Consider the following 576,716-nt stretch of genomic DNA (forward strand, 5'->3'; position numbering starts at 1 on the left):
GGAGTTGGTCGGATGTGGACCATGGTTCTGTTGGCGTTGGAAGAAAGTCCCCTGGCACTCGCAGCGGCTGGCCATAGACGAGCTCTGCTGAGGACGAGCGAAGATCTTCCTTGGGTGCCGTGCGAAGACCCAAAAGGACCCACGGTAGCCTGTCCGCCCATCCAGCGCCCTGGAGGCTGGCCCTCAGTGCGGCTTTGAGCGACCTGTGAAATCGGTCACACAGGCCGTTCGCCTGTGGATGGTAGGCTGTGGTGCGATGTAGCTGGATGCCGAGCCCCTGAGCCACTGCGTTCCAAAGCTCAGAGGACAACTGCGGTCCACGGTCAGAAGAGATGTCCGCAGGTACCCCGAAACGGGCGACCCAAGAGGAGATGAACACCCTGGCTACGTCTGCCGAAGTGGTGGACGACAAGAGAACTGCCTCTGGCCATCTAGTGGTGCGGTCTACCATCGTTAGGATATGTGTAAACCCATGGGAAGGTGGAAGTGGCCCCACCAGGTCCACATTCATGTGATCGAACCGTCGCTCCGGAACAGCGAAGGTGGCCAATGGAGCTTTGATGTGGCGCTGTACCTTGGCCTTTTGGCAGACCACGCAAGTGTTGGCCCAGTCGCGGACATCTTTATGCATGCCCCTCCAAACGAACTTGGATGCCATCAGCCTCTGCGAGGCCTTCATTCCGGGGTGTGACAACCCATGAATGGCGTCAAACACTTTGCGGCGCCAGGCGACCGGCACGATGGGGCGAGGGTCTCGTACGGTGACGTTGCAAAGCAGCGTGGTACCTGCCGCATGAAATTGGACGTCGGCCAACTGGAAACTAGAGATGTCGGTTCAGTAAGTCTGCACTTCTGGATCCGAGGCTTGATCCGCAGCCATGAGGGCATAGTCGATGCCGAGCTGGACCGCATGAACGGTTGCGCGGGAGAGGCAATCGGCCACCAGGTTGTCTTTACCGGCTACGTGCAAATATCGGTAGTGAATTCCGAGATAAACGTTAGCTGACTTTGTTGTCGGGCCGACCACGGTTCGGCGGTTTTGGCCATAGCGAAAGTTAGTGGCTTATGGTCCACAAAAGCAGTGAAAGGACGTCCTTCCAGCAAAAACCGGAATTGGCGGATGGCCAGAAAAAGAGCCAGCAACTCCCAGTCGAAGGTGCTGTACGCTCGCTCGTTCTGCCGTAGTTGACGGCTAAAAAATGCCAGCGGTTGCCACGTTCCGTTTACCCACTGTTCCTGTACCGCGCCGATGGCGTAGTCTGACGCGTCGGTGGTGAGGGCGATGGTGGCTCCTGGCAGCGGGTGCGCCAGCATGGTCGCGTTGGCCAAGGCGCTTTTGGTGGCAGCGAAAGCATGATCCATGTCGACCGTCCAGCTTACCGGATCCTTGCCCGACTTGCCCTTGAGGGCCTCGTATAGGGGTTGCATGAGCAGTGCTGCCTTAGGCACAAAACGGTGGTAGAAGTTTACCATTCCGAGGAATTCTTGCAGGGCCTTAATATTCTGTGGGCGTGGAAAAGATGTTACTGCCTCCACCTTCGTTTGCAAAGGAACTGCTCCTTCCGAGGTGATGCGATGCCCCAGGAAATCAATTTGTTGCCGGCCAAACTGACACTTGGCCGGGTTGATGATCAGGCCGTATTGGCTGAGGCGCCGAAAAAGGGTGCGTAAGTGACCGATGTGCTGCTCCTTGTTAGGGCTGGCGATGAGAATATCATCCAGGTAAATGAATATGAATTTGAGGTCCCGAAGTACGGAGTCCATCAGGCACTGGAAAGCCTGGGCAGCGTTCTTCAGTCCAAACGGCATCCGCAGAAATTCGAAAAGGCCGAATGGGGTGATGACTGCAGTCTTCCAGACGTCTTGCGGGTGCACCGGGACCTGGTGGTAGCCACGGACAAGGTCGACTTTGGAAAAAATGGTATTTCCCGCCAAATGGGCAGAGAAATCCTTGATATGAGGGATCGGGTACCGATCAGGAGTAGTGGCGTCGTTGAGGCGTCGGTAGTCGCCACATGACCGCCATCCGCCGCCAGGTTTCGGGACAATGTGGAGAGGCGAAGACCAGGGACTATTTGACCGGCAAAAAATCCCTAACCATTCCATTGTGGCGAACTCCGCTTTCGCGGCCGCGAGCTTGCCAGGTTCGAGGCGCCGGGCCCATCCGGGGGGCCAGTAGTGGTAATGTGGTGTTCGACACCATGTTTCGTGGCCGTAGAGGAGAAGGTGGATCTGGTCAGGTCTGGGAATTCGCCTAGCAGGCGAGTGAACTCATCCGGAGTCGGGAAAGCACAGGAGACGGTGCGTGACATGGCGTTACTGCGGTGGCAAGGGATAGAGTGAAACGTGGCCACATTGATTAACCGTCGGTTCCTTACGTCGACCAGGAGGCTGTTGGCGCACAAGAAATCCGCACCAAGGATGGCTTGAGAGACCTTGGCCGTAACAAATTCCCAGCAAAACCGCTGGCCGCCGAAGCACATCTGGACCCGCCGTCAGCCGAAGGTCCGAATAGCCCCGCCATTAGCTGCCTCGAGGGAGAGGCCATGCCTTCCAGCCTGTACGTCAAGAGCTGACGCGGGTAGGATGCTACACTGCGCCCCGGACTCGCACAGGACTCGGCGGCCGGAGAGGGAGTCGGTGATAAACAGGAGCTTGCCTGAATTTCCGATTGCCATCGCAGCCGCGGGGCACCCGTTAGACCCGTTCCTCTTTTGGCAGAGTTGCTGGTTTTTTTTGGGGCGAGAAGCTGCAGGGAGGGCAGCAACATCTTGCTTTTGTGCCAAAACGGGCATGGTAGAAGCACAGCCCCGCGGGTGGAGGAGCTGGGGCGGCGTCTGTGGGGGATGGGCGCCTCGTGGCAGTGCAGTACTGCTGCATAACCGCGAAGATCTTGTCCGCTTCGGCAGCAAGCGCTGCGCAGTCTGTGACTTCGGACCTGGCCAGGGCAGCTTGTACTTGTTCCGGTAATTGGCTGAGGAATAGCTGCCTAAAGAGGAAGCATTCTGGTTCGGAGCCCAGGAGCATGAGCATTTGGCTCATTAGCTCGGAAGGGTTGGAGTCCCCGAGGCTGGGCATAGCGAGCAGTCGGCGGGCGCGCTCAGACTTCGTGAGCCCGAAGACCTGTAGCAACCGCGCCTTGAGTGTTTCATACTTGCGGTCGTCCGGGGGGTTCTCAAGCAGGCTGACGATCCGCGAGGCGGTGGAGCCGTCGAGTGCGGAGAACACGTATAGGTATCGGGTCTGATCCGCAACGATGTTCCGCAGTGCGAACTGGGCTTCGGCTTGGATGAACCACGAGGTCGCCTGTTGCTCCCAGAACTGCGGCAGCTTCAATGCAACGGAGTTTGCTTCCATGCTTCGTTCCTTCTGCGAATATTGTTCGCAAAAATCGGGGTCACCAATGTAGGAATGGTCTAATTCCTATCAAGAGACTGAGGTCGACTCAGGCGATCAATCAAAAGAAGTTTAATGTAAAACTAACTGAGTTTAACAGACAAATGCAAGAGAACTATGGATAGAGGTCTTTACAGTTCGAAGGCTCCACAAGGACTGCCTGGGCGGTCCCGTGGCTTGCGTCATGATGTCATCACGTTTTTCCCGCAGTTGGGGATCACGTGATGAATGGCATGACGTCATCGCGTTTGCCCGCGCTCTTAAAGGGACTGCGCTCTGTACATGCAAATAGTATATACAAAGATACAGATTCAGGCTGTAGCTAACACCTCGTTAAAGGGAATTATATACAGTTGATCAGAGTCCCTTAGTGGCTCTGCCACACGTGCATTATTGTCTGACAATTCATACAATTTGTAATAGATCACAAGCTCTTTGCCCTCTGAAGGTACTGATATTAACCATAATTGGTGACATCATTTGTTTTTATGTAAATATTAATACAGTAGGTATTTGACATTATGACTGAAATGATAAATCTGAAGCACCAGTTACATTAGTCAATAGCCTTGTCAGTAATAGATGTATTTTGATAATATGCATGTCATTAAGTCGAAACCCTATTTTCTTTTACTTCTGTACACCTTCTTCACTGATGGTCTGTGTTAATACGAGTCACTGTAAAGCATACCAAAGATCAAAATCATTCACGTAAGGGGCAGAATGAGTGACTAATATACGTTTGAGTTAAATGGACAACTTTGGAGTCACCTGATACAAAGGCAACTCCATGTCAAAGTGACAACGGGGACAATCAGTCAATGGCAGGCTCTGCAGTGACTCTAGGGCTCGTTCTCCATATTATTGGACGAGGAGGCCTGAAGCTTGCAACGTGCCCCTAGCATGAACCAACAGAGGCGGCTGGTGAGAAAGGTGCTGGAACCCTGTGCACAAGCTGTGTGCAAAAAGTTTACACGGAGTGAATATTGACACCATTGTGTCAGCCAATGAGTTGGTCGCGGGGCGAGACTTGAGAGTCTCCGGACTCATGACTGAAACTACAGCAAACAGAATCTATCGACTACAGCAGTAAAAGATGGTGAGGGAAGGATAGTTAGATATTGCAAATTATGTGCGTAAAATCGATCCCAGTTTTTTTACAGCAGTGCGGTCCACAGGCGTGAATTGACGGGGGAATTACCCCATCATCTCCATTCTGGCCGGGACTTGTGGTGTCACGATATGCAGCCACGTTAAAATTAGGGGACCACTGCTAATGCAACTGCAGCTGAAGGAGAGCCCGCAATTACCTCTGCGCGCACCACCTCTGCCTCAATGCCCGGTGCCCTTCCTCTCACATCAGAAAATTCCCTGGTACCAAATGGGAAGCTGGATGCCCTGCACTGACTGCTTCCGCCTGAATTTCCGACCGGGGCATTTCCGGACGCAATCAAAATGATTTCAATGATCTGACCTCAGATGATTGGGTGAAGCCAGCTCATTCCCATCACGAGAGAGAGGGGAGCAACAGAGAGAGAGAGGAGCAACAGAGAGAGAGGGGAGCAACAGAGAGAGAGGGGCAACAGCGAGAGAGGAGCAACAGAGAGAGAGGGGCAACAGAGAGGGGAGCAACAGAGAGAGAGAGAGGAGCAACAGAGAGAGAGGAGCAACAAAGAGAAGAGCAACAGAGAGAGAGAGGAGCAACAGAGAGAGAGGAGCAACAAAGAGAGGAGCAACAGAGAGAGAGAGAGGAGCAACAGAGAGAGAGGAGCAACAGAGAGAGAGAGGAGCAACAGAGAGAGAGAGGAGCAACAGAGAGAAAGAGGAGCAACAGAGAGAGAGAGGAGCAACAAAGAGAGAGAGGAGCAACAGAGAGAAAGAGGAGCAACAGAGAGAGAGAGGAGCGACAGAGAGAGAGAGGAGCGACAGAGAGAGAGAGGAGCGACAGAGAGAGAGGAGCAACAGAGAGAGAGGAGCAACAGAGAGAGAGGAGCAACAGAGAGAGAGGGGAGCAACAGAGAGAGAGGAGCAACAGAGAGAGAGGAGCAACAGAGAGAGAGAGAGGAGCAACAGAGAGAGAGAGGAGCAACAGAGAGAGAGGAGCAACAGAGAGAGAGGAGCAACAGAGAGAGAGAGGAGCAACAGAGAGAGAGAGGAGCAACAGAGAGAGAGGAGCAACAGAGAGAGGAGCAACAGAGAGAGAGAGGAGCGACAGAGAGAGGAGCAACAGAGAGAGAGGAGCAACAGAGAGAGAGGAGCAACAGAGAGAGAGAGAGGAGCAACAGAGAGAGAGGAGCAACAGAGAGAGAGAGAGGAGCAACAGAGAGAGAGGAGCAACAGAGAGAGAGAGAGGAGCAACAGAGAGAGAGGAGCAAGAGAGAGAGAGAGAGGAGCAACAGAGAGAGAGGAGCAACAGAGTGAGAGAGGAGCAACAGAGAGAGAGGAGCAACAGAGAGAGAGAGAGGAGCAACAGAGAGAGAGAGGAGCAACAGAGAGAGAGAGGAGCAACAGAGAGAGAGGAGCAACAGAGAGAGAGAGGAGCAACAGAGAGAGAGAGAGGAGCAACAGAGAGAGAGAGAGGAGCAACAGAGAGAGAGGAGCAACAGAGAGAGAGAGGAGCAACAGAGAGAGAGAGGAGCAACAGAGAGAGAGGGGCAACAGAGAGAGAGAGAGGAGCAACAGAGAGAGAGGAGCGACAGAGAGAGAGGAGCAACAGAGAGAGAGAGAGGAGCAACAGAGAGAGAGGGGCAACAGAGAGAGAGAGGAGCGACAGAGAGAGAGGAGCGACAGAGAGAGAGGAGCAACAGAGAGAGGAGCAACAGAGAGAGAGAGAGGAGCAACAGAGAGAGAGGAGCAACAGAGAGAGAGAGGAGCAACAGAGAGAGAGAGGAGCAACAGAGAGAAAGAGGAGCAACAGAGAGAGAGAGGAGCAACAGAGAGCGAGGAGCAACAGAGAGAAAGAGGAGCAACAGAGAGAGAGAGGAGCAACAGAGAGAGAGAGGAGCAACAAAGAGAGAGAGGAGCAACAGAGAGCGAGGAGCAACAGAGAGAAAGAGGAGCAACAGAGAGAGAGAGGAGCAACAGAGAGAGAGAGGAGCAACAAAGAGAGAGAGGAGCAACAGAGAGAAAGAGGAGCAACAGAGAGAGAGAGGAGCGACAGAGAGAGAGAGGAGCGACAGAGAGAGGAGCAACAGAGAGAGAGAGAGGAGCAACAGAGAGAGAGAGGAGCAACAGAGAGAGAGAGGAGCAACAGAGAGAGAGAGGAGCAACAGAGAGAAAGAGGAGCAACAGAGAGAGAGAGGAGCAACAGAGAGCGAGGAGCAACAGAGAGAAAGAGGAGCAACAGAGAGAGAGAGGAGCAACAGAGAGAGAGAGGAGCAACAAAGAGAGAGAGGAGCAACAGAGAGCGAGGAGCAACAGAGAGAAAGAGGAGCAACAGAGAGAGAGAGGAGCAACAGAGAGAGAGAGGAGCAACAAAGAGAGAGAGGAGCAACAGAGAGAAAGAGGAGCAACAGAGAGAGAGAGGAGCGACAGAGAGAGAGAGGAGCGACAGAGAGAGAGAGGAGCGACAGAGAGAGAGAGGAGCGACAGAGAGAGAGGAGCGACAGAGAGAGAGGAGCAACAGAGAGAGAGAGGAGCAACAGAGAGAGAGGAGCAACAGAGAGAGAGGGGAGCAACAGAGAGGAGCGACAGAGAGAGAGGAGCAACAGAGAGAGGAGCAACAGAGAGAGAGAGAGGAGCAACAGAGAGAGAGAGATTTATACTAAATCATCATTTAGCATTATAGAAAATAGTGTTTCCACACTCATCCCACAAAATAGGTCCATTTTATTTCGTTTTATTGAACTATATAAATGCGTTCTTTCCACATAAGCTGCTGGAATATCCAGGGCCTCCGCTCCTCAACTTTTGGGATGAAGAGTACAGACCCTGAATTCCTAAAAGCTATAAAAGACATTGATATAATTGTGTTAACAGAAACATGGTGCCAAAAGGACATGCCGACCCACTGTCCCCCAATGTACCATGAAATTATTGTGCCTTCAGTAAAGAACATTAAGACACGCAAGGGCAGAACCTCCGGGGGAATCCTGGTGTGGTATAAAGGAGAACTGAACAAACACATCTCACCGATAAAACAGGGAAAATCACACGTATGGCTAAAATTAGATAAAAATATAGGAATAGCAAAAAACGATGTTTACTTATGTGCGATCTACATACCTCCAATAGAATCGCCATATTTTGAAGAGGAGATATTTGACACTCTCCACATGGAAATCAGCCATTTCCAGGCCCAAGGAAAGGTGCTACTATGTGGGGACCTAAATGCAAGGACAGGATGTGAACCTGACTTCATAGACCCACAGGGCAACAACCATGTGTTTGGCCAGACCCCTCTATATGTCACACCAGCCATCGCAAACCGAAACAACCTCGATTGTGAAATAAATAAAAGCGGTAGGGAGGTAGTGCAACTCTGCCGAGCCTTAGGCCTGTACATAGTTAACGGTAGGTTCAGAGGGGACTCCTTAGGGAGACTCACATATTCCTCAACTCTTGGGTCTAGTGTGGTGGATTATACAATCACTGACCTGGACCCCTGCGATATCAACGCATTCACTGTCAGGCAGCAATCCCCCCTCTCAGACCATAACCAAATAAATGTGTACCTTAAACTTTCTGCCCAAACTACAGACACAAAAAAGGAACCCAGTAAGCTACATAAAATAAACCAGACATACAGATGGGCCCCAGACAGTGGAGATAAATTCATCACAGCACTAAATTCACCTGATCTCACAAGTAAAATTTCAAAATTTAAAGAAAATCTATATGAGATCACCAGAGATGGGGTAAACATGGCCATAGAGGATATAAATATGATCTTTCATGAGGCAGCTGTAAAAGCCGACCTCGTGAAACAGAAGAGGAAGAGTCACAAAAGACAAAATAAAAATAAGAAATGGTTTGACCACGAATGCAAAAATGCCAGAAAAGACCTGAGAAAAATATCAAACCAAAAGCATCGCCAACCAAACAATCCGGACCTACGTACTAGATACAATGAAACCCTCAAAAGATATAAACACACCATTAGGAACAAAACACAAAACTATACCCACAAAATACTAGAAGAAATTGAAAACTCCACCAACCCAAAACAATTCTGGGAAATGTGGAATAACCTGAGTACAACACAATTGCAAGCATTACCAATCCAAGATGGCGACATCTGGAGAACACATTTTGAAAACCTCTACAAAGACATCCCAATAAACGAAACAAACCCAAGTCAACATCAGGTCACAGAAAAACTCCACACATTAGAAGCAACAATCAAAGACAACCAAAACCCTCTAGACTCCCCAATCACATGGAAAGAAATGGCCACAAAAACAAAATCTCTCCACCTAAAGAAAGCCTGTGGCCCAGACAACATCAAAAATGAAATGCTCAAGTTCAGCAATATGGAGATGCAGGGTGCGGTACTCAAATTATTCAACATCATATTACGTTCAGGCTGTTTTCCCGATATCTGGTGCCAAGGACTAATCTCCCCCATATATAAAAGCGGAAACAAATCAGACCCAAATAACTACCGCGGCATCTGTGTCAACAGTTGTCTAGGGAAGTTATTCTGCAGTATTCTAAATAGTAGATTACTTGATTTTCTTAACAAACATAATATCCTCAGAAAAAACCAAATAGGCTTTCTTCCAAAACACCGCACCGCCGACCATATCTATACCCTTCACACCCTCATTGAAAAACATATACACCAAACAAAAAATGGGAAAATATTCGCCTGTTTCATCGACTTCAAGAAAGCCTTTGACTCTATATGGCACGAAGGGCTCTATTATAAACTTCTTCAATGTGGAATAGGGGGCAAAGTCTATGACCTTATTAAATCAATGTATCTGAAAAACAAATGCGGGGTCAAAATTGGAGACAAACGCACCGATTTCTTCACCCAGAGAAGAGGCGTCCGGCAGGGCTGCAATTTGAGCCCGACCCTGTTCAACATATACATAAATGAATTAGCAGACATGCTGGAGCAAAGCGAGTCACCAGGTCTCCGTCTCCTGGATGGAGAAGTGAAATCCCTGTTCTATGCGGACGACCTGGTTCTGCTGTCTCCCACAGAACAGGGATTACAGCAACAACTAGACCTACTCGACAAATACTGCCAAAATTGGGCTCTAACAGTAAATCTAAAGAAAACCAACATCATGATTTTTCAAAAAAGGCCCAGATGTCAGGAAAACAAATACCAGTTTACCCTCAGTGATATCACTATAGGACACACTATGAGCTACACCTACCTTGGTCTAACTATTACAGCATCAGGGAGCTTCAGCATAGCAGTGAATGCACTAAAAGAAAAAGCCCGAAGAGCCCTATATGCAATAAAAAGAAAATTCTACAACATCCAAATCCCAATCAAAATCTGGCTCAAAATATTTGACAGCATAATCCTGCCCATTGCACTGTACGGTAGTGAAGTATGGGGCCCGCTAAATCACCAAAGCTACACTAAATGGGAAAAACATACAATAGAAGCCCTACATGCAGAATTCTGCCGAAGCATCCTTCGCACCCAAAGAAAAACGCCAACAAATGCATGCAGAGCCGAACTAGGCAGATACCCACTGATAATAAACATCCAAAAACGAGCACTAAACTTCCTAAATCACCTCAAATCTAGCTCCCCAGACACCCTTCATTTCAAAGCCTTTCAGACCCAAGAGCTAAACCCAGAAAAGAGTCCCCTGAGTCAGCTGCTACGGAAACTAAGTACTCAGCCGGACCCTGACCAGCCCCAGACCAACACAGCCGTCCAAACACCAATCCGAGTGAACCAAATCATTAAAAAATGCAAAGAAACCTACCTGGAACATTGGAACAAAATAACCGAAAGCCAAAGCAGATTAGAATGTTACCGGGCCCTAAAAAGAGAATATAAACTGGCAGACTACCTCACGACCATCAGAGACACAAAACAGAGACAGACCCTCACCAGGTACAGACTAAGCGACCACCAACTGGAAATTGAAAAAGGCAGATACAAGAAATCCTGGCAGCCTAGAGAGAATAGAATATGCGATCAATGTCTGGCTGGCGAGGTTGAAACAGAAATGCATTTCCTCCTAAAATGCGAAAAATTCAACACATCAAGAAACATATTATTCAACAAGCTAAGCCAAACAACCCCAGATTTCAAGGAATTGGATGATCTGTCAAAATTGAGATTAGTCCTAGGAGAAGGAGACAGACCATACCTTGGGGCCAAATATGTAACAACATGTCACAACCTGAGGACTGTTTAAAATTAAGACTGTTTAAAATTAATATTGAACGTACCAAATGAAGTACAAAGACTGTTTAAAATTAATATTGTTTAAAAGTAATATTGTATGTACCCAACAAATGTCAAATCGATTGACACCTACAGAATGTTGGAAAACTGTACCTTTTTGCTATGTAAGCTTTGGCAATATGGTTCTCTGTAAACTTTCATGCCAATAAAGCATTTTAATTGGAATTGGAATTGGAATTGGAGAGGAGCAACAGAGAGAGAGGAGCAACAGAGAGAGAGGAGCAACAGAGAGAGAGAGGAGCAACAGAGAGAGAGAGGAGCAACAGAGAGAGAGGAGCAACAGAGAGAGAGGAGCAACAGAGAGAGAGGAGCAACAGAGAGAGAGAGGAGCAACAGAGAGAGGAGCAACAGAGAGAGAGGAGCAACAGAGAGAGAGGAGCAACAGAGAGAGAGGAGCAACAGAGAGAGAGAGGAGCAACAGAGAGAGAGGAGCAAGAGAGAGAGGAGCAACAGAGAGAGAGAGGAGCAACAGAGAGAGAGGGGCAACAGAGAGAGAGAGGAGCAACAGAGAGAGAGGAGCGACAGAGAGAGAGGAGCAACAGAGAGAGAGGAGCAACAGAGAGAGAGAGAGGAGCAACAGAGAGAGAGGTGCAACAGAGAGAGGAGCGACAGAGAGAGAGGAGCGACAGAGAGAGAGGAGCAACAGAGAGAGGAGCAACAGAGAGAGAGAGAGGAGCAACAGAGAGAGAGAGGAGCAACAGAGAGAGAGAGGAGCAACAGAGAGAGAGAGGAGCAACAGAGAGAGAGAGAGGAGCAACAGAGAGAGAGAGAGGAGCAACAGAGAGAGAGAGGAGCAACAGAGAGAGAGGAGCAACAGAGAGAGAGAGGAGCAACAGAGAGAGAGGAGCAACAGAGAGAGAGAGGAGCAACAGAGAGAGAGAGAGAGGAGCAACAGAGAGAGAGAGGAGCAACAGAGAGAGAGAGAGAGGAGCAACAGAGAGAGAGAGGAGCAACAGAGAGAGAGAGGAGCAACAGAGAGAGAGAGAGAGGAGCAACAGAGAGAGAGAGAGAGGAGCAACAGAGAGAGAGAGGAGCAACAGAGAGAGAGAGGAGCAACAGAGAGAGAGAGGAGCAACAGAGAGAGAGGAGCAACAGAGAGAGAGAGGAGCAACAGAGAGAGGAGCAACAGAGAGAGAGAGGAGCAACAGAGAGAGAGAGGAGCAACAGAGAGAGAGGAGCAACAGAGAGAGAGGAGCAACAGAGAGAGAGAGAGGAGCAACAGAGAGAGAGGAGCAACAGAGAGAGAGGAGCAACAGAGAGAGAGGAGCAACAGAGAGAGAGGAGCAACAGAGAGAGAGAGGAGCAACAGAGAGAGAGAGGAGCAACAGAGAGAGAGAGAGAGGAGCAACAGAGAGAGAGGAGCAACAGAGAGAGAGAGGAGCAACAGAGAGAAAGGAGCAACAGAGAGAGAGGAGCAACAGAGAGAGAGGAGTAACAGAGAGAGAGGGGAGCAACAGAGAGAGAGAGGAGCAACAGAGAGAGAGGAGCAACAGAGAGAGAGGAGCGACAGAGAGAGAGGAGCAACAGAGAGAGAGGAGCAACAGAGAGAGAGAGGAGCAACAGAGAGAGAGAGGAGCAACAGAGAGGAGCAACAGAGAGAGAGAGGAGCAACAGAGAGAAAGGAGCAACAGAGAGAGAGGAGCAACAGAGAGAGAGGAGTAACAGAGAGAGAGGGGAGCAACAGAGAGAGAGAGGAGCGACAGAGAGAGAGGAGCAACAGAGAGAGAGGAGCAACAGAGAGAGAGGGGAGCAACAGAGAGAGAGGAGCGACAGAGAGAGAGGAGCAACAGAGAGAGAGAGGAGCAACAGAGAGAGAGAGGAGCAACAGAGAGAGAGGAGCATCAGAGAGAAACATAGAAACATAGAAGATCGGAGCAGGAGTAGGCCATTCGGCCCCTTGAGCCTGCTCCGCCATTCAATGCGATCATGGCTGATCATCCAAATTCAGTACCCGGTCCCTGCTTTCTCCCCATACCCCTTGATCCCTTTAGCCTTAAGAAATATATCCAACTCCTTCTTGAATATATTTAATGAATTGGCCTCTACTGCCTTCTGTGGTAGAGAATTCCACAGGTTCACCACTCTCTGGGTGAAGAAATTCCTCCTAATTTCTGTCCTACATGGCCCACCTTTTATCCTTAGACTGTGACCCCTGGTTCTGGACTCCCCCGCGATCGGGAACATCCTTCCTGCATCTAGTCTGTCCAGTCCTGCCAGAATTTTATAAGTTTCAATGAGATCCCCTCTCATTCTTCTAAACTGCAGCGAGTATAAGCCCAATCGACCCAATCTCTCCTCATACGTCATTCCTGCCATCCCAGGCATCAGCCTGGTGAATCTTCGCTGAACTCCTTCCATGGCAAGAACGTCCTTCCTCAGGTAAGGCGACCAAAACTGCACACAATACTCAAGGTGTGGTCTCACCATGGCCCTGTATAACTACAGCAAGACATCCTTGTTCCTGTACTCCAATCCTCTTGCTATGAAGGCCAACATACCATTTGCCTTCTTAACCGCCTGCTGCACCTGTATGCTTACCTTCAGCGACTGGTGCACAAGGACACCCAGGTCTCGTTGCACTTCCCCTTCTCCCAATCTATTGCCATTCAGATAATAATCTGCCTTCCTGTTTTTGACACCAAAGTGGATAACCTCACATTTATCCCCGTTATATTGCACCTGCCATGCTTCTGATGAAATATGTCATTCATCAGACTCTGGCCGAGAAATTCATTGTAGCCACTTTTGGGGCGGTAAAGTCGGGCGGCCGCTAAAGTTTGCGCCCGGCGCAAAATCGAGGCCACTTCTCCGATATTCATTAGCTTCGCCCTAAGAGTTTGCTCGAGCGCTAAAACTGGCGCTGCACGCCTCTCTTTAGGCGCTAAGCCGGAGGTGCTGAGCGAGAGCGCCGAGGCCGGGCGCAGCGCAGGTGCGGCCATCTCGTGATTGACAGCAGACACCCTGGCGCCGGCCAGCTCTTAAGGGGGAAGGGTCGACTTGGTCTGCTGCCACGCCCTGGATAGTGGAGCCCTCCAGCTAGGCCTGAACACTGCTGCTGGACCCAAATAGCGCCTGAAGCCATGCAGAAGGCCCGTGAACGAGCGCAGCGCTTCTCAGAGCTTGATCTGAGTGTGCTGGTTGGTGGTGTGGAGAAGAGGCGCCATCTTTTGTACCCGGACAATGGCAGGAAGGCGCCGGTCCGCGTCTACCGGAGAGCCTGGAGGCATGTCGCCAGCAAGGTGTCAGCCAACAGCGAGGTCCCCAGGACCGGTGTCCAATGCCGCAAAAAGTTTAATGACCTCACTCGGATTGTCAGGGTGAGTACCCTTTCCAGTGTCCTCCTCATCCTTGCATGTGCACCTCATATTATGGGCAAAGGGACCTGAAAGCCCTAATGGCCAGCCCTCATCCAGCAGCTATGGGACAGGCATGAACATCAATTGCACATCCTGCACTTAACACACTGGCCAAGCTATTCCACCATGGGAGGCAGTGCACACAAGATCAGGGCGACACACTGGCCAGGCTATTCCACCATGGGAGGCAGTGCACACAAGATCAGGGCGACACACTGGCCAGGCTATTCCACCATGGGAGGCAGTGCACACAAGATCAGGGCGACACACTGGCCAGGCTATTCCACCATGGGAGGCAGTGCACACAAGATCAGGGCGACACACTGGCCAGGCTATTCCACCATGGGAGGCAGTGCACACAGGATCAGGGCTACACACTGTACTTAGAGGCCGTCCTTTCTCTTGCAGGCCAAGCTGGCCAATAATAGGAAGAGCCGGACTGCGACCGGGGGAGGCCGACCCCAGATCCAGCCGCTCACCGAGCTGCAACATCGCGTGGAGCGCATCATGGGTGGCCGGGTGATTGGCCCCGTTGCATGTGGAGATGCCGACCCTGTTCTGGGCACCAATGGTAAGGACATCAATGTTTGGACCTCTCTCGTCCCACTTGCGCATCAGATCTACATCCGTTGCCACTGTCCGACCAATGCGCTGAATGCCACCACTCATGCATCCCTCGCTGACGCCCTCTCCTCACTCTAAAGCTACTCTTGTGCCTTCCTGCTTTCAGATGGTGAGGAGGAGGTCCCTGAACTTGCCAGTGACAGCCCCTCAGAAGAGGAGGAGGAGGAGGAGCAAGAGGAAGGCGGCCTATCAGGCGAACCCTCATCCGCGGCAACCCATGCGAATGTAGGGGACACGTCTTCCCTGGAGGGGAGCGTGGCGGAAGTGTCGGAGGGGAGGGGAGCTCATGGGACCTGCGGCCTGCAGAAATGCGGGAGGGGGGTGGAAGCTCAGCGGCCTTCTCCCCAGAGGCGTCCAGCAATGCAGGAAGGGTCAGCCAGCTCGGCGGCCTTCTCCCCAGAGGGAGAGTCCGGCCTCCAGTCCGGAGATGGTCTTCGCTGAGGAGATGGAACGCCTCGAGGACTTGTCCGCGGATTCGGAGCGCCGGCAGACGGAGCTCATGGGGGTAGTGGCACGGTTGCCTGAGGCCATCGAGTCCCTCTCTCGGAGTGTCACCGACGTCGGGGCCTCACAGGCCATCAATTTGGCGGAATTCGGGGCAGAGCAGGCAGCGAGTCGGGCGGCATTCGGGGCAGCTCAGGCAGCGAGTGGGCAGCTGATCAGTGGTGCCGTGCAGTCACTGGGTGCTCTGATGAGGTCACTGAACAGGTCAACACAGGCACTCACTGCTGCCACACTCGCTGTGTCAGCCAGGCATCGCCAGGGCACCCGGCGCGCTGCAGCAGCACAGCGGTCTGTCCCTCGGCAGATTGGTGCGCATGCTGCAGTGCTGGCCCGGGCGAGTGCCAGTGTCTCAGGCGACCAATGAGCGCCTGCCATCCGCCAGCTTGCCCTCATTCCTCCAGCCGCCACTGCCACTCCCCCAGTGGAGCTGCCAGGAGCTGCTGCAGCGACTGATGCTGGCCAGCCACAGCTGCAGCATTCAACAGCCGCCCGCTCGACGGCCAGACCTCGACTAGGCCGACCTCCAAGGGCAGCCGTCACGACATGTGCCCCTCTGGAGCCTGCCCCCAGCCTTGCAGCAGCCAATGGCCTTACTTTGAGGAGGAGCAGCAGGGCGGGCAGGGGCCACACAAAGATGGCCAAGGCATCGCCCTAGCGGGCCAAAAAGTCGAATGTGTGGCCAGTTGTGTTTGTTTTTTGAAGGCCGAGAATTGGATGTTTGTTTTTTGAAGGCCGAGGATGTGATGTTTGTTTTTTACGAAGGCCGAGGATGACGGCCATTTTAGTTGCACTGTTTTGTTAATCCTCTCCAGGTTGTGGGAGCGAGTAATGTGTTTGAGTGTTGTTTGGGGGTTTCGTCTGTTTTTGGTTTTCATGTGGGAAGGGCCCTGAGTCTGTACAATAAAGCATTTTATTTATTAACATTGTCCATGTTTGATCTTTGAAGTGTTTGTTGCCTTAACCGGCTGAGGGCTTGCGGAGCGGCTGCAATCATGTTCTTTCATTGGCACAAGCCATTCCCTGACAGGGGGCCTAGAAGTGACGTTCAATAAGCTGCCGACGGGCGGCCCTTGGACCTTGTGCCTCCCTCCTGGGCTGGTACTCCTCGTCCTCCTCCTCCTCATGCTCCTCCTGCTCCTCCTCCTGAGGTGGTGGTCCAACGTGAGGTGGCAGTGCCTGAGTCCTGTGGATAGCCAGGTTGTGCAGCATGCAGCAAACGACGACGAATTGGGAGACTCGCTCCTGCGAATACTGGAGGGCTCCCCCGGAGCGATCGAGACAGCGGAACCGTTGCTTGAGGACGCCGGTTGTTTGTTCTATGATGTTCCTAGTCGCTTGATGGCTCTCGTTGTATGCCTCTTCAGCAGGGGTCGTGGGCGCGCGGAGCGGGGCCATGAGCCAGGTACACAAAGGATAGCCTTTGTCTCCGATAAGCCATCCTCTTGGGTGAGGCCGTGCCTGGAACATGTCAGCCACAGTTGTCTGTCGCAGGATAAAGGCATCGTGGCTGCTGCCTGGAAAGCGGGCATTGACAGCTAGGATGCGCTGCCTGTGGTCACACACCAGCTGTACGTTGAGGGAATGGTAGCCCTTCCGGTTGCGGTAATCCTCGGCATGCTCCAGAGGTGCCCGCAAAGCCACATGCGTGCAGTCAATGGCGCCCTGCACCATGGGGAAGCCCGCTATTCTTGCAAATCCCACTGCACGCTGCTGCTGCTTGTCCAGGGTCATGGGGAAGGAGATGAATTGATGTCTCCTTCTGAAAAGGGCTTTGGTCACCTGGCGGATGCAGCAATGCACGGCAAACTGGGAGATGTTAGCGATGTCCCCAGCAGCGGATTGGAAGGAGCCGGTGGCATAGAAGTTGAGAGACACCGTCACCTTCACTGCCACTGACAGAGACGTTCTGCGCATCAGCTGTGGCTGCAGATCTCTGTGAAGCAGCTGGCAGATGTCTGCAACCACCTCCCTTCTGAATTGCAGCCTCCTAAAACACATCGCGGCAGACATGGTCAGATAGGAGGACTGCTGGCGGTATACCCTGGGTGGGTAAGGCCTCAGTTGGTGACGCCTGTTGCCCCCTCTGCGTCTAGCCAGGGCTGCCACTCTCTCACGGCGTCTGTAAGCCCTTCTGGCATAAGGCTGAAAGTCAGCGTTGGCACCCAATGCAGCCCCCATTATATGCTGGCAAACACTGAGCTCTCAATGAAGGCAAAGGTAATTGCTAAGCTCTGGCCTGAGCCAAATATACCTGTCCTAGTGTTGGTCCAAACCAGTAAGCTCTCCTCCTTGGTCTCTCTCCAAAAAAACGTTGCACAAGAGTGAATGCTGCAAAATGGCTGGCCTTTATAGTGCAGGGTAAGTGCCCTTTAATTAGCGCTCCCCGTGGCCCGCCTCGGCTGTGTACCGTTCCACTTCACAGTCGTTAGGGCCGCCCGGCGCACAATGGGCCGGCGCGAGTGAAGTTCCGGTTCGGGGCGCACAAAGGGCGTTGCACTAGTAAATGACGTCATGATCTGCGCGCGCAGCAGGGCGCGCGCTAAGACTTTGCGCCGGCGCTAAATGTGTACTGAAGTTGGGGCGAGGCGCAAATCGCGCTGTGCCCGGGCGCTAAGCGCCTAGCGCTCGAGATCTACTCCTCCTAAGGCGCTAACGGCTGGCGCGCCCAACTGAATTTCTAGGCCTCTGTATTTAACTACATATATTGTATTGCCTGCTCCTGTGTTTGTATTGCCTGCTCCTGTGTTTTTACCTTGTATTGTATATAGTGCACCGCCCCCTTTCTCCCCATTGGGTGTGTCGGCTCCGCCCATACCTGGCCCTACTTAAGACAAGCCCAGGCTTGTCTTGCAGCAGAACAGCAGAATGCTAGGTGAAGATACAGGCATCTTTCTTTGGTAATAAAAGCCTTGTTTTATCCAGTTAACTTTGAGCCTTGAAGTTATTGAGGTGCATCAATTTTATTAGCAAACTTTCAACGATGGATCAACTTTTGAAACCGGAACGCTTGGATTTGGACCCGCATGCTTCGGATGCATCGGCACGGTTTGGACACTGGTTCCAGTGCTTGGAATTTTTTATGGCCAACTCCGAAGCCGTCACAGCCTCTAAAGCCACCGGAGATGTGAAACTCGGGATCCTGCAGAATCGGGTAAGCCACCGGGTTTTTCCACTCATCCAAGACGCCGCCACCTACCTGGATGCCTGCAACATTCTAAAGGCCCACTATCAGCGGCCTACCAACGAGGTGTATGCCAGGCATCTGCTTGCTACCTGCACACAGCGACCCCGAGAGTCGCTAGAGGACTTTCTAGTCACCCTAAAAGTGCTTGGCAAAGACTGCAAATGCAAAGACGTGAAGGCCACGGTATACACAGACGAGCTTTTTCGGGATGCCTTTATCGCAGGCCTTAGCTCTAATTACATCCGGCAGAGATTGCTAGAGAAAACAGGCCTAGATCTGACACAGACTGTGGACACAGCGCGATTGCTGGATGTGGCTCAGAAGAACTCTGACTCCTACTCTTCAGGCCGCACGGCCCACGCTGCCTCGTACGCACCAAGGGCACCGCCATGTTGGAAGACATCTTCCCCGCCCGGTAGCTCAACACCGTCGGGGCCCTGCTCTCCCCCCAGAAGCCCTACGACTGCCGCGACGCACCGGGGCCCCAAATGCTACTTCTGCGGGCAGCCGAAGCACACCAGGAACCTGTGCCCGGCGAAAGGCACCACCTGCTGTAAGTGCGGTAAGAAGGGGCACTTTGGGAAGGTGTGCAGAGGGAACCCCGCAGGCAAACATGCCACCGCCGCGTGCGCGCCTTGGGTGCGGCCATCTTGGACGCCATCTTGTCTGACCTCGTGGGGTCCGCCATCTCGCGAGCAGACATCGTGGACGCCATCTTACCCGGCCTCGTGTGGCCCACCAGCTTGTCCTGATCAGGGCCCTTGTGGTAAACCACTTTTATCGTTCACTATCGTTACACTATGGTTATCACTGTTTATATCGTTACACTATGGTTATCACTGTTTACACTGTTGTATCACTACACAAGGTCACCTCTTGCCACGCTGTTATACCTGGGCTGACCACAGCTGACTCCGCCCATGGCTCCGCCTGCTTGCCCAGTTATAAAGGTGGTCGACTGGTTGGTATTCCTCCTTGTTGGATCCGATCACCCACGAGGGTGGGCTCTGTTATTTAGCCAATAAAAACCTATAGTTACTAACTTAACTCGTCGCTTTTCATGAACTGAATTGATAGGTATATCAATTTTATTGGCTAAATTTTGAAATGTCTACAACGGAGCAGCCAAACGACCAGTCAGACGTACAGCCCCAGCCAAACGGCCATCTACAACAGCCCCAGCAGCCGGCCTGGCTACGAGCCCTCCGGCCGCCGTACCTGGATCTAAACCCACAGGCTGCGAATTCAGCCCTCGACTTCGAACACTGGCTGAGCTGCTTCGAAGCCTACTGATGTGCCTCAATAATTCCGAGACTCGAAGGTAGCAGAACAAAACAAGGCTTTTATTAACTTAGAACGAAACACGTAAGCGAGAGAGATGTCGTCCTTCTGGAGACTGGGGCTAGACTGAAAGCTAGCTTACAAACGGGGCCAGGTATGGGCGGAGCCCTACACACAGCACATTCCAGTATACAATACAGCACATTCCAGTACACAATACAATGAGGTCTGGGGGAAGGGAAATGACACTGAAACCGATCTCAGTCACAGGCAGTGATGAATGGAAATATTTCATCACATTCACCCCTTCTATAGATTTAGTCTGTTCGGGCGGTGCCGCTGGTGTCGGCTGGGTGTCCCCGGTAGCCTCCTGGGTCTCTGCCGGGGGTGCCGCCAGGGTTGTTGAAGGGGTAGTTGGTGGGGGTGCCGTTGGTCGGTGTTCTTCCGGGGGTGATGAAAGAGTAGTGGGTGGGTAAGAGTTGCTGTGATTGTCGTTGCCGCTATTGCCGTGGTTGTTGTCGATGCCGGCTGGGGCGACGTCTTTTATGGACACGGTGTCCTCCCTTCCGTCGGCGTGCCGGACATATGCGTATTGGGGGTTGGCGTGGAGTAGGTGTACTGGCTCCACGAGAGGGTCCGTCTTGTGGCCCCTCACATGCCTTCGCACGAGTACCGGACCTGGGGTGGAGAGCCATGACGGCATGGATACGCCTGAGGTGGATTTCCGGGGAAAGACAAACATTCGTTCATGAGGCGTGGTATTAGTGGCTGTACACAATAGCGACCGTATCGAATGGAGCACATCCGAGAGGACTTCCTGCCAGCGGGAGATAGGGAGGCCCTTGGTCCTTAGAGCTAGAGTGACTGCTTTCCATACTGTCCCGTTCTCTCGCTCCACTTGGCCGTTACCCCGGGGGTTGTAGCTGGTGGTACGGCTCATGGCGATCCCCCTGGACAGCATGTACTGGCGTAGCTCTTCACTCATGAAGGACGCCCCCCTATCCGTATGGATGTAGCTCGGCATACCGAACAGGCAGAACAGGCTGTTGAGGCATTTAATGACCGTAGCGCTGGTCATGTCTGGGCAGGGGAAGGCGAATGGGAACCGGGAGTATTCGTCCACAATGTTCAGGAAGTAAACATTGCGGTCGACGGACGGGAGGGGGCCCTTGAAATCTAAGCTGAGCCGCTCAAAGGGCCGTGTAGCTTTGATTAAGTGGGCTCTATCTGGGCGGTAGAACCGAGGCTTGCACTCAGCGCAAGTGCGGCAGTTCCTGGTCAGGGACCGAACTTCCTCAATCGAGTAGGGTAAGTTACGGGACTTTATGAAGTGGAACAGCCGCGTGACCCCTGGGTGGCAGAGGTCGTTGTGGAGGGTCTGTAGCCGATCCCCGGTGGCGCTGGCACACATCCCTCGTGAGAGGGCGTCAGGGGATTCGTTAAGGGCCCCTGGCCAGTAAATGATGTCGTACTCGAAGGTGGAGAGCTCGAGCCGCCATCTAAGAATCTTATCATTTTTAATCTTCCCCCTCTGTTTATTATTGAACATAAACGCTACCGACCGCTGGTCGGTAAGTAGGGTGAAGCGTTTGCCGGCTAGGTAGTGGCGCCAGTGGCGCACTGCCTCCACGATGGCTTGGGCCTCCTTTTCCACGGAGGAGTGTCTGATCTCGGGCCCTTGGAGGGTCCTCGAGAAGAAAGCTACAGGCCGCCCCGCCTGGTTGAGGGTGGCCGCCAAGGCGAAGTCAGACGCATCACTTTCCACTTGAAATGGAGTGTTCTTGTCCACTGCCTGTAGCGTGGCCCGCTCAATATCCTGCTTAATGCTTTTGAAGGCGGCGTGGGCCTCAGCAGAGAGCGGGAAAGAGGATGCTTTCAAGAGGGGGCGGGCTTTGTCGGAGTAGTTGGGGACCCATTGGGAATAATAAGAAAATAACCCCAGGCACCTTTTCAGGGCTTTGGGAGTGTTGGGCAGGGGCAGCTCCCGTAGGGGGCGCAATCGGTCGGGGTCTGGTCCGATTTCCCCATTCTCCACCACGCTGCCTAGTATGCAGAGGCGCGTGGTGTTGTAAACGCACTTGTCCTCGTTGTAGGTGAGGTTGAGTTTTTGTGCGGTTTTCAGGAACCTCTCGAGGTTCGAGTCGTGATCCTGCTGGTTGTGACCGCAGATGGTGACGTTGTCGAGGTAGGGGAAGGTTGCCTGCAAGTGGTGGTCATCGACCATGCGGTCCATCTCCCTCTGGAAGACCGAGACCCCATTCGTCACCCCAAAGGGGACTCTGAGGAATTGGTAGAGGCGTCCGTTCGCCTCGAAGGCGGTGTACGGGCGGTCCTCTGGTCTGATAGGGAGCTGGTGGTACGCTGACTTGAGGTCGATGGTGGAGAACACCCGGTATTGGGCGATTTGGTTCACCATTTCTGATATGCGGGGTAGCGGGTAGGCGTCTAGTAGGGTGTACCTGTTGATCGTTTGACTATAGTCGATCACCATCCGTTTCTTCTCGCTACCCCTTACCACTAATACTTGGGCGCGCCACGGGCTGTTGCTGTGTTCAATAATGCGCTCTTTCAGGAGCCTGTCTACCTCGGTCGCGATAAACCGCCTGTCCTCCCAGCTGTACCTCCTGCTTTTGGTCGCTATTGGCCGGCAGTTAGGGGTAAGGTTCGCGAATAGCGAAGGCGGCTTTACCTTCAGGGTAGCCAGACCGCACACTGTGAGGGGCGGCTGGGACCCACCGTACTTGAGCGTGATGCTTTGGTGGTTGCACTGGAAATCCAGGCCCAAGATCACGCTCGCACATAGGTTCTTCATGATTAATACTTTAAAATTATCATATACAGTTCCGTTAACGCACAATTGTACCGTGCAGTAACCCAGAATGGTCGATGTCTGGGTTTTGTCAGCCATAGAGATGGTACCCTGAGTAGGGACCACCTTTAGGGAGAGTTGTTGTGCCAGTTCTGGGTGGATAAAGCTCTCCGTGCTTCCACTGTCAATTAAGCATTTAACCCGGCACCCGTTTACCTCGATGTCCACCATTGATCTGGATAGCGGGTGCGGCCTGGTCTGGTCCACTGTGACCGATGCCACTGTAGGGCCCTGATCGATACAAGATGGCGTCCACGCTGGCTGCTCACAAGATGGCGGACCCCACGAGGTCGGGCAAGATGGCGTCCAAGATGGCCGCTCCCACGGCGCACACGCGGCGGTGGCGGGTTTTCCGGCGGTTGGTTTTCCGGCGGGGTTCCCTCTGCACACCTTCCCGAAGTGCCCCTTCTTACCGCACTTAAAGCAGGTGGTGCCTTTCGCCGGGCACAGGTTTCTGGTGTGCTTTGGCTGCCCGCAGAAGTAGCAGTTGGGTCCCTGACGCGTCGCGGCTGTCGTAGGGCTTCTGGGGGGAGAGCGGGGCCCAGCCGGTGTCGGGCTGTCGGGCGGGGAAGATGCCTTCCAAGATGGCGGCGCCCTCGGTGCACACGTGGCGGCGTGGACGGCGCGGGCTGAAGAGTAGGCGTCCGAGTTTCTCTGGGCCACATCCAGGGATCGCGCGGTGTCCGCAGCCTGTTTCAGGTCCAACCCCGTTTTTTCCAGCAGTCTTTGCCGGATGTAAGTGGAGCTGAGGCCTGTGATGAAGGCATCGTGAACAAGCTCGTCAGTGTACACTGCGGCTTTTACATCTCGGCACTTGCAGTCTTTGCCAAGCATTTTCAGGGTGCTTAGGAACTCCTCCACCGATTCCCCAGGTCGCTGTGCGCGGGTGGCGAGCAGGTGCCTAGCATACACCTCATTCGTAGGCTGCTGGTAATGCGCCTTTAAGATGTCGCAGGCGGCCAGGTACGTCTCGGCGTCTTGGATGAGGGGGTAAACCCGGTGGCTTACCCAATTCCGCAGAATTCCGAGTCTCATCCTTGCAGCGTCCGTAGCGTCTTTGACGGCTGCGGAATTGTCCAGGAAGAATTCCATACACTCAAACCAGTGTCCGAAGCGTGCTGATGCGTCCAGAGCATGTTGATCCAAATCCAAACGTTCGGGTTTCAGGAGTTGATCCATAGTGTTGAAAATAAGTTAATAAAATTGATGTGCCTCAATAATTCCGAGACTCGAAGGTAGCAGAACAAAACAAGGCTTTTATTAACTTAGAACGAAACACGTAAGCGAGAGAGATGTCGTCCTTCTGGAGACTGGGGCTAGACTGAAAGCTAGCTTACAAACGGGGCCAGGTATGGGTGGAGCCCTACACACAGCACATTCCAGTATACAATACAGCACATTCCAGTACACAATACAATGAGGTCTGGGGGAAGGGAAATGACACTGAAACCGATCTCAGTCACAGGCAGTGATGAATGGAAATATTTCATCACACCTACCTGGGAGAATCCAGCGTGCCTCCGGCATCCAAACTAAGAGTTCTGACCGCTCAGGTGAGCCCTAAAGTATTTGCACTCATCCGGGACATTGCCACATACGAGGACGCCCTCAACCTGCTAAAAGAACAGTATCGGAGCCCTGTAAACTCAATGTACGCCAGGCATCTCCTAAGATCCCGCTCGCAACAGCCAGGAGAGTCGGTTGATGATTTCTTACGGGTGCTGCAAATACTCGGCAGGGACTGTGACTTTAAAGCCATAACAGCTGCAGAACATACAGATGGAAACATCCGAGATGCCTTCGTGAAAGGCCTTCGGTCAGACTACTCACGGCAAAGACTGCTGGAATCAAAGGACCTCGACCTGAAAACAGCTGCTATCCTCGCTCGCTCCTTGGAAGTGGCCCATCGGGACCTCGAGGCGTACTCCAGGTACTGTGCTGCGCGACCCTGGGACTCGGGCCCGACCCCGGACGCAATACCCCTCGCACCGCCGCCTCCGAGACCTACCACAGCGTCGGTGTCCCGGAACCGATCAGGACCGCCACCCCCGGTACCGGCTGCGACATCGGAGCCCCGCGATCGGGCCGCCGGCTGCTTCTTCTGTGGCCAGGCGAAACACCCGAGGGCGCGCCGCCCTGCAAGAAACGCGACCTGCTCCGACTGCCACAAGAAAGGCCACTTCGCGAAGGCCTGCAGGGGGAAAGCCACAGACGCCAGCAATGCCTCATGTGAGTTGTGGGGGCGGCCATCTTTCATCAAGGCCACAGATGCCAGTATCCCCTCGTGTGAGTCGTGGGGGCGGCCATCTTTGATCAAGGCCACCGACGCCGGCAGTGCCTCATGTGAGTTGTGGGGGCGGCCATCTTCTCCGCCATTTTATTCAACGTCGTGGGCGCCGCCATTTTGTTCACCACACTCGACCGCCACCTTGTCTCCAGACCTGACCACCGCCTCACCCGCAGACTACAGCAGCTCGCTTAGCCATACACTAGCCTCCATCACACTTGACCAAGCTCGCCCGCACCACCTGTCCAAGTCCATGATGGACATCAAAGTAAACGGCCACGCCACGACCTGCCTGTTCGACAGCGGAAGCACGGAGAGTTTCATCCATCCAGACACGGTGAGCCACTACTCCCTCACTGTCCGGCCAATGCGCAACCGGATCTCGATGGCGTCGAGGTCCCATTCTACAGACATCAGCGGCTACTGTGTTGTGACCCTGTCGGTTGGGGGCACGGAGTATAAACATTTTAAACTTCTCGTCCTGCCCCAGCTCTGCGCTGCCATCCTACTAGGGCTGGATTTCCAATCCCACCTTCAAAGTGTCACTTTGGCATATGGTGGACCCCTCCCCCCACTCACAGTCTACAACCAGCAGCTTTTAAACCGCCCACCGCGTACCACCTGCGGCCTATCCACCCTCAAGGTCCCGCCCCCCCCCCCCGTTCGCTAACCTCACCCGCGACTGTAAACCCGTCGCTACCAAGAGCAGGCGGTACAGCGCCGGGGACAGAGCTTTTATTAGCTCCGAGGTGCAGCGACTCCTGAAGGAGGGCATCATTGAGGGAAGCAACAGCCCCTGGCGTGCCCAGGTCGTAGTCGTTAAGACCGGCGATAAACACCGCCTGGTCATCGACTACAGCCAAACCATAAACCGGTACACCCAGCTGGACGCATACCCCCTTCCCCGCATATCTGATATGGTCAATCAGATTGCACAGTACCGGGTATTCTCTACCATCGACCTTAAGTCGGCCTATCACCAACTCCCTATCCGCCCTGAGGACCGCCAGTATACTGCCTTCGAGGCGAATGGCCGCCTCTACCACTTCCTTAGGGTTCCCTTCGGCGTCACCAACGGGGTTTCGGTCTTCCAAAGGGAGATGGACCGGATGGTTGACCAGAACGGGCTGCATGCCACGTTCCCTTATCTAGATAACGTCACCATCTGCGGCCGCGACCGGCAGGACCATGATGTTAATCTGGAGAAATTCCTCCGTACGGCCCAACGGCTGAACCTCACCTACAATAAGGAGAAATGTGTGTTTAACACCTCGCGCCTTGCCATCCTCGGCTGCGTAGTAGAGAACGGAGTCATCGGCCCCGACCCCGAAAGAATGCGCCCCCTCATGGAGCTTCCCCTCCCCCACTGTCCAAAGGCGCTGAAGAGAACCCTGGGGCTCTTCGCCTACTATGCCCAATGGGTGCCCAATTATGCGGACAAAGCCAGACCCCTCATGAAGTCCACCTCCTTCCCCCTGACGGCAGAAGCATGCACAGCCTTCTCCCTCATAAAGGGAGACATTGCTAAGGCCACAATGCACGCGGTGGATGAGTCTATCCCTTTCCAAGTAGAGAGCGATGCATCCGACTTCGCCCTAGCTGCAACCCTTAACCAGGCGGGGAGACCTGTGGCCTTCTTCTCAAGGACCCTCCAGGGCCCTGAGATCCGACACTCTTCGGTCGAGAAGGAGGCCCAGGCGATCGTGGAGGCAGTACGACGCTGGAGGCATTACCTGGCAGGCAAGCGATTTACCCTCCTCACCGACCAGCGCTCGGTCGCTTTTATGTTTAATAACAAGCTGAGGGGCAAAATCAAGAACGACAAGATCTTGAGGTGGAGAATCGAGCTCTCCACCTACGATTATGATATCTTGTACCGGCCTGGTAAACTGAACGAACCCCCAGATGCTCTATCACGAAGTACATGCGCCAATGCGCAAATTGATAGACTGCAGACCCTCCACAACGACCTCTGCCACCCCGGGGTCACCAGACTTTACCACTTCATTAAGGCCCGCAACCTGCCCTACTCCATCGAGGAGGTCAGGACCATGACCAGGAACTGCCAAGCCTGTGCCGAATGCAAACCGCATTTCTTTAGGCCGGACAGAGCAAGCCTGATCAAGGCCACCCGCCCCTTCGAGCGCTTGAGCATCGATTTTAAGGGGCCCCTCCCGTCCTCTGACCGTAATGTGTACTTCCTCAACATTATTGATGAGTACTCCCGTTTCCCCTTTGCCTTCCCCTGCCCAGACATGACCAGTACCACGGTCATCAAATGCCTGAACGACCTCTTCGCCTTGTTCGGGTTCCCGAACTATATACATAGCGACCGGGGCTTATCCTTCATGAGCGAGGAACTTCGCCAGTTCCTACTAGCGAGAGGTGTTGCTGCAAGCAGGACCACCAGCTACAACCCCCGAGGGAACGGCCAGGTGGAAAGAGAGAACGCGACTGTCTGGAAGGCCGTTCTCTTAGCCTTAAAGTCTAAGGGCCTCCCAACCTCTCGCTGGCAGGAAGTCCTCCCGGCAGCGCTGCATTCCATCCGGTCACTGCTTTGCACTGCCATTAACGCCACCCCCCATGAACGAATGTTTGTTTTCCCCAGGAAGTCGACTAAGGGAACCTCGCTACCAACATGGCTGACTTCTCCGGGGCCCGTCTTGCTGCGAAAGCACGTGAGGGCCCATAAAACGGACCCCCTGGTCGAGAGGGTGGACCTCCTGCATGCCAACCCCCAGTACGCCTATGTGGCATACCCAGACGGGCGGGAGGACACAGTCTCCTTACGAGACCTCGCACCCTCGGGCATCCCTGAGACACCACCGTTACCCCCCACCACCCCCCCAAATCCAGCCCAGGTAGACGGCATGCCGGAACCCCACGAGCCTTCGCCGACCACACAGACACCAGCATTAACATCGGATACTGCACCACCGCCGCCGCTGCTGCGCCGATCAGAGAGGCTTACGAGGCCTCCGGACAGACTGACATACCCGAACTGGTAGTACACTTCACCCCGCCGGACTCAAATTTAAACAAGGGGTGAATGTGGTAAACCACTTTTATCGTTCACTATCGTTACACTATGGTTATCACTGTTTACACTGTTGTATCACTACACAAGGTCACCTCTTGCCATGCTGTTATACCTGGGCTGACCACAGCTGACTCCGCCCATGGCTCCGCCTGCTTGCCCAGGTATAAAGGTGGTCGACTGGCTGGTATTCCTCCTTGTTGGATCCGATCACCCACGAGGGTGGGCTCTGTTATTTAGCCAATAAAAACCTATAGTTACTAACTTAACTCGTCGCTTTTCATGAACTGAATTGATAGGTATATCAGCCCTACAGTGGTGTCGATCACAGTGGACCAGTCCAGACCGCACCCACTATCCAAATCGATGGTGGACATCGAGGTAAACGGGTGCAAAGTTAAACGTTTAATTGACAGCGGGAGCACGGAGAGCTTCATTCACCCTGGTCTGGTACAACGACTCTCTCTAACTATAGTCCCTACTCAGGGCACGATCTCTATGGCCGACAAAACCCAGATATCGACTATTGCGGGTTATTGCGCGGTACGATTGTCCGTTAAAGGCACTGTATATAATAATTTTAAACTGTTAATTATGAAGGGTTTATGTGTGAGCGTGATCTTGGGCCTGGATTTTCAGTGCCACCACCAAAGCATCACGCTCAATTTCGGTGGATCCCAGCCGCCCCTCACAGTGTGCGGTCTGGCTACCCTGAAGGTAAAGCCGCCTTCGCTATTCGCGAACCTTACCCCTAACTGCCGGCCAATAGCGACCAAAAGCAGGAGGTACAGCTGGGAGGACAGGCGGTTTATCGCGACCGAGGTAGACAGGCTCCTGAGGGAGCGCATTATTGAACGCAGCAACAGCCCGTGGCGCGCCCAAGTGGTGGTGGTGAGGGGTAGTGAGAAGAAGCGGATGGTGATTGACTATAGTCAAACAGTCAACATCTATACCCAACTAGACGCCTACCCGCTACCCCGCATATCCGAGATGGTGAACCAAATTGCCCAAAACCGGGTGTTCTCCACTATCGACCTCAAGTCAGCGTACCACCAGCTCCCTATCAGACCAGAGCACCGTTCGTACACCGCCTTCGAGGCAAACGGACGCCTCTGCCAGTTCCTCAGAGTCCCCTTCGGGGTGACGAATGGGGTCTCGGTCTTTCAGAGGGAGATGGACCGCATGGTCGTTGACCACCACTTGCAGGCAACCTTCCCCTACCTCGACAACGTCACCATCTGCGGCCACAACCAACAGGACCACGACTCAAACCTCGCGAGGTTTCTGAAAACCGCACAAAAACTCAACCTCACTTACAACAAGGACAAGTGCGTTTTCAACACCACGCGCCTCTGCATACTAGGCAGCGTGGTGGAGAATGGGGAAATCGGACCAGACCCCGACCGATTGCGCCCCCTACGGGAGCTGCCCCTGCCCAACACTCCCAAAGCCCTGAAAAGGTGCCTGGGGTTATTCTCGTATTATGCCCAATGGGTTCCTAACTACTCCGATAAAGCCCGCCCCCTCTTGAAAGCATCCTCTTTCCCGCTCTCTGCTGAGGCCCATGCTGCCTTCAAAAGCATTAAGCAGGATATTGAGCGGGCCACGCTACAGGCAGTGGACGAGAACACTCCCTTTCAAGTGGAAAGTGATGCGTCTGACTTTGCCTTGGCGGCCACCCTCAACCAGGCGGGGCGGCCCGTAGCTTTCTTCTCGAGGACCCTCCAGGGGCCCGAGATCAGACACTCCTCCGTGGAAAGGGAGGCCCAAGCCATCGTGGAGGCAGTGCGCCACTGGCGGCACTACCGAGCCGGCAAACGCTTCACCCTACTTACCGACCAGCGGTCGGTAGCGTTTATGTTCAATAATAAACAGAGGGGGAAGATTAAAAATGATAAGATTCTTAGGTGGCGGATCGAGCTCTCCACCTTCGAGTACGACATCATATACCGGCCGGGGGCCCTTAACGAATCCCCCGATGCCCTCTCATGAGGGATGTGTGCCAACGCCACCGGGGATCGGCTACAGACCCTCCACAACGACCTCTGCCCCCAGGGGTCACACGGCTGTTCCACTTCATAAAGTCCCGCAACTTACCCTACTCGATTGAGGAAGTTCGGTCTCTGACCAGGAACTGCCGCACTTGCGCTGAGTGCAAGCCTCGGTTCTACCGCCCTGATAGAGCCCACCTAATCAAAGCTACACGGCCCTTTGAGCGGCTTAGCTTAGATTTCAAGGGCCCCCTCCCGTCCGTCGACCGCAATGTTTACTTCCTGAACATTGTGGACGAATACTCCCGTTTCCCATTCGCCTTCCCCTGCCCAGACATGACCAGCGCCACGGTCATTAAATGCCTCAACAGCCTGTTCTGCCTGTTCGGTATGCCAAGCTATATCCACACGGATAGGGGGGCGTCCTTCATGAGTGAAGAGCTACGCCAGTACATGCTGTCCAAGGGGATTGCCACGAGCCGTACCACCAGCTACAACCCCCGGGGTAATGGTCAGGTGGAGCGAGAGAACCGGACAGTATGGAGGGCTGTCACCCTAACTCTAAGGACCAAGGGCCTCCCTATCTCCCGCTGGCAGGGAGTCCTCCCAGATGTGCTCCACTCAATACGGTCACTATTTTGTACCGCCACTAATGCCACGCCTCATGAGCTAATGTTTGTGTTTCCCCGGAAATCCACCTCAGGTGTATCGATACCGTCATGGCTCTCCACCCCAGGTCCGGTACTTTTGCGGAAGCATGTGAGGGGCCACAAGACGGACCCTCTCGTGGAGCCAGTGCACCTGCTCCACGCCAACCCACAATATGCGTACGTCCGGCACGCCGACGGACGGGAGGACACTGTGTCCATAAAAGACCTCGCCCCAGCCGGTAACAACAGCAACAATGACAATGACTACAACAACAACAGCAACAACGACAACAACCACAACAACTATTACCCACCCACTCCACCCACTATTCTTTCATCACCCCCGGAAGAACACCAGCCAACGGTACCCCCACCACCTACTCCTTCAACAACCCCGGTGGCACCCCCGGCAGAGACCCAGGAGGTCACCTGGGACACCCAGCCGGCAGCCGCGGCACCACAACCGTTACGTCGGTCACAGAGGACTATCACACCCCCGGACAGACTAAATCTGTAGAAGGGGTGAATGTGATGAAATATGTCATTCATCAGACTCTGTATTTAACTACATATATTGTTTTGCCTGCTCCTGTGTTTTTACCTTGTATTGTATATAGTGCACTGCCCCCTTTCTCCCCATTGGGTGTGTCGGCTCCGCCCATACCTGGCCCTACTTAAGACAAGCCCAGGCTTGTCTTGCAGCAGAACAGCAGAATGCTAGGTGAAGACACAGGCATCTTTCTTTGCTAATAAAAGCCTTGTTTTATCCAGTTAACTTTGAGCCTTGAAGTTATTGAGGCGCATCAATCCCCTCTCATTCTTCTAAACTCCAGCGAGTATAAGCCCAATCGACCCAATCTCTCCTCATACGTCATTCCTGCCATCCCAGGTATCAGTCTGGTGAATCTTCGCTGAACTTCTTCCATGGCAAGAATGTCCTTCCTCAGGTAAGGCGACCAAAACTGCACACAATACTCAAGGTGCGGTCTCACCAAGGCCCTGTACAACTGCAGCAAGACATCCTTGTTCCTGTACTCCAACCCTCTCGCTATGAAGACCAACATACCATTTGCCTTCTTAACCGCCTGCTGCACCTGCATGCTTACCTTCAGCGACTGGTGCACAAGGACACCCAGGTCTCGTTGCACTTCCCCTTCTCCCAATCTATTGCCATTCAGATAATAATCTGCCTTCCTGTTTTTGACACCAAAGTGGATAACCTCACATTTATCCACGTTATATTGCACCTGCTATGCTTCTGCCCAATCACACAACCTGTCCAAATCATCCTGTAGTTTCTCGGCATCCTCCTCACAGCACACACGCCACCCAGCTTTGTGTCGTCTGCAAATTTGGAGATATTACATCTAGTTCCCTTGTCTAGATCATTAATATATATTGTGAATAGCTGGGGTCCAAGGAGCGATTCCCTGTGGTACCCCACTAGTCACTGCCTGCCACTTGGAAAAAGACCTGTTTATTCTAACTCTTTGCTTTCTATCTGCCAACCAGTTCTCTATCCAAGTCAATACCTTGCCCCCAATCCCATGTGCCTTAACTTTACACGAGAGAGGAGCAACAGAGAGAGAGAGGAGCAACAGAGAGAGAGAGGAGCAACAGAGAGAGAGGAGCAACAGAGAGAGAGAGGAGCAACAGAGAGAGAGGAGCGACAGAGAGAGAGGAGTGACAGAGAGAGAGGAGCAACAGAGAGAGAGAGGAGCAACAGAGAGAGAGAGACAGCAACAGAGAGAGAGGAGCAACAGAGAGAGAGGAGCAACAGAGAGAGAGGAGCAACAGAGAGAGAGAGGGGCAACAGAGAGAGGGGAGCAACAGAGAGAGGAGCAACAGAAAGAGAGAGGAGCAACAGAGAGAGAGGAGCAACAGAGAGAGAGAGGGCAACAGAGAGAGAGAGGAGCGACAGAGAGAGAGAGGAGCGACAGAGAGAGGAGCAACAGAGAGAGAGAGGAGCGACAGAGAGAGAGAGGAGCGACAGAGAGAGGAGCAACAGAGAGAGAGAGGAGCAACAGAGAGAGAGGAGCGACAGAGAGAGAGAGGAGCGACAGAGAGAGAGAGAGCAACAGAGAGAGGAGCAACAGAGAGAGAGAGGAGCAACAGAGAGAGAGGAGCAACAGAGAGAGAGAGAGGAGCAACAGAGAGAGAGAGGAGCAACAGAGAGAGAGAGGAGCAACAGAGAGAGAGGAGCAACAGAGAGAGGGGAGCAACAGAGAGAGAGAGGAGCAACAGAGAGAGAGAGAGGAGCAACAGAGAGAGAGAGGAGCAACAGAGAGAGAGAGGAGCGACAGAGAGAGAGAGGAGCGACAGAGAGAGAGAGGAGCGACAGAGAGAGAGGAGCAACAGAGAGAGAGGAGCAACAGAGAGAGAGGAGCAACAGAGAGAGAGAGGAGCAACAGAGAGAGAGAGGAGCAACAGAGAGAGAGAGGAGCAACAGAGAGAGAGAGAGGAGCAACAGAGAGAGAGAGGAGCGACAGAGAGAGAGAGGAGCGACAGAGAGAGAGAGGAGCGACAGAGAGAGAGAGGAGCGACAGAGAGAGAGAGGAGCAACAGAGAGAGAGGAGCAACAGAGAGAGAGAGGAGCAACAGAGAGAGAGAGAGGAGCAACAGAGAGAGGGGAGCAACAGAGAGAGAGAGGAGCAACAGAGAGAGAGAGGAGCGACAGAGAGAGAGAGGAAAAACAGAGAGAGAGGAGCAACAGAGAGAGAGAGGAGCAACAGAGAGAGAGGAGCAACAGAGAGAGAGAGAGGAGCAACAGAGAGAGAGGAGCGACAGAGAGAGAGAGGAGCAACAGAGAGGAGCAACAGAGAGAGAGGAGCAACAGAGAGAGAGGAGCAACAGAGAGAGAGAGGAGCTACAGAGAGAGAGGAGCAACAGAGAGAGAGAGAGGAGCAACAGAGAGAGGGGAGCAACAGAGAGAGGAGCAACAGAGAGAGAGGAGCAACAGAGAGAGAGAGGAGCTACAGAGAGAGAGGAGCAACAGAGAGAGAGGAGCAACAGAGAGAGAGAGAGGAGCAACAGAGAGAGGGGAGCAACAGAGGGGCCAAGTTCAAACCTAACAGGGTGTACAGACAGAGGCTCGGCTTCCTTGACCTCTCTGTAGAGCAATGCTTCCAGAGGCTCCGATTGACATTTCTGGTGGTCACAGAGATCTGCAGCCTCCTAGAAGAGGAGCTGCTGCCTGCTGGACCTGGTGGCCAGGCTTTACCAGTTGCTGTAGATGTCACCACTGTCCTCAATGTCTTTACCTCTGGCTCCTTCCAGGGTGCCACCAGAGACATATCGAGGGTCTCCCAGTCAGCATGACTGAGTACTGTATGAGATGTGGGTCAGAGGTATTTAATTCTGTCACCAGGCAGCTGCGAATTCCCAGTCTCTTCTTCTCTGATGGTCAGGGACGCTGAGATGCCACTTATCTCCATTGTCTCCTCCACTGCAGCTGTTAGCTGCACAATCTGTGGCGGCCCACCTCCAGTCCTCCCCCTCTCCCTTGTGTTTTGTGCTCTCTTCTCATGCAAGGGGAGAAAGAACAGACCGGTGAGTGACTGTAAGGGCGTGTGTTCACCTGATGGATGCAGTGCATTCGGTGAGGGTGACTTTCAAGCCAGGTGCATCACATTGCATAAGGATCGGAGTGAGTGGCAATGGCAGAAGGATAAATGGGGAGGTGACAAGTGCATAGAAAGTGAACGATGGGTGCTCTTGAAACCTAAGTGGGTGTGAGGAACGATGTGTTGGAGTACACTTGACAAGATAGAGTGAGGGGTGGGGGTGTGCACTACAGGATGTTGGTGAGTCTGCAACAGTACACATCTTTCCTGACCTGGTTAGGTCATTAAAGCACTTCCTGCACTGGATTCAGGGACGGGCCACAATGCTCCTGCTGTCGACCGCCTCGGCCACCTCAAACCACGCATTCCTGGTAAGAGCAGCACGTTTCTTCCTTCCATTGCCGGGGAAGATGATCTTCTCACTGCATCCAGCAATACATCAAATGATGCATCGCTAAGCCTGGGCCCAGCCTATGACCGTCCTGATTCCATCTTTGAAACTTCGCTGCCTCTTTGCACAAACCCCTAACTCCTCCAATGCCATCTTTGAATTGGCCCTTTAAATTAGTTGAGTTGCGATCGCGTCATGCGGGTGCACACCACGCCCAGTGTTGCGCATCGGAGATGGGAAACCCAGAAGTAAATTTTACAATTAGGTAGCCATGTGGAACTCGGGCACCTCGACGCGCCAAAAGATCTACCGGGTTTGCTGCCTGCTGTCGTTCCCCCCCCGCTACCCACCCCCCGTCCCACTCAGAACATACCTCTGGGCTATCATCGAGCCCATCACCTATCAAAAGGAAGCCCCTAAATAGATTGCAATAAACACACCTTCAATCCTTCAAAGATAAACCTGTCCTCAAAAGGCGATCAGTCTACAACAAAACCAAATGAAATGGGGAAGAAAGTCATCAGTCCCTCCACATACCCGACAATTATAGGAGCCTGACTTTGCAGGCCCAAATACCCGTTTGCTGCATTTTACAAAGTGGGTTTTTTTGGGGCCGAAAGGGAAGCAGAAAGAAAGAACTTGCATTTATATAGCACCTTTCACGACCGCAGGACATCCCAAAGCGCTTTACAGCCAATGAAGCACTTTTTGAAGCGTGGTCACTGTTTTAATGTAGGAAACGTGGCAGCCACATTGCGCACAGCAAGCTCCCACAGACAGCAGTGTGATAATGTCCACAGTGTGGAAAATGCTGCAACGTTGGGCATGGTTCTGTTTCCAGCATCTACCTTGTACATTAAATGGGCGCATGACAGCTAAACGGGTCTGGCCTACTTTGCTCTTGGTTACAATATAAACACAACTGGCTTGAAACAAAGTTTTTTAAAAGTTCCCACCATTGTTCTGTTAATTCTTTGTTAAGATTATAGCATACATAGAATTACATAGACAACAGCCCTGAAATTAGGATCGGGAGCTTGCCGCGCGTGCAAGCCCCCGATGTGCACTCGCCCTGCGCGCCGACATCTGAAGCCCGCGCCTGCTTGCATTTCCTGTCACTGGCCCAGTTCAGATGTCGGCGCGATGTGCTTACCTGATCCAGCGGCGTAGTTAGTGCGATGTGCCGGCTGGGGTCAGGTGAGCACTGTGCAGCCAATCAGGGGAGGGGAAACTCATTCATGAGTTTGACAGAAAGAGCTGTCAAACTCATCAAAACTCCTGGCCCCAAAACACTACTTAAACCTGAAAGAAAATTTAAAAAAACATTGCACTACTTAAATGAACAATAAAGAACTCTGAAAAACTATTTTAAACAATTTTAAAATTTGAAATTTTTTTTTTTTTTAAATCGGGGCTAAAACTAAACTTACCTTACTGTAAATTCTTTAAAAATAACAAACCTGTGGAAAAAAATTCTCTCAATTGTACTAAAAGCCCACTTACCTGAAAAACTAAGTACTTACGTGTGGTTTTTCAATGCATAAAGACCGGAGGCCTTTACACACACGCAACTCTGAAAAAAAAGGAATTTCACTGCGCACGCGCTGCCTGTGCAGTCGCGCGCGTTCTGCCTCTTAACCCCTTGGGTCAGAGGACAGGAAATGCCGGTTTTCAGCGCATGCGCTGTGCATGCTGAAAACCGGCAATTCCTCCGGGCACACGCGCGAGTACCCCGTCCGTACTCACGCGCTGTGCCCGGAATTACTGGGCCATTACAGCACATAAACAGGCCATTCGGCCCAACTGGTTTATGCTGGTGTTCATGCTCCACGTGAGCTTGGCATTTGGATGCCAAGTTGTTATTTGCACTCAGAATTGCCGTAACGATAATTAATCTGGGTATTAGTAATGTCTCATTAATGTTATGGCAAACGATTTACCTAAGCTGGGGTTAACAACAATAGAACTGGCATTTAGATGCTGATGAGCACAACACCGAGCCGGCAGTATAACTTGAATCTGCTTGCCTGCATTTCTCCAAGAACATAAGAAATAGGAGCAGGAGTCGGCCATTTGGCTCTTTGAGCCTGCTCCGCCATTCAATAAGATCATGGCTGATCATCTACCTCAACTCCACTTTCCTGCATATCCCTTGATTCCCTTAATATCCAAAAATCTATCGATCTCTGTCTTTAATATACTCAACGACTGAGCCTCTACAGCCCTCTGGGGTAGAGAATTCCAAAGATTCACCACCTTCTGAGTGAAGAAATTTCTCCTCATCTCAGTCCTCAATGGTCGACCACTTATTCTGAGACTGTGACCCCTGGTTCTAGACTCCCCAGCCAGGGGAAACATCCTCCCTGCCCCTACCCTGTCAAGCCCTGTAAGAATTTTGTATATTTCAAAGAGATCACCTCTCATTCTTCTAAACTCTAGAGAATATAGGCCTAGTCTACTCAATTGCTCCTCATAGGACAATCCCCCCATCCCAGGAACTAGTCTGGTGAACCTTCGTTGCACTCCCTCTATGGCAAGTATATCCTTCCTTAGGTAAGGAGACAAAAACTGTACACAATACTCCAGGTGTGTTCTCACCAGGGCCCTATATAATTGCAGTAAGACATCTTGGCCTAGAAATTCAGTGGCGCCCCGTTTGGGGCGCCAGCCTCACCAGGGCGCTAAAAGTAGCGCCCCGGAAGTAGTCACGGCCGCCCACCAGAAATTGACTTTGCGCGCCCCAGAGGGAAGCGCGGCGCTACTGGAGGCGCCCCGCATCCCTCTTGGGGCGCTGCAACTCAATATCGCTGCGCAATGTGCCGCAGTGCCACACGCTGCGGCACGGCGTGCTGCGGTACTTCAGGCCTTCCTCCCCTTCTTAAAGAGGAGGGGCCTGCTGCAGCGCGATCAAAGATCGCGAGTGCCGGCAAAAGAGCCCGGCACCGAGGAGAAGTGCTGGGCTCTTGGAACACAGCCGGCACTCTGCGGGGGGGGGGGGTGGGGGGGGGGCTCAGGAGGCCGGGGACGGCGGCGCGGGGAGGTGCTGGCAGGTGGCCAGCAAAAAAAAATGGCTGCCCCGCACCTCAGCGCCTCTACTGCCGCAGGTAGGCCCCCCTGAACCGGTCGCAAATAGCGACCGGCGTTAAAGCAGGGGGTGCAACTAAATTTTGCGATCGGGGCGGTAGCGGGGCGCTGTGCACACCGATGACACCATCGGTAGCGGCGCAGCGCTAACGGCTAGCGCCGCCATTAGCGTATCGCTAAATTTAGCGGGCGGCGTGGCCAGTGGCGTCCAACCCACTAAGTGCCCTCTTAAGGCGCTAACGGGTGGCGCAGCCCACTGAATTTCTAGGCCCTTTACTCTTATACGCAAATCCTCTTGTAATAAAGGCCAACGTACCATTTGCTTTCCTAATTGCTTGCTGTACCTGCATGTTAACTTTCAGTGATTCGTGTACAAGGACACCCAGGTCCCTCTGAATACCAACATTTCCCAATCTCTCACCATTTAAAAAATACTCTTGTAAGATTTGCAAAATTTCTACATTTCCCCAAAGGTTGTTATTAATAAATGGGACCCTGTCTGGACATTTTAAATCAAAAAGGGTACCCAAGATGGTGTCCGTGCCTCGTGGCAGAAATCCTGTGAGATTTTAAAATGGACTCTGCAACGCAGACAGCTTGTGGATCGAAACCAAAGCTACAGTTTCTGTGAAGAGAGACTTTGCATTTTGAAACCAGACAGGACTTTGAATTATGTATTAGATCGAATAGGAGACAAATCTAAATTCAGTTTAGGCCTATAGTTAAGGCCATCAAGCAGTTTACATATATGATCGGAAACAGATTAAGAGAGCCATCGAGGCTGGACAGGCCTATCAAGGAACATTCATGACAAAACAAGTCAATTATCGGGCCGGTAGATACGATTACCGGCCATCTAAAAACAGTTAGTATGGATTGCTACCCTTATTTAAAATAGCCCACCAAGATTAAGACAAAGAACTAACCTGATTTGGCGTGCAGATAAGGGTTTTCGAAAAGAGTATAATTGAAGGCCCCGGGTAGCAATCTCTCTCTCTCTCTCTGCTCTGCTCGGCTCTTCCACCCCTCGCCCTCGTGGCTGTCGTTCTTTCCCCGTCCCGCGCTTACCCCCTGGCCTTTGCCCGTGCCTTTTCCCCACTCCATCTGGAACTCGCCCAGGCACTGCATCGGGCAGACATGGACAACTCAGGCCAGGCGAGGCGGGACGCGACGAGGGGAGGAGGGAAGACCGACTGAAGAAGACCAACTGAGGAGACGAACTGAGGGGAGGCTTCGAATCATCGGGCCTTCAGCCTCAGCCAACCTGCGACTATCTTCACACAAACTCAAACTGTCAGCCGACGACGAAGAATCATCCCTGCAAGGTAAAGTACCCAAACAGAGACTTTAACTTTGGGGTATTCGAACCTGGACAACGCCCTTGCAGCACTCGGAGACCACGTGACGACGGCAGGCTCCAGAGAGCACCAAGAGCGAACCCCGAACCCAACGGCTGTTTTGAGTCCAGCAGACCCCTTTTGATTGGTGAGCATGAAGTTCTGACCCCTCATAGCTTGATCTAGTTAGGTATAGGGGGTGGGATAAGGATAAGGGGATTGTTAAGATAGTTGTTTTCCCTCGATGTGCTGTGTGTTCCCCATTCCCTGTATAAGTATATTATTCTTTTGTATTTTGCCTGTAGAAGTGTACACTAGTAATTTTCCATAAGATTGTATCAATTTTTCCTCTTCAATAAAATCTTGGTTTTTGTTTACATCCAACCACCTGTCTACCCGAGTCTTCTCTGTACCGCCGTCTTGTACCTAAGTCCGGTGTCTAGAACCCAGGGGCGTGGGAGCGATTTGAACCACTCATAAACAGTCAGAGGCATAACTGACTGGGCGTACGCGCTAAGCGCCACCCCACAGGCCACCCCCTACACTCTGTTTTCAAGGGGTAATGGGAGAGAGCGGGAATATGGTATTGAGCTAGAGGATCACCCATGATCATATTAAATGGCGGAGCAGGCAAGAAGGGCCGAATGGCCGACTCCTGCTCCTATTTTTCTATGTTTCTATGTTTTCTATTTCCCCTACCAAAGTGAATAACTTCACATTTCTCCACATTATATTCCATTTGCCATGTTCTTGCCCACTCACTTAGCCTGTCTATATCCCCTTGAAGCCTCTTTGCATCCTCCTCACAACTTACATTCCCACCTAGCTTTGTATCATCAGCAAACTTGGATATATTACATTTGGTCCCCTCATCCAAATCATTGATATAGATTGTGAGTAGCTGAGGCCCAAGCACTGATCCTTGTGGTACCCCACTTGTTACAGCCTGCCAACCCAAAAATGACCCTTTTATTCCTACTCTCTGTTTTCTGTCCGTTAACTAATCCTCAATCCATGCTAGTATATTACTCCCAATCCCATGAGCCCTAATTATGTTTAATAACCTCTTGTGTGGCATCTTATAGAATGCCTTCTGAAAATCCAAATACACCACATCCACTGGTTCCCCCTTATCTATTCTGCTAGTTGCAACCTCAAAACTCTAACAGATTCGTCAAACATCATTTCCCTTTCATAAATCCGTGTTGACTCTGCCCAATCCTATTATTATTTTCTAAGTGCCCTGTTACCACGTCCTTAATCGTAGATTCTAGCATTTTCTCGACTACTGATGTCAGGCTAACTGGTCTGTAGTTCCCCGTTTTCTCTCTCCCTCCTTTCTTAAATAGTGGGGTTACATTTGCTACCTTCCAATCCACGGGAACTGTTCTAGAATCTGTGGAATTTATCTTTATAGCCAACTCTTTCAAAACCCTAAGATGTAGGCCATCAGATCCAGGGGATTTATCGGCTTTCAGTCTCATTAATTTCTCCAGTACTAAATCAGGACCCATAGTATAGCAGCACTCTTAGAATCAGATTGATCACAAAATAGTATAACCTTGATCATTTGCTTATTGTACAGGGTAGTAATGATCGGGCAGGCAGAAAACAAAGATAATTAACCGGAGAGTGCATATAAAACTGGAAAGACAGCTAACTCAATTAAAATCGGAGCAGAAGATCAATTTATGTGTTCAATGTATTTTCCAGAGATATCATAGAGAGATGCATATGTATAAATAATAAATAGAAATACCTTCATCTACCCAGTCTCTGTACTTGATCAATACTTTAAAGAACATTAAATAATCAAACAACTGTATTAAATTTAGTCTGCTCCAGACCAGCTTTCCTACTATTTTCCTTTACATCCATACTGTTTACGGAAACGATCCTCTCGCAAGTACTTAACTTGTTGAGGACTGAATGACCTTCGCATTTCACAGGAGACTTTTTACTTCTTGGCTGCATGAAGGGTTCTGATCTTGGCTGTGTGGTCAGGGTGATGGCGGCATGGCTGGGGGTGGAGGGGTGGGGTGGGGGGGTGGGGAGGGTGGATGGGAGGGGTGGTGGGGTGGAGGGGTAGGGTGGGGGGGTGGGGTGGGGGGTGGAGGGGGGAGGGGAGGGTGGATGGGAGGGGTGGTGGGGTGGAGGGGGAGGGGTGGACGGGAGGGGTGGGGGGTGGGGACGGGAGGGTTGGTGGGGTGGAGGGGTGGGGTGGAGGGGGCAGGGGTGGACAGAAGGGGTGGGGGGTGGGGTGGAGGGGGGGCGTGGACGGGAGGGGTGGGGGGGGTGGTGTGGGGGGGAGGGGAGGGTGGATGGGAGGGGTGGTGGGGTGGAGGGGTAGGGTGGGGGGGAGGGGTGGAAGGTGGAGGGGGGAGGGGTGGATGGGAGGGGTGGGGGGGTGGGGAGGGGTGGATGGGAGGGTTGGTGGGGTGGAGGGGTGGGGTGGAGGGGGAGGGGTGGACAGAAGGGGTGGGGAGGGGTGGAGGGGTGGGGTGGGTGGGAGGGGAGGGTGGATGTGAGGGGTGGTGGGGTGGGGAGGGGTGGACGGGAGGATTGGTGGGGTGGGGAGAGATGGAGGAGGTGGGGTGGAGGGGTAGGGGTGGGGGGTGGAGGGGGAGGGGTGGAGGGTGGAGGGGTGGACGGGAGGGGTGGGGGGGTGGGGAGGGGTGGACGGGAGGGTTGGTGGGGTGGATGGGTAGGGTGGGGGAGGGGTGGGGGGTGGAGGGGGGAGGGGTGGAGGGTGGAGGGGTGGACGGGAGGGGTGGGGGGGTGGGGAGGGGTGGACGGGAGGGTTGGTGGGGTGGATGGGTAGGGTGGGGGAGGGGTGGGGGGTGGAGGGGGGAGGGGTGGGGGTGGAGGGGGGGGTGGATGGGAGGGTTGGTGGGGTGGGGAGGGGAGGGTGGATGGGAAGGGGGTGGGGTGGAGGGGTGGGGGGGAGGGGTGGGGGGTGGAGGGGGGAGGGGTGGACGGGAGGGGTGGAGGGGGCGGGGTGGACGGGAGGGGTGGGGGGTGCGGAGGGGGGAGGGGGGAGGGGTGGACGGGAGGGGTGGGGACGGATGGAGGGGGTGGGTAGAGGTGGACGGGAGGGATGGAGGAGGTGGGGTGGAGGGGGGTGGAGGGGTGGGGTGGGGTGAGACCCGTGCCACTCCACAGTTAAAGGACGGATAAATCCTGGCGCAAGGAACCGGGATCCACTTTAGCGCACCGATACCAAGAGGAGGATTCTCGAAGCCGTTGGGGACATCGCTTGCTGGCCTCACGGTGAGGAGTGGTGGGTAGTGTGATTGGTAAATACAATTTCAAATTTTGGTAGAATAAAACACACTTTCTTTCAAAAAGTAGCTGCAAAGATAATTTCTCCTGAAAAGTCTGGTGATTATAGCATAAAAATTAGAGTTAGGAAACTACGCAGAACAAATTATTGATTCATTTGTAGCATTCTGGAAATTAAATCATATTTTTAATCAGATGGATTTCACATTGGATTGCATAGGATATACAGCACAGAAACAGGCCATTCGGCCCAACCAGTCCGTGCCGGCGTTTATGCTCCACTTGAGCCTCCTCCCGTCTTTCCTCATCTAAATCTATCAGCGTAACCCTCTATTCCCTTCTCCCTCATATGCTTGCCCAGCCTCCCCTTAAATGCATCTACACTGTTCCATTCAACCACTCCCTGTGGTAGCGAGTTCCACATTCTCACCACTCTCTGTCTAAAGAAGTTTCTTCTGAATTCCCTATTGGATTTCTTGGTGACTATCTTATATTGATGGCCTCTAGTTATGCTCTTCCCCACAAGTGGAAACATTCTCTCCGTATCCACTCTGTCAAAACCTTTCATAATTTTAAAGACCTCTATTACGTCACCCCTCAGCCTTCTTTTTTCAAGCGAAAGAGACCCAGCCTGTTCATCCTTTCCTGATATGTATACCTTCACATTTCTGGTATCATCAATTCAATTCAATTCAATTCAAATCGCTTTATTGGCATGACAAGTTACATCTTATGTTGCCAAAGCATCGGAAAACATTCATGTTTGTTCACAAAAATACAGATCTATCCATACAGTGTATAAACAGATATATCCCTGAGTGTATAAATATACTTTCATATAATTTATATATACTCTTATCTTATCTTTAGTGGTTGTCCCTCTGTTTATGGCAAGCTGTAACATAGTGTGCCGCTAGTGTTACGCAATTTCTCTCTTCCCCTAGTAGGTATGGGAGTTTTTGGTCGTCATTCAAATTTCTGAATTCCGGGCATATTTTTGTAAATTTTGGGTAGAAATTCTCCCTTATGCCCTGATATTTTCTACAAGCTGTGAGGAAGTGCATCTCTGTCTCCACCATACCCTGACTGCAGTGAGAGCATATCCTGTCCTCTCTTGGTAGCCGGGTCTGCCTGTGTCTACCTTTTTCGATCGCCAGGCTATGTTCACTAAGTCTGTACTTAGTAAATCTTCTCTGCATCCTCTCCAGTGCCTCTATATCCTTTTTATAATATGGTGACTGTTAGATTTATCTGGATTTGCGCTTGGCTGATGCTGATTTTTTTTAACAGGGTAATGGGGCTAGAATAGATAGTGCCAGTTAAAGGCGTGATGGACCAAATGTCCTCCTACTGCACTGTAATTTCTATCATTCTATAATATGGTTTTAGATTCTCATCTAGGACTGACCTGAATGCCAAACTATAGAATCATAGAATGATAGTATCTTGGGGCTAGAGATTTGGTACCTTAGTGGCTCCTGTTAGCGCCCGGACGGGACGTTAAGTACTTGTCACACAGGTGTGGCGATTCCAATGCTCGCCCGCGAAATTCAGTCGGCATTTAGCGCCGGCGCTAATACTTAACGCCTGGCCCTCTAGAGCCGCTCAGACTGTGATGTCAATGAGTGCGCAAGGCCCCGTTAGCGCCCCGGATGCAAAATTCAGTCGCTTCCACTGACTTACCGCCTGGCGCTGAGAACGACAGAAATAGCAGGCGTTGATACCTGGGATTGCCGCTCCCGGGGCGCTACTTAAAGAGATCACTTACGGGGTCATTGGGAGATCAGATTCTCGGCTGGCTTGTCAGATAGCGTTTTGGCTGCGTTCACATTTTCTCCATTTTTTTCTTTGTTGCTGCTCTAACAGTTTCTTCACTTGTATTGCTCTGACCATTTCTACCTCCTCTTTTCTCTCATTTATGGGGGCTGTGCTGGCACTCCACCTCGCCCTCCGGCAACTACGTCGGAGGCAGCGGATGCAGAGACAGAGATTGCCAAATGTGGCCAGAGGGAGGAGGAGGGCCGACAGACCTCACAACAGGAGGCCTTACCCTCCCAGGGTATTCTGGGAGCAGTTCTCCTACATTCATCTCTCAGAGGAGCAGTGCATTAGAAGACTCCGCTTCAGCAAGGAGGTGGTCACAGAGCTTTGCCACCTCCTGCAGCCAGACCTCCAGCCTCAGCTCAGGACCGGGACATCTCTCTCAGTGGCAGTGAAGGTCACAGTCGCTCTCAATTTCTACGCCAACGGCTCCTTCCAGGCTTCAACGGGGGATACTGCTAACATTTTGCAGTTCGCCATCCATTGCTGCATCCGGGAGGTAACAGATGCTCTCTACGGAAGGAGAAGGGAGTACATCTCATTCCCCATCACCAGGGAGAAGCAGGACGAACGCTCATGTGGCTTTGCAAGGATAGCGGGCTTCCCCATGGTTCAGGGCGCCATTGACTGCACAACGTGGCATTGCGGGCACCTCATCACAACACAGAGGTGCTCCGTAACCGCAAAGGCTACCACTCTCTGAACGTTCAGTTGGTGTGCAACCACAGACAGCACATCCGCGCCGTCAATGCCCGCTATCCTGGCAGCAGTCATGATGCATTCATCCAGCATGAGACCGGAGTCCCAGCACTCGCCACCCACCAAATGAAGCTCACGGCTGGCTGCTCGGAGACAAGGGTTATCCTCTCGCCAACTGGCTAATGACACCCCTCCGCAACCCCAACACTCCTGCTCAGCACGCATACTATGACAGCCATACCGCCAGCAGGAACCTGTTCGAACAAACTATCGGGGTGCTAAAGCAACGGTTCCGCTGCCTTGACCGCTCCGGAGGAGCCCTGCAGTGCTCCCCTGATCGAGTCTCCCTTTTCATTGTTGTGTGCTGCATGCTGCACAACCTGGCCATTCTGAGGGCCCAGCCATTGTCACCAGGGATTGCAGGTCCAGCTCAGGAGGAGGAAGAGGGAGAGGAGGAGGAAGTGGAGGAGGAGGATGAAGAGGAGGAGGGAGTAGCAGCAACAGAGGAGGGAGCCACTCAATCTTGCTTCTGCAAGGGCCGTGCGTGAGTGCCTCATTACACAGCGCTTCCAATGAATGAGATAGCACATGGCTTTGCACAGCGCAACCACATCATTACAGACAGCTCGCAGCCCCTATTACCGGGCAAAGCTCAAATGAGAAACATCACAAAATGTGCAACATCAAATTAATAATTTATTATCGAACACAACTCTCTCTTATGAAACACAACTATGCATAAACACAACTATTTATCAACAAACACAACTCTTTCTTATCAAACTGAATTATTTGTTTGCAAGCATAACTATTTCTTCACAAACACAACAATGGGCCAGTAATTCTGGTCCCAACGCGTGAGTACGGACGGTGTACTCACGCATGGGCCCGTTGGAAGTGCCGGATTCCAGCATGCACAGCGCAGGCGCGGGAAACCGGCATTTCCTCTCCATCGAACTAAGGGGTTAAGAGGTCCAACGCGTGCGCGCAGGACTCTGCGCGCACGCGTTGAACTTCCTTCGTTTAGACAGGTTTGCGCGTGTACAAGGGACTGAACTTTTTGGAAATGAATAAAGGAGGCATAAGCAGTGGATTCTTGAAGGTAAGTGGTCTAATATTTAAAATTATTACATTTTTTCCACAGCTTCATTGTTTTTAAGGACTTTACAGTAAGGTAAGTTTATTTTTAGACCCGAATTCATGAAAAATTAAAAAAAAAAAAAAATTTTTTATTAATTGTTTTAAATAGTTTTTAAAAGTTATTTATAGTTTATTTAATTATTGGGATGTTTTTTAAAATTTTAATTAAAGTTAAAGTAGTCTTTTGGGCGCCCGTACTTTTCATGAGTTTGACAGTCTTTACTATGATTTCCCCTCCCCTGATTGGCTGCAGAGTGCTCACCTGATCCCAGCCGGCACATCGCACTAACTACGCCGCTGGATCAGGTTAGCACATCGCGCCGACATCTGAACTGGGCCAGTGACAGGAAATGCAAGCAGGCCCGGGCTTCAGATGTCGGCGCGCAGGGTGAGTGCAGATCGGGGGCTTGCACGCGCGGCAAGCACCCGATCCTAATTTCTGGCCCATTATAATTACAAGCACATCAATTTATTTACACACACTTCCCCCATTTACGAATAACATATTATTTACTCCCCTTTCTTCAATGATTTCCCTCCCCTTTGGAGTTCCCCGGCCGGCGCGGACACGATGGGCCGAAGGGCCTCTATCCGTGCTGTATTACTCTATGACTCTATGACCCCTCTCCCAACCCTACTGTTCCTCCATAATGGGGCTCCAGTGGCTGCAGCAAGGCTGGTGCAAGGCTGCTGAATGTTGGAGCCAGAGACTGCAGATGGCCCTGCAGGACACCCTCGACCAGCTCTGGGCCTGGAAGGCCTGGCTGCAGACTGCAACACCTCAGCATGGGCGGCAGCAGTCTGGGCTGGCTGGGTTACAGGCTGAGGCAAGTGCAATGGCGGAGTGGCAGTGGTGGGAGCAGGAATGCTGTCATCCTGAGAGAGGCCATCATCTTCCTGCTCGACTGACCCACTGCCACTCCCCCGGGGCAGAACCTCAGCATCTGGAGCAATCTGCTGGAGCACAGATTGCTGGCCTGCTGCGGCACCATGAGATCCCCGGTGGACTGTGGGCGACCCAGCGACGATGGCAGCAGTCAGCGCCTGTGTGGCATCGATGTGAGACTGCACGAGAGCAGTCTGAGATTGGATGCCACCAACCACTGACTCCCATTAAAGCACTAAGCCGTTGCGTTGCCTCGGCCTGTGCTGCAATAGCTGCTGCCACCTCACCCATGACACGCGGCATGAGGTCTGGGTCCCCACGGTCTCTGTGAGCCAGCCATCCTTTGCAAACTGCCAAGGATGGGCATGCTGGTTTGCGCAGAGATGAGTGCAATGCTGGAGGCGGACTCCTCCAAGCTCCTTGCCAGCACATCTATGCTCTCGGGCACCGTTGCCATTGCACCTATGAGCTCAGAGTGCATGTCCATCGCCCGTCTGGCCAACGCCTCCACATCAAGGTCCTCATCTGAGTCTTGTGCAGCAGAACTCACCCTCAGGGGAGATGGCCCCCGAGCTTCCCTTTCCCCATGGCGTTGCTGCAGCCCGCTGGGATACCGATCTTCACCCACATCAGACCCATCTACTAGGCTCCCTTCCAGCGACCGGGTTGCCCCATTATCGGACCTCTCGCCCTCGGGAAACACAGGCACTGAGGCTCTGGCTTGTTCTTCCTCCTCCTCTCCCACGTCGCTGCCACTGGGAGGCTGAGGGACAGGCTGGTCAGCTGGTGGCTGATTATCTGAAAGCATAAAGGCACAAGAGTGGGGTTAAGGTTAGGGGAGGGGGGCAGGAAGGGAGCAAGGAATGGAGACAGTATACTTAGATAGAAAGTGGGAAAGGCTTGTGGTGTGAGAGAAGAGGGGGAGGTGATGAACATACTGTTGTTGTCCCCAAGGGGGTCGACATCTCCGACGGCCAGAGCGCCCATGACCAGCGCTCCAATAATGCGGCCCACTCGCTCCTCCATGTCTGTAAGGGGGTGCAGGTCCGTCTCACCTCTTCCCGTTCGTAACTGCGCCCTCCTGTTGTGAGCAGGCTTGGCCTCCAAGAAAAAGGAAAGTGTGTGAGTGAGTGTGCAGCCATGTGTTTGGCAGATGTGCTTACCTTGGTTGAATAGCTGTTAATGTATGCAAGGCATGAGCTGTGGATGTGACTTTTAGTAGGTGGGCATAGTTGGTGGGTGAGTGTTGGGGGTGTGGCAGTTTGTACAGTGTGCACACAGAGTGAGGTTGAGATGGTGGCATGTAGAAGTTTTCGAAGCATGTACTCACCCTGACCACCCGAGTGAGATCGTTGAATTTCTCCCGGCACTGGGTGGGAGTTCTGTGGACCACACTTCTGGCTGACACATGCTGGGCGACCTCCCTCCATATCCTCCTAAAGGCCTGTGACAATGGCCTCCTGCCAGTGTCCGGGAAGAGGGAAGAGCGCTGTCCATCGGCGTTCCACGGCCACGACCAGAGCCTCCAAAGCGTGGTTGCTGAACCGGCTCTCTCTCTCTCTGGGCCTCTGATCAGCCATGACTTCTTTGTGTGAAGGTTTGCAGCTCCTTGCAGGCCCAGCTCACAAGCAGCAATGACCAGAGTGAGGCTGTGCAGCATGAATGAACCTCCCCTTTAAGAACTGGAAGGAGCCAATCTGTCTGACGGCTTTCTAATTGACAGCGCCGGAGCTTGATTAGCGCTCTGACGGTAGCGCCCGCTCCCCGACGTTAGCGGCCTAAGAGAAGTGTGTAGCGCTTGATTTAGAGCTCCACTTGCCTCTTGGGGTGCTAAAACTCAATTTCGCAATCGCCGGCGCTAAAGTTAGTGCCCAGGCGATGTTAGCGCCCCAAAATGGTCAATACCAAATTTTTCCCCCAAAGAATGGTTACAGCACAGAAGGAGGCCAATCGGCCCATCGAGCCCGTGCCGGCTCTCTGCAAGAGCACTTCAGCTAGTTCCATTCCCCCGTAGACCTGCAATTTTTTTTCCTTCAGGTTCTTATCCAATTCCCTTTTGAAAACCACGATTGAATCTGCCTCTCAGGCAGTGCATTCCAGATCCTAACCACTCGCTGCATAAAAAAGTTTTTCCTCATGTCACCTTTGGTTCTTCTGCCAATCACCTTAAATCTGTGTCCTCTGGTTCTCGACCTTCTGCCAAGGGGAACAGTTTCTCTCTATCTACTCTGTCTAGACCCCTCATGATTTTGAACACCTCTATCAAATCTCCTCTCAACCTTCTCTGCTCCAAGGAGAACAACCCCAGCTTTTCCAGTCTATCCACGAAACTGAAGTCCATCATCCCTGGAACCATTCTTGTAAATCTTTTATAAGGCCTTCACATCCTTCCTAAAGTGCGGTGCCCAGAATTGAGGCCAGATCAGTGTTTTATAAAGTTTCATCATAACTTCCTTGCTTGTAGTGGCGCTTCTTAGTTTCCAAACAGGCAGCCACTGAGCTGTGGGGTTTTTAACAACGAGTAGACGCGTGTCGAAATAAAACGTTCCCAAACGTAGCTTTGTCTTTTAAACTGTTTACTATAACACTTAACAAACGGAATTACAAAGCAAACACGTATAAACGAACACGGTCAAAAACTGTACTGCTCCAAACCTCACAACTTCTGCCTCCTTCAACCACGTGCAGTTTAAACTGTAAAATGGCTGCACCCATGTGTGGCTTAGGGACTGTTCCATTGTGGCAAGAATGAAGGGGGTGTCTCGGACTATACTACTGGAGCAAGAAAATAGGGGTTTCTTAATACAATAAGTCGGTCAGGTAAATTAACTGTATTATGCCATTTAACCACTATTTTAAAGTATTTTCTTAAGCTTTTATGGCTCTTACATTCCGGCCCCTAATTGACTAGGCACACGAAGCATATCAATTACTCAAACATTAAGAGTCATAAACTAATGAGTTCAACATATTTACAATATAAGTGTCCACTTTTTTCGTTCGGGAGCCTTTCACGCTGCTTCTTGTAGCAGGCAGAGCTTTGTGATCGGTCTTTCCAGGGTACTGGTCTTGGTTTGCAAACAAACGCGACGAACGACGCCTCTGGAGTCTGGCATGGTCTTAATTATTTTTCCCATCAACCAAGAATTTCTAGGGGCTGAATCATCCACAATTAAGACAATGTCTCCGACAATGAAGTTCCTCTTTATTTTGGACCATTTTTGACGCTCCTGTAGCAGAGGTAAGTATTCTCTTGTCCATCTGGTCCAGAAAAGGTCTGACATATACTGAACTTGCCTCCACTTCCGACGGGCATACAGATCTTCCTTTTTGAAGACTCCCGGGGGCATGGCTGGCTGTGTTTTCAACAACAACAGGTGGTTCGGAGTCAGGGCTTCGAGGTCATTGGGATCATCTGATGTCTTAGTTATCGGTCGGTCATTAATGATGGCTTCGACCTCGCACAGAACGGTTTGGAGTCCCTCGTCGTCAAGCGCTTGCTGCTTCAGTACAGAACTGAGTAGTTTTCTTACGGTACGTATCTGTCTTTCCCAGACACCTCCGTGGTGGGATGCAGCCGGAGGATTGAAGATCCACTTAATTCCTGTTTGCATCATGGCTTCCTGTATTTTAAGCTGATTCCAACCTTCAATAGCTTCCCGTAGTTCTCTCTCCGCTCCGACGAAATTAGTGCCATTATCAGAACGCATAATGGACACCTGTCCTCTTCTACAGACAAAGCGCCGCAAGGCGTTAATACAGGAATCAGTGTCAAGCATGTGTGCCACCTCAATATGAACAGCTCTGATGGTCAAACAAGTGAAAAGCACACCATATCTCTTGACAAGGCTCCGTCCTCGCTTTACCTCGAAAGGCCCGAAATAGTCCACCCCTACGTTTATAAATGGGGGCTTGTCTGGTAACAAACGGTCTTCAGGCAGGTCTGCCATTTTCTGCTCCCCAGCTCTAGCGTGTAACCATCTGCAAACAATGCATTCAGAGAGTATTTTTCTTATTACGGAATTAGCTCCTGGAATCCAGTATCTTTGTCTTAGCTTTGCAAGCACGTGATTCCTCCCACTGTGTCCAATACTCTGGTGTATATGCTGAAGAATGAGGGTAGCAACCCGGAGGTCCTTAGAAAGGATAGCAGGATGCTTGGCCTCCTCTGGCATAGCAGATTTGTTTAGTCTCCCTCCCACCCTCAGTACTCCATCTTGCAATGTAGGGTCCAGCTTGTAGATATGACTACCTTTCTTGATTGGAGTATTTCGCTGTAGAGCTTCGATTTCTTCTGGGTATCTTTGTCTTTGACTGAAGCGAACTATCTCCTTCTCAGCCTTGGCCAAATCCTCCACGGTCAATGAATTCTTGCCCAATGTGGTCTTGTGATGATGCGTATACTGCTGTAGAAGCATTCTCTGCTTATCAGGGTTACTTTCAGACTGACTGATAGTGGCTCGGTACTCTTTTCTCTTACCGCTCAGGTGTAGCAGCAACTTCACCGGCAGAATGAGTGGTGCCAGGAATCCAAGAGGGTCGTAGATGGAACTGACCACGGAGAGAATCCCTCGTCTTGTGGATGGTCTTTCGTTCACCATTATCCTGAAGTTGAACGTGTCTGACTCGATGCACCATTGTACACCAAGAGCTCTCTCGATAGGAAGGACATCGTGGCTCAGGTCCAGATCTTTGACTTCAGTGGCTCTTTCCTTTTCTGGGATAGAAGCTAGAACTGCTCTGCTGTTGCTTATCCACTTAGTCAGATGGAATCCTCCATTCGAACACAGAGTTCTAAGGTCTCTTGACAGTGCGATGGCATCGTCTTCTGTTGACACGGACTTCAGACAGTCGTCGACAGAAAAGTTTCTGAAGATTGTCTCCACAGCCTCTGATGGTGCTTTGCCTTTGCCATCTTCTGCAGTTTTTCTGAGAGCGTAGCTTGCACAGCTGGGAGATGATGTGGCTCCGAACAAGTGTACGGCCATTCTACATTCCACCATCGCTTGACTAACGTCGCCATCTGGCCACCAAAGGAAGCGCAGAAGATCAGCATCTTCATCAGGGATTCTAACTTGGTAGAACATTGATTCTATGTCTGCCATCATGGCAACGAGCTCTTGTCTAAGCCTAGTCAAGACGCCAATGAGGGTATTAGTAAGATCAGGACCTTGAAGCAGCTGGTCATTCAGTGAAGTTCCTCTGAATGAGGCGACGCAGTCAAACACTACACGGATCTTTTTCTTCTTTGGGTGATACACCCCGTGATGAGGAATGTACCAGACCCTTCCATCGTCTCTGTTCAACTGTTCCTCGGGCACCTTTACAGCATAGCCTTTCGCTATGATGTTTCTCATGAAGTCTTTGTAGTCTGCGTGAAAGTCGGGGTTCTTGTTCAGCTTTCTCTTTAGACTGATGGCGCGTTGCTCTGCTATGCAGCGATTGTTCGGCATCTTCGCGGTCTGTCTTCTCAGTGGCAAACCAATGTGATAGTGGCCATCAATGAACTGTGTAGACCTTGTCATCAAACCCATGAACTGATGGTCTTCTTGTGACATCTCTGTCTTTTCCTCACAGCTGCGTTCTGAGAAGTCTGCGTTGAACTGCTGTATCAACAGCTCTTCAATGCTTGCGATAGAGATGCGATTAACTGTGACGTTTTGTCGTTCCTCCTTGTTCGACTTGTGGCCATCATCTCTCCTTACCGGTCCATTGACTACCCATCCAAGGGCTGTCCTGACGGCGTAGGGTCCGTCATCCTTGCTGTTTATCACCTACCATGGCTCCATAGTTTTGTAGGCATTGGTTCCAATTAATAGGCCAATTTCTGCTTCAATGTATGGGAGACGCACCTTTTCTAGGTAGGGCCATCTATCCACATCCTTCTGCAGGGCTAGGTTCCCTATTCTAACAGGAATCTCCCTCTGTGTGAAAACATTAGGCAGGTCTATGAAGTCCTTCTCTTCAAGTCCACACACTTCTAGGTCTGACAGGATATAACTTTGCATTGACTTCTCATGACCCATGGTGCGTAATAGGATTTCTGTTCTTCTGCCTCTAACGTTCAGCTGTCGCATGAGTGATTCTGTGCAGAATGTTGCTGAGCTACCTGGATCCATGAAGGCGTAAGTCTCCACAAGCTTCTTGCTCCTCTTAGACTTGATCTTTACTGGTACGATGGCAAGAATACAGTCACTGTCACCGGCCCCAGTGAGTCCACGAGTCTCTGGTTCTAGTGACACCAGAGCACTTGAAACAACCTTCTCGTCGGTATTGTTTTCTTCACTCTTCTTAGAGACTTGTTCTTCTTTATGGATATGCAGCAGACTGGGATGTTTCCGAGTGCACTCTCTGCATGTTGTTCTTTGCTTACAGTTTCTACTCAGGTGCCCCTGAGAGAGACATCCAAAGCATAGGCCGTTGCACTTCAGGAATTCGATTCTGTCCTTATGTGGCTGTGCTTTGATGTCGCTGCAGAAATCCAATGTATGATTCTTCTGGCAGAATAAGCATGGCTTCTGAAAGGCATTAGCAGACGTCACTGTGCTGCTCTTTTTGGGAGATGAGTTCTGGGGCCTTTCTTCCTCGGCCTGGGTGATGATAGTTGCAAAGCTGCTTCCCCTGGAACCACCTTTCCTGAGAGTCTTTGATTCAACAGGCTTGGCTTTCACTCTTCCATCGGTGGTCGGGCTGACATCTTGGATGTTTCCAAACAATGGGTCCCTAGCAATTTTAGCCTGTTTGTCTATGAAGTTCACTAAGTCTGCAAACCTGGCTCTACTTTTCCGTCTCTCCATTATCTCAAAGGCTGTTCTTCTCCATTGTTCTCTCATCCTGTAAGGAAGCTTAGAGATGATGATTCTCATAGTCGTAGGATTGTCCATCTCTTCCATGAATTCAACATCCTCCATGGTGTTGCGACATCCTATGAGAAAAAGAACATATGCGTTCAATGCCTCTCCGTCCTCCGATCTGATCTGTGGCCACTTGGTAGCCTTTTCGATATATGCAGTGGCTATCTTCAGCTCGTTACCATAGTGCTCCTGCAGCAACTTCCTGGCTTCTATGTATCCCCGGTCCGGTCTCATGTGTTCACAGCTTCTGACCAGGTCTTGTGGTTTACCACTGGTGTACTGTCCCAGGTAGTACAACTTATCACTGCTGCTCTCTGTTTTGGAGTCAATGGCTTGTTCAAAGGATCTGATGAAGGGCTTATACTTGAGTGGGTCGCCTTGGAACACTGGTATGTCTCTTTGAGGGAGTCGAAACAGATTCTGTTGTTTTACAAGCATCTCTGTAATTTCGTTCTGACGTTGCATCACTCGGTATAGGCTTCTCCCTGTGTCTTCAGGCCTCTGGTGGTCATCAGCAGGGTCTAGTCTAGACTGTCTGACGTCTGGGGTAGCATCACGTGCTCCTGTTAGTGGAGAGGCCACTCTTCCACGCTGTAATGCCAGGGGATTGCCTTCGGGCTCTGTTGTAACTCTTGAAGGTGCCCTGGATCCAACTCTATGTGACAACGTTGACTGGCAGTGGCTCCCGCCGTCCCATGAGCCTTCATAATCTTCGTACGCACTCAACCTGGCGTCTGAGACCTCGATAGCTGTTTTTATCTCCAGCTGTTCTTTCTTTGCCTGCACCTGGGCCCGTTGGGCCTGCAGTTGGGCCTCTTGGACCTGCAGTTGGGCCTCTTCCCGTTCAAGAGCTTGCTTCTCCGCTAAAGATGCTGCGCGCGCCATCAACGCCGCCCGTTCAGCCTCCGCTCTCATGCGTCGCGACGAGCTTGTGGTAGAAGCGACTGACCTGCGTCCAGAAACAGAGCTACCTTCTTTTCGATTTTTGCTCGGTCTGGCGGAAGTCTCTGAAATGCTATCGTCTGGTCCGACTTCATCGTCAACTTTATCTTTCTCTGCTGTATCAGCATCTTGACGAATCTTTAACATCCACTGTTCCGTGGCCTTGATATAGTCCTTAATGCTGGTTGATTTAAGATCAAACCAGTTGTGCTGATCAGCGTTTCCCTCTTCTTCAGACAGAAGTGCTAATACATCTTCATCGAGTACATTAAATTCTTTATGCAGCTTGGAGAAATCGTAATACATTATGTCTTCAGCTTTCTTAATATTAGCATTATCTTCCATGAGACGATCAATTATCTTCATTTTTCCAGTTATCTGAGCTAATTTAGCCTTCCTTGCGCCTATGCTTCTATGTAACTTCTCTTCCATTGCCTTTGGGGTGAGCTTTATTTCCCTCTTTTGGCCAGCAATCTTTCTGGCTGATGGAAGCTCCTGGCTCCGTAAGGCCTCGGCCATTTTACCCGCAGCTCTTATTTAGCTTCTCAATAGAATGAACAAAGCAAGTAGCAGTCACTGTACCTTCGCTTTCTTATATTGTCGTCTGGCTCCGTGACCATTCGGGTATACGTTCGCCGACGATTCCGTCCCTTCCTTCTTAGGGAGCAGTTTTTTGACTAATGTAGTGGCGCTTCTTAGTTTCCAAACAGGCAGCCACTGAGCTGTGGGGTTTTTAACAACGAGTAGACGCGTGTCGAAATAAAACGTTCCCAAACGTAGCTTTGTCTTTTAAACTGTTTACTATAACACTTAACAAACGGAATTACAAAGCAAACACGTATAAACGAACACGGTCAAAAACTGTACTGCTCCAAACTTCACAACTTCTGCCTCCTTCAACCACGTGCAGTTTAAACTGTAAAATGGCTGCACCCATGTGTGGCTTAGGGACTGTTCCATTGTGGCAAGAATGAAGGGGGTGTCTCGGACTATACTACTGGAGCAAGAAAATAGGGGTTTCTTAATACAATAAGTCGGTCAGGTAAATTAACTGTATTGTGCCATTTAACCACTATTTTAAAGTATTTTCTTAAGCTTTTATGGCTCTTACATTGCTTTTATAAGTTGTAGAATTAGCACCAGGCACGAATCCTTCTGACCTCCCGCTAAATTGATTGTTAGCGCTCCAAGAAAGAACTGGAGCACTAAATCAAGCGCTAATCACCTAACTTATGGCGCTACACACAGAGAGCGGGGCGCTACACACAGAGAGCGCGGGGCGCTACACACAGAGCGCGGGGCGCTACACAGAGAGAGAGCGGGGCGCTACACACAGAGAGAGCGGGGCACTACACACAGAGAGTGCGGGGCGCTATACACAGAGCGCGGGGCGATAGAGACAGAAAGCGGGGCGCGACACACAGAGAGAGCGGGGCGCTACACACAGAGAGAGCGGGGCGCTACACAGAGAGAGAGCGGGGCATTACACACAGAGAGAGCGGGGCGCTACACACAGAGAGCGCGGGGCGCTACACACAGAGAGCGGGGCACCACACACAGAGAGCGGGACATTACACATAGGGAGAGCGGGGTGCTACACACAGAGAGAGCGGGGCGCTACACAGAGAGAGAGAGCGGGGCGTTACTCACAGAGAGTGGGCCGCTACACACACAGAGAGTGGGGCGCGACACAGAGAGAGAGAGGGGCGCTACACAGAGAGAGCGGGGCGCTACACACAGAGAGAGCGGGGCGTTACACAGAGAGAGAGCGGGACGCTACACACAGAGAGAGCGGGGTGCTACACACAGCGAGAGCGGGGCGTTACACACAGAGAGAGCGGGGCGTTACACACAGAGAGAGCGGGGTGCCACACACAGAGAGAGCAGGGCGATAGACACAGAGAGAGCGGGGCTTTACACACAGAGAGAGCGGGGCGTTAGACACAGAGAGAGCGGGGCGTTACACACAGAGAGAGCGGGGCGTTACACACAGAGAGAGCGGGGCGTTACACACAGAGAGAGCGGGGTGTTACACACAGAGAGAGCGGGGCGTTACATACAGAGAGAGCGGGGTGTTACACACAGAGAGAGCGGGGCGTCACACACAGAGAGAGCAGGGCATTACACACAGAGAGAGCGGGGCGTTACACACAGAGAGAGCAGGGCGTTACACAGAGAGAGAGCGGGGCGTTACACACAGAGAGGGCGCGGCGTTACACACAGAGAGAGCGGGGCATTACACAGAGAGAGCGGGGCGTTACACAGAGAGAGCGGGACGTTACACACAGAGAGAGTGGGGCGTTACACACAGAGAGAGCGGGACATTACACACGGAGAGAGCGGGGCGTTACACACGGAGAGAGCGGGTCGTTACACACAGAGAGAGCGGGGAGTTACACACAGAGAGAGCGGGGAGTTACACACAGAGAGAGCGGGGCGTTACACACAGAGAGAGCGGGACGTTACACACGGAGAGAGCGGGGCGTTACACACAGAGAGAGCGGGGTGTTACACACAGAGAGAGCAGGGCGTTACACACAGAGAGAGCGGGGCATTACACACAGAGACAGCGGGGCGTTACACACAGAGAGAGCGGGGCGCTACACACAGAGAGAGCGGGGCGTTACACACAGAGAGAGCGGGGCGCTACACAGAGAGAGAGCGGGGCGCTACACACAGAGAGAGCGGGGCGTTACACACAGAGAGAGCGGGGCGTTACACACAGAGAGAGCGGGGCGTTACACAGAGAGAGAGAGCGGGGTGTTACGCACAGAGAGAGCGGGGCGTTACACAGAGAGAGCGGGGCATTACACACAGAGAGAGCGGGGCGTTACACAGAGAGAGAGAGCGGGGTGTTACGCACAGAGAGAGCGGGGCGTTACACACAGAGAGCGGGGCATTACACACAGAGAGAGCGGGGCGTTACACACAGAGAGAGCGGGGCGTTACACACAGAGAGAGCGGGGAGTTACACACAGAGAGAGCGGGGCATTACACACAGAGAGAGCGGGGTGCTACACACAGAGAGAGCGGGGCACTACACACAGAGAGAGCGGGGCGTTACACACAGAGAGCGGGGCGTTACCCACAGAGAGAGCGGGGCGTTACACACAGAGAGAGCGGGACGTTACACAGAGAGAGAGCGGGGCGTTACACACAGAGAGTGCGGGGCGTTACACACAGAGAGAGCTGGGCGTTACACACAGAGAGAGCGGGGCTTTACACACAGAGAGAGCGGGGCATTACACACAGAGAGCGGGGCGTTACACACAGGGAGTGCGGGGCATTACACACAGAGAGAGCGGGGCGTTACACACAAAGAGAGCGGGGCGTTACACACAGAGAGAGCGGGGCGTTACACACAGAGAGAGCGGGGCGTTACACACAGTGAAAGCGGGGCGTTACACACAGGGAGAGCAGGGCGTTACACAGAGAGAGAGCGGGGCGTTACACAGAGAGAGCGGGTCGTTACACACAGAGAGAGCGGGGAGTTACACAGAGAGAGAGCGGGGCGTTACACACAGAGAGAGCGGGACGTTACACACGGAGAGAGCGGGGCGTTACACAGAGAGAGAGCGGGGCGTTACACACAGAGAGAGCAGGGCGTTACACACAGAGAGAGCGGGGCATTACACACAGAGAGAGCAGGGCGTTACACACAGAGAGAGCGGGGCATTACACACAGAGACAGCGGGGCGTTACACACAGAGAGAGCGGGGCGCTACACACAGAGAGAGCGGGGCGTTACACACAGAGAGAGCGGGGTGCCACACACAGAGAGAGCGGGGCGCTACACAGAGAGAGAGCGGGGCGCTACACACAGAGAGAGCGGGGCGTTACACACAGAGAGAGCGGGGCGTTACACACAGAGAGAGCGGGGCGTTACACAGAGAGAGAGAGCGGGGTGTTACGCACAGAGAGAGCGGGGCATTACACACAGACAGAGCGGGGCGTTACACACAGAGAGAGCGGGGCGTTACACACAGAGAGAGCGGGGAGTTACACACAGAGAGAGCGGGGCGTTACACACAGAGAGAGCGGGGCGCTACACACAGAGAGAGCGGGGCGCTACACAGAGAGAGAGCGGGGCGTTACACACAGAGAGAGCGGGACGTTACACAGAGAGAGAGCGGGGCGTTACACAGAGAGAGCGGGGCGTTACACACAGAGAGAGCTGGGCGTTACACACAGAGAGAGCGGGGCTTTACACACAGAGAGAGCGGGGCGTTACACACAGAGAGCGGGGCGTTACACACAGGGAGTGCGGGGCGTTACACACAGAGAGCGGGGCGTTACACACAGAGAGAGCGGGGCGTTACACACAGAGAGAGCGGGGCGTTACACACAGAGAGAGCGGGGCGTTACACACAGTGAAAGCGGGGCGTTACACACAGGGAGAGCAGGGCGTTACACAGAGAGAGAGCGGGGCGTTACACAGAGAGAGCGGGGCGCTACACACAGAGAGAGCGGGGCATTCCACACAGAGAGAGCGGGGCGTTACACACAGAGAGAGCGGGGCGTTACACACAGAGAGAGCGGGGCGTTACACAGAGAGAGAGCGGGGCGTTACACAGAGAGAGAGCGGGGCGTTACACAGAGAGAGAGCGGGGCGTTACACACAGAGAGAGCGGGGCGTTACACACAGAGAGAGCGGGGCATTACACACAGAGAGAGCGGGACGTTACACACAGAGAGAGCGGGGCGTTACACACAGAGAGAGCGGGGCGTTACACATAGAGAGAGCGGGGCGTTACACACAGAGAGCGGGGCTTTACACACAGAGAGAGCGGGGCGTTACACACAGAGAGCGGGGCGTTACACACAGAGAGTGCGGGGCGTTACACACAGAGAGAGCGGGGCGTTACACACAGAGAGAGCGGGGCGTTACACACAGAGAGAGCGGGGCGCTACACACAGAGAAAGCGGGGCGTTACACACAGAGAGAGCGGGGCGTTACACACAGAGAGAGCGGGGCGTTACACAGAGAGAGCGGGGCGTTACACACAGAGAGAGCGGGGCGTTACACAGAGAGAGAGCGGGGCGTTGCACACAGAGAGAGCGGGGCGTTACACAGAGAGAGCGGGACGTTACACACAGAGAGAGTGGGACGTTACACACAGAGAGAGCGGGACGTTACACACAGAGAGAACGGGGCATGATACACAGAGAGAGCGGGGCGTTACACACAGAGAGAGCGGGGAGTTACACACAGAGAGAGCGGGGCATTACACACAGAGAGAGCGGGGCGTTAAACACAGAGAAAGCGAGGCGTTACACACAGAGAGAGCGGGGCGTTACACACAGAGAGAGCGGGGCGTTACACACAGAGAGAGCGGGGCGTTACACAGAGAGAGAGCGGGGCGTTACACACAGAGACAGCGGGGCGTTACACACAGAGAGAGCGGGGCGTTATGCACCGAGAGAGCGGGGCGTTACACACAGAGAGAGCGGGGCGTTACACAGAGAGCGGGGCGTTACACACAGAGAGAGCGGGGAGTTACACAGAGAGAGAGCGGGGCGTTACACACAGAGAGAGCGGGGCGTTACACACAGAGAGAGCGGGGTGTTACACAGAGAGAGAGCGGGGCGTTACACAGAGAGAGAGCAGGGCGTTACACAGTGAGAGAGCGGGGCGTTACCCAGAGAGAGAGCGGGGCATTACACACAGAGAGAGCGGGGTGTTACACACAGAGAGAGCGGGGCGTTACACACAGAGAGAGCGGGGCATTACACACAGAGAGAGCGGGGCGTTACACAGAGAGAGAGCGGGGCATTACACAGAGGGAGAGCGGGGCGTTACACAGTGAGAGCACGGGGCGTTACACAGAGAGATAGCGGGGCGTTACACACAGAGGGAGCGGGGTGTTACACACAGAGAGAGCGGGGCGCTACACACAGAGAGAGCGGGGCGTTACACACAGAGAGAGCGGGGCGTTACAGACAGAGAGAGCGGGGCGTTACACAGAGAGAGAGAGCGGGGCGTTACACACAGAGAGAGTGGTGCGTTACACAGAGAGAGAGCGGGTCGTTACACACAGAGAGAGTGGGGCGTTACACAGAGAGAGAGTGGGGCGTTACACAGAGAGAGAGCGGGGCGTTACACAGTGAGAGAGCGGGGCGTTACACACAGAGCGAGCGGGGCGTTACACACAGAGAGAGCTGGGCGTTACACACATAGAGCGGGGCGTTACACAGAGAGCGGGGCGTTACACACAGAGAGAGAACGGGGCATTACACACAGAGAGAGTGGGGCGTTACACACAGAGAGAGCGGGGCGTTACACACAGAGAGAGCGGGGCGTTACACACAGAGAGAGCGGGGCGTTACACACAGAGAGAGCGGGGCATTACACACAGAGAGAGCGGGGTGTTACACACAGTGAGAGTGAGGCGTTACACACAGAGAGAGCGGGGCGCTACACACAGAGAGCGGGGCGCTACATACAGAGAGAGCGGGGCGTTACACACAGAGAGAGCGGGGCGTTACACACAGTGAGTGCGGGGCGCTACACATAGTGGATATTGGAAATAATGTCCCCTCCCTCACCTCTTTTTCCAGTACATCGATGACTGTATTGGTGCCGTTTCCTGCTCTCGCCCTGAACTAGATAAGTTCATTCACTTTACTTCCAATTGCCACCCTTCCCTCAACTTCACATGGTCCATCTCCGAGTCTTCCCTTCCCTTCCTTGACTTCCCCGTCTCCATTTCTGGCGATCGGCTTTCGACAAAATCCACTACAAGCCCACCGACTCCCACAGCTACTTGGACTACACTTCCCCCCACCCTGCTTCCTATAAAGACTCTATTCCATTCTCCCAGTTTCTCCGTCTCCGCCATGTCTGTTCTGGTGATGCCACCTTCCATACCAGTGCTTCCGACATGTCTTCCTTTTTCCTCAACCGAAGATTCCCCTCTACTGTGGTTGACACGGCCCTTGACCGTGTCCGTTCTATTTCCCGCACTTCTGCTTTCACCCCTTCCCCTCCCTCCCAGAACCACGATAGGGTTCCCCTTGTCCTCACCTTTCACCCCACCAGCCTCCACATTCAACGGATCATCCTCCGCCATTTCCGCCACCTCCAACGTGATTCCACCACCAAACACATCGGCCTAGAAATTCATTGTAGCCACTTTTGGGGCGGTAAAGTGGGGCGGCTGCTAAAGTTTGCGCCTGCCGCCAAATCGAGGCCACTTCTCCGATATTCATTAGCTTCGACCTAAGAGTTCGCTCGAGCGCTAAAACTGGTGCTGGACGCCTCTCTTTGGGCGCTAAGCCGGAGGTGCTGATCGATAGCGCCGAGGCCGGGCGCAGCGCAGGTGCGGCCATCTCGTGATTGACAGCAGACACCCTGGCGCCGGCCAGCTCTTAAGGGGGAAGGGTCGACTGTGTCTGCTGCCACGCCCTGGATAGTGGAGCCCTCCAGCTAGGCCTGAACACTGCTGCTGGACCCAAATAGCGCCTGAAGCCATGGAGAAGGCCCGTGAACGTGCGCAGCGCTTCTCAGAGCGTGATCTGAGTGTGCTGGTTGGTGCTGTGGAGAAGAGGTGCCATGTTTTGTACCCGGACAATGGCAAGAGGGCGCCGTTCCGCGTCTACAGGAGAGCCTGGAGGCATGTCGCCAGCAAGCTGTCAGCCAACAGCGAGGTCCCCAGGACCGGTGTCCAATGCCGCAAAAAGTTTAATGACCTCACGCGGATTGTCAGGGTGAGTACCCTTTCCAGTGACCTCCTCATCCTTGCATGTGCACCTCACATTATGGGCAAAGGGACCTGAAAACCCTGATGGCCAGCCCTCATCCAGCAGCGATGGGACAGGCATGAACATCAGTTGCACATTCTGCACTTAACACACTGGCCAAACTATTCCACCATGGGAGGCAGTGCACACAAGATCAGGGCGACACACTGGCCAGGCTATTCCACCATGGGAGGCTGTGCACACAAGATCAGGGCGACACACTGGCCAAACTATTCCACCATGGGAGGCTGTGCACACAAGATCAGGGTGACACACTGGCCAAACTATTCCACCATGGGAGGCTGTGCACACAAGATCAGGGCGACACACTGGCCAGGCTATTCCACCATGGGAGGCTGTGCACACAAGATCAGGGCGACACACTGGCCAGGCTATTCCACCATGGGAGGCTGTGCACACAAGATCAGGGCGACACACTGTACTTAGAGGCCGTCCTTTCTCTTGCAGGCCAAGCTGGCTAATAATCGGAAGAGCCGGACTGCGACCGGGGGAGGCCGACCCCAGATCCAGCCGCTCACCGAGCTTCAACATCGCGTGGAGCGCATCATGGGTGCCCGGGTGATTGGCCCTGTTGCATGTGGAGATGCCGACCCTGTTCTGGCCACCAATGGTAAGGACATCCACGTTTGGACCTCTCTCCTCCCACTTGCGCATCAGATCTACATCCTTTGCCACTGTCCGACCAATGCGCTGAATGCCACCACTCATGCATCCCTTGCTGACGCCCTCTCCTCACTCTAAAGCTACTCTTGTGCCTTCCTGCTTTCAGATGGTGAGGAGGAGGTCCCTGAACTTGCCAGTGACAGCCCCTCAGAAGAGGAGCAGGAGGAGGAGTAAGAGGAAGGCGGCCCATCAGGGGAACCCTCAGCCGCGGCCACCCAGGCCAATGTAGGGGACACGTCTTCCCTGGAGGGGAGCGTGGCGGAAGTGTCGAAGGGGAGGGGAGCTCATGGGACCTGCGGCCTGCAGAAACGCGGGAGGGGGGTGGAAGCTCGGCGGCCTTCTCCCCAGAGGGGGGAAGGGTCGGAGGGGAGTCCAATTGCTGGGCCCAGCGGCGTCCAGCAACGCAGGAAGGGTCGGCCAGCTCGGCGGCCTTCTCCCCAGAGGGAGAGTCCGGCCTCCAGTCCGCAGATGGTCTTCGCCGAGGAGATGGAACGCCTCGAGGACTTGTCCGCGGACTCGGCGCGCCGGCACACGGAGCTCATGGCGGCAGTGGCACGCTTGCCTGAGGCCATCGAGTCCCTCTCTCGGAGTGTGACCGAGTTCGGGCCCTCAGAGGCCACCAGTCGGGCGGAATTCCGGGCAGATCAGGCAGCGAGTCGGGCGGAATTCGGGGCAGCTCTGGCAGCGAGTCGGGCGGAATTCGGGGCAGCTCTGGCAACGACTGGCCAGGTGATCAGTGGTGCCGTCCAGTCACTGGCTGCTCTGATGCAGTCAGTGAACAGGTCAACACGGGCACTCACTGCTGCCACACTCGCTTTGTCAGCCAGGCATCGCCAGGACACCCGGCGCGCTGCAGCAGCACAGCGGTCTGTCCCTCGGCAGATTGGTGCGCATGCTGCAGTGCTGGCCCGGGCGAGTGCCAGTGTCTCAGGCGACCAGCGAGCGCCTGCCATCCGCCAGCTTGCCCCCATTCCTCCAGCCGCCACTGCCACTCCCCCAGTGGAGCTGCCAGGAGCTGCTGCAGCGACTGATGCTGGCCAGCCACAGCTGCAGCATTCAACAGCCGCCCGCTCGACGGCCAGACCTCGACTAGGCCGACCCCCAAGGGCATCTGCCGTCACGACATGTGCCCCTCAGGAGCCTGCCCCCAGCCTTGCAGCAGCCAATGGCCTTACTTTGAGGAGGAGCAGCAGGGCGGGCAGGGGCCACACAAAGATGGCCAAGGCATCGCCCTAGCGGGCCAAATAGTCGAACGTGCGGCCAGTTGTGTTTGTTTTTTGAGGCTGAGAATTGGATGTTTGTTTTTTGAAGGCCGATGATGTGATGTTTGTTTTTTACGAAGGCCGAGAATGACGGCCATTTTAGTTGCACTATTTTGTTAATCCTCTCCAGGTTGTGGGAGCGAGTAATGTGTTTGAGTGTTTTTTGGGGGTTTCGTCTGTTTTTGGTTTTCATGTGGGAAGGGAGCTGAGTTTGAACAATAAAGCTTTTTATTTATTAACATTGTCCATGTTTGATCTTTGAAGTGTTTGTTGCCTTAACCGGCTGAGGGCGTGCGGAGCGGCTGCAATCATGTTCTTTCATTGGCACAAGCCATTCCCTGACAGGAGGCCTAGAAGTGACGTTCAATAAGCCGCCGATGGGCGGCCCTTGGACCTTGTGCCTCCCTCCTGGGCTGGTACTCCTCGTCCTCCTCCTCCTCATGCTCCTCCTGCTCCTCCTCCTGAGGTGGTGGTCCAACGTGAGGTGGCAGTGCCTGAGTCCTGCGGATAGCCAGGTTGTGCAGCATGCAGCAAACGACGACGAATTGGGAGACTTGATCCTGTGAATACTGGAGGGCTCCCCCGGAGCGATCGAGACAGCGGAACCGTTGCCTGAGGACGCCGATTGTTTGTTCTATGATGTTCCTAGTCGCTTGATGGCTCTCGTTGTATGCCTCTTCAGCAGGGGTCCTGGGCGCGCGGAGCGGGGTCATGAGCCAGGTACACAAAGGATAGCCTTTGTCCCCGATAAGCCATCCTCTTGGGGGAGGCTGTGCCTGGAACATGTCAGCCACAGTTGTCTGTCGCAGGATAAAGGCATCGTGGCTGCTGCCTGGAAAGCGGGCATTGACAGCTACAATGCACTGCCTGTGGTCACACACCAGCTGTACATTGAGGGAATGGTAGCCCTTCCGGTTGCGGTAATCCTCGGCATGCTCAAGAGGTGCCTGCAAAGCCACATGCGTGCAGTCAATGGCACCCTGCACCATGGGGAAGCCCGCTATTCTTGCAAATCCCACTGCACGCTGCTGCTGCTTGTCCAGGGTCATGGGGAAGGAGATGAATTGATGTCTCCTTGTGAAAAGGGCTTCGGTCACCTGGCGGATGCAGCAATGCACGGCGAACTGGGAGATGTTGGCGATGTCCCCAGTAGCGGATTGGAAGGAGCCGGTGGCATAGAAGTTGAGAGCCACCGTCACCTTCACTGCCACCGACAGAGACGTCCTGCGCATCAGCTGTGGCTGCAGATCTCTGTGAAGCAGCCGGCAGATGTCTGCAACCACCTCCCTTCTGAATCGCAGCCTCCTAACACACATCGCGGCAGACATGGTCAGATAGGAGGTCTGCTGGCGGTATACCCTGGGTGGGTAAGGCCTCAGTTGGCGACGCCTGTTGCCCCCTCTGCGTCTAGCCAGGGCTGCCACTCTCTCACGGCGTCTGTAAGCCCTTCTGGCATAAGGCTGAAAGTCAGCGCTGGCACCCAATGCAGCCCACATTATATGCTGGCAAACACTGAGCTCTCAATGAAGGCAAAGATAATTGCTAAGCTCTGGCCTGAGCCAAAAATACCTGTCCTAGTGTTGGTCCAAACCAGTAAGCTCTCCTCCTTGGTCTCCGTCCAAAAAACCGTTGCACAACAGTGAATGCTGCAAAATGGCTGGCCTTTATAGTGCAGGGTAAGTGCCCTTTAATTAGCGCTCCCCGCGGCCCGGCTCGGCTGTGTACCGTTCCACTTCACAGTCGTTAGGGCCGCCCGGCGCACAATGGGCCGGCACGAGTGAAGTTCCGGTTTGGGGCGCACAAAGGGCGTTGCACTAGTAAATGACGTCATGATCTGCGCGCGCAGCAGGGCGCGCTAAGACTTTGCACCGGCGCTAAATGTGTACTGAAGTTGGGGCGAGGCGCAGATCGCGCTGCGCCCGGGCGCTAAGCGCCTAGCGCTCGAGATCTACTCCTCCTAAGACGCTAACGGCTGGCGCGCCCAACTGAATTTCTAGGCCTGGGAGTTTGTTAAGTGTGGGAGTTTTAAGGGTTACCCTCTTTTCCGGGTTAATCTCTTTTAAAAGCTATTGTTAATTGCTAGTAGATCTTAAGTAAGACCAACTATTTAAGATAAATTTGAAACATTTCGGCCTAGAAATTCGCTATCGCCGCGCCAGGTCTTTAGCGCCCGAAAGTTAGCGCACGCCCGGATTCCCGTAGCGCCCGCCTGAAATTCAGTTGCAGCGCCCCTAGACAGAGGCGGGCGCTATTGCAGGGTTTGGCCGCCTCCGCTTGGGGCGCTGAAAGTCAATTTCAGGCGTCCAGCTGCCGCAGCGCCACCCGATGCGGTGCGGCAGGCTGGGGTACTGCAGGCCTCCTCCTTCTCTTAAGGAGGAGCTGCCTGCAGCCGTGAGATCGCCGCTGGATTCCCCCGGCAAATGAGCCCGGCACCACGGAGAAGTGCAGGGCTCGCGGGGGTCAGAGACCAATGCTGCGGGGGGGGGTGGTGTGGGAGTCCGGGGAGGAAGGTGCGGCCAAGCGGCCGCCGGGAAAGCGGCCGGCCACACCTCCACCTTTACGCCCCAGCCTCTCGGAGCTGCAAGGCCCCGTTTTACAAATGCTCTTTGCGCCCGCTACGGGAGAGGCGGCCGCAACTGAATTTGGGCGTCGGGCCGGCATCGCGTTGGAACCGGGACGCTGCGCACACCGATGACATCATCGGTGCCGGTGCAGCGCTACCGGCTAACGCCACCATTTGCGCTACACTGAATTCCAGGCTACCAACAGCGCCGGCGCAAAAGACCTCTTTAGGCGCTAAGTGGGCGCTAACACCACTGAATTTCTAGGCCTTCATTTTTAAGTTTCTTTCAGGCTTAAGCAGAGACAAACAAGCAATCTGTCCTACTGGAGAGCTGCTTTAGTCAGTTAATTAGCTAGCTAGATTAAACTGGTTCCTGAAACAATAGCGGCGCAGTGGTGACTCACCTGAGTTACAAACAGTATAAATACAGGGGCCTGTGAGTGCAACCGGCGCTGAGTGCAGCGGGCACAGAGTGAACAACTTGGGAGTTTCGTAAGTGTGGGAGTACGGTGAAGTGGGGGAAGGTGGTGCTGCTTTGCCTTGCTTGTCCTAAATTATCTCGCAGAGTGACAGCTGACCTCAGCTGGACACACCGAGTCCCGAGATCGGGGATGAAAGCAGCAGCAGACCTGCAACAACAAGAGAAAACTGAAATGTCAGGTCACATGTAAGGCAGGTAAGTGATTGGTAGTGTCTGTGGGCTAAGTTTAAGTTAACATATAGCATATACCTAAATTTTATAATCTAAGCATAATTTAATTAATTTAATAAACTAAATGAGGTAAATAATTTGATTAAGACTAAATTAATTCATTACATAATTAAAATAATGGGATATGTGGGAGCTTGTTGATATTTTTGTCCAGGGCGACTACATAGGAACATAGAAAAGTAGGAGCAGGAGTAGGCCATTCTGCCCTTTGCGGCAGTTCCGCCATTCAATATGATCATGGCTGATCCTCTATCTCAATACCATATTACCACTCTCTGCCCATACCCCTTGATGCCTTTTGTGTCTAGAAATCTATCTACCTCCTTCTTCAATATATTCAGTGACTTGGCCTCCACAGCCTTCTGTGGTAGAGAATTCCACAGGTTCACCACCCTCTGAGTGAAGAAATTTCTCCTCATCTCAATCCTAAATGACCTACCCCATATCCTGAGACTGTGACTCTTCATTCTAGACCCCCCAGCCAGGGGAAACATCCTCCCTGCATCCAATCTATATGGGCCTGTCAGAATGTTATACGTTCCTATGAGGTCTCCTCTCATTCTTATAAAATCTAGTCAATACAGGCCTAGCCATACAAATCTCTCCTGATACGACAGACCTGCCATTACAGAAATTAGTCTGGTAAACATTTGCTGCACTCCCTCTATGGCAAGTATATCCTTTCATAGGTAAGGAGACCAAAACTGCACACAGTACTCCAGGTGTGGTCTCACCAAGGCCCTGTATAACTGTAGTAAGACATCCTTGCTCCTGCACTCAATTCCTCTTGCAATGAATGCCAATATAACATTTGCCTTCCTAACTGCTTGCTGCACCTGCATGTTTGCATTCAGTGACTGGTATACAAGGACACCCAGGTCCCTCTGTACATCAACATTTCCCAATCTATCACTATTTAAATAATGCTCTGCCTTTCTGCTTTTCCTACGGAAGTGGATAACTTCATACTTATCCACATTATACTGCATCTGCCATGTATTCGTCCACTCACTCAACTTGTCGAAATCGCCTTGAAGCCTCTTTGCATCCTCCTCACAACTCACAATCCCATCTAGTTTTGTGTTGTCAGCAAACTTGGAAATATTACATTTGCTTCCCTCATCCAAACCATTGATATATATTGTGAATAGCTGGGGCGCTAGCACTGTTCCCTGTGGTATCATAAATGTTACCGCCTGCCACTGCGAAAAAGACTCATTTATTCTTATTCTCTGTTTCCTCTCTGTTAAACAATTTTCAATCCATGCCAATATATTACCCCTAATCCCATGTGCTTTAATTTTGCACACTAATCACTTATGTGGGACTTTATCAAAGGCCTTCGGAAAATCCAAATACACCACATCGACTGGTTCTCCCTTATCTAGTCTGCCAGTTACATCCTCAAAAGAGTCCAGTAGGTTTGTCAAACACGATTTCCATTTCATAAATCCACGTTTAATTTGTCTAATCCCGTTGATATTTTCCAAGTGTCCTGTTATCACATCCTTTATAACAGACTCTAGCAATTTCATTACTACTGATATTAGGCTAACTGGTCTGTAGTTCGCTGTTTTCTCACTCCCTCCTTTGCAAAATAGTGGGGTTACATTTGCAAAGTTATTTGTGTCCTCTTCGGTGAAGAGATCTCCGGTAAGTGTCTGTGGCTCGAGGAACTTCAGCTCCGATTGGTGGTGCAGGAGTCTGAGCTGCAGACATTGCGAGACATCAGGGAGGGAGAAAGCTGCCTGGACCTTTTGCTCCAGGAGGCAGCCACACCCCTTAGATTAAATAGAGATATAGACTCATAGAGTAATACAGCAAAGAAAGAGGCCCTTCATCCCATCGTGTCCGCGCCGGCCATCAAGTCCTGTCTATTCTAATCCCATTTTCCAGCACTTGGTCTGTAGACTTGTATGCTATGGCTATTCAAGTGCTCATCTAAATGCTTTTTGAATGTTGTGAGGGTTCCTGCCTCTACCACCCTTTCAGGCAGTGAGTTCCAGATTCCATCGACCCTCTGGGTGAAAACGTTTTTCATCAAATCCTCTCTAGACCTCCTGTCCCTTACCTTTAAACTATGCCCCCTGGCTATTGACCCCTCTACTAAGGGGAAAAGCTCCTTTCCATCTACCCTATCTCTGCCCCTCATAATTTTGTACACCTCAATCATGTCCCCCTCAGCCTTCTCTGCTCTAAGAAAAACAACCCCAGCGTGATGTGCCTCAATAATTCCGAGACTCGATGTTAGCGAAACAAAACAAGGCTTTTATTAACTTAGAAAGTAACACGTAAGAGAGAGAGGTATCTTCCTTATGGAGACTGAGGCCAGACTGAGCTAGCTTACAAAAGGGGCCAGGTATGGGCGGAGCCCTACACATGCAGCACATTCCAGCACATTCCAATAAGCAATACAATGAGGACTGGGGGAAGGGAAATGACACTGAAACCGACCACAGTCACCGGCAGTGATGAATGGAATATTTCATCACACAGCGTGTCTCTCTTCATAGCTGAGGCGCTCCAGCCCAGGTAACATCCTGGTGAATCTCCTCTGCACCCTCCACAATGCAGTCACATCCTTCCTATAGTGTGGTGACCAGAATTGCACACAGTGTTCCAGCTGTGGCCTAACTAGCGTTTTGTACAGCTCCATCAAAACTTCGCTGCTCTTACATTCTAAGCCTTGGCTAATGAAGCCAAGTACCCCATATGCCTTTTTAAGCACCTTATCTACCTGTCCTGCTGCTTTCAGGGGTCTATGTACATGCACACCAAGGTCCCTCTGATCCTCTGTCCTTCCTAAAGTCCTACCATTCATTGTTCATTCCCTTGCCTTGTTTGTCTGCCCAAAATGCATCACCTCACACATTTCAGGGTAAAACTCCATTTGCTATTTATCTGCCCATCTGACCAAACCATGTATATTGTCCTGCAGCTTGGGGCTTCTCTCCTCGCTATTTACTACTCCACCAATTCTCGTGTCATCTGTGAACTTATTGATCATACCTCCTACATTCATATCTAAATCATCAATGTTCACTACAAACAACAAGGGAACCAATGTGGCGGAACCACCAGAGGATTACGGACAATTGTATATAATTCCTTTCACAGCAATGTAGTACAGCTGGGGCTGCACCTTTAATGTATCTGTTAACTGTACTAGGGCTTCTTCCTGTACTCCACGTGATGATGTCATGCCGTCCGTCACGTGATCTCTCAACGGCAGGAAGAACGTGATGACGTCATGACGTCAGAGGTCGGAACCTTCTAGCAGTAGAGCTCAGAACCTTCTAGCAGGCTTCCAGTAACAAAAACAACCTTCGGCCATCACCCTCTGCCTCCTGCCACTAAGCCAATTTTGGATCCAATGTGCCAAATTGGTCACAGAAAAGTCTATCTGTTCCTCTTACGATAGAATCACCTATCACTATTGCTCGCCCACTCTTTTTCCTCCCCTCCTATGCAGCTGAGCCACTCATAATGCCACGGACTTGGCTCGTGCTGCATTCCCCTGAGAAACCATCGCTCCCATCAGAATCCAAAACGGAAAATCTGTTTGAGATGGAGATGGACCCAGCGGACTCTTGTACTACCTTCGTGGTTTTTTTACTCTGTCTGGCAGTCAGCCATTTCCTGTCTGCCTATGCACTCTTTACCTGCAGTGTGACCACCTCGTTAAATGTGCTATCCACGAAGATCTCAGCTTCACGGATGCTGCACAGTGACTCCAGCTGCAGCTCCAGCTGCAAAACATGGAATTCGAGTAGCTGCAGCTGGAGACAATTCCTGCACATGTGTTCGTCCTGGACGCCTAAAGTGTCCGTGAATTCCCACATAGCACAGGAGGAGCGCTCCACGCAGCTGAGCTGCCCTGCCATGTCCTACCCTTAATTTACTCCCTTTACTTCCTATAAATTAAAGAATATTAAATACACTAGGGTCCCTACTTCCCTTTAAACACTACTTACTCTAAACTAGAGACATTACTTTGGCTTTAACTACTGGACTTTAGAATTTACATGTAGTTAGGGACAGGAGGGTGTGACTGCAAGTGAGGCAGGTACGGGGATCCAGGAGGTAGTATTGCAGGAGCCTCAGTCCCTGCAGTTGTCCAATAGATTCGAGGTTCTTGCAACCCTTGTGGATAAGTGCAGGGACTGTGGGGAGCATGAGCAAACTGATCACAGCACCATGGTACAGGAAGCCATTCAAGTGGGTGAAGTAAAAAGGAAGGTGGTTGTTGTAGGCGACAGTATAGTTACGGGGATAGACACTGTTCTCTGCAGCAAGGAGCATGAGTCCTGAAGGCTGTGTTGCCGACCCAGCGCCAGGTTAAAGAACATCTCCTCTGGGCTGGTCAAGAACTTGGAGTGGGAGGGGAAGGATCCAGTTGTCGTGGTCCACATAGCTACCAACGGCATAGGTAAGACAAAGAAAGAGGTTCTGCTGAGAGAGTTTGAACGGCTAGGGACTAAATTAAAAAGCAGAACCACAAAGGTAATAATCTCTGGCTTGTTACCTGAGCCACGAGCAAATTGGCATTGGGTCAATAGGATCAAGGAGATGAATGCTTGACTCAAAGATTGGTGTGGGAGAAGTGGTTTTCGATTTTGGGGCACCGGCACCAGTACTGGGGAAAGAGAGAGCTGTTGCGTTGGGGCGGACTACACCTGAACCATGCTGGGACCAGAGTTCTAGCGAATGGTTTAACTATTGAGGTAGATAGGGGTTTAAACTAAATAAGGGGTGGGAGGGTGTCGGTGGAGAGAAAACTAGAATGCTAAAGATAAAAGACAATGACGCAGTGCAGGAGAGTGATTGGGGTAAGGATAACCAGATTGAGGCAGGAAGGGACAGAGCGTACAAACAAAGAGTGCACTAACAAATGGAAAAATGGTAATAAGATAAATGGGGGATTAGCACAAAAAATGTTAAGATGTCTAACAATATTAAAAAAACAAATCTATAGGCAGTGAATCTGAATGCACAAAGCATTCGCAATAAGCTAGACGAAGTAACAGCGCAAATAGATGTATATGGATATGATAAAATAGCAAGTACAGAGACATGGCTGGGAGCTGAATATTCATGGGTTTCGATATTTAGGAAGGACAGGCAAAAAGGAAAAGGAGGTGGGGTGGCATTGCTTGTAAAGGATGAAATCGGAGCATAGTGAGGAAGGATATTGGCTCAGAAAATCAAGATGTAGAATCAGTCTGTGCGGAGCTAAGAAGCACCAAGGGGCAGCAAAAATTGGTGGGAGTTGTCTATAGGCCTTCAAACAGTAGTGGCAATGTAGGGGACAGCATCAAACAGCAAATTAGAGATGCATGTAACAAGGGTACTACAGTAATCGTGGGAGACTTTAATTTACATATTGACTGGCCAATCCAAATTAACATAGAAACATAGAAGATAGGAGCAGGAGTAGGCCATTCGGCCCCTCGAGCCTGCTCTGCCATTCAATGAGATGATGGCTGATAATCCAAATTCAGTACCCTGTCCCTACTTTCTCCCCATACCCCTTGATCCCTTTAGCCTTAAGAAATATATCCAAATCCTTCTTGAATATATTTAATGAATTGGCCTCTACTGCCTTCTGTGGTAGAGAATTCCACAGGTTCACCACTCTCTGGGTGAATAAATTCCTCTTCATTTCTGTCCTAAATGGCTTACCCCTTATCCTTAGACTGCGACCCCTGGTGCTGGACTCCCTGACCAGCGGGAATATCCTTCCTGCATCTGGTCTGTCCAGTCCTGTCAGAATTTTATAAGTTTCAATGAGATCCCCTCTCAATCTTCTAAACTCCAAGCAAGTATACGCCCAATCGACCCAATCTCTCCTCATACGTCATTCCTGCCATCCCAGGTATCAGCCTGGTGAATCTTCGCTGAACTCCTTTGATGGCAAGAACATCCTTCCACTGATAAGGTGACCAAAACTGCACACAATACTCAAGATGTGGTCTCACCAAGTCCTGTACAACTGCAGCAAGACACCCTTGTTCCTGTACTCAAACCCTCTCGCTACGAAGGCCAACATACCATTTGCCTTCTTAACTACCTGCTACACCTGCATGCTTACCTTCAGCAATTGGTGCACAAGGACACCCAGGTCTCATTGCACTTCCCCTTCTCCCAACCTATTGCCATTCAGATAATAATCTGCCTTCCTGTTTTTGACACCAAAGTGGATAACCTCGCAATTTATCCACGTTATATTGTGTGATAATAATAATAACTTCCGGGAAGTTATGTCATCACTTCCTGTGAACTGTGAACTATGAACTATGAACTGTGTACATACCTCACTTCCTGTCATATGTCACTTCCTGTTGGACTGGTATAAATACTGGTCTGTTCAGTATTGTAAGAGGCTTCTACCAGAGGCATGGTAAAGACCTCTCTTGTATATAGTGTGTTTATAAGTTACTTAAAGCTTACTTTAAAGTTACTTGATGGTAAGACTCCTTTTTCTTACATCAATTTAAGTAACTTAGTATTTACACTCACAAATACTAGACCTTCGGACAAACTCGGAGTTAAGGATCCAGGGAACCACCCATCATGGAGAGAATCCTTAGACCTATTCGTCTGGACTTGGACCCGAATACACCAGCAGCTGGCAGGGTATGGAAGCATTGGTACTGTACTTTTGAGAATTTTCTGGATGAATGTAAAGCGGATGCTCCTACTAGATTGAGGATACTTATCAACTATGTGACCCCAAAAGTGTTCGAATATGTTGATGAATGGGATAATTACGATGAGGTGATTTGGGCACTTAAGAAACTGTATGCCAAGACCCCAAATGAGGTCTATGCTAGACATCTACTGGCCACAGCCCAACAAGGGCCAGGGGAATCAATTGACGAATTCCTGCAAGAACTTCGCAGACTCAGCATAGATTGTAACTTTCAGGCAGCCTCAGCTGAGCTGTACCGCAATGAAATGATTCGTGATGCTTTCATCTGCGGGATTGCCTCTCCATTTATACGCCAGCGTCTACTAGAAAGTAAAACACTTGAGCTACAAAAAGCTTTTGACCTAGTTTGTTCTCTGGATTTGGCAAAGAGAAATGCAGACCTCTATCAGCTGCCCAGATCTCGATCTGCTGCTGTAGCTGCAACCAGACAATTCAAGCGGTCTCAGGTGAACCCTATCATGGGGGAATCTAATTCTGATAATTCTGATGAAGAAGAGGAGGATGACCCCACTTTAGCAGCCTCTTGGCAATCTAGGAAGGAGTGCTTCTTTTGTGGAGATGCTTTTCACCCTAGGAAAACCTGCCCTGCTCGCAATGCAATCTGCAGTTATTGCAAAAAAAAGGACACTTTGCTAAAGTTTGCCTATCAAGGGCCTCTACGAGGGCCAATCCAGCTAAGGCCTACTGAACTGCCCCAATTAGGGCCTATCAAGATGCTCCAGCTAGGACCTATCAAGCTTCCTCTCGAGCTCTCTCCCGAAGAAGCACACCGAGAGTTTTAGCCACTCTCTGTGCAACGACACCAATTGCAGCTGCTTGCCCACAGAACCTGTCTCATGCAGCCACAAAAATTTCAATTAAAGGGCATACCTTAGATGCCTTAATTGACTCAGGAAGTACTGATAGTTTCATTAAGGAACAGATTGTTGCGAAATTGAAACTGCATGTCTTCCCATCGGACCAGGCAATTGCGATGGCTCAGTCATCACTTAATACCAGAATCTCCGGCTTTTGTGTTGTTGATATGACACTTCATGGTCGTATGTATCCCTCCACCCGACTTTCGGTGCTCAAGGACTTATCTAGTGATCTCCTCTTAGGGCTGGACTTCCAAAAACAGCATAAGAAACTCACCATTGAGATTGGTGGATCCAAACCCGGACTTACTATTTCTAATATACCGTCTAAATTACCGTTTTGTGCATTGTCAGCAGCTTCACTTGATGAACCCTCATTATTTGCCAGTATTCCGCCTCAATGCAAACCAATAATAACGAAATCGCGGCGCTTTAATCAGGAAGACCAATCTTTTATTGCGGCTGAAATCTCTCGACTTCTAGCAGAGGATATCATCGAACCATATTCGTCGCCCTGGCGGGCTCAAGTCATCATTGTCAAGAACCCTCTAAAACCTCACAAACAGCGACTATGCATCGATTATTCGCAAACCATCAATCAATATACCGACTTGGACGCCTACCCATTGCCACGCATTGATGATATGGTTAATAAACTGGCCGAATACAAAGTGTTCTCAACTTACGATTTAAAAAGTGCCTATCATCAGGTACCCTTGAAGGTCTCAGATAAGCAGTACACGGCCTTTGAGGCTAATGGACGGCTGTACCAATTTCGTCGCCTCCCATTCGGGGTTACTAATGGAGTGGCTGTCTTCCAACGGGCAATGGATGGCCTGGTTAAGCAGGAAAACCTAAGGGACACTTTTCCCTATCTTGATAACATTACCATTGCAGGTCACGATCAACAGGAACACGACGCCAACCTCCAAAAATTTTGGGATGCCCTCCATCGCCGTAATTTGACCCTGAATGAATCCAAATCTGTTGAGTCGCAACCGACCATCAACATCCTTGGCTACTGCGTAGGCAATGGTATCATTAAGCCAGACCCAGAAAGACTTCGCCCGCTCCAAGAGCTCCCGTCACCTAAGAATCCGGCTTCTTTACATCGGGCTCTCGGTCTGTTTGCATACTACGCTAAATGGATTCCTCATTTTTCGGACAAAATCCAACCCTTGCTGCATGCTAGATCATTTCCACTGGGAACAGCGGCTGTTGCAGCCTTTAACCTTCTCAAAAAACAGTTGGAGAAAGTGGCTCTTCACTCCATCGATGAGAATCTCCCTTTCGTGGTTGAATGTGATGCCTCGGAGGTGGCGATCTCGGCTACTCTGAATCAGGAAGGTCGTCCTGTAGCATTTATGTCCAGGACCTTACAAGGTGCCGAGCTACATTATCCTCCGGTTGAGAAAGAAGCCACAGCCATCATAGAGGCAGTACGGAAGTGGAACCATTTTCTAGCTCGCCAGCACTTTACATTGATCACAGACCAACGATCAGTCGCCTTCATGCTCGATAATCGAAAACGAACCAAAATTAAGAATAATAAAATACAACTTTGGAGGATGGAACTGGCCTCTTTTGGTTATACCATTCTCTATCGGCCTGGCAAGGAGAATGTGGCCCCGGACACCCTCACACGGGCATTCTGCTCCACTATGTCATCCTCTACTCTCATGGATGTCCACAATGGATTGTGTCATCCTGGCGTTACGCGCATGCTACATTTCGTACGATCACGGAATCTCCCTTTTTCCACCGGAGATGTAAAGAAAATATGCTCAGAATGCCGGCTTTGTGCGGAATTAAAACCTCAGTTCTTCCGCCCCTCAGATGGTATACTCATACATGCAACCCAACCGATGCAACGACTTAGCATCGATTTTAAGGGCCCAGTGCCCTCTTCAACTCGGAACACATATTTGCTCACCATGATCGACGAATATTCACGTTTTCCGTTTGCCTTCCCCTGCTCCAATATGCTGGCGTCCACAGTAATCTGCTGCCTTGAGCAGGTATTTTCTCTCTGTGGCATGCCGGCTTATATTCACTCAGATCGGGGTCCATCCTTTATGTCAAGGGAACTCAAGGACTACCTCTCAGAACGGGGAATTGCTACAAGCAAAACAACACCATACCATCCCATCGGAAATGGGCAGGTAGAGAGGTATAACGGTATCATCTGGAATTCCGTACGTCTCGCTTTAAGATCTCGGGGCCTACCAGACCAGCAATGGGAAACAGTGCTTCTGGATGCATTGCACTCTATACGGTCCCTGCTTTCTACAGCCACAAATACTACACCTCATGAGCGGTTCTTTGGATTCCAGCGTCGCTCATCTCATGGGACATCACTCCCATCATGGCTAACTACTCCTGGACCTGTATTACTCCGAAGATACGTTCGGACGTCTAAAAATGACCCTCTCGTAGACGAGGTCGAACTAACCGATGCCAACCCCACCTATGCAAACATACGATATTCCGACGGCCGAGAATCTACCGTATCATTACGGGATCTGGCTCCCTGCCCACCAGGACCTAGTGGGACATCGGGTGATGGCATTTCACCAGGAAACTCTTGGGACCTATCGGGTACCCCTCTCCAGGATCCTGATCGGACACCAACTAGCTTGGTGCCGGTAGAACCCCGTACTCAAGGTTGCGACCCTCCCAGTACCGCGCATGAAAGTACTGATCTGCCACAGACCAGCTCTGCACCTCCCTCTGAACAGAGGCAGTCCGACTTTGAACCTATTGGGGCTCGTACTCAAAGCCATGATCTCCCCGACCCTTCACAGGGCAATCCAGGCCACACAGACTCTGACCAATGGCCAACCGCATGTAAGCGGACCAGCGACCCTCTACGACGGGAATCCAAACGGGTGCGACTCTTCCTTGTTCGGCGGCTGCGGACCAAAAGGTAGACCACAGCCTCCTAATCCTGCAGGAGGGAAGAATGTGATAATAATAATAACTTCTGGGAAGTTATGTCATCACTTCCTGTGAACTGTGAACTATGAACTATGAACTGTGTACATACCTCACTTCCTGTCATATGTCACTTCCTGTTGGACTGGTATAAATACTGGCCTGTTCAGTATTGTAAGAGGCTTCTACCAGAGGCATGGTAAAGACCTCTCTTGTATATGGTGTGTTTATAAGTTACTTAAAGCTTACTTTAAAGTTACTTGATGGTAAGACTCCTTTTTCTTACATCATATTGCATCTGCCATGCTTCTGTCCAATCACCCAAACTATCCAAATCACGTTGGAGTTTCTCGGAATCCTCCTCACAGCACACATGCCCACCAAATTTTCTGTCATCTGCAAACTTGGAAATATTACATCTAGTTCCCTTGTCTAGATCATTAATATATATTATGAATAGCAGGGGTCTAAGGACCGATCCCAGTGGTACCCCACCAATCACTGCCTGCCACTCGGAAAAAGACCCAATTATTCCAAATCTTTGCTTTCTGTCTGTTATATATCCAAGTCAATACCTTGCCCCCAATCCCATGTGCCTTAGATTTACACGCTAATCTCTTATGCGGAATCTTATCGAAAGCCTTTTGAAAGTCCAAATACACCACACCCACTGGTTCTCCCTTAACTATTTTACCAATTACATCCCCAAAAAATTCCAGTAGATTAGTCAAGCACGATTTACCTTTTGTAAATCCATGTTGACTTTGTCTGATCCTGTCACTGTTTTCCAAGTGCTCTGCTATTACACTTTTATAATGGACTTTGGCATTTTCCCCACTACCGATGTCAGGCTTACCGGTTTGTAATTCCCCGTTTTCTCTCTACCACCTTTTCTGAATAGTGGTGTAACTTTAGCTACCCACCAATCCATGGGTACTGTTCCAGATTCCATCGAATGTTGAAAGATCATCAGCAATGCATCTACTATTTCTAGGGCAACTTCCTTAAGTACCCTAGGATGTAGATTATCAGGCCCTGGGGATTTATGGGCCTTCAATCCCATCAATTTCCCTAACACCATTTCCCTACAAATACTGATTTCCTTCAGTTCCTCCTTTTCATCAGACCCTATGTTCCCCGACATCTCTGTGAGGTTATTTGTGTCCTCCTTTGTGAAGACAGAAGCAAAGTATGTATTTAATTGGTCTGACATTTCTTTGTTCCCCATTATAAATTCCCCTGATTCTGACTGCAAGGGACCTACACTTGACTTCACCAATCTTTTTCTCTTCACATATCTATAATAGCTTTTACAGTCAGTTTTATGTTCCCCGCAAGCTTACTCTCATATTCTATTTTCCCCTTCTTAATTAATCCCTTTGTGCTCCTTTGTTGAAACCTAAACTGCTCCCAATCCTCAGGTTTACTGCTTTTTCTGGCCAATTTATATGTCCTCTCCTTGGATCTTATGCTATCCCTAATTTCCCTTGTTAGCCACGGTTGAGTCACCTTCTTTGTTTTATTTTTATGCCAAACTGGGATGAACAAATTCTGTAGTTCATCCATGCAGTGTTTGAATGTTTGCCATAGCCTATCCACTGTCAACCCTTTGAGTGACATCCCCCAATCTATCCTATTCAACTCGTGCCTCATACCATCATAGCTTCCTTTATTTAAATTCAGGACCCTAGTCTCTGAGTCAACTACTTCATTATCCATCTTAATGAAGAATTCAATCATATTATGATCACACCAACCCAAGGGGCCTCGTACAACAATTAGCAATAATACTGCAGTGGATGAATTCCTGGAGCGTGTACAAGATATCTTTTTGACCAGTACGTTGTGGAGCCAACTAGAGAAAAGAATATTCTACATTGAGTATTATGCAATGAGAAGGGGTTAATTAATAAACTTGTTTTGCGGAGTCCTTTAGGGAAGAGTGACCATAACATGGTAGAATTCTTCATTAAGATGGAAAGTGAAGTAGGCCATTCCAACACTAAAGTTCTAAATCTAAACAAAGGAAACTACGAAGGTATGAGGAGTGAGTTGGCTATGATAGATTGGGGAGATTCATTAAAAGGCATGACGGTGGATAGGCAATGGCTAACATTTAAGGAATGAAAGCATGAATTGCAACAATTATACATTCATTTCTGGAGCAAAAACACAAAAGTAAAAGCGGCCCAACCAGGTCTAACAAGAGAAATAACGACAGTATTACATCCAAAGATGTGTCATATAAAGTTGGCAGAAAAAGTATCAAGCTAGATGATTGGGAGCAGTTCAGAATTCAGCAAAAAAAGGATCAAGAGATTGATTAAGAGGGGAAAAAATAGAATATGAGCGTAAACATGCAAGGAACATAAAAGTCGACTGTAAAATATTCTACAAGTATGTAAAAAGAAAAAGATTAGTGAAGACAAATGTAGGTCCCTTACAGTGTCATTGAAAGTGCTTTCAAGCGGCACTTACTCACCAATAACCTGCTCACTGATGCCCAGTTTGGGTTCCGCCAAGACCACTCAGCTCATGACCTCATTACAGCTCTCATTCAAACATGGACTAAGGAGCTCAATTCCAGAGGTGAGGTTAGAGGGACTGCCCTTTACATCAAGGCAGCATTTCACTGAGTGTGGCATCAAGGAGCCCTAGTAAAACTAAAGTCAATGGGAATCAGGGTGAAAATGCTCCATTGGCTGGAGTCATACCTAGCACAAAGGACGATGGTTGTGGTGATTGAAGATCAATCATCACAGCCCCAGGACATCGCTGCAGGAGTTCGTCAGGGCAGTGTCCAAGGCCCAACCATCTTCAGCTGCTTCATCAATGACCTTCCCTCCAACATAAGGTCAGAAATGGGGATGTTCGCTGATGAGTGCACAGTGTTCAGCGCCATTCACAACTCCTCACAAAATGAATCAGTCCATTCCCACATGGAACATGATATTGACAATGTTCAGGCTTGGGCTGATAAGTGGCAGGTAACATTCATGCCACAGAAGTGCCAGTCAATAACTCTCTCCAACAATTGAGAGTCTAACCAGCTTCCCTTGACATTCAACGGCATTACCATCGCCAAATCCTCCACCATCAACATCTTGGGTGTCATCATGACCAGAAACTTAACAGGACCAGCCACATAAATACTGTGGCAACATGAGCAGTTCAGAGGCTGGCTATTCTGCGGCTAATGTCACACATCCTGAATCCACAAAGCCTTTCCACCATCTACAAGGCACAACTTCCTGGCACCAGGGGTGGTTCTGCTGCACAGGGCGGGAGGAAAAGTAGGGATAGAGCCATAGTAATAGGGATTCTATTGTAAGGGGAATAGATAGGCGTTTAGGGGTCCGCAAACTAGACTCCAGGATGGTGCGTTGCCTTCCTGGTGCAAGGTACAAGGATGTCTCGGAGCGGCTGCAGAACATTGTGGAAGGGGTGGGTGAACAGTCTGTTGTCATGGTGCATATAGGTACCAACGATACAGGTAAAAAACGGGATGAGGTCCTAAAAGCTGAATATAGGGAGTTAGGAGGAAAATTAAAAAATAGGACCTCAAAGGTAGTAATCTCAGGATGGCTACTAGTGCCACGTGCTAGGCAGAGTAGAAATAGAAGGATATTTCAGATGAATACGTGGCTAGAGGAATGGTGCAAGGGGGAGGGATTCAAATTCCTGGGACATTGGAACCAGTTCTGGGGGAGGTGGGACCAGTACAAACTGGACGGTTTGCACCTGGGCAGGGCCAGGACCGATGTCCAAGGGGGAGTGTTTGCTCGTGCTCTGGGGGAATGTTTAAACTAAAATAGCAGGGGATTGGGAACCTGAGCAGGGAAACAGAGGAAAGGGAAACAAGGATAGAAGCAAAAGACAGGAAGGAGAGAAACAAAGGTGGCAGTCAGAGAAATCAAGGCCTAGAAATTCATTGTAGCCACTTTGGGGCGGTAAAGTGGGGCGGCCGCTAAAGTTTGCGCCCGCCGCCAAATCGAGGCCACTTCTCCGATATTCATTAGCTTCGCCCTAAGAGTTCGCTCGAGCGCTAAAACTGGTGCTGGATGCCTCTCTTTGGGCGCTAAGCCGAAGGTGCTGATCGATAGCGCCGAGGCCGGGTGCAGCGCAGGTGCGGCCATCTCGTGATTGACAGCAGACACCCTGGCGCCGGCCAGCTCTTAAGGGGGAAGGGCCGACTGTGTCTGCTGCCACGCCCTGGATAGTGGAGCCCTCCAGCTAGGCCTGAACACTGCTGCTGGACCCAAATAGCGCCTGAAGCCATGGAGAAGGCCCGTGAACGAGCGCAGCGCTTCTCAGAGCGTGATCTGAGTGTGCTGGTTGGTGCTGTGGAGAAGAGGCGCCATGTTTTGTACCCGGACAATGGCAAGAAGACGCCGTTCCGCGTCTACAGGAGAGCCTGGAGGCATGTCGCCAGCAAGCTGTCAGCCAACAGCGAGGTCCCCAGGAGCGGTGTCCAATGCCGCAAAAAGTTTAATGACCTCACGTGGATTGTCAGGGTGTGTACCCTTTCCAGTGACCTCCTCATCCTTGCATGTGCACCTCACATTATGGGCAAAGGGGCCTGAAAGCCCTAATGGCCAGCCCTCATCCAGCAGCGATGGGACAGGCATGAACATCAATTGCACATTCTGCACTTAACACACTGGCCAAATTATTCCACCATGGGAGGCAGTGCACACAAGATCAGGGCGACACACTGGCCAGGCTATTCCACCATGGGAGGCTGTGCACACAAGATCAGGGTGACACACTGGCCAAACTATTCCACCATGGGAGGCTGTGCACACAAGATCAGGGCGACACACTGGCCAAACTATTCCACCATGGGAGGCTGTGCACACAAGATCAGGGCGACACACTGGCCAGGCTATTCCACCATGGGAGGCTGTGCACACAAGATCAGGGCGACACACTGGCCAGGCTATTCCACCATGGGAGGCTGTGCACACAAGATCAGGGCGACACACTGTACTTAGAGGCCGTCCTTTCTCTTGCAGGCCAAGCTGGCTAATAATCGGAAGAGCCGGACTGCGACCGGGGGAGGCCGACCCCAGATCCAGCCGCTCACCGAGCTTCAACATCGCGTGGAGCGCATCATGGGTGCCCGGGTGATTGGCCCTGTTGCATGTGGAGATGCCGACCCTGTTCTGGCCACCAATGGTAAGGACATCCACGTTTGGACCTCTCTCCTCCCACTTGCGCTTCAGATCTACATCCTTTGCCACTGTCCGACCAATGCGCTGAATGCCACCACTCATGCATCCCTTGCTGATGCCCTCTCCTCACTCTAAAGCTACTCTTGTGCCTTCCTGCTTTCAGATGGTGAGGAGGAGGTCCCTGAACTTGCCAGTGACAGCCCCTCAGAAGAGGAGCAGGAGGAGGAGTAAGAGGAAGGCGGCCCATCAGGGGAACCCTCAGCCGCGGCCACCCAGGCCAATGTAGGGGACACGTCTTCCCTGGAGGGGAGTGTGGCGGAAGTGTCGAAGGGGAGGGGAGCTCATGGGACCTGTGGCCTGCAGAAACGTGGGAGGGGGGTGGAAGCTCGGCGGCCTTCTCCCCAGAGGGGGGATGCGTCGGAGGGGAGTCCAATTGCTGGGCCCAGCGGCGTCCAGCAACGCAGGAAGGGTCGGCCAGCTCGGCGGCCTTCTTCCCAGAGGGAGAGTCCGGCCTCCAGTCCGCAGATGGTCTTTGCCGAGGAGATGGAACGCCTCGAGGACTTGTTCGCGGACTCGGAGCGCCGGCCCACGGAGCTCATGGCGGCAGTGGCACGGTTGCCTGAGGCCATCGAGTCCCTCTCTCGGAGTGTGACCGAGTTCGGGCCCTCAGAGGCCACCAGTCGGGCGGAATTCCGGGCAGACCAGGCAGCGAGTCGGGCGGAATTCGGGGCAGCTCTGGCAGCGAGCCGGGCGGAATTCGGGGCAGCTCTGGCAGAGACTGGCCAGGTGATCAGTGGTGCCGTCCAGTCACTGGCTGCTCTGATGCGGTCAGTGAACAGGTCAACACGGGCACTCACTGCTGCCACACTCGCTGTGTCAGCCAGGCATCGCCAGGGCACCCGGCGCGCTGCAGCAGCACAGCGGTCTGTCCCTCGGCAGATTGGTGCGCATGCTGCAGTGCTGGCCCAGGCGAGTGCCAGTGTCTCAGGCGACCAGCGAGCGCCTGCCATCCGCCAGCTTGCCCCCATTCCTCCAGCCGCCACTGCCACTCCCCCAGTGGAGCTGCCAGGAGCTGCTGCAGCGACTGATGCTGGCCAGCCACAGCTGCAGCATTCAACAGCCGCCCGCTCGACGGCCAGACCTCGACTAGGCCGACCCCCAAGGGCATCTGCCGTCACGACATGTGCCCCTCAGGAGCCTGCCCCCAGCCTTGCAGCAGCCAATGGCCTTAATTTGAGGAGGAGCAGCAGGGCGGGCAGGGGCCACACAAAGATGGCCAAGGCATCGCCCTAGCGGGCCAAATAGTCGAATGTGTGGCCAGTTGTGTTTGTTTTTTGAGGCCGAGAATTGGATGTTTGTTTTTTGAAGGCCGATGATGTGATGTTTGTTTTTTACGAAGGCTGAGAATGACGGCCATTTTAGTTGCACTATTTTGTTAATCCTCTCCAGGTTGTGGGAGTGAGTAATGTGTTTGAGTGTTTTTTGGGGGTTTCGTCTGTTTTTGGTTTTCATGTGGGAAGGGAGCTGAGTTTGAACAATAAAGCTTTTTATTTATTAACATTGTCCATGTTTGATCTTTGAAGTGTTTGTTGCCTTAACCGGCTGAGGGCTTGCGGAGCGGCTGCAATCATGTTCTTTCATTGGCACAAGCCATTTCCTGACAGGGGGCCTAGAAGTGACGTTCAATAAGCCGCCGACGGGCAGCCCTTGGACCTTGTGCCTCCCTCCTGGGCTGGTACTCCTCGTCCTCCTCCTCCTCATGCTCCTCCTGCTCCTCCTCCTGTGGTGGTGGTCCAACGTGAGGTGGCAGTGCCTGAGTCCTGCGGATAGCCAGGTTGTGCAGCATGCAGCAAACGACGACGAATTGGGAGACTCGATCCTGCGAATACTGGAGGGCTGCCCCGGAGCGATCGAGACAGCGGAACCGTTGCTTGAGGACGCCGATTGTTTGTTCTATGATGTTCCTAGTCGCTTGATGGCTCTCGTTGTATGCCTCTTCAGCAGGGGTCGTGGGCGCGCGGAGCGGGGTCATGAGCCAGGTACACAAAGGATAGCCTTTGTCTCCGATAAGCCATCCTCTTGGGTGAGGCTGTGCCTGGAACATGTCAGCCACAGTTGTCTGTCGCAGGATAAAGGCATCGTGGCTGCTGCCTGGAAAGCGGGCATTGACAGCTAGGATGCGCTGCCTGTGGTCACACACCAGCTGTACATTGAGGGAATGGTAGCCCTTCCGGTTGCGGTAATCCTCGGCATGCTCAAGAGGTGCCCGCAAAGCCACATGCGTGCAGTCAATGGCGCCCTGCACCATGGGGAAGCCTGCTATTCTTGCAAATCCCACTGCACGCTGCTGCTGCTTGTCCAGGGTCATGGGGAAGGAGATGAATTGATGTCTCCTTGTGAAAAGGGCTTCGGTCACCTGGCGGATGCAGCAATGCACGGCGAACTGGGAGATGTTAGCGATGTCCCCAGTAGCGGATTGGAAGGAGCCAGTGGCATAGAAGTTGAGAGCCACCGTCACCTTCACTGCCACCGACAGAGACGTCCTGCGCATCAGCTGTGGCTGCAGATCTCTGTGAAGCAGCCGGCAGATGTCTGCAACCACCTCCCTTCTGAATCGCAGCCTCCTAACACACACCGCGGCAGACATGGTCAGATAGGAGGTCTGCTGGCGGTATACCCTGGGTGGGTAAGGCCTCAGTTGGCGACGCCTGTTGCCCCCTCTGCGTCTAGCCAGGGCTGCCACTCTCTCACGGCGTCTGTAAGCCCTTCTGGCATAAGGCTGAAAGTCAGCGTTGGCACCCAATGCAGCCCCCATTATATGCTGGCAAACACTGAGCTCTCAATGAAGGCAAAGATAATTGCTAAGCTCTGGCCTGAGCCAAAAATACCTGTCCTAGTGTTGGTCCAAACCAGTAAGCTCTCCTCCTTGGTCTCTGTCCAAAAAACCGTTGCACAACAGTGAATGCTGCAAAATGGCTGGCCTTTATAGTGCAGGGTAAGTGCCCTTTAATTAGCGCTCCCCGCGGCCCGGCTCGGCTGTGTACCGTTCCACTTCACAGTCGTTAGGGCCGCCCGGCGCACAATGGGCCGGCGCGAGTGAAGTTCCAGTTTGGGGCGCACAAAGGGCGTTGCACTAGTAAATGACGTCATGATCTGCGCGCGCAGCAGGGCGCGCGCTAAGACTTTGCGCCGGCGCTAAATGTGTACTGAAGTTGGGGCGAGGCGCAGATCGCGCTGCGCCCGGGCGCTAAGCGCCTAGCGCTCGAGATCTACTCCTCCTAAGGCGCTAACGGCTGGCGCGCCCAACTGAATTTCTAGGCCATCTTCCCCTCACCTCCCCTTTCAGCATTCCGAAGGGACCGCTCCCTCCGCGACACCCTAGTCCACTCCTCAGTCACCTCCAACAGCCCTTCTCCTTCACCTGGCACCTTCCCGTGCAAGTGCAGGAGATGCAACACATGCCCTTTTACCTCCTCCCTTCCCACTGTCCAGGGCCCCAAACACCCCTTCCGGGTGAACAGCGATTTACTTGTACTTCTTGCAATTTAATACACTGTATTCGCTGCTCACGATGTGGTCTCCTCTACATTGGGGAGACCAGACGCAGATTGGGCGACCGCTTTGCAGAACACCTCCGTTCAGTCCATAAGGGTGACCCTGAGCTTCCGGTCGCCTGTCACTTTAGTTCTCCATTTCACTCCCACTCTGATCTCTCTGTCCTCGGCCTATTACATTGTTCTAATGAAGCTCAACGTAAGCTCGAGGAACAGCACCTCATCTTTCGATTGGGCACTTTACAGCCTACTGGGGTCAACAGAGTTCAACAATTTCAGATAATAATCCCTGCCCCCATTTTTTATGCTGTATGACTTTGCCGTTCCCATTTGCAACATTTTCACAGCATGCCCTTTCAATTCCTTCCTCCCCCCACCCCCCTGTCTCTCCATCTGCTTAAAATCTGTTACATTTCCAGCTTTTTCCAGTTCTGATGAAGGGTCCCAGACCTGAAACGTTAACCCGGTTTCTCTCTCCACGGATGCTGCCTGGCCTGCTGAGTATTTCCAGTATTTTCTGTTGTTATTCCAGTATGATTTGGACAGGTTGGGTGATTGGGCAGATGCATAGCAGATGCAGTATAATGTGGATAAATGCGAGGTTATCCACTTTGGTGGCAAAAACAGGAAGGCAGATTATTATCTGAACAGCAATAGATTGGGAAAAGGAGAAGTGCAACGAGACCTGGGTGTCCTTGTGCACCAGTCGCTGAAGGTAAGCATGCAGGTGCAGCAGGCGATTAAGAAGGCAAATGGTATGTTGGCCTTCATAGCGAGAGGATTCGAGCACAGGAACAAGGATGTCTTGCTGCAGTTGTACAGGGCTTTGGTGAGACTACACCTTGAGTATTGTGTGCAGTTTTGCTCACCTTATCTGAGGAAGGATGTTCTTGCCATGGAGGGAGTGCAGTGAAGATTCACCAGACTGATACCTGGATGCCAGGAATGACGTATGAAGAGAGATTGGGTTGATTGGGCTTGTATTTGCTCGAGTTTAGAAGAATGAGAGGGGATCTCATTGAAACTTATAAAATTCCAGCAGGACTAGACAGACTAGATGCAGGAATGATGTTCCCGATGGCGGGGGAGTCCAGAACCAGGGGTCACAGTCTAAAGATAAGGGGTAAGCCATTTAGGACAGAGATCTGGAGGAATTTCTTCACCCAGAGAGTGGTGAACCTGTGGAATTCTCTACCACAGAAGGCAGTTGAGGCCAATTCATTAAATATATTCAAGAAAGAGTTAGATATATTTCTTAAGGCTAAAGCGATCAAGGGATATAGTGAGAAAGCAGGGACAGGGTACTGAATTTGGATGATCAGAAATGGCGGAACAGGCAAGAGGGGCCAAATGTTTCTATGTTTCAAAGACATTGGTGGGAGTTGTGTATAGGCCACCAAACAATAATGGTACTGTAGGGCACAGTATCAATCAAGAAATTAGAAGTGCTTGTAACAAGGGCACTACGGTAATTATGGGGGACTTTAATCTACATATTGACTGGGAAAATCAAATTACCACTAATGGTGTGGAGGACGAATTCTTGGAATGCATACGAGATGGTTTCCTGGATTAGTATGTGGAAGAACCAACCAGGGAACAGGCTATTCTGGATCTGGTACTGTGTAATGAGAAAGGGCTAATCAATAATCTTGTGGTAAAGGGTCCTTTAGGGACAAGTGACCATAATATGATTGATTTTTACATTAAGTTTGAGAGTTATGTAGTCCAATCTGAAACTAAGGTCTTCAATCTAAACAGAGGAAACTACAAAGGTACGAGGGACATGTTGGCCATGGTAGATTGGAAGACTACATTAAAAGGTATGAAGGTGGACATACAATGGCTAACATTCAAGGAAATAATGCATAATTTGCAACAAACATATATTCCTCTAGGGCATAAAAACCCAAAAGGAAAAGTTATCCAACCATGGCTAACAAAAGAAATTAAAGCTAGTATTAAGTCAAAGGAGGAAGCTTATAAAGTTGCCAGAAAAAGCAGTCAGCCTGAGGATTGGGATCTTTTTAGAAATCAGCAAAGCCGGACCAAGAAATTGATAAAGAAAGGGAAAATGGAATATGAACACAAACTAGTGAAAAATATAAAAATGGATTGTTAAAGCTTCTATAGGTATGTGAAAAGGAAAAGACTGGCGAAGGTAAATGTTGGTCCTTTACAGTCAGAGATGGGAGAATTTATAATGGGGACTGAGGAAATGGCAGAGAAATTAAATAAATACTTAGTTTCTGTCTTCACAGAGGAAGACACAAAATACCTCCCAGAAATACGAGAAAACCAAGGGTGAGGCGAGAATGAGGAACATAAAGAAATTATTATTAGTAAAAAAACAGTACTAGCAAAATTAATGGGAATAAAAGTTGATAAATCCCAAGGACCGGATGACCTACATCCTAGGGTTTTGCAAGAGGTGGCCATTGGGGTAGTGGACGCATTGGTTGTCATCTTCCAAAATTCTATAGATTCTGGAACGGTTCCTGCAGATTGGAGGATAGCAAATGTAACCCTGCTATTTAAGAAAGGAGGGAGAGAGAAAACAGGGAACTACAGACTTGTTAGCCTCACTTCAATAGTTGGGAAAATGCTGGAATCTATTATAAAGGATGCAATAACTGGGCACTTAGAAACTAATAGTAAGATTGGGCAGAGTCAACATGGATTTACGAAAGTAAAATCCTGTTTGACAAACCTATTGGAGTTCTTTGAGGATGTAACTAGTGGAGTAGACAAAGGTGAACCGGTAGATGTGGTGTATCTGGATTTTCAGAAGGCCTTCGATAAGGTCCCACACAAGAGGTTGGTGAACAAAATTAGGGCACATGGAATTGGGGGTAATATACTAGCATGGATTGAGAATTGGTTAACAGACAGAAAACAAAGAATAGGGATAAACAAGTCTTTTTCAGGATGGCAGGCTGTGACTAGTGGGGTACCGCAAGGATCGGTGCTTGGGCCCCAGCTATTCACAATCTATATCAATGATTTGGATGAGGGGACTAAATGTAACATTTCCAAATTTGCTGATGATACAAAGCTAGGTGGCAGTGTCAGTTGCGAAGAGGATGTGAAGAGGCTTCAAGCGGATCTCGACAGGCTCAGTGAGTGGGAGAGAACATGGCAGATGGAATATAATGTGGATAAACGTGAAGTTATCCACTTTGGTAGAAAAAACAGAAAGCCAGAGTATTTTCTAAATGGTGAAAGATTGGGGAATGCAGATGCTCAAAGGGACCTGGGTGTCCTTGTACATGAGTCACTGAAAGTGAATGTGCAGGTGCAGCAAGCCATTAGGAAGGCAAATGGTATGCTGGCCTTCATTACAAGAGGATTTGAGTACAGGAGTAAAGAAGTCTTACTTCAATTATATAGGGTCTTGGTGAGACCACACCTGGAGTACTGTGTACAATTTTGGTCTCCTTACCTAAGGAAGGATCTACTTGCCATAGAGGGAGTGCAACGAAGGTTCACGAGATTGATTCCTGGGATGGCGCAACTGTCGTATGAGAAGAGGTTGAGGAAACTAGGCCTGTATTCTCTTGAATTCAGAAGAATGAGAGGGGATCTCATTGAAGCATACAAAATTATTACAGGGCTTGATAGGGTGGATGCTGGGAGAATGTTTCCCTTAGCTGGGGAGTCTAGAACCAGGGGTCACAGCCTCAGGATAAAGGGTAGGCCATTCAGGACTGAGATGAGTAGAAATTTCTTCACACAGAAGGTGGTGAATCTTTGGAATTCTCTACCCCAGAGGGCTGTGGAGGCTCAGTCATTGGGTATATTCAAAACAGAAGTCGATAGATTTCTGACTAGTAAGGGCATCAAGGGATATAGCGATAGGGCCGGTGAATGAAGTTGAGGCAGAAGATCAGCCATGATCTCATTGAATGGCGGAGCAGGCTCGAAGGGCCGAATGGCCTACTCCTGCTCCTATTTCTTATGTTCTACTAAATCTCACATCCACATTTCACGCCTTGCCTACAATCACAGTTATTCAACTATGGCAGGCACATCTCCCAAACGCATTGCTCCACACTCACTCACACACTTTCCTTTCTCTTGCAGGCCAAGCTGGGCCACAATAGGAGGGAGCAGGAAGGAACAGGCGGGGGTGAAGCGGACATCCAACAGCTTACAGACCTGGAGGAGCGAGTGCTGAGAGTCATTGGGCACCAGGTGGTGGGCGCCATGGCCGTCGGCGACATTGACCCCCTTGGGGGCAACAATGGTATCTTCATCCCCTCTCCTTCTCTCATCCCACTTCCCCCTCACACCACAAGCCTTCCCCACTTTCCAGCTGTCTGTATTCCTTGCTCCCTTCCTGCCCCCCTGCCCTCACCTTAACACGAGTCTTGTGCCTTTATGCTTTCAGGTAATCAGCAACCTGCTGTCCAGCCTGTCCCTGAGCCTTCCAGTGAGAGCGAGGCGGGAGAAAGCATCGCATCACTGCATGTCTCACCCGCAGGCACCACCTCAGATACTGGCACTACGCAATCTTTAGAGGCTGGTATAGTAGCGGGATCTGCACTGGGTGATGCACCGGGGATGAGCGGGCTGCAGCAAGGCCAGGGGGAAATGGTAGCTCGGGAGCAAGCTCCCCGGAGGGCGAGTTCGCTTGTGAGTTCTGCTGCACAGGACTCAGATGAGGACCTCGGTAGGGAGGCGTTCACAAGAAGTGTGCTGGGCATGCACCCCGCGATGATAGGTGCAATGGCAAGGGTGCCTGAGAGCCTGTCAGAAATGGTAAGGAGAGTGGAGGAGTCCACCTCCAACATTGCACAGAGCTCTGCGCACACCATGGAGCCCATCCTTAGCAGCCTGCTAAGGATGCTGGACTCCCTCAGAGACCGTGGGGACCCAGACCTCATGTCGCGTGTCATGGGTGATGTGGCAGCATCCATTGCAGCACAGGCGGAAGCCACGCAACGTCTTAGTGTTGTAATGCAGTCAATGGTTGCTTCCACCGAGTCTCAGACTGCTCTCATGCAGCCTCAGCTTGATGCCACACAAGCTCTGACTGCTGCCATCATCGCTGGGTCCACCATAGTCCACCGGGGATCTCACGGGGTCACAGCAGGCCAGCAATCTGTGCTCCAGCAGATTGCTAGTGATACTGAGGTGCTGCTCTGGGGGAGTGGCAGTGGGTCAGTGGAGCAGGAACCTGCTGTCCTCTCTCAGGATGACAGCATTGCTGCTTCCACCACTGGCACGCTGCCATTGTCCTTGCCGCTACCTGTCATCCAGCCAGGCCAGACTGCCACCTCCCAGCCTGAGGTGGTGCAGTCTACAGCCGGGCCTTCCAGGCCCAGAGCTGGCCTAGGGTGTCCTGCAAGGCCATCTGTAGTCTCTGGCACCAACACTCAGCAGCCTTCCACCAGCCCTGCTGCAGCCACTGGGGAGACACTACATAGGAGCAGCAGATTAGGAAAAGGAACTGTAAAGAGAGGAAGTAAGGGTTTGCACCAGGGAACCCGAGATGGTGCAGTACCTCCGGGTGGGCGAAGAAACCAGATAAAAACCACAAATACCTTTTTGAAAATCGGAAATTTATATATTTTTTCACAATCATTTGCTGAATGGGAGAACTATGTAAATAGGAAAAGAAAGAATTGTATTAACACTGGAGTGTCAGCCTAGATTTTGTGCCCAAGATTCTGGAGTGGAACTTGAACCCATAATTTTCAGACCCAGCAGCGAGAGTGCTACCCACTGAGCCACAGCTGACAACATACTGAATATAATCTCCCGGGGACCCTCTGTAAATACTGGCACACTGTGGTAAACCACTGTTTGTATTCCTGTTTGTCCTGTTTGTATTCCACTGTGTACATGCCTGGACATGCCTCGGCTGACTCCTCCCACAGGTCCTAGTATAAAGGTGACTGCTCCCCAGCCCTTGTATCCTGGACCGGTCGACCACTCGAGGCAGACCTCCATTCTGTTGTTAATAAAAGCCTTTAGTTACTCTTCTAACTCTCAGTCTTTTGAGTAATTGATAGCGCATCAATTTTATTAACAACATTTTTATAATGGAGAAGATCCTCACACCAGCATGCCTGGACTTAGATCATTGGGAGGCGGACACATCCACCAAGTTTACTCACTGGCTTAAGTGTTTCGAAAAATTCCTGACCGCCTCCGAAGCAATCAAATCGGACGAGGACAAACTGGATGTCCTGACCTCCAAAGTGAACCACCGAGTGTACTTGGTCATCCAAGATGCGACCTCGTACGCGGATGCTATCAAGCTCCTCAAGGACCAGTACACGCGCCCAGTGAACGAAGTGTACGCCAGGCACCTCCTGGGGAGTCGTAAACAACAACCTGGGGAATCGACCGTGGAATACCTTCAGGCACTGTCTGTGCTTGGCCGGGCCTGTGGTTGTAAGGATGTAAAGGCCGCCGTGTACACAGAGGAACTTATCCGGGACGCTTTTGTAGCGGGCCACAGATCCAATTACACACGACAGCGACTGTTGGAGCAGAGTAACCTCGACCTCAACAAGGCCTCTGAACTCGCACTATCGTTGGATGCAGCCTACCAGGGCATGGATGCCTACTCCTCTGCACCGTGGACGCCGCGGGGAATGACAGCCTGGGACACGGTAGGACCGCCTCATAGCGCCGTGCCACCCCAGCCACACCCCAACAACGGCCCAACTACCGCAGCAGTGTCCCAAGGCCAGACAGCAGTGCCCCAAGGCCAGAAATGCTACTTCTGTGGCCAGGCAAAACACCCCAGAGCGCGCTGCCCGGCGAAAAACGCGATCTGCTCGGGCTGCGGGAAGAAGGGACACTACGCTAGCGTCTGCAGGGCCAAAGCCACCCCGAACCCCAGCAGCGCCGCGTGTGGGCCATGCGGGCCGCCATTTTGGACCTCCCCAACCGTGTGCGAATCACCGGTACAGCAGCCATTTTGGACGCCTCCAGCCACATGGGGATCATGGACGCCGCCATCTTGGACGACAGCCGGGACGCAGCAGGCCCCCGACACCGCCTCATCTGATACCCGCAGCGACACACCGACCCCTACGCTGGCATCCGTTACACTGGACCAAGCGAGACCGCACCAACTGGCCAGTTCCACAATGGACATTAAGGTAAATGGTCACGATACAATCTGCCTTTTTGACTCTGGGAGCACGGAGAGCTTCATCCACCCCGACACGGTGCGGCGTTGCTCTCTCCCAGTCCTGCCTGCGCAACAGTGGATTTCTATGGCCTCCGAGTCCCAGTCGGCGGACATCGGCGGCTACTGCGTGGTGACACTCGTAGTAGACGGGACCGTGTACGATCATTTTAAACTTCTGGTCCTGCCTGACCTCTGCGCTGCCGTCCTGCTGGGGTTAGATTTTCAGTGCCACCTTAAAAGTGTTACGATGGCGTACGGTGGACCCCTACCCCCACTCACAGTCCGCAGCCAGCAGCTTCCAAATTGCCCGCCGCGCACCAGGTGCAACCTCTCCACACTCAGAGTCACCCCCCCACCACTGTTTGCTAACCTCACCCCCGACTGTAAGCCCATCGCCACAAAGAGCAGGCGATACAGTGCCGGGGACAGGGTTTTCATTAAAACCGAAGTGGAGCGGCTCCTGAAAGAAGGGATTATTGAGGGCAGCACCAGCCCCTGGTGAGCCCAGGTTGTGGTCGTTAAGACCGGCGAGAAGCAGCGCCTGGTCATCGACTACAGCCAGACAATAAATCGCTACACCCTGCTGGACGCCTACCCACTCCCCCGTATAGCTGATATGGTCAACCAGATCGCGCAGTACCGCGTCTTCTCGACCATTGACCTGAAATCAGCATACCACCAGCTCCCCATCCGCCCTGAGGACCGCCAGTACACTGCCTTTGAGGCATACGGCCGCCTCTATCACTTCCTTAGGGTTCCCTTTGGCGTCACCAACGGGGTCTCCATCTTCCAAAGGGAGATGGACCGGATGGTAGATCAAAATGCGTTGCAGGCCACTTTCCCATATCTGGACAATGTGACCATCTGCGGCCGTGACTTGCAGGACCATGACGCAAACCTCGAAAAATTCCTCCGCACCGCCCAACTCCTAAACCTGACATATAACAAGGAGAAGTGCATATTCCGCACAAACCGCCTCGCCATCCTTGGCTGTGTTGTGGAACACGGAGTCATCGGCCCCGACCCCGACCGGATGCGTCCCCTTATGGAACTTCCACTGCCCCACTGCCTCAAGGCCCTGAAGAGGTGCCTAGGGTTTTTCTCCTATTACGCCCAGTGGGTCCCCTACTATGCGGACAAGGCCCGTCCGCTGATCAAGTCCACCTCTTTTCCCTTGACGGCAGAGGCCCGCTTAGCCTTCCACCGTATCAAGGAGGACATTGCCAAAGCCACCATGCACGCAGTGGACGAATCCATCCCCTTCCAGGTGGAAAGCGACGCGTCCGACTTTGCCCTGGCCGCTACCCTCAATCAGGCGGGGAGACCCGTGGCCTTCTTTTCACGAACCCTCCAAGGCCCGGAGACCAGACACTCCGCTGTTGAGAAGGAGGCCCAGGCGATTGTGGAGGCTGTGCGTCATTGGAGGCACTACCTGGCCGGAAAACGATTTACCCTGCTCACTGACCAGCGTTCAGTTGCTTTTATGTTTAACAACAAGCAGAGGGGCAAAATCAAAAATGACAAGATCTTGAGGTGGAGAATCGAACTTTCCACCTACAACTACGAGATCTTGTACCGGCCCAGGAAGCTAAATGAACCCCCGGATGCGCTATCGCGTGGCACCTGCGCCAGCGCGCAGATCGATAGACTACGGGTCCTCCACAATGACCTCTGCCACCCGGGGGTCACCAGGTTCTTCCACCTCATCAAGGCCCGCAACCTGCCTTACTCTATTGAGGAGGTCAGGACCATGACCAGGAACTGCCAAGTCTGCGCTGAGTGCAAACCACACTTTTATAGACCAGACAGGGCCCACCTGATAAAAGCCACTCGCCCCTTCGAGCGCCTGAGCGTTGATTTTAAAGGGCCTCTCCCCTCCTCCGACCGCAATGTGTACTTCCTCAATATTATTGATGAGTACTCCCGTTTCCCGTTCGCCTTCCCCTGCCCGGACATGACCAGTGCCACGGTCATTAAATGTCTGAACAACCTCTTCACCCTGTTCGGCTTCCCCAGCTATATCCATAGCGACCGGGGCTCATCGTTTATGAGCGACGAACTCCGTCAGTACCTGCTAACTAGGGGTATTGCCACAAGCAGGACCACCAGTTACAACCCCCGGGGGAACGGACAGGTGGAAAGAGAAAATGCGACAGTTTGGAAGGCCGTCCTGCTAGCCTTAAAGTCTAGGGGCCTTCCAACCTCCCGCTGGCAGGATGTGCTCCCCGATGCGCTCCACTCTATTCGGTCACTGCTCTGCACTGCCACTAACGCCACCCCTCATGAGAAAATGTTTGTCTTCCCAAGGAAGTCCACATCAGGGACATCGCTACCGCCATGGCTGACGTCCCCAGGGCCGGTCCTACTGAGAAGACACGTGAGGACCCATAAAACGGACCCCCTGGTCGAGAGGGTCGACCTCCTCCACGCCAACCCCCAGTATGCTTACATCGCATACCGGACGGGCAGGAGGACACAGTCTCCATAAGAGACCTTGCACCCTCGGGGACCACAGTAACCCACTACCCACTACCACCCCCCGCCACGATCCGATATCCAGCCCCAGCAGACGGCAGGCCTGGGCCCCGCGACCCGCTCGACATCTACGAGGACGACACGCCTGTGCCACAGCCTACGCTGGACTCGACGCCGGAAGCTTCACTACCCCTGCCGTCGCCACGCCGATCACAGCGGCAGACAAGACCTCCGGAGAGACTCCAATACACTAACTTTTAATACACTTCACCCCGCCGGACTCAATTTTAAACAAGGGGTGAATGTGGTAAACCACTGTTTGTATTCCTGTTTGTCCTGTTTGTATTCCACTGTGTACATGCCTGGACATGCCTCGGCTGACTCCTCCCACAGGTCCTAGTATAAAGGTGACTGCTCCCCAGCCCTTGGTATCCTGGACCGGTCGACCACTCGAGGCAGACCTCCATTCTGTTGTTAATAAAAGCCTTCAGTTACTCTTCTAACTCTCAGTCTTTTGAGTAATTGATAGCGCATCACACACTCCCGGGGACCCTCTGTAAATACTGACACACTCCCGGGGACTTCTGTAAATACTGACACACTCCCGGGGACACTCTGTAAATACTGACACACTCCCGGGGACCCTCTGTAAATACTGACACACTCCCGGGGACCCTCTGTAAATACTGACACACTCCCAGGGACCCTCTGTAAATACTGACACACTCCCGGGGACCCTCTGTAAATACTGACACACTCCCAGGGACCCTCTGTAAATACTGACACACTCCTGGGGACCCTCTGTAAATACTGACACACTCCCGGGGATCCACTGTAAATACTGACACACTCCCGGGGACCCTCTGTAAATACTGACACACTCCCGGGGACCCTCTGTAAATACTGACACACTCCCGGGGACCCTCTGTAAATACTGACACACTCCAGGGGACCCTCTGTAAATACTGACACACTCCAGGGGACCCTCTGTAAATACTGACACACTCCCGGTGACCCTCTGTATATACTGACACACTCCCGGGGACCCTCTGTAAATACTGGCACACTCCCGCGGACCCTCTGTAAATACTGGCACACTCCCGCGGACCCTCTGTAAATACTGACACACTCCCGGGGACCCTCTGTAAATACTGACACACTCCCGGGGCCCCTCTGTAAATACTGACACACTCCCGGGGATCCACTGTAAATACTGACACACTCCAGGGGACCCTCTGTAAATACTGACACACTCCCGGGGATCCACTGTAAATACTAGCACACTCCTGGGGACCCTCTGTAAATACTGACACACACCCGGGGACCCACTGTAAATACTGGCACACTCCCGGGGATCCACTGTAAATACTGACACACTCCAGGGGACCCTCTGTAAATACTGACACACTCCCGGGGATCCACTGTAAATACAGACACACTCCAGGGGACCATCTGTAAATACTGACACACTCCCGGGGACCCACTGTAAATACTGACACACTCCCAGGGACCCACTGTAAATACTGGCACACTCCCGGGGACCCTCTGTAAATACTGGCACACTCCCGGGGACCCTCTGTAAATACTGGCACACTCCCGCGGACCCTCTGTAAATACTGGCACACTCCCGCGGACCCTCTGTAAATACTGACACGCTCCCGGGGACCCTCTGTAAATACTGACACACTCCCAGGGACCCTCTGTAAATACTGACACACTCCCAGGGACCCTCTGTAAATACTGACACACTCCCGGGGACCCTCTGTAAATACTGACACACTCCCGGGGATCCACTGTAAATACTGACACACTCCCGGGGATCCACTGTAAATACTGACACACTCCCGGGGACCCTCTGTAAATACTGACACACTCCAGGGGACCCTCTGTAAATACTGACACACTCCAGGGGATCCTCTGTAAATACTGACACACTCCCGGGGACCCACTGTAAATACTGACACACTCCCGGGGATCCACTGTAAATACTGACACACTCCTGGGGATCCACTGTAGATACTGACACACTCCCAGGGCCCCTCTGTAAATACTGACACACTCCAGGGGACCCTCTGTAAATACTGACACACTCCCGGGGATCCACTGTAAATACTGACACACTCCAGGGGACCCAGTGTAAATACTGGCACACGCCAGGGGACCCTCTGTAAATACTGGCACACTCCCGGTGATCCACTGTAAATACTGGCACGCTCCCGGGGACCCTCTGTAAATACTGACACACGCCAGGGGACCCTCTGTAAATACTGACACACGCCAGGGGACCCTCTGTAAATACTGACACACGCCAGGGGATCCACTCTAAATATTGACACACTCCAGGGGACCCTCTGTAAATACTGACACACTCCCAGGGACCCACTGTAAATACTGACACACTCCCAGGGACCCTTTGTAAATACTGGCACACTCCCGGGGACCCTCTGTAAATACTGACACACTCCCGGGGACCCTCTGTAAATACTGGCACACTCCCAGGGACCCTCTGTAAATACTGACACACTCCCGGGGACCCTCTGTAAATACTGACACACTCCCGGGGATCCACTGTAAATACTGGCACGCTCCCGGGGACCCTCTGTAAATACTGACAGACGCCAGGGGACCCTCTGTAAATACTGACACACGCCAGGGGACCCTCTGTAAATACTGACACACGCCAGGGGATCCACTGTAAATACTGACACACTCCAGGGGACCCTCTGTAAATACTGACACACTCCCGCGGACCCTCTGTAAATACTGACACACGCCAGGGGATCCACTGTAAATACTGACACACTCCAGGGGACCCTCTGTAAATACTAACACACTCCCAGGGACCCTCTGTAAATACTGACACACGTCAGGGGATCCACTGTAAATACTGACACACTCCAGGGGATCCTCTGTAAATACTGACACACTCCCAGGGACCCTTTGTAAATACTGGCACACTCCCGGGGACCCTCTGTAAATACTGGGGCACTCCCGGGGACCCTCTGTAAATACTGGCACACTCCCAGGGACCCTCTGTAAATACTGACACACTCCCGGGGACCCTCTGTAAATACTGACACACTCCCGGGGATCCACTGTAAATACTGACACACTCCCGGGGACCCTCTGTAAATACTGACACACTCCCGGGGACCCTCTGTAAATACTGACACACTCCCGGGGACCCTCTGTAAATACTGACACACTCCAGGGGACCCTCTGTAAATACTGACACACTCCAGGGGACCCTCTGTAAATACTGACACACTCCCGGGGACCCTCTGTATATACTGACACACTCCCGGGTACCCTCTGTAAATACTGGCACACTCCCGCGGACCCTCTGTAAATACTGGCACACTCCCGCGGACCCTCTGTAAATACTGACACACTCCCGGGGACCCTCTGTAAATACTGACACACTCCCGGGGCCCCTCTGTAAATACTGACACACTCCCGGGGATCCACTGTAAATACTGACACACTCCAGGGGACCCTCTGTAAATACTGACACACTCCCGGGGATCCACTGTAAATACTGGCACACTCCTGGGGACCCTCTGTAAATACTGACACACTCCCGGGGACCCACTGTAAATACTGGCACACTCCCGGGGATCCACTGTAAATACTGACACACTCCAGGGGACCCTCTGTAAATACTGACACACTCCCGGGGATCCACTGTAAATACAGACACACTCCAGGGAACCCTCTGTAAATACTGACACACTCCCGGGAACCCACTGTAAATACTGGCACACTCCCGGGGACCCTCTGTAAATACTGACACACTCCCAGGGACCCACTGTAAATACTGGCACACTCCCGGGGACCCTCTGTAAATACTGGCACACTCCCGGGGACCCTCTGTAAATACTGGCACACTCCCGCGGACCCTCTGTAAATACTGGCACACTCCCGCGGACCCTCTGTAAATACTGACACGCTCCCGGGGACCCTCTGTAAATACTGACACACTCCCAGGGACCCTCTGTAAAGACTGACACACTCCCAGGGACCCTCTGTAAATACTGACACACTCCCGGGGACCCTTTGTAAATACTGACACACTCCCGGGGATCCACTGTAAATACTGACACACTCCCGGGGATCCACTGTAAATACTGACACACTCCCAGGGACCCTCTGTAAATACTGACACACTCCAGGGGACCCTCTGTAAATACTGACACACTCCAGGGGACCCTCTGTAAATACTGACACACTCCCGGGGACCCACTGTAAATACTGACACACTCCCGGGGATCCACTGTAAATACTGACACACTCCTGGGGATCCACTGTAAATACTGACACACTCCCAGGGCCCCTCTGTAAATACTGACACACTCCAGGGGACCCTCTGTAATTACTGACACACTCCCGGGGATCCACTGTAAATACTGACACACTCCAGGGGACCCAGTGTAAATACTGGCACACGCCAGTGGACCCTCTGTAAATACTGGCACACTCCCGGGGACACTCTGTAAATACTGACACACTCCAGGGGACCCTCTGTAAATACTGACATACTCCCGGTGATCCACTGTAAATACTGGCACGCTCCCGGGGACCCTCTGTAAATACTGACACACGCCAGGGGACCCTCTGTAAATACTGACACACGCCAGGGGACCCTCTGTAAATACTGACACACGCCAGGGGATCCACTCTAAATATTGACACACTCCAGGGGACCCTCTGTAAATACTGACACACTCCCAGGGACCCACTGTAAATACTGACACACTCCCAGGGACCCTTTGTAAATACTTGCACACTCCCGGGGACCCTCTGTAAATACTGACACACTCCCGGGGACCCTCTGTAAATACTGGCACACTCCCAGGGACCCTCTGTAAATACTGACACACTCCCGGGGACCCTCTGTAAATACTGACACACTCCCGGGGATCCACTGTAAATACTGGCACGCTCCCGGGGACCCTCTGTAAATACTGACAGACGCCAGGGGACCCTCTGTAAATACTGACACACGCCAGGGGACCCTCTGTAAATACTGACACACGCCAGGGGATCCACTGTAAATACTGACACACTCCAGGGGACCCTCTGTAAATACTGACACACTCCCGCGGACCCTCTGTAAATACTGACACACGCCAGGGGATCCACTGTAAATACTGACACACTCCAGCGGACCCTCTGTAAATACTGACACACTCCCAGGGACCCTCTGTAAATACTGACGCACGCCAGGGGATCCAATACAATACAATACAAATCGCTTTATTGGCATGATAAGGTACTTCTTATGTTGCCAAAGCATCAAAATACATTTATGGTTGAACACATAAACGCGGTTCCATTCATACAGTGTATAAACAGGTATATCCCTGAGTTTATAAATATATCCACTGTAAATACTGACACACTCCAGGGGATCCTCTGTAAATACTGACACACTCCCAGGGACCCTTTGTAAATACTGGCACACTCCCGGGGACCCTCTGTAAATACTGGGGCACTCCCGGGGACCCTCTGTAAATACTGGCACACTCCCAGGGACCCTCTGTAAATACTGACACACTCCCAGGGACCCACTGTAAATACTGGCACGCTCCCGGGGACCCTCTGTAAATACTGACACACGCCAGGGGACCCTCTGTAAATACTGACACACGCCAGGGGACCCTCTGTAAATACTGACACACGCCAGGGGATCCACTCTAAATATTGACACACTCCAGGGGACCCTCTGTAAATACTGACACACTCCCAGGGACCCACTGTAAATACTGACACACTCCCAGGGACCCTTTGTAAATACTGGCACACTCCCGGGGACCCTCTGTAAATACTGACACACTCCCGGGGACCCTCTGTAAATACTGGCACACTCCCAGGGACCCTCTGTAAATACTGACACACTCCCGGGGACCCTCTGTAAATACTGACACACTCCCGGGGATCCACTGTAAATACTGGCACGCTCCCGGGGACCCTCTGTAAATACTGACAGACGCCAGGGGACCCTCTGTAAATACTGACACACGCCAGGGGACCCTCTGTAAATACTGACACACGCCAGGGGATCCACTGTAAATACTGACACACTCCAGGGGACCCTCTGTAAATACTGACACACTCCCGCGGACCCTCTGTAAATACTGACACACGCCAGGGGATCCACTGTAAATACTGACACACTCCAGGGGACCCTCTGTAAATACTGACACACTCCCAGGGACCCTCTGTAAATACTGACACACGCCAGGGGATCCACTGTAAATACTGACACACTCCAGGGGATCCTCTGTAAATACTGACACACTCCCAGGGACCCTTTGTAAATACTGGCACACTCCCGGGGACCCTCTGTAAATACTGGGGCACTCCCGGGGACCCTCTGTAAATACTGGCACACTCCCAGGGACCCTCTGTAAATACTGACACACTCCCGGGGACCCTCTGTAAATACTGACACACTCCCGGGGATCCACTGTAAATACTGACACACTCCCGGGGACCCTCTGTAAATACTGACACACTCCCGGGGACCCTCTGTAAATACTGACACACTCCCGGGGACCCTCTGTAAATACTGACACACTCCAGGGGACCCTCTGTAAATACTGACACACTCCAGGGGACCCTCTGTAAATACTGACACACTCCCGGGGACCCTCTGTATATACTGACACACTCCCGGGTACCCTCTGTAAATACTGGCACACTCCCGCGGACCCTCTGTAAATACTGGCACACTCCCGCGGACCCTCTGTAAATACTGACACACTCCCGGGGACCCTCTGTAAATACTGACACACTCCCGGGGCCCCTCTGTAAATACTGACACACTCCCGGGGATCCACTGTAAATACTGACACACTCCAGGGGACCCTCTGTAAATACTGACACACTCCCGGGGATCCACTGTAAATACTGGCACACTCCTGGGGACCCTCTGTAAATACTGACACACTCCCGGGGACCCACTGTAAATACTGGCACACTCCCGGGGATCCACTGTAAATACTGACACACTCCAGGGGACCCTCTGTAAATACTGACACACTCCCGGGGATCCACTGTAAATACAGACACACTCCAGGGAACCCTCTGTAAATACTGACACACTCCCGGGAACCCACTGTAAATACTGGCACACTCCCGGGGACCCTCTGTAAATACTGACACACTCCCAGGGACCCACTGTAAATACTGGCACACTCCCGGGGACCCTCTGTAAATACTGGCACACTCCCGGGGACCCTCTGTAAATACTGGCACACTCCCGCGGACCCTCTGTAAATACTGGCACACTCCCGCGGACCCTCTGTAAATACTGACACGCTCCCGGGGACCCTCTGTAAATACTGACACACTCCCAGGGACCCTCTGTAAAGACTGACACACTCCCAGGGACCCTCTGTAAATACTGACACACTCCCGGGGACCCTTTGTAAATACTGACACACTCCCGGGGATCCACTGTAAATACTGACACACTCCCGGGGATCCACTGTAAATACTGACACACTCCCAGGGACCCTCTGTAAATACTGACACACTCCAGGGGACCCTCTGTAAATACTGACACACTCCAGGGGACCCTCTGTAAATACTGACACACTCCCGGGGACCCACTGTAAATACTGACACACTCCCGGGGATCCACTGTAAATACTGACACACTCCTGGGGATCCACTGTAAATACTGACACACTCCCAGGGCCCCTCTGTAAATACTGACACACTCCAGGGGACCCTCTGTAATTACTGACACACTCCCGGGGATCCACTGTAAATACTGACACACTCCAGGGGACCCAGTGTAAATACTGGCACACGCCAGTGGACCCTCTGTAAATACTGGCACACTCCCGGGGACACTCTGTAAATACTGACACACTCCAGGGGACCCTCTGTAAATACTGACATACTCCCGGTGATCCACTGTAAATACTGGCACGCTCCCGGGGACCCTCTGTAAATACTGACACACGCCAGGGGACCCTCTGTAAATACTGACACACGCCAGGGGACCCTCTGTAAATACTGACACACGCCAGGGGATCCACTCTAAATATTGACACACTCCAGGGGACCCTCTGTAAATACTGACACACTCCCAGGGACCCACTGTAAATACTGACACACTCCCAGGGACCCTTTGTAAATACTTGCACACTCCCGGGGACCCTCTGTAAATACTGACACACTCCCGGGGACCCTCTGTAAATACTGGCACACTCCCAGGGACCCTCTGTAAATACTGACACACTCCCGGGGACCCTCTGTAAATACTGACACACTCCCGGGGATCCACTGTAAATACTGGCACGCTCCCGGGGACCCTCTGTAAATACTGACAGACGCCAGGGGACCCTCTGTAAATACTGACACACGCCAGGGGACCCTCTGTAAATACTGACACACGCCAGGGGATCCACTGTAAATACTGACACACTCCAGGGGACCCTCTGTAAATACTGACACACTCCCGCGGACCCTCTGTAAATACTGACACACGCCAGGGGATCCACTGTAAATACTGACACACTCCAGCGGACCCTCTGTAAATACTGACACACTCCCAGGGACCCTCTGTAAATACTGACGCACGCCAGGGGATCCAATACAATACAATACAAATCGCTTTATTGGCATGATAAGGTACATCTTATGTTGCCAAAGCATCAAAATACATTTATGGTTGAACACATAAACGCGGTTCCATTCATACAGTGTATAAACAGGTATATCCCTGAGTTTATAAATATATCCACTGTAAATACTGACACACTCCAGGGGATCCTCTGTAAATACTGGCACACTCCCAGGGACCCTCTGTAAATACTGACACACTCCCAGGGACCCTCTGTAAATACTGACACACTCCCGGGGACCCTTTGTAAATACTGACACACTCCCGGGGATCCACTGTAAATACTGACACACTCCCGGGGATCCACTGTAAATACTGACACACTCCCAGGGACCCTCTGTAAATACTGACACACTCCAGGGGACCCTCTGTAAATACTGACACACTCCAGGGGACCCTCTGTAAATACTGACACACTCCCGGGGACCCACTGTAAATACTGACACACTCCCGGGGATCCACTGTAAATACTGACACACTCCTGGGGATCCACTGTAAATACTGACACACTCCCAGGGCCCCTCTGTAAATACTGACACACTCCAGGGGACCCTCTGTAATTACTGACACACTCCCGGGGATCCACTGTAAATACTGACACACTCCAGGGGACCCAGTGTAAATACTGGCACACGCCAGTGGACCCTCTGTAAATACTGGCACCCCGGGGACACTCTGTAAATACTGACACACTCCAGGGGACCCTCTGTAAATACTGACATACTCCCGGTGATCCACTGTAAATACTGGCACGCTCCCGGGGACCCCCCTCTGTAAATACTGACACACGCCAGGGGACCCTCTGTAAATACTGACACACGCCAGGGGACCCTCTGTAAATACTGACACACGCCAGGGGATCCACTCTAAATATTGACACACTCCAGGGGACCCTCTGTAAATACTGACACACTCCAGGGGACCCACTGTAAATACTGACACACTCCCAGGGACCCTTTGTAAATACTTGCACACTTCCCGGGGACCCTCTGTAAATACTGACACACTCCCGGGGACCCTCTGTAAATACTGGCACACTCCCAGGGACCCTCTGTAAATACTGACACACTCCCGGGGACCCTCTGTAAATACTGACACACTCCCGGGGATCCACTGTAAATACTGGCACGCTCCCGGGGACCCTCTGTAAATACTGACAGACGCCAGGGGACCCTCTGTAAATACTGACACACGCCAGGGGACCCTCTGTAAATACTGACACACGCCAGGGGATCCACTGTAAATACTGACACACTCCAGGGGACCCTCTGTAAATACTGACACACTCCCGCGGACCCTCTGTAAATACTGACACACGCCAGGGGATCCACTGTAAATACTGACACACTCCAGCGGACCCTCTGTAAATACTGACACACTCCCAGGGACCCTCTGTAAATACTGACGCACGCCAGGGGATCCAATTACAATACAATACAAATCGCTTTATTGGCATGATAAGGTACATCTTATGTTGCCAAAGCATCAAAATACATTTATGGTTGAACACATAAACGCGGTTCCATTCATACAGTGTATAAACAGGTATATCCCTGAGTTTTATAAATATATCCACTGTAAATTACTGACACACTCCAGGGGATCCTCTGTAAATACTGACACACTCCCAGGGACCCTTTGTAAATACTGGCACACTCCGGGGACCCTCTGTAAATACTGGGGCACTCCCGGGGACCCTCTGTAAATACTGGCACACTCCCAGGGACCCTCTGTAAATACTGACACACGCCAGGGGACCCACTATAAATACTGACACACTCCCGGGACCCTCTGTAAATACTGGCACACTCCATGGGAACCCTGTGTAAATACTGACACACTCCCAGGGACCCGCTGTAAATACTGACACACTCCAGGGGACCCCCTGTAAATACTGACACACTCCCAGGGACCCCTTTGTAAATACTGGCACACTCCCGGGGACCCTCTGTAAATACTGGCACTCTCCCGGGGACCCACTGTAAATACTGGCACACTCCCAGGGACCCTCTGTAAATCCTGACACACGCCAGGGGACCCACTATAAATACTGACACACTCCCGGACCCTCTTTAAATACTGGCACACCTCCAGGGAACCCTGTGTAAATACTGACACACTCCCAGGGACACGCTGTAAATACTGGACACACTCCAGGGGACCCTCTGTAAATACTGACACACTCCCGGGAATCCACTGTAAATACTGACATACTCCCGGGGACACTCTGTAAATACTGACACACTCCCGGGGATCCACTGTAAATACTGACACACTCCCGGGGATCCACTGTAAATACTGACACACTCCCGGGGACCCTATGTAAATACTGACACACTCCCGGGGACCCTCTGTAAATACTGACACACTCCAGGGGACCCTCTGTAAATACTGACACACTCCCGGGGATCCATTGTAAATACTGGCACGCTCCCGGGGACCCTTTGTAAATACTGACACACGCCAGGGGACCCTCTGTAAATACTGACACACGCCAGGGGACCCTCTGTAAATACTGTCACACACCAGTGGATCCAATGTAAATACTGACACACTCCAGGGGACCCTCTGTAAATACTGACACACTCCCAGGGGACCCTCTGTAAATACTGACACACTCCCGGTGATCCACTGTAAATACTGGCACGCTCCCGGGGACCCTCTGTAAATACTGACACACGCAGGGGACCCTCTGTAAATACTGACACACGCCAGGGGACCCTCTGTAAATACTGACACACGCCAGGGGATCCACTTTAAATATTGACACACTCCAGGGGACCCTCTGTAAATACTGACACACTCCCAGGGACCCACTGTAAATACTGACACACTCCCAGGGACCCTTTGTAAATACTGGCACACTCCTGGGGACCCTCTGTAAATACTGACACACTCCCGGGGACCCACTGTAAATACTGGCACACTCCCGGGGATCCACTGTAAATACTGACACACTCCAGGGGACCCTCTGTAAATACTGACACACTCCCGGGGATCCACTGTAAATACAGACACACTCCAGGGAACCCTCTGTAAATACTGACACACTCCCGGGAACCCACTGTAAATACTGGCACACTCCCGGGGACCCTCTGTAAATACTGACACACTCCCAGGGACCCACTGTAAATACTGGCACACTCCCGGGGACCCTCTGTAAATACTGGCACACTCCCGGGGACCCTCTGTAAATACTGGCACACTCCCGCGGACCCTCTGTAAATACTGGCACACTCCTGCGGACCCTCTGTAAATACTGACACGCTCCCGGGGACCCTCTGTAAATACTGACACACTCCCAGGGACCCTCTGTAAAGACTGACACACTCCCAGGGACCCTCTGTAAATACTGACACACTCCCGGGGACCCTTTGTAAATACTGACACACTCCCGGGGATCCACTGTAAATACTGACACACTCCCGGGGATCCACTGTAAATACTGACACACTCCCAGGGACCCTCTGTAAATACTGACACACTCCAGGGGACCCTCTGTAAATACTGACACACTCCAGGGGACCCTCTGTAAATACTGACACACTCCCGGGGACCCACTGTAAATACTGACACACTCCCGGGGATCCACTGTAAATACTGACACACTCCTGGGGATCCACTGTAAATACTGACACACTCCCAGGGCCCCTCTGTAAATACTGACACACTCCAGGGGACCCTCTGTAATTACTGACACACTCCCGGGGATCCACTGTAAATACTGACACACTCCAGGGGACCCAGTGTAAATACTGGCACACGCCAGTGGACCCTCTGTAAATACTGGCACACTCCCGGGGACACTCTGTAAATACTGACACACTCCAGGGGACCCTCTGTAAATACTGACATACTCCCGGTGATCCACTGTAAATACTGGCACGCTCCCGGGGACCCTCTGTAAATACTGACACACGCCAGGGGACCCTCTGTAAATACTGACACACGCCAGGGGACCCTCTGTAAATACTGACACACGCCAGGGGATCCACTCTAAATATTGACACACTCCAGGGGACCCTCTGTAAATACTGACACACTCCCAGGGACCCACTGTAAATACTGACACACTCCCAGGGACCCTTTGTAAATACTTGCACACTCCCGGGGACCCTCTGTAAATACTGACACACTCCCGGGGACCCTCTGTAAATACTGGCACACTCCCAGGGACCCTCTGTAAATACTGACACACTCCCGGGGACCCTCTGTAAATACTGACACACTCCCGGGGATCCACTGTAAATACTGGCACGCTCCCGGGGGACCCTCTGTAAATACTGACAGACGCCAGGGGACCCTCTGTAAATACTGACACACGCCAGGGGACCCTCTGTAAATACTGACACACGCCAGGGGATCCACTGTAAATACTGACACACTCCAGGGGACCCTCTGTAAATACTGACACACTCCCGCGGACCCTCTGTAAATACTGACACACGCCAGGGGATCCACTGTAAATACTGACACACTCCAGCGGACCCTCTGTAAATACTGACACACTCCCAGGGACCCTCTGTAAATACTGACGCACGCCAGGGGATCCAATACAATACAATACAAATCGCTTTATTGGCATGATAAGGTACATCTTATGTTGCCAAAGCATCAAAATACATTTATGGTTGAACACATAAACGCGGTTCCATTCATACAGTGTATAAACAGGTATAGCCCTGAGTTTAAAAATATATCCACTGTAAATACTGACACACTCCAGGGGATCCTCTGTAAATACTGACACACTCCCAGGGACCCTTTGTAAATACTGGCACACTCCCGGGGACCCTCTGTAAATACTGGGGCACTCCCGGGGACCCTCTGTAAATACTGGCACACTCCCAGGGACCCTCTGTAAATACTGACACACGCCAGGGGACCCACTATAAATACTGACACACTCCCGGGACCCTCTGTAAATACTGGCACACTCCAGGGAACCCTGTGTAAATACTGACACACTCCCAGGGACCCGCTGTAAATACTGACACACTCCAGGGGACCCCCTGTAAATACTGACACACTCCCAGGGACCCTTTGTAAATACTGGCACACTCCCGGGGACCCTCTGTAAATACTGGCACTCTCCCGGGGACCCACTGTAAATACTGGCACACTCCCAGGGACCCTCTGTAAATCCTGACACACGCCAGGGGACCCACTATAAATACTGATACACTCCCGGGACCCTCTTTAAATACTGGCACACTCCAGGGAACCCTGTGTAAATACTGACACACTCCCAGGGACACGCTGTAAATACTGACACACTCCAGGGGACCCTTTGTAAATACTGACACACTCCCGGGAATCCACTGTAAATACTGACATACTCCCGGGGACACTCTGTAAATACTGACACACTCCCGGGGATCCACTGTAAATACTGACACACTCCCGGGGATCCACTGTAAATACTGACACACTCCCGGGGACCCTCTGTAAATACTGACACACTCCCGGGGACCCTCTGTAAATACTGACACACTCTAGGGGACCCTCTGTAAATACTGACACACTCCCGGGGATCCATTGTAAATACTGGCACGCTCCCGGGGACCCTCTGTAAATACTGACACACGCCAGGGGACCCTCTGTAAATACTGACACACGCCAGGGGACCCTCTGTAAATACTGTCACACACCAGGGGATCCAATGTAAATACTGACACACTCCAGGGGACCCTCTGTAAATACTGACACACTCCCAGGGGACCCTCTGTAAATACTGACACACTCCCGGTGATCCACTGTAAATACTGGCACGCTCCCGGGGACCCTCTGTAAATACTGACACACGCCGGGGACCCTCTGTAAATACTGACACACGCCAGGGGACCCTCTGTAAATACTGACACACGCCAGGGGATCCACTTTAAATATTGACACACTCCAGGGGACCCTCTGTAAATACTGACACACTCCCAGGGACCCACTGTAAATACTGGCACACTCCCGGGGACCCTCTGTAAATACTGACACACTCCCGGGGACCCTCTGTAAATACTGGCACACTCCCAGGGACCCTCTGTAAATACTGACACACTCCCGGGGACCCTCTGTAAATACTGACACACTCCCGGGGATCCACTGTAAATACTGGCACGCTCCCGGGGACCCTCTGTAAATACTGACAGACGCCAGGGGACCCTCTGTAAATACTGACACACGCCAGGGGACCCTCTGTAAATACTGACACACGCCAGGGGATCCACTGTAAATACTGACACACTCCAGGGGACCCTCTGTAAATACTGACACACTCCCGCGGACCCTCTGTAAATACTGACACACGCCAGGGGATCCACTGTAAATACTGACACACTCCAGCGGACCCTCTGTAAATACTGACACACTCCCAGGGACCCTCTGTAAATACTGACGCACGCCAGGGGATCCAATACAATACAATACAAATCGCTTTATTGGCATGATAAGGTACATCTTATGTTGCCAAAGCATCAAAATACATTTATGGTTGAACACATAAACGCGGTTCCATTCATACAGTGTATAAACAGGTATATCCCTGAGTTTATAAATATATCCACTGTAAATACTGACACACTCCAGGGGATCCTCTGTAAATACTGGCACACTCCCAGGGACCCTCTGTAAATACTGACACACTCCCAGGGACCCTCTGTAAATACTGACACACTCCCGGGGACCCTTTGTAAATACTGACACACTCCCGGGGATCCACTGTAAATACTGACACACTCCCGGGGATCCACTGTAAATACTGACACACTCCCAGGGACCCTCTGTAAATACTGACACACTCCAGGGGACCCTCTGTAAATACTGACACACTCCAGGGGACCCTCTGTAAATACTGACACACTCCCGGGGACCCACTGTAAATACTGACACACTCCCGGGGATCCACTGTAAATACTGACACACTCCTGGGGATCCACTGTAAATACTGACACACTCCCAGGGCCCCTCTGTAAATACTGACACACTCCAGGGGACCCTCTGTAATTACTGACACACTCCCGGGGATCCACTGTAAATACTGACACACTCCAGGGGACCCAGTGTAAATACTGGCACACGCCAGTGGACCCTCTGTAAATACTGGCACACTCCCGGGGACACTCTGTAAATACTGACACACTCCAGGGGACCCTCTGTAAATACTGACATACTCCCGGTGATCCACTGTAAATACTGGCACGCTCCCGGGGACCCTCTGTAAATACTGACACACGCCAGGGGACCCTCTGTAAATACTGACACACGCCAGGGGACCCTCTGTAAATACTGACACACGCCAGGGGATCCACTCTAAATATTGACACACTCCAGGGGACCCTCTGTAAATACTGACACACTCCCAGGGACCCACTGTAAATACTGACACACTCCCAGGGACCCTTTGTAAATACTTGCACACTCCCGGGGACCCTCTGTAAATACTGACACACTCCCGGGGACCCTCTGTAAATACTGGCACACTCCCAGGGACCCTCTGTAAATACTGACACACTCCCGGGGACCCTCTGTAAATACTGACACACTCCCGGGGATCCACTGTAAATACTGGCACGCTCCCGGGGACCCTCTGTAAATACTGACAGACGCCAGGGGACCCTCTGTAAATACTGACACACGCCAGGGGACCCTCTGTAAATACTGACACACGCCAGGGGATCCACTGTAAATACTGACACACTCCAGGGGACCCTCTGTAAATACTGACACACTCCCGCGGACCCTCTGTAAATACTGACACACGCCAGGGGATCCACTGTAAATACTGACACACTCCAGCGGACCCTCTGTAAATACTGACACACTCCCAGGGACCCTCTGTAAATACTGACGCACGCCAGGGGATCCAATACAATACAATACAAATCGCTTTATTGGCATGATAAGGTACATCTTATGTTGCCAAAGCATCAAAATACATTTATGGTTGAACACATAAACGCGGTTCCATTCATACAGTGTATAAACAGGTATATCCCTGAGTTTATAAATATATCCACTGTAAATACTGACACACTCCAGGGGATCCTCTGTAAATACTGACACACTCCCAGGGACCCTTTGTAAATACTGGCACACTCCCGGGGACCCTCTGTAAATACTGGGGCACTCCCGGGGACCCTCTGTAAATACTGGCACACTCCCAGGGACCCTCTGTAAATACTGACACACGCCAGGGGACCCACTATAAATACTGACACACTCCCGGGACCCTCTGTAAATACTGGCACACTCCAGGGAACCCTGTGTAAATACTGACACACTCCCAGGGACCCGCTGTAAATACTGACACACTCCAGGGGACCCCCTGTAAATACTGACACACTCCCAGGGACCCTTTGTAAATACTGGCACACTCCCGGGGACCCTCTGTAAATACTGGCACTCTCCCGGGGACCCACTGTAAATACTGGCACACTCCCAGGGACCCTCTGTAAATCCTGACACACGCCAGGGGACCCACTATAAATACTGACACACTCCCGGGACCCTCTTTAAATACTGGCACACTCCAGGGAACCCTGTGTAAATACTGACACACTCCCAGGGACACGCTGTAAATACTGACACACTCCAGGGGACCCTCTGTAAATACTGACACACTCCCGGGAATCCACTGTAAATACTGACATACTCCCGGGGACACTCTGTAAATACTGACACACTCCCGGGGATCCACTGTAAATACTGACACACTCCCGGGGATCCACTGTAAATACTGACACACTCCCGGGGACCCTATGTAAATACTGACACACTCCCGGGGACCCTCTGTAAATACTGACACACTCCAGGGGACCCTCTGTAAATACTGACACACTCCCGGGGATCCATTGTAAATACTGGCACGCTCCCGGGGACCCTTTGTAAATACTGACACACGCCAGGGGACCCTCTGTAAATACTGACACACGCCAGGGGACCCTCTGTAAATACTGTCACACACCAGTGGATCCAATGTAAATACTGACACACTCCAGGGGACCCTCTGTAAATACTGACACACTCCCAGGGGACCCTCTGTAAATACTGACACACTCCCGGTGATCCACTGTAAATACTGGCACGCTCCCGGGGACCCTCTGTAAATACTGACACACGCAGGGGACCCTCTGTAAATACTGACACACGCCAGGGGACCCTCTGTAAATACTGACACACGCCAGGGGATCCACTTTAAATATTGACACACTCCAGGGGACCCTCTGTAAATACTGACACACTCCCAGGGACCCACTGTAAATACTGACACACTCCCAGGGACCCTTTGTAAATACTGGCACACTCCTGGGGACCCTCTGTAAATACTGACACACTCCCGGGGACCCACTGTAAATACTGGCACACTCCCGGGGATCCACTGTAAATACTGACACACTCCAGGGGACCCTCTGTAAATACTGACACACTCCCGGGGATCCACTGTAAATACAGACACACTCCAGGGAACCCTCTGTAAATACTGACACACTCCCGGGAACCCACTGTAAATACTGGCACACTCCCGGGGACCCTCTGTAAATACTGACACACTCCCAGGGACCCACTGTAAATACTGGCACACTCCCGGGGACCCTCTGTAAATACTGGCACACTCCCGGGGACCCTCTGTAAATACTGGCACACTCCCGCGGACCCTCTGTAAATACTGGCACACTCCTGCGGACCCTCTGTAAATACTGACACGCTCCCGGGGACCCTCTGTAAATACTGACACACTCCCAGGGACCCTCTGTAAAGACTGACACACTCCCAGGGACCCTCTGTAAATACTGACACACTCCCGGGGACCCTTTGTAAATACTGACACACTCCCGGGGATCCACTGTAAATACTGACACACTCCCGGGGATCCACTGTAAATACTGACACACTCCCAGGGACCCTCTGTAAATACTGACACACTCCAGGGGACCCTCTGTAAATACTGACACACTCCAGGGGACCCTCTGTAAATACTGACACACTCCCGGGGACCCACTGTAAATACTGACACACTCCCGGGGATCCACTGTAAATACTGACACACTCCTGGGGATCCACTGTAAATACTGACACACTCCCAGGGCCCCTCTGTAAATACTGACACACTCCAGGGGACCCTCTGTAATTACTGACACACTCCCGGGGATCCACTGTAAATACTGACACACTCCAGGGGACCCAGTGTAAATACTGGCACACGCCAGTGGACCCTCTGTAAATACTGGCACACTCCCGGGGACACTCTGTAAATACTGACACACTCCAGGGGACCCTCTGTAAATACTGACATACTCCCGGTGATCCACTGTAAATACTGGCACGCTCCCGGGGACCCTCTGTAAATACTGACACACGCCAGGGGACCCTCTGTAAATACTGACACACGCCAGGGGACCCTCTGTAAATACTGACACACGCCAGGGGATCCACTCTAAATATTGACACACTCCAGGGGACCCTCTGTAAATACTGACACACTCCCAGGGACCCACTGTAAATACTGACACACTCCCAGGGACCCTTTGTAAATACTTGCACACTCCCGGGGACCCTCTGTAAATACTGACACACTCCCGGGGACCCTCTGTAAATACTGGCACACTCCCAGGGACCCTCTGTAAATACTGACACACTCCCGGGGACCCTCTGTAAATACTGACACACTCCCGGGGATCCACTGTAAATACTGGCACGCTCCCGGGGACCCTCTGTAAATACTGACAGACGCCAGGGGACCCTCTGTAAATACTGACACACGCCAGGGGACCCTCTGTAAATACTGACACACGCCAGGGGATCCACTGTAAATACTGACACACTCCAGGGGACCCTCTGTAAATACTGACACACTCCCGCGGACCCTCTGTAAATACTGACACACGCCAGGGGATCCACTGTAAATACTGACACACTCCAGCGGACCCTCTGTAAATACTGACACACTCCCAGGGACCCTCTGTAAATACTGACGCACGCCAGGGGATCCAATACAATACAATACAAATCGCTTTATTGGCATGATAAGGTACATCTTATGTTGCCAAAGCATCAAAATACATTTATGGTTGAACACATAAACGCGGTTCCATTCATACAGTGTATAAACAGGTATAGCCCTGAGTTTAAAAATATATCCACTGTAAATACTGACACACTCCAGGGGATCCTCTGTAAATACTGACACACTCCCAGGGACCCTTTGTAAATACTGGCACACTCCCGGGGACCCTCTGTAAATACTGGGGCACTCCCGGGGACCCTCTGTAAATACTGGCACACTCCCAGGGACCCTCTGTAAATACTGACACACGCCAGGGGACCCACTATAAATACTGACACACTCCCGGGACCCTCTGTAAATACTGGCACACTCCAGGGAACCCTGTGTAAATACTGACACACTCCCAGGGACCCGCTGTAAATACTGACACACTCCAGGGGACCCCCTGTAAATACTGACACACTCCCAGGGACCCTTTGTAAATACTGGCACACTCCCGGGGACCCTCTGTAAATACTGGCACTCTCCCGGGGACCCACTGTAAATACTGGCACACTCCCAGGGACCCTCTGTAAATCCTGACACACGCCAGGGGACCCACTATAAATACTGATACACTCCCGGGACCCTCTTTAAATACTGGCACACTCCAGGGAACCCTGTGTAAATACTGACACACTCCCAGGGACACGCTGTAAATACTGACACACTCCAGGGGACCCTTTGTAAATACTGACACACTCCCGGGAATCCACTGTAAATACTGACATACTCCCGGGGACACTCTGTAAATACTGACACACTCCCGGGGATCCACTGTAAATACTGACACACTCCCGGGGATCCACTGTAAATACTGACACACTCCCGGGGACCCTCTGTAAATACTGACACACTCCCGGGGACCCTCTGTAAATACTGACACACTCTAGGGGACCCTCTGTAAATACTGACACACTCCCGGGGATCCATTGTAAATACTGGCACGCTCCCGGGGACCCTCTGTAAATACTGACACACGCCAGGGGACCCTCTGTAAATACTGACACACGCCAGGGGACCCTCTGTAAATACTGTCACACACCAGGGGATCCAATGTAAATACTGACACACTCCAGGGGACCCTCTGTAAATACTGACACACTCCCAGGGGACCCTCTGTAAATACTGACACACTCCCGGTGATCCACTGTAAATACTGGCACGCTCCCGGGGACCCTCTGTAAATACTGACACACGCCGGGGACCCTCTGTAAATACTGACACACGCCAGGGGACCCTCTGTAAATACTGACACACGCCAGGGGATCCACTTTAAATATTGACACACTCCAGGGGACCCTCTGTAAATACTGACACACTCCCAGGGACCCACTGTAAATACTGGCACACTCCCGGGGACCCTCTGTAAATACTGACACACTCCCGGGGACCCTCTGTAAATACTGGCACACTCCCAGGGACCCTCTGTAAATACTGACACACTCCCGGGGACCCTCTGTAAATACTGACACACTCCCGGGGATCCACTGTAAATACTGGCACGCTCCCGGGGACCCTCTGTAAACACTGACAGACGCCAGGGGACCCTCTGTAAATACTGACACACGCCAGGGGACCCTCTGTAAATACTGACAGATGCCAGGGGATCCACTGTAAATACTGACACACTCCAGGGGACCCTCTGTAAATACTGACACACTCCCGCGGACCCTCTGTAAATACTGACACACGCCAGGGGATCCACTGTAAATACTGACACACTCCAGGGGACCCTCTGTAAATACTGACACACTCCCAGGAACCCTCTGTAAATACTGACGCACGCCAGGGGATCCACTGTAAATACTGACACACTCCAGGGGATCCTCTGTAAATACTGACACACTCCCAGGGACCCTTTGTAAATACTGGCACACTCCCGGGGACCCTCTGTAAATACTGGGGCACTCCCGGGGACCCTTTGTAAATACTGGCACACTCCCAGGGACCCTCTGTAAATACTGACACACGCCAGGGGACCCACTATAAATACTGACACACTCCCGGGACCCTCTGTAAATACTGGCACACTCCAGGGAACCCTGTGTAAATACTGACACACTCCCAGGGACCCGTTGTAAATACTGACACACTCCAGGGGACCCCCTGTAAATACTGACACACTCCCAGGGACCCTTTGTAAATACTGGCACACTCCCGGGGACCCTCTGTAAATACTGGCACACTCCCGGGGACCCACTGTAAATACTGGCACACTCCCAGGGACCCTCTGTAAATCCTGACACACGCCAGGGGACCCACTATAAATACTGACACACTCCCGGGACCCTCTTTAAATACTGGCACACTCCAGGGAACCCTGTGTAAATACTGACACACTCCCAGGGACCCGCTGTAAATACTGACACACTCCAGGGGACCCTCTGTAAATACTGACACACTCCCGGGAATCCACTGTAAATACTGACATACTCGCGGGGACACTCTGTAAATACTGACACACTCCCGGGGATCCACTGTAAATACTGACACACTCCCGGGGATCCACTGTAAATACTGACACACTCCCGGGGACCCTCTCTAAATACTGACACACTCCCGGGGACCCTCTGTAAATACTGACACACGCCAGGGGACCCTCTGTAAATACTGACACACACCAGGGGATCCAATGTAAATACTGACACACTCCAGGGGACCCTCTGTAAATACTGACACACTCCCAGGGACCCTCTGTTAATACTGACACACTCCAGGGGACCCTCTGTAAATACTGACACACTCCCAGGGACCCTTTGTAAATACTGGCACACTCCCGGGGACCCTCTGTAAATACTGACACACGCCAGGGGATCCACTGTAAATATTGACACACTCCAGGGGACCCTCTGTAAATACTGACACACTCCCAGGGACCCTCTGTAAATACAGACACACTCCAGGGGACCCTCTGTAAATACTGACACACTCCCAGGGACCCTTTGTAAATACTGGCACACTCCCGGGGACCCTCTGTAAATACTGTCACACTCCTAGGGACACTCTGTAAATACTGACACACTCTCGGGGATCCACTGTAAATACTGGCACGCTCCCGGGGACCCACTGTAAATACTGACACACTCCAGGGGACCCTCTGTAAATACTGACACACTCCCGGGGATCCACTGTAAATACTGGCACGCTCCCGGGGACCCTCTGTAAATACTGACAGACGCCAGGGGACCTTCTGTAAATACTGACACACACCAGGGGACCCTCTGTAAATACTGACACATGCCAGGGGATCCACTGTAAATACTGACACACTCCAGGGGACCCTCTGTAAATACTGACACACGCCAGGGGATCCACTGTAAATACTGACACACGCCAGGGATCCACTGTAAATACTGACACACTCCAGGGGACCCTCTGTAAATACTGACACACTCCCAGGGACCCTCTGTAAATACTGACACACTCCCAGGGACACTTTGTAAATACTGGCACACTCCCGGGGACCCTCTGTAAATACTGACACACGCCAGGGGATCCACTGTAAATATTGACACACTCCAGGGGACACTCTGTAAAAACTGACACACTCCCAGGACCCTCTGTAAATACTGACACACTCCCAGGACCCTCTGTAAATACTGACACACTCCAGGGGACCCTCTGTAAATACTGGCACACTCCCGGGGACCCTCTGTAAATACTGACACACTCCCGGGGACCCTCTGTAAATACTGGCACACTCCCGGGGACCCTCTGTAAATACTGGCACACTCCCGGGGACCCACTGTAAATACTGGCACACTCCCAGGGACCCTCTGTAAATCCTGACACACGCCAGGGGACCCACTATAAATACTGACACACTCCCGGGACCCTCTTTAAATACTGGCACACTCCAGGGAACCCTGTGTAAATACTGACACACTCCCAGGGACCCGCTGTAAATACTGACACACTCCAGGGGACCCTTTGTAAATACTGACACACTCCCGGGAATCCACTGTAAATACTGACATACTCGCGGGGACACTCTGTAAATACTGACACACTCCCGGGGATCCACTGTAAATACTGACACACTCCCGGGGATCCACTGTAAATACTGACACACTCCCGGGGACCCTCTCTAAATACTGACACACTCCCGGGGACCCTCTGTAAATACTGACACACGCCAGGGGACCCTCTGTAAATACTGACACACACCAGGGGATCCAATGTAAATACTGACACACTCCAGGGGACCCTCTGTAAATACTGACACACTCCCAGGGACCCTCTGTTAATACTGACACACTCCAGGGGACCCTCTGTAAATACTGACACACTCCCAGGGACCCTTTGTAAATACTGGCACACTCCCGGGGACCCTCTGTAAATACTGACACACGCCAGGGGATCCACTGTAAATATTGACACACTCCAGGGGACCCTCTGTAAATACTGACACACTCCCAGGGACCCTCTGTAAATACAGACACACTCCAGGGGACCCTCTGTAAATACTGACACACTCCCAGGGACCCTTTGTAAATACTGGCACACTCCCGGGGACCCTCTGTAAATACTGTCACACTCCTAGGGACACTCTGTAAATACTGACACACTCTCGGGGATCCACTGTAAATACTGGCACGCTCCCGGGGACCCACTGTAAATACTGACACACTCCAGGGGACCCTCTGTAAATACTGACACACTCCCGGGGATCCACTGTAAATACTGGCACGCTCCCGGGGACCCTCTGTAAATACTGACAGACGCCAGGGGACCTTCTGTAAATACTGACACACACCAGGGGACCCTCTGTAAATACTGACACATGCCAGGGGATCCACTGTAAATACTGACACACTCCAGGGGACCCTCTGTAAATACTGACACACGCCAGGGGATCCACTGTAAATACTGACACACGCCAGGGATCCACTGTAAATACTGACACACTCCAGGGGACCCTCTGTAAATACTGACACACTCCCAGGGACCCTCTGTAAATACTGACACACTCCCAGGGACACTTTGTAAATACTGGCACACTCCCGGGGACCCTCTGTAAATACTGACACACGCCAGGGGATCCACTGTAAATATTGACACACTCCAGGGGACACTCTGTAAAAACTGACACACTCCCAGGACCCTCTGTAAATACTGACACACTCCAGGGGACCCTCTGTAAATACTGACACACTCCCAGGGACCCTTTGTAAATACTGGCACACTCCCGGGGACCCTCTGTAAATACTGACACACTCCTAGGGACCTCTGTAAATACTGACACACTCCCGGTGATCCACTGTAAATACTGGCACGCTCCCGGGGACCCTCTGTAAATACTGACACACGCAGGGGACCCTCTGTAAATACTGACACACGCCAGGGGACCCTCTGTAAATACTGACACACGCCAGGGGATCCACTTTAAATATTGACACACTCCAGGGGACCCTCTGTAAATACTGACACACTCCCAGGGACCCACTGTAAATACTGACACACTCCCAGGGACCCTTTGTAGATACTGGCACACTCCTGGGGACCCTCTGTAAATACTGACACACTCCCGGGGACCCACTGTAAATACTGGCACACTCCCGGGGATCCACTGTAAATACTGACACACTCCAGGGGACCCTCTGTAAATACTGACACACTCCCGGGGATCCACTGTAAATACAGACACACTCCAGGGAACCCTCTGTAAATACTGACACACTCCCGGGAACCCACTGTAAATACTGGCACACTCCCGGGGACCCTCTGTAAATACTGACACACTCCCAGGGACCCACTGTAAATACTGGCACACTCCCGGGGACCCTCTGTAAATACTGGCACACTCCCGGGGACCCTCTGTAAATACTGGCACACTCCCGCGGACCCTCTGTAAATACTGGCACACTCCCGCGGACCCTCTGTAAATACTGACACGCTCCCGGGGACCCTCTGTAAATACTGACACACTCCCAGGGACCCTCTGTAAAGACTGACACACTCCCAGGGACCCTCTGTAAATACTGACACACTCCCGGGGACCCTTTGTAAATACTGACACACTCCCGGGGATCCACTGTAAATACTGACACACTCCCGGGGATCCACTGTAAATACTGACACACTCCCAGGGACCCTCTGTAAATACTGACACACTCCAGGGGACCCTCTGTAAATACTGACACACTCCAGGGGACCCTCTGTAAATACTGACACACTCCCGGGGACCCACTGTAAATACTGACACACTCCCGGGGATCCACTGTAAATACTGACACACTCCTGGGGATCCACTGTAAATACTGACACACTCCCAGGGCCCCTCTGTAAATACTGACACACTCCAGGGGACCCTCTGTAATTACTGACACACTCCCGGGGATCCACTGTAAATACTGACACACTCCAGGGGACCCAGTGTAAATACTGGCACACGCCAGTGGACCCTCTGTAAATACTGGCACACTCCCGGGGACACTCTGTAAATACTGACACACTCCAGGGGACCCTCTGTAAATACTGACATACTCCCGGTGATCCACTGTAAATACTGGCACGCTCCCGGGGACCCTCTGTAAATACTGACACACGCCAGGGGACCCTCTGTAAATACTGACACACGCCAGGGGACCCTCTGTAAATACTGACACACGCCAGGGGATCCACTCTAAATATTGACACACTCCAGGGGACCCTCTGTAAATACTGACACACTCCCAGGGACCCACTGTAAATACTGACACACTCCCAGGGACCCTTTGTAAATACTTGCACACTCCCGGGGACCCTCTGTAAATACTGACACACTCCCGGGGACCCTCTGTAAATACTGGCACACTCCCAGGGACCCTCTGTAAATACTGACACACTCCCGGGGACCCTCTGTAAATACTGACACACTCCCGGGGATCCACTGTAAATACTGGCACGCTCCCGGGGACCCTCTGTAAATACTGACAGACGCCAGGGGACCCTCTGTAAATACTGACACACGCCAGGGGACCCTCTGTAAATACTGACACACGCCAGGGTATCCACTGTAAATACTGACACACTCCAGGGGACCCTCTGTAAATACTGACACACTCCCGCGGACCCTCTGTAAATACTGACACACGCCAGGGGATCCACTGTAAATACTGACACACTCCAGCGGACCCTCTGTAAATACTGACACACTCCCAGGGACCCTCTGTAAATACTGACGCACGCCAGGGGATCCAATACAATACAATACAAATCGCTTTATTGGCATGATAAGGTACTTCTTATGTTGCCAAAGCATCAAAATACATTTATGGTTGAACACATAAACGCGGTTCCATTCATACAGTGTATAAACAGGTATAGCCCTGAGTTTATAAATATATCCACTGTAAATACTGACACACTCCAGGGGATCCTCTGTAAATACTGACACACTCCCAGGGACCCTTTGTAAATACTGGCACACTCCCGGGGACCCTCTGTAAATACTGGGGCACTCCCGGGGACCCTCTGTAAATACTGGCACACTCCCAGGGACCCTCTGTAAATACTGACACACGCCAGGGGACCCACTATAAATACTGACACACTCCCGGGACCCTCTGTAAATACTGGCACACTCCAGGGAACCCTGTGTAAATACTGACACACTCCCAGGGACCCGCTGTAAATACTGACACACTCCAGGGGACCCCCTGTAAATACTGACACACTCCCAGGGACCCTCTGTAAATACTGGCACTCTCCCGGGGACCCACTGTAAATACTGGCACACTCCCAGGGACCCTCTGTAAATCCTGACACACGCCAGGGGACCCACTATAAATACTGACACACTCCCGGGACCCTCTTTAAATACTGGCACACTCCAGGGAACCCTGTGTAAATACTGACACACTCCCAGGGACACGCTGTAAATACTGACACACTCCAGGGGACCCTCTGTAAATACTGACACACTCCCGGGAATCCACTGTAAATACTGACATACTCCCGGGGACACTCTGTAAATACTGACACACTCCCGGGGATCCACTGTAAATACTGACACACTCCCGGGGATCCACTGTAAATACTGACACACTCCCGGGGACCCTCTGTAAATACTGACACACTCCCGGGGACCCTCTGTAAATACTGACACACTCCAGGGGACCCTCTGTAAATACTGACACACTCCCGGGGATCCATTGTAAATACTGGCACGCTCCCGGGGACCCTCTGTAAATACTGACACACGCCAGGGGACCCTCTGTAAATACTGACACACGCCAGGGGACCCTCTGTAAATACTGTCACACACCAGGGGATCCAATGTAAATACTGACACACTCCAGGGGACCCTCTGTAAATACTGACACACTCCCAGGGGACCCTCTGTAAATACTGACACACTCCCGGTGATCCACTGTAAATACTGGCACGCTCCCGGGGACCCTCTGTAAATACTGACACACGCCGGGGACCCTCTGTAAATACTGACACACGCCAGGGGACCCTCTGTAAATACTGACACACGCCAGGGGATTCACTTTAAATATTGACACACTCCAGGGGACCCTCTGTAAATACTGACACACTCCCAGGGACCCACTGTAAATACTGGCACACTCCCGGGGACCCTCTGTAAATACTGACACACTCCCGGGGACCCTCTGTAAATACTGGCACACTCCCAGGGACCCTCTGTAAATACTGACACACTCCCGGGGACCCTCTGTAAATACTGACACACTCCCGGGGATCCACTGTAAATACTGGCACGCTCCCGGGGACCCTCTGTAAATACTGACAGACGCCAGGGGACCCTCTGTAAATACTGACACACGCCAGGGGACCCTCTGTAAATACTGACAGACGCCAGGGGATCCACTGTAAATACTGACACACTCCAGGGGACCCTCTGTAAATACTGACACACTCCCGCGGACCCTCTGTAAATACTGACACACGCCAGGGGATCCACTGTAAATACTGACACACTCCAGGGGACCCTCTGTAAATACTGACACACTCCCAGGGACCCTCTGTAAATACTGACGCACGCCAGGGGATCCACTGTAAATACTGACACACTCCAGGGGATCCTCTGTAAATACTGACACACTCCCAGGGACCCTTTGTAAATACTGGCACACTCCCGGGGACCCTCTGTAAATACTGGGGCACTCCCGGGGACCCTTTGTAAATACTGGCACACTCCCAGGGACCCTCTGTAAATACTGACACACGCCAGGGGACCCACTATAAATACTGACACACTCCCGGGACCCTCTGTAAATACTGGCACACTCCAGGGAACCCTGTGTAAATACTGACACACTCCCAGGGACCCGCTGTAAATACTGACACACTCCAGGGGACCCCCTGTAAATACTGACACACTCCCAGGGACCCTTTGTAAATACTGGCACACTCCCGGGGACCCTCTGTAAATACTGGCACACTCCCGGGGACCCACTGTAAATACTGGCACACTCCCAGGGACCCTCTGTAAATCCTGACACACGCCAGGGGACCCACTATAAATACTGACACACTCCCGGGACCCTCTTTAAATACTGGCACACTCCAGGGAACCCTGTGTAAATACTGACACACTCCCAGGGACCCGCTGTAAATACTGACACACTCCAGGGGACCCTCTGTAAATACTGACACACTCCCGGGAATCCACTGTAAATACTGACATACTCGCGGGGACACTCTGTAAATACTGACACACTCCCGGGGATCCACTGTAAATACTGACACACTCCCGGGGATCCACTGTAAATACTGACACACTCCCGGGGACCCTCTCTAAATACTGACACACTCCCGGGGACCCTCTGTAAATACTGACACACGCCAGGGGACCCTCTGTAAATACTGACACACACCAGGGGATCCAATGTAAATACTGACACACTCCAGGGGACCCTCTGTAAATACTGACACACTCCCAGGGACCCTCTGTTAATACTGACACACTCCAGGGGACCCTCTGTAAATACTGACACACTCCCAGGGACCCTTTGTAAATACTGGCACACTCCCGGGGACCCTCTGTAAATACTGACACACGCCAGGGGATCCACTGTAAATATTGACACACTCCAGGGGACCCTCTGTAAATACTGACACACTCCCAGGGACCCTCTGTAAATACAGACACACTCCAGGGGACCCTCTGTAAATACTGACACACTCCCAGGGACCCTTTGTAAATACTGGCACACTCCCGGGGACCCTCTGTAAATACTGTCACACTCCTAGGGACACTCTGTAAATACTGACACACTCTCGGGGATCCACTGTAAATACTGGCACGCTCCCGGGGACCCACTGTAAATACTGACACACTCCAGGGGACCCTCTGTAAATACTGACACACTCCCGGGGATCCACTGTAAATACTGGCACGCTCCCGGGGACCCTCTGTAAATACTGACAGACGCCAGGGGACCTTCTGTAAATACTGACACACACCAGGGGACCCTCTGTAAATACTGACACATGCCAGGGGATCCACTGTAAATACTGACACACTCCAGGGGACCCTCTGTAAATACTGACACACTCCCAGGGACACTTTGTAAATACTGGCACACTCCCGGGGACCCTCTGTAAATACTGACACACGCCAGGGGATCCACTGTAAATATTGACACACTCCAGGGGACACTCTGTAAAAACTGACACACTCCCAGGACCCTCTGTAAATACTGACACACTCCAGGGGACCCTCTGTAAATACTGACACACTCCCAGGGACCCTTTGTAAATACTGGCACACTCCCGGGGACCCTCTGTAAATACTGACACACTCCTAGGGACCTCTGTAAATACTGACACACTCCCGGGGACCCTCTGTAAATACTGGCACACTCCCAGGGACCCTCTGTAAATACTGACACACTCCCGCGGGCCCTCTGTAAATACTGACACACTCCCGGGGATCCACTGTAAATACTGGCACGCTCCCGGGGACCCTCTGTAAATACTGACACACTCCCAGGAACCTTTTGTGAATACTGGCACACTCCCGGGGACCCTCTGTAAATACTGACACACGCCAGGGGATCCACTGTAAATACTGACACACTCCAGGGGACCCTCTGTAAATACTGACACACTCCCGCGGACCCACTGTAAATACTGACACACGCCAGGGGACCCTCTGTAAATACTGACACACGCCAGGGGACCCTCTGTAAATACTGACACACGCCAGGGGACCCTCTGTAAATACTGACACACGCCAGGGGATCCACTGTAAATACTGACACACTCCAGGGGACCCTCTGTAAATACTGACACACTCCCGCGGACCCTCTGTAAATACTGACACGCCAGGGGATCCACTGTAAATACTGACACACTCCAGGGGACCCTCTGTAAATACTGACACACTCCCAGGGACCCTCTGTAAATACTGACACACGCCAGGGGATCCACTGTAAATACTGACACACTCCAGGGGATCCTCTGTAAATACTGACACACTCCCAGGAACCTTTTGTGAATACTGGCACACTCCCGGGGACCCTCTGTAAATACTGGCACACTCCCGGGGACCCTCTGTAAATACTGGCACACTCCCAGGGACCCTCTGTAAATACTGACGCACGCCAGGGGACCCACTATAAATACTGACACACTCCCGGGACCCTCTGTAAATACTGGCACACTCCAGGGAACCCTCTGTAAATACTGACACACTCCCAGGGACCCGCTGTAAATACTGACACACTCCAGGGGACCCTCTGTAAATACTGACACACTCCCGGGAATCCACTGTAAATACTGACATACTCCCGGGGACCCTCTGTAAATACTGACACACTCCCGGGGATCCACTGTAAATACTGAAACACTCCCGGGGATCCACTGTAAATACTGACACACTCCCGGGGACCCTCTGTAAATACTGACACACTCTCGGGGACCCCCTGTAAATACTGACACACTCCCGGGGATCCACTGTAAATACTGGCACGCTCCCGCGGACTCTCTGTAAATACTGACACACGCCAGGGGACCCTCTGTAAATACTGACACACGCCGGGGGACCCTCTGTAAATACTGACACACGCCAGGGGATCCACTGTAAATACTGACACACTCCAGGGGACCCTCTGTAAATACTGACACACTCCCGGGGACCCTCTGTAAATACTGACACACGCCAGGGGATCCACTGTAAATACTGACACACTCCCAGGGACCCTCTGTAAATACTGACACACTCCCAGGGACCCTCTGTAAATACTGACACACTCCAGGGGACCCTCTGTAAATACTGACACACTCCCAGGACCCTCTGTAAATACTGGCACACTCCAGGGGACCCTCTGTAAATACTGACACACTCCCAGGGACCCTTTGTAAATACTGACACACTCCAGGGGGCCCTCTGTAAATACTGACACACTCCCGGGGACCCTCTGTAAATACTGACACACTCCCGGGGATCCACTGTAAATACTGACACACTCCCAGGGACCCGCTGTAAATAATGACACACTCCAGGGGACCCTCTGTAAATACTGACACAATCCCGGGGACCCTCTGTAAATACTGACACACTCCCGGGGACCCTCTGTAAATACTGGCACACTCCCAGGGACCCTTTGTAAATACTGACACACTCCAGGGGACCCTCTGTGTATACTGACACACTCCCGGGGATCCGCTGTAAATACTGGCACACTCCCAGGAACCCTTTGTAAATACTGACACACTCCAGGGGACCCTCTGTAAATACTGACACACTCCCGGGGACCCTCTGTAAATACTGACACACTCCTGGGGACCCTGTGTAAATGCTGACACACTCCAGGGCACCTTCTGTAAATACTGACACACACCAGGGGACCCGCTGTAAATACTGACACACTCCCGGGGACCCTCTGTAAATACTGACACACGCCAGGGGACCCTCTGTAAATACTGACACACTCCTGGGGACCCAGTGTAAATACTGACACACTCCCGGGGACCCGCTGTAAATACTGACAGACACCCGGGGATCCACTGTAAATACTGACACACTCCCGGGGATCCAGTGTAAATACTGGCACACTCCCGGGGACCCTCTGTAAATGCTGACACACTCCAGGGGACCCGCTGTAAATACTGACACACTCCCGGGGACCCTCTGTATATACTGACACACTCCCGGGGACCCTCTGTATATACTGACGCACTCCCGGGGACCCGCTGTAAAGACTGACACACTCCCGGGGACCCGCAGTAAATACTGACACACTCCCGGGGACCCTCTGTATATACTGACACACTCCCGGGGATCTGCTGTAAATACTGACACACTCCAGGGGACCCTCTGTAAATACTGACACACGCCAGGGGATCCACTGTAAATACTGACACACGCCAGGGGATCCACTGTAAATACTGACACACTCCAGGGGACCCTCTGTAAATACTGACACACTCCCAGGGACCCTCTGTAAATACTGACACACTCCCAGGGACCCTTTGTAAATACTGGCACACTCCCGGGGACCCTCTGTAAATACTGACAGACGCCAGGGGATCCACTGTAAATATTGACACACTCCAGGGGACCCTCTGTAAATACTGACACACTCCCAGGACCCTCTGTAAATACTGACACACTCCAGGGGACCCTCTGTAAATACTGACACACTCCCAGGGACCCTTTGTAAATACTGGCACACTCCCGGGGACCCTCTGTAAATACTGACACACTCCTAGGGAGCTCTGTAAATACTGACACACTCCCGGGGACCCTCTGTAAATACTGGCACACTCCCAGGGACCCTCTGTAAATACTGACACACTCCCGGGGACCCTCTGTAAATACTGACACACTCCCGGGGATCCACTGTAAATACTGGCACGCTCCCGGGGACCCTCTGTAAATACTGACAGACGCCAGAGGACCCTCTGTAAATACTGACACACGCCAGGGGATCCACTGTAAATACTGACACACTCCAGGGGACCCTCTGTAAATACTGACACACTCCCGCGGACCCTCTGTAAATACTGACACACGCCAGGGGATCCACTGTAAATACTGACACACTCCAGGGGACCCTCTGTAAATACTGACACACTCCCAGGGACCCTCTGTAAATACTGACACACGCCAGGGGATCCACTCTAAATACTGACACACTCCAGGGGATCCTCTGTAAATACTGACACACTCCCAGGAACCTTTTGTGAATGCTGGCACACTCCCGGGGACCCTCTGTAAATACTGGCACACTCCCGGGGACCCTCTGTAAATACTGGCACACTCCCAGGGACCCTCTGTAAATACTGACGCACGCCAGGGGACCCACTATAAATACTGACACACTCCCGGGACCCTTTGTAAATACTGGCACACTCCAGGGAACCCTCTGTAAATACTGACACACTCCCAGGGACCCGCTGTAAATACTGACACACTCCAGGGGACCCTCTGTAAATACTGACACACTCCCGGGAATCCAGTGTAAATACTGACATACTCCCGGGGACCCTCTGTAAATACTGACACACTCCCGGGGATCCACTGTAAATACTGACACACTCCCGGGGATCCACTGTAAATACTGACACACTCCCGGGGACCCTCTGTAAATACTGACACACTCCCGGGGACCCCCTGTAAATACTGACACACTCCCGGGGATCCACTGTAAAAACTGGCACGCTCCCGCGGACTCTATGTAAATACTGACACTCGCCAGGGGACCCTCTGTAAATACTGACACACGCCAGGGGACCCTCTGTAAATACTGACACACGCCAGGGGATCCACTGTAAATACTGACACACTCCAGGGGACCCTCTGTAAATACTGACACACTCCCGGGGACCCTCTGTAAATACTGACACACGCCAGGGGATCCACTGTAAATACTGACACACTCCAGGCGACCCTCTGTAAATACTGACACACTCCCAGGGACCCTCTGTAAATACTGACACACTCCAGGGGACCCTCTGTAAATACTGACACACTCCCGGGGACCCTCTGTAAATACTGACACACTCCCGGGGATCCACTGTAAATACTGACACACTCCCAGGGACCCGCTGTAAATACTGACACACTCCAGGGGACCCTCTGTAAATACTGACACAATCCCGGGGACCCTCTGTAAATACTGACACACTCCCGGGGACCCTCTGTAAATACTGGCACACTCCCAGGGACCCTTTGTAAATACTGACACACTCCAGGGGACCCTCTGTGTATACTGACACACTCCCGGGGATCCGCTGTAAATACTGGCACACTCCCAGGAACCCTTTGTAAATACTGACAGACGCCAGGGGACCCGCTGTAAATACTGACACACTCCCGGGGACCCTCTGTAAATACTGACACACTCCAGGGCACCTTCTGTAAATACTGACACACACCAGGGGACCCGCTGTAAATACTGATACACTCCCGGGGACCCTCTGTAAATACTGACACACGCCAGGGGACCCTCTGTATATACTGACACACTCCTGGGGACCCACTGTAAATACTGACACACTCCCGGGGACCCGCTGTAAATACTGACAAACTCCCGGGGATCCACTGTAAATACTGACACACTCCCGGGGATCCAGTGTAAATACTGGCACTCTCCCGGGGACCCTCTGTAAATACTGACACACTCCCGGGGATCCACTGTAAATACTGACACACTCCCGGGGATCCAGTGTAAATACTGACACACTCCCGGGGACCCTCTGTAAATACTGACACACTCCCGGGGACCCCCTGTAAATACTGACACACTCCCGGGGATCCACTGTAAAAACTGGCACGCTCCCGCGGACTCTATGTAAATACTGACACTCGCCAGGGGACCCTCTGTAAATACTGACACACGCCAGGGGACCCTCTGTAAATACTGACACACGCCAGGGGATCCACTGTAAATACTGACACACTCCAGGGGACCCTCTGTAAATACTGACACACTCCCGGGGACCCTCTGTAAATACTGACACACGCCAGGGGATCCACTGTAAATACTGACACACTCCAGGCGACCCTCTGTAAATACTGACACACTCCCAGGGACCCTCTGTAAATACTGACACACTCCAGGGGACCCTCTGTAAATACTGACACACTCCCAGGACCCTCTGTAAATACTGGCACACTCCAGGGGACCCTCTGTAAATACTGACACACTCCCAGGGACCCTTTGTAAATACTGACACACTCCAGGGGACCCTCTGTAAATACTGACACACTCCCGGGGACCCTCTGTAAATACTGACACACTCCCGGGGATCCACTGTAAATACTGACACACTCCCAGGGACCCGCTGTAAATACTGACACACTCCAGGGGACCCTCTGTAAATACTGACACAATCCCGGGGACCCTCTGTAAATACTGACACACTCCCGGGGACACTCTGTAAATACTGGCACACTCCCAGGGACCCTTTGTAAATACTGACACACTCCAGGGGACCCTCTGTGTATACTGACACACTCCCGGGGATCCGCTGTAAATACTGGCACACTCCCAGGAACCCTTTGTAAATACTGACAGACGCCAGGGGACCCGCTGTAAATACTGACACACTGCCGGGGACCCTCTGTAAATACTGACACACTCCTGGGGACCCTCTGTAAATACTGACACACTCCAGGGCACCTTCTGTAAATACTGACACACACCAGGGGACCCGCTGTAAATACTGACACACTCCCGGGGACCCTCTGTAAATACTGACACACGCCAGGGGACCCTCTGTATATACTGACACACTCCTGGGGACCCACTGTAAATACTGACACACTCCCGGGGACCCGCTGTAAATACTGACACACTCCCGGGGATCCACTGTAAATACTGACACACTCCAGGGGACCCTCTGTAAATACTGACACACTCCCGGGGACCCTCTGTAAATACTGACACAATCCCAGGGACCCTCTGTAAATACTGACACACTCCAGGGGACCCTCTGTAAATACTGACACACTCCCGGGGACCCTCTGTAAATACTGACACACTCCCGGGGATCCACTGTAAATACTGACACACTCCCAGGGACCCGCTGTAAATACTGACACACTCCAGGGGACCCTCTGTAAATACTGACACAATCCCGGGGACCCTCTGTAAATACTGACACACTCCCGGGGACCCTCTGTAAATACTGGCACACTCCCAGGGACCCTTTGTAAATACTGACACACTCCAGGGGACCCTCTGTGTATACTGACACACTCCCGGGGATCCGCTGTAAATACTGGCACACTCCCAGGAACCCTTTGTAAATACTGACAGACGCCAGGGGACCCGCTGTAAATACTGACACACTCCCGGGGACCCTCTGTAAATACTGACACACTCCAGGGCACCTTCTGTAAATACTGACACACACCAGGGGACCCGCTGTAAATACTGATACACTCCCGGGGACCCTCTGTAAATACTGACACACGCCAGGGGACCCTCTGTATATACTGACACACTCCTGGGGACCCACTGTAAATACTGACACACTCCCGGGGACCCGCTGTAAATACTGACAAACTCCCGGGGATCCACTGTAAATACTGACACACTCCCGGGGATCCAGTGTAAATACTGGCACTCTCCCGGGGACCCTCTGTAAATACTGACACACTCCCGGGGATCCACTGTAAATACTGACACACTCCCGGGGATCCAGTGTAAATACTGACACACTCCCGGGGACCCTCTGTAAATACTGACACACTCCCGGGGACCCCCTGTAAATACTGACACACTCCCGGGGATCCACTGTAAAAACTGGCACGCTCCCGCGGACTCTATGTAAATACTGACACTCGCCAGGGGACCCTCTGTAAATACTGAGACACGCCAGGGGACCCTCTGTAAATACTGACACACGCCAGGGGATCCACTGTAAATACTGACACACTCCAGGGGACCCTCTGTAAATACTGACACACTCCCGGGGACCCTCTGTAAATACTGACACACGCCAGGGGATCCACTGTAAATACTGACACACTCCAGGCGACCCTCTGTAAATACTGACACACTCCCAGGGACCCTCTGTAAATACTGACACACTCCAGGGGACCCTCTGTAAATACTGACACACTCCCAGGACCCTCTGTAAATACTGGCACACTCCAGGGGACCCTCTGTAAATACTGACACACTCCCAGGGACCCTTTGTAAATACTGACACACTCCAGGGGACCCTCTGTAAATACTGACACACTCCCGGGGACCCTCTGTAAATACTGACACACTCCCGGGGATCCACTGTAAATACTGACACACTCCCAGGGACCCGCTGTAAATACTGACACACTCCAGGGGACCCTCTGTAAATACTGACACAATCCCGGGGACCCTCTGTAAATACTGACACACTCCCGGGGACACTCTGTAAATACTGGCACACTCCCAGGGACCCTTTGTAAATACTGACACACTCCAGGGGACCCTCTGTGTATACTGACACACTCCCGGGGATCCGCTGTAAATACTGGCACACTCCCAGGAACCCTTTGTAAATACTGACAGACGCCAGGGGACCCGCTGTAAATACTGACACACTGCCGGGGACCCTCTGTAAATACTGACACACTCCTGGGGACCCTCTGTAAATACTGACACACTCCAGGGCACCTTCTGTAAATACTGACACACACCAGGGGACCCGCTGTAAATACTGACACACTCCCGGGGACCCTCTGTAAATACTGACACACGCCAGGGGACCCTCTGTATATACTGACACACTCCTGGGGACCCACTGTAAATACTGACACACTCCCGGGGACCCGCTGTAAATACTGACACACTCCCGGGGATCCACTGTAAATACTGACACACTCCCGGGGATCCAGTGTAAATACTGGCACACTCCCGGGGACGCTCTGTAAATACTGACACACTCCAGGGGACCCGCTGTAAATACTGACACACTCCCGGGGACCCTCTGTATATACTGACACACTCCCGGGGACCCTCTGTATATACTGACACACTCCCGGGGACCCGCTGTAAATACTGACACACTCCCGGGGACCCGCAGTAAATACTGACACACTCCCGGGGACCCTCTGTATATACTGACACACTCCCGGGGATCTGCTGTAAATACTGACACACTCCAGGGGACCCTCTGTAAATACTGACACACGCCAGGGGATCCACTGTAAATACTGACACACGCCAGGGGATCCACTGTAAATACTGACACACTCCAGGGGACCCTCTGTAAATACTGACACACTCCCAGGGACCCTCTGTAAATACTGACACACTCCCAGGGACCCTCTGTAAATACTGACACACGCCAGGGGATCCACTGTAAATATTGACACACTCCAGGGGACCCTCTGTAAATACTGACACACTCCCAGGACCCTCTGTAAATACTGACACACTCCAGGGGACCCTCTGTAAATACTGACACACTCCCAGGGACCCTTTGTAAATACTGGCACACTCCCGGGGACCCTCTGTAAATACTGACACACTCCTAGGGACCTCTGTAAATACTGACACACTCCCGGGGACCCTCTGTAAATACTGGCACACTCCCAGGGACCCTCTGTAAATACTGACACACTCCCGGGGACCCTCTTTAAATACTGACACGCTCCCGGGGATCCACTGTAAATACTGGCACGCTCCTGGGGACCCTCTGTAAATACTGACAGACGCCAGGGGACCCTCTGTAAATACTGACACACGCCAGGGGACCCTCTGTAAATACTGACACACGCCAGGGGATCCACTGTAAATACTGACACACTCCAGGGGACCCTCTGTAAATACTGACACACTCCCAGGGACCCTCTGTAAATACTGACACACTCCAGGGGACCCTCTGTAAATACTGACACACTCCCAGGACCCTCTGTAAATACTGGCACACTCCAGGGGACCCTCTGTAAATACTGACACACTCCCAGGGACCCTTTGTAAATACTGACACACTCCAGGGGACCCTCTGTATATACTGACACACTCCCGGGGACCCTCTGTAAATACTGACACACTCCCGGGGATCCACTGTAAATACTGACACACTCCCAGGGACCCGCTGTAAATACTGACACACTCCAGGGGACCCTCTGTAAATACTGACACAATCCCGGGGACCCTCTGTAAATACTGACACACTCCCGGGGACCCTCTGTAAATACTGGCACACTCCCAGGGACCCTTTGTAAATACTGACACACTCCAGGGGACCCTCTGTGTATACTGACACACTCCCGGGGATCCGCTGTAAATACTGGCACACTCCCAGGAACCCTTTGTAAATACTGACACACTCCAGGGGACCCTCTGTAAATACTGGCACACTCCCAGGGACCCTTTGTAAATACTGACAGACGCCAGGGGACCCGCTGTAAATACTGACACACTCCCGGGGACCCTCTGTAAATACTGACACACTCCTGGGGACCCGCTGTAAATACTGACACATGCCAGGGGACCCGCTGTAAATACTGACACACTCCCGGGGACCCACTGTAAATACTGACACACTCCCGGGGACCCGCTGTAAATACTGACACACTCCCGGGGATCCACTGTAAATATTGACACACTCCCGGGGATCCAGTGTAAATACTGGCACACTCCCAGGGACCCTCTGTAAATACTGACACACTCCAGGGGACCCGCTGTAAATACTGACACACTCCCGGGGACCCTCTGTATATACTGACACACTCCCGGGGACCCTCTGTATATACTGACACACTCCCGGGGACCCGCTGTAAATACTGACACACTCCCGGGGACCCGCTGTAAATACTGACACACTCCCGGGGACCCTCTGTATATACTGACACACTCCCGGGGATCCGCTGTAAATACTGGCACACTCCCGGGGGCCCTCTGTAAATATTGACACACTCCCGGGGACCCTCTCTATACACTGACACACTCCCCCGGGGACGGTCTGTAATTACTAACACACTCCCGGGGGCCGTCTGTAAATACTTTCCACCTATGTCGTTGGTACCGATCTGGACCACGACCTCTGGCTGTTTGCCCTCCCACCTCAGAATGTTCTGCAGCCGCTCGGTGACATCCTTGACCCTGGCACCAGGGAGGCAACATACCATCCTGGAGTCACGTCTGTGGCAACAGAAACGCCTGTCTGCTCCCCTAACTATCGAATCCCCTACCACTGTTGCTTTCCCACTCTTCCTCCTCTCCCCCCCCGTACAGCTGAGCCACCCGTGGTGCCGCGGACTTGGCTCTGTCTGCTCTCCCCAGAGGAACTACTTTTTCCTTTACTGGGAGAATTTGCAAGGAGGATCTTTTCTTGGAACAGCCAGGGACGACTCTTGCAAAACACTTTAGAAGCCCAGAATGCCGACCTATAGGCCATCCAGGAAGTGTAAACGGGGCGTGTCAGACTGCACTGTAATACTAACAATAAACAACAAGCTTTTCAGTGTCAGGAATTTCGACAAGTGCAGGCAGATTGTATCTTTATAGACCGCTTTAGATTATCATTACACTGTATCACCGCATTATTCACACTAAACTTCTCCAGTTTCGTTTTTGTGCTTGCTGCAGTGATGGATCCCAGGAGACAATTTAAGGGGATTGTGGGACAGATGGGAGAAAATCTTTCCTGTTAAGCGCAATGTTTTATAACCTCAGTAGCTTCAGAGAATGTGACCTTGAAATGCTTTTAAAGCTTCCCCCATTCTATTGAAGCAGTCTGAAGTTCTGATACAACAACCTTTACAGCTGGTACTTCTAAAAAGTACGAACCTCTGCTTCCTACCATGCTGGATCGCATTGATGACTCCATAAGTAAGGCAGAAAGAATAGGTACAGTCCAGATACCTTTCATTTTGGGCAGATGCATGGCAGATGCAGTATAATGTGGATAAATGCGAGGTTATCCACTTTGGTGGCAAAAACAGGAAGGCAGATTATTATCTGAATGGCAATAGACTGGGAGAAGGAGAAGTGCAACGAGACCTGGGCGTCCTTGTGCACCAGTCGCTGAAGGTAAGCATGCAGGTGCAGCAGGCAGTTAAGAAGGCAAATGGTATGTTGGTCTTCATAGTGAGAGGATTCGAGTACAGGAGCAAGGATTTCTTGCTGCAGTTGTACAGGGCCTTGGTGAGACCACACCTTGAGTATTGTGTGCAGTTTTGGTCGCCTTATCTGAGGAAGGATGTTCTTGCCATGGAGGGAGTGCAGCGAAGATTCACCAGACTGATACCTGGGATGGCAGGAATGATGTATGAGGAGAGATTGGGTCGATTGGGCTTTTATTCGCTGGAGTTAGAAGAATGAGAGGGGATCTCATTGAAACTTATAAAATTCTAACGGGACTAGACAGACTAGATGCAGGAAGGATGTTCCCGATGGCGGGGGAGTCCAGAACCAGGGGTCACAGTCTAAGGATAAGGGGTAAGCCATTTAGGACTGAGATGAGGAGGAATTTCTTCACCCAGAGAGTGGTGAACCTGTGGAATTCTCTACCACAGAAGGCAGTTGAGGCCAATTCATTAAATATATTCAAGAAGAAGTTAGATATATTTCTTAAGGCTAAAGGGATCAAGGGATATGGGGAGAAGGCAGGGATAGGGTACTGAATTTGGATGATCAGCCATGATCTTATTAAATGGTGGAGCAGGCTCGAGGGGCCGAATGGCCTACTCCTGCTCCTATCTTCTATGTTTCTATGTTTCTATTTTCTTGTTATTGATATTCTACAGTTATACAAGAAATGCTGGGATTGATTTTTCTCTACTGGTGTAAGTCAGTTCTAACTGGTTAAGGATTGGTTCTAATTTTACCAGGGAACGTGTTAATGGTATAAAATTCTTAGAGGGCTTGACAGGGTAGATTCTGTTTCCCCCTGGCTGGGGAGTCTAGAACCAGGGGTCACAGACTCAGGATAAGGGGTCGGCCATTTGGGACTGAGATGAGGAGAAATTTCTTCACTCAGAGGGTGGTGAATCTTTGGAATTCTCCGCCCCAGAGGGCTGTTGAGGCTCAGTCGTTGAGTATATTCAAGACAGAGATTGATAGATTTTTGGGCACGAAGGGAATCAAGGGACTTGGGGATTGTGCAGGAAGTGGAGTTGAGGTCGATGATCAGCCATGATCTTATTCAATGGTGGAGCAGGCTCGAGGGGCCGTATGGCCTACTTCTGCTCCTATTTCGTATGTTCTTATGTAACAGCACTCAAATTTTGTGAGTCCGCTCATTTGTATAATTGCTCACCGATCCAGATGCAGATTTGGGCCGGTATAAGGAGCACAATGGTAGTGGGAGCAGAAAACTGCATTCAGGTGAAATTTAAAGGCATGGAGATGATAATTAAAGAGAAGTAGGTGGACAGAAGTCCTGAAAGCCTTTTGAAAGGCTGAAAAAGGCCTCCCAACTCATTAGCAACCTTCGCTAAGGCTGAAGGGGCAGGGGCAGTGAAAGGGGCAGAGGGAGTGAGAAGGGGCAGGGGGAGTGAGAAGGGGCAAGGGGAATGAGAAGGGGAATGAGGAGTGAGAAGGGGCAAGGGGGAGCGAGAAGGGGCAAGGGGAGTGAGAAGGGGCAAGGGGAATAAGAAGGGGAATGAGGAGTGAGAAGGGGCAAGGGGGAGCGAGAAGGGGCAAGGGGAGTGAGAAGGAGAAAGGGGAGTGAGAAGGGGCAAGGGGGAGCAAGAAGGGGCAGAGGGAGTGAGAAGGGGCAGGGGGAGTGAGAAGGGGCAAGGGGAATGAGAAGGTGAATGAGGAGTGAGAAGGGGCAAGGGGAGTGAGAAGGGGCAAGGGGGAGCGAGAAGGAGAAAGGGGAGTGAGAAGGGGCAGGGGGAGTGAGAAGGAGAAAGGGGAGTGAGAAGGGGCAAGGGGGAGCGAGAAGAGGCAAGGGGGAGTGAGAAGGGGTAAGAGGGAGTGAGAAGGGGCAAGGGGGAGCAAGAAGGGGCAAGAGGGAGTGAGAAGGGGCAGGGGGAGTGAGAAGGGGCAGGGGGAGTGAGAAGGGGCAAGGGGGAGTGAGAAGGGGCAAGGGGAGTGAGAAGGGGCAAGGGGGAGTGAGAAGGGGCAGGGGGAGTGAGAAGGGGCAGGGGGAGTGAGAAGAGGCAAGGGGGAGTGAGAAGGGGTAAGAGGGAGTGAGAAGGGGCAAGGGGGAGCAAGAAGGGGCAAGAGGGAGTGAGAAGGGGCAGGGGGAGTGAGAAGGGGCAGGGGGAGTGAGAAGGGGCAAGGGGGAGTGAGAAGGGGCAAGGGGAGTGAGAAGGGGCAAGGGGGAGTGAGAAGGGGCAGGGGGAGTGAGAAGGGGCAAAGGGGAGTGAGAAGGGGCAGAGGGAGTGAGAAGGGACAGGGGCAGTGAGAAGGGGCAAGGGGAATGAGAAGGGGCAAGGGGAGTGAGAAGGGGCAAGGGGGAGTGAGAAGGGGAATGGGGAGTGAGAAGGGGCAAGGGGGAGTGAGAAGGTGCAAGGGGGAGCGAGAAGGGGCAAGGGCAGTGAGAAGGGGCAGGGGGAGTGAGAAGTGGAATGGGGAGTGAGAAGGGGCAAGGGGAGTGAGAAGGGGCAAGGGGAGTGAGAAGGGGCAAGGGGAGTGAGAAGGGGCAAGGGGGAGTGAGAAGGTGCAAGGGCAGTGAGAAGGGGCAAGGGCAGTGAGAAGGGGCAAGGGCAGTGAGAAGGGGCAGGGGGAGTGAGGAGGGGCAGGGGGAGTGAGAAGTGGAATGGGGAGTGAGAAGGGGCAAGGGGAGTGAGAAGGGGCAAGTGGGAGTGAGAAGTGGAATGGGGAGTGAGAAGGGGCAAGGGGAGTGAGAAGGGGCAAGGGGAGTGAGAAGGGGCAGGGGGAGTGAGAAGGGGCAAGGGGAGTGAGAAGGGGCAGGGGGAGTGAGAAGGGGCAGGGGGAGTGAGAAGGGGCAGGGGGAGTGAGAAGGGGAATGGGGAGTGAGAAGGGGCAAGGGGAGTGAGAAGTGGAATGGGGAGTGAGAAGGGGCAAGGGGAGTGAGAAGGGGCAAGGGGAGTGAGAAGGGGCAAGGGGGAGTGAGAAGGGGCAAGAGGGAGTGAGTAGGGACAAGGGGGAGCGAGAAGGGGCAAGGGGAGTGAGAAGGGGCAAGGGGAGTGAGAAGGGGCAAGGGGAGCGAGAAGGGGCAAGAGGGAGCAAGAAGGGGAAAGGGGGAGCGAGAAGGGGCAAGGAGTGAGAAGGGGCAGGGGGAGTGAGAAGGGGCAGGGGGAGTGAGAAGGGGCAGGGGGAGTGAGAAAGGGCAGGCAGAGTGAGAAGTGGCAAGGGGGAGTGAGAAGGGGCAGGGGGAGTGAGAAGGGGTAAGGGGGAGTGAGAAGGGGCAGGGGGAGTGAGAAGGGGCAGGGGTGTGAGAAGGGGCAAGGGGGAGTGAGAAGGGGCAGGGGGAGTGAGAAGGGGCAGGGGGAGTGAGAAGGGGCAGGGGGAGTGAGAAGGGGCAAGGGGAGTGAGAAGGGGCAGGGGGAGTGAGAAGGGGCAGGGGGAGTGAGAAGGGGCAAGGGGAGTGAGAAGGGGCAGGGGGAGTGAGAAGGGACAGGGGGAGTGAGAAGGGGCAGGGGGAGTGAGAAGAGGCAGGGGGAGTGAGAAGGGGCAGGGGGAGTGAGAAGGGGCAGGGGGAGTGAGAAGGGGCAGGGGGAGTGAGAAGGGGCAGGGGGTGAGAAGGGGCAGGGGGAGTGAGAAGGGGCAGGGGGAGTGAGAAGGGGCAAGGGGAGTGAGAAGGGGCAAGGGGAGTGAGAAGGGGCAAGGGGAGTGAGAAGGGGCAAAGGGAGTGAGAAGGGGCAGGGGGAGTGAGAAGGGGCAGGGGGAGTGAGAAGGGGCAAGGGGGAGTGAGAAGGGGCAGGGGGAGTGAGAAGGGGCAGGGGGTGAGAAGGGGCAGGAGGAGTGAGAAGGGGCAGGGGGAGTGAGAAGGGGCAAGGGGAGTGAGAAGGGGCAAGGGGAGTGAGAAGGGGCAGACAGAAATGAAGTGAAAGGGTACCCAGAGGGCAGGCAAGTGGCCGAGCAGCCTTGCCTCCGACCTGCTACTTAAGTGCAGGTGGTGTTTCACGAGGTGGTTGAGAGGAGAGTGGCCCATGTTATAAATCTCATCATTCATCAAGAAACTACTCGTGAAATAATGCTGGACGGCCAGCTGGTGGCGCCGTCCAAGGAGTATAAATGCTCGGGCGTGGGCCCAGCTTGCCAGGGACATTTTGTAAGACAAGGAACTAGTGAAGTACAACTAGACCTCCATGTTCTGAAACAAGTTGATTAAAGCCTTGCTTTATGCTCAAACCAAGTGCGTAGTGAGTTTTATTACATCAATTTAATCAACTTGATATCGACTCCACGCTTTGGGTGATTCGGGAACAGCCAGCTACGACTGAAACCGTAGAAGGGAACTCAGAGAAGTAATCGATCCATCATGGGGAAAGTACTCAGACCCGCCCGTCTCGACCTGGACCCCAAATCACTTGCAAAACACTGGTATCGTACCTTTAGCAACTTCCTTGAGGAGTGTGGTGAGAATGTTCCTAACAAGTTACGAATGCTTGCCAATTATGTATCCCCTCATGTGTTTGACTATATCGAAGACTGTGTAGACTATGACACCGCTAACCAAATACTACAGCAGCTATATGTCAAGTCCCCAAATTAAATTTTTGCTCGGCATCTACTGGCCACAACTCGACAACAACCCAGGGAATCACTTGATGAATTCCGTCAGAAACTTCGCAGGCTCAGCAAGGATTGTAATCTTAAAGCTGTTACAGCTGAGCAGTACCAGGAAGAGTTAAATTGTGATTCCTTTATTAATGGGATTGCGTCTCCCTTCATATGGCAGCGTCTGTTGGAGAATAAAACCCTCAAGTTACAGGCTGCTTATGACCAGGCATGTTTTCTGGACTTAGCAAAGAGGAATGCAGACACCTATCTTTCACCACGTGCATGGGCTGCTGCTATCACTTTTAGTGACTCTTTTGATAGGCCTCAGGCGGAAGCCATCACGGATGATGACTCCAACCCGGCTGATGACAACCCTACCCTAGAAACCTACACTGATGACGACCCTGCCCTAGCGGCATCTTGGCAATCTGGAAGGAAGTGTTTCTTCTGTGGAGGTGCGTTCCATTATAGGAAATTTTGTCCAGATCGTAACGCGACCTGCAATCATTGCAGCAAGAAAGGTCACTTTTCTAAGGTATGCCAGTCAAGAGCCGCTGTTAGTAAGAAAGGCCACTTTTCTAAGGTATACCAGTCGAGAGCTCCTGTTAGTTTTGCAGCTACTACCTATAAAACTGCTCCTCCCCCAAGAACCACTACTAAGGTTACAGCTGCTATCTATGAAACTGCTCCTCCCCCAAGAACCAGTACTAAGGTTACAGCTGTCAAGGGTAAAACTGCCCCGCCTCCCATCACAGCTGTTTTCCCCCAAAGTCTGTCCCATGCAGCCACGAAGGTTTCGGTAAATGGACACATTTTGAGTGCACTAATCAACTCATGCAGCTCTGACAGCTTCATTAGTGAGCGGGCTGTCAGTAAGTTAAAACTGCGTATTTACCCCTCGGACAGGGAAATTGCAATGGCTCTGATGACACTGACCACCAATTCTTCCAGCTTTTGTCTTGTCAACCTTATTCTCAATGGCCGCACTTATTTCTCCACCCGGCTCGGGGTGCTCAAGAACCTATGCAGTGATGTGCTCCTGGGACAGGATTTCCAGAAACAACACAAAAGACTCACTTTCGAGTTTGGAGGGTCAAAGCCGGAGCTTACTATTTCCAAAGTACCGTTTTGTGCGCTTTCAGCGGCTTCGCTTGACAAGCCCTCTTTGTTTGCCAATCTTTCCCCCTGATGTAAGCCATTAGTCACTAAATCATGACATTTCAGCCAAGATGATCGATCCTTTATCAAGACAGAAATCTCTCGCCTTCTAGCTGACGGTATCATTGAGCCACGTTCATCTTCCTGGCGGGCTTAAGTTGTCGTTGTTAAAAATCCACTGAAGCAACACAAGAAACGTCTTTGCATCGATTACTCGCAAACTATTAACCAGTATACCGACCTGGATGCCTACCCACTACCACGCATCGATGACATGGTCAATAACCTTGCTAACTACAAGGTATTTTCAACTTTTAATTTAAAGAGCGCATATCATCAAGTGCCATTAAAGGACTCTGACAGGAAGTATATGGCCTTTGAGGCCAATGGTCGGCTTTACCAGTTTTGTTGCCTTCCATTTGGGGTCACCAATGGGGTGGCCGTCTTTCAACGGGCAATGGATAGCCTAGTCAAACAGGAGAACTTAACGGGCACTTTTCCACATCTGGATAATATCACCATTGCTGGTCATGACCAGAAGGAGCATGATGCCAACCTCCAGAAATTTTTTGATGTTCTCCGTCGTCGCAACTTAACCTTAAATGAGTCCAAACCTGTGAAATCAGTACCATCAGTCAACATCCTTGGCTACTGGGTGGGCAATGGTGTCATCAAACCGGATCCAGAGCGACTTCGTCCGCTTCAGGAGCTCCCTCCCCCTACGAATCTCGGCTCTCTTCATCGGGCACTCGGCATGTTCGCCTATTATGCGAAATGGATACCCCACTTCTCCGACAAGATCCAGCCCCTGCTTCACGCAAAGTCATTTCCATTGGAGGCAACGGCTATTTCAGCTTTCAACCTCCTCAAGCGACAACTGGAAAAAGCCACGCTTCGTTCCATTGATGAAAATCTTCCTTTTGTGGTCGAGTGCGATGCATCGGATGTGGCGATCTCTGCTACCTTGAATCAAGGTGGTCGACCCGTTGCATTTCTGTCCAGAACTTTGCAGGGTAGCGAGCTCCATTATCCTCCTGTCGAGAAGGAGGCTACGGCCATCATCGAAGCGGTACGTAAATGGAGTCATTTTCTCACTCGTCGCCATTTCACACTTATAACCGATCAGTGCTCTGTGGCCTTTATGCTGGATAACCAGAAACGCACTAAGATCAAGAATAACAAAATACAACTCTAGAGGATGGAATTGGCCGCCTTTGGATACACCATACATTATCGACCCGGCAAAGAGAATGTGGCCCCGGATACCCTTACGCGGGCATTCTGCTCTTCTATGTCAACTTTGACTCTGGCGGATCTTCATACTGACTTATGCCATCCTGGCGTTACCCGTATGTTGCACTTTGTGCGATCTAAAAATCTCCCATTTTCTACAGAAGATGTGAAAAGAACGTGCTCCTCTTGTAGAATTTGTGCGGAATTAAAACCGCAATTCTTCCGTTCATCGGATGGCTCGCTCATACACGCTATGCAGCCTATGCAGCGGCTCAGCATTGACTTTAAAGGGCCATTGCCTTCCTCAATGCAAAACACCTACTTACTGACTATGGTGGACGAATATTCACGCTTTCCCTTTGCTTTCCCGTGTCCCAATATGCTTACTTCCACAGTGATCAAATGCCTCGATCAAGTCTTTTCCCTTTGTGGTACGGCCAATTTCATCCATTCTGATCGGGGTCCCTCCTTCATTTCAAGCGAACTCAAAAGTTATCTCTCCCAACGGGGAATCGCCACAAGTAAAACAACACCATACCATCCCATCGGTAACGGACAGGTTGAGAGATGCAACGCTATCATTTGGAACGCTGTTCGTCTTGCGCTGAGGTCACGCAACCTACCAGACCAGCAGTGGGAAACTATGCTCCCTGACGTGTTGCATTCCATCAGGTCTCTCCTTTCTACATCTACCAATGTCACACCTCACGAGCGATTCTTCAGCTTCCAGCGTCACTCCACCCATGGGACGTCTCTACCATCATGGTTGGCAGCTCCCGGCCCCGTGCTGCTCCGAAGATTCGTCTGATCATCTAAAACCGATCCTCTCATCAACGAGGTAGAACTCACGGATGTCAACCCCACATACACGCACATGCGGTACCCTGATGGCCGGGAGTCCACCGTTTCGCTCCGGGACCTGGCTCCCTGTCCGGCCAGTTCCACAGACCCAACCGATAGAGGGACCCACGGGGACGATGCCGACACTCTGCGCTCCCTCGAAGATGATGCCCTACCTGGGGCATCGAGAGGTCTGCCAGCTGCCCCACCGGATCCACTCGGGGAGCCGAGCGCTCCCCGTGGTTGGCCACCCGAGGGCAGGACGCCGGTCAATCCCCGGCTATCCAACAGGATGAAGCCAGTTCTGCGCCTGTGGGGACCCGCACCCGGAGTCACGACCTCCCCAGCCTCCCTCGGGTCGATCAGAGCAACACGGGCCCTGTCGATCCACCGGTACGGATCAAGCGGCCCAGGGACCAAGACAGAGTCCGGGGAGACGTGCCTTCTAGTCATAAACAAAAATCTAAAAGACTGCGGCTATTCGTGGTCCGCCTGACATGCTAAGTGGAAGTCGTCGGACTTCCAAATCTTTTAGGTAGGAAGAATGTTATAAATCTCATCATTCATCAAGAAACTACTCGTGAAATAACGCTGGATGGCCAGCTGGTGGCGCCGTCCAAGGAGTATAAATACTCGGGCGTCGGCCCCAGTTTTTCAGGGACATTTTGTAAGACAAGGAACTAGTGAAGTACAACTAGACCTCCATGTTTTGAAACAAGTTGATTAAAGCCTTGCTTTATACTCAAACCAAGTGTGTAGTGAGTTTTATTACGTCAGCCCTCTTTGCTCCTCCTGAACCATTCCCATAGATCAGCACCACAGGATACCTGAAAGGAGTTGGAGGCTGCCTACATACAATTGTATCAAAATGCCGGGAATAGGCCACCAGGCCCATGGGATATTGTAACTGCTGACACAGGGTGGCAATTTTAACATAACCCATCCGAGTGGCAACGCTGGTTTTACTCAACGCCCGATTTTTCTCTGCTTTGAAGAGTAATGTTAAACCAGCATTCCACCCAATCCCGTGGCTTTCCCACCTGTCAAGTTATGTTAAAATTACCCCCACAATCCCTGGGAGAGGCAAAAAAAAAAATCAGAAAAAAAACTGTGGCCAGTTGAGGGAAAACTGGAAAATTTCTCTTACGTGCTGATGTGCCTCAATAATTCCGAGACTCGAAGTTAGCAGAACAAAAACAAGGCTTTTATTAACTTAGAACGTAACACGTAAGCGAGAGAGATGTCGTCCTTCTGGAGACTGAGGCCAGACTGAACTAGCTTACAAACGGGGCCAGGTATGGGCGGAGCCCTACACACAGCACATTCCAGCACATTCCAGTATACAATACAGCACATTCCAGTACACAATACAATGAGGTCTGGGGGAAGGGAAATGACACTGAAACCGATCTCAGTCACAGGCAGTGATGAATGGAAATATTTCATCACACGTGCTACAGGAGATCTCGGTTTATAGAATCACACCATGCAGTAGGAGGCCATTCGGCCTGTCGTGCCTGTGCCGGCTCTTTGAAAGAGCTGTCCAATTAGTCCCCCTTTCCCCCTGCTCTTTCCCCATAACCCTACAAATGAGTCCTCTTCAAGTACATGTCCAATTGCCCTTTGAAAATTCCGATGGAATGTGATTCCACCGCCCTTTCAGGTAGTGCGTTCCAGGAGGAATCGCTGTGTTTCAGGCAATGCAGTTGGCCAATACTGAGATTAAACCCGCACCTTGGCGTGACGAACACCACGCTCTAACCAACTGAGCTACCCAGCCCGGCGCGACACCGGCCTGGCTGTTCATGACACATCACATCATCCTTTATTATCAGGGCTACTTCCCCTCTTTTTCCATAATGAGGAACAAAGGGACCTTGGAGTGCATGTCCACAGATCCCTGAAGGTAGCAGGACAGTTAGATAAGGTGGTTAAGAAGGCATACGGAATGCTTGCCTTTATTAGCCGTGGCTAAGAATACAAGAGCAGGGAAGTTATGCTTGAACTGTATAAAACACTAGTTAGGCCGCAGCTAGAGTACTGCGTGCAGTTCTGGTCACCACATTACAGGAAAGATGTGATTGCACTAGAGAGGGTACAGAGGAGATTTACGAGGATGTTGCTAGGATTGGAGAATTTTAGCTATGAAGAAAGATTGGATAGGCTGGGGTTGTTTTCTTTGGAACAGAGGAGGCTGAGGGGAGACCTAATTGAGGTGTATAAAATTATAAAGGGCCTCAATAGAGTAGATAGGAAGGACCTATTTCCCTTAGCAGAATGATCAATAACCAGGGGGCATAGATTTAAAGTAATTGGTAGAAGGATTAGAGAGGATTTGAGGAGAAATTCTTTCACCCAGAGGGTGGTGGGGGTCTGGAACTCACTGCCTGAAAGGGTGGTAGAGGCAGAAACCCTCATCACATTTAAAAAGTACTTGGATATGCACTTGAAATGCTGTAACGTACAGGGCTGCGGGCCAAGAGCTGGAGAGTAGGATTAGGCTGGGTAGCTCTTTTTCCACTGACATAGACACGATGGGCTGAATGGCCTCCTTCTGTGCTGTAAATTTCTGATTCTATCGATTCTAATCTAACCACTTACCCTCCATGGCTAGCAATGTCCTGTTCTCTCAGGAACTTGTCTCTGTTCAAGGAATGTAGTCATCGTCGTACGTGTCTTCACACTGTTCCCTTTGGGGAACTGTATGAAGTGGTGGAAGGATTTCTGGCCACGTTTAATGCTCCTTCCGTGACCGTAACCATCTTCGTACCAGCCATTAGGGTGGTTAGTCCTATGGCGGGAGGGTTTTACGGGCTCCCACAACCCATACGAGGGTGGGGGGGTCACCCACACCCACGGACGCAAGTATCCCGCTGGATGTCAACCCAGAATTTAGAGCTGGAGCTCTGACTCCACTTGCCGGGACTGTCTGGAGCGGGGTTCGAAACCCTACACCTTCTGGCCCAGCGGCGGGGATGCTACCGCTACGCCAAAGGCCCACTCCAAGGAATGTAGTGAACCCATACTCATTACATATTGCGGAGGGTTTTTTTTTTCCAGAAGGTGGTGACTCTGGATAAAGAAAATACTTCCTGGCATCCACCAGTAACAATGGGTTTTACAGGCATGACCATTCGTCTGCCATCCCTATCCATTTCAAATCATCTATCTAACCACATTGGACCCATTCCATTCAGCATTTAAAAAAATCCTCAGTCATCTCCCCCTATCCCTGTGCTTCTCCAAAGTAGATCACTTTAACTCTGAGAGCCAATCCTCATCATTAAGAGCGCTAAGATTTGGCATCTTCCTGATCGCCTGCTCTGCACCCTCTCCAAAGCCTCAATAAACTTCATCAAAAAGTGCCTGCCGTCTAATTTTGCCCTGACCTCGGCTGATCTTCTGGATCAGGCTAATTATACTAATTAGTGCAGGTTTCCCCACCCCGCAGATGAACCCTGTAGGGTGGGGAGAGAAGAGAACATGGTGGCATTTTCTGCAGTACCGTGTGGCCAGTACTTAAATCATTCCTGGGCCTAGTGCGTTCATGCTGCTCAGTGTTGCGAAAGCGTTAATGATAGAAAATACGTTGGATGCATTTCGCCACCGGTCATCAAGACCCTGTGTGTCAGTCACTGAATCGTGGCATCTTACTTGTGTAAGCACCAGCACAGAGACACATGCTAGGGAGGAAGTGGCTAGTGAGTCAGAAGGGCGGTCAGCGGGTAAAGCTCCGAGCATTAATGAGAATGAGGAACTGGGAGAGAAAGAGAGGGAGAATGCTGTTTCTCCACAGGGGATGGAAAAATAACCACCCATAGCCGAGGATCCTAAGGACCCAGATCTCAGGGGCTCAGTCTTCAAAAGAGCTATACTGTGACTGGGGAGTGTTAATCTCGTGACCAAGCATTGGGCACAGAATTGTTGGTATGATGGACAAATGGGAGAAAGAAAGACTTGCATTTATATAGCGACTTTCACAACCACCGGACGTCCCAAAGCACTTTACAGCCAATGAAGTACTTTTTGAAGTGTAGTTGCTGTTGTAATGTAGGAAATGTGGCAGCCAATTTGTGCACAGCAAGCTCCCACAAACAGCAATGTGATAATGACCAGATAATCTGTTTTTTAGTGATGTTGATTGAGGGATAAATATTGGCCAGGACACCGGGGATAACTCTCCTGCTCTTCTTCGAAATAGTGCCATGGGATCTTTTATGCCCACCTGAGAGAGCAGACGGGGGCATCAGTTTAACGTCTCATCTGAAAGACGGCACCTCCGACAGTGCAGCACTCCCTCAGCACTGCACTGGAGGGTCAGCCTAGATTTCTGCACTCACGTCTCTGGAGTGGGACTTGAACCCACAACCTTCTGACTCAGAGGCGAGGGTGCTACCCACTGAGCAACGGCTGACACAACAGGGAGGAGTCTACTGCCCTGTAATCTGCAGCATATTGCGGAAGTTTCCTATGACTTGTAGAACACCCTGCAGACTCTGACAGCCCAAGAGATTTCTGTGGTGTCAAGAACATTGGTGGCTTCAGGAATGGCAGCCAGCTGCACTGCCACAGATGCTTTGAACAGGACACCTTGACAGGGCTTCCAAGACCCGTTTTAGGACTACTCGGTCTATAGTGACACCGACTAGTAGCTCCTCTGAGCACCAGTGGGCTGCAAGGAGCGGACGTAGATGTCAATGTTTCTCCAGAGAGTGGTATTGAGCCTACTGCCTTAAGGCGCCCTCAATGCCTACACGAGGGAGGTTGAGACATGGGCCCTGGCACCTCTTGTCACTACTGGAAGCTAGTCCCTCTGGAACACCTGCTTCCCTGAGATTTACCTCAGGCCTCTAAGGCTCCTGGGGGACCGTCCTAGTTATCAACTTCTCAACCTCACCTCACTCCGGGAGCACCGCATAAAAGTAGTAGATTAGGAGCAAGTGTTAGTAACTGGGCTTGCACAAAGGGGAAGCTCAATGATATGAGGTAGTTGTAGATTGTTGGACCCTTTTGGTGAATTAGTTGCTCTGTAAAGTGAAGACAGATTGTGCACATAGGCACAGGAATAAGCCATTCAGCCCTTCGAGCCTGTTCTACCATTCAATTGGATCATGGCTAGAGTTCTGACATGAGCTTCTGAATTCAGTTTTGTGTCTGCTTTCAGCTTTTGGGGTTTGGATGAATACAGGGGAAATATAAACTTCTGTCTTATGTAAGAATTGACAGAAGTTTTTGACAATGAGGGACTTTGTGAGGGTGTGGGCGGAGAACAGACAGTTGCGAAGCGACTTTATTTAGAGGATGAGCCTTTATTTATTGAAAGCGCTGTTATACCCTTCTTGCACTAACTGCTGGGTGCTGTTCATCCTGTCCAACATTTTCTCCTTCTGTTCATCCTTCTCATACTGACCTACATTGGCTCCCAGTTAAGCAATGCCTCGATTTCAAAATTATCATCCTTGTTTTCAAATCCCTCCATGGCCTCACACCTCCCTACCTCTGTAATCTCCTCCAGCCCCACAACCCCTGAGATATCTGCGCTCCTCTAATTCTGCCCTTTTGAACATCCCTGATTATAATTGCTCAACCATTGGTGGCCGTGCCTTCTGTTGCCAAGGCCCTAAGCTCTGGAATTCCCTGCCTAAACCTCTCCGCCTCACTACCTCTCTTTCCTCCTTTCAGATGCTCCTTAAAACCTACCTCTTTGACCAAGCTTTTGGTCACCTGCCCTAATTTCTCCTTATGTGGCTCGGTGTCAAATTTTTTGTCTTATAACTCTCCTGTGCAGTGCCTTGGGACGTTTTACTATATTAAAGGTGCTATATAAATGACATGAATCAGTCATTCATGAAAGAAAGACTTATAAAATAATACTGAACGGCCTACGGGTGGCGCTGTCCATGGAGAGTATAAATACTCGGGCTTGCGCAGGACATTCTTAACAGGAACTAGTGAAGGACACAACTCGACCTCCATGTTGTAAAACAGTTGATTAAAGCTTTGTTTAACGCTTAGACCAAGTGCCTAGTAGTTTTCTTACATCAATAAATACAAATTGTTGCTGTTGTTGTTGCTGTGGGGGAAAAAGTTCTATCCAACCTTGTTTACATCATCATTGTCTTCAGTTTGTGGAATCAGCAAGCTTTTCTTAACTGTGATATTATGCAGAATGCAGCAAGCTACAATAATTGTTGAGACTCTCGCTGGGCAGTGTTGCAGAGCTGCACCATAGTTATCTGAAAGGGGACTTGAGAATTCCTACAGTCTGCGCTGTGACACGTCTTGGAGTGCCATGGGCCTCATTGAATCTGTTGCCCCCCACCCCCCTCCCCCGCTTTTGTCTATGGATGTCTCACTGGAGTTATCGGCTATGACGGCAAGCTGACTGGAACCAGCAGCAAAAGTCCTGACTGAATTTCCAACGTACTAAAGAGATTGATTTGCAAAGCAAAGTAATACCAACCTTCAGCAGCAGTGTGCAAAATGGCCTCAACAATGTGATATCCGCCTCAGGATACCTCACTGCAGTTCTTACCACCATTTTATAAGGTGGTAGTAATTATTCTTCAATTTGTTGAAATGGTCTACATTTTGCAGTGAGTGGTATTTTTTAACAGTTGACATCCAATACAGTAAATATTTCATTAAGAGCATCCATTGAGCAAGGACCTGCATCATTTCTGTAAAAGAGTAGCAATAGAACACCAAGAAGGAAGTGTTTCCAAAGTGATCTTGATGGATGAAACCAATGGTTTATGACACTGTGACCAAGTATTGCACATGGCAGCACGGTGGCATAGTGGTTAGCACTGTTGCCTCACAGCGACAGGGACCCGGGTTCGAATCCGGCCTCGGGTGACTGTCTGTGTGGAGTTTGCACATTCTCCCTGTGTTTGCGTGGGTTTCCTCCGGGTGCTCTGGTTTCCTCCCACAGTCCAAAGATGTGCGGGTTAGGTTGATTGGCTATGATAAATTGACCCTTAGTGTTAGGGGGATTAAATACATGGGGTTACGGGGATAGGGTGGGCTATGTGTCGGTGCAGGCTCGATGGGCCGAAATGGCCTCTATCTGCACTGTGGGGTTTCTGTGATTCTGTGATGAATATTTACTGTAATTGACAGATGCAAAGTAAGCCTTTGAACCCTCTCCTTTGGGTACCATTGCTGCTAAAGGCTTTAGTAATGACTAACAACAGCTAATGCAATACATAATATCCATCCTGTAATACCAGTGGGAGGTTGGTAAGTACTGTACATTATATTTATCACCTGCCCTACTACCGGCAGGAAGGTTTTAAATGGCCAGAACTGTGTGAATGCTTGTGAATATGATTGATGAAGAGCTGTTTCCTCTCTCCCCCTCCCCCCAGTTTAAAAATATTCCTGTCCTGAAGGTACTGACTAATTCAGGTGTTCAGTTCCAGGGGTGCAGCTTGTCACCACCCCTCACTCCCAGCTCTCGCTCAACTAGCCATTCCATGTATTTTGCTCAGGTGATGAGCTGTGGAAGCTGAGCCCAATGTTGTTCTCTCAATATCCACATTTAAGCACTTCCCTGCAAGGTCACTGCATAGTGATCAGTAGTGACCACTCCGTGAGTTTGACAACTTTAGATCTTACCAAGGCTCCCATTTCCTCGAACAGCAGGGGCTGGCAACGGAGGACTGCTGCACCAAAAGAAAGACTTGCATTTCTATGGCGCCTTTCACGACCACCAGACGTCTCAAAGCGCTTTACAGCCAATGAAGTGCTTTTGAAGTGGAGTCACTGTTGTAATGTGGGAAACCCGACAGCCAATTTGTGCTCAGCAAGGTCCCACAAATAGCAATGTGATAATGACCAGATAATCTGTTTTTTGTTATGTTGGTTGAGGGAGAAATATTGGCCAGGACACTGGGGAGAACTCCTCTGCTCTTCTTCGAAATAGTGCCATGGGATCTTTTACGTCCACCTGAGAGAGCAGTCCGGGGCCTCGGTTTGATGTCTCATCCGAGAGCCGGCACCTCCGACAGTGCAGCGTTCCCTCAGCACTGCACTGGGAGTGTCGGCCTAGATTGTTGGCTCAAGTCTCTGGAGTGGGACTTGAACCCACAACCTTCTGACTCAGAGCCACTGGAAGTGTAGGAGGTGTGGGCTTGTGCTTGGAGTGGGGATTCCCCTATCGGTGCACGACTGGCGGGGTGGTCCACACCTCTGGGGTCTACCTGCCACTCTTCAGCCACACTGCCAGGCCATGGGAGCCTTCTCCACTTTGCTAGGTTTTCCATGCCTCCCTCCCACTCTGCTAGTCTGCTGTAACCTTTTACACCTCCTCTGGATCCATCTTTTGTTTCTTTCCTTGTCCCACTACCACCCCCTTTAGCCTTGCACCATCAGTTGTCATTTAATCAATCCTGGCGTCCACCTCATCAGAGACCTTCCCCTTTGTTCCTTCCTCCACAACCACCCCGTCCCGCCCCGTCCCCCCACCTTTCCCAGGTTCTGTACTTAAAAAAAAATTATTTCATGGGCTGTGGGCGTCGCTGGCAAGGCCAGCATTTATTGCACATCCCTAATTGCTCTTGAGAAGGTGGTGGTGAGCCGCCTTCCTGAACCGCTGCAGTCCGTGTGGTGAAGGTGCTCCCACGGTGCTGTTAGGGAGGGAGTTCCAGGATTTTGACCCAGTGACGATGAAGGAACGGCGATATATTTCCAAATCAGGATGGTGTGTGACTTGGAGGGGAACTTGGATATGGTGGTGTTCCCATGCGCCTGTTGCCCTTGACCTTCTAGGTGGAAGAGGTCGGGGGTTTGGGAGGTGCTTGTGGTGTATGTAACCTGTTCCACCTTAAGAGAACTACCTTAAGAGATGTACTACTTTCTCTTGGCTGCTGTATACTGTAATACCGGTGGTGACCACACTGGTATATAAACGTTGTGTAGTGATTTGCTGGGCAGTTCAGCCCTGACCTCCGAATAGTAAAGACCTGTTAAAGTTATTCTTGTTGTCTGTGTCCAGTGATTTATAATAAGCATAACTGGGACACACAGACTCAACAGTGGCGACGAGTCCGATCTTACCCTGCGGCAGTTTTACATCCAAGGCAGCTTCGTCCTCAGAACAGGCGTCAAGAAGAGGCATCCGCCCTCATCATCCTGCTGAGCACCATATCGCACGGGAGGCATCGAGAACCTGGGTTAAAAAGAAAAATTCTGACCACGAAGCCCTCCATCAGCGACAGGCAGTGATCATCCCTTCTACCACGGTGGTGGGTAAGCCGATCAGCGACACGAGCAGAAAGTCGGCCGCGTTGGCTGTGGAGTAGGGGAGGGAAAACGGAGGAAAAAGGGCAGAGAACTCGACCGCGGCCGGTGAAAAGGGCCGGACTGCAATCGGGGCCGAGAGGCGCAGCGACTGGGGCAGCGTTAAGGCCACGAGAACCGCGGAGAACTCAACCGCAGCCGGTGTAAAGGACCGGCCTGCAAGCGGGGCTGAGAGGCGCAACAGCAGGGGAAGCGTGAATGCCCACGGGACCCGCGGGGGAGCAAAAAAGCAGCGTCGGGGAATTGAGAACCGCTGGGGAGGCGAGAACGGCAGCAGCACGGCAATCGCCATTGCAGCCAGCGGGGGAAGAAGGCAAACGCGGGAAGCCGCCATTGTAGTCGACGGGGGAAGAAGACGAGCGTGGGAAAAACCGCCAAGCGCGGGAAGCCGCCATTTTAGTAGGCGGGAGAAGAAGACAAGTGCGGGAAGCCGCCATTTTGGGAAAATAAAATAGTTAAAGAAAATCTCAAGGATGCCTAAACACGGTAACATCACTGCTTTTGATAGTGATGTTGAGGATTGGACCACGTATGTAGAACGCATTGGAGTTTATTGTACAGCAAATGAAGTACCAGATGATAAGAAAGCAATAACATTCTTAAACTCAATGGGGGCGAAGACGTACAGGTTATTGAAGCATCTGATAACACCAGATAAACCGGCGGATCAGACTTTCGCGAAAATTGTTACGATCCTGCAAGAACATTTAAACCCCACGCCGCTGATGATAGCGGAACGATTTAAATTTTACAGCAGAACGCAGCTGAAAGAGGAAAGCAACGCTGAATTCTTAATTGAACTGCGTAAGCTATCAAAGTACTGTCAGTTTGGTACAGGACTAGCAGATGCTCTGAGAGATAAATTCGTGTGTGGATTATTAAAAGAAGGAACACAAAAGCGTCTGCTAGAAGAAAAGGACCTTACGCTTGAGAAAGCTGTCACCATTGCAGCATCGCACGAGGCCGCAGCAAGAGGCACCGTGGAAATGCAACTAAGGTCATCGGAACTCAGCACCAATCAAATGGCATTGGGTGCAGTTAAGTGTTATTGTTGCGGAAGGACAACGCACGATCAGAATCAGTGCTGGTTCAAAAATCAGGAATGCAGAAAATGTGGCAAGCTCGGTCACATAGCTAAAGTATGCCGGTCAGGTAAGAAGACCAGCAGCAAAAAGTCACCGCAGGAAAAGTGCAAAAAGGTACACAAGGTGACAGAGAACAGTTCGGATGAACAGAAGACGGATTCAGACTCCAGCAGTAAGGAACTGGGTTGTCTAAGAATACATAATGTGGGTAACACAGCAGACCACCAAACTATCTGGGTCACACTTCAGATAGCAGGAGTCCAAGTGAAGATGGAATTGGACACTGGATCGGCATTGACGGTCATGAATAAGCAAGATTACAAAAGGTTATTTCCACACATTCCCTTAAGGGATACGGAGATTGTTTTAAAAACATATACGGGGCAAAGAGTATACCCCATTGGAAAGATAAAGGTAAAGGTGGTCCACAAGGATAAAGAAAGCCGAGGAATGGACTTATATGTGTTACCTGAGGGAGGTCCACCATTACTGGGACGGGAATGGATCAGGAGAATAAATATGGACTGGCATTCCTTAAAAGCACTAACTGTAGATTCTGGCAAAAAGGAAGATGTCAAACCTAAACGACTGTCTGTCCAGAATATTGGACGATGCTAAAGAGGTGTTCCAGCAGGGACTGGGAACACTGAAAGGAATTACGGCAAACATCAAAGTTGAAGAACATGCAAATCCAAAATTTTTCAAAGCCAGACCGGTACCTTATGCGATACGACCTGCTGTGGAAGCTGAGCTGGAAGGACTAGAACGGTCCGGAGTACTGTCAAAGGTGGACTGGAGTGAATGGGCCACGCCCATTGTTCCCGTCATGAAGCGTTCATCGAGCAACAAGCCGGGGGAACCGGGGAAGGTTCGCATCTGTGGAGATTTCAAGATCACTGTTAATCCGGTGCTTCACACGGTGCAATATCCGCTTCCGCGGATTGAGGATATCTTCGCTTCGTTGTCTGGCGGGAAACACTTCACCAAGATAGACCTGGCGCAGGCGTACTTACAGATGGAAGTTGAGGAAGAGTCACGCCAGTATCTCACGATCAACACGCATAGAGGCTTGTATCGGTATAATAGACTGGTTTTTGGAGTGGCATCGGCTCCAGCAATTTGGCAGAGGGCCATAGAGCAGGTATTACAGGGAATTCCAGGCACACAATGTTACCTGGACGATATTCTGATTACAGGAGATGATGATGAGGAACATCTTGCAAATTTGGAACTGGTGCTCACCAGATTGAAAGAATATGGACTTCGAGTTAATCGCCAGAAATGTGAGTTCTTTCAGAAGCGGATCTCGTACTGTGGTCATGTCATTGACCAGGAGGGGCTTCATAAGTCTCCTGACAAGATTGAAGCTGTTGTGAAGGCTCCCGCTCCGGATAATGTATCCCAGTTGAGGTCGTTCCTAGGGTTGATTAACTATTACCATAAGTTTCTGCCAAATTTATCCACGGTGCTGCACCCGCTGAACGCTCTTTTGCAGAAGCGAGTACCATGGAAGTGGAGCGAGGACTGTAAGAGGGCCTTTCGCAAAAGCAAGGCATTGATCACCTCAGAGGAAGTGTTGGCTCACTTCAACCCAACACTGCCTATTCGTTTGGCTTGTGATGCTTCTCCATATGGTATTGGGGCAGTACTCTCACACAAGTTGCCAAATGGCTTGGAGAGGCCAGTCGCGTTCGCATCCAGATCATTGACCTCCGCTGAGCGCAACTATGCTCAGATAGATAGGGAGGCTCTCAGCCTTGTGTGGGGAGTAAAGAAGTTTAATCATTACCTGCAGGGCTAAAAGTTTACACTACTGACAGACCACCAGCCGTTGGTATCCATTTTTAACCCTAAGAAGGGTGTTTCGGTGATGACAGCACAGAGGCTCCAGAGATGGCCCCTTTTCCTAGGGGCACATCAATATCAGATTGAATTCAAAGGTACAAAGCAGCATGGTAATGCTGATGGGCTGTCGCGCCTGCCACTACCTACAGCGGAGGAGGCACCGACGGTTGGCCCTGTTGAGTTATTTCACTCGACCATCATCGAATGTTTACCAGTCACCAATGCAAGTATTGAAAGAGAAACCAGGAACGACCCGACACTGTCCCGGGTCTACGAATTGACAGTGAAGGGATGGCCAGCACATGGTGATCCACTGTTACCGGCATTCTCAGCAAGACGAGAACAGCTGTCCGTCTGTCAAGGAACATTGATGTATGGAACAAGGGTGATTATTCCTCCTAAGTTAAGAGAGAGAGTTCTAAAGGAACTGCATGAAGGTCATCTGGGGGGAGTCAAGATGAAAAGCCTTGCTAGGGCTTATGTGTGGTGGCCGGGTATCGACCAACAGATAGAGGATCTGACGAAAAGCTGCTCAGGGTGCCAAAAAGTTCAAAATGCACCTCCGATTGCACCGCTGCATCCATGGGAATGGCCTTCAACCCCATGGCAGCGTGTACATATTGACTTTGCTGGTCCATTCATGGACTCCATGTTTTTAATTGCGGTGGACGCACATTCTAAATGGCCAGAAGTGATTAAGATGGCTACCACTACCTCGGAAAAGACGATCGCGGTGCTAAGAACGATATTTGCAAGAAATGGATTGCCAGAACAAATATGTTCAGACAACGGACCGCAGTTCGTGTCAGAAGAATTCCAGAAATTCATGAAGAAGAATGGGGTGAAACATTATACCTCTGCCCCATATCATCCGGCTACAAACGGGTTGGCCGAGAGATTTGTACAAACGTTTAAAAAAGCAATAAAGGCCATGAGCGAAGATCAGATTCCACTACAACACAAGGTGGACAATTTCCTACTGGCATATCGAAACGCCACTCATGCAGTGACAAACCAAAGTCCTGCCATGATGTTCTATAACAGGAGGTTGCGGTCCAGGTTGGACTTGTTAAAACCAAATGTGCGGAGGGAAGTCGAAAACAAACAGTTCCAGCATATAAATAACAAGACCACTCGGAGTTTCGAAATAGGACAACCAGTGTTAGCCCGGGACTATAAAAATGAGAAATGGCAATCTGGAACAATTCGGGCCAGACAAGGACCCCTGATGTACACGGTAGATATGGGTGAAAATGTAATACGACGTCATGCTGACCAACTGGTAGAATCGACAACAAGGGTCGAACCCATGGTTACGGCAGAGACAACCGTGGAAGAAGTTAGTGAACCTGAAGCATCTACCTCAGAAGTGAATGTACCTGATGATGATGTCCAATCCATAAGAGATCAACTAGATGAGTCACCCCAGCAACGAGAATCAGAGACCCCTGAAAGGCGTTATCCAACTCGGATCAGGAGGCCTCCTCAGAGACTGAATCTTTGAACTGTTTTGCATGAAGTTGTATATATATATATATATGTTATTATGTTATGTTAAATGGGGATATACACTGTTAAGCTAAAAAGGGAGGATTGTGGTGTATGTAACCTGTTCCACCTTAAGAGAACTACCTTAAGAGATGTACTACTTTCTCTTGGCTGCTGTATACTGTAATACCAGTGGTGACCACACCGGTATATAAACGTTGTGTAGTGATTTGCTGGGCAGTTCAGCCCTGACCTCCGAATAGTAAAGACCTGTTAAAGTTATTCTTGTTGTCTGTGTCCAGTGATTTATAATAAGCATAACTGGGACACACAGACTCAACAGTGCTGTCGAAGAAGCCTTGGCGAGTTGCTGCAGTGCATCTTGTAGATGGTACACACTGCAGCCACGGTACGCCGGTGGTGGAGGGAGTGAATGTTTAAGGTGGTGGATAGAGTGCTAATCAAGTGGGCTGCTTTGTCCTGGATGGTGTTGAGCTTCTTGAGTGTTGTTGGAGCTGCACTCATCCAGGCAAGTTGCTTAAAACTGTTCATCTCTAACATTTCCCCATTCTGATGAAAGGTCAACTCTGCTTCTCTCTCCACAGATGCTGGCTGAGCGGCTGAGCGTTTTTGTAGCATTTTCTGTTTTAATTTCTGATTTCTAGCATCCGCAGTATACCGCTTTAGGTTTAGTGCATTGAAAGCTCCATGTACGAGCGTCAACAGGGTTTTCTGCCCTCTTTCAGCAAAGTTACTTCGGCAGAGCAGCAGCAGCTCTGAGGAAATTCCTGCCATAAAATCCGAATAGCACTCTGTGATACTGTGCAATTTTCTGTTGCTGCTAGTTTAGCTGAATGCCACGGCCAATTATGCACAAGACATCAAACTAGCACCGGTACCAGCAAAACGCTGGGCAGCTGGGTCCAAATTGTTTTCCTGGCTGAAATACTAGATCTTACTGTCACTGGAACCTTTCTTCTCCGACCTTACTCAGTCACAGATTTTGCACAGATGGGAGTGAGTTCGAACCTCTTTGTCCTCCCCCAGTCACTGAGAAATTTGGACCCTTGAACCCAAACATTCATGGAGCGGCATATTTCAGACTGAGATATGCTCGCCCTTGACCTTCAGCACTGACCCCACCAAGGTTTGCAGGGGCGGGAGAGGTCCCATGATTTCAAATGTGTTTGGCGGGCTACAGGCACACCTAGGGGTGTCCACGCATCGCACTCCCCACTGAAGAGGCTGCAAACCCTGGCTGGAGGGTCCTGGCAGGGGTTGCTGGGCAGGTCCCTGGGTGGAAAGGTGAAAGTGCCTTTACAAGGGCTACTTCAAAATCGCTTCAATAAAATCTTGGCCAGTTTTTGCAGGGGTCCAGGCCGGAAAACCCAAGGTGGGCCCTGGAACTGCTGACGGATTGGCTGGTAAGCCTGGTGCTGACCCTACGCAGGCTTTGACATCTGAAGTCCCAGCCCTGCTCCTTCTCCCTGTTACATGGATAGGCTTGTAAGAGGCAGGTGGAGGCTATGCTCCACAAAGTTAGCCCAGAAGATTGGATACATAAGAACATAAGAAATAGGAGCAGGAATAGGCCACTTGGCCCCTCGAGCCTGCTCCACCATTCAATAAGATCATGGCTGATCTTGGGCTCAAAGCCACTTCCTTGCCCACTCCCCATACCCCTTCACTCCCTTATCTTGCAAAAATCTATCTCCACCTTAAATGTATTTAATGACCCAGCCTCCACGACTCTCTGAGCCAGAGAATTCCACAGATTTACGACCCTCTGAGAGAAGAAATTCCTCCTCATCTCAGTTCTAAAAGGGCGACCCTTTATTCTGAAACTATGCCCCCGAGTTCTAGATTTCCCCACGAGGGGAAACATCCTCTCTGCATCTACCTTGTTGAACCCCCTCAGTATCTTATATGTTTCAATATACAAGGTGGCACCTGGTATATCATGCAAGCCCAGTCTCATCTCCTGTGTTTTTGTGCTATGTTCTCCTTTAAGAAGAATACAAAAAAGTGATAATGCTCTCTGTTGTCTCTGAAATATAGTCAAACCCATATGCCAGCCGGCAAGCTAGAATAAGGGTATGACAGATGTATGAGACAAACATTACGTGCACTGTGAGACTTCTAGTGGAATGCATGTATGTCGGGCTGTGTGAAGAAACACTTGCAGATGAAGGATCAGGTGCTTTGCGTATCCTCCTGGATGATAAGCTCTTGGAGCCCTTCACCACAGTGAGGGGAAAGTGGTTAAAAGTGGAAGACATAACTAGTAGAGTACATTCTTTGAAGGTGTGGCAGGCTTTTCATATCTTGCCTGACCTGATCAGGCCATTAAACTCCCTCCATAGGATTATGGAAGCAGCAGCAACTGCCGTGGCTACCACTAGCCTCCGACCCCAGGTCCCAAAGAAGGCATCGCTCCTCATTCTCACTTCCTGCAACAAGACCTCAGTCGCTGCCTCTGAAAATGTTGGGCCTCACTGCTGTCTCTGTCATTGTGACCAAGCTGCCCCTTTCCTGAAATCCAAAGTCCTCCTGAAGATGCCTGGCTGTTTAAGTTCCTGCAGACATCACCTCCTGGCCTCCCAGTGGCCAGTTCCCAATTGGATGCAGAAACATCCAAGGGAGAGTTCCGAAGATATTTTAGTGAAGCCGAGCCTGGGAAATTTGCCGGGGTTAGCGCCAAATGTTTTGGGTGGGCAGGTGTTCTCTCCACTCACACTTCTATCAGCACTCAAGTTGATGAGGAAAGTCTCGACTGGTGGCTCATGTGGAGAAAAATACTGATGGGCCTGTTTCTCTGTTATCATATCACAGAATCATGGAATGATACAGCACAGAAGGAGGCCATTCGGCCCATCATGCCTGTGCCGGCTCTTTGAAAGAGCCATCCAATTAGTCCCACTCCCTCTCCGCTCTTTCCCCACAGCCCTGCAAAATTCTTCCTTTTTAAGTATTTATCCAAAAACACATTCTACTATTTTGTGCATGTAACTAAGAATGGATTGGGTTGGGCCAGACTGATTATTTGCTTTAAGGCACTCTCATGGGAACAAAGAGAATAGTTCACCAATGTATCATTTTATTTCGTGATGGGAAAACATCAGTGAGAAACATGGATTACAAAAAGACTGGCAGTTTATCCTTAAAGTGACATGCCAAACCCTAACGCATGGCTCGGCAATGCCAACTTCATACTGAAATCGGCATGATTTTGCATCCAATTTTCATAGAACCATAGAATGATGCAGCACAGAAGGAGGCCATTCGGCCCATCCTGTCTGTACCGGCTCTTTGAAAGAGCGATCCAATTAGTCCCACTCCCCTGCTCTTTCCCCATAGCCCTGCGAATTTCTCCTTTTGAAGTTTTTATCCAATACTCATTTGAAAGTTACTATTGAACCTGTTTCCACCACCCTTTCAGACAGTGCATTCCAGATCGTAAAAATCTTTCTCCTCATTTACCCCTTGGATTTTTTTTTGCCAATTATCTTAAATCGGTGTCCTATGGTTATCGACCCTCCTGGCTATGGAAGCACTTTCTCCCCATCCACTCTATCAAAACCCCTCATGATTTTGAACACGTCTATCAAATTTCCCCTTAACTTTCTCTGCTCTGAGGAGAAAAATCCCAGCTTCTCCAGTCTATCCACATAACTGAAGTCCCTCATATCTGGTACCATTCTGGTAAATCTCCTCTGCATCCTTGACATCCTTCCTAAAGTGTGGTGCCCAGAATTGGACACAATGGGCCAGAACTTCGGGTCCCCGCGGGTGAGTACGCGCTGGGTACTCACGCGTAGGCCCAACGAAAGTGCCGGTTGCATGCATGCACTGCGCATGCGCGGGAACCGGAACTTCCGTTCCCTTAAAGGAAGGGGTTCACAGGTCGAACGCGTGCGCCGGAGAGGCAGCGCGTACGCCTGGAACTTCTGTTTTTTTTACAAATTTCTCCAGGAGGGTAAGTTTCCAGGAGCTACGCTTTTAAAAAGCAGTCGCAAGGCCTGCTTTTATCAAGGTAAGTGGTGAATTAAGTAAAATTTTAAAAAATTTTCCACAGGTTTATTATTTTTAAATACTTTAAAGAAAGGTAAGTTTATTTTTAACCCCGCTAAAAACTGTAATTAATTTTTACAAAAATTTAAATTATTGTTTAAAATAGTTATTTTATGTAATTTATAGTTATTTTAAAAATGTGATTTTTAAAAAGTTTATTTGAAGTTTTAGTGATGTTTTGGGGCTGAACCCTAATCACAGATTGGACAGCTCTTCCTGTCAAATCTATGAATACAGATTCCCTGCTACGATTGGCTCTCCATGGCCCACGTGATCCCAGGGGACCCGAATTTCTGGGCCAATACTCCAGCTGAGTCCGAACTAGTCCCATAACTTCCTTGCTTTTGTACTCTATGCCTCTATTTATGAAGCCAAGGATCCCATATCCTTTTTTAACAGCCTCCTTCACATCTCCTGCTACCTTCAAAGATTTGTGTACGTAAACCCCCAGTTCTCTCTGTTCCTGCACCCCCTTTAAAATTGTACCATTTAGGATTATTTGCCACTATTGTATCAGTGCAAAATTCTCAATTTCCCCACAATAGCTATCACATGACCTCTCCAACTGAGATTGCCAATTTAGTGTCAATTAGCATAAAATCAGGAGCAGTTTTGTGCACTAGTCCAGTTGCACTAGTCCAGTGCCCGCTAAGAATTGTTCTGAGATTGCACAAAGTGCCTTTACAACCAGTAGAGACAGGAGCTTTTTTTTTCTCCCCATCAGCCTGGTCTGAATATGAATCCAGGTCCCAGAATGTCTCTGCACCGCCCAATCCCCCGGGAGCGGCCCTTGTTTTTACTTCCTGCTCAGTTGGCTTTGTGTAGCCTGCATCATTTGTTAAAAAAAGAAAATATTTCTGATCAGCCAGACACAGAGGGCAGATTTTTGTGGCTTAGACTTTCAGTGATAAAACTTTGCTTTAACTTTCGACCGCTGACGGCATTTGTTGTAAAAAAAAATCATCTGCCACAGTAAGAGCTCTTTTTTACCAGTTCTCGGGTGGTGTTTGGGCTCATTTATCGCTTCTGTGTTTTCGTGATATGAATGCCTTTGTCTATCGAACCCATTATGTGTTAAAAATATGGAAAAGATCATTTCAACTTTTAAGTGCCACTCGGCAGTTTCGCTAATGTCACAATTTGCAAACTAACCTCGGGCAGGTTAGAACTTTAGAAGTCCCATTAGAACTTCTTTTTATTCAGGCTTCATTTCCGAAACTATTCAAAATAAACAATCTTAAAGGGACAGTATTCTATTTCAAAATGAACACTAAGTAGGTTCATCAAATGGAATGCTGTCCCTTTAAGCATGTTTATTTTGAATAGTATGAAAACGCAGCCCAAAAAGTTGTTCACTCAATATGTACCTTACGAGAATGCATCAATAGTTACACGCACTTTATGACTCCTTTTGTTTAAATATTTCAAAATAATTTTAACTAGTCGGTTGATGTGTGTAAATGAGAACATCATTTGGTTTTCAGTTTGAGGTCATGTCGCAGAATGTAATGAACAGAATTCATGTTTATATTCCTTTCCTTCCGCCCCTGAAGGCACTGACTCAGAATGGGGTTGAGCTGCTCATCTTCCAGTGCCTCACCCAGGCGGTCATTCTTCAAGTGTGAGTTTAGCCAGTGAGTGTCGGCAGGCAAGCTGATCAGCATAGGGACGTAGGAACAAGAGTTGGCTATTCAGTCTCTCGAGCCTGTACCACCATTAATCAGGTCATGGCTGATCTGTGCATCAACTCTATTTACTCGCCTTTGTTCCATGAACCCATTGATACGCTTACCCACTAAAGATCTATCGATCCCAGTCTTTGAAAATTTCAATTGACCCCCCCAGCACCCACAACCTTTTGGGGGAATGAGTTCCAGGTTTCCACAACCCTTCATGTGAATAAATGCTTCCTGATTTTTTTACTAAATGGCCCAGCTTTAATTTTAAGATTATGCCCCCTTGTTCTGGATTCCCCCACCATATCTACCGTATCAAATCCCTTTATCACTTTCAATTAGATCACCCCTCAACCATCTAAACTCAAGAGAATACCAGCCCAGTATCTGCAACTTGTCCTCATAATTTAAGCCCTGGCATCATTCTGATGAACCTCCACTGTAACTCCCTCCAAGGCCAATATATCCTTACTGAGGTATGGCACTCCAGTTGGGGCCTGACCAAAGTTCTGTGCAACTGAAGCAACACTTCCTCACTTGTGTATCCCAGGCCCCTTGAGATAAAGGTCATTCAATGGAGTCCAGTTCTACCTTTTATCTGAAGTCCACATTTGTGAACTTTCTAGCAGGGCCAGTGAATAGTGATCAAGAGTCAGCATCCTGGCTGAATTTGTCCCATCCTACCCCCGGGCCACTGAAGCCAATTGTGTCAACCTGTCTGAGATCAGCTAGCGCTCAGAACAGAGACAGAACTGATACCTCACTGGCTAGCGAGGATGATTCATTTTTTATTCTGATAAAATATACAAAATATGTCATTTACTTGCGTCAAACAGTCAAATTAATGTTTACGCCACAATCGGCTGCAATAGCAACATGTTTGAGTCACATGGTACATCCAAGAGTGCATTTCATCCAAATAAATTGGGTTATCCAGAGATTTGCCACTTGTCCCATTGCCATTATCTTGCAATTAGCACCAATTATAATATTCAGTCATTTTTTTCTTTTATAAAGTTCTTTTTAACTCTTTACAAGCTGAAATAAATTCAAGATATCAGGTATTTTCGATTCATTGAATATCTGTGCCACCCGTTCCAAATACTGTTGACCATCCATATATATTTCTGACAAATTCAAAATCCTTTTAGCTAAATGTGAGAAACAACCGTCACAATAAGCCAGAATGCTGTTAGTTCCATTGTGGAACATAGGAACAGGAGCAGGCCATTCAGCCCCTTCGAGCCCGTTCCGCCATTCAATTAGATCATGGCTGATCAGTATCTTAACTCCATCTACCCGCCTTGGTTGTGTAACCGTTAATACCCTTGTCTAATTTAGGTACAGGAGATGTTTCTGAGTTAGAGGTATGTTGTTGGAAAAAAAAACAATAAACACCATGCACTGTAGCGACCTAATGCCATAAGCGGCCATGCAAAGTTCTTAATATTTTTGTGTGTTGTTCCCCCTCTCAATGGAGCTTTTGCACCTTCCTTGGCTGTCGGGGGGCGGGGTGGAGGGTGGGGGTGGGGGGGCGGTGGTGGTGGGAGTGGGGGGTGATGTTCTAACCAAAAGACATCTGCACAGATATGCGTCAATGCTTATTGTTGGTCAAGTCATTAAGGAGTCTGCTTGAGCAATCCAAGGAGAGGCTGATCTTTCTTTCAGCCAGTTTCCCTTCCTTCCTTCAGATTACCTTTCTGAAACTGGTCACCGGGCCATGTATTTACTTACTGAGCAATCGTACTGAGCCTTTTGTAAACATCATAATTACACTTTGACTTACATGATGCTACCTCAGCGTGTTGTTGGGTAGATGTGTTGCCCGTTGTATTAATGAAGTTAAGGGCCATCCCAAACCGCACCACAGGATTGTCGCCCTATGAATTAATGACAGGGCGAGCAATGCAACTCCCCCATGGAATAATCACGGGAGGAGAGGAGCTAGGACCTTTGCAAGACAGGCTCCTGTATGTCCTTGAGTTAAGCAAACAGTTGAAAGAAATGAGACAGCAGGTTAGGGAACGACAGGAAGAAAAAGACAAAGATTTAGAATTGACTGCGTTACCATGCATTCCTCCTGCGGGAACGAAGGTAATGGTTAAGGTCCTACCAGAAAAACCAGCCACTACATATAGGCAGGAAAGGTCAGAAAATGAATATTACTGAAAAGAAATTGCAGATGCATTCACTGCAATTTTATGAAGTATTACTAATAGCTAACAGTGAGTGCAAGGTTGTAATTCAATCTCGTGGGTTCTGTTGAGGTTTATGAACTGCCTAATTAATGATATCACCAAAGCCGCTGATGAATTTGCCCCTGTAAGTAACTACCAGCTGTTTATTATTTAGTGTGTATGCGTCAGTATTATTACTGTATTCAGGTCACATCTCGAGTGAGACAATGGGCCGGATTTTGCGGTAGAAATAACCGTTATTTATGCGCAAATCGGACAGTAACTACCGGTGACTGCACATGCGCAGTTAAACGCGGAAATCCGGAAGTTGCTGTCCGAGATGCCCGGCTCCTCCAAAAGCTTCCCAGAAATGGCATTGCACCGTCTGCCTCACCATTCAAATACATTGAACGGCGTGAAGTTCCTGTACTGTACTTACCTCATCGATTCAGACCAGACTCGCCAAAAAAAGTTAGGGCTTGTCCACTCCAGCCTAAGTGCTCTTTTAATGGCATAGTAAGTCTTAATTACTGCCAAACAACCATTCTGGCATTGAAAATTAACTTTTATAAGTGTGGAGCCTCATTCCTTCAGCTTTTAATTCTTGTTGTAGACTTTTAAAAAATTAAATCTGTTTTTACTTTTTCTTTCTGTCTCTTTTATCTCCCTCTCTTTCCCTCTCTTTATTTCACTTTCTGTACCCGATTGGACATTGAATTAAATATTCCAACTGACACTTCCTGGTTCAGACTCTGCGCTGCTCATTAAAGATTCTTCAATCTGATTGGTTAAGGAGATATGCAGTTTCTTGCCTTGTCCACACAGATGCCCTGTTGAGGGCGCTGCACTTTTTTGGCTGATTGGCTGACAGGAACTTGCCATGCAAAAGCCCGTAGAAAGTCTCTGGGGAAGTGCAAGTCTAACGAACAATGGACGCTGTTTGTTCGCTGCTCAGAGCAAAATCCGGCCCTTTGTTCCGGTCAATGCCGTTGTGTATTATATTAATGCAGTATGAATTTTACAAAATAATGAGTGGAGTATTCAGTTTTACTGCTTTGTTTAAAAAGAACTCGTAAAAGCACCATTGAGACTTTATTTTGTTTGTTAGTACTGGGAGTAGTTGGTGTAACCCAACCCTACTTAAGGGAGTATAAAAGCTGACCTTTATTGGTGTAATGAAAGGTTAGTGCAGCGGTTTCTATTAAAGTAATAAAAGCCATCTTCATTCAGCTTATATTCGTTAGAGTTTAGAAGAATGAGAAGAGATCTCATTGAAACTTATAAAGTTCTAACAGGACTAGACAGACTAGATGCAGGAAGGATGTTCCCGATGGCGGGGGAGTCCGGAACCAGGGGTCACAGTCTAAGGATAAGGGGTAAGCCATTTAGGACTGAGATGAGGAGGAATTTCTTCACCCAGAGAGTGGTGAACCTGTGGAATTCTCTACCACAGAAGGCAGTGGAGGCCAATTCATTAAATATATTCAAGAAGGAGTTAGATATATTTCTTAAGGCTAAGGGGATTAAGGGATATGGGGAGAAGGCAGGGACAGGGTACTGAATTTGGATGATCAGCCATGATCGCATTGAATGGCGGAGCAGGCTCGAGGGGCCGAATGGCCTACTCCTGCTCCTATCTTCTATGTTTCTATGTTACGATGGGTGAAAGACGACGAATCATTACAAGAAGTCTATATAGTAACAGCTGGAACAGATACTTCAGTCTGTATGACCACTGCGCATCTCAACTGTCAAAGAAGCGGGGAGAAATTCGGTTGGTTAGCGCCTCCCGTTAGTGCCTGGGGTGGCGAGGGGGGGGTTGCTAACGGGGCGCTAAGGGGTTAGCGACCGGGCGCGGCGAATGCAGCGACGCCCGTGAACGTCACAGTGCCGGTTCAGCGCTGGCGCTAACTCTTACTGCCTGGGCCTTGAGCGCCTCGCAGATGGTGACGTCATCAAGTGCGCCGCACCCCGTTATCGCCCCCGATGTGAAATTGCCCCCCCGCTGTATCGCCGGGCGTGAACAATGGCAGGAAGAGGAGACGCTGTCAACTGGGCTGGCCGCTTGCGGAGCGCTAATTAAAGGGAATGGTTTTCAGGTCGGCCGACCTTTATTATTTGCACCAGTCTGGTGCCTGCGCAAACGTTTCGATGTTTCGTTGCTGCGAGATGTCCGAGCCCTCCACTTTGTGAGAGTGTTTGGGGCTGTAATGGCAGTCGCCCAGGTCGCCTCGCAACACAGACCTGCCGACAAGTAAGTTGTGCACCATCATTGACCCTTCCCTTTAAGCGAGGGAAGCAGCCTCTGATGCCGTTAGCGATGCGCTCCAAATTGTTCAGCGCTCTGCGGCTACTGCCCCGCTCTCGGACTTTCGCGCCCTAAGAGAAGTGGTTAGCGCTTGATTTTAGCGCTCCACTTCCCTCTTGGAGCGCTACAGCTGAATTTCCCGGCAAGAGAGAATCATTAGCGCTTGCCGCTATTTTTTCTACTTTACAAAAGTTAGCGCCCCAAACCGGGGCTATACCAAATTTCTAGCCACTGCAGTCTTTCTGAAAACTTGCTTGGCAAAACCATTTTTGTTTGGCAAGGGAGAAGAACACACCCTTGAAATTGCTCAATGAAGAGAATCAATTGCAAGGTTTAGACTATTAAAGCAAGACTCTTAAAAAGGAAATCATGTCTGGGAAACCGAGAACCAATAGTTTCACTTCAATGACATACTAATGTTAAACTGATAAGTGATTATTAACATTCCATTGTAGGGACAGCGTTTCCTGTTAGTTAACGCGAACTGAAAAATAAAGAACAATTCAGTATAATATAATACAAAAGTGTTCAATGATTTCAGATCATAACCTTTGTCCCCATTTTTGTTGGAGGGCAGCTGTTGATGATTCTGCTATTCCCATTTACCCCTTTTCTCGACCCATCTTTTGTTTCTTTACTTGTCCCATTACCATCTCCTTTTGCCTTGCACCATCATCCCTTTTGTCTCTTAATCTCTCCTGCCTCCCATCCTATCACAGACCTTCCCTTTTGTTCTTTCCTCCCCTCCCCCCTTTCGCTGCCCCCAGACTTGCTTAAAACCTGTTACATCTGCAACTTTTTCCAGTTCTGTCAAAAGGTTATTGGCCGGAATCTTTACCTTGGAGTCGGATCGCGTGCGTGCTTGCGGGCCGTGTAGCGTGTTGAATCCGTGAATCTTAAAGTATAGTGTTCTTCAATAACGACACGGAGGCTGTAGATTAGCAATCAACAGGTGTTTACTGGAGGAGGGTAGTCTAAAGACTAACAGTACAGAAGCCTGCTCAAGGCTTATATACAGGTGTGGTCACTGCCGGTACTACAGTATACAGGAGCTGTAAAAGTAGTTCTCTCTTAAAGGTACATACACTACAATTCCTCCCCTTTTAGATTAACGGCACCATAACATTCAAATAACAGTTAACACTTTAACATGCACATTTAACTGAAATAGTCCATTTATAGATTCAGTCTTTGGGGTGGCTTCCTGATCCTTTCTGGATAGCGCCTTTCCTGAGTGTCTTGTTCTTGGTGCGGAGGCGATTCTGGCCCCCTGTCGTCAGTGAGTTCATCAGTTTCCGATGCTACTGTTTCTGGGGTAGATGCTACTGGTATGTCGGGTTCATCACCAGGTACGCTAGACATGGGGTTGACTCGTTCCTGTGACGCTAGGATCTGGTCGACATGGCATCTCACAATGTTCTCCCCGACATCCACTGTGTACATTAGTGGCCCCTGCCGTGTGCATATCATTCCGGGTTGCCATTTCTCTGTTCGGTAGTCACGGGCCAAGACTGGTTGTCCTACATTGAAGCTCCTTGTCGGCTTCTCATTGATGTGCTGGAATTGCTTATTCTCAACATTTCTTTGCACATTTGGTCTGAGCAAATCCAGACGAGATCTCAACCTTCGGTTAAAGAACATCATGGCCGGAGTGTGGTTGGTAACTGCATGTGTCGCATTTCTGTAGGCTAACAGGAAATTGTCCACCTTATGCTGCAGTGGAATGTCGTCATCGCACATGGCCCTTACTGCCTTTTTAAAGGTTTGTACGAACCTCTCAGCCAATCCATTTGTGGCTGGATGATACGGGGCGGATGTGTAATGCCTTACCCCATTCCTTCTCATAAATTTCCGAAACTCTTCATTACAGGAACGATGGGCATAGCCCACTCGCTCCAGTCCACTTTGGACAGTACTCCTGAACGTTCCAAACCTTCCAGCTCTGCTTCGACGGCTGGGCGGATCGCATAAGGCACTGGTCTGGCCTTACAAAATTTTGGCCTTGCATTTTCCTCTATCTTAATCATCGCTGTTATGCCTTTTAGTGTTCTGAGTCCCTCCTGGAACACTTCTTGTGCGTCAGTTAGCATTTTTGACAGTCGTCCAGGTGTGACGTTGTCATCCTTTTTGGCCTCTACTGTCAGTGCCTGTATGGAATGCCAATCTAATTTTATCTTCCGGATCCATTCACGTTCTAGTAGTGGTGGCCCTGTAGGATTTCCACTATGCTTTCGAAATCCTTATCCACTGGCTTCTCTGGTGTTATTAGGTTTCGCAGTAAGCCATACGTTTTTGCACCCATGGAATTCAACAAAACCAGTGCTTTCCTGGCATCTTGCACTTCATTCGCCTTGCAGTACACCTCAATGCATTCCACATATGTCGCCCAATCCTCAACCTCACTGTCGAACGCTGTGACACTGCCACTCTTCGGAATCCCTGGGTGTGGTTAGACTGGCTAAAATGGCGTCTCCCGCGCTCTCCCTTCTTCTCCGTTGGCTCAAAATGGCGTCTCCCGCGCTCTCCCTTCTTCTCCGCGGCTCAATGGCGTGTCCCGCACTTCCTTTCTTTCCCCGCGGACGCTGCTCAGCCCTTGAGCCCTGGCTGCGCTCTGCGCGTTCTCCTGTGCACCTCTCTCGTTGCCGCCACTCGGTCCTAAACCCTGGCTGTACGTTACCTTCTCTCTCTTTTTTGTTTACCGTCGACGCCGCTCGGTCTTCAACCCCTGGCTGCGCCCTGTGCGCTTTACCCTCTCTCTTACCCCGTCGACGCTGCTCGGCCTTTTCTGTGCCGTCGGTCGGCTCCAGCCGCTACTGTCTGGGAAGGGTCTGCGCTGTACCTGTCGTCAGTCTGTTGCTGATCGTCGTGGCTGGGGAACCAAGCCCAGCTCTCCACAGCCTCCCCTGCGATGTTCACTCTCTGCCGGATGACTGGGCGGTTGCTCGTGGTCGACGCCCGTGCTTCTGGCCTCGACTTTCTTCCACCGTCCTCCTGGAGCGAATCCTTGGAAGGAAATGCGGAGTTGCAGGTAGATTCGAATCGACCTCGTCGCCACTGTTGAATCCGTGAATCTTAAAGTATAGTGTTCTTCAATAACGACACGGAGGCTGTAGATTAACAATCAACAGGTGTTTACTGGAGGGGGGTAGTCTAAAGACTAACAGCACAGAAGCCTGCTCAAGGCTTATATACAGGTGTGGTCACTGCCGGTACTACAGTATACAGGAGCTGTAAAAGTAGTTCTCTCTTAAAGGTACATACACTACATCGTGGGTCGGGAACCCGATGTTGTGAGCAGCGCGATCTTCAGTGCGACTGTCTTGTTTTGCACACTTTGTGCAAAAAATAATAAATTGCAGGACAACGGAGTATTACAGTTTAAACTATTTTAATAAAGCATCAGGTCTGTGATGTTACTCATAGCAGCACCGTGTGGACAAGATGGAGTCATGGCCCCTGGGTCTTCTAAACAATAGCAGTCCTTACAGATGCCTGCAGGCCAATGACAACTCAGCATGTGATCATATGTGAAATCAAATCAAATCAAATCAAATCAACTTTTATTGTCATTGTTAGTGCACAAGTGCAGTACAACGAAATGTAGGCTTGCGGCTCCCGAGAGTGTACATTTAGATTAAGACATTTAAACATTCAACATACATTTGGCTTGTAATACATTAACATAAACATAACCATAATAAAGTGCATTGGCAGATGTGCAGGCTTTAGAGTTTATTTGTGGAGTTCAGTAGGATGACAGCCCTGGGAAAGAAGCTGTTCCTAAATCTGGTCGTACGGGTGCGAATGCATCTGTAGCGTCTCCCAGATGGCAGGAGGGCGAACAGACTGTGGCTGGGGTGGGTAGGGTCTTTGATGATGGACCGTGACCTCCGTAAACAGCATTTCTGGTATATGTGCTCTATGGTCGGTAGCCGGGTGCCGGTAATGCGATGGGCAGTTTTGACTACCCGCTGCAGGGCTTTCCGGTCATAGTAGCTACAGCTGCCATACCATACTGTGATACAGTTCGTCAGGATGCTCTCTATTGTGCAGCGGTAAAAGTTAGAGAGGATCAGGGGTGACAGGTTACATCCCTTCAGCCTCCTTAGGAAATATAGGCACTGCTGGGCCTTCTTCACCAGAGAGGAGGTATTGAGGGACCAGGAGAGGTCTTCCGTGATGTGGACTCCGAGGAACTTAAAGCTGTCCACCCTTTCCACCACAGCCCCATTGATGTGGATGGGGGTGTGACTTCCGCCTTTAGACTTCCTGAAGTCCACAATGATTTCTTTGGTTTTCTTGATGTTAAGGGCCAGGTTGTTATCGGCGCACCACTTCACGAGATGCTGGACCTCCTCCCTGTAGGCTGGCTCATCGTTGTTGGTGATCTGGCCCACTACCGTGGTATCATCCGCAAACTTGATGATGGTGTTGGAACCATGAACAGCCACACAGTCATGGGTGAAGAGGGAGTAGAGGAGGGGGCTCAGCACACATCCTTGTGGGGCCCCCGTGTTCAGGGCCGGGGGGGGAGGTGTGGTTACCTAATTTGACAGACTGGGGTCAGTTTGTTAGGAAGTCCAGGGTCCAGTTGCAGAGGGAAGTGTTCAGGCCAAGAGTTTGGAGTTTGGTGGCCAGCTTGTTGGGGACAATAGTGTTGAATGCTGAGCTGTAGTCTATGAACAGCATTCTGATGTAGGTCTCTTTACCATCTAAGTGATTCAGTGCCGAGTGTAGAGCAGTTGTGATTGCATCCTCCATTGATCTGTTTGCACGATAGGCATAGGATTACATAGGATTATGTAGGATTACATAGGGTTACATAGGATTACACAGGATTACATAGGGTTACACAGGATGACATAGGATTACATAGGGTTACATAGGGTTACATAGGGTTACATAGGATTACATAGGATTACATAGGGTTACACAGGATTAGATAGGGTTACACAGGATTACACAGGATTACATAGGGTTACATAGGATTACATAGGATTACATAGGGTTACACAGGATTAGATAGGGTTATACAGGATTACACAGGATTACATAGGCTTACATAGTATTACATAGGATTATGTAGGATTACATAGGGTTACACAGGATTACATAGGATTACACAGGATTACATAGGGTTACATAGGATTACATAGGATTACACAGGATTACATATGATTACATAGGATTACACAGGATTACATAGGATTACACAGGATTACACAGGATTACACAGGATTACATAGGATTACATAGGATTACACAGGATTACATAGGATTACACAGGGTTACATAGGATTACATAGGATTACACAGGATTACACAGGATTATTTAGGATTACACAGGATTACATAGGATATACGGCCATTCGGCCCAACCAGACCATGCCGGCGTTTATGCTCTACTCGTGCCTCCTCCCGTCTTTCCTCTTCGAACTCTATCAGCGTAACCCTCTATTCCCTTCTCCCTCATATGCTTGTCCAGCCTCCCCTTAAATGTATCTATACTATTCGCCTCAATCACTCCCTCTGGTAGCGAGTTCCACATTCTCACCACTCTTTGGGTAAAGAAGTTTCTTCTGAATCCCCTATTGGATTTCTTAGTGACTATCGTATATTGATGACCTCTAGTCATGCTCTTCCCCACAAGTGGAAACATTCTCTCTGTGTCCACTTTATCAACATTTTTCATAATTGTAAAAAGACCTCTATTAGGTCACCCCTCAGCATTCTTTTTTCAAGCGGAAGAGACCCAGCCTGTTCATCCTTTCCTGATAGGTGTACCCTCGCATTTCTGGTATCATCCTTGTAAATCTTCTCTGCACCCTCTCCAGTGCCTCTATATCCTTTTTATAATATAACGACCAGAACTGCATGCAGTACTCTAAGTGTGGTCTAACCAAGATTCGATACAGGTTTAGTATAACTTCCCTACTTTTCAATTCTATCCCTCTAGAAATAAACCCTAGTGCTTGGTTTGCTTTTGTTATGGTCTTGCTAACCTGTGTCGATACTTTTAGTGATTTGTGTATTTGTACTCCGAGATCGCTTTGTTCTTCTACCTCACCTAGACTCGCACCCTCCAAGTGATAAGTGACCTCCCTATTCTTCCTACCAAAATGTAATACCTCACATTTATCTGTGTTGAACTTCATTTGCCAATTATATGCCCATTCTGCAAGTTTATTAATGTCCTCCTGTAACTTGTTGCAGTCCTCCTCAGTATTGACTATCTCCCTAATTTGGTGTCATCTGCAAATTTAGAAATTGTGTTTTTGATTCCAAAGTCTAAATCGTTAATGTAAATTGTGAACAACAGTGGTCCCAGCACTGATCCTTGTGGAACACCACAACCCACCTTCTGCCACTGTGAATAGCTACCCTTTACTCCTGCTCTCTGCTTTCAGTCCTGAAGCCAGCCAGCTATCTATTCTGCTACTTGTCCCCTGACTCTGCATTCTCTGGCCTTGTTCATCAGTCTATTATGGGGTACCTTATCGAAGGCCTTTTGAAAATCCAGATTAATTACATCTACTGCATTACCATTGTCTACTCTCTCTGTTACCTCTTCAAACAATTCAATAAGGTTGGTCAAGCAAGACTTTCCCTTTTGAAATCCATGCTGACTATTCATTATTATGTTCTCTGGACATGTTCTATCCCCCTTCTTAAATATCAGTATTATGTTAGCTATCCGCCAATCTTCTGGCAATACACCTTTTCCTGATGAATTATTAAATATGTGTAGTAATGCCTCTGCTAGGCATTTTATACTCACCGAGGCCCGGTGAGTATAAAAACTCACTTTCGCGGGCTTTCCTTACAGTGGTTGGAGTTGGAAGCTGAGAGACCAGTGAGCCGAGGCCCGGTGAGTATAAAAACTCACTTTCGTGGGCTTTCCTTACAGTGGTTAGAGTCGGGAGCTGAGAGACCAGTGAGCCGAGGCCCGGTGAGTACAAAAACTCACTTTCGTGGGCTTTCCTTACAGTGGTTAGAGTCGGGAGCTGAGAGACCAGTGAGCCGAGGCCCGGTGAGTATAAAAACTCACTTTCGTGGGCTTTCCTTACAGTGGTTAGAGTCGGGAGCTGAGAGACCAGTGAGCCGAGGCCCGGTGAGTACAAAAACTCACTTTCGTGGGCTTTCCTTACAGTGGTTAGAGTCGGGAGCTGAGAGACCAGTGAGCCGAGGCCCGGTGAGTACAAAAACTCACTTTCGTGGGCTTTCCTTACAGTGGTTAGAGTCGGGAGCTGAGAGACCAGTGAGCCGAGGCCCGGTGAGTATAAAATCTCACTTTCGCGGGCATTTCTCACAGCGGCTGGAGACGGGAGCTGAGACCAATCTCAGACCGGCGGCGGCATTCCAGAGCTACGTCACGATTCAGAACGTGACGCGGGCAGGAGGGAGCAGCTGATTGGGTGAGTATGGCCAGGTTAGTTTGACAGTTAAGGTTCATAGTTTGTAAAGTTTAGAAGGTCTTAATTTTTTTTGTGTGGTTATAGTTTCTAGTGGTAGTAACCAAGGGCCCTTGAGTATATCATTTAATTGGTGGTATTGAATTGATTTAAGTTAATTTAAATTAATTAAAGGGTAAGTCATGGCAGGAGAGCTCGGCCCCGTGGTATGCCCCTCCTGCGCTATGTGGGAAATCAGGGACACTTCCTCTGTCCCTGACAACCATGTGTGCAGGAAGTGTATCCAGCTGCAGCTACTGGCAGACCGCATAGCAGCGCTGGAGCTGCGAGTGGATACATACTGGAGCATTCGCGAAGCTGAGGAGGTCATGGATATCACGTTTAATCAGTTGGTCACACCGCAGGTAAAAGTTGCACAGGCAGAAAGGGAATGGGTGACCACCAGGCAGAGTAGTAGGCGCAGGCAGGTAGTGCAGGAGTCCCCTGTGGTCATCCCCCTCTCAAACAGATATACCACTTTGGATACTGTTGGGGGGGATGGCTTATCAGGGGAAGGCAGCAGCAGACAACTTCCTGGCACCAGGGGTGGTTCTGCTGCACAGGACAGGAGGAAAAAGAGGTGTAGAGCTATAGTAATAGGAGATTCTATTGTAAGGGGAATAGATAGGCGTTTCTGCGGCCGCAAACGAGACTCCAGGATGGTGTGTTGCGTCCCTGGTGCAAGGGTCAAGGATGTCTCAGAGCAGCTGCAGAACATTTTGGAAGGGGAGGGTGAACAGCCAGTTGTCGTGGTGCATATAGGTACCAACGATATAGGTAAAAACCAGGGTGAGGTCCTAAAAGCTGAATATAGGGAGTTAGGAGGTAATTTAAAAAATAGGACCTCAAAGATAGTAATCTCAGGATTGCTACCAGTGCCACGTGCTAGTCAGAGTAGAAATAGAAGGATATTTCAGATGAATACATGGCTAGCGGAATGGTGCAAGGAGGAGGGATTCAAATTCCTGGGACATTGGAACCGGTTCTGGGGGAGGTGGGACCAGTACAAACTGGACAGTTTGCACCTGGGCAGGACTGGGACCGATGTCCTAGGCAGAGTGTTTGCTAGTGCTCTGGGGGAGGGTTTAAACTAAAATGGCAGGGGGTTGGGAACCTGAGCAGGGAGACAGAGGAAAGGGAAACAAGGATAGAAGCAAAAGACAGGAAGGAGAAAAACAAAGGTGGCAGTCAGAGAAATCAAGGGTTTAAATCAAACATGGCCATAGTAGATAATAATTCTAAAAGGTCTAAGAGTGTTAAAAAAAACAAGCCTGAAGGCTTTGTGTCTTAATGCGAGGAGCATTCGCAATAAGGTGGATGAATTAGCTGCGCAAATAGAGGTAAACAAATATGATATGATTGGGATTACGGAAACATGGCTCCAGGGTGACCAAGGCTGGGAACTCAACATCCAGGGGTATTCAATATTCAAGAAAGATAGGCAAAAAGAAAAAGGAGGTGGGGTAGCATTGCTGGTTAAAGAGGGGATTAACACAGTTGTAAGGAAGGATATTAGCTCTGATCATGTGGAATCTGTATGGGTAGAACTGAGAAATACCAAGGGGCAGAAATCGTTAGTGGGAGTGGTATATAGACCTCCAAACAGTAATGCGGAGGTTGGGGATGGCATTAAAAGGGAAATTAGAGAAGCGTGCAATAAGGGCACAGTAGTTATCATGGGTGACTTTAATCTACATATAGATTGGGCTAACCAAATTAGTAACAATACTGTGGAGGAGGAATCCCTGGAGTGTATATGGGATGGTTTCCTGGACCAACATGTCGAGAAACCAACTAGAGATCAGGCCATCTTCGACTGGGTATTATGTAATGAGAAAGGATTAATTAGCAATCTTGTTGTGCGAGGCCCCTTGGGTCGGAGCGATCATAATATGATAGAATTCTTCATTAAGATGGAGAGCGAAGTAGTTGACTCAGAGACTAGGGTCCTGAATTTAAATAAACGAAACTATGATGGTATGGATGCTGGTGGAATTCTCTGCCACAGAGGGCGGTGGAGGCCAGTTCATTAAATATATTCAAGAAAGAGTTGGATATATTTCTTAAGGCTAAAGGGATCAAGGGATATGGGGAGAAGGCAGGGACAGGGTACTGAATTTGAATGATCAGCCATGATCTCATTGAATGGCGGAGCAGGCTCGAAGGGCCGAATGGCCTACTCCTGCTCCTATCTTCTATGTTTTTATGTTTCTATGTTTCTATGAGGTGCGAGTTGGGTAGGATTGATTGGGGAATTTCACTCAAAGGGTTGACGGTGGATAGGCAATGGCAAACATTCAAAGATCGCATGGATGAACTACAGAATTTGTTCATCCCAGTTTGGCATAAAAATAAAACAAAAAAGGTGACTCAACCGTGGCTAACAAGGGAAATTAGGGATAGCATAAGAGAGGACATATAAATTGGCCAGAAAAAGCAGTAAACCTGAGGATTGGGAGCTGTTTAGGATTCAACAAAGGAGGACAAAGGGATTAATTAAGAAGGGGAAAATAGAGTATGAGAGTAAGCTTTCAGGGAACATAAAAACGGACTGTAAAAGCTTTTATAGATATGTGAAGAGAAAAATACTGGGGAAGTCAAGCATAGGTCCCTTGCAGTCAGAATCACGGGAATTTATAATGGGGAACAAAGAAATGGCAGACCAATTAAATACATACTTTGGTTCTGTCTTCACAACGGAGGACACAAATAACCTCCCAGAGATGTCGGGGAACATAGGGTCTAATGGGAGGGAGGAACTGAAAGAAATCAGTATTTGTAGGGAAATGGTGTTGGGGAAATTAACGGGATTGAAGACCGATAAATCCCCAGGGCCTGATAATCTACATCCTAGGGTACTTAAGGAAGTGGCCCTAGAAATAGTAGATGCATTGCTGGTCATCTTCCAAAATTCGATAAACTCTGGAACAGTACCCATGGATTGGAGGGTAGCTAATGTTACCCCACTATTCAAAAAAGGTGGTAGAGAGAAAACGGGGAATTATAGACCAGTAAGCCTGACATCGGTAGTGTGGAAAATGCTAGAGTCCACTATAAAAGATGTAATAGCAGAGCACTTGGAAAACAGTGACACGATCGGACAAAGTCAACATGGATTTACAAAAGGTAAATCGTGCTTGACTAATCCACTGGAACTTTTTGAGGATGTAACTGGTAAAATAGATAAGGGTGAACCAGTGGATGTGGTGTATTTGGACTTTCAGAAGGCTTTCGATAAGGTCCCGCATAAGAGATTAGCGTGTAAAGTTAAGGCACATGGGATTAAGGGCAAGGTATTTGTAGTGTCCGTGTGTAGATAAAGACACTGAAGACAGGAGTTGGTTCATAGGTATTTACTAAGCAAGTCTGGGGGGGGTTCTAAAGGATATACACAATACACAGGCTTATATAGCCCAAGTGGCAATTACCGGCATTACGCACACCTGGGGCTCTTAAAGGCACATACACCACAATTCCTCCCCTTCTAGCTAACTAGTACATCATATTTTAAGTAATTATTAATTACATGTTATATGCAAAATAATATACATTGCTGTATTAATTAATTATAAGTTAGTCTCTCAGGAGGCTTCCTGACTCGGTCCGGATAACGCCTCGGGGGTGTAGTAGTTTCTGGTGGTGTAGTAGGTTCTTCTGGCAAGGCTGATTCGGCTTGAAGGCCAGTGTCGGGTTCATCGGGTTCCAGTATCACCGGATCGGAGGTAGATATGGGTATCTCTACTTCATCGTTAGATGTATAGCGTGGTGGTGTAGGTTGTCCCTTTTCGGATGACTTGATGATTTGGTCAGCATGGCGCCTTATTATGCTTTCTCCGATGTCCACGGTATACATCAGTGGTCCTAGTCGTGTGCAGATAGTTCCAGGCTGCCATTTCTCGGTACGGTAGTCCCGGGCCAAAACCGGTTGGCCTATCTGGAAGGCCCTAGTTGGCCTTTCATTCATGCCCTGAAACTGCCGGTTCTCCACGTCCCTTCGGATGTTGGGCTTGACCAAATCCAGCCGGCATCTTAGGTTTCTATTGTAGAACATCATGGCGGGAGTTTGGTTTGTAACCATATGTGTTGCATTCCTATATGCAAATAAGAAGTTATCCACCTTGTGCTGAAGTTTTATGTCTTCATTACCCATGGCCTTTATGGCCTTCTTAAAGGTCTGGACAAACCTTTCAGCCAATCCATTGGTGGCGGGATGGTATGGGGCGGACGTGTAGTGCTTTACCCCATTGTTCTTTAAGAACTTTCTGAATTCTTCGGACACAAATTGCGGTCCATTATCAGAACATGTCTGTTCCGGCAGCCCATTCCTGGCAAATATGGTCCTTAATACTGTGATGGTTTTTTCCGTGGTGGTGGAGGACATCTTTATTACCTCCGGCCACTTGGAGTGTGCATCAACTGCGATTAAGAACATTGAGTCCATAAATGGACCAGCAAAGTCGATGTGCACCCTTTGCCAGGGAGATGAGGGCCACTCCCATGGATGTAGAGGGGCCTGTGGCGGAGCATTTTGGACCTTCTGGCATCCTAGGCAGCTCTTGGTCATGTCTTCGATGTCTCCATCGATACCTGGCCACCATACAAACGCCCTAGCTAGGTTCTTCATTTTCACTCCACCCAGATGCCCCTCGTGAAGCTCCTTTAGCACTTTATCCTGGAGTTTGGGTGGAATCACCACTCTGGATCCACACATCAAGGTTCCTCGGCATACTGACAGCTGTTCTCTTCTTTGCGAGAATGCTGGCAACAGTGGTTCGCCATGTGCTGGCCATCCCTTCATTGTTAAATCGTAGACCCGTGAGAGAGTAGGGTCATTTCTGGTCTCCCTTTCAATGGCAGAATTTGTCACCGGTAGACATTCCACTATGGTAGAGTGGAATATCTCTACTGGGTCTACTGTAGGTGCCTCTTCTATCGTTGGCAACGGCAGGCGCGATAAACCGTCAGCATTCCCATGCTGTTTTGACCCTTTGTATTCAATGTTGTATTGGTGTGCCCCTAGAAAAAGGGACCACCTCTGTAGTCTTTGTGCCGTCATAATGGGGACACCTTTCTTAGGGTTGAATATGGAGATGAGGGGTTGATGGTCAGTCAGCAAGGTAAATTTTTGTCCGTGTAGGTAATGGTTGAATTTCTTCACTCCCCATACCAGGCTGAGTGCTTCCCTGTCTATCTGGGAATAGTTACGCTCAGCTGAGTTCAATGAGCGTGACGCAAAAGCTATCGGCCGTTCCGAGCCATCAGGGAATCTATGGGACAATACCGCTCCTATGCCGTAAGGGGATGCATCGCACGCCAGTCTGATTGGTAGTGATGGGTTGTAATGAGCCAAAACTTTCTCGGATGTGATTAAGTCTTTACATTTATGGAAGGCACGTTTACAGTCTTCGTTCCATTTCCAAATCACTCCTGTGTGTAGAAGATCATTAAGAGGGTGTAGAATAGTTGATAAGTTCGGTAAAAATTTATGATAGTAATTTATTAATCCCAGGAATGACCTCAATTGTGAAACATTTTCAGGTGCTGGGGCTTTTATAACTGCTTCAATTTTTTCAGGTGACTTATGCAACCCTTCCTTATTAATTATGTGGCCACAATATGATATCTGATTTTGGAAAAATTCGCACTTGGGGCGATTTGCTCGTAGGCCCCGTTCTTTCAGCCTAGTGAGCACCTGCTCCAAATTGGCAAGGTGCTCGTTGTCGTTTTCTCCTGTTATAAGGATGTCGTCTAGGTAACACTGAGTCCCCGGAATCCCTTGCAGGACTTGCTCCATAGCTCTTTGCCAGATAGCTGGAGCTGATGCTACTCCAAAAACCAGTCGATTGTACTGGTACAGGCCTTTGTGTGTGTTTATTGTGAGATAATTTTTAGAGGTCTCCTCAACCTCCATCTGTAGATATGCCTGTGCCAAGTCAATTTTGGTGAAACGTTTCCCTCCGGATAGTGAGGCGAAAATATCTTCTATCCTCGGAAGAGGATACTGTACCGTGTGAAGGACCGGGTTTACAGTCACCTTAAAGTCCCCACAGATGCGAATTTTTCTCTGTTCCTCAGAGTTATTTTTCAATGCTTTTTTCATGACTGGAATGATGGGTGTTGCCCATTCGCTCCAATCTATTTTGGATAATACGCCTGCCTTTTCCAAATTCTCCAGCTCTGCCTCGACTGCCGGACGTATTGTGTATGGCGCCGGTCTTGCCTTAAAAATTTTTGGAATTGCTGCATCTTCCACTTTTATTGAGGCGGTGATGCCTTTTAAGGTTCCTAGTTTCTCTTGAAACACTTCTTTGGCGTTGGCCAAGATGTCTTTTAATCGTTCAGGTATGATGTCATCATTGTTTTTTTCCTTACTGGTCACCGTCAGTGCCTGAATGGAGTGCCAGTCTAAACATATCTTCCTTATCCATTCACGTCCCAACAACGGTGGACCACCATCTTGTAGACTGTATAAATACAACTTTTGTATTTCTTTGCCGTTGTATACCACAGGCACCTTTATTTTTCCTTTGGGGTATACTTTCTGCCCCGTATATGTTTTTAAGATAATGGATGTGTCTTTTAGAGGTATATGAGAAAATAGCCTCTCGTAATCTCGTCGATTTATTACGGTTAGAGCTGATCCTGTATCTCGCTCCATTTTAACTGGGGACCCTGCTATTATGAGGGTAACCCAAATGGTCTGGTAATCTTCATTGGCAATTACATTATGTAATTTGAGAGAGCTTAGTCTCTTGTTCCCGGAGTCGCTATCGCTCTTCTGGTCTTTGGAGCTACTGTCTGTCATCATTTGTACCTTTCTGTGCTTTTCCTTATTGATTCTTTTCCCGTTAGTGGATTATTTATTTTCAGATCGGCATACACGTGGAATGTGTCCCATCTTTCCGCATCGCCTGCATGCTTTTTCTTTGAACCAGCAATCCCTCTGGTCATGGTTGGATCTGCCGCAGCGATAACATCTCTCGAAACCCCGTGTCATTTCATGGGTGCCGAAGTCCTGTGGCCTTTGCTGTATCTTTGCCGCTCCTATTGCACTGAAAGCCTTGTCCAGTGTTAAATCTTTTCCAGAAGATACCTTTTTTTGTGTTTCTACACTTAAGGGATCGCAGATGAATTTGTCTTGCAGAGAATCTGCCAGTCCTGCCTCGAATTGGCAGTGTAGGGTATCAATAATCTCCTCAAAATCCTTGTCCATCGGTTCGGCTGGAGTGATTAAGTTGCGTAACAGCTTGTATGTTTCTGCGCCCATTAGATCCAGAAGCACTGAAGCTTTTTTTTCATCTTCTATTCCATTTGCAGTGCAAAACACCTCCACTCTTTCTACATATGTGGTCCAATCCTCTATCTTGTTATCAAAAACATCAATATTGCCAGACTTAGACATTTCAAAAAAGATATGGCGCTTCCCGCGCTTTTTTTTTTCCTCTGTAGCAACGATATGGCGCTTCCTGCGCTTTCCCGCCGCTGCTACCGATAACAACGCTGTTTTACTGTGGTTTCCGTTTATTCACTGTTGGAGACTCGTTCCCGACGGAGGTCTAAACGCTGACCTGCTTGCCGCGCCGGCCGTCTCCCGAGTGCACCCTCCCAGTCCGTTATTGCTTGCCTCCGATTTCGCTGCCTGTCTCAGCTGTAGAGCCCGCCGCTGGAGCCCCAGCCTGACGCCCAGGAAGGATTAGCGCAGTACCTGCCACCAGCTTGGCCAGCTGGTGAAACCACAGTTTCTATTACTTCCTTGAGTCTTCTGGACGCTGGAGGAATCGATGTCCTTGAGGTGCTGCCGAATTGCAGGTAAGTCCGTTTCCACTTCGTCGCCACTGTAGTGTCCGTGTGTAGATAAAGACACTGAAGACAGGAGTTGGTTCATAGGTATTTACTAAGCAAGTCTGGGGGGGGTTCTAAAGGATATACACAATACACAGGCTTATATAGCCCAAGTGGCAATTACCGGCATTACGCACACCTGGGGCTCTTAAAGGCACATACACCACAATTGCTCTTAAAGGCACATACACCACAGTATTGACTTGGATAGAGAACTGGTTGGCAGACAGAAAGCAAAGAGTTGGAATAAACAGGGCTTTTTCCAAGTTGCAGGCAGTGATGAGTGGGGTACCGCAGGGATCGGTCCTTGGACCCCAGCTGTTCACAATATATATTAAAGATCTAGACGAGGGAACTAGATGTAATATCTCCAAGTTTGCAGACGACACAAAGCTGGGTGGGCGTCTGTGCTGTGATGAGGATGCCGAGAAACTCCAGTATGATTTGGACAGGTTGGATGATTGGGCAGAAGCATGGCAGATGCAATATAACGTGGATAAATGCGAGGTTATCCACTTTGGTGGCAAAAACAGGAAGGTGGATTATTATCTGAACGGCAGTAGATTGGAAGAAGGGGAAGTGCAACCAGACCTGGGTGTCCTTGTGCACCAGTCGCTGAAGGTAAGCATGCAGGTGCAGCAGGCGGTTAAGAAGGCAAATGGTATGTTGGCCTTCGTAGCAAGAGGGTTCGAGTACAGGAGCAAGGATGTCTTGCTGCAGTTGTACAGGGCCTTGGTGAGACCACACCTTGAGTATTGTGTGCAGTTTTGGTCGCCTTATCTAAGGAAGTATGTTCTTGCCATGGAGGGAGTGCAGCGAAGATTCACCAGGCTGATACCTGGGATGGCAGGAATGACGTATGAGGAGAGATTGGGTCGATTGGGCTTATACGCAGGACTAGACAGACTAGATGCAGGAAGGCTGTTCCCAATGGCCGGGGAGTCCAGAACCAGGGGTCACAATCTAAGGATAAGGGGTAAGCCATTTAGGACGGAGATGAGGAGGAACCCAGAGAGTGGGGAACCTGTGGAATTCTCTACCACAGAAGGCAGTAGAGGCCAATTCATTAAATATATTCAAGATGGAGTTAGATATATTTCTTAAGGCTAAAGGGATCAAAGGATATGTGGAGAAAGCAGGGACAGGGTACTGAATTTGGGTGATCAGCCATGATCTCATTGAATGGCGGAGCAGGCTCGAGGGGCCGAATGGCCTACTCCTGCTCCTATCTTCTATGTATCTATGTATCTATGCTATCTCTTCCCTAGATTCTTTTAAAATGCGTGGATGCAACCCATCCGGACCAGGGGTTTTATTCTCTTTGAGTTTGATTAGTTTATTTAATATATTAGAGGCTATTTTAGATCTAGTATTGTGCAACGAGAAAGGGTTAATTGATAACTTTGTAGTAAAGGGGCCTTTAGGGAAGAGTGACCATAATATAACATTTTTTATTGAGTTTGAAAGCAGCTTAGTTAAATCCAAAACTAGGTTCTTCAATCTAAACAAAGCAAACTATGTAGGTATGAGGGGCGAGTTGGCTAAGGTAGATTGGGAAACTACATTAAAAGGTATGACAGTGGATGAGCAATGCCTAGCATTTAGAGAATTAATACATAATTTACAACAAATATACATTCCTTTAAGGCACAAAAACCCCACAGGAAAAGTGGTCCAACCGTGGCTAACAAGAGAAGTTAAATATAGTATTAGATCAAAGGAAGAGGATTATAATGCTGCCAAATAGAGTAGTAAGCCTGAGGATTGGGAGGGTTTTAGAATTCAACAATGGAGGACCAAGAAATTGATAAAGAAAGGGAAATAGTATATGAGAGTAAACTAATGAGAAACATTAAAACAGACTGTAAATGCTTCTATAGGTATATAAAAATGAAAGATTATCAAAAGTAAATGGGTGTCCCTTACAGGCTGAGACAGGAGAAATTATAATGGGGAATAAGGAAATGGCAGAGAAATTAAGCAAATACTTTGGGCTGGATTTTCATTCAGAAGTCGGGAAGGAGGCGGGACTACAACTTTCAGGTTGTAGTCCCGCCTCCATCGAGATGCGGCCAATCCATGCGATTTTCACTTGATTGACCTTGTTGAGCCCGCCCAGCGGGCTCAGCAGGCCAATTAAGGGCCACCCGGCAACAGGTGATGTCACAGACTGAAATTTCATCTGTCAAGACGTGTTGACAGATGAAATATCAGTGTTTCACAGCTGCTTGAAGCTGTCAAACACTGACAGTCTTACTTCTAACCTGAGTCCTTCTACGCAGACTCAGTTAGAAATCTTGCCGGCACTGAAAGCTGCAGGCTGTCACTTTTGACAGATCACAGCCATTCTGCTTTCTGTGCCGGCTGAATGATGGATTCCCGAAGCCGAGAGGAAGGAAGGCTGTAAAGGTAAGTACAGGTAATTTAAACTTCTTTACACACTTTAGACATAGTGGTTGCCTCACAGTGCCAGGGACCCGGGTTCGAATCTGGCCTTGGGTGACTGTCTGTGTGGAGTTTGCACATTCTCCCCGTGTTTGCGTGGGTTTCCTCCGGGTGCTCCGGTTTCCTCCCACAGTCCAAAGATGTGCGGGTTAGGTTGACTGGCTATGATAAATTGACCCTTAGTGTTAGGGGGATTAAATACATGGGGTTACGGGGATAGGGTGGGATATGTGTTGGTGTAGGGGTTACGGGGATCGGGTGGGATATGTGTCGGTGCAGGCTTGATGAGCCGAAATGGCCTCTATCTGCACTGTGGGGTTTCTGTGATTCTGTGATTCTGTGATTCATGCACCTATCACTCACCTGAACACCGACATCTCGACCCCTCCAAGTCCTTCAACCCGACGGCCCGAGTCCTCTACCCTGGCGTGGTTTGGGGCCGTCGGGAATCTCACACGACAACCTTAAAAATAGGGATTAGGCTAAAAACTGCCTGTTGACTACCTGTTAACAGGCAGTTAATTGGCACTAATCCCTTCCCGCCTCGGGGCGGCGGGTCCCAGTGCGGGGCGGGTACCTGCCTCCTTTGAAACTTACATGGAGGTGGGTTTTGGGCGGGATGGTGTCGAGACCCCCGAATTCGGGAATTTTGCCCCCCGCCCGCCTAAAAGCCTGCCTCACGGCACACTGAAAATCGACCCCATTGTGTCTGTCTCTCAGGTGGACATAAAAGATCCCATGACACTATTTGGAAGAAGAACAGGGGAATTATCCCCGGTGTCCAAGCCAATGTTTATCCCTCAAATTATTACAGATTATCTGCTCATTATCACATTGCTGTTTGTGGGAGCTTGCTGTGCGCAAATTGGCTGCCGCGTTTCCTACATTAAAACAGTGACTACACTTCAAAAAGTACTTCATCGGCTGTAAAGTACTTTGGGATGTCCATTGGTCATGAAAGGCGCTATATAAATGCAACTCTTTCTTTTTTCTTTTGTGTGTAACAGTGCAAACAAGTGGACCTGGGGGTCCTTGTACACGAATCACTGAAAGGTAACATGCAGGTACAGCAAGCAATTAGGAAAGCAAATGGTATGTTGTCCTTTATTACAAGAGGATTTGAGTATAAGAGTAAAGACGTCTTACTGCAATTATATAGGACCCCGGTGAGACCACACCTGGAGTATTGTGTACAGTTTTGGTCTCCTTACCTAAGGAAGGATATGTTTGCCATAGAGGGGGTGCAACAAAGGTTCATCAAACTGGTTCCTGGGATGGGAGGATTGTCCTATGAGGAGAGATTGAGTAGACTAGCCCTATATAGAAACATAGAAACATAGAAGATAGGAGCAGGAGTAGGCCATTTGGCCCTTCGAGCCTGCTCCGCCATTCAATGAGATCATGGCTGATCATCCAAATTCAGTACCCTGCCCCTGCCTTCTCCCCATATCCCTTGATTCATTTAGCCTTAAGAAATATATCCAACTCCTTCTTGAATATACTTAATGAACTGGCCTCCACCGCCCTCTGTGGCAGAGAATTCCACAGCTTCACCACTCTCTGGGTGAAGAAATTCCTCCTCATTTCAGTCCTAACTGGCTTACCCCTTATCCTTAGACTATGACCCCTGGTTCTGGACTCCCCAGCCATCAGAAACATCCTTCCTGCATCTAGTCTGTCCAGGCCTGACAGAATTTTATAGGTTTCAATGAGATCCCCTCTCAATCTTCTAAACTCCAGTGAGTATAAGCCCAATCGACACAATCTCTCCTCATATGTCATTCCTGCCATCCCAGGTATCAGCCTGGTGAATCTTCGCTGCACTCCTTCCATGGCAAGAGCGTCCTTCCTCAGGTAAGGCGACCAAAACTGCACACAATACTCAAGGTGCGGTCTCACCAAGGCCCTGTACAACTGCAGCAAGACATCCTTGTTCTTGTACTCGAACCCTCTTGCTCCGAAGGCCAACATACCATTTGCCTTCTTAACCGCCTGCTGCACCCGCATGCTTACCTTCAGCGACTGGTGCACAAGAACACCCAGGTCTCGTTGCACTTCCCCTTCTCCCAATCTATTGCCATTCAAATAATAATCTGCCTTCCTGTTTTTGCCACCAAAGTGGATAACCTCAAATTTATCCACATTATAGTGCATTTGCCATGTTTCTGCCCAATCACCCAACCTGTCCAAATCGTACTGGAGTTTCACGACATCCTCCTCACAGCATACCCTCCCACCCAGCTTTGTGTTGTCTGCAAATTTGGAGATATTACATCCAATTCCCTCGTCCAGATCATTAATATATATTGTGAACAGCTGGGGTCCTAGGACTGATCCTTGCGGTACCCCACTAGTCACTGCCTGCCACTCGGAAAACGACCCGTTTATTCCAACTCTTTGCTTTCTGTCTGCCAACCAGTTCTCTATCCAAGTCAATACCTTGCCCCCAATCCCATGTGCCTTAATTTTGCACGCTAATCTCTTATGCGGGACCTTATCGAAAGCCTTCTGAAAGTCCAAATACACCACATCCACTGGTTCTCCCTTATCTATTTTACCAGTTACATCCTCAAAAAATTCCAGTAGATTAGTCAAGCATGATTTACCTTTTGCAAATCCATGTTGACTTTGTCCGATCGTGTCACTGTTTTCCAAGTGCTCTGCTATTACATCTTTTATAATGGACTCTAGCATTTTCCCCACTACCGATGTCAAGCTTACCGGTCTATAATTCCCCGCCTTTTCTCTACCACCTTTTTTGAATAGTGTTTAGAAGAATGAGAGGTGATTCATTGAAACTTACAAAATTCTTACAGGGCTTGACAGGGTAGATGCAGGGAGGATGTTTCCCCTGGCTGGGGAGTCTAGAACCAGGGGTCACAGTCTCAGAATAAGGGATCAGCCATTTAGGACTGAGATGAGAAGAAATTTCTTCACTGAGGGTGGTGAATCTTTGGAATTCTCTAACCCACAGGGCTGTGGAGGCTCAGTCGTTGAGTATATTCAAGACAGAGATCGATATATTTCCGAATATTAAGGGAATCAAGGGATATGGGGGTAGTGGAGTTGAGGTAGAAGATCAGCCATGCTCTTATTGAATGGCGGAGCAGGCTCGAGGGGCAAAAATGGCTGACTCCTGTTCCTTTTTCTTACATTCTTATGTTCTTATATCCCATTTTTTATTTTAAATGCACTGATGTCATTACTAATCTCATCATTCAATGTCATGTCCACCTCCCTGGTAAATACTGAAGCAAAATAATTATTTAATATTTCTGCCATCTCTCTTTCATTACCTGTGGTATTATCCTGACTATCTCTTGATGGCCCTATTCCCATCCCAACCTTCCTTTTTTTATTGATGTGCCTATAAAATATTTTACTATTTTATTTTATGTTCCTTGATAATTTAATTTCATAGTTCCTCTTTGCCGCCCTAATTGTTTTTTTTGACTTCTCTCCTAATCTTTTCATATTATCCCTTTTCATGCACTCCCCTGCTGTCAATGCACTTAATGTATGCTTCTTTCCTTACCGTCAATTGTTCCCTTCTGACGTTATTCATCCATGGAGTCTCATTCGTGTTTAGTTTGTTCTTTCCTTTTAGCGAAATATATTTTTCCTGCACTCTGTTGAACACCGTTTTAAATGTTGCCCATTGCTGTTCTACATTGTTGTTTGCCAATATCGTTGCCCATTTTTTCCCCCCAAGTTCTATTCTCAGCCCCTCAAAATCAGCTTTGCTCCAATCTATTAACCTGGTTTTCATCATACTAATGTCCTACTCAATTATCATCTTAAAGCATATTATATTATGGTCACTATTGCCTAGATGTTCCCCTAGTTTTACATCTCTTAACTGCTCTGGTTTATTTCCCATTAATAGATCCAATAGCAAATCCTCCCTTGTTGGGCTTTTTACATACAAAAAGAAAATACTGCAGATGCTGGAAATCTGAAATAAAAACAGAAAATGCTGGAGATACTCAGCAGGTCAGGCAGCATCTGTGAAGAGAGAAACAGAGTTAACGTTTCAGGTCAATGACCTTTCGTCAGGCGCTAACGGGAGGCACAAACCAACCGAATTTTTCCCCCTCGTTCTATAACTCTATTTATTCCCTTGCCTCCCTTACTTTATTCTTTTCCTGTTTTGTTTATATTTAAGCTGGTTATGTTTCTTGCAGATCCCCCCATCTTACTAGCTTAAAGCCTTTGCCACCTCCCTATTTACCCTTTCCGCTAGGGCACGGGTCCCATCCCGGTTCAGGTGGAGCCTTATATGAGATTTAAGTATAATACTAGATACTTTAAATTACAAAATTATTTCTCTAGCCCAACACCACCACCTTTGGGCAATCAGGGATGGGCAATAAATGCCAGCCATGACCACATCCTGACAATGAATTGTAAGAAAAGACCAGAAGGTCGCAGACTTGATTCGCAGTCTATGCTGGGTTAGTTGGGGTATCATAGAATCATAGAATGGTTACAGCATTCGGCCCGTCGAGCCCGTGCCAGCTCTCTGCAAGAGCACTTCAGCTAGTCCCACTCCCCCGCCCTTTCCCCGCAGCCTTTCAATTTTTTTTCCTTCAGGTACTTATCCAATTCCCTTTTGAAAGCCACGATTGAATCTGCCTCCACCACCCTCTCAGGCAGTGCATTCCAGATCCTAACCACTCACTGCGTGAAAAAGATTTTCCTCGTGTCGCCTTTGGTTCTTCTGCCAATCACCTTAAATCTGTGTCCTCTGGTTCTCGACCCTTCTGCCAATGGGAACAGTTTCTCTCTATCTAGATCCCTCATGATTTTGAACACCTCTATCAAATCTCTCTTCAACCTTCTCTGCTCTTAAGGAGAGCAACCCTAGCTTCTCCAGTCTATCCATGTAACTGAAGTCCCTCATCCCTGGAGTCATTCGCGTAAATCTTTTCTGTACCCTCTCTAAGGCCTTCACATCCTTCCGCAAGTGCGGTGCCCAGAATTGGACACAATACTCCAGTTGAGGCCGAACCAGTGATTTATAAAGGTTCATCATAACTTCCTTCTATGGGCTGGATTTTGTCAATGGGGAGCTTTTGGAGGTGGGACTCCCACTTTTTGGGTTGTAGTCCCGCCTCCATTGACTTGTGGCCAACCCACGCGATTTTCCCTTGATTGACCTTGTTAAGCCCGCCCAGCGGGCTCAGCAGGCCAATTAAGGGACACCTGGTTACTGGTGACGTCAGCGATTGACATTTCATCTGTCAAGAGCTTTTGACAGATGAAAAATCAGCGTTTGACAGCTCTGTGAAGCTGTCAAACACGGACAATCTGTCTTCTAACTTGAGTCCTTCTACTCAGACTCAGTTAGAGAGACCTCCAGGCCAGAAAGCAGAGGCTGCAGCTTTTGACAGTTCAGCGGCCATTCTGCTTTCTGTGTCGGTGAGCTGAAGGACTCCCAAGAACTGAAGGAAGGAAGCCTGCAAGAGAAAGGAAAGGTAAGTAAAACTTATTAAAACACTTTACACTTACCTCACACACTTACCTCTGCACACATGCACCCATCACTCACCTGCACAATGGACATCTCGACCCCTCCAACCCCTGCAGACCGATGGTCCGCCTTGCTAACTTAGCGTGGTTCGGAGCCGTCGGACAGCCCACACTTCAGGGCTAAAAATAGGGATTAGGCAAAAAACTGCCAGTTAACTACCTGTTAACAGGCAGTTAATTGGCACTAATCCCCTTCCCGCCTCGGGGAGGTGGCTCCCAGCACAGGTCAGGTACCCGCCTCCTGGGACATTGGCACGGAGGCGGGTTAGGGGCGGGATGGGTTCCTGCCCTCTGATTCTGCAATTTTCCCACCACTCCCGCCTCCAAACCCGCCTCCTCAGGGCTTGGAAATTCGAGCCCTATGACTTTATTTACGAAGCTCAGTATCCCGTATGCTTTTTTAACCGCTTTCTCAACCTGCCCTGCCACCTTCAATGATTTGTGCACATATACCCCCAGGTCTCTCTGTTCATGCACCCCCTTTGGGATTGTACCCTTTAGTTTATATTGCCTCTCCTCGTTCTTCCTACCGAAATGTATCACTTCGCACTTTTCTTTGTTAAATTTCATCTGCCACGCGTCCACCCATTTCACCAGCCTGCCTATGTCTTGATGTCTATCACTATCCTCCTCACTGTTCACTATGCAGGGGTATGAGATCCACAACTTGCCCCAGTCCCTCCACCAAGGGGTGAAATCAGTTTCGATCGATATCCAATAACATCTGCTGAAAAGAGCATGCGTAGGTTGGGTGAGGGGAGAATCGGGCTCAGTCACTGTTGTCAGCTTTTGGTCATCTGCCCTAATATCTCCTTATGTAGCTCGGTGTCAAATTTTGTTTGGTGACGACCCTGTGAAGCGCCTTGGGATGTTTACATTAAAGGCTGTAAGTTTAGGATCACAGGTCACACACAGATTACCCAAAGGGTCTTAGGAGTTGTAAGGCTTTTTATTAAAGAGCTGCAGTTTTAAAGCATAATCAGATTACATATGGTTTAAGCTGAGTATAATAGACATACAACCCGTGACAGTAGGAAAGCGCTCTCCGACTCCTGAAGCGGAATGCCACGACTGGACAGATGGTTGGTTAGATGTCTGATGAGACAGTGTGGAGGTCTCGGGTCAGCGGGTCTCTGCAGCCAGTAACAGCAGTCCCCCGAGCTGTTGGAGGTGTTAGGCATAAGCCAGCATTGATCCACCTCAGAGGCTAAACTTAGTCAAGGTGCTAGGCCTGAGCCAGCATTGATTTCCACTTCGAAGAAGCCTTCGCCCCTCACTGTCTGTTTCCCTCTCTCAAAAATATTTGTAGTTATTTCGGTGGGCTGTGATCTATCTAGTGTCAATCATCTATAATCCAAGTGTGGTGTGGGAAGACATTTCTCACTGCCCCTTTCTGCATGGCTGATGAGGCCTTTCTCTTATCTTTCTGAGGAATGTTTTATGTTTCTTTAAGGACATTTATGACTTCGTGGCTCCTTGTTGTCTAGCTACGGTATGAACATCCTGTGTTTTCTTGCATTTTACGACCCTCTTATCATTTCCATTTGTCTTTTGGTGTTTGTTATTTGACCTCGCTGACACTTCAACCATTTGTTCCTGACAGCATTTCAATCTCTGTTCTAAGAGTCAAACTTCATCTATGAATCTGATAGCTATTTCTTACAAGGCGCTATATAAATGTAAGTTGCTGTTGTTGGGCCAAACAACCTGTTTCTGTGCTGTAAGTACTCTGTAATTCTCTGTAATGAGGATCCTGCCTCTTTCCTCGGCCGCCCATATCAATGTCCCACTAAAATGGGGGTGTCCTAGGCGTCAGGGAGAATTGGGGGGGGGGGAAATGCTGGGCCATCACGTTCAGCACGCGACCGCCCTACTGCTGCCTGCCATGGACGGCGAGGGGAAGGGGTGAAATCCAGCCTGACTAAAACTGAAAGTCAGATTTTTACAGAACCGCGATCTAAAATTTTTTAGCAGTGAGAACCTGAGTGGCTTTATTGCAGGGAGGTGTAGCGGGAATAATTTAAGACCACTATTGAACATTATTCATGTTACTGACTGTCTCAATACTTTGCTACTCTCTGTGGATGCTATCAAGGACTTTGGCAGAGTGAGCTTGCCTTTTTTTTAAATTTGCTGCCCTTAATGGATTCAGGTTCCCGGAATCCTCCATATGCTTTATATGTATTTGTTTCTTCCAAAGAAGTGACTCAATGCATTAATGTTCCAGCAGTAAGGCAATGTGCTTTAAATTTTGGCAACACGTGCCCAGGTAAGCGATGATATTGAGGGATATCGGCTGACTTCCACTAACTCAGCCGCTATATGGATAAGACTCCATCAGGTCCTTGAGACCTTGAGAATGGTAGCTGCTCAAATATTAATCACAGCAGCACTCTGTGCATTAACACCACTCAACAGATGCTGACAATGGCAGCTTCTCGTTAATGAGTCACTTAATAACTTTTCCCATGAAAGCGAATGCGCGGGGAGCAAATCCAATAAATGTTGTACAGTATCTTCTACACAATGTGTCGCCTAAATGTTGCGCTACACACACACACAAAAATCACAAGATTAGCAGCGCTGTTGAAAACAGACTGCTCTTACCCAATGCAGCATTAATACTGGCAAAATTCTTCTAACAATTAATACTAGGCCTGCAAGTCCAAAGAACAGAAATTGAAAAAATATGCACAATTTGAGTATATTCAAGATTGAGATCGACAGATTTTTGGATATTAAGGGAATCGAGGATCTGAAGATCGGGCAGGAAAGTAGAGATGAGGTAGATGATCAGCCATGATCTTATTGAATGGCAGAGCAGGCTCGAGGGGCCGAACGGCCTACTCCTGCTCCTATTTCTTATGTTCTTAACTTTATCTGTCCAACAGACTAATACAATGGATTTCAAATATATTACATACATAGTCATCATCTTGTACATATCCAATATAGCCCAAAAAGAAAGAAAGACTTGCATTTATATAGCGCCTTTCAGACTCCAGGATGTCCCAAAGCACTTTACAGCTAACAGAGTACTTTTTTAGAACTGTAGTCACTGTTGCAATGTAGGAAACACGGCAGCCAATTTGCGCACAGCAAAGTTCTACAAACAGGTCCTACAGCAGTGTGTTACTCGGTTTTTATTGATGTTGGTTGCAGGACAAATATTGGCCAGGACACCCAGGGGCACTCATAAAATAGCAAAATACTGCGGATGCTGGAAACCTGAAATAAAAACAGAAAGTGCTGGAAATACTCAGCCGGTCAGGAGGCATCTGTGGAGAGAGAAACAGCGTTAACATTTCAGGTCGATGACCTTTCACCCAGGAACACTCCCCTGCTCTTCTTCAAAATAGAGCCATGGGGTCTTTTACATTCATCTGAGAGGGCAGACGGGGCCTCGGTTTAACGTCTCATCCGATAGACAGCACCTCCGACAGTGCAGCACTCCCTCAGTACGGCACCAGTGTCTCAGCCTGCATGATGAATGCTTAATACATTGCATGACATTCTTTTATTGGCTATTTTAATATATGTGTGAAATGTTTTTTTTAAATGGCTTAACACATCCACTAAAATAGAAAAGCGATGTTGTATGAACGCCTTAAGTGTTTGCCCGTTAATATCAGTAATACTAATTTCTAGGCTCATATTCAGTATCACAGAGCACAATATGTCAGCCAACCAGCTAAACATTAACAGTGGCTCAAAATCCTGGTTTAGTGAAATGTATTAGAGATGGTTTAGTACACGAGGAGGATCAGGTAGTGAAGATGGCAGGAAAGCCTATCTCCATACCAAGCCTCCAAACTAAAAGAACCTGCCATCAACTAACAAGGGTTGAGATCAGCATGACAATGTGGGAGCGAGTCAAATTGTTCCCAAACACTGCCCTAGCCCAACAATCCTTCCTCTTGAGAAGGATGTTGTCCTGTGACACACCTCTGTGCTGAACATCATGGGACCAATGTTCCTGGCCCACTCTACCCTGACCTGAGATACTTGTTGCTGTGGGTCTGACCACTGGTTCCTGGACTATCTGATTGCTGCTGTGGGAGAGTAGAGGCAGAAATCCCCAAGGTCCAAAGATCCAGTGGATCACTAGCTTAAAACGTTTTAACTTGGGAGGGCCCCTTTGGCTTGCTGGCAGTAATCCGAAACTATATTTCTGCAGTTTGTTTCAAGTTGTGTCTGCTGGAAAGCTGCTGAAAAGCGTCCGTCTATGGGTTAAATGGGCTACAGTCAATGTTCCCGTTAAGCCGCGCGGTCGCGTGGTGGTCTGGAGGTCCCGCGCGGGCTTTACAATGGGAGAAACCGCACATGTGCGAAAATTTGAATGGGCTGCGCAGCCAGTTAGAGTGCCTGTGCACCCAGAAAAAAATTAGAGGCAACATTGGCTACAGAGTCACTGATTGACTGAGGGTGGACAATGCCATGGCCATGTGGATGCCACATGGAGATGGGGGTGTATAAAGAACTGCCTTCAGGGTGAAAGTTAGAACAGGGACAAAGAACAAACAATTATGACAAATCACCTGTTTGCCAAAGGAGTGGGGTAATGTCCATCTTACTGTGTGTAACTAATTGTGCTTGATCAGTAAAATTAGTGATACCACCATATTGGTTGTCTTCTCGAGCTGATCTGCACTCTGACCTTCCAATCTAAGTGGGGGGGGGGGGTGGTGGTCCCAGCGCAAGCTCACCAGCAACTTCATGGGGACCCTTCGTGTCAATGTGCAACAACATTATTTGCCAGGTAGCTTTATATCTGTGATTGGGAAAATTTTGGAATTTTTAATTGATGATGAAATTACTATATATTTAGATGAAGAAAAAAATAATTAGAAACATCCAACACAGATTTCAGAGCGGAAGATCATGCTAGACAACCCGGATAGTGTTCTTTGAGGAGGTCTTCTTATTCTTCTTTCATATGGTACTAGCAAAGCAAATCAAATGTCAATATCTAAGTCAGATATCCAGGCCTAAGCTTCCGGTGTAACAGTGTGGATATCTTGTAGGCTGCCTGCGAATTTCCTCTGAGGGTCTGATTAGGAGCTCCACAGTCGTATGATGGGGATGCTTGAATCTTCCATCTATGGAGAAGGTGGCAGCATCTACCCTGACCGGTTCTGAGGCGGTTGATGGTTGTCCACTGTTTGTGAGGAAGGTTTGATCCTTCAGGTTGTACGGTGGATGGGGTGTACATGGACTTTCAGAAAGCCTTTGACAAGGTACCACAAGAGACTATTGGAGAAGATTAAGGGGCATGAAATTAGGGGAAGGATAGCAAAGTAGATTAAGAAAGAAGGAACTTGCATTTCTATAGATGTCCCAAACCACTTTACAGCCAATTAAGTAGTTTTGAAGTATGGACATGTTGTAATTTAGGAAAATCTGGCAGTCAATTTCTGCACAGAAATGCCCGACAAACAGCAATCAGATAATCTGTTTCAGTGATGTTGGCTGAGAGATGTGGATTTTGGGTGGTTCGGGAGGGCAGATGGTGGGGGAGTGAGTGCGAAATGCACTTGCTGGCCTAACTTACTATTTTCTTTCAAAAACTTTTAAAAACCCTTTCAAGACCCTCTAAGCTTTCCACAATTAGACAAAAATGGAGTCATCTTAAATAGCTTAAAATATCAGAGAGGAAACTCCTTAATAACCAATCATCGTGAACCATTTAGCCATAGGCATCACACTCAAAGATACCATTCTCCTAACCTGACACATTTTAGAAACTATAGTTGCTCGAGCTTAATTAGTTTGACAAAAGCCACTCCCATTGATAGCTTTTACTCAATTTCTTCCCAGTATCTCAATTACCAGGAGGAGACAATGTTCTGATATCAGCTTTCTAAAGATCTTGTTAAGGGTTTATCTGCTAAAGGCTATGGCACATTAATCTCTTATTTATACAAATCTAAGTGCGGTAGAGACATAACCAGCTCCATTATATACACACTTACAGATATATGCATATACATAGATAATGGCCCGTATTTTCCGATCGCAGGCCTCCCGCGGGAGGAGGCCTGCGATCTGGAAAAATCTGCGCCCTTACCTGAGGGCTCCCGGGACGCACACGCTTCCGCTCCTGGGCCTCTCCAAACTCCAAGTGTGCAGGGCCCACGTATCCCAGAGGCGCAGGTAGTTCGCAGCGTCCCTGGGATCACGTGGGCCAATCACAGAAGGGAATCTCCCTTCATACATTTGACAGGAAGACCATATGAATGGAGATCAATGAAAAAACATAGTAAAACTTTAAATACATTTTAAAAAATCACATTTTTAAAATGACTTGAAATTACAATAAATTAACTATTTTAAACAAAAATTTAATTTTTTGAAAAAAATAATTAAAGTTTTTTACGGGGCTAAAAATTACTTACCTTTTTTAAAAGTATTTTTAAATGATAAATCAGTGAAATTTAAAAAAAACACTTTTTTCAACTCTTATCCTGGTAAAAGCCGGCCTTACGCTTGCTTTTACCAGGCGTAAGAATTGTAAGGATTTTCTGCGGGCAGAGGGTCTCCAAAAAGCGGAACAATCCACCCGCAGAGGCCCTTCTCCAGGGCAGCCAGAGGATCTGTCAAGACCATTCTTGACAGATTGGAAATTCCGGTTTTCAGCGCCTGCGCTGCGCATACCTGAAACCGGCATTTCCGATGTCGCTACGGATGGGTACAAAGCGCGTACCCACTCGTAGGGATCGGAATATCTGGGCCAATATATAAACATATACACACACACATAAAACACTGTTCAACCATTGAAAATTAATTTGTGTCAAATAAGTTTCCACATTGTATTGATTGCTCAGAACTAATTTAATGTTTAAAAGCTTCATGTGTCAAGCGCACATGAATAGAGTGTTCCCAGAGATAAATCAACAGGCATAAATTTTACATGTATTTATGTGACCACGACCCATAGGAAGTGAAGCATGGTGAGAAACATTTCAGTTACCATTTAATGAAAAATTACTATGTTGACCACGTTTTTATCCCTCATCCCGCGCAGTCAACTAACAGACATAATAAATTCAAAGTTCGATCACTCTGTTTATTGCAGCTCCAGTAAGTGGTGAGAAATATTTTTTTTTTACAAAGGAAACATAAACAAAACTTGCAGACAATCTTCTGCCAAAGGCACCTGTGCAAAGCTAGCTTCCACAGTTTTGATCTCTCAATATTTATCCCTCAACCAACATCACTAAAACAATTTTTGTTTACTCGTTCCTGGGATGTGGGTGTCGCTGGTAAGGCCGGCATTTATTGCCCATCCCTAATTGCCCTTGAGAAGGTGGTGGTGAGCCGCCTTCTTGAACCGCTGCAGTCCGTGTGGTGAAGGTACTCCCACAGTGCTGTTATAGGGAGTTCCAGGATTTTGACCCAGCGACGAGGAAGGATCGGCGATTAAGCCTGGGGTCCAATTTTGATCCGTCCTCGGGCCTACCTGTTCCAGTGCAGGCCGGCACTTACCGATTTCTCCCCCATATCCGTGGACAGGCAATCATTTTCCAAAATTCTGTTGACGAAACCCATCTCGACCACTCCACTACCACCCCTGATTCCATACCATCTCTGTGTTGTTCGACTGCCTGTTGGATAAAATCATGGATGATCCCAATCTTCCTCCATTTGAACATTGGGAAAATCAAAGCCATCTTTATTCAGCGCCTGGCAAAAACACACTGCCCTTGCTCTCAACTTTATTCCATTCCCTGGCTGTTCATTAAGGCTGACCCAGACAGTATGTTCCATTCAACTGTGAGCTCAGTGCAAAAACCCACATTCTCTCCATTGTAAGTTGCAGGGTTCTCAAAATTCCCGCACTCCCCAAGTTATGGATCAAGGGACCCTGTTTTGGACAAGTTATTGAAAACAGGGTCCCAAAATGGCTTCTGTAAACCTCGTGACCAATACTGATAGGATTTTTAAAACCAGGGCTCTGCCAACAAGCAGGCCTGGAGACGAAACATTAAAATGCAGGAATCTGTGAGAACAGGACTCTCGAGAACCAGCCAGACAAAGTAAACACAGAATACGCATTTATTCGAATTGACTCAAATCAAATTAGAATGGGCCCATAATGCTGGCCATTAGCTTTCTGCATGTTTAATCGATAACAGCTCACAGTAGCCATCAAGGTAGGATGGGGACAATCAAGTCTTATCCATGACAAAGCAACCAGGACATTGGGGCCATTAGACCCGGAGACAACCACTCCTAAAGTCGTTAAAACAAATGATTGTAATCATTTAAAACAGCCCGCCAAAAGTTAAACAATGGACTGACCTGATTTGGCGCGCAGATAAGGAGTGGAAGAACGGGTATAACTGTAGGCCCAACAGTAGCAATCGCTCTCTTGTCCCTTGCTCCTGCTCTCATCATTTGGCTTTTGGCCTGCTGCCGCTTGTACTCATGCCCTGGCCTCGTGGCGGGTTCTCTTCTCGCTCCCCGCACCGCTCAACAACCAAGGACGCCCATTACACCAGGACCAAATGCGGGAGGAGAACAAGACCCGAGTTCAAAGTCACACAGGACACACAGGCCACAAAGGGGGCAGACGAGACGAGACAAGACGAGACGAAGAAGAAGGTAAAGACCCGACGAGAGCAGAGAAGGGCAGCAAAAGACGCATTGGCAAAACCCAAACGCCTAGTTATAAGCTGGCATTTGGGGAAGAAATTAGCAGTGTATGTATGGACAGTGAGAATAAGTTGGCATTTGAACACTGCGAATAAGCAGGCATTAGACGCGGGTGTCCACGCCCGCAATGAATATACTGGCATTCAAAGGATGGGTAGTAAAATCGAGTAAGCAGTGAAAACCGCCAACCGACCCACAACTGCAACACTACCGCCGACGACCGCCCGAGGGAGAAGAAGAAGAAAACCCATCGCGACGAGGCGACGACAGTGGCTGAGGAGAGGGAAGGTGTGTCGCATCAACAACTCCAGCGCTGTGCCCTGAGACCATGTGGCAATGGGGTACCCCAAAGGACAAAGGAAACTAACCTCACAACCGTTAAAAGCAATAGGTTTTGGATTGGTGAGCATGAATTCCTGGCCCCTCATAGCTTAATCTAGTTAGGTATAGGGGGTGGGATAAGGATAAGGGGATTGTTAATGTAGTTGTTTCCCCTCAATGTGCCGTGTGTTCCCCATTCCCTGTACAAGTGTAATTGTTTATGCCTGTATTTTATACCAGTAATTCTCATAAGACTGTGTTTTATTCTGTTTTAATAAAATCTTGGTTTTCTTACACCAAACCACTTGTCTACTTGATTTTCTGTATCGTCGCCTGTACCTAAGTCTGGTGTCTAGAACCCAGGGGTGTGGGAGCGATTCGAACCGCTCAAGGGACAGTCAGAGGCGAAGCTGACTGGGCGCACACGCCACCCCCTACAGAGAAAGGCGACCGCGGCAGGACTCCGACAACGGGGGTGCATTACAGTAGACAATGGTTCGGATGAGCAAACCATGATGGAGGAAAGGATTTCTGATTACGTGTTTAGCAAGGTGAATATCACAAAGAAGTGGATCACCACTCTGTTAAGGGCTGGGCGTCCAGTAGATTCAGCAGCTAAGTGGACAGAGGGGAAGGAACACAAGAAATCCTTAGAGAAGGCAGTTTGGCTGATGTGTTTCAAAAAGCAGGTCCAGCTTTTGGACAGGCTCGTTGCAGCACAGGCAGCCGAGTTAAAGGAGTCAGCCCTGGAGATCCAGGATAAGGCTCTAGCAGGGGAAAAGTTAATGGTAGCATTGCAGGCCCTGAATCAGGAGTGGTTGTATTTAATGGGAGAACACAAGGCCCAGTTGGAATACCTACAGTGCCAAGTCACCGAAGCCAAGGGTAATGAGTTAAGGTTGCGGGAAAAGAACGCCCGCCTGGCAAGGCAAGTTAAGGAACAGGAGGAGAAAGTACAGGAGGTAAAGGCAGCTTATAAGTTAGCAAGCGAACAGAGGTTTGAAGACGCATATCATGGCCCCTGCAAGGAGCGGATAGAAAATCTGAGCCTGGCCCTGAGGAAGGCAAAAGGCATGGTGTGCCTCATAAGCCCGAAGGCAGGTCAGGCAGATTTTATGGGGAACGAGGGGAGGACAGTTAAAACATCACTGGTAGTGCCCAGGGATGACCCGGTTGAGGAACAGGAGGTCTCACGACCGCCACCCGTAGCGCCAGGTTTTAGCGAGGTCTGGCAGCAAGGGGCGGTGGAGTCAGGGGTGGGAGCGGAGGTGGAACAGCCCCCGCCAGAGAGGTCGGAGCCAGGACCAATGTGCCCAGCCCGGCATCGGCGGTTCGGCCCACCCGTCAATGGTGATGATGAGGGACCCCTCCAAAGCCAGTTCGTATTACCCTACAGCACCCAACAGCTTAGGGCCATGGTGAGCCATATCCCAAAGCTCTCCGAAAAGGGAGACCCCTTGATCCACTTCAGGGAAGTAGAGCAGGCAGCCAGCGTCAACGACTGTGATGGCGCTGAGCAGGCCAAAATGCTGCTATTCTCCCTGGAGAGTAGGCTCCTCCAATCCCTCTCTGACGAGTGTAAGAAGGGGCAGAGCGGGTATGAGCCGCTCAGGGATGAAGTTCTGGAGGCCACGGGGATGAATGAGGGAAGTCCTTTCTCCTGTGTGGAGAAGACGGTCCAGCTCACAGGGGAAACCCCGCAGGCTTTCGCGGACCAGTTATGGCCGGTGTACCGGAGTGCCTGTCCGGGGACGCCGAACTGGGCGTTCCTGAACGGGGATCCCCTGGCCCATTGGCTCCGTTGCCTGGTGGCGAACAGCTTGCCACAGGAGCCGCTACCGGTGCTCTGACCCCGTCAGCCCCATCCAACCCACAGCCCTGACTAGAGCCAGCGCGGTCTGTATACCTGTGTTCTCTCCGGTACGATGAATGGAAAAGACCCCTCGTGGAGATGGAGGTGGAAAAGGTGACGGGAACCTATCTGTTGGACACGGGGGCATCATGGACCATGGTCCATTCAGCTAACCCCACCACCTTGCCTCTATCTAACGGGGACCCATACAGTCTGTCGGGGTTCGCAGGCAAAGAGCAGGCCGGCTCGTTTTCCATCCCGCTCGCCATTCGGTTAGGACCGCTCCGCTCCAAGTGGACCTGTGTCCTGATGAAATGGGAAGTGGAGGGTGGAAGAGGGGTCCTGGGAGCCGACTTTATTGTAGGCCACAGGATCTTAGTAGATTTGAGAAATCATTGCCTATGGGGCGCAAGTAAAGGAAAGGATGGCGAGATAGTGGTAATCCCAGGAAAGGAAGGGAAGGGGACCCTATGCACCATGAAGCCCAAAGAGGGTTATAACCTCGAGCTCATGGTCAGCAACACTCCACAGGAGTTCCAGGCATTTGTGCAGGCCCACCTGGCCACATTTGCCACACACAAATACGACTGCGGGAGGGTCACAGGGTTTGAGGTCAGCGTAGACGGGGACCCCATGGCCCGACCACAGAAACAGTATAACTTCCCCAGGGAAGCAGGGCCAGACATGGAAGCAGCCATGTCCTCGTTAGTGCAGCAGGGAGTTCTGAGACCGATAGCTACCCACGTGAACTCTCCATTATGGCCGATCAGAAAGCCGGACAATTCCTGGAGGGCCACGGTGGACTACCGAGTGCTCAATAGCAACATCCCAGCCTCCGCACCCATGGTAGCAGCAGTTGCCGACCTCATCGGGAGTATTCCAGCATCCGCGACCACTTTCACGGTGCTGGATATTTCTAACGGGTTTTGGTCCATCCCTTTAAGGAGGGAGGATCAGTACAAGTTTGCCTTTACGTTTAAAGGGCAACGGTACACGTGGAACTGCTTGCCTCAGGGCTTCCACAACAGCCCCAGCATTTTCCATCAGTGCATGGCCGACAGTTTAAAGGGCTTCAGTCAGCCCAGACAGCTGGTGCAACATTTGGATGACCTACTTCTCTTCACCGATTCGAGAGAGGATCATGGCCTGCTATTGGCCGAACTGCTGGAACTGCTTGGACAAAAGAGTTTTAAAGCGCAGATCGGCCAGCAGGAGGTAAAATTCCTGGGCCTGACCGTATGCGCTGGAGAAAGGGCCATAGATAAGGCGAGGAGGGAGGCGGTACAAGAGTTACCGGTCCCTAACACAGTCACGGCTGTGAGGTCATTTCTAGGGCTAACCGGGTACTGTAGAGACTTTATTGAGGACTATGCAGCCACAGCGGCCCCTCTGCTCCGACTCCTACACAAGGGAGTGGAGTGGCTTTGGGATGAGGGTTGCCAGGCAGCATTTGTCAGGCTCAAGAAAGACTTGCAGACCGCACCAGCTCTAGGGGCCATAGATGGGGGAAAGAGTTTTTCCTGGAGGTAGCAGCCAGCGGGGACAGCCTGAGTGCTGTGCTGCTCCAAGAGCGGCATGGCCGGCTGAGGCCGGTGGTCTACTCCTCCAGGATACTCATGGATGTGGAAAGGAGCTACTCCAATTGTGAGAGGCACCTTTTGGCCACACATTGGGCTGTGAAGAGATCACTGATCTTCACAGGCACCTCTCCCATCACCCTCCTCACCCATCACACACCCACCCAGATGCTTCTGGATGGGAGGATCAAGGATGGAACAGTGAGCAGTGCCCGCATTGCCCGCTGGACCCTGCTCCTCTCACAGATGGATCTCAAGGTGAAGGGTCTCTGCGAGCCAAAGCTCGCAGCCAACCTGGTATATCCTGGAACAGCCCACCGGTGTTCCATTGAAGGGGTTTGGGAAGTGAACATAGGTTTACGGGCCGGGATACATCCCACAGGCCGCGAGATCTATGTGGACGGCTCCAGCACGGTATCTGCTGGCGAGCGTCTCACGGGGTGTGGAGCTTACGACCCAGCGGCAAACATTGCCCTGGTAATTAAGCTCCCCAGCACCATGAGCGCCCAGCAGGCTGAACTGTCAGCGGTAGTGTACGTCGTTACACACCCTGAAATCTTCCCCACCCCATACACGATTTGCTCGGACAGCATGTTTACGTGCAATTCATGTACGGAGTACCTGGCCATCTGGTCCCGCCGCGGATACACCTCCGCTGACGGGAGACCCCTCACAGTAAAGCCCCTGCTGGAAAAGATCCTAGCCGCAGTGGGGGAGGAAGGGGAGGTTTTCATCCACAAGGTGAAAGCCCATTTCTCCACAGAACCCCACGGTCAAGGCAACCAGCAGGCTGACATGCTCGCCAAGGAGGGTGCCCGCACAGGCACTTTCTGGGACCCATATGGGTCCAGACCCATGGCGGCAGTCAGAGGTAGGGACGGGACCCAAGGGAGTGCAGGGGTAGCGTTAGCCCCGGACCTTAAGATGGTCCAAGCCCAAGACCCCGTCCTCAGCGCAGTGACCGAGGGAAAAAGGTAGAGGGTCCATACGGCACAGCAACCCTCTCCGTGAGAGAAGGCATGCTGTTCCGGGGGGAGCAGTGGGTTGTGCCGCAGCAACACCGGAGGGAATTCCTTCAACTGGCCCATGAGGACCCAGGAGCGGGACACCCCGGGCCTGAGACCACCTGGCAGCGGGTGGAACAGGCGGGATGGTGGCCAGGACTCAGGGAAGATGTCCGTGAGTTCTGTGCCGGCTGTCTTGTGTGCGCTGCTAAAAACCCTGACCCCCACAAAAGGAAGGTACCCATGGGACACATCAGGAGGGTAGAGGGACCATGGCAGTCGATACAGGTCGACTACATCGGGCCCCTGCCCACCGCCCAGGGAGGCTATAAGTACTGCCTAGTCCTGGTGGATGTGTTCACCAAATGGGTAGAGGCCTTCCCCTGTAGAACAGCCACAGCTCTGGGTACTGCCAGGATCCTGGTCCGGGAGGTGTTCTCGCGGTGGGGGCTACCACAGTTTGTGGAGTCCGACCAAGGGAGTCACTTCATCGGACAGGTGATGCAGAATACCCTTATGCTGCTAGGCATCGAGGGGAAGTGGCACGTGGCCCACAACCCACAGTCATCAGGGATTGTGGAAAGAATGAATAGGACCTTAAAGGAAAGGTTGAGGAAGGAGACAGTGGACTCGCCCCGTAAATGGGCCGAGGTCCTACCGTTGGTTCTGATGGGGATCCGGGCCAGCCAGTCGAAGAGCACGGGGTACTCCCCTAACGAGCTGATGACTGGCAGGGTTATGCGGACCCCCACCCATGTACTAGCCCCGGTGCTCACAGAAGGTCAGCTCAGAGAGGTAAACCGGGACAAGTTTGCCCGAAACCTCTTCGAGCACCTTAAACAGGTCCACGGGCAGGCGGCTGGGAACATGGGAAGGCAGCATCGGAGTAACCGATTGCTGTTGGAACCCCGAAAGCACCACGAGTGGGAGGTAGGAGATCAGGTCATGGTGAGGAACTATGCCCAAGTAGGGAGTCTGGAACCATTATACATGGGGCCCTACAGCATTGTAGACAAAGCCAGCCCCATGGTATACGCCGTTAAGATGCCTCGGCGCACAAAATGGTTCCACATTAATCAGTGCAAACTGTTTAAACCCGAAAGGAGAAAACAGCCAGTTGGGGTAGGGCCTGAGGATAGAAATCCTCAGCCTGCAGCAGGAGCGAGTTCACAGACTGCACAGGCAGGCGCTGCGGCTTGTTAAGGGGAGGGGCCATCCCACCCACCGATTGGGACACTCCCCCACTCTTCTGGGATCTAGAGGAGGAGGGACCCGAGGGCGAAAACCCCACCCCTAACCCAGGTGTAGAGGAGGAGGGACCCGAGGGCGAAGACCCCGCCCCTAACCCAGGTTTAGTGGAGGAGGGACCTGAGGTCGAAGACCCCGCCCCGGACCCAGGTTTGGGACCTGGGGGCGGAGACTCTCAGCCTGCAGCAGCAGGCTGTGAAGAGTTACCTGCCCCTAGCCCAGGTTCAGGAGAGGTAAAGCCCGAGGAAGAAGATCCCCGGCCAGCGGCGGTGGTAAGCCCACAGGCCGCGCCGGAGGGGACGGCGGTTCGGGTTAAAGGCCCACCAGCCAAGAAAGCCCCACCCGCCAAGGTCCCTAGAAGGTCCCCACGGACGCCCCAGCCAAGGAAACCCTGGTCACCGGCTCTCCATTTCAAAGGGGCATCCTCCCGGGTCAGGGGTAAGTCCAAAGACAGAGGTCCCCAGCCAGCAGCTACAGGCTGTGAGGGACCGAAAGTGCAGGACAGTGTGGCCACGCCGGAGGGAGCGGTGGGCCACAGCCCAAACAGGAATTAGGCTGGCCGCCCGGAGACGGGCGGCGGATGTATATAGTTTAGCTAATTTAAGTTTTGGTTATTGTTAAATTTGGGTATTTAGCTTAAGTTAAGTAAGGTGATGGGTAGTTTTAATTGAGTAGCAATCTGCTAAGAGTGTGTGTATTTGAGTCGAGGTCGCAAGACTCGACTATGCTTCACCCAAGCCAGAGAATCTCTTGGGGACCTGGCTGTATGTTTTTGTATCTGTTGCAGGAAGACTTTCAGGATGAAGGGGAGCGTAATCCTACTCGCCCTGATCGGACTGAGACTTGGAAAGAGAGGCGACGTGGAGGACTCTCACATCTATGGGTGCTCGGGAGATAGGGCACCGATAGCAACCGACAGAAGCGGCGAACGGGATGTGGAGGAGACCGCCGTCTACGTCCACGAGGGAAGGTGGCCAGGGTAGCTGGGGTCCAATTCGTCTCAGTACTCCAGCCAGACCGGGTTCACGTACGGGGAGGCCTCCCTCCTGTGCCCCAGGGTACGGGTCGTTACCACAAGGGTTAGCGTTACCGTAGGGAAGCGTGTATGTTTAACGTGCAAAGGACACATCCCTTTGGATAGGTGGTGGTGGCTGAGAAAGCTGAGCAAAGATATGAGAAACCCTGCAGTCGAGTGGGAACGGTTGGGGAACAATACCCACCGGACGATTACAGGGACTCACGGGGGATTAAGTGTTGGGACAAGTGGTGGGAACCGGATCAAGGGATTTATATCTGTATGTGGGGGTCAGAAAGGGTCTGCCCCTCAGGCATACCCATCATTTTCCATCGACAGTGGCAAGACACCGGGGAGGGGATGAAGTGGGATACCAGCCTGAAGGCGTGCGCGGTCCCATACTCCCCGATCCCAGTCAATGCCACTGAGCTTGTGACCCGCCCCCAAAAGCCCCTGCCCACGACGCAGGCAGCAAGGACACCACCACCAAGGGACCAGGGAATGGGTTGGTACTAGTTGTTGTGTATGTACCTTTAAGAGAATAACTGGTCTCAGACTGCAGTACCGGCAGTGACCACCCCTGTATAAAAGGCGCTAGAGAGCCTCTGTTTGTTAGTTTTCACTATTGACTTCCACCAGTAAATACTTCTTTGTTTTCACTCCTGCTGGTCCGTGTCTCAATCATTCACGGACTTAACACTGGCGACGAGTAAGAAACGAACTTACCTGCAACTCGGCAGCACCTCAGACGACGTTGTTGAAGGTCGGAGCCAGAAGAAAGAAAAAGAAATAGAGTCCAAAGAAACTCGGGAAACGGGCGTCGACCGTCAATCATCGGTTTGAAAACTTGCAGGAGAGACTGTCCAGAGCCAGGCTGGGTTCCTCGGTCTGTGGTTTCCCAGCTAATCGGGCTGGTGGCAGGTAGTGCTCTGATCCTTCCTGGGCTGTGGCGGGCTGAAGCTCGATCGGGTGGCTTTTCAACGGGGCCGGGCAGCGAGTCGGGAAGCAAAGAGAGAGAGGGTGGAGCACACAGGGCGCGGCCGGTGCTTCGAAGCCGGGCAGCGTTTGGATCTAAGAAGAGGGAGGGAAGTGTCCCAGAGGGTCCACTCCACGACGGGAAAATAATAAAAGAAAAAGAATCAATATTTAACGCGCAAGAAACCGTGGAAAGCAGCGCTAACAACAGCGGGGAAGAAGGCAAAGCGTGGGAGGCGCCATTTTGTTAAATCGGGGAAGAAGGCAAAGTGCAGGAGGCGCCATTTTAGATTTGCAAGATGCCGAAGACTGGCTGTATCACTGCTTTTGATAATACATTAGAGGACTGGACCACGTATGTGGAAAGAGTCGAGATATATTTCGAGGCAAACGAAATAGCGGAGGGGAAAAAGGCATCGATATTGCTAAACTTAATGGGCGCTAAAACGTACGGCCTATTGCGGGACCTGATTACTCCAGCCAAACCGAAGGCGAAGAGTTTTAACGAAATTGTTGCTGTTCTACAGGAAAACTTAAACCCTGCACCGCTGTTGATAGCAGAAAGATTTAAATTCCACAGGAGAACTCAGCACAAAGATGAGAGCAATGCTGAGTATCTTACGGAACTACACAAGCTATCAAAGCACTGCCAGTTCGGAGCAGGACTGGCAGATACCCTACGGGACAAATTTGTCTGTGGACTCCTGAGTGAAGGAACACAGAAGAAGTTACTCTCAGAAAAAGAGCTGACGCTAGATAAGGCTTTCAGCGTGGCAGTATCGTATGAAGCAGCAGCCAGGGGAGCTGCAGAAATTCAACAAAAACCACAGGAATACGGCACCCACGAAATGACACGGGGATTTGCAAAATGTTATCGCTGCGGCAGAACTAACCATGACCAGAAGGACTGCTGGTCCAAAGACAAAATATGCAGACAATGCGGGAAGATTGGACACATTGCACGAGTTTGCAGGTCTGGGAAGAAGACCAGCGACAACAAAAAGGCTACTAAGGAACCGTACAAGAAAGTACAAAAGATGACAGACAGTACTTCCGAAGACCAGATGAGCGATAGTGAATCCGGAAACAGGAGACTAAGCTGTCTCAAACTTCACAATGTAATCACAAAAGAGGATCACCGAACCATTTGGGTCACCCTCACGATAGCAGGATCCCAAGTTAAAATGGAATTGGATACAGGATCAGCGCTAACCGTCATGAATCGACGAGACTACGAGCGGCTATTTTCACACATACCCTTGCGAGAGACATCCATCGTCTTGACGACGTATACGGGGCAAAAAGTATACCCCAGAGGAAAAATAAGGGTGCCTGTCGAATACAATGGCAAGAAAATTCGGAAATTGTATCTCTACATACTGCCAAATGGTAGACCACCGTTATTGGGTTGGGAACGGATCAGGAAGATAAACTTAGATTGGCATTCCATTCATGCACTGACGGTGGACGGTAAAAAAGATGAAGACGTCACTCCTGGACGGTTGTCAACAATCTTAGCTAACGCCAAAGAGGTATTTCAACAAGAACTGGGCACGCTTAAAGGCGTAACCGCCTCGATAAAAATAGAAGAGAATGCAGTTCCCAAGTTTTTCAAAGCAAGACCGGTACCATATGCAATTCGCCCAGCCGTCGAGGCAGAGCTGGAGAATCTGGAGAAGGCGGGCGTGTTGTCTAAGGTCGACTGGAGCGAGTGGGCGACACCCATCGTTCCTGTCATGAAGAAAACGTTAAGCAATAAGTCCGGAGAGCCAAGGAAGATTCGCATCTGTGGGGATTTCAAGGTGACGGTGAACCCTGTCCTTCACACAGTACAATATCCTCTTCCAAGGATAGAAGACATCTTTGCCTCACTGCCTGGAGGGAAGCGTTTTACAAAAATTGACCTAGCACAAGCATATTTGCAGATGGAGGTTGAAGAGTCCTCTAGGAAGTATCTCACGATAAACACTCACAAAGGTCTTTACCAGTATCATCGATTGGTATTCGGAGTAGCATCGGCTCCGGCGATATGGCAAAGAGCGATGGAACAAGTCCTGCAAGGGATTCCGGGGACTCAGTGTTACTTGGACGACATCCTTGTAACAGGTGAAGATGACAGTGAACACCTTAACAACCTAGAACAGGTGCTCACTAGACTACGGGAACATGGGCTGCGAGCCAACCGCCCCAAGTGCGAATTTTTTAAGAAACAGATATCGTATTGTGGCCACGCGATTGATGAAGAGGGGTTACATAAGTCCCCTGACAAAATTGAAGCGGTTGTTAAGGCCCCAGCGCCTGAAAATGTGTCGCAACTGAGGTCATTCCTCGGATTGGTGAATTACTATCATAAGTTTTTGCCGAATTTGTCGACAATTCTGCACCCACTGAACGCCCTGCTACGAACGGGGGTAGCATGGAAATGGAATGATGATTGTAAGCGTGCTTTTCAGAAGAGTAAGGACTTAATCACTTCAAAGGAAGTATTGGCTCACTACAACCCAGCACTGCCAATCAGGCTGGCGTGTGATGCGTCTCCCTACGGCATTGGGGCGGTACTGTCACATAAATTCCTTGATGGTTTGGAGAGGCCGATAGCTTTTGCGTCACACTCGTTAACTTCGGCCGAGCGTAACTACGCCCAGATTGACAGAGAGGCCCTCAGCCTAGTGTGGGGGGTGAAGAAGTTCAATCACTATCTGCACGGTCAAAAATTTACTCTACTAACCGATCATCAACCTCTTGGCTCCATTTTCAACCCTCAGAAGGGCGTACCGATAATGACGGCACAACGGCTGCAGAGATGGTCCCTTTTCCTAGGGGCACACCAATATGACATCGAGTACAAAGGAACCAAACAGCATGGAAATGCTGATGGATTGTCATGTCTACCGTTGCCGACAGTGGAAGAAGAAGACCTTGCAGTGGATCCAATGGAGTTATTCCACTCGACCTTAGTCGAATGTCTCCCTGTGACGAATGCAAACATAGAAAAGGAAACACGGAATGACCCGACACTATCACGGGTCTATGATTTGACGGTGAAGGGATGGCCAGCACATGGCGAACCACTGCTGCCAGCATTCTCACCGAGAAGAGAACAGCTGTCAGTGTGCAGAGGAACCTTGATGTGTGGATCCAGAGTAGTAATTCCACCTAAGTTGACGGATAGAGTGCTCAATGAGCTTCATGAGGGTCATCTGGGTGGGGGAAAAATGAAGAACTTAGCCAGAGCGTTTGTGTGGTGGCCGGGAATCGATAGAGAAATCGAAGAGATGACCAAGAGCTGTGCAGGATGCCAGAAGGTCCAAAACGCCCCACCACAAGCTCCTCTGCATCCATGGGAGTGGCCCTCATCTCCATGGCAAAGGGTGCACATTAATTTTGCTGGTCCCTTCATGGACTCGATGTTTTTAATTGCGGTGGATGCACATTCAAAGTGGCCAGAGGTAATAAAAATGTCCTCAACCACCACGGAAAAAACTATCACAGTTTTGCGAACCATATTCGCCAGGAATGGGCTGCCTGAACAGATTTGCTCTGACAATGGACCACAGTTTGTGTCTGAAGAATTCCGGAGGTTCTTAAAGAACAATGGCGTTAAGCATTACACATCTGCCCCATATCATCCAGCCACTAATGGATTGGCCGAGAGGTTTGTCCAAACATTCAAGAAGGCTATCAAGGCAATGTGTAATGAAGATATACCCCTACAACACAAGGTGGACAACTTCTTGTTTGCCTACCGGAATGCGACACATGCGGTTACCAACCAAACCCCAGCCATGATGGTCTTCAATTGAAGACTACGATGCCGCTTGGATTTGGTTAAGCCAAACGTCCGAAGAGATGTGGAGAACAGGCAGTTTCAGAATATGAATGAAAGGCCGACCAGGAGTTTTAAGATAGGTCAACCAATTTTGGCCCAGGACTACTGCACTGAGAAATGGCAGCCAGGAACGATTTGTACACGGCAAGGACCTCTCATGTATACCGTGGACGTTGGAGAGAGCATTGTAAGACGCCATGCTGACCAGATTCTAGAGTCACTGGAAAACGTCAACTCCACACCACGATCTGATACACCTGGCAATGAAATCGACATACCAATTGCAGCTACCGCGGAATCGGTGATATTGGAAGCAGATGAACCAAACAACGACATTGATCTTGACTCAACATTGCCAGAAGAACCTGATACCCCAAAGAGGCGTTATCCAGACAGAATCAGGAAGCCTCCTCAAAGACTGAACTTATAATTGCTTAAACTTAACCAATGTATCTAGCAACCGTAATTGTGATTGTAATTAGTTATCATTTAGTTGTTCAATGAATGTTATGTACTGTTTATCTAAAAGGGGAGGAATTGTTGTGTATGTACCTTTAAGGGAATAACTGGTCTCAGACTGCAGTACCGGCAGTGACCACCCCTGTATAAAAGGCGCTAGAGTGCCTCTGTTTGTTAGTTTCGCTATTGACTTCCACCAGTAAAGACTTCTTTGTTTTCACTCCTGCTGGTCCGTGTCTCAATCATTCACGGACTTAACACTAGTGTCTACGGATCAGGTGCTGTACCAGGGGGTACACTACCCGGTAGCCTCCGTGATTTTAAATCTCACCGAGGTACACTTACCGTAGTGGTGTCCCAAAGAGACAGAGCAGCTATACCAGGCCCTATTAAAGGACATGTTCAGGAAGTTTTATGAGTTCGCTTTCGCCAATGTCGACAAAACCGAACTGTACACCACACACCGCGAGTACTTTGGTAGTACAGGGAGACAAAGAAGGGGAGTATGGAATGATGTTTTTACTGCATTTAACACTGGAACCTCTGTCATCAACAGTTTAGATAAACGGTTTACCAATTTGCAGAAGTATGTAGCGCATTTTGGCTACGAAATTCCCCCTCTCCCAGAACATCTTACCAAGATACTCAAAGCCGTTATAGTTTCACAGAAACATTTTTATACTCTGGAGCAGAAAACAGTAGAGATAGGGGCTAAGATATTTGATATTGTGATTCCACCCTGGTGGGACATTTTCAATAACATAGAAGCCCCTTCGTGGATCAGACTGGCTTCCCACAATTTCATGGTTTGCCAGCTGGGGATAGTGTTGTACCTAGTCTGCACTCAGTGCAAGGGAAGAGGTCAGATACTAGAATTCCGAAACCAGAGGACCTGGAAGAAACATTTTGTGAAGGTGGAGGGAGATACACCTGTTTGAGTTTTGTATTTTTGATTAAAGATTGTTGTTTTTTGTGTTTTGCTGTTTTTAATAAAGTTTTTCGACTCGTTGTTTTAATAAACATGTATGTGTACCAAGTGGTGCAGGGGTGTTGGACCCCCTCCATGCTTGGATGTGTGTAAATGACATTAATTATTCTATGTATGCTTATGTACACTACATTGTTGCAGAATGGGAAGTGCATGTGTCGTGGGTATATTAGATAGGTAATTACAGGGGAAGGTTGACCATGGAGGGTTGGAAATTTTGCTCACCTCCTCAGGATGATACTTAAAGCAAGTTTAGTATCAACAGGGGGGAATGTAAGTTGCAGGGTTCTTAAAATTCCCGCACTCCCCAAATTATGGATCAAGGGACCCTGTTTTGGACAAGTTATTGAAAACAGGGTACCCAAAATGGCTTCTGTAAACCTCATGACCAATACTGACAGGATTTTTAAAACCAGGGCTCTACCAACAAGCAGGCCTGGAGACGAAACATTAAAATGCAGGAATCTGTGAGAACAGGACTCTCGAGAACCAGCCAGACAAAGTAAACACAGAATACGCATTTATTTGAATTTTGGATTTCCAGCATCTGCAGTATTTTGCTATCGCCATTAGCTTTCTGCATGTTTAATCGATAACAGCTCACAGTAGCCATCAAGGTAGGATGGGGACAATCAAGTCTTATCCGTGACAAAGCAACCAGGACATCGGGGCCATTAGACCCGGAGACAACCACTCCTAAATTCGTTAAAACAAATGGTTGTAATCATTTAAAACAGCCCGCCAAAAGTTAAACAATGGACTGACCTGATTTGGCGTGCAGATAAGGAGTGGAAGAACGGGTATAACTGTAGGCCCATCAGTAGCAATCGCTCTCTTGTCCCTTGCTCCTGCTCTCATCGTTTGGCTTTTGGCCTGCTGCCGCTCGTACTCATGCCCTGGCCTCATGGCGGGTTCTCTTCTCGCTCCCCGCACCGCTCAACAACCAAGGACGGCCATTACACCGGGACCAAACGCGGGAGGAGAATGAGGCTCGAGTTCAAAGTCACACAGGCCACAAAGGGGGCAGACGAGGTGAGACGAGACAAGACGAGACGAAGAAGAAGGTAAAGACCCGACGAGAGCAGAGAAGGGCAGCAAAAGACGCATTGGTAAAAACCAAACGCCTAGTTATAAGCTGGCGTTTGGGGAAGAAATTAGCAGTGTATGTATGGACAGCGAGAATAAGTTGGCATTTGAACACTGTGAATAAGCAGGCATTAGACGCGGGTGTCCACGCCCGCAATGAATATACTGGCGTTCAAAGGATGGGTAGTAAAATCGAGTAAGCAGTGAAAACCGCCAACCGACCCACAACCGCAACATTACCGCCGACGACCGCCCGAGGGAGAGGAAGAAGAAAACCCATCGCGACGAGACGATGACGGTGGCTGAGGAGAGGGAAGGTGTGTCGCATCAACAACCCCAGCGCCGTGCCCTGAGACCACATGGCGACGGGGTACCCCAAAGGACAAAGGAAACGAACCTCAAAACTCACAACCATTAAAAGCAACAGGTTTTAGATTGGTGAGCATGAATTCCTGACCCCTCATAGCTTAATCTAGTTAGGTATAGGGGGTGGGATAAGGATAAGGGGATTGTTAATGTAATTGTTTTCCCTCAATGTGCCGTGTGTTCCCCATTCCCATATAAGTGTAATTGTTTATGCCTGTATTTTATACCAGTAATTCTCATAAGACTGTGTTTTATTCTGTTTTAATAAAATCTTTGTTTTCTTACACCAAACCACTTGTCTACTCGATTTTCTGTATCGCCGCCTGTACCTAAGTCTGGTGTCTAGAACCCAGGGGTGTGGGAGCGATTCGAACCGCTCAGAGACAGTCAGAGGTGAAGCTGACTGGGCCACGCCACCCCTACACCATCTACAAGAATCCTCCGAGGTGAGTTGCTCTGAAAAAGAAAGACTTGCATTTATATAGCGCCTTTCATGACTACCGGACATTCCAAAGTGCTTTACAACCAATGAAGTACTTTTTGAAGTGCATTCACTGTTGTAATGTAGGAAACACGGCAGCCAATTTGCACACAGCAAGCTCCCACAAACAGCAATGTGATAATGACCAGATAATCTGCGATGTTGATTGAGGGATAAATATTGGCCAGGACACCAGGGATAACTCCCCTGCTCTTCTTCAAAATAGAGCCATGGGATCTTTTACATCCACCTGAGAGAGCAGACAGGGCTTCGGTTTAACGTCTCATCCAAAAGACGGCACCTGCAACAGTGCAGTACTCCATTGGAGTGTCAGCCTAGATTTTTGTGCTCAAGTCTCTGGAGTGAGACTTGAACCCACAGCCTTCTGAGTCAGTGTGAGAGTGCTACCACTGAGCCACAGCTAACACTAACGACCAGCCAGGGAGTGGGATAGAGTTGGGAGCAAGGGCAGTGTGTTTTTGCCAGGCACTGAATAAAAATGGCTTTGATTATCCCAATGTTTAACTGGAGGAAGTTTCCTGAGGCTGAAATCTTTTGGTCACCTCAAGACTAGGTTATTACAATGAACCACCTGGTGGCCTTCCTCCCTCCACGCTCGATAAACTTCAACTTGTCCAAAATACAGCTGGCTGTTTCCTGCACTGTATTAATCCCAACTTGCCCATCAACCCATCCTCATCAATCTACACTGGTTCCCTCTATCCTTTACCCCACCATAAGTGGAAGAGCTTTCAGCTGCATAGACTGGGAAAGTCTGCAGCTCCCTCCTAAACATTTTCACCTCTCTACTTCTGTCTCCTCCTACATCAACCTTTTCAAAAAACATCCTTTCACTTAAGCCTTTGATTGCCCCTTCTAAACCCTCTCCCCTGGCTTGGTGTTCCATTCCTCTCACTATTACTCTGAAAACTGCCTTGGGATGTTTTACACATGAATAGCACTATATAAAAACTAGTTGTTCAGAAACTATCAGAAGTGTGCTGTTCACTAAAGTGTTCGGATCTGCAACACTTTGCTGCTAAAAAGTTCATAGCAGGTAAGCAAGTTATATAATTATCACAAACAGTATCATTTCTGAAAACAGTATAATTGTCATAATTGCTATAACTACCACACATGACAGGATTATCTTATAACCTAGCTCTTCTTGCTTATGTCCACTTGATAGAAGTTATCGACACCTCCTCGCTCCAGAGGCAGTTGGGCTGATTCAATGTGAGTGCGCTGTTTCAGAGCAGCCACATTCCGAGAGCGAGCCTCACTGAATCAGTCTAGTAAAAAGAAAGAAAGACTTGCATTTCTATAGCGCCTTCCATGACCACCGGACGTCTCTCAAAGCGCTTTACAGCTGATGAAGTACTTTTGAAGTGGAGTCACTGTTGTAATGTGGGAAACGAGGCAGCCAATTTCCACACGGCAAACTCCCACAAACAGCAATGTGATAATGACCAGGTAATCTGTTTTTGTTATGTTGGCTGAGGGATAAGTATTGGCCAGGACACCAGGGAGAACACCCCTACTCTTCTTCAAAATAGTATCACGGGCACGGGATCTTTTACGTCCATCTGAGAGAGCAGACAGTGCCTCGGCTTAACATCTTATCTGAAAGAACAACACCTCTGATAGTGCAGCGCTCCCTCAGCACTGCACTGGAGTGTACATATTTTGGTTCTGTCTTCACAAAGGAGGACACAAATAACCTCCCAGAGATGTCGGGGAACATAGTGTCTGATGAAGGGGAGGAACTGAAAGAAATCAGTATTTGTAAGGAAATGGTGTTAAGGAAATTGATGGGACTGAAGGCCGATAAATCCCCAGGGCCTGATAATCTACATCCTAGGGTACTTAAGGAAGTGGCCCTAGAAATAGTAGATGCATTGCTGATCATCTTCCAACATTCGATGGAATCTGGAACAGTACCCATGGATTGGAGGGTAGCTAATGTTACCCCACTATTCAAAAAAGGTGATAGGGAGAAAACGGGGAATTACAGACCGGTAAGCCTGACATCGGTAGTGGGGAAAATGCTAGAGTCCATTATAAAAGATGTAATAGCAGAGCACTTCGAAAACAGTGACAGGATCGGACAAAGTCAACATGGATTTATAAAAGGTAAATCGTGCTTGACTAATCTACTGGAATTTTTTGAGGATGTAACTGTAAAATAGGTAAGGGAGAACCATTGGATATGGTATATTTGGACTTTCATAAGGCTTTCGATTATGTCCTTCATAAGAGATTAGCGTGTAAAGTTAAGGCACATGGGATTGGGGGCAAGGTATTGACTTGGATAGAAAACTGGTTGGCAGACAGAAAGCAAAGAGTTGGAATAAACGGGTCTTTTTCCGAGTGGCAGGCAGTGACTAGTGGGGTACCGCAGGGATCAGTCCTTGGACCCCAGCTATTCACAATATATATTAATGATCTAGACAAGGGAACTAGATGTAATATCTGCAAATTTGCAGATGACACAAAGCTGGGTGGGCGTGTGTGCTGTGAGGAGGATGCCGAGAAACTCCAGGATGATTTGGACAGGTTGGGTGATTGGGCAGAAGCATGGCAGATGCAATATAACGTGGATAAATGTGAGGTTATTCACTTTGGTGGAAAAAACAGGAAGGTAGATTATTAACTGAATAGCAATAGATTGTGAGAAGGGGAAGTGCAACGAGACCTGGGTGTCCTTGTGCACCAGTCGCTGAAGGTAAGCATGCAGGTGCAGCAGGCGGTTAAGAAGGCAAATGGAATGTTGGCATTCGTAGCGAGAGGGTTTGAGTACAGGAACAAGGATGTCTTGCTGCAATTGTACAGGGCCTTGGTGAGACCACATCTTGAGTATTGTGTGCAGTTTTGGTCGCCTTATCTGAGGAAGGATGTTCTTGCCATGGAAGGAGCGCAGCGAAGATTCACCAGGCTGATACCTGGGATGGCAGGAATGACGTATGGGGAGAGATTGGGTCGATTGGGCTTGTACTCACTGGAGTTTAGAAGAATGAGAGGGGATCTCATTGAAACTTATAAAATTCTAACAGGACTAGACAGACTAGATGCAGGAAGGATGTTCCCGATGGTCGGGGAGTCCAGAACCAGGGGTCACAATCTAAGGATAAGGGGTAAGCCATTTAGGACAGAAATGAGGAGGAATTTCTTCATGGAGAGAGTGGTGAACCTGTAGAATTCTCTACCACAGAAAGCAATAGAGGCCAATTCATTAAATATATTCAAGAAGGAGTTGGATATATTTCTTAAGGCTAAAGGGGTATGGGGAGAAAGCAGGGACCAGGTACTGAATTTGGATGATCAGCCATGATCACATTGAATGGCAGAGCAAGTCTCAATGGGCCGAATGGCCTACTCCTGCTCCTATCTTCTATGTTTCTATGTCAGCCTAGCTTTACATGCTCAAGTCCCTGGCGTGGGACTTGAACCCACAACCTTCTGACTCAGAGGCAAGTGTGCTGCCAACTGAGCCACAGCTGACACAAGAGCATCCAATTTGCAAGGCATTGAATTCAGTCATTGAAAAATGTAATACTTTTTTTTGAGGTCCAGTACAGAGTGCACGCGCTCGTAATTACACTGATCACATAAATTGGTCCCTTGCCCAAATCAGTGATAATGCTCACCTGCTGACTCTGTCAGTGCCTCTCGCCTGTTCACACCTGGTGCTGCAGCGATTTCCTGCTCTGGATTTTGGAAGTTGGATTTTTAAAGGTGCGATTAACAGTTTCCGACATCATTAAAAGCTCTCCCTTTTACATGTTTTTTGCTTTGCAGTATCTGCATCATCTTCAGTGCGTAAGTTGCTGGAGGCCCTGGAGATGGAGCACGCGGTATCCGCCGGCATGCCTGAGGCCTTCCACCGCCGGTGGGCACCGCAGGGACTGGAGTGCATCAGCAACCCCGGCAACCAAATTTTAATTTGATTTGTTACGTTTCATTTAATGTGTTTTGTTAAGTTACAGTCTATTTGTTTATTGATCGCACCAAAAGAGTACGACAGTGACTGCATTTCAAAAGAAATTCACTGGTTGTGAAGCATTGAAACATCCTGAGGATGTGTTAAACACTCTCTAAAAGCAAGTTCTTTCTTTTTAAGATCTCAATCACACTACGCCGTTACCCTGAATGATATGTTTGGCACACTCCAAATTGCCTCGCTAACTATACGTTCTTATCACCCACTGCTAGCAACATTAAATATCCCTTCTGGAAATAAATCTTCACATTATATTCCAAAGAAAGTGCAAACAGTTTTTTTCCATGGTACTGTTTTGTGTATATGCTTTCACTGTTTGCGTTCCTGGGTGCTTGCCCTTGTTACAGCCTCATGATGTAATGTGAATCAGAAGATTCAAGATTCAAGATTCAAGTTCATTTTATTGCCATATGTAACTAGTACAATGGAATGCTTACTCCCCACTCACTCCCACAATATAAGTATATAAAATATAAAAAGCAAAAAGTAAAAACAAGTATAAATATAGAAACAATAGGCAAATAAGCAGAAAGTATAGCAATGACAGTCCAAGTTGCAGGATATGATGAATAGTGCAAAAAAGCCACTATTACCACTGGAAGTAATAGTAATGTAATATGATAAGTATATGGTAGTATAAGTATAATATATATATTTACATATAAACAAATAAATATAAATTAAAATGCAGTGTGCAATGTACAAATGAGTTATAATTTATAAGTTAAGGTTGGGGTACAAGAGTCCTATGTGCACACAGTCCAGTGATCAAGAATGTTCTTGTGCGCTCACAGTTCATTTGATATTCAGTTCCAGAGTGGGGGGAGAATATGACTATAATATGTGGGGCAGTGCGGTTAGCAGTTCAGTAGGCGCACTGCCTGTGGATAGAAACTGTCCTTGAACCTGCTGGCCCTGGTTCGGATGCTGCGGTACCGACAGCTGGACCGCAGGAGGGAGAACAGTTCGTGCCCAGGGTGATTGGGGTCCTGGTTGATGGAGCGGGCCTTGTTCCGGCACCTGGCCTGGAAGATCTCCTCGATGGACGGAAGTGCATACCCAATGATCTTTTCTGCTGTATTCACAACTCTCTGGATGGCTTTCTTGTTCTGTGCAGTGGTGTTACCATACCACACATTGACACCACTCGTCAGGACACTCTCTATGGTGCCGCGGTAAAAGTTCACAAGCCACTGTGTGCTTATGCCGCATTTCCTCAGGCACCGTAGAGGGTAGAGGCGCTGGTGTGCCTTCTTCAGCATGGCTGAACCAGTTGAACCAGCTGACCAGCTAGCTGCAGGCAACGGGGGCTCGTTAAACTACGTTCCAGCAAATGTCCCTGCATCGGGGGATTCGAATGCCTTATCTTTTTTTGAGCTTTGCATGGAGGTTAATTTCAAGTCTGGCCCAGGCAGGCTTGATTGGCAGCAACACTGGCCAGCCTTCAGCCCTGAAAGGAGCAGTCCTACGAGGAGGTACCCCCGACCTGCCCACTCCCCTCCGCACCGCAGTCACTGTTGTAATGTAGGCAATGGCAGCAGCCAATTGCACACAACAGAATCTAATAAATAGTTAATCTGATTTTTTTTATCTGGTGCGGGTTGAAGGAGGAACATTGGGCAGTGCACCAGGAGAATTCCCTGTTCTGCTACAAATAGTGCTATGGGATCTCCATAAGATGGCAACTCCCACAATAAACTATGGCCTCAGTACTGCACTGACGAGTCAAAATGAATTATGTGCTCAAGTCCTGCAGTGGGACCTGAACCCATGTTCTTCTGATTCTAGAGACAAGAATGGTACTAACTAAGCCAAGCTGACGCTAAGACAGTTCATTTAGATGGAGTATAATGTAGAGAATTGTGAGGTTATTCACTTTGGTAGGAAGAATAGAAAAACAGAATATTTTTTAAATGGTGAGAAACTTTTAAATGTTGGTGTTCAGAGAGATTTGGGTATCCTCGTCCAAGAAACACAGAAAGCTGGCATGCAGGTACAGCAAGCAATAAGGAAGGCAAATGGCATGTTGGCCTTTATTGCAAGGGGGTTGGAGTATAAGAGTAAGGAAGTCTTGCTACAATTGTACAGGGCCTTGGTGAGACCACACCTGGAGTACTGTACAGTTTTGGTCTCCTTATCTAAGGAAGGATATACTTGCCTTGGAGGCGGTGCAACGAAGGTTCACTCGATTGATTCCTGGGATGAGAGGGCAGTCCTATGATGAGAGATTGGGCTGAATTTTGCCGGCACTCAGAGGGCGGGTTTGGAGGTGGGTCTCCTGTCAAAATAGAAAAGATTGACAACAGTTAGGGAACCCGCTGTCAACCCGCCTCCACGCGAGTCTCCCAGGTGTCGGGTCTGCCGGCGCTTAACAGACCAGACACCAAGAGGCGGGGGAGGCTATTCACATTATTAAATGGATTGTTAACATCCAATTAACTGTTATTTTAAACCTACATTTCAATTTTACGTGCTCCCCTGCGGGTCAGCATGTCGTCAGTGGATTCAGCGTTGAATTATCTCAGGACCTGACAGCTGCCAACATTGTATAAAAGCTCCCATGTTACATCTGTTCACTTTCAAAGCTCAGAAACTATTGGTTACTGCATTTGGAAGACAGATTGAGCTTTATGTGGGTTGCAAGTGTTTGGGGCCAATTCGCCATCCAGTGGCATCTCATTGGAACAACCTCTCTCACCATTGACAGATTTTTTTGGGGTCCAGTACAGAGTGCACGTGCTCGTAATTACACTGATCACGTAAATTGGTCCCTTGCCCAAATCAGTGATAATGCTCACTATTATGTCCGTGTATAATTGAGACACGGACTACAGGAGTTGATTATAACAAGTCTTTACTGAATGGAGACAACCTGGAAACTGAAATTACAGAAGCCTGCTAGGGCCTTTTATATAGGGGTGGTCACTGCCGGTACTGCAGTCTGAGACCAGTTATTCCCTTAAAGGTACATACACAACAATTCCTCCCCTTTTAGATAAACAGTACATAACATTCATTTAACAACTAAATAATAACTAATTACAATTACAATTACGGTTGCTAGATACATTGGTTGAAGTTAAGCAATTATAAGTTCAGTCTTTGAGGAGGCTTCCTGATTCTGTCTGGATAACGCCTCTTTGGGATATCAGGTTCTTCTGGCAAGGTTGAGTCGGGATCAATGTCGTTGTTTGGTTCGTCTGCTTCCAATATCACCGATTCTGCGGTAGATGCAATTGGTACTTCGGTTTCATCGCCAGGTGTATCAGATCGTGGTGTGGAGTTGACGATTTCCAGTGACTCTAGAATCTGGTCAGCATGGCGTCTTACAATGCTCTCTCCAACGTCCACGGTATACATTAGAGGTCCTTGCCGTGTACAGATCATTCCTGGCTGCCATTTCTCTGTGCGGTAGTCCTGGGCCAAAACTGGTTGACCTATCTTAAAACTCCTGGTCGGCCTTTCATTCATATTCTGAAACTGCCTGTTCTCCACATCTCTTCTGACGTTTGGCTTAACCAAATCCAAGCGGCATCGTAGTCTTCGATTGAAGAACATCATGGCTGGAGTTTGGTTGGTAACCGCATGTGTCGCATTCCGGTCGGCAAACAAGAAGTTATCCACCTTGTGTTGTAGGGGTATATCTTCATTACACATTGCCTTGATAGCTTTCTTGAATGTTTGAACAAACCTCTCGGCAAATCCATTAGTGGCTGGATGATATGGGGCGGATGTGTAATGCTTAACACCATTGTTCTTTAAGAACCTCCGGAACTCTTCAGACACAAACTGTGGTCCATTGTCAGAGCAAATCTGTTCAGGCAGCCCATTCCTGGCGAATATGGTTCGTAAGACTGTGATAGTTTTTTCTGTGGTGGTTGAGGACATTTTTATTACCTCTGGCCACTTTGAATGTGCATCCACCGCAATTAAAAACATCGAGTCCATAAAGGGACCAGCAAAATCAATGTGCACCCTTTGCCATGGAAATGAGGGCCACTCCCATGGATGTAGAGGGGCTTGTGGTGGGGCGTTTTGGATCTTCTGGCATCCTGTACAGCTCTTGGTCATCTCTTCGATTTCTCTATCAATTCCCGGCCACCACACAAACGCTCTGGCTAAGTTCTTCATTTTTACCCCACCCAGATGACCCTCATGAAGCTCATTGAGCACTCTATCCGTCAACTTAGGTGGAATTACTACTCTGGATCCACACATCAAGGTTCCTCTGCACACTGACAGCTGTTCTCTTCTCGGCGAGAATGCTGGCAGCAGTGGTTCGCCATGTGCTGGCCATCCCTTCACCGTTAAATCATAGACCCAGGAGAGTGTCGGGTCATTTCGTGTTTCCTATTCTATGTTTGCATTCGTCACAGGGAGACATTCGACTATAGTCGAGTGGAATAACTCCACTGGATCCACTGCCAGTTCTTCTTCCACCATCGGCAACGGTAGGCGCGACAATCCATCAGCATTTCCATGCTGTTTAGTTCCTTTGTATTCGATGTCATATTGGTGTGCCCCTAGGAAAAGGGACCATCTCTGTAGCCGTTGTGCCGTCATTATCGGTACGCCCTTCTGAGGGTTGAAAATGGAGATGAGAGGTTGATGATCAGTTAGTAGAGTAAATTTCTGACCGTGCAGGTAGTGATTGAACTTCTTCACCCCCCACACCAGGCTGAGGGCCTCTCTGTCAATCTGGGCGTAGTTACGCTCGGCTGAAGTTAACGAGCGTGACGCAAAAGCTATCGGCCTCTCTGAACCATCAAGGAATTTATGTGACAGTACCGCCCCAATGCCGTAGGGAGATGCATCACACGCCAGTCTTATCGGTAGTGATGGGTTGTAGTGAGCCAATACTTCCTTTGAAGTGATTAGGTCCTTACTCTTCTGAAAGGCCCGCTTACATTCATCGCTCCATTTCCATGCTACTCCCGTTCGTAGTAGGGCGTTCAGTGGATGCAGAATTGTGGACAAATTCGGCAAAAACTTATGGTAGTAATTCACCAATCCGAGGAATGACCTCAGTTGCAACACATTTTCAGGCGCTGGAGCCTTAACTACCGCTTCAATTTTGTCAGGGGACTTATGCAACCCCTCTTCATCAATCACGTGGCCACAATACGATATCTGTTTCTTAAAAAACTCGCACTTGGGGCGATTGGCTCGTAGCCCATGTTCACGTAGTCTAGTGAGCACCTGCTCTAGGTTGGCAAGGTGTTCACTGTCATCTTCACCTGTCACTAGGATGTCGTCCAAGTAACACTGAGTCCCCGGAATCCCTTGCAGGACTTGTTCCATCGCTCTTTGCCATATCGCCGGAGCTGATGCTACTCCGAATACCAGTCGATTATACTGCTAAAGACCTTTGTGAGTGTTTATCGTGAGATACTTCCTAGAGGATTCTTCAACCTCCATCTGCAAATATGCTTGTGCTAGGTCAATTTTTGTAAAACGCTTCCCTCCAGATAGTGAGGCGAAGATATCTTCTATCCTTGGAAGAGGATATTGTACTGTGTGAAGGACTGGGTTCACCGTCACCTCGAAGTCCCCACAGATGTGAACCTTCCTTGGCTCCTCAGACTTATTGTTTAACGTTTTCTTCATGACAGGAACGATGGGTGTCGCCCACTCGCTCCAGTCTACCTTAGATAACACGCCTGCATTCTCCAGATTCTCTAGCTCTGCCTCGACGGCTGGGCGAATTGCATATGGTATGAAAAACTTGGGAATTGCATTCTCCTCTATTTTTATCGAGGCGGTTACGCCTTTAAGAGTGCCCAGTTCTTGTTGAAATACCTCTTTGGCGTCAGCTAAGATTGTTGACAATCGTCCAGGAGTGATGTCGTCATCCTTTTTACCAGCCACCGTCAGTGCCTGAATGGAGTGACTGTCTAAACTTATCTTTCTGATCCATTCACGTCCCAATAACGGTGGTCCACCATCTTGCAGAATGTAGAGATACAATTTCTGTATTTTCTTGCCGTTGTATTCGACAGGCACCCTTATTTTTCCTCTGGGGTATACTTTTTGCCCCGTATACGTCCTCAAGACAATGGATGTCTCTCTCAAGGGTATGTGTGAGAATAGCCGCTCGTAGTCTCGTCGATTCATGACGGTTAGAGCTGATCCTGTATCCAATTCCATTTTGACTTGGGACCCTGCTATCGTGAGGGTGACCCAAATGGTTCGGTGATACTCTTTTGCGATTACGTTGTGAAGTTTGAGACAGCTTAGTCTCTTGTTCCCGGATTCACTATCGCTCATCTGGTCTTCGGAACTACTGTCCGTCATCTTTTGTACTTTCCTGTACGGTTCCTTAGTAGCCTTTTTGTTGTCATTGGTCTTCTTCCCAGACCTGCAAACTCGTGCAATGTGTCCCATCTTTCCGCATTACCTGCATATTTTGTCCTTGGACCAGCAGTCCTTCTGGTCATGGTTTGTTCTGCCGCAGCGATAACATTTTGCAAATCCCCGTGTCATTTCGTGGGTGCCGTATTCCTATGGCTTTTGTTGTATTTCCGCAGCTCCCCTTGCTGCTGCTTCGTACGATACTGCCACGCTGAAAGCCTTATCTAGCGTCAGCTCTTTCTCTGAGAGTAACCTCTTCTGGGTTCCTTCACTCAGGAGTCCACAGACAAATTTGTCCCGTAAGGTATCTGCCAGTCCTGCCCCGAACTGGCAGTGCTTTGATAGCTTGCGTAGTTCCGTAAGGTAATCAGCATTGCTCTCATTTTTATGCTGATTTCTCCTGTGGAATTTAAATCTTTCTGCTATCAGCAGCGGTGTAGGATTTAGGTGTTCCTGTAGGATAGCAACAATTTCGTTAAAACTCTTCGCCTTCGGTTTGGCTGGAGTAATCAGGTCCCGCAATAAGCCGTACGTTCTTGCGCCCATTAAATTTAGCAATACCGATGCCTTTTTCTCATCGGCTTTTTCGTTTGCCTCGCAATATACCTCGACTCTTTCCACATACGTGGTCCAGTCTTCTATTGCATTATCGAAGGCAGTGATATTGCCAGTCTTTGGCATCTTGAAAATCTAAGATGGCGCCTCCCGCGCTTTGCCTTCGTCCCCGACGGATCAAAATGGCGCCTCCCGCGCTTTTCCTTCTTCCCCGCCAAGTTAAGATGGCGCCTCCCGCGCTTTCCCACCGCTGCCGCTGCTGCCAACGCTGTTGCTGGTGATGATATTTATTTTACTATCCTGTAATGGCGACGCCCTATGGTCTTCGCGCCTCCCCGATCGCTGCTGCCAACGCCGCTCTCCGTGGTGTTTTTATTTTTCTATCGCGCTTCAATATTTGCTCCGTTAATTGAAGAACCGTTCCCGTCGTGGAGCGGACCCTCTGGGACACTTCCCTCCCTCTTCTTAGGTCCGAACGCTGCCCGGCTTCGAAGCACCGGCCGCGCCTTGTGTGCTCCACCCTCTCTCTCTCTCTTTGCTTCCCGACTCGCTGCCCGGCCCCGTTGCAGAGCCACCCGATCGAGCTCTAGCCCGCCGCAGCCCAGGAAGGATCAGTGCACTACCTGCCACCAGCCCGATTAGCTGGGAAACCACAGACTGGAGAACCAAGCCTGGCTCTCGACAGTCTCTCCTGCACTTTTCAATTCGATGATTTGGAGGGCGGTTGCCCACGGTCGACGCCCGTTTCTCGAGTTTCTTTGGATTATTTTTTTTTCTTTCTTCTGGCTTCGAACTTCAATAACGTCGTCTGAGGTGCTGCCGAGTTGCAGGTAAGTTCGTTTCTTACTCGTCGCCAGTATTATGTCCGTGTATAATTGAGACACGGACTGCAGGAGTTGATAATAACAAGTCTTTACTGAATGGAGACAACCTGGAAACTGAAACTACAGAAGCCTGCTAGGGCCTTTTATACAGGGGTGGTCACTGCCGGTACTGCAGTCTGAGACCAGTTATTCCCTTAAAGGTACATACACAACACTCACCTGTTGACTCTGTCAGTGCCTCTCGCCTGTTCACACCCGGTGCTGCAGCGATTTCCTGCTCTGCATTTTGGAAGTTGGATTTTTAAAGGTGCGATTAACAGTTTACGACATCATTAAAATCGCTCCCTTTTACATGTTTTTTGCTTTGCAGTATCTGCATCATCTTCAGTGCGTAAGTTGCTGGAGGTGTTAACTGCTGCATTTTTGCATGGCAAGACTCTTTTGTCAGCTGCCTTTTCAACACAGCACTGTTGCTGCAGTTAGCTGTTTCCTTAGCAGCAACCACAATGTTCAGCATGGGATTCCTACTTGGGCATCCCAATGCAAGTGATGGAAGAACTTCAGGGAGTGGGAACAAAGGCAGGTGTCACTTCACCTCAGGCACCTGGATCACACTTGGCCTCACTCCAGCAGCCCAATCTTCAGACCGAGCCACACCCACTCGGGAATGTCTTCACCATCTTCTGTTCTATGAGGGAAGCAGTCATGAGGGAGTTATGCCGCCTCCTGGATAATGACCTCCAGACAGGATAGACTACAGGTATTGAGCTGCTGTGAAGGTTACCACAGCATACATGTTTTAGGCGACAGGGTCCTTTTAATGCACCACTGGTGATATTTGCCACATCAGGCAGTCTTCAGTTCATCAATACATGTGGTAGAGGCCTTTCCCCATGAAAGGAGGTAACAACTCAAGAGGGCGGAGCACTTTTATCAGTTGACAGGTTTTACAAGACTGCAGGATCTCAACAACAACAACTTGTATTTAGATAGCGCCTTTAAAGTAGTAAAACGTCCCAAGGCGCTGCACAGGAGTATTTTAAAACAAAAATTTTTTTGACACCGATCACATAAGGATAAATTACGGCAGGTGACCAAAAGCTTGGTCAAAGAGGTAGGTTTTAAGGAACATCTTAAAGGAGGAAAGAGAGGTAGCGAGGCGGACAGGTTTAGGCAGGGAATTCCAGAGCTTAGGGCCCAGGCAACAGAAGGTATGGCCAGCAAAGGTTGAGTGATTATAATCAGGGGTGCTCAAGAGGGCAGAATTAGAGGAGCGCAGATATCTCGGAGGGGGTTTGTGGGTGTAGTGTATGTAACCGTTCTACCTTTAAGAGAACTATTTTATGTAACCGTCCACCTTTAAGAGAACTATTTTAGGTGTGGCACTACTTTATCCTGGCTGCTGTATACTGTAATACCGACGGTGACCACACCGGTATATAAGTGCTGTGGCAGAATTTATTGGGCAGATTCGCCCTGACCTCCGAATAGTAAAGTCCTGTTAAAAGTTACTTTTGTAGTCTGTGCATTAATTCACTATACAACCCACAGACTTTACAATGGCGACGAGTTCGATCGTACCCTACGGCAACAATACTTCTGAAACAGTTAACGAGCGTCGAGAAGAGGCAACCGCCCTCGTCGTTTTGCTGAGAGAAAACTCGAGGCTGCAGAGCAAGAAGGAAGGAAGACTTCAAACAAGACGCCTTCCATCAGCAACAGGCACTGATTGTCCCTTCTGCCACGGTGGGGAGTGAGCCGATTAGCACGAGAAGCAAGTCGGCCACGGTGACTGTGAGTAAAGGGAAAATAGAAACAAATAAACGGAGGATAAGGGCGGTGCACTCGACCACGGTCGAGGGGGAAAGGAGCCGGACAGAAGTCGGGCCCAGAGGCGCTGAGACTGGGGCAGCGTGGAGCAGAAGCCGCGGTACAAGCGGGCTGGGGAGTGTCGTGAGACGACTAGACCGCGACGGCGAAAAAGGCCGGACAAATACCGCGACCACGAGGCGCTGCGACCGGGATCGTAAGGCGCGGGAAGATATAAACATAAATAAGCCACGGAGAACTCAGCCACAGCCGGGGAGGAAAGCACCGGACTGCGAGAAGCTGGGAGGCGCGATTGGGGTGAAAAAGGCCGGGCACCTACCGAGGCCGTGAGGCGCTGCGACCGGGATCATAAGGCGCGGAGGCAATAAATAAATAAATAACTAAATAACCCGCGAAGAATCAGCCGCAGCCGGGGAGGAAAGGACCGGACTGCGGGAAGTCTGGGAGAGGCGTTTAAAGCCGCTGAGGGAAAGCCGCGTGAGCGGGAGAGACAGAGCCCGAGAGAGAGCGAGCGAGAGCCGCGCGAGCGGGAGAGACAGAGCCCGAGAGAGAGACCGAGCGAGGTTCCGGCCAGCGGCTTGCAGCAGCTGCCGTGAAGGACCAGGAGCTGGATCTGTCCGACGCCAACTGGTTGTCCCCAGCGCCGGTTGCCCCTGCCGAAAAGAAGAGGGGGGGGGGACAAGGAACGTGATCGGCTTTTCTAGCGCGCGCTTCAGAATAAACTGAAGCCAGCGCACAGGCTACAAACCCCGTAAACCAGCGGTCGTCGCCCGAGGGCAAAGCTTACCCCTCCCACCAGAGGAAGAAGTCAGGAGCGGGAAACCGCCATTTTGCCAGTAGGGGGGAAGAAGACAAGCGCGGGAACCCGCCATTTTGGAAAAAAGAAAAAGTTAAAAAGTTAAAGAGAAATCCTGTTGTTTCGCAGAAAGATAGTGAGAGATAGTGAAGATGCCTAAGCATGGTAACATCAACAACTTCGATGCCGAGGTGGAAGATTGGGCCACGTACGTAGAACGTAGCGAGATATATTGTGAGGCCAATAAAATAGAAGATGATGATAAAGCTATAACCTTGCTAAACTCGATGGGCGCGAAGACATACGGGTTATTGAAGCATCTTCTATCACCAGCTAAACCGGCGGATCAGACCTTCGCTAATATTGTTGCTGTTCTGAAGGATCACTTGAACCCCACACCGCTGATGTTGGCGGAACGATTCAAATTTTATGCGAGAACGCAACGGAAAGAGGAAAGCAACGCGGAATACTTGGTCGAACTGCGTAGATTAGCGAAATACTGCCAGTTTGGAGGAAATCTGACAGAGGCATTGCGAGACAAGTTCGTGTGCGGGTTGTCGAAGGAGGGAACGCAAAAGCGACTGCTCGAAGAGAACGACCTTACACTTGATAGGGCTGTCCTTATTGCAGCATCACACAAAGCCGCAGCGAAAGGAACTGCGGAAATGCAGCTAAAGGCAGCGGTACTCAGTGTGGATCAAATTACTTCGGGTACAACGAAATGTTATCGTTGTGGGAAGACAACACATGACCAGAACCAATACTGGTTTAAAAACCAGGAATGTCGAAAATGTGGCAAACTGGGGCACATAGCTAAAGTATGCCGGTCAGGAAAGAAGACCAACAACCAAAAAAAGCCATCACCGGAAAAGTACAACAAAGTACACAAGGTGGCTGAGAAGAGTTCAGACGAACAGAATTCGGATTCAGACCCAAACGGCCAGGAACTGGGTAGTCTGAGAATTCACAATGTGAGTAAGGAAGCTGACCTACAAACTATCTGGGTCATGCTAAAAATAGCCGGAGTCCAAGTAAAAATGGAGTTGGACACTGGATCAGCCCTATCAGTCATAAATCGAAGGGATTACAACTGGCTATTCTCACATATACCCTTGAGAGATACCAAGTTCGTATTGCAGACATACATGGGGCATAAAGTATACCCCATGGGAAAGATAAGAGTCAAGGTGAGAGACAGGGGCAAAGAACACCCCGGAATGGACTTATACGTACTACCTGAGGGAGGACCACCACTTCTAGGACGGGAGTGGATCAAGAAAATAGACATGGAATGGCACTACCTAAAAGCAATAACGAGTGAGGACTCGGTGCAGACAATCAGCTCAGACTCTGAAACGGATGACGATGAGACCAGCCCAAGTATGAAAGACAAGGCTAAAATGGACTTGCTGACTGAGGTTGGAAAAACGAAGGCGTGCATAAAGGCTTATGCGCCAGAGGAGAACAAAGTTTCAGAACAGAATTCCACTGAACAACAACAACATAGTTTGACAGAGAATTCTGAGTCTGTCCAGTTTACAGACATATACATTACTGAGGAACACCGAGCTCAAACTCAACTTTATTTCAAATTACAACAGCAATTAGAACAATTGAGTTGCCGTCTTGAGCAAGAGACAACAGCAATGAAAAAGTTCTTGGACACAGAGTGGGAGAATCTGGGAAGACAACAGAAGCAGCTGAGGGAGAAAATGGAGCAGGAGCACACAAACCGTCTGCGCGAGGAGGCCAAACGAATCAAAGCTGATTCGGTCTCTGAAGGTGCGTGCTCTAATCTGGTGGAGCAAGATGTTCAGCAACTGAAGGCACTGGTTAGCAGGTTGCAGGCAGAAAAAGCTGAGTTGGTCGACATGACTTCCGAGCTCCTACTGAAGTTGGGTGCAGCATCACCGGATGATTCATTAGTGGAAATTCGAATGATGGGGGCTGCGGATGATGGCGAAGTAGAAGCAGCAAAGGAGCCCCAGGACAAGGTTCTAAACAGCCCTGCAGCTAATGGAAAAGGGATGAGGACAGAAGAGTTAACAGTCAGCCAACTCCTCCAGGGCAAGGTTATAAACAGCCCTGTAGTTAATGGAAAAGGGATGATGGCAGAAGAGTTAACAGTCAGCCAACTCATTCATATGCTGAGGGATAAAACTCTAAAATGGGAAAAACTTAAATACGAGCCTCAATCTTCAAAGGGAAGGGAGCTCTCAAAAGTCATTGGAAGAGCTGAGGTGGCAACCCAGACTGAGAAGTCTGCAGCAGAACAGCCCTTGGATGCCAAAAGTACGCTGACGCACGGCAATGCAGAACAACAGAATACTGAAACAGCTACTTCAGTAGAGGGATTGAATAGTCCGATCAATCAATCTCCGAATGAAGTTGAAGTATTGAAATCACAAATGATGTCATTAGTAAAAGACTTGCAGGAAGCCCAGGAAAAGCGGGATGAAGCTGAACACATGAAGAAGTCTCTTCAGGAAAGATGTCAGGATTTGGAACAAAAGTTGGCTAACATCCAGCTGGGTAGGGAGGAAATAAAAGACCCTCCCGCTGGCTTAGCTCAGGACGACACCGAATATGACCATGAACTGTTGAGCGACACCGAATATTACGAGGACCTGTTCTGCCCAGCTTGTGATGAAAACTCCCAAAGTGCAGAAACCTTGATGAATCACAAAAAGTCTAAGGAACATCGGGAGATGGTGGCGCTACTACGGGAGGAACTGTGCAGGCAGCTGGCAGCTGACAGTGGAGCCCAGAGAGTCTCCAAGAAGCAGAAAAGGAAAAGACGAAGCAGAAAATAATGACCATCTGAACCATTATCACCTCTACCAGACCACGCACGTGCTCCCTCTGAATGGAGCCAAATCAGATGGGAGTAGAAAAACTTCCCAAGGAATCCAGTGGTTTTTAAAAGTCAGCAATGCTGGTTCAGGAGTGACGGAAGTTCAAGCTGTTAAGTTTAGGGAAGGACTATTGGATGAGTCACTCCAGCAACGTGAACCGATTACACCACCGGGAACTGCTACGCCACGGAGGCGTTGTCCGGACTGAGTTAAGAAGCACAGGAGACGCCTCCACAGAGACTAAATCTGTGAACTGTTTTCCACAGAGACTGAAATTGTGAACTGTTTTCCACAGAGACTATATCTGTGAATTGTTTTACATGAAGTTGAATACATGTATGTTTAATGGAGAATAAGTATGTTGTAAGCTAAAAAAGGAGGATTGTAGTGTATGTAACCGTTCTACCTTTAAGAGAACTATTTTATGTAACCGTCCACCTTTAAGAGAACTATTTTAGGTGTGGCGCTACTTTATCCTGGCTGCTGTATACTATAATACCGACGGTGACCACACCGGTATATAAGTGCTGTGGCAGAATTTATTGGGCAGATTCGCCCTGACCTCCGAATAGTAAAGTCCTGTTAAAAGTTACTTTTGTAGTCTGTGCATTAATTCACTATACAACCCACAGACTTTACAGTGGGGCTGAAGGAGATTACAGAGGTAGGGAGGGGCGAGGCCATGGAGGGATTTGAAAGCAAGGATGAGAATTTTGAAATCGAGGTGTTGCTTAACCGGGAGCCAATGTACATCAGCGAGCACAGGGGTGATGGGTGAATGGGACTTGGTGCGAGTTAGGACACGGGCAGCAGAGTTTTGGATGACCTCAAGTTTACGTAGGGTAGAATGTGGGAGGCCAGCCAGGAGTGTGTTGGAATAGTCAAGTCTAGAGGTAACAAAGGCATGGATGAGGGTTTCAGCAGCGGATGAGCTCGGTGATGGCTGTTTTGAATTTGGGTCTGCTATAGATATGTTTCTTGGTTCAGTGGCACCAGATGCCCCTGTAAGTGATCCCAGCATCTTATTATGTTATGGAGTCTCATTCACACTGCTCGATGCCTACTTGTATGATAACAAGACCTGGGGGTGTGACAGTGGAACCTATTTGCGACTTGAATGGGATCTCTGTGTCTTTTGCACGTGTATTTCTTCAATCTCTTGGGGACATTAGGAACAGGAGTAGGCCATTCAGCCCCTCAAGCCTGCTCTGCCATTTAATTAGATCATGGCTGTTCTGTACCTCAACTCCATTTACCCGGCTTTTTAAAAAAAAATGTATTCGTTCCTGGGATGTGGGCGTCACCGGCAAGGCCAGCATTTATTGCCCATCCCTAATTGCCCTTGAGAAGGTGGTGGGCCACTTTCTTGAACCACCACAGTCCATGATACTTCTTTGTAGTGGTTTGGTACAACTGAGTGGCTTGCTGGGCCATTTCAGAGGGGAGTTAAGAGTCAACCACATTGTTGTGGGTCTGGAGTGACATATAGGTCAGACCGGGTAAGGACATAAGAACATAAGAAATAAGAGCAGGAATAGGCCACTTGGCCCCTTGAGCCAGCTCCGCCATTCATGATCATGGTTGATCTTGGGCTCAAAGCCCAAGGATGGCAGATTTTCTTCTTTAAAGGACATTAGTGAACCAGATGGGTTTTTACGACAGTCTGATAGTTTCATGGTCACCATTACTGACACTAGCTTTGCTCCATATCCCTGATACCCTAACAAAAATCTATTGATTTCAGTCTTGAAAGCTCCAATTGTCCCAGCATCCACAGCCATTTAGTGGGGAGAGAGTTCCAAGTTTTTATTACCCTTTGTTTGAAAAAGTATATCCTGATTTTACTCCTAAATGCCCTGGCTCTAATTTTAAGATTATGCCCCCTTGCCCTTGATTCTTGCAACAGAGGAAATGGTTCTTCAGTATCCAGCCTATCAAATCCTTTTAACATTTTAAACACCTTGATCAGATCACACCTCGATCTCTTATACTCAAGGGAATACAAGCCAAGTTTATGCAACCTGGCCACATAATTTAACTCTTTAAGTCCCGGTATCATTCTGGTGACTCTGCGCTGTCCCCCTTCCAAGGCCAAAGGTGGATGGAGTTAACACAAGACGAGACAGAGATTGGTTCATATTGTTAAGCTGCCTTATTCCACAGTAAGGTGAATGTACAGGCCAATAACTGTGATCAGATTTACCTGGTTCAATTGATACAACTTATCTCCATGTAATAATATGGGAATAATGCGCCAGCTTTGGCCCACTTCACCTTGCTTGACTTAAACAGGAGGCCTTCTAATGACCGCCCAGCATTGATGGCCTGCTTGCTTCAGTGAAGGCCCTCATAGCTTTTCCCTTTACAAAAGACTGACTGCTCTTGGGAGCCTGGCTGATTCAAAAGCTTCCCCGGACAGGGAAGGGCTTTATATTCCGAGTTCCTTTCAGGGCTGAAGGCTGGTCAGTGTTGCTGCCAATCAAGCCTGTCTGGGCCAGACTTGAAATTAAAATCCATGCAAAGCTCAAAAAAAAAGATAAGGCATTCAAATCCCCCGAGGCAGGGACATTTGCTGGAACGTAGTTTAACGAGCCCCCGTTGCCTGCAGCTAGCTGGTCAGCTGGTTCAACTGGCTTCTGATTCACATTACATCATGAGGCTGTTACAAGGGCAAGCACCAGGGAACGCAAACAGTAAAAGCATATACACAAAACAGTACCATGGAAAAAAATCTATTTGCACTTTCTTTGGAATGTAATGTGAAGATTTATTTCCAGAAGAGATATTTAATGTTGCTAGCAGTAGGTGATAAGAACGTATAGTTATCGAGGCAATTTGGAGTATGCCAAACATATCATTCAGGGTAACGGCGTAGTGTGATTGAGATCTTAAAAAGAAAGAACTTGCTTTTATAGAGTGTTTAACACATCCTCAGGATGTTTCAATGCTTCACAACCAGTGAATTTCTTTTGAAATGCAGTCACTGTTGTACTTTTTTGGTGCGATCAATAAACAAATAGACTGTAACTTAACAAAACACATTAAATGAAATGTAACAAATTAAATTAAAATTTGGTTGCCGGGGGTGATGATGCACTCCAGTCCCTGCGGTGCCCACCTGCGGCGGAAGGCCTCGGGCGTGCCAGCAGACACCGCGTGCTCCATCTCCAGGGCCGCCCGGGCGCGAACGTGGCCGCGGAAAGAGGCAGGCAGGCAGTCAGGCCAAACGATCCCCTCGACCGCCCGCTGCCTGGACCAGTTAATGGTCACTTTGGCCAGGCCCAGGAGCAGTCCTACGAGGAGGTACCCCCGACCTGCCCGCTCCCCTCCGCACCGCAGTCACTGTTGTAATGTAGGCAATGGCAGCAGCCAATTGCACACAACAGAATCTAATAAATAGTTAATCTGATTTTTGTATCTGGTGCGGGTTGAAGGAGGAACATTGGGCAGAGCACCAGGAGAATTCCCGGTTCTGCTACAAATATTGCTATGGGTTCTCCATAAGATGGCAACTCCCACAATAAACTATGGCCTCAGTGCTGCACTGACAAGTCAAAATTAATTATGTGCTCAACTCCTGCAGTGGGACCTGAACCCATGTTCTATCTGATTCTAGAGACAAGAGTGGTACTAACTGAGCCAAGCTGATGCTAAGACAGTTCATTTAGATGGAGTATAATGTAGAGAATTGTGAGGTTATTCGCTTTGGTAGGAAGAATAGAAAAACAGAATATTTTTTAAATGGTGAGAAACTTTTAAATGTTGGTGTTCAGAGAGATTTGGGTGTCCTTGTCCAAGAAATTCAGAAAGCTGGCATGCAGGTACAGCAAGCAATAAGGAAGGCAAATGGCATGTTGGCCTTTATTGCAAGGGGGTTGGAGTATAAGAGTAAGGAAGTCTTGCTACAATTGTACAGGGCCTTGGTGAGACCAAACCTGGAGTACTGTGCACAGTTTTGGTCTCCTTATCTAAGGAAGGATATACTTGCCTTGGAGGCGGTGCAACGAAGGTTCACTTGACTGATTCCTGGGATGAGAGGGCTGTCCTATGATGAGAGATTGGGCTGAATTTTGCCGGCGCTCAGAGGGCGGGTTCGAAGGTGGGTCTCCTGTCAAAATGGAAAAGATTAGGGAACCCGCTGTCAACCCGCCTCCATGTGAGTCTCCCAGGTGTCGGGTCTGTCAGCGCAGAACTGACCCGAAACCAAGCGGCGGGGGAGGCAATTCACATCATTAAATGGATTGTTAATTTTAAGCCTACATTTCAATTTTACATGCTCCCCCAGGGGTTACTCGCTGCTCGTGGAACAGGTCAGCTCAGCATGTCATGAGTGGATTCTGCATTGAATTATCTCATGACCTGACAGCTGCCAATGTTGTATAATAGATCCCATGTTACAGCTGTTCACTTTCAAATCTCAGAAACTATTGGTTACTGCATTTGGAAGACAGATTGAGCTTTATGCAGGTTGCAAGTGTTTGGAGCCAACTCGCTATCCAGTGCCACCTCATTGGAACAACCTCTCTCACCATTGACAGATCACTTCTGTCATCTCAACCTCAGCTGCCATCTATTCCATCAGCATTGTTACCCTTGAAAATATCTCACCTTGGTCCTCAGAATCCCACCAAGATCAGCACCAACACCAGCATCACCGGGCACACCAGCAACAACAACAACAACACCAGCCTTCTCCACAATCAACTGATGCTGCACAGGACACAGGGCATCAGCACCTGACCACATTGCTGCTCGGGAGGCCAGGGATGGCCTCACCATGGCCAGATTTACTTCACTTGATGCTGTACACCCTGGATGCCACATGATGCGCCAGGTTGCCACCACCCCACACCAACACCATAAAGCATCCCTACAATGCTCAAGCCATTCCTTTCACACTCATCACCATTGCGGGGGGTACAGTTATGTCTCACCATTCATTGCAACTCACTAAGCCACTTCCAAAGGTGCACACAAATCTGTCAAAGAAGGCAAAGTATTGAAAATAAAGGTTTCAATGTTTGACACCACATTAACAGAAACATGAACATAGGCTAAACCACCCAAGTGCCTACCCTTGTGTGTTGTTAGTTGGTATGCTTGCAGTAGGATGAGGGTGAGTGTGAGGGGTGGCTAGTGAGATGGGGAAGTGATCGCGTAGATAGAGAGGGATGGGTGGAAGTGCAAGGTAAGTTGGTGTGAGTAAGGGTGTGCAGGAGTAGGGTAGGGAAAGCAGAGTGATGTGAATGTGATGAGTGGCACAGCAACATTGTGGCTTTGCAGTAACATTTCGTGATCTACTGAGATCATTGAAAAGTTTGCGCCACTGCAGCCTGGTCCTCCTGACCACATCCCTGCTTGTGTCCTTCTCTGCAATGTGCAACCAGGCTGCGTTTATCTCCTGGGGATGTCTCTTCCGCCCATGGGAAGGGAAGACAACCTCCCTGCGTGCTGTGACTCCCTCCATAAGCATATGGAGGGGGTCATGGGAGAGCCTGGGCGCAGTTGTGCACGTTTGTGCCGTGCTTGTCAGTGTTTGTAGCACCGCAATGCTGTAGAACACTGACAGCACAACTGTCAAGATCAATTTGGACATGGCCCCTTTAAGGAAACCGGCTGATGACGCGTCATCAAATGATGTCATCAGACCCGCTTCCTTTTAATTGACCAGGAATCTCGCAGGGTTAATGCCCCGTCAATGTAAAATCACTTGTAGAGTGCGGGCTGCAGTAGGCAGAGGGCTGAGACCGCGACACCAACCCTGGCCACCCCGGACCCGCCTCGTTCGGTGAAATCGCGGCCATTGTGTAGAATGGGCCTATACTCTCTGGAGTTTAGAAGAATGAGAGGTGATTTAATTGAAACATACAAGATTATGATGGGGATTGACAGGGTAGATGCTGAGAGGTTGTTTCCCCTGGCTGGAGTGTCTAGAACTAGGGGGGCATAGTCTCAGGATAAGGGGTCGGCCATTTAAGACTGAGATGAGGAGGAATTTCTTCACTCAGAGGGTTGTGAATCTTTGGAATTCTCTGCCCCAGAGGGCTGTGAATGCTGAGTCTTTGAGTATATTCAAGGCTGAGATCGATAGATTTTTGGACTCCAGGGGAATCAAGGGATTTGGGGATCGGGCGGGAAAGTGGAGTTGAGGTCGATGATCAGCCATGATCTCATTGAATGGCGGAGCAGGGTCAAGGCACCGTATGGCCTACTCCTGCTCCTATTTCCTATGTTCTTATGTTCTTATGACACATGTAGAGAGCTAAGTAAACGTCCTGTCCATCGTAGACAGACACACCAGTCTTCCTTGCTGCATTTTGCTCTCAACCATTGCTTCTTTCTCTTCTTCTTCAGGCAGCCCTTCTTTGACCTCTTCTGCATGATTACCCCTTCATGGCAAAATTGGGCAAGATACAGCAGGCATCCATATAATCTTGGATGCTTTTGTTAAGGCACAAGCAATTGATATGCTCAAACAACCTGAATCTCTGAGCGTGCGATCTGTACGTTCCACCAGAGGTTTGATGGAGGCAGGAGCCTCATTCTATGTCCAGGCTGCCTCTGGGGGTTTCTCGGTGAAGTCACGACTGCAGTGGGTATCCTTGGTCCCCAAAGAGTCAGAAATCCATTCCACAGTGGCAAGGTAGATTGCTGCAAAATGAAAGCAACATGGCCGCTGCAAAGGTATCACATATTAACCTGCATTATTCTGTTCTTTTGGTCAGATACCACCACCAGCAATAACAACAACAACTTGTATTTATATAACGTCTTTAACGTAGTAAAACGTCCCAAGGCGCTTCACAGGAGTATTATAAGGCAAAAAATTTGACACCGAGCCACATAAGGAGAAATTAGGGCAGGTGACGAAAAGCTTGGTCAAAGAGGTAGGTTTTAAGGAGCGTCTTAAAGGAGGAAGGAGAGGTAGAGAGGCGGAGAGGTTTAGGGAGGGAATTTCAGAGCTTAGGGCCAAGGCAACAGAAGGCGCGGCCACCAATGGTCGAACGATTATATTGAGGGATTCTCAAGAGGGCAGAATTAGAGGGGTGCAGATATCTCGGGGGGTTGTGGGGCTGAAGGAGATTACAGAGATGGGGAGGGGCGAGGCCATGGAGGGATTTGAAAACAAGGATGAGAATTTTGAAATCTCAGCGGTACATTAACAAAGATCGCCGAGATCACTGCACCCCTTTGTAGTGTATGGGTCTCTGTCATAAGTCCTAGTGCAGTCAGAAGTCTAGCGCTGCCAGAAATTATGCTGTTCCCATTCTCCTTGTCTCCTCTTGGAAAACCTTCTATTGAGGCCGTGGGCCACCTTTGATTTCCCATGCTATTGTGAGCCTCCTTTCTCCTTGGTCTTCCAAATATTACTTGGCATCTAGCATGAAAAACATCTTCCTATTGTTGTCTCCCTGGGGTGGTGACGATTCCTTTTTGCTATTCTATGTGTAATTTCTTCTGTTCCGTTGGATAAAGGGAACCAAGGGATTTGGGGATAGGGCGGGAAGGCGGAGTTATAATAAGAACATAAGAAATAAGAGCAGGAGTAGACCATTCGGCCCCTCGAGCCAGCTCCGCCATTCAGTAAGATCATGGCTGATCTGATCTTGGCCTCAACTCCACTTTCCCGCCCACTTTGCATAACCCTTGATTCCCCTTTTAAAAAAAAATCTGTCTATCTCAGTCTTGAATATATTCAATGACCCAGCCTCCACAACTCTCTGGGGTAGAGAATTCCAAAGATTCATGGCTCTCTGAGAGAAGAAATTCCTCCTCATCTCCATTTTAAATGGGTGCCCCCTTATTCTGAAACTATGCCCCCGAGTTCTAGATTCCCTCACGAGGGGAAAACCTCCTCCCTGCAGCTACCCTGTCAAGCCCCATCAGAATCCTATGGCCTAGAAATTCAGTGGGCTGCACCACCCGTTAGCACCTTAAGAGGGCGCTAAGTGGGCCGGAAGCCACTGGCCACGCCTCCCGCTACATTCAGTGGGACGCTAATGGCGGCGCTAGCCGTTAGCGCTGCGCCGCTACCGATGACGTCATCGGTGTGCGCAGCGCCCTGCTAACGCCCCGATCGCGATATTTAGATGCGCCCCCTGCTTTAACGCCGGACGCTATGTGCGACCGGTTCAAGGGGGCCTACCTGTGGCGGTAGAGGCGCTAATTAAAGGAGAGGTGTGGGGTGGCCATTTTTGTTGCTGGCCACCTGCCAGCACCTCTCCGCGCTACCATCCCCGGCCTCCTGAGTCCCCCCCCCCCCCCCCCGCGGAGTGCCGACTGCGTTCCAGGAGCCCGGCACTTCTCCTCGGTGCCGGGCTCTTTTGCCGGCACTCGCGATCCTCCATCGCGCTGCACAAGGCCCCTCCCCTTTAAGAAGGGGAGGAAGGCCTGCAGTACCACAGCGCACCATGCCGCAGCGTGTGACGCTGCGGCACGTTGCGCACTGATATTCAGTTGCAACGCCCCAAGAGGGATGCGGGGCGCCTCCAGTAGCGCCGCGCTTCCCTCTGGGGCGCGCCAACTGAATTTCCAGCGGGCAGTTGCGACTACTTCCGGGGCGCTACTTTTAACGCCCTGGCGAGGCTGGCGCCCCAAATGGGGCTATAGTGAATTTCTAGGCCTATATGTTTTAATAAGATCACCTCATTCTTCTAAACTCTAATGAGTAGGCCCAACCTACTCAACCTTTCCTCATAAGACAACCCCTTCAACTCAGGAATCAACCTAGTGAACCTTCTCTGAACTGCCTCCAATGCAAGTATATCCTTCCTTAAATATGGAGACCAAAACTGTACGCAGTACTCCAGGTGTGGTCTCACCAACGCCCTGTACAGTTGTACAGTTGAGGTAGAAGATCAGCCATGACCTTATTGAATGGCGGAGCAAGCTTGAAGGGCTGAGCGGCCTACTCCTGCTCTTATTTCTTATGTTCTTTAAAGTGTTTGCAGAAGCCAGTTGCAAAATAATTGTTATGAGCCAAATCACCTCCGCTTATTGAAATCAATTCAAAATATGATGCTCTTTTGTAAAGTTCGCACTCATTTTTCTGTACCAGCGTGATTACAAACTGCAGCAAAGCCGTGACTTGAAAATCCTGTCAACCTGTCACCTGAAAGTTCGGCCTTTGGTTGACCTTTCAATGAACGCCACAACTTTTCTGCAACATGCAGACGCAGTGGAAAAACTGAGGCCTGAGGTACTTACTGCATTTTTATTGACATCAACATTTTGTTGTGTTATTTCAATGTATTTTACATTGCCAGCATTTTAAAAATAATCTTATTCTACAGATATAGATTGCTCCGATAGCCCATTACCTCATAATTGCGTCAATAGTTGTAATTTCTGTTTTCCTTTTTCCTGACGATCAATGACATTACCTCTTTTTTATTGATATTCTAGTCAATGCAGTTGCCGTAGAATGTTTTCCCATTCTTGCGCATTTGCTGATCTACACTAACAAAGGAAATGGACTGAATACTGTACACCCGGCTAAAGGAACCCAATGCTGGCCAAGTCGACTCTTTAACCTCCATTGCCCACGTTGCTTATTTTCAGGCTCCACTGACCCCTTATTGCATTTCTCAAAAAAAAACCCCACCTCAAAGCACTTCACAAACTTTGAAAGGCAGCAAAGCAAGTTTCAAGGGGCGCGTAAGGCATTCCCTGCGGTAAGTGTGGGCCAAGGGCGGTCATTTAGTGAGACGGAAGGGATCGGAGGATTGTGAGGGTCAGGCTACAGCTGAGAAGGTAAGCTATTATTTTCCTCAATAGGGTTATCAGACTAAGGATTGACTGGAGACCTTCTGGCTGCTGTTTTTTTTGGACAGTAGGCTGAAGGCTCCGTCTGAGATGACCATTGCCGCTGCAGACCTCTCACACCAGCAGCCGTAGCCAACTTACCCCCCCCACCCCCTAATTCCAGGCACTAAGCCCAGCCAAGGGGCAGCTCTGCACTGGGGGAGCATCGGGACCACTTAAATGACCTAAATCCACAAATATAGGCTTTGGGTGTGCTCTGCCTGCTTAGACACCACCTGTAGAGCCCGTAGTGTCAGCTGTGGCTCAGTGGGTAGCACTCTCGCCTCTGAAACAGAAGGTCATGGGTTCAAGTCCCACTCCAGAGACTTGAGCAGAATAATCTAAGCTGACACTCCCAGTGCAGTGCTGAGGGAGTGCTGCACTGTCGGAGGTGCTGTCTTTTGGATGAGACGTTAAACTGAGGCCCCGTCTACTCCCTCAGGTGGACGTAAAAGATCCCATGGCACTATTTCGAAGAAGAGCAGGGGAGTTATCCTCAGTGTCCTGGCCAATGTTTATCCCTCAATCAACATCACTAAAACAGATTATCTGGTCACTATCACATTGCTGTTTGTGGGAGCTTGCTGTGCGCAAATTGGCAGCTGCGTTTCCCACATTACAACAGCGACTCCACTTCAAAAGTAGTTCATTGGGTGTAAAGCGCTTTGGGACATCCTGAGGTCGTGAAAGGCGCTGCATAAATGCAAGTCTTTCTTTGTAGGAAACCGGCTCTCTACTGTGGAGTTTGAGGAGCTGTTTTATTGCCTTTTCAATTGTTTGATTTTAGTTGTTCATGTGGTGGGCATCACGGCTCCACAATGTTGATACAAGATGACATCCTCACTAAAGAACTGATGACTGTAATGTAATTATTGCAAGCTGAATGAATGCTAATCAGCAGTTACTGGGAAGTAACACAGTCAGTATCTAACTATTATATACAATTCAATTCAATTTTATTTGCCATATGTAACCAGTCCTAGTACTAGTACAATGGAATGCTTACTCCCCGTGGGGACACGTCAGCTATTCATACAGCGCCGTGTTCAGAAAGTCAATTCAGTGGCTTCCCGTGGCAGTGGGAGCACGATGTCCCTCAGCCGCTCTGTCCTCCTCGTCACCGCGGTCTCCTCCTCACTGTTACCAGCTCCACGTGTGGTGGCCTGCTTCTCCCGCTCACGATCCAACCTCTGGCCGCCATGCCCGGCTCCCCTCCTCCCAGTCGGACTGCTAGCTTCCCGCCATGGAGCTGCCGGCCGACGTGCTGCTGCGGGTCATCGTGGCTGCTGCTGCTGCTCGTTGCGCTGCGCTGCCTCCGCCCGACTCACCGAACACATCGTCGGGATGTGAATGCTCCGGTCGCCGCGGCCTCCTCCTCACCGTCGCCGGCTCTGCGGTCCGACGGCCCGGGGCCTGCTTCTCCCGCTCACGGTCCGGCCTCTGGCCACCATGCTCGGCTCCCCTCCTCCCAGTCGGAATGCCTTCCCACCGAGGAGCTGCCGGCCGACGTGCTCCAGCGGGTCGTCGTGGCTGCTGCTGCTGCTCGCCGCGCTGCGCTGCCTCCGCCCGACTCGCCGAACACTTCGCTCCGGTTGCGGGAGCGAGCGGCGAGAGCGGGCCGCCCGAAGTAGGGAGAGCGCGCTAGCACCGGACCATCTCGGCTGCCATCTTGACTTTATCTATATAATTAAATGTTTTGCGTCTAGTGCACATCCATGGCATCGTTCTTTAAATGTGTCACGTGCCTGTTGGGTAAAAAATTGTGATTGTCTAAAATAACCACTATTTACTGAGTTAACCACGCTGGTCAAAATTTCCCATTGACTAAATGAGAACAGTATCTGCACCCTGCTCCAACTTTGATTGGGTGGTCTCCCCTGCCACGGCGAGTCTCTTTGATCTCAGAGACCCCGGAAAGACGGTGTTGTAAGGTGGTCTTGATCTGTCACGGATTTAAAGTGCTGCTTTAAGACGCCACTGGGATGCTCGATAATGATTCAGTTGGTTGCATAGATGTCAAGGGTGTCATTAGCCAATATTGTATTAAAATCAAAGCGCTGTGCCTTCTGCCTGGCTAGGCTGCCCCTGAGCAAGTGGTGGTGATGGCCCGCCTGCCATAGGGGTTTGATACAACTGAGTGGCTGAGTAGTTAAGAGTCTGGCCAGACAGTGACAGGCTTCCTTCCCTAAAGGGTGCCAGTGAACCATTTGGGTTTTTATGACAATCCGACAGCTTCATGGTCACTTTTACAGATACCAATTTTTTCATTCCCAGATTCTTTTTTATACTGAATTTAAATTCTCAAATTGTATTGTGGATTTGAACTCCCGCTCAGCTGGATTTAGTAGTTCAGGCCTTTAGGATTAACTACTCCAGCAACATAACCACTAGCATCCGGTGGGATAAGAGCCCTTCCTGTGCATGTAGGCCATGACTTTGAGCTGAAGGGGTCGGGATAACCAGGTGGATGCCATTAATGATCGGCTGTACTTTGGACAAATCCTGCAGTGCGGTGAAAGTGGGCTGCCCTATCATACTGCTTCTGGTATCTAGTGGAGAAGAGGCGAACATAATGACCCTGCTGAACAATGCATCAGTCATCTGTTGACATTGACTGACGCTGCTCATATCTCCTGTGGTAGCCTGAAAGTGGCCAAAGGTGTAGAAAGGAAGACTTGCCTTTATATAGGGCCTTTCATGACCTCAGGATGTCCCAAAGTGCTAATGAAGGATTTTGGCAGTGTTATCACTGTTATAATGTAGGAAGCACTGCAGCCAATTTGCGCACAGCAAGCTCCCAAAAACAGCAATGTAGTAATGACTACATATTCTGTTTTTAGATGTTGGTTAATGGATAAATATTGGCCAGGACACTGGGGGAAGACCCCACCCCTGCTCTTCTTGGAAATAACACCGTGGGATCTTTTACGTCCACCTGAGAGAGCAGGTTTAACGTCTCATCCGAAAGACGGCACCTCCGACAGTGCAGCACTCCCTCAGTGCGGGACTGGAGTGTCAGCCTAGATTTTGTGCTAAATGGGAGTTGAACCCATAACCTCCTTGATTCAGAGGCAGAGTGTGCTACCGCTGAGCCACGGATGAGGTCAAAGTTAAACGCCATTGTAAGTTTAACTGTCACTGGTCGCAGGCCTGTTTGAAGCGGGTATCACAGCTCTCGATCTAGCTCTCTGTTGAGCATGGGCATGTGGAAGCATTTCACCGTCATCAGCCGGGTTGTTGTTTTGGTTGATGGCATAACTGTGGGTGTGGGCAATCCACCTCAGGTGCCATCTGATTTACCTGACATGCCTGGTATGATGTCTCTGCTCTTTATCTTCTTGCATGGAATCCAGTGAAAGAGGGCGACCAAGAGGAATCCCATAGCTTGCAATCCAAGGGAAGAGAAATTAAATTTAAGGGGGGAAAAATTCAGTATCGCCCCGTTTGGGCCGCCATTATCGGCCGTGCGCAAAGTTTAGCGCCTGGCGCTAATTATCGCCTCCAACAGCAAACTTGGCTTTTATCGCCCCTGGAGGTGATTGGAGCGCTAAATCAGGCGCTTCACACCTGTCTTAAGGCGCAAAGGCCGAGGAGCGAGGCGCTACCTCAGAGTGTGGGCGATACAAGGAAGGGCAAATCAAAATAAACCCGCAAAGTGCTGCTCAGTACTCAAAACTCCTTCACACAGCATTGAATCTCTCCAGAAGTCTCTCTCTCTCAGAATGCGTGGTGCAAAAATGTCACCGACAAAATAAGGCAGGATGCGGTCACCTTTAAATAGCGCTCCCCCAGTCCCTTTCTGACTGCAAAACGCTCCCCTCAACCTGTCGTTGCTAGCGGCAGGCGGTAAGGCAGGGGGCGCCACTCAATATCTGGTCCGGGGCGCTAACGGGGCGTTGCGCACTCGACTGACGTCACGATCTGCCGGCGCACGAGATCGTGGCGGTAGTGTTTAGCGCCGCCGCAAAATGTCTAGTAAATTTCGTGAGCGGCGGAAACATCGTCGCGCCCAGGCGCTAGTTGCTTTGCGCCCCAATTGGCACCCTCTTAAGGCGCTAACAGGAGGCACAAACCAACTGAATTTTCCCTCCAAGGTCTCTCTGCCCCATAGACGATAACCTTGTTAGCCTTTAACACCCATATGATATGAGCAATCTCAGATCCTTGTCGGAGCTGGGTGAGAAAACAGGATATTCACAAACTGGCCCATTATCTCCTTATCTGCATGGAAACTGACATGATAATGAGACTTTTTTGCGCACTGCCAGAAGACACGTAGGTTAAGAAAATAATGCAGTGATGTGCAGGAAGCCAGATAGTTTTGGAATTCACAATTTTCTGGCCCGTGCTTGCCTAGTCCCAGCCAGCAAAAGCAATTCTGTCATCAGGAATTTCTAACCTAGCGCAGTAAAGACAGACATAATCCTCTATTTACAGCCAGGACAACCAATTATTTGAAGATAATTTTGAATTATTCGGCTCTGTTTTTTAAATTTGCGTACTCACTATAAATAATTCAGAATGTATCGCAAATTTAATTGATTTTTTTCCTCCACAGTCAGTATGCACTTTGTTTTACACTCAATCAGTATATGTCCTGCTATATCCTGTTCCCTTCTGGAGTTTTAATTGGCATTTATCTATATCTATTTTGCTTCAGGTTCAAATGCTGAGATCCATTGGTACAACAATAACCAATTCCTCCGCTTCTTTATTTAATATAAGCTTTGCCAGAAGAAGTGAGAGACTTCCGTTTTCTCTATGTCCTTAGAAGCCTGCAGCTACGGTTATTCCCACAGATTGAGGAAGCTCAGGACCTATCTGAACCTGTAACTATATAAGAGGATCTCTAACTAACAACGGTGCAAAACTTGAGTGGTTACAATGGGGTAGAAATCCATCTAGGACAGCAGCGCAAAGCAGACAATAGCGAATCAGCAGCCCCATTTTACACACCACCCGATTTTCTTTTAGAACATAAGAAATAGGAGCAGGAGTAGGCCATACGGCCCCTCGGGCCTGCTCCGCCATTCAATAAGATCATGGCTGACCATCCACCTCAACTCCACTGTCCCGCACTATCCCCGTATCCCTTTATTCCCCTAGAGTCCAAAAATCTATCAATCTCAGCCTTGAATATACTCAACGACTGAGCATCCACAGCCCCACTGGGGCAGAGAATTCCAAAGGTTCACAGCCCTCTGAGTGAAGAAATTTCTCCTCATCTTAGTCTTAAATGGCCGACCCCTTATCACGGGACTATGTCCCCTAGCTCTAGACTCTCCAGCCAGGGGAAACAATCTCTCAGCGTCTAACCTGTCAATCCCTCTCAGAATCTTATACGTTTCAATGAGATCACCTCCCATTCTTCTAAACTCCAGAGAGTATAGGCCCAATCTACTCGTTGGGCTGGATTTTGTCAATGTGGGTGGGCTGGGGTGTGTCAGGTGGAAATCGTGTCAGGACCCCGACTCCTAAGTGAAGTGTTGAAAAAATGGGATTTTCCCTAATTGGGCAATTGATTTCCAGCGTGTGGGAACCCCTGGCCCAATGAGTCTTTTCATACAGAAAGTCACCTCCGATTACATCATTACTGCTGCTGGATTTAAGGCCTGCAAGCAGCCTTGCTTCTTCTGGAGACTGCAAAGGCTCTGCAAATTGTATGAAGGAGTTGATTTCCCGACAATGTCAACGATCAAGCAAAAGTGTGCTCCTCGGTTTGATGAGCCCTCCCTCCAAGCTCTGGTGCACGGAGCCAGCTGTAATAAGGAGGTGCTGTTCCCTTCCTCAGGGAGAAAAAAGCCACCCCAGCAGACAAAAGCTGTGTGGCTACAAGTGGCCCAGGAGGTCAGCTCCATTTCAATGAGCCGCAGAACCCGGCTGCAATGCAGGAAGAGGTTTCATGACCTTCTCCGCACAGGAAAGGTGAGTATGACTTTCCCATCGCCCTCAATCTCAAATAACAACAGAAAATGCTGGAAAAACTCAGCAGGTCAGGCAACATCCGTGGAGAGAAATTAGAGTCAACGTTTCGGGTCGAAACCCTTTTTCAAAACTGGAAAGGAAATAAAATAGATCGAAGGCAGGGCTGCGATAGAACAAAAGAAGTAAAAGAGACATTAAGAGGTATTCAAAACCAGACGAGATGGTAATAGGACAGTGGAGACAAAAGACGGCTCAGATTAGGTGTGAAGTGTTCTGGCAGGATGAGAGACAGCTGCCATGTGGGAGAGAGGGGGAAAAAAAGGAGGAGGGGGGGAAGGGAAGACCCAAAACAAAGGGGTGGCAAAAAAATATAAGTAAAAATGTAATAGGGGCCGAGGTTATGATCTGAAATTGTTGAACTCGATATTGAGTCCGGAAGGCTGCAAAGTGCCTAATCGGAAGATGAGGTGCTGTTCAATCTCATCCCCATCGCCTCTCCTCACCAGCACTCTGCTTTGCCAACCTCTTCCTCCACATCCCACTTGACACTTACATCCCTGCACCCTTACCCATTCCCTCGCTCTCTATGGTCACATTCACTTAACTATTCGACCATGCAGCCCTCACACTCCCCATCACTGTGATACAATGACAACAACAACTTACAACACAGGGAGAGTCCTTTGTATCCTTCTAAGCATCTATGCTATGGATTCTCTACACTCAGTCCTTCATTCTCACTCAAACTCCACTTGTGCCCCTCATTGCAGGAAAAGAGAGCCCACAATAAGAGGGAAAGAGCCGTGACCGGAGGAGGGCCATCCTCAGTAGCCCAGCTCACCCCCTGGGAGGAGGCGGCCCTGGAAATCGCTGGGATCGAGGACGATACCCAAGTGGGGGATGGACAGACGGGTGCATCACTGCAAGCTGGTGACTGAATAGTTTGGCATTTCTCTCATTGACATTGCATGAGTTACTGATAATGAAAATGATGCTCTAACAGATTGACTTATGATCATCTGCACTATTCATTGTGCATGTAACCTTGACCTCACATCTCTAACTCTTTCCTTTACTCCCCCACAGGACCATCAAAAGCACCCGTCCCCACTGTCCAGGAGGAAGAGCCTGAGCTTCCAGACTCCTCAGAGGAAGCTGCAACCTCTGAGGGCGCAGCGTCAGCAGAATTCAGCACACCCAGCACCAGCGCAGACACTCACACCTCAGTGGGACCTTCGGGACATAGAGTAGTGTTGTCACCTGGTGTATCACAGCTCACAAGTGAGCATCAGCAGATGGTGGAGACAGGGTCAGCAGTGGAGAGTCCTCATCGGAGGGCACAGGACTCTGCCAGCTCGGCTCAGCTGCATGTCGACCCTGTGCCTCCGGGTCCATCCAGAAGATCAGCGGGGCTGGAACTCCAGGAACAGGTGCAGGAGTCTCTGGCAGGTTTTGTCTCCAGGGTCGCTGTGAGTGTGGAGTGAATGGAGGAGTCCATCGTGAACATGAGCAGAGCCTTTGTGGAGGCATTGGCGCATGAACGCATCACCGTGGAAAGGATGGCAACCTCCGTAGAAAGGATGGCTACCGTAGAGGAGAGGATAGCTACGGTAGAGGAGAGGATGGCTACGGCCATGGAGGAGCTAAGTCGCCAGGGTATGGAAAACATGGTAATTGTTCAGACTAGAATGACATCTCTTGAGGAGCGATGTTCAGCTATTGAGCATACAAGCCAGACTTTCATGGAAGTCCTCTGGAGTAGGACTTCCAGTGCAGAAATGGGTCCTCCTGGCCCCCCTGAAGTGTAGCAAGGTGCTGTCAAGCCACTTGCTAGCTCTGAAGTGGGGCTGACCCATGAGAGGGATGTTGGTGGCAGAGAACAAGGAAGTGGGGGCTCCTCTCCAAGCACTCACATGACCATGCCACTGCAGAGCCCTCGGTCAGAGCCCCACCAGAGTCCTCACCCAACTGAGATGGACGTCTCAGCCCCTGCACAGCCGCAGGAGCAGCAGACTGTTGCCGAGCACGCACAGGTTCGCCACCCCAGAGGACGGCCGCCAAAGGCGTCGAGGCAGGAGCAGCAAGAAAGTGAGCAAGGCCTCCACATCTGCTGAAGCCACAGGGGAAGCACCACGTAGGAGCATGCGTAAGAGGAAGATAAAGCACAAGTAGTCACAAGGGTAGTCACTTGGGTGCTGTGATGTTATGTATTTGGATCAGCCATCCTTGTCATTGTATTATAAACAGAATTGATGGCAAACTGTTGAAGTTGTGGCCTGTGTCATTTTGCAAATGGGACTCTTACATTGAGGGCTTACGGCACCTTGCAATTGTCAGTATGGTGGTCAGAGTGATAGGAAGCCGCAGGTTCTTGTCCATTGTGGATGCTCTGGTAAGAAGGTGCGAGACAAAAGTGTTTGATTCTGCTGATGCCGCGGCTGGTCTTGGTCCGAATCTGATGTCCAGGAGGAAAGGAATTAAATGGTCGCCATGCTTCTGGTATATGTCTCAGTTGAGGAAGTGCTCAGTCAAAGTGGGGAGAGGAGTTTCCCAGGAGGTCACTCTGGAGATGGGTGTTAGGTTCCAAACTTCCACAACAATGAGTAGGCCTGCTAAAAGCTCGCCCAGACCTGAGACAACAACGTTCTGCCACCTGCAAATGATCATCGGTGAAAACTTCTTTGTAATGGTAGAGCTGCAGCTGTTAGTAAGCAATCCAATTGCGAGGCCGCCAGGATTACCTGGCATGTTCCAGAGGAGGCATGGAGGATGGGAGGAATGTCTAAAAATTGGAAAGGCCTCTCAAAATGGGATAATAGAGGCAATTAAGGGGCTGTTAAGGGCCTTAAGGGCCTATCCCGGGATGGAAATTACGTCAGCAAACGCGCATTTGGGAAAATTGCTCGGTGGCGGGATGGAGGCGGGATCGGGCCCGCCCACCATTTTTGGAGATTTTACCCACTCGTATGCCTCCAAACCCGCCTCCTCGTGCTTGGCAAAATCGGGCCCAATATCTCCTCATGGGACAGCGCTCTCATATCCCAGGGATGCAGGTTAACTTTCTGTGTTTCCTGTACAAGGACACCTAAATCCCTCTGAACATCAACATTTAATAGTTACTCACCATTTAAAACTTTTTCCAATCAGGCAGAGCGTAAAGCCGGCAGCCAATTCACTATCAGCCCTTTTGTGTTACTCCAATGGTTTTTCACAGAAAGATAGCACCATCTGATAAATGGGACATTTTTGGAAAAGTAAAGGAAAGACTTGCATTGATATAGCACCTTTCACGACGTCCCAAAGTGTTTTACAGTCAATGAAGTACTTTTTGAAGTGTAGTCACTGTTGTAATGTAGGAATCACAGCAGCCAATTTGCACACAGCAAGATCCCACACACAGCAGTGTGATAATGATGAGATAATCTGTTTTAGTAATGTCGGTTGAGAGAGGAATGTTAACCAGGACAAAATTCCCCTGCTCTTCTTCGAAATAGTGCCATGGGATCTTCTACGTCCACCTGAGAGAGCAGACGGGGCCTCAGTTTAACGTCTCATCCGAAAGACAGCACCTCCGACAGTGCAGCACTCCCTCAGCACTGCACTGGAGTGTCAGCCTAGATTTCTGCACTCGAGTCTCTGGAGTGGGACTTGAACCCACAACCGTCTGACTCAGAGGCAAGGGTGCTGCCCACTGAGCCACTTTAGAATATACTCCCCACACCCTCAGCTGCCTTCCAGGGTTCTGTCATCAGTCATATTATTTCTATTGTATTATTTATATGAATAACTTTTAGTATATTGAGAATAATTAGGCCTTAATTGTCAATGAATGCTAGTTGGAGAATTCGGTATTACCATATTGTTCCTTGAGTTCCCTGCATTTGACACTCTATTCGTGGAAACTTCTAAAGGGAAAAAATTATTGAGGCAATAAATTGTATAAAAGATAATTTTTTTGGCACTTACATTTTTCAGGTTTTGAGAGAGGATTTTTGTTTTTAGCTATCTCTCTCATTCAATGATTCAATTGTCTGCTTCACAAATGTGCCAGCGTGTAGTGATTCACTCGTACCAACATTGTGTTTAAAGGCCTTTTTTATTCTACGAGGTAGATTAGAGACAGTTTGAAAATGTTTGAAAATGTTTGAAAATGTTTGAAAATGTACCTTTTTGCTATGTAAGCTTTGGCAATATGGTTCTCTGTAAACTTTCATGCCAATAAAGCATTTGAATTTGAATTTGAATTTGAATTTAAAGATTCCACAGTTTTGGGGCTGTGTAGAGAGATATTACTTCACCTGAATGGTTCTGCACTTGCATTGACTATAAATTCAGGAAATGCAGGTAAATTAGTTATGATTTGTTTTACTCTTGGATGGTTTCGCTTTCTACAGTGCTAATGAAATACTGTGCATCATTTCTTCCAGAGTTTGAGCTCTGTGTCTGTACCTGTAATCTGTTATCTTTGGTTTGCCTGCTCACAGTTTATGGCTAAACATTCTGCATCAGAGTTTATTCGGCTGACTGATCAAAAAAATGGATGAGTATCCACACGGGTGCGTTATAAAGGCAGTTTAAAGATGGTCATTAGATGACATTGACAGTCCCTTCCCTCTGCATGACAGTGGACAGTTAAACCTGAAAACTTAGGTCAGCACAAGTCAGTGCAATTTTAAAAGTCTTTCGCAGTGCCTGGCACACTCAAAGACTGGGAAAGCATGCGCGAGAGCAGATTTTTTGTTTTCAACACAGTGACCTGGTACATTTATCCCTAACCGTAGAAATAGAATCATAGAATCCGACAACACAGAAGGAGGCCATTCGGCCCATCGTGCTTGTGCTGGCTCTTTGAAAGTGCTATCTAAGTAGTCTCACTCCCCAGACCTTGTTCCATAGCCCTGCAAATTAGTCCTCTTCAAGTACGTGTCCAATTGCCCTTTGAAAGTTTCAGATCTTAACAACCCTCTGTGTGAATAAATTTCTCCTAATTTCTCCCCTGGTTCTTATTGTTCTTATACACTCGCCTCTGAGTCAGAAGGTTGCGGGTTCAAGTCCCACTCCAGGGACTTGAGCACATAAAGCTAGGCTGACACTCCACTCCCAGTGCAGTGCTGAGGGAGTGCTGCACTGTCGGTGGTGCCGTCTTTCGGATGAGACGTTAAACCGAGGCCCCGTCTGCTCTGTCAGGTGGACGTAAAAGATCCCATGGCACTATGTCGAAGAAGAGCAGGTGAGTTATCCCCGGTGTCCTGGGGCCAATATTTATCCCTCAACCAACATAACAAAAACAGATTATCTGGTCATTATCACATTACTGTTTGTGAGAGCTTGCTATACGCAAATTTGCTGCCGTGTTTCCTACATTACAACAGTGACTCCACTTCAAAAGTACTTCATTGACTGTAAAGTGCTTTGAGACGTCCGGTGGTCATGAAAGGTGCTCCATAAATGCAAGTGTTTCTTTTGCCAATTATTTTAAATCTATGATCTCTGGTTACCAACCCACTTGCCAGAGGAAATAATTTCCCCCTACTTGCCCTATCAAAACCCCTCATAATTTTTAATACCTCTATTAGGACTCCCCTTCTCTACTCCAAAGAGAACAACCCCAGATTCTCCAATCTCTCCACATAACTGAAGTCCCTTATCCTTGGTATCATCCTGGTAAACCTCCTCTGTACCCGCACCAAGGCCTTGACATCCTTCCTAAAGTGTGGTGCCCAGAATTGTACACAATACTCCAGCTGAGGCCTAACCAATAATTTATAAATGTTCAGCATGTCTTCCTTGTTTTTGTATTCAATGCCCCTATTTACAAAGCCAAGTATCCCATTACCCTGAGCTTCCGGTCGCCTGTCACTTTAATTCTCCGCTTCACTCCCACTCTGATCTCTCTGTCCTCGGGCTATTGCATTGTTCCAATGAAGCTCAACGTAAGCTCGAGGAACAGCACCTCACCTTTCGATTGGGCACTTTACAGCCTGCCGGACTCAACATTGAGTTCAACAATTTCAGATAATTATCCCTGCCCCCATTTTTCATGCAGTATGATTTTTGCAATTCCCATTTGCAACATTTTATCTCTCCTGCCTCTTACAAAAGTACAGGATGTGCTTTCTACTCCTTCCTCCCCTCCTAACCCCACCCCCCCCCTGTCTCTGCACCTGCTTAATATCTGTTACATCTCCAGCTTTTTCCAGTTCTGATGAAGGGTCCCAGACCTAAAACGTTAACTCTGTTTCTCTCTACACAGATGCTGCCTGGCCTGCTGAGTATTTCCAGCATTTTCTGTTGTTATCCCATAAGCTTTCTCAATCGCCTTCTCAACTTGCTCTGCCGCCCTCAAGGATTTGTGAATATGCACCCCTACCCCCCGCCCCCGCCCCCCCAGGTCCCTCTGCTCTTGCACCCCCTCAAAATAATACCATTTAGATTATACTGGTTCTCCATGCTGTTTCTCCCAAAGAGCATCACTTCACACCTATCCGCATTAAATTGTATCTGCCATGTGTCTGCCCATTTCACCCATATACGCAGATAAGAGTTGTTAAAGAAGCAAACATCATATTAGGTGCAGAGATGTGAAATAGTTGGTATTGTTGTCTTATGTAAATCACAAAACAATATGACCCACCAGTTATTGCTGCCAAGCTCCTGTTCCTGTTAAAGATGCCACTTGGACAATTTTTGTAACCTCTGATGCAGTGGTCATACCTTAGTCCGTGGGCTTTCTAAATGCCCTCCTGTCTGCAGGTCCACCCAAGGCCTTTCACTCTGCCAGTTTTCACTGGCGTGTTGGCGACTTGGCATCTAACCCCACCCCTTGAGGCCAAAAAATGGCACAAGGCTTTTCCATACTCCCTTTTCAATAGGGAAATGAAACCTCTGCCCATTTCCAGTGGGAGGTCCAGACGCCCATCACAGGCCCGACCCGAATATTGAGCGGCCGTTTGCCGGAATTTAAGATTTTCGTTCCTCTTGTGTTTCGCTGCTCCCCCATTTTGGGGAGCTAATGATATGAAAATCGCACCCCTCCCCCCCATATCCACCCAACAACAACAACTCCCATTGATATACCACCTTTAATGTGGTAAAACGTCCCAAGACGCTTCACAAACAAAATTTGGCACTGAGTCACCGAAGCAGATATTAGGGCAGGTGACCAAAAGTTTGGTCAAAGAGGTAGGTTTTAAGGAGCATTTTTAAAGGAGGAAGGAGAGGTCGCGAGGCGGAGAGGTTCAGGGAGGGAATTTCAGAGTTTAGGGCCTAGCTTCCTACTGCTTCCAAAGCTGCTTGTTGCACAATCCAAGTGAATCCGCTCCAACCTGGGATTCTCATGCCAATTAGAAGCAAAACATTCTGATTTAGGGGAGGAAACAATGAACACTTGCTTGACACTAACTGAGATTTGAAGGAAACTGGTAATGCTAACATGTGTTATTCATAAGGCCATAAAACAGCAACTGCGCTTTGAAGGGAAACTATCTTTATGAAAAAGTGTTTGGCAAACCTTTTTTGTTTATTCACAGACGCGCACCACAATGTCATAAATAATGGTAAAATGTATTACCTTGCCACTTGTACGTGACATCATCTGGTTTAAAACGATTTATCTGGCTCCTCTCCCTCTTCAAGTCCATGACATCGAGCATGTTTGTTCAATCTCAATCTTTTGAAGGCTGTTTTAGGTCTGTCAATAAAATCGACCGCAGATTCTGTGGGGCGTTTATCCTTGCGTTGTATGATTTGGGTAATTTCGTATTTTATACTTACAGTACCTGCTGTATAAATTGCCTTTTATAGAATACCAGCTATTTATCTCACTTTTTCTTGGGTAATTATAATTTCTAATTTCATATTGGAATGAATCAGCAGCATTGACCTCGATTTTTACGGGGCGGGTAGGGTGCGCATGAACCTGATAGGGGGCGATGCAGCCGGAGAGTTCAGGGCCAGGGATTCCCTCGTGATCAGTGGGAGGGTGGGATGCGGGTCCCCCGGTGGCAGCCTCCTGCCGCCAGATTCCCTGATCCCGCCTGGTGGCCAGGTGGTGATTCCTGCTGGTTTCGGGCGGGAGTCCAAGCCTGAATATTTAAAAGAGGCCCGGGAGTCAAACAGCTCTCCATGCCTGGCCGTGCGCGTTTGTTGCTCTCTCCGACCTCCCCCCACCCCCCACCGCCCCTGCAACACGCAACCGATCCGATCCCGACTTGGAATCGAGGCCTCACTGTCGAGGCTGACACACGAAGAATGGTTACTCAGACAAGCTATCTGAGGGTTGCTAGTACCTATGTAAAAGTACCTCAGCATCAGCCTGAGCAGAGAAAGAGAACAAAGGGCAGGATTGGGTTTTAAATATTATGGATATAAAGGGGGAAGAATTTGGTTGGTTTGCACCTCCCGTTAGCACCTTAAGAGGGCGCTAATGGGGCGCAAAGCAACTAGCGCCCGGGCATGGCGATGTTTGCGCTGCTCGCGAAATTAACCAGACATTTTGAGGCGGCGCTAAACACTACCGCCACGATCTCCTGTGCCCGCAGATCGTGACGTCAGTCAAGTGCGCAACGCCCCAGTAGCGTCCCAGACTGGATATTGAGTGGCGCCCCCTGCCTTACCGCCTGCCACTAGCAACGACAGGTTGAGGGGAGCGTTTTGCAGTCAGAAAGGGACTGGGGGAGCGCTATTTAAAGGCGACCGCTTCCTGCCTTTTTTTGTCAGCGACATTTTTGCACAACACATTCTGAGAGAGAGAGAGAGAGACTTCTGGAGAGAGTCAATGCTGTGTGAAGGAGTTTTGGGTACTGAGCAGGACTTTGCAGGTTCATTTGATTTGATCTTCCTTGCATTGATTTAGACAAGATTATGGGGGCTGCACCCTGAGCCCTTTCCCTGGGTCTCTCCATTGTTCTTTCCAGCAGATTTGATGTACAGGTCTCTCCAGGCCAAGATTCAAGGCTGCAATGAGCAGGGTGTGGATGGAGAGCAAGATCGACACTCCCCTTTAAGAACTGGCCGGCGCCAGTGTGTCTGTGTTCCATTGCTGACTGACATCACATGAGCTTCGCCAGTGCTCTGAGGTAGCGCCTCGGTCCTCAGCGTTAGTGTCTTAAGAGAGGTGTGTAGCGCCTGATTTAGTGCTCCAATCACCTCCAGGGGCGATAAAAGCCAAGTTTGCAGTCGGAGGTGATAATTAGCGCCAGGCACTAAACTTTACGCCGGGCGATAATTGCGCCCCAAATGGGGCGATACCGAATTTCTCCCCCAAAGTGTTTAGGGAAGGAAAGAAAGGAGGTGGGGTGGCGGTATTGGTTAAGGAGAATGTTACAGTGCTGGAGAGAGAGGATGTCTTGGAGGGGGCAAGGACAGAATCTATTTGGTTAGAGTTAAGAAACAATAGAGGTGTCATTATACTACTAGGTGATTCTATAGGCCACCAACTAGAGGGAAAGATATAGAGGAGCAAATTTGCAGGGAAATTATTGAGAGGTGCAAGTACTGTAGAGTAGTAATAATGGGGGACTTCAATTATCCAAATATAGACTGGGATAGTATGGGGAAGAATTTCTGAAGTGTGTTCAGGAGAACTTTCTTGATCAGTACGTTTCCGGCCCAATGAGGAAGGAGGCATAAAAACAGAAAGTGCTGGAAATACTCAACAGGTCAGGCGGTATCTGCGGAGAGAGGAACAGAGTTAACATTTCAGGTCGTGGGGAATGAGGTGGGTCAAGTGGAGCAAATGTCAGTAGGGAAACATTTAGGGAATAGTGATCATAGTATCATAAGGTTTAGAAACATAGAAACATAGAAACATAGAAGATAGGAGCAGGAGTAGGCCATTCGGCCCCTCAAGCCTGCTCCACCATTCAATGAGATCATGGCTGATCATTCAATTTCAGTACCCTGTCCCTGCCTTCTCCCCATATCCCTTGATCCGTTTAGCCTTAAGAAATACATCCAACTCCTTCTTGAATATATTTAATGAATTGGCCTCCACTGCCTTCTGTGGTAGAGAATTCCACAGGTTCACCACTCTCTGGGTGAAGAAATTCCTCCTCATCTCTGTCCTAAATGGCTTATCCCTTATCCTTAGACTGTGACCCCTGGTTCTGGACGCCCTGGCCATCGGGAACATCCTTCCTGCATCCAGTCTGTCCAGTCCTGTTAGAATTTTATAGAAACATAGAAACATAGAAGATAGGAGCAGGAGTAGGCCATTCGGCCCCTCGAGCCTGCTTCGCCATTCAATGCGATCATGGCTGATCATCCAAATTCAGTACCCGGTCCCTGCTTTCTCCCCATACCCCTTGATCCCTTTAGCCTTAAGAAATATATCCAACTCCTTCTTGAATATAGTTAATGTATTGGCCTCTACTGCCTTCTGTGGTAGAGAATTCCACAGGTTCACCACTCTCTGGGTGAAGAAATTCCTCCTCATTTCTGTCCTAAATGGCCTTCCCCTTATCCTTAGACTGTGACCCCTAGTTCTCATAGAGTCATAGAGTCATAGAGTAATACAGCACGGATAGAGGCCCTTCGGCCCATCGTGTCCGCGCCGGCCATCAAGCCCTGTCTAATCTAATCCCATATTCCAGCATTTGGCCCGTAGCCTTGTATGCTATGGCATTTCAAGTGCACATCCAAATGCTTCTTAAATGTTGTGAGGGTTTCTGCCTCCACAACCCTTTCAGGCAGTGAGTTCCAGACTCCAACCACCCTCTGGGTGAAAAAGTTCTTTCTCAAATCCCCTCTAAACCTCCCGCCCTTTACCTTGAATCTATGCCCCCTAGTTATTGACCCCTCTACTAAGGGAAAAAGCTCCTCAGCATCCATCCTATCTATGCCCCTCATAATTTTGTACACCTCAATCATGTCCCCCCTCAGCCTCCTCAGCTCCAAGGAAAACAAACCCAACCTGCCCAGTCTCTCTTCATAGCTGAAGCGCTCCAGCCCTGGTAACATCCTGGTGAACCTCCTCTGCACCCTCTCTAACGCGATCACATCCTTCCTGTAGTGTGGCGACCAGAACTGCACACAATATTCCAGCTGTGGCCTAACCAGTGTTTTATACAGCTCCATCATAACCTCCTTGCTCTTATATTCAATGCCTCAGCTAATGAAGGCAAGTATCCCATATGCCTTTTTTACCACCTTATCCACCTGTTCCGCCGCCTTCAGGGATCTGTGTACTTGCACACCCAGATCCCTCTGACCCTCCGTCTTGCCTAGGGTCTTTCCATTCATTGTGTATTCCTTTGCCTTGTTAGTCCCCCCAAAGTGCATCACCTCGCACTTTTCCGGGTTAAATTCCATTTGCCACTGTTCCGCCCATCTGACCAACCCATCTATATCGTCCTGCAGACTGAGGCTACCCTCCTCGCTATTTACCACCCTACCAATTTTTGTATCATCCGCGAACTTACTGATCATACCCTTTACATTCATATCCAAGTCATTAATGTAGACCACAAAATTCTGGAGTTCTGGACTCCCCGACCATCGGGAACATCCTTCCTGCATCTAGTCTGTCCAGTCCTGTCAGAATTTTATAAGTTTCAATGAGATCCCCTCTCATTCTTCTAAACTCCAGCGAGTACAAGCCCAATCGACCCAATCTCTCCTCATACGTCATTCCTGCCATCCCAGGTATCAGCCTGGTGAATCTTCGCTGCACTCCCTCCATGGCAAGAACATCCTTCCTCAGATAAGGCGACAAAAACTGCACACAATACTCAAGACGTGGTCTCACCAAAGCCCTGTACAACTGCAGCAAGACATCCTTGTTCCTGTACTCAAATCCTCTCGCTACGAAGGCCAACATACCATTTGCCTTCTTAACCGCCTGTTGCACCTGCATGCTTACCTTCAGCGACTGGTGCACAAGGACACCCAGGTCTCGTTGCACTTCCCCTTCTCCCAATCTATTGCCATTCAGATAATAATCTGCCTTCCTGTTTTTGACAACAAAGTGGATAACCTCACATTTATCCACGTTATATTGCATCTGCCATGCTTTTGCCCAATCACCCTACCAGTCCAAATCATCCTGGAGTTTCACGGCATCCTCCTCACAGCACACACGCCCACCCAGCTTTGTGTCGTCTGCAAATTTGGAGACATTACATCTAGTTCTCTTGTCTAGATCATTAATATATATTGTGAATAGCTGGGGTCCAAGGACCGATCCCTGCGGTACCCCACTAGTCACTGCCTGCCACTCGGAAAAAGACCCGTTTATTCCAACTCTTTGCTTTCTGTCTGCCAACCAGTTCTCTATCCAATTCAATACCTTGCCCCCAATCCTATGTGCCTTAACTTTACACGCTAATCTCTTATGCGGGGCCTTATCGAAAGCCTTCTGAAAGTCCAAATACACCACATCCACTGGTTCTCCCTTATCTATTTTACCAGTTACATCCTCAAAAAATTCCAGTAGCTTAGTCAAGCACGATTTACCTTTTGTAAATCCATGTTGACTTTGTCTGATCCTGTCACTGTTTTACAAGTGCTCTGCTATTACATCTTTTATAATGGACTCTAGCATTTTCCCCACTACCGATGTCAGGCTTACCGGTCTGTAATTCCCCATTTTCTCTCTACCACCTTTTTAAATAGTGGGTAACATTAGCTACCCTCCAATCCATAGGTACTGTTCCAGATTCCATCGAATGTTGGAAGATGATCAGCAATGCATCTACTATTTCTAGGGCCACTTCCTTAAGTACCATAGGATGTAGATTATCAGGCCCTGGGGATTTATCGGCCTTCAATCCCATCAATTTCCCTAACACCATTTCCCTACAAATACTGATTTCTTTCAGTTCCTCCCTTTCATCAGACCCTATGTTCCCCGACATCTCTGGGAGGTTATTTGTGTCCTCCTTTGTGAAGACGGAACCAAAATATGTATTTACTTGGTTCCCCATTATAAATTCCCCTGATTCTGACTGCAAGGGACCTACGCTTGACTTCACCAATCTTTTTCTCTTCACATATCTATAAAAGCTTTTACAGTCAGTTTTTATGTTCCCTGCAAGCTTTCTCTCATATTCTAGTTTCCCTTTCTTAATTAATCCCTTTGTCCTCCTTTGTTGAATCCTAAACTGCTCCCAATCCTCAGGTTTACTGCTTTTTCTGGCCAATTTATATGTCCTCTCCTTGGATCTTATGCTATCCGTAATTTCCCTTGTTAGCCATGGTTGAGTCACCTTTTTTGTTTTATTTTTATGCCAAACTGGGATGAACAAATTCTGTAGTTCATCCGCTAGTACGATAGCAAAATACTGCAGATGCTGGAAATCCGTGCGGTCTTTGAATGTTTGCCATTACCTATCCACTGTCAACCCTTTGAGTGACATTCCCCAATCAATCCTACCCAACTCACGCCTCAGACCATTGTAGTTTCTTTTATTTAAATTCAGGACCCTAGTCTCTGAGTTGACTACTTCATTCTCCATTTTAATGAAGAATTTGATCATATTATGATCGCTCCGACCCAAGGGGCCTCGTACAACAAATTGTTAATTAATTCTTTCTCGTTAAATAATACCCAGTCTAAGATGGCCTGATCTCTGGTTATAAGTTTCAATGAGATCCCCTCTCATTCTTCTAAACTCCATCACATATAAGCCCAATTGGCCCATTTAGATTAGCTATGGAAAAGGACAGGGAGTATGGCAAGGCTGGATGACATTTATTTTAATGCAAGGAGTCTTACGAGTAAGGCAGATGAATTGAAGGTGTTGATGAACACATGGGAGTATGATATTGTTGCTATCACAGAGACATGGTTGAGGGAGGGGCAGGACTGGCAGCTCAATATTCCGGGGTATAGAATCTTCAGGCGAGACAGAGGGGGGTGTAAAAGAGGAGGGGGTGTCGCAATATTAATCAAGGTGTCAATTACTGCAGTAAGGAGGAATGATATCTTAGCAGGTTCCTCTAATGAGGCCATATGGGTAGAACTTAAAAACAAAAAGGGGGCAAGCACTTTGCTGGGAGTGTACTATAGGCCCCCAAACAGTCAGAGGGAGATAGAGGAACAGATATGTAGGCAAATCTCAGAGGAGTGTAGAAATAATAGGGTAACAATAGTAGGGGATTTCAACTTCCCCAATATTAACTGGGACAGTCAGAGTGTGAAAAGCTTTGAGGGTGCGGAATTCTTAAAGTGCATCCAGGAGAGCTTTTTGAGCCAGCGTGTAGAAAGTCCTACAAGAGGTGCTGGATCTAATTCTAGGGAATGTAGCTGGGCAAGTGGTAGAAGTGTCAATAGTAGAGCATTTTGGTGACAGTGACTGTAATTCGGTGAGATTTAAGGTAGTCATGGAAAAGGACAGAGATGGACCGGAAATAAAGGTTCTAAATTGGGGGAAGGCTGATTTTAATATGATAAAGCAGGATCTGGCCAAAGTGGACTTGGATCAGCTACCTGTAGGAAAATCCACATCAGAGCAGTGGGAGTCATTCACAAAGGACATAGAGAGAGTACAGCGCCAACATGTTCCCGTAAAGGCCAAGGGTGGGACCAACAAGTCCAGGGAACCCTGGATGTCAAGGGATATACAAGAATGGATTAGGAAAAAAGGGAGGCTTTTGGCAGATACAAAGGACTAAAAACCCTAGAGGAGTATAGAAAGTGCAGGGGGTTACTTAAAAAAGAAATTAGGAGAGCGAAGAGGGGGCAAGAAAAAATACTGGCGAGCAAAATAAAGGAAAATCCCAAGGTGTTTTACAAGTATATTAAGGGCAAGAGGATAAACAGGGAAAGAGTAGGGCCCATTAGGGATCAAAGTGGCAATCTGTGTGTAGAGGCGGAAGATGTAGATGAGGTTTTAAATGAATATTTTGCATCTATGTTCACTATGGAGAAGGACTATGTAAACATAGAGATCAGGCAGGGGGATTGTGATATACTTGAACAAATTAGCATTGAGAGGGAGGAGGTACTAGCGGTTTTAGCGGGATTAAAAGTGGATAAATCCCCAGGCCCAGGCAAAATGTATCCCAGGCTGTTGTGTGAGGCAAGGGAGGAGATTGCAGGGGCTCTGACACAAATTTTCAGAACCTCCCTGGCCACAGGGGAGGTGCCAGAGGACTGAAGAACAGCTAACGTAGTACCATTATTCAAGAAGGGTAGCAGGGATAAACCAGGGAATTACAGGCCAGTGAGCCTAACATCAGTGGTAGGGAAATTATTGGAAAAAATTCTGAGGGACAGAATTAGTCTCCACTTGGAGAGGCAGGGATTAACCAAGGATAGTCAGCATGGCTTTGTCAGGGGGAGATCATGTCTAACCAATTTGATTGAATTTTTCGAGGGGGTGACTAGGTGTGTGGATTAGGGCAGTGCAGTTGATGTAGTCTGCATGGACTTCAGTAAGGCTTTTGACAAAGTTCCGCATGGGAGACTGGTCAAGAAGGTAAGAGCCATGGGATCCAGGGCAATTTGGCACATTGGATCCAAAATTGGCTTAATGGCAGGAGGCAGAGGGTGATGGTTGAAGGTTGTTTTTGTGGCTGGAAGCCTGTGTCCAGTGGTGTATTGCAGGGATTGGTGCTGGGTCCCTTGCTTTTTGTAGTGTACATCAATGATTTAGATATGAATGTAGGAGGTATGATCAGTAAGTTTGCAGATGACACAAAAATTAGTGGAGTGGTAAATAGCGAGGAGGGAAGCCTCAGGCTACAGGATGATATAGGCGGGTTGGTCAGATGGGCACAGCTTGGCAAATGGAATTTAACCCTGAAAAGTATGAGGTGATGCATTTTGGGAGGACTAACAAGGCAAGGGAATACACAATGAATGGTAGGACCCTAGGAAGGACAGAGGATCAGAGGGACCTTGGTGTGCATGTACATAAATTCCTGAAGGCAGCAGGACAGGTAGATAAGTTGGTTAAGAAGGCATATGGGATACTTGCCTTCATTAGCCGAAGCATAGAATATAAGAGCAGGGAGGTTATGATGGAGCTGTACAAAACGTTAGTTAGGCCACAGCTGGAATACTGTGTGCAGTTCTGGTCGCCACACTATAGGAAGGATGTGATTGCATTGGAGAGGGTGCAGAGGAGATTCACCAGGATGTTACCTGGGCTGGAGCGTTTCAGATATGAGGAGAGACTGGACAGGCTGGGGTTGTTTTCCTTAGAGCAGATAAGGCTGAGGGGGACCTGATTGAGGTGTACAAAATTATGAGGGGTGTCAGGGTTGGGGAGCCACGGGGCCGTAGAAATACGAGGCCGTGCTCTCCGGGCAAGGTAGGATCTGGACCCAAGTGCAGAAACCAGACAAGAGACAAATATACAGTACTTTGTTTGAACTTTACTAGATTCACACATAACCAGATTAACACAAGGGACACAGCAATATACATAAGAACTAGAGACAAGAGAACTCGAGACAGAGACATAAGCATACATAAGAACTAGAGACAAGTTACAAGACAGCTAGTCAAGATAGGAACTCAGGACAGCTTCCATGAGGAAGCCCACTTGTCTATACTGAGCTTGCGACAAGCTACCACAAGGGGCAACCGGCTTGCCGAGGCACAACTCCAGACAAGCTACCCCGAGGGTAATCGGCTTATCAATGCAAGGCTCAAGACAAGATCCCAACGGCTCCCACATAGCAACACGCTAGTCCAAACAGCACCTTACCAAGACAAGCAGCTCAACAGAACAAGACTTAAATACATCTTAAATCCAGAGACAAGAACACAGATTTAGATACATAGCTCGAGAGAACTAGAACACAGACTTAGATACATAACTCGAGAGAACTATGGCACAGACTTAGATACATAGCTCAAGAGAACTATGGCAGCCAGCTTGTGAAGGCAAGCTGCCATAGAGGAAAGGCTAGTCACACAGAGAACCTAGTCAAGACAAGGAACATTGTCAAGACTAACACCCTAGTGAGGACTGAGCCCTGAGTGAAACAACAACAGAACTTATATACCAAGAAAACCAGGTGCCACCCAGAAACAGCTAACAGGCTGTTTAAGACTAACAGGGTTAAAAACAATTAACACCAGAGACTAGGACAATTAACAAAGGAACAAAGTGAAGGTGCCATCTAGAGGTTACAAAAAGGAACTGACTGGCACCCTCACAGGACCCCCTCCCCAAGGAACGGCTCCTGACGTTCCAAACACAGGGCTCGAGAGAGAGACAAACAGGGCTCGAAAGACACAGGACATAAAATACACTAAACACGAAATAGACACTGGGCGCTAAGACACTGGGCGCTAAGACACTGGGCGCTCATTTAAATGAACATAGAGCAAATACTTAAATTCTCTAAACTTCTGAATTAGTGGTATGGATAACCAAGTGGGGAAAAGACTTAAAGGCTTAAGCTAGATCAATCCGAAGTCACACGTGTAAAACAGAGGCAGCCACACACCCTCCAGGGCATTTAGAACCAAGTCAAAAAACTGAAAGTCTGTTTTAGTACACATGGCGAATCTTCTTAGCTTCTCAAGCAATGATATCTTCCATTCCAACTTTTCACAAACTACAGATGTTCAGAAATCTAAAGACGAAATCATCCTCTTCATCCACTAGCGGCAGGGACATGTCGTGGCAATCATATGACCAAAATCTTTGTAAACAACAGAGTCATCATTCTCCAAAGTTAGCACACTCAATGGATTATATTCCGAAGGGATCCAAGAAAGGCGAAGACTCGAGAATTTAACTTGTCCAAGAGAGCTTGAGAATTCAATTGTCCAGGAGAACTCGAGAATTCAATTGTCCAGGAGAACTCGAGAATTAAACACAGAAACACAGGGGGGAGTCATCTGCCCCAGAGAACTTGAAAACTTAATTTGCCCAGGAGAACTTGAACACTTAATTTGCCCAGGAAGCTTAAGAATTTACTTGGGATTTAACACAGAAGGCCCAGGAAGCTTGAGAATTTACTTGGGGGTCTAACAGTAGAGGCCCAAGAGACTTGAAAATTTACTTGGGGTTTAACACAGTAGAGGCCCAGGAAGCTTGAGAGCTTTACCTGGGGGTCTAACAGTAGAGGCCCAAGAAACTTGAGAGGTCGACTTGAAAAATATAACAAAGGCCCAGAAAACTTGAAAGTTTGCTCAAAATTCCAACACAATGAAGGTCCAGAAGACTTGAGAGTTCACCTGGGGGGTCTAACACAATAGAGGCCCAGGAGACTTGAGAGTTCACCTGGGGGTCTAAATACAGTAACGGCCCAGGAGACTCAAATCTTACTTGAAAGTTTAACACTATGAAGGCCCAGGAGACTCGAAAATTCGCACAAAAATTTAAACACAGGAGACTTGAAAATTCACTTCAACATTTAACAGAGGGTCTTCAAAATTCACTCAAAAAATCTAACAAGACTTGAAAGTACACTCGAAAGTTTAACAACAAAGAAGGCCCAATAGGCTTAAAAGTTCACTTAAAAAAGTTTAACACAGAATACTTGAAATTTTAACACAGTGGGAGTCTCACTCCTAGGAGACTCAAAAATTGCCCAAGAGAACTAGAAAATTTAACTCGAGAACTTATATCACCTAAGAGAACTTGAAATTTTAACTCGAGAGTTTCAAACCTTAGCCGGTTGGTTTCTGCTGGGTCTATGTATGGCTCAGTCCTACTGTCAGGGTTGGGGAGCCACGGGGCCGTATAAATACGAGGCCGTGCTCTCCGGGCAAGGTAGGATCTGGACCCAAGTGCAGAAACCAGACAAGAGACAAATATACAGTACTTTGTTTGAACTTTACTAGATTCACACATAACCAGATTAACACAAGGGACACAGCAATATACATAAGAACTAGAGACAAGAGAACTCGAGACAGAGACATAAGCATACATAAGAACTAGAGACAAGTTACAAGACAGCTAGTCAAGATAGGAACTCAGGACAGCTTCCATGAGGAAGCCCACTTGTCTATACTGAGCTTGCGACAAGCTACCACAAGGGGCAACCGGCTTGCCGAGGCACAACTCCAGACAAGCTACCCCGAGGGTAATCGGCTTATCAATGCAAGGCTCAAGACAAGATCCCAACGGCACCCACATAGCAACACGCTAGTCCAAACAGCACCTTACCAAGACAAGCAGCTCAACAGAACAAGACTTAAATACATCTTAAATCCAGAGACAAGAACACAGATTTAGATACATAGCTCGAGAGAACTAGAACACAGACTTAGATACATAACTCGAGAGAACTATGGCACAGACTTAGATACATAGCTCAAGAGAACTATGGCAGCCAGCTTGTGAAGGCAAGCTGCCATAGAGGAAAGGCTAGTCACACAGAGAACCTAGTCAAGACAAGGAACATTGTCAAGACTAACACCCTAGTGAGGACTGAGCCCTGAGTGAAACAACAACAGAACTTATATACCAAGAAAACCAGGTGCCACCCAGAAACAGCTAACAGGCTGTTTAAGACTAACAGGGTTAAAAACAATTAACACCAGAGACTAGGACAATTAACAAAGGAACAAAGTGAAGGTGCCATCTAGAGGTTACAAAAAGGAACTGACTGGCACCCTCACAGAGGGGCACAGATAGGGTAGATATAAAGGAGCCTAGAAATTCAGTGGGCTGCGCCAACAGTTAGCGCCTTAAGAGGGCACTTAGTGGGTTGGACGCCACTGGCCACGCCTCCCGCTAAATTTAGCGGTACGCTAATGGCGGCGCTAGCCGTTAGCACTGCGCTGCCACCGATGACGTCTTCGATGTGCGCAGCGCCCCGCTACCACCCCGATCGCAAAATTTAGTTGCGCCCCCTGCTTTAACGCTGGTCGCTATTTGCGACCGGTTCAGGGGGGCCTACCTGCGGCGGTAGATGCGCTGAGGTGCGGGGCGGCCATTTTTTTTGCTGGACTCCTGCCAGCAGCTCTCCACGCCGCCGTCCCCGGCCTCCTGAGCCCCCCGCAACTGCAGAGTGCCGGCTGTGTTCCAAGAGCCCGGCACTCCTCCTCGGTGCCGGGCTCTTTTGCCGGCACTCGCAATCTTTGATCGCGCTGCAGCAGGCCCGTCCCCTTTAAGAAGGGGAGGAAGGCCTGCAGTACCGCAGCGCGCCGTGCCATAGCGTGTGGCACTGCGGCACGTTGCGCAGCGATATTGAGTTGCAGCGCCCCAAGAGGGATGCGGGGCGTCTCCAGTAGCGCCGCGCTTCCCGCTGGGGCGCGCAAAGTCAATTTCCGGCGGGCGGCTGTGACTACTTCCGGGGCGCTACTTTTAGCGCCCTGGCGAGGCTGGTGCCCCAAACGGGGCGCCACTGAATTTCTAGGCCAGGAACTTTTCCCCTTAGTAGAGGGGTCAATAACCAGGGGGCATAGTTTCAAGGTAAGGGGCAGGAGGTTTAGAGGGGATTTGAGGAAAAACATTTTCACCCAGAGGGTGGTTGGAATCTGGAACTCACTGCCTGAAAGAGTGGTAGAGGCAGGAACCCTCACAACATTCAAGAAGTATTTAGATGAGCACTTGAAACGCCATAGCATACAAGGCTATGGACCATGTGCTGGAAAATGGGATTAGAATAGATAGGGCTTGATGGCTGGCGCAGACACGATGGGCCAAAGGGCCTCTTTCTGTGTTGTATAATTCTATGGGGGAAAAATTCAGTTGGTAGCGCCTCCCGTTAGCGCCTTATGAGGGCGCTAAGTGGGGCGCAAAGCAACTAGCGCCCGGCGCGGCGATATCTGCGCCTCTCGCAAAATTGACCGGACATATTTGCGGCGGCGCTAAACAATACGCCCTTGTGACGCCCCGGACCAGAAATTGAGTGGCGCCCCCCTCCTTTCCGCCTGGCGCAACCAACGACAGGTTGACTGGGACGCTTCCCAGTCGCTGTGGGGCTGGGGGCGCGCTATTTAAAGGGGGCCACTTCCTGGCTTTTGTGTGGTAGCCATTTTTGCACCACTCGTTCTGAGAGAGAGAGAGACAAAGAGAGAAAGAGAAACTTCTGTACTGAGTCAACACTGTCTGAGGTAGTTTTGGCTTCTGACCATAACTTTGCAGGTACTTTGCTTTTTCACCTTCATAAATTTGATTGCCTAGATACTGTGGGGGCTGCAATGGAAGGGAACGTTGTCCTTCTCCATCACATTCGGAGGGCACAGAGATGCAGAGAGAGAGTGGCAATCATGGCCAGACGGAAGAGGGCCAACAGGCCTCTGTACAGGAGACCTTACCCTCCCAGGGTTTTTCGCCAACAGTTCTCCTACATTAATATGTCTGAGGAGCAGTGTTTGCGAAGGCTGCGCTTCAGCAAGGAGGTGGTCACTGAGCTCTGCCACCTGCTTCAGCCAGATCTGCAGCCTCAACTGAGGGGCAGGACGTCTCTGTCGGTGGCAGTGAAGATAACAGTAGCTCTCAACTTTTATGCCACCGGCTCATTTCAATCAGCTACTGGGGACACCGCCAATATCTCCCAGTTCGCGGTGCATTGCTGCATCCGTCAGGTAACAAATGCCCTCTTTAAAAGGAGACGAGAGTACATCTCTTTCCCCATGACCCCGGACAAGCAGCAAGAACATGCAACGGGCTTTGCGATGATAGCGGGCTTCCACATGGTGCAGGGCGCCATTGACTGCACGCATGTGGCTTTGCGTGCACCGCAAGAGAATGCCGAGGATTTCCGCAACCGAAAGGGCTTCCATTCCTTAAACGTCCAGTTGGTCTATGACCACAGACTGCTGATACTCGCTGTCAATGCCCACTTTCCTGGCAGCAGCCACGATGCCTTCATCCTGCGCCAGACTTCTGTGGCAGACCTTTTCCAGGCACCGCATCACCCAGGAGGTTGTCTTCTCGGGGACAAGGGATATCCACTGTGCACCTGGCTGATGACACCGCTCCGTACGCCCAGCACCCCTGCTGAGCTAAGATACAACAAGAGCCATCAAGCTACCAGGAACATTGTTGAGCACACAATCGGCGTGCTCAAGCAACGGTTCCGCTGTCTGGACCATTCTGGAGGAGCCCTTCAGTACTCGCCTGAGCGAGTCTCCCACTTCGTTGTTGTGTGCTACATGCTGCATAACCTTGCAATCCTCAGGACCCAGCCAATGCCACCAGGCATTGGAGCACCAGCAGAGGAGGAGGAGGAAGAGGAGGAGGAAGATGAGGAGGATGATCATCAGCAGCACCAAGGCGGGAGGGAGGCACACAAGGTACAATGTGGAAGGGCCGTCCGTCAAAGGCTCATAGCAAGTTGCTTCTAGGCCCCCTCTGAGGAAATGGCTTCTGCCATTCAAACAACCTGAATGAAACCATCCCGCAACCCCTAAGCCAGTCAAGGCAACAATGATTGCAAAGACCAAACATGTACATTTTGAATACAGGCACTTCTTTATTTGACAAACTCTGTGTGTCTCATTTCCGCATGACAAACTAATAGAAAGAAACACGAAAAAAAGCAGTCTTTAACAACCTGGAGGCAATGTCCAAAACAGTTACAAAAATTTGACCACGAACCTCGGCCTTCAATAAAACAATGAAAAACATTTTGTCACACCTCCTACTTATTGCCCTTCGAGGGTGATCTCCTTCCCTTGTGAAATTCACCCCTTCCCACCCTGCAGCTCCTCCGTAATGGGACCCCAGTGGCTGGAGCAAGGCTGGGGGAAGGCTACTGATTATCACAAACTGAGACTGCAGATGCCCTTGAAGGACGGCCTGGACCAGCTCTGGGCCTGGAGGGCCCGGCTGCTGACTGCACCAACTCTGCATGGGTGGCAGCTGTCTGTCCTACAGGCGGTGGCAACTGCAGTGGAGAAGTGCCAGTGGTGGCAGCATGAATGCTGTCATCTTGAGTGAGGACAGCAACTCCCTGCTCGACCGACACACTGGCACTCCCACGGGGCAGCACTTCAGCATCCGGAGCAATCTGATGGAGCACAGATTGCTGGCCTGCTGCGGCGCGGTGAGAGTCCCGGGGAAATGTGCCCGATCCAGCGAGGGTGGCAGCAGTCAGTGCTCGCATGGCCTCAATCTGCGTCTGCATGAGACCAGCCACTGACTGCAATGCAGCACTAAGCATTTGCGTGGCATCCGCCTGTGCTGCAGCGAAGTGCTTCACACTCCTTGCCAGTGATTCAATGGATTCGGGCACCCTTGCCACTGCAGCCATGAGCTCAGTGTGCCTGTGCTCCGCCTGGGCGCTCATTTCAGTGAGGACCCGCTCCTTCTCTGCATCCAGTGCAGCAGGACTCGAAGCCATACTCTCCCTCTGGGGAGAAGGCCCCCGAGCTTCCCTACCCCCATCGTGTTGCTGCAGCCCGTTGGGTCCTGGAGCTTCACCCTCATCAGACCATTCCCCCCTGCTCCCCTCCAGGGAAGGCGTGTTCCCAGTGTGGGCATGGGCTGCCTCGGTAGAGGGTGGCGCTGATGCTCCAGCTTCCTGTTCCTCCTCGCCTTCAGCTTCACTCCCACTGGCAGCTTGAGGGCCCGTCTCCTCACCTGGTGAATCACCATCTGAAAGCAGGGAGGTACAAGAGTGGCTTTAGCGTGAGGACAGGGTGGCAGCAAGGGAGGCATGAGTGCAGCGATTTAGTGATTTGGATTGAAAGTGTCAAAGGCTGGTGTTGTGAGGAACAAGTGGAAGGAGAGAGGACAAAAAGGTGATGATCCTACCACTGCTGTCCAGAACGGGGTTGGCGTCTCCAGTGGCGACGAGACCAATCACGCGGCTTGCCACAATCCTATGGTCGCGCTCCACAAGATCGCTGAGGGGTTGCCACTGAAGCCACCTGCCACCGGTCCATTGCTGCTGTCTCCTATTATGAGACAGCTTGGCCTGCAAGAAAAAGGACGGAGTCTGAGTAAATATGCAGCCATGGTCTTGCCTGAAATGCCTCCCATGGTCGAATAGCCCTTACTGTATTCAGCCATGGTCTTGCCTGAAATGCCTGCCATAGTTGAATAGCCCTTACTGTATGCAGCCATGGTCTTGCCTGAAATGCCTCCCATAGTTGAATAGCCCTTACTGTATGCAAAGTGTGGAATGTGTGTGTGTGTTTGATGAAAGGGCCATAGGTGTTGGATGAGTGTTGGGCATTGGGGCTTTTAAGACCCTCTGGCCATAAAGTAAGGTTGAGATGGAGGGATGGAGAGGTTTTGAAAAAATGGCACGCACCCTGACGACCTGAGTGAGGTCGTTGAATTTTTTCCTACATTGGAGATGGGTGCTAGGCACCATGCTGCTTGAGGACACTCTCTGAGCCACTTCCCTCCACACTCTTCTGTACTCGCGTGGCAAAGGCCTCCTGCCACTCTCTGGGTACAGAATGGATCTTCTGTGCTCCACCGCGCTAACCAGAGCCTCCAAGGCCCACTCGCAAAAGCGCTGTGCTCGCTCCCTGGCCCTCTCCATAGCGTTTGGCTACTAGATTTAGCCACAGGTCTGCCCAGGCCGAGATTCAAGGCTCCAATGAGCAGGGTGTGGTTGCAGAGCAAGATTGACTCTCTCCTTTAAGAACTGACCGGCACCAGTGTGTCTGTGTTCAATCGTTAACTGACAGCACCTGTGCTGCGCCCGCCCTCTGAGGTAGCGCCTCGCTCCTCGGCCTTAGCGCCTTAAGAGAGGTGTGTAGCACCTGATTTAGCGCTCCAATCACCTTCAGGGGCGAGAAAAGCCAAGTTTGCTGTTGGAATCAAAGATTGGAAGCAAAACTGTAACTGAACAATGGGCTGCCTTTAAAGAGGAGGTGGTTCGGGTACAGTCAAGGTACATTCCCATGAGAGGGAACTAAGGCAACTGATCACCTGCTGTACCTGCATACTAACCTTCGGTGTTTCATGCACCAGGACCCCCAGATCCCTTTGTACTGTAGCACTTTGCAGTTTCTCTCCATTTAGATAATAACTTGCTCTTTGATTTTTTCTGCCAAAGTGCATAACCTCACACTTTCCAACATTATATTCCATCTGCCAAATTTCTGCCCACTCACTGGTTGTGGGGCTGAAGGAGGTTACAGGGATAGGGGGAGGCGAGGCAAGGCTAGGGAGGGATTTGAAAACAAGGATGACAATTTTAAAATCGAGATGTTGCCGGACCAGGAGCCAATGTAGGTCAGCGAGCACAAGATGGGTGAACAGGACTTGGTGCAAGTTATGACATGGCCAGACCGGTACCTTATGCGATCCGCCCAGCCGTCGAAGCAGAGCTGAAAGGTTTGGAAGGTTCAGGAGTACTGTCCAAAGTGGACTGGAGCGAGTGGGCTACACCCATCGTTCCTGTAATGAAGAGGTCGTTGAGTAATACGCCTGGGGAACCAAAGAAGGTTCGCATCTGTGGGGACTTTAAGGTGACAGTGAACCCAGTCCTTCACACGGTACAATATCCGCTTCCGCGGATTGAAGATATTTTCGCCTCGCTATCTGGAGGGAAACGCTTCACTAAGATTGATCTGGCCCAGGCGTACCTGCAAATGGAGGTAGAAGAACCCGCGAAACAGTACCTCACGATCAACACTCATAAAGGTCTCTACCAATACAACCGGCTGGTGTTCGGGGTAGCATCAGCTCTGGCTATTTGGCAAAGGGCAATGGAACAAGTCCTGCAAGGGATTCCAGGGACCCAGTGTTATTTGGACGACATCCTGGTCACGGGCAAAAATGACAGTGATCACCTCGCCAACCTGGAGCAGGTGCTCACTAGATTGAAGGAATATGGGCTCCGAGCTAATCGCCACAAATGCGAGTTTTTCCAGAAGCAGATCTCGTATTGTGGCCACGTTATTGATAAAGAGGGGTTACATAAGTCCCCTGAAAAGATTGAGGCAGTAGTCAAGGCTCCAGCACCGGAAAATGTGTCACAACTGAGGTCGTTCCTCGGGCTGGTGAACTACTACCATAAGTTCTTGCTGAATTTGTCGACTGTACTACACCCACTGAACACCCTACTGCAAACGGGGGTACCATGGAAGTGGAGTGACGAATGTAAACGAGCTTTCCAGAAGAGCAAAGCATTGATCACATCAAAAGAGGTGTTGGCTCATTTCAACCCAGCACTACCAATTCGGTTGGCGTGTGATGCATCACCCTATGGCATTGGAGCGGTGCTGTCGCACAAATTCCCGGACGGCTCGGAGAGGCCAGTAGCTTTTGCATCTCGGTCACTAACCTCAGCCAAGCGTAACTACACCCAGATTGACAGGGAGGCCCTCAGCCTAGTGTGGGGAGTGAAAAAGTTCAATCACTATCTGCACGGGCAGAAGTTCACCTTGCTGACTGACCACCAACCACTTCTCTCCATCTTTAATCCAAAGAAGGGCGTTCCGGTGATGACTGCGCAACAGCTACAAGGATGGTCCCTTTTTCTAGGGGCGCACCAATATGAAATCGAGTATAAGGGCACGAAACAGCATGGAAACGTTGATGGGCTATCACGCCTGCCACTGCCTACTGCAGAGGAAGCACCAGCAGTGGATCCTGTCGAAATATTTCATTCGACTATAATTGAATGCTTGCCAGTAACTAACGCTGGTATAGAGAAGGAAACCCGAAATGACCCGACACTGTCTCGGGTATATGATTTGACGGTGAAGGGATGGCCAGCACATGGCGACTCACTGTTGCCAGCATTCTCATCCAGAAGAGAACAGCTGTCAGTATGCCAGGGGACCTTGATGTGTGGATCCCGAGTGGTAATTCCACCCAAGTTAAGGGAGAGAGTGCTCAATGAGCTTCACGAAGGTCATCTGGGAGGGGTGAAAATGAAAAGCCTTGCTAGGGCTTATGTGTGGTGGCCGGGGATCGATCAGCAAATCGAGGACCTGACAAAGAGCTGCTCAGGATGCCAGAAGGTCCAAAATGCACCACCACATGCCCCTCTACACCCATGGGAGTGGCCCTCATCTCCATGGCAACAGGTGCATATTGATTTTGCTGGTCCATTCATGGACTCAATGTTTTTAATAGCCGTGGATGTGCACTCGAAATGGCCTGAGGTGATCAAAATGTCCTCCACCACCACGGAGAAAACTATTGCAGTCCTACGGACCATTTTTGCCAGGAACGGCTTGCTAGAGCAGATTTGCTCTGATAACGGACCACAGTTTATGTCCGAAGAGTTTTGAAGATTTATGAAAAGGAATGGGGTAAGGCATTACACATCCGCCCCGTATCATCCAGCCACAAATGGATTGGCTGAGAGGTTCGTACAAACCTTTAAAAAAGCAGTAAAGGCCATGTGCGATGACGACATTCCACTGCAGCATAAGGTGGACAATTTCCTGTTAGCCTACAGAAATGCGACACATGCAGTCACCAACCAGGCCCCGGCCATGATGTTCTTTAACCGAAGGTTGAGATCTCGTCTGGATTTGCTCAGACCAAATGTACGACGAGATGTTGAGAGTAAGCAATTCCAGCACATCAATGAGAAGCCGACAAGGAGCTTCAATGTAGGGCAACTAGTCTTGGCCCGCGACTACCGAACAGAGAAATGGCAACCCGGAACGATATGCACACGGCAGGGGCCACTAATGTACACAGTGGATGTTGGGGAGAACATTGTGAGACGCCATGCTGACCAGATCCTAGAGTCACAGGAACGAGTCAACCCCATGTCTCGGCCATACGTACCTGGTGAGGAACCCGACGTACAGGTCGCATCTACCTCAGAAACAATAGCATTGGAAGCTGATGAATCAACTGACGACAGGGTGCTAGAATCGCCTCCGCACCAAGAGCGAGACACTCGGGAAAGGCGTTATCCAGAAATAATCAGGAAGCCTCCCCAGAGACTGAATATATGAATGGACTATTTTCATATAACATTGTATATTAAAAATGTTAATTGTTAAATGAGTATTATGGTACTGTTAATCTAAAAGGGGAGGAATTGTAATGTTTGTAATGTATATATACCTTAAGGGAGAGAACTACTTTTTACAGCTCCTGTACACTGTAGTACCGGCAGTGACCACACCTGTATATAAACCCTGAGTAGTGATCTGTAGAGTTAGTTCTAGAGTAACCCTCATTCAGTAAACACCTGTTGATTGTTCCCTGCAGGCTGTTGTCTGATTATTGAAGGACACAACATTAAGATACACGTATATAACACATAACATTCTGTCAGCTTCCCTAATTACTTGCTGTACAGTCGGGAGGGGGTGGGCGGGTGGGCCGGGGCTGGTCATTTCTAGCGACAACTATACACCTGTTGGCTAACGGGTGTACAAAATTACTTGGAAAAACTGTAGTGGCTACTAATAGGAAATGACAGTTTTCCCAAAGATAAACACATGTTCCAAAGGCTTCAGCAAGTCTGCAATGGGACTACTGTGCACAAAGGACACAATTTCAGTTGATAAACGGGATTGATCAGCTGAACTACTGGTCATTTCCTGGTATGGCCCCCATCATTGCTCCCTCAAGCCCAAGGGCGCAGACCTGAACGTATCTGGTGCTCAACTGGTTTAGCTGCCTGTCGCCAGATCTGGCTGGACCTCGTCAAGCACTACTGCAGGGCCCAGCTCTTCCTCTGCCAAATCCGCTCACTACTGATGGATCATCTTGGAAAACAAAGATAACCTCCGGCTTCTTTTTTTCTCTCTGCCCCCTCCACACGCCTCCAACAAGGGGGATGATTTTAACCCTACTCGCTCAGCAGAAACCTGGCGGGTGGGCAGTTAAAATCGCCCCATGGCTCTCACCTGTCCGCAAATCCGCCACGATCGCAACACTTGCAATTTTAACCTGCTCTCCTGAGCAGGCAGCAAGGACACGCGCCCGGAGCCAACGGGGTCCTTCTTTACCTATGCATGTTGCAGCCCGATGACATCATTGAGACCCCGACTGTAACTTTAAATCAGGCCTGAGCGGGGAATCCACCTGGAGTTAAAATCAGGGCTGAAGTGTGAATTGCTCATGGACTTCTTTGTCACTAAGATTGCACAGGGGTGAATTTTCACCTCCACTGCTTGAAAGTGAAAATCGGACAGTGTCTATAGCCGGCGAGCGATCTGCTCCGCCAGTTTATCGCCCAAGCAGCGAAGGCGAAAGTGACCTCCAGTGTCTAGTATGCGTTCTCTGGTCTTGTCTTCAGTTTGTCATGAAAACAACAAGAGCAACAATCTGCATTTATATTTGATGTAGAAAACCTCAGTGTTCTCGCTCAGGCCAACATCCCCAGCATCGAAGCTTTGACCACGCTCGATCAGCTCCGATGGACGGGTCATGCCCGATACGAGACTCCAAAAACAAGCGCTCTACTCGGCGCTCCGACACGGCAAGAGAGCCCCAGGTGGGCAGAGGAAACGCTTCAAGGACACCCTCAAAGTCTCCTTGAAAAAGTGCAACATCCCCACCGACACCTGGCCCAAGACCGCACACAGTGGAGGAGAAGCATCCGGGAAGGTGCCAAACACCTCGAGTCTCTTCGCCGGGTGCAAGCGGAAGCCAAGCGCAAACAGCGCAAGGAGTGCACGTCAACCCAAGCACCCTACCCACCCACCCCTTCAACCACCATCTGCCCCACCTGTGACAGAGACTGTAGGTCCCGCATTGGACACATCAGTCACCTGAGAACTCATTTTTAGTGTGGAAGCAAGTCATCCTTGGTTCCAAGGGACTGCCTAAGAAGAAGAAGAAGAAAACCTCTCCAAGGCGCTTCACGGAGGCGCATTCAAAAAAAAACGGAATGTCGAACCAAAGAAGGAAACCATAGGAAGGGTGGCCAAAAGCTTGGTCAAAGAAATGTGTTTTAAGGCGAGTCTGAACGGAGGAGAGGGATGTGGAGGAGGCACCAATGGTGGGATGAAGGAAAGAAATACCTTGCACTTATAGAGCGCCTTTCACAACTTCAGGACGTCTCAAAGCACTTTACAGCCAATGAAGTACTTTTGAAGTGTAGTCACTGTTGTAATGGAGGAAAGCTGGTAGCCTATTTGAGCACAGCAAGCTCCCACAAGCAGCAATGAGCCAATGATCAGATAATCTTCTTTAATAATGTCGGTTGAGGGATAAATATTGGGGAGGACACCGGGGAGAACTCCCCCTGCTCTTCTTCAAATAGGGCCATTGGATCTTTAACATCCACCTGAGAGAGCAGATGAGATCTCGGTTTAAAGTCTCATCCGAAAGACTCATCTTAGTGCTGCACTGAAGTGGTGGCCTAGATTTGGTGCTCAAGTTTCTGGAGTGGGATGTGAGCCTTCAACTTTCTGACAGAGGTGAGAATGGGAAGGATGGAAAGACATGAGGTCAAAGTCAGAGGAATGGAGAGTTTGGGTGGGGGAATGGTGGTTGTTGTCATCGGGCTGGAGAAGGTTACAAAGTAAAGGAGTGAGGCCATGATGGGAATGAAACACAATGATGAGAGTTTTGAATGAGCTGTTGGGAGCCAGTGTAGGTCAGCAAGGACAGAGGTGATGGGAACTAAATTACACAATGCTAAATTGAATAAACGATAATGAAATTACATTGGAGTCACTGTTGTAATGCAGGAAACGCGGCAGCCAATTTGCGCACAGCAAGCTCCCACAAACAGCAATGTGATAATGAGCAGATAATCTGTTTTTGTGATGTTGATTGGGGAACAAATAATAGCCAGAACACCAGGGATAACTCAAAATAACAACAGAAAACACCAAGGATAACTCCCCTGCTCTTCTTCGAAATAGTGCCATGAGATCTTTTACATCCACCTGAGAGGGCAGACGGGGCCTCGGTTTAACGTCTCATCTAAAAGACGGCACCTCCGACAGTGCAGCACTCCCTCTGCACTGCACTGGGAGTGTCAGCCTAGGGTTTGAAGTACAATAACATCTGTTATATACTTTCACCCATAACATAGCCTCTCACATGTTTTTGCTCTAAGCAACCCCGCTGCTAAATGATATGAGCATAGGAACACAGGAGCAGGAGCAGGCCATGCAGCCCCTCGAGCCAGTTCCGTGAAAGCAGAAAACAATCTGATTTCTTTCTATCAGCGTGTGTTACAGCAGCTACAGTGAGGTTAGTGTCAGGGTTCTACTGACTGTCGCAATAAGCTTTAGTGTAACTCTTATGGTGTGTTTAGAATCCCTTGATAAACCGACAGCCTTGTAATTCTAAGTCTTACATTTAACAAAAATAAACTTATTGATTCGACACCTACGATTGGTTCCAAAGCCAGAAAATGTTGCCTAACTGCAAAACATGATTCTCATATTTCCACAAACAAATGAAATGCAACTTTGATTTATACCATGGCATAACTGCTCACATTGTAAAACTGCTATAATTACAATTCCCAACACATATTGGAACAAGAAGGGCTCATAATTGCATTGATTTGTATCCTCAGAACATCACGGTTTGCGGAAATTTCCAGGAATGTAACTTTCCTTTGGGGGAAATGAATGCAATAACAATACTTACTCAGAAGTTCCATTTTCTTCTCTGGTTTCATAGTTTTTATGAAAGTTATTGAGATAAGAGGAAAAATTATTCTTATGAATATAAATGAAAATGTACTTTCTGTTCCCTAGCCACTCTCCCTGGCCACAGTCTGAGGCTGAGCCAAACTGTTTGCAACCTAGGCGCCCTGTTTGACCCTGAACTGAGCTTCCGACCCATTACCCTCTCCATCATCAAGACCACCTACTTCCACCGCCGTAACATCGACCGTCTCTGCCCCTGCCTCGGCTCATCTGCTGTTGAAACCCTCATCCATGCCTTTGTTGCCTCTAGACTCGGCTATTCCAATGCTCTTCTGGCTGACCTCCCATCTTGCACCCTCCCGTAAACTTGAGCTCATCGTCGCTGTTATGCCTTTTAGTGTTCCGAGTCCCTCCTGGAACACTTCTTGTGCGTCAGTTAGCATTTTTGACAGTTGTCCAGGTGTGACGTCGTCATCCTTTTTGGCCTCAACCTTCAGTGCCTGTATGGAATGCTAATCTAATTGTATCTTCCGGATCCATTCACGTCCTAGTAGTGGTGGTCCTCCATCTGGCAATACATATAGGTCCATTTTAGGTATTTCCTGGCATTTGTATATCACGTTCACCCTTATTTTTCCTTTGGGGTAGATTTTTTGCCCCGTGTATGTCTTCAAGACAATCCCTGTAGCTTTCAAGGGTATATGTGAAAATAGCCGCTTGTAGTCCCTTCGGTTTATGACTGTTAGGGCTGATCCTGTGTCCAATTCCATTTTCACTTGGACTCCGTCTATCTTGAGCATGATCCTCCATTTTGATTACCTTATGTAGTTTCAGACAACCCAGCTCCTTGCTTCTGGAGTCTGTATCACTTTTCTGTTCGTCTGAACTACTGTCCATCACCTTATGTACCTTTTTGTACTTCTCCTGTGGAGATTTCTTGCTGCTGGTTTTCTTCCCTGACCTGCAGACTCTTGCTATATGTCTTGCTTTTCCACACTGTCTGCACACTTGGTCCTTGAACCAACAATCCTTCTGGTCGTGTGCTTTTCTGCCGCAGCGATAACACTTCCCTGCTCCATATGACATTTCATTGGTGCCATATTCTTGCGGTCTCCGTTGTATCTCTGCAGCGCCCCGTGCGGCTGCTTCGTGTGATACTGCCATGCTGAAAGCCTTGTCCGGCGTAAGATCCTTTTCTGATAGAAGCCGTTTCTGGGTTCCTTCACTTTGAAGCCCACACACAAACTTGTCCCTTAACGTATCTGCTAGTCCCAATCCAAACTGGCAGTGTTTCGATAGCTTGCGCAGTTCCGTTAAATACTCAGCATTACTTTCGTCTTTATGCTGGTTCCTTTTGTGGAACTTAAATCTTTCTGCTATCAGCAGCGGTGTGGGGTTTAAGTGGTCTTGTAGGATTTCCACTATGCTTTCGAAATCCTTATCCACTGGCTTCTCTGGGGTTATTAGGTTTCGCAGTAAGCCTTAAGTTTTTGCACCCATGGAATTCAACAAAACCAGTGCTTTCCTAGCATCTGGCACTTCATTTGCCTTCCAGTACACCTCAATGCGTTCCACATATGTCGCCCAATCTTCGACTTCATTGTCGAACGCAGTGACACTGCCACTCTTCGGCATCCCTGGGTGTGGTTAAACTGTCTAAAATGGCGTCTCCCGCGCTTTCCCTTCTTCTCCGCTGGCTCAAAATGGCATCTCCCGTGCTTTCCTTTCTTGCCGCGCTCGCCCTTCTTCTCCGCTGCGGCTTCTAAAATGGCGTCTCCCACGCTCTCCCTTCTTCTCCGCGGCTCAATGGTGTCTCCCGCACTTCCTTTCTGTCCCCGCGGACGCCGCTCAGCCCTTGAGCCCTGGCTGTGCTTTACCCTCTCTCTCTTTTTTGTTTCCCGTCGACGCCACTCGGTCTTCAACCCCCCGGCTGTGCCCTGTGCGCTTCACCCTCTCTCTTACCCCGTTGACGCTGCTTGGCCTTTTCTGTGCCGTCGGTCGGCTCCAGCCGCCGCTGTCCGGGAAGGGTCTGCACTGTACCTGTTGCCAGTCTGTTGCTGGATCGTCGTGGCTGGAGAACCAAGCCCAGCTCTCAACAGCCTCCCCTGCGATGTTCACTCTCTGCCGGATGACTGGGCGGTTGCTCGTGGTCGACGCCCGTGCTTCTGGCCTCGACTTTCTTCCACCGTCCTCCCGGAGCGAATCCTTGAAAGGAAATGCAGAGTTGCAGGTAGATTCGAATCGACCTCGCCGCCACTGTTGAATCCGTGATTCTTAAAGTATGATGTTTTCCAATAACTAGATGGAAGCTGTAAATTAACAATCAACAGGTGTTTACTGGAGGAGGGTAGTCTAAAGACTAACAGTACAGAGGCATGCTCAAGGCTTATATACAGGTGTGGTCACTGCCGGTACTACAGTATACAGGAGCAGTAAAAGTAGTTCTCTCTTAAAGGTACATACACTACACCCCCGATAACCTTTCACCCCCTTGCTCAAGAATCAATCTATCTCTGCCTTAAAAATATTCAAATACTCTGCTTCCACCGCCCTATGAGGAAGAGAGTTCCAAAGACTCACGACCCTCTGAGAGAAAAAATTTCTCCTCATCTCTGTCTTAAATCGGCGACTCCTTATTTTTAAACAGTGACTCCTAGTTCTAGATTCTCCCACAAGAGGAAATATCCTCTCCACATCCACCCTGTCAAGACCCCTCAGGATCTTATATGTTTCAATCAAGTCACCTCTTACTCTTCTAAACTTCAGCGGATACAAGCCGAGCCTGTCCAACCTTTCCTCATAAGACAACCCGCCCAGTCCAGGTATTAGTCGAGTAAACCTTCTCTGAACTGCTTCCAACGCATTTTACATCCTTCCTTAAATAAGGAGACCAATCCTGTACACAGCACTCCAGATGTGGTCTCACCAATGCCCTCTATAACTGAAGCATAACCTCCCTACTTTTGTATTCATTCCCCTTGCAAAAAACCATAATGTAATGTATGTAATGTATATATACCTTAAGGGAGAGAACTACTTTTTACAGCTCCTGTATACTGTAGTACCGGCAGTGACCACTCCTGTATATAAACCCTGAGTAGTGATCTGTACATTTAGTTCTAGGGTAACCCTCATTCAGTAAACACCTGTTGATTGTTCCCTGCAGTCTGTTATCTGATTATTGAAGGACACAACATTAAGATACACGGATATAACATTGGCGACGACGCAGATTCGAACCTACCTGCAACTCTGCATCACCTCCCAGGGATTCGCTCCTGGAGAACAGTGGAAGGAGGTCGAGTCCAGAAGCACGGGCGTTGACCACGGGCAACCGCCCAGTCATCCAGCGGAGATTTGAGCATCGCAGGGGAGGCTGTCGAGAGCCAGGCTTGGCTTTCCAGTCACGGTGGTCCAGCGAAACGGGCTGGCAACAGGTACTGCGCAGACCCTTCCCGGACAGCGGCAGCTAGAGCCGACCGAGCGGCACAGAAAAAGGGAGAGCAGCGTCGACGGGGGAGAGAGAGAGGGCAGAGCGCACAGGGTGCAGCCGGTGTTCAGGACCGAGCGGCGTCAACGGGGGAGAGAGGCGTGCAGGAAAACGCGAGGCGCTGCCATTGCCACGAGGACTGCAGAGAGCGGCATTGGCAGCAGCGCAGGAGCAGCGCACGAAACCCACAGGGCGTCGCCATTTGCCACGAGGACCGCCGAGAGCGGCGTTGGCAGCAGCGCAGGAGACGCCATTTTAAGCTGCAGCGGGGAAGAAAGGAAAGCGCAGGAGACGCCATTTTAAGCCGCAGCGGGGAAGAAAGGAAAGCGCGGGAGACGCCATTTTAAGCCAGTCTAACCACACCCAAAAATGCCGAAGAGTGGCAGTATCACAGCGTTCGACAATGAAGTCGAAGATTGGACGACATATGTCGAACGCATAGAAGTATACTGCAAGGCGAATGAAGTGCCAGATGACAAGAAAGCGCTGGTATTGTTGAATTCAATGGGTGCAAAAATGTATGGCTTACTACGAAACCTAGTAACCCCAGAGAAGCCAGTAGAAAAGGATTTTGAAAACATAGTGTCAATCCTACAGGACCACTTAAACCCCACACCGCTGCTGATAGCAGAAAGATTTAAGTTTCACAAAAGGAACCAGCATAAAGATGAAAGTAATGCTGAGTATTTAACGGAACTGTGCAAGCTATCGAAACACTGCCAGTTTGGAACGGGACTAGCAGATACTTTAAGGGATAAGTTTGTGTGTGGGCTTCAAAGTGAAGGAACCCAGAAACGGCTTCTATCAGAAAAGGATCTTACACTGGACAAGGCTTTCAGCATGGCAGTATCACACGAAGCAGCAGCACGGGGCGCTGCAGAGATACAACGCAAGAATATGGCACAAATGAAATGTCATACGGAACAGTGAAGTGCTATCGCTGCGGCAGAACAACACACAACCATAATGATGGCTGGTTCAAGGACAAAGTGTGCAGACAGTGTGGAAAAGTAGGACACATAGCAATAGTCTGCAGGTCGGGAAAGAAAACCAGCAGCAAGAAATCTCCACAGGAGAAGCACAAGAAGGTACATAAGGTGACGGAGAGTAGTTCAGACGAACAGAAGAGTGATACAGACTCCGGAAGCAAGGAGCTGGGTTGTCTGAAACTACATAATATGATCAAAACGGAGGATCACCAAACTATCTGGGTCACGCACAAGATAGCAGGAGTCAAAGTGAAAATGGAATTGGACACAGGATCAGCCCTAACAGTCATAAACCGAAGGGACTACAAGCGGCTATTCTCACATATGCCCTTGAAAGCTACAGAGATTGTCTTGAAGACGTACACGGGGCAAAAAGTCTACCCCAAAGGAAAATTAAGGGTGAACGTTATATATAACGGCAAGGAAACACCAAAAATGGACCTATATGTATTGCCAGATGGAGGACCACCACTACTAGGACGTGAATAGATCCGGAAGATACAGCTAGATTGGCATTCCATACAGGCACTGAAGGTTGTGGCCAAAAAGGATGACGACGTCACACCTGGACGACTGTCAAAAATGCTAACTGACGCACAAGAAGTGTTCCAGGAGGGACTCGGAACACTAAAAGGCATAACAGCGACGATTAAAATAGAGGAAAATGCAGGACCAGCCGTCGAAGCAGAGCTGGAAGGTTTGGAACGTTCAGGAGTACTGTCCAAAGTGGACTGGAGCGAGTGGGCTACAACCATCGTTCCTGTAATGAAGAGGTCGTTGAGTAATACGCCTGGGGAACCAAAGAAGGTCCGCATCTGTGGGGATTTTAAGGTGACAGTGAACCCAGTCCTTCACACGGTACAATATCCGCTTCCACGGATTGAGGATATTTTCACCTCACTATCTGGAGGTAAACGCTTCACTAAGATTGATCTGGCCCAGTCGTACCTGCAAATGGAGGTAGAAGAAGCCTCGAAACAATACCTCACCATCAACACTCATAAAGGTCTCTACAAATACAACCGGCTGGTGTTCGGTGTAGCATCGGCCACGGCTATTTGGCAAAGGGCAATGGATCAAGTCCTGCAAGGGATTCCAGGGACCCAGTGTTATTTGAACGACATCCTGGTCACGGGCGAAAATGACAGTGACCACCTCGCCAACCTGGAGAAGGTGCTCACTAGATTGAAGGGATATGGGCTACGAGCTAATCGCCACAAGTGCGAGTTTTTCCAGAAGCAGATCTCGTATTGTGGCCATGTCATTGATAAAGAGGGGTTACATAAGTCCCCTGAAAAGATTGAGGCAGTAATCAAGGCTCCAGCACCGGAAAATGTGTCACAACTGAGGTCGTTCCTCGGGCTGGTGAACTACTACCATAAGTTCTTTCCAAATTTGTCTACAGTATTACACCCACTGAACACCCTACTGCAAACGGGGGTACCATGGAAGTGGAATGACGAATGTAAACGAGCTTTCCAGAAGTGCAAAGAATTGATCACATCAAAAGAGGTGTTGGCCCATTTCAACCCAGCACTACCAATTCGGTTGGCGTGTGATGCATCACCCTATGGTATTGGAGCGGTGCTATCGCACAAATTCCCAGACGGGTTGGAGAGGCCAGTAGCCTTTGCGTCTCGGTCACTAACCTCAGCCGAGCGCAACTACGCCCAGATTGACAGGGAGGCCCTCAGCCTAGTATGGGGAGTAAAAAAATCCAACCACTATCTGCATGGGCAGAAGTTCACCTTGCTGACTGACCACCAACCACTTGTCTCCATCTTTAATCCAAAGAAGGGCATTCCGGTGATGACTGCACAACGGCTACAAAGACGGTCCCTTTTTCTAGGGGCGAACCAATATGAAATAGAGTTTAAGGGCACGAAACAGCATGGAAACGCTGATGGGCTATCACGCCTGCCATTGCCTACTGCGGAGGAAGCACCAGCAGTGGACCCTATCGAAATATTTTATTCGTCGATAATTGAACGCTTGCCAGTAACTAACGCGGATATAGAGAAGGAGACCCGAAATGATCCGACACTGTCTCGGGTATATGATTTGACGGTGAAGGGATGGCCAACTCATGGCGACTCACTGTTGCCAGCATTCTCATCCAGAAGAGAACAGCTGTCAGTATGCCAGGGGACAGTGATGTGTGGATCCCGAGCGGTAATTCCACCCAAGTTAAGGGAGAGAGTGCTCAATGAGCTTCACGAAGGCCATCTGGGAGGGGCGAAAATGAAAAGCCTTGCTAGGGCTTATGTGTGGTGGCCGGGGATCGATCAACAAATCGAGGACCTAACAAAGAGCTGCTCAGGATGCCAGAAGGTCCAAAATGCACCACCACATGCCCCCCTACACCCATGGGAGTGGCCCTCCTCGCCATGGCAACGGGTGCATATTGATTTTGCTGGTCCATTCATGGACTCAATGTTCTTAATAGCAGTGGATGCGCTCTCGAAATGGCCTGAGGTGATCAAAAATGTCCTCCACCACTACAGAGAAAACGATTACAGTCCTACGGACCATATTTGCCAGGAACGGCTTGCCAGAGCAGATTTGCTCTGATAACGGACCACAGTTTGTGTCCGAAGAGTTTCGGAAATTTATGAGAAGGAATGGAGTAAGGCATTACACATCCGCCCCGTATCATCCAGCCATAAATGGATTGGCTGAGAGGTTCGTACAAACCTTTAAAAAGGCAGTAAGGGCCATGTGCGATGATGACATTCCACTACAGCATAAGGTGGACAATTTCCTGTTAGCCTACAGAAATGCGACACATGCAGTTACCAACCAGACCCCGGCCATGATGTTCTTTAACCGAAGGTTGAGATCTCGTCTGGATTTGCTCAGACCAAATGTGCGAAGAAATGTTGAGGATAAGCAATTCCAGCACATCAATGAGTAGCCGACAAGGAGCTTCAATGTAGGACAACCAGTCTTGGCCCGCGACTACCGAACAGAGAAATGGCAACCCGGAACGATATGCACACGGCAGGGGCCACTAATGTACACAGTGAATGTCGGGAAGAACATTGTGAGATGCCACGTCGACCAGATCCTAGCATCACAGGAACGAGTCAACCCCATGTCTCGCGTACCTGGAGATGAACCCGACATACCGGTAGCATCTACCTCAGAAACAGTAGCAGCGGAAACTGATGAACTAACCGACGAAAGGGGGCCAGAATCGCCTCCGCACCAAGAACAAGAACCTCAGGAAAGGCGCTATCCAGAAAGGATCAGGAAGCCGCCCCAAAGACTGAATCTATAAATGGATTATTTCAGTTTAATGTGCATGTTAAAGTGTTAACTGTTATTTGAATGTTATGGGTACTGTTAATCTAAAAGGGGAGGAATTGTAGTGTATGTACCTTTACGAGAGAACTACTTTTACAGCTCCTGTATACTGTAGTACTGGCAGTGACCACACCTGTATATAAGCCTTGAGCATGCCTCTGTACTGTTAGTCTTTGGACTCCCCTCCTCCAGCAAACACCTGTTGATTGTTAATTTACAGCCTCCGTCTAGTTATTGGAAAACATCATACTTTAAGAATCACAGATTCAACAGGGGGTAGGCAGAAATGTGGATTAATCGGATCAGTCTGATCTTATTGAATGGCGGAGCAGGCTCAAGAGGCCGAGTGGCCTACTCCTGCTCCTAATTCGTATGTGCGTATGTAACTCCAGCAGATGAGGGTGGGAAATCATCCAGGGAGCCTCTCCCACTGGCTACCCATGGCCCTTGTCTGTTTCAAGATTTTCCACCAGAAATAATAGGGGAAAGTAGAAAATGCCCGCCCTAATATGGGTGCAATTTAGGGTTGCCAACTCTAATTAACATATTCCTGGAGGTTTTATCACTAGACCTCCTGCCTCCAATCGCCCCGCCCCCACAATCCCGCTATTGGTCGTCCGACGTGTCCATCATCACCGTCCTATGCCAATCGGAAAGTGAAGACTCTTCATTACCCGATTGGCTGATTCTTCACCATCAGTCAAACAGCCTTTTGTCCCATGTCTGATATTTTTTAGAACTAATAAACAAAAGTGTTCATAGAAAATGTTCATAAAAAACATTCTTTTATTGCCCTGAGGATATTTCTCCTGGGTTGCTTGCAGCGGTATCCTGGACATTAGTCCTTAATTCCTGGTGTAATTAAAACACCAACCACAACAACTTGTGTTTATACAGCGCCGTTAATGTAGTAAAACGTCCCATGGCGCTTCACAGGAGCGTTATCAAACAAAATGTGACAGGTGGCCAAAAGCTTCGTCAAAGAGGTAGGTTTTAAGCAGCATCTTACAGGAGGAGAGAGAGGTAGAGAGGCGGAGAGGTTTAGGGGGGGAATTCCAGAGCTTAGGGTCCAGGCAGCTGAAGATATGGCCGCTGTGGTAAACCACTGTTGTTGTTATTCACTGTTGTTGTTGTTGTTACACACTGTTGTACCTATGCATGCCTCAACATGTCTCGGCTGACTCCACCCACACAGGCCCAGGTATAAAGGTGATTGACCTGCAGCCCCCTCCTTCTTGGAACCCAGTCAACCACGAGAGGCATGCTCTGTTCTTTGCTAATAAAAGCCTTTAGTTACTCTCTTAACTCTCAGTCTTTTATGAGTAATTGATAGCGCATCAATTTTATTAGCAAAAACAAAATGTCGACATTTGCTGAACAGCAGGCTGCTGCACCTAACGCTGAACAGCAGGCTGCTGCACCAAACGCTGAACAGCAGGCTGCTGCACCAAACGCTGAGCAACAGGAGCTGCTGTGAGCCCTCAGACCAACATGCCTGGACCTAGACCCCCAAGAAGCGGGTTCGGCTACCAAATTCGCGCATTGGCTGCGTTGCTTCGAGGCCTACCTGCAAGCCTCAACTGTGACCCTGGACGAAAACAAGTTGGAAATCCTGGCCTCAAAGGTGAGCCACCAAGTTTATACAATAATCCAGGACGCGACGACCTACGCGGCGGCTATCGGTCTGCTAAAAGGGCAATACGCACGCCCGGTAAATACGGTCTATGCCCGGCACCTCTTAAGATCCCGCAGACAGCAGCCCGGGGAATCGGTGGAGGCCTTCCTACGGGCACTACGGATACTCGGCCAAGACTGCGAATGGAAAGAAGCATCAGCCGCAGCACACACGGAGGAACTGATCCGAGATGCTTTCGTTGCGGGTCTAAGGTCCGACTACTCCTGGCAGAGACTGTTGGAAAAGGGAGAAATGGACCTGAGAAAGGCAGTGTCCCTCGCGCTCTCGCTCGACGCGGCCCACAGGAATATGGACGCCTTCTCCCCTAACCGCTCCGCAACGTGGACGCCACAACCTTGGGTCATGGGACCGCCACCTTCAACTGCTGCTGCGATGTCCAAGGCACAGAAATGTTATTTTTGTGGCCAGGCAAAACACCCCAGAGCACGCTGCCCAGTGAGAAATGCTACCTGCTCCGGCTGCGGGAAGAAAGGACACTATGTCAGCGCCTGCAAAGGTAAAACCGCTAACGCCAGCAGCGCCGCGTGCGAACCGTGGGGGCAGCCATCTTGTCCACCATCTTGGGCTCCCCCAGCCGCGTGGGGATCGGGACCATGGGCGCCGCCATTTTGTCCGCCATCTCGGACGTCTCCAACTTCAACCACGGGGGACCCGGACTCAACCACCGCCTCATCTGACGACCACATCGACTCGCTCGACCATACGCTGGCCTCCGTGACACTGGACCAATCTCTCCCTCATCAACTGTCCAGGTCCATGATGGACATTAAGGTAAACGGCCGCGCCACTACCTGCCTTTTTGACAGCGGGAGCACGGAAAGCTTTATCCACCCCGACACGGTGCGCAATTACTCTCTCCCGGTCCTGCCGACGCGACATCGGATCTCTTTGGCTTCCAAAGCCCAGTCAGCGGACGTCGGTGGCTACTGTGTAGTGACCCTTTCAGTAAGGGGCACAGAATACAAAAATTTTAAACTCCTGGTCCTGCCCCATCTTTGCGCTGCCGTTCTACTGGGGTTGGATTTTCAGTGCAACCTTAAGAGTGTCACATTAGCGTACGACGGACCCCTCCCCCCACTCACAGTCTGCAGCCAGCAGCTTTTAAATCACCCGCCGCGCACCATTTGCAGCCTCTCCACCCTTAAAGTCCCCCCCCCCTCCTTGTTCGCTAACCTCACCCGCGACTGTAAGCCCATCGCTACCAAAAGCAGGCGTTACAGTGCCGGGGATAGGAGCTTCATTAAATCCGAGGTAGCAAGACTCCTGAAGGAAGGGATTATTGAAAGTAGCACCAGCCCATGGCGAGCACAAGTGGTGGTAGTGAAGACTGGCGAAAAACAGCGCCTAGTTATTGACTACAGCCAGACGATCAATCGCTACACCCAGCTAGATGCATACCCACTCCCCCGCATATCTGACATGGTCAATCAGATAGCACAATACCGGGTGTTCTCGACGATTGATCTGAAGTCGGCATACCACCAGCTCCCCATCAGGGCTGAGGACCGCCAGTACACAGCTTTTGAAGCTGACGGTCGTCTCTACCACTTCCTCAGAGTTCCCTTCGGCGTCACCAACGGGGTTTCAGTCTTCCAACGGGAGATGGACCGGATGGTCGACCAGAACGCGCTCCAGGCCACTTTCCCCTATCTAGACAACGTCACCATCTGCGGCCGCGACCAGCAGGACCATGATGTTAATCTAGAGAAATTCCTCCGTACGGCCCAGCGACTGAACCTAACATACAACAAGGACAAATGTATGTTTCGTACCAAGCGCCTTGCCATTCTTGGCTGTGTAGTGGAGAACGGAGTCATCGGCCCCGACCCCGACAGGATGCGCCCCCTTATGGAGCTCCCCCTCCCCCACTGCCAAAAAGCACTGAAGAGATGCCTAGGGTTTTTCTCGTAATATGCTCAGTGGGTGCCCAACTATGTGGACAAAGCCAGACCCCTCATCAAGTCCACCTCCTTCCCCCTGACAGCAGAGGCCTGTGCAGCCTTCACTCTCATAAAAGGAGATATTGCGAAGGCCACAATGCACGCAGTGGATGAGTCCATCCCTTTCCAAGTGGAGAGCGACGCATCCGACTTTGCCCTAGCTGCAACCCTTAACCAGGCGGGGAGACCCGTGGCCTTTTTCTCAAGGACCCTCCAGGGCCCCGAGATTCGACACTCCTCTGTCGAAAAGGAGGCCCAGGCCATTGTGGAAGCTGTGCGACATTGGAGACATTACCTGGCCGGAAAACGATTTACCCTGCTCACTGACCAGCGTTCAGTAGCTTTTATGTTTAATAATAAGCAGAGGGGCAAAATCAAGAACGACAAGACCTTGAGGTGGAGAATCGAACTCTCCACCTACAATTACGATATCTTGTACCGGCCCGGGAAACTCAATGAGCCCCCAGATGCCCTATCACGTGGTACATGCGCCAACGCGCAGGTCGATAGACTGAAGACCCTCCACAATGACCTCTGCCACCCGGGGGTCACCAGGTTTTTTCACTTCATCAAATCCCGTAACCTGCCCTACTCCATCGAGGAGGTCAGGACCATGACCAGGAACTGCCAAATCTGTGCCGAGTGCAAACCGCATTTTTATAGGCCAGACAGAGCAAGCCTGATCAAAGCCACGCGCCCCTTTGAACGGCTGAGCGTCGACTTGAAAGGGCCCCTCCCCTCCTCCGACCGCAATGTGTACTTCCTCAACATAATTGATGAGTACTCCCGTTTCCCGTTTGCCATCCCTTGCTCAAACATGACCAGTACCATGGTCATTAAATGTCTGAATGACCTCTTCGCCTTGTTCGGTTTCCCTAGCTATATTCATAGCGACAGGGGCTCATCCTTTATGAGCGACGAACTCCGGCAGTACCTGCTCTCGAGAGGTATCACTACAAGCAGGACCACCAGCTACAACCCCCGGGGGAATGGCCAGGTGGAAAGGGAGAATGCGACGGTCTGGAAGGCAGTCCTTTTAAACTTGAAATCTAAGGGCCTTCCGACCTCTCGCTGGCAGGAAGTCCTCCCTGCGGCGCTCCATTCCATTCGGTCACTGCTCTGTACAGCCACCAATGCTACCCCTCACGAGAGAATATTCTCCTTCCCCAGGAAGTCCACATCGGGGACCTCGTTACCGACATGGCTGACTTCCCCAGGACCCGTCCTACTGCGGAAGCACGTGAGGTCCCATAAGACGGACCCCCTGGTCGAGAGGGTGAGCCTCCTCCATGCCAACCCTCAGTATGCTTACGTGGTGTACCCGGACGGGCGGGAGGACACAGTCTCCATACGAGACCTCGCGCCTTCGGGTGCTCCCGAAACACCCCCCTCGCCATCCACCACTACCCACGCCTACCCCCAGTACGCTTACGTAGCGTACCCGGACGAGCGGGAGGACACAGCCCCCACACGAGATCTCGCACCTTTGGGTGCCCCTGAAACACTACCATTGCCATCCACCACTACCCACAACCCAACCCCGCTAGACGGCATGCCGCAGCCCCAGGACCCGTCATTGACCACCCAACCACTCAATGAGACGCCAGACTCAACGTTGGATGCTGCACCATCACCGCCGCCACCACGACGATCAGGACGGCATACAAGGCCACCTGATAGGCTTACTTACACGAACTTTGAGTACACTTCACCCCGCCGGACTCAATTTTAAACAAGGGGTGAATGTGGTAAACCACTGTTGTTGTTGTTGTTGTTGTTACACACTGTTGTACCTATGCATGCCTCAACATGTCTCGGCTGACTCCACCCACACAGGCCCAGGTATAAAGGTGATTGACCTGCAGCCCCCTGCCTTCTTGGAACCCAGTCAACCACGAGAGGCATGCTCTGTTCTTTGCTAATAAAAGCCTTTAGTTACTCTCTTAACTCTCAGTCTTTTATGAGTAATTGATAGCGCATCAGCCGCCAATGCTGGAGCCATGAAAATTGGGGATGCGCAAGGGGCCAGAATTGGATGAGCTGAGATATCTCGGAGGGTTGTAGGGCTGGGGGAGGCTACAGAGATAAGGAGGGATATATTTTGGGAATATGCTGGTATGATCCAGGTGTCCAGGGTTGCTATGGTGGTAGGGGGTGCTTAACATGAAAAGAGCTGCCTTAACCTATGCAATTGGTCACAGTGATTGATTGCAAAGGTTAAGGTGGTATTTTTAAAGTTTGGGGCAAGCCTTGGAGACCCCTGGGCACGCTATTCTGCGGGAGATGTTCAGGCATCTGGTGCGGCCATTTCCCAAGCACCCTCTCCCCCCCCCCCCCCAACCACTCTGCCCCCATGCCCCCCCAACGCCCTTATCTGAGGAAGGATGTTCTTGCCATGGAGGGAGTGCAGCGAAGATTCACCAGACTGATACCTGGGATGGCAGGAATGACGTATGAGGAGAGATTGGGTCGATTGGGCTTATACTCGCTGGAGTTTAGAAGAATGAGAGGAGATCTCATTGAAACTTATAAAATTCTAACAGGACTAGACAGACTAGATGCAGGAAGGATGTTCCCGATTGCAGGGGAGTCCAGAACCAGGGGTCACAGTCTAAGGATAAAGGGTAAGCCATTTAGGACAGAGATGAGGAGGAATTTCTTCACCCAGAGAATGGTAAACCCGTGGAATTCTCTACCACAGAAGGCAGTTGAGGCCAATTCATTAAATATATTCAAGAAGGAGTTAGATATATTTCTTAAGGCTAAAGGGATCAAGGGATATGGGGAGAAAGCAGGGTCAGGGTACTGCATTTGGACGATCAGCCATGATCTCATTGAATGGCGGAGCATGCTCGAGGGGCCGAATGGCCTACTCCTGCTCCTATCTTCTATCTTTCTTTGTTTCTATGCAGGCAGGCTCACTGATGAAGGTGATTGTCCCGCCAGGAACCTGCAACAAGATCTTCACTAGCTTGGCGAAGTGTCAGCTTAGCTCGGTTGGTGGCCGAAGTGAGTTACAGCCCCTCCCCAGGGCGTCAGTGCGCACAATCCAGGCTGACATTCAGTGCATTGTTAGGGGTGTCTTTCTTCAAGTGAGATGTTAAACTGAAGCCCTGTCTGTCTGTTCCTGTGGTTCGAGTGGATGTTAAAGCCCCCATGGCACTATTTAAAGAACACAGTGTTCTTCTGGTGTTCAGGCCAGCATTTCTCCGTCAACCACTCACCAAACACAAACGAACAGGTTATTCACCCAGTTGCTGTTTGTGTGAAGTTGATGTACAGAACTTGACTGCTGTACTTACACCTACATAACAGCAGTCAGTTCAATTCAAAACAATTCCTTACATATGAAGCACTTGGGAACGTTTCTGAGAGATACGATGAGGCACTTTAAAATACAACTACATTTCCCTCTCTTTCTTTTCTGTCTGTCTCTTTCTTCTCGAAACCAGACGAATGCTCAGGATACACAACACAAATTCTTGGCCAAATAAATCTCAAAGACCGTACTGTTTATCTCATGCTCGGGAACTACTTGTTCCCAACTCGGTCCCATTGGTGCACTTCGCTCACCTAAACATGTCTGGCATACTAATATCCAGTTACATTGAGGCCCTTTATTGACCATTTTTGCATTCTGAATACCACACAACCAGCTCTTAATTATGTGCTGCTATTTGTCAGCTAACATATTCTGCAGAACTTATTTCTGTTTCAAAAAGGTGCTTCATTGAAATATAGCTGCCGTTTTATGCACATTTAATGGAAACATCCCTTTCAAGGTGTCAGAAATTAAATCACTGCAGCATGGAAGTAGCCATACTTGTTACTTTGATTCCTTGCAATCATTAAAAGGTAATTTCAGTCTTTTCGTTGTATATCCGAATGTTTTCAGGTTCACACCAATTTAGTAAAGAGGCCCAGACTCTTCCAAACAGAAACAGTTATCAGTGTAGGGCTGGAAGTATTTTTTTGGCGCAGAAGTATTATGGTCTCAACATTCAGGCCATTTACATTGTAATGATATCAGCAAATAGTGATGTTATTTGCCTGTTTGATTATGATGCCTTACCAGCATGTTTGCAGGTATTGATTACTTATGCCTGACCAGCAGAGGTCATGTGAGAGACAAGCAGTTTGGTTTAGTTTCAGTTTCGTTCTAGATGCATCACTAGCATCGTGTCTCCTGTAAAGCTGTATAAAGAGTTGAACAGACTTTAGATTAAAAGACATTCTCTTTCATAAATGTCTCGTCATTGAACCCACAAAGAAATCAATACATACATGACATCACTTCATATTAGTGTTTTCTATCTGAGGTCTATGTAGAGGATACTGGAGACTGAGAAAAGAAAGTGCTGCTTGAATGCTACTGATGGAGAAGCCCACAGCCATTTGGGCTATGAGAAAATAGACCACTGCTCTAGGACCATCCTGGAGGGCAGAGGTTATCACAGGCTCCTCTTCTCTATTACCAACTGCCTCTTTAAATGACCTCCTCCGTCTCCTCCACTGTCACCTCTAACCACAAGTTCGAGAGACTCATGTATTTCTTCATCTTTAAGGTAGAGACCAACCATTCGCCGGTCTCAGGTGCGTCCCCCTTCCCCATGCCTACTGAGCCAAACAATTCCCCAGTCCCATCCTAACCCGGAATCCTCCTCTCTCTAATTCCCCCCCCCCGCCCCCGCCAGCTCACGCTACCCTTTCTGCGCTGGTTTCATCCATGGGACCAACCTTCTGCTCCCTCAACCCCATTCCCATGAAACCTCTGATCACCCAACTTCCCTTCCTGGTCTCCATTTCAGTTCCCTCTTCTCAGACATTGTCCCCACACCTTTCAAAACTGATGTCATCACACACACCCCCCACCCTCAAAAAACTCACCCTTGACTCCTCTGCCCTCACTAACTACCATTCCATCTCCAAGCTCCTTTTCATTTCCTAGGGTCTCTGGCCTAGAAATTCGGTGGGCTGCACCACCAGTTAGCGCCGATAAAGGGCACTCAGTGGCTTTAGCGCCACTGGCCACGCCTCCCGCGATATTTAGCGGGGCGCTAATGGCGGCATTAGCCTGTAGCGCTGCGCCGTCACCGATGACGTCATCGGAGTGCGCAGAGCCCCGCTACCGCCCCAATCGCGATATTTGGTTGCGCCCGCCTCTGTAACGCCAGTAGCAAATCGCGCCCGGTTCACGGGGCCTACCTGTGGCGGTAGTGGCGCAAATTAAGGTGGAGGTGTGGGGCGGCCATTTTTTTCAGTGGCCGCCTGCCAGCACCTCCGTCCCCGGCCTCCTGATCCCCCCCCCGGGCAGTGCCGGCTGTGTCCCGAGTGCCTGGCACTTCTCCTCGGTGCCGGGCTCTTTTGCCGGCACTCGCGATCGGTCATCGCGCTGGTGCAGGCCCCTCCCCCTTAAGAAGGGGAGGAAGGCCTGCAGTACCGCAGCGCGCCATGCCGCAGAGTGTGGCACTGCGGCACGTTGCGCTGTGATATTCAGTTTCAGCGCCCTAAGAGGGACGCGGGGCTCCTCGAGCAGCTGAGATAATGGCTGATCATCCAAATTCAGTACCCTGTCCCTGCCTTCTCCCCATATCCCTTGACCCCTTTAGCCTTAAAAAATATATCTAACTTCTTCTTGAATGTATTGAATGAATTGGCCTCAACTGCCTTGTGTGGTAGAGAATTCCACAGGTTCACCACTCTCTGGGTGAAGAAATTCCTCCTCATCTCAGTCTTAAATGGCTTACCCCTTATCTTTAGACTGTGACCCCTGGTTCTGGACTCCCCCGCCATCGGAAACATCCTTCCTGCATCTAGTCTGTCTAGTCCTGTTAGAATTTTATAAGTTTCAATGAGATCCCCTCTCATTCTTCTAAATTCTAGCGAATATAAGCCTAATCGACCCAATCTCTCCTCATACGTCATTCCTGCCAGCCCAGGTATCAGTCTGGTGAATCTTCGCTGCACTCTCTCCATGGCAAGAACATCCTTCCTCAGATAAGGCGATCAAAACTGCACACAATACTCAAGGTGTGGTCTCACCAAGACCCTGTACAACTGCAGCAAGAAATCCTTGCTCCTGTACTCGAATCCTCTTGCTATGAAGGCCAACATACCATTTGCCTTCTTAAACGCCTGCTGCACCTGTATGCTTACCTTCAGCGACTGGTGCAGAAGGACACCCAGGTCTTGTTGCACTTTCCCTTTTCCCAATCTATTGCCGTTCAGATAATTATCTGTCTTCCTGTTTTTGCCACCGAAGTGGATAACCTCGCATTTATCCACATTATACTGCATTTGCCATGCATCTGCCCAATCATCCAACCTGTCCAAATCATACTGGAGTTTCTCTACATCCTCCTCACAGCACTCACGCCCACCCAGCTTTGTGTCGTCTGCAAACTTGGAGATATTACATCTAGTTCCCTTGTCTAGATCATTTATGTATATTGTGAATAGCTGGGGTCCTAGCACTGATCCCTGCGGTACCCCACTAGTCACTGCCTGCCACTCGGAAAAAGTCCCGTTTATTCCAACTCTTTGCTTCCTGTCTGCCAACCAGTTCTCTATCCAAGACTGTAAGGGGTTTTCTCTCAGAGATCGCAGAGGTTTCTCTCTCTAGAGGCCTCTCTCTTTTGCACAGTAAAACCTTGAGTAGTTCGACCCACTCGCCCCTTAGGTTCTAGACACTGGACTTGGGTGCAGGATCTACAATGTAGAGTAAATTCTATAGACCAGATTTAATGAAAATGAAATGAAACTTTATTGCATAAAGGAACAAATCAAACTGCAAGCCAATAAGGTACATGGGAGGGAAAAACAAATCATAATACAGTACTGGCTAAGATATATACAAGCATATTATTCTTCACAAAAGTCATCACGAAATGGGGAAACACACGGAACATCGAGGGACAACAATTCATTGTTAAAAATTACCCCTTAAATGCCCACCCCCTTAAGCCTATCTAGATCAGATTGTGAGGGGCCAGAAAAATGCTCACCAATCCAGTTGGAAAGTATAGAGTTTTGAAACAGGTCTGCGTTTTGATCCTTTCAGGTGTCCTGTCTCCATGTGGTCAGCGCTGCGGGCTGCGACACTCTCTTCTTCCTCGAGGTGAAGGTCACGGATAGGCTGGACACTGGCAGGCCTGGACGTCGGCGGGGACGGAGACCACGGTTAGAGGGGTCTCTAGCTGGTTACCATTTTCAAATAGATTTCTTCTGTGGGGCGGTTGCCCTTTCGTCTCGTCAATGGCCCGGGGTTTGTCGATGATCTCCCGATGGTTACCCCGGGGGGGGGGGGACGCAGACTCGGATCACCTTCTTGATGGCTGCCTTGTTTTCTTCTTCTTCAACCCTTCCGAGCTGGTGATCTGCGAAGGAGGATGATGAGCCGTTCTGATGGCTACCCCGGGTTCCCTAAATATACTTCTCAAGAGAAGCCTCTATCTCCCGCCAAATCAAGGTTAGTCTTTGTTTAACTTTTGGTGGGCTTATAGCACAGCGGGGTAGTTATTATATTTAAACTGCTTTCGGGATGGCCGGTGATGGCCATTTCTGGTCTGGAATGACCTTGTATTGTTTTAAATGTCTTCTTGATGTCTTTAATGGGTCCTTGATGCTCCCTTTATGAATATAGAACTGTTTCCCTTTGTCTGGGTAAACATTTAGATGGCCTTTATCTACAGGCTGATCTGACTGGATCTGCATCCAATCCATATGTATGTGTTCTGTCTGGTTTTGTTTTCTCCGAAACGGCCTTCCAGAACTTACTGTGGGCTGAATCCACAAAGGCTGTCTGGGGACTGCAGGAACCATTTTAAAGTGTCCCAATAAGTCAGTCACGGGGTCTGGTGGCCATTTTATGTGTCCCTTTTTCTGGGCTTCTTTTAAAACAGTCTTTTAAAAATCAAGGCCTCTTCTGGCAATAGACCCTTATGTAATAATATTCAATTTTGCAAATCTTACAAGACAGTACCTTAACCCCAATCCCATGTGCTTTAACTTTGCACGCTAATCTCTTATGCAGAGTAGCTATCCTCTTCCTCATTCACATACTGCTCTTTGGTAACATCATCTAGGTCAGCTTTCACAGCTCAACGTAAGCTCGAGGAACAGCACCCCATCTTTCTATTAGGCACGTTACAGCCTTCTTGACTCAACACTGTGTTCAGCAATTTCAGACCATAACCTCTGCCCCTATTTTTTCAGGCGGCAGCTGTTGATGATTCTGCTATACCCATTTACAACTTTTAATCTCTCCCGCCTTCCGCCCTATCACAGACCATCCCTTTCGTTCTTTCCTCCCCTCCCCCCTTTCCCTGCCTCTGAACTTGCTTAAAACCTGTTACATCTCTAACTTTTTCCCGTTCTGACGAAGGGTCATCGACCTGAAACGTTAACTCTGTTTCTCTCTCCGCGGATGCTGCCAGGCCTGCTGAGCGTTTCCAGCATTTTCTGTTGTTATTCCACAGATACGTTGATAATTCCAAGGCCTACCTCTCCAGCACCTCCCTCAACCCCTCAACTGCCTCTGTGCTGTTAGGCTGCTTGTCTGACATCCAATCACGTTAAGCCGTAACTTCCTCCAGCTAAACATGGGAAGACAAAAGCCATCATCTTTTGCTTCGCCACAAGCTCTGTATCCTCACCAAATCCATTCCCTCCCTGGCGGAAAAATTGTTTGCAATCTCGGCCTCCTGTTTGACTCTGAACTGAGCTTCCAGCCCCATATTCGCAAGGTCATAAGGACCCTCCACCTCCACTTACGTAATATCGCCAGCCTCTGCCTATACCGAGGAACTACAGACCTGTTAGCCTCACATCAGTAGTTGGGAAAATGCTGGAATCTATTATAAAGGAAGCAATAACTGGGCACTTAGAAACTAATACAGGAAACTTTGTGCTCTCCGGCACCGACGGGACCGAGCTGTTGCTGTTCCCTCAAAACTGCCGGACGCTCCAGCGCTAATGTTGAAAGATACGGAAGCTTCTGAGCTCCGTATCTGTCAACAAACCCTGTTGCTTAGCAACAGCTTCTAAACAGTCCAAGCGTCTCTGTAGCTTAGCAACAGCTTCAGCAGACCTTGCAGAGCTTGACTGTTGAGGAAAAAAGCAACGAGAAAAAAAAACCTAACGAAAACGGCACCTGATTTTTGCCGGTGGCTCGAGCATTCCGGACAGTTAGCCTCCTGATAACACAAAGTTTCCTGTAGTAAGATTGGGCAGAGTCAACATGGATTTATGAAAGGGAAATCCTGTTTAACAAACCTATTGGAGTTCTTTGAGGATGTAACTAGTGGAGTAGACAAAGGGGAACCGGTAGATGTGGTGTATTTGGATTTTCAGAAGGCCTTCGATAAGGTCCCACACAAGAGGTTGGTGAACAAAATTAGGGCACATGGAATTGGGGGTAATATACTAGCATGGATTGAGAATTGGTTAATAGACAGAAAACAAAGAGTAGGGATAAACGGGTCTTTTTCAGGATGGCAGGCTGTGACTAGTGAGGTACTGTTAGAAACTAGGGGTGCCTAAAAATGTATATGGCTTTTAAATGATAAGTTTTGTTTTCCTGGGAAGCTTGCATTAGAATTTGAGACAGTCTTTTTAATCAGTTAGATTAGGTGAAACATAAAGAGGGCTTTAAACTAACTAGTGGGGGGGAGGCTCCTAGAGAGCAAATAATAAAAATGACAACAGAGAAGGTCATAGACTTAGGTAGCAGTGGGGAAATTAAAAACCAGAGCATGTCAGGAAGGGGCAGAAGGTATGGAGTAAAAGGTAAAGTAATAAAAAGGGCAAAAGCAGGAACTAAGTGTCACAAAACATCTTTGAAAGTTCTCTATCTGAATGCACGTAGCATTCGTAACAAAATAGATGAGTTAATGGCACAAATAACTACATATGGGTATGATCTTGTGGCCATTACAGAAACATGGCTGCAGGGTGACAATGCCTGGGAATTAAACATACCAGGTTATTTAACGATCAGGAAGGACAGGCAGGAAGGAAGGGGAGGTGGGGTGGCTATGTTAATAAAGGAAGGAATCACTGTAATACAGAGAAATGATATTGGGTCAAAAGATCTGGATAATGAAACAGTTTGGGTGGAGGTAAGGAATAATAAGGGGAAAAAACACTAGTGGGCGTAGTCTATAGGCCGCCGAACAGTGGCAACTCTGTTGGATGGAGTATCAATCAGGAAATAGTTGAGGCTTGTAATAAGGGAACATCTATAATTATGGGGGATTTTAACTATCATATTAATTGGACAAATCAAATTGGGCAGGGCTGCCTTGAGGATGAGTTCATTGAGTGTATTAGGGATGGGTTTCTTGAGCAGTATGTAACTGAACCGACCAGGGGGCAAGCAACCTTAGATCTGGTCCTGTGTAACGCGACGGGATTAATTAAAAATGTCCTAGTAAAGGATCCCCTTGGAATGAGTGACCATGACATGGTTGAATTCCATATTCAATTAGAGGGTGAGAAGGTTGGATCTCAAACAAGCGTGCTAAGCTTGAATAAAGGAGACTATGAAGGTATGAGAGCGGAATTGAGTAGAGTGGATTGGGAAAATAGATTAAAGGGTAAGACGATACATGATCAGTGGTGTACATTTAAGGAGTTATTTTACAACTTCCAAAAAATATATATTCCACTGAGAAGAAAAGGGTGTAAAAGAAAAGACAGCCATCCATGGCTAAGTAAAGAAATTAAGGATAGTATTCAACTAAAAACAAGGGCATATAAGGTAGCCAAATCTAGTGGGAGGATAGAGGATTGGGAAAACTTTAAAAGACAGCAAAAAATAACAAAAAGATTGATTAAGAAAGGGAAGATAGATTATGAAAGTAAATTAGCAAAAAATATAAAAACAGATAGTAAGAGTTTTTATAGTTATATAAAAAGAAAAAGGGTGGCTAAAGTAAATGTTGGTCCCTTAGAGGATGAGACCGGGAAATTAATGGTGGGAAATATGGAGATGGCAAAAACACTGAATAAATATATTACATCAGTCTTTACAGTAGAAGACACTAAGAATATCCCAACACTGGACAAACAGGGGGCTAAAGGGGGGGAGGAGCTAAACACGATCAAAATCACTAAGGAAGTGGTACTCGGTAAAATAATGGGACTCAAGGCGGATAAATCACCTGGACCTGATGGCTTACATCCTAGGGTCTTGAGGGAAGTGGCGGTAGGGATTGTGGATGCATTGGTAATAATTTTCCAAAACTCCCTGGACTCGGCAAAGGTCCCGGCAGACTGGAAAACTGCAAATGTAACACCCTTATTTAAAAAGGGCAGTAGACAGAAGGCTGGAAACTATAGACCAGTTAGCCTAACATCTGTGGTAGGTAAAATTTTGGAGTCCATTATTAAGGAGACAGTAACAGGACATTTGGATAATCATAATTTAATAGGACAAAGTCAGCAAGGTTTTATGAAGGGGAAGTCATGTTTGACAAATTTGCTGGAGTTCTTTGAGGAAGTAACGTATAGGGTGGATAAAGGGGAACCAGTGGACGTAGTGTATTTAGACTTCCAAAAGGCATTTGACAAGGTGCCACACAAAAGATTATTGCTTAAGATAAAAAATCACGGGATTGGGGGTAATATTCTGGCATGGATAGAGGATTGGCTATCTAACAGAAGGCAGAGAGTTGGGATAAATGGTTCATTCTCAGACTGGCAATCAGTAACTAGTGGTGTTCCGCAGGGGTCAGTGCTGGGTCCCCAACTCTTTACAATCTATATTAACGATTTGGAGGAGGGGACCGAGTGTAACATATCAAAGTTTGCAGATGATACTAAGATGGGAGGGAAAGTAGTGAGTGAGGAGGACATAAAAAACCTGCAAGGGGACATAGACAGGCTAAGTAAGTGGGCAGAGATTTGGCAGATGGAATACAATACTGGAAAGTGTGAGGTTATGCACTTTGGCAGGAAAAATCGTAGAGCAAGTTATTATCTTAATGGCAAGAAACTGGAAAGTACTGAAGTACAAAGGGATCTGGGGGTCCTGGTGTACGAAACTCAAAAGGTTAGTATGCAGGTGCAGCAAGTGATTAAGAAGGCCAATGGAATGTTGGCTTTCATTGCTAGGGGGATAGAATATAAAAATAGGGATGTATTGCTTCAGTTGTACAAGGTATTGGTGAGACCGCACCTGGAATACTGCGTACAGTTTTGGTGTCCATACTTAAGAAAGGACATACTTGCTCTCGAGTCAGTACAAAGAAGGTTCACTCGGTTAATCCCGGGGATGAGGGGATGGACATATGAGGAGAGGTTGAGTAGATTGGGACTCTACTCATTGGAGTTCAGAAGAATGAGAGGCGATCTTATTGAAACATATAAGATTGTGAAGGGGTTGGATCGGGTGGATGCGGGGAAGATGTTCCCGATGATGGGTGAAACTAGAACTAGGGGGCATAGTCTTAGAATAAGGGGCTGCTCTTTCAAAACTGAGATGAGGAGGAACTACTTCACTCAGAGGGTGGTAGGTCCATGGAATATGCTGCCCCAAAAAGCTGTAGAAGCTACATCATTACATAAATTTAAAACAGAAATAGACAGTTTCCTAGAAGTAAAGGGAATTAAAGGTTATGGGGAGCGGGCAGGAAATTGGACATGAGTCTAGGTTCGGATCGGTCATGGCCCTGTGGGTAGCAGAACGGGCCCAGGGGCCATGTAGCCTGATCCTGCTCCTATTTCGTGTGTCTAATTCTGTTAGATTCAGGAGATGGTTCTGTGATAGTGGATTGGCGGTTAGGATCAGATCAGCCATGATCTTATTGAATGGCGGAGCAGCCTCGAGGGGCCGATTGGCCTACTCCTGCTCCTATTTCTTATGTTCTTATGTTCTTATAAACATTCCACATGGGGGCCATAGGATGGCCCTGCCAGGCTAGTTATCTTTTGTTTGTAAGTCAGGGTTTTGACTTTGTTGATGTATCTTTAATTTGGCCAGTGAAGGCCCAGCCTATGTTTCTTCTATTATTACTAATAACCATATTATAATCTCCACAGATAGAATTTAGTTTGTTTAGCAGAACTGCTTGTGAAGATAATTAAAACTTAATTAGGAAAAGGCATAGAATGAAAGGAATTTGAGGAGGATAAGGTATCCATCTTAGAATGGGCCATTTGCTAGATGAAGGTGAGATAGCGACTGGTTAATGTGCGACAGCCCTGGCTGGGGCCATGATTAAGAGGGACAGGGCTGGGTTTTGTACTTGCTGGGAAAAAGGGGGAGAGAGTAAAAAGAGATAAGATGGATTCCAATGGAGGAACCTTCAAAATGTAAAAACAAGGATGAAGTAATGAGACCTTCTTTTGGGGAGGGCTTTCATCCAAACACCAAGACAAAGAACTTAAGCTGTCATTGGTTGATGAAGTTTTGGAGGAACCTCTATAGGTTAAATGGTCTTGTCAACAACTTGGCCTCAGGCCCACCCCTAAAAAGAGAATAAAAAGTGACACCCCAAGGGCTTGCACACAGACTGCAGAAGGGAGAGCCGAACAGCTGGTCGAACGCTCTTTTAAGAGTGATCCCATGCTCACCATCGAAGGCCCAAGAGAGAGAGAAAGAGAGAGAGATCAGAAGCCAGAGAACTGTTTACACATGCCAGCTGTCTGTCCGATCGGGTCCGCTATCAGCTGCTTGTCACGGTCATATGTTTTTGCTGTATTACTAGTGTGTTATATTCCGTCCTAAACTCTGATTAAACACACCCACCATATTGGTTTGCACTTGATCCTGTTTACCAGAAATACGTGAATCTCAACAGTACCACAAGGATCGGTGCTTGGGCCCCAGCTATTCACAATCTATATCAATGATTTGGATGAGGGGACTAAATGTAACATTTCCAAATTTGCTGATGATACAAAGCTAGGTGTCAGTGTCAGTTGTGAAAAGGCTTCAAGGGGATCTTGACAGGCTCAGTGAGTGGGCAAGAACATGGCAGATGGAATATAATGTGGATAAATGTGAAGTTATCCACTTTGGTAGAAAAAACAGAAAGGCAGTGTATTTCCTAAATGGTGAAAGATTGGAGAATGCAGATGCTCAAAGGGACCTGGGTGTCCTTGTACATGAGTCACTGAAAGTGAATGTGCAGGTGCAGCAAGCCATTAGGAAGGCAAATGGTATGCTGGCCTTCGTTACAAGAGGATTTGAGTACAGGAGTAAAGAAGTCTTACTCTAATTATATAGGGCCTTGGTGAGACCACACCTGGAGTACTGTGTACAATTTTGGTCTCCTTACCTAAGAAAGGATATACTTGCCATAGAGGGAGTGCAACGAATGTACACGAGATTGATTCCTGGGATGGCGGGACTGTCGTATGAGAAGAGATTGAGTAAACTAGGCCTGTATTCTCTTGAATTCAGAAGAATGAGAGGGGATCTCATTGAAGCATACAAAATTATTACAGGGCTTGATAGGGTGGATGCTGGGAGAATGTTTCCCTTGGCTGGGGAGTCTAGAACCAGGGGCCACAGCCTCAGGATAAAGGGTAGGCCATTCAGGACTGTGATGAAAAGAAATTTCTTCACTCAGAGGGTGGTGAATCTTTGGAATTCTCTACCCCAGAGGGCTGTGGAGGCTCAGTCATTGGGTATATTCAAAACAGAAGTAGATAGATTTCTGACTAGTAAGGGCATCAAGGGATATGGCAATAGGGCCGGTGAGTTGAGGCAGAAGATCAGCCATGATCTCATTGCATGGCGGAGCAGGCTCGAAGGTCCGAATGGCCTACTCCTGCTCCTATTTCTTATGTTCTTATGTACCTCAGCCTGTCTACCGCTGAAACCCTCATTCGTGTCTTTGTCACCTCCAGACTTGATGATTCCAATGTTCTCCTGGCCAGCATCCCATCCTTCACCATCCATAAACTTTAGCTCCTTCAAAACTTTCACAGCAGTTTTGGTGGTAGGTTTTTCCTTGCCGCCCACTTACGCCACTGTAGAGTTGAGGAAGGAAGAATCCGAGATGTACTCAAACGGGTCATCGGATTTTTAATGGTTGCAGACTGCTGACGGGGCACTTGGAGAGGCTACTGCTTTTATATTTTAGCTGATGCCCGTCGTGACGTGAATCAGAGCACCTGCATCAGGTGGCTTCACTAACAGCCCCCAGATATTTATTTATCCATGTTAAACTCAATATTTAGAGTTGGGTTAATGTGCAAAGAGAACACTTCGTTGACGCCAAGTTTATTTAAAGAAAAACTTCTTTTTAAAATTTATTTTAAAATTTCCCACTTCGATTGATTGCACTAGGCAATGGCCCCTTTAAATTTTAAACTCTCTTTCCACTGCCTTAGCGTCTCTGGATGCCAGGAATGCAGTGGCTATGCTGATGCTCAGTGTTGCTAAGGTGATAATGGCGAAGCAGGTTTGGCACGGCAGGCTTTTCGCCTGGCAGTCTTCCTGCATCCTGAGCCTGGATGACTTGCATGTGGGCACTGGGCACTCTTTCTGCTGTCACCTGAGGGTTGCCTGACTCAGGTGTGGGGCGGAGGGGGGAAGCAAGTAAATGATGCCCTTGTCCACCCCTGGCTGATGGTGCTGGAAGAAGTGCTAAAGATTGACGTAAAAAAACTACTAGGCACTTGGTTTAAGCATTAAACAAAGCTTTAATCAACTGTTTTACAACATGGAGGTCTAGTTGTGTCCTTCACTAGTTCCTGTTAAGAATGTCCTGCGCAAGCTGGGCCCATGCCCGAGTATTTATACTCTCCCTGGACAGCGCCACCCGTAGGCCGCTCAGTATTATTTCATAAGTCTTTCTTTCATGAATGACTGATTCATGTCAAAGATTATAATTTTTTCCATTTATTTTGAAATCTCTCAATTTGTTCCCTGTAATCAATCGCTCTGCGCTTGGCTCAGTGGGCAACACTCTCGCCACTGGGTCAGAAGGTTGTGGGTTCATAGTCCCACTCTCGAAACTTGAGCACAGAGTTCCAGGTTAACACGCTTCAAAAAGTACGTAATTGGCTGTAAAGCGTTTTAGGATGTCCTGAGGTTGTGAAAGATAGTATGTAAATGTCAGTCTTTCTTTTTTTTAAATTGTAAACCCCCCCTCTTCCAATATCTTAGAAACAGTAGACAACATGGGATCGATTTTATCTCAGCCGTGAGGTGGGATTTGAGGTGTGCGGGGGGTTAAATTCGCTAAAACTGGGGGTCGGGACCCCCCCCGCCTGGTTCCCGACCCCGAGCCATTTTAACCCAGGCGTGCCTGATGGTCCTGAATCCGTCCCGCCTCCAACAGGCCTTTAAGGTCTTTAAGGCCCTTAATCAGCAATAATTGGCCTTTATAATCCTATTTCAACAGGACCTTGCATTTTTAACCCTTTTCCCACGTAAAACACGCCTGGTGGGGATCACGCCTGTGAAGCCTGGCGTGAGCACTATTGGCTTGCTGACTATCAGCTGCAGGTCAACCATTAAAGAGGAGATTTGATCAGTCATCATTTGCAGGTGGCAGGACTTTGTTGTTTCAGGCCTGGGGCAACTTTTACCAGGCTTAACTGTTGTGTATGTGCCTTTAAGAGAAGAACTGATTCTATACTGCAGTACCGGCCGTGACCACCCCCGTATATAAAGCCATAGCAGGCTTCTGTATTTCAGTCTTGAATTACTCTCAGTAAATACCTGTTTTATTGTTCTCCTGCAGTCTGAGTATTATTGATCCTCGGACACTACACTGGCGACGGGCAGGTTTGAACTCACCTGCAGTACTGCATCACCCCACCCTGAAGAGAAGCTTCTTGGAGGTCGAAGTCAGAACGACGGGCGTCGACCGCGGGCAACCGCCCAGGGATCCATCGGAGAGTTGCAGGGGAGGCTGTGGAGAGCTGGGCCTGGCTCCCCAGTCGAGGTGTTCCAGCAAGTCGTGCTGGTAGCAGGTAGTGTGCTGACACTTCCGGACTGCGGCGGGCTCGATCAAGCGGCTCTGCAAAGGGGCCGTGCAGCGTCGTCGGGAGGAAGAGAGAGAGAGAGGGTGGAGCGCAAAGGGCGCGGTCGGTGCTCAAGAATAGGGCAGCGTGGAGAGGATAGAACGCGGGGAAGGAAAAGTGAGATGCGCCGAAGCCGCGGGTCGCCGCCATTACCCTGTAGAACGCTAGGAGCAGCGTGGCAGCAAGGGGAAGAAGGAAAAGCACGGAAGGCGCCATTTTATTCCATTGGGGAAGAAGAAAAAGCGTGGGAGGCGCCATTTTAAATCACCCAAGATGCCGAAGAGTGGCAGTATCACTGCTTTCGACAACGAGGTAGAAGACTGGACCACGTATGTGGAAAGAATTGAAGTGTACTGCAATGCCAATGAGGTGGCCAATGGAAAGAAGGCCACCTCATTATTATTATTAAATTTGATGGGCGCGAGAACGTACGGCCTATTGCGGAATTTAATTACCCCAGCTAAACCAATGGAGAAAAGTTTTGAAGAGACTGTTAATATCTTACAGGAACACCTAAACCCTACACCACTGCTGATAGCAGAAAGATTCAAGTTCCATAAAAGAAACCAGCACAAAGATGAGAACAATGCTGACTATCTTACGGAACTACACAAGTTATCGAAGCACTGCCAGTTCGGAGCAGGACTGGCAGACACCTTGCGGGATAAGTTTGTCTGCGGGCTCCAGAGTGAAGGAACCCAGAAACGACTACTTTCGGAAAAGGACCTGACGCTAGAACAGGCTTTCAGCGTGGCAGTATCCTACGAAGCAGCAGCACGGGGAGCTGCGGAAATACAACAGAAACCACAAGAATACAGCGCTAACGAAATGGCGTATGGAGCAGAAAAGTGCTATCGCTGCGGCAGAACAACCCATGATCAGAAGGACTGCTGGGTTAAGGACAAAGTATGCAGGCAATGTGGTGAAATGGGACACATAGCAAGAGTCTGCAGGTCGGGAAAGAAAACCAACACTACAAGAACTACTAAGGAAAAGTACAAGAAAGTAAAAAAATTGGCAGACAGTAGTTTGGAAGATCAGGAGAGTGATAAGGACTCCGGGAGCAGGAGACTAAGTTGTCTAAAGTTACACAACGTGATCGCAAAGGAGGATCACCGAACCATTTGGGTCACCCTCATGATAGCAGGGTCCCAAGTAAAGATGGAATTGGATACAGGATCAGCCCTAACTGTCATGAATCGACGAGACTATGAGCGGCTATTCTCACACATACCCTTGAAGGACACGTCCATTGTATTGAAGACATACACGGGGCAAAAAGTCAAGCCCAGAGGAAAAATAAGGGTGCCAGTTGAATACAACGGCAAGGAAACACAGAAACTGTATCTATATATACTACCAGATGGAGGACAACCATTATTGGGACGTGAATGGATCCGAAAAATACAATTGGATTGGCATTCCATTCAGGCGCTAACTGTGAATGATAAAAAGGATGATGACGTCACACCTGGACAACTGTTAAAAATTCTAACTGACGCAAAAGAGGTGTTCCAACAAGGACTTGGGACTCTAAAAGGAGTAACGGCAATGATAAAAATCGAAGATAACGCAAACCCAAATTTTTTTAAGGCCAGACCGGTACCTTACGCGATCCGCCCAGCCGTTGAAGCAGAGCTGGAGTGTCTGGAGCATTCGGTGTGCTGTCCAAGGTGGACTGGAGCGAGTGGGCCACAACCATCGTTCCTGTAATGAAGAAATCATTGAGCAGCACGCCTGGGGAACCGAAGAAGGTTCGCATCTGTGGGGACTTCAAGGTAACTGTGAACCCAGTCCTGCACACAGTACAATATCCACTTCCACAGATAGAAGATATTTTCGCCACACTATCTGGAGGGAAACGCTTTACAAAGATTGATCTGGCCCAAGCGTATCTACAAATGGAGGTGGAAGAAGCATCTAGGAAATACCTCACGATAAACACTCACAAAGGCCTTTACCAGTACAACTGACTGGTATTTGGGGTAGCATCAGCCCCGGCTATTTGGCAGAGGGCGATGGAACAAGTCCTGCAAGGGATCCCGGGGACCCAGTGTTATTTGGACGACATCCTGGTTACGGGCGAAAACGACAGTGAACACCTTGCCAATCTGGAGCAAGTGCTCACGAGATTACAGGAATATGGGCTACGAGCCAACCGCCCCAAATGCGAGTTCTTCAGGAGATAAATCTCGTATTGTGGCCACATGATTGATGAGGAAGGGTTGCATAAGTCGCCGGACAAGGTTGAGGCTGTAGTCAAGGCTCCAGCACCGGAAAATGTGTCGCAACTGAGGTCGTTCCTCGGGTTGGTAAACTACTACCATAAGTTCTTGGCGAATTTATCTACAATTCTGCACCCACTGAACGCCCTACTGCAAACTGGAGTAACATGGAAATGGAGTGATGAGTGTAAGCGTGCCTTTCAGAAATGTAAATGCATAATCACTTCGAAAGAAGTATTGGCCCACTACAATCCAACACTACCGATTCGGTTAGCATGTGATGCGTCTCCCTACGGCATCAGAGCGGTGCTGTTGCACAAATTCCCTGACGGTTCAGAGAGGCCAATAGCCTTTGCGTCACGCTCGTTAACCTCAGCCGAGCGTAACTACGCCCAGATTGACAGGGAGGCCCTCAGCCTGGTGTGAGGGGTGAAGAAGTTCAATCACTATCTGCACGGGCAGAAATTCACCCTACTGACTGATCATCAGCCCCTGGTCTCCATTTTTAACCCAAAGAAGGGCGTTCCGGTGATGACGGCGCAACGGCTGCAAAGATGGTCCCTTTTTCTAGGGGCACATCAGTACGACATAGAGTACAAGGGTACGAAACAGCATGGAAACGCTGATGGGCTGTCGCGCCTACCGTTGCCTACGGTAGAGGAAGCACCTGCAGTGGACCCTGTTGAGATATTCCATGCGACCATAGTCGAATGTCTACCTGTTACAAACTCAAGTATAGAGAAGGAAACCTGAAATGACCCGACACTCTCTCGGGTCTATGATTTGACGGTGAAGGGATGGCCAGCACATGGCGACTCACTGTTGCCAGCATTCTCGCCAAGGAGAGAACAGCTGTCAGTGTGCCGGGGGACCTTGATGTGTGGATCCTGAGTGGTAATTCCACCCAAGTTGAGAGATAGAGTGCTCAATGAGCTTCATGAGGGTCATCTGGGAGGGGTAAAAATGAAGAGCCTAGCCAGGGCGTTTGTGTGGTGGCCGGGAATCGATAAAGAAATCGTGGATATGACCAAGAGATGCACAGGATGCCAGAAGGTCCAAAACGCTCCGCCACAGGCCCCGCTACATCCATGGGAGTGGCCCTCATCTCCATGGCAATGGGTACACATTGATTTTGCTGGTCCATTTGTGGACTCAATGTTCCTAATCGCTGTGGACGCCCATTCGAAATGGCCTGTAGGGGGTTTCTCTTGCTCGTTCTGGTCTCCTGCCAGGCTTTGTGCAATAATTACCCTTGAGTGGTTCGACCCACTCTCCCCTACGGTTCTGGACCTTGGACTTAGATGCAGAGAACTGTAGTGCAGAGAAAAGACTCAATAGACCAGGTTGAATAGCACGAAATGGATGCTTTTATTTTTAAACAGTTTGAAGCATTACAAAATACATGTCATAGGCACAGATTAAAGTAACTACAATCATGCACAAATGTATGAACTTGACTCTATGGAAATGGGGAACACACGGCACATCGTAAAAGGGAAAACACATTACGATTACCCTTAACTCCCTCCCCTATACCTAAACTAAGTTTCGACCTGAGGAACTCGGGATCATGCTCACCACTCTCAAAATCGCGAAAAAAAAAGGGTTCGCAGCCTTTTGGCACAGCTTTCTGTCGTCACGTGGATCTGGAAACTTCTGTCGCAGTCGATATTCTCTCTCTCTCTCTCTCTCTCTCTCGAGGCGGCGGGGTAGACACAGCCTCGATGAGCGCTCGTCAAGGTTGAGATCCACTAGGTCTGTTGTCGATTTGGGTTCATGGAACAGAACAACAACCCGATGGGATGTTGAGGCACGGAAGTGTCAGGCCCGGAATGTCCTTTCTCTCCGGCCTGGATCGTCGGTTTTCCTGAGGGTGTCTTCTCCTTCGGCCTGGGTCGTCGATGATCTCCCGACAACAGCACCCGGGCCACCCTCGTCATCTTCCCGTCGTGGCCGAGCCTTGTCTGGCTGAACACCGACCACGTTGTCTTTTCACCGAAATTGTCCGTCCGAAGCGTCTTTAAAAAGAAGAAGCGTCTTGATCGATTCTGAAGCTACCGAGGTAGAAGAGGCGCGCCGATGGACTTTTCAAAATCCATATTTATACCCTTTTGGGACAGTCTTATCTCCCGCCAAATCATAGTCCTGTCTTTGTATTAATTTTGGCGGGCAGAAATCTCTGCAGGGGCGCTTTGTCTTGTAACGGGAGCCGGTGATAACTTAACTGGCCTTCCTGGCCGATAATGTCTTTTAATGTCTTTTACATTGTCACCGTGACTCGATTCGCATATTGATCGGTCTGGAGATTTCCCTTGATGGCTGTTAAACGGTTTCTCCTTTGTACATTAAATGGGTATAAGTGTTCATGCATTGTCCGCCCATATCTTGATGGGCCCCATCCTGTACTTAGAATCCATTGAATATGTATGCTGTTTCCCTGAGTTTCGGTTTCCCGATACTGGCTTTCACGGGCTTACTGTCTTCAATCCACAAGCCTGTCTGGCTTGCAGTAACAGAAATCAAATGGTCCAGAAAACTGATCACGAGGCCCGGCGGCCATTTTGTATGCCCTTTGATCAAAGGTTTTTCTGTGCAAGCTTACTTTGGTCAATAAACTGTCTTATTTTATCCTGTTTTCTTTCGTGATTATTGCTGAAAATTTCGAATCTTACAGCCAGAGGTCATCAAAATGTCCTCCACCACCATGGAGAAAACTATTGCAGTCCTACAGACCATCTTCGCCGGGAATGGCTTGCCAGAACAGATTTGCTCCGACAATGGGCCACAGTTTGTGTCAGAGGATTTACGGAGGTTTCTGAGGAATAATGGGGTGAAGCATTACACATCTGCCCCATATCATCCAGCCACAAATGGATTGGCTGAGAGGTTTGTTCAGACCTTTAAAAAGGCCATAAAGGCAATGCATAATGATGACATACCACTACAACACAAGGTGGATAATTTCTTGTTTGCTTACCGGAATGCGGCACATGCAGTCACCAACCAAGCTCCAGCCATAATGTTCTTCAACCGAAGGCTAAGATGCCGCCTGGATTTGCTCAAACCAAACATAAGACGAGATGTTGAGGATAAGCAATTCCAGCACATAAATGAGAAGCCAACCAGGAGCTTCGAGATAGGGCAACCAGTCTTGGCCCGCGACTACCGAACAGAAAAATGGCAGCCAGGAACGATATGCACACAGCAGGGACCACTAATGTACACAGTGGACGTTGGAGAGAGCATCATGAGATGCCATGCTGACCAGATTCTAGAGTCACAGGAACAAGCCAAACCCATACCACGAGCAGGTGCACCTGGTAATCAACCCGAAGTACAGATTGCGTCTACCTCAGAAGCAGTGGTATTGGAAGCTGATGAACCAACCAATGACAATGAGCCAGAATCAACTCCGCCGCAAGAACAGGATACTCGAGAAAGGCGCTATCCAGTCAGGATCAGGAAGCCTCCTCAAAGACTGAACTTATAAATGATTATTTCAGTTGATGTATATAGTACAGAGAAAATTGTAATTGTAATTAGTTATTATTTAGCTGTTAACTGAATGTTATGTACTGTTTATCTAAAAGGGGAGGAATTGTTGTGTATGTGCCTTTAACAGAAGAACTGATTCTATACTGCAGTACCGGCAGTGACCACCCCTGTATATAAAGCCATAGCAGGCTTCTGTATTTCAGTCTTGAATTACTCTCTGTTCAGTAAATACCTGTTTTATTGTTCTCCTGCAGTCTGAGTATTATTGATCCTCGGACACTACATTAACCACACCTGTGGAAGGTTGGAGCCTCACACACATCTCCAGTGTGACCTCTTGGGAAACCCTGCTCGCCACCTTCACTAAGCACTTCCTCAACGGAGACATATACCAGAAGCATGGGAGCCATTTATTTCCTTCCCTTCTGGGCATTAGATGAGCTCGAACACCAGCCGCGGCACCAGCAGAACCAGGAACAACAGCAGCAGCAACAGGAGCACCAGGCTGCTGCTCACCCACCTGAAGCTGCACAGGCCAGAAGTGGCCAACGCTTGGAAGTGGCTTGAGAGCACCTTGCTGCACATCAGGGGGCCATGGGGATCCGTATCTGCACTGGCAATCCTACTCAGAAGGACTTCCATGAAGGTCTGGTTTCTCTGTTCAATAGATGCCCATCGCTCCTCAAGAGATGCCATTCTATTATGAACACTCACCATGTTTTCCATACCCTGGCGACTTATCTCCTCCATGGAGGTTGCCATCCTTTCCATGGTGATGAGTGCATGCGCCAATGACTCCACAAAGGCTCTGCTCCTGTTCGCTATGGACTCCTTCATTCGCTCCACACTCACATCGACCCTGGAGACAAAACCTGCCAGAGACTCCTGCATCTGTTCCTGGAGTTCCAACCCCGCTGATCTTATGGATGGACCCAGAGGCAGAGGGTCGACATGCAGCTGAGCGAGCTAGCAGAGTCCTGTGCCCTCCAACTAGCACTCTCCACTGCTGTCCCTGTCTCCACAATCTGCTGATGCTCACTTGTGAGCTGTGATACACCAGGTGACAACACTACTCTATGTCCCGAAGGTCCCACCGAGATATGAGTGTCTGCGCTGGTGCTGGGTGCGCTGAATTCTGCTGACGCTGCGCCCTCAGAGGTTGCAGATTCCTCTGAGGAGTCTGGAAGCTCAGGCTCTTCCTCCTGGACAGTGGGAACGGGGGCTCTCGATGGTCCTGTGGGGGAGTGAAGGAAAGAGTTAGAGATGTGAGGTCAAGGTTACATGCACATTGCATATTGCAGATGATCATAGGTCCATCTGTTATAGCTTCAGAATCATTATCAGCGACTCATGCAATGTCAATGAGAGAGATGGAAAACTATTCTGTCACCAGCTTGCTGTGATGCACCCGTCTGTCCGTCCCCCACTTGCGCCTCATCCTTCAGTCCTACGGTCTCCTAGACCGCCTCCTCCCAGGGGGTGAGGTGGGCTACTGATGGTGGCCCTCCTCCTGTCCTCGCTTGTTCTCTTTTATTGTGAGCTCTCTTTTCCTGCAATGAGTGAGACAAGTGGAGTTTGAGTGAGAATGAAGGAGTGAGTGTAGAGAATCCATAGCATAGATGCTTAGAAGGAGACAAAGATGGAGTGAGGTGGCAAGACCAAGGGCCCTCCCTGTGTGTTGTAAGTTGTTTTCATAGCATCAGAGTGATAGGGAGTGTGAGGGCTGCATAGTTGAATAGTTAAGTGAATATGAGCATAGAGAGAGAGGGAATGGGTAAGGGTGCATGGATGTCAGTGTCAAGTGGGATGTGGAGGAAGAGATTGCTAAAGCTGAGTGTTGGTGAGGAGAGGCAATGGAGATCAGATTGAGAGTGATGGGAACTTCATACTCACTTTTCCAGTGTGCTGAAGGTCATGAAATCTCTTCCTGCAGTGTATCCAGGTTCTGCAGGTAGCCGATAAGGAGTTGACCTCCTCTGCCACCTGCTGGGGAGGCTTCTTCCTCCCTGATGAAGGGAAGAGCACCTCCTTGTGAGCTCTTGCTCCCTCCACTAAAGCCTGTAGGGCAGCGTCGTCAAAACGGGGTGCAGACCTCGGTCTTTCTCTTGCCATTCTGCTTCCAGCTCAGTGTATCAGCAAATGCCAAAAGGTTGGCAGCCTGCAGAAGAAGCAAGGCTTGTTGCAGACCCTAAATGCAGCAGCAATAATGACATCATATTATGCGACTTTCTGACTGGAATTACTCATTTGCCAAGGGTTCCCACACGTTGGAAATCAATTGGCCAATTGAGTTAAAATTGCATCAATCTCACACACCCATTTAGATTCGTGTGGGAAACACCAAATTCGGGGAACCCGACAATTCCCTGCACCTGAGTTAAAATCGACCCCCATGAATGCAGTAGCCTTCCTTGTTCCCAGCATTATTATGGAGTTACTGATGGTAAACACATCAAATGATGTATTCCATTCCATTATATATGGGCCGGTGTATTCAACATCTGCCTTTACCTCGGGTGGACAATCACAGATGTAACAACAGATGTTGGGGAGCCAGTGCAACTTTTCCCGCTCACGTCCATTTTGGGGAAAATTATTGGGTAATATGGGCCTAAAAATGCAGTAGAAACAGCGAACTGGTTTAAGATATGCCTTGCCATAGGTTATATTCAAATTATCCGACCCTGCAATTTCAGGCAGGGAAAGCGATATGATGTCATGGCGGGTGGAGCTCTTGCCCTGCCTCACATTCTGGCAGCACAACCCACTGGTGGAATTTACAGTAGTTATTGAGTTTAGTAGATGACCTAGTATGCTATGTAGAGATGCGCAAATTGGGTACAGACTCTGGGTATGTGCAGTCAGGGACAAATGTCTATGATTATGCCCATTTGTCCATCATTCTGTTGTGAAGTTCTGAGTCAGAAGGTTGTGGGTTCACAGTCCCACTCCAGGGGCTTGAGCATAAAAATCTAGGGCTGACACTCCCAGTGCAGTGTTGAGGGAGTGCTGCACTGTTGGAGGTGTCGTCTTTCGGATGAGATGTTAAACCGAGGCTCCGCCTGCTCTCTCAGGTGGACGTAAAAGATCCCACGGCACTATTTCGAAGATGAGCAGGGGAGTTATCCCCGGTGTCCTGGCCAATATTTATCTCTCAACCAACATAGCAAAAACAGATTATCTGGTCATTATCACATTGCTGTTTGTGGGAGCTTGCTGTGCGCAAATTGGCTGCCCTGTTTCCCACATTACAACAGTGACTACACTTCAAAAAGTACTTCATTGGCTGTAAAGCACTTTGAGATGTCCGGTGGTCGTGAAAGGCGCTATATAAATGCAAGTCTTTCTTTCTTTCTTGAAATTTCACCCCGAATGGTCTGTTCGGAGGTTAGATGGTATGTTTAATGGAATTCCGATGATAAGATTGACGAGAGCAATTCAATTCAATTCAATTCAATTTTATTTAAGAACATAAGAAATAGGAGCAGGAGTAGGCCAATCGGCCCTGTAGGATTCGCAAAATTGAACATTGTCCTATAAGGGTCTATTGGCAGAAAAGGCCTTAATTTTAAAGACTGTTTTAAAAGAAGCCCAGGAAAAGGGGCACACAAAATGGCCACCAGACCCCGTGACCAGCTTTTTGGGATATTTTAAAATGGTTCCTGCAATCCACAGACAGCTTTTGTGGATTCAGCCCACAGTAAGTTCTGGAATGCAATTTCGGAGAATGTGAAACCAGACAGAACCCCATACATATAGATTGGATGCAGATCCAATCAGATCGGCCTGTAGATAAAGGCCATCAAATTGTTTACCCAGACAAAGGGAAACAGCTTCAAGTTCAAAGGGGGACATCAAGACCCATTAAAGACAATACAAGGTCATTCCAGACCAGAGATAGCAGTTACCGGCCATCCCGAAAATACTTTAAACACAATGACTACCCCTCTGTGCTACCAGCCCGCCAAAAATTAAACAAAGACTAACCTTGATATGGCGGGAGATAAGGGCCTCCATGAGAAGTATAACTGGAGACCTGGGGTAGCCATTATAGAGAGAGCATTGTAGAGATCATTTTCGAGAGATAATTCGGGGGTCCGAAGAAGGTGCAGTTCGGTTAGGAGTTCGGGTTCAGTAGAGAGGCCGTTCAGACTCGGAAGAAGAAGACGATTCGGTAGACGATTGGGATCGGAGACGTTTTGAAGACTCAGAGTAGCCATTGGTGGTTCAGGTTGAGTCAGCGTCCAGACCCGGGGTAGCTATCGGAAGATCATCGACAAACCCCGGGCCATTGACGAGACGAGAAGACAACGACCCTCCAAGAGGAAACCTTATGAATATGGTCAAACAGATGGGCTCTCTCCACGCCGACGTCCGGGCCTGCTAACATCCAGCCTGTCTGTGTCCATTACCTCGAGGGAGAAAAGAGTGTGTTGCAGCCCGTTGCGTTCCGCTGACCACGTGGAGACAGGACGCCTGAGAGGACCAAAACGCAGACTTCAAAAACCTCTATTTTCTAACCGGGACTGGTGAGCATGTTTCTGGCCCCTCATAATCTAATCTAGCTAGGTTTAGGGGGTGGGCATTTTAGGGGATAATTAACAATGAGTTGTTGTCCCTCGATGTTCCGTGTGTTTCCCTATTTCATGGTGAACCTTGTAAAGTATAACATGCCTGTGGATATATTGGTTAGTACTGTATTATGATTTGTTTTTCCCTCCCATGTACCTTATTGGCTTACGTTCAATTTTTCTTTATGCAATAAAATTTCACTTCGTTTCATTAAACTTGGTCTACAGAGTATTCTCTGCATTGTAGTTCCTGCCTCAAATTCCAGCGTACAGAACCTAAGGGGTGAGTGGGTCGAACCACTCGGTAAATTACTGTGCAAAAGAGAGAGGTCTCACCAGAGAGAGAGACCTAGCAAAAACCCCTTACAGAAAATGGAGACCGCGGCAGGACTTTGGCAGCAGGATTGCAATGTTTTAGACCCAGGTTTAAATGGATGAAATGTTATGGATGAGAGGATAGCGGATTATGTTTTTGGCAAGGTAAATCTCACTAAGCAGTGGATTTCCAATCTCTTACTGAATGGGCGTCCGGTAGACGCAGCCATCAGGTGGACAGAGAGTAAAGAACATAAAAAGTCAGTAGAGAAGGCAGTGTGGCTGATGTGCTACAAAAGACAAGTCCAGATTTTGGACAGAGTCATTGCAGCGCAGGCAGCCAAGATCAAAACCCAGGCATCAGAAATAGAGGAAAAGGCCATGGGTGGGGAAAAGCTGATCGCAGCGCTTCACGTGCTGAATCAGGAACGCCAAACTGTAGCCAGCCAACATCAGGCTAAAGTAGAGTACCTGGAATTCCAGGTTACTGAGGCAAAGATTCATGAAGCGAGAGTACGGGAGAAAAGCGCCCGCCTCGCACAACAGCTAAGAGCGCAGGAGGAGAAAGTAGTGGAGGTTAAGGCAGCTTACAGGCTGGCCACCGAGCAGAGGTTTGAAAGCGCAGACCACGGCCCCTGCCAAAAGGCGATAGAAGACCTAAGAATGGCCCTGGCTAAGGCAAAAGGCATGGTATGCCTCGTAAGCCCAAAGGCAAGTCACATAGACTTCCTGAAGGAATCCAAAAAACCGATTCCACATGAAGTAGTTGTGGCACCAGCCACTGAACCCTCAGCACCGCGAGCTATAATGAGGTTTGGCCCGAAGGGGGGGTGGTAGAAGAGGAGGAAGCCGAGGTAGAACAGGAGGAAGAACAACCCCCGGTAGTGAAGCTGGAGCCGGCACCAATGAGTCCTGCTCGGCACCAGAGGTACGGTCCCGCCGCCGCAAATGGCGATGACGAACCCCTCCAGAACCATCTCGTGCTGCCCCACGGTGCCCAACAACTCAGAGCAATGGTGAGCTACCTCCCAAAACTCTCCGAGAAGGGAGATCCCTCAGTCCATTTCAGGGAGATAGAGCAGACAGCCGCCATCAATGACTGCGATGGTCCAGAACAGGCTAAGATTTTGCTATTCTCCCTGGTAAGTACTGTAGAAAATATAGGGACAGAGTGATCTCCTGGACAAGTTTCGATCGTCTAGATGGGTCGGAGAGGAATTTCCCAGATTTTTTCTCCCAAATTGGCCATTGGGTTTTTTATCTGGTTTTTCGCCTCTCCCGGGAGATCACATGGGTTCGGGTGGGATGGAGAGTGATAGAAGATTTGAGGTTAGGATCAGATCAGCCATGATCTTATTGAATGGTGGAGCAGGCTCGAGGGGCTGATTGGCCTACTCCTGCTCCTATTTCTTATGTTCTTATGTTCTTATCCTTCAGTGCCTCTCAGACGGGAGTAAGAGGGGGCAGAGAGGGTATGAGGAACTCCGGGACGAGGTCCTGGAGGTTATGGGAGTGGACAACGGCAGCCCGTTCCTCCGTGTGGAAGGGACTATGCAGCTAACGGGAGAGCCCCCACGGGTTTTCGCAGAAAGGCTGTGGCCAGTGTATCGGCGCAGCTGTCCGGGCATGCCTGAATGGGCCGCAATGAACGATGTCCAGCGGGTTCATTGGCTCCGCTGCCTGGTTGCCAACAGCTTACCGCAGATACAGGCCCAAGCCAAATCTTGGTTTGACCCCCAAGGCCCCGGTACCACAGAGGAGACAGTGCTCCGACAGCTCACCATTGCGTATAAGAATTGCAGGGGTCAGGAGGCACCTCCTTCTAAGGGAAAAGTGCATGAGGCAAAACCCGCAGCCCCAAGTAAAAAGGAGTGGCATCAGGAGGGGAATCGCCCTCCCCAGGCCAAGCTCAATTGCTACGGGTGTGGGAAGGATGGACATTGGCGCAGGGACTGTAAAAATCCGTGGAAGGACAATAAGGGAAGATCTCCCGCAGCCCAAGCCCAAGCCCAGACCGCCGCCCCAGCATGAGTCCAGGTCCAAGCCGCAGCCCCTGTCCCAGAAAAAGGAGCCGGTGCAGCTACAGATCCCGCTACGATAGAATCAATTTTAGAGACAATGCGGTCTCTTATGATCTCACAGGGGAAGATAGCAGTCACCACCGGTCCTATCGTTCCCGCAGCCCCGACCGCTTCACCCCAATGACTGGAGCCCATGCAGCCCATTTACCTGTGCTCGTTGCGATATGATTTATGGAGGCGACCCCTCGTGGTGATGGAGGTAGAGAAGGTAAAAGGGACCTATCTGTTGGATACGGGGGCATTGTGCACCGTGATCCACACAGCTAACCCTACCACTTCACCTCTGTCCACCGGGGTTCCATATATTCTGTCGGGCTTCACGGGCAAAGAACAGGCTGGCGCATTCTCCATCCCCCTCTCCATTCATTTAGGACCACTCCGCACCACGTGGAAGTGTATACTGATGAAGTGGGAGGTGGAGGGTGGAAAAGGGATCCTTGGGTCTGATTTCTTAGTAGAACACGGGATCCTCGTGGATCTTAGAAATCACTGTCTCTGGGGAGTGAGTACGGGTAAGAAAGGCGAGGTAGTCATCATCCCAGGGAAGGAAGGGAAAGGGACCCTATGTACCGTGAAGCCAAAAGAGGGCTACGACCTCGAGCTCATGGTCGCCAGCATCTCACAAGATCTGCAGGCATTCGTGTCAGATCACCTGACTACGTTTGCCACTCACAAACACGATTGCGGGAGGGTCACCGGGTTTGAGGTCAGAGTAGACGGGGACCCCATGGCCCGACCCCAAAAACAGTACTACTTCCCCAGGGAAGCGGAGCCCGACATGGAGACAGCAATGTCTTCACTGGTGCAGCAGGGCGTGTTGAGGCCACTAGCCACCTACGTAAACTCTCCTTTGTGGCCGGTGAAGAAGCCGGACAATTCCTGGAGAGCCACGGTGGACTACAGAGTCCTCAATAGTAACATCCCAGCTTGCGCGCCAACAGTAGCAGCAGTTGCCGACCTGATAGGGAGTATTCCAGCATCCGCGACCACGTTCACGGTGCTGGATATTTCCAATGGGTTTTGGTCCATCCCTTTAAGGAGGGAGGATCAGTACAAGTTTGCCTTTACTTTTAAAGGGCAACAGTACACTTGGAACTGCTTGCCACAGGGTTTCCATAACAGCCCCAGCATTTTCCATCAATGTATGGCAGGAAGCTTAAAAGAGTTCAGCCAGCCCAATCAGCTAGTGCAGTATGTGGACGACCTGCTCCTGTTCACAGATTCCAGAGAGGAGCATGGCCCACTATTGGCCGAGCTATTGGAGCTGTTAGGCAGAAAGGGTTTCAAGGTGAACCCAAAGAAGGCACGGACCGGCCAGCAGGAAGTAAAATTCTTGGGTCTGACCATCCGCGCTGGAGAGAGAGCCATAGACAAGGCTAGACGGGAATCGGTGCAAGACCCACCGGTCCCCACCACCATAGCCCAGAAGTGGGAAGTAGGAGACAAGGTCATGGTAGGAAACTCTGCCCGAGTGGGGAGTTTAGAACCACTGTACATGGGGCCCTACAGTATTGTAGATAAAGCCAGCCCCATGGTATACGCAGTGAAGTTGCCCCAGCGCACTAAATGGTTTCACGTAAACCAGTGCAAACTATTTAAGCCGGGTGCAAAAGAGCCAACAACCGAGGCCAGGTCTGAGGGTAAAAATCCTCAGCCTGAGGCGTGCAAAAAGTCACAGACCACACAGGCTGGCGCCGCAGCCTGCTTGAGGGGAGGAGCTATCCCGCTTACCTGGGAGGTTTCCCAATTGGCCTGGGACTCGGACGGGGAAGAGCCCGAAGACCAAGGCCCTCCCCCTGACCCGAGCACAGTTAGGGGGGAGCCCGAACAGCTAGGCCCCGCCCCTGACACGATTCTGGAGGAGGTGGAGTTGGAGGACGGAGGTCCCGCCCTCGGCTCAAGCTTAGGGGAGGTAGAACTTTGGGGCGGAGATTCTCCACCTGTAGGGACAGGTAGGGAGGAGTCGTCTGCCACAGACCCAAATCCCAAAGGGGCGGAGTCTGAGGGAAGGGAGCCGAAGCCAACAGTCATGGAGAAGCCATGGGCTGTGAGGGCTAAAGTCCCAACCAAAGGTCCACTCGCAAAGGGAGCCTCGCCCGAAGTACCCCCTCGCAGGTCGTCTCGGAAGCCTCAGCCAATAAAACTCTGGCCAGATTCCCCCTACTTCAGCAGACACCGACTTGGGAAATCCCTAGAAAGACGCAGTCCCCAATTGGCAGCAAAAGGCTGCGGGGGACTCAAGCTACAGGTCAGTGCGGCCCCGCCACAGGGAGCGGTGAGTTGCAGTCCGAACAGGGATTAGGCAGGCCGCCCGGGGACGGGCGGCGCTGCACATAAGTTTAGTTAAGTTTAAGTTTGGTTAAGTATAAGGTGTGTAAATTTTTAAGGTGATGGGTGTTATAAGAAATAGTTTTGGAATCTGCCCAGTGTGGTGTATGTAACCATTCCACCTTTAAGAGAACTATTTTAAGAGTTGCACTACTTTATCTTGGCTGCTGTATACTGTAATACCGGTGGTGACCACACCGGTATATAAGTGCTGTGTAATGAATTATTGGGCAGTTCCGCCCTGACCTTCGACTAGTAAAGACCTGTTAAAATTTACTCTTGTGGTCTGTGCAGTAATTCTCACTATAACACACAGACTTAACAGTGGCGACGAGTACGATCTTACCCTGCGGCAGAGATACATCCAAGGCAGTTGACGGGCGTTGAGAGGAGGCATCCGCCCTCATCATCCTGCTGAGAAAAGACGCAGGTCTGAAGAGCAAAGGAAGAATCCTGACACGAAGTCTTCCATCAGCAACAGGCAGTGATCATCCCTTCTATCACGGTGGTGGGTAAGCCGATCAGCGACGAGCAGCAAGTCGGCCACGTTGGCTGTGAAGTAGGGGAGGGAAAAACGGAGGATATAAGGGCGGAGAACTCGACCACGGCCGGGGAAAAGAGCCGGACAGAAGTCGGGGCCAGAGGCGCTGAGACTGGGGCAGCGTAAGGCACGGGAGCCGCGGTGAATGCAAACGCAGCCGGTGTAAAAGACCGGGCTGCAAGCGGGCTGGGAGACGCAACAGCATCGAGAGAGAGCTCGACCGCGACCGGTGAAAAAGGCCGGGCAGCTACCGAGGCCGCGAGGCGCAGCGACCGGGTCAGCGTAAGGCGCGGGAGAAAATTTAAAAAAACCGCGGAGAACTCAGCCGCAGCCGGGGGAAAGGACCGGACTGCAAGAGGGGCTGGGAGGCACGATTTGAAAACCGCTGGGGAGGGCGAACGCAGCAATACGGCAATCGCCATTACAGCCAGCGGGGGAGAAAGGCAAATGCGGCAAGCCGCCATTTTCGTAGGCGGGGGAAGAAGACAAGCGCGGGAAACCGCCATTTTGAAAAAAAAAATAAAAGAAAAATTTCTTTTTGTTTCTCAAGAAGATTGCGAGGATGCCTAAGCGTGGTAACATCAACGATTTCGATCCCGATGTTGAAGATTGGGCCACGTATGTAGAATGCATAGAGATATATTGTAAGGCAAATAAAATATCAGATGAAGATAAAGCACTAACCTTACTAAACTCAATGGGTGCGAAGACATACGGGCTATTGAAGCATCTTCTATCACCAGCTAAACCGACGGATCAGACTTTCGCTAAAATTGTTGCTGTCCTGAAAAATCATTTGAACCCCACACCGCTGATGTTAGCGGAACGATTTAAATTTTATGCGAGAACGCAACTGAAAGAGGAAAGCAACGCGGAGTATTTAATTGAACTGCGTAAGCTAGCGAAATACTGACAGAGGCACTGAGAGACAAATTCGTGTGTGGATTGTCGAAAGAAGGAACACAAAAGCGGCTGCTTGAAGAGAATGATCTTACACTTGATAAGGCTATCACTATTGCAGCATCGCACGAAGCCGCAGCGAGAGGCACTGCGGAAATGCAGCTGAAGGCAGCGGTACTCAGCGTAGATCAAATGGCTTTGGGTACAACGAAATGTTATTGTTGTGGAAAGACAACACACGATCAGAACCAATGCTGGTTTAAAAACCAGGAATGTAGAAAATGTGGCAAGCTTGGTCACATAGCTAAAGTATGCCGGTCAGGAAAGAAGACCAGCAACAAAAAGTCACCGCAGGAAAGGTGCAGAAAGGTACATAAGGTGGCTGAGAAGAGTTTGGATGAACAGAATTCGGATTCAGACTCCAACAGCAAAGAACTGGGTAGTCTGAGAATTCACAATGTGAGTAAGGAAGCTGACCTACAAACTATCTGGGTCACACTGCAGATAGCAGGAGTCCAAGTGAAGATGGAATTGGACACCGGATCAGCGTTGACGGTCATGAATAAGCAAGATTACAAAAGGTTATTCACACATATTCCCCTACGGGATACGGAGATAGTATTGCAGACATACACGGGGCAAAGAGTATACCCTATCGGAAAGATAAAAGTCAAGGTGATACACAAAGGCAAAGAACACCAAGGAATGGACTTATATGTACTACCTGAGGGAGGTCCACCACTTCTGGGACGGGAGTGGATCAGGAAAATAAATATGGACTGGCACTCCCTAAAAGCAATGACGGTAGATTCCGGAAAAAAAAATGTCAAACCTGAACGATTGTCCAGAATATTGGATGAGGCTAAAGAGGTGTTCCAACAGGGACTGGGAACACTAAGAGGAATTAAGGCAAAAATCAAGATTGCAGAACATGTAAACCCAACATTTTTCAAAGCCAGACCGGTACCTTATGCGATACGACCTGCTGTGGAAGCTGAGCTGGAAGGGCTAGAGCATTCAGGAGTACTGTCTAAGCTGGACTGGAGTGAGTGGGCCACGCCCATTGTTCCCGTCATGAAGCGTTCATCGAGTAACAAGCCAGGGGAACCGGGGAAGGTCTGCATCTGTGGAGACTTCAAGATCACAGTTAATCCGGTGCTTCACACGGTGCAATATCCGCTTCCGCGGATTGAGGATATCTTTGCTTCATTGTCTGGCGGGAAACACTTCACCAAGATAGACCTGGCGCAAGCGTACTTACAGATGGAAGTTGAGGAAGAGTCGCGCCAATGTCTCACAATCAACACGCACAGAGGCTTGTATCGATATAATAGACTGATTTTTGGAGTGGCTTCGGCTCCAGCAATTTGGCAGAGGGCCATGGAGCAGGTATTACAGGGAATTCCAAACACTCAATGTTACTTGGACGATATCCTGATTACAGGAGATGACGATGAGGAACACCTTGCAAATTTGAAACTGGTGCTCACCAGATTGAAGGAATATGGACTTCGAGTTAATCGCCAGAAATGTGAGTTCTTTCAGAAACGGATCTCGTACTGTGGTCATGTCATTGACCAGGAGGGGCTGCACAAGTCACCTGACAAGATCGAAGCTGTTGTGAAGGCTCCCGCTCCGGAAAATGTATCCCAGTTGAGGTCGTTCCTAGGGTTGATTAACTATTACCATAAGTTTCTGCAAAATCTATCCACGATGCTGCACCCGCTGAATGCTCTTTTGCAGAAAGAAGTACCATGGAAGTGGAGCGAGGACTGTAAGAAGGCCTTTCGCAAAAGCAAGGCATTGATCACCTCAGAGGAAGTGTTGGCTCATTTCAACCCAACGCTACCTATTCGTTTAGCTTGTGATGCTTCTCCTTATGGTATTGGGGCAGTACTCTCACACAAGTTGCCAAATGGCTTGGAAAGGCCAGTCGCATTTGCATCCAGATCATTGACCTCCGCTGAGCGCAACTATGCTCAGATAGATAGGGAGGCTCTCAGCCTGGTGTGGGGAGTAAAGAAGTTTAATCATTACCTGCAGGGCCAGAAGTTTACACTGCTGACAGACCACCAGCCGTTGGTATCCGTATTCAACCCTAAAAAGGGCATTTCCATTATGACAGCGCAAAGGCTACAGAGGTGGTCCCTTTTCCTAGGGGCACACCAATATGACATAGAATACAAAGGATCAAAACAGCATGGGAATGCTGACGGGTTATCGCGCCTACCGTTGCCAATGGTAGAAGAGGCGCCTACAGTGGACCCAGTGGAGATGTTCCACTCAACCATAGTGGAATGTCTACCAGTAACAAATTCTACCATCGAAAAGGAAACGAGAAATGACCCGACTCTCTCACGAGTCTACGATTTAACGGTGAAGGGATGGCCAGCACATGGCGAACCACTGTTGCCAGCATTCTCGCAAAGAAGAGAACAGCTGTCAGTGTGCCGAGGAACCTTGATGTGTGGATCCAGAGTGGTGATTCCACCCAAACTCCAGCATAAAGTGCTAAAGGAGCTTCACGAGGGGCATCTGGGTGGAGTGAAAATGAAGAACCTAGCCAGAGCGTTTGTGTGGTGGCCAGGTATCGATGGAGACATCGAAGAAATGATCAAGAGCTGTCTAGGATGCCAGAAGGTCCAAAACGCCCCACCACAAGCCCCTCTACATCCATGGGAGTGGCCCTCATCTCCATGGCAAAGGGTACATATCGACTTTGCTGGTCCATTTAGGGACTCAATGTTCTTAATCACGGTGGATGCACACTCCAAGTGGCCGGAGGTAATAAAGATGTCCTCCACCACCACGGAAAAAACCATCACAGTATTAAGGACCATATTTGCCAGGAATGGGCAGCCGGAACAGATCTGTTCTGGTAATGGACCGCAATTTGTGTCCGAAGAATTCAGGAAGTTCTTAAAAAACAATGGGGTTAAGCACTACACGTCCGCCCCATACCATCCCGCCACCAATGGATTAGCTGAAAGGTTTGTCCAGACCTTCAAGAAGGCCATAAAGGCCATGGGTAATGAAGACATAAATCTACAACATAAGGTAGATAACTTCTTGTTGGCGTACAGGAATGCAACACATGTGGCTACAAACCAAACTCCCGCCATGATGTTTTTCAATAGAAGACTAAGATGCCGGCTGGATTTGATCAAGCCAAACATCAGAAGGGACGTAGAGAACCGGCAATTTCAAGGCATGAATGAAAGGCCAACTAGAACCTTCCAGATAGGTCAACAAGTTTTGGCCCGGGACTACCGTACCGAGAAATGGCAGCCTGGAACTATTTGCACACGACTAGGACCGCTGATGTATACCGTGGACATTGGTGAAAGCATAATAAGGCGCCATGTTGACCAGATCATAGAGTCATCCGAAAAGGGACAACCTACTCCACAACTCTATACGCCTAATGATGAAGCAGAGATACCCATAGTATCTACCTCCGATCCGGTGATACTGGAATCAGATGAACCCGACACTGGCATTCAAGCCGAATCGACCTTGCCAAAAGAACCTACTACACCACCGAAAACTACTACACCACCGAGGCGTTATCCGGACCGAGTCAGGAAGCCTCCAGAGAGACTGAATCTGTGAACTGTTTTTACATGAAGTTGTGTATATGTGTTATTATGTTATGTTAATGGAGAATATATACTGTTAAGCTAAAAAGGGAGGATTGTGGTGTATGTAACCGTTCCACCTTTAAGTGAACTATTTTAAGAGTTGCACTACTTTATCTTGGCTGCTGTATACTGTAATACCGGTGGTGACCACACCGGTATATAAGTGCTGTGTAATGATTTATTGGGCAGTTCTGCCCTGACCTTCGACTAGTAAAGACCTGTTAAAATTTACTCTTGTGGTCTGTGTAGTAATTCTAACTATAACACACAGACTTAACACCCAGAATGTGTGTTTGTTTTGGATCGAGGTCGAAAGACCCGATCATGCCTTCTCCTAGGCCAGAATCTCTCGGGAGCCTGGCTGTATCGTTTAATCTGTTGCAGGAACCAAAGGTACCATGGAGAGGATTCTCATCATGTTCGCGGTGATCGGGTGTAGCTTGGCCTATCGGGGCTACACCAAGGACTCCATCCTGTATGGATGCTCCGGGGACACAGCCCCCATCGCGACTGATGGGACAGGTGAACGGGACATTGAGGAAACAGCCACCTACTTCCACGAAGGGAGGTGGCCAGGATGGCTGGGGTCGAACTCTACGGAATACTCCAGCCAGTCCAGGTTTGCATACGGAGAGACTTCTCTAATGTGTCCCAGGGTGAGGATCATCGCGCCCAGAGTCAGCATAACCGTCGGGAGGAAGATTTGTTTAGTATGCAACGGACATGTTCCTTTGGACAGATGGTGGTGGCTTCGGAAGCTGAGTAAGACCATGAAAAACTCCACGGTCGAGTGGGAGCGACTGGGTAACAATACCCATCGGACTATTACGGGGACTCATGGGGGATTGAGTGTCTGTTGGGACAAATGGTGGGAACCAGATGAGGGGATTTACATCTGCATGTGGGGTTCAGAACGCGTCTGCCCCACAGGCGTCTCCATCTTTTTCCAGAGACAGTGGCAGGATGCTGGGAAAGGGATGAGGTGGGATGTCAGCATGCGGGCGTGCGGAGTCCCATACTCTCTGATCCCGGTGAATGCCACTGAGCTCATCACCCACCCCCGCAAGCCCCTGCCCATGGTTCCGGTAGCCAAAGCCCGCAAGGAAGGGTGCCCCGCCACTACCAAGGGACCCAGGAACGGACTGGTATTGGTACCCACAGGTCAGGTGCAGTGCCAAGGGGTGCACTACGTGGTAGCCTCGGTGATTTTAAACCTCACCGAGGTGCGATTGCCAGAGTGGTGCCCCAAGGAAACAGAGCAATTGTACCAGGTCCTGTTAACAAATATGTTCAGACAATTTTATGAGTTCGACTTTGCCGATGTCGAAAGAGCCGGATTGTACACCACACCACATGAGGTCTTGGACAGGGTAGGGAGACAAAGAAGGGGTACAGTCAATGATATTTTTACCGCCTTTAACACAGGGACTTCCGTCATCAACACTCTGGATGACGTGGAGCTGCAGACCCAGATCAATGGTTTAAAAGTGCGGTTAAAAAAGATACTGACGGACGAGAATAAGGTAGTGGGTTCTGAGTTACATGAGGACCAGGCCATGACACTACACTTAAAAGAAATCATAGCTGAGCTGGAGAAACACGCTAAAACGGTAAATGCTCTCATCAGAGAGGATCAGAATGCGTCAGATCAGGCTGTGCAGAACGAGGCGTGCGTGCTGTACGGGGCGTGGTTACTGGGCGAGGGCCGCAGTAATCTGGAGGATTTAAAACAAGGTTTGGTCCCCTCCTGGATCAGCAATAAGCACCTCGCAGCCCTCCACCCTTTTGAGAACGCATTAAGTCCGTGCCAGCTCAGACTAGCTTCAGAGGCCTACCCAGTCCCAGTGGACTGTGGGCGGTCTAATCACACCATTATGGGTATAGTGGTAAGAATGCCGGTTATGGGAAAGACAGCTAAACCCGCCCCGGTATACAGAGTGGAGAACATTGGAGTCATTCAAGGGGGTGCACACATTCGCTACACAGCGGTCCCACCTTACGTCATTCGATGGGAGCATGTAATGACGGGTACCGACCTCTCGGGGTGCCGAAGCCGGGGAGCACACATCATCCTGTGTCCCCAGCACTTGAATGCCTATTCGAAACCACAGTGCGGGTTCAGAACTGCTGGAGCGAAGCCTATAAATTGCACCATGGAGGCAATGGCACAAAGCCATGTGCCCCCGCAGGTGGCATATATAGGAGGTGGGACATACTGTGTCACCACTGCAGCGCCCCACTACCAGCATGGACAGCACGGCTGGTGTCCGGTCAGTGACAGCAGTTTCTGCTTCAAACCCAAGGCAGAAGCTCAAGTGGCCCAAGAGCGAATTGTCCCTATTCCTGAACCTTCCACTGTTCACCTCACTATCAAAGAAATTGTCACCGATCTGCAACGATTTGTTGCACATTTTGGCTACGTCATTCCCCCTCTCCCTGAACACCTCACCAAGATACTAAAAGCCATTGCCGTTTCCCAGAAACATTTTTACACGCTGGAGCAGAAGACATTAGAAATAGGGGCAGACATATTAGATATAGTGACCCCACAGTGGTGGGACCTGTTCACTAATATAGAAGTCCTTTCATGGATTAGGATAGCCTCTCACATCCTCGTAGTATGTCAGATTTTTATTGTGATTTATTTACTCTTTGTACATTGTAAGAGGGACAAACGTTTCCAGAAGTATGAGAACAGAGGAGAATGGAGGGAGCATTATGTGCGGGTAGATGAGGAGACACCCATTTAAATTTTGCTGCTATGTATAGAGTTAAAGTTTCCTTCCCTCCTCTATTTTTGATAGTATTCATGTGTGATTTTGTGTGTATTTTTCTTTCTTTCTTATTTTTATTGAAGTTTATTATGTGTGTTGTTAATAATAAAAGATAATGGGGGAGAAATTCGATTGGTTGCGCCACCGATTAACGCCTAAAGAGGCCGAGAATTGGGGCATTAGCCAATTTCCGGGTGGGCGCAAGGTGCCTAGCGCCTCGCCCCATATTGAGCATGCATTTAGCACCGGCGCTAAATCTTAGCGCCCGCTCATGGGCGCAGGCTGATTATGATGTCATTTGAGTGTGCAACGCCTTTTGGGTGCCCCGGACTGGAAATTCAGTGGCGCCCCCCTCCGTAGCGCCTGGCGCTAATAGTGACAGCTTACCTGCACCTTACCAAGTTGCTCTCGGGAGGAGCGTTATTTAAAGGGGACTGGTGTGGTTTAAGAGCAGCAGCCATTTTTGGTGCACAACTTCCTCGAGAGCTACAAAGAGTTGCTGAGCTGCACACTGAGAGCCATTTGACCACTGAGCCAGCGCAGGCAGATGATCTTCAGCCTTCTGACCATCACCTTGCTTCTGGTGAGCCTTGACAACAGGGAACCTTCCTGTGGGCACTTATTATGGGGGCTGCATTGGAGGGGAACGTCCTGCTGCTGAATCATCTGGAAAGGGCACTGAGACGCTGGGAGAGGGGGGCGGGCATGGCCAGATGGGGAAGGGCCAACAGACGTCACCACAGCAGACCTTACGCTGGCAGGGTTTTCCGACAGCAGTTTTCCTACATGAACATGCCGGAGGAGCAGTGTGTCAGAAGGCTGCGATTTAGAAAGGAGGTGGTGACTGAGCTGTGCCAGCTGCTTCAGCCAGATCTGCAGCCTCAGATAAGGTGCAGGACATCTCTGTCGGTGGCTGAGAAGATGCCTGCTGTCCTGAACTTCTACGCGAGCGGCTCTTCTCAGGCTGTGCGTCAGAGGCTGATCAGAAGTAGCTTCTAGGCCCCTCTCACGGAATGCTTGCAGCCATTCCAAGAACAGAAATGGAACCGATCTGATACCCCCAAGCCTGTGAAGGGCAAGATGCATGTAAATAGAAGGCATGGCCATTGTAAATGAAGAAAGTGTTTCATTACACAAAATGTGGTTCCTTCAAACATGAGAAAGCTATGGCAACAGAAAGCAAAACTAATACACTGACACATAACTGCCTCTCACACCCGGGACACTGTCCAAAACATAAATCACATTCCGACCATCTTCCTTGGCCTTGATTCCACTGTGCCAACCAAAGCATCCAATGCCCCATCAGTGAGGCGTTCCGCCCTCTGCCTCACCCTTTCCATTTCTTGCTAGGCTGGTGCGCCACAGGTAGGCTCCCACCGCTTTGAAGGCCTACAAGGCAGTGAGTGTGTCTGGTGATGCCAATTGACCTGCCCCTTTAAGAGCTGGCCGACACCAGTGTGTCTCAGGGAAAGTGATTATTGAAAGCACCTCCGCTGCGCCCCGCCGCCGCTAAATTGGGTTGCGCCCCCAGGTTAGCGCCTTAAGAGCCTCGTGCAGCGCCTGATTTAGCGCCGCAATCACCCTCAGGGGCGCAATGACCCAATATCGCGCCAGGTGGCGCTAAATCGCAACTGGCGCTAGGCTTTGTGCTTCGCCAGAACTAGCGCCCCAAACGGGTCTATACCCAATTTCTAGGCCAATACGTATGAACCAGGTGGTGTAGGGGTATTAAGGCCCCCCTCCACGCCTGGAAATATGTGTGTCAGATTTTAACTCCAGTGTACTGCCATCTATAGATGCTTAATGTACACTGTGGGTTTTCTGAAATGGGAAATGCATGTGTCGTGGGTTCATAGATAGGTAAATACAGGGGATGGTTTGATTATGGAGAGTCAGAAAATTTTGCTCACCCAGAATTATGATACTTCAAGCAAGTTATAGTATCATCAGGGAGGACTGTAGGATTTGCAAAATTGAACATTGTCCTATAAGGGTCTATTGGCAGAAAAGGCCTTAATTTTAAAGACTGTTTTAAAAGAAGCCCAGGAAAAGGGGCACACAAAATGGCCGCCAGACCCCGTGACCAGCTTTTTGGGACATTTTAAAATGGTTCCTGCAGTCCACAGACAGCTTTTGTGGATTCAGCCCACAGTAAGTTCTGGAATGCAATTTTGGAGAATGCGAAACCAGACAGAACCCCATACATATAGATTGGATGCAGATCCAATCAGATCGGCCTGTAGATAAAGGCCATCAAGTTGTTTACCCAGACAAAGGGAAACAGCTTCAAGTTCAAAGGGGGACATCAAGACCCATTAAAGACAATACAAGGTCATTCCAGACCAGAGATGGCAGTTACCGGCCATCCCAAAAATACTTTAAACACAATGACTACCCCTCTGCTACAAGCCCGCCAAAAATTAAACAAAGACTAACCTTGATATGGCGGGAGATAAGGGCCTCCATGAGAAGTATAACTGGAGACCTGGGGTAGCCATCATAGAGAGAGCATTGTAGAGATCATTTTCGAGAGATCGTTCGGGGGTCCGAAGAAGGTGCAGTTCGGTTAGGAGTTCGGGTTCGTTGAGAGGCCGTTCAGACTCGGAAGAAGAAGACGATTCGGTAGACGATTGGGATCGGAGACGTTTTGAAGACTCAGAGTAGCCATTGGTGGTTCAGGTTGAGTCAGCGTCCAGACCCGGGGTAGCTATCGGGAGATCATCGACAAACCCCGGGCCATTGACGAGACGAGAAGACGATGACCCTCCAAGAGGAAACCTTATGAATATGGTCAAACAGATGGGCTGTCTCCACGCTGATGTCCAGGCCTGCTAACATCTAGCCTGTTCGTGTCCATTACCTCGAGGGAGAAAAGAGTGTGTCACAGCCCGCTGCGTTCCGCTGACCACGTGGAGACAGGACGCCTGAGAGGACCAAAACGCAGACTTCAAAAACCTCTATTTTCTAACTGGGACTGGTGAGCATGTTTCTGGCCCCTCATAATCTAATCTAGCTAGGTTTAGGGGGTGGGCATTTTAGGGGATAATTAACAATGAGTTGTTGTCCCTCGATGTTCCGTGTGTTTCCCTATTTCATGGTGAACCTTGTAAAGTATAATATGCCTGTGGATATATTGGTTAGTACTGTATTATGATTTGTTTTTCCCTCCCATGTACCTTATTGGCTTACGTTCAATTTTTCTTTATGCAATAAAATTTCACTTCGTTTCATTAAACTTGGTCTACAGAGTATTCTTTGCATTGTAGTTCCTGCCTCAAAGGCCAGTGTACAGAACCTAAGGGGTGAGTGGCTCGAACCACTCGGTAAATTACTGTGCAAAAGAGAGAGGTCTCACCAGAGAGGGAGACCTAGCAAAAAACCCTTACAGCACCTCGAGCCTGCTCCGCCATTCAATAAGGTCATGGCTTATCTGATCCTAACCTCAAATCTACTTTCACTCTCCATCCCACCCGAATCCATGTGATCTCCCGGGAGAGGCAAAAAACCAGATAAAAAACCCAATGGCCAATTTGGGAGAAAAAATCTGGGAAATTCCTCTCCGACCCATCTAGGCGATCGAAACTCATCCAGGAGATCACTCTGTGCCTGTATTTCCTGCAGTACTTACCTTCTGTAAGAGGTGATCTCCACCCCAGCCAGGAACAGGCCCAATTTACTCTTGAAGGACTCCTAGCTGGCAGTCTGTTCCCGAGGTCTCCACTAATCCCTGTGAATAGAACCATCTCCTGAAATCTAACACAGAATTAGAACACAAGAAGTAGGAGCAGGACCAGGCTACACGGCCCCATGGCCTGCTCCGCCACCCACAGGGCCATGACCGATCCGAACCTCGCCTCATGTCCGATTTCCTACCCGCTCCCCGTAACCCCTAATTCCCCTTACTTCTAGGAAACTGTCTATTTCTGTTTTAAATTTATTTAATGATGTAGCTTCCACAGCTCTCTGGGGCAGCAAATTCCACAGACCTACCACCCCCTGAGTGAAGAAGTTTCTCCTCATCTCAGTTTTGAAAGAGCAGCCCTTATTCTAAGATTATGCCCCCTAGTTCTAGTTTCTCCCATCTTTGGGAACATCCTCACCGCATCCACCCGATCAAGCCCCTTCACAATCTTATATGTTTCAATAAGATCGCCTCTCATTCTTCTGAACTCCAATGAGTAGAGTCCCAATCTACTCAACCTCTCCTCATATGTCAACCCCCTCATCCCCGGGATTAACCGAGTGAACCTTCTTTGTACTGCCTCGAGAGCAAGTATGTCTTTTCTTAAGTATGGATGCCAAAACTGTATGCAGTATTCCAGGTGTGGTCTCACCAATACCTTGTACAACTGCAGCAAAACCTCCCTGTTTTTATATTCCATCCCCCTAGCAATAAAAGCCAACATTCCATTGGCCTTCTTGATCACCTGCTGCACCTGCATACTAACTTTTTGTGTTTCGTGCACCAGGACCCCCAGATCCCTTTGTACTGCAGTACTTTCCAGTTTCTTGCCATTAAGATAATAACTTGCTCTATGATTTTTCCTGCCAAAGTGCATAACCTCACACTTTCCAGTATTGTATTCCATCTGCCAAATCTCTGCCCACTTACTTAGCCTGTCTATGTCCCTTTGCAGGTTTTTTATGTCCTCCTCACTCACTACTTTCCCTCCCATCTTTGTATCATCTGCAAACTTTGATATGTTACACTCGGTCCCTTCCTCCAAATCGTTAATATAGATTGTAAAGAGTTGGGGTCCCAGCACTGACCCCTGCGGAACACCACTAGTTACTGATTGCCAGTCTGAGAATGAACCATTTATCCCAACTCTCTGCTTTCTGTTAGATAGCCAATCCTCCACCCATGCCAGAATATTACCCCCAATCCTGTGATTTTTTATCTTGAGCAATAATCTTTTATGTGGCACCTTGTCAAATGCCTTTTGGAAGTCTAAATACACTACGTCCACTGGTTCCCCTTTATCCACCCTGTATGTTACGTCCTCAAAGAACTCAAGCAAATTTGTCAAACATGACTTCCCCTTCGTAAAACCATGTTGACTTTGTCCTATTAAATTATGTTTATCCAAATGTCCCGTTACTGTCTCCTTAATAATGGACTCTAAAATTTTACCAACCACACATGTTAGGCTAACTGGTCTATAGTTTCCAGCCTTCTGTCTACTACCCTTTTTAAATAAGGGTGTTACATTTGCAGTTTTCCAATCTGCCGGGACCTTTGCTGAGTCCATATGTAACTAGTACAATGGAATGCTTACTCCCTGTAGGGACACGTCAGCTATTCTTACAGCGCCGTGTTCAGAAAGTCAATTCAGTGGCTTCCAGTGTTCCAGTGGCAGTGGGAGCACGATGTCCCTCAGCCGCTCCATCCTCCTCGTCACCGCGGCCTCCTCCTCACTGTTGCCGGCTCGGCTCCACGTGTGGTGGCCTGCTTCTCCCGCTCACCCTCTGGCCACCATTCCCGGCTCCCCTCCTCTCAGTCGGACTGCGAGTCGTCGTGGCTGCTGCTGCTGCTTGATGCGCTGTGCTGCCTCCGCCCGACTCGCCGAACACACCCTCCGGTCGCCGCGGCCTCCACCTCACTGTCCCCGGCCCGGGGCCTGCTTCTCCCGCTTCCGGTCTGGCCTCTGGCCGCCATGCTCGGCTCCCCTCCTCTCAGTCGGAATGTCTTCCCGCTAAGGAGCTGCCGGCCGACGAGCTCTAGCGGGTCGACGTGGCTGCTGCTGCTGCTCGATGCGCTGCGCTGCCTCCGCCCGACTCGCCTGTCTGGGGAAGCCTCTCCCAGACAGTGTTGCCCCCTGGATCTCTATACTTTTATACGGAGAATTTTAAATTCAGAATTATAGGCGAAAGGCTATAAAGTATTCTCTATTGTTTTTTACAAATATAGGTATCATACACCTTCATGTGTGGGACCTTGTCGTTGCAATAAAACATGACTAATGTTTAATAAGTGATGTACAACTAGGGATAGTCTGAGGATGTAAATGGTAACTTTGGTACTTAGCTGTTAAATTATTGTCTGGGAGGAGCCGCCTTCAGGAACATCAGGCGGGGCGCATCGCACCCCTGTAACGCAGCCTGCTCAACGTTCCTCAATATGCTCTGTTCAGGCATTTGGTTAATGCTCAAATGCAAAAGAGGAAAATCTGCTCCAAGTTATTTCCCGATTATTTTCCCCTGCATGTTAATTCTCATGAATCTGCCAAGGTGTTTACCAACTAGAGAGTCATTAAAACCAGCACACGGAGGAGAATATTGTGGATTGTGGTCATTATTTTTTTCCGTTAAAAGGAGAGATGGAGGTTACTTTGTATGAAAAAGTAGCTGTTATCGAAGGGGGGGTGAATTGAAAACTAATTTGCGGAAGCATTCAGTAAGCGAGCGGTCACTCTTTGGAACAGGCTCCCTGGGGAGACAGCGGAAGCAGAGAATGCTGATTCATTCAAATGCAGATTAGATAGATTTCTTTAAGAAAATAATATTTTGGCATACAGTATATGAGTAATTTTACACATGACAAATGGTACGTGTAGCACGCTTGGGAAGAACAGGTGACTTTGGACCTATGGTTCCCATCACTGGGGTTTTTCATCTGGGTCTGTTGTAGATTAATCGATAGAGATTGATTACCCTGTTTAGTCAACAACTCCATTATTGTTGTACCATGCGACTACCAGGATGGTAGAAAGCGAACTAGATGGACCTTACTCTTTTATTTTCTAGCTGTTCCTATGTTCCTGCGTTCCACCCTATGTAAACTTGAGGTCATCCAAAACTCGTGTCCTAACTTGCACCAAGTCCCATTCACCCATCACCCATGTGCTTGCTGACCTACATTGGCTCCCGGTTAAGCACATCTCGATTTCAAAATTCTCATCCTTGCTTTCAAATTCCTCCATGGCCTCGCCCCTCCCTATCTCTGTAAGCTCCTCCAGCGCCCACCCCACCCCTGAGATATCTGCGCTCCTCTAATTCTGGCTTCTTGAGCATCCTTGATTATAATCGCTCAACCATTGGTGGCCGTGCCTTCAGCTGCCTAGGCCATAAGCTCTGGAATTCCCTGCCTAAACCTCTCTGCCTCGCTACCTCTCTTTCCTCCTTTAAGATGCTCCTTAAAACCTACCTCTTTGGCTAAGCTTTTGGCCATCTGCCCTAATTTCTCCTTATGCGGCTCGCTGTCCAAATTTTGTCTTATAACACTCCTTGAAGCGCCTTGGGACATTTTACTACGTTAAAGGCGCTAGAAAATACAAGTTGCTGTTGCTGTTCCTATGTTATTGAACCAGGGTTTTGGGAGCATGGGTTTGACTCTGGTAAATCTGCTGCCATTGGTAACAGTAATGCCCTATTGCTATGCCACTGAATACCCTATCCCAAAAATCCAAGATATTTTCTCAATGGCAACAGGGGCTTTTTATTTTAGCGCTCCTGCTGTATTTAATATACTGAGCACTATCAATTGAAGCCATCTGTGCACCTACTCTGAATGCAATCACCTATTGTCGAATGAAAGGCTTCCATTGAGCAAAATTTTAAGTGGGATTTCTTTCCAGCAACCTCAGCAGGAGGAAGGTGTTTACTAATTACTCTGGCTCCAACTCTGAGTCGTTTATCCTTGTAAATTCTGATTCAGACTGCAGAAATGCCAGCTATGTAACTAGCTTAGGGATTTCTGTGTTCTTCGATCTGTGTCCTGTGTACTTTGTGCTTTTCCCTTTCTCAGGTGACAGAGGCTACAGTCTGTAGCCATGACTTATGGCTGTAGTGTCAAGTCCGCAAGCAGGAGAACAAGAAAGATAAAATGGTACGGAAGTATCACTGGCTTATTGATGGAGGACTCCGATGAGATACTGAAAATTAGTTTTGGTTCTTTAGATTTTGCAGTAGATCAGTTGTAACACAGTGCTAATGAGATTTCAGAATGCTTTATTGCCTCTTGCAGTATCTGGGCACTACCGTAGCCCTGTGAGAAGAAGGAAGGAAAGGCTTGCATTTATATAGCGCTCTTCGTGAGCCCAAAGCACTTCACTGCCAATGAAGTACTTTTGAAGTGTTGTAATGCGGGAATAATGATAACCTAGGGTGTAGGGTGGAAAATAATTATGTACATAGCCCTTTTCTTAAAAGTTATTGCAGTAACAGAGAATGTTATGGTAGATGACTAGTGAAGAGAGCGCAAAGTCTCTGTTTGAAGAATGGACTCAGTCGAGAATATTTTTGTGGACTTTATGGGATTTTCTGAAGGCATTTCCCCTGTGCAAATGCGGGGGGGACTGGTTTGTTAAAACTCCAGAGAACGCATGGCAGTTGGCTGTGACAAAAGAACTGTCCGTCATCCAGAATGTATGGGTTTGCCCGACAGTCCTGGAAAAAGGAAGGGGGCCATTGAACTTGAAGCCACTCTAATATGCAAAAGCACTTCTCACCTCCATCTCAGAAGAGGAGCAGAAAAACGAACCCACTGGCCTCAGCCAGCTGAAAAGGAGCCAGTTTTTTTCCCAACACAAAGACCGAAAGATATGTTCCAGACTTAGGGCCATTAATCCAATACTCATGGGTCTGAGGATGACCCATCACTGATTAAGCACCGGAGTGCTTAGAAACAAAAGGATTTTAAAGATTGGCGGGAAAGATAGGGTGGCCAGACTCCTATAAAGATAGAATCTTTTCCACCATTCTCTCTCTCTCTCGCTTCTTGCTCCAACAAGATCAAACTAACAAGAAGTACCAGAGAAGCCACTGAGTGAAGCGATCGAGCCAAGCCAGTAACCAGATATCCCAGGCAAGCTGGGTGAGGTGTAAGGGGCTCAGGGTTTTTCTCAGAAGTGAAGTTTTTGGGCTATTCCGAGGGGGGAGCTTTGTTTGGTTCAGTCAGGCGAAGGGGTTTATGTGACTGGGTAATTCGTTGGTAGGGGTGGAGTTAGAGTCCACCATAACAACAAGGGAATTACTGCTTGTTATAGTCCCCAGTTGTGTACTGTATGTATGTTGTTTGTAACCTAGATTTTATTCTCCACAGAGACAGTGATTTTGTTTAGTACTGCATGTTTGAGCCAGTGTATGTTAGACCAAATAAATATAAGTTTGATTTTTCACTGAAGCATTCCTGTCCGTGACTTATTTCATTTACACTCTGAATAATAATTCCCGGGTATAGAACTTTCGTAAGGCGGGGACGATTTGAACTGTCTGTCTAGCAATTGGGCTAGGATCAAAAACCGCTTACACTGGACACGGCTGGTGCACCACATGGTGAGAGGACAATACCCTTGGAAGATGATGGAATGGGCCAAGCTGGGAAAAGATCCATGGAAGATGAACCCAAGATAGTTGGACTATGTACAGGAGCTAATTGAGGAAACAACTGTAACTTGCATTTACACTTCTAACATAGAAATGTCCCAAAACGCTTTACATAAGGGGAGGAAGAAAGAAAATTGATAAAAGGAGCAAAAGAGCTGATACTGGGCCATGGTGCGAGACATGGAGAGGTGACCGATAATGTCATTGAAGACGAGGATGCTATGAGGGTCAGCGAGCATGGCAGTGAGTGGCAAGTGAGACTAAGTGCAGGATAGGACACGAGCAACTGAAATTTGAACAAGGCAGAGAGAGCAGGATGGGAGCGGGCAAGGGGTCATTCAAAAAATTGACTCCGACAAAACCAGAGCTAAGGGTTTCCAGTGGCGTGGTCAGGTAGGGTAGAGGTGGGCGATATTACAGGTGTGGAAGTAAGCAGTCTTGGTTATGGCTAGGATGTGGGGTTTGAAGTTGAGTTCAGGGTTGAACAGGTCATCAGGTTCAGACTGTGCGGGGCCAGAGAGGAGAATGGAATCAGTGGCAAGGTGGATGACAATTGATGAATTGGGTCTTCCTGAAGTTCATTTGGATGAACTATTGGCTGGAATTGTTGCGCATGCTGGGAGTGCACTCTGCGAAAATCTGCAACCCCAGTCCGTGATTTATTTTTAAATGGTTGAAAAATTACAGGCCAGGGTACAGAATTTCCTGCACGAGGATCACTGAGCCAGAAAATCAAAGCCTTTGATTCACCTATGACTTGATAGCAGAAAGTCCGCTGGCACAGAGAGATCTCTTGTGATGCAACCAGCTGCCAATCCACTTCAATAACTGCCGATGCATTCCATCCTCTCATACATTATGGCCGTACCTGGATCCACAGTGTTCCTTTATCCGCAAGCTCTGGTACCTCCTCGAGGAATTCTGGTATGTTGCTAACACAGTGAAGCAGGGAGAATGAAAACCCAAGAAAGTCGATGGGTTTCGAAAACATCTTGGGGTTGAAAATCCAACTGCGCCTTCTGCACACTCCAACCATAGGTTCAGAGGGACTGCGGCAGGAGAGGACTCCAAAGCAGTCTAGGACCTGGTTATGTTGGGTCCTAACCTTCTCCACCATCTTTTAGCATTTTCAGTTTTCATTTTCAGTTTTCCAGCAGACATTTTTTTTTCCTTCTCAGTTTGACTGATTTTCATGTTCCGAACTGTTAATGACTTTCAGCACGTTTACCAGAAAATTAATAAAAAGCAGACCATCGACATGATAAACTAAAATGCAAGACAACATCAGCACAGTCTGACTGCCATCAGAGAATCAATACTGTAGAAAATGGACACCATTGATTTTACATTGTTGTGTAGTTTTATGCTAGAGACACTGAAATCACCAGCCCTTCGACTAACAGCTTAAACTACCATTTGTCTCATTAATTATTAATCTACCAGTGCTATAGCCGTGAAAATGTACCATACACAGCCTTGAGAACTTGTGCATTATCCTTAGATTAATCAAATCACAAAGGATTTAGAATCATAGAATGATACAGCACAGAAGGAGGCCATTCGGCCCATCGTGCCTGTGCCGATTTAACTTGGGACGGGATCGGTGCGGGAGGGCGGAGTAGGTGGTAGATTGAGTGACAACCTCGCATGCCGAGGCCTGGAGAGGTTTTAGCTCCCAGTCCTCATTTATATATGCAAGATTGGACATAAGAATATAAGAAAGAGGAGCAGGAGTAGACCATTCGGCCCCTCGAGCCTGCTCCGTCGTTCAATAAGATCATGGCTGAGCTGATCTTGGCCTCAACTCCACTTTCCTGCCCGCTCCCCATAACCCTTGATTCCCCTTTTTTTAAAAGAAATCTGTCTATCTCAGCCTTGAATATATTCAATGACCCAACCTCCACAACTCTCTGCGGTAGAGAATTCCAAAGATTCACGACCCTCTGAGAGAACAAAATTCCTCCTCATTTCCGATTTAAATGGGTGTCCCATATTCTGAAATTATGCCCCCTAGTTCTAGATTCCCCCATGAGGGGAAACATCCTCTCTGCATCTAGCCTGTCAAGCCCCCCTCAGAATCTTACATGTTTCAATAAGATCACCTCTCATTCTTCTAAACTCCAATGAGTAGAGGCCCAACCTGCTCAACCTTTCTTCATAAGACAACCCCGTCATCTCTGGAATCAACCTCGTGAACCTTCTCTGAACTGCCTCCAATGCAAGTATATCCTTCCTTAAATAAGGAGACTAAAACTGTACACAGTACTCCAGGTGTGGTCTCACCAATGCCCTGCACAGTTGAAACAGGACTTCCCTACTTTGAAACTCCATTCCCTTTGCAATAAAGGCTAACATTCCATTTGCCTTCCTAATTACTTGCTGTACCTGCATGCTAACTTTTTGTGATTCATGTACAAGGATCCCCGGATCCCTCTGTACCTCAGCATTTTGTAATCTCTCCCCATTTAAATAATAATTTGCTTTTTTTATTTTTCCTACCAAAGTTCGGACTCCCACCCAAACCAGGTAGAAATCAGTGCCTGTCCGGCCGGTGTGGGCAGGCGGGAGTGGGAATTCTGGCAGCAGGAGGCCCCAAGGCTTCCTTGTGGGGCTCGGAGAAGCACCCTTGGTGCTGACCCACAAGGGAGCTTAAAAAAAACTTGCTTCGCTGAGCCTCTTCTGGTCCTGTCTGCTGTTTTGGGGAGGTTTGGCCTGGCGGCTCAGTTCTCAGCTTAAAATGGCAGATCGGGCTGGGATGACATCATCAAAGCCCGACTTGCGTATCTAAAGAGGACCTCGTTGGCTCGGGGCGGTTATCCTTGGCGCCTGCAATTTAAATTTGGAGTTGGCCAGATCAAGACAGGAAAGGAGTGGGTACCCCGAGGCCTCATATATTGGTTTTTGCAACTTGTATATTTACTCAGGACATTTCACATTTGAAAAAAGATGTTAATAGACGGTAGATTGTGCACCTATTATAACAAATTACAGGAATTTGCTGCAGTACATTTATTTATTTAAATATTCTATGGGATTGATTTTATTTTTAGAAATCTAGTTGAAGCCACCTGGTGCAGTATGGTTGATAGATGAAGTAACTCAAAGAAACAGCGATTAAGCAGGGCCAAGCTTGGATTTTATAATCATGTAAATTGTAGGAAGAAGGGAAGTTTGAGGAGTGTGATGGGATCGGAGGTTTATGTCCTTCTTTTAAATGATTTTAGATAGTCAGGGTAAAGCCAAATTTAAAATAAATTCTTGGGCTTTATGTGACAAATGCTTTTTATTTTGTGGTTACATAGTACAGTAAACTCTTGTTTAAACGGCACTTAATCATCCGGAATTCTTTAATAACCGGCAAAATAGATAACCGGTAATCTTGCCGAATCCATCCAGCACTTGTTTTGCCGAGTACGAGTCTCCCGCGGTGGCCGAGTTAGTCCGTGGTTTTTATTTTTGTTTGTGTTAAAAATTGCCTACCTCTCTGTTATCCAGAATTTTTCATCAACCGGCACCATCCTGGTCCCGTAGGTGCCGGATACGAAAGAGTTTACTGTAATTACATGTCCGTCCGACAACCAGAGAGTCTGCTTCAGTCTACATTGGGCCGTATATTGCCTCTTGAGGTGATGCGGCAGACATCATAGAAATCATAGAATCATAGAAAGATACAGCACGGAAGGAGGCCATTTCGGTCCATCATGTCTGCGCCAGCTGACAAAGAGCTATCCAGCCTAATCCCACTTCCCAGCTCTTGGCCCGTAGCCCTGCAGGTTACAGCATCCCAAGTGCACATCCAAGCACTTTTTAAATGTGGCAAAAGTTTCTGCCTCTACCACCCTTTCAGGTAGTGAGTTCCAGACCCCCACCACCCTCTGGGTGAAGAAATTTCCCCTCAAATCTCTTCTAAACCTCCGACCAATTACTTTAAATCTGTGTCCCCTGGTTGCTGACCCCCCTCTACTAAGGGAAATAGGTCCTTCCTATCCACTCTATCTAGGCCCCTCATAATTTTATACACCTCAATAAGGTCTCCCCTCAGCCTCCTCTGTTACAAACACGGCAGACACGGTGGCATAGTGGTTAGCACTGTTGCCTCACAGCACCAGGGACCCGAGTTCGAATCCGGACTCGGGCGACTGTCTGTGTGGAGTTTGCACATTCTCCCCGTGTTTGCGTGGGTTTCCTCCGGGTGCTCCGGTTTCCTCCCACAGTCCAAAGATGTGCGGGTTAGGTTGATTGGCTATGATAAATTGACCCTTAATGTTAGGGGGATTAAATATGTGGGGTTACGGGAATAGGGTGGGATATGTGTTGGTGTAGGGGTTACGGGGATCGGGTGGGATATGTGTCGGTGCAGGCTCGATGGGCCGAAATGGCCTCTATCTGCACTGTGGGGTTTCTGTGATTTCTGTGAAAGAAAACAACCCCAGCCTATCCAATCTTTCCTCCGAGCTAAGATTCACCAGTCCAGGCAACATCCTCGTAAATTGCCTTGTTAGCCCTCCCCAAATACATTACCTCATACTTCTTCGGTTGAATTCCATTTGCCACTGTTCTGCCTACCTGACCAGTCCATTGATATCTTCCTGCAGTCTACAGCTTTCTTCTTCATTATCAACCACACAGCCGATTTTAGTATCATCTGCAAACTTCTTTATCATACCCCCTACATTCAAGTCTAAATCATTGATATATACCACAAGAAGCAAGGGACCCAATACTGAGCCCTGCGGAACCCCACTGGAAATAGCCTTCCAGTCACAAAAACACCCATCAACCATTACCCTCTGCTTCCTGTCTCCGAGCCAGTTTTGAATCCAACTTGACACTTTGCCCTGGACCCCATGGGCTTTTAACTTCGTGACCAGTCTGCCATGCGGGACCTTATCAAAAGCCTTGCTAAAATCCATATACACTACATCAAATGCACTACCCTCATCTACACTCCTTGTTACCTCCTCAAAAAATTCAATTAAGTTAGTCAGACACGACCTTCCCTTAACAAATCCATGCTGACTGTCCTTCATTAATCCGTGTCTTTCTAAATGAAGATTTATCCTGTCCCTCAGAACTTTTTCCAATAATTTTCCCCCCACCGAGGTTAGGCTGACTGGCCTGTAATTATTCGGTCTATCCTTTTCTCCCTTTTTAAACAAAGGTACAATGTTAGCAGTCCTCCAGTCCTCTGGCACCACACCTGTAGCCAGAGAGGATTGGAAAATGATGGTCAGAACCTCTGCTATTTCCTTTTTTGTTTCTCTTAACAGCCTGGGATACATTTCATCCGGGCCTGGGGATTTATCCACTTTCAAAGCTGCAAAGCCCCTTAATACTTCCTCTCTCACTATGTTTATTTCATCTAATATTTCACACTCCTCCTCCCTGATTGCAATGTCTGCGTTGTCCCTCTCTTTTGTGAAAACAGATGCAAACTATTCATTGAGAACCATACCCGCGTCTTCTGCCTCCACACACAGATTACCTTTATGGTCTCTAATAGGCCCTACTCTTTCTTTAGTAATCCTCTTGCTCTTAATGTATTTATAAAATATCTTTGTATTTTCCTTGAAATCTAATTTAATAAAGTGTTGAGTGCCATATAACTAGGAAGATGTGAAAACCCGCAAGATGATACTCATTGCCTGCAGTATTACACTTGGCTTACTGTGATGCATATTTGCTAAGGGCAATCTTCGAAGATTCTGCATTTTCATAAAAGGAAGCAGAGGTCGTTAAACCCCCGAGCCACCTATCCCAGTGTAAGGATGTGGGGTCACGTGGAGGTCACCTAGTTTAAATCATGCTGATGGGCATCCATGCCACCAGGGGTTGTATCTTAGGTACTCGCCAGAGGTGAGAGATTGCAAAATACAGCAGAGTGTGTTCCATTAATGGGTGTTAGTGTGTCAGCCATGGCTCGGTGGGTAGCACTCTCACCTCTGAGTCAGAGGGTTCTGGGTTCAGAGCCCTACTTCCGAAACTTGTAGCACAAAAATCTAGGCTGACACTCCAGTGCAGTAGTGAGGGAGTGCTACACTGTCAGAGGTGCCGTCTTTTGGATGAGACGTTAAACCGAGGCTCCATCTGCTCTCTCAGGTGGACATAAAAGATCCCATGCCACTATTTCGAAGAAAAGCAGGGGGGTTATCCCCGGTGTCCTGGGGCCAATATTTATCCCTCAATCAACATCACGAAAACAGATTATCTGGTCATTATCACATTGCTGTTTGTGGGTGTTTGCTGTGCGCAAATTGGCTGCCGCGTTTCCCTACATTACAACAGTGACTCCACTTCAAAAGTACTTCATTGGCTATAATGCGCTGTGGGAGAGGGCGTGAAAGGCAAGTCTTTCTTACTTTATCTTGTGGGTATGTAATGTCCAAGAAATGTCCTCATTTTATAAGGGGCCAAAAAAAGTTAAACATCTTTGGTGGGTTTAGACCGAGTCCAAAATGTTTATTTGAGTACTGCCACCCAGCAATGTGACGAGAAGAGTCAAGTTAATATTGTGGGTGGAAAAAGTTCTGACAGAGAGTTTCCATCTTAAAAGTTAAACGGTTATTTATTTTTCCAGAGGCTGGTGCGACCTAAATTGTGCTGGAAGAATAGATGCTTTCCAGTAATAAAAAGGTTGATATACTTTGAACAAAACACCATTGGTTAGTTAGTACATTTTAAAATGCTTTAATGACGCTTTCCTTTAGGCTGCATCAATAACAATGTAATCATAAGAATGTTATAATTACCATATTCAGTTATAGTAATGTCTCTATTTCTGTTGCAATGCATTGGAAATGCAAACCTTATTGACTGCAATGTAAACAGAGATGCCTTTATGACATTAAGTACAGCAATTTTATTAATGAGGTGTGAAAATGTGATCTAGTGTCAGAGAAACTAATCAGTTTTGATTTGGAAAGTTGACTGTAGAAAGGTGACTGGATTAGTGAGACTACAGGGCTGATTTTATTCAGTCTAATGTGTGTTAGTTCCCAAGGGGGTTTGGCAGAAAAATAGGAGCGGAGGCTTGTAACGCCTGCTCTCTGGTGCACTTAATGCCCATGTTCTGGGCATCTCCAATGGTAGTGGAAAACTCCTCACCCGAAACACTTTTTTGTACCATGTTGACCAGAATTGAAAAGTTTACTCCAAGTGTGGTCTGAACAGTTATTGTACAGCCTCTACAGATTTGTACTCCTCTCTTCTGGCTGTATATCCCAGAATTCGATTGGCTTTCTTAATTGCTTTACCACATTGTCCAGACGATAAAAGTGTTGAGTCTGCCCTCAATTCCAGGTCTCTTTCTAAGTCTCCCTCTGCCAATTCGGTTCCATTTGTTACATACTTTTGAAGCATGTTTTTCAACCGAAGTGCAATAATTTACATTTACAAGTGTTATATTTCATTTGCCATGCCTAAGTGCTTGTTGTCAGCAAATTTGACAAGCTTACATTTAGTTTTGATATTCAGATTATTAATGTAGGTTAGAAACAGGAGTATAAGCACTGATACCTGTGAGACTCCACCCTAACACCATCTCTAGCCTGTTACGAATACTCTCTACATGTAATCTTTAACCAATTTAGTCAGGGTGAAATAAAAACAGAAAATGCTGGAAATACTCAGCAGGTCAGGCAGCATCTGTGGAGAGAGAAACAGAGTTAAGGGGCTCAATTTTAACTCAGCTGTTAGGCGAGCTTTGAGGGGTGTGGGGGGTTAAAAATCGCAAAACCTGGGGGTCGGGACCCCCCCCCGCCTGGTTCCCGACACCTTGCCATTTTAACCCAGGCATGTCTGATGGTCCCGAATCAGTCCCGCCTGCAACAGGCGGGACTGGTCTTTAGGGCCCTTAAACAGCACTAATTGGCCTTTATAATCCCATTTTAACAGGCCCTTGCCTGTTTAACTCTTTTCCCACGTAAAACACGCCTGGTGGGGATCACGCCTGTGAAACCTGCCGTGAGCACTATTGGCTTGCTGACTATCAGCAGCAGGTCAACCATTAAAGAGGAGATTTGATCAGTCATCATTTGCAGGTGGCAGGACTTTGTTGTCTCAGGCCTGGGGCAACTTTTACAAGGCTTAACCACACCTGTGGAAGGTTGGAGCCTCACACACTTCTCCAGTTTGACCTCCTGCGAGACCCCTCTCGCCACCTTCACTCAGTGCTTCCTCAACTGAGGCATCTACCAGAAGCATGGGAGGCCTTTTTTTGCTTCCCTTCTTGGCATTAGAGGACCTCCAGCACCAGGCGCGCCAGCAGCAGAACCAGGCACAACAGCAGCACCAGCAGCAGCAGGAGCGACAGGCTGCTGCTCACCCACCTGAGGCAGCACGGGCCAGAAGGGGCCAGCGCATGGAAGCCCATTGGCGCAGGAGATACCCCCCAAACAGGGTCTACAGACACAGGGTCAGCTACCTCAACATGACTGAGCAGCAGTGCCAAAGGCGGCTCCGACTTTCGCAACAGGTAGTGACTGACATCTGCGCAATGATACAGCAAGACCTGCTGCCCAGAGGACCAGGCGGACACTCCTTACCAGTGGCCATCAAAGTCACCACCGCACTCAACTTTTTTGCCTCAGGCTCATTCCAGGGATAATCAGCAGACATCAGCGGCATCTCCCAGGCGGCCGCACACACTTGCATCACACAGGTAACCGATACCCTCTTTGCCCTCACGCACAATCACATCCATTTCACCAGGGATCGCGCAAATGTGACGGCGCGAGCGGTTGGATTAGCTCATCTGGCAGACTTTCCAAGGGTGCAGGGCGTCATTGACTGCACACATGTGGCCCTTAGGGCACCCCATCGCAATCCAGGTATTTTTGTCAACCGCAAGGGCTTCCATTCCCTTAACGTTCAGCTGGTGTGTGACCACAGGAAGGAGATTTTGCATGTTTGTGCCAAGTACCCTGGCAGTTGCCATGACTCCTTCATACTGTGCCAGTCTAGTGTGCCTCTGCTATTCAGGCCGCCAGACCAACTTGACGGATGGCTACTTGGAGACAAGGGCTATCCCATGAGGACTTGGCTAATGACGCCGTTCAGGAGGCCAGCCAATGAAGCTGAGGAGCGCTACAACTCCAGCCACATTTCCACCAGATCTATAATCGAGCAAGCCATCGGCTTGCTGAAGATGTGCTTCAGATGCCTGGATAGATCAGGTGGAGCCCTACAGTACTCAGCAGCCAGGGTCTCCAGAATCGTCGTGGTTTGCTGTGCACTCCACAACATGGCACAGCGTCATGGCTTGCAGATTCCTGAAGACCAACTGGCTCCTCACATACCCTCCTCAGATGATGATGATGAGGAGGAGGAGGAGGGCAAAAACGAGCATCCTGCAGAGGCCCATCAACCAGCGGCAGCATTACGCGAGAACATTGCCGCCCAGGATGCAAGGAATGCACTCATCCTGGCCAGATTTGCTTAGCTTAGTAAATCAAACTCTTTTGCCTCGCAGCTTCTTACCTGAGCATCGACAATGGCCAAATCCTGCTGATTCCAAGGTATTTGACCAGCATCCTGACAACTGCAAGTAATCCTAAGCCCTCAATGTGAAAGCCCCATTCGCGAAATGACACACGCCAGAACTGCAGCAGTTGCCATCAGAATTTTTATGCAAAACAAACAACTGATGGCATTTTTACAAAATACACAACATTTCACCCAAGTGACTACCCTTGTGACTATTTGTGCTTTATTTTCCTCTTACGCGTGCTCCTACGTAGTGGTTCCCCTGTGGCTTCAGCAGATGTGGAGGCCCCTTGCTCACTTTCCTACTGCTCCTGTCTCGACACCTTTGGCGGGCATCCTCTGGGGTGGCGAGCTTGTGAGTGCTCGTCAGCAGTCTGCTGCTCCTGCGGCTGTGCAGGAGCTGAGACGTCTATCTCAGTTGGGTGTGGACTCCGGCGGGGCTCTGACCGAGGACTCTGCAGTGGCATGGAAGTGTGAGCGCTTGGAGAGGAGCCCCCACTTCCTTGAGGTCTGCCACCAACCTCCCTCTCATGGGTCAGGTCCCCCTCAGTGCCTGCAAGTGGCTTGAGAGCACCTTGCTGCACATCAGGGGGGCCATGGGGACCCGTATCTGCAATGGCCGTCCTACTCAGAAGGACTTCCATGAAGGTCTGGTTTCTCTGTTCAATAGATGCCCATCGCTCCTCAAGAGATGTCATTCTATTCTGAACAATGACCATGTTTTCTATACCCTGGCGACTAAGCTCCTCCATGGTCGTAGCCCTCCTCTCCTCTACCGTAGCCCTCCTCTCCTCTACCGTAGCCATCCTCTCCTCTATGGTAGCCAGCCTTACCTCGGAGGCAGCAATCATTTCCACATAGGTAGCCATCCTTTCCGTGTTGATGTGTTCATGCGCCACTGAATCCACAAAGGCTCTGCTCATGTTCGCTATGGACTCCTCCATTCGCTCCACACTCGCAGCGACCCTGGAGACAAAGCCTGCCAGAGACTCCTGCATCTGTGCCTGGAGTTCCATCACCTCTGATCTTATGGATGGACCCAGAGGCAGAGGGTCGATATGCAGCTGAGCCGAGCTGGCAGAGTCCTGTGCCCTCCGACGAGGACTCTCCACTGCTGTCCCTGTCTCCACAATCTGCTGATGCTCACTTGTGAGCTGTGATACACCAGGTGACAACTCTACTCTATGTCCCGAAGGTCCCACCGAGGTGTGAGTGTCTGTGCTGGTGCTGGGTGCGCTTATTTCTGCTGATGCTGTGCCCTCAGGGTTGCAGATTCCTCTGAGGAGTCTGGCTGCTCAGGCTCTTCCTCCTGCACACTGGGGACGGGGGCTCTCGATGGTCCTGTGGGGGAGTCAAGGAAAAAGTTAGAGATGTGATGCCAAGGTTACATGCACATTGCATTTTGCAGATGATCATAAGTCCATATGATGTAGCTTCAGAATCATTATCAGCGACTCGTGCAATGCCAATGAGCGAGATGGAAAACTATTCTGTCACCAGCTTGCAGGATGCACCTGTCTGTTCTTCCCCAACTTCCGCATCTCTGTCAGCCCCGACAATTTCCAGGATGGCTTCCTCCCAGGGGGTGAGCTGGGCTAATGAGGGTGGCCCTCCTCCTGTCCTGGCTCGCTCTCTCCTGTTGTGAGCTCTCTTTTCCTGCAATGAGGGAGACAAGTGGAGATTGAGTGAGAATGAAGGGGTGAGTGCAGAGATTGCATAGCATAGATACTTAGAAGGAGACAAAGATGGAGTGAGGTTGCAAGACCAAGGGCCCTCCCTGTGTGTTGTCAGTTGTGTTTAAATCATCAGAGTGAGAGGGAGTGTGAGGGCTGCATGGTCGAATAGTTATGTGAATGTGAGCATAGAGAGAGAGGGAATGGGTAAGGGTGCATGGATGTGAGTGTCAAGTGGGATGTGGAGGAAGAGATTGCTAAAGCTGAGTGCTGGTGAGGAAAGGCAATGGGGATCAGATTGAGGGTGATGGAAACTTCATACTTACTTTTCCAGTGTGTTGAAGGTCATGGAATCTTTTCCTGCACTGCATCCAGGTGCGCCGTGTGAGCCCCAAGGAGTTGACTTCCCCAGCCACCTGTAGCCACACAGCCTTGGTCTGACTGGGAGGCCTCTTCCTCCCTGAAGGGAACAGGACCTCCCTGTGGGCCCTAGCACCATCCAGCAATGCCTGGAGTGAAGCCTCATCAAATTTTGGGGCAGCTTTTGCCTTCCCGCTGGCCATTGCTCCTGCAGGCTCCCGTGCCATCTTAATGGTAAAGTTTGGAAGCCTGCAGAAGATGCAAGGCTTGCTGTGGACCTTAAAAGCAGCAGCAATGATGACGTCATATTCTGCGACTTTCTGACTGGAAATACTCAATTGCCAAGGCTTCCCACACGTTGGAAATCAATTGGCCAATTGAGTTAAAAGTGCATCAATCTCACAGACCCATTTAGAGTCGTGTGGGAAACAGTAAATTCAGGGAACCCGACAATTCCCCGCACCTGAGTCAAAATTGACCCCAAGGTTTCAGGTCGATGACCTTTCATCAGAGCGAGCTGGGAACAGAGTGAGATCTCTTAAAAACAGGAATTTAGTGAGAATGGGATTTTAGTGGTACAGAAGTTTTTTTTGATCCAACTGAGATTTAAGCTTAATTTTTACCTTAGAAATAATTGCAAGTCAGTTGGCAGTCATGCAACTGCACTTAGGTCACTGGGCAGGAGTTGATTAGATACTCTGTGGCCTGGGGCTGACTGACCAGCCGAAGCTTGTGTATGTCAGAAATGTATGCACAGGGTGAATACGTGAGAGAGCACAGAGCACAGCAGGGTGAGGACTTTTAAACTGGAAATTTGGTGAGCGTGGAAATTCAATGCAGAGGGGGAAAGATGTCATAAGTAAATCAACCAAGGATAAAATGTTCAATTATTTACTCTTCCTTCAACATTTACCTGCATGGTAGGTTAAGGAACTACTAAACTTAACATTTAGAAATTAATAATTAATAATTAAAATTGATGTTAGTAAGAGAATGATATAGGCTAATTAAACTAAGCAGAAAATAAAACATACCTCAAAGAAACCAAATTAAAATTCATCTGATAATCAAAATTTAGTATTTAATGGTGGATCAGTTTGCTCTGGAAGCAGATAAATAAATAACTGCTGTAGGATAAATGGAAGAAAGCACAAATAATGGCAGCGCAGGTAGTGTGTCCGGACTGCAGAATGTGGTAATTCCTGGATAGCGAGTCTGTCTCGGATGACCACACCTGTGGGGAAAGTCCCTCTCTTGAGTCACTCTGGCTCAAAGTCATTGAGCTGGAGAGTGAGTTAGAGACTCTCCGACACATAAGGAAGGGGCAGGAATACCTGGATAGTTTACTCCTGAACACAGTCACATACATCACATAGAAAGATATGGCAACAGAAAGAGGAGTGTGTGACTGACAGTCAGCAGGGTAAGTGGGGGGAGGGGGGGCCGGGTGGAACCTAGTGGAGGCAGGGAAGGAGGAACGGCAGAAACTGACCCGGCCCAACAGGTATGATGTACTTCCTACCTGTGGCAATAAGGAAGATGGCTGCAGGGAGGATGGCCAGAATGCTAACCAAGGCACTGTGGCACATGAGGCAATTCGGGGGAGGGGGGGGGCAAAGACATCGGAATAAAAAGGTTGTAGTTATTGGGGATTCGATAATTATGGGGATAGAGGTTATCCTCTGCAGTGGCGATCGAGAGTCCTGGAATGTGTGTTGCCAGGATAAAGGATATCTCAAAGTGGCTGGAAAGGATCTTGGAAAGGGAGGGGCAAGGACCATGTCGAAACCAACAACATAGGAAAGAACAGGGAGGAGATCCCGCTGAGGATCACTACCTGAGCCACGTGCAAATTGGCATAGGGATAAGCAGATCAGGAAAGTGAATGCGTGGCTGAATGTTGTGGAAAGAAGTGGCTCCATTTCATGGGATACTGGCACAAGTACTGGGACAGGAATAAGCTACAACACTGGGACAGCTGGATCTGAACCAGGCTGAAACTAAGGTCTTCGCGGAGGGGTCAATAGGAATTTAGAAAAGACTCCAAACCAATAAAGGGGGCAGGAGGTGGAAGTATGAATAACCTAAAGATAAGAAGAGTACAAAAAGAGACAAAGACCTTATAAATACTCTGGGAACAGAAAAGTTCATAGGAAGCAATAATAAAATACGTTAAAAATAAAGCAGGAGTAATGAAAAATAAAATCATATTAAATTGCCTGTATAACAATGCACAGAGCTTCAGCAACCAAAATTGTGATAGGTCAAAAAGTGTGAAAAATACACCATCAGGGTAAATGGGCAGAGTGGGGACAGTAATGGAATGCTGGCCTTTATATCTTGAGAACTATAATTCGAGGGGGTAGAAGTTATGCTACAGCTATACAAAACCCTGGTTAGAAAGGGGGAAAAAAAATGACTTGCATTTATATAGCGCCTTTCACAACCACCGGATGTCTCAAAGCGTTTTACAGCCAATGAGGTACTTTTGAGTTGTAGTGTAGGAAATGCGGCCGCCAATTTGCGCACAGCAGGCTCCCACAAACAGCAATGTGATAATGACCAGATAATCCATTTTTTTTAGTGATAGTTGATTGAGGGATAAATATTGGCCCAGGACACCGGGGAGAACTCCCCTGCTCTTCTTTGAAATAGTTCCACAGGATCTTTTACTTCCACCTGAGAGGGCAGATGGGTCTCATCCAAAAGATGGCACCTCCGACAATGCAGCACACCCTCAGTACTGCACTGGAGTGCCAGCCTAGATTTGCGTGCTCAAGTCCCTGGAGTGGGACTGGAACCCGCAATCTTCATAAATCAGAGGCAAGGGTGCTCCCAACTGAGCCACAGCTGTGCTTAGACCACACCTGGAGTACTGTGTTCAGTTCTGGGCAGCACACCTTGGGAAGGATATATTAACCTAGGAAGGAGTGTCTTGTAGAACTACTAGAACGATACCCGGACTCCAAGGGTTAAATTACGAGGAGCGATTACACAAACTAGGGTTGTATTCCCTGGAATTTAAAAGGTTAAGTGGTGATCTGATCGAAGTTTTCAAGATATTAAGGGGAACAGATAGAGTAGATAGAGAGAAACTATTTCCGCTAGTGTCTGGGACTAGGGGGCATAGTTTACAAATTAGAACCAGGCCTTTCAGGAGTGAAGTTAGGAAACACACAAAGGGGTGGTAGAAGTTTGGAATTCTCATCCGCAAATGGCAATTGATGCCAGATCAATTGTTAATTTTAAATCTGAGATTGATAGATTTTTGTTAACCAAAAGTATTAAGGGATACGGGCCAAAGGCGGGTATATGGAGTTAGGTCACAGAACAGCCATGATCTCATTGAACGGCTCGAAGGGCTAAATGGCCTCCTCCTGTTCCTATGTTCCTATGTCACCCAAATAAGAGTTCTGTACATGAATGCAAAAGGAAAGAAAGACTTGCATTTATATAACGCCTTTCACGACCACCAGACGTCCCAAAGTGCTTTACAGCCAACCAATGAAGTACTTTCTGAAGTGTAGTCACTGTTGTAATGTAGGAAACGCAGCAGCCAATTTGCGCACAGCAAGGTCTCACAATCAGAAATGTGATAATGACCAGATAATCTGTTTTTTTAACTGATGAATTGAGAGATAAATATTGGCCCCAGGACACCAGGGATAATGCCCCTGCTCTTCTTCAAAATAGTACCGCGGGATCTTTTATGTCCACCTGAGAGAGCAGATGGGGCCTCGGTTTAACATCTCATCCGAAAGACGGCACATCCGACACTGCTGCACTCCCTCAGCACTGCACTGGGAGTGTCTACCTCGATTTCTGTGCTCAAGTCTCGAGTGTCTACCTCGATTTCTGTGCTCAAGTCTCTGGAGTGGGACTTTGAACTCAACCGTCTGACCCAGAGGCGAGGGTGCTACCACCTCAGCCACAGCTGACACACATAGCATAAAAAATAAAACATGAGTTAGAATCACAAATTAAGCTTAAAGGCTATGAAATAGCGGCCATCACAGAGACCTAGTTACAGCCTGGGCATGATTAGGAGCTAAATATTCCAGACTATAGAATCTTTAGAAAGGACAGAGAAATTAGGAAAGGAGGGGGAACAGCAATGTTAATAAAAGCCACAATTACAACAGTGGAAAGAAAGGATTTCAGTAAGGATGAACAGGCAGGGGGAACAGGATGGATAGAACTAAGGAACATTAAAGGATGCAATACTCTGGTAGGAGTTGTCTACAGACCTCCTGACAATAGTGATGCAGTGGTGGGATGGGGGGGATGTATAAATACAAAGATTAGGGAAACACATAGTAGAAACAACATGGGAAATGTTCACACAGACTGCGAGAAGCAGAATAGCTCAAGTAATGATAAGTACACAATAACATAAGAAATAGGAGCAGGAGTCGGCCATTTGGCCCCTTGAGCCTGCTCCGCCATTTAACAAGATCATGGCTGATCATCGACCTCAACTCCACTTTCCCACCGTATCCCCTTATCCCTCGATTCCCTTAGTATCCAAAAATCTATCGATCTCTGTCTTGAATATACTCATAGTAAAGACAATGGCCATGAATTTAATTGCGCTGAAGGGGCGGGTTTGGAGGCGGGACCACTGTCAAAATCGCAAAGATTGACAGCGGGTAGGAAACCCGTCGTCAACCCGCCTCCACGCAAGCCTCCCAGGTGTCGGGTCTGTCAGCGGAGAACAGACTTGACACCAAGCGGCGGGGGAGACAATTGAGCTCATTAAATGGTTTGTTAAGAGCCAATTTAAGAGTATTTTGAGGCTTAATTGTAATTTTACATTCTCCCCCACTGGTTACCCTGTTCGGGGAGCACGCCAGCTCAACCTGGCGTGTTGTGAGTCTGCTCTGATGTTTGTGAAAAGCTGACAGCTGCAGAAGTGGTGTCAAGGATGCCATGTTTGCAGATGGTGAGTTTAAGAGCACAGAATGCATTTTTAATACATGTAGAGATTTCTTTAGCTTACAAGTTTTTACATCCAACTGTATGTCAAGTGCCACTTCATTGGGAGAACCTCTCTCACCAGTGACAGATCGCTTCTGTCATCGCACCTGCAGCTGCCATCTATTCCAGCAACATCGGAGCCAATGAAACAATCAGACCTTGGTCCTCTGAATCCTTCCATGATCAGCCCCAACACCAACATCAGCAACCTCATCACCAACCTTCTCCGCCATCACCTGATGCTGCACTGGACACAGGGCATCAGCCCCTCACAAAATTACTGCCCGGGAGGCCGGCGATGGCATCACCATGGCCAGATTTTCTTCACTTGATGCTGTAAACCCTGGCTGCCACATGATGCACCAGGTTGACACCATCCCACACCAGTACCGTGAAGCATCCCTTTAATGTCCAAGCCATTCCATGCACACTCATCATTATAGCTGGGGTGGGGGGAAGTTATGATTGAAAAATCACTGGAACTCAGTAAGACACTTCTCAAGGTGCGTTCAGATCTGTCCAATAAGGGGCACTTTTTGAAAAAGAGATTTCACTGTTTGACAACACATTCCGAGAAATTTCACATGGACATTGGCTAAACCTCTCAAGTGCCTACCCTTGTGTGTTGTTAGTTGGTATGCTTGCAGTAGGATGAGGGTGAGTGTGAGGGGTGGCTAGTGAGATGGGGAAGTGATAAAATAGATAGAGAGGGATGGGTGAAGATGCAAGGTAAGTTGGTGTCCTGGGGAGGTCTCTTCCACCCTTGGAAGGGAAGAGAACCTCCCTGCATGGTTTGACATATGGAGTGAGTCATTGGAGAGCCTGGGTGCAAACGTTCACCTTTGTGCAATGATTGTCAGTGTTTGCAGCACCTCAATGCTGTCAAACACTGACAGAACAACTGTCAAACTTCATGTGGACGTGGTCCCTTTAAGGAAACTGGCTGACGACGCATCATCAAATGACACTTCCTGTTAATTGGCCGGCAGGGCGGGCTTAACAAGGCCAATCAAGATGCAGCTGGGAGCGGGACCGGAACCCGGAAACCAGCTCTCCCTCCCCCATCCCGCCTCCTCCATTAAATTCGCGACCATTGTATTTCTAGAGTGTATTCGGGACAGTTTTCTGGAACAATATGTTTTAGTACTGACAAGGGATAAGGACTTACTAGATTTAGTGATCAGTAGCGAACCGGAATTGTATGGGACTGATTGTATGGGACTGTCTTGCGAATAGTGACCACAATAGGATTGAATTTGATATTAGGTTTGAAGAGGAAGAGTCAAAAGTCACAAACCAATATTTAAAATTTGAGTAAGGAAAACTTTGAAGGGATGAGAAATAAACTGAGCGCAGTAAACTGGGCTGAACTGTTAGTGGCAAACAGTGGGGAGTAGTCAGATAAGCATTTGATACAATACAAAACCAACTTATACCCCTAAAAGGCAAAGGTGCCACTTGAGCAGTGAAGCAACCATGGTCAACAAACGAGGTAAGAGACAGTATCGAGCCAAACAAAAGAGCTTACACAAATACAAGTAAAAGTGGAGATCCAGCATGCTATAAAAAGCAAAAAAGGGATATAAGAAAAGTAATGATGTGCAAAAAAGGAGCTAACAGTAAAAGTTTTTATCAATATTAAAAAGGAAAAGAAAGACTTGCATTTATATAGCGCCTTTCACGACCACCGGACGTCTCAAAGCGCTTTACAGCTAATGAAGTGGAGTCACTGTTGTAATGTGGGAAACGGGGCAGCCAATTTGTGCACAGCAAGGTCCCACAAACAGCAATGTAATAATGACCAGATAATCTGTTTTTATTATGTTGGTTGAGGAATGAATATTGGCCCAGGACACCTCCCCTGCTCTACTTCGAAATAGTGCCATGGGATGTTTTACATCCACCCGAGAGAGCAGACGGGACCTCGGTTTAGCGTCTCATCTGAAAGACGGCACCTCCAACAGTGCAGCACTCCCTCAGCACTGCACTGGAGTGTCAGCCTAGCTTTGTGCTCAAATCCCTGGAGTGGAACTTGAACCCACAACCTTTGATGATTCAGAGGTGAGTGCGCTACCAACTGAGACACAGCTGACATTAAGAGAAAGGGAGTGGTAAGGGGGAACGTGGCCCCATTAGAGATAGATGTAGGTGATACTATAATGCATAATAAGGAATTGGCAAGCTAGTTAAGTGAATATGTTGTGTCTGTATTGTACAAAATACCAGCAGTACAATGTAACCTAAGAAATAAGTAAATGGAGTAGAGCTACAGATCAACCATGATGTAATTTGAATGGCAGAACTCTAGGAGCTGAATGGCCTACTCCTGGTTCTATGTTCCAAGGTAGTTATGATCAAGACGCTGGAACAGCTTCTTATTGCTTATGATTTCAATGAGCTTTAATATGATTGGCAGTGGAGATACTGATTTGTAGTTATCAAGGTCTGACATTTGATATACAAATCACTAAAAGTAACGACGCAGGTTAATAAGGCCATGAAAAAAGCAAACAAAGCACTGGGGTTCATTTCTAGAGGGATAGAATTGAAAAGCAGAGATGTTATGTTAAACTTGTATGGAAATTTGGTTAGACCAGACTTGGAGAACTGTGAACAGTTCTGGTCTCCATACTATAAACAGGATATAGATGTGCTGGAGAAGGTGCCAAAAAGATTTACTAGAATGATACCAGAACTGAGAGGTTATACAAATCAGGAAAGATTGAACAGGCTGGGGCTCTTTTCTCTAGGAAAGTGAAGACTGAGGGGTGACCTGATAGAGATCTTCAAGACTATGAAAGGATTTGATAGGGTAGACATAGAGAAAATGTTTCCATTTGTGGAGGAAACCAAAACTAGGGGCCATAAATATAAGATAGTCACTAATAAATCAAATAGGGAATTCAGGAGAAATTTCTTTACCCGGAGAGTGCTTAGAATGTGGAACTCACCACCATATGGAGTGGTTGAGGCGAACAGCATAGATGCATTTAAGAGGAAGCTAGATAAGGCCATGAGGGAGAAAAGAATAGGATAGGTTGATGGGGTTAGATGAAGAGGGGTGGGAGGAGGCTCGTGTGGAGCTGTTGGGCCGAATGGTCTGTTTCTGTGCTGTAAATACTTTGTAATCCCTATTTCTGATAAACAAGATATTTGCTGCTTTCCAGACAGCTGAGGTAACATCAGAAGATAGCAACAGTGGAAGGCTGAAAAGACCCCCACACACACAATTTGAAAGGCGAGATCATGGTAAACTGTTCTTATTCCAATCACCTTAAAGTGGCATGACCAGCAAAGTCAGTGTGGATACTTTTTTTGATTCGTTCATGGGATGTGGGCGTCGCTGGCAAAGCCAGCATTTATTGCCCATCCCTAGTTGCCCTGGCTTAATAAAGAGCGACTTTATCATCTGCTTGACCTCCAGACACCTTTCTAGGAGAAAGTTAGCCATAATAATATCTTGTTAAAATAAGATGATACATCATTTCATAACTAAGCTGTTAACACATTCTGAGGTTATGCCTTTGTTGCTCTGGGTGATTGGTGGTAAAGATGATGGAACCACAGGATACAAGGTCACCTTATTAGAGCTAAGCTGTTATTAGTGAAGCAAGTTGATCTTAGCGGAAATGTAACAGCATGGATATATTTTGGAGGTCACAATGTGTGTACGCGGTCGATTTTGAGTGTCCTCGTCTGGTGTTAACGGGGGTGGTAACAGCATCAAAATGGGGTCGGTAGCCTAACAGCCTCGTTACCAATGACGATGCGGCCGACTCCATTTTAAAAGGAGCTTACCACTGGGTGTCCAAAGCGCCCGCCTCCGAGATTGCCGCGCTCCTCCAATTCGGGCCTCTTAGATTTTAATCGCTCCACCATTGGTGCCTGTGCCTTCGGCTGCCCAGCGCCTCTGACAGTGCAGCACTCCCTCAGCACTGCACTGGGAGTGTCAGCCTAGATTTTTGTGCTCAAGTCTCTGGAGTGGGACTGTGAACCCACAACCTTCTGACTCAGAGGTGAGGGTGCTACTCACTGAGCCACAGATCACACAGAAGTGAAAATCTACCCCTATCTTTCCTGAAGATAGTTGGCTCTGTCGTGAAGCAACCTGAAATCAGAAAACAAAACTGTAGAAATGTAAATTAGAATGTCACACTATGTCAGCCATGGCTCAATTGGCAGCACCCTTGCTTATGAGTCAGAAGGTTGTGGGTTCAAGTCCCACTCCAGGCACTTGAGTAAAATAATCTAGGCTGATGCTCCAGAGCTGCACTGTTGGAGGTGCTGTCTGTTGGATGAGACGTCAAACCAAGGCCCCGTCTGCTCTTTCAGGTGGACGTAAAAGATCCCATGACACTATTTCGAAGAGGAACAGTGGAATTATCCCTGTTGTCCTAGCCAATGTTTATTCCTCAAACTAAAACAGATTATCTGATCGTTATCACATTGCTGTTTGTTGGACCTTGCTGTGCGCAAATTGGCTGCTGCGTTTCCCACATTACAACAGCGACTACACTTCAAAAAGTACTTCATTGGCTGTTGTTGTGTCCGTGTGTTAATAGAGACACTGAAGGCAGGAGTTGGTTTCACAGGTGTTTACTGAACAAAGTCTGGAGGTGAACTAACTGATACAACACAATATACAGGCTTATATAGCCCGAGTGGCCATTACCGGCATTACAGTACACAGGGGGCTCTTAAAGGCACATACACTACAATTCCTCCCCTTTTAGCCAACCAGTACATAATATTTTAAGAAATCATTAATTACATGTTACAAGAACAATAATCTACACATTGCTGCAGTTAATCAATTATAAGTCAGTCTCTCTGGAGGCTTCCTGACTCGGTCCGGATAACGCCTCGGTGGTGTAGTAGTTTCTGGTGGTGTAGTAGGTTCTTTTGGCAAGGCTGATTCGGCTTGAATGCCAGTGTCGGGTTCATCTGGTTCCAGTATCACCGGATCGGAGGTAGATACTATGGGTATCTCTACTTCATCATTAGGCATATAGAGTTGTGGTGTAGGTTGTCCCTTTTCGGATGACTCTATGATTTGGTCAGCATGGCGCCTTATTATGCTTTCTCCAATGTCCACGGTATACATCAGCGGTCCCAGTCGTGTGCAGATAGTTCCAGGCTGCCATTTCTCGGTACGGTAGTCCCGGGCCAAAACTTGTTGACCTATCTGGAAGGTTCTAGTTGGCCTTTCATTCATGCCTTGAAATTGCCGGTTCGCCACGTCCCTTCTGATGTTTGGCTTGATCAAATCCAGCCGGCATCTTAGGCTTCTATTGAAGAACATCATGGCGGGAGTTTGGTTTGTAACCATATGTGTTGCATTCCTGTATGCAAACAAGAAGTTATCCACCTTATGCTGATGTTTTATGTCTTCATTACCCATGGCCTTTATGGCCTTCTTGAAGGTCTGGACAAACCTTTCAGCTAATCCATTGGTGGCGGGATGGTATGGGGCGGACGTGTAGTGCTTAACCCCATTGTTTTTTAAGAACTTCCTGAATTCTTCGGACACAAATTGCGGTCCATTATCAGAACAGATCTGTTCAGGCAGCCCATTCCTGGCAAATATGGTCCTTAATACTGTGATGGTTTTTTCCGTGGTGGTGGAGGACATCTTTATTACCTCCGGCCACTTGGAGTGTGCATCAACCGTGACTAAGAACATTGAGTCCATGAATGGACCAGCAAAGTCAATGTGTACCCTTTGCCATGGAGATGAGGGCCACTCCCATGGATGTAGAGGGGCTTGTGGTGGAGCGTTTTGGACCTTCTAGCATCCTAGGCAGCTCTTGGTCATTTCTTCGATGTCTCCATCGATACCTGGCCACCATACAAACGCCCTGGCTAGGTTCTTCATTTTCACTCCACCCAGATGCCCCTCGTGAAGCTCCTTTAGAACTTTATCCTGGAGTTTGGGTGGAATCATTACTCTGGATCCACACATCAAGGTTCCTCGGCACACTGACAGCTGTTCTCTTCTTTGCGAGAATGCTGGCAACAGTGGTTCGCCATGTGCTGGCCATCCCTTCACTGTTAAATCGTAGACTCGTGAGAGAGTCGGGTCATTTCTCGTTTCCCTTTCAATGGCAGAATTTGTTACTGGTAGACATTCGACTATGGTAGAGTGGAACATCTCCACTGGGTCTACTGTAGGTGCCTCTTCTACCGTTGGCAACGGTGGGCGCGATAAACCGTCAGCATTCCCATGCTGTTTTGATCCTTTGTACTCTATGTTATATTGGTGTGGCCCTAGAAAAAGGGACCACCTCTGTAGCCTTTGCGCTGTCATAATGGGAACATCCTTTTTAGGGTTGAATATGGAGATGAGGGGTTGATGGTCAGTCAACAAGGTAAATTTTTGTCCGTGTAGGTAATGGTTGAATTTCTTCACTCCCCATACCAGGCTGAGTGCTTCCCTGTCGATTTGGGCATAGTTACGCTCAGCTGAGTTCAATGAGCGTGACGCAAAAGCTATCGGCCGTTCCGAGCCATCAGGGAATCTATGTGATAATACTGCTCCTACGCCGTAAGGGGATGCATCGCACGCCAGTCTGATTGGCAGTGATGGGTTGTAATGAGCCAAAACTTCCTTGGACGTGATTAAGTCTTTGCATTTATGGAAGGCACGTTTACAGTCTTCGCTCCATTTCCAAATTACTCCTGTTTGTAGCAGTTCATTAAGAGGGTGCAGAAGAGTTGATAAGTTCGGTAAAAATTTATGATAGTAATTTATTAATCCCAGGAACTACCTTAATTGTGAAACATTTTCAGGTGCTGGGGCTTTTATGACCGCTTCAATTTTTTCAGGTGACTTATGCAACCCTTCCTTATTAATTATGTGGCCACAATATGATATTTGATTCTGGAAAAATTCGCACTTGGGGCGATTTGCTCGTAGGCCCCGTTCTCTCAGCCTAGTGAGCACCTGCTCCAAATTGGCAAGGTGCTCGTTGTCGTTTTCTCCTGTTACAAGGATGTTGTCTAGGTAGCATTGAGTCCCCGGAATCCCTTGGAGGACTTGCTCCATAGCTCTTTGCCAGATAGCTGGAGCTGATGCTACTCTGAAAACCAGTCGATTGTACTGGTACAGGCCTTTGTGTGTATTTATCGTGAGATACTTTTTAGAGGCCTCTTCAACCTCCATCTGTAGATATGCCTGTGCCAAGTCAATTTTGGTGAAACGTTTCCTTCCGGATAGTGAGGCGAAAATATCTTCTATCCTCGGAAGAGGATACTGTACCATGTGAAGGACCGGGTTTACAGTCACCTTGAAGTCTCCACAGATGCGAATTTTTCTCTGTTCTTCAGATTTATCATTATTCAATGTTTTCTTCATGACCGGGACGATGGGTGTTGCCCACTCGCTCCAATCTATCTTGGATAATACGCCTGCCTTTTCCAAATTCTCCAGCTCTGCCTCGACTGCTGGACGAATTGCGTATGGCACCGGCCTTGCCTTAAAAAACTTGGGAATTGCCGCATCTTCCACTTTTATTGAGGCGGTGATGCCTTTCAAGGTTCCTAGTTTCTCTTGAAACACTTCCTTGGCGTTGGCCAAGATGTCTTTTAATTGTTCAGGTATGATGTCATCATCATTTTTTTCCTTACTGGTCACCGTCAGTGCCTGAATAGAGTGCCAGTCTAAACGTATCTTCCTGATCCATTCACATCCCAACAGCGGTGGACCACCATCTTGTAGAACGTATAAATACAGCTTCTGTATTTCCTTGCCGTTGTATACAACAGGCACCCTTATTTTTCCTTTGGGGTATACTTTCTGCCCTGTATATGTTTTGAAGATAATGGATGTGTCTTTTAAAGGTATATGCGGAAATAGCCGCTCGTAATCCCGTCGATTTATGACGGTCAGAGCTGATCCTGTATCTAGCTCCATTTTAACTGGAGACCCTGCTATCGTGAGGGTAGCCCAAATGGTCTGGTAATCTTCTTTGGCAATTACATTATGTAATTTGAGACAGCTTAGTCTCTTGTTTCCGGAGTCGCTATCGCTCTTCTGGTCTTCGGAGCTACTGTCCGTCATCATTTGTACCTTTCTGTACTTTTCTTTATTGATTTTTTTTTTCCTGTCCGTGGATTTTTTTTGTCCAGATCGGCATACCCGTGCAATGTGTCCAATCTTTCCGCATTGCCTGCATGCTTTGTCCTTGAACCAGCAGTCCCTCTGGTCATGGGTGGATCTGCCGCAGCGATAACATCTCTCGAAACCCTGTGTCATTTCATGGGTGCCGAAGTCCTGTGTCTTTTGCTGTATCTCTGCAGCTCCTCTTGCGGCTGCTTCGTATGAGACAGCCATACTGAAAGCCTTGTCCAGTGTCAAATCTTTCTCAGAAAGTAGCCTTTTCTGTGTTCCTTCACTTAGGAGACCACAGACGAATTTGCCTCGAAGATAATCTGCCAGTCCTGCCCCGAATTGGCAGTGCTTTGATAGCTTTCTTACTTCGGTGAGGTAATCAGCGTTACTTTCATTCTTGTGTTGATTCCTCTTGAAGAATTTGAATTGTTCCGCTATCAGCAGCGGTGTTGGGTTTAAGTGCTCCTGTAGGGTATCAACAATTTCCTTAAAATTCTTGTCCTTTGGTTTGGCTGGAGTGATTAAGTTTCGTAACAGCCCGTATGTCTTTGCGCCCATTAGATTTAGAAGTACTGACGCCTTTTTATCATTTTCTATTCCATTTGCGGTGCAATATACCTCCACTCTTTCCACATATGTGGTCCAATCCTCTATATCGTTATCAAAAGCATCAATATTGCCAGACTTAGGCATCCTGGAAAAAAAATGGCGCTTCCCGCGCTTTTCTTTCTTTCCTGCAGAAAAGATATGGCGCTTCCCACGCTTTCCCGCCGCTGCTGCCGATGACAATGCTGTTTTCTGCGGTTTAAAAAAAAAAAAAATTATTTACAGGTGGAGACTCGTTCCCGCCGGACTCTCTCTGCTAGGTCCGAACGCCGACCTGCTTGCAGCACCGGCCGTCTCCCGAGTGCTCCCCCCCGTCTGTTACTGCTTGCCTCTGCCTTCGCTGCTTGGCCTCGCTGCAGAGCGAGCTGATGGAGCCCCAGCCCGCCGCCCAGGAAGGATTACTGCAGTACCTGCCACCAGCTCGGCTAGCTGGTGAAACCACAGCCTTTTTTTTTTTTTTTCTTCCTTTTCTTCGACTTTGGACGTCTGAGGAATCGATGTCCTTGAGGTGCTGCCGAATTGCAGGTAAGTCCGTTTCCAATTCGTCACCACTGTTGTGTCCGTGTGTTAATAGAGACACTGAAGGCAGGAGTTGGTTTCACAGGTGTTTACTGAACAAAGTCTGGAGGTGAACTAACTGATACAACACAATATACAGGCTTATATAGCCCGAGTGGCCATTACCGGCATTACAGTACACAGGGGGCTCTTAAAGGCACATACACTACAGCTGTAAAGCGCGTTGGGATGTCCGGTGGTCATGAAAGGCGCTATATAAATGCAACTCTTTCTTTTTTCTTTTGTGTGTAATAGAGCAAACAAGTAGACCAGGGTGTCCTTGTACCCGAATCACTGAAAGTTAACATGCAGGTATAGCAAGCAATTAGGAAAGCAAATGGTATGTTGGCCTTTATTACAAGAGGATTTGAGTATAAGAGTAAAGACGCAATTATATAGGGCCCTGGTGGGACCACACCTAGAGTATTGTGTACAGTTTTGGTCTCCTTACCTAAGGAAGGATATACTTGCCATAGAGGGAGTGCAACGAAGGTTCACCAGACTGGGATGGGGGGATTGTCCTATGAGGAGAGATTGAGTAGACTAGGCCTATATTCTCTAGAGTTTAGAAGAATGAGAGGTGATCTCATTGAAACATACAAAATTCTTACAGGGCTTGACAGGGTAGATGCAGGGAGGATGTTTCCCCTGGCTGGGGAGTCTAGAACCAGGGGTCACAGTCTCAGAATAAGGGGTCGGCCATTTAGGATTGAGATGAGGAGAAATTTCTTCACTCAGAGGGTGGTGAATCTTTGGAATTCTCTGCCCTAGAGGGCTGTGGAGGCTCAGTCGTTGAGTATATTCAAGACAGAGATCGATAGATTTTTGGATATTAAGGGAATCAAGGGATATGGGGGTAGTTCAGGAAAGTGGAGATGAGGTAGAAGATCAGCCATGATCTTATTGAATGGCAGAGCAGGCTCGAGGGGCCGAATGGCTAACTCCTGCTCCTAATTCTTATGATCTTATGTTCTTATAAATGTAAGTAAATATCAATAAAAATATGAATATAAATAAACAAACTAGATTTGTTTTAGTGATTCTTCCCTGTTTTTGTATTTCCCTCCCTTTAGGTCCTTTTCCTCTGGCAAATCAACATTCCCTAATTGAGCGAGCTGGCAGGTGACCTGCTTGCAATCTTCTGCCAATGGTGACAGGGGGTTTGCCAGAGTGGGTCCAGGTTGATCTGCATTGTGATTTTACCTGCTTAGTGTGGGGAAGAATGTAGCCTGAACTTGGTGCTTCCCACTAACAGGCTGGGCACGATGGGAATTTCAAAGCCCACCTCGACAAAAACAGAAATGAGCTTATTTACAATGGGATTCTTCCACATTTTAAACATTGTTAAAGTTGTTCATTTAAAGAGACATGTCCCCTTGTTGCCCATCGCATGTTTTGTTATGAATTATTTAACTAACTAAAGCAGTATGTGTAGTAAGTTTCAGTTATAGCTTCTCCCCACCCAAGAGTGTGGGCTTTCTGGATGTATTTTGGAAACCAGATAATCCTGGAACCTGAACCTATCTGGAAACTCTTCCATATGGTTGGGCTTTTTCCCAACACTCTTCTCGTTTCTCTGGCTGATCTAGACCGTTTCCATAAACAGATTGTGCCTCTTCTAAATTGAAACAGGTGCTTTCATCCTCTGTTTAAAAACTGAGGACTGTGCCCACAATTGTAGGAGCTTCTCTCAACATATTCTGAGACACACAAGAGAGGATTTCATCTGAAGTTATGTCATGTGACTGGCAAGATCAATGCCCTTTAACTGGCCAAAGTCAATCTTGCACTGTCACTTCCACTAGACATTGGAAATGCCCATTTAAAAAAGGGCACGCGTAACCAAGTAAGGCGGAAATGAAAGAGTAATGTCAGACATCATATTTACTGTCATTACCACCAAATCAATGCTGGGCAGGAGGAATGGCATCCAGCATTGTTAGGTCTGTTGAAGGCTTGTTAAATATCAGGGACAGCATTCAATTACGGGGGAGATCGATTCACTTTCCCCTACTTGTGCTTCATGTTTGATGCTGGAGAGGTGGGATGGTTTTTCCTGGCCTGGAGGAAGATGGCCCCTTTAAGCTGCATGTCCTTGAACGTGTTGTCACTTCCCAAATCCATGCCCATCTTTCCTGTAGCTCCATGCTTGAACCTCTCCAATCGGGTGTCCGCCCCTGCAACAGCACTGAAACAGCACTAATCAAAGTCGCAAATGACATCCCGTGTGACTGTGATGGTGGTGCACTAACCCTCCTCATCCTTCTCAACCTTCCTGCAGCCTTTGGCACGGTTGACCACACCATTCTGTTCCAATGCGTTTGTCCTCCGTTGTCCAGCTGGGTGGGACTGATAGCGCTTGGTTCCAGTTTAATCTATCCATTCGCAGGATGAAAATTTCCTGCAAATGCTTCTCTTCCCACTCCCACACTGTTACCTCAGGAGTCCCCCACGGGTCTATCCTTGGCCGCATCTTATTTCTTGATGTGCCATCGATAGCTCAAAGGCAAGGAGTTTAAAGGATTCAACTAAAGGCTTTTAATCACTAAGAACATTGCAGGTCTTTACACATTGGGTTCGTCTGATAGAATGACTCATACAGCTCTTGAGACCTTTATATGACAAAAGACAGGGGCGTAGCCAATACACACAATAGGAAAAAGGGGGCGGTACACACAATACAAAGCAGGTAAAACACAGGGGCTGATGAAGGCATATATTTCATCACATTCACCCCTTCTACAGATTTAGTATGTCCGGGGGTGTGATAGTCCTTCCTGCACGTCGCAACAGTACCTCGGGTTCCGACCGGGAGTCCGTGGTGCCCTCCTGGGCATACCCATGTGTTGGGGGTGTTGCAGGTACTTCTGGGGGTGGTGAGCCTGGGGATGGTGGAGGTTCTTCTGGGGGTGGTGGTGATGGGTCGTTGTCGCTTCCTGCCGAGGCGAGGTCCTTTATGGACACGATGTCCTCACGCCCGTCGGCGTGCTTGACGTACGCGTACTGTGGGTTTGCGTGGAGTAGGTGTACTGCCTCCACGAGTGGATCCGTTTTGTGGCCCCTCACATGCTTTCGTAATAGGACTGTCCCTGGGGTGGAGAGCCACGAGGGTAGGGACACTCCCGAGGTTGATTTGCGGGGAAAAACAAACATCTTCTCGTGAGGAGTGGCATTAGTAGCAGTACACAGTAGCGACCTTATCGAGTGGAGTACGTCTGGGAGGACCTCTTGCCAGCGGGAGGTGGGGAGGCCTTTAGACCTTAGTGCTAAGGTGACCGCCTTCCACACTGTCGCGTTCTCCCTCTCCACTTGCCCATTACCCCGGGGGTTATAACTAGTGGTCCGACTCGTGGCTATCCCCTTCGACAGCAGGTATTGGCGCAGTTCGTCGCTCATGAACGACGCCCCGCTGTCAGTGTGGATGTAGTTCGGCATGCCGAACGTGCAAAACAGGCTGCCGAGGCACTTGATGACAGTGGCACTGGTCATGTCTGGGCAGGGGTAGGCGAATGGGAAGCGGGAGTACTCGTCCACAATGTTGAGAAAGTACACATTGCGGTCGGTGGAGGGGAGTGGTCCCTTGAAATCTAAGCTCAGGCGCTCGAATGGCCGTGTAGCTTTGATCAGGTGGGCTCGGTCGGGCCTGAAAAAACGGGGCTTGCATTCCGCACAAGTGCGGCAGTCCCTGGTCATAGACCGGACCTCCTCGATGGAATAGGGCAGGTTACGGGATTTTATAAAGTGGAATAGCCGGGTGACCCCCGGGTGGCAGAGGCCATTGTGGAGGCCCTGTAGCCTGTCCCCCTGGATGGTGGCACACATCCCTCGTGATAGGGTGTCGGGGGATTCGTTGAGGGCCCCCGGCCTATATATTATGTCGTACTCAAACGTGGAGAGTTCGATCCGCCACCTGAGAATTTTGTCGTTCTTGATCTTCCCCCTCTGTTTGTTGTTAAACATGAAGGCTACCGACCGCTGGTCGGTAAGCAGGGTGAAGCGTTTGCCGGCTAGGTAGTGCCTCCAGTGCCGCACTGCCTCTACTATGGCCTGGGCCTCCTTCTCTACCGAGGAGTGCCTGATCTCGGGCCCTTGGAGGGTTCTTGAGAAAAAGGCTACGGGCCGCCCATCCTGGTTGAGGGTGGCTGCTAAAGTGAAGTCGGACGCATCGCTTTCGACCTGGAAAGGGATGTTTTCGTCCACTGTCCGCAGCGCGGCCTTCTCAATGTCGTGTTTAATGCTGTTGAAGGCGGCGTGGGCCTCGGCCGTGAGCGGGAAGGACGTTGATTTCAGGAGGGGACGGGCCTTGTCGGAATAATTGGGGACCCATTGGGCGTAATAGGAGAAGAACCCCAGGCACCTTTTCAGGGCCTTGGGAGTGTTTGGTAGGGGTAGCTCCCGTAGGGGGCGCAATCGGTCGGGGTCCAGACCGATTTCCCCGTTTTCCACCATGCAGCCCAGGATACAGAGGCGCGTGTTGCTAAAGACACACTTATCCTCGTTGTAGGTGAGATTGAGTCTGAGGGTGGTTTTCAGAAATCTCGCAAGGTTCGAGTCGTGGTCTTGCTGGTCGTGGCCGCAGATGGTGACGTTGTCTAGGTATGGGTAGGTGGCTGTTAACTGGTTCTCATCGACCATGCGGTCCATCTCCCGCTGGAAGACCGAGACCCCGTTCGTTACCCCAAAGGGGACTCTGAGGAAGTGGTAGAGACGTCCGTTCGCCTCGAAGGCGGTGTATGGACGGTCCTCCGGCCTAATGGGGAGCTGGTGGTATGCCGATTTTAGGTCGATGGTGGAAAACACCCGGTATTGCGCGATTTGGTTAACCATATCCGCTATGCGGGGCAGAGGGTAGGCGTCTAGCTGGGTGTATAGATTAACCGTCTGGCTATAATCTATCACCATCCGCTTCTTTTCGCTACCCTTAACTACTACTACCTGGGCGCGCCACGGGCTGGTACTGCATTCGATGATACCCTCCCGCTTGAGTCTTTCTACTTCCGACGCAATGAACCGTCTATCCTCCCAGCTGTACCGCCTACTCTTGGTCGCTATGGGTCGACAGTTGGGTGCGAGGTTGGCGAACAGAGAGGGCGGCTTGACCTTCAGGGTAGCCAGACCGCACACTGTGAGGGGCGGCTGGGACCCACCGTAGGTAAGCGTGATACTTTGGTGGTGGCACTGGAAGTCCAGACCCAAGATCACGCTCACACAGAGATCTGGCATTATCAATAGTTTAAAATCTCTGTAATCAGTGCCATTTACCGACAACATAACCGCGCAGAAACCTGTAATTTTTGAGGTATGAGTCTTATCAGCCATGGCGATTTTGCCCTGTGTGGGGACTATCGTTAGTGAAAGTCATTTTACCAGGCTAGGATGAATAAAGCTTTCGGTGCTCCCGCAGTCAATCAAGCATTTAACCTTGTTCCCGTTTACCTCTATGTCCATCATCGATTTAGACAACGGATGCGGCCTGGATTGATCCACTGTGATTGAGGCCACCAGTGGGTCTTGGAGGTCCGTGTAGTCGGGGCAAGATGGTGGATTCCATGAGGGTGGACAAGATGGCGTCCAAGATGGCCGCTCCCACGGCACGCACGCGGCAGTGGTGGAGTTGGAGGCGGGGTTCCCTCTGCAGACTTTGCTGAAATGTCCTTTCTTCCCGCATTTAAAACAGGTGGTGCCCTTCGCTGGGCACAGATGCCTGGAGTGTTTGTCCTGGCCGCAGAAGTAGCATTTCGGGCCCCGATGCATCGCGGCAGTAGTGGGGCTCCTGGGTGGGGGCTGGGGCTCCGATGGTGCTGGGCTGGCCTGAGACCTGGGAGGTGAAGATGGCTTCCAAGATGGCGGCCCCCACGGCGTGCACGAGGCGGAGTGGGCCGCGTGGCCTGAGGAACAGGATTCAGAGTTCCTCTGGGCCATATCCAGCGATCGCGCTATACCCATAGCCTGTTTTAAGTCCAGTCCCTCCTTTTCAAACAGTTTCTGCCGAATGTAATTTGAACTGAGGCCCGCAATAAAGGAGTCTTGGATCAGCTCCTCCGTGTACATGATGGCAGACACGGCCTTACAGTTACAGTCTCTGCCCAGTACTTTTAGGCTTAGCATAAAGTCCTCTAGTGACTCACCATGCTGCTGCGTGCGAGTAGTCAGAAGATGCCTGGCGTACACCTCGTTTATTGGCCGCACGTAGTGGGCCTTCAGAATGGTGCAGGCATCCCCATAGCTGGTGGCGTCTTGGATGAGAGGGGAGACCCGATGGCTCAACCAGTTTTGCAGGATTCCCAGTTTCACGTCTCCGGTGGCGGTTGCGGCTGCTATGGCGGTGGATGAGTTTGCAATGAAAAATTTGAAGCATTGGAACCAGTGTCCAAACTGTGTGGCTGCGTCTGAGGCATGGGGGTCCAGATCCAAGCGCTCTGGTTTCAGGAGTCGATCCATCTTGGTGTTTTAGTGATTAAAATTGATGTGCCATCGATAACTCAAAGACAAGGAGTTTAAAGGATTCAACTAAAGGCTTTTAATCACTAAGAACATTGCAGGTCTTTACACATCGGGTTCGTCTGATAGAATGACTCATACAGCTCTTGAGACCTTTATATGACAAAAGACAGGGGCGTAGCCAATACACACAATAGGAAAAAGGGGGCGGTACACACAATACAAAGCAGGTAAAACACAGGGGCTGATGAAGGCATATATTTCATCACATTTCTCACCTACATGCTGCCCCACAGCGACAGCATCCAAAAACACGTCAGGTTCCACATGTATGCTGACGACACCCAGCTTTACCTGACCACCACCTCTCTCGACCCCGCCACTGCCTATGATTTGGCACGCTGCTTGTCCGACATCCAGTACTGAATGTGCAGAAATTTGATCCATTTAAATATTGGGAAGACTGAAGCCATTGTCTTCGGACCCTGCCACAAACTCCGTTCCCTAGCCGTCGATTCCATCCACCTCCCTGGTCTCTGTCTGAGGCTGAACCAGATTGTTCTCAACCATGGCAACTTATTTGACCCTAAGCTGAGCTTCTAGCCCTGTATCCTCTCCATCACCAAGACCGGAAACTTCCAGCTCCTTAATATCTCTTGTCTCTGCCTTTGTCTAAACCCATCCAAATCCTTCCATTGCCACTCCCCTCCCTATCTCTGTAACCTTCTCCAGCCCTATAACCCTCTGAGTTCTCTGCACTCCTCCAATTCTGGCCTCTTGCGCATCCCCTATTTTCTTTGTCACACCATTACTGGCCATGCCTTCAGTTGCCTAGACCTTAAGCTCCTGAATACCCTCCCTCAGAAGGTTGTGGGTTCAAATCCGACGCCAGCGACTTGAGCACAAACCCTAGGCTGACACTCCAGTGCAATGCTGAGGGAGTGCTGCACTGTCGGAGATGCCGTCTTTTGGCTGAGAGATTAAACCGAGGCCTCGTCTGCTCTCTCAGGTGGATGTAAAAGATCCCATGGCACTATTTTGAAGAAGAGCAGGGGAGTTATCCCCGGTGTCCCGACCAATATTTATCCCTCAATCAACATCACTAAAAAAAACAGATTATCTGGTCATTATCACATTGCTGTTTGTGGGAGCTTGCTGTGCGCAAATTGGCTGTCTCACTTCCTACATCACAACAGTGGCTGCACTTCAAAAAGTACTTCTACAAAAGCAAAATATTGCAGATGCTGGAAACCTGAACTAAAAACAGAAAATGCTGGAAATACTCAGCAGGTCAGGCAGCATCTGTGGAGAGAGAAACAGAGTCAACGGGCTGGATTTTGCTACGGGGGCGGGTTGGAGGTGGGAAACCCACATTCGGGCTTGTTGTCCCGCCTCCATGGAGATGTGGCCAACCCACTGGATTTTCCTCTGATTGACCTTGTTGAGCCCGCCCTGTGGGCTCAGCAGGCCAATTAAGGGCCACCCGGCAACAGGTGACGTCAGAGATTGACATTTCATCTGTCAAAAGCTTTTGGCACATGAAATATCAGTGTTTAACAGCTGTTTGAAGCTGTCAAGCACTGAAAAACTGCTAATTCAGCCTCAGTCCTTTCTCAGGATAACTTTAAAATCATTTTGCTGTAGAAACAAAGAAGCTGATTTTTTTTTAAAAATCGGAGCTTCTGTGGTTCTTGCAGCCGACTCCCGACACCGGAATGCAGGACTCCTGTAAAGGTAAGTAAAAGTAAGTTAAACTTATTTAAACACTTGCAAAACACTTACCTTTGCACTGCTGCACCCCTCACTCACCTGAACACTGGGCATCTCGACCCCTCCAAGACCTCAGACCCACGTCCCACCTCGAAAACTTTTCGTGGTTTGGAGCTGTCGGGAAGCCCACAAACCTGCAATAAAAATCGCGAATAGGCAAAAAACTACCTGTTAACTACCTGTTAACAGGCAGTTTAATTGCCTTTAATCCCTTCCCGCCTCTGGGAGTCGGGTTCCAGCACTTGTCGGGAACCCGACTCCTATGAAATTGACATGGAGGCGGGTTGGAGGCGGGATGGGGTCGGGACCCCCGGATCTCCGATTTTTATCGCCCGCACGCCTCCAACCCGACTCCAGGGGCTTAGGAAAATCCAGCCCAACGTTTCAGGTTGATGACCCTTCGTCAGACATCAGCACACAGCCTGGGAGGAACATTTGGATAGCACCCTGCAAGGAGCCTGCCAGAATAATTAGGATGACTTGGATACATCTTTCAGGTGGACAGAATTCCCTCCTACCATACTTAACCTTAATTGATATCTGAACACAAGGCTTTTCCCAATTAACAGCTGACTGATTGATTTCCGTCTTCCGTTTCGAACCTAGTTATTTAAAATCATACCAAATAAAGGCAGAAGCTTTTGCTTCTATCACGATGATGGCATGGGTCCTAATGGAGGTCAGATACCAAGTCATGCAAGAACGTTCTTGGAACATTGTTAAATTTCCTGAATGTGATGAGATTTAATATGTTCTAAGCCTTAGCCTATGCTCCTGAAATTGCTCCTGGGAATCAACATGCTGTAATAGACATCAAGCACAAACAATTCTGAAGAAGACAAACAAAAGGACATTTTGGACACATAGACAGAAGTGAAGGAGTCCACCAGGCCAGATGTTTATGCTGGAAGAACTCAAAGGCCAAAGGCCAAGGGGAAGACCAAGGAAAAGATGGTTAGATGATATAAGGAACTGCAGAGGAATGCTGATCAGACTGGCGGTAGCTACAACACGTGTCCCACAATATTGGCACTACATTGGGAGTGTAGCCATCTAACCTCAGACATGAGGGTAGCGCTGAAAGAAGTCACTTACTCATCCTTCAATGTGCTTTGTGGATGATAGATATACCTAAATAAGAGAAAGCTACTCATTAGTGCCTTATAAATTGCGTAGGTGTTGTCATAGATAGTTCCTGGTCATGAGAAGTTGAAAGATACCACCTCATGTTGTGGGGAGTAGGTTCTGGCTATAGCAAATAACTTCATAGTAAATAATTCACAACAGTTAATGAGTCATTTTGATTGATCAAAATGGCCTTGTATTATACTGCCTTGTTAATGGAAATAGAAAAATAGAAACATAGAAGATAGGAGCAGGAGTAGGCCATTCAGCCCCTCGCGCCTGCTCCGCCATTTAATGAGATCATGGCTGATCATCCAAATTCAGTACCCTGTCCCTGCTTTCTCCCCATATCCCTTGATCCCTTTAGCCTTAAGAAATATATCTAACTCCTTCTTGAATATATTTAATGAATTGGCCTCAACTGCCTGCTGTGGTAGAGAATTCCACAGGTTCACCACTCTCTGGGTGAAGAAATTCCTCCTCATCTCAGTCCTAAATGGCTTACCCCTTATCTTTAGACTGTGACCCCTGGTTCTGGACTCCCCTGCCATCGGGAACATCCTTCCTGCATCTAGTCTGTCTAGCCCTGTTAGAATTTATACGTTTCAATGAGATCCCCTCTCATTCTTCTAAACTCCAGCGAATATAAGCCCAATCGACCCAATCTCTCCTCATACGTCATTCTTGCCATCCCAGGTATCAGTCTGGTGAATATTCGCTGCACTCCCTCAGATAAGGCGACCAATACTGCGCACAATACTCAAGGTGTGGTCTCACCAAGGCCCTGTACAACTGCAGCAAGACATCCTTGCTCCTGTACTCGAATCCTCTCGCTATGAAGGCCAACATACCATTTGCCTTCTTAACCGCCTGCTGCACCTGCATGCTTACCTTCAGCGACTGGTGCACAAGGACACCCAGGTCTCGTTGCACTTCCCCTTCTCCCAATCTATTGCCATTCAGATAATAATCCACCTCCCTGTTTTTGCCACCAAAGTGGATAACCTCGCATTTATCCACATTATACTGCATCTGCCATGCATCTGCCCAATCACCCAACCTGTCCAAATCATACTGGCGTTTCTCGGCATCCTCCTCACAGCACACACGCCCACCCAGCTTTGTGTCATCTGCAAACTTGGAGATATTACATCTAGTTCCCTCATCTAGATCATTAATATATATTGTGAATAGCTGGGGTCCTAGCACCGATCCCTGCGGTACCCCACTAGTCACTGCCTGCCACTCGGAAAAAGACCCGTTTATTCCAAAATGTTCTAAAATCACATGAATCAGTCTACGTAAACTGTTGTTTTGGGTGACAGGTACTTTCTACATAAGCTGTGTATTTGTGCAATGTCTCAATTTAATTTTTGCTATGAATATACTGAAAAATGAAGCCAGTTCAGATTATTGCGGTACTGTTATAACCTGAACTAATCTCTTGACCAGAGACTCAGCTGGACCAGCCACATAAATGCTGTGGCTACTGGACTAGGTCAGAGGCTGGGTATTCATGTGGAGAGTGTCTCACCTCCTGACTCCCCAAAGCCTATCCACCACCTACAAAGAACAAGTCATGAGTACAGTGGAATACTCTCCACTTGCCTGGATGGGTGCAGCTGCAACAGCACTCAAGAAGCTCGACACCATCCAGGACAAAGCATTCCGTTGGATCGGCAGCCCATCCACCACCTTAAACATTCACTCCCTCCACCACCGGCGCACCGTAGCTGCAGTGTGTACTAGCCACTGGCTGCACTGCAGCATCTCGCCAAGGCTTCTTTGACAGCACCTCCCAAACCTCTACCACCTAGAAGGAAAAGGGCAGCAGGTGCATGGGAACAACAAGTTCCCCTCCAAGTTACACACCATCCTGACTTGGAAATATATCGCCGTTCCTTCATCGTCGCTGGGTCAAAATCCTGGAACTCCCTCCCTAACAGCACTGTAGGAGTACCTTCACCACGCGGACTGCAGCGGTTCAAGAAGGCGGCTCACCACCACCTTCTCAAGGGCAATTAGGGGATGGGCAATAAATGCTGGCTTTGCCAGTGATGCCACTATCCCAAGAATGAATAAAACAAAACACTTAATTGATTCAATGCAAGGGAAAAATTACTTCAAAAGGCAGCAATCCAGCGAGCTTAGTGGTACGTTTCATTGTTGCTGTTTTATGGCTGTTATCCTGAATTCCCAATCCTGTTTGGTCCATCAAGGAGATACATTGAATGATTCTGGACACATTCTTTAAGGAAGGGATGTCCAGTGTTTTGGATCTGAGGGTTCAAGGCGTCAAGACCAGCAAATGAAATGTGTTTGATTGCATAATAATGTGAACCCCCATACCTAAGAAATGCAATGGCCCAAAAAGACACAAATCTGAGACCCCCAAAAGTAAGACCCCCATACACTCAAAATGTGAGACCCCATATACCAAAATAATCAAGACAACATGCACACAAAAAATAAAGATGTAGGACCCCTCCCTCAATACCCAATAAAAAGCAAGACCTCCACTATAAACAAAAAGCGAGACATCCAATTCACAAAAATGAGGCTGCCACACCCCCTTTCCTCCTCACACTCAACGCCTTGTTTCACCCATTCTTCCCCTTTTCTTCTTTATCCTCCACCTCCTTTCCCCAATTCTCCTCTTCCTCCCTCACCCTTCGCCTCTCCTTCACCTTTCATACTCTTCCTCTTTTCCACCTAAACCATCCCTCTCCTTTCCCCTCATTTTTCCCTCTCCTTCTCACCTTATCCTCCTTATTCTCCCCTCTCTGCCCCACTTGCCTTCTCCAAAGCCTGAAAACCTGGAAGCTTCAGCCCTTTAAAATTCTAGGCCTGAAGGATTGATAAAGACCGTTCCCAGATGGGTCAATATTGATCATACACGGAGCAGTCTTTTTCAGATATGTGAATTTAATTGACTTCACGTTTCATGCCTTTTCTGCTTCTCCTCCCACCCCCCTCCCGCACCTTCATTTAGATCATCACTGACTCTTCCCGCACCCCTCACCTTTCTGGACTTGTCTTCCTGTCAATGAGTTTCTCACAGTTATTTATTACAAGTCCACTGACTCCCACAACAGGTTGGATTATACTTCTTCTGGTGTTTCTACCAGTTTCAATTTTCTTTCTGTTTTTATTTAGATTTTAAGCTTCACGTTTTTCCACGTAATGGGCTGGGGTGGGACTGTGGAACAGGGACACTGGATGACCGCGGGGTTTTTGCTGTGTCGAAACATCCCTTTGGTATATTTTCTGACAAGCAGCCTACAGGTCATGTACTGTCATGACCCAAGACCTTGCTGCGAATGGTGGTTGCCATGGGAATTGTGGTTTTATAATCAGAAAAATATGCTGATAACACATATACTGAGTGTAAATCCTCAGGCTAACAAACTTGGCCTTTCAATGTAGACTACTGATAATCGTGGAATCCCTAATGTTCAAGAGTGCACAAAACCTTGATTTTATTGGTGATTGATGTACCTTTTTAAACTGCTGCAAGGGATGAAACACACCAATTGAACAGATAATCTGAGGAGCATGTAGGCTGAGATTGAGATCATAACATTGACACAAGATCAAGAGAAAATGTAATGCACGAGGCAGGATGATAACAGTGAAAAGAGCCTCCAATATTTCAGCGTCATCTCTTTAGTTAATGGAGATGCGGGAGCTCTATGTGCCAATGGAAAATCTGAGAAAGAATGAAATCAGAAATAGCCGGAAGAGATAAGAAGATAATAAACAGAGAACAAGAATCCTGCAATTGCTGCTCAGACATCCATTGATAGATAAAGTCTAGTCTGAAGAGACCAAATAATTACATTAAAAACTCTTTTCCTGAAGATTTGAATGATAACTTTTTTGACCTTTCCCATTGAAGCACGAATATTCTCTTGACCTTTCCTGCTATCAACGTGTTGCGATCTTTGCAATGATGTTTCAGCTGGTAATATTATCAAGTGCAGCAATAAGATATCAGATACGTGTGCTGTTTCCAAATCTTAAAAAGGCATTTTTTTCCTGTGTTTGTTTTTATTTAATCTTTGGTTAAAGATGGAAATTCTAGGGGAAATGTTTCATATTTCAAAGGTGCTCCTTCATCTGAGGTTGAAAGCATACCGCCACAAATCACAAGCCACTGTTATGAAAGAGCCTTCATTTTGTGGCCATGTGGAAATCTGGTTGGCCTCCTCAGATGCTCTGGTGATCTTGGTGATTGGGAGAGGCCGTATTGGCCCCCCGGATTGGATCCACTCACCTGAATGGGGAGTAAAGCTTTAGATCAACCTGCAAGCCAATCCAGAGCCACCTGACCCTTTCAAAACACACTAGCAACTGAGTATGTTCAACAACCATACAATCGTAGAATCATAGAAATTTATGAAACAGATGGAGGCCATTCGGTCCATCGTGTCTGTGCTGGCCAAAAAAGCGCTATCCAGCCTAATCCTACTATCCAGCTCTTGGTCCGTAGCCTTGTAGGTGACAGCAAGTACTTTTTAAATGCGATGAGGGTTTCTGCCTCTACCACCACCACCACCAACAATTTGTATTTATATAGTGTAGGAACGGAGGTTCCTATCAAAAAGACTGAGTTCGACTCAGTTAATTAAATTAATGAACTTTCGTGAAATCAAATGAGTTTAAACTGGAAACTGCTAGAACACATCAATAACAGGTCTACTCTCCTTGAGGGCTCCACGAGGACTGATCCTCTGACCAGGAGACTGACGTCATGATGTCATCACGTTCTTCCCGCCATTGGGGCATCACGTGACTAACGGCATGACGTCATCACGTTGAAACCGTGCTGTAAAGGTAACTAGGCATTGTACAGTCAAACAGTGTAATTAAAGGTACAGGCACAGACAGTAACTACATTGCTGTTAAAGGAATTATGTACAACCGCCCTGAGTCCTTTGGTGGCTCCGCCACAATAGCACCTTTAACGTAGTAAAATGGCCCAAGGTGCTGCACAGGAGTATTTTAAGACACAAAAATTTGACACCGATCCACATAAGGATAAGTTAGGAACGTCTTAAAGGAGGAAAGAGAGGTAGCGTGGCGGAGAGGTTTAGGCAGGGAACTCCAGAGCTTAGGGCCTAGGCAACAGAAGGCACGACCACCAAAGGTTGAGCAATTATAATGCGGGATCCTCCAGAGGGCAGAATTAGAGGAGCGCAGATATCTCGGGGGGTTGTGGGGCTGAAGGAGATTACAGAGATAGGAAGGGGCGAGGCCATAGAGGGATTGGAAAACAAGGATGAGGATTTTGAAATTCAGGCAGCGAGTTCCAGACCCCCACCACCCTCTGGGTGAAAAAAGCTCTCCTCAACGCCCCTCTAATCCTTCTACCAATGACTTTAAATCTATGCCCCCTGGTTATTGACCTCTCTGCTAAGGGAAATAGGTCCTTCCTATCCACTCTATCTAGGCCCCTCATAATTTTATACACCTCAATCAAGTCTCCCCTCAGCCTCCTCTGTTCCCAGCCTATCCAATCTTTCCTCACAGCTAAAATTCTCCAGTGCAATTTACACTTCATCTAGAGCCATCCTTTGTTTCTTAACCTGTCCCATTACCATCTCCTTTTGCCTTGAAAATCTCTTAATGTCTCTTAACCTCTCCTGCCTTCTATCCCATCACAGACCTTCCCTTTTGTTCTTTCATCCCCTCCCCCATTTCCCAGCTCCCACACTTGCTTAAAAATCTGTTCTATTTCCTGCTTTTTTCCAGTTCTGACGAAAGGTCATCGACCTGAAACGTTAACTCTGTTTCTCTCTTCACAGAGGCTGCCTGACCTGCTGAGTATCTCCAGCATTTTCTGTTTTTATTTAAAATTCTCCAGTCCTGGCAACATCCTCATAAATTTCCTCTGTACCCTCTCTAGAACTTCATAACGAGATAGGTTAGGCATTTGTGACTATAGCTTTTCACACACAGATGGGCTGAGACTATGGGGTACGGTAGCATAGTGGTAATGTTACTGGACTAGTAATCCAGAGGCCTGGACTGACCATCCGGAGATACAAATTCATAATCTCACCACAGCAGCTGGGGAATTTAAATTCAGTTACTTAAATATATCTGGAATAAAAAGCTAGTATCACTAATGGTGACCTCTGAATCCACTCAGTTGTATTCAAGAAGGTGGCTCACCACCCCTGATGTAAGAAAACTACTAGGCACTTGGTCTGAGTATTAAACAAGGCTTTAATCAACTGTTTTTCAACATGGAGATCTAGTTGTGTCCTTCACTAGTTCCTGTTAAAGAATGTCCTGAGCAAGCTGGGCCCATACCCGAGTATTTATACTCTCCCTGGACAGCGCCACCAGCAGGCCGCCCAGTATTATTTCAAAAGTCATTCCACATGAATGACAAGATTCATGTCAATCCCCTTCTCAAGGGCAATTAGGGATGGGCAATAAATGCTGGCCTTGCTGGTGACGCCCACATCCCGTGAATGAATAAGAAAAAAAAAATAAGACTGGAAAGCACACACTAAACTTTCTTCCCCTTTAAAGTATTTTCTCTCACTCTGTTTTGGTTGCTCTCTGTGATGCATTGCCTCTGGCTGAGAGCATGGGCCTGCTCGTTGGGCTCTGCCTGCGCTATTCTTCAATCTGCCATAAGAAGCAGCCCGGGTTCTCTTCCTCTGATTTTCTCTACATCTCTTGGCTTCAGTCAACTTGGTGGTTTCCCACATTTGTGGGTAGATAATTGACTATGCGGTGATTGAATCACAGCTAAGAAGCTGCACAATATAACGCGTTGGATCCCCAGTTTAGCGTGACGCTATCACCTCTTGAACATCGCAGTTTTAACAGAGCAGCCAGTCGCTGAAAAACTGAAAACTTTGCTGCTGTTTCCTTAGCTTGAACATTCACTTTTACAATACCACATATCTGTTCATCAGCACAGGATTCAATGGGGCAAATCCTCACTTCAAAAATGTGTTTGTATCACAACTTGTAGTAAATGCAATTATTTTGTTGCTCCCTTCCAGCATTTGACAATGTCCATGTGGCTGTGGTGTACCATATAGTGGGAAGGAACATTAATGAGCAGCTTCCATGTGTCCACAAAATGAAGCTGTCCCTAATTCGGCACTAAATTGGCACTAAATTGTTGACTTACTCAGAGAGGCCACAAGAATGGTTAATGTGGGAAATGGAAATGTCACAGTGGCGCTCAGGCACATCTTATTTTGTTCATGACATTGTTGGTCTCTGATTAAGAATGTTATGGGTTCAATCCTCACTCCAAGACCTGAGTAAGTTTCAGTACAGCAATGAGGGTGAACTACATTGTTCGAGGTGTCGTCATTTGGATTAGAGTTAAATTGAGCTCTCATCTGCCTTTTTCGGTGGCTCAGGTGGCGATTAAAGATCCCTTAGCACCACCCTGAAGAAGAGAAGAGTGGCCTGACTTGACATTCTTCCCTCAACCAACGTGGCAGTTGAAATTTAACGCAGAAAAGGAAGAACGAGGAGAGGCAATATAAACCAAAGGGTACAATTCTAAAGTGGGGTACATGAACAGAGAGACCTGGGGGTATATGTGCACAAATCGTCGAAGGTGGAGGGCAGGTTGAGAAAGCGGTTAAAAAAGCTTACGGGATCCTGGGCTTCGTGAATAGAGGCAGAGAGTACAAAAGCAAGGAAGTTATGATGAACCTTTATAAAACACTGGCACGACCTCAACTGGAGTATTGTGTCCAATTCTGGGCACGGCACTTTAGGAAGGATGTGAAGGCCTTAGAGAGGGTGCAGAAAAGATTAACAAGAATGGTTCCTGGGATGAGGGACTTTAGTTACATAGATAGACTGGAGAGTTGGGGCTGTTCTCCTTAGAGCAGAGAAGGTTGAGAGGAGATTTGATAGAGGTGTTCAAAATCATGAGGGGTCTAGAGAGAAACTGTTGGCGGAAGGGTCGAAAACCAGAGGACACAGATTTAAGATGACTGGCAGAAGAACCAAAGGCGACATGAGGAAAAATGTTTTTACGCAGCGAGTGGTTAGGATCTGGAATGCACTGCCTGAAAGGGAGATGGAAGCAGACTCAATCGTGGCTTTCAAAAGGGAATTGGATAAGCACCTGAAGGAAAAACATTTTGCAGGGCTACGGGGAAAGGATGGGGGAGTGGGACTAGCTGAAGTGCTCTTGCAGAGAGCTGGCACGGGCTCGACAGGCCGAATGGCCTCCTTCTGTGCTGTAACCATTCTAACACCACCAGAAGTAGGTTAACCAGACGTTCATCTCATTGATAATTGTAGGACCTTTTTTATTTGCAACTGTATTTCCCAATGTAAAATAGTGACAGTGATTTATTGTTATGTGAAGGGCTGTGGGATGTTTCTGAGAGATGTGATCAGGTGCTATATATCCTTTGTTTCTGATTTGGCGTTGACTTACCTCGGGTATCGAGTATCTTCTGAGTCAAACGATGGTTGAACTGCAGTACCTTCTCAAATTCCAATTTGCAATAATTATCTTCACAAATTAGGCCTGAACTGACTGAAGCAAATAATTGAATATACAATACCGTTGAATTGGCAGAGCAATGTACTGTAATTTAATCCTCGAAACATTTAAATAAAGTGATATGGATCCATAACAACGTTCTAATTACAACTATTATTGGAATGGTAAAACCATCATTCTATAATATCCGGTATACAAAAAGTTCAGGATCCTTGTTGAAACATGAAATCAGAAGAGATGTGCAACATAATTGACTGCATTTTTTAATAAAGATTTTCCATTTACAACCATTTTTCAGAGAATGAATTTTAAACTATTTGTGGACCTGGTGCGAGGGAAGCAGAGCCCCATCTGTATTATAATTTTTTTCCTATGAAGTCTTAGAGAAGTCATTATACTTCTGAATTTCAATGCACTTCAACCAATGATAATGGGAAAGCTCATGAAACCCCTTCATCTTCTTAAAGACCTCTATCAGGTCACCCCTTAGCCTTCTCTCTTTACTGGAGAAAAGAGCCCCAGCCTGTTCAGTCTTTCCTGATAGATATAACCTCTCAGTTCTGGTATCATCCTTGTAAATCTTCTTTGCACCTTCTCCATTGCAAAATTTTTAACTTTGCTGCCCAATTGGTAATCTGGTGGAGTGGATCGACCGCCTGACTGCTCGCTCACCCACTCACCTGTTGTAGATCCCAACCAATCTTCGTGCCATTTGTTATGTTCATTAATAAATAGACATTCTTATTATGAACACAGCTAGCTTTTGCTAGTTACTTTATTGAGCACATGTGGACTTGTACAGCATCTTGTAGAGGCTTCCATCTTGACTGCTGCCTTGTGGGTAGCCTAGCCTCATGGGTAATGTAGTCTTAATATAATATATAGCTGGGTAGTGTAGTCTTATACATACAGCTATATACAACTCTACGGCTCCACCTAGTGTCCACTATAGAATGACATGCTATTGATCACTACATCCCCCTTTCTTTGAGGTTTAACAAAATCAATATCAATCAACTTTCAAGAAAACAATAAAGATAATATCAGTAACACTATCGTTAGTGCTCTATAAACATAAACATTTTCAAAACAGTCAACACATTTTCAAAGCTTTACATTGTACTCAAAGATTAAGACTATCAGGCTCTTTTACTTCACGTGTGGATCTTCTCAACACAGGTAAGTCTGATGTGTCTTCATGCGATTGTTCTGGCAGTGAATGACAAGATGCAGTTGCGGCATTGTCATCAATCTGGTCTTGAATAGTCTCTTGTGTTTTTAGGAGGGAACGGCGGTTCCTCCTGAGAATCTGTCCTTCCTCAGTTCTAACAGTGTATGACCTTGGTCCTACTTCCTCAAGAACTGTAGCTTTCCTGTTCCATGCATCTGGATCCTCAATCCTGACAACATCATCCTTTGCCAATGGTTTTAGAGTTTTGGATGACTTGTCATAGTATGATTTCTGTTTCAGCTTTAACAGTTGAAGTCTCTGTCTCAGTTCCTCACTTTGCTGTTCTTTTGGTTGGGTCAAAGAAGGTGAGTACAGGTGTGGTTGTCAGGACTGTTTTGAGGTTTATCCACTCTTGTTCATGTCTTTCTGTCCATGCGAACTCATTTGTTTTATGTAGCAGGTCTCGCAGACAGGCTGTCTTGGCTGACAAGTTAGGAATGAACTTTCCAATGAAGTTTATCATCCCCATGATGTGTAGCACTCCTTTTTTGTCAGTGGGTCGGGGCATTTTGAGTATGGCGTTTACTTTTTCCATATCTGGCTCTATTCCTTTACCAGATAGATTATCTCCTAGGAAAGTGACTTCCTGGACGCCAAACTGACACTTGGCTTTGTTGAGCTTCAGTCCATTCCGGCGTATGCTCTGTAGCACTTTAGTCAGTCTCTCATTGTGTTCTTTCAGTGTGGAGCCCCAGATGATGATGTCATCAACATAGACCCGAACTCCTTCCAGACCTTCAATTATGTGTTCCATTGCTCTATGAAAGATTTCAGATGCAGATATTATCCCGAAAGGCATTCTGACAAAACAATACCTGCCAAATGGTGTGTTGAAGGTACAGTATTTGGTGCTCTCTTCATCCAGTTTTAGTTGCCAAAATCCTTGTGAGGCATCGAGCTTTGTAAAGTATCTGGCACCTGACATTTCACTGGTGATTTCTTCTCGTTTGGGAATCTGGTAGTGTTCACGTTTTATGTTTGCATTTAAGTCCTTTGGATCCATGCATATTCTTAGATCATTGTTCTTTTTCTTTACACATACCATGGAGTTAACCCAGTCTGTTGGCTCTTCAACTTTCCTGATGACTCCTTGTGTGGTCATTCTGTCCAGTTCATTCTTGAGCCGGTCACGCAGGGGTGCTGGAACTCTTCGTGGAGCATGTACCACTGGCTGAGCATCCTCCTTTAGCTGAATCTTGTAAGTGAATGGTAGAACTCCAAATCTTTTGAACACATCCTGGAAATTATTCACTACAGAATCCACCGAGTCATCTGGTCTGCTTATGGCACAGTTTATACGGTAGACTCTTTTGACCAGTTCTAAGTCCTCACAAGCTTTGTCACCCAGTAGTGAATCAAGTCTTTCAGCCACAACAGAAAACATGAGATGATGCACTTTGTCTTTGACTGTCACTTTAAGTCTGCATACACCTAAGCTATCTATTTTCTGTCCATTATAGTTCTTCAGTAGTACTGACTTTTTCTGTATTTTGGGCTTTTCTTTCATATTTTTTATGTCACTCATACTGATTAAGTTTGCTTTTGCCCCAGTGTCCAGTTTCAATGTAACTAATGCTCCATTTATCTGTAGTGGGATCATCCATTTGTCCACTTTTACTGCATTGACTTTATGTTCAGCATTGTCCATTCCTGAGGGCTGCACATTTTCTGTATCTTTTTTGATATCGTCACATGACACCATTCCGACAAAAAATGTCTCACTTAAATCAGTGTCCTCAATTACATTAACTCGTTGCCCTTTCTTAGTTTGTACTTTTGAAAAGCATTGTTTGGCAAAGTGATTCTTTCCATTACACTTTGTGCACATTTTTCCAAATGCTGGGCATTGTCTTAACTGGTGTTTGTAACCACAGCGTTTACAATTAAAAATGTCATCCTCCGATTGCTTTTCATTTCTGTTCTGCCCATGTTTCTTCCCCTTATAGGACACAGCACTGACAGCAGCATTATCACTCATTACAATCGCATCATTATTGATTTCACTGAAAGCCTGCGTGTGCTTTCGAGCTAGCTCGCTGGCTTGGCATATTTTCACCGCATTTTCCAAATTTAGTTCGGTTTCTCTCAACAGACGTTCCCTGACTTTTTTATCATGAATACCAAACACAATCTGGCCACGAATCATGGATGCTTTGAGCTCAGAGAAATTACATGTCTGTGCTTTCAGTTTCAGATCAGTTATAAAGCTATCAAAAGTCTCATTTTGTTGCTGTGTCCGAGAATGGAAGATGTATCTTTCATACGTCTCATTCTTTTTGGGAGAACAATGTGCATCAAATTTCTGTAGCACATTGTCTAATTTGTCTCTGTTCTCCGCTGGATTAAATACAAATGTATTAAATACCTCTATCGCCTGTGGGCCTGCAACCGTAAGCAGCAACGCTATCTTCCTTGCGTCTGGCTTCGTACCGAATCCGATGGCTGCAATGTAGAGTTCGAATTGCTGTTTAAAAGTCTGCCAATTGTAGTCGATTTTTTCTGTGAGTTTCAAACGCTCTGGTGTCTTCAAATTCTCCATGTCGCTTTTCACAATTTTCAGCAGATCTTCACCACCCTGGTACCATGTCATGTTCATTAATAAATAGACATTCTTATTATGAACACAGCTAGCTTTTGCTAGTTACTTTATTGAGCACATGTGGACTTGTACAGCATCTTGTAGAGGCTTCCATCTTGACTGCTGCCTTGTGGGTAGCCTAGCCTCATGGGTAATATAGTCTTAATATAATATATAGCTGGGTAGTGTAGTCTTATACATACAGCTATATACAGCTCTATGGCTCCACCTAGTGTCCACTATAGAATGACATGCTATTGATCACTACACCATTGACTTCAAGTTGAAAATTACTCCCGTTGTATCTGTTGCCTGGGTTGCGGCCCCAGTAGCTTTGGAACTCCAGCTAATCAATATATTGATCCTTTAAAGAACAATGGATATTTTCTTTGTACATTCCAAGCAGACAGGAAAATAGATCCCATTGCTGACAGGCGTGGAATGAGATAAGCCTGCAGATGCATGGGGAAGAAATTGCATAGCACGAACTGGGCTCAGGAAGTGATCGCTGCACAGGAATAGCTAGGCCTGTGGCCCGATCGAAATTGAACCCTGAAGCAGGAAGGAGATCTTGGAGCTTCAGTGGATAAGTCACTAGCCCACCTATCCACAGTATTTCCTGGGTGTTCCCAAGTTGTTAAAAGACTAAACCGAATGTTAGGATGCATAGCAAAGTGGTGTCAGCTGTGGCTCAGTGGGCAGCACTCTTGCCTGAGTTGGAAGGGTTGTGGGTTCAAGTCCGACTCCAGAGACTTGAGCACAAAAATCTAGGCTAACACTTCAGTGCAGTACTGAGGGAGTGCTGCACTGTTGGAGGTGCTGCCTCACAGATGAGACATTAAACCAAGGCCCTGTCTGCTCCCTCAGGTGGATGTAAAAGATCCCATGGCACTATTTTGAAGAAGAGCAGGGGAATTATCTTTGGTGTCCTGGCCAATATGTATCCCTCAATCAACACTACTAAAACAGATTATCTGGTCATTATCATATTGCTGTTTGTGGGAGCTTGCTGTGCACAAATTAGCTGCCGTGTTTCCTACATTACAACAGTGATTACACTTCAAAAAGTACTTCATTGGTTGTAAACGACTGGGGGCGTCCTAAGGTCATGAAAGGCGCTATATAAATGCAAGTCTTTCTTTTTTCTTTTATAAATACAAAGAGATAATTTTAAAACTGTAATTGGCCCTAGTGAGACTACATCTGGCAGTTCTGGTCTCCTTATTTCAAAAAGGATATTCAGTTATTGAAAGGGTACAGAGCAGGGCTACACAGTTGATCCCAGAACTTAAGGGAATGACATATGAGGGAAGATTGACTACATTGGATCCTTTCACTCTTGAAAAGACTGGGAAGGAATATGGTAGATGTGCTTAAAATTATGAAAGGTTTACATACATTAGATCCAGGTAAGCTTTCCTGCTGTGGTCAGAATTTAAGCACAAGGGATCATATTTACAAATTAAGGACAGCACACTTGGAGTACTGCGTATAATTCTGGTCGCCATATTATAGAAAGGCTATAGAGGCACTGGAGAGGGTGCAGAGAAGATTTACAAGGATGGTACTAGAAATGTGAGGGTATACATATCAGGAAAGAATGAACAGGCTGGGTCTCTTTTTGCTTGAAATGAGAAGGCTGAGGGGTGACCTACTAGGGGTCTTTAAAATTATGAAAGGTTTTGATAGAGAGAATGTTTCCACTTGTGGGGAAGAGCATAACTGGAGGCCATCAATATAAGATAGCCACCAACAAATCAAATAGGGAATTCAGAAGAAACGTCTTTGCCCAGAGGGTGGTGAGAATGTGGAACTCGCTACCACAGGGAGTGGTTGAGGCGAAGAGTATAGATGCATTTTAAGGGGAGTCTGGACAAGCGTATGAGGGAGAAGGGAATAGAGGGTTACGCTGATAGAGTTAGATGAGGAAAGACGGGAGGAGGTTCGAGTGGAGCATAAATGCCGGCATGGACTGGTTGGGCCGAATGGCCTGTTTCTGTGCTGTATATCCTATGTAAAACAAATAGGAATTGCAGGAGGAACCTTTATAGTAAAAGGCTATAAATATGCGGAAGAGATTACTGGCATAGGTGGTGGAACAAGCAACCTTAATGGGTTCCAAGAAGGAACTAGACAGGTTCTTGTCAACAATAAATAGGATTCAAGGTTATCAGAAATTTACCCAGGAAATACTGTGGATAGGTGGGCTAGATGGACTGACACTGTTACTAAGTTACTATGTAAGTACCTCAATTTCGGTAGCTATCAATGGTTTATGCTCACAAGTTACATAGGATTACATAGAATTTACAGCACAGAAACAGGCCATTCGGCCCAACCAGCATATGCTGGTGTTTATGCTCCAATCGAGCTTCCTCCTACCCTACTTCATCTCACCCTATCATCATATCCTATTCCTTTCTCCCTCATGTACTTACCTAGCTTCGCCTCAAATGCATCTGTGCTATTGACCCCAACCACTCCTTGTGGTAGCAAGTTCCACATTCTAAGCACTCTCTGGGTATAGAAATTTCTCCTGAATTCCTTATTGAATTTATTAGTGACTATCTTATATTTAAGACCCCTAGTTTTGGAATCCCCAAAAGTGGAAACAGCTTCTCTACGTCGACCCTATCAAACCCCTTCATCATCTTAAAGACCTCTATTATGTCACCTCTCGGCCTTCTCTTTTTTGGAGAAAAGAGGCCCAGTCTCTTCAGTCTTTCCTCTCAGTTCTGGTATCATCCTTGTAAATCTTTTTTGCACCTTCTCCATTGCAAAATATGTCATTTTTGTAATATGGAGACCAGAGCAGTGCGCAGTACTCTAAGTTATACCCACACTGAGTCTTGTTGTAGTTTGTTTTTAGGAGTGTTTTTTATGTGTAAGTCAAGCACTCCCAGCTTATGTCCTGTTTATTTCCATATAAGGTAGAGAGAGAATTTAAATTCATACTTTACAGTAAATTTCTCATCCAATTCAGACTGTTTCACATGGTTGTCACTCCATAGCCTCTAACTTACTTGCACTATAAGCCAACTCAAAATCAATAACAAAACAAATGAAAAATTAATTTATGTTCTTACAAAAGAAGATTTTGCAAAACAGTTCATGATAGAAATAGGACATATATCAGGGCTGGTAGCTTATGCAAAATAAACCATATATAGTGCACATATTGGGGAGAAATTGCTCTTTGCCAGTTGCACAGAACAAGCTCATAGCAAATCGGCAGCCCATTTTACACTTCAATGGAAAAGAACACAGGGCGCTGTGTAAATCGGGCAGCCCGTTCACTATGAGCCCCATTCTCACTTCTGGTGAAGACCAATTTCATCCCCATCATACATATATATATTATCTTTAAAGATGTATGCTTGATTTCTGGCACCAACCCCAGAGAGCTGCTATTCTAAAGTGAATTTATAATAGAAAACATTATCAGCCGTTGCCTTTTATTTTACAGCTTATTTTAAAATAATGGAATGGTTAATTTATACCTTCATTCGCTGCAGTAGGTAATCGCTTCCAGACAATGTTCAGCGACCTTGGTAATGCAATCAACGTTTTTGTATTTTAAAAATTCATGATTCCTGATAACATCCTCAGCTACAGTGACTTCACAGCAAACATTTTTCCTGTATATCTTCTAATAATGTGCCAGTGTAATATTCTGTTAATGTTTCCTATGTGACTGATGAAAAATATGTTTCATTTATAATTTAATTTAAAAAAAATGTTTTAACAATATTAATTTTTGGGGGTAAAATGATAAGAGACATAAGAATGTAAGAATATAGGATTTAGGAGCAGGAGTAGGCCATACAACCCCCCGAGCCTGCTCCGCCATTCAATAAGGTCATGGCTGATCTTCGACCTCAACTCCACTTTCCCGCCCGATCCCCATATCCCTTGATTTCCCCTAGAGTCCAAAAATCTATCGATCTCAGCCTTGAATATATTCAAAGACTCAGCATCCACAGCCCTTTGGGGTAGAGAATTCCAAAAATTCACAACCCTCGGAGTGAAGAAATTCCTCCTCATCTCAGTCTTGAAAGAAAGAAAGAAGTCACTATAGTGACACAAATGGACAAAAGTTATTTTCCTAGTCACAGATGGTTCTGGCTGGACAATCGGTGGGATTCTCATCAATACTCTAACCTGGTAAGCTGTGCAGTTCTAGATGGTTTAACTCTGGCAACTCGTTGTGCACACCTGGCTGTGTTTAAGACTTGGCTTTTATCAACCTGCACCTGAGCTATAGGGAGGACTTAGGTAAGGGAGAAGTCCAGTCTAATCCCACTTCCCAGCTCTTGGTCCGTAGCCCTGCAGGTTAGAGCATCCCAAGTGCACATCCAAGTACTTTTTAAATGTGGTTAGGGTTTCTGCCTCTATTACGTCCGTGAATGATTGAGACACGGACAGCAGGAGTTGAACAAAACACGTCTTTACTGATGGAAGTCAATAGTGAAACTGAAAACAACAGAGGCTCACTAGCGCCTTTTATACAGGGGTGGTCACTGCCGGTACTGCAGTCTGAAACCAGTTATTCTCTTAAAGGTACATACACAACAATTCCTCCCCTTTTAGATGAACAGTACATAACATTCATTTAACAACTAAATGATAACTAATTACAATCACAATTACAGTTGCTAGATACATTGGTTAAGTTTAAGCAATTGTAAGTTCAGTCTTTGAGGAGGCTTCCTGATTCTGTCTGGATAACGCCTCTTTGGGGTATCAGGTTCTTCTGGCAATGTTGAGTTGGAATCAATGTCGTTGTTTGGTTCATCGGCTTCCAATATTACCGGTTCTGCGGTAGCTGCAATTGGAACGTCGATTTCATTACCAGGTGTATCAGGTCGTGGTGTGGAGTTGACGTTTTCCAGTGACTCTAGAATCTGGTCAGCATGGCGTCTTACAATGCTCTCCCCAACGTCCACGGTATACATGAGAGGTCCTTGTCGTGTACAAATCGTTCCTGGCTGCCATTTCTCAGTGCGGTAGTCCCGGGCCAAAACTGGTTGACCTATCTTAAAACTCCTGGTCGGCCTTTCATTCATATTCTGAAACTGCCTGTTCTCCACATCTCTTCGGACGTTTGGCTTAACCAAATCCAAGCGGCATCGTAGTCTTCGATTGAAGAACATCATGGCTGGAGTTTGGTTGGTAACCGCATGTGTCGCATTCCGGTAGGCAAACAAGAAGTTGTCCACCTTGTGTTGTAGGGGTATATCTTCATTACACATTGCCTTGATAGCTTTCTTGAATGTTTGGACAAACCTCTCGGCCAATCCATTAGTGGCTGGATGATATGGGGCAGATGTGTAATGCTTAACACCATTGTTCTTTAAGAACCTCCGGAACTCTTCAGACACAAACTGTGGTCCATTGTCAGAGCAAATCTGTTCAGGCAGCCCATTCCTGGCGAATATGGTTCGTAAAACTGTGATAGTTTTTTCCGTGGTGGTTGAGGACATTTTTATTACCTCTGGCCACTTTGAATGTGCATCCACCGCAATTAAAAACATCGAGTCTATGAAGGGACCAGCAAAATCAATGTGCACCCTTTGCCATGGAGATGAGGGCCACTCCCATGGATGCAGAGGAGCTTGTGGTGGGGCGTTTTGGACCTTCTGGCATCCTGCACAGCTCTTGGTCATCTCTTCGATTTCTCTATCGATTCCCGGCCACCACACAAACGCTCTGGCTAAATTCTTCATTTTTACCCCACCCAGATGACCCTCATGAAGCTCATTGAGCACTCTATCCGTCAACTTAGGTGGAATTACTACTCTGGATCCACACATCAAGGTTCCTCTGCACACTGACAGCTGTTCTCTTCTCGGCGAGAACGCGGGCAGCAGTGGTTCGCCATGTGCTGGCCATCCCTTCACCGTTAAATCATAGACCCGTGATAGTGTCGGGTCATTCCGTGTTTCCTATTCTATGTTTGCATTCGTCACAGGGAGACATTCGACTATGGTCGAGTGGAATAACTCCATTGGATCCACTGCAAGGTCTTCTTCTTCCACCGTCGGCAACGGTAGACGTGACAATCCATCAGCATTTCCATGCTGTTTAGTTCCTTTGTACTCGATGTCATATTGGTGTGCCCCTAGGAAAAGGGACCACCTCTGCAGCCTTTGTGCTGTCATTATCGGTACGCCCTTCTGAGGGTTGAAAATGGAGACAAGAGGTTGATGATCGGTTAGTAGAGTAAATTTTTGACCGTGCAGGTAGTGATTGAACTTCTTCACCCCCCACACTAGGCTGAGGGCCTCTCTGTCAATCTGGGCGTAGTTACGCTCGGCAGAAGTTAACGAGCGTGACGCAAAGGCTATCGGCCTCTCTAAACCATCAAGGAATTTATGTGACAGTACCACCCCAATGCCGTAGGGAGACGCATCACACGCCAGTCTGATCGGCAGTGCTGGGTTGTAGTGAGCCAATGCTTCCCTTGACGTGATTAAGTCCTTACTCTTCTGAAAGGCCTGCTTACAATCATCGCTCCATTTCCATGCTACCCCCGTTCGTAGCAGGGCGTTCAGTGGGTGCAGAATTGTCGACAAATTCGGCAAAAACTTATGGTAGTAATTCACCAATCCGAGGAATGACCTCAGTTGCGACACATTTTCAGGCGCTGGGGCCTTAACAACCGCTTCAATTTTGTCAGGGGACTTATGTAACCCCTCTTCATCAATCACGTGGCCACAATATGATATCTGTTTCTTAAAAAATTCGCACTTGGGGCGGTTGGCTCGCAGTCCATGTTCCCGCAGTCTAGTGAGCACCTGTTCTAGGTTGTTAAGGTGTTCACTGTCATCTTCACCTGTCACAAGGATGTCGTCCAAGTAACACTGAGTCCCCGGAATCCCTTGCAGGACTTGTTCCATCGCTCTTTGCCATATCGCCGGAGCTGATGCTACTCCGAATACCAATCGATGATACTGGTAAAGACCTTTGCGAGTGTTTATTGTGAGATACTTCCTAGAGGACTCTTCAACCTCCATCTGCAAATATGCTTGTGCTAGGTCAATTTTTGTAAAACGCTTCCCTCCAGACAGTGTGGCGAAGAGGTCTTCTATCCTTGGAAGAGGATATTGTACTGTGTGAAGGACTGGGTTCACCGTCACCTTGAAATCCCATCCTCGTCGCCATTATTACGTCCGTGAATGATTGAGACACGGACAGCAGGAGTTGAACAAAACACGTCTTTACTGATGGAAGTCAATAGTGAAACTGAAAACAACAGAGGCTCACTAGCGCCTTTTATACAGGGGTGGTCACTGCCGGGACTGCAGTCTGAAACCAGTTATTCTCTTAAAGGTACATACACAACAGCCTCTACCACCCTTTCAGGCACTGAGTTCCAGACCCCCACAACCCTCTGGGTGAAGAAATTTCCCCTCAAATCCCCTCTAAACCTTCCACCAATTACTTTAAATCGGTGCCCCCTGGTTTTTGACCCCTCTGCTAAGGGAAATAGGTCCTTTCTATCCACTCTATCTAGGCCCCTCATAATTTTATACACCTCAATATGATCTCCCCTCAGCCTCCTCTGTTCCAAGGAAAACAAACCCGGCCTATCCAGTCTTTCCTCATAGCTAAGATTCTCTACTCCTGGTAATATCCTTGCAAAACTCCTCTCTAGTGCAATCACATCTTTCCTGTAATGTGGTGACCAGAACTGCACGCAGTACTCTAGCTGAGGCCTAACTAGTGTTTTATACAGTTGAAGCATAACCCCCCTGCTCTTGTATTCTATGCCACGGCTAATAAAGGCAAGCATTCCGTATGCCTTCTTAACCACCTTATCTACCTGGCCTGCTACCTTCAGGAATCTGTGGACATGCACTCCAAGGTCCCTTGGTTCCTCTACACCACTCAGTGTCCTACCATTTAATGTGTATTCCCTTTCCTTGTTAGTCCTCCCCAAATGCATTACCTCACACTTCTCCGGATTGAATTCCATTTGCCACTGTTCTGCCCACCTGACCAATTTATTGATATCTTCCTGCAGTCTACAGCTTCCTTCTTCAGTATCAACCACACAGCCAATTTTAGTATCATCTGCAAACTTCTTAATCTTACCCCCTATATTCAAGTCTAGATCATTGATATATACCATTGATATTATCTGGTCATGATCACATTGCTCTTTGTGGGAGCTTGCTGTGCGCAAATATTGGCTTTTCCTACATTACAACAGTGACTGCACTTCAAAAGTACTTCATTGGCTGTAAAGCGCTTTAGGACGTCCGGTGGTTGTGAAAGGTGCTATATAAATACAAGCCTTTCTTTCTTTAAAATGGCCCTATTCTTTTAGATACACAAAGCTGCAGAATATAAATGTTGGCCCTGAAAATCCATGGGCCACCCCAAAATCGCTGACCCTGATTGAGTTGGCAAGCGTCTTGTGAGTTTGTTTATATATATATATATATTTGAGTTTAGGGACATATTTAATTTATCTGGGGCTGAATTTCCTTCGCTACTCAGCTGGATTCCCTCCTTTACTCTGATGGGTAATGCATGGTAAAAAGCAGTAAAATACAGTAATTATTGACCACTTACACATGGGCCAGTGGCGTCACAGAAGGGGGCTCGGGAAGGGTGTGTGACCTGGGTAGCTCCTTTCCCAGATAGGTGGCAAGCACTAGACAGCATGGAGCAGGTGGGCACAAAACAGCACGGTTACACGTGAGTCCCATGTAAATAAGAGGTGCTCCTACTGACCCACTGTAATTGTCAGGATCATGAACTGTTAGTGCTTTCCCCCCTCTATATCCTTGTATAAGCCTGTCTTGCTCAAATTGGGGCACCTGTCTGAAGCCATCAGAGATATCTAAACTCCAGGGACTTGCACACAAAAATCTAGGCTGACACTCCAATGCAGTGCTGGGGGAGCGCTGCACTGTCGGAGGTGCCGTCCTTCGGGTGAGACATTAAACTGAGGCCCCGTCTGCCCTCTCAGGTGGATGTTAAATATCCCACGGCCACTATTTCGAAGAGGAGCTAGGGAGTTATCCCCGGTGTCCTGGCCAATATTTATCCCTCAATCGACATCACTAAAACAGATTATCTGGTCATTGTCACATTGCTGTTTGTGGGAGCTTGCTGTTTGCAAATTGGCTGCCGCATTTCCCACATTACAACAGTGACTACACTTCAAAAGTACTTCATTGGCTGGAAAGCACTTTGAGACGTCTGGTGGTCGTGAAAGGCGCTATAGAAATGCAAGTTCTTTCTTTATAGATAGGCAATCTGTGAACATTTAGCAACAAAAATCCAGTTAAGGGTTAATATTCAGGGATCATGGGCTAGATTTTGTGGGGGGTCAGCGGGCGCCATTGGTGGCGGGTCGGGTGGGAAAGGGTTTTTTCCCCCAGTGGGTCGGGACCCCACTGTGAACCCGCCATCACACACCTTTACCAAATGTCGGGTCTGTCAGCGCAGCGGGGTGTGGGTGGGGGGCAATTAAATTAATTAGTAGTTTGTTTACAGCCATTTATCAATTTTTTCCCCAGCTTTTTGGATTTGGCAGGTCACCCACCAGTTTCCCACTGTGCCTAGACCTTGTCTGTGAAGCTGAGGTGGGAGGTCAGTGGCCATTGAATCAGCTGATGAGTTGCCAGCTTCAAATATCAAGTCAAAGCTCCCAGCTGATTGAGAAATGTTCTGTTAACCACTAGCTTCTCTAAACTGCATTTCCAGTACAGATTCAGGAGGCTGCAAGTCTTTATACAAGTCTCCATCCAGTCTGACCTCATTACATCTCTCACCATTGACAGATCGCTTCTGTCATCTCTACTTCACCTGCCTTCTATTCCATCAGTATGGGTGCCCTTGAAACTATCTCACCTTGGTCCTTAGAATCCCACCACGATCAACCCCAACACCAGCAGCTCCAACAACAACACCAACCTTCTCTGTAATCAAATGATGCTGCACAGGACACAGGGCATCAGCACCTGACCACATTGCTGCCCGGTAGGCCAGGGATTGCCTCACCATGGCCAGATTTACTTCACTTGATGCTTTACACCTTGGCTGCCACATGATGCACCAGGTTGGCACCACCCCACACCAACACAATGGGCCAGGAATTCAGGTCCTCACGGGTGAGTTCGCGCTGGGTACTCACGCGTAGGCCCAACGAAAGTGCCGGTTTCGTGCATGCACTGCGCATGCGCGGGAAAGCGGAACTTCCGTTCCCTTAAAGGAAGGGGTTCACAGGTCAAACGCGTGCGCCGGAGAGGCAGCGTGTATGAAACATAGAAGATAGGAGCAGGAGTAGGCCATTCAGCCCCTCGAGTCTGCTCCGCCATTCAATGAGATCATGGCTGATCATCCAAATTCTGTACCCTGTTACTGCCTTCTCTCCATGTCCCTTGATCCCTTTAGCCTCAAGAAATATATCTAACTCCTTCTTGAATATATTTAATGAATTGGCCTCTACTGCCTTCTGTGGTAGAGAATTCCACAGGTTCACCACTCTCTGGGTGAAGAAATTCTTCCTCATCTCTGTCCTAAATGGCTTACCCCTTATCCTTAGACTGTGACCCCTGGTTCTGGACTCCCCGGCCATCGGGAACATCCTTCCTGCATCTAGTCTGTCTAGTCCTGTTAGAATTTTATAAGTTTCAATGAGGTCCCCTCTCATTCTTCTAAACTCCAGCGAGTAGAAGCCCAATCGACCCAATCTCTCCTCATACGTCATTCCTGCCATCCCAGGTATCAGTCTGGTGAATCTTCGCTGCACTCTCTCCATGGCAAGAACATCCTTCCTCAGATAAGGCGACCAAAACTGCACACAATACTCAAGCTGTGGTCTCACCAAGGCCCTGTACAACTGCAGCAAGACATCCTTGTTCCTGTACTCGAACCCTCTCACTTCGAAGGCCACCATACCATTTGCCTTCTTAACCGCCTGCTGCACCTGCATGCTTGCCCTCAGTGACTGGTGCACAAGGACACCCAGGTCTCGTTGCACTTCTCCTTCTCCCAATCTATTGCCATTCAGATAATAATCTGCCTGGATTTCCGTTTTTTTTGCAGGTTTCTCTGGGAGGGTAAGTCTCCAGGAGCTACGCTTTTAACAAGGTAAGTGGTGAATTAAGTAAAATTAAAACAGTTTTTCCACAGGTTTATTATTTTTAAATACTTTAAAGAAAGCTAAGTTTATTTTTAGCCCCGTTAGAAACTGTAATTAATTTTTTCAAAAATTTAAATTATTGTTTAAAATAGTTATTTTATGTAATTTATAGTTATTTTAAAAATGTGATGTTTTTTTAAAATTTATTTGAAGTTTTAGTTATGTTTTGGGGCTGAATTGTATTCATAGATTTGACAGCTCTTCCTGTCAAATCTATGAATACAGATTTCCTGCTACCATTGGCTCTCCATGGCCCACGTGATCCCAGGGGACGCTTCGAACTAACTGCGCCCCTGGGATACGCAAGCACTGCGCGCCGGCAGTTGGAGCAGGCCCAGGATCGGAATCCCACGCGGGCCCACAGCACAATGGCTGGCGCGCTAGGTAAGTTCAGGTCGGAGGCTTACACCCGCGGGAAGCCTCCGACCTGAATTTCTGGGCCAATAAAGCATCCCTACAGTGCCCAAGCCATTCCTTTCACACTCATCACATTACGGAGGATACCGTTATGTCTCACCATTCACTGCAACTCACTAAGCCACTTCCAAAGGTACACACAAATCTGTCCAAGAACGAAAAGTATTGAAAATAAAGGTTTCAATGTTTGACACCACATTAACAGAAACTTCATGTGAACATTGCATAAAACACCCAAAGTGCCTGCCCTTGTGTGTTGTTAGTTGGTATGATTGCACTAGGATGAGGATGAGTGTGGGGGGTGGCTAGTGAGATGGGGATGTGATAATATAGATAGAGAGGGATGGGTGGAGGTGCAAGGTAAGTAAGGATGTGCAGGAGTAGGGTAGGGAAGGCAGAGTGATGGGGATGTGATAAGAGGCACAGCAGGATGAGGTTGAGTGTGGCTTTCTACTAACGTTTTGTAATCTACTGAGATCATTGAAAGGTTTGCAGCACTGCACCCAGGTCCTTCTGACCACACCCCTGCTTGTGACTTCCTCTGCAATGTGCAACCAGGCTGTGTTGATCTCCTGGGGAGGTCTCTCCCACCCATGGGAAGGGAAGAGGACCTCCCTGTGTGCTGTGACTCCCTCCATAAGCATATGGAGGGAGTCATGGGAGAGCCTGGGTGCAGCTGTGCACTTTTGTGCAGTGATTGTCAGTGTTTGCAGCACCTCAATGCTGTAGAACACTGACAGCACAAATGTCAAAATAAAGTTGGACATGGTCCCTTTAAGGAAGCCGGCTGACGTCACCAGACCCGCTTCCTTCAATTGGCCGGGAAACGCGCTGGATGGGTTTAACAAGCCCTATCAAGGAAAATTCATTTCAGAGGCTGGGATGGAGACAGCAGCGGGGTCGGGACCTGCCACCGACATTGCACGCCCCGGACCCGCCGAGGTTAGTAAAATCACGGCCCTTGTGTATAATCCAGTTCGTAATATACTTTAGCACAGCAGATGCAACTGTTAGTTCTTTTTCACTTTCCAAGGAGAGGTAGTTAATCTATTGTATAGAATTGTCTCTGTTCCCATATCCATTTTCTGTTCAGTAAATGTGTTTGGCAGTTTATAGCCTCAGTTATGGTCTAGTGAATTGTTTATTGTACTGCCTTCTGATCATAAGAACTTAAGAAATAGGAGCAGGAGTCGGCCATATGGCCCCATGAGCCCCAAGACGGATGCGGGGCGCCTCGAGTAGTGCTGCGCTTCCGTCTGGGGCGCTAAAACTGAATTTCCGGCGGGCGTTCGCGACTCCTTCCGGGGCGGTATTTCCGGCGCCCTGGCGAGACTGGCGCCCCAAACGGGGCGCCACTGAATTTCTAGGCCAAATGTGTTTACTACACAACAACAAAAATTCCAATACATTATAGATTTTCTTTTACAATTACAATATTTTGTAGTGTAGTGGATTAGCACACTATACTTTCACCTCTGGGAACTGAGTTTGAATCCAGCCCAGGCTAATGGGATGAATGTTCTCTCTCTCTGATGGAAATGAACATGCTACACAAAGTGCGTTTAATCCAATTCATAATAGGCCTGAGTCCATAGCACAAAAACAGTCTAAATATTAAATTACCAATTCCCATTTAGAAAGACCATCAGCTGGAGTATTATGTCACACTGATGCAGTAGGGGACGCTCTTTCAAAGATTGGAATTGAAACATGGGGGGAATTTTAACATGGAGGAGAGCGTGGGTTTGGGTGCGGACAGGGGGAATTAAAACCAGGGAAAATGACAGTGCATCGGGAAACTGGCTCCAACCCGTCGACTTCCGCATTTCACTCGAGCGCATTTGGCTGCGGCGCGCAACCCCCTCTGGACAAGTGGGTTGCCCATTAACATATGTTAATCAGAGGGATATTTACACAGACTTTTGAGTTTAACGTCGGGCTTCCTGAAACTCGCCAGTGAAAGTAAGGCGAGAGCACAGCGGCAATTGATGGGGACAATTCATCTCATGGAAATATGGAAATAAATATTCAGTACTCACAGCTGCTTTCTTACCTGCTCGTGGGAAGGTGTGTTCACAGTACTTTTGCTGAGAGTTTACTGTGTCTTTTTTTTTGACAGGAGCAGGAGTAGTCCATTCGGCCCCTCGAGCCTGCTCCGCCATTTAATGAGATCATGGCTGATCATCCAAATTCAGTACCCTGTCCCTGCTTTCTCCCCATATCCCTTGATCCCTTTAGCCTTAAGAAATATATCTAACTCCTTCTTGAATATATTTAATCAATTGGCCTCAACTGCCTTTTGTGGTAGAGAATTCCACAGGTTTATCACTCTCTGGGTGAAGAAATTCCTCCTCATCTCTGTCCTAAATGGCTTACCCCTTATCTTTAGACTGTGACCCCTGGTTCTGGACTCCCCTGCCATCAGGAACATCCTTCCTGCATCTAGTCTGTCTAGTCCTGTTAGAATTTTATAAGTTTCAATGAGATCCCCTCTCATTCTTCTAATTTCCAGCGAATATAAGCCCAATCGACCCAATCTCTCCTCATACGTCATTCCTGCCATCCCAGGTATCAGTCTGGTGAATCTTCGCTGCACTCCCTCCATGGCAAGAACATCCTTCCCCAGATAAGGCGACCAAAACTGCACACAATACTCAAGATGTGGTCTCACCAAGGCCCTGTACAATTGCAGCAAGACATCCTTGCTCCTGTACTCAAATCCTCTCACTATGAAGGCCAATATACCATTTGCCTTCTTAACCGCCTGCTGCACCTGCATGCTTACCTTCAGCGACTGGTGCACAAGGACACCCAGGTCTCGTTGCACTTCCCCTTTTCCCAATCTATTGCCGTTCAGATAATAATCCGCCTTCCTGTTTTTGCCACCAAAGTGAATAACCTCGCATTTATCCACATTATACTGCATCTGCCATGCATCTGGCCAATCACCCAACCTGTCCAAATCATACTGGAGTTTCTCGGCATCCTCCTCACAGCACACACGCCCACCCAGCTTTGTGTCATCTGCAAACTTGGAGATATTACATCTAGTTCCCTCGTCTAGACCATTAACATATATTGTGAATAGCTGGGGTCCTAGCACCGATCCCTGCGGTACCCCACTAGTCACTGCCTTCCACTCGGAAAAAGACCCGTTTATTCCAACTCTTTGCTTCCTGTCTGCCAACCAGTTCTCTATCCAAATCAGTACCTTACCTCCAATCCCTTGTGCTTTAACTTTACACGCTAATCTCTTATGCGGGACCTTATTGAAAGCCTTCTGAAAGTCCAAATACACCACATCCACTGGTTCTCCCTTATCTATTCTATTCTACCAGTTACATCCTCAAAAAATTCCAGTAGATTAGTCAAGTACGATTTACCTTTTGTAAATCCATGTTGACTTTGTCCGATCTTGTCACTGTTTTCCAAGTGCTCTGCTATTACATCTTTTATAATGGACTCTAGCATTTTCCCCACTACCGATGGCAGGCTTACTGGTCTATAATTCCCCATTTTCTCTCTACCACCTTTTTTGAATAGTGGGGTTACATTAGCTACCCTCCAATCCATGGGAACTGTTCCAGAGTCTATCGAATTTTGGAAGATGACCAGCAATGCATCTACTATTTCTAGGGCCACTTCTTTAAGTACCCTAGGATGTAGATTATCAGGCCCTGGGGATTTATCAGCCTTCAATCCCCTCAATTTCCCTAACACCATTTCCCTACAAATACTGATTTCATTTAGTTCCTCCCTCTCATTAGACCCTATGTTCCCCGACATCTCTGGAAGGTTATTTGTGTCCTCCATTGTGAAGACAGAACCAAAGTATGTATTTAATTGGTCTGCCATTTCTTTGTTCGCCATTATAAATTCCCCTATCAGCCGTGGCTCAGTGGGTAGCACTCACTAGGTGGGAGGGGCTAGGAGTGAGCCAGGTGTGACTGGTTGCCTAATTGCAGCTGGGTGTTGGAGGAAGTTTTGTAAAAAGTTGGTGGTGAGTTTTGGGGTGTTGTTTTCAGGTTTTATGGCCTTTTTGGCCCACAAAAAACAGCCAGATGGCTGCTGAGGGGTCCGGAGTGCCGGGCCCCTCAGAGGACAATATTCCCGAGAGGAATTTTATTAGGGAAGAAACTGTGGTGGGAAGGGGGAAAAAAGGCCCAAAGATTTGGGCCGGGACCTCAGGAAGTTTGGTAAAGAAAATACGGTGGTGGTGCAATGTGAAGATAAGAAGATTCAAGCCTGGGATATAATCCAGGCGGTTCATGAGGACTGTGGTGAGGGAAGCTGTTTTGCCTGCCGACCAAAACCAAATGTGGGATTTGAGGTGACGGTCAGTGGCCGTGAGGAGGTGGAAAAACTGCTGCTCAGTCTGAAAGTTGGGGAGAAATTTTTGGAGGTGACTCTGCTATATTCAGAGGAGGTGGTGGTTTCATTTTTGAACTTGCCTGTGTACATCGAGGACGAAGTGCTGAGCAAAAAGTTGGAGTCGTGGGACATTAAAATCTGTTCCGAAATAAAGAGGAGGTACTATCCGGGAACACGGGTAGCAGACGGAACCCGGTATGTAAAGGTGCGGTTCCCAGAGGGGGTGAGGTCTTTGCCTTACAGTATGAAGTTCGAGACATTGGAAGGAATACAGTACTTTCGTGTGCTGCACGATAACCAAGTAAAGGTGTGTTACTATTGTCTGGGACATGACCACCTCGTAAGAAACTGTCCTGATTTGTATTGTTACAATTGCGGTGAGTCAGGACATATCGCACGGAGCTGCAAGGCGGAGAGCTGTGGGGTGTGTCGTAAAGGCCCCGCCCGCTGTGAGCGTGTGGCAGAAGGGAGCGAAATGAGTGATGAGGAGATAGGAGAAGGAGCAGGAGAGGAGTGTGGAATGGCCGGAGGTGCGGTGCAGTCGGAGGACACAGCCGGTAAAATGAAGGAAAAAGGAGCACAGGAAGAGGCAGAGGTTGGCGGAGCGGAGATCGAGATGGAGATGGCGGAAAACACGGCGAGTGCTATGGAGGGGAATAAAGACAGCAGCGGGCAGCAAGGGTCGAGTGCAGACTCTAGCCTCAGTGCAGTTCGGCTCCCCCTGGGGAGTCTGGTGTCTGCGGGGGGAGAGGAGGCAGGAGCGGGGTGTGTGGTGGAAGTGAGTGCTCCGGGGAGAGGCGGGGAGTCGGATATTTTGGTGAGTGGGAGGGGGCAGGGCGGGGAGAGGGTGCAAGAGGCAGGAGCCTTAAAGGGACAGCAGAATGGGATCGGCGAGATAGAGGCGTCAGAAGGGAACAATTTAGGTGCGCCATTGTCCCATGGAGTGAGGGAACAAGGTGCAAGGGTCAGAGGTAGAGATGTGGTCGAAGGGGGCGGCACAGTGGGAGAAACTGCATTAGCAGGAAGACTCTCTATGGGAGATGGAGTATCTGACGGGGAGCAGGATTATGTATCTGACGGGGAGCAGGCACAGGGGGTTGCAGAAGAGCTTGAGTGTGAGGAATTAGAGGGGGACAGAGACATGGAAGTCGGGGATGGGGTGGCATCATGTGGAAAGGGAAAGGTTAGTGAGGGGCAGAAGAAGGGAGAAAGGGCAGCTCATGGGTCCAAACTTAAGGCAAGGAAGAGGCTGAAACAGCAGGGAGGGGTCAAACAGGAGGGGAAAAAGAGCCGGAGGCTGCAGGAAAAAGCAACAGCTGCCCAAAAAGTTGAGAAGGAGCATGAGAGGAGGGAAGAGCCAGAGATTAAATGATGGGGAGATTATTGGGCATACTTCCCTTCTTTGGAGCCATGATTACATTGGTCTTGATCAATGTGAACGGACTGAGGGGTGAGAAGAAATTGCAGCAGTTGTTGCAGGGTTTTAAAGGCACAGACTTGTTGTGTCTGCAAGAAACCTTTTGGGATGAGGATATTCTAGAAAGAGTTCAGAAGGTTTGGAAGGGAGAGGTGTTTGCAAGTTGTGCAAACAATAACCGTAGCGGGGTGGCTGTTTTGGTGAGTCTGTCCATAGAAGAGAATGTTGCCTTGGTGGACAAGGACACTGAGGGGAGATTTTTACGGCTAAGGGTAAAATTGGAGGGATTTAATTGCGATCTTTTTAATATCTATGCACCGAATGACCATTGCAAGCGTCGCGAGTTTTTTCGGGGGTTATTCACTGAAGTGGCAGAGGTGGAAAATCCTTGTATAGTGGGGGATTTTAATGTATTTTTATCTTGGATGGACATTTCAGCCCAGATGACCTTTAAAGAGGATAACTCCAGAGGGATGATTATAAAAATGATGGCAAATTTAAATTTGAGAGACTTATGGAGGGACCGGAACCCCATAAAAAGGGAGTTCTCCAGAGCAGGTTGGGTGGGTGATGTTTTAAAACAGAGCCGAATAGATTTTGTGTTAATGCAGGAAGGGTTAAGTTCGGAGGTGATGGAGATTTATTATAAAAAAGTATTTTTTAGTGATCACTCGGCTTTGGTTCTTAGAATTAGGAACAGCAGAGTTAAGATCGGTTCAGGGGTGTGGATTTTAAACAATCAATACCTGAAGGAAAGTGCTTATAAAGAAGGGATTATAAATATAATAAAGAATGCTCGGAAGGAACTTTTGTTCTTGAAAGAAAGAATAGTTTGGTGGGACAATTTCAAATATGAGGTAAAAGTTTTTTTGGTACGTTATGGGAAAAAGAGGGCGGCAGCTAACCGGCATCGAGAAGAGAATATAAACAAAAGGTTTACGGATGTCTGTAAAGCAGTTGACGGAGGGGATAAGGGAGCTGAGACTAAGTTCCGGGTGCTAAAGGAAGAGTGGGAATTATTGCAAGCTGAAAAATGCAAGGGGGCCATTCTCCGTGCAAAGGCTAGAGATGCATTGGAGGGCGAAAGATGCACTAGATATTTTCTAGAGCAAGAGAAGTTGCGACAGAGATTATCGTTAATTGAGGAGTTGAAGGTTGGGGAGAAGATCATTCATGAAAGTGAGGAGATTTTGGAGGCGGCTAGCAGCTTTTATCAAGAGTTATATACTAAAGAAGACATTTCCAATTTGGAGATGGAGAAGGTTACTGCTTTTATTGAAAAGGGTTTAAAGGAGGATGAGAGAAGCATGTGTGATAAAGAAGTAGGATTAGCGGAAATAAAAATAGCAATAAGTGGAATGAAGGGGGGGAAAAGCCCAGGGTCCGATGGACTAAGTGCAGAATTTTATAAGGAATTTTTCAAGATTTTAAGTCCATTGCTCTTAGAAGTTTTTAAGGAAATTAAAATTGAGGGAAGCCTGGCCCCATCTATGATGAGAGGTATCATAAGCTTAGCTTATAAAAATAAAGGGGAGAGACGGGATCTGAAGAATTGGAGGCCCATCACACTATTAAATGTGGATTATAAGATCTTGGCGAGGGTTATGGCAAATCGTTTGAAGGAGGTGTTACCGGAGATAGTTTGGCCCTCTCAGTCCTATGGAGTCATAGGCCGGGACATCGCAGACTCTGTGGTCTCAATCCGAGATGCGATAGAGCTCATGGAAGAGAGTGGGAGGGAGGCTTATGTATTAAAGATAGATCAAGAGGAAGCCTTTGATAGGGTCTCTCATGAGTTTTTATTGAAGGTTTTGGAAGCATTTAGTTTCAAGGAAAATTTCATTCAGTGGATAAGGAAATATTTATTCAAACATATTTAGCTGTGTTAAATGTAATGGTTTTTTATCTAAGTATTTTCCGATAACAGAGATCAGTGAGACAGGGTTGTCCCCTGTCCCCACTGCTGTACACATTGATAGCAGAACCATTAGGTTACATGATGCGAAAGAAACAAGGTGTAGTTGGGATTGTGGTACCCAGTTCTGGGCTGGTGTCGGTGATACACCAATATGCAGATAACACAACCATAACATTGAGAAATGGGGAGTCAGTGAGGAAAGCTATGGAGGTAGTGGAGGAATATTGTAGAGCTTCAGGTGCCAGAGTGAATTATTGTAAGTCCCAATGCCTGGTTGCTGGGAGGGGTAGGGGGGAATGGTTGGGGGAATGTCCCTTTAAGGTGGTGGAGGTTTTGGAAGTTCTGGGGTTGCATATGGGGTGCAAGAAAGACAGGGAAGAAGTGGATCGATTAAATTGGGAACCGAAGGTTATGAAAATTAAAAAGATTTTGGGAAGATGGGAAAGAAGGTGGTTGAAAGTGCAAGGAAGAGCGACAGTGGTGTCTGCTCTCCTGCTATCTAAGCTATGGTACTTATTGACGGTGGAGGATATTCCTGAGTGGGCAGAATAGTCCATCCGAGAGGCTTGTGTGAGGTTTTTATGGGAAGGGAAACCAGCCTTGGTGGCTTACAATACCATCATTGGACGGAGAAATCAGGGAGGACTCAACTTCCCAGATATTGATTTGAAGAAAAAATCCTTTAGAATCAAATGGGTGAAGAGATTTCTTCAGAAGTCAAATTCCAGTTTTTGGAAGAGTTGTTTTGAGCATTTTTTTAAATGAAGTGGGATAGGAGGGCAGGGGATATTATATATGGAATACAATAATATGTTTTTGAAATCGATTAAGCTTCTCCCTAGGTTTTATAAGGGGGTTGTAGAGACTTGGGCTCAATTTTTTAAAAGTGTGCAGTTTATGCCTAAGGGGTTGAGGAATTTTTAGAACAGCCTTTATTTTTGAACAGGTGGGTCAACATCGAAGGAGAGGTTTTATTTAATCAAGCTTTTATAAAAGCTGGGATTATATCGGTGAAAGATGTATTATACGAGGTGATTCCAGGTTGGTTGCCGGAAGCGATAGTGCGGGACATGGTGTGGGAGGAGGATCAGGAGGTAGAAGGAAAAGCAATAGGAATCATGTATGAGAAGTATGTGAGGGCAATGCCACAGGATTGGATGGAAGAAATAAATGTGGAAATCTCCAAAGGAAGTAAAATGCGTCCTGCTTTTCCAAGCTTTGTACTGGAGAAAGGGGGAGAGTTAGTCCAATTTGACAACTGTAATACTCGAGATTTCTATGAGGTATTCAGAGAATGGAGATTCAAGACAGCTGCTGGTCAGGAGTTTTGGCAGAGTATATACTCACAGCTGGACTTCAACAGGATTTGGAAGGGAGTGTGGGTGAATTTTAAATGTCCAGAATGGATTGAACTGGATTTCAAATTGGCTCATAACCGGATTTTTACCATGACGGTCTTGTGTAAGATTGGACGAGTGGAGGCGGCAACTTACCAATGTGTAGGACATAGGATGAGACTCTGTCCCATTTACTGGTGTTATGTCCGCAGTTAAATGACTTTAAGTACTATGTTCGACAGTTGTGTGAAGCTTTTTTGCTGGGTGGGGACCGAACAGTGAGAATGGGAATCCCGTGGGACTCAATTTTGAGATGGGGATTGCAGGAGAGTCTGCCAGAGTCTAACGGAGCGACAATTAATTTAATGTTCAGTTTGGCTAGATTCGTGATTGTGCAAAGAAGGAATGCTCTGTTTTTTAAGGGGAGGAGAATCAATCTAAAAGAGTATTTTAAATATAAGCTATAAGACCATTATAAGGCTCTGTGGATGTTTTATTCAGAAAGGAATTTAAGGACAGTATTTTACAACCAATTTTTAAAGTACAATCGATTAATATATGTTACAGGTGACAAATTAAACGTCAGGTTTTGATGTTAAAATGTGGTGGCGGAATGGCTGTGCAGGGCGGTGGAATTGATTTGTATCATACAATGAAATGATCACGATGTTGTAAATGTTCTTAATGTTCAATAAAGTATTATATAAAAAAAAAAGTGGGTAGCACACTCGCTTCTGAGTCAGAAGGTTCTGGGTTCAAGTCCCACTCCAGATACTTGAGCACAAAAATCTAGAGTAGCACTGAGGTAGTGCAACACCATTAGAGGTGCAGTCTTTTGGATGAGACATTAAACCGAGGCCCCGTCTGCTCTCTCAGGTGGACGTAAAAAATCCCATGGCACTATTTCGAAGAAGAGCAGGGGAGTTATCCCTGGTGTCCTGGCCAATATTTATCTCTCAATCAACATCACTAAGACAGATTATCTGGTCATTATCACAATACTGTTTGTGGGACCTGGCTGTGTGCAAATTGGCTACTGCATTTCCCACATTACAACAGTGACTACACTTCAGAAGTACTTCATTGGCTGTAAAGCGCTTTGAGACATCCGGTGGTCATGAAAGGCGCTGTATGAATGCAAGTTTTCTTCTTCTACATGTTTGAGGTTTGTTCTATCACATCAGGATGGGTGGCGCTTTGGCTGCCTTCCATTCGACCTCAGATGAGGAGAACATGACTGACATAAGAAAACTACTAGGCACTTGGTCTAAGATTTAATCAACTGTTTTACAACATGGAGATCTAGTTGTGTCCTTCACTAGTTCCTGTTAAAGAATGTCCTGAGCAAGCTGGGCCCATGCCCGAGTATTTATACTCTCCTGGACAGCGCCACCAGCAGGCCGCCCAGTATTATTTCATAAGTCATTTCCACATGAATGACAAGATTCATGTCAATGACCAGCAGCCTGCTGGACACAGACCTGTAGCTGCACAGGAGAGAGGGGAGCAGCAGAGAAAGGACCAGCAGAGAGGGGAGCAACAGAGAGGGGACCAGCAGAGAGGGCAGCAGCAGAGAGGGGACCAGCGGATAGGGGACCAGCAGAGAGGGGAGCAGCAGAGAGGGCAGCAGCAGAGAGGGGAGCAGCAGCAGAGAGGGGACCAGCGGAGAGGGGACCAGCGGAGAGGGGAGCAGCAGAGAGGGCAGCAGCAGAGAGGGCAGCAGCAGAGGGGTGTACCCGTGAAACAGGGTCTATAGGTAGAGTCTCAATTTCCTCGACATATCTGAATACCAGTGCCTCAGGAAGCTCAGGTTGTCGTGTCGGGTGGTGGCAGATATCTGCAGCCTCCTAGAAGAAGACCATCACCCTGCTGGACCAGATGGCCACCCTTTACCAGTGGCTGTCAAAGTCACCACCGCCCTCAACTGTTTTGCCTCCAGATCCTTCCAGGGCTCTGCCAGAGATATATCCAAGATCTCCAGTCGGCGGCCCACAAATGCATAAGAAAGGTAACTGATGGCTTGCCTGCCAGGGCCGGCAATTATGCCAACTTCACCTGGTGACAACAGTCAGAATGAGCAGTTGTTTGGGTTTGCGGCTCTGGCTGGCTTTCCACAGGCGCAGGGAGTCAATCAGGATCACCCACATCATCCAGACGTATTCATAAAGCGCGAGGGCTTCCACTCCATCAACGTGCAGCTGGTGTGGACCCACAAAAAGATATTTCTGCGCAAGATTCCCGGGCAACTGCCGTGATGCTTTCATCCTGCGGCAGCCCAAGCTCCTGGACGTCTTCAGACCTGCAAGCACACTTAAGGGGTGGCTGCTAGGAAATAAGGGATATCCACTTCAAACTTAGCTGATAGCACCCATCAGAAACCCGACTAATGAAGTGCAACAGCGCTACAATGAATGCGAAATGACCACCAAATGTGTGATCCAACAAGCCAGCAGCATGCTGAAGATGCGCTTCAAGTGCCTAGACAGATCTGGATGCGACCTTTGGTACGCACCAGCAGGGGGCTCCAGAATGGTCGTGGTTTGCTGCACTCTGCACAACATTGCGCAGTAGCGAGGTTTGGACCTGCAGGAGAGACAAGGTGAAGAGGTCAGATCCTCCTTGAATGATTTGGCAGGGGAGGAGGAGGAGGAGGAGGAAGACGAGGAGAAGGAAGGTGATGAAGGCAGTACACCTCCAGCTGCTCACAGTGCTGCCCGGGATGCACCAGTGGACCCATGTCACAAGCACGTGCAACGGCCACTCTTCTGATCACCCCCCCGCCCCCCCGCACACCAGCACCCTCTACAATGCCACTGACACAAAGCAGTCCTGCACACAACCGATCACCCCTTCAACATCGATAGCAAAATACTGCGGATGCTGGAAATCCGAAATAACAACAAAAAACGCTGGAAAACCTCAGCAGGCCAGGCAACATCCGTGGAGAGAGAAACCCCTTCAACATCCCCTCATTGGTCCCCATCAATTCATGTCTTCCCAGTCATCATCAAATGATTTAAAAAGCGACTTGCCACCCAGCTCCCAAGAATGAGCAAGATGGGAAAGTGGTGCAAAAGAATAATATTTATGTGACCAAACTAAAGAACAGAAACACAACTACACAATGTTTTCTCATACACCCATGTGCACACCCTTGTGCAACTAGAAAGTTTCAGGGGCAAAAATTGGGTCACACCCTCTTTGGGGCGCTAACTTCGCTACTTTTAGCGCCTCGAAAATGTTAGCATCTCCACACCCGAAATTGAATGGTAGCACCCCAAGCCTGAGGCGGGGTGCTACTGCAAGCGCTGCCCCTCCCTCTTGGGACGCTCCAGCCCAATATCACGGCACTACGTGCCGCAGCGCCATGCGCCCCGGTACATCGCGCCATGGTACTGCAGGCCTTCTGCCCCTTATTAAAGAGGAGGGGTCTTGCGCAGCGCGAACTGGGGCCCTGCTGGGCCACCAGGGAGAGGGGTGCTGGAAACAGAGCCCGGCACTCAAGAGGACAGCAAAGGGGGAAGGTGTTGGCAGGCGGCCAGCAAAGAAATGGCCGCCCGGCACCTCCCCTTTAAATATCGCCGCCCCGGCTGCACGTACGCCCCCGATCCTGTCGGATATTGCGTCTGGTGGTACATCAGGGGGCGCGACCTGGGTTTGCGGCAGGGGCGCGAGCGGGGCCCTGTGCACGACGATGACATCATCGCTGGAGGCGCAGCGCTGCGGGGCGCTACCGGCTGCCGCCACCACTAACCTCATCTGAAAGTCATGGGAGGCGTTAGCGGCGCCGCGCCCGGGCGCTAACGGGAGGCGCAAAGCAACCGAATTTGGCCTGCTTACTCTTCCTTTTCCTACAACTCCTATGTGGTGCAACCCCTGTGGCTTAAGTCACTGAGAGGCAGGCTGCTCAGGTCCCTGCTCTGCTGAGATGCATTGGCCAACGTCCTCTGAGTTTTGGAGCCCGTGAGGACCCCACCAAAGACTGCCCTACCTGCTCCTGTGCAGGGGCAGGCTCAGTCATCAGGAGATGAGGCTGCATGCCAGGTACTGACTGGGGGAGCTGGGGGTGGGGCAATGGGTGAGAAGTGGAAGCGCTTTGTGTGGAGACCCCACTTCCATGTCCCCTTTCCCCATCATCACTCTCACGGGCCAGCCCCCTTTCACTGCCCCCACTGTGTTGGAGGGCACTTTGGTGCAGATCAGTGGGGCACTGTAAGACCAAGACTAACATACCTGTCATCCTATTTAAGGTGGCAGACATGTTGGCATCCAGAGTCTGCACGATCGTGGTCAAGGCGTGTATGGACTCATTTGATTGAAGTGTTTGATGTTTCACGGTGCTGGCCACTCTATCTGTGGAACACATCATCGCAATGCGCTGAGACATCAACCCACTCCTGCTTCAGGTGGGCGCCTCCATTCTCTGTGCAGTGGTGGTGAGTGGGATTGGAAGGCCTGTCGGTGCATCGCACATTCTCTGCTGCTGCTCAATGATTCTCCTTTTCATCGACGGCCCCCGGGGCACAGCATCTGTGTCCAGCTGAGCAGAGCTTGGAGGGGGCTGTGCCCTCCGACGTGGACTCTCCGCTGCTGTCCCTGCCACCACAGTCTGCTCTTGCTCACTTGTTGAATGTGAGTCACCTGGTGAAAACCCAACTATCTGGTCCCACTGAGCTGGTGCTCGGTAAATATGAATCCTGTGACAGTGCACCCTCAGAAGGATTCAACTCCTCTGAGGAATCGTCGTCTGTGACCTCCAGCAACTCCTGCTGCACCCGTGAAGGCCCTGTCAGAGATAAAAGACACGAATGAGTACTGGCACGGTAAGAATGTTGCACCTTATCATTATGAAGATGACCATATTTCACGCGCTGTTGAAATCAAGTCAACATGACTGAGTGCCGTGTGACGCGTGGGTGGCTGATATTTAATTCTATTACCAGGTAGCTGGGAGCTCCCCGTCTCCCCATCTCTGAGGCCAGGCACGCCGAAACTCCACTGATTCCCAGCGCCTCCTCCTCTGCGCTTGGAAGTTGTGAAATGCGCGGAGGGCCACCTCCAGTTCGCTCCCTCTCCCTGGCGTTCTGTGTTCTCGTCTCCTGCAATCACCTATGAGTGCGTGCATTTAGTGAGGGCGACTATGAGGGAGAGGCATGAAATTGCATAAAAGTGAGGGTGAGTGGGAGTGGTGGATGGACAGATGGGGAAGTGAGTGAGTGCATAGAAAGAGAAGGATAGATGGGGCGTGCCGGGTAAGTGGGTGTGAGGAGTGATGTGATGGAGTAGACTGGAGAAGGCAAAGTGAGGGGTAGGAGTGATGCCCACAACAGGATGTAGACGAATGTGCAACTGTACTCACCTTTCCTGACCTGGTTAGGTTGAAGGGATAATTACAAGTCCTAGCCCTTTTCGGGCTACCCCAGATCAGGCGTATTCCCCAGACGATCACCTTCAACTAAAGTTAGAGATAGCTGAATTCTATAAGATGCTTAAATGGGTCTAAAGGTTCAGGCTATCTCTCCCTAAAGGAAAGGAACGACTGAAGATGTTACTGTCCTCCGGATAGCACTTTTAATAAGTTTAACTAGACTGTAACCTTCCGGATATTATGAGGGTTCGGAATATCCCCCAGAATTCTGCAACTCCTTACAAAAGAGTGTACAGAAATTGGGTTCGCGAGTTTATACAGAAATACTCTGAGATAATTCTAAAAATATACAGATTTATTTAAGAGCCGACATTCATTTAACAGCTGTTGAATCAGTCGCAACATTAACAATTCAAAATACAAATAGCTTACATTGCTTATTTCTCAGAGATCCTTATTTTCAAATCTTTACTTCATTACATTTCTACATTTCTTACTTATTTCTAAATCCAGAACATCCACCAAAATCAAATACCTTGATTACCCGAGACTCATAGTTGTAAACTTACAGAGCGTGCCTGTGAAGTTGAGAAATGCTTGCCCGTTCAGCGACATCTGACTTTTCATCTGAAAAGCTCTATCTTTTATAATCTTTTTTTAGTGGTTTATTCTTTGAAGTTTCCTGCTGATGTAAGCTAATTGTCATATTCATTCTCTCTGTTGACGTCTTTCTGATCTTATTGTCAATTTAGCTGCTGCATGCATAATTATGTCTCTACCTTTAGGTGTTCAATAGTTATCATAAAAACAATATGACAGTAGTATTTATTTGATGTCATTCTTATCGAAGATTTTCCATTCGATTCTAAAACCACCTTAACTAGTTATTTGCAGATGTTGTGACTCCGTGATGTTCCAAGTTCAATACAAAAACAATGTAATTGCTTGGTGCATCTGTTGAAGTCATGGCCTAGAAGTTCAGTGCCCTTAACACCGATTTTGCGGCGCTAGAGGGCCTAGCGCTGCAATTGGCGCCGGTTCCTAAATTGCCTGGCGCCCTTCCGCGGCGGTAGACCGGTAGCGCTGCGCCGGCACCGATGACATCATCGGTGTGCGCAGCGTCCCGGTTGCCGTGGTAACCCGGCCCCAAGCCGAAATTCAGTTGCGGCCGCCTCGCCAGTGGCAGCCGCAACTAAGACTCCGGCAAACGAGTGTTGCCGGAGTCTGCGCCGGCGCTTTAAGGAGGCGCGGCGGCCGGCCGCTTTCCCGCCGGCCGCCTGCCCGCAGTTCCCTCCCCGGACTTCTCCCCCCACCCCCCGGAACAGATGCAAGCCCAGCACTTGTCCGAGGTGCCGGGCTCATTTTTGATGAGATTTGCGCGGGCCGCAGCCGGGTGCAGGCAGCTCCTCCTTAACGGAAGGAGGAGGCCTGCACTTCCCGAGCCTGCCGCACCGCAGCGGGCGCCGCAGCGCCGGAATAGCGCCGCAATGCGGCGCGTTGCGCCAGTCTTCAGGCGCTAAAACCCTTCAGTAGCGCCGGCAGCCGTTTGGGCGCGGCGCTACTGAATTTTTGGCGCGCGCAAAGGGCTTTAGCGCCGGCGCTAACTTCCGGCGCTAAAGCCCTGGCGCAGCGCAAACTCAATTTCTAGGCCCATATCTTCAAAGTGTTCTGCAGGTGTCATATTTACTATATGTAAATTAAAGACACTTCAACTCGGGTGGTTCATGCATTTCTAGCTATCTCAGTTGGTTGCATATTTAATCGTGTTTCCTGTCTTATTTGATGTTACTTTTACAAAGGCACATGGTTTTTTAATATTCGGTTCCTGTTCGAAGTGTCAGTTTCTAACACTTTACTTGGATCATTCATTGTGTTGGTTCCAAACCGCAGACCTTTCGGAAGCACCAAACTGCTATTTCAATAGGGCCTTTGTATTAGAGTCATAGAGTCATAGAGTAATACAGCACGGATAGAGGCCCTTCGGCCCATCGTGTCCGCGCCGGCCATCAAGCCCTGTCTAATCTAATCCCATATTCCAGCATTTTGCCCGTAGCCTTGTATGCTATGGCATTTCAAGTGCACATCCAAATGCTTCTTAAATGTTGTGAGGGTTTCTGCCTCCACAACCCTTTCAGGCAGAGAGTTCCAGACTCCAACCACCCTCTGGGTGAAAAAGTTCTTTCTCAAATCCCCTCTAAACCTCCCGCCCTTTACCTTGAATCTATGCCCCCTAGTTATTGACCCCTCTACTAAGGGAAAAAGCTCCTCAGCATCCATCCTATCTATGCCCCTCATAATTTTGTACACCTCAATCATGTCCCCCCTCAGCCTCCTCAGCTCCAAGGAAAACAAACCCAACCTGCCCAGTCTCTCTTCATAGCTGAAGCGCTCCAGCCCTGGTAACATCCTGGTGAACCTCCTCTGCACCCTCTCTAACGCGATCACATCCTTCCTGTAGTGTGGCGACCAGAACTGCACACAATATTCCAGCTGTGGCCTAACCAGTGTTTTATACAGCTCCATCATAACCTCCTTGCTCTTATATTCAATGCCTCGGCTAATGAAGGCAAGTATCCCATATGCCTTTTTTACCACCTTATCCATCTGTTCCGCCGCCTTCAGGGATCTGTGTACTTGCACACCCAGATCCCTCTGACCCTCCGTCTTGCCTAGGGTCTTCCCATTCATTGTGTATTCCTTTGCCTTGTTAGTCCCCCCAAAGTGCATCACCTCGCACTTTTCCGGGTTAAATTCCATTTGCCACTGTTCCGCCCATCTGACCAACCCATCTATATCGTCCTGCAGACTGAGGCTACCCTCCTCGCTATTTACCACCCTACCAATTTTTGTATCATCCGCGAACTTACTGATCATACCCTTTACATTCATATCCAAGTCATTAATGTAGACCACAAACAGCAAGGGACCCAGCACCGATCCCTGTGGTACCCCACTGGCCACAGGCTTCCAGTCACAAAAACAACCTTCGACCATCACCCTCTGCCTTCTGCCACTAAGCCAGTTTTGTATCCAATGTGCCAAGGCACCCTGGATTCCATGGGCTCTTACCTTCTTGACCAGTCTCCTGTGCGGGACTTTATCGAAGGCCTTACTGAAATCCATGTATACCACATCCACTGCGTTACCCTCATCCACACACCTAGTCACCCCCTCAAAAAATTCAATCAAATTAGTCAGACATGATCTTCCCTTGACAAAGCCATGTTGACTATCCCTGATTAATCCTTGCCTCTCCAAGTGGAGACAAATTTTGTCCCTCAGGATTTTTTCCAATAATTTTCCTACCACTGATGTTAGGCTCACTGGCCTGTAGTTCCCCGGTTTTTCCCTACTACCCTTCTTGAATAATGGTACTACATTAGCGGTTCTCCAATCCTCTGGCACATCCCCTGTGGCCAGAGAGGTCCTGAATATATGTGTTAGAGCCCCCGCAATCTCCTCCTTTGCCTCACACAGCAGCCTGGGATACATTTCATCCGGGCCTGGGGATTTATCCATTTTTAGGCCAGCTAAAACCGCCAATACCTCCTCCCTCTCGATGTTAATATGTTCGAGCATATCACAGTCCCCCCGCCCTATTTCTATGTCTACATCGTCCTTCTCCATAGTGAAAACAGATGCAAAAAATTCATTTAGAACCCCTCCTACATCTTCCGGCTCCACACACAGATTGCCACTTTTGTCCCTAATGGGCCCTATTTTTTCCCTAGTTATCCTCTTACCCTTAATATACTTATAAAACATCTTCGGATTTTCCTTTATTTTGCTTGCCAGTGTTATTTCATGGCCCCTCCTTGATCTCCTAATTTCTTTTTTAAGTATCCCCCTGCACTTTTTGTACTCCTCTAGGGCTTCCTCCGTCTTTAGCCTTTTGTATCTACCAAAAGCCCTCCTTTTTTTCCTAATCCATTCTCGTATATCCCCTGACATCCAAGGTTCCCTGTGGTTTTTGGAACCACCCTTGACCTTTACGGGAACATGTTGCCATTGTATGATCTCAATCTCCCTTCTGAAAGCCTCCCATTGCTCCGATGCGGATTTTCCTACAAGTAGCTGATCCCAGTCCATTTTGGCCAGATCCTGCCTTATCCTATTAAAATCGGCCTTCCCCCAATTTAGAACCTTTATTTCCGGCCCATCCCTGTCCTTTTCCATGGCCACCTTAAATCTTACCATATTATGGTCACTATCACCAAAGTGCTCACCTACTAGCACTTTTTCCACTTGGCCGGCCACATTCCCTAGAATTAGGTCCAGTACCGCCCCCTCTCTTGTAGGACTTTCTACATGCTGGCTCAAAAAGCTCTCCTGGATGCACTTTAAGAATTCGACACCCTCTGAGCCTTTCACACTCTGACTATCCCAGTTAATATTGGGGAAGTTGAAATCCCCCATTATTATTACCCTATTATTTGCACATTTCTCTGAGATTTGCCTACATATCTGTTCCTCTATCTCCCCCTGACTGTTTGGAGGCCTATAGTACACTCCCAGCAAAGTGCTTGCCCCCTTTTTGTTTTTAAGCTCCACCCATATGGCCTCATTAGAGGACCCTGCTAATATATCATCCCTCCTTACTGCAGTAATTGACTCCTTAATTAATATTGCGACACCCCCTCCTCTTATACCTCCCCCTCTGTCTCGCCTGAAGATTCTGTACCCCGGAATATTGAGCTGCCAGTCTTGCCCTTCCCTCAACCATGTCTCCGTGATAGCAACAATATCATACTCCCATGTGTTTATCAACACCTTCAGTTCATCCACCTTATTCGCAAGACTCCTTGCATTAAAATAGATGCCATCCAGCCTTGCCCTTATATATTTGCCCTGTCTACCAAGCTGACTTGTTTTTTTCTCTATAATTGGCAGCACATCCCCCCCTATTTCAGCTCCCCTCTGTATCCCATCCCCCTGCCAAGTTAGTTTAAACCCCCCCCAACAGTGCTAGCAAACCTCCCCGCAAGGATATTTGTCCCGCTCTGGTTCAGCATTAACAATCAATTCCCATTTCAAAGCTAATATGGTTTTTACAACTTTGTTAACAACTGATCTTTATCTCAGAAGCCTGTTTTCTGTTTGCAGCCTGTGTCTCCGAGGCTTTAGATTTTTAAACCCAGTATATCATGTATTAATAAATATCAGAATTCTGTTCATATTATGGTGTATCTCTTGAAATATGGCTTATTCCATCACAAGGTTATTAAAGCGCTTCCTGCACTGAACCCATGGGCATGGCACTACGCTCCTGCTGCTCATCTCCTGGGCCACCTCCAGCCATGCCTTCTTGGGGCCAGCAGCAGGTTTCTTCCTCCCGTTGCTGGGGAATAGTACCTCTCCCTGACTCCTCACCGCTCCCAGCAGCACATCAAGGGAATCGGCAGTAAAGCAGGGCCCAGCCTTTGAGCGCCCTGATTCCGTAGAGTTCTTCCTCTGTTGCTTCCAACTCCAAGCTCCTGCAAATTGCATCTTTGGACTGGCTCTTTAAATACTGGAGTTGAGATTGCATCATGTGGGTCCTCATCACACCTGCTGGACAGAAAACCTGGAAATAAAATGATAATTTTATTTGAAACATATAAGATCCTGAGGGGTCTGGACAGGGTGGATGTGAAGAGGATGTTTCCTCTTGTGGGGGAATCTAGAACTAGGGGCCACTGTTTAAAAATAAGGGGTCGCCCATTTAAGACAGAGATGATGAGAAATTTTTTCTCACAGAGGGTCGTGAGTCTTTGGAACTCTCTTCCTCAGAGGGCAGTGGAAGCAGAGTCTTTGAATATTTTTAAGGCAGAGGTCGATAGATTCTTGATAAGCAAGGGGGTAGGTGGGAATGTGGAGCAATTGGATCAGCCATGATCTTATTGAATGGTGGAGCAGGCTCGAGGAGCCGAGTGGCCGACTCCTGCTCCTAATTCATACGTTCGTATAATGAGATGGCTGCGTTAAAAAGTCACTGACAGAAGCACTGAACATACGCGGTATCGGACCCTCCCCGCTCCCAGCACACCTCCCAGTTAATATCGGGGCCATGGTGTTTGGGATCTTAGGAACATAGAAACAGGAGTAGGCCATTCAGTCCCTTGAGCCTGTTTCGACATTCAATTAGATCACGGCTGATCTGTATCCTAACTCCATTCACCCGTCTTGGCTCCATATCCCTTATTACCCTTGGCTGGCAATATGTATCGATCTCAGATTTAAATTATTAATTGAGTTAGCATCTGCTGCTTTTTGTGGGAGAGGTCTACACTTCTACCACTCTTTGTACAGAATTACATTCGGTCCAACCAGTCCATGTCAGCATTTATGCTCCACTCGAGCCTCCTCCCATCCTTCTTCATCTAACTCTATCAGCTTAACCCTCTATTGCCTTCTCCCTCATATGCTTATCTAGCTTCCTCTTAAATGCATCTGTACTATTTGCCTCAACTACTCCCTGTGGTAGCGAATTCCACATTCTGACCACTCTCTGGGTAAAAAAAAAGTTTCTTCTGAATTCCCTATTGGATTTTTTGGTGACTATCTTATATTGATGGTCTCCAAGTGGAAACACTCTATCAACCTATCATAATTTTAAAGACCTCTATTAGGTCACCCCTCAGCCTTCTCTTTTCAATGAAAAGAGACCCAGTCTGTTCATCCTTTCCTGATATGTATAACCTCGCTGTTCTGGTATCATCTTTGTAAATCTTTTTTGCACCATCCCCAGTGCCTCTATATCCTTTTTATAATATGGCGACCAGAATTGTACAGCGCACTCCAAGGGTCGATACAAGTTTAGCATAACTTCTCTACTTTGTGTGAAGACATGTTTCCCAGCTTCTCTCCTGAATGGCCTGGCTCTGATTTTAAGGTGATGTCCCCTTGTCCTAGATTCTCCCCACCAGCGGGAAAACTTTCTCTCTATCTACCCTGTCAATTCCTTTCAAAATCCAAAAAAACTCAATCAAATCACCCCTTAACCTTCTATATTCCAAGGAATACCAGCTTAGTTTATGTAATTTCTCCTCATAATCTAACCCTTGGACTCCTGGTAACATTCTGGTCAATCTGCGCTGCACTCCATCCAAGGCCAATATATCCTTTCCAAGGTGCGCTGCCCAGAACTGTACACAGTGCTCCAGATGAGGTCTAACCAGGGCTTTGTATAGCTCCTCTATATTCTAGCCCTCTAAAATCAAATCAAATCAAATCAACTTTTATTGTCATTGTTAGTGCACAAGTGCAGTGCAACGAAATGTAGGCTTGCGGCTCCCGAGAGTGTACATTTAGATTAAGACATTTAAACATTCAACATACATTTGGCTTGTAATACATTAACATAAACATAACCATAATAAAGTGCATTGGCAGATGTGCAGGCTTTAGAGTTTATTTGTGGAGTTCAGTAGGATGACAGCCCTGGGAAAGAAGCTGTTCCTAAATCTGGTCGTACGGGTGCGAATGCATCTGTAGCATCTCCCAGATGGCAGGAGGGTGAACAGACTGTGGCTGGGGTGGGTAGGGTCTTTGATGATGGACCGTGACCTCCGTAAACAGCGTTTCTGGTATATGTGCTCTATGGTCGGTAGCCGGGTCTAGTTATAAAGGCTAACATTCCATTAGCCATTTTGATTATTTTTTGTAACTGACTACTACATATTAGTGATCTGTGTACATGGGCCCCAAATCTCTTTGGACCTCTACTGTTCCTAGCTTTTCACCATTTAAATAATATTCAGATTTATCCTTTTTTGCGTGACATAGAGTTTTGGAGACATAGTGACGATACTACAGGAACATTTAAACCCCACACCGCTGCTGATAGCAGAAAGATTCAAGTTTCAGAAACGGAACCAGCATAAGGATGAAAGCAATGCTGAATATTTAACAGAACTGCGCAAACTATCGAAACACTGCCAGTTTGGAACGGGACTGGCAGATACCTTAAGGGACAAGTTTGTGTGTGGGCTTCAAAGTGAAGGAACCCAGAAACGGCTTTTATCTGAAAAGGACCTTGCGCTATTCAAGGCTTTCAGCATTGCGGTATCATATGAAGCAGCAGCACGGGGCGCTGCAGAGATACAACAGAGACTGCAAGAATATGGCACAAACGAAATGTCATACAGAACAGAAAAGTGCTATCGCTGTGGCAGAACAACACATGACCACAATGATTGCTGGTTCAAAGACAAAGTGTGCAGACAGTGTGGAAAAGTAGGACACATAGCACGAGTCTGCAGGTCGGGAAAGAAAACCAGCAATAAGAAATCTCCAAAAGAAAAGTACAAGAAGGTACATAAGGTGACGGAGAATAGTTCAGATGAACAAAAGAGTGATACCAACTCCGAAAGCAGGGAGCTGAGTTGTCTGAAACTACATAATGTGATTAAAACGGAGGATCACCGAACCATTTGGGTCACTCTCAAGATAGCAGGAGTCCAGGTAAAAATGGAATTGGACACAGGATCAGCCCTAACAGTCATAAACCGACGGGACTACGAGCAGCTATTCTCACACATACCCTTGGAGAGACACAAAAATTATTTTGAAGACGTACACGGGGCAAAAAGACTACCCCAAAGGAAAAATAAGGGTGACCGTTATATATAACGGTAAGGAATCACCAAAACTAGACCTGTATGTATTGCAAGATGGAGGACCACCATTACTGGGACGTGAATGGATCCGGAAAATACAGCTGGATTGGCATTCCATACAAGCACTGACTATGGCTGCCAAAAAGGATGACGACGTCACACCTGGGCGACTGTCAAAGATCCTAACCGACGTGCAAGAAGTGTTCCAGCAAGGACTCGGAACACTAAAAGGCATGACAGCAACAATTAAAATCGAAGAAAACGCAAGCCCAAAATTTTTTAAGGCCAGACCGGTACCTTATGCGATCCGCCCAGCTGTCGAAGCAGAGCTGGAGAGTTTGGAACATTCAGGAGTACTGTGCAAGGTAGACTGGAGCGAGTGGGCTACACCCATCGTCCCTGTGATGAAAAAGTCGTTGAGCAGCACGCCTGGGGAACCAAGAAAGGTTCGCATCTGTGGGGACTTTAAGGTAACAGTGAACCCGATCCTTCACACCGTGCAATATCCACTTCCGTGGATTGAAGATATTTTTGCCTCCCTATCTGGAGGGAAATGCTTCACTAAGATTGATCTGGCCCAGGCATATCTGCAAATGGAGGTAGAAGAAGCATCAAAAAAATACCTCACAATCAACACCCATAAAGGTCTCTACCAATACAACTGGCTGGTATTCGGGGTAGCATCAGCTCCGGCTATTTGGCAAAGGGCAATGGAACAAGTCCTGCAAGGGATCACAGGGACCCAGTGTTATTTGGACGACATCCTGGTCACGGGCGAAAATGACAGTGATCACCTCGCCAACCTGGAGCAGGTGCTCACTAGATTGAAGGAATATGGGCTCCGAATTAACCGCCCCAAATGCGAGTTTTTTAAAAAACAGATCTCGTATTTATAATGTATGTACCTTTAAGGGGGAGAACTACTTTTTACAGCTCCTGTATCCTGTAGTACCGGCAGTGACCACACCTGTATATAAACCCTGAGTAGTGCTCTGTACAGTCAGTTGCAGTTTGAACCCTCATTCAGTAAACACCTGTTGATCGTTCCCTGCAGTCTTTGTCTGATTATTGAAGGACACAACATTAAGATACCCAGATCTAACATTGGCGACGAGAAAGATTCGAACCTACCTGCAACTCTGCATCACCTCCCAGGGATTCGCTCCTGGAGAACAGTGGAAAAAGGTCGAGTCCAGAAGCACGGGCATCGCAGGGGAGGCTGTCGAGAGCCAGGCTTGGCTTTCCAGCAACGGTGGTCCAGTGAAACGGGCTGGCAACAGGTACTGCGCAGACCGTTCCCGGACAGCGGCGGCTAGAGCCGACCGAGTGGCACAGAAAAAGGCCGAGCAGCATCGACGGGGGAGAGAGAGAGGGCAGAGCGCACGGGGCGCAGCCGGTGTTCAAGGGCCGAACAGCGTCAACGAGAGAGAGCAGAGCGCAGCCGGTGTTCAGGACCGAGCGGCGTCAACGGGGGAGAGTGGCGAGAGAGAGCAGAGCGCAGCCGGTGTTCAAGGGCCAAGCAGCGTCAACGGGGGAGAGAGGCGCGAAGGAAAACGCGAGGCGCTGCCATTGCCATGAGGACCGCAGAGAGCGGCATTGGCAGCAGCGCAGGAGCAGTGCACGAAACCCACAGGGCGTTGCCATTTGCCAGGAGGACCGCCGAGAGCGGTGTTGGCAGCAGCGCGAGAGACGCCATTTTAAGCCGCTGCAGGGAAGAAAGGAAAGCGCGGGAGACGCCATTTTAAGCCGCAGCGGGGAAGAAAGGAAAGCGCGGGAGATGCCATTTTAAGCCAGTCTAACCACAGCCAAAAAAAAATAAAAAATGCCGAAGACTGGCAGTATCACAGCGTTCGACAATGAAGTCGAAGATTGGATGACATATGTCGAATGCATAGAAGTATACTGCAAGGCGAATGAAGTGCCAGATGACAAGAAAGCGCTGGTATTGTTGAATTCAATGGGTGCAAAAACGTATGGCTCACTACGAAACCTAGTAACCCCAGAGAAGCCAGTAGAAAAGGATTTTGAAAACATAGTGTCAATCCTACAGGACCACTTAAACCCCACACCGCTGCTGATAGCAGAAAGATTTAAGTTTCACAAAAGGAACCAGCATAAAGATGAAAGTAATGCTGAGTATTTAATGGAACTGCGCAAGCTATCGAAACACTGCCAGTTTGGAACGGGACTAGCAGATACTTTAAGGGACAAGTTTGTGTGTGGGCTTCAAAGTGAAGGAACACAGAAACGGCTTCTATCAGAAAAGGATCTTATCCTGGACAAGGCTTTCAGCATTGCAGTATCACACGAAGCAGCTGCACGGGGCGCTGCAGAGATACAATGGACACCGCAAGAATATGGCACAAATGAAATGTCATACGGAACAGTGAAGTGTTATCGCTGCGGCAGAACAACGCACGACCATAATGATTGCTGGTTCAAGGACAAAGTGTGCAGGCAGTGTGGAAAATTAGGACACATAGCAAGAGTCTGCAGGTCGGGAAAGAAAACCAGCAGCAAGAAATCTCCACAGGAGAAATACAAGAAGGTACATAAGGTGACAGAGAGTAGTTCAGATGAACAGAAGAGTGATACAGACTCCGGATGCAAGGAGCTGGGTTGTCTGAAACTACATAATGTGATCAAAACGGAGGATCACCAAACTATCTGGGTCACGCTCAAGATAGCAGGAGTCCAAGTGAAAATGGAATTGGACACAGGATCAGCCATAACAGTCATAAACCAAAGGGACTACAAGTGGCTATTCTCACATATATCCTCGAGAGATACAAAGATTGTCTTGAAGACGTACACGGGGCAATAAGTCTACCCCAAAGGAAAAATAAGGGTGAACGTTACATATAACGGCAAGGAAACACCAAAAATGGACCTATATGTATTGCCAGATGGAGGACCACCACTACCAGGACGTGAATGGATCCGGAAGATACAGCTAGATTGGCATTCCATACAAGCACTGACTGTAGATGCCAAAAAGGATGACGACGTCACACCTGGACGACTGTCAAAAATGCTAACTGACGCACAAGAAGTGTTCCAGCAGGGACTCGGAACACTAAAAGGCATAACAGCGATGATCAAAATAGAGGAAAATGCAAGCCCAAAGTTTTTTAAGGCCAGACCCTTATGCGATCCACCCAGCCGTCGAAGCAGAGCTGGAAGGTTTGGAACATTCAGGAATACTGTCCAAAGTGGACTGGAGCGAGTGGGCTACACCCATCGTTCCTGTAATGAAGAGGTCGTTGAGTAATACGCCTGGGGAACCAAAGAAGGTTCGCATCTGTGGGGACTTTAAGGTGACAGTGAACCCAATCCTTCACACTGTACAATATCCGCTTCCGCGGATTGAAGATATTTTCGCCTCGCTATCTGGAGGGAAACGCTTCACTAAGATTGATCTGGCCCAGGCGTACCTGCAAATGGAGGTAGAAGAAGCCTCAAAACAGTACCTCACGATCAACACTCATAAAGGTCTCTACCAATACATCCGGCTGGTGTTCGGGATAGCATCAGCTCCAGCTATTTGGCAAAGGGCAATGGAACAAGTCCTGCAAGGGATTCCAGGGACCCAGTGTTATTTGGACGACATCCTGGTCACGGGCAAAAATGACAGTGATCACCTCGCCAACCTGGAGCAGGTGCTCACTAGATTGAAGGAATATGGGCTCCAAGCTAATCGCCACAAATGCGAGTTTTTCCAGGAGCAGATCTCGTATTGTGGCCACGTTATTGATAAAGAGGGGTTACATAAGTCCCCTGAAAAGATTGAGGCAGTAGTCAAGGCTCCAGCACCGGATAATGTGTCACAACTGAGGTCGTTCCTCGGGCTGGTGAACCAGTACCATAAGTTCTTGCCGAATTTGTCTACCGTACTGCACCCACTGAACACCCTACTGCAAACGGGGGTACCATGGAAGTGGAATGACGAATGTAAACGAGCTTTCCAGAAGTGCAAAGAATTGATCACATCGAAAGAGGTGTTGGCTCATTTCAACCCAGCACTACCAATTTGGTTGGCGTGTGATGCATCACCCTATGGCATTGGAGCGGTGCTGTCGCACAAATTCCTGGACGGCTCGGAGAGGCCAGTATCCTTTGCGTCTCGGTCACTAACCTCAGCCGAGCGTAACTACGCCCAGATTGACAGGGAGGCCCTCAGACTAGTGTGGGGAGTGAAAAAGTTCAATCACTATCTGCACGGGCAGAAGTTCACCTTGCTGACTGACCACCAACCTCTTGCCTCCATCTTTAATCCAAAGAAGGGCGTTCCGGTGATGACTGCGCAACGGCTACAAAGATGGTCCCTTTTTCTAGGGGCGCACCAATATGATATCGAGTATAAGGGCACGAAACAGCATGGAAACACTGATGGGCTATCACGCCTGCCACTGCCTACTGCGGAGGAAGCACCAGCAGTGGATCCTGTCGAAATATTTCATTCGACTATAATTGAATGCTTGCCAGTAACTAACGCTGGCATAGAGAAGGAGACCCGAAATGACCCGACACTTTCTCGAGTATATGATTTGACGGTGAAGGGATGGCCAGCACTTGGCGACTCACTGTTGCCAGCATTCTCGACAAGAAGAGAACAGCTGTCAGCATGCCAGGGACCTTGATGTGTGGATCCCGAGTGGTAATTCCACCCAAGTTAAGGGAGAGAGTGCTCAATGAGCTTCACGAAGGTCATCTGGGAGGGGTGAAAATGAAAAGCCTTGCTCGGGCTTATGTGTGGTGGCCGGGGATCGATCAGCAAATCGAGGACCTGACAAAGAGCTGCTCAGGATGCCAGAAGGTCCAAATTGCACCACCACATGCCCCTCTACACCCATGGGAGTGGCCCTCATCTCCATGGCAACGGGTGCATATTGATTTTGCTGGTCCATTCATGGACTCAATGTTTTTAATAGCTGTGGATGCGCACTCGAAATGGCCTGAGGTCATCAAAATGTCCTCCACCACCACGGAGAAAACTATTGCAGTCCTATGGACCATTTTTGCCAGGAACGGCTTGCCAGAGCAGATTTGCTCTGATAACGGACCACAATTTGTGTCCGAAGAGTTTCGAAGATTTATGAAAAGGAATGGGGTAAGGCATTACACATCCGCCCCGTATCATCCAGCCACAAATGGATTGGCTGAGAGGTTCGTACAAACATTTAAAAAAGCAGTAAAGGCCATGTGCGATGACGACATTCCACTGCAGCATAAGGTCCCGCATAGGAGACTGGTCAAGAAGGTAAGAGCCCATGGGATCCAGGGTGCCTTGGCGCGTTGGATCCTAAACTGGCTGAGTGGCAGGAGGCAGAGGGTGATGGTCGAAGGTTGCTTTTGTGACTGGAAGCCTGTGTCCAGTGGGGTACCTCAGGGATCGGTGCTGGGTCCCTTATTGTTTGTGATCTACATAAATGATTTGGATGAAAATGTAAAAGGTATGATCAGTAAGTTCGCAGATGACACGAAAATTGGTGGGGTGGTAAATTGCGAGGAGGAAAGCCTCCGGCTACAGGACGATATAAACGGGTTGGTCAGATGGGCGGAAAAGTGGCAAATGGAATTTAACCCTGAAAAGTGCGAGGTGATGCATTTTGGACGGACAAATAAGGCAAGGGAATACACAATGAGTGGTAGGACCCTAGGAAGTACAGAGGGTCAGAGGGACCTTGGTGTACATGTACATAGATCCCTGAAGGCAGCGGAGCAGGTAGATAAGGTGGTTAAAAAGGCATATGGGATACTTGCCTTCATTAGCCGAGGCAAAGAATATAAGAGCAGGGAGGTTATGATGGAGCTGTACAAAACGCTGGTGAGGCCACAGCTGGAGTACTGTGTGCAGTTCTGGTCGCCTCACTATAGGAAGGATGTGATTGCTTTGGAGAGGGTGCAGAGAAGATTCACCAGGATGTTACCTGGGATGGAGCGCCTCAGCTATGAAGAGAGGCTGGACAGGCTGGAGTTGTTTTCCTTGGAGCAGAGAAGGCTGAGGGGGGACCTGATTGAGGTGTACAAAATAATGAGGGGCATAGATAGGGTAGATAAAGAGGAACTTTTCCCCTTAGTGGGGGGGTCAATAACAAGGGGGCATAGATTCAGGGTAAGGGGCAGGAGATTTAGAGGGGATTTGAGGAGGAACTTTTTCACCCAGAGGGTGGTTGGAATGTGGAACTCAATGCCTGAAAGGGTGGTGGAGGCAGGAACCCTCACAACATTCAAGAAGCATTTGGATGAGCACTTGAAATGCCATTGCATACAAGGCTATGGACCAAATGCTGGAAAATGGGATTAGACTGGACAGGGATGGATGGGCGGCGCAGACACGATGGGCCGAAGGGCCTCTTTCTGTGCTGTAAAACTCTATGAAACTCTATGAAATGCGACACATGCAGTCACCAACCAGGCCCCGGCCATGATGTTCTTTAACCGAAGGTTGAGATCTCGTCTGGATTTGCTCAGACCAAATGTACGAAGAGATGCTGAGAATAAGCAATTCCAGCACATCAATGAGAAGCCGACAAGGAGCTTCAATGTAGGGCAACCAGTCTTGGCCCGCGACTACCGAACAGAGAAATGGCAACCAGGAATGATATGCACACGGCAGGGGCCACTAATGTACACAGTGGATGTTGGGGAGAACATTGTGAGACGCCATGCTGACCAGATCCTAGAGTCACAGGAACGAGTCAACCCCATGTCTCGGCCATACGTACCTGGTGAGGAACCCGACGTACAGGTCGCATCTACCTCAGAAAGAATAGCATTGGAAGCTGATGAATCAACTGACGACAGGGTGTTAGAATCGCCTCCGCACCAAGAGCGAGACACTCGGGAAAGGCATTTTCCAGAAAGAATCAGGAAGCCTCCCCAAAGACTGAATTTATAAATAGACTATTTCCAGTTAATGTTGCATGTTAAAAGTGTTAATTGTAATTAGTTTGATATTTAATTGTTAAATGAGTGTTATGGTACTGTTAATCTAAAAGGGGAGGAATTGTAATGTATGTACCTTTAAGGGGGAGAACTACTTTTTACAGCTCCTGTTTCCTGTAGTACCGGCAGTGACCGCACCTGTATATAAACCCTGAGTAGTGCTCTGTACAGTCAGTTGCAGTTTGAACCCTCATTCAGTAAACACCTGTTGATCGTTCCCTGCAGTCTTTGTCTGATTATTGAAGGACACCACATTAAGATACCCGTATCTAACAGTATTGTGGCCACGTTATCGATAAAGAGGGGTTACATAAGTCCCCAGAAAAGATTGAGGCAGTAGTCAAGGCTCCAGCACCGGAAAACGTGTCACAACTGAGGTCGTTCCTCGGGCTGGTAAACTACTACCATAAGTTCTTGCCAAATTTGTCTGCAATACTACACCCACTGAACACCCTACTGCAAACTGGAGTGCCATGGAAGTGGAGTGACGAATGTAAACGAGCTTTCCAGAAGAGCAAAACATATCGAAAGAGGTATTGGCCCATTTTAACCCAGCACTACCAATTCGGTTGGTGTGTGATGCGTCACCCTACGGCATTGGAGCGGTGCTGTCGCACAAATTCTCGGACGGCTCGGAGAGGCCAATAGCCTTTGCGTCACGATCACTAACCTCAGCCGAGCGTAACTACGCCCAGATTGACACGGAGGCCCTCAGCCTAGTGTGGGGAGTGAAAAAGTTCAATCACTATCTGCACGGGCAGAAATTCACCTTGCTGACTGACCACCAGCCTCTTGTCTCCATTTTTAATCCGAAGAAGGGCGTTCCGGTGATGACTGCGCAACGACTACAAAGATGGTCACTCTTTCTAGGGGCGCACCACTATGAGATTGAATTTAAGGGCACGAAACAGCATGGAAATGCTGATGGGTTATCACGCCTGCCACTGCCTACTGCGGAGGAAGCACCAGCAGTGGATCCTGTCGAAATATTTCATTCGACTACAGTTGAATACCTACCGGTAACTAACGCTCGTATAGAAAAGGAGACCCGAAATGACCCGACACTGTCTCGGGTATATGATTTGACGGGGAAGGGATGGCCAGCACATGGCGACTCACTGTTGCCAGCATTCTCGACAAGAAGAGAACAGCTGTCAGTGTGCCGGGGGACCTTGATGTGTGGATCCCGAGTGGTAATTCCACCCAAGTTAAGGGATAGAGTGCTCAATGAGCTTCATGAGGGTCATCTGGGAGGGGTAAAACTGAAAAGCCTTGCCAGGGCTTATGTGTGGTGGCCGGGAATCGATAAACAAATCGAGGACCTGACCAAGAGCTGCTCAGGATGCCAGAAAGTCCAAAATGCACCACCACATGCCCCTCTACACCCATGGGAGTGGCCCTCATCTCCATGGCAACGGGTGCATATTGATTTTGCTGGTCCATTCATGGACTCAATGTTTTTAATAGCCGTGGATGCGCACTCGAAATGGCCTGAGGTCATCAAAATGTCCTTCACCAGCACGGAGAAAACTATTGCAGTCCTACGGACCATTTTTGCCAGGAACGGCTTGCCAGAACAGATTTGCTCCGATAACGGACCACAGTTTGTGTCCGAAGAGTTCCGGAGGTTTATGAATAAGAATGGGGTAAGGCATTACACATCCGCCCCGTATCATCCAGCCACAAATGGATTGGCTGAGAGGTTCGTACAAACCTTTAAGAAGGCAATAAAGGCTATGTACAATGACAACATTCCGCTGCAGCATAAGGTGGACAATTTCCTGTTCGCCTACCGGAATGCGACACATGCAGTCACCAACCAGGCCCCGGCCATGATGTTCTTTAACCGAAGGTTAAGAGCTCGCCTGGATTTGCTCAGACCAAACGTACAAAGAGATGTTGAGAGTAAGCAATTCCAGCACATCCATGAGAAGCCAACAAGGAGCTTCAATGTAGGGCAACCAGTCTTGGCCCGCGACTACCGAACAGAAAAATGGCAGCTAGGAATGATATGCACACGGCAGGGCCCATTAATGTACACAGTGGACGTTGGGGAGAGCATCGTGAGACGCCATGCTGACCAGATCCTAGAGTCACAGGAACAAGTCAACCCCATGCCTCGCCCATACGTACCTGGTGAGGAACCCGACGTACAGGTCGCATCTACCCCAGAAACAGTAGCATCGGAAGCTGATGACCCAACTGACGACAGGGTGCCAGAATCGCCTCCGCACCAAGAGCGAGACACTCGGGAAAGGCGCTATCCAGAAAGGATCAGGAAGCCTCCCCAAAGACTGAATATATAAATGGACTATTTTCAGCTAACGTTGTATGTTAAAAGTGTTAATTGTAATTAGTTTGATATTTAATTGTTAAATGAGTGTTATGGTACTGTTAATCTAAAAGGGGAGGAATTGTAATGTATATACCTTTAAGGGGGGAACTACTTTTTACAGCTCATGTATACTGTAGTACCGGCAGTGACCACACCTGTATATAGCACTGAGTCATAATCTGTACAGTTCAGTTCCAGAGTGAGCCACGTTGAGTAAACACCTGTTGTACCGTTCTCCTGCAGTCTTGTGTCTTACTACCGACGGACACAACACTCAGGTCATGCCAAACCGCTTTACAGCCAATGAAGTAGTTTTTAAAACACAGTCACTGTTGTAATGTAGGAAACACAGCAGCCAATTTGCACACAGCAAGGTCCCACCAACAGCAATGTGATAATGTCCAGATAATCTGTTTTAGTGATGTTGAATGAGGGATAACTATTGGCCAGGACACCGGGGATAACTCCCCTCTCTTCTTCGAAATAGTGCCGCAGGATCTTTTACATCCACCTGAAAGAGAGCAGACGGGGCCTCGGTTTAACGTCTCATCTGAAAGACGGCACCTCTGACAGTGCAGCACTCCCTCAGTACTGCACTGGAGTGTCAGCTTGGATTTTTGTGCTCAAGTCTCTGGAGTGGTACTATGAACTCACAACCTTCTGAATCAGAGGTGAGAATGCTACCAACTGAGCCACTGCTGACTGACACATACCACAATTATTTTATATGATAGCGCGCGACTACAGAGCTGGTGCGCAGTGCATTGTGGGGTTCCCAGGCAAAGGGTGTCTGGGACTTTGGCAGGTGTGCGCACAGGCATTGGACAAGGCTGTAGTGATACAAGCCTCCTTCAAAGCAATAGTTGGAGGTATATGTTGCACAAGCACCAAATGCAAACTATACTGTGGTACCTGTCGAGGATTCTGTTGATTGTTGCCTTCTGACAACAGTGCACCTTGATGATATTTGCAAGAGTGAGATTGCAAACTTTATGCATATAATAAACAGAGGGATTGTTGTTGCAGTCTTTTCCTTCAGAGTTGGATGGAAGCACCGGAAACTGCACGGGTGAAAGTGTCTTACTTATTCTTTATTAGTGGTTTCAACTTTACCCCCAAAATGATTAATTGCAGGGACAGAGTGATTGCCCTGGAAGAAGTGGATGATTCTATTTCTCCTTTTGTCTAATGCTTTCTAAATCTGGGAAAAATGTATTAACTGTCAATTTTTTTGTGCTTGGCTATACTGGTGTCCATTAAATAAAGAATGCAGTGCAAGCTCAGTTTCAATTCCCTTTGCTGATCAATGTAATTCATGAACACTTGCTGCCGATAACTTACTTAATGTACGGAAAGCTACAACAGAAGAATTAGAGGACAAGTGGCCGGAAATTAATTAATTTTAGTGAATGTTTGAGGCTGCACAAAAGGGAGCGGAAACAAAGAGGTTAAAGGCGAAAAAATTCAGTACCGAAAATAGGTGACAGTTTTACTCTAAAGATGAGAGCACGGTGAATATGACCCGCAGCCTGAGTAAAGTGTTAATAACGCTCCACGTAAACTCTTCTGGGTTATTTGAACTTCAACCATAGTCAAGCCACCGATGAACTTAATGGTTATAGAATATAGTTTGTTCAGGGGTATTTTTCTCTTACCACTTTACAACACATTTTATTTTGTGTGTTTGTATGTTTCACCTCAGGCCCACCCATTTCTCGATTGTACTTGGTTTTCCAATGTAACCGGTTCAAGTTCAATGGTTTTGTTCATGGGTTTAAAGGTGCACACTTCTGAAAGATGGTAAAGCTGCATGATTGGGCTCAATGTAAGCGAGAGGACAAAAACCTTGAAACTTAGATGGAAAAGAGCAAGCACATGAAAAGAGCAGATAATAAACAGGCAGGAAAGTTAGTTACATTAGAGTCATAGAGTCATAGAGTAATACAGCACGGATAGAGGCCCTTCGGCCCATCGTGTCCGCGCCGGCCATCAAGCCCTGTCTAATCTAATCCCATATTCCAGCATTTGGCCCGTAGCCTTGTATGCTATGGCATTTCAAGTGCACATCCAAATGCTTCTTAAATGTTGTGAGGGTTTCTGCCTCCACAACCCTTTCAGGCAGTGAGTTCCAGACTCCAACCACCCTCTGGGTGAAAAAGTTCTTTCTCAAATCCCCTCTAAACCTCCCGCCCTTTACCTTGAATCTATGCCCCCTAGTTATCGACCCCTCTACTAAGGGAAAAAGCTCCTCAGCATCCATCCTATCTATGCCCCTCATAATTTTGTACACCTCAATCATGTCCCCCCTCAGCCTCCTCAGCTCCAAGGAAAACAAACCCAACCTGCCCAGTCTCTCTTCATAGCTGAAGCGCTCCAGCCCTGGTAACATCCTGGTGAACCTCCTCTGCACCCTCTCTAACGCGATCACATCCTTCCTGTAGTGTGGCGACCAGAACTGCACACAATATTCCAGCTGTGGCCTAACCAGTGTTTTATACAGCTCCATCATAACCTCCTTGCTCTTATATTCAATGCCTCGGCTAATGAAGGCAAGTATCCCATATGCCTTTTTTACCACCTTATCCACCTGTTCCGCCGCCTTCAGGGATCTGTGTACTTGCACACCCAGATCCCTCTGACCCTCCGTCTTGCCTAGGGTCTTTCCATTCATTGTGTATTCCTTTGCCTTGTTAGTCCCCCCAAAGTGCATCACCTCGCACTTTTCCGGGTTAAATTCCATTTGCCACTGTTCCGCCCATCTGACCAACCCATCTATATCGTCCTGCAGACTGAGGCTACCCTCCTCGCTATTTACCACCCTACCAATTTTTGTATCATCCGGGAACTTACTGATCATACCCTTTACATTCATATCCAAGTCATTAATGTAGACCACAAACAGCAAGGGACCCAGCACCGATCCCTGTGGTACCCCACTGGCCACAGGCTTCCAGTCACAAAAACAACCTTCGACCATCACCCTCTGCCTTCTGCCACTAAGCCAGTTTTGTATCCAATGTGCCAAGGCACCCTGGATTCCATGGGCTCTTACCTTCTTGACCAGTCTCCTGTGCGGGACTTTATCGAAGGCCTTACTGAAATCCATGTATACCACATCCACTGCGTTACCCTCATCCACACACCTAGTCACCCCCTCAAAAAATTCAATCAAATTAGTCAGACATGATCTTCCCTTGACAAAGCCATGTTGACTATCCCTGATTAATCCTTGCCTCTCCAAGTGGAGACACATTTTGTCCCTCAGGATTTTTTCCAATAATTTTCCTACCACTGATGTTAGGCTCACTGGCCTGTAGTTCCCCGGTTTTTCCCTACTACCCTTCTTGAATAATGGTACTACATTAGCGGTTCTCCAGTCCTCTGGCACATCCCCTGTGGCCAGAGAGGTCCTGAATATATGTGTTAGAGCCCCCGCAATCTCCTCCTTTGCCTCACACAGCAGCCTGGGATACATTTCATCCGGGCCTGGGGATTTATCCATTTTTAGGCCAGCTAAAACCGCCAATACCTCCCCCCGCTCGATGTTAATATGTTCGAGCATATCACAGTCCCCCCGCCCTATTTCTATGTCTACATCGTCCTTCTCCATAGTGAAAACAGACGCAAAAAATTCATTCAGAACCCCTCCTACATCTTCCGGCTCCACACACAGATTGCCACTTTTGTCCCTAATGGGCCCTATTTTTTCCCTAGTTATCCTCTTACCCTTAATATACTTATAAAACATCTTCGGATTTTCCTTTATTTTGCTTGCCAGTGTTATTTCATGGCCCCTCCTTGATCTCCTAATTTCTTTTTTAAGTATCCCCCTGCACTTTTTGTACTCCTCTAGGGCTTCCTCCGTCTTTAGCCTTTTGTATCTACCAAAAGCCCTCCTTTTTTTCCTAATCCATTCCCGTATATCCCCTGACATCCAAGGTTCCCTGTGGTTTTTGGAACCACCCTTGACCTTTACGGGAACATGTTGCCATTGTATGTTCTCAATCTCCCTTCTGAAAGCCTCCCATTGCTCCGATGCGGATTTTCCTACAAGTAGCTGATCCCAGTCCATTTTGGCCAGATCCTGCCTTATCCTATTAAAATCGGCCTTCCCCCAATTTAGAACCTTTATTTCCGGCCCATCCCTGTCCTTTTCCATGGCCACCTTAAATCTTACCATATTATGGTCACTATCACCAAAGTGCTCACCTACTAGCACTTTTTCCACTTGGCCGGCCACATTCCCGAGAATTAGGTCCAGTACCGCCCCCTCTCTTGTAGGACTTTCTACATGCTGGCTCAAAAAGCTCTCCTGGATGCACTTTAAGAATTCTACACCCTCTGAGCCTTTCACACTCTGACTATCCCAGTTAATATTGGGGAAGTTGAAATCCCCCATTATTATTACCCTATTATTTGCACATTTCTCTGGGTAATTATTATTACCCTATTATTTGCACATTACACTGTGAAATTCTGGAAAATGCATCAAAAAATTGTCAAAAATCTAAATTTCCTGGGCATAATATCCTGTGAGACCCTCCTAGAGAATACATTTTGTATTCACAGAGTTGATTTCCTCCTTCAAAAAAATTCTACATCCACCACTGCAAAAATGACACTTTTGTACACTTCTGTAGGTATTGTCGTATACCTAACCAATAACGGAGTTCAACTCGGAAGAACAACAAACCGTTTTTTAATGTTGAATTCGATTATTTACAGCAGACAACAGAGGTTGTTGTTGGAGAGCCTGTGGAACAGGTCTTTCCCCCGCGGGGACGCCACGAGGACTGACTCGGCAGTCCCGTGGATTGCGTGATGATGTCATCGCATTTGCGTCGTGATGTCATCGCGTTGCTTGCATTTCCCACACTTGGGGCATCACGTGCTATGCGTCGTGACGTCACTGAGTTTGTCCGCATCATCGCATTGACCCAGCACTGCAGCTGGCCGTTGCAGCCGAAGTCGCGGGAGCGGGAGGCTGAACTGGGCTGGCGGCCGTCACGGGCGCAGGGGGCCGAGCTGTGCCGGTGGCCGTCGTGGGAGTGGGCAATGCCCCAAGTATGCAAACTGCAACAAACAACGTTGAAGGGAATTATGTACAGCAGGTAGGAGACAAAGAATTATGTACAGTAAGAAGGAGAAACTCGGCAGTGCCACTACACTTCCATATTTTTTTCCCTGACGGAATTTTGGGTATAGCTACAGCTTAAGTCATGACAAGTTCACGTCCCACTACAATCTCATTGCAACTATTTGTTTTCGTATTTTATATGTGAGAACATTGGGTTTCAGCTTCGGCAAAAAACACATTGGATTGTGGAATGTGATCCCGAAACAATCAGGATTTGCTGCCTCTTGATCACCATGCCATGTCTTCATTCATTCAGTGGCTCAGTTGGTAGCACACTCACCTCTGAATCAGAAGGTTGTGGGTTCTGTAACATTTGCATATTGAATTGTCATTGGCCCGCAGGCATCTGTAAGGAATACCTATTATATTCACATGTGATCACATGCTGAGTTGTCATTGGCCTGCAGGCATCTGTAAGGACTGCTATTGTTTAGAAGACCCAGGGGTCCTGACTCCATCTTGTCCACACGGTGCTGGATGATTGAGAAAGCTTACAGACCTGATGCTTCATTCAAATAGTTTAAATTGTAATACTCCATTGTCCTGCAATTTATTATTTTTGTACAAAGTGTGCAAAACAAGACATGGGCATAGAAATTGAGCTTTGGCGCAGCCAGGGCTTTAGCGCCGGAAGTTAGTGCCGGCGCTAAGTCCCCCTGCGCGCGCCAAAAATTCAGTAGCGCCGCGCCCAAACGGCTGCCGGCGCTACTGGAGGGTTTCAGCGCCTCCCAATGGGTGCTAACTGCCCCATTGCGGCGCTGTTCCGGCGCTGCGGCACCCGATGCGGTGCGGCAGGCTGGGGACGTGCAGGCCTCCTCCTCCCGTTAAGGAGGAGCTGCCTGCACCCGGCCGCGGCCCGCGCAAATCAGCTTAAAAATGAGCCCGGCACCTCGGACAAGTGCCGGGCTTGCATCTGTTCCGGTGGGGGGGGGGGGAGAAGTCCGGGGAGGGAGCTGCGGGCAGGCGGCCGGCGGGAGAGTGGCCGGCCGCCGCGGGGCCTTTAATGCGTCGGCGCAAACTGGAGTAAGGCACCTCTGACAGAACGTTGCTTGCGGCTGCCACGGGCGAGGCGGCCGCAACTCAATTTCGGAGTTCGGGCGGGTTACCACGGCAACCGGGACGCTGCGCACACCGATGACGTCATCGGTGCCGGCGCAGCGCTACCGGTGCAACGCCGATTTAGGGCCCCAGGGAATTTTTAAACTGGCCATAACTCTGGCGCTAGTCCCTCTAGCGCCTCAAAAGCGGCGCTAAGGCAACTGAATTTCTAGGCCATGGTGTCAGAACAGGGATTTGAAATGGACATTGTTGGAGCTCCCTTACCTCGAATGAATTGGGAATCTTTGAACTTACATAGAGAATGGTGCAAGTTCAAGCAACACGTGGAGTTGATGTTTTTGGGTCCACTGAAAAGCAAAGGGGAGGAAGAAAGATGCAGCTACCTACTCCTGTGGATTGAAGAAAAAGGGAGAGACATTTTTAACACATGGTCTCTCACCGCGGATGAAGCAAAGGCACTGAAAAGTTATTTTGACCTTTTTGAAGCATATGTGATGCCCAAGACAAATACGATATTCGCTAGGTACAAGTTTCAGGAGAAAGTACAAGGAGCTAGTGAGTCGTTTGAACAGTTCGTGACTGAGTTAAAACTACTGGTAGATGACTGTGCATATGCAGATAAAGATGAGATGGTCAGAGACCGCATCATGTTTGGAATACATTCAGCTAAAGTGAGAGAGAAACTTTTGAATGTTGGGTCCGGGCTAACGCTGGACAAAGCTATGGACATAGCTAGATTGCACGAGATAGCCCAAGCACAGTTGAAAACCATAACCAGCGCCATGAGCAGCTCGAGTGAACAGAAAGTGCACACAGTTAATAGATACACACCAAAGAACACCGCCCAGAGAGCGTGTTTCAGAACAGAAAGAACAGCGAGAGTTCTAAAAATGGGCAACACAGACATAAAACGCTTCAAAAACTGTGGATATTGTGGAAACAACTGGCATGGAGAAAAGCAGTACTGCCCTGCCAAAGGAGGGCAATGTACTAAATGTGGTAAACGGAACCACTTTGATAAAGTTTGCAAGACTGTTTTTGGAGAGGCAGTACACACAGTGAGTGACAGCAAAATGCCAGATAGAGAGCCAAATGCAGAGGAACTGTTTATTGATTCTGTGTCACAGAAAAAACAGATTTCAGGGACTGAGCAAGCCTATGCCGATATTGAGATAGGAAAACAGGGCAAAGAGCTTAAGTTTAAACTAGACACTGGATCTCAGGTTAATGTAATTCCTCTGAGTGAGTATCACAGCTTGAAGGATGAGTGTGAGCTACAGCCCACCTCACGCAGACTGACCAGCTATGGGGGTGAGCAGCTCATTGTAAAAGGCACATACGTGATGAAATGCCAGTACAAAGAAGGTGACATGATGCTGGACTTTTACATTATTGACGCTCAAGCACCTCCAGTGCTAGGTCTAAAGGCATGTTTAGACATGGACCTCGTCAAGCTAGTGCGATCATTGACAGCACCAGTTGAGAAGCAGACAGTCATGGAGGAGTTTGCTGATGTTTTCAAAGGAATCAGACTGTTCCCAGGTGAATGCACTATTCACCTTGACCCAGCAGCAACCCCTGTGGTTTGCCCACCGAGAAGGCTACCCCTTGCTCTACGTAGTCGCCTGAAGGAGGAGCTGCAGAGCATGGAGAATACAGAAATCATCGTCCGGGAAACAGAACCGACAGAGTGGGTCAACGCGTTAGTAGTGGTTGAGAAACTACGTACAGGCAAGCTCAGAGTCTGTCTCGACCCCAGAGATTTGAACAAGGCTATCAAACGCCCTCAATATCCTCTACCAATGCTAGATGACATCACACCCAAGCTAGTAGGAGCACGTTCCTTCAGTGTAATGGACGCACGATCAGGATACTGGACTATCAAGCTCACGGAAGAGTCATCTAAGCTAACAACATTCAACACACCATTTGGACGCTACCGATTTCTACGTTTACTGTTTGGTCTTATCTCAGCTCAGGATGAATTCCAGCGGAAGATCGACGAAACCTATGAAGTCCTCGACAGAGTAGTCGCAATCATAGACGACATCCTCATCTATGGCAGGAATAGAGAGGAACATGACAGGAACCTCCGTGCGATACTACAGAGATCACGGGAGAAAGGTATCCGGCTCAACCCCGAGAACAGCATAATCGGATCCACCGAGATCAGTTATTTCGGGCATCGCCTCTCAACTGATGGCATTAAGCCGGATCCAGAGAAAATCTCCGCCATCAAGAAGATGGAGCCGCCGAAGAACCGCGCAGAGCTAGAGACAGTACTAGGCATGGTTAACTACTTAGCCAAGTTTGCCCCGAGCCTCTCCGAAATCAACACACCCATGCGTCAGTTGCTCAAACAATCCAATGAGTTCCTGAGGGACAAACAACACGACACAGCATTTCAGAAAATGTAAGACATAATCACCAGAGAACCAGGACCAGTTCTTGCCTACTTCCCCAACAAAGAGCTCAGACTACAAGTAGACGCATCAAAGTACGGACTAGGTGCAGTATTACTGCAAGAAGGAAAGCCCATCGGCTACGCTTCCAGATCTCTCACAGACAGTGAAATCAACTATGCTCAAATCGAGAAAGAGCTATATGCAATTCTGTTTGGATGTAAGCGTTTCCACCAATACGTCTATGGCCGACAAGTCATTGTGGAATCCGACCACAAGCCCCTCGAGTCAATCATGAGGAAACCACTAGCCGCAGCCCCACCAAGGCTACGGAGAATGATCCTTCAGCTACAGAAGTATGACTTCACAATCATTCACTGTCCAGGCAAAGACATTCCTGTTGCAGACACGCTCTCCAGAAAGTCTCTTAGCTACCAGGACAGCAGCCTCAGTGAAGGCATGGATGTGCAGGTGCACATGGTGTACAACAGCTTACCTGTGAGTGACTCAAAACTGAAGGAGATCCAAGCAGGAACAGAGAAAGATGCACAACTCACACTGCTGAGTAAAGTCATACATGAAGAATGGCCTGAGGAAAGGAGGAAATGCCCTCAGAGCATATTTGAATTCTGGAACCACAGAGACGAACTGTCACAAATCAACGGAATCATCTTCAAAGGGGAGAAAATCATCATTCCTACCAGTCTCAGAGAAGAGATTTTGACAAAAATTCATGCTGGACATATGGGCATGGAAAAATGCAAACAAAGACCACGTGACATTATGTTTTGGCCCGGAATGTGCAAACACATTGAAGACATTGTCGGAAAATGTTCCATTTGTCTAGAACGCCGCCCATCAAATGTCAAAGAGCCCATGATACCTCACCATATCCCAGACAGGCCCTGGCAGGTCGTCAACTGCAAGCAAGTGCATGCAAAACGTGTACAGAGACAGCAACACCAAAAGAGATACTATGACAGGTCAGCTAGACTACTGCCACCGCTGCACAATGGAGAATCCGTCAGAATCCAGGAGCATGACTACTGGAAGCCAGCAGTCATCATCCAGCCAGCTGACACTGAGCGATCGTATCACGTCCGCACCCCAGAAGGACAGGTGTACCGCCGCAATCGCAGGCACCTCCTGAACACCAAGGAACAACACCGTCATTCCGACGAGAGGATCAGTGCAACAGAGTGTGATGAACAGAGCAATGCACAAAACACATCATACTTACCTGAACCTAAACCTGAACCTGATTTGTTGACCGATTCAAAAGCATGCTCAGTTCCATACCACACAAGGTCGGGACGAGAGGTCAAGCCTAGAATTATCCTTGACTTGTGAACTGCCAAAGGGTGTAGGCGGATCGCTGCCCTAAAAAACTGTACATCGTTATTGAAACGTTGAGATGTTTTCAGTACTAGTTAAATGTTGAGTTTACTTATATGTTTATGCTACTGAGAACATTAGGTAGAAGAAAGGTTTAAAAAGTAATGCATAACATTTTTCTTTTAAAAGAAAGGGGATGTAACATTTGCATATTGAATTGTCATTGGCCCGCAGGCATCTGTAAGGAATACCTATTATATTCACATGTGATCACATGCTGAGTTGTCATTGGCCTGAAGGCATCTGTAAGGGCTGCTATTGTTTAGAAGACCCAGGGGTCCTGACTCCATCTTGTCCACACGGTGCTGGATGATTGAGAAAGCTTACAGACCTGATGCTTCATTAAAATAGTTTAAACTGTAATACTCCATTGTCCTGCAATTTATTATTTTTGTACAAAGTGTGCAAAACAAGACAGGTTCAAGTCCCACTTCAGGGACTTGAGCACAAAAATGTAGGCTGATGCTCCAGTGCAGTACTGAGGGAGTGCTGCACTGTCGGAGATGCCATCTTTCGGACGAGACGATGGCCCAGCATTTCGGGTCCCAACGCGTGAGTACGCATGGGGTACTCACCCGTAGGCCCAACAAAAGTGCCGGTTTCGTGCATGCACTGTGCATGCGCGGGAAACCGGTACTTCCGTTCCCCTGTAAAAAGGGGTTGACAGGTCGAACGCGTGCGCAGGAGAGGCAGCGCGTGCGCATCGAATGTATGTTTTTTTTCCGGGAGGGTAAGTCTCCAGCAGTTACACTTTTAAAAAGCAGGCGCAAGGCCTGCTTTTAACAAGGTAAGTGGTGAATTAATTAAAATTAAAACATTTTTTCCACAGGTTTATTATTTTTAAATGCTTTAAAGAAAGCTAAGTTTATTTTTAGCTCCATTAGAAAATGTAATTAATTTTTTCAAAAATTTAAATTATTGTTTAAAATAGTTATTTCATGTCATTTATAATTATTTTAAAAATGTGATTTAAAAAAAAAAATTATTTGAAGTTTAAGCGATGTTTTGGGGCTTATAGTATTTATAGGTTTGACAGCTCTTCCTGTCAAACTTATGAATGAAGCATTCCCTGCTACCATTGGCTCTCCATGGCCCACATGATCCCAAGGGACGCATCGAACTAACTGCGCCCCTGGGATACGCAAGCACTGCACGCCGGCAGTTGGAGGAGGCCCAGGATCGGAATCCCACGCGAGCCCACAGCTCAACGGCTGGCGCGCAAGGTAAGTGCAGGTCGGGGGCTTGCACCCGCGGGAAGCCTCTGACCCGAATTTCTGGGCCATTAAACTGAGGTCCCGTCTGCTCTCTCAGGTGAACGTAAAAGATCCCATGGCACTATTTTGAAGAAGAGTAGGGGTGTTATCCCTGTGGTCCTGGCCAATCAATCCCTCAATCAACATAACAAAAAAACAGATTATCTGGTCATTATCACCTTGCTGTTTGTGGGAGCTTGCTGTGTGCAAATTGGCTGCCGCGTTTCCTACATTACAACAGTGACTACACTTCAAAAGTACTTCATTGGCTGTAAAGCATTTTGAAATGTCTGGTGGTCGTGAAAGGCGCTATATAAATGCAAGTCTTTCTTCATTCAGCATCACATAAAGCATGACATTGCTGTGATTGGGGTGCTTCTGAAGAATGGTTAGTCAAGCCTTCACACATATATCTCTGGCATTGGATCTGCCATCACAGCCTACCTTGAGGGTTGGAACCTTGATACGCTTATCAATTACTTCATAAAAGGTGATGAGTCGAAGAAGAGATGATGAGTCGAAAGAAGAGATGAATAAGGCTTTTATTAGCTAAGAAGAGACCATGCTTCTTCGTGAGTGACTGAACAAGTCTGAACGAAACCCACACAGTGGTGGGTGGAGTCAGCTGAGGCATGCCTCCATACACAGCGCCACCCAGAGGTGGCAATATACAATACAGTGGTTTACCACATTCACCCCTTGTTTAATGTGAAGTCCGGCGGGGTGAAGGGTACTACAAGTTAAGTCTATCAGGAGGCCTTGTCTGACGTCCTGATCGTCGTGGTGGCGGCGGTGGTGTTGCAGCATCCGACGTCGGGTCTGGTGTCTGGGTGGTTGGCGAAGATTCCTGGGGCTTTGGCATGCCGTCTGCAGGGGTTGGGTTGGGAGGGGTGGTGGGGGATAACAGTGGTAAGGGGGATAACGGTGGTAAGGGGGATAACGGTGGTAATTCAGGGGTACCCGAGGGTGCGAGATCTCGTATGGAGACCGTGTCCTCCCGCCCGTCTGGGTATGTCACCCAGGCATACTGGGGGTTGGCGTGTAGGAGGTGCACCCGCTCGACCAGGGGGTCCGTTTTATGCGTCCTCACGTGCCTCCGCAGTAGGACGGGCCCAGGAGAAGTCAACCATGCCGGTAGCGAGGTTCCCGATGTAGACTTCCGGGGGAAAACGAACATTTTCTCATGAGGGGTCGCATTAGTGGCAGTACAAAGCAGTGACCGAATGGAGTGAAGCGCTGCAGGGAGGACCTCCTGCCAGCGGGAGGTCGGAAGGCCCTTAGATTTTAGTGCTAAGAGGACTGCCTTCCAAACCGTCGCGTTCTCCCTTTCCACCTGGCCGTTCCCCCGGGGGTTGTAACTGGTGGTCCTGCTCGTGGCGATACCTCTTGTTAGCAGGTACTGCCGAAGTTCGTCGCTCATGAACGATGAGCCCCTGTCGCTATGTATATAGCTGGGGAACCCGAACAGAGCGAAGATGTCATTCAGACACTTGATGACCGTGGTACTGGTCATGTCTGGGCAAGGGATGGCAAAGGGGAAACGGGAGTACTCATCAACTATGTTGAGGAAGTACACATTGCGGTCAGCGGAGGGGAGGGGCCCTTTAAAATCGACGCTCAGGCGTTCGAAGGGGCGGGTGGCCTTGATCAGGCTTGCTCTGTCCGGCCTATAGAAGTGCGGTTTGCACTCGGCGCAGATTTGGCAGCTCTTGGTCATGGTCCTGACCTCCTCGATGGAGTAGGGCAGGTTACGGGATTTGATAAAATGGAAAAACCTGGTGACCCCCGGGTGGCAGAGGTCATTGTGGAGGGACTGCAGCCTATCACTCTGCGCGTTGGTGCATGTACCACGTGATAGGGCATCTGGGGGCTCATTGAGTTTCCCTGGCCGATACAAGATATCATAATTGTAGGTGGAGAGTTCGATTCTCCACCTCAAGATCTTGTCGTTCTTGATTTTACCCCTCTGCTTATTATTAAACATAAAAGCTACTGAACGCTGGTCAGTGAGCAGGGTAAATCGTTTCCCGGCCAGGTAATGCCTCCAGTGACGCACCGCTTCTACAATAGCCTGGGCCTCCTTTTCGACGGAGGAGTGTCTCGTCTCGGGGCCCTGGAGGGTCCTTGAGAAAAAGGCCACGGGTCTGCCCGCCTGGTTAAGGGTCGCGGCTAGGGCGAAGTCGGAGGCATCGCTCTCCACTTGGAAGGGGATGGACTCATCCACCGCGTGCATTGCGGCCTTCGCGATATCGTTCTTGATAAGAGTGAAGGCTGCACACGCCTCTGGTGTCAGGGGGAAGGAGGTGGCTTTGATGAGGGGCCTGGCTTTGTCTGCATAGAGGGGCACCCACTGGGCGTAGTAGGAGAAAAACCCCAGGCATCTCTTCAGTGCTTTTTGGCAGTGGGGAAGGGGTAGCTCCATTAGGGGGCGCATTCTGTCGGGGTCGGGCCCGATGACTCCGTTCTCCACCACGCAGCCGAGGATGGCCAGGCGCTTGGTGTGAAACATACATTTTTCCTTATTGTACGTTAGGTTCAGCCGTTGGGCCGTACGGAGGAAATTTGCTAGATTAACGTCGTGGTCCTGCTGGTCGTGGCCGCAGATGGTGACGTTATCCAAATAGGGGAAGGTTGCCCGCAGCGCGTTCTGGTCAACCATTCGGTCCATCTCCCTTTGGAAGACCGAAACCCCGTTGGTGACGCCGAAGGGGACCCTAAGGAAGTGGTAGAGGCGGCCGTTTGCCTCGAAGGCAGTATACTGGCGGTCCTCATGGCGGATGGGCAGCTGGTGGTACGCTGACTTAAGGTCGATGGTGGAGAATACTTTGTATTGCGCAATCTGATTGACCATATCAGATATGCGAGGGAGGGGGTACGCGTCCAGCTGGGTGTACCGGTTTATGGTTTGGCTGTAGTCGATTACCATGCGGCGTTTTGCAGTGGTTTTAACGACTACAACCTGGGCTCGCCAGGGGCTAGTGCTACCTTCGATAATGCCCTCCTTCAAGAGCCGCTCCACCTCAGAGCTGATAAAAGCTCTGTCCCCGGCACTGTACCGCCTGCTTTTGGTAGCGATGGGTTTACAGTCGCGGGTGAGGTTAGCGAACAGGGGAGGGGGGGGGACTTTTAATGTGGAAAGGCTGCAGGTGGTTTGCAGCGGGCGATTTAAAAGTTGTTGGTTGCAGACTGTGAGTGGGGGGAGGGGTCCACCGTATGCTAGTGTGACACTCTTAAGGTGGCACTGAAAATCCAACCCTAGCAGGACGGCAGCGCAAAGACGGGGCAGGACTAGCAGTTTAAATTTTTGATATTCAGTGCCCCCTACTGACAGGGTCACCACACAGTAGCCGCTGATGTCCATTGACTGGGACTTGGACGCCATAGAAATGCGATGGTGCGTTGGCAGAATCGTGAGGGAGTGGCTACGTACCGTGTCGGGGTGGACGAAACTCTCTGTGCTCCCGCTGTCGATCAGGCAACTGGTGGCGCGGCCGTTTACCGCGATATCCATCATGGAGCTGGATAGATGGTGAGGGTGGCCTTGATCCAGCGTCACGGAGGCCAGTATGTGGCTTAGTGAGTCACTATAGTCATCCGCCGAGACGGTGGTCGGTTCCGGTGACGAAATGGCGGTTGAGTGCGTTGGATACGATGGCGGCGGATGCCATGCGGCCGGGGGTACACAAAATGGCGGATAAGATGGCTGCTCCCACGGCCCGCACGCTGCGCTGCTGGCTGGCTTCCCCTTGCAGGCGTTAGCGTAATGGCCTTTCTTCCCGCAGCCCGAGCAGGTAGCTGTCTTAGCTGGGCAGTGCGCTCTGGGATGTTTTAACTGGCCACAGAAATAGCATTTTTGGGCCTGGTTACTGGGCATCGAAGCAGTTCTTACCGGAGGCTGCTGTCTCGGTTGGGTCGCTGCAGCGGTTGGTGCCGGGGGCGGCGGTCCCGTGTCCCACGGTTTCGATTGCCATGTCTCGGCGCCGTTACGGGGGTATGCCTCGAGGTTTCGGTGGGCCTCCTCTAACGAGAGCGCAAGGGCAATGGCCGTCTTCAGGTCGGGTTCCTTGCTTTCTAGCAGTCTCTGCTGGGTGTGGTCTGACTGGAGGCCCCTGACGAAGGCATCACAGGCGAGTCCCTGCGCGTGCTCCACAGCCGTTACCGCTTTACAATCGCAGTCTCTGCAGAGTGCCAGTAGCGCCCGTGCAAATGCCCCTACCGATTCTCCCGGTTGCTGCCTGCGGGATCCCAAGAGGTGTCGGGCATAAATTGTGTTCACTGGGCGCGTATATTGCCCTTTTAGTAGCTCGAGGGCCGCCACGTACGTATTAGAGTCCCGGATTAGCATATATACTTGATGGCTCACCTGGGCGGTCAAAATTTTCAGTTTGTGATCCTCCTCTGTAACCTGTGAGATTGCGAGGAAGGATTCAAAGCAGCTCAGCCAGTGTTCAAACTTGGCTGATGCACCCACATCTTGAGGGTCGAGGTCCAGGCGTGGTGGTCTGAGGGCTCTCAGCAATGTCTGCTGTATCCGTTGCTGTTGTTGCTCCTCAGGTGTCGCCATTTAACTTTTAGCTAATAAAATTGATACGCTTATCAATTACTTCATAAAAGGTGGTGAGTCGAAGAAGAGATGATGAGTCGAAAGAAGAGATGAATAAGGCTTTTATTAGCTAAGAAGAGACCATGCTTCTTCGTGAGTGACTGAACAAGTCTGAACGAAACCCACACAGTGGTGGGTGGAGTCAGCTGAGGCATGCCTCCATACACAGCGCCACCCAGAGGTGGCAATATACAATACAGTGGTTTACCACAAACCTCTACTCCTTTATCTGTGCCATTGTACCCCATGTGCTAGCGCAGACAGGATAGTGAAAACAGGAAATCATCCCTCCTGTGTACAATTTTATAATAAGACTTATGACACGGAATTAAGGGAAGTGCAACCACATGGATAGAATGATGAGTGGAGGACAGAAAGCAGAAAGGTAGGAGTAACAGGAAGTTTCTTGGAGTGGACAGGTGTGCTGAGTGATGTTCTGCAGGGCTCTGTGTTTGGGCTGCTGTTTACTGTATACACAAGACTAGACTAGGTAGCTACTGTAGAGAAAGGCACCAGTGTAGACTTGATGAGCTGACTGGCCTGTTTGTGCTGTAACATCTACGATTCTGTTGGGAGCACAAGCACGTAAGTGTAAAGCTGTGTTGTTGCTGAGCTCGAATTGAAGTATCATTGAGTCTGCCCATTGAGTATTCCAGTCTGCAGATGCTGCTATAGTTTGAGACTGGTAGCTGTAATATAAATTCATTCTTACATTCCTCTGCTAAATGTTTTATTTAATATAACAATAAATATCAAAAACTTGCTTTCAACTGATATTACAAGCTTATCCAATGATTAATACAACTCATAAAGCACATATATTGTATTCCCTTGAAACCAACAAGTCTTCAGTGATGCATAAAGCTGGATTTATTGGTATTTAAAAATATAAGTCAGATGCCATCGTGAATAATGGGATTTCATTTAATGGCCAAGTAAGGAGCGAGACTTTGGCTTAGTGGTAGCATTCTCGCCTCAGAAGGTACACGGTTCAAATCTCGCTCCAGACAAAAGTGGAGACCGGCTCTGAATTCTTTGTTTGACATCCGGTGGGATAGTCGCGTTCGATGGACACGGGCGACCCCTCCCACCCCCCCCTCTCTTCCTACGGGTTGCGGGAGCCATTAAAACCCTCCATATTGGACGAACCACCCCTATCGGCTGGTATAAAGGTGGTCACAGCCATGGAAGGAGCGTCACGCTAATCAGCCAGCAAATCCTTCCATTACTCAACACTATTCTCCAAGGGGAGAACAACTGCCAAGCAGCTTGATAATATTTCTGAGATAGAGAAGCAACAAACTTAGTGCAAATTTAGAGCCCATTTAATGCCGTCACTCGGTCTCTGCTGTGAACAAGCAACAAAGCATGAACTGTATTATCCACTACTTTGTATTGATTAGTTCAAATGTTAGATTAAAGAGCAGCTGATTGTATTACATAAAACAATTTAATAGCTCTCTAGTGCTGTTACTATCAGGAGTTGATTGAGAAAGAGACTCCATTTATTTCAGCACAAAACTAATGAACTTTCTTAGGAAAGACTGGCAGACAAAGAAAGTGCTGCCATCCACAGAATAAATAAGTTTGAGAACATTATTCAAAGGGGAAATAGTTGGGCTCTGTTAAATTAATTGGATCCTGCTTCAGAGTATGTCAAGACAGAAAAAGATAGGGGCCAATTTTTCATCCCCATTTTCGGGCAGTAGTGCAATGAAAAAAGGGGGCTGAGAACTAACTGCCCCATTCCTGCAAACTTTCATTTTTACTGGGGCCAAGATAGGGGTGGCCAGCAATCCTGACTGAAACAGGTGGGAGCCTCATATAAAGAAAGTGTGCAAATCGGAGCCCTGTAACACCAATAGGACTCCAATGCATTTTCTTTAGTTTTCGTGTGGTCAACGCTCAGTGCTGTACCTGCCCAGTCGTACAGTCCATGCAGGTGTGTGAAAGAGAAATAGCCAGGCGTCCTGCAGCATTTGCCTTCCAGTCTCTGATGCCCGAGACCACTTGAAGATGCTTAGTGCAGGAATTCACACATCATGGGATTGCCTTAAAAAGGAGTTCCTGTAGTGATTTGAGAGGGTACCAACAGTGTGTGCTGTTTGAGGGCGGGGCGGGGGGGCGGTGGTCCTTGGGAGTAGTCCACAATCCACACCTGTGCAGTGCTGCATAATTGCCTGACCCAGCTACAGACCACTGTGGCGAGCAAGACCATTCCAGGTCCCTCTGCAACAGAAGCCCTCCTAGTCGAGGTCCTGAGCTTAGCTAAATACATCTTGTGATGAGGAAGTGCTGAGCAGCAGGGGAATGGCAGGTGCTGACACAAATTACATTATTGTGTCTCAGGCAAAGGTACATCCACTTCACCCAGCTCATATAGTTGAGTTACCTAGTACACAGGTTCAAGCCGCTAAGCATCCTTTGGTTGAGACGTTAAAGCCCCGTCTGCCCTTTCAGGTGGATGTAAAAGATCCCATGGCACTATTTTGAAGAAGACCAGGGGAGTTCTCCCCGGTGTCCTGGCCAACATTTACCCCTCAACCGACGCCACTAAAACAGATGATCTGGGTATTATCACATTGCTGTTTTTGGGATCTTGCTGTGTGCAAATTGGCTGCTGCCTTTCCTACATTACAACAATAACATACATAGGATTACATAGGATATATGACACAGAAACAGGCCATTCGGCCCAACCAGTCCATGCCGGTGTTTATGCTCCACTCGAGCCTCCTCCCATCTTTCCTCATCTAAATCTATCAGCTTAACCCTCTATTCCCTTCTCCCTCATATGCTTGTCTAGCCTACCCTTAAATGCATCTATACTATTCGCTTCAACCACTCCCTGTGGTAGCGAGTTCCACATTCTCACCACTCTTTGGGTAAAGAAGTTTCTTCTGAATTCCCTATTGGCTTTCTTGGTGACTATCTTATATTGATGGCCTCTAGTTATACTCTTCCCCACAAGTGGAAACATTCTCTCTGTATCTACTCTATCAAAACCTTTCATAATTTTAAAGACCTCTATTAGGTCACCCCTCAGCCTTCTCTTTTCAAGAGAAAAGAGACCCAGCCTGTTCATTCTTTCCTGATAGGTATACCCTCGCATTTCTGGTATCATCCTTGTAAATCTTCTCCGCACCCTCTCTAGTGCCGCTATATCCTTTTATAAATATGGCGACCAGAACTGTACACAGTACTCCAAGTGTGGTCTAACCAAGGTTCGATACAGGTTTAGCATAACTTCCCTACTTTTCAATTCTATACCTCTAGAAATAAACCCTAGTGCTTGGATTGCTTTTTTTATGGTCTTGCTAAACTGTGTCGCAACTTTTAGTGATTTGTGTATTTGTACTCCGAGATCCCTTTGTTCCTAGACTCGCACCCTCCAAGTAATAAGTGACTTCCCTATTCTTCCTACCAAAATGTAAAACCTCACATTTATCTGTGCTGAACTTCATTTGCCAATTATATGCCCATTCTGCAAGTTTATTAATGTCCTCCTGTAATTTGTTGCAGTCCTCCTCAGTATTGACTATCCCCGCCAATTTGGTGTTACCCACTGTTGTGTATTTTGAATCTGTATTAGAATTGTCCCACATGGGATACCGTAGTGGTGATTTGCAATGCACTATGGGAAATGTAGAGCATTGAGTGAAGAAGCACATTGTAAATAAAATGGCCGTTAACTAAACTCTCCACCCCGGAGTCCTTCTTAATTGTTATATAGGTAAGGGTATAAAACCCCTTGAGACACAACAAAACTGGCGACGAGGACGACGGACTTGCGCATCACTTTGCACTGGAATCGGCGATGTTTAAAGTAAGAAGTTCCTGTCTTTTCTTAATGGCGCGCCCGCAGTTTAGTGCTGATGCAATCGCCTCGTAAAGGTGGCGGTTCATGTGTTACACAAATAAGAAGGGGGAGAGTAACGATACAGTGAAACGAAGTGGAGGAAAAGGACTGTAAAAATTTTTTTAAAAAGTGGAGGAAAAGGACTGTAAAGAAAAATAAAAGAAAACAAAATGGCTATGCTAACCGAAGCGTTTGGACCATTTGATGAAACGGCGGAGCAATGGAGTGCTTATACAAAGTGTTTCGGATTTTTCGTGACTGCAAATGGCATTAAAGATGGCGTGAAAGTGGCGATGTTCCTCAGTGTGATCGGAGCAAAAACATTTGGCTTGTTACGGAGTTTGATGCACCCGGATAAGCCCGGCGCTAAGACATATGATCAGATTGTGGAAGTTTTGGAAACACATTTCGCACCCAAGCCGCTGCTGATTGCCGAGAGGTTCAGGTTTCACAAACGAAACCAAGGGGAGGGTGAGTCCATAGCCGAATATGTTGCAGTGCTAAAGAAGCTAACTGAGCATTGTGAGTTTGGTGAAACTCTAAATGACACTGTCCGTGATAGGTTTGTGTGTGGATTAAGATGTGAAGCAACACAGAAGCGCTTGCTCACGACTGACAAACTGACGCTTAAATCAGCAGTGGAGCTCACTGTGTCTATGGAGTTAGCAGCTAAAGATGCACAGCTGTTGGGAGTTGCAACAAGAGTGCACAGGGTAGCAGCTACACCGGATAAGCATGCAAGGGGCGCCAGAGAGTGTTACAGATGTGGAAGGTCAGGTCATCAGCCATCTGACTGCTGGTGTAAAGACCTGACCTGTCGAAAATGTGAAAAGAAAGGACACATTGAATGTGTGTGTAAAGGGCAAAGCAAACAATCCTACACAGAGACACACAAAAACAAACAAGGAAACACATCCAACTGGCATTCTAAAAAGAAAAACCTACACATGGTGAAACAAGAACAGGAAGACAGTGACACAGACTCTGATGGGGAGCTGAATCTCCATGTGTTAATGGTGAATGGAGGCTCATCAGGCTATGGAGTCACTCCACTACTAGAGGGAATACCGGTCAAAATGGAGCTGGATACGGGGGCCGCTGTCTCCTTGATTTCAGAGAAGCTATTCAAAGAAAAACTGAACCACCTATCACTGACGCCGGCCAAGCTCATCTTAAAGACCTACACTGGGGAAACAGTCCCAATGCTGGGTAAGACGGAGGTCAAGGTGTAGCTTAATGGACAAACCGTGATGCTGCCAGTTTACGTGGTCAAGGGTGACTATCCATCCCTGATGGGCAGGCCATGGTTGGAGAAAATTCATCTGGATTGGAAAAAAGTGAATGCGGTGTCAGTCGAAGAGGCGGGGCTAGCGGCAGTGTTGACAAAGCATGCGGCTCTCTTTGACGGAGAATTGGAGAGTATGAAGGGGATTACAGTCAAACTCAAGGTGAAGCCTGACAGCCAGCCACGATTCCTGAAGGCCAGGAACGTTCCCTACGCCCTCAGACCAAAGGTGAAGGCTGACCTGGAGCGTCTGGTCAAGATAGGGGTCCTGGTGCCGGTTTCGCACAGTGAGTGGGCCACGCCCGTGGTACCAGTGATGAAGAGTGACGGTGCGGTTCGCTTATGTGGAGGTTTCAAAGTAACAGTGAATCCTGTGCTCTCAGCTGAACAGTACCCCCTCCCCATCATTGAAGATCTTTTCGTGGGTCTAGCAGGCGGTCAGAAGTTTAGCAAGATTGATCTATGCCAAGCCTACTTGCAGATGCATGTAGAAGAGGACTCACAGAAGTACCTCACCATCACCACCCACAAGGGCTTCTACAGGTACTGCCGCCTACCCTTTGGTTTAACGTCAGCACCAGCATTGTTTCAGTGGGCTATGGACCAGATCTTAAGCGGCATTCCAGGGGTACAATGTTATCTCGACGATATCCTTGTCACAGGAAAGGACGACAATGAGCATCTGCAGAACCTGATGAAGACACTGGGAAGACTTGAAGAATATGGCTTACGCGTTCGCAAGGACAAATGCAAATTTTTCAAGCCATCAGTGGAGTACCTAGGCCATGTCATCGACGCGGACGACCTACACACAGCACCGTCGAAAGTGAAAGCCATTGCCGACGCTCCTGCATCTACAAATGCCATACGGAAAGTTTATTCCACAGCTGGCATCACTGTTGAAGCCATTACATGAGTTGCTGTGTCAGGGCAAGGCCTGGGCGTGGACGAAGGAGTGCGAAGCTGCATTCAAGAAAGCCAAAGCAGCTTTGACTGACCCCAGAGTGTTGACGCACTTTGACCCGTCGTTGCAGATTCAGCTGGCCTGTGACGCGTCGCCTTATGGCGTCGGCGCGGTCGTGTCCCACATCTTTCCCTCAGGTGAAGAGAAGCTGATTGCATTAGCGTCAAGGTCCCTGAGCAAGGCGGAGGTGAAATACCCGCAGATCGAAAAAGAGGCTTTGGGCATCATCTTTGGAATCAAAAAGTTCCATCACCACTTGTTCGGAAGGAAATTCACCTTGCTGATGGCTCATCGTCCTCTGACATCGATCTTTGGTCCACACACAGGAATACCCTCCCTGGCAGCGTGCAGGATGCAGCGCTGGGCGCTGATGTTAAGCGCACACAATTACAACATCAAATACCGGAGGTCAGCAGCACATGGCAATGCGGACAGATTGTCAAGACTTCCGCTGCCTGTGCCCTCTGAAGGCTGTGAGCAGAAGATTTTCTACTTTGACATGGTGAGCAATGCCCCTGTCATGGCCCAGCAGGTCAAGAAAGAGACCAGAGTGGACCCTACGCTATCCAAGGTGCTGGATTGGGTGATGCGAGGAGACGGATCACGGGTGTCAGACGCACCACCTGAGCTCCTACCTTACCTGTCAAGAGGGAAGGAGTTGTCTGTCACGTCAGGATGCCTCCTTTGGGGCATGCGAGTGATCATACCACCAAAGCTGCGGAAACATGTCCTCAACGAGCTGCAATCAGGACATTGTGGTATTGTCCGGATGAAGGAGCTGGCACGAAGCTACCTCTGGTGGCCCGGTCTGGATCATGAAATTGAAGTTGAAGCGAAATCATGCCCATCATGCGAGACAACCAGGGATACGCCAAGAGCAGCGCCACTGCATCCATGGGAATGGCTGGTGACACCGTGGCAACGGATCCATCTGGACTTCGTGGGACCAGTGGAAGGAGCGATGTTCCTGGTCGCGGTGGACTCCCATTCCAAATGGCCGGAGGTTGCAGTAATGTCCACTACCACTACGGAGAAAACCATCGAGACTCTGAGAGAGATGTTCGGGCGATTTGGTCTGCCAGAGCAGATTGTAACCGACAATGGAACACAGTTCACATCCCAGGAGATGGAGGAGTTCCTCAAGAGCAATGGAACCCAGCACATGTTCTCCGCGCTTTATCATCCATCCACGAATGGATTGGCGGAGGGATTTGTCAGAACACTGAAACGCGCGTTGAAAGCGGCAAGAAGTGATGCTCCTCTAAAGCAGCGCCTGAATGCTTTCTTGCTGAAATACCGAAACATGCCTCATGCTACGACTGGAGCATCTCCTGCTTACCTACTCATGGGAAGGCAGCTACGGACACGCCTTGACCTGCTGAGGCCAACGTCCACAGAAGCAGTGGTGCACGCCAATCAGCAGGATCAAGTCAGCAGACGAGCTCTGAGGTCCAAAGAACAACACTTTGTGGTGGGGGGCAAAGTTCTCGCACGTAACTACACCACCCCGGAGCGGTGGGTCCCGGCTACGGTCATTCAAAAGACGGGCCCCGTTTCATACCGAGTCCGCACCGGAGACGACCGAACATGGAGACGGCATGTAGACCAGTTACTGCCAAGACAGTCGCCACAGGTAACCCAAGAAACAGAGGATCAAGGACCTGCTGGGGGCTCCAGCAGGGACTGGTCGCCCGACCCTGAGACGGTGGCACCATCCACTCTTGTGCCATCGAGGGAGGAAGCCACGCCTGCAGGGTCACGGGAGAGCCAGCCAGAGCCTGCTCCTGAGACTAGGCGTTACCCCCAAAGAGAAAGGCAGCCTCCAGAGCGCCTTAGTTACAGTTAGTGCTAACCGGTGTGCATGGGGCAGAATAATCCCCAGGGTTAGCGGAGTGTAGAGGCAGTCTACCCTCTCTTCCAAAGTTATAGTCATTTTCAGTTATTCTGTTTTGTGGACATTCTATTTTAAGGGGGAGGAAATATGTTGTGTATTTTGAATGTGTATTAGAATTGTCCCACATGGGATACTGTAGTGGTGATTTGCAATGCACTATGGGAAATGTAGTGCATTGAGTGATGAAGCACATTGTAAATAAAATGGCTGTTAACTAAACTCTCTACCTTGGAGTCCTTCTTAATTGTTATATAGGTAAGGGTATAAAACCCCTTGAGACACAATACCCGCAAATTTAGAGATTGTGGCCTAGAAATTCAGTCTGGCCACTTTTGGGGCAGTAAAGTCGGGCGGTCGCTAAAGTTAGCGCCCGCCGGAAAGTGTAGGCCACTTCACCGAAATTCAGTAGATTTGGCCAAGAGTTTGGGCGAGCGCTGAAACTGGCGTTGCACTGCTATCTTCAGGCGCTAAGCCGGCGATGCGGACTGATAACGCCGAGGCCGGGCGCAGCGCAGGTGCGGTCATGTTTTGATTGACAGCAGACACCCTGACGCCGGCCAGCTCTTAAAGGGGGAAGGGTCGACTTTGACTGCTGCCACGCCCTGCATAGTGGAGCCCTGCAGCTAGGCCTCAACACTGCTGGTGGACCAAAATAGCGCCTGGAGCCATGGAGAAGGCCCGTGAACGAGCGCAGCGCTTCTCCCAGCATGCTTTGAGGGTGCTGGTTAATGGTGTGGAAAAGAAAAGAGAGATCTTGTGCCCGGACAGTGGCAAGAAGGCTCCCAGGAGGCAGTACAGGAGAGCCTGGAAGAAAATCGCCCACAGGGTGTCATCCACCAGCGATGTCCCCAGGAGTGCGGACCAATGCCGCAAGAAGTACAACGACCTCACTCGGATGGTGAAGGTGAGTACCCTTTCCAGTGTCCTCCTCATCCTTGCATGTGCACCTCACATTATGGGCAAAGGGACCTCAAAGGCCTAATGGCCAGCCCTCCTCCCGCAGCTATGGCACTGGCATGATCATCAATAGCACTTTCTGCACGTAACACACTGGCCAAGCTATTCGACCATGGGAGGCAGTGCACACAGCAACAGGGCACCACACTGGCCAAGCTATTCGACCATGGGAGGCAGTGCACACAGCAACAGGGCACCACACTGGCCAAGCTATTCGACCATGGGAGGCAGTGCACACAGCAACAGGGCACCACACTGTACTTAGAGGCCGTCCTTTCTCTTGCAGGCCAAGCTGGCGTGGAATTTGAGGAGCCAGTCTGCCACCGGGGGAGGCTGTCCCCAGTACCAGGCGCTCAGTGAGCTGGAGGAGAGCGTGGCTCGACTCATGCGTGGCCGGGTGACTGGCCCTGTTGCCATTGGAGATGCGGACCCTGTACTGGGACCCACTGGTAAGGACATGACCGGTTGGACCTCTCTCGTTGCCCTTGCGCTTCAGATCTACATCCCTTCCCACTGCCCGACCAATGCGCATAATGCCACCACTCATGCCTCCCTCGCTGACGCCCTGTCCTCACTCTAAAGCTACTCTTGTGCCTTCCTGCTTTCAGCTGGTGAGGAGGAGGTGGTCCCTGAAGCTCAGAGTGCCAGGCCCTTGGAGGAGGAGGACGACGAGGACCAGGAGGAAGGCGGCACATCGGGGGAACCCTCATCCGCGCCAGGGGATGGCAATGGAGGGGAGACGTCTGGCCTGGAGGAGAGGCAGGGGGAAGTGTTGCAGGGGGGTGTAGCTCCTGGGCCCAGTGGGGTCGAGGCACGCGGGAAGGGTCGGGCAGCTCGGCGGCCTTCTCCCCAGAGGGAGAGTCCGCCCTCCAGTCTGGAGACGGTCCTCGCCCAGGAGGTGCGCCTCCTTGATGAGATGTCTGCGGCGTCGGAGCGGCGCCACAAGGAGTTCATGGGGGTTGTGGGACAGTTGCCTCAGGCCATTGAGTCCCTGGCTCATAGTGTGGTCGCTTTCGGGGAATCACAGGCCAGGGGGGTCGAGCAACTCGCGGCAGCACACGACAGGGGTGTCCAGCAACTCGCGGCAGCGCAGGACAGGGGTGTCCAGCAACTCGCGGCAGCGCAGGACGCGAGTCGCGAGTCCATGAGTGGTGCCGTCCAGACACTGGCAGATCTGATGCGGGCACATACCAGGGCAGTTCGGGCACTCACTTCTGCCACACTCGCTGTGTCGCGGACGCATCGCCAGGGCACCCGCCGCCCTGCTGCAGCACAGCGGTCTGGCCTCCACCAGATTGCTGCGCTTGCTGCACTGCCAGCCTGGCCGAGTGCCAGTGTCTCTGGCGAACAGCGCGCGCCTGGCATCAGCCAGCTTGCCCCCATTGGTGCAGCCGACACTGCCACTCCCCCAGCCAAGGTGCGACGAGCTGCTGCTGAGACTGATGCTGGCCAGCCACAGCTGCAGCAGTCAGCAGCCGGCCCCTCCCGGGCCGGGCCTCGTCTAGGCCGACCCCCAAGGGCATCTGCCGTCACGCATTGTGGCCCTCATGAGTCTTCCCCCAGCCTTGCCACACCCACAGGGCCCAGGTTGAGGCGGAGCAGCAGGTCGGGCAGGGGCCGGAGAAGCCTGCATAAGGACTCGCCCTCTCGGCACACCCAGTAGAGTGTGGTGATAGCGGTTTTTTTTATATGGGGGTGTTTGTGTTCTGGGGGGGGCTTATTTTGGTAAGGCCGAAGATGAAGGCATTTTTTGTTTTTATGGGGGTGTTTGTGTTGTGGAGGGGGGGGCTTATTTTTGTAAGGCCGATGATGAAGGCCAATTGGATGGGCAAGTTTTGTTATTCCTCCCCAGGTTGTGGGAGTGACAGATGTTTTTGACTGTTTTTTGGGGGTCTCGTCTGTTTTTCTGTTTCATGTGGGAAGGGCCCTGAGTTTGTAAAATAAAGCTTTTTATTTATTCAGCATGTCCAGGTGTCATGTTTCAAGTGGTTGTTGCGTTAAGCGGCTGAGGGCTTGCGGAGCAGCTGCATTCAGGTGCGTTCATTGCCACAGGCCATTCCCTGACAGGGGGCCTAGAAGTGTCGTTCAATAAGCCGCCGGCGGACGGCCCTTGGACCTTGTGGCTCCCTCCTGGGCTGGTACTCCTCCTCCTCCTCCTCCTCCTCCTCATGGTCCTCCTGCTCGTCCTCCTGAGGTGGTGGTGCAACGTCAGGTGGCAGTGCCTGAGTCCTGCGGATAGCCAGGTTGTGCAGCATGCAGCACACGACGACGAACTGGGAGACTCTATCCGGCGAATACTGTAGAGATCTGCCGGAACGATCCAGGCAGCGGAACCGTTGCTTGAGGACGCCAATCGTTTGCTCTATGATGTTCCTTGTGGCTTGATGGCTTTCGTTGTATGCCTCCTCCGCTGGGGTCCTGGGCGCGCGGAGCGGGGTCATGAGCCATATACACAAAGGGTAGCCCTTGTCCCCAATAAGCCATCCCCTTGGTGGAGGCTGTGCCTCAAACATGTCAGCCACAGTAGTCTGGCGCAGGATAAATGCATCGTGGCTGCTTCCTGGAAAGCGGGCATTGACAGCTAGGATGCGCTGCCTGTGGTCACACACCAGCTGTACATTGAGGGAATGGTAGCCCTTCCGGTTGCGGTAATCCTCGGCATTGTCGATAGGTGCCCGCATAGCCACATGCGTGCAGTCAATGGCACCCTGCACCATGGGGAAGTCCGCGATCCTGCCAAATCCGACTGCACGCTGCTCCTGCCTCTCTAGGGTCATGGGGAAGGAGATGAATTGGTGTCTCCTCACGAAAAGTGCATCGGTGACCTGCCGGATGCAATGATGCGCGGCGATCTGGGAGATGTTCGCTATGTCCCCAGCAGTGGCTTGGAAGGAGCCGCTTGCATAAAAGTTCAGAGCCACCGTGACCTTCACTTCCACCGAGAGAGACGTCCTGCACATCAGCTGTGGACGCAGATCTCTGTGAAGCAGCTGGCAGATCTCTGCAACCACCTCCCTTCTGAAGCGCAGCCTCTTAACACAATGCGCCGCAGTCATGGTGAGATAGGACACCTGCTGCCGGTATTGCCTGAGTGGGTAAGGCCTACGTTGCCGACGCCTGATGGCCCCTCTGCGTCTAGGCATGGCTGGCCCTCTCACACAGCGTCTGCGAGCCCTTCGCACATAATGCTGCAACTGAGGGTTGGAACCCCATACAGCCCCCATAATAAACTTGCAAACAGTGAAATCACAATGATTCAAATGTCAAAGCTCTGGCCAGAAGCCAAAAATACCTCTCCTATGTTGTCCCAAATCAGTAAGCTCTGTTCCTTGGTCTCTGTCCAGAAATCCAAAGCAGTAAAGTCATTGCAGCAAAATGGCTGGGCTTTATAGGTCAGTGTAAGTGCCCTTTAATTAGCGCTCCCCGAGGCCCACAGGGCCTCTGTTGCGTTCCAGTTCACAGTTCTTAACAGCGCCACGCCCACATTGGGCGGGCGCCACTGAATTTCCGGTTTGGGGCGCACAAACAGCGTTGCACGACAAAATGACGTCATAAGCTGCGCGCGCAGCTGAGCGGGCGCAAACACTTTGCGCCGGCGCTAAATGTCTACTGAATTTGGGCGTAGGCGCAGATCGGCCTGCACCCGGGCGCTAAGTGCCTAGCGCTGGAAATATACCCCTCTTATGGCGTTAACGGCTGGCGAACGCAACTGAATTTCTAGGCCTGTGTATTTGATTCCAAAGTCTAAATCGTTAATGTAAATTGTGAACAGCAGTGGTCCCAGCACTGATCCTTGTGGAACATCACTACCCACCTTCTGCCACTGTGAATAGCTACCCTTTACTCCTGCTCTCTGCTTTCTGTCTTGAAGCCAGCCAGCAATCCATTCTGCTACTTGTCCCCTGACTCTGCATTCTCTGACCTTGTTCATCAGTTTATTATGGGGTATCTTATTGAAGGCCTTTTGAAAATCCAGATAAATTACATTGACTGCATTACCATTGTCTACTCTCTCTGTTACCTCTTCAGAAAATTCAGTAAGGTTGGTCAAGCATGACTTTCCATTTTGAAATCCATGCTGACTATTCATCATTATTATATGTTTGGGCCTAGAAATTCAGTATCGCCACATTTGGGGCGCTGTAGCCGGGCGATCGCTAAATTTAGCGACCGGCGCAACTTAGCGCCACCTTCGCCGAAATTGAGTTGCATTGCCCCAAGAGGTTGCTGCTGCGCTAAAGCAGGCGGTGCATGACTATCATAAGGCGCTAAGCCGGCGAGCCGGGTGCTACCACCGAGGGCGGGCGCAGCACAGGTGCGGCGATTTGCTGATTGAAGGCAGACACGCTGGCGCCGGTCAGCTCTTAAAGGGGGAGGGTCGATTTGTTTTGCTGCGACGCCCTGCACACTGCGGCCCTGAATCAAGGCCTGAACATAGCTGCTTCACCAGTTCAACGCCCAGGACTATGGATAAGGCTAGGGAGCGAGCGCAGCGCTTCAGCGAGGGTGCCCTGAAGCTACTGGTTGGCACAGTGGAGCGCAGGCGACCTGTCCTCTTCCCTGATAGTGGCAGGAGGCCGCTGCCCAGTGAGTATAGAAAAGCCTGGAGGGAGGTGGCAAACAGGGTGACCTCCAACAGCATGGTTGCCAGGACTCCTGTGCAATGCAGAAAAAAGTTCAACGACCTCACTCAGGTTGTTAGGGTGAGTACCCTTTCCAGTATCCTCTTCATCCCTGCATGTGCACCTCACTTTATGGCCAATGGGACCTGAAAGCCCCAATGCCCAGCCCTCATCCAACGGCTATGGGACTCTCATGAAAATCACTTGCACATTCAGCACTTTACACACTGTCAGGGCTATTCCACCATGGGAGGCAGTGCAGGCAAGATCAGCGCTTGACACTGTCAGGGCTATTCCACCATGGGAGGCAGTGCAGGCAAGATCAGGGCTTGACAGTGTACTTAAGAGTCCGTCCTTTCTCTTGCAAGCTGGCCCACAATCGCAGGCAGCAGCGACGGACCGGGGGAGGCCGTCCTGACCTTAAAGAGCTCAGCGACCTGGAGCAGCGAGTGGAGCAGATTATGGGAGGCCGGCTGATTGGCCCCGTCGCCACTGGAGATGCCGACCCCGTTCTGGACAGCAATGGTAAGGTCATCACCTTTTTGACCTCTCTCTTTCCACTTGTGCCTCACACCAGCATCCTTTGCCACTCTCGAACCAATGCAGTGCATAGCAGCACTCATGCCTCCCTCGCTGCTGCCCTGTCCTCACTCTAAAGCAACTCTTGTGCCTCCCTGCTTTCAGATGCTGATTCACCAGGTGAGGAGGCGGGCCCTCAAGCTGGCACTGTGTCTGATTCAGAATTCGAGGAGGAGGAAGAGGAAGCCGGCCCATCAGTGCCACCCTTAGCCGACGCAGCCCATGGCCATGATGGGGACACGTCTTCCCTGGAGGGGAGCAGGGGGGAAGGGTCTGATGAGGGTGAAGCTCCGGGGCCCAGTAGGCTGCAGCAACGTGGGAGGGGTGGGAAAGCTCGGCGGCCTTCTCCCCGGAGGGTGAGTGCGGCCTCCAGTCCTACTATGGTGAGCGCAGAGGAGGTGCGGCTCCTTGTGGAAATGGGCACCCAGGCTCAGCGCAGGCATACTGAGCTCATGGCTGCAGTGGCAAGGATGCCTGACTCCATAGCGTCACTGGCAAGGAGTGTTCAGGAATTTGGGGCAGCACAGGCGGCTTCCAGCCAAGTGCTCCATTGTGCCGTGCATTCACTGGCTGGTGTGATGCAGACACAGATCAGGGCCACACAGGCACTAATTGCTGCCACCCTTGCTGGATCGGCCAGGCATCAACGGGGCCCTCACCGCACCGCAGCAGCCCAGCAGTCTGTGCTTCAGCAGATTGCTGCGCATGCTTCAGTGCTGGCCCGTGCGAGTGCCAGTGTCTCGGCCGACCAGGGAGTGCCTGTGCTCTGTCAGGTTGGCAGCATTCCTGCAGCCAACACTGTCACTCCTCCACTGCAGCTGCCACCACCCGTAGGACAGACTGCTGCCACCCAAGCAGAGTTGGAGCAGTCAGAAGCCGGGCCCTCCAGGCCCAGAGCTGGTCCAGGCCGTCCCCCAAGGGCATCTGCCGTCTCACCATCTGACCCTCAGCAGCCTTCTCCAGCCTTGCTGCAGCCACTGGGGTCCCATTGAGGAGGAGCTGCAGGTCGGGAAGGGGCCAATCGCGGAAGCGAGGCGGATCAACCCTCGCAGACGAAAAAATAGAAGGTGTGGCAAAATGTTTTTTTTATATGAAAGCCGAGAATATTGTGTTTGTTTTTTATATGAAGGCCGAGGATCATGGTCATTTTTGTTTAACTGTTTTTTTCATTTTCTCAAGGTTGTGAGAGCCAGTTATGTGTCTGACTGTTTTTTGGGGGGTTACTCTGAATTTGTTTGTCATGCGGGTAAGGCACAGAGTTTGTAAAATAAACAATTTTATTTATTCAGGTTGTCCATGTTTGCACTTTGAACTATTTGTTGCCTTGACCGGCTGAGGGTTTGCGGAGCGGCTCCATTCATGTTCTTTCATTGGCACAAGCCATTCCCTGAGAGGGGGCCTAGAACCGACTTGCAATAATCCGCCGACGGACGGCCCTTGCACTTTGTGCCTCCCTCCTGCCTTGGTGCTCCTCCTCCTCCTCCTCCTCCTCCTCCTCCTCTGGTGGTCCTCCAATGTCTGCTGGCAGTGGCTGAGTTCTGAGGATAGCCAGGTTGTGCAGCATGCAGCACACTACAACGAAATGGGAGACTCGCTCAGGCAAGTACTGTAGGGCTCCTCTGGAATGGTCCAGACAGCGGAACCGTTGCTTGAACATGCTGATTGTGTGCTCAATGATGTTCCTGGTAGCTTGATGGCTGTCATTGTATCGTTCTTCAGCAGGGGTGCTGGGCCAGGTGCACAAAGGATAGCCCTTGTCCCCGAGAAGCCAGCCTCCTGGGTGAGCCGGGGCTTTGAAAATGTCTGCCACAGAAGTCTGGCGCAGGATGAAGGCATCGTGGCTGCTGCCTGGAAAGTGGGCATTGACAGCTAGTATGAGCTGCCTGTGGTCACACGCCAACTGGACGTTGAGCAAATGGTAACCCTTCCGGTTGCGGTAATCCTCGGCATTCTGTAGAGGTGCCCACAAAGCCACATGCGTGCAGTCAATGGCGCCCTGGACCATGGGGAAGCCTGCTATTCTTGCAAATCCCATTGCACGCTCTTGCTGCTTGTCCAGGGTCATGGGGAAGGAGATGTACTGACGTCTCCTTCTGAAGAGGGCATTCGTCACCTGGCGGATGCAGCAATGTACCGCGAACTGGGAGATATTGGCAATGACCCCAGTAGCGGATTGGAAGGAGCCGGTGGCATAGAAGTTGAGAGCCACCGTCACCTTCACTGCCACCGACAGAGACGTCCTGCTCCTCAGCTGTGGCTGCAGATCTCTCTGAAGCAGGTGGCAGATCTCAGTGACCACCTCCCTTTTGAATCACAGCCTCCGAACACACTGCTCCTCAGACATGTTCAGATATGAGAACTGCTGGCGGTATACCCTAGGTGGGTAAGGCCTCCTGTGCCGATGCCTGTTGGCCCTTCTCTATCTGGCTATGACTGGCACTCTCTCTTGGAGTCTCTGAGCCCGTTGAATGCAATGCAGAAAGCCAATGTTTCCACCCATTGCAGCCCCCATTATATGTGGCGACTCAAGGCTATGGCACTGAAAGTTAAATCCAACTGCAAAGCTCTGGCCTGAAGCCAGAAATACCTGTGCGAGCGCTGAGTCACAGCTGAAAGCTCTCTCCCTTTGTCTCTCTCCAAATATCTCTCTCTCACACAGGAGTGGAACAAAATGGCTGCCACAAAGAATGGAGGAAGAGTCCCCTTTAAATAGCTCCCCCCATGCCCCGCAGCGACTGGGAACCGTTCCACTCAACCAGTTGCTGGGGGCGCCAGGCGCACAGAAGGGGGGCGCCACTGAAGTTCCGGTTCGGGGCACACCAAGAGCGTTGCACCATGAAATGACGTCAGGATCTGCGCGCGCAGCTGAGCGGGCGCTGCGGTTTTCCGCCGCCGCTAAATCTTGACTGAAGTTCGCGAGAGGCGCAGATTGCGCCGCGCCCGGGCGCTAGCCGCTTCGCGCCTCACTTCTCCTCCTACTAAGGCGCTAGCGGCTGGCGCTAACAACTGAATTTCTAGGCCTTGGTTTCTAGATGTTCTTCCATTTTCTCCTTTAGTGGGGATTCCATTATTTTTCCTACCACCGATGTTAAACTGACTGGTCTATAATTCCCTGGACATGTTCTATCCCCCTTCTTAAATATCAATATTACGTTAGCTATCCGCCAGTCCTCTGGCACTACACCTTGTTCTAACGAATTATTAAATATGTGTAATAATGCCTCTGCTATCTCTTCCCTAGATTCTTTTAAAATGCATGGATGCAATCCATCCGGACCAGGGGTTTCATCCTCTTTGAGTTTGATTAGTTTATTTAGTTTATCCTCTTTTTATTTTAAATACACTTATATCATTACTAATCTCATCATCCAATGTCATGTTCACCTGTTCTATCTCCCTGGTAAATACTGAAGCAAAATAATTATTTAATATTTCTGCCATCTCTCTATTGTTACCTGTGGCATTATCCTGACGATCCCTTAATGGCCCTATTCCTATCCCAACCTTCCTTTTTTATTGATGTGCCGATAAATATTTTGCTATTTTGTTTTATGTTCCTTGATAATTTAATTTCATAGTTCCTCTTTGCCTTCCTAATTGTTTTTTTGACTTCTCTCCTAATCTTTTCATATTCTCTCTTATCATGCCCTCCCCTGCTGTCAATGTACTTAATGTTAGCTTTTTTCCTTACTGTCAATTGTTCCCTTACGGCTTTATTCATCCATGGAGTCTCATTAGTGTTTAGTTTGTTCTTTCCTTTTAACAGAATATATTTTTCCTCCACTCTGTTGCACTACACTTCAATAGCACTTAATTGGCCGTAAAGCGCTTTGGGACATCCTGAGGTCATGAAAGGCGCTATAGAAATGCAAGTTCTTTCGTTCAAGCATCCACTGCATCAATACCCACGACGTTTTCTAGTTGTAGCGAGAAGCTGTACAAGATGCAGTAGGTAACAGTGATTTTGAACACCTTGCATGCCTCCTCTGACTCAGCCTTTTCTGCCTCAGAAGCAACAGATAGAGAGGGGTGGACATCGTGATACCCGCAGGTCCTTTTCAGGCCAAACTCAATTACAGTTCCCTCACTGATGGCCATAGATGGGCGATGGGGTGTAGCTTTAAGAAGGTGTGTGTGATGAAATATTTCCATTCATCACTGCCTGTGACTGAGATCGGTTTCAGTGTCATTCCCCTTCCCCCAGACCTCATTGTATTGTGTACTGGAATGTGCTGTATTGTATACTGGAATGTGCTGTGTGTAGGGCTCCGCCCATACCTGGCCCCGTTTGTAAGCTAGCTTCAGTCTAGCCACAGTCTCCAGAAGGACAACATCTCTCTCGCTTACGTGTTTCGTTCTAAGTTAATAAAAGCCTTGTTTTGTTCTGCTACCTTCGAGTCTCGGAATTATTGAGGCACATCAATTTTATTAACTTATTTTCAACACTATGGATCAACTCCTGAAACCCGAACGTTTGGATTTGGATCAACATGCTCCGGACGCATCAGCACGCTTCGGACACTGGTTTGAGTGTATGGAATTCTTCCTGGACAATTCCGCAGCCGTCAAAGACGCTACGGACGCTGCAAGGATGAGACTCGGAATTCTGCGGAATTGGGTAAGCCACCGGGTTTACCCCCTCATCCAAGACGCCGAGACGTACCTGGCCGCCTGCGACATCTTAAAGGCGCATTACCAGCAGCCTACGAATGAGGTGTATGCTAGGCACCTGCTCGCTACCCGCGCACAGCGACCTGGGGAATCGGTGGAGGAGTTCCTAAGCACCCTGAAAATGCTTGGCAAAGACTGCAAGTGCCGAGATGTAAAAGCCGCAGTGTACACTGACGAGCTTGTTCGCGATGCCTTCATCACAGGCCTCAGCTCCACTTACATTCGGCAAAGACTGCTGGAAAAAACGGGGTTGGACCTGAAACAGGCTGCGGACACCGCGCGATCCCTGGATGTGGCCCAGAGAAACTCGGACGCCTACTCTTCAGCCCGCGCCGTCCACGCCACCACGTGTGCACCGAGGGCGCCGCCATCTTGGAAGGCATCTTCCCCGCCCGACAGCCCGACACCGGCTGGGCCCCGCTCTCCCCCCAGAAGCCCTACGACAGCCGCGACGCGTCAGGGACCCAACTGCTGCTTCTGCGGGCAGCCAAAGCACACCAGAAACCTGTGCCCGGCGAAAGGCACCACCTGCTTTAAGTGCGGTAAGAAGGGGCACTTCGGGAAGGTGTGCAGAGGGAACCCCGCCGGAAAACCAACCGCCGGAAAACCCGCCACCGCCGCGTGTGCGCCGTGGGAGCGGCCATCTTGGACGCCATCTTGCCCGACCTCGTGGGGTCCGCCATCTTGTGAGCAGACAGCGTGGACGCCATCTTGTATCAATCAGGGCCCTACAGTGGCATCGGTCACAGTGGACCAGACCAGGCCGCACCTGCTATCCAGATCAATGGTGGACATCGAGGTAAACGGGTGCCGGGTTAAATGCTTAATTGACAGTGGAAGCACGGAGAGCTTTATCCACCCAGAACTGGCACAACAACTCTCCCTAAAGGTGGTCCCTACTCAGGGTACCATCTCTATGGCTGACAAAACCCAGACATTGACCATTCTGGGTTACTGCACGGTACAATTGTGCGTTAACGGAACTGTATATGATAATTTTAAAGTATTAATCATGAAGAACCTATGTGCGAGCGTGATCTTGGGCCTGGATTTCCAGTGCAACCACCAAAGCATCACGCTCAAGTACGGTGGGTCCCAGCCGCCCCTCACAGTGTGCGGTCTGGCTACCCTGAAGGTAAAGCCGCCTTCGCTATTCGCGAACCTTACCCCTAACCGCCGGCCAATAGCGACCAAAAGCAGGAGGTACAGCTGGGAGGACAGGCGGTTTATCGCGACCGAGGTAGACAGGCTCCTGAAAGAGCGCATTATTGAATGCAGCAACAGCCCGTGGCGCACCCAAGTGGTAGTGGTAAGGGGTAGCGAGAAGAAACGGATGGTGATCGACTATAGTCAAACGATCAACAGGTACACCCGACTAGACGCCTACCCGCTACCCCGCATATCAGAAATGGTGAACCAAATCGCCCAATACCGGGTGTTCTCCACCATCGACCTCAAGTCAGCGTACCACCAGCTCCCTATCAGACCAGAGGACCGCCCGTACACCGCCTTCGAGGCGAACGGACGCCTCTACCAATTCCTCAGAGTCCCCTTTGGGGTGACGAATGGGGTCTCAGTCTTCCAGAGGGAGATGGACCGCATGGTCGATGACCACCACTTGCAGGCAACCTTCCCCTACCTCGACAACATCACCATCTGCGGTCACAACCAGCAGGATCACGACTCGAACCTCGAGAGGTTCCTGAAAACCGCACAAAAACTCAACCTCACCTACAACGAGGACAAGTGCGTTTACAACACCACGCGCCTCTGCATACTAGGCAGCGTGGTGGAGAATGGGGAAATCGGACCAGACCCCGACTGATTGCGCCCCCTACGGGAGCTGCCCCTGCCCAACACTCCCAAAGCCCTGAAAAGGTGCCTGGGGTTATTTTCTTATTATTCCCAATGGGTCCCCAACTACTCCGACAAAGCCCGCCCCCTCTTGAAAGCATCCTCTTTCCCGCTCTCTGCTGAGGCCCACGCCGCCTTCAAAAGCATTAAGCAGGATATTGAGCGGGCCACGCTACAGGCAGTGGACGAGAACACTCCATTTCAAGTGGAAAGTGATGCGTCTGACTTCGCCTTGGCGGCCACCCTCAACCAGGCGGGGCGGCCCGTAGCTTTCTTCTCGAGGACCCTCCAAGGGCCCGAGATCAGACACTCCTCCGTGGAAAAGGAGGCCCAAGCCATCGTGGAGGCAGTGCGCCACTGGCGCCACTACCTAGCCGGCAAACGCTTCACCCTACTTACCGACCAGCGGTCGGTAGCGTTTATGTTCAATAATAAACAGAGGGGGAAGATTAAAAATGATAAGATTCTTAGGTGGCGGATCGAGCTCTCCACCTTCGAGTACGACATCATTTACCGGCCAGGGGCCCTTAACGAATCCCCTGACGCCCTCTCACGAGGGATGTGTGCCAGCGCCACCGGGGATCGGCTACAGACCCTCCACAACGACCTCTGCCACCCAGGGGTCACGCGGCTGTTCCACTTCATAAAGTCCCGTAACTTACCCTACTCGATTGAGGAAGTTCGGTCCCTGACCAGGAACTGCCGCACTTGCGCTGAGTGCAAGCCTCGGTTCTACCGCCCAGATAGAGCCCACTTAATCAAAGCTACACGGCCCTTTGAGCGGCTCAGCTTAGATTTCAAGGGCCCCCTCCCGTCCGTCGACCGCAATGTTTACTTCCTGAACATTGTGGACGAATACTCCCGGTTCCCATTCGCCTTCCCCTGCCCAGACATGACCAGCGCCACGGTCATTAAATGCCTCAACAGCCTGTTCTGCCTGTTCGGTATGCCGAGCTACATCCATATGGATAGGGGGGCGTCCTTCATGAGTGAAGAGCTACGCCAGTACATGCTGTCCAGGGGGATCGCCACGAGCCGTACCACCAGCTACAACCCCGGGGTAACGGCCAAGTGGAGCGAGAGAATGGGACAGTATGGAAAGCAGTCACTCTAGCTCTAAGGACCAAGGGCCTCCCTATCTCCCGCTGGCAGGAAGTCCTCTCGGATGTGCTCCATTCGATACGGTCGCTATTGTGTACGGCCACTAATACCACGCCTCATGAACGAATGTTTGTCTTTCCCCGGAAATCCACCTCAGGCGTATCCATGCCGTCATGGCTCTCCACCCCAGGTCCGGTACTCGTGCGAAGGCATATGAGGGGCCACAAGACGGACCCTCTCGTGGAGCCAGTACACCTACTCCACGCCAACCCCCAGTACGCATATGTCCGGCACGCCGACGGAAGGGAGGACACCGTGTCCATAAAAGACGTCGCCCCAGCCGGCATCGACAACAACCATGGCAATAGCGGCAACGACGATCACAGCAACTCTTACCCACCCACTACTCTTTCATCACCCCCGGAAGAACACCGACCAACGGCACCCCCACCAACTACCCCTTCAACAACCCTGGCGGCACCCCCGGCAGAGACCCAGGAGGCTACCGGGGACACCCAGCCGACACCCGCGGCACCGCAACAGCCACGTCGGTCGCAGAGGACTATCAAACCCCCGAACAGACGAAATCTATAGAAGGGGTGAATGTGATGAAATATTTCCATTCATCACTGCCTGTGACTGAGATCGGTTTCAGTGTCATTTCCCTTCCCCCAGACCTCATTGTATTGTGTACTGGAATGTGCTGTATTGTATACTGGAATGTGCTGTGTGTAGGGCTCCGCCCATACCTGGCCCCGTTTGTAAGCTAGCTTCAGTCTAGCCACAGTCTCCAGAAGGACGACATCTCTCTCGCTTACGTGTTTCGTTCTAAGTTAATAAAAGCCTTGTTTTGTTCTGCTACCTTCGAGTCTCGGAATTATTGAGGCACATCAGTGTGAATAGCTGCAGTAGTGGAAATGCTAGGACACCATGACATATACAATGACATCGCTGGGTGAATGGGCAGCTACTTGATGCAGCTATCAAGCAGGCTCTCCTTCAAGGAACAGGCATCAACATAGCTGAACAGGCCAACCATGCAGCACCCATTTTATATGGGCACTGAGCTCCAGCAGCGATGTTTGAGCGCTGAGACTACATTCGGTGGTGGGGTGGGGTGGGGGGAGGCTAATATCTTATTAACATTCTTGTGAAGTCTTAATGAGCCAAGGGCACATCTGGCGCACAAGCCGTCTGCATTAGAGGTGCTGCTGCACTGCACTAAAATGTGCTACACGCAATGGGCATTCAGCAGGTCCGTATGGTCCCCTGCATCTGCAGTGCATCAGTGCTGAGCATCGCATTACCATCCCAAATGTCTCCAGGAACTGCTAAGGTGGAAAGGCTTCCAAAAAATATTCAGTTGCAGATTGAATTTGATGTGTTCTGTACATAGAGGACATGCAAAAAGCATGGAACAAATGTTTAATCACCTCTTCAATATAACATCAGCTATTACGTTTCTGCCCGGCCACAGTACGTATTCTGAATGCTTTAGTTGCAGTTGAAAAGGGACCAGGGAGTCCCATTCTATGTCGGAGCCACCGGCTTTGCATCAATTCCTATTCATTCTAAATTGTTTTGAGACTCCGCAATAAAAATTGAAACCAGCTTGGAAACCAATGGACTAGGGTCCGCCGAGTATGCAAAGTGAATGATTAACTTTTGGCAATAACTTTAAACTGTGGTGGCTTGCAACAAAAACTTGAATGTAATTACCGATCTCGTTTTTAAAGCAGGCGATTTTAGACAAGTAGAAACATAGAAACATAGAAGATAGGAGCAGGAGTAGGCCATTCGGCCCCTTGAGCCTGCTCCGCCATTCAATGAGATCATGGCTGATCATCCAAATTCAGCACCCTGTCCCTGCCTTCTCCCCATATCCCTTGATCCCTTTAGCCTTAAGAAATATATCTAACTCCTTCTTGAATATATTTAATGAATTGGCCTCAACTGCCTTCTGTGGTAGAGAATTCCACAGGTTCACCACTCTCTGGGTGAAGAAATTCCTCCTCATCTCTGTCCTAAATGGCTTAACCCTTATCCTTAGACTGTGACCCCTGGTTCTGGACTCCCCCGCCATCGGGAACATCCTTCCTGCATCTAGTCTGTCTAGTCCTGTCAGAATTTTATAAGTTTCAATGAGATCCCCTCTCATTCTTCTAAACTCCAGCGAGTATAAGCCCAATCGACCCAATCTCTCCTCATATGTCATTCCTGCCATCCCAGGTATCAGTCTGGTGAATCTTCGCTGCACTCCCTCCATGGCAAGAACATCCTTCCTCAGATAAGGCGACCAAAACTGCACACAATACTCAAGGTGTGGTCTCACCAAGGCCCTGTACAACTGCAGCAAGACATCCTTGTTTCTGTACTCGAACCCTCTCGCTATGAAGGCCAACATACCATTTGCCTTCTTAACCGCCTGCTGCACCTGCATGCTTACCTTCAGCGACTGGTGCACAAGGACACCCAGGTCTTGTTGCACTTCCCCTTCTCCCAATCTATTGCTGTTCAGATAATAATCTGCCTTCCTGTTTATTTTACTCAAGAGTATTTTTCTCCTTGTAACTTTGTCCTATGTACTGCTCTCGAATACCAGTTTACCCAGGGCTGACAATGGCCCAGAAATTCGGGTCTCCACGGGTGAGTACGCACGGGGTACTCACCCATAGGCCGAATGGAAGTGCCGGTTTTCTGCATGCACTGCGCATGCGCGGGAAACCGGCACTTCCGATCCTCTGAACGAAGAGGTTCAGAGGTCGAACGCGCGTGCAGGAGAGGCTGCGCGTGCATCTTGAACTTAGGTTTTTTTTGCAGGTTTTCCTGGGATCGTAAGCCTGCAGGATTTAGAAATGTAAAAAGCAGGCGTAAGGCCTGCTTTTTACAAGGTAAGTGGTGAATTAATTAAAATTAAAACATTTTTTCCACACATTTATTATTTTTAAATACTTTAAAGCAAGGTAAGTTTATTTTTAGCCCCGTTAGAATATAAAATTATTTTTTTTAAAAATTTAAATTATTGTTTAAAATAGTTATTTAATGTAATTTATAGTTTATTTAAAAAGTGTGATTTAAAAAAAAAATTATTTGAAGGTTTACTGCTATTTTGGGGCCGTAGTATTCATAAGTTTTGACAGGTCTTCCTGTCAATGTTATGAATGGGCTTTTCCCTCCTCCCATTGGCTGCCCATGGCTCACGTGATCCCAGGGGACGCATTGCACTAACTACGCCCCTGGGACACGCAAGCACAACGCGCCGGCAGCTGGGCCAGGCCCCGGAGCGGAATTCCACAGGGCCCTACAGCTCAACTGCCGGCGCGCAAGGTAAGTGCAGGTCGGGGGCTTACACCCGCGGGAAGCCCCCGACCCGAATTTCTGGGCCAAATATGTTTCGCTGTGTGACTTTTATTTCGATTTTTGCCTACTTGGTTTAATCCTTTTGCACAATTGGAATTTTTTTTCCCCCTGAAGATTATTTATGTCTCATGGCTTCCTGCCTTTTTTCTCTTTCAATTCCCCTGTAGCTGCACACCATTCCCTCACTAACAGGGTCAGCTTGTCCCCCCCTCAAAAAAAGGAAGAAATAAAACGTGAATAACTTCCAGAAAAACAATAAAAAAATGCTGTGGCTGAGAGGATTGTTGCTGCTTTCAAGCCACTGCCAATGTCGTCCCTGAAAAGCAGCTCCTAGGAGTTGTGCAAGAGCAGCCCAGATTGCCTTCATTTATGATTTCGTGTCTCTGCCTCCATCCTTAATGACCTGGCGGAAATCAGGAGTGTACTCCAGAGAGCAATGAGGCTGCCAATACTGTAACTTTCCCCAGCCTACAGTCTGGTTTACAGGGTTGGTCATTAACGGAGCAGCTTGGCAGAGCGGGAGCTTCAACCTGTGGGTCACTGCACTGAGAAGAAGCATGGGGGGGGGGGCTGATTTTAACATTTGGTGCAGAAAGGGAGCTCAGTAGGTGGAGCGCACCCAGCTTGAAAATTGGGGTCCTCTGTACGTCTTAGGACCTTGATATTAATATTAAACGCGGCCTCCTGCCTGAAGCAAGCCCCTAACAAGATGGTGGCGGTTAAAGCGCCAGTGTAAATAGAGCAGCAAGTGACCCAATGCCATTTTCGAGCTGCTGTCGCCCGATTTGTAAGAACATAGGAACATAAGAAATAGGAGCAGGAGTAGGCCATGCAACCCCTTGGACTGCTCCACCAGTCAGTAAGATCATGGCTGGTCTTCTACATCAACTCCACTCTCCCGCCCTATCCACACATCCCTTGATTTCCAGTTGCTCCCAGACACAGGTGCTGTAGTTTGTATCCCCCTTGGCCTGCAGCATGACAGGGAGAGTGAGCAGAGGCGATACAGAGGAGGACAAGCTGCTTGAAGAGGGAGGAGGAGGAGGTGGAGAAGGGCTCTCAGCAGGAGGTCATATCCACCCAGCGTCTTCAGGGAGCAATTCTCTTACCTCAACCTCAGCGAGGAACAGTGTATGCGATGTCTCCGCTTCACTAAGGAGGTGCTCACTGAAATCAGTCACCTGTTGTAGGCAGACCTGCAGCCTCAGAGCAGAGCGAGGATGGCATTGCCAGTGACTGTGAAGGTGAGCGTGGCCATGAACTTTTATGTGTTGGGCTCCTTCCAGGCTAGAGCAGGCGTTATTTGCAACATCTCCCAGTTTGCCATGCACTGTTGCATAAGGGAGGTCACTGAGGCTCTGTATGCAAAGAGGTGAATACATTTCATTCTCTCTTGCCAGAGAGAAGCAGGCAGAGTGAGCACATGGCTTTGCCAGGATAGCAGGCTTCCCCATGGTGCAGGGAGCCACTGACTGCACACACGTCGCTTTGTGGGCGCCGCATGTGAATTCAGAGATGTACCACAACCGGAAGGGATTCCACTCCCTCAATGTCCAGCTGGCATGCGACCATACTCAGCGCATCATGCAGGTCAATGCAAGGTATCCTGGCATCAGTCAAGATGTCTTCATTCTGCAGCAGTCCACTGTATAATCTGCATTTGAGCCACCACAACAAACCAGAGGGTGGTTACTGGGCAACAAGGGCTATCCGCTGACCACCTGGCTCATGACTCTGGTACACAACCCAAGCACACGTGGGCATGCATATACTGAAAGCCATGCTGCCACATGGACGCTTCCGCTGCCTGGACTGCTCTGGAAGAGCCCTGCAGTACTCGCCAGAGCATGTCTCAAGGTTCGTGGTGGTCTGCTGCATGCTGCACAACCTTGCCATCATGAGGGCACAGCCCTTGCCATCAAATATATGGCGAAGAGCTGAGGAGGAGGAGGAGGAAGCGGAGGAAGAGAAAGAAGATGAGAAAGAGGAAGAGGAGGAGGAGGAGGAGGAAGAAGAGAAAGAAGTTGAGGAGGAAGAGAAAGAAGTTGAGAAAGAGGAAGAGGAGGATAAAGAGAAAAAAGATGAGAAAGAGGAAGAGGAGGAGGAGGAGGAGGAAGAGGAGGAGGCAACCAACACAGCCCCTTTCTGGCCGGGCTGTCCATGATCGACTCACATGACTGTGGTACCAGTGAACATAACCCCAATTTCCCACTGTCCAACAGTCCCATACCTTACCTTCCCTCTGTTACTGATCATCGTCCTCTTGGCCACATTGCTACAATAAAAGCCACCACAAAACAAACATTCCAAACCAACTTTATAAATCAAACCATCCAATATAACATATCAAAGTCAACTATCCACCCTTGTTCATTCCCTTGGTTCCTGTCTTCCGTGTGCCTTTGCCTGTCCGAGTGCTCCTACGCAGTGCTACCCCATTTTCTGCAGCAAGGCTAGTGGAAGGCTGCTGACTTTCAGTGGGGGAGACTGCAGATGGACTTGGAGGACGACCTCGAGCAGTTCTGGACCTAGAAGGCCCGGCTTCGGTCTGCACCACCTCAGAATGGGCGGCAGCAGTCCGGGCTGGCTGGCTGAAAGGCAACAGCAAGGGCACTAGCGGAATGGTGGGAGCACAAATGCTGTCATCCTGAGAGAGGACAGCAGATTTGTGCTCCACGGAGCCACTGCCACCCCCTCCCGGGCGGTGCCTCAGCAATCCTAGTAATCTGTTGGAGGACAGATTGCTGGACTGCTGTGACACCCTGCAAGCTCCTTTCAACACTGGTAATCGCAGCCGCGATTGCAGCAGTCTGAACTTGCATGACAGCAAGCTGAGCTTCTATTGCAGCACCCAGATGTTGGGTGGCTTCTGCTTGTGCTGCAATGGAAGCTGAGACATCGGCCATCAGACGCTGCATCATGGTTGGGTCCACAAGTGCGCTAATGGAGTTGCCCACCACTTCCATGCTGGAAAGGATGGGCTCCAAGCTCTGAGCAAAGCCCTGTTCAAGGTTGGTGCCGGACTCCTCCATGCTCCTTGACATTGCACTCAGGTTCTCTGGCAGGCCTGCCGATGCACCAAGCATTTTATTGTGCATACCCATCAACCTTCTTCTGTAGGCCACCTCATCAAAGTCCTTATCTGAGTCCTGTGCAGCAGAACTTGTGTGTGACCTTGTCCTCCGGGGAGCTGGCACCTGTGCTACCCTTCCCCCCTGCCCTGGCTTCAGGCCACTTGTGCCCGGTGACTCACCACGTGCAGGATCCGCGTCTAACCTGTCCTCTAAAGTATGCAGATTGTCAGTACCTGAGCTGGTGGCTGCGAGTGTGAAATCCAGTGACGGTGCAACTTCAGCGTCACTTCCTTCTTCCTCTTGCAGATCCTGCTCCTCCACCACTGCCTGGCCAGGTTGCAGTTCTTGGCTATCTGAAAGGAGAAAGGCACAAGGGTAGGGTTGCAATGAGGGGAGAGCGGGGAAAGCAAGAGGTGCTTGCTTACACCATCTGCAGCTTGTAAATCAGAAGAAATTGTGGGACGAGGGGTCAGCGGGATGTGAGAAGAGGATTAGGTATGAGGATATCATCATCTTGGATTGTTTCAGCCCCGCCGCTGGCTACAGGCTCAGCGATAGCTGCTCCAGTTATCTCCATGGGGGTTAGGTCATGCAGGCACCCCTGTCTCCCTGCTGGTAGTCCCCGCTGCCTCCGGTTATGAGCCACCTTGTCCTGCAAGAGAGAGGGAAGTGTGTCAGTGAGTGTGGGGTAATGTGTTTGGGTGATGTGCCTGTCATGGTTGAATGGCTGGCAGTGTGTGCAAGCTGTGAGATGTGGGTGTGAGGCTTGCAGCAGTGCTCAGTGTGTGAGGATGAGGTGAAGCTATGAATGTGAGGTATGACTCGTGATTGATGGAGATTGTTGGTAGGTGAGTGAAGGGGGGCTGGTGAATTGAGCAGTGTCTGAGCCTAATGATACAGTTGTAAGGATATAGCATTTGAGGATGAATTCACTGACCTCGACCACTGGTGTGAGGTCATTAAGTTTCTTGCGGCACTGCATCCAGGTCCTCGTTGCTACACTGCTGGCATTGACCGCGGTGGCCAACTTCTACCACTGACTTCTCAGAGTTTGTCTGGAGGGTCTCCTAGCCCCCTGTGGAATAAGGACCTCTCTCCTCCTGTCCACCTCCTGCACCAAGGTCTCCGGTGCAGCGTCAGAGAATCTTGGAGCCCACTCTTTGCCCTGTCGCGCCATTACTCTGTTGTTCCTGCTCAGACTCTGTTCCCCAGCCACTGTGATCCCCGTGCCTGTTTTCAGGGGCAATCGAATTTTTAGCCAATTGTTTCCACCAGCAGAAGCTTTGTTAACCAGAGGACACAGATTTAAGGTAATTAGCAAAAGAGCCAGAGGTGAGATGAGGAGAAATTTTTTTACGCTGAGAGTTACTATGATCTGGAATGCACTGCCTGAAAGTGTGGTGGAAGCAGGTTCAATAGTAACTTTTGAAAAGGAATTGGATAAATACTTGAAGGGGAGAAAATTTGCAGGGCTGTGGGGAAAGAGCATGGGGGAGTGGGACTAATTGGAGAGCTCTTTCAAAGAGCCAGCACAGGCACGATGGGCTGAATGAGCTCCTTCTGTGCTGTAAGATTCTGATAGGTGAGGCTCCACACCAGAAATGTCTGCCTGCTATATTTTTTTTAATTTGTTACTGGGATGTGGGCGTCGTTGGCAAGACCAGCATTTATTGCCCAACCCGAATTGCCCTTGAGAAGGTGGTGGTGAGCCGCCTTCTTGAACCGCTGCAGTCCGTGTGGTGAAGGTACTCCCACAGTGCTGTGAGGGAGGAAGTTCCAGGATTTTGACCCAGCGACTATGAAGGATTGGCGATTATATTTCCAAGTCAGGATGGTGTGTGACTTGGAGGGGAACTTGGAGGTGGTGGTGTTCCCATGCACCTGCTGCCCTTGTCCTTCTAGGTGGAAGAGGTCATGGGTTTGGAAGGTGCTGGGTGCAGCGCTGGCATGTGTGAACTGCTATCACTCAGATTATAGAATCATAAAATCATAGAAATGTACAGCACAGAAGGAGGCCATTCGGCCCATCCTGTCCGTGCCGGCCAACAAAGAGCTATCCAGCCTAATCCCACTTTCCAGCTCTTGGTCCGTTGCCTTGTAGGTTATGATACTTCAAGTGCACCTCCAAGTACTTTTTAAATGTGATGAGGGTTTCTGCCTCTACCACCCTTTCAGGCAGTGAGTTCCAGACCCCCACCACCCTCTGGGTGAAAATATTTCTCCTCAAATCCCCTCTAATCCTTCCACCAATTACTCTAAATCTGTGCCGCCTGGTTATTAGCGATTAAGATTTTTCACGGCAGATTCTCTTGAATCCAATGGGTGGCAATCAGATTTTCCTTAATATTCTGTGCATCCTATTCTTTCAGAGAAAGGTTGACTGGTCAACATTCCATTATTCCTTCCTTTTTTGCTGGTTTTGGTGAGACATTTGCTCCATTAGCAACAGTTCTGGGTTTGAGCTATAGCCAATTAAGTGTGGAGGCGACTGAATTATTCAGAAACTAAAAGGTACCTAAATTTAATTAACAACCTTAATTGCTGTTTTCTGACTGAATCATAAACATGTTGCTAATGCTTTAAACCTACATATCAGAAAATGGGAACCGCCATCCACAAAGTTTGACCTTTACGTGTTGCAATGTAGTTTCTGGAAGTATTTAGACCATTACTGAAAATTACCAACATCCAAATATTCACTTACAATTTAGTAATTAGAGCCGTCAAGATCAATATACATAAATTGGCTGTCCTGGGCACTCTATGGTCATTCAGTTTATCAGAACCTTATGAAAGCAGCTCCTTGCACTCCTCAAGATCGTCCTCTCTTATATCCTGAGAACGGTCCTGTCTTGAGTATAGGGGGAAGAGCGGCAGTGTGGAGAATAAATCTCTCCTTTGAAGATGCCTGTCGGAGTTCAATGCGACCTGAAAGTACTTTCTTCTCATTCTGAGTTTCTGTAACTATTACAATAATAACCATTTAATAAAAAAAGTTCTATGGGTTATATCGCAGTCATGAATGTACTGATCATTTAGCCTTTGGGTGTAGAACTGGCGGTGGAGAACTTTGCCCGCCTGCAGAAGAGATCAGAAAATCGCAGGTGTTCTGCTTTGGATTTTCCACCCATTTACGTAGAATGACATTGTATCTTACGACACAGAAACGGACCATTTGGCCCAACTTGTCTATGCCGGTCTTTATGCTCCACACGAGCCTCTTTCCACCTTACTTCATTTATTAAATCAACGTATGGGAATTTGCAAGCAGCCTGCTGGTGATTTCCCAATATGTGCTGCTGGGGTTGTCTGTCGGCAGCTTGGACTTAGACATTTGCCCCTCTGAATCCAGCTCAGCAATAAACGAGAAACATTTCCCCCAATGGTTCGAACGGCCAATTTCTGCAATGAGTCACTGAGACATGCAGATCAGAAGAGTTCCAAATTCCTAGTCTGTGTTAAGTTAGCTGGGGAGGAGGTAGGGACACGACAATTGGCTTCAACTTACCCAGATTTGGAAGGGAAAGTTTGGCCAGGGCTCCCACGCCTAAGTAGAGATATTTGTTGGAAGTGCCAAAGGGATAGATTCAGAACAGACCTAGCAGCTCAAAACTGGGCATCCATGAAGCACTGTGGACCATCAACCGCAGCAGAATTGTATTCCACCACAATCTGTAATCTCATGGCCCAGCATATCTCTCACTCTACCATTACCATCAAGCCAGGGAACCAACCTTTGTTCAAGAGGAGTGTAGAAGAGCATGCCAGGAGCAGCACCAGGCGTACCTAAAAATGAGGCACCAACCTGGGAAAGCTGCAACACAGGACTACATGCATGCTAAACAGCGGAAGCAGCATGCTATAGACAGAGCTATGCAATCCCACAATCAACGGATCAGATCAAAGCTCTGCAGTCCTGCCACAGTCCAGTCGCGAACGGTGGTGGACAATTAAACAACTAATGGTAGGAGGCGGCTCCATGAATATCCCCATCCTCAATGATGGCAAAGCCCAGCATGTGAGTGCAAAAGACCAGGCTGAAGCGTTTGCAACCATCTTCAGCCAGAAGTGCCGAGTGGACGATTCCTCTTGGCCTCCTCCTGAGGTCCCCACCATCACAGAAGACAGTCTTCAGCCAATTTGATTCACTCCATGTGTTAACAAGAAACGGCTGAGCGCACTGGATACAGCAAAGGCTATGGGCCCTGATAATATCCCGGCTCTCGTGCTGCAGACTTGTGCTCCCTGACTAGCTGCGCCGCAAGCCAAGCTGTTCCAGTACAGCTACAACACTGGCATCTACCCGACAATGTGGTAAACTGCCCAGGTATGTCCTGTCCACAAAATGCAGGACAAATCCAATCAGGCCAATTACTGTCCCATCAGTCTACTCTCAATCATAAGCAAAGTGATGGACCATGTCATCGACAGAGCTATCAAGCGACACTTGCTCACCAATAACCTGCTCACCGATGCCCAGTTTGGGTTTTGCCAGGACCACTCAGCTCCAGACCTCATTATAGCCTTGGTCCAAATATGGACAAAAGAGCTGAATTCCAGAGATGAGGTGAGTGACTGCCCTTGACATCAATGCAGCATTTGACCGGGTGTGGCATCAAAGAGCCCTAGTAAAATTGAAGTCAATGGGAATCAGGGGGAAAACTCTCCACTGGCTGGAATCACACCTAGCACAAAGGAGGATGGTTGTGGTTGTTGGAGGTCAATCATCTCAGCCCCAGGACATCGCTGCAGGAGTTCCTCAGGGCAGTGTCCTAGGCCCAACCATCTTCAGCTGCTTCATTAATGACCTTCCCTCCATCATAAGGTCAAAAGTGAGGATGTTTGCTCATGATTGCACAGTGTTCAGTTCCATTCTGTAGAAATAAGGGGGGGGTATACTGGGGTTATTATCTCTGGCCAGTCAGAAGTAGCTGAGCTGCTCCAGAGCCCTGTGCGGTTTCGAATCGCTCCCCTTTTCTGGTTCTGACGGCCGGACTTATTCAGTAGCGATGTAGACAAAATGAGACTTGTGGTTGGGTGCAAAGAAGACCAGTATTTATTGAGATAAAAGAAATAAATTGAAAATAATCAATACAGCACACCTATGCTTAATACAGCACTTTTACTTAATACAGTACACCTTTGCTTACTACAGCACACCTTTTGCTAAGTACAGCAGACTTTTACTTAATACAGCACACTTTTACTCAATACAGCACTCATTTGCTTACTATAGCACACCTTTGCTTAGTACAGCACTCTTTTGCTTAATACAGCAGACTTTTACTTAATGCAGCACACATTTACTTAATGCAGCACACCTTTGCTTACTACAGCACACCTTTGCTTAGTACAGCACTTTATTGCTTAATACAGCAGACTTTTACTTAATACAGCACACTTTAACTTAATAGGGGAGGAGAAAACAGACACATCGAGGGAAAATTGACTAAAATTACAATTTAACAAAAATTCCCCTTAATTCCCACCCCTAATACCTATCTGGGTTGCCTTGTAATGGGCCAGGAAAATCTATGCTCACCAGTGAACGCCTGCTCCGTGCCCTTGCGGTCTTAAATTCTTCACCGCCCCGAAGTAGAGATACCCCAGTATTTAAAAGTAACTGCTGGTATTCCACTTCTTTGGGCGGGCTGTTGAGTTGTTCTTCTTGCAGGCAGAGCACGGAGGCGAGGCGGCAGAGAGAGAGAGAGATGGCTTCCTGAGAGGCTATTTTTATACCCCATTCGGAGCCGTAATCTTGGCGCCCAAATCCGGATGTATCTGGGCTATACAAAAGGGGTTGAACTGTCCCCATTGACTGCAATGGGTTTGAATGAATTACCCCATTCATTTGACTGGTATTCGCTCAGTTTAAATGTCTTACTGAATTTCAGTCAACAGCACTCAAATGGTTTGTAAACAAACCCATTGTCCTGTGGTCAGTCCAACCGCAATTGATTGACAGCTTTAAGTACATAAGCCTTTGTGTCAACATTGTAGAGAGTTCTGTAAACAAACATCCATTGTCCTGTGGGTGAAATTTCCTAAACTGCAGTTGATTGACAGTTTTAAGTACTTCATGCATTCACACAGGCTGGTGATTTCAAGTCCTTTTGTCAGCCCGTGATTGAAGAGATACAGGCAGACTGTCTTTTGTCTTCTGCCACGAGGTCTGACAGCCATTTTGATACCCTGGGGTTTTAAGGTATATTCCACCCAGGTTTTCTTTAATCAAAAAAATAATCTTCGGGGCTGTGGAAATTTTCGAAATTCTTGCGAAACCTTACAATTCGCAACTCCTCAGATAATGAAGCAATCTATGCTCACATGCAGCAAGACCTGGATGACATTCAGGCTTGGGCTGATAAGTGGCAGGTAACATTCATGCCACATAAGTGCCAGGCAATGACTATCTCCAACAAATGAGAGTCAATCCACCTCCCCTTGACATTCAATGGCATTACCATCACCAAATCCCCCACCATCAACACCCTGGGGGTCACCATTGACCAGAAACTTAACTGGACCAGCCACATAAATACTGTGGCAACAAGAGCGGGTCAGAGGCTAGGTTTTCTGCGGTGTGTGTCTTACCTCCTGAGTTTCCAATGCCTTTCCACCATCTACAAAGCACAAGTCAGGAGTGTGATGAAATATTCTCCACTTGCCTGGATGAGTGCAGCTTCAACAACACTCAAGCAGCTCGACACCATCCAGGACAAAGTAGCCCGCTTGATTGGCACCCCATCCATCACCTTCAACATTCACTTCCTGCACCACCATCGCACCATGGCTGCAGTGTGTACCATCTACAAGATGCACTGCAGCAACTCGCCAAGGCTTCTTCGGCAGCACCTCTCAAATCCACGACCCCTACCACCTAGAAGGACAAGGGCAGCAGGCGCATGGGAACACCACCACCTCCAAGTTCCACTCAAAGTCACACACCATCCTGACTTGGAAATATATCACCGTTCCTTCATTTTCACTGGGTCAAAATCCCGGAACTCCCTCCCTAACAGCACTGAGGGAGTACCTTCACCACACGGACTGAAGCAGTTCAAGAAGGCGGCTCACCACCACCTTGTCAAGGGCAATTAGGGATGGGCAATAAATGCTGGCCATGCCAGCAACCACCCATATCCTGGAACAAATTTTTTTAAATGTACCGGCAGTAGGTGAGGATAGAATCAGGTTTGGCTCTGATGCCACAGCAGTCAACTGGCCTGCCAATACTCACCCTATAGAGTCATGACATGAATAATGACTACTACAAAAGCAAAATACTGCAGATGCTGGAAATCTGAAATAAAAACAGAAAATGCTGGAAATACTCGGCAGGTCAGGCAGCATCTGTGGAGAGAGAAACAGAGTTAACGTTTCAGGTCGATGGCCCTTCGTCAGAAATGGAATGAATAATGACTACTTAGGTAAGGTGCTGGAGAGTGACTGGTGACAATGGAGCTCCAGCAAAGAGTGACTGGCCTCGAATTTCCATGGTGCTTTCCCTATCTCCTGCAGCAACTTAGGAAAATTGGCAGACACCGTTAGGAGAAAAAAGTGGGGGGGGGGAGGTGGGGGTGGAGGGGACTTGAGAAGGCATAAAATAAAATTTAAATATAGAATGACTGATATATTTGGAGGATCCCGAACTCTCATCATTTTCTGTGATGAATATTTTAACATCATGTCTGGTGTTTCTATGTCGCGTCCATGATGAAATTCCACTGGTTTCTACTTTAGCTATCACGTGTCATGAGGTGGTGCCAGAATTTAGAAAGAGACGGTTAAATATATTTCAGCAGAGCATAAGTGAGAAAGAGAGAGGATTGATCTTTCAGTCCACAGGAATGGCATTGTCTATCCAAGGATATATGGGAAGAAGGTAAAATAGATGCTAAAGAAAGAACAATAGCAAAATACTGCGGCTGCTGGAAATCTGAAATAACAACAGAAAACGCTGGAAAAACTCAGCAGGCCAGGCAACATCCATGGAGAGAGAAACAGAGTCGACGTTTCAGGTCGAAGACCCTTCGTCAGAACTGAGAAAAAAGCAGGAAATGAAACAGATTAAAAAGCAAGTTGGGGGCTGGGAAAGGGGGGAGGGGATGAAAGAACAAAAGGGAAGGTCTGTGATAGGATAGAAGGCAGGAGAAGTAAAGAGACATTAAGAGATATTCAAGGCGAGATGAGATGGTAATAGGGCAGGTTAAGAAACAAAAGATGGCTCTAGATGAGGTGTGAATGCGCTGGCAGAATGAAGGACAGCTGCCAAGTGGGAGAGAAGAAAAAAAAGGCACAAACTGTTAGATCCGTGATTTTGAGAGTATGATGTTTTTCAATAACCACACGGATGCTGTAACTTAACAATCAACAGGTATTTACTGGAGTAGGGTAGTCTCAAGACTGGGGTACAGAGGCATGCTCAAGGCTTATATACAGGTGTGGTCACTGCCGGTACTACAGTATACAGGAGCTGTAAAAGTAGTTCTCTCTTAAAGGTACATACACTACAATTCCTCCCCTTTTAGATTAGTAGTACCCATAATATTCAAATAACAATTAACACTTTAACATGTACATTAAACAACAATAGTCCATTTATAGATTCAGTCTGTGGGGCGGCTTCCTGATCCTTTCGGGATAGCGCCTTTCCTTAAGTATCTTGTTCTTGGTGCGGAGGCGATTCTGGCCCCTTTTCATCGGGTAGTTCATCGGGTTCCACTGCTACTGGTTCGGAGGTAGATGCTACCGGTATGACGGGTTCATCCCCAGGTACGCGAGGCATGGGGTTGACTCGTTCCTGTGACGCTAAGATCTGATCGACGTGGCGTCTCACAATGTTCTCCCCGACATCCACTGTGTACATTAATGGCCCCTGCCTTGTGCATATCGTTCCGGGTTGCCATTTCTCTGTTCGGTAGTCACGGGTCAAGACTGGTTGTCCTAAGTTGAAGCTCCTTGTCGGCTTCTCATTGATGTGCTGGAATTGTTTATCCTCAACATTTCTTCGCACATTTGGTCTGAGCAAGTCCAGACGAGATCTCAACCTTCGGTTAAAGAACATCATGGCCGGGGTCTGGTTGGTAACTGCATGTGTCGCGTTTCAGTAGGCTAATAAGAAATTGTCCACCTTATGCTGTAGTGGAATTTCATCGTCGCACATGGCCTTTATCGCCTTCTTAAAGGTTTGTACGAACCTCTCAGCCAATCCATTTGTGGCTGGATGATACGGGGCGGATGTGTAATGCCTTACCCCATTCCTTCTCATAAATTTTCGAAACTCTTCGGACACAAACTGTGGTCCATTATCAGAGCAAATCTGCTCTGGCAAGCCGTTTCTGGCAAATATGGTCCGTAGGACTGCAATCGTTTTCTCTGTAGTGGTTGAGGACATTTTTATCACCTCAGGCCACTTCAAATGAGCATCCACTGCTATTAAGAACATTGAGTCCATACTGACAGCTGTTCTCTTCTGGATGAGAATGCTGGCAACAGTGAGTCGCCATGTGTTGGCCATCCCCTCACCGTCAAATCATATACCCGAGACAGCGTCGGATCATTGCGGGCCTCCTTCTCTATATCCGCGTTCGTTACTGGCAATCGTTCAATTATTGATGAATAAAATATCTCGATAGGGTCCACTGCTGGTGCTTCCTCCACAGTAGGCAGTGGCAGGCACAATAGCCCATCAGCATTTCCATGCTGTTTCGTGCCTTTATATTCTATTTCATATTGATTCGCCCCTAGAAACAGGGTCCATCTTTGTAACCATTGTGCAGTCATCACTGGAGCGCCCTTCTTAGGATTAAAGATGGAGACAAGTGGTTGGTGGTCAGTCAGCAAGGTGAATTTCTGCCCATGCAGATAGTGGTTGAATTTTTTTACTCCTCATACTAGGCTGAGGGCCTCCCTGTCAATCTGGGCGTAGTTGCGCTCGGCTGAGGTTAGTGACCGAGACGCAAAGGCTACTGGCCTCTCCAACCCGTGTGGGAATTTGTGCGACAGCACCGCTCCAATACCATAGGGTGATGCATCACATGCCAAACGAATTGGTAGTGCTGGGTTGAAATGGGCCAACACCTCTTTAGATGTGATCAATTCTTTACACTTCTGGAAAGCTCGTCTATGTTCGTCATTCCACTTCCATGGTACCCCTGTTTGCAGTAGGGTGTTCAGTGGGTGTAATACTGTGGACAAATTTGGTAAGAACTTATGGTAGTAGTTTACCAGCCCAAGGAACGACCTCAGTTGTGACACATTTTCCGGTGCTGGAGCCTTGACTACTGCCTCAATCTTTTCAGGGGACTTATGTAACCCCTCTTCATCAATGCCGTGGCCACAATACGAGATCTGCTTCTGGGAAAACTTGCACTTGTGGCGATTAGCTCGTAGCCCATATTCCTTTAATCTGGTGAGCACCTTCTCCAAGTTGGCGAGGTGATCACTGTCATTTTCGCCCATGACCAGGATGTCGTCCAAATAACACTGGGTCCCTGGAATCCCTTGCAGGACTTGATCCATCGCCCTTTGCCAAATAGCCGGAGCCGATGCTACCCCGAACACCAGCCGGTTGTATTGATAGAGACATTTATGAGTGTTACTCGTAAGGTATTGTTTCGAGACTTCTTCTACCTCCATTTGCAAGTACGCTTGGGCTAGATCAATTTTGGTGAAGCGTTTACCTCCAGATAGCAAGGCAAAATATCCTCAATTCGTGGAAGCAGATATTGTACCGTGTGTAGGATTGGGTTCACTGTCACCTTAACATCCCCACAGATGCGGACCTTCTTTGGTTCCCCAGGAGTATTACTCAACGACCTCTTCATTACAGGAACGATGGGTGTAGCCCACTCGCTCCAGTCTACTTTGGACAGTACTCCTGAACGTTCCAACCCTTCCAGCTCTGCTTCGACAGCTGGTCTGATCGCATAAGGCACTGGTCTGGCCTTAAGAAACTTTGGGCTTGCATTTTCCTCTATTTTAATTGTTGCTGTTATGCCTTTTAGTGTTCCGAGTCCCTCCTGGAACACTTCTTTTGCGTCAGTTAGCATTTTTGACAGTCGTCCAGGTGTGATGTCGTCATCCTTTTTGGCCTCAACCTTCAGTGCCTGTATGGAATGCCAATCTAATTGTATCTTCCGGATCCATTCACGTCCTAGTAGTGGTGGTCCTCCATCTGGCAATACATATGTGTCCATTTTAGGTATTTCCTGGCCTTTATATATCACTTTCACCCTTATTTTTCCTTTGGGGTAGACTTTTTGCCCCGTGTACGTCTTCAAGACAATCTCTGTAGCTTTCAAGGGTATATGTGAAAATAGCCGCTTATAGTCCCTTTGGTTTATGACTGTTAGGGCTGATCCTGTGTCCAATTCCATTTTCACTTGGACTCCGTCTATCTTGAGTGTAACCCAGATAGTCTGGTGATCCTCCATTTTGGTTACCTTATGTAGTTTCAGACAACCCAGCTCCTTGCTTCCGGAGTCTGTGTCACTTTTCTGTTCGTCTGAACTACTGTCCATCACCTTGTGTACCTTTTTGTACTTCTCCTGTGGAGAAGTCAACTCAAATTTCTGTCCACGGATGTTGCCTGACCTGCTGAGTTTTTCCAGCATTTTCTGTTGTTATTTGAGGTTTCTTACTGTTGGTTTTCTTCCCAGGCCTGCAGACTCTTGCTATGTGTCCTGCTTTTCCACACTGTCTGCACACTTGGTCCTTGAACCAACAATCCTTCTGGTCGTGTGTTGTTCTGCCGCAGCGATAGCACTTCCCTGTCCCATAGGACATTTCATTGGTGCCATATTCTTGCGGTCTCCATTGTATCTCTGCAGCGCCCCTTGCGGCTGCTTCGTGTGATACTGCCATACTGAAAGCCTTGTCCAGTGTAAGATCCTTTTCTGATAGAAGCCGTTTCTGGGTTCCTTCACTTTGCAGCCCACACACAAACTTGTCCCTTAATGTATCTGCTAGTCCCGCTCCAAACTGGCAGTGTTTCGATAGCTTGCGCAGTTCCATTAGGTACTCAGCATTGCTTTCGTCTTTGTCTTGGTTCCTTTTATGGAACTTAAATCGTTCTGCTATCAGCAGCGGTGTGGGGTTTAAGTGGTCCTGTAGGATTTCTACTATGCTTTCAAAATTCTTGTTCACAGGCTTCTCTGGGGTTATTAGGTTTCGCAGTAACCCATAAGTTTTTGCACCCATGGAATTGAACAAAACCAGTGCTTTCCTAGCATGTGGCACTTAATTTGCCCTGCAGTACACCTCAATACGTTCCACATATGTCGCCCAATCTTCGACTTCATTGTCGAACGTAGAGATACTGCCACTGTTCGGCATCCTGGGTGTGTTTTAACTGTCAAAAATGGCGTCTCCCGCGCTTCCCCTTCTTCTCCGCTGGCACAAAATGGCGTCTCCCACGCTTTCCTTCCTTCCCTCGCTCGCCCTTCTTCTCCACTGCGGCTTCTAAAAATGGCGTCTCCCGCGCTCTCCCTTCTTCTCCCCGCGGACACTGTTCAGCCCTTGAGCCCTGGCTGTGCTCTGCGCGTTCTTTTTTTTTTGTGCGCCTTTCCCGTTTCCGCCGCTCGGTCCTGAACCCGGCTGCTGCTTTACCCTCTCTCTCTCCGTTTTGTTTTTCCTCGACGCCGCTTGGTTTTCAACACCCGGCTGCGCCCTGTGCGCTTCACCCTCTGTCTTACCCCGTCGATGCTGCTCGGCTTTCTCTCCGCCGTCGGTCGGCTCGAGCCGCCGCTGTCCGGGAAGGGTCCGTGCTGTACCTGTCGTCAGTCTATTGCTGATCGTCGTGGCTGGGGAACCAAGCCCGGCTCCCCACAGCCTCCCCTGCGATGTTCACTCTCTGCCAGACGACTGGGCGGTTGCTCGTGGTCGACGCCCGTGCTTCTGGCCTCGACTTTCTTCCACCGCCCTCCCGGAGCGAATCCTCGAAGGGAAATGCAGAGTTGCAGGTAGATTCGAATTGACACTCGTCGCCACTGTTAGATCCTTGATTCTGAGAGTATGATGTTTTTCAATAACCACACGGATGCTGTAACTTAACAATCAACAGGTATTTACTGGAGTAGGGTAGTCTCAAGACTGGGGTACAGAGGCATGCTCAAGGCTTATATACAGGTGTGGTCACTGCCGGTACTACAGTATACAAGAGCTGTAAAAGTAGTTCTCTCTTAAAGGTACATACACTACACAAACCAAAAGCGTTTTCTGTTGCTAAAGAAAGAAATCATTTGAAGCAAGTCGGCTGGTAAAAATCTTAGATCAAAAGATGTGAATAAAACCCAAGATTGAATCTTATGACATGCGACAGATGATAGTAAGCTGTATTTTCCACTTCTTGAACCGCAATGACTTTTCTGCCAATACTACTGGCAGCTTCACCTAGAATCTGGTTTCCCTTCCTGGCACAAGCCAGGTTGAAAGCTCAGCTAACGGCCACTCGCGTGTGTGGCGGACACTATCCTTGGGCCACCACTGAAATGCAGGGGGCTGGAAAATTCCCACCGAGCACTAAGTGCGTTGACTCACAGATTGCCCACAGTGTAATGCGAATTTTCCAACAGTTTTCAATTTCTATTTCCAGTTTGTAAACAATGTTGAGACCCATTTTTAAACTGTAAACGAAGCTACTGTGCTTCTGGACTCTGGACAGGAGCCTTTAAATCTGAGCTGTCCTAAAATAATCCGAAGAGTTGGCATCAGAGCGATTCCTTGTTGCATATGTGCAAGTAATACACGGCCAAAAAGCTCAGGCTCTGGTGTGCAGAGCTGATACATCCTATTTTGCAACTCTGCCACTCTGGGGCTGAAATTCCAACCCCGGGCGCATCTCCTACCTAAGTGGCGGAAGGGGAGGGTGGAAAATGGAGTAGAAGATAGTTGCACCATGATTCCGCCCCATATAATGGAGGCGAGGAAATTCCAGAGGGCCCCATAGGTAGATCTTCCACTGCTCCCTTGTGTCAACAGAGCATGGCTAGAGGGATCCCCTGGCTTTCCTTGATCGGCCCAACAAAACCATTATGGGCCTTCTAAAGGCTCCAAAATGCAGCAGGGGATCCGTTACCTTCCAGAGATAGAACCTTGTAGCAGATGCAGATTTTGTTGCTCTGCCTGAGGAGGCTTGCCTTAGGTCTCCTGTGTTGCATCAGAGTGGCTTGGCATCACTACAACTTTCTGGGCTTCTGTCAAGGTGGGCACTGTTAATGCACCCTTACCGGTGCCAGGTGCCTAACCCGAGTAGGTTAGTGTCCCCTCCCCTACTGCAGGCTCCAAGGATGGCTGTTTAATGACAGACACATTAAACCGAGGGTCTTTATGACTGTTCCAACAGTTCGGGTGGATGTTAAGCAACCCAGTGCCCCATGTGAAGAAGAGCAAGAAATTAAACCAAAAAAAATGTTTTCGGCATGTGGGTGATGGTGGCAAGGCAGTTTTTATTGTCCACCTGAACTTGCCCTGAGCAGGTGGTGGTGGGCCCTCTCCTTGAACTGCTGCAGTCCTTGTGGTGCTACTGCTCCGACAATGGTATTAGGTGCGGAATTCCAGGATTTTGATCCAGCGATGATGAAAGAATGACAAAATATGTCCATCTGGATTGTGTGTGACTTGGCGAGTGGTGAGCATTCCAACACACTCCTGACTTAAACTTTCTTTATATGTCAGGGAGGCTTTTGGAGGTCAGCAGATGAGCCACTGATTGCAAATTACCTTGGCTCTACCCTGTTCACACAGACACAATGTTGATGGAGCAGGTTCAGTTCAACCTCTAGGTCAGTGGTGACTCCCAGGATGCTGATAATGGGGGACTCGACTGTTGAAGATCAAAGGGAGATTGGTGGGCTATTTCTTGTTGGAGATGGCCATTACTTAGTGTCATAAATTGCAACTTCTACAAGAAGTAACTCAGGAAGTACTACTGAACGGCCAGCTGAGGGCGCCGCCCGAGGAGTATAAATACTCGGCGTGGGCCCAACTTGGCCAGAAACAGTCTGGAAACAGGAAGCTAGTGACTACTAACTAGACCTCCATGTTTTGTTACAAGTCGATTAAAGCCTTGCTTTATGTACTACCAAGTGCGTAGTGAGTCTTTATTACGTCACTTAGTACTTATGTGGCATAAATATTACCTGCCATTTGTCAACCCAGGCCTGGATATAGGCCAGCATAGGCTGCTTCATTATCAAAGGAGTTGTGAATGGATGGCAGATCATTGATGAAACAGAGGATGATGGTTGGGCCAAGGACACTTCCCTGAGGGTCTCCTGCAGTAATGTTCTGGGCTGTGCTGACGGTCCTCCGACAACCACAACCATCTACCTTTGCGTCAGTATGACTCCGGTCGCTTGAGACTTTTCCCTCCCGGCTCCACATGAAGGTTTTTTTTCTTAGCTTGCAGCTACTCCTGGAAAAGCCGAGCGGGAGATCGCCCGGCACAGGAAGGGGTCTTTAAACAGGTCTTGGACCCCTCATTAGCATTTGTAAGGGGCCAAACGCCAGTTTTAGGCTGACGCCAGGATCACCTCTGGAGGCCCCGAACCAATATGGCGCTGGACGTGTTTCTGATGCCGTTCAGGCGCAGGAAATTGGCCCGCTAAATTCAACCTTTGTGCCCCTGGTGCAACAGGGTACAATTTCCACCCCCAAGTTTTTCTAGCGGGTCTTCATAATTCAGTCCTCTAACACTGCGGATCAGCCAGGTGGCCCTCTTCAGCGTCGCTTCCATGGCTTTGATATTTTACTTCTCCCTCGACGATGAGAAATCATCCGCAGTACTCAAGGTGCGCTTGACCAGGGAACTATACAGCTTCAGCATGGCCTCCTCTGATTTATACTCCTCTAATTTGCAATGAATGGAGATGTTAAGTTTTGTGTCTGCTATCATAGGAGCATAGGAAGGAGGAGGCCATTCAGCCCCTCGAGCCTGTTCCTCCATTCAATTAGACCCTGGCTGATCTGCATCTTAGCTCCATTTACCTGCCTTGGTTCTGTAACCCTTAATACCCTTGCCTAACAGAAATCTATCAAACTCAGTTTTGACATTTTCAGTTGAACCTGCAGTCTCAACAGCTTTTTGGGAGAGAGTTCCAGATTTCCATTACCCATTGTGTGAAGAAGTGCTTCCTGACATCACCCCTGAACGGTCTAACCCTAAATTTAAAGTTATGCCCCCTTGTTCAGGACTCCTTCACCAGAGGAAATAGTTTCTCGCTATCTACCCTATCAACTCCTTTCATCATCTTAAACACCTCAACTAGATCACTCCTTCATCTTCTATACTCAAGGCACCTGCAACCTTTCCTCATAATTTAACCCTTTTAGCCACAGTATCACTCCCAAATCTCTTTCAGCCGCTCCTCTAACAAGTTCAACACCTTTCATTGAGCTATTACTATGTCTCCTATTTTTCTTCCAGTGTGTGACACCTTGGCCCTGAAATTCTATTTATGTTCTGTTAGTCTCCTGCCATAACTCCGGCAAGAGGCCAGTAGAACCGTCAGGGAGATGGTGAACAATTGCTGGATACGAATCACTGAGCAATTTGGGACCAACTGTTTTTTTTCAATAGGACCAAGGTTGACATAGAAGTTTTTAATGAAACGTGAACCCAATGTACTAAATTTAATCTATAATCTATCTATGGCCCACCTGGTCCATGCTGGTGTTTATGCTCCACACGAGCCTCCTCCCACCCCTTCTTCATCTCACCCTATCAGCATATTCTTCTATTCCTCTCTCCATCATGTGCTTATCTAGCTTCCCCTTAAATGCATCTATGCTATTCTCCTCAACTACTCCATGTTCCACATTCTCACCACTCTCTGGGTAAAGATGTTTCTCTTGAATTCATTATTGGATTTATTAGTGACTATCTTATATTTATGGCTCCTAGTTCTGGTCTCCCCCACAGATGGAAACATCTTTTCTCCATCTACCCTAATTGTTATGCTAATATCTAATACATTGTCCTGTTAATATATTTAAAAAGTGCAACTTAGATGTTTGGCCTTTCAATGTCTACATTAAAATTACCAAGTTAATAACTGTGCTCTTATAAACCTGCTGAATGTTTCAAAATGTGAAACCAGATGATGAAAACAAATACATAAAGCTATCTTTAATCACAGCCTCTGCTAAAAGCCAGCTTCCAAATAGTTGGCTAATTGTTTGTATTCTGACTTTTGTCAAAGTGAAATTGAAAAATGTTGTGGCAAGTTAAAATAGGTTTCTCGCAATTCCGGTGCGGTTTTTAGATGCTCTTTGTTCTGCACATACAGAAAAATAATGGTCAATTTATCACAATCAGTCTGGAGAAAAAAGCTTGATCAATTTTATCCGTTTGCGATGTATATTCATAGAATTATGAGCACCAATTATGCAGATAATTCAAAGTCTGTACACACACTAGTTTAATCAAGGAACCTATACTTTCAAAATCCAGCCTGGGTTAGATCCCTGATGAGTGAAATGTTTTTCCAATCTATGTCTGTTGGCTCAAAACATTTGGCATAATTTGGCTTCCAGAATTCTGCATATCCGAATGCATGGAAGATAGACATTATAATAAGATGATCAATTTGAGGTCAGTAATCATAAATCCATTTCCTTGCTCGTTATTTTATCTAAAATTATGGGAATGATTTGCGGCGTAATGCAGAAGAGCCAGGGCCCTGTTAAGAACAGACTGACTGAATACTGAGGGACGGCATTCGGGTTGTCAATCAGACTTTTCTTAAAATGCGGAAGATCACCTCTGTTCAAATGTCTCAGGGCTACGTTGGTTAAAATGCCCTTTTTTTAAACGAGGATTTAAAGTTCCTCTGTTTTCCCTTTCCTCAAATGTAACCAGCTCCTGAGGTCAAAGAGGATGAGCAGGCAATTTTGGTCCCAAGCTGTCCCAAAGCCAATCTTGAAGGTACAACAATAGTTTAAAAAAATGTTTTTATTCGTTTATGGGATGTGGGCGTCGCTGGAAAAGCCAGCATTTTTTGCCCATCCCTAATTGCCCTTGAGAAGGTGGTAGTGAGCCGCCTTCTTTAACCACTGCAGTCCGTGTGGTGAAGGTACTCCCACAGTGCTGTTAGGGAGGGAGTTCCAGGATTTTGACCCAGCGACGATGAAGGATCGGCGATATATTTCCAAGTCGGATGGTGTGTGACTTGCAGGGGAACTTGGAGGTGGTGGTGTTCACATGCGCCTGCTGCCCTTGTCCTTCTAAGTGGAAGAAGTCGTAGGTTTGGGAGGTGCTGCCGAAGAAGCCTTGGCGAGTTGCTGCTATGCATCTTGCAGATGGTACACACTGAAGCCACGGTACACCGGTGGTGGAGGGAGTGAATGTTTAAGGTGGTGGATGGGGTGCCAATTAAGCAGGCTGCTTTGTCCTGGATAGTGTCGAGCTTCTTGAGTGTTGTTGGAGCTGCACTCATCCAGGCAAGTGGAGAGTATTTCATCACACTCCTGACTTGTGCCTTGTAGATGGTGGAAAGGCTTTGGGAGTCAGGAGGTGAGGCACTTGCCGCAAAATACCCAGCCTCGGACCTGCTCTTGTAGCCACAGTATTTATGTGGCAATCTTGAAGGTGCACAGTAGTGGCCTGACTATGGTTCTCCTTTGGTTTTGTCTTACCAATGAAGTGAGATTGAGAAGAGGTCATGTATCTCCCTACATCAAATCTATTGAGATTGGGCTGAGTGATGTAGGGGGATGTGGGTGGGGGGGGGGGTGGGGGGCGGGGGCAAGTTGGGTGGTGGGGGGAATCAAACCTGAGTCTCTCACTCCACCGTGCAAAACACTGGTACTACATGTTATAATTTGGGCCATCTCCCAACAGGCTTTACTTCTGTTCATTTCAAAAGAAAGCTGCCATGAATAGGGCCACACCTCTTATGAAGTGAAACTTAAGCCTATACACATATAGGATGTAGTGTGCCTCAGAATTAACAATATATCCTTTTACACTGGGTTATACTGGAACAGCACAGGATGCCCATCATGCCGTTTTCTGATAGATGGAAAACATCATGCTGATAGGCCAAGGGGCAAAAATTCGGTATCGCCCTGTTGGAGGCGCTAATATTAGCCGGGCGCAAAATTTAGCGCCCGGCGCTAATTATCGCCTCCAACTGCAGAATTCGCCTCTATAGCCCCTGGAGGTGATTTGAGCATTAAATCAGGCGCTACACATCTCTCTTAAAGCGGAAACGTCAGGGAGCGAGGTACTACCTCAGAACACTACCGAAGCTCAGGTGATGCCTGTTACCATGGAAGCCAGACAGACTGGCGACGTCCAGTTCTTAAAGGGGAGGGGGCTTCTTGCTGGCCAGCCACTCCCTGCTCATTGCAGCCTTGAATCTTGGCCTAGAGAGACCTTAAAAGCAATTGTGTTGGAAGCACTAATGGATAGGCCCAGGGAAAGAGCTCGGTGCTTAGGAACCTCAAAAGTGGAGCTGAGGGCCAAAACTCCTTAGAACAGCGCTGAAACCAAAAATTTTGCTGACAATAATAGGCAGGAAGTGCCCGCCTTTAAATAGCGCTCCCCCAGCCCCTTCCCAACTTGAAAACGTTCCCCCCTACTTGTCGTTCCTAGCGGCAGGCGCTAAGGCAGGGGGCGCGACTCAATATCCAGTCTGGGGCGCTACCAGGGCGTTGCACTCTTGACTGATGTCACGATCTGCAGACGCAGGAAATTGTGGCGGTAGTGCTTAGCGCCGCCGCAAAACGACTGGTCAATTTCGCGAGCGGCGCTAAAATTGCCGCGCTCGGGTGCTAATGGAAGTAGCTAACCAACCGAATTTTTCCCCCCATATATTTCAGGCTAAACTGTAAATTGTTTATTATGAGGAATAAAATATACACAAAAAGTTAAATCAGATATAATTATCAATATTGTACCAGCCTCTCTCAGAAAGTTTCAACTGTTCACTGAGATGAAAAGTGTTTTGAGATCTTTAGTCCCTTTTCAGAGCAGTTTGCATGAACTTTTTCAGCCATGGGCTCCATTTTAAAAATCCCAGAGCCCTGTTCTCACTATAATTTAAGTGAAAGGGCATAACATGGAATTTTTATATCTTGAAGCAGTGATTTCCATTGCACCGCAAACTCCCACACAACTATACTACTCTTGATTGACCTTTTCCCCCTGAAAATCGGGAAAGAATATAAAAGGACATGGGGAAAGAGAAGGACAATTGGACTGAAGAGTGTAGGATTTCGCAATAATTTCAAAATTTCCTACAGTTCTGAAGATTAATTTTGATTAAAGAATACCTGGGTAATATACCTTTAAAAATCCAGGGGATCAAAATGGCCACCAGACCGCATGGCAAAAGATAAAGGACTTGAAAAGGCAGCTTGTGTGTGTGTCTGTGAAAAAGGTGAAGATCAAAGATGGCTGACCAGACTGCCAATCAAAGGCAGTTCAGGGAGTTTCCCCTCCCTGCAGAGACAATCGATGTGTTTACAGAAACTGCTACACAAAGGATTAACCACTTGAGACTGGTTTCAGCCTGACCATAAGGACAATGACTTTCTGTTTACAATACCTTCAAGGCTATTTACTCAAGCAATCAAGGAAATGGACACATTTCAAACCACTGCAGCTTTATTCGAAAGGCCATCACAGACAATTGAAGACACGTTTAAACTGAAAAGGAATAGTTTAAACGAATGGGTAATTCATCCAAACCCATCCTAGACAATTGCACAGCTTGGATCCCTTTTGTTTTAGCCCAGATACATCCGGATTTGGGCGGGCCCCAATTGGGGGTATAAAAGATAGCTTCTCAGAAGCCATCTCTCTATCTGTGGCCTCGCCTCCATGCTCTCCACAACGTGGGAGTCTGCCTGAAGAAATGGAACACCAGCAGTTTACTTTTAAAATACTGGGGTGTTTTTACTTCAGGGCAGTGAAGATCAAAGATCGCAGGGCATGGAGAAGGCATTTTCATTGGTGAGCATATATTTTTCTGGCCCCTTTACAAGGCAAATTAGAATAGGTATGGGGTGGGAATTAAGTGGGAATTTTGTTAGAACTGTGATTTTAATCGATCTTCCCTCGTTGTGTCCGTTCTCTCCTCCCCTATTTAAGTAACAGTGTTGCACTAGCAGATAAGGCTGTAGTGAACACTGAGAGACGCTGTACTAAAGTGCTGTTTTAAGTAAAAGCCACGAAGCAAAGGTGCTGTAGTGAGCAAGGTGTTTCAGTATTTTAAAGTGCTGTATTTTAATAAAGGAGTATCGCACTGAGCAGAGAAGTGCTCCAGTGGACGCTGAGTGGCTGTATTTAAAAGTGCTGTATTTAAAAGGGAGTGTTGCACTGAGCAAAGAGCACTCTAGTGGACACTAATATACTGTGTTAAGCAAAAGTGCTGTACCAGGCATAGCTGTGCTGTATCAATTTTTAAGTTGTTTCTTTCTTTTTGTTTCAATAAATACTGATCTGTTTTGCACCCAAACCATGAGTCATGTTTTTCTGTCTACATCGCTATCGAATAAGTCCGGCGGTCAGAACCAGGAATAGGGAAGCGCTTCGAAACTGCACAGGGGTCCCTGGAGCAGCTCAGAGGCTTCTGTCTGGCCAGAGACTGTAGTGTGCGTACCTTTAAGGGGGAGAACTACTTTTTACAGCTCCTGTATCCTGTAGTACTGGCAGTGACCACACCTGTATATAAACCCTGAGTAGTGCTCTGTACAGTCAGTTGCAGTTTGAACCCTCAGTCAGTAAACACCTGTTCATCGTTCCCTGCAGTCTTTGTCTGATTATTGAAGGACACCACATTAAGATACCCGGATCTAACATTGGCGACGAGAAAGATTCGAACCTACCTGCAACTCTGCATCACCTCCCAGGGATTCGCTCCTGGAGAACAGTGGAAGGAGGTCGAGTCCAGAAGCACGGGCATCGCAGGGGAGGCTGTCGAGAGCCAGGCTTGGCCTTCCAGCCATGGTGGTCCAGCGAAACGGGCTGGCAACAGGTACTGCGCAGATCCTTCCCGGACAGCGGCGGCTAGAGCCGACCGAGCGGCACAGAAAGGGCCGAGCAGCGTCGATGGGGGAGAGAGAGAGAGCGCAGAGCGCACGAGGTGCAGCCGGTGTTCAAGGGCCGAGCAGCGTCAACGAGAGAGAGCAGAGCGCAGCAGGTGTTCGGGACTGAGTGGCGTCAACGGGGGAGAGAGGCAAGAGAGAGCAGAGCGCAGCCGGTGTTCAGGGGCCGAGCAGCGTCAACGGGGGAGAGAGGCGCGCAGGAAAACGCGAGGCGTTGCCATTGCCACGAGGACCGCAGAGAACGGCATTGGCAGCAGCGCAGGAGCAGCACGCAAGGCCCACAGGGCGTCGCCATTTGCCAGGAGGACCGCCGAGAGCGGCATTGGCAGCAGCGGGGGAGACGCCATTTTAAGCCGCTGCGGGGAAGAAAGGAAAGCGCGGGAGACGCCATTTTAAGCCGCAGCGGGGAAGAAAGGAAAGCGCGGGAGACGCCATTTTAAGCCGCAGCGGGGAAGAAAGGAAAGCGCAGGAGATGCCATTTTAAGCCAGTCTAACCACACCCAAAAATGCCGAAGAGTGGCAGTATCACAGCGTTCGACAATGAAGTCGAAGATTGGACGACATATGTCGAACGCATAGAAATATACTGCAAGGCGAATGAAGTGCCAGATGACAAGAAAGCGCTGGTATTGTTGAATTCAATGAGTGCAAAAACGTATGGCGTACTACGAAACCTAGTAACCCAAGAGAAGCCAGTAGAAAAGGATTTTGAAAACATAGTGTCAATCCTACAGGACCACTTAAACCCCACACCGCTGCTGAAAGCAGAAAGATTTAAGTTTCACAAAAGGAACCAGCATAAAGATGAAAGTAATGCTGAGTATTTAACAGAACTGCGCAAGCTATCGAAACACTGCCAGTTTGGAACGGGACTAGCAGATACTTTAAGGGACAAGTTTGTGTGTGGGCTTCAAAGTGAAGGAACCCAGAAACGGCTTCTATCAGAAAAGGATCTTACGCTGGACAAGGCTTTCAGCATGGCAGTATCACACGAAGCAGCCGCACGGGGCACTGCAGAGATAGAACGGAGACCGCAAGAATATGGCACAAATGAAATGTCATAAGGAACAGTGAAGTGCTATTGCTGCGGCAGAACAACACACAACCATAATGATTGCTGGTTCAAGGACAAAGTGTGCAGACAGTGTGGAAAAGTAGGACACATAGCAAGAGTCTGCAGGTCGGGAAAGAAAACCAGCAGCAAGAAATCTCCACGGGAGAAGTACAAGAAGGTACATAAGGTGACGAAGAGTAGTTCAGACGAACAGAAGAGTGATACAGACTCCAGAAGCAAGGAGCTGGGTTTTTCTGAAACTACATAATGTGATCAAAACGGAGGATCACCAAACTATCTGGGTCATGCTCAAGATAGCAGGAGTCCAAGTGAAAATGGAATTGGACACAGGATCAGCCCTAACAGTCATAAACTGAAGGGACTACAAGCGGCTATTCTCACATATACCCTTGAGAGATACAGAGATTGTCTTGAAGACGTACACGGGGCAAAAAGTCTACCCCAAAGGAAAAATAAGGGTGAACGTTATATATAATGGCAAGGAAACACCAAAAATGGACCTATATGTATTGCCAGATGGAGGACCACCACTACTAGAACGTGAATGGATCCGGAAGATACAGCTAGATTGGCATTCCATACAAGCACTGACTGTAGATGCCAAAAAGGATGACGACGTCACACCTGGACGACTGTCAAAAATGCTAACTGACGCACAAGAAGTGTTCCAGCAGGGACTTGGAACATGAAAAGGCATAACAGCGATGATCAAAATAGAGGAAAATGCAAGCCCAAAGATTTTTAAGGCCAGACCGGTACCTTATGCGATCCGCCCAGCCGTCGAAGCAGAGCTGGAAGGTTTGGAACGTTCAGGAGTACTGTCCAAAGTGGACTGGAGCGAGTGGGCTACACCCATCATTCCTGTAATGAAGAGGTCGTTGAGTAATACGCCTGGGGAACCAAAGAAGGTTCGCATCTGTGGGGACTTTAAGGTGACAGTGAACCCAATCCTTCACACTGTACAATATCCACTTCTGCGGATTGAAGATATTTTCGCCTCGCTATCCGGAGGGAAACGCTTCACTAAGATTGATCTGGCCCAGGCGTACCTGCAAATGGAGGTAGAAGAAGCATCGGCACAGTACCTCACAATCAACACTCATAAAGGTCTCTACCAATACAACCGGCTGGTGTTTGGGGTAGCATCAGCTCCGGCTATTTGGCAAAGGGCAATGGAACAAGTCCTGCAAGGGATTCCAGGGACCCAGTGTTATTTGGACGACATCCTGGTCACGGGAGAAAATGACAGTGATCACCTCGCCAACCTGGAGCAGGTGCTCACTGGATTGAAGGAATATGGGTTCCGAGCTAATCGCCACAAATGCAAGTTTTTCCAGGAGCAGATCTCGTATTGTGGCCACGTTATTGATAAAGAGGGGTTACATAAGTCCCCTGAAAAGATTGAGGCAGTCGTCAAGGCTCCAGCACCGGAAAATGTGTCACAACTGAGGTCATTCCTCGGGCTGGTGAACTACTACCATAAGTTCTTGCCGAATTTGTCTACCATACTACACCCACTGAACACCCTACTGCAAACGGGGGTACCATGGAAGTGGAGTGACGAATGTAAATGAGCTTTCCAGAAGAGCAAAGCATTGATCACATCGAAAGAGGTGTTGGCTCATTTCAACCCAGCACTACCAATTCGGATGGCGTGTGATGCATCACCCTATGGCATTGGAGCGGTGCTGTCGCACAAATTCCCGGACGGCTCGGAAAGGCCAGTAGCCTTTGCATCTCGGTCACTAACCTCAGCCGAGCGTAACTACGCCCAGATTGACAGAGAGGCCCTCAGCCTAGTGTGGGGAGTGAAAAAGTTCAATCACTATCTGCACGGGCAGAAGTTCACCTTGCTGACTGACCACCAACCACTTGTCTCCATCTTTAATCCAAAGAAGGGCGTTCCGGTGATGACTGCGTAACGGCTGCAAAGATGGTTCCTTTTTCTAAGGGCGGACCAATATGATATGGAGTATAAGGGCACGAAACAGCATGGAAACGCTGATGGGCTATCACACCTGCCACTGCCTACTGCGGAGGAAGCACCAGCAGTGGATCCTGTCGAAATATTTCATTCGACTATAATTGAATGCTTGCCAGTAACTAACGCTGGTATAGAGAAGGAGACCCGAAATGACCCGACACTGTCTCGGGTATATGATTTGACGGTGAAGGGATGGCCAGCACATGGCGACTCACTGTTGCCAGCATTCTCATCCAGAAGAGAACAGCTGTCAGTATGCCAGGGGACCTTGATGTGTGGATCCCGAGTGGTAATTCCACCCAAGTTAAGGGAGAGAGTGCTCAATGAGCTTCATGAAGGTCTTCTGGGAGGGGTGAAAATGAAAAGCCTTGCTAGGGCTTATGTGTGGTGGCCAGGGATCGATCAGCAAATCGAGGACTTGACAAAGAGCTGCTCAGGATGCCAGAAGGTCCAAAATGCACCACCACATGCCCCTCTACACCCATGGGAGTGGCCCTCATCTCCATGACAATGGGTGCATATTGATTTTGCTGGTCCATTCATGGACTCAATGTTTTTAATAGCCATGGATGCGCACTCGAAATGGCCTGAGGTGATCAAAGTATCCTCCACCACCACGGAGAAAACTATTGCAGCCCTACGGACCATTTTTGCCAGGAACGGCTTGCCAGAGCAGATTTGCTCTGATAACAGACCACAGTTTGTGTCCGAAGAGTTTCAAAGATTTATGAAAAGGAATGGGGTAAGGCATTACACATCCGCCCCGTATCATCCAGCCACAAATGGATTGGCTGAGAGGTTCGTACAAACCTTTAAAAAAGCAGTAAAGGCCATGTGCGATGACGAAATTCCACTGCAGCATAAGGTGGACAATTTCCTGTTAGCCTACAGAAATGCGACACATGCAGTCACCAACCAGGCCCCGGCCATGATGTTCTTTAACCAAAGGTTGAGATCTCGTCTGGATTTGCTCAGACCAAATGTACGAAGAGATGTTGAGAATTAGCAATTCCAGCACATCAATAAGAAGCCGACAAGGAGCTTCAATGTAGGGCAACCAGTCTTGGCCCGCGACTACCGAACAGAGAAATGGCAACCAGGAACGATATGCACACGGCAGGGGCCACTAATGTACACAGTGGATGTTGGGGAGAACAATGTGAGACGCCATGCTGACCAGATCCTAGAATCACAGGAATGAGTCAACCCCATGTCTCGGCCATATGTACCTGGTGAGGAACCCAACGTACAGGTCGCATCAACCTCAGAAAGAATAGCATTGGAAGCTGATGAATCAACTGACGACAGGGTGTTAGAATCACCTCCGCACCAAGAGCGAGACACTCGGGAAAGGCGTTATCCAGAAAGAATCAGGAAGCCTCCCCAAAGACTAAATTTATATATAGACTATTTCCAGTTAATGTTGCATGTTAAAAGTGTTAATTGTAATTAGTTTGATATTTAATTGTTAAATGAGTGTTATGGTACTGTTAATCTAAAAAGGGAGGAATTGTAGTGTATGTACCTTTAAGGGGGAGAACTACTTTTTACAGCTCCTGTATCCTGTAGTACCGGCAGTGACCACACCTGTATATAAACCCTGAGTAGTGCTCTGTACAGTCAGTTGCAGTTTGAACCCTCAGTCAGTAAACACCTGTTGATCGTTCCCTGCAGTCGTTGTCTGATTATTGAAGGACACCACATTAAGATTCCCGGATCTAACAGAGACAATAACCCCAACCCCGCTGTTAATTCTTACAAGAGGATTGTTCCAGTTGAAGGGAAAGAGTTGGCATTGACACAGTGGGGTTGAATCGCCTTCCTTTTGTCCTGTAAACTCTGTGGGCTAGATTTTCAGTATAGACAGTTTTGGGGCGCTAACCTTAGCGCCCGCCCGAAGTTAGCGCCCGCCCCAAAGTAGCGCCCCGTTGCCGGAAATTCAGTGGCTTCGCCCTAAGAGAGTGGTGGAGCGCTAAAAGAGGCGTTGCACTCCTACCTTTAGGCGCTAAGCCGGCGGTCCAGAGGGATAGCGCCCAGGCGGGGCGCAGCTCGGGTGCGGTCATTTTTGCACTGACAGCAGACCCCGTGGTGCCGACCAGCTCTTAAAGGGGGAAGGGACGAATTGGTCTGCTGCCACGCCCTGCACACTGCAGCCTTGCAAAGAGGCCTCAACACTGCTGCTCAGCCCCAGGGAGTCATGGCAACGCCAGAGAAGGCCCGTCAGCGTGCCCTGCGCTTCTCAGAGGGTGATCTGGACATAATGGTCACAGCTCTGGAGGTGAGGCGCAAGATCTTGTTTCCAGAGAGTGGGAGGAATCCAACCCACCATGACTACACCAAAGCCTGGAAGCAGATCGCCCAGAGGGTGACGTTCACCGGCGATGCCCCCAGGACCCACAAACAATGCCGTAAGAAATACAATGATCTGACCAGGATTGTGAAGGTGAGTAGCCTTTCCAGTCTCCTCCTCATTCTTGCATGTACACCTGACATGATGGGCAAAGGGACCTGAAAGTCCTATTGGCCAGCCCTCAGCCAGCAGCATTGGGACAGTCATGAGCATCAAATGGCCATTCGGCACTCTACACTTTGGCCAAGCTATTCCACCATGGGAGGCAGTGCACAGTACATCAGGGCTTCACTCTGTCCAAGCTATTCCACCATGGGAGGCAGTGCACACTACATCAGGGCTACACTTTGGCCAAGCTATTCCACCATGGGAGGCAGTGCATACTACATCAGGGCTTCACTCTGTCCAAGCTATTCCACCATGGGAGGCAGTGCACACTACATCAGGGCTTCACTCTGTCCAAGCTATTCCACCATGGGAGGCAGTGCACACTACATCAGGGCTTCACTGCGCACTTACAGCCCGTCCTTTCTCTTGCAGGCTAAAGTAGCGTTTAATCGCCAGGCCCGTGCCAGGGGTGGCCGCGCCAAGCTGCAGAAGCTCACTCGGCTGGAGGAGCGCGTGTGTGTGCTCATGGGAGCCCGTGTGATTGTCCCCACAGCGTGCGGTGTATCCGACCCTCCACTGCCCGGCAATGGTAAGGACCTCGCCTTTTGGCCCTCTCGCGTCGCACTGGCCCATCCGAGCTACCTCCTTTGCCACTGTCCCACCAATGCGCTGAATCCCACCAGTCCTAACTCCCTCGCTGACGCCGTCTCCTCACTCTGAAGCTACTCTTGTGCATTCCTGCTTTCAGCTGGTGACGACCAGGACCCTGAAGCTGCCAGTGACAGCACCTCCGACCAGGAGGAGGAGGAGGAGCAAGCCGGACCTTCGGGGGAACAGTCACGTCCCGCAGGAGAGGAGGAAATGCTTGACACCTCCTCACTGGACGAGTGCCTGGAGGAACTGTCGCAGGGCAATGCAGCTTCTGGGACCAGTGGCGTCCAGCCACCCAGCAGCCATGCGCGTGGCCCGCGGCCTTCCCCCCAAAGGGGGAAAGGATCAGAGGGGAGTGCTGCTGCTCGGCACACTCGCCGTCACCAACGCGGCAAGGGTCCCCTAGTTCGGCCCCCTCCTCCCCAGCGGGAGAGTCGCGACTCCAGTCCGGACACCTTCAATTCGGAGGAGGTGCGGAAGCTGGATAAGATGGCCGACGACTCGGACCGGCGCCACACGGAGCTCATGAGCGTGGTGGGGCGCATGCCTGAGGCCATCGAGTCGCTGGCGACCAGTGTGCGCGAGTTCGGGGCAGCAACTGCCGCGACTGGCCGCATGCTGACTGATGCCGTCAAGACCCTGGCGGATGTGATGCGTGCGTACACCAGGACCACAGGGCCACTCACTGCTGCCACACGCGCTGTCTCAGGCAGGCATCGCCAGGGCAGGCGCCGCGCTGGACCATCCCAGCAAGCCGCCCGTCGGCTGATTGCTGCGGATCCTGCAGTGCGGGCCCGGCCGAGTGCCACCGCGCCACAGCACCAGCCAGCGCATCCCAGACGCCAGCTGGCCCACATTGCGCCATCCGTCGCCGCCATTCCCCCTCTGGGGCGTCAACGGCAAGCGGCTCCAGCTGATGGTGGCCAGGCTCAGGTGCGCCACTCAGCAGACGGCCCCTCGAGGCCCAAACGCCGTGTAGGCCGCCCCCCAGCGGCATCTGGCGGAAGGGCATCTGAGCCTCAGGCGCCTTCCCCCAGCCTCGCAGCAGCCACTGGGCAGAGCTTGCGAAGGAGCAGCAGGCAGGGCAGGGGAGGCAAAATGCTGGCCAAGGTCTTGCCCTCGCGGGCCGCTCAGTAGAGGGTGTGGGCAGCTTTCCTTTAATATGGCGGTGGCCATCTTTATTTTGCCCATGGTTGTGCTTTTGGAGGGCTTATTTTTTGCGTTAGGCCGACGTTGAGGCCCGGTTTGAATAAAGGTGGAGTGGCTCCTCCCCAGTTTGTGCGAGTGAGTCGTTTGTTGGGCTTTTTGTGGGGCCCGTTTATTGTTTTTGGGGATTCATGTGGGAAGGGCTTTTCATTTTTGTGCAATAAAAAATTATCTTTATTCATGCAGTCTCCATGGTTGTTCTTCTTAGTGTTTGTTGGCTTCGCCGGCTGAGGGCTTGCGGAGCGGCTGCATTCATCTTCCCTCATGGCCCCTGGCCATTCCCTGACAGGGGGCTTAGAAGTACCGTGTAATAAGGTGGCGTCGTGCGGCCCTTGGCCCTGGTCGCTCCCTCCTGGGAACGTACTCCTGCTCCTCCTCCTCCTCCTCATGCTCCTCCTGCTCCTCCTCCTGAGGTGCTGGTCCAACGTCAGGTGGCAGTGCCTGAGTCCTGCGGATAGCCAGGTTGTGTAGCATGCAGCAAACCACCACAAATTGGGAGACCCGGTCCGGCGAATACTGGAGAGCTCCTCCGGAGCGATCAAGGCAGCGGAACCGCTGCTTGAGGACCCCAATAGTTAGCTCGATGATGTTGCGGGTGGTTTGATGGCTCTCGTTGTAGGCCTCTTCAGCAGCGGTCCTGGGCGCGCGGAGTGGGGTCATGAGCCAGGTGCACAAAGGATAGCCTTTGTCCCCGATGAGCCATCCTCTTGGGGAAGGCTGTGCCTGGAACATGTCATGCACAGTACTCTGCCGCAGGATAAAGGCATCGTGGCTGCTGCCTGGGAAGCTGGCATTGACTGCCATGATGCGCTGCTTGTGGTCACAGACCAGCTGCACATTCAGAGAATGGTAGCCCTTCCTGTTGCGATACTGCTCGCCATGCTCCAGAGGGGCCCGCAAAGCCACATGCGTACAGTCAATGGCGCCCTGCACCAAGGGGAATTCCCCGAGTCTGGCAAATCCCAATGCGCGCTGATGCTGGCTCTCGAGGGCCATGGGGAAGGAGATGAATTGGCTTCTCCTTCTGAACAGTGCTTCGGTCACGTGGCGGATGCAGCGATGCGTGCCATACTGGGAGATGTTTGCTATGTCCCCAGCAGCGTATTGGAAGGAGCCGGTGGCATAGAAGTTCAATGCCACCGTCACCTTCACTTCCACCGACAGAGACGTCCTGCACCTGAGCTTTGGCCGCAGATCTCGGCGAAGCAGGTGGCAGATCTCTGCAATCACCTCCTTTCGGAATCGGAGCCTTCTAACACATCGCGCGGCACTCATGTTTAGGTAGGAGCGCTGCTGGCGGTATAGCCTGACTGGGTAAGGCCTACGTGGCCGACGCCTGTAGCCCCCTCTGCCTCTAGCCAGGGCTGCCCCTCTCACAATGCGTCTGCGAGCCCTACGGATATGGCGCTGCAGCTGCGCGTTGGCACCCCATGCAGCCCCCATCAAATCCTGGCAAACAGTCTAATTTCCAAATGGCCACTTGCAGCGCTATTGCCTGAGTCCAAAAATACCTGCCTCTTGCTGCTTGAAACCAGTTAGCTATCCTCCTTGTTGTGTCTCCAGAAATGCGTTGCACAAGACTGTTTTCTGAAAAAAGGATGGCCTTTATACTGGAGAGGACGTTCCCTTTAATTAGCGCCCCCCAGGGCCCGCGCTGGTTGTGTTGCGTTCCTTTTTCCAAACGCTCCGGCCGCCCGCCGCACAATGGGGCGGTCCGACTGAAGTTTGCAATCGGGGCGGCCAAAGGGCGGTGCACGAGGATGTGACGTCATTTTCTGCGCGCGCATTCGGGCGGGCGCTAAACTTTGCGCCGGCGCTAACGGGCAACTTAATTTGGGGCGGGGCGCAAACTGCGCTGCGCCCGGGCGCTACACGCATAGCGCCCGGAAATCACTTCTCTTAAGGCGCTAACTGCTGGCGCAAGCTACTGAAAATCTAGCCCTGTGATTCTATGAGGGCAACTTTCAACTTGACAAAACGCAAATTGGGAGGGTTCTGCAATGGGTGTGCGATTCTCTCCACCAGGTTACCGTCCAGGCAGTGAAGTTGCCAACTGCCCCCTACGATTCTTGGTCTCTGCTACTCCTGTCGTTCATAAATTATTTGGAGGAGGATTCTTTTCACGTTATAAAATTTGCTGAGGGCACCAAAAAATTAATAGAAAGGGGAGATTTTTTCTGGGGATCGAGTTTTGGGTCTGGAGGGGGGGGGCGGCACCACACTTTAGAAAGGATGTGAAGGCTTTGGGGAGGGTGCAGAAGAGATTTACTAGAATGGTTCCAGGGGTGAGGGATTACAGTTACGTGGAGAGACTGGAGAAACTGAGGTTGTTCTCCTTAGAGCAGAGAAGGCCAAGAGGTGATTTGGTAGAGGTGTATAAAATCATGTAGGGTTTAGATAGTGTAAATAAAAAGAAACTGTTTCCAGGGTTTCCATGGCTGAAGGGTCGATAACCAGAGGGCACAGATTCAAGGTGATTGGCAAAAGAACCAGAGGCGACACGAGGAAAAACTTTTTTACGCAGCGAGTGGTTAGGATTTGGAATGCACTGCCTGATAGGGTGGTGGATACAGATTCAATAGTAGCCTTCAAAAGGGAATTGGATAAATTCTGGAAGGAGAAAAAATTGCAGGGATATGGGGAAAGCCGGGGAGTGGGATTGCTCTTTGAAAGAGCCGGTGCAGGCTCGATGGGCCGAATGGCCTCCTTCTGTGCTGCACTATTCTATGATTCTATGATAATGATATAGCGCCTTTAACGTAGTAAAACGTTCCAAGGCACTTCACAATAGTGGTATCAAACAAAATTTGACACCGAGCCACATAAGGAGATATTAGGAGAGGTGACCGCAAGCCTGGTCAAAGAGATAGGTATTAAGACGCGTCTTAAAGGAGGAGAGAGAGCTAGAGAAGTGGAGAGGTTTATGGAGGGAATGCCAGAGCTTAGAGCCCAGGCAGCTGAAGGAACGGCCGCCAATGGTGGAGAAATTGAAATTGGGCAGCTTTCACTGAGTCGGGCGACTGTGGCGGGCGCCCCAATCAGACCATGGTTAAAAAGGCCATCGGGGTCCAATTGTCGCAGTAATACCCCGATTTGCATACGTGTAAGAGACTCCTGCCTTTTAGGCGGTCTCCTCATCCACCGTCAAAAACAATGCCTGAGGAGTGGGAATGGAGTGGGAGAGGAGTGGGTAATTGAGCTGCTCCTTTGTAACTGCCCCTTGCCCCCCCGGCCTGTCTGGTTTATTCCAGAAATGAAGGGGGTTGGGGGGTGGGGTGCGGAAAGCGAAGAGAAAGAGATATTATTCCACCTCCCAATTAAACAATTAAAATCCCCCCCCCTCCCCACAACCCCCCTGCATTAATTCAGTTTTGCTGTAACCATTCACAACGCCTCTGGACCCATCTTTTGTCCCATTACCACCCGCTTTTGCCTTGCACCATCATCCCTTTTTCCATTTAATTACTCCCACCTTCCATCCTATCGTGCACCTTCCCTTTTGTCCTTTCCTCCACCCAACTTTTCCCTGGCTCTGCACTTGTGAATTGTTAAATCTCGAACATTTTCCCGTTCTGATGAAAGGCCGTCAGCCTGAAGCGTTGACCCTGCTTCTATCTCCCCAGAAGCTGCCTGACTCGCTGAGTGTTCCCAGCATTTTCTGTTTTTAATTACAGTTTTATTCATCCAATCTGCCTTCATTGCACAATATTGCAGAATTCATACCATTTACTGTACCTTATTTTCATACCCATTTTCATAGGATTATTCAGGTTGGAGGTCGAACTACTGCAGAGAGAGAGACGGAGGTGTTGAATTCCATTGAATGCTGCCTTCTCATTTCTATCTATGACTAGATTTTCAGTGAGGACTGTTGCTGCTTACATCTGTATTTTTTTTAGTTAGGAACAGGTGGGCGCAGTTAGATTTTAAATTCATTCTGCCACTAGAAATTCCATAGCTCCATATAGTGAGTAACAAGTACTTAGTGTGCGGACAAAGCGCCAAGTATAGTGTGGACCGAGGAACTGTAAGAATATTGTTCATGTTGTTTATTTTCTATTGGGGCTCCCTGAGATTCCAGCAGCACTGTGTCAATCAACAGTTCCCACCAAATATCTAGTTCTGTCCCACTGCCAAAAAGTTAGGATGTTCTATGTGCAGAGGAGTCAAAAGGATGAATACAGCAGGTGACGGGTTGGAAGTCTCCAGTTAAGCAGTAGGAATGCACAAAACGAGAAACAGCAATTCAGCCCAATGAAACCCGTCCTTCCATGAGAAGAAAACAAAGAATTTACATTTATACAGTTCCTTTATCATCCTCAGGATGCCCCAAAATGCTTCACGGCCAATGAGCTATTAACATAAGAACATAACATAAGAGCATAAGAGGTAGGAGCAGGAGTAGGCCATACGGCCCCTCGGGCCTGCTCCGCCATTCAATAGGATCATGGCTGATCCGAACCTAGACTCACGTCCACTTCCCTGCCCTCTTCCCGTAACCCCTAATTCCCTTATCTGCTAGGAAACTGTCTATCTCCGTTTTAAATCTATTTAATGTTGCAGCTTCCACAGCTCTCTGGGGTAGCAAATTCCATAGATTTACCACCCTCTGAGTGAAGAAGTTTCTCCTCATCTCAGTTTTGAAAAGGCAGCCACTTATTCTAAGATTATGCCCCCTAGTTCTAGTCTCACCCATCAGTGGAAATATCCTCACCGCATCCACCCGATCAATCCCCCTCACAATCTTATATATTTTGATAAGATCGCCTCTCATTCTTCTGAACTCCAATGAGTAGAGGCCCAACCTACTCAACCTTTCCTCATACGTCAACCCCCTCATCTCCAGAATCAACCGAGTGAACCTTCTCTGAACCGCCTCGAGAGCAAGTATCTCTTTTCTTAAATATTATTGAAGTGCGGTTCCTGTTGGTCTGTAGGCCGCAGTCAATTTGCGCACAGCAAGGTCCCACAAACAGCAAATGAGATAAATGATGAGTTAATCTGCTTTGGTGGTGTTGGTTGGTTATTATTCTAACTCTCCAGCCTAGTAGCCAAGATCGTGAAGTGTCACCACAGCAAAGAGAGAAGTGAATAATTGGGGAGTTTATGTCTGAGAATTCAGGGATAGCACCCATTGATAAATAGATTGCAATGTAGCAGGAGGAGAGGGCAGTCTGGGAGTGCAAACAACATAGAAGAACCAGGCAGGTACTAACCCTGCATATACTACATCAACATCAACAGCAACTTGTATTTATATAGCGCCTTTAATGTAGTAAAACAGGAGTATTATAAGACAAAAAAATTTGACACCGAGCCACATACGGAGAAATTAGGGCAGGTGACCAAAAGCTTGGTCAAAGAGGTAGGTTTTAAGGAGCGTCTTAACGGAGGAAACAGAGGTAGAGAGACGGAGCGGTTTAGGCAGGGAATTCCAGAGCTTAGGGCCCAGGCAACAGAAGGCACGGCCGCCAAAGGTTGAGCGATTATAATCAGGGATGCTCAAGAGGGCAGAATTAGAGGAGTGTAGATATCTCGGGGGGGTGTTCTGGGGCTGGAGGAGATTACAGAGATAGGGAGGGGTGAGGCCATGGAGGGATTTGAAAACAAGGATGAGAATTTTGAAATCGAGGTGTTGCTTAACCGGGAGTCAATGTAGGTCAGCGAGCACAGGGGTGATGGGTGAACGGGACTTGGTGCGAGTTAGGACATGGGCAGCCGAGTTCTGGATGACCTCAAGTTTACAGAGGGTAGAATGTGGGAGGCCAGCCAGGAGTAAATTGGAATAGTCAAGTTTAGAGGTAACAAAGGCATGGATGAGGGTTTCAGCAGCGGATGAGCTGAGGCAAGGGCAGAGACGGGCAATGATACGGGGTGGAAATAGGCGGTCTTAGATATGCCGCAGATATGTGGTCGGAAGCTCATTTCAGGGTCAAATATGACTCCAAGGTTGCGAACAGTGTGGTTCAGCCTCAGACAGATGTTAGGGAGAGGGATGGAGTCAGTGGCGAGGGAACGGAGTTTGTGGCGGGGACCGAAACCAATGGCTTCAGTCTTCCCGATATTTAATTGGAGAAAATTTCTGCTGATCCAGAACTGTATGTCAGACAAGCAGTCTGACAATTTAGAAACCGTGGAGGGGTCGAGGTGGTGAGGTAGGGAGCAAAGGAGGAAGTGCAAGAGGAGATTCAAACTTACCAAGGAAGCTGTGACATTTGGTCCACGAAGACCTAAAAAGGACAGCCAAGCATCTGCAATGTTCTCTTTGTAGCAGGTAAGGCCACCACTGCCCTCAATGTTTCTGCCACAGAGACTTCCACAGGGAGATAGGTCAGGAATGAGTCGCCTCGATCTGTACTACATCTTGCTGAACGTCCCTGAAACTGAGTCGTATCACGGACCACACTCCAGACACTTCTGCAAGATCCAGGACAGACCATCCACTGTAAAAAGGGGGACAAGTGCAGTAGGGTTTCACCAGCCAGATCTTCCAATGAACTCTGCAAATGGGCGCTATTATATCTTTTTCACGTGTTTATAATCACGGAACTGCTGTTTTTTTTACTCCTGTTCAACTTTTGCTGCATCTTATACACGTTTGTTGTTTAGCTTTTGGACAACTTACAGTTTGAAAGAATGGCAGATTGCGTGAAACATTAAAAATGAGTTAAGTTTTATTAAGTTGCCCATTATTCTTGGAGTGTGAGCTAAAGCATTTTGCATTTGACCCTTGGTCCCTTGTATGTCATGCACTTTTCCATGTCAGTTGTGGATGTGACCCTCTAGTTGAGGGATAGCACTAACGGGTGGAGCTGGTGAGCAGGAAAAGATACAGGCAGCTCAGTTGACATGAGTGCTAACCAACTGTTTATCTGTCACTTGCTACTGTCCCGTGTGAGCATAGTGTGCATCGATGAATGGTTGTCTATAACCAGTTTTATGTAGGTTGATTTCATCAATGACTGCATCTGGGAGTGATCCCAAAGCCATTCTTCTTCTTAGGCAGTCCCTCGGGACTTACAGTCTCTGTCACAGGTGGGGCAGACAGTGGTTGAAGGGGCGGGTGGATGGGGTGCTTGGGTTGATGTGCGCTCCTTGCGCTGCCTGTGCTTGGCTTCCACTTGCTCCTGGCGAAGAGACTCAAGGTGTTCGGTGCCTTCCCGAATGCTTCTCCTCCACTTTGTGCGGTCTTGGGCCAGGGATTCCCAGGTGTCGGTGGGGATGTTACACTTTTTCAAGGAGGCTTTGAGGGTGTCCTTGAAGCGTTTCCTCTGCCCACCTGGGGCTCTCTTGCCGTGCCGGAGCTCCGAGAAGAGCGCTTGTTTTGGGAGTCTCGTATCGGGTATGCAGACAATGTGACCCATCCATCGGAGCTGATTGAGCGTGGTCAAAGCTTCAATGCTGGGGATGGTGGCCTGAGCAAGAACATTGACGTTGGTGCGTCTATCCTGCCAATGGATTTGCAGGATCTTGCGGAGGCAGCGTTGGTGGTACCTTTCCAGTGCTTTGAGGTGCCTGCTGTACATGGTCCATGTTTCTGAGGCATACAGCAGGGCGGGTATCACTGCTGCCCTGTAGACCATGAGCTTAGTGCCGGGTTTGAGGCCCTGGTCTTCAAACACTCTCTTCCTCAGGCGACCGAAGGCTGCACCGGCACACTGAAGGCGGTGTTGGACTTCGTCTTCGATGACCCAATTCACGTATGAACCGGGGTCAAGCAAGGCTGTGTCATCGATCCCAAAGCCATAGTAGTAATGGGAGTATATATGAGAGATGCTCTTACTGTACTTTGGTCTCTGTAAGTGAGGTCTCTCAGAGGGTCGTGAATCTTTGGAATTCTCTACCCCAGAAAGCTGTGGAGGCTGAGTCACTGAATATATTCAAGGTGGAGATAGACAGATATTTGAGCTACAGGGGAATCAAGGGTTATGGGGAACAGGCAGGAAAGTGGAGTTGAGGCCAAAATCAGATCAGCCATGGTCTTATTGAATGGCAGAGCAGGCTCGAGGGGCCGAATGGCCTGTTCCTGCTCCTATTTCTTACGTTCTTATGTCTCTGCTGTAGATGCCACTGTTACTGCTGTGTACTCACTTTTACCCCATGCACCATTTAATGCCCAAATATTCAGCTTACACCACTCTGCAGTGCAACTGGCTCGTGCTCCATACTATTCTTGTGGAAGATAGCAATACACTCAGAATACTTTCAAATGCATTGTTATAAATCTCATCATTCATCAAGAAACTACTCGTGAAATAACACTGGACGGCCAGCAGGTGGCGCCGTCCAAGGAGTATAAATACTCGGGCGCGGGCCCAGCCTGCCAGGGACATTTTGTAAGACAGGAACTAGTGAAGTACAACTAGACCTCCATGTTCAGAAACAAGTTGATTAAAGCCTTGCTTTATGCTCAAACCAAGTGTGTAGTGAGTTTTATTACATCATGCATTGTACAGCATAAGAACATAAGAACATAAGACATAGGAGCGGGAGTCGGCCATACGGCCCCTCGAGCCTGCTCCACCATTCAATAAGATCATGGCTGATCATCGACCTCAACTCCACTTTCCCACCTGATCCCCATATCCCTTGATTCCCCTAGAGTCCAAAAATCTATTGATCTCAGCCTTGAATATCCTCAATGATTCAGCATCCACAGCCCTCTGGGGCAGAGAATTCCAAAGATTCATGACTCTCTTAGTGAAGAAATTCCTCCTCATCTCAGTCTTAAATGACCAGCCCCTTATCCTGAGTCTATGCCCCCTAGTTCTAGACTCTCCAGCCAGGGGAAACAACCTCTCAGCATCCACCATGTCAATCCCCTTCAGAATCTTACATGTATCAACAAGATCACCTCTCACTCTTCGAAACTCCAGAGAGTGTAGGCCCAACCTACTCAATACAATGAGGCAAGTGACTGCGTAATACAGTGGTGGTGCTGTATCAACCGTTGTATCAAAACAGGCCCATTAGCATCTGTATTACCATCCCACTCTGTATGTGCTGACACTCTACCTGGTGCTAGTTGGCCACTCATCAACTACTATGGGGGTGAAATTGGGTGCCTTTGGGGGCGCTAACGGGGTGCAAATGGCTTTGCGACCGGGCGCAGCGCTGACATCGACTCCTGCGGCGCTACGCCCCCATCTCCTTCGCCCGGAGATCGTGATGTCATCGCCGTGCGCATCGCCCCTGCAAGGCCCCGGACCCGAAATTGACTTCCGCCCCCTGCGGCAGCACCTGTCGAAAACACCGACAGCTGCAGGAGGCACTCATCGGGTGGCCAGCTGCTTCGGGGGCGATGATTAAAGGCGAGGTGGCCGAGGTAAGTAAAAAAAAACTTACCTTTCCTTTTCCAGCTTTTTTCGCGGGTTCCTGCCCGCGATCGATCAGCGCAGCACTCTGCCTGAGTGCCGGGCTGATCGCGCGGGATCGCGGCTGCCTTGGTGGTCCAGGTCGGTACTTTTTAAATTGCAGAGTCTACAGCGATGGGCCTTCCCCTTAAGGGAAGGAAGGAACCTTTGAACGCGGCGGCGCTGCACGGCCCAATGTGCAGCGCTGCTGAAGTCTCCGCCCCGCTCTCTGACGATAGCGACCTAAGGAGGAAGTGGAGTGCTTGATTTAGCGCTTCAATTCCCTCTTGGGGAGCTAACTCTCAATTTCGCGGTCACTGGCGATGCTAGCGCCCCAAAATGGTCGATACCGACCTTTTCCCCCTATGTGTTTCTCACCAATGTTGAGTGCCTCACCCTGTGCTTTTTCATCAGCATCACAATCTCTTTCTCCCAAAATGTGTGCATCATTGCTGATGATTGCTTCAAGTGGGGGGTGCTGAAGTTCGTAATTGCCTGTGCTGCCCTTTAGATGTAGCTGGTGGTCCACTTAGTTGTTCTTGCTCTGCGAAGAAAGCAGGAGGTACAATGTCGGTGCCTACGCACACTTGTTCATCTGGGGTATTGTATTGTCACTACAGGTACTGTTATAAGTTTGTGCACAATCGTGTTTCGACACGGGCTCGATTTTACCTCAGGTGCGGGCTGTTGTCGTGTTATCCGAATTTCGTGTTTCCCACACGAATCTAAATGGATGTGTGAGATTGATGCAATTTTAACTCAATTGGCCAATTGATTTCCAACGTGTGGGAAGCCTTTGCAAAGGGGTTTTTCATGACTGAAAGTCCCCTCCAATGATGTCATCATTGCTGCTGAATTTAAGGTCCACAGCAAGCCTTGCTTCTTCTGCAGGCTTCCAAGCTTTCTCCATTTGGTGTCAGAGGGACCTGCAGGAAAGATGACAAGCGGGAGGCCCAGATCAGCTCCTCGTTTCGACGAGGTGGCCCTGCAGGCATTGGTGGATGGGGCTAGGGCCAACAGGGAGGTGCTCTTCCCTTCATCAGGGAGGAAGAGGCCTCCCACTCAGACCAAGGCAGTGTGGATGCAGGTGGCTGAGGAAGTCAACTCCTTGGGAGTCACCCGCAGAACCTGGATAGAGTGCAGGACAAGATTTCATGACCTTCATCGCACTAGAAAAGTGAGTATGAATTTTCCATCACCCTCAATCTGATCCCCATTGCCTTTCCTCGCCAGCACTCAGCTTTAGCAATCTCTTCCTCCACATCCCACTTGACACTCACATCCATGCACCCTTACCCATTCCCTCTGTCTCTATGCTGACATTCACATACCTATTCCACCATGCAGCCCTCACACTCCCTATTACTCTGATGCTTTGAACACAACTGACAACACACAGGGAGGGCCCTTGGTCTTGCAACCTCACTCCATCTTTGTCTGCTTCTAAGTATCTATGCTATGCAATCCCTGCACTCACTCCTTCATTCTCACTCAACCCTCCACTTGTCTCCCTCATTGCAGGAAAAGAGAGCTCACAACAAAAGAGAGTGAGCCAGGACAGGAGGAGGGACAGCCTCAATAGCCCACCTGACACACTGGGAGGAGGCTGTCCTGGAAATTATGGGCATTGAGGATGATTCGCGTGTGGGGGACGGACAGACGGGTGCAACACAGTAAGCTGGTGACAGAAAAGATTCCCATCTCTCTCTTTGACATTGCATGAGTCGCTGATAATGATTGTGAAGCTGTAACAGATGCACTTATGAGCATCTGCAATAAGCTATGTGCATGTAGCCTTTGCGTCACATCTCTGACTCTTTCCTTTACTCCCCCACAGGACCATCACAAGCATCTGTCCCCCCTAGCCAGGAAGAAGAGGCTGAGCAGCCAGACTGCTCAGAGGAATCTGCAACCTCTGAGGGAGCAGCATCAGCAGAATTCAGCGCACCCAGCACCAGCGCAGACACTCACACCTCGGTGGGACCTTCGGGACATAGAGTAGTGTTGTCACCTGGTGTATCACAGCTCACAAGTGAGCATCAGCAGATTGTGGAGACAGGGACAGCAGTGGCGAGTCCTAGTTGGAGGGCGCAGGACTCTGCCAGCTCGGCTCAGCAGCATGTCAACCCTCTGCCTCTGGGTCCATCCATAAGATCAGAGGTAATGGAACTCCAGGCACAGATGCAGGAGTCTCTGGCAGGTTTTGTCTCTAGGGTCGCTGCGAGTGTGGAGCGAATGGAGGAGTCCATAGCGAACTTGAGCAGAGCCTTTGTGGAGTCATTGGCGCATGAACGCATCACCATGGAAAGGATGGCAACCTCCGTGGAAACGATTGCTACCTCCGTGGTAAGGCTGGCTACCATAGAGGAGAGGATGGCTACGGTAGAGGAGAGGAGGGCTACGGCCATGGAGGAGCTTAGTCGCCTGGGTATGGAAAACATGGTCATTGTTCAGAATAGAATGACATCTCTTGAGGAGCGATGGGCATCTATTGAACAGAGAAACCAGACCTTCATGGAAGTCCTTCTGAGTAGGACTGCCATTGCAGATACGGGTCCCCATGGCCCCCATATTGTGCAGCAAGGTGCTCTCCAGCCACTTGCAGGTGCTGAGGGGGACCTGACCCATGAGAGGGAGGTTGGTGGCAGACCTCAAGGAAGTGGGGGTTCCTCTCCAAGCGCTCACACTTCCATGCCACTGCAGAGCCCTCGGTCAGAGCCCCACTGGAGTCCACACCCAAGTGAGATAGACGTCTCAACCCCTGCACAGCCGCAGGAGCAGCAGACTGTTGATGAGCCCTCACAGGCTCGCAACCCCAGAGGACGCTCGCCAAATGTGTCGAGACAGGAGCAGCAGGAAAGTGAGCAAGGGGCCTCCACATCTGCTGAAGCCAAAGGGGAAGCACTACGTAGGAGTACGCGTAAGAGGAAGATAAAGCACAAATAGTCACAAGGGTAATCACTTGGGCTTCCAGGCGCTGGCCCCTTCTGGCCTGTGCAGCCTCAGGTGGGTGAGCAGCAGCCTGGCGCTCCTGCTGCTGCTGCTGTTGCTGGTACTGCTGTTGATCCTGGTTCTGCTGCTGCCGCGGCTGGTGCTCGAGCTCCTCTAATGCCCAGATGGGAAGGAAATAAATGGCTCCCATGTTTCTGGTATATGCCTCCGTTGAGGAAGCGCTGAGGGAAGGTGGCGAGAGGGGTTTCCCAGGAGGTCACACTGGAGATGGGTGTGAGGCTCCAACCTTCCACAGGTATGGTTAAGCCTGGTAAAAGTTGCCCCAGACCTGAGACCACGAAGCCCTGCCACCTGCAAATGATGGCTGATCAAATCTCCTCTTTAATGGTTGACCTGCAGTTGATAGTCAGCAATCCAATAGTGCTCCCGCCAGGTTTCACATTCGTGTTTCCCACCAGGCGTGTTTCATGTGGGAAAAGGGTTAAATTTGCAAGGGCCTGTTAAAAATAGGATTATAGAGGCCATTTAGTGGTAATTAAGGGCCTTAAAAACCAGTCCTGCCTATTGGATGCGAGATGGAGTCGGGACCATCAGACACGCCTGAGTTAAAATTGCTCGGAGTCGGGGGCCAGTTTTTGCGATTTGAACCCCCCGCACGCCTCCAAGCCCGACTCCACGGCTCAATGAAAATCGAGCCCATTGTGGTAACATATATTGTGCAAATCATGGAACATCTGATTGCAGTGAAGCATACTATAGCTTTCCCCTCCCTTCCAACTTTTTCTGTGACGTATTATCTTACTTCGCATGTTAGGAGCCTATCCTCCCCTACCAAAGTCTGTTTGCATTGCTTCATCACTGTGCTTCCCATCACTCATTGCTAAATCCACCTTTGCTTTGCTGCAGTTCAAATATTTTCGCCCACAAATGCACATTCCACAGCTCAACTAGCAAACCTTTTGAGTTTTCCACCGGTCAAGTGACTCATTAGTTACTTGAGAAGTGTTAAAGTCTTATGATCGCATATGTAATATGATTTCCACTGATTGCCATTAGCAACGTTTTATTTTTTTAAATCACTTATTTGAAAGCCCGTGTGTACCTGCAATGCCATGAACAGTTCATGAATTTTGGAGGAAAACCACGCTTTTTTCACCCAAGCTTTATTGAACATAGGAAAGTCAGGTCTAATGTCCTGAGCTACTGTGGGACAAATAGATTGCGTAAGAATAAAATAAAGCTTGAAATGAAATAAAAGTGAGCTTACTTCGGACTTGTGAGACCGATAGTCTCTCTTCCGAGACCGATAGACTCTCTTCCGAGGTCAATACCAACCGTCTCCTTTTCACTATGGACGTACAATCCCTCTACACCTCCATCCCCCACCAGGATGGCCTGAGGGCGCTCCGCTTCTTCCTTGAACAGAGGCCCAACCAGTCCCCATCCACCACCACCCTCCTCTGCTGAACTTGTTCTCACATTGAACAACTTCTCCTTTGACTCCACTCATTTCCTCCAAATCAAAGGTATTGCTATGGGTACCCGCATGGATCCTAGCTATGCCTGCCTTTTCGTGGGATATGTGGAACACTCTTTGTTCCAGTCCTACTCGGGTCCCCTCCCTCACCTCTTTTTCTGGTACATTGATGACTGTATTGGTGCCGTTTCCTGCTCTCGCCCTGAACTAGAAAATTTCATTCACTTTGCTTCCAATTTCCACCTTTCCCTCACCTTCACATGGTCCATCTCCGACTCTTCCCTTTCCTTCCTCGACTTCTCCGTCTCCATCTCTGAGGATAGGTTATTGACTAACATTCACTACAAGCCCACTGACTCCCACAGCTACATGGACTACACTTCCTCCCACCCCGCCTCCTGTAAGGATTCTATTCCATTCTCCCAGTTTCTCCGTCTCCGCTGCATCTGCTCCGACGATGCCACCTTCCATACCAGTGCTTCCGACACATCTTCCTTTTTCCTCAACTGAGGGTTCCCCTCTACTGTGGTTGACACGGCCCTCGACCGTGTCCGTTCTATCTCCCGCACTTCTGCCCTCACCCCTGCCCCTCCCTCCCGGAACCACGATAGAAACATAGAAACATAGAAGATAGGTGCAGGAGTAGGCCATTCGTCCCCTCAAGCCTGCTCCGCCATTCAACGCGATCATGGCTGATCATCCAAATTCAGTACCCTGTCCCTGCTTTCTCCCCATATCCCTTGATCCCCTTAGCCTTAAGAAATATATCTAACTCCTTCATGAATATATTTAATGAATTGGCTTCAACTGTCTTCTGTGGTAGAGAATTCCACAGGTTCACCACTCTCTGGTTGAAGAAATTCCTCCTCATCTCAGTCCTAAATGGCGTGCCCCTTATCCTTAGGCTGTGACCCCTTGTTCTGGACTCCCCCACCATCAGGAACAGCCTTCCAGCATCTAGTCTGTCTAGTCCTGTTAGAATTTTATAAGTTTCAATGAGTTCCCATTGTGTTGTATCTGGGTATAATAAGATACAGACTGCAGCAGAAACGGTACAACAGGTGTTTACTCAACGTGGCTCACAGTTGAACTGACTGTACAGATTACTACTCAGTGCTATATACAGGTGTGGTCACTGCCGGTACTACAGTATACATGAGCTGTGAAAAGTAGTTCCCCCCCTTAAAGGTATATACATTACAATTCCTCCCCTTTTAGATTAACAGTACCATAACACTCATTTAACAATTAAATATCAAACTAATTACAATGAACACTTTTAACATGCAACATTAGCTGAAAATAGTCTATTTATATATTCAGTCTTTGGGGATGTAAGAATTCGCAATAATTTACAGTTCTGAAGATCAATTTTTTTGATTAAAGAATCCCTGGGTGTTGTGCTTTTAAATTTCCAGGGCTAAAAATGGCTGTCACCACATGGCCGAAGACAAAGGACAATGCTTTGTTTACAAAGCAATTGAATGCTATTAGCATTTGTTTGTATATCAAGTGGATACATCTAAACTGCAGAAGAGACTTTTGTACCTTTAATGGAAAACGTTTAAGAATTGAATGGGTTTTTAAATCACCCAGCACTGGACAATAGGGCTGCTGCATTCTCTTTTGTTTCAGCCCAGGGAGGTCCGGAAGACACATTAACCCAGTCTAACCACTTTGAGTTAGCCAATCACAGCTTTCTCTTGTGTATTGGACCCTTTGGGCAGGGAATTTTGCACACAGCCCTTGCAGGGCAGAACGGCAGGACCTGACCAGATATAAAGATAGCTGCTGAGAAGCTATCTCGCTCTCTCTTACTTCGCTGGACCACAGGTGAGCAGGGTGTTCTGACTCCTCAACAAGGCAACCTAGCACGAGTTTGGGGTGGTGATTCGAGGGTAATTGCTAAGATTGTTTAAATAACATTGTAGTCATTGTATCCCTCATTTTTGCCGTCTGCAACCCCACTGTTATATAGTTTTAATGTAATTACTGTGTTTGTGTGGAATAGTTTATTCTTTGGATTGTAGTTTATTTAGGTAATAAAACTTGATTTTTCTCTCATCCAAACCACTTGTTCCGTTTTAATATCATTAATTATAAGTTCCTCCACTCAGAACTGAAGGAGGGGTAGCGATTCGGAACCGCGGTTTTAAAATTGGTTTTATTGGAATTGGTCTGGGTGCAGGCAAAGGCTGCAAGACGAGGAAAATTACTTTAAACCAGTTTAAAGAAGCCCCCAACCCTTACAAATGGTGAGCCAGCCAGGAGTGGAGGCAGTTTTTGATTTAATAAGTGGTCTGGATCTGGAGAAAGTACCAGCTCTTGTTTCTTTCGTTTTCAGTATGTGGGTAGCCCTGCGGATTTTAGCGGCAGTGTGTAGGCTGACCTATCGGGGTATAGGTGGCTGGGTTAGGAAGAGTGTGAAGAGAGAGCAGGAGGAGGTCCACGAGGTTAAACCTGGGGCTCAGTATAAGAAAGAGTGGCACCAGGAGGGGAACAGTCCCTCCCAGACTAGGTTAAATTGCTATGGGTGTGGGAAAGACGGTCACTGGAGAAAAGACTGTAAGAATCCCTGGAAGGAAAGCAAGGGAAAGAATCCCCCAGCCCCAGCCCAAAGGGTAGAGACAGGAATCTCCCCCGCCTCAGTCGAGTCGCTACTGGAGGTAATGCGGTTTCTCCTGACCAACCAGGGAAAGGTAGCAGCCATCAATGGTGCTGCAACCCCCTCGCCCACCTCTGCCTCCCCACAATGACTGGCCGGTATGCTGGTCAAAGAGGGTGCATGTGCAGGCACTTTCTGGGACCCATATGGGTCCAGGCCAGTGGCAGTGATTACAGGCAGGGATGGGGCACAGAGAAATTCAGAAAAATTGTACAAGTCAAGTTCAAGTTCACAGCTTGTAAAGGCAGGCACTGTGGCTTGTTCTAAGGGAAAAGTTGTCCAGCCCACAAATTGGGACACTTCACTACCCCAGTGGGACCCTAGTTTTGCCCAAAGTTCAAATTTAAAAGGATTATGTGGCTTAGAAATGGAGAAACAGCAGCCTGGGATCAGAACTCAGCAGGCTGCTGCCCATCCATTCACAGATCGCTTGGAGACTGCTCGCGCACGCGCAGTCGCTGGTCTGGAGACGGGAATCCCCCAGTCTTCTGAACAGAAGGTTCACGCAGGCACAGTCGTGCGCCTGAGGGGAGAGTTTTGCCAGGATCAGGTTCGCGCAAGCGCGGTTCCACAGCCCGTACCCCCAGCGGATTTTCTTAACTTTTCCCGCACAGGCGCAGTCGAGCGCCTGAGGGGAGAGTTTTGCCAACACCGGGTTCGCGCAGGCGCAGTCGCAAACCTGGAACACCCAGCAACTCCTTTCCTCTGCGGGGCCAAGTGCGCAAGCGCAGTCGGCCGTTTAAAGATCCCTGCTGCTCAGTTTAAATGCGCAGGCGCAGAAGCCTGCTTGGAAGACCCAGCGGTTCTTCCAACCTTTTTTAAAGAGACCGAACGTGCAGGCGCGGTTGCCTGCGCTAGTGTAGCAGTTCCCCAGCCCGCTAAAGAAATTGTTCGCGCAGGCGCGGTTGCCTGTGGAACCCTAGCGGCCCCTCTTCTGTTTTCCCGCGCAAGCGCGATCGCCTGTTTGAAGCCAGAGGCTTCACAGCCTCTGCCGCGGGACTCAGGAGAGAAGGCTCACGCAGGCGCACTTGCCTGCTTAAAGGGACCAGCTTCTCAGCCGGCCTCTAGAATGGTTCCCCCCATGATGTGGGACCCCGGGGAGGCAGGGATAGCAATCCCTCTTGCAGGGGACACAGAGGGGGAGCTGGCACCAGGTTATGGACCTGGAGAGGAGGATTTGCAGCCACCAGCAGTGGGTGGCGAGGGAATACCTGCCCCCAGCACAGGAGTGGGCAGGGAAAAGGAGGCAAACCCAGAGTACCGGCAGGCTGCCAGGTATCTTATACAGTGCAGGCTGTTGGCACCAGGGGGAGAAGGCTCCCAGCCAGCTGGGGCTGTGACCCAAGCTCAGGGTCCGCCAGCCAAAGTTTCCCCCATAGAGACACCCCTCAGAAGGTCTCAGCGGGTGCCCCAGCCTAAGAAAGCATGGTCACCCAATTTGCGGTCTCCTGAGCCAGGGAGAAGCCAGAGAACAGAAGCTCCCACTCAACAGCCATAAGCTGTGAGGGACCAGAAACAGGAGGCAGTCCAGCTTCGCTGCAGCCAGCAGCAATCTGCGACAGTGCCAGAGATTAGTCTGGCCGTCCGAAGACGGGCGGCATCTGTATTATAGCTTTGGGGTGAATATAGCGTGCTTTTAAGGTGTATTTTAAGTTTTGTTGATTTAACTGGTAGTTTAAAGAGTTTAAGTTTACATGTGTGCCGAATGTTTGTATTTTGGCCCGAGGTCAAGGGATCCGACCATGTCTCCACCTAAGGCAGCAGGTCAGTGAGACCTGGCTGCATGTCCTTTTAAGTTTTTGCAGGAGATTGGAAAATGAAGCAGTCATGTTCGCCCAGCCCGAGCTGAGCATCGAATGAAGATATGGAGACAGAATGTTGGGGATCACCTCGCCACTGGACAAATCCAGGAGACCCCGCAGCGATCTTCGGGAAAAACCGGACAGGATCCGGAGGAACTTGCCTACTCCTCCTACGGGGAGGATATGGCTCCAGCTGGGTGGGGCACGGCCCCCAACCCAGCACTATCCTGACCGAAGTTCACTTGCGGGAGACCTCGCTGTTGAGGAGTCACGATGGGGAAGCGCGGGCGCCATGTCATAGGGACGCGTTCCCTGGGGGTGGGTAGTGATGGCCCGGGAAAGATTGTATAGAGGAGGGGGAGACCCAAGAGTCGCGTGGGTGCAGTCGGGGGAGGGAGGAACTCACCCGGGGGCCCACGGGCAAAGAGGGTAAGTGTGGCTGGGAAGGATGAGTGGGTGGCCGGATCAGTGTGGGGCCAGGGAGTGCTGCCACACAGGCACCCATCATTTTCTGCAGGCAGTCGAGGGAAGATGGGAGGGGGAGGGACTGGGAGTTGTGAGCCCATGCTTCCCGGTCTCGGTCTGTGCTAAGGTATAATTTTAAATGTGAGGGGTACCCCGCCTCCACAAAAGGGACAAGGGAATGGTTCGGGGCTGGCAGAGCAGGCTGGTCGGTAAATCCATTCTGCCTGTTTTAAAGTTTAAGACGATCAAAGGGGGGTGGAAGGTACTTTTACTGCCCGAGTGGGAGGAGCAATGCCCACTCGAATTTTGCGACCCATCATTGGCACATGATGATCGGGGTTCATTTAAGCATGTTGTTTAATGATTTTTTGTATTTTGTGTTGCAGCCCCAAGTTGAGCAGAGGCGTAGGAACCTTTCTGTGCTTGGGACCAGTTTGTGGCAACTCCAAGTTGAGCAGAGGCGTAGGACCCTCTCCGTGCTTGGGATCATTTTGATTACATTGTGTAACTAAGATTGCAACATTTTGTAATAACTTATGATGTAAAAAAAAATGATTGTAAATTTGGTTTACACGGTATAATTTTACAAGCGTGTAGGGGTACGAGACCCCTTATTGAAAACTGAAGTATCTGTAAGATGCCTACCGTACCATGGTTTTTTTTTCTTGAATTTAAGGGGAATAGACGGGACGGGGATCAGTGGCAGATAGCTATTAGGTAAATACAGGGGATGGTTGTTTGTGAGGGGTCAGAAATCATTGCTCATTTCTTCAAGAGGATACTACAAGCAAGCTGGAAGTATCCAAGGGCGGACTGTAAGAATTCGCAATAATTTAGAGTTCTGAAGATCAATTTTTTTTGATTAAACAATCCCTGGGCGTTGTGCTTTTAAATTTCCAGGGATAAAAATGGCTGTCACCACATGGCCGAAGACAAAGGACAATGCTTTGTTTACAAAGCAATTGAATGCTATTAGCATTTGTTTGTATATCGAGTGGATACATCTAAACTGCAGAAGAGACTTTTGTACCTTTAATGGAAAACGTTTAAGAATTGAATGGGTTTTTAAATCACCCAGCACTGGACAATAGGGCTGCTGCATTCTCTTTTGTTTCAGCCCAGGGAGCTCCGGAAGACACATTAACCCAGTCTAACCACTTTGAGTTAGCCAATCGCAGCTTTCTCTTGTGTATTGGACCCTTTGGGCGGGGAATTTTGCACACAGCCCTTGCAGGGCAGAACAGCAGGACCTGACCAGATATAAAGATAGCTGCTGAGAAGCTATCTCGCTCTCTTACTTCGCTGGACCACAGGTGAGCAGGGTGTTCTGACTCCTCAACAAGGCAACCTAGCAGGAGTTTGGGGTGGTGATTTGAGGGTAATTGCTAAGATTTTTAAAATAACATTGTAGTCATTTTATCCCTCGTTTTTGCCGTCTGCAACCGCCCTGTTATATAGTTTTAATGTAATTACTGTGTTCGTGTGGTATAGTTTATTCTTTGGATTGTAGTTTATTTAGGTAATAAAACTTGATTTTTCTCTCATCCAAACCACTTGTTCCGTTTTAATATAATTAATTATAAGTTCCTCCACTCAGAACTGAAGGAGGGGTAGCGATTCGAAACCGCTGTTTTAAAATTGTTTTTATTGGAATTGGTCTGGGTGCAGGCAAAGGCTGTGAGACCAGGAAAATTGCCATAAATCAGTTTAAAGAAGCCCCCAACCCTTACAGGGAGACCTCCTGATCCTTTCTGGATAGCGCCTTTCCCGAGTGTCTTGCTCTTGGTGCGGAGGCGATTCTGGCCCCCTGTCCTCAGTTTGTTCATCAGCTTCCGATGCTACTGTTTCTGGGGTAGATGCGACCTGTACGTCGGGTTCATCACCAGGTACGTATGGGCGAGGCATGGGGTTGACTTGTTCCTGTGATTCTAGGATCTGGTCAGCATGGCATCTCACGATGCTCTCCCCAACGTCCACTGTGTACATTAGTGGGCCCTGCCATGCGCATATCGTTCCTGGCTGCCATTTTTCAGTTCGGTAGTCGCAGGCCAAGACTGGTTGCCCGACATTGAAGCTCCTTGTTGGCTTCTCATGGATATGCTGGAATTGCTTACTCTCAACATCTCTTCGTACGTTTGGTCTGAGCAAATCCAGGCGAGATCTTAACCTTCGGTTAAAGAACATCATGGCTGGGGCCTGGTTGGTGACTGCATGTGTCGCATTCCGGTAGGCGAACAGGAAATTGTCCACCTTGTGCTGCAGCGGAATGTTGTCATTGTACATAGCCTTTATTGCCTTCTTAAAGGTTTGTACAAACCTCTCAGCCAATCCATTTGTGGCTGGATGATACGGGGCGGATGTGTAATGCCTTACCCCATTCTTTTTCAAGAACCTCCGGAACTCTTCGGACACAAACTGTGGTCCGTTGTCAGAGCAAATCTGTTCTGGCAAGCCATTCCTGGCAAAAATGGTCCATAGGACTGCAATAGTTTTCTCCGTGGTGGTGGAGGACATTTTGATGGCCTCAGGCCATTTCGAGTGTGCATCCACGGCTATTAAAAACATTGAGTCCATGAATGGACCAGCAAAATCAATATGCACCCGTTGCCATGGAGATGAGGGCCACTCCCATGGGTGTCGAGGGGCCTGTGGTGGTGCATTTTGGACTTTCTGGCATCCTGAGCAGCTCTTGGTCAGGTCCTCGATTTGTTTATCGATTCCCGGCCACCACACATAAGCCCTGGCTAGGCTTTTCATTTTTACCCCTCCCAGATGACCCTCATGAAGCTCATTGAGCACTCTATCCCTTAATAACAACAGAAAATGCTGGAAAAACTCAGCAGGTCAGGCAACATCCGTGGACAGAAATTTGAGTTGACGTTTCGGGTCGAACCCTTCTTCAAAACTGGAAAGAAAAGATAGATCGGAGGCAGGGCTGCGATCGGACAAAGAATAAAAGAAACAAAAGAAGTAAAAAAGAGACAATAAAAGGTGTTAGAAGCTAGATGAGATGGTAATAGGCTGAGATTGGGTGTAAAGTGTACAGACAGGGCAAGGGAAAGCTGCCAGGTGTGAGAGCGAAACAAAAGGAAAGTGGGGGGGGGCGAAAGGAGTGGAAAAATTACAAGAAAAAATGAAATAGGGGCCGAGGTTATGATCTGAAATTGTTGAACTCGATATTGGGTCCGGAAGGCTGCAGAGTGCCCAATCGGAAGATGAGGTGCTGTTCCTCATCTCATCTTCCTCATCTTCCTCATCTTCCGATTAGGCACTCTGCAGCCTTCCGGACTCAATATCGAGTTCAACAATTTCAGATCATAACCTCGGCCCCTATTTCATTTTTTCTTGTAATTTTCCACTCCTTTTCCCCCCCCCTCGACTTTCCTTTTGTTTCGCTCTCACACCTGGCAGCTATCCCTTGCCCTGCCAGTACACTTTACACCCAATCTCAGCCTATTACCATCTCGTCTAGCTTCTAACACCTTTTATTGTCTCTTTTTTACTTCTTTTGTTTCTTTTATTCTTTTGTCCGATCGCAGCCCTGCCTCCGATCTATCTTTTCTTTCCAGGTTTGAAGAAGGGTTCGACCCGAAACGTCAACTCAAATTTCTGTCCACGGATGTTGCCTGACCTGCTGAGTTTTTCCAGCATTTTCTGTTGTTATTTCGGATTTCCAACATCCGCAGTATTTTGCTATCATACTATATCCCTTAACTTGGGTGGAATTACCACTCGGGATCCACACATCAAGGTCCCCCGGCACACTGACAGCTGTTCCCTCCTTGTCGAGAATGCTGGCAACAGTGAGTCGCCATGTGCTGGCCATCCCTTCACCGTCAAATCATATACCCGAGACAGTGTCGGGTCATTTCGGGTTTCCTTTTCGATACAAGTGTTAGTTACCGGTAGGTATTCAACTATAGTCGAATGGAATATTTCGACAGGATCCACTGCTGGTGCTTCCTCCGCAGTAGGCAGTGGCAGGCATGATAGCCCATCAGCATTTCCATGCTGTTTCGTGCCTTTATATTCAATCTAATAGTGGTGCACCCCTAGAAAAAGTGACCATCTTTGTAGTCGTTGCGCAGTCATCACCGGAACGCCCTTCTTCGGATTAAAAATGGAGACAAGAGGCTGGTGATCAGTCAGCAAGGTGAATTTCTGCCCGTGCAGATAGTGATTGAACTTTTTCACTCCCCACACTAGGTTGAGGGCCTCCCTGTCAATCTGGGCGTAGTTACGCTCGGCTAAGGTTAGTGATCGTGACGCAAAGGCTATTGGCCTCTCTGAGCCGTCCGAGAATTTGTGCGACAGCACCGCTCCAATGCCGTAGGGTGACGCATCACATGCAGGGGGCTCTAGGGGGGGAGGAACTAAATACGATTAAAATCACTGAGGAAGTGGCACTTGGTAAAATAATGGGACTCAAGGCGGATAAATCCCCTGGACCTGATGGCTTGCATCCTAGGGTCTTGAGGGAAGTAGTGGTAGGGATTGTGGATGCATTGGTAATAATTTTCCAAAACTCACTGGACTCAGCAAAGGTCCCGGCAGGTTGGAAAACTGCTAATGTAACACCCTTATTTAAAAAGGGTAGTAGGCAGAAGGCTGGAAACTATAGACCTGTTAGCCTAACATCTGTGGTTGGTAAAATGTTAGAGTCCATTATTAAGGAGACAGTAATGGGACATTTGGATAAACATAATTTAATAGGACAAACTCAGCATGGTTTCATGAAGGGGAAGTCATGTTTGACAAATTTGCTGGAGTTTTTTGAGGAAGTGACATACAGGGTGGATAAAGGGGAACCAGTGGACGTAGTGTATTTAGACTTCCAAAAGGCATTTGACAAGGTGCCACACAAAAGATTATTGCTCAAGATAAAAAATCACGGGATTGGGGGTAATATTCTGGCGTGGGTGGAGGATTGGCTCTCTAACAGAAAGCAGAGAGTTGGGATAAATGGTTCGTTCTCAGATTGGCAACCAGTAACTAGTGGTGTTCCGCAGGGGTCAGTGCTGGGTCCCCAACTCTTTACAATCTATATTAACGATTTGGAGGAGGGGACCGAGTGTAACATATCAAAGTTTGCAGATGATACAAAGATGGGACGGAAAGTAGTGAGTGAGGAGGACATAAAAAATCTGCAAAGGGACATAGACAGGCTAAGTAAGTGGGCAGAGATTTGGCAGATGGAATACAATACTGGAAAGTGTGAGGTTATGCACTTTGGCAGGAAAAATCATAGAGCAAGTTATTATCTTAATGGCAAGAAACTGGAAAGTACTGTAGTACAAAGGGATCTGGGGGTCCTGGTGCACGAAACTCAAAAAGTTAGTATGCAGGTGCAGCAAGTGATCAAGAAGGCCAATGGAATGTTGACTTTTATTGCTAGGGGATGGAATATAAAAACAGGGAGGTATTGCTGCAGTTGTACAAGGTATTGGTGAGACCGCACCTGGAATATTGCATACAGTTTTGGTGCCCATACTTAAGAAAAGACATACTTGCTCTCGAGTCAGTACAAAGAAGGTTCACTCGGTTAATCCCGGGGATGAGGGGGTGGTCATATGAGGAGAGGTTGAGTAGATTGGGACTACTCATTGGAGTTCAGAAGAATGAGAGGCGATCTTATTGAAACATATAAGATTGTGAAGGGGCTTGATCGGGTGGATGCGGTGAGGATGTTCCCAATGATGGGTGAAACTAGAACTAGGGGGCATAATCTTAAAATAAGGGGCTGCTCTTTCAAAACTGAGATGAGGAGAAACATCTTCACTCAGAGGGTGGTAGGTTTGTGGAATTTGCTGCCCCAGAAAGCTGTGGAAGCTACATCATTAAATAAATTTAAAACAGAAATAGATAGTTTCCTAGAAGTAAAGGGAATTAAGGGTTACGGGGAGCGGGCAGGAAATTGGACATGAGTCTAGGTTCGGAATGGTCATGGCCCTGTGGGTAGTGGAGTGGGCCCAGGGGCCGTGTAGCCTGGTTCTGCTCCTACTGTGTTCTAATTCTGTGTTAGATTTCAGGAGATGGTTTTATTCCTGTTCCTGGCTGGGGTGGAGATCGCCTTTACAGAAGGTAAGTACTGTAGAAAATATAGGGACAGAGTGATCTCCTGGAAGAATTTCGATCGCCTAGATGGGTCGGAGAGGAATTTCCCAGATTTTTTTCTCCCTAATTGGCCATTGGGTCTTTATCTGGTTTTTCGCCTCTCCCGGGAGATCACATGGGTTCGGGTGGATGCACAGTGATAGAAGATTTGAGGTTAGGATCAGATCAGCCATGATCTTATTGAATGGTGGAGCAGGCTCGAGGGGTCGATTGGCCTACTCCTGCTCCTATTTCTTATGTTCTTATGTTCTTATGCCAACCGAATTGGTAATGCCGGGTTGTAATGGGCCAATACCTCTTTCGATGTGATTAGTGTTTTGCTCTTCTGGAAAGCTCGTCTACATTTGCAGATACGCCTGGGCCAGATCAATCTTAGTGAAGCGTTTCCCTCCAGATAGCGAGGCGAAAATATCTTCAATCCGCGGAAGTGGATATTGTACGGTGTGAAGGACCGGGTTCACTGTTACCTTAAAGTCCCCATAGATGCGAACCTTCCTTGGTTCCCCAGGCGTGCTGCTCAACGACTTTTTCATCACAGGGACGATGGGTGTAGCCCACTCGCTCCAGTCTACCTTGGACAGTGCACCTGAACGTTCCAGACTCTCCAGCTCTGCTTCGACGGCTGGGCGGATCGCATAAGGTACCGGTCTGGCCTTAATAAATTTTGGGCTTGCCTTTTCTTCAATTTTAATCGTCGCTGTCATGCCTTTTAGTGTTCCGAGTCCTTGCTGGAACACTTCTTTCGCGTCAGTTAGGATCTTTGACAGTCGCCCAGGTGTGACGTCGTCATCCTTTTTGTCAGCCACAGTCAGTGCCTGTATGGAATGCCAATCCAGTTGTATTTTCCGGATCCATTCGCGTCCCAGTAATGGTGGTCCTCCATCTTGCAATACATACAGGTCTAGTTTTGGTGTTTCCTTACCGTTATATATAACGGTCACCCTTATTTTTCCTTTGGGGTAGGCTTTTTACCCCGTGTACGTCCAAAATAATTTTTGTGTCTCTCAAGTGTAAGGCCTAGAAATTGAGTGGGCTTAGCGCCCATTTTGCGGCGCTAGAGGGCATTGCGCTGGACTTACAGCCGGTTTTGAAATTGACGAGGGCCCAACATCGGCGTTACACCGGTAGCGCTGCGCCGGCACCGATGACGTCATCGGTGTGCGCAGCGTCCCAGTTGCCGTGGTGACGGGCCCCAGCGCCGAAATTCAGTTGCGGCCGCCTCGCCCGTGGCAGCCGCAACTAAGACTCTGGCAACAGAGTCTTGCACGACTTTGCGCCGGCGCATAAAGGTGGAGCGGCAGCCGGCCGCTTTCCCGCCGGCCGCCTGCCCGCACCTCCCTCCCCGGACTCCCCCACCCCCCCCCCGCGGAACAGATGCTTCTCGGCTGCGAGCCCGGCACTTCCCCGAGGTGCCGGGCTCATTTTTGTGGCGATTTAACCGGCCAGCGGGCGGGTGCAGGCAGCTCCTCCTTAACTGAAGGAGGAGGCCTGCACTTCCCGAGCCTGCCGCACCGCATCGGGCGCCGCAGCGCCGGAATAGCGCCAGTTTTCAGGCGCAAACAGCCTTCAGTAGCGCCGGCAGCTGTTTGGGCGCGGCGCTACTGAATTTTTGGCGTGCACAGCGCGACTTAGCACCGGCGCTAAATTTCCGGCGTTAAGCCCCGGCGCAGCGCAAACTCAATTTCTTGGCCTATGTGTGAGAATAGCCGCTCGTAGTCCCATCGGTTTATGACTGTTAGGGCTGATCCTATGTCCAATTCCATCTTTACCTGGACTCCTGCTATCTTGAGATTGACCCAAATGGTTCGGTGATCCTCCGTTGTGATCACATTATATAGTTTCAGACAACTCAGTTCCCTGCTTTTGGAGTCATTATCAGCCTTTTGTTCGTCTGAACTATTCTCCGTCATCTTATGTACCTTCTTGGACTTTCCTTTGGTGGGTTTCTTATTGCTGGTTTTCTTTCCCGACCTGCAGACTCGTGCTATGTGTCCTACTTTTCCACACTGTCTGCACACTTTGTCTTTGAACCAGCAATCATTCTGGTCGTGTGTTGTTCTGCCGCAGCGATAGCACTTCTCTGTTCCATATGACATTTCGTTTGTGCCATATTCTTGCGGTCTCTGTTGTATCTCTGCAGTGCCCCGTGCTGCTGCTTCATATGATACCGCAATGCTGAAAGCCTTTTCCAGCGTAAGGTCCTTTTCAGATAAAAGCCGTTTCTGGGTTCCTTCACTTTGAAGCCCACACACAAACTTGTCACTTAAGGTATCTGCTAGTCCCGCTCCAAACTGGCAGTGTTTCGATAGTTTGCGCAGTTCTGTTATATAATCAGCATTGCTTTCATCCTTATGCTGGTTCCGTTTGTGAAACTTGAATCTTTCTGCTATCAGCAGCGGTGTGGGGTTTAAATGTTCCGTTAGTTTCGTTACTATGTCTTCAAAACTCTTCTCCATAGACTTCGTTGGGGTTACTAGATTTCGTAATAAACCATACGTCTTTGCACCCATTAAATTTAACAATACCGACGCTTTCTTGTCATCTGACACCCCATTTGCCTTGCAGTACACCTCTATTCGTTCGACATATGTAGTCCAATCTTCGACTTCATTGTCAAATGGAGTGATACTGCCACTCTTCGGCATTTTGGGTGTGGTTTAAAATGGCTTCTCCCAATGGCTTAAAATGGCATCTCCCGCGCTTTCCTTCCTCCCCCGCTGCTGCCAACGCCGCACTCGGCGGTCCTCATGGCAATGGTGGCGCCCCGCGGGTTTCTGCGCGTCTCTCTCTCCCTCTCTCCGACGCTGCTCGGCCCCTGAACACCGGCTGCGCCCTGTGCACTCTGCCCTCTCTCTCTCTCCCCCGTCGACGCTGCTTGGCCCTTTGCTGTGCCGCTTGGTCGGGCGCTAGCCCGCCGCTGTCCGGGAAGTGTCTGCGCACTACCTGTTGCCAGCCCGTTTCGCTGGACCACCTCGACTGGAAAGCCAAGCCTGGCTCTCGACAGCCTCCCCCACAATTCTCGAGTCTCTGCTGGATGACTAGGCGGTTGCCCGTGGTCGACGCCCGAGCCTCTGGCCTTGATCTCCAATCCACTGATCTCCAGGAACGAATCCCCGGGAGGTGATGCAGAGTTGCAGGTAGGTTCGAAATTGCCTCGTCGTCAATGTTGTGTCTGGGTATAATAAGATACAGACTGCAGCAGAAACAGTACAACAGGTGTTTACTCAACGTGGCTCACAGTTGAACTGACTGTACAGATTACTACTCAGTGCTATATACAGGTGTGGTCACTGCCGCTACTACAGTATACATGAGCTGTGAAAAGTAGTTCCCCCCCTTAAAGGTATATACATTACACCTTGTCCTCACCTTTCACCCCACCAGCCTCCACATTCAACGGATTATCCTCCGCCAGTTCTGCCACCTCCAGTGTGATCCCACCACCAAACGCATCTTCCCCTCACCTCCCCCTTCAGCATTCCGTAGGGACCGCTCCCTCCGCGACACCCTAGTCCACTCCTCTACCACCCCCAGCACCCGTTCCCCTTCGCCTGGCACCTTCCCGTGCAAACACAGGAGATGCAACACATGCCCTTATACCTCCCCCCTTCCCACTGTCCAGGGCCCCAAACACCCCTTCCAGGTGAAACAGTGATTTACTTGTACTTCTTGCAATTTAGTATACTGTATTCGCTGCTCACGATGTGGTCTCCTCTACACTGGGGAGACCAAACACAGATTGGGTGACCGCTTTGCGGAACACTTCCATTCAGTCCATAAGGGGGACCTCGAGCTCCCGGTGGCCTGTCACTTTAATTCACCGCCACATTCCCACTCAGACCTCACTGTCCTCGGCCTCTTGCACTGTTCCACTGAAGCTCAGCGTAAGCTCGAGGAACAGCACCTCATCTTTCGATTAGGCACTTTACAGCCTTCCGGACTCAATATCGAGTTCAACAATTTCAGATCATAACCTCGGCCCCTATCACATATATATATTTTCTTCTTTTTTTTTATCCACAATTCTTGTTTAGCCTTTTTTTTTTCTTCCCTCCCTTCAGCTGTCCTTCATTCTGCCAGCGCAATTCACACCCCATCTAGAGCCATCCTTTGTTCCTTAACCTGTCCCATTACCACCTCCTCTCGCCTTGAATATCTCTTAATGTCTCTGAATGTCTCTTAATCTCTCCTGCTTTCTATCCTATCACTGACCTTCCCTTTTGTTCTTTCATCCCCTCCCCCTTTTCCCAGCCCCTAAACCTGCTTTCCATTTCCTGCTTTTTTCCAGTTCTGACGAAAGGTCATCGACCTGAAACGTTAACTCTGTTTCTCTCTCCACGGATGCTGCCCTGACCTGCTGAGTTTTTCCAGCACTTTCTGTTGTTATTGCCAATATCTATCTGTTCATTTTCAGATGCACCCGCACCCTTCTCTTCACCAATTCCTCTTTTGAGGCTATAGTGCGTGCTGCAAGAAAAGGAAGTTGCCACATCTGTTCTGTTTTCTTGCTACCTGTCTAGTCTGTTGATATAAATTCAGAGCAGAGCAGAGTGTTGATGATAATGCCAGTTGAGTACACCACGTAACTACAGGAAACTCTCGATTTACCGGCACCTAAACAACTGGAAATCTCTGTTAACCGGCAAAATTCAGGAGTAGGTTCAGGTAAGTTTTACTTCATATTAGTGGCCGTTCCTGGACCTGTGGCCGTGTAACCAGGGTTCCTGCACCTGTTGCTATGCAACAGGGATGCCTGGATCTTGTGGCCGGGGTTCCTGCACCTGTTGCTATGCAACAGGGACGCCTTGATCTGTGGCTATCGTACCTTTTACTATACCTCTCTGTAATCCGGACTTTTTGATAAACCGGCACCACGCCGGTCCCGTCGGTGCTGGATAAAAAAGAGTTTCCTGTATTTGGAATTTGTAGTGCATCTGAAGCGAACCAGATCTGCTCCGCAATATTTGGCCTGACTGATGTTGTTGGCTCGCTATCATAAAACACTTACCTCTCTGTTAAACCTTTGTTGGAATTTATGAGCTGCAGTAAGTACTAACTACCCAGAGCCTCATGGAAGTGAGTCAGTGTAAAAACTACGACCGCAATGTTGCTCCCCTGCATCCAAACTTGAAAACTGATAAATATTATAAGTTGACTCTGATGGCGAGAAAGTCCTGACTGCACATTAATTTGACTAAAGACTTTTTTTGTGGGGGTGGTGGCGGGAAGAAAATTCCTTTTCATGTAAGCGTTTGCTTTATTAGCAGAATTTCCAAGTTAGCCCTTTCAGTTTTGCAACATTCAAACCTTAATTCGGATATCAGGTATCTGCAATGTGCAGAAATTGAAAACACAGCTAAAATTTAAGTTATAAGCAGAACAGTGGTTTAAAGAAAATATAATTATTTTGTCATTTGTAACATTGATTTGTTGAAAAGTAGCTGGCTACTAATGGTTGCTGTTTTTCAGATAAGCAAATCACTATTATTAATCACTGAAATACAATTTATTTGACACGATGTGATACAATGGATGCCGATAGAATTTCAGCCTAACCACAGTTAAGTGATTTTTTGTGCTTACCGCTGATAATGTCTCTTTCAGTCTGTCCATATGCCTGTTAACTCATTTTCTGTTCCATGCCATTGCGAAACCATTTGGTAGCCTGTGCCCACTTTACAGAAGCACAAAAATATGCCATCTGGTATCGCCCTGCAAAGAAGGATTCAGACAGAGGGAATGAGCTACAAGGGACTTATTTTGAATAAGCAGTATCTTTACTGTGCTGTTTTTGGATGGCAGTACCCAATCTCGACTGATTCCATTGGAGTAATAAAAATTTATTGCATCTCCTGAGCTTTTATGCTAATCAGCAAAGCAGCAGCAGTAGATGTCAATGATTCCTAATTTTTCAATATTAGAACTGCATTGGTGATGAGGGCAACTCAAACCCACTGCCCCAGCCTACATATCCATTTTGAATATTACCCGAGAAACAACTGGAATTTTGACAACAGTGGGGGATAGGACTTCAATTGTGTCAAATAATAGCAATGGGTGGAGTAAAGGATTTGGGGGCGTTGGCGGGGGAGGGTGAATTTCAGCAAATTAAAAAAAAAGCATTTGGCCCATGTTTGAATAGAATCACACAGCAGTGCAGCCTTCGGTCGCCTGAGGAAGAGAGTGTTTGAAGGCCAGAACCTCAAACCCGGCACTAAGCTCAAAGTCTACAGAGCAGCAGTGATACCCGCCCTCCTGTATGCCTCAGAGTCATGGACCATGTACAGCAGCCACCTCAAAGCACTGGAGAGGTACCACCAACGCTGCCTCCGCAAGATCCTGCAAATCCATTGGCATGATATGCACACCAATGTCAGTGTTCTCGCTCAGGCCAACATCCCCAGCATCGAAGCTTTGACCATGCTCGATCAGCTCCGATGGACGGGTCACATTGTCCGCATGCCCGATACGAGGCTCCCAAAACAAGCGCTCTGCTCGGAGCTCCGACGCGGCAAGAGAGCCCCAGGTGGGCAGAGGAAATGCTTCAAGGACACCCTCAAAGCCTCCTTGAAAAAGTGTAACATCCCCACTGACACCTGGGAATCCCTGGCCCAAGACCGCACAAAGTGGAGGAGAAGCATCCGGGAAGGCGGCGAACACCTCGAGTCTCTTTGCCGGGAGCAAGCAGAAGCCAAGCGCAGGCAACACAAGGAGCGCACATCAACCCAAGCACCCCACCCACCCGCCCCTTCAACCACCGTCTGCCCCACCTGTGACAGAGACCGTAGGTCCCGCATTGGACTCATCAGTCACCTGCGAACTCATTTTTAATGTGGAAGCAAGTCAGCCTCGGTTCCGAGGGACTGCCTAAGAAGAAGAACAGCAGAGAGGGAGGCCCTTTGACCCATCGTGCCCGTGTTGGCTCTCCGAAAGAGCTACCAATTAGACCCATTCCCCTGCTCCTTCCACATACCTCATTAAATTTTTCCTTTTCAAGTATAACTCCAAATTCCCTTTCAAAAAATTACTATCGAATCTGCTCCCTTTCAAGCAATGCCATCCAGATCATAACAACTCCCTGAGTATAAAAAAATTCTCCTCCCCCTCCTCCCCCACCCCGTCTTTTTTGCCAAGTATTTGAAATCTGTGTCCCCTGGTTACCGACCCTCCTGCCAGTGAAAACTGCTGCATAGTTTCTCCCTAGTTACTCGATCCAAACCACCCCCCCCCGACTGCCACGGCTGCCCCGCCCCGCCCCGGTGACTGCTCAGTCACATGACCTGCCACACAGTTTCCGGCAGCAGCATTTTACCTTTCCAATGCAGAATACCACGTCCAAAAAAGTGCATCCATTGTGCCTCAGCGCTAAGATCAGAAGCTAACTGTTGGCAAGCACTGCGACCGGCGCGCACTCGATGGGCCAAATGGCCTCCTTCTGTGGTGTAGTATTCGGTGATTGTATGATTCTATGACAATGCTTCGGACATGTTTCGTCGGGGGTGGGGGCGGGGTGGGAGATTTTAACTTTTGGCCGGTCGACCGATGGAACTCACCCGCCCACACGTCTGTGCCAGGTGCAAATAAAAAGAAAGTCTCGCATTTATATAGCGCCTTTCACGACCTCAGGACGTCCCAAAGCGCTTTACAGCCGATGAAGTACTTTTGAAGTGTAGTCACTGTTGTGATGTAGGAAAAATAGGAAAAAGGCCGGAGCCATGTCGAGACTCGGGCCTCATTTAAATAGGACTGGCGAACTGAGGCCGCGCAACAGGCGTCCGGTGCAGCTCGCCAGAGTTGGAATGGCGCAATATCAGGCAGGCCTCTGCTAGCAGCAAGGTAACCCCGGGGGGTTGTAGCCTGGGCCAGCGCTAACCCGGATTATATTTGTGTGGTCTGCTCCTCACAAATAATTATAAACTTAGAACTTAAAACATAGAGTGAAGAGATGAAGTAATGTGAGGTTATCCACTTTGGTAGGAAGAATACAAAAGCAAATTATTATTTAAATGGAGAGACTACAGAATGCTGCGGTACAGAGGGATCTGGGTGTCCTCGTACATGAAACACAAAAAGTTAGCATGCAGGTACAGCAAGTAATTAGGAAGGCTAATGGAATAGTGGCCTTTATTGCAAGGGGGATGGAGTATAAAAGTAGGAAAGTCTTGCTACAACTGTACAGGGTATTGGTGAGACCACACCCGGAGTACTGCGTACAGTTTTGGTCTCCTTATTTAAGGAAGGATATACTTGCATTGGAGGCAGTTCAGAGAAGGTTCAGTAGGTTGATTCCTGAGTTGAAGGGGTTGTCTTATGAGGAATGGTTGAGCAAGTTGGGCCTATACTCATTGGAGTTTAGAAGACTGAGAGGGGATCTTATTGAAATACATAAGATTCTGAAGGGGCTTGACAGGGTAGATGCAGAGAGGATGTTTGCCCTCGTGGGGGTATCTAGAACTAGGGGGCATAGTTTCAGAATAAGGGGTCGCCCATTTAAAACAGAGATGAGGAGGAATTTCTTCTCTCAGAGGGTCGTGAATCTGTGGAATTCTCTACCCCAGAGAGCTGTGGAGGCGGAGTCATTGAATATATTCAAGGCAGAGATTGACAGATTTTTGAAAAACAGGGGAATCAAGGGTTATGGGGAGCGGGCAGGAAAGTGGCGTTCAGGCCAAGATCAGATCAGCCATGATCTTATTGAATGGCGGAGCAGGCTCGAGGGGTCGAATGGCCTACTCCTGCTCCTATTTCTTATGTTCTTATGTAGAAGGGGATCGAGGAAGAAGCTCTAGGTACCTTGGCAGTGACCATGTAGGCAAGGGAGAAGAAGCCATTGGTCAATTCGTAAGGGGTAATTTTATGAGTTGGCAGCGCCAGTGGAGTGCCTTGCCCTCTGGTAGCACATATCGGAAATTTGATGGGTGTTGCTCATAATTTTCCATCAATTATGTAATGTCAGCTTTGGGACAAGTACAAGTAGAATTACGAGGAAGCAGCACCACACAGGTCGATTAACAAGGGGAGATGTTGGAGGATGACAGAATAATCAATGGTGTTAAAGGCAAAAGTGCATTTAAGAAGAATATAGAGGGATAGATAGCCATAGTCACAGTCACATAAGATGTCAGTAATGATTTTGATTAGAGCAGTCCCTGTGGAATTCGGATGGAGCAGCACCACACAGGTCGATTAACAAGGGGAGATGTTGGAGGATGATAGAATAATCAATGGAAGCCAAACTGCAGAGTCTCAAACAGGGAGTAGTAGGAGAGGTGTGCACGTGATTATGAGGCAACAATGCATTTGCAGGATTTTGGAGAGCAGAAGATTTGAGATTGGGTGATTTTTTTTTAATTCGCTTATGGGATGTGGGCGTCGCTGGCAAGGCTGGCATTTTTTACATAGAAACATAGAAGATAGGAGCAGGAGTAGGCCATTCGGCCCCTTGAGCCTGCTCCGCCATTCAATGAGATCATGGCTGATCATCCAATTTCAGTACCCTGTCCCTGCCTTCTCCCCATATCCCTTGATCCCTTTAGCCTTAAGAAATATATCCAACTCCTTCTTGAATATATTTAATGAATTGGCCTCCACTGCCTTCTGTGGTAGAGAACTCCACAGGTTCACCACTCTCTGGGTGAAGAAATTCCTCCTCATCTCTGTCCTAAATGGCTTACTCCTTATCCTTAGACTGTGACCCCTGGTTTTGGACTCCCCGGCCATCGGGAACATCCTTCCTGCATCTAGTCTGTCCAGTCCTGTTAGAATTTTATAAGTTTCAATGAGATCCCCTCTCATTCTTCTAAACTCCAGCGAATGTAAGCCTAATTGACCCAATCTCTCCTCATACGTCATTCCTGCCATCCCAGGTATCAGTCTGGTGAATCTTCGCTGCACTCCCTCCATGGCAAGAACATCCTTCCTCAGATAAGGCGACCAAAACTGCACACAATACTCAAGGTGTGGTCTGACCAAGGCCCTGTACAACTGCAGCAAGACATCCTTGTTCCTGTACTCAAAACCTCTCGCTACGAAGGCCAACATACCATTTGCCTTCTTAACTGCCTGCTGCGCCTGCATGCTTAACTTCAGCGACTGGTGCATAAGGGCACCCAGGTCTCGTTGCACTTCCCCTTCTCCCAATCTATTGCCATTCAGATAATAATCTGCCTTCCTGTTTTTGCCACCAAAGTGAATAACCTCGCATTTATCCACATTATACTGCATCTGCCATGCTTCTGCCCAATCACCCAACCTGTCCAAATCATACTGGAGTTTCTCGGCATTCTCCTCACAGCACACACGCCCACCCAGCTTTGTGTCGTCTGCAAATTTGGAGATCTTACATCTAGTTCCCTCGTCTAGATCATTAATATATATTGTGAATAGCTGGGGTCCAAGGACCGATCCAAACGGTACCCCACTAGTCACTGCCTGCCACTCGGAAAAAGAGTCGTTTATTCCAGCTCTTTGCTTCCTGTCTGCCAACCAGTTCTTTATCCAAGTCAGTACCTTGCCCCAATCCCATGTGCCTTAACTTTACACGCTAATTTCTTATGCGGGACCTTATCGAAAGCTTTCTGAAAGTCCAAATACACCACATCCACTGGTTTTCCCTTATCTATTCTACCAGTTACATCCTGAAAAAATTCCAGTAGATTAGTCAAGCATGATTTACCTTTTGTAAATCCATGTTGACTTTGTCCGATCCTGTCACTGTTTTCCAAGTGCTCTGCTATTACATCTTTTATAATGGACTCTAGCATTTTCCCCACTACCAATGTCAGGCTTACCGGTCTATAATTGCTGTATTGCCCATCCCTATTTGCCCTTGAGAAGGTGGTGGTGAGCTGCCTTCTTGAACTGCTGCAGTCCGCGTTGTGAAGGTACTCCCACAGTGCTGTTAGGGAGGGAGCTCCAGGATTTTGACCCAGCGACGATGAAGGATCCACGATATACTTCTAAGTCAGGATGGTGTGTGACTTAGAAAGGAACTTGGAGTTGGTGGTGTTCCCATGCACCTGCTGCCCTTGTCCTTCTAGGCGGTAGAGGTCGTGGGTTTGGGAGGTGCTGCCGAAGAAGCCTTGGTGAGTTGCTGCAGTGCATCTTGTAGATGGTACACACTGCAGCCACGGTACGCCGGTGGTGGAGGGAGTGACTGTTTAAGGTGGTGGATGGGGTGCCAATCAAATGGGCTGCTTTGTCCTGGATGGTGTCGAGCTTCTTGAGTGTTGTTGGAGCTGCACTCATCCAGGCAAGTGGAGAATATTCCATCACACTCCTTACTTGTGCCTTGTGGATGGTGGAAAGGCTTTGGGGAGTCAGGAGGTGAGACACTCACCGCAGAATACCTAGCCTCTGACCTGCTCTTGTTGCCACAGTATTTATGTGGCTGGTCCAGTTAAGTTTCTGGTCAATGGTGACCCCCAGGATGTTGATGGTGGGGGATTCGGCGATAATTGGAGTGAGTGGAGGCGTTCAAGGTAAAACTTGACAAAAGTTTTGAAGGAGGTAGGAATGATAATGCAGAGGTTGATGATGCCAGCAAGCAGGGGCTCAGGAGGATAAGCTTGGTGGAAAGAAGCTGGGTGGAGTGTAGTCAGCGATCAAGACAGGCTGAATAGGCAAGATGAGTTTGATGAAAAACTGGAATAAGGGCGAGGTGGGAAGGGAAAGAAGGAATGAGCAAGATGGTAGGAGGGGTCAGAGGTAGAGGTGTAACTGTGGGCAGAAGGTCTCAATTTTGGAGCTGAAGAATTCCAGAAGAATGTTAAGAAAGTGGGATGGTGATAGCAGGGAGAGAAAATGAAGTAGATGATTAAGAATAGGAGCTTTGATTTGCTTCTGTTCTCTGAGATAAATTTACAGTAGTAGAAAGATTTAGCCAGAGAGAAGGGGCAATGGTTAATCTGCAGATGTTGAAGCCAGAGCTTCTAGGACAGTTGCATGTCGGGTATGTTTGAGCTTACAGAGGTAGCTGTCGTACCAAGGGGAGTAACAGAGTGAGAGACTGTCTGAGATCTAATCAATATCTTCACAGATGGAGCTTCAGAGAAGGCAAGGGTTGGAGTTTGAGAGGGTGCTGGTAAGGGAATTTGGATATAATTTGTTCCCAAAATGGAAAGTGAAATTGGAGGTGGATATGCCCGTCAGGAGGATGTATCTGTGGAGGTTTTAAAAAGTGAGTGTTTTACAGTGAACATTGCAGCATTACCAGTTGATTTCAGTGTACTGAGGATGTGACAGCATTACCAACTCAAGGATTTTATATATTATTACAAATATCTATGTCTCATATACAACTTGTTTTGTTTTTAGGAATGGAGTTTTCCTATTTGTATGTTGTCACGTAAGATTGTACCTTGCATTATGGTCACTGATTTTTCAGTAATTACTGCGTGACATGAATCTTGCCATTCATGTGGAAATGATTTATGAAATAATACTGGGCGGCCTGCTGGTGGCGCTGTCCAGGGAGAGTATAAATACTCAGGCATGGGCCCAGCTTGCTCAGGATATTCTTTTACAGGAACTAGTGAAGGACGCAACTAGATCTCCATGTTGTAAAACAGTTGATTAAAGCTTTGTTTAATGCTTAGACCAAGTGCCTAGTAGTTTTCTTACGTCACTGCGATTATGATTGTTAAATTACCAATCAAATATCCGAATAACTAAACATATTTAAATAAAAAGCAGTTTTATTTAGCTGGTGTATTCATTTATTTTCAAAGCCAACCACCTGGCACATGATTGACCGTAAGAATTTTACATAACATAAAGCTTGCAGATGAACCGTTCTGGTTGGCTCGTTTCATCTCGCCCTCACTACACTTTTTAATTATTCAGACAAGCAGTGATTCCCAGAGATAAGGCAGGTTGCTTCATTAGACCCTCAGTCCACTCTAATTATTAAATGAAACTAGCCAGCAAGTAACCAGACTTAATTGAGGTGTTTAAGATGATTAAAAGAGTTGATAGGATAGATATCAACATAAACTCAATGGGCCTACAGGCCGCCTTCTGTGCTGTACTATTCTATGATTCTATGATAGAGAGAAACTATTTCCTCTGGTAGGGGGAGTCCAGAACAAAGGGGCATAACCTTAAAGTTAGAGCTAGGCCGTTCAGGGGTGATGTCAGGAAGCACTTCTTCACACAGAGGGTAGTGGAAATCTGGCACTCTCTCCCCCAAAAAGTTGTCGCAGTGAGGTCAATTGAAAATGTCAAAACTGAGATTGATAGATTTTTGTTAGGCAAGGTTATGGAACCAAGGCAGGTAGATGAAGTTAAGATACAGACCAGCCATGAATAGCGGAACAGGATCAAGGGGCTGAATGGCCTTCTCCAGTTCTTATGTTCCAGTGGAAACAGTACAAAGTACAAGATGAGCTGCCACAACAAGTTACTATACCTGCAGGTCATATCCTGTGATCACTACAAGTAGTTTTTAAAAAGGAAGATTTACCTCAGATGAAATATAGGAAATGTAAACCCCTACAAAGCTGAAAATTTGCAACCTCGAGTGGGGTGGACTATAAATACTTGACAAAAGCACTCCCAGGTTGGGTAAAATTTTACGAAAAGGAATTACATTTTTTAGTGCGTTACCAACCTCAGCAGATTAATATCCTTCCTTTTCAGTTTAGTTAATCCTATACATGCCCAGATTGTCCCTCTCTCACCATTACTCTTTCGTTATTGCTATTAGGGAGCAAGAATGCATCTAAAATTCATAAAGAAAAATTAGTGTTGTGTGCAGACTTTTTTACATTCATCCAAAGTCCACACAATTTTATCCTAAGTAGGCCAGATACAATCTCTGAAAGCTATTGATGTACTGATTTAACAATGTTAAATCACAGCCTCCTCTTTGTCATAACGGGATATGATGCGCTAAATGATTGAGTCAGCATCTATTTTTTAAAGAGGTACGGTCTCTTAAAAAAAAAATTTCTTCCCCTCCCTTTCTCTCCTCCTCTCCGAAAGGTCCTGGTCCCTCACCTGAATGCGATTTCATTTTTTTCATTCTCTACGCGAGAGCCTAGATAGGGGGAAATTTTAACCTAATCCACCCATCAGGAAATTGATGGGATCGGGTACAAAGCTTCTTTTACACCCGGCCGATTTTACTCTCCATTGAGGTCAGTGGAGAGCAATATTGGGCGGGGTTTAAAACCAGCGTTCCGCCCGACCCCTTACCTCTGATTATGTCTTCACCAAATGTCCATCTACATGCACTTCCAGCTTGAAAGCTATCAGGATCGAAATACTGGAATAATTCTCCTTCCTAAGATATGTGTGTTCAGGCCAATTGTAACGCCTCTGCTCACAATTTGGCTAAAATCAGAAAATTCAGCACAGAGCTGGAAGTATACCTGGCCAGTTGCTGGTCTCTTTTTCTCGACTACTGAGAGTTTTAACCAGCAAGCCCATCAGTGAGCCCCTTGAGCCACTGGCCACAAAATTTCCTGAGTAGTGCCGTTAAGGTCGGTTTTCTTGAAAAAATGGCAGCCGCCTCGCTTCTGGCGCAGGACACGGGTGGCCGCCATTTTGGAGAGGTCAGTTGTGCTGCCGTTGCCTGCCTTCGCCTCTCCAAAGCAAATGTGCAGATTGTGATGTCAATCTACGTGCAATGCCTGATTTGACGCACGGCCGCAATTTTGGACGCCGCCGCACGCCATAACGCCCTCTCCTAACCACACACGGAAGAACGTGTGTGCAGCAGTTGTACAGAGACGCTGTCAGCACTCCTTAAAGCGACACACACATCTTTCAGGTAAGTTTCAATTTCAATTTTTTGTATTTTTTTTGACATTTTATTGAAGTAGCGGCTTGCTGCAATACATTAAAAAAAGTTGTTAAAGTGTGCAGGGAGCGAAGGGAGTGCTGCTGGATGCTTGCAAGGCTTTGGATGTTAAAGGATGGCGTCTGAGAGCAGCACTTGCTCCCAGTCCTGGGGGCTCTAGTTGCAGTCCCCCTTGAGCTGCAATACCACATGGAGATGAAGCAGAGGCAGCAAAGGGGACAAGCTGTTCACAGATGGAAGAGGAAGAAGCAGAAAAGGAGGAAGCGGAAGGAAGGATGCAACCCAGATAGGACCTTTCTGGCCAGGATTGAATCATCCGCCTGCAGTACCAGTGACCACAACCCCAATTCCCCTTTCAGCATTTGTCCCACTCCTTACCTTCCCTCTGTTACTGACCATCACAGTGTCCTCTTGGCCACAACGCTGAAATAAAAGCCACCACAAAGCAAACTTTCCAATCCAACTTTATCCATATATGCATCTAATATTACATCAAAAAATCAACTAATCACCCTTGTGCATTCCCTTAGTGGCTGTCTTTTGTGTGCCTTTGCCTATCCTACTGATGTCCTGCAGTGCTACCCCAGTGGCGGCAGCATGGCTCGTGGAAGGCTGCTGATTTTCAGTGGGGGACACTGCAGATGGCCTTGCAAGACGACCTCGAGGAGCTGGTGGCTGGGAGTGTCAAATCGAGTGATGGTTTTTCTACTTGTTCTTCACTCTCCTCTCCCTCTTCTTAGTCAATCACTGGCTGGATTTCTTGGGTGTCTGAAATGAGGAAGGCACAAGGGTAGGGTTGTGGTGAGGGGAGGGTGGAAAAGCAAGAGCTGCATGTGCAGCTTGTAAATCAGAAGACATTGTGGGATGAGGGGGAAGTGGGATGTGAGAAGGAGGATAACGTATGAGGATACCAGCATCTTGTATTCTTTCAGCCCTGCCATTGGCCAAGGGCCCAGCCATGCCCCTGCTAAGACTGGCCAGCACCGTCTCCTCAAAGGGGGGGGTGGGTGAGGTGAAGCTAGGAATGTGGGGTGTGCCTTGTGTTTGGTAGAGATTGTTGGTAGGTGAGTGATGGGGTGGGGCCGTGCATTGAGCAGTGTGTGAGGCTAGTGGTGCAGTTGGTAGGAGACGGCTTTTGAAGATGCATTCACTGACCTTGACCAGTGGTCTGAGGTCATGAAACGTCTTTGGGCACTGGAGCCAGGTGGTGGGGGTGACACTACTGGCAGTGACGGCTTCGGCGATCTGGTCCCACATCCTTCTTTCTGGAGGGCCTCCTGGCCCCCTGTGGGTAGTGGACGTCTCTTACGGTGTTGACCCCCTGCACAAAGCTGGAGTGCTGCGTGCGAGACCCTGGGTGCCCTTTCTCTGTCCTGTTGAGCCATTTGTGTTAGTGCTGAAGCACTTTTACCATTTTTTTTTACATGCAGAATGCAGTTCAGCTTTAAGAGATGAAGACTGTCTATTTTTGAATGATTTTTATTTTTTTTCAGAAGGTAGTTCCCCTTTAAGGGCTCGAGACTGCTTTCCGAAATGACAGCCTTGCTTTAAGAAAAGGCAGGCTGGCTCCAGGGACGTTAGATTGGGCCTTCTGCTGAGCGCACAGCCTGAACCAGTGCGTTGGTCGCTGGGCTGTGCGCTGAAATCATTCAAAACAGCAGGCAGCACCAAAATAACGCGCTGCCTACGATTTTTAAACGGGCATGAGCAAATCTCGCCCCGCGGTGCCACCGCCCATTTTCGGGCCGTATCAAATTTTTAGGCCAGTGTCTTTAATAAAAGATTTTCACAGACCTCTATTCTCTAATGAGGGGGGCACGGTGACATAGTGGTTAGCACTGTTGCCTCACAGCACCAGGGACCCGGGTTCAAATCTGGTCTCGGGCAACTGTCTGTGTGGAGTTTGCACATTCTCCCTGTGTCTGCGTGGGTTTCCTCCGGGTGCTCCGGTTTCCTCCCACAGTCCAAAGATGTGCAGGTTAGGTTGATTTGGCTATGATAAATTGACCCTTAGTGTTATGGGATTAAATACATGGGGTTACAGGGATAGGGTGGGATATGTGTCGGTGCAGGCTCGATGGGCCAAAATGGCCTCTATCTGCACTGTAGATTCTGTGATTCTGTGATTCTGTGTGACTCATGTCAAAACTTGTTATTGAGGTGTATGTGCCTCTTTAAATGTGCCAAAGAAGGAATGGAATACAAATCTATACGAAGGCTTAAATCACTTTTTGACGCACTGAAAAGATCACTTGAAAACTCTAAGGGGGAAAAATTCAGTATCGCCACGTTTGGGGCGTCGTTATCGGCCGGGTGCAAAGATTAGCGCCTGGCGCTAATTATCGTCTCCGACAGCAAACTTGGCTTTTATCGCCCCGGAGGTGATTGGAGCGCTAAATCAGGCGCTACACAACTCTCTTAAGGCGCCATGGCCGAGGAGCGAGGCGCTACCTCAGAGGGCGGGCGCAGCGCAGGTGCTGCCAGTTAGCGATTGAACACAGACACACTGGCGCTGGTCAGTTCTTAAAGGGGAGGGTCGATCTTGCTCTCCAGCCACACCCTGCTCACTGGAGCCTTGAATCTCAGCCTGGACAGACCTGCGGCTAAATCTTCCAGCCAAGGACTATGGAGAGGGCCAGGGAGCGAGCACAGCACTTCAGCGAGCGGGCCTTCGAGGCTCTGGTTGACGCGGTGGAGTGCAGAAGATCTATACTGTACCCAGAGAGTGGCAGGAAGCCTTTGCCATGCGAGTACAGAAGAGTGTGGAGGGAGGTGGCTCAGAGCATCTCCTCAAGGAGCATGGTGCCCAGGACCCATATCCAATGTAGAAAAATGTTCAATGACCTCACTCGGGTCGTTAGGGTGAGTGGCTTTTTTTCAATACCTCTCCATCCCTCCATCTCAACCTCACTCTATGGCCAGAGGGTCTTAAAAGCCCCAATGCCCAACACTCATCCAACACCTATGGCCCTTTCATCAAACACAAACGCGCATTCCACACTTTGCATACAGTAAGGGCTATTCAACTATGGGAGGCACATCAGGCAAGAGCATGGCTGTATATTTACTCAGACACCGTCCTTTTTCTTGCAGGCCAAGCTATCTCATAATAGGAGACAGCAGCAACGGACGGGTGGAGGGCGGCCTCAGCTACAAGCCATCAGTGATCTTGAGGTGCATGTCCACAGGATTGTGGCAAGCCGGGTGATCGGTCCCATCACCACTGGAGATGCCGACCCCGTTCTGGACAGCAATGGTAAGGTCATCACCTTTTTTCCTCTCTCCTTCCACTTGTCCCTCACAACACCAACCTTTGACACTTTCAATCCAACTTACTAAATCGCTGCACTCATTCCTCCCTTACTGCCACCCTGTCCTCACGCTAAAGCCACTCTTGTACCTCCCTGCTTTCAGATGGTGATTCACCAGCTGAGGAGACGGGCCCTCAAGCTGCCAGTGGGAGTGAAGCTGCAGGCGAGGAGGAAGAGGAAGCTTGAGCATCAGCGCCACCCTCTCCCGAGGAAGCCCATGCCCACACTGGGAACACGCCTTCCCTGGAGGGGAGCAGGGGGGAAGGGTCTGATGAGGGTGAAGCTCCAGGACCCAGCAGGCTGCAGCAACGTGATGGGGGTAGGGAAGCTCGGGGGCCTTCTCCCCGGAGGGAGAGTATGCCAGCGAGTCCTGCTGCACTGGGTGCAGAGGAGGAGCGGGTCCTTGCTGAAATGAACACCCAGGCAGTGGACATGCACAATGAGCTCATGGCTGCAGTGGCAAGGGTGTCCGAATCCATTGAATCATTGGCAAGGAGTGTGGAACACTTCGCTGTAGCACAGGCGGATGCCACGCAAATGCTTAGTGCTGCAATTCAGTCACTGGCTGCCATGACCCTGTCTCAGACTGCTCTCATGCAGACTCAGATTGAGGCCACGCGAGCATTGACTGCTGCCATCCTCGCTGGTTCGGACACATTTCCCCGGGGCTCTCACCGTGCTGCAGCAGGCCAGCAATCTGTGCTCCAGCAGATTGCTTCAGATGCTGAAGTGCTGCCCCGTGGGAGTGCCAGTGTGTCGGTCGAGCAGGGAGTTGCTGTGATCGCTCAAGATGACAGCATTCTTGCTACCACCACTGTCACTTCTCCACTGCACTTGCCACTGCCTGTAGGACAGACTGCTGCCGTCGATGCATAGTTGGTGCAGTCTGCAGCCGGGCCCTCCAGGCCCAGAGCTGGTCGAGGCCGTCCTTCAAGGGCATCTACAGTCTCAGGTTGTGACAATCAGCAGCCTTCCACCAGCCTTGCTGCAGCCACTGGGGTCCCATTACGGAGGAGCAGTAGGGTGGGAAGGGGGGAAGTGCGCAAGGGAAGGAGGTCACCCTCGAAGGGCAAAAAGTAGGAGGTGTGACAAAATGTTGTTCATTTTTTTATTAAAAGCAGAAAGAGGTTCGTGGTCAAATTTTGTTTAGTGTATTGGACATTGTCTCCAGGTTGTGAGAACCAGTTATGTTAATGACTGTTTTTTTGTGTTCCTTTCTATTAGTTTGTCATGCGGAAATGACACACACAGAGTTTGTAAAATAAATACGTTTTTGTATTCAAAATGTACATGTTTGGTCTTTGCAATCATCATTGCCTTGGCCGGCTTAGGGGTTGTGGGCTGGTGTCATTCATGTTGTTCTCAATGGCAGAAGCCATTTCCTCAGCAGGGGCCTAGAAGCGGCTTGCTATCAGCCGTTGACGGACAGCCCTTCTAGTTTCTACATTGTGGGCCTCCCTCCCACCTTGGTGCTGCTGCTGATCATCCTCCTCATCTTCCTCCTCCTCTTCCTCCTCCTCTTCCTCCTCCTCCTCTGGTGGTGCTCCAAGGCCTGGTGGCATTGGCTGGGTCCTGAGGATTGCCAGGTTATGCAGCATGCAGCACACAACAACGAAGTGAGTGACTCACTCAGGCGAGTACTGCAGGGCTCCTCCAGAATGGTCCAGACAGCCGAACCGTTGCTTGAACATGCCAATTGTGTGCTCAACGATGTTCCTGGTAGCTTGATGGCTCTCGTTGTACTGCAGCTCAGCAGGGGTGTTGGGCGTACGGAGCGGTGTCATCAGCCAGGTGCACAGTGGATATCCCTTGTCCCCGAGAAGCCAACCACCTGGGTGATGCGGTGCCTGGAAACGTTCTGCCACAGTAGTCTGGCGCAGGATGAATGCATCGTGGCTGCTGCCAGGATAGTGGGCATTGACAGCGAATATCAGCTGTATGTGGTCACAGACCAACTGAACATTTAAGGAATGGAACCCCTTTCGGTTGCGGAAATCCTCAGCATTCTCATGCGGAGTGCGCAAAGCCACATGCGAGTCAATGGCACCCTGCACCATGGGGAAGCCCGCTATCCTAGCAAAGCCCTTTGCGCGTTCTTGCTGCTTGTCCGGGGTCATGGGGAAAGAGATGTACTCTCGTCTCCTTTTATAGAGGGCATTTGTGGCCTGATGGATGCAGCACTGCACCGCAAACTGGGAGATATTGGCGATGTCCCCAGTTGTTATGTTCATTAATAACTAGTCGTTTTTATTAAGAACAGCTAGCTTTTGCTAGACACTTTATTGAGCACATGTGGACTAGGTACAGTATCTGTAGAGGCCTCCATCTTGACTGCTGCCTTGTGGGTAGCCTAGTGCATCGTGGGCAGCCCACTCTTATATAAATACAGCACCACCTAGTGTACCATTCCAGAATGACAGGTTACTGATCATTACATCCCCCTTTCTTTGAGGTTAAACAAAATCAGTATCAATCAATATCAATCAATAACAACATAAACATCTTCAACAGTCAATACATTTTCAATGTGGTTTTCTTTGTACTCAAAGATTAAGTCTATCAGGCTTTTTTATTTCATGTGTGGATCTTCTCAGCACAGGTAAGTCTGATGTGTTTTCATGAGAGCCTGTATGTGTATTTGTGTTAGATTGTTCTGGTGGTGAGTGACAAGATTCAGTTGCGGCATTGTCATCGATTTGCTCTTTGATAGTCTCTTGTGTTTTTAGGAGGGAACGGCGGTTCCTCCTGAGAATCTGTCCTTCCACAGTTCTAACAGTGTATGACCTTGGTCCTACTTCCTCAAGAACTGTAGCTTTCCTGTTCCATGCATCTGGATCCTCAATCCTGACAACATCATCCCTTGTCAGTGGTTTCAGAGTTTTGGATGACTTGTCATAGTATGATTTCTGTTTCAGCTTTAACAGTTGAAGTCTCTGTCTCAGTTCCTTACTCTGCTTTTCTTTTGCACAGCAGGGTAGCGTGGTACGCAACTTGCGACCCATTACGAGTTCAGCAGGTGAAGAACCAGAGTCTAAAGGTGAGGCTCGGTAGCTCAGCAGGGCGAGATAAGGATCAAACTTGCTTTCTGTTGCTTTCTTCAGTAGCTGCTTGAGAACTTGAACACCTTTCTCTGCCTTACCATTTGACTGAGCATACAAAGGACTGGATGTGATGTGTTGAAAGTCATAATGTGCTGCAAACTATTGCCACTCCTTACAGTTGAAGCACGGACCATTGTCGCTAACGGCAATCCTGGGAATTCCATGTCTGGCGAAGATGGATTTCACATGCATTATGACACTGCTTGCTGTGGTGCTTGAGAGCAGCGCCATCTCAGGATAGTTAGAATAGTAGTCAATCACTATTAGATAGTCTTTACCATTTAAATGAAAAAGGTCCATACCAACCTTTTGCCATGGTGCTGTTGGTATGTCAGCTACTATCATTGGTTCCTTTGCTTGTTTGTTTTGGTGTTTCTGACATGTCTCACATTTGCCTATCATGTTCTCAATGTCCTTATTTATGCCAGGCCAATAAACAGTGTCTCTTGCTCTCCTTTTGCATTTTTCAATTCCGAGGTGTCCCTCATGAATCCTTTTGAGCATGTCTTGACGTAGAGCCTGTGGAATGACTATTCTGTTCTGTTTTAGTAATAGTCCACTTGCGACACTCAATTCTGACCTTATGTGAAAATATTTTGGACAGGAACCTTTTGGCCAACCATGATGAATGTTCTCTATTACTGTTTGTAATACTGTATCTTTTACTGTTTCTTCTGCTATTTGCTTTGATTTTGTGTCTGACACGGGCAGCGCAGCAGTGACCATACTCACATGAACATCCACGTCTTCTTCAGTAGAGCTCACATGACTCATTGTGGGTGCTCGGGATAGTGCATCTGCTAACACTATGTATTTGCCTGGTGTGTAGATCAGTTCAAAGTCATATCTTTGCAGCTTCATCATGAGTCGTTGAATCCTTGGAGACATCTCATTCAGGTTCTTTTTTATGATGGCAACCAGTGAGCTGTGGTCTGTCTCAACTGTGAAGGTGGGAAGTCCATATATGTAGCCATGAAACTTTTCTAGTCCAACTACCAAGCCTAGACATTCCTTTTCAATCTGGGCGTATCGACACTCAGTATCAGTCATAGACCTGGAGGCATAGGCAACAGGCTTCCAATCTTCACCCTCTGCTTGTAGCAAGACCGCACCTAGGCCATCTTTTGATGCATCCGTTGACACTTTGATTCTTTTTGTTGGGTCAAAGAAGGTGAGTACAGGTGTGGTTGTCAGCACTGTTTTGAGGTTTATCCACTCTTGTTCATGTCTTTCTGTCCATGCGAACTCATTTGTTTTACGTAGCTGGTCTCGCAGACAGGCTGTCTTGGCTGACAAGTTAGGAATGAACTTTCCAATGAAGTTTATCATCCCCATGATGCATAGCACTCCTTTTTTGTCAGTGGGTCAGGGCATTTTGAGTATGGCATTTACTTTTTCCATATCTGGCTCTATTCCTTTACCAGATAGATTATCTCCTAGGAAAGTGACTTCCTGGACGCCAAACTGACACTTGGCTTTGTTGAGCTTCAGTCCATTCTGGCATATGCTCTGTAGCACTTTAGTCAGTCTCTCATTGTGTTCTTTCAGTGTGGAGCCCCAGATGATGATGTCATCAACATAGACCCGAACTCCTTCCAGACCTTCAATTATGTGTTCCATCGCTCTATGAAAGGTTTCAGATGCAGATATTATCCCGAAAGGCATTCTGAGGAAACAATACCTGCCAAATGGTGTGTTGAAGGTACAGTATTTGGTGCTCTCTTCATCCAGTTTTAGTTGCCAAAATCCTTGTGAGGCATCGAGCTTTGTAAAGTATCTGGCACCTGACATTTCACTGGTGATTTCTTCTCGCTTGGGAATCTGGTAGTGTTCACGTTTTATGTTTGCATTTAAGTCCTTTGGATCCATGCATATTCTTAGATCATTGTTCTTTTTCTTTACACATACCATGGAGTTAACCCAGTCTGTTGGCTCTTCGACTTTCCTGATGACTCCCAGTGTGGTCATTCTGTCCAGATCATTCTTGAACCGGTCACGCAGGGGTGCTGGAACTCTTCGTGGAGCATGTACCACTGGCTGAGCATTCTCCTTTAGCTGGATCTTGTAAGTGAATGGTAGAACTCCAAATCCTTTGAACACATCCTGGAAATTATTCACCACAGAATCCACCGAGTCATCTGGTCTGCTTATGGCACAGTTTATACGGTCGACTCTCTTGACCAGTTCTAAGTCCACACAAGCTTTGTCACCCAGTAGTGAATCAAGTCCTTCAGCCACAACAGAAAACATGAGATGATGCACTTTGTCTTTGACTGTCACTTTAAGTCTGCATACACCTAAGCTATCTATTTTCTGTCCATTATAGTCCTTCAGTAGCACTGACTTTTTCTGTATTTTGGGCTTTTCTTTCATATTGTCAATGTCACTCATACTGATTAAGTTTGCTTTTGCCCCAGTGTCTAGTTTCAATGTAACCAATGCTCCATTTACCTGCAGTGGGATCATCCATTTGTCCTCTTTTACTGCATTAACTTTATGTTCAGCATTGTGAATTCCTGAGGGCTGCACATTTTCTGTATCCTTTTTGATATTGTCACATGACACCATTCCTACAAAACATGTCTCACTTAAATCAGTGTCCTCAATTACATTAACTCGTTGCCCTTTCTTAGTTTTTACTTTTGAAAAGCATTGTTTGGCAAAGTGATTCTTTCCATGACATTTTGTGCACATTTTTCCAAATGCTGGACATTGTTTTAACTGGTGTTTGTAACCACAGCGTTTACAATTAAAAATTCCTTCCTCCGATTGCTTTTCACTTCTGTTCTGCCCATGTTTCTTCCCCTTGTAGGACACAGCACCGACAGCAGCACTTACTGCAATTGCATCATCATTGATTTCACTGAAAGTCTTGGCATGCTTTTGAGCTAGCTCGCTAGCTTGGCATATTTTCACAGCAATTTCCAATGTTAGTTCGGTTTCTCTCAACAGATGTTCCCTGAGTTTTTTATCATGAATACCAAACACAATCTGGTCACGAATCATGGATGCTTTCAGCTCAGAGAAATTACATGTCTGTGCTTTCAGTTTCAGATCAGTCAAAAAGCTATCAAAAGTCTCATTTTGCTGCTGTGTCCGAGAACGGAAGATGTACCTCTCATAGGTTTCATTCTTTTTGGGAGAACAATGTGTATCAAACTTCTTTAGCACATCGTCTAATTTTTCTCTGTTCTCCTCTGGATTAAATACAAATGTATTAAATACCTCTATCACCTGTGGGCCTGCAACCGTGAGCAGCAACGCTATTTTCCTTGTGTCTGGCTTTGTACTGTACCCGATGGCAGCAATGTAGAGTTCGAATTGTTGTTTAAAAGTCTGCCAATTGTAGTCGACATTTCCTGTGAGTTTCAAATGCTCTGGTGGCTTCAAATTCTCCATGTCATGTTGCACAATATTCAGCAGATCTTACCAATCCTGGTACCATGTTATGTTCATTAATAACTAGTCATTTTTATTAAGAACAGCTAGCTTTTGCTAGACACTTTATTGAGCATATGTGGATTAGGTACAGTATCTGTAGAGGCCTCCATCTTAACTGCTGCCTTGTGGGTAGCCTAGTGCATTGTGGGTAGCCCACTCTTATATAAATACAGCACCACCTAGTGTACCATTCCAGAATGACAGGTTACTGATCATTACACCAGTAGCTGATTGAAATGAGCCGGTGGCATAAAAGTTGAGAGCCACTGTTATCTTCACTGCCACTGACAGAAACGTCCTGCTCCTCAGTTGAGGCTGCAGATCTGGCTGCAGCAGGTGGCAGAGCTCAGTGACCACCTCCTTGCTGAAGCGCAGCCTTTGAAAACACTGCTCCTCAGTCATATTAATGTAGGAGAATTGTTGGCGAAATACCCTGGGAGGGTAAGGTCTCCTGTACAGAGGCCTGTTGGCCCTCCTCCGTCTGGCCATGATTGCCACTCTCTATCTGCGTCTCTGTGCCCTCCGAATCTGATGGTGCAGGACGACGTCCCCATTCAGTGCAGCCCCCATAGTATCTTGTCAATCAAAGTAATGAAGGTCAAAAACCAAAGTACCTGCAAAGTTGTGGTCAGAAGCCAAAGCTACTTCAGACAGCGTTGACTCAATGCAGAAGTTTCTCTTTCTCTCTCTCAAAAGCTCTCTCTCTCTCTCTCTCTCTCTCAGAACGAGTGGTGCAAAAATGTCTACCACAGAAAAAGCCAGGAAGAGGCCCCCTATAAATAGCACCCCACCAGCCCCACAGCGACTGGGAAGCATTCCAGTTTACCTGTCGTTGGTAGCACCAGGTGGAAAGGAGGGGGGCACCACTCAATTTCCGTTCCGGGGCGTCACAAGGGCGTTGCACGCTCGAATGACGTCACGACCTGCGTGCGTAGGAGATCGGACGGTATTGTTTAGCGCCGCCGCAAAATGTCCGGTCAATTCCGCGAGAGGCGCAGAGATCGTCTCGCCCGGGCACTAGTTGCTTTGCACTCCATTAGCGCCCTCTTAAGGCGCTAACGGGAGGCACAAACCAACTGAATTTTTCCCCCTAATGGTTTTAGAACAAATGGGAAGCAAAAGCATTTGGCCTTTTTAGGAGAATTAATCTATCTATATAAATCATAAAATATGTCCTTTAGTCCAACAGTTGATTTTGTACAAGCTCATTGGTCCATAGTAACAACTGACCAATTAAATCTGAGTCCTAATTGGTCACAGCTACCCTTTTCTGATTGGTTGATGCTAAGAATGTGCTCAGAACCAATTATTTGGGAGTTTCTGTATATTTTAGGTGCTATCTTGCCCAGCGGCCGAGCGTTCCATTCTGCTTGTATGCTTGCCTGCATACTCTGTTGCTGCCAGCACTGCCCACTACATACTTCTTGTCCCCATCAAATGCTCAGGCCCAGCCACTCAACCCAAGTGCTCTCAGAACTTGATTACCCACTCAAAGTGCTCCTAGTCTTATTCCCATTACTCCCAAACCTCCCACTTGATTAGAGTGCTCCCAGGTCAACCCCTCCTCACTACTCCCTCCCACCACAAAAGAACTTCAGAACTGCTTGCAAACTCTGGCTGGTTCCATGTGCCAATTTTACTCACTCAAAATGCTCCTGGGCATTGCTGTCTGCTCTGAAGACTCCTAGGACCATCCATCTGTCCAGAGTGTCTCAGATCCCAAGTTCACGACCCTGAATCTGCACTCCAAGTTCCCCTAGGCCTGTATGCTTTCCTTTAGTGCTCCCAAACTACACTTCACCTGGAAGAATAAATGTGGGATTTAATTTACTGTTGGTGCATTCATTATGCATAAAATTAGATTTAATTACTTCTCTCTTTTTTAGTACACTTGCAGGAATGCACTACTTCACTCGATGGAGATTGGGTGCATCTCAACTGTTGCAATCTGAGTTTAAGAGAGTGATCCCAAAAATCCAGCAAATTGAGGCACAGCATATTCAGGGCCATTGGCCTAGAAATTCAGTTAGGGGCGCCCAGCTCGCCTGGGCGCCGGAATTACCGCTGTGTGCGGAGCCACTTGCGCCAGCGGGAAATTCAGTTTCAGCGCCCCAAGTGAAAGCCGGCCGCTAAACAAGGGTTTCGGCGCCCCGCTTGGGGCGCTGAAACTGAATATCGGCGTGCAAAGTGCCGCAGCGCCACCCGCTGCGGCACGGCAGCCTGCGGTACTGCAGGCCTTCCTCTCACTCTTAAGGGGGAGGTGCCTGCAACAGCGCGATCCCCGCTCGCGAGTGCCGGCAAATGAGCCCGGCACCAAGGAGAAGTGCCGGGCTCTCTGGAAACAGCCGGCAATGCCGCGGGGGGGGGGGGTGTAGGAGGCCGGGGACGGAGGTGCGGGCAGGCAGCCGCCGAAAAAGCGGCCGGCCGCACCTCCACCTTAACTCGCCCCACTACCGGCACAGGTAGGCCCCATGTACCGGTCGCTGTTTGTGGCCGGCGCGGGGGAGGCGGCAGCAACCAGATATGGCCAGCGGGGCGATAGCGGGGCGCTGCTCACACCGATGACGTCATCGGTGGTGGCGCAGCGCTACTGGCTAACGCCGCCATTAGTGCCCCGCTAAATATCGCGGTAGGTTTGCACAGTGGCGCAAAAGCCCTCTTTGGGCGCAAACTGGTGGCGCAGGCCACTGAATTTCTAGGCCATTGTCTTTACTTAAGAGACAGTGATACAGTTGTGCCGTCTTTTAGAAGCTGATAGCCAACCAACCTCCACCACATGGATAGCACTGCCGGTGACTATCTAGGTTACTGCAGCCAAAGCTGCCACAACAAACATCAGCAACACTATTCAACCTGCTGCTCACAGATGTATCAAGCAAGGGACTGATGCATTTTAGTACTAGGGCAAACAATTTTATAATTTCCCCATGAACAACTGGCAGCAGAATTTATTTTCCCAGATAGTGGTATTGCCTGAATCTGGAGTGCCATTCACAGAATCACAGAAACCTCACAGTGCAGATAGAGGCCATTTCGGCCCATCGAGCCTGCACCGACACATATCCCACCCGATCCCCGTAACCCCTACACCAACACATATCCCACCCTATCCCCGTAACCCCACATATTTAATCCCCCTAACACTAAGGGTCAATTTTTATCATAGCCAATCAACCTAACCCGCACATCTTTGGACTGTGGGAGGAAACCGGAGCACCCGGAGAAAACCCACGCAAACACGGGGAGAATGTGCAAACTCCACACAGACAGTCACCCGAGGCCGGATTCGAACCCGGGTCCCTGGCGCTGTGAGGCAACAGTGCTAACCACTATGCCACCGTGCTGCCCAAGTGGCCCTATGGGCTTCGATAGACAGTTAGGTCACCTTCTTGATTCCAAGGCCTTCCACTCCATCAGAACATAGGTTGTCTGTGATAATCAACATGCAATAGAACCAGAGAATGCCCGCTTCCAAGAAAGCTATCATGACGCCATAATTTTAAGGTAGTCTACGGTGGCAGAATTATTTAAACCACAACAAAGAAACCATAGGTGGCTCCTGGGAGAACTAGGCCAACGTATTTACCCCTGATATCTCTGAGACACTCAAAACAACAGCAGAGTCCAGATACAGGGCCATGCAGCCACCAGGACCATAAATGACACATATTACAGGCATCTTGAAGCAGCATTTCAGAGACCTCTACAGATGACGGGATGTGTTCTACAATACCAGATGATGTTCTCTAAGATCATCATAGTGTGCTGCTCCTGTTAGATCCGTGATTCGGAGAGTATGATGTTTTTCAATAACCACACGGATGCTGTAACTTAACAATCAACAGGTATTTACTGGAGTAGGGTAGTCTCAAGACTGGGGATACAGAGGCATGCTCAAGGCTTATATACAGGTGTGGTCACTGCCGGTACTACAATATACAGGAGCTGTAAAAGTAGTTCCCTCTTAAAGGTACATACACTATAGCTCCCTCTGCAACTTTTCCATCCTAAAAGACGGAATCATGGAGCAGGTGGTGGATGAAGATACCCATCCGCAGCCAGTAGCCAAGCAAGATGAAGACAAGTAGCCAGAAGATATTCTTGCTGAACCAACTTTGCAGGCAGCTAGAACCATCCAGCACACTGTTATGAGTGACATCTTCACCTATGCGCCTTTCCACATCTGCACCATGCAATGGCCAAATAAACCTTCACTAACATTGCCCTCTGCACTAACTCAACTACCATGGATCCCATTCCTTTCATTAGTTACACAAATATTCTACAAGGTCGCAAGGAATCTCTATGGACACAGTTGTAAAAACAATTTTATTTCTCTAAAGTGAATAGCTTCCATTTGACACGGCACTTCCATTTGGTGATAGTATATGACCTCTGTGATCTAGAACCTAACTTTAGTTCCTTCTCAGTTCTCCCCCAGTGGCAGGAGTATGTCAGATGGCTGTTGGGTCTCAGGAGCCTTGAGGGATTGAGTTGGCTCTTTGCCACCTTGTCCTGGGTCATATGATGGTCCTGCAGCTACTGGTGCCATGTCCACTGCAATGATGGCTGCTTGGCCCTGCTCACTTCTTGACACATCTATTCTCATTGAAATGAGTGACTGGAGGGGAAAAATGTTCCATCACATGGAAAGGCAGCAATCTCCTCAGTGTCTACTCCAGCCGTGCCTCTGTGACTGGGCATTCTCCCAGCAAGTATCTTGACCTGTGTGGGATCAGGCCTCTCGGCAGCAATGAGAGCAATTAAGCCCTTCATAGTGCATCCAATCCCCTAAACTGGAGAAGAGACATCTGGGAAATTGGTACCCAAGGCTGACTTGGCAGCAGTGTGGGCATTCAAGGGAGATTCTCCAACTGTGTCAAACATCGCTGTCGCCAGAGGTTGTGCTGCACATCTCTCCGGAATTGTCACATGCTCCGTGGATTATGCAGTGCTGAGAAGTCTTTGTACATAACAAAAGTACTTTGTACTTAACTGCAGGAAGGGTAGTGGAAATCTGGAACTCTCTCCTTCAAAAAAAAACCGTTGAGGCTGGGGGTAAATTGAAAATTTCAAAACTGAGATTGATAGATTTTTGTTAGGCAAGGGTATTAAGGGTAACGGAACCAAAGTGGGTAGATGGAGTTAAGATACAGATCAGCCAGGATCTAATTGAATGGTGGAACAGGCTCGAGGGGCTGAATGGCCTCCTCCTGTTCCTATGTTCCTAGATACTGCTAGTGGATTCCTCCACGCTATCATCACACCTTGCAAGATGCTTGGTAGACTCATTAATTTCAGCAACAACAAAAAAAATTGCTGCTTGGAAATGCAGGCTCAATGAAATCTGCATCTCAAGGCTCTGCAGCTGAGGATGGACAAGTACTGGCCCTCTGGCCACCAGTTTCCTACTCCTCCTCTGCCCATTTAAATGAATGCACTGAAAATTGGGTGGGCTCCTTCACAAGCATGGGATCCTCTCTGCCTGGTCTTTCCTCTCTGCAACCTGCCCAGGCAATCCTATATACCCAGGTGCAGGAACAGGATATTCTGTCTCCGTGTTACAATGGTGCCTGAAAAGCATCTCCTAAAACATAATTTTTTAAAAATTCGTTCCTGGGATGTGGGCGTCGCTGGCAAGGCCAGCATTTATTGCCCATCCCTAGTTGCCCTTGAGAACTTCCATAGTTAATAGCGTATGTTATGATGACTTGCTGCAATATATACATGTGAATGAACAGTGAGTGAGTGAGTGGAGAAAGAATGACAAGAAAAGGATTGTATTAGGCCTGTTCTATGGTAAGTCATCCAGTATCACCATTGCTGACTCCCCTCTATGTGTGAACAGGACAAGCGTGCTCTACTCATGCAGAGTGAGGGTTCTAAAAATAGAGGGTCTTTCTCTGGTTTAGAACTGCTCCCTCCTATTATGTGCAGCTTTGTCCTGAAAACAGCAAAGCAGTTCTGAGGTGTTGGGAGCTTGAAAAGGACCTGGAAAAGAGTCAACCAAGTAGCCATCCTCCATTCCAGCTTGTGTTGCAGCTGCAGGTTAGTTGTGTAGCAAGTTTGCTTACAAGACAAGGCCTTGGACAACGTGGACCACTTTCCTACCTCGGGAGCCTACTGTCAACAAGGGCAGACGTCGACGACGAAGTCCAACACCGCCTTTAGTGTGCCAGTGTAGCCTTCAGTTGCCTGAGGAAGAGAGTGTTTGAAGACCAGGACCTCAAACCCAGCACTAAGCTCATGGTCTACAGAGCAGCAGTGATACCCGCCCTGCTATATGCCTCAGAGACATGGACCATGTACAGCAGGCACCTCAAAGCACTGGAGAGGTACCACCAACGCTGCCTCCGCAAGATCCTGCAAATCCATTGGCAGGATGGGCGCACCAACGTCAGTGTTCTTGCTCAGGCCAACATCCCCATCATCGAAGCTTTGACCACGCTCGATCAGCTCTGATGGATGGGTCACATTGTCCGCATGCCCGGTACGAGACTCCCAAAACAAGCGCTCTACTTGGAGCTCCGGCTCGGCAAGAGAGCCCCAGGTGGGCAGAGGAAACGCTTCAAGGACACCCTCAAAGCCTCCTTGAAAAAGTGTAACATCCCCGCCGACACCTGGGAATCCCTGGCCCAAGACCACACAAAGTGGAGGAGAAGCATCCGGAAAGGCGCCGAACACCTCGAGTCTCTTCGCCGGGAGCAAGCGGAAGTCAAGTGCAGGCAATGCAAGGAGCTCACGTCAACCCAAGCACCCCACCCACCCGCCCCTTCAACCACTGTCTGCCCCACCTGTGACAGAGACTGTAGGTCCCGCATTGGACTAATCAGCCACCTGCGAACTCATTTTCAATGTGGAAGCAAGTCATCCTTGGCTTCGAGGGACTGCCTAAAACGAAGGAGAAGAAGTTGCTTTGGAGAGAACCTTTTCTAAATGGTCAAGGGTGTAGTGTATGTACCTTTAAGAGGGAGAAGTACTTTTTACAGCTCTTGTATCCTGTAGTACCGGCAGTGACCACACCTGTATATAAGTCCTGAGTGGTGCTCTGTACAGTCAGTTGCAGTTTGAACCCTCATTCAGTAAACACCTGTTGATCGTTCCCTGCAGTCTTTGTCTGATTATTGAAGGACACCACATTAAGATACCTGGATCTAACATTGGCGACGAGAAAGATTCGAACCTACCTGACCTCCCAGGGATTCGCTCCTGGAGAACAGTGGAAGGAGGTCGAGTCCAGAAGCACGGGCATCGCAGGGGAGGCTGTCGAGAGCCAGGCTTGGCTTTCCAGCCACAGTGGTCCAGCGAAACGGGCTGGCAACAGGTACTGCGCAGACCCTTCCCGGACAGCAACGGCTAGAGCCGACCGAGCGGCACAGAAAGGGCTGAGCAGCGTCGACGGGGGAGAGAGAGAGGGCAGAGCACACGGGGCGCAGCCGGTGTTCAAAGGCTGAGCAGCGTCAACGAGAGAGAGCAGAGCACAGCCGGTGTTCAGGACCGAGCGGCGTCAATGGGGGAGAGAGACGAGAGAGAGCAGAGCGCAGCCGGTGTTCAAGGGCCGAGCAGCATCAACGGGGGAGAGAGGCGCGCAGGAAAACGCGAGGTGCTGCCATTGCCACGAGGACCGCAGAGAGCGGCATTAGCAGCAGCGCAGGAGCAGCACGCGAGGCCCACAGGGCATCGCCATTTGCCAGGAGGACGGCCGAGAGCGGCGTTGGCAGCAGCGCGGGAGACACCATTTTAAGCCGCTGCGGGGAAGAAAGGAAAGCGCGGGAGATGCCATTTTAAGCCGCAGCGGGGAAGAAAGGAAAGCGCGGGAGACACCATTTTAAGCCAGTCTAACCACACCCAAAAATGCCGAAGAGTGGCAGTATCTCAGCGTTCGACAATGAAGTCGAAGATTGGACGACATATGTCGAACGCATAGGAGTATACTGCAAGGCGAATGAAGTGCCAGGTGACAAGAAAGCGCTGGTATTGTTGAATTCAATGGGTGCAAAAACGTATGGCTTACTACGAAACCTAGTAACCCCAGAGAAGCCAGTAGAAAAGGATTTGAAAACATAGTGTCAATCCTACAGGACCACTTAAACCCCACACCGCTGCTGATAGCAAAAAGATTTAAGTTTCACAAAAGGAACCAGCATAAAGATGAAAGTAATGCTGAGTATTTAACGGAACTGCGCAAGCTATCGAAACACTGCCAGTTTGGAACGGGACTAGCAGATACTTTAAGGGACAAGTTTGTGTGTGGGCTTCAAAGTGAAGGAACCCAGAAACGGCTTCTATCAGAAAAGGATCTTACGCTGGAAAAGGCTTTCAGCATTGCAGTATCACATGAAGCAGCAGCACGGGGCGCTGCAGAGATACAACGGAGACCACAAGAATATGGCACAAATGAAATGTCATACGGAATAGTGAAGTGATATCGCTGCGGCAGAACAACACACGACCATAATGATTGCTGGTTCAAGGACAAAGTGTGCAGACAGTGTGGAAAAGTAGGACACATAGCAAGAGTCTGCAGGTCGGGAAAGAAAACCAGCAGCAAGAAATCTCCACAGGAGAAGTACAAGAAGGTACATAAGGTGACGGAGAGCAGTTCAGACGAACAGAAGAGTGATATAGATTCCGGAAGCAAGGAGCTGGGTTGTCTGAAACTACATAATGTGTTCAAAATGGAGGATCACCAAACTATCTGGGTCACGCTCAAGATAGCAGGAGTCCAAGTGAAAATGGAATTGGACACAGGATCAGCCCTAACAGTCACAAACCGAAGGGACTACAAGCGGCTATTCTCACATATATCCTTGAGAGATACAAAGATTGTCTTGAAGACGTACACGGGGCAAAAAGTCTACCCCAAAAGAAAAATAAGTGTGAACGTTATATATAACAGCAAGGAAACACCAAAAATGGACCTATATGTATTGCCAGATGGAGGACCACCACTACTAGGACGTGAATGGATCCGGAAGATAAAGCTAGATTGGCATTCCATACAAGCACTGACTGTAGATGCCAAAAAGGATGACGACGTCACACCTGGATGACTGTCAAAAATGCTAACTGACGCACAAGAAGTGTTCCAGCAGGGACTCGGAACACTAAAAGGCATAAAAGCGATGATCAAAATAGAGGAAAATGCAAGCCCAAAGTTTTTTAAGGCCAGACCAGTACCTTATGCGATCCACCCAGCCGTCGAAGCAGAGCTGGAAGGTTTGGAACGTTCAGGAGTACTGTCCAAAGTGGACTGGAGCGAGTGGGCTACACCCATCGTTCCTGTAATGAAGAGGTCATTGAGTAATACGCCTGGGGAACCAAAGAAGGTTCGCATCTGTGGGGACTTTAAGGTGACAGTGAACCCAGTCCTTCACACTGTACAATATCCGCTTCCGCGGATTGAAGATATTTTCGCCTCGCTATCTGGAGGGAAACGCTTCACTAAGATTGACCTGGCCCAGGCGTACATGCAAATGGAGGTAGAAGAAGCCTCGAAACAGTACCCCACGATCAACACTCATAAAGGTCTCTACCAATACAACCGGCTGGTGTTCGGGATGGCATCATCTCCGGCTATTTGGCAAAGGGCAATGGAACAAGTCCTGCAAGGGATTCCAGGGACCCAGTGTTATTTGGACGACATCCTGGTCACGGGCGAAAATGACAGTGATCACCTCGCCAACCTGGAGCAGGTGCTCACTAGATTGAAGGAATATGGGCTCCGAGCTAATCGCCACAAATGCGAGTTTTTCCAGGAGCAGATCTCGTATTGTGGCCACGTTATTGATAAAGAGGGGTTACATAAGTCCCCTGAAAAGATTGAGGCAGTAGTCAAGGCTCCAGCACCGGAAAATGTGTCACAACTGAGGTCGTTCCTCGGGCTGGTGAACTACTACCATAAGTTCTTACCGAATTTGTCTACCGTACTACACCCACTGAACACCCTACTGCAAATGGGGGTACCATGGAATTGGAGTGACGAATGTAAACGAGCTTTCCAGAAGAGCAAAGCATTGATCACATCGAAAGAGGTGTTGGCTCATTTCAACCCAGCACTACCAATTCGGTTGGCGTGTGATGCATCACCCTATGGCATTGGAGCGGTGCTGTCGCACAAATTCCCGGATGGCTTGGAGAGGCCAGTAGCCTTTGCGTCTCGGTCACTAACCTCAGCCGAGCGTAACTATGCCCAGATTGACAGGGAGGCCCTCAGCCTAGTGTGGGGAGTGAAAAAGTTCAATCACTATCTTCACGGGCAGAAGTTCACCTTGCTGACTGACCACCAACCACTTGTCTCCATCTTTAATCCAAAGAAGGGCGTTCCGGTGATAACTGCGCAACGGCTACAAAGATGGTCCCTTTTTCTAGGGGCGCACCAATATGATATCGAGTATAAGGGCACGAAACAGCATGGAAACGCTGATGGACTATCATGCCTGCCACTGCCTACTGCAGAGGAAGCACCAGCAGTGGACCCTGTCGAAATATTTCATTCGACTATAATTGAATGCTTGCCAGTAACTAACGCTGGTATAGAGAAGGAGACCCGAAATGACCCGACACTGTCTCGGGTATATGATTTGACGGTGAAGGGATGGCCAGCACATGGCGGCTCACTGTTGCCAGCATTCTCATCCAGAAGAGAACAGCTGTCAGTATGCCAGGGGACCTTGATGTGTGGATCCCGAGTGGTAATTCCACCCAAGTTAAGGGAGAGAGTGCTCAATGAGCTTCACAAAGATCATCTGGGAGGGGTGAAAATGAAAAGCCTTGCTAGGGCTTATGTGTGGTGGCCGGGGATCGATCAGCAAATCGAGGACCTGACAAAGAGCTGCTCAGGATGCCAGAAGGTCCAAAATGCACCACCACATGCCCCTCTACACCCATGGGAGTGGCCCTCATCTCCATGGCAATGGGTGCATATTGATTTTGCTGGTCCATTGATGGACTCAATGTTTTTAATAGCCGTGGATGCGCACTCAAAATGGCCTGAGGTGATCAAAATGTCCTCCACCACCACGGAGAAAACTATTGCAGTCCTACTGACCATTTTTGCCAGGAACGGCTTGCCAGAGCAGATTTGCTCTGATAACGGACCACAGTTTGTGTCCGAAGAGTTTCGAAGATTTATGAAAAGGAATGGGGTAAGGCATTACACTTCTGCCCCGTATCATCCAGCCACAAATGGATTGGTGAGAGGTTCGTACAAACCTTTAAAAAAGCAGTAAAGGCCATGTGCGATGACGACATTCCACTGCAGCATAAGATGAACAGTTTCCTGTTAGCCTACAGAAATGCGACACATGCAGTCACCAACCAGGCCCCGGCCATAATATTCTTTAGCCGAGGGTTGAGATCTCGTCTGGATTTGCTCAGACCAAATGTACGAAGAGATGTTGAGAATAGGCAATTCCAGCACATCAATAAGAAGCCGACAAGGAGCTTCAATGTAGGACAACCAGTCTTGGCCCGTGACTACCGAACAGAGAAATGGCAACCAGGAACGATATGCACACGGCAGGGGCCACTAATGTACACAGTGGATGTTGGGGAGAACATTGTGAGACGCCATGCTGACCAGATCCTTGAGTCACAGGAACGAGTCAACCCCATGTCTCGGCCATACGTACCTGGTGAGGAACCCGATGTACAGGTCGCATCTACCTCAGAAATAATAGCATTGGAAGCTGATGAATCAACTGATGACAGGGTGTTAGAATCGCCTCCGCATCAAGAGCGAGACACTCGGGAAAGGCGTTATCCAGAAAGAATCAGGAAGCCTCTCGAAAGACTGAATTTATAAATAGACTATTTCCAGTTAATGTTGCATGTTAAAAGTGTTAATTGTAATTAGTTTGATATTTAATTGTTAAATGAGTGTTATGGTACTGTTAATCTAAAAGGGGAGGAATTGTAGTGTATGTACCTTTAAGAGGGAGAACTACTTTTTACAGCTCCTGTATCCTGTAGTACTGGCAGTGACCACACCTGTATATAAGCCCTGAGTGGTGCTCTGTACAGTCAGTTGCAGTTTGAACCCTCATTCAGTAAACACCTGTTGATTGTTCCCTGCAGTCTTTGTCTGATTATTGAAGGACACCACATTAAGATACCCGGATCTAACAAAGGGAACCTTTCCCAGATGGTCAAGGGAACCTTTCCCAAATGGTCAAGGGAATCTTTCCCAAATGGTCAAGGGAATCTTTCCCAAATGGTCAAGGGAATCTTTCCCAAATGGCCAAGGGAATCTTTCCAAATGGTCAAGGGAACCTTTCCCAGATGGTCAAGGGAATCTTTCCCAGATGATGAAGGGAATCTTTCCCAAATGGTCAAGCAGCAACAGTTGCAGCTATAAGTAACAGCAATATCACATGCCCTGCTGTGGTATGGGCATGGATGTTAAGCTTGAGAAGTACTGGTTCCTGAGGGCTTAGTCTACAGCCGCAGTCAGGGTTTAACTGGGTGAAAGGAAACAATTAGTGTCCTGCATACTTTGCCCATCTACTTAATATAGTGAAATACTGGCTAGCTTTTCCTTGGCAGACTTCCTAAGGCTATTTATTAACTTTTTCCTCATCTGCCTCCAGGTTCTCTGTATGTTGGAAACATCATTCACTCTGTTGTCACCTCCTTCCAAGCACCACACACATTTGTTTGCAGAGGAGGGTGCTCTGTCAGGCTGCACTTCATCTACAAGAACATCCAGATTCTTGCTACAGCCGCATCTTCCTCCGTTGCCAACAAACATTAATCAGAACCTTTAAACAGCAGCTGCCGTTTTTTAAGAGCTTTTAGTTGCCGGCGGCTATTCCCCCTCCACCATGTCAGTGAACTCCCAGCGCCAGGCCCCATCTGGGCAAGGTGTTCACTATAAATATTTAACAGGACTTATCTCAGGAAATTTCACGAGATCACTTCCAGCAAACAATGTGGTCATCGAGCCTCTAGACCGAGCACGACAATGTAGGCGGGATATTAGATGCCACAGTCATTGTCTAAAGGAACTGAGAACAATTGTGAAATCATTCAATGATAAGCAACGAGGTGCATTTTATCATTTGAAGTTAAAATACAAATCTTTTAAAGTTGCTAATTCAAGGATATGGAGATTAAATTGTCTATTAAATGTGCCTCGGCTTGGAATTATTTACTTTCTGAACATCTCCCTCCCCCACACTCTTTAAGGCTGCTAATCTTTTTTAAAAGATGTCCTCAGAACAGAGGAATTCAGGACGAAGAGAGGAACTTGACAGCTAACATCTCTAAATTACACAGAGAATTCACTTAGAACAACAACAGACACCTGGCCATGCTAAATGCACTGTTATAATCACAAAGACGTTGCACTGCAACGTACTCCACAAAAAACACCCAATTTTACAAGTCTCTGCTGATGGTGGGAGCAGGCCTGGACTGTGAAATGCACCTTGTGATCTCACTTGATTCTCACCGTGCCAAATTTGATTAATTTTGATGCGTCTGTATTTCAGGCGGTTGCAAGCTTCAGTTAAATTGAATAATTTCTTCAATGACGTCCCCTGAATGAATTTCACAAATTCTGGCTGAGTTTCACCTCCAGTGTCGCTGGCCCAAATAAGACAGGCGCGTGACCGCTTTACTCGCCTGGTCCATGTTTGTATATTCCTTAAACCAGGATTGCTGTCATTTCGGTCGGTGGTGAACTGGTGTCATTTTGGTAGTGAGCATTGACCTAAATTTGCATTGAGCATCGCTTTTAATTTAACATGTGCGTTTCTGCATTCTTGCAAAACCCTTTCACTTTGCTAAGGAATTTCAATTGCGGCTCTCGAGTTTCAGATAATAAAGTTGTTGGGATGAGAATCTTTGGGTACATTTCCATTGTGCTGTATGAATTAGATGAGGAGGGCAATCCCATGAGGTGAAAATCTTCTGGTTCAACAGACGTACGCAAATGGCCGTCAATACCCAAGGAACCATATTTATAGACCGTGCCAATCCTAGCAGGGTATGTCAGAGGAGACCAGCTCCATTATGCTATCTGCTCCAAGTTTATAGAATCTTACGGCACATAAGGAGGCCATTTGGCCCATTGTGCCTGTGCCGGCTCTTTGAAAGAGCTATCACATTAGTACCACACCCCTACTCTTTCCCCACAGTCGAGTGCTGAATGACAGAGAACCTTTAGAACTAAGGCAATTCTTTCCATATTTGTAAAGGTATCTAACTCCTGTGCTACAGGATCCTTCCAGGCCTTTGTAGGTGACATCTGCCAGATAAAGCTGTCTGCAGCGCATACAATATAGGAAAAAGTGACTAATGTCATGTTTGTCAGAGGAAACACGCTCCTAACTTTTCTAGTGCAAAGGCGAGACCAACAGTCAAAGGCACAGAAATTTTACTGGCTAGCAGGCTTCCCTGAGAGTTATAGATGACACCCATGTGGCCATCAGGGCTTCACAAGTCAAGGCAAGTGCATATGTGAACAGGAAGGAAATTCACTCCATCAATGGTTTCTGAACACAGAAACATGAAACTGCACGTTAATACCTCTTTATCCAGGCAGCTCCCATACTTTGTTTATATTGCAGTCTATGTTGCAGAATTGTTTGAAGAGAATGAACAAATGGCTGTTGGGACACCAGGGCTATCCTTTTCATCCATGGTTGATAACCCACTTAGAAACTCGCATCTGGCAGTGGAGTATAAATGAGGCCCATGTTAACACTCAAATTACTGTGGAGCACACCATAGGAATAATAAAACAACAACTCCTTTGTTTGGACTGTTCATATGGGGTGTTGCTCTACAGTCCAGCTAAAGTCTATAAAAGCATCAGTTTTGCCATCCAAAGATGGCAGTGGGATGTAGGCCCACAGGACGAAGATGAGGATCAGGAGGTCAAGATGGAGGGAGCTAATGTGCAGGCTGTGAGATTATTGCAGCACTCTACAGACTATGGGGGAGAAATTCAGTCGTTAGCGCCACCCGTTAGCGCCTTAAGAGGGCGATAAGTGGGGCGCGATGCGGCTAGCGCCCGGGTGCGGCGAGACCTGCGCCTCTCGCGAAATTGAGCGGACATTTAGCGGCGGCGCAAAACCGCAACGCCCGCTCAGCTGCGCGTGCAGATCCTGACGTCATTTCATGGTGCAACGCCCTTAGGGCGCCCCGAACTGGAACTTCAGTAGTGCCCCCCTCCTTTCCGCCTGGCGCTCCCAGCAACTGGTTGACTGGAATGGTTCCCAGTCGCTGTGGGGCTGGGGGGGGGGGGTGCTATTTAAAGGGGGCTCTTCCTGGCTTCTTTGTGGTAGCCATTTTTGGACCACTCCTTCTGTGAGAGAGAGAGAGATTTGCAGAGAGACAAAGGGAGAGAGCTTTCTGCATTGAGTCAGCGCTCGCGGAGGTACTTCTGGCTTTGGCCCAGAACTTTGTAGTTGGTTTTCTTTTTCACTGGCTCAACCTTGAGTGGCCACATACTATGGGGGCTGCAATGGGTGAGAACATTGGGCTTCTCCATTACATTGAGAGGGCTCAGAGACGCCGAGAGAGAGAGCCAATCATGGCCAGACGGAGGAGGGCCAACAGGCGTCGGCACAGGAGACCTTACCCTCCCAGGGTATTCCGCCAACATTTCTCATACCTCAACATGTCTGAGGAGCAGTGTATTCAGAGGTTTTGATTCAGAAGGGAGGTGGTCACTGAGCTCTGCCACCTGCTTCAGCCAGATCTGCAGCCTCAACTGAGGAGCAGGACGTCTCTGTCGGCGGCAGTGAAGGTGACAGTGGCTCTCAACTTCTATGCCACCGGCTCCTTCCAATCCGCTACTGGGGACATTGCCAATGTCTCCCAGTTCGCGGTGCATTGCTGCATCCGCCAAGTCACGAATGCCCTCTTTAAAAGGAGACGTCAGTACATTTCCTTCCCCATGACCCTGGACAAGCAGCAAGAGCGCGCAATGGGATTTGCAAGAATAGCGGGCTTCCCCATGGTCCAGGGCGCCATTGACTGCACGCATGTGGCTTTGCGGGCGCCGCAAGAGAATGCCGAGGATTACCGCAACCGGAAGGGGTTCCATTCGTTGAACGTCCAGTTGGTGTGTGACCACAGACAGCTAATACTAGCTGTCAATGCCTGCTTTCCAGGCAGCAGCCACGATGCCTTCATCCTGCACCAGACTTCTGTGGCAGACCTTTTCGAAGCCCCGGCTCACCCAGGAGGCTGGCTTTTCGGGGACAAGGGCTATCCTCTGTGCACCTGGCTGATGAGCCCACTCCGTGCGCCCAGCACCCCTGCTGAAGAACGATACAATGAGAGCCATCAAGCGACCAGGAACACCATTGAGCACACAATCGGCGTGCTAAAGCAATGGTTCCGCTGTCTGGACCATTCCGGGGGAGCCCTTCAGTACTCACCTGAGCGAGTCTCCCATTTCGTTGTAGTGTGCTGCATGCTGCATAACCTGGCAATCCTCAGGACTCAGCCACTGCCACCAGACATTGGAGCACCAGCAGAGGAGGAGGAGGAGGAGGAGGAGGAGGAGGAGGAGGAGGAGGAGCACCAGGACGGGAGGGAGGCACAAAGTGCAAGGGCCGTCCGTCAGCAGCTTATTGCAAGTCGGTTCTAGGCCCCCTCTGAGGGAATGGCTTGTGCCATTGAAAGAACATGAATGGAACCGTTCCGCAACCCCTGAGCCGGTCAAGGCAACAAATAGTTCAAAGAGCAAACATGCACAATCTGAATAAAGACATTTCTTTATTTAACAAACTGTGTGCCCTTCCCGCATGACAAAGTAATAGAGAGAAACCCCCAAAAAAGCAGTCAGACACATAACTGGCTCTCATAACCTGGAGACAATGAACAAAAGAGTAAACAAAAAATGACCACGATCCTCGGCCTTCACTAAAAAAATTAACAGCATTTTGCCACAACTCCTACTTTTTGCCCTTTGAGGGTGATCTGCTTCACTTGCGAGAATGGCCCCTTCCCACCCTGCAGCTCCTTCGCAATGGGACCCCAGTGGCTGCAGCAAGGCTGGGGGAAGGCTGCTGAGTGTCAGAAACTGAGTCGGCAGATGCCCTTGAGGTACAGCCTGGATCAGCTCTGGGCCTGGAGGGCCCGGCTGCTGACTACTCCAACTCTTCATGGGATGCAGCAATCTGTCCTACAGGTGGTGGCAGCTGCAGTGGAGAAGTGACAGTGTTGGCAGCAGGAATGCTGCCATCCTGACAAAGGACAGCCACTCCCTGGTCGGACGACACACTGGCACTGCCACGGGGCAGCACTGCAGCATGCGGAGCAATCTGCTGAAGCACAGACTGCTGGCCTGCTGTGGCGCGGCGAGGGCCCCGGTGATACGTGCCCGATCCAGCGAGGGTGGCAACAGTCAGTGCTCGGGTGGCCTCAATCTGCGTCTGCATCAGACCAGCCACTGACTGCATTGCCCCACTAAGCACTTGCGTGGAAGCCGCCTGTGCTGCACCGAAATCCTGCAGACTCCTTGCCTGTGCTGCACCGAAGTCCTGGACACTCCTTGCCTGTGCTGCACCGAAGTCCTGCAGACTCCTTGCCAGTGCTGCACCGAAGTCCTGGACACTCCTTACCAGTGACTCAATGGATTCGGGCATCCTTGCCACTGCAGCCATGAGTTCAGTGTGCCGGTGCTCCGCCTGGGTGCCCATTTCAGCGAGGAGCCGCACCTCTTCTGCGCTCACTATAGCAGGACTGGAGGCCAGACTCTCCCTCTGGGGAGAAGGCCGCCGAGCTTCCCTACACCCCCCCGCGTTGCTGCAGCCCGCTGGCCGGAGCTTCACCCTCCTCAGACCCTTCCCCCCTGCTCCCCTCCAGGGAAGACGTGTCCCCATTATGGCCATGGGCTGCCTCGGCTGAGGGTGGCACTGATGGTCCGGCTTCCTCTTCCTCCTCACCTTCAGAATCATTCACAATGGCAGCTTGAGGGCCCGCTTCCTCACCTGGCGAATCAGCATCTGAAAGCAGGGAGGTACAAGAGTTGCTTTAGCATGAGGACAGGGCGGCAGCGAGGGAGGCATGAGTGCTGCAATACACTGTATTGGTTTGATAGTAGCAAAAGATGCTGGTGTGAGGCACAAGTGGAAGGAGAGAGGTCAAAAAGGTGATGACCTTACCATTGCTGTCCAGAATGGGGTCGGCATCTCCAGTGGCGATGGGGCCAATCATCCGGCCTGCCATAATCCGCTGGACTCGCTGCTCCAGATCGCTGAGGTCTTGAAGGTGAGGCCGGCCTCCCCCGGTCCGTTGCTGCTGCCTCCTGTTATGCGCCAGCTTGCCCTGCAAGAGAAAGGACGGGCTCTGAGTACAGTGTGAAGCCCTGATCTTGGCTGCACTGCATCCCATGGTGGAATAGCCCTTACAGTGTGAAGCCCTGATCTTGGCTGCACTGCCTCCCATGATCGATTAGCCCTTACAGTGTGTAAAGTGCTGAATGTGTATGTGAGTTTCATGAAAGGCCCATAGGTGTCGGATGAGGGCTGGGCATTGGGGCTTTCAGGACGCTTTGGCCATAAAGTGAGGTGGACATGCAGGGATGAAGAGGATACTGAAAAGGGTACTCACCCTGACAACCCGAGTGAGGTCGTTGAACTTCTTCCTGCATTGCACAGGGGTCCTAGGCACCATGCTGCTGGAGGTCACTCTGTGAGCAACCTCCCTCCAAGCTTTGCGATAGTCGTTGGGCAGCGGCCTCCTGCCACTGTCCGGAAACAGGATAGATCGCCTGCGCTCCACTGCCCCAACCAGAACCTGCAGGGCCCCTTCACTGAACCGCTGCGCTCGCTCCCTGGCCCTCTCCATGGTCCTAGGCGTTAGAATGTGGCAGCAGGTCTGTCCAGGCCGAGAATCAGGGCTCCGATGCGCAGGGTGTGGCTGCAATCCAAGATCGAACCTCCCCTTTAAGAGCTGACTGGCGCCAGCGTGTCTGCGTGCAATCGCTAACTGGCCGCACCTGCGCTGCGCCCGCCCTCGGTGGTAGCGCCTCGCTTCTCCGGCTTAGCGCCTTAAGACAGTCGTGCAGCGCCTGTTTTAGCGCTCCAAGCACCTCCTGGGGCGAAGCAGGTCAATTTAGCAGCAGGTGGCGATAATTTGCGCCGGGCGCTAAATTTCGCGCCCGCTCGAGTATAACGCCCCAAACGGGGCGATACTGAATTTCTCCCCCAATGTCTGGTAACTGACAATTCTAGCCTCAAAACAACTTTATCATTGCAATGAAACCCCACACATTCGGTATAATTGTAACCTAACGCACCTGGCAGGGAACTGACGAGATTGGATCAGGCGCCCCACTAAAGTAAAAATCGGGCCGAGTGTAAAACGGGCATTTGTGGCTGAGTGGTCAATAGAAAGTTTCAAAACTGAGATTGATAGACTTTTGTTAGGCAAGGGTATTAAGGGAAGGGGGGCAAATTCGTTAGCCGCCATTTTGGGTCGCTAACATTGCCTGGGCGCTAAATTTAGGGCCCGGTGAAAAATAACGTCGGCGATCGCTAACTTCAGTTTTAGCATCCCAAGAGGGAGGTGGAACATTAATTCAAGTGCTCCACTTCCTTCTTAGAGCGCTAACCCCGAATATTGGGGGCGGTGAGTTCTCCAAGAGGAGCGGCGGGCTGCCAGATCGCGGTACGGACCCCGGCGTTCAACAACGCAACGGGCCACGACAAGTAAGTCGGCTGATTTGTTTCACCCCCGCGCGCTGCCTCCTCTTTAGTCAGCGCCCCACGAGTCTCCTGCCGCTCCGTTCCCGCCCTCTGAGTCGATCGCTGTCATCGCCCGGCGCAGATTCATGGGGCGCTGGCCAATTTTGCAGGTGGGGTGAAAACGGGGCGCTGCGCACGGTGATGGCGGGGCGGGGCGCTGCTGGTTACCACCACCGCTAAACTCCCGCTGAATTTAGTGGGAGTCATTAGCAGTGCTGCGCCCGGGCGAAAAGTCGTCAGTGCCCATTAGTCGCTAACGAGAAGCAAAAATGCACCGAATTTCTAGCACTTGGAGCCTAGGCGGGTAGATGGAGTTAAGATACAGATCAGCCATGATCTGATTGAATGGTGGAACAGGCTCGAGGGGCTGAATGGCCTCCTCCTGTTCCTATGTTCCTAGTAAATGGTATGGAGAAGATAAATCCAGAATATTAGTTTAAAATACTGAAGTAGGACAAGGGAACAGAGGTTCAAACTAGTAAAAAGGGAACATCTTAGGACTCATATCAGGAATAATCATGCAGCGAATGATCAACACTTCGGATGGGCCAGATAGTGTGGTGGAGGCAAAATCTCTGGATGTCTCTTGCCACTCATCCTTGGTGGAAGAAAAGAGAGATAGAAGTAGAAGAGAAAGAGAGAGAGAGAGAGAGAGAGAAAAACAATAAAACAATGACAACATAGAAAAATCAGAGAGTGACACTATCTTCCAACTTACTATGTGCAACACCATGAGAGATCACTGGGTGGGACTTCTACCTGTCACCCTGGGTCAATTTCCTGGGTTGAATGCAGAGCGCACTACAGATCTGGATCCCCACCAGCAAGAGGGAACCCGTAACTGTGACCAGGACAATGCTGGCAATCCTGCAGTGAGACCAGGTGAAAGCAGCAGAAGGGCCCAGAAGATTGACCTCCAAATTGTGTTTA

Source organism: Somniosus microcephalus, chromosome 7, assembly GCF_052327205.1.
Source record: "Somniosus microcephalus isolate GS21.2 chromosome 7, FLI_Smic_1.0, whole genome shotgun sequence".
Classification (NCBI taxonomy): Eukaryota; Metazoa; Chordata; class Chondrichthyes; order Squaliformes; family Somniosidae; genus Somniosus; species Somniosus microcephalus.